Below are 550,157 nucleotides of genomic sequence, written 5' to 3'. Positions count from 1 at the left end.
TTCTATAGCAAGAAAAGGAGCCTACTGTTTGTGTAGGTTGGATCCGTGTATGGATAAGAGTTGGACACGACTGAGCGACTGAACTGAACTTGTGGGTTAAGAAGTGCCGGGGACAAAAAAAAAAAAAGTGCCGGGGACAGGGAGGCTGGGGGGTGGGGTGAGAACTTCAGTAAAGGGGTGCTTTGTCCAAGCTACTCTGGGACATATATATTGTGGAACAAGAAAATGTTCTTTAAAAAGGTGAAATCTTCCAGCTCGTCTCTGCCAATGTTTCCCTGTTCCTCCTAAGACGCCAGTACTATGTGTCGCGTGCAAATATCATTACAGGCGGTACCTAATTCATCATCTATGAATAAAAATTATGGTCATAATAACTACCATTAATTGAACACTTATCATGTGCGTTGTGTGAGGCGCTTTAGGTAGATTATCTAATTTAATGTTCAGAGCCTTCAGAGGTAAACATTCTTTCCTCTGATGAGGAAACAGAAGTAGAGAAGCCTCAGGTCACGTGGGAAAATTCAAACCGAGTTTTCTGTGATCCCCGGACCACTTTAACCACCATGACATACCATCTGAGAGATGAATGTATGGGACGTTGCAATCTGGGGCAGAAACATTTATTAAGTAAAGTTACTTAATACATCAATGCCTTGAAAGTTAACAGTTTTCAAAAAACCAAAGAGAAGAGAAGAATACAGAGGTAAAATAGAGGAAGGAAATTTTGTGAGCTGGTTGTGAAGAATACAGGTTGGACTTCCCTGGTGGTCCAGTGGTTAAGAATCTGTGTGCCAATGCAGGGGGCACAGGTTCGATCCCTGCTCTGGGAAGATTCCACAGGCCGGTTGGACCTGTGCGCCACAATTACTGTGCCCACGCTCTAGAGATGGACAGCCACAACTAAAGAAAGCCCACGGGCAACAACAAAGACCTAATGCAGCCAAATAATTTTTTTAAAAAAAGGATTATTAAGAATACACAGGTTGAGAGGAAAATATCAGTGAAGATGTGCTGCCAAGTGGTAAATAGGACAGAAAATCAGTTTTGAGGGGAGAATAGCAGTAAGTCTAGCAACCCCCAGACCACTTAAACCTCCCTGTTCCCATACCCATACCAGCCCAGAGCAAAATAAAAACACGTGGCCTCTCATTCAAAAATTCAAAACTTCAAGATGGCAGCAGCAGAATAATAAGCACGTATATCTTCCAAGCGTGAACCCTTGTCACCAGCCCAGGAGGCAGCCCCACGTCTGTATTCTAATGCCTCCCCCAACAGTACCTCTGGCCCAAGTTTGTCTCCTGAGCCCAGACTCATTTATCCAGTTGCTTCTTAGACAGTGATATGGTGATAAATGTTTAACTACTGGTTTGCAGAGTGGGGAAGGCCTTGATTCACAACATTTGCCAACATTTGTAGTTTCAGTAGCACAAACCGGGCCAATTTCCAGCTCCAATCTGACATCCCTGGAGGCATGAGTTGTGTAGTCACAAGTATGGTATTTCCTCCATACAGATGCAACAGACATCTAAGGAAAGGAAAGGAAAGTGAAATTGCTCAGTCGTCTCCGACTCTTTGCGACCCCATGGACCATAGCCTAACAGGCTCCTCTGTCCATGGAATTTTCCAGGCAAGAATACTGGAGTGGGTTGCCATTTCCTTCTCCAGGGGATCTTCCTGAGCCAGGGAATGAACCCAGGTCTCCTGCATTGCAGGCAGACACTTTACCATCTGAGCCACCTGGGAAGCCCAATAGACATCTAACCTCAGAGATAATAGTAAAATGGAGGTGGTGATGAGTTTTGAGTCATTATTATCTTTGTTTTTTTAATTTATTTAATTGTACATTTATGCAATTTAATTTTTAATAATGACCATGTTTAAAATTCCTGGAAATTTAACAACTGAGTCTTGCAAGTCAGTAGAAGATGGTTCTCAGCCCATCCTTTCTCCTGGACAACATCCTTAGACCATCAAAAAGGCAGTCTGGACTCAGAATGCTCACAGGAGCTCACATTTTCCTCAAAATCTCTTTTCCTAAGATCCTTACCTCCATGAATGGACCCCCATCTAACCCATTTGTTCAAAGCTGGAACACTCACATTAATAAATGGGCTAATTCTTATTTAGAAGGAAGGAAGAGAGGGAAGAAAGCGGGAGGGGTGGGTGAGGGAAGTAAGAGAAGGAAGAAGAACTGGGAGGGGGGCCGGAAGAGGAAGAGTTGGAGTGTTTGGGCATGCGTGCTAAGTCACTTCAGTCCTATCTGACTCTGCATCCTCATGGACTGTAGCTTGCCAGGCTCCTCTGTCCATGGGATTCTCCAGGCAAGAACACTGGAGTGAGTTGGCATGCCCTCCTCTAGGGGAATCTTCCTGACCCGGAGATCGAACCCGTGTCTCTTATGTCTCCTGCGTTGGCAGATGGGCTCTTTACCACTACTGCCACCTGGGAAGGAGTGTTTGTGGGCATTCAGCAAAGAAGAAAGGAATGGGAGCAATAGCCATTGGATGGGACCTCCCAGGGGAGATGAGTCTTGAGGTGGGCCATGAAGAATTGACTGGATGTGATATAGTAAAGAGTTGGAAAGGAAGTTAAAGGAATCTTCATGAGGAAAACAACATAAGCAAAGACAAAATGGAGAAATAAGCCAGGGAAGAATCCAAAGAGCAGACAGTCGTCTCTGACCCAGGCCTGGCCCGGGAGAAGGTGGGTGGGGTGGCCTGTGTCTGTTGGGGGAGCCTGGGGTGAAGGTCAGTGATGCTGGATGGCAGAGTCCCAGAAGCCAGGAGAAATCAGAGGCTGCCGGAGGAGGCCCAGCATGAGGTGGCCAGTGTCCACTCTGAGGAATGTCAGAGCCTCCTGAGTTCTTTAGCCATCTCGAGGAATCCAGGTTCTATGCTCCTGCTCTGTCGGAAACAGCCCACAGTGATTGGAGAAACCCCTGCTGTTCATCGTCTCGCGCTGAACTTTGTGACATCTGGAATTCCCTAAGAATAAGGAGGATGTGGGCTTCCGCTGCCTTCTCACCATGATCCTGCGCCTGGGCTGGGACGTCCCTGAAGCTCCCCTCCCTGTGGGATGAGGTTAGAAACCCTGAAAACCATATGCCCAGAGGCCCCATTAGAGTGTGCAGGTGCGCTGGGAGTATGGCTGCACTCCAGGAGGGACCTACGGAGGCTCCCTCCAGCTAGGGCCCTGTGAGTCAGGGTCCCTCATAGCGTAACAAGAAGAATCCCAGCGTGCTACCTGGGTGAGGGGAACAGGTCACCCAGGAGTGGGTTCAGGGTACAATCCCACTTTGTGCATCTCTAGGGACAAGATGTGCTCTCTGAGAGGATAACATACAATAAATAAAGGTATGTGAAGTGAAGTGGCTCAGTCATGTTCGACTCTGTGCAACCCCATGGACTGTAGCCTACCACGCTTCTCCGTCCATGGGATTTTCCAGGCAAGAACTGGAGTGGGTTGCCATAAATAAAGGTATAAGTATTGCCATTTTCTCTGCACGGACTGCTTAGGTACCAGGTTTTTAAGTATGGGTGTGTCTTTCTTTTTTAATAGAGGAAAGGATATTGCTTGGTTCCTTTTTCTTTTTAATTTTTTTACTTATGGCCGTGCTCGGCCTTCATTGCTGCACGGGTTTTTCTCCAGTTTCAGCGAGCGGGGGCTGCTTTTTGTCGCAGTGTGCGGGCTTCTCATTGCGCTGGCTTCCCTGGTCACAGAGCACAGGCTCTAAGGGTGCAGTGCAGTAGTTGCCACATGTGGGCTCAGTACTTTCGGCTCCCGGACTCTTAGCACAGGCTCAATAGCTATGGCACATAGGCTTAGTTGTGCCACAGGGAGGGAGGAGAAGGGGATGAGAGGATGAGATGGTCGGATGGCATCACCGACTCGATGGGCATGAGTTTGAGCAAGCTCTGGGAGTTGGTAATGGACAGGGATGCCTGGCGTGCTACAGTCCATGAGTTTGCAAAGAGTCAGACACGACTGAGCAACTGAACTGAACTCAACGGGCTTAGTTGCTCTGCGGCATCTTCCCAGATCAGGGATCGAACCTGTGTCTCCTGCATTGGCAGGTGGATACTTTACCACTGAGCCATGTTCTCCTCATTAGAAAGGCCTCCCCTGAGAGCCTTATGTGAAGTATCCCTTAGTCACTGTAGGTCACAGCACACCTTCTGTTTCCTGTTTGTAGCACTTGCCACTCTGCAGAATGTTCAGGAGGGTAGACCATTGTCAGATCTCTGACTGCTCTATATGAAGTACTTAGAACAGTGCCTGGCATAGAGTTGAGCAGATGAATATTGTGTGTGTGTGTGTGTGTATGTGTGTGTGTGTGTGTAAAGAGAGAAAAGGCAGTAGGAGAGAGAAAGGAAGGGAGCAAGAGGGGAGGAGGCAGCAGAGAAAGGAAGGTGTCCTAGCTCAGGTCTCCACTGTGACCCCTACAGGGGTTCACATATGTCTGAGTGCATCTGGTTGGACCCACCAGTAATGTATCCTTAGGAAACACTAAGGCATCACTTGAAAATAAATTCATCCTAAAGTAAAAGACTGTAAGAGACGTCAACCCAGTAACAAAAGCTAGCTTGTGGTGGGGGGGGGGGGAGCAATCTGAAGTTTAGCGTCTCATCTGCCAGGTTCCAGTCCCCATGTACTCATTACAGGGAATTGGATGTGGCTATTAGCAAAACCTGTCATCAGTATTTCACTGTAAATTCTATACAGCATTGAGCACAAACAGCTCTTCTTTTATGCTGTCTGCAAAATGTAATGTGGAAGGGAGATGGAGAAGAAGGCATGCTCATGCAGGGAGCAGAGTCACCTTGGCAGTGCCTCCCTGGACCCTGTGGGCTATAACATAGCATCCATGGCGCGGGGACCTGGCAAGAGACAGCATCACCCCGTACAGGTGATGGTACCCAGGTGGCAGTACCTGGCTTCACAAGCAGCAGAGGCCTCAGTAGGAAAGAATACCAAAAGGAAGGAGCTCCAGCAGGGAACGAGGGCCATGCAGAGACTGGACAGTCTTTAGAACTCACTCCCTCGGAACTCCTAAAAGTAACTGGGGGAAGTTTAGGGGGGACATTTATGGGGCTGCACATGTATGTTTCATAGGAAGCAAGAGCCTGCCAGACTGTGCCTTAATCTTTTTGACCAGTTTCACCCCCTGGCCTGATACAACCTGAGAAAATATAGGGGTTTGAGACACTGAAAGTAAGGAAGAGAGGTACATGCAAAACAGTTAATAGAACCTAGTAATGCCGAAAAAGGCAAGAGAGTAACTTTTAAATTTCAGTGTGGAATTTTTTTTTTTAAAGATAAGTGAAAGTCGCTCAGTCATGTCCGACTCTTTGCAACCCCATGGACTATACATTCCGTGGAATTCTCCAGACCAGAATCCTGGACTGGGTAGCCTTAACTTCTCCAGGGGATCTTCCTAAGCCAAGGATCAAGGATAAACAACTCTCTATTAGAGAGTTTCATGTGGAGATTCTGAGATGCAGATCACATCTGATTTATGATTGCTTCACACATGCCACTTCTGGAAATCTCATTCTAAGGGGTATGATTAATGAGATTCTTTGGCCAATAAGGCCACTTGTAAACTACAGAAATCCTCAGAGGGATTCATCAATGCCCTGTATGCCTTCTGGAGGCATTTAACTAGCCACCTGGAGGATTCCCGTGTCTCTGGACAATTATTTCACAGCAAGAAAGAAAAAAATCATGTGAGGTTTCCAACCAGTCAAATTCACTGGAGTCAATAAACATGTCAGATTTAGGAAAGAGTTGTATCTATTTCACAGGGATGGTCTCAAGATGGATTTTAACTTGCTTCACTGAAAATGCCAATGTATTTCAAAGTAGATTGGTTGTATGGTTTTATTTATACATGATACTTAAAATCTGGTTTTGAATCTTGGCTCCATCACTTAGTAGCTATGTCACCAGGGCTCTGGTGACAGAGGCTCTGTTACTTTACTTTTCTAAGTCTTAGTTACCTCATCTATAAAATGAACAACAAAACACTACCCATATAGGATTAAGAGAGATAATGATGAATCCATAGTGTTTACAGAAGTGTCTGACACTTTGTGTCCGACTCTTTGAGACCCCACGGACTGTGGCCCGCCAGGCTATGGGATTCTCCAGGCAAGAATACTGGAGTGGATTGCCATTCCATTCTCCAGAGGAACTTCCCAACCCAGGGATCAAATCCTGGTTTCCTGCATCGCAGGCAGGTTCTTTACTGTTTGAGCTACAGGAAAGACATATAGTATGCACCAAATAAATATCTCATTTTTTTAAGATAAATCTTTATTCTTCTCATGTGCAAATGAGTGTGGACAATTTTAGATATTACACATACAAAGTTTGGCCAAACTCAGTAGAATCTAACAGTCAAGTCGGTGGTGCTAGTGGTAAAGAACCCGCCTGCCAATTCAGGAAACATAAGAGATGCAGGTTCGATCCCTCGGGCAGGAAGATCCCCTGCAGTAGTATATGGCAACCCACTCCAGTATTCTTGTCCAGAGAATCTCATGGGCTGGTGGGTTGCAGTCCATAGGGTCACAAAGAGTCAGACAAAGTAAAGCGACTTAGCACACATGCAGTAGAATATAACAGACCAGAGAGAAACAGTCCTGCTTAGGGTTTAGTCTCGAAGCCACTTGCTTCACTACCCTAAGACAGATAGTATCAGCACTCAGCCCAGTTCCTCTCGGATCCCTGTGACCCCATATGTCCTACCCCTGATTCTATGTGCCACACCTGTGACTCCTTCGCAGGAAACCTTGTGTTCCTGAAGCAGCAGCATTTGGACTGTTGAGACTGGAATGCCTGAGAGTTTACCCTTCCCCACCCCCACCTCCATCTGTCACCTACCACCACCCCACACATACCCTTAACCTGTGACTGACCAGTGCAAGAGTATGAAACCCCACCTCCCTTGCTTTAGGTCGAGTTAATCCTAAAGCATAAAGTACACTTCACGGCTCCCCTGTGGAATCAACTTGAAGCCACTCTCAGTGGGATATTGCCTGAAATCACACCCTTACCTGGCTTCTTACCAGTTACTTTAAATGACACTGCCCATTCTGACTCTTAAATCTCTGACCTGGACCTTAGCTGCCTAACGCATTCATTCACTCATTATCAAATACTAGCTCAGAACCTACTCTGGGCAAAGCTCTGTTTCTCACTTATGTAGTCAATATTCTGTCCTTTCTCCACATTCAGTGCACTAATTTCCTCTTCTTCAAAGTATCCCAAACATATTGGATTAGGACTCACCCTAATGATAATTACCTCTTTTGTTGTTGTGTTCTTTAGTCAGTCAGTCATGACCAACTCTTATTCAACCCCGTGGACTGTAGCCTGCCAATCTCCAGCCCATGGGATTTCCCAGGCAAGAATATTCGAGTGGGTTGCCATTTCCTTCTCCAGGGGATCTTCCCAATCCAGGGATCTTGAACCCAGGTCTCCTGCATTGGCAGACAGATTCTGAGCCACCAGGGAAGCCCCAATTGTCTCTTTCAATTCAGTTCAGTTCAGTTCAGTCGCTCAGTCGTGTCTGACTCTTTGCGACCCCATAAATCGCAGCACGCCAGGCCTCCCTGTCCATCACCAATTCCCGGAGTTCACTCAGACTCACATCCATCGAGTCAGTGATGCCATCCAGCCATCTCATCCTCTGTCGTCCCCTTCTCCTCCTGCCCGCAATCCCTTCCAGCATCAGAGTCTTTTCCAATGAGTCAACTCCTCACATGAGGTGGCCAAAGTACTGGAGTTTCAGCTTGAGCATCATTCCTTCCAAAGAAATCCCAGGGCTGATCTCCTTTAGAATGGACTGGTTGGATCTCCTTGCAGTCCAAGGGACTCAAGAATCTTCTCCAACACCACAGTTCAAAAGCATCAATTCTTCGGCGCTCAGCCTTCTTCACAGTCCAACTCTCACATCCATACATGACCACTGGAAAAAACATAGCCTTGACTAGATGGACCTTTGTTGGCAATGTCTCTGCTTTTCAATATGCTATCTAGGTTGGTCATAACTTTTCTTCCAAGGAGTAGCATCTTTTAATTTCATGGCTGCAGTCACCATCTGCAGTGATTTTGGAGCCCAGAAAAATAAAGTCTGACACTGTTTCCACTGTTTCCCCATCTATTTCCCATGAAGTGATGGGACCAGACCATGACCTTCATTTTCTGAATGTTGAGTTTTAAGCCAACTTTTTCACTGTCCTCTTTCACCTTCATCAAGAGGCTTTTTAGTTCCTCTTCACTTTCTGCCATAAGGGTGGTGTCATCTGCATATCTGAGATTATTCATATTTCTCCTGGAAATCTTGATTCCAGCTTGTGCTTCTTCCAGCCCAGCGTTTCTCATGATGTACTCTGCATAGAAGTTAAATAAGCAGGGTGACAATATACAGACTTGACGTACTCCTTTTCCTAATTGGAACCAGTCTGTTGTTCCATGTCCAGTTCTAACTGTTGTTTCCTGACCTGCATACAGATTTCTCAAGAGGCAGGTCAGGTGGTCTGGTATTCCCATCTCCTTCAGAATTTTCCACAGTTTATTGTGATCCACACAGTCAAAGGCTTTGGCATAGTCAATAAAGCAGAAATAGATGTTTTTCTGGAACTCTCTTGCTTTTTCCATGATCCAGCAGATGTTGGCAATTTGGTCTCTGGTTCCTCTGCCTTTTCTAAAACCAGCTTGAACATCAGGAAGTTCACGGTTCACATATTGCTGAAGCCTGGCTTGGAGAATTTTGAGCATTACTTTACTAGCATGTGAGATGAGTGCAATTGTGCGGTAGTTTGAGCATTCTTTGGCATTGCCTTTCTTTGGGATTGGAATGGAAACTGACCTTTTCCAGTCCTGTGGCCACTGCTGAGTTTTCCAAATTTGCTGGCATATTGAGTGCAGCACTTTCACAGCATCATCTTTCAGGATTTGAAAGAGCTCAACTGGAATTCCATCACCTCCACTAGCTTTGTTTGTAGTGATGCTTTCTAAGGCCCGCTTGACTTCACATTTCAGGATGTCTGGCTCTAGGTGAGTGATCACACCATCGTGATTATCTGGGTCATGGAGATCTCTTTTGTACAGTTCTTCTGTGTATTCTTGCCATCTCTTCTTAATATCTTCTGCTTCTGCCAGGTCCATACCATTTCTGTCCTTTATCGAGCCCATCTTTGCATGAAATATTCCCTTGGTATCTCTAATTCTCTTGAAGTGATCTCTAATCTTTCCCATTCTGTTGTTTTCCTCTATTTCTTTGCATTGATCACTGAAGAAGGCTTTCTTATCTTTTCTTGCTATTCTATGGAACTCTGCATTCAGATGCTTATATCTTTCCTTTTCTTCTTTGCTTTTTGCTTCTCTTCTTTTCACAGCTATTTGTAAGGCCTCCCAGACAGCCATTTTGCTTTTTTGCATTTCTTTTCCTTGAGGATGGTCTTGATCCCTGTCTCCTATACAATGTCACGAACCTCATTCCATAGTTCATCAGGCACTCTATCTATCAGATGTAGTCCCTTAAATCTATTTCTCACTTCCACTGTATAATCGTAAGGGATTTGATTTAGGTCATACCTGAATGGTCTAGTGGTTTTCCCTACTTTCTTCAATTTAAGTCTGAATTTGGCAATAAGGAGTTCATGATCTGAGCCACAGTCAGCTCCTCATCTTGTTTTTGTTGCCTGTATAGAGCTTCTCCATCTTTGGCTGCAAAGAATATAATCAGTCTGATTTTGGTGTTGACCATCTGGTGATGTCCATGTGTAGAGTCTTCTCTTGTGTTGTTGGAAGAGGGTGTTTGTTATGACCAGTGCATTTTCTTGGCAAAACTCTTCGTCTTTGCCCTGCTTCATTCCATATTCCAAGGCCAAATTTGCCTGTTAATCCAGGTGTTTCTTGACTTCCTACTTTTGCATTCCAGTCCCCTATAATGAAAAGGACATCTTTCTTGGGTGTTAGTTCTAAAAGGTCTTGTAGGTCTTCCTAGAACCATTCAACTTCAGCTTCTTCAGCATTACTGGTTGGGGCATAGACTTGAATTACTGTGATATTGAATGGTTTGCCTTGGAAACGAACAGAGATAATTCTGTCATTTTTGAGATTGCATCCAAGTACTGCATTTCGCATTCTTTTGTTGACCATGATGGCTACTCCATTTCTTCTGAGATATTCCTGCCCACAGTAGTAGATATAATGGTCATCTGAGTTAAAGTCACCCATTCCAGTCCATTTTAGTTTGCTGATTCCTAGAATGTCAACGTTCACTCTTGCCATCTCTTGTTTGATCACTTCCAAAATGCCTTGATTTATGGACCTGACATTCCAGGTTCCTATGCAATATTGCTCTTTACAACATCGGACCTTGCTTCTATCACCAGTCACATCCACAACTGGGTATTGTTTTTACTTTGGCTCCATCCGTTCATTCTCTCGAGTTATTTCTCCACTGATCTCTAGTAGCATATTGGGCACCTCCTGACCTGGGGAGTTCCCCTTTCAGTATCCTATCATTTTGCCTTTTTATACTGTTCATGGGGTTCTCAAAGCAAGAATACTGAAGTGGTTTGCCATTCCCTTCTCCAGTGGACCACATTTTGTCAAATCTCTCCACCATGACCCACCTATCTTGGGTGGCCCCACGGGCATGGCTTAGTTTCATTGAGTTAGACAAGGCTGTGGTCCTAGTGTGATTAGATTGACTAGTTTTCTGTGAGTATTGTTCCAGTGTGTCTACCCTCTGATGCCCTCTTGCAACACCTACCGTCTTACTTGGGTTTCTCTTACCTTGGGCATGGGGTATCTCTTCACAGCTGCTCCAGCAAAGCGCAGCCACTGCTCCTTACCTTGGACAAGGGGTAGAGCCACTATTTGGAATGGGGCTTAGGACTTCAACATATGACTTCCTAAGGAAGTATACAATTAAGCTCATAACATACATTATTTGTAATTCGAGTAGTGCTAATTCTAGCAAATCATCACTCTATTTTACACATTGTTCTAAAGAACGTCTAGTTCACATCTATTGGGCTTTCCAGGTGGCACTAGTGGTAAAGAACCCACTTGCCATTGCTGGAGATGTAAAAGACGTGGGTTCAATCCCTGGGTTGGAAAGCTTCCCCTGGAGGAGGACACAGAAACCCACTCCTGTATTCTTGCGTAGAGAATCCCATGGACAGAGAAGGCTGGCAGGCTACAGTTCATAGGGTCGCAGAGTCAGTCACGACTAAAGTGATTTAGCACACACAGGTCTTAGTTTAAACTCAAGCTGAGTTTAAAGCTGATGATGAATGGAAAACACTAACCATCAAATGTGTCAACAAGCCTTTAAATACTAGTTCAGCAGCATGAGGTGCCAGTGAGGGATACCACACAATTGGAACTACAGTGATTTCCAATTCATTCAGTCAAGTCATTACCAAATTTACTCACGCTTTGATCTGTTTCAGTGTATCTGTTGGCAATATACATCATTTGTATCATCGATTTGTTTTGTTCTTATACACTAGAGTTTCTGGAGGTACTACACTATTTTACAGAAAACCAGAACCCCTTTTAGACTTGATTGGTTATGACAACTGAGGATGAGAGCAAAGAGCTTCTCTTTTGAAAGGATTTCTGCCTCGGTGCGAGGTGTAAGAAGCTGCTAGCCTGACTCTGTTTGTCTGTAGGACAGCTGGGAGCAGATATAATGTTGATACTTTTAAGTAATTCCACTTACAACACAATCTACTCTCTCCTACAAGGAGTCTGTTGTGATACTTTGATTCTTAGAACAGAAAAGCTGTTTAAACAAAGCACTTTCTCTTCCATGGTGATTTAACTGTCCAACTATGGGGAGAAAAATAAAGCTTTCACAAACCCAGGTAACTTAAGCTCAAAATCCTTTCAACACTTCAGGCAATTCTCCATTCCCTTCAACTTAAATGATTTTTGTCACTCTCAACAGGAGTAAGACTCCCTTTGATGCCAAGTTAATAAAAATTGTTAACTCATTTTCTTCAGCTTGATGCTACAAACTAGCAAATACTTGAAGAATGGTTTAACTATGCCAAACTAAGTTTGTTTTTCTATTTCCCAGTCCTCAATTATCTATATGCATAATCATTAAGTAACTGGGTATAACTATCTTATTTACATAAGTCAGAAGTAATATTTTTAAAATAAATGTGTGTGTGCTAAGTCGCTTCAGTCATGTCTGACTCTTTGTAACTCCATGGACTGTAGCCCATCAGGCTCCTCTGTCCATGGGATTCTCCAGGCAAGAGTACTGGAGTGGGTTGTCATGCCCTCCTCCAGGGGATCTTCCCCATCTGTGTCTCTTATGTCTCTTATATTAGCAGGTGGGTTCTTTAGCACTAGCGCCACCTGGGAAGCCCCAAATAAACAAATTTAAATGTAAAGAAATAAATTTAAAATAAGTATATTTATATTTGAATATAAAGAAATAAATTAAAAATAAATAAAGCCAAACTTAGTAATCAGTTAATGTCTTCCCCCAGACCCCCACACCCCAAGGAATTCAAAGTACTCTGGTCTCTGACTAGCTTACTGCCTCTCCAAGTGATTATTAGATTTCATTAAAGTGAAAAGTAGAATAATGCTCACCTAAGGTTGACTTTTTTGTTGGTCAACCATGCTAATCCTTTTATAACTCAGATTTGGAGCACTAGAAGAAAAATGAAAGTCGGTTAGTTCTGTCTCCAACATTCCAGGGGTTTCTTTCATATTTTCACACTACTAACAGACTACATTTCTCCACAGATCGTAATTCTACACAAACTCAGAACAGTTCTCTTTTCTTTCCTTTTTTTTCATAACAAAATGAAAATTGCTGTCGTTTAACACCAACAAGTGAGCTTCGGTGGCTAAGTACCTGCCTCTTTCATCATTAAAAGGTTACTGCTGGGGAAATCTTAGATGTCTAGTTTGAACTAACAACTTTTTCGGTATTTTAAAGGATTTTCCTCAGGTTGCTGATAATTACTGAGGTAAAACAGTACTATCTCTTAGTACCTGGGGAGGGTTTTGTTTTGTTTTAGGGTCAAATGTGGTATTTATAATAAATAGAAGATTTTGATGAAGGAAAACTACCCCCTGCTGTGAACAAGCAAGAGAGAAGTTAACCATTACAAAGGAACAATTTTGCAGGAAATTATGTCACTAATACAGAAGTTACTGGTTAACTGCAGTTTGGTTTCCAAATTAGTGGAAACAGCTGCATTAAGGAACTATGATGTTCTGATGTTATTTAAAGTTTGGGAATTCTAACTTAAAATTTTTTTATCGCTCACTAAGACCATGACTAGCATAAAAGCCAGGTGGCTCAGCGGTAAAGAATCCACCTGCCAATGCAGGAGACGTGGGTCAGGAGGATCTGAAGAAGGAAATGGCAACCCACTTCTGTATTCTTGCCTGGAGAATCCCATGGACAGAGGAATCTAGCAGGCTGCAGTCCATGGGGTCACAGAAGAGTCGGACACAACTTAGCACACACACCACGCCATAGAGGATAGCATTATTAAAGCTAGATGCCCTAATGTTTTTTATTCACATATATCAATTTCTAACTTAGTTATAAACTACTGAGGTTTCAGTGATTGCACAATGTAACATTTTTTCAACTCTCTGTTTTATGACCTATTTGATCACTTCCCAATGACATGTTCAAATAGTGGAACAAAACCGTACTAAGGGCAGGTTTGAAAAGCACTTAAACATCCGTGTGAACAGAGGACAAGATTTAAATACCATTTAAATTAAAATGCAGTAAAAACTTTTCCTAAGAAGACCCCAGGGAATTTCCTGGTGGTCCAATGGTTAGAGCTGTGCACTCTTGGTGCTGAGGGTCCAGGTTCACTCTCTGGTTGGAGAACTAGGATCTTTTGAGCCTTGTAGACAGCACAGTGTCTAAAAACAAGGATGAAAGAACCCAGCACACCCTGTGCTGTGCTTAGTCACTCAGTCATGTCCAACTCTTTGTGACCCCATGGACTGTAGCCCTCCAGGCTCCTCTGTTTCCAGGCAAGAATACAAAGTGGGTTGCCATGTCCTTCTCAGCACACCCTGAACCCTGCCTAACTAATTTTTTCCCATGATTAACTTAAATTTAGTCTGAAAGAGATAAATGACAAAACAAGTTCAAAATTTTACTCAGGCCAGAAGGGAGAGGAAAAAAGAAACAAAAACCATCATACGACTTGTATTTAAGATGCATGTTTTTTCCCCCACCATCTTTTGTTTTTTCCCCCACCATCTTTGCATCTGTGAAATGAGGATGAAACAAAAATGGGGTTTAGCCAATTCACCATCAGCTAAATCTGAAAGCCATTCCCTACACTTTCTGGTAAACTTCAATTATGCTGTTCTGTATTATAAGCTGGATCCTGGGAGACCTTTCCCTGGGCATTAGGGTTATATTAAAAATGTCTGGATGCATGTCTATCAGTTTCAGAACTTCACTTCCAGGTCTGGTAAACTGGGAAAGGTCTAGAACATGCCCAGCCTTCCTGAAAAAGTGTGCTTAAGTTCTAACATCTTCCTAGATGATTCCTACCCGAACATGGCTTCCCTTAGTACTGGCAGAGGGTGTAAGAAGTGCAAGCTCAGTTCTTTAAAAGAATAAAATGGTAAAGTTTAACAAATTATATACCATGTCATGCAAGGTTTTAACTCTACTTAACTCTATCTCCTACTTTTAAATTTCTTGAGAGTAAATTTTCACCAAATTTGCCATATCATTCTTGTCTATTGCCTGGAGCCAATTCAAGCACACGACAGTATGAAGTACATTTATTTATGAAAGAATACAGAATAAGGTGTATTACCTTCACAAGCCAAAAGTGTAAACATTTTGACAGATGCTGAAAGTTTATACAATTTTTTTAACTGTTGCTTTATATTAAATACCTTTTCAATACACCTGTAGTTAGTACTGGAGAAGGCAATGGCACCCCACTCCAGTACTCTTGCCTGGAAGATCCCATGGGCGGAGGAGCCTGGTAGGCTACAGTCCATGGGGTCGCTAAGAGTCGGACACGACTGAGCGACTTCACTTTCACTTTTCACTTTCCTGCATTGGAGAAGGACATGGCAACCCACTCCAGTGTTCTTGCCTGGAGAATCCCAGGGACGGGGGAGCCTGGTGGGCTGCCGTCTATGGGGTCGAACAGAGTCGGACATGACTGAAGTGACTTGGCGGCAGCAGCAGCAGCATAGTTAGTACATCAAGGTGGAGACTGCACCAGTTATCAGACGTTCACTATGTGTTTTCTCCAAAGATGGACGTTCTAGCACTTTTATTCTGAGAAATCCTTTAAAACGTCTGTGTGGTGCCACAATCTTTCATCTACAGGGGTGCATGGACAGGCCACTCAAGATGGCTGTTCTCTTGCTCTCTGGCCCCACTGGGGCCTGCTTCTGCTGCTGCTAAGTTGCTTCAGTCATGTCCAACTCTGTGCGACCCTGAGAGCTGCAGCCTGCCAGGCTCCTCTGTCCATAGGATTCTCTAGGCAAGAACACTGGAGTGGGTTGCCATGCCCTCCTCCAGGGGATCTTCTGGACCCAGGGATCAAACCCAGGTCTCCTGCATTGCAGGCAGATTCTCTACTGCTGGGCCAGCAGAGAAGTCCCACCTACACCCTATTCACATGACTGACCTTCCTAGGAATTTAGCCCAGGCCCCAGCTACTGATAGCTTATCAAAAGGGCAGTGAGGGGCATGCCCCTCTGCTGATTTCCCTGGTAACTAATAAGCCCAACTGGTAATAACTAATAACCCCTATAACTAGTAATCTCCCCTTCCCCCGACCAGATCCTGTCCCCCTTCCACAACACACAGTGGGATGCAGCTTTAGGACCTTGCTTCAGTCACATAAGCTACCCCACCCTGTAAACCTCTGATATCTCTGATTGCTGACATGGCTGTTTCTTAGGTCCTGAAGCTGGGCTAGCACAGACATTCTAGTGCTATCTTACACTACTGGTTTCAAAAAGTATAACTGAAAAAATAATTGAAATGGCAAGAGGGTCTGAGCTTAGATTTTAAAACTACAGATGTGGTTAGATTCTTGATGTGTAAACTAGTCATGGTGGTTGATTTTATTTGCCAACTTGAAACAGGCCATGCAAGTTAAACATTATTTCTGGGGATCTTCAAAGGTGCTTCCAAATGAAACTAACATTTGAATCAATGAACTCAGTAAATTGTTCTCCCCAGTGTGGGTGGATGTCACTCAATCCACTGAGGGCCTGATTAGAAAAAAAAAAAAAGCAAAAGAATTCACCTTCCCCCGCCGCCGCCCCCCACCTGCCTTACTATTCGAGCGGAACGTCTACTCTCATCTTCTCCTGCCCTTAGACGGGCATTTATAGCATTGGCTCCCCTGTTCTCAGGCCTCAGACTCAGACTGAACTGTCTCCCCAGCTTTCCAGGGTCTCCAGCCTGCAGATGGCGGTTCATGAGACTTCTCAGGCCTCATTATTGTGTGGGACAATTCCTCATAATAAATCTCCTTTTATCCTTTTGGTTCTAATTCTCTGAAAAATCCTAACTAGTATACCAGCTGTGTTTCTGATTTCTGTATTAGGAATTCCCTGCATCGCTGAACTCTGTGGGACAAACATGCATTAAAATAGTTAATAAATAAGCAAGCATAGGAATAGTGCTCCCTCTTGTGGCCGAATTTCTTGAAAAATTTCCAGCAAGGGAACGCGCGCCCTCTTGCAGACACCAGGTGTGTTGTGGACCCAGCCCTCAGAGAAGCCCACTTCCCATTATAGGTGCGAGATGTATACAGGAATGTGATTTTAAAAGCTGGGATTTGGATTTGGGATAATGGACACAAATCAGGACACACCTTTAAGTCATAAAAACAAGGAAAAAATGTAATTCAGTGCTGGAGTCTGATGACATTATATTTTCACTTTTTAATTTCTACCATATGTGAAGAATATGTCTGCTGCTGCTGAGTCACTTCAGTTGTGTCCGACTTTGTGCGACTCCATAGACGGCAGCCCACCAGGCTCCCCCGTCCCTGGGATTCTCCAGGCAAGAACACTGGAGTGGGTTGCCATTTCCTTCTCCAATGCATGAAAGTGAAAAGTGAAAGTGAAGTTGCTCAGTCGTGTCCGACCCTCAGCCACCCCATGGACTGCAGCCTTCCAGGATCCTCCATCCATGGGATTTTCCAGGCAAAAGTACTGGAGTGGGGTGCCATTGCCTTCTCCGAAGAACAGGTCTAGAAACATCAAAAAGGACATATCTTCTAAAGGCAAAAACAGTCTTGGGGTTTTTGGATTCTTCTCCTTATTATAAAATACAGTAAGTAGCTCTCAATGAGGAGTGATTTTTGTTCCCCAGGAGAGTGGTGATGTCTGGAGACTGGAACCTACTGGGTAGAGGATAAGGATGCTACTAAACATTCCACAAAATACAGGACAGCCCTCACCCACAAACTATCTGGTTCAATATATCAATAAAGTTGAGATTAAAAAAAAAAAACTGAAATAAGAATATTCTTATGAACTCAGTCTCATATCTGACTACATACTTTTGGATTATGCATTTTGTCTTATAATCTAATATATTTACAATGTTTAGCCATTGTTCTTCAAAACAGAAAATATATTTGGACGTGTTGGTTGCTAGCGATGGTGAGATCGAAATTCAGATATTCTTTTCTCAGCAAAATGCTTGGAGAGTGAAGTTTTTAAATTAATTCCAGGTGGGCCTGAAATATTTTCATTAGAAAAACTTCCCTGCTAGCAACAGATGCATTGAGAGCTGGAGAAAAGAGAGAGAAAAGATTGACTGCAACATGGTTAGCTACCCCTCTGGCAACCAAGGAAAAACAATTCGTTTAGGACCAGGAGCCCCAGTCTGGGATCCCTGAATCCTTAGGCGCTCTGAAAATAAGAAGAGTCTGAAAGCTATTTTCAACATTTTAAAAATGCTCTAATAACAGTTGAACATGTATAGGAAAATGCCAGACTAAAATGAAAACAGTATATAGATGCTTATCATACATACAAGTTCATCTCAGATATCTGACATGATATTGTAGGAATTTCAAGATCCTTGGGGACCAAATAACATAAGGAGTCCTTTGTGGTTAACAGAAAGTTAGAAACTACTGCCTAAGGAAACCTAGCAGTTGAGATAAGTGTTAAGAAGTAAAATCCTAATACAATATTGCACTGGTTTTTTTCCCTCTAGTTTACTATTTGCAGGGCTTAATCACAGTGCTCGGTTGTCATTTAGTTGCTCCATCGTGTCCGACTCTTTGCAACCCCATGGACTATAGCCCACCAGGCTCCTCTGTCCATGGGATTCTCCAGGCAAGAATACTGGAGTGGGTTGCCATTTCCTTCTCCAGGGGATCTTCTCAACCTAGGGATCGAACCTGCATCTCTTGCATTGGATTCTTTACCACTGAGCCACCAGGGAAGCCCAGTACAGTGCTTGGTATATAACGATAAATTCAAATATTCTGGCTTAAGCCGTGACTTTAAAAAGAAGTAGAGCCACCTCAACTTCAGAATGGTGGTGATGGCAGTAAGAAAACTCCAAGGGAAACAACAGAGGGATGACGGAACTGACTCCTAAACCCATCACAGAGAACCCTGCTCTCACATCGACCCTGAGGATCTGCATTTGTTTTTAATCAAGGACCTATGGGTTGTTCCCTTGTGGAGCTTTAGTGAAATTTAGAGCTCTAGTAACTTCTAGGCCCTCACCATCACTACTCCACCACCATAGTCAAAAACAGTGTGCTTTCAGGGTAACTCCACTGTTTTATTTGGGGTCACAACTGTTTAGGCCAGTACATGCTAAGAACAGGCACAGAATCCACCCTCAGTCTCCTTTGCTGACTCTTCCTCTGTCCCTCCAGTATTGGCTGATGTGCCTTGGAGACTGTGATCTGGACACTTTTCTCCCCTCTTTATTATACCCACCACCCCCAGGCAATCTCCTGCCCTCCCACAGCCTCACTTACTACCCATGTGCCAAAGCACTCTCATTTATTCATCTAGTTTAGACATTCTTCTTAGCTCCACATCAACAATCTATTAATAACTCTTTATTCAGTTGGATATTTACTTGGCATTCTCAACCAGTCCAACATAGAATTCCCGATCTTTGCTCTAAACTATCTATTTCTCTAGGTTGCCGTCACTCAGTATTGCTGCTGCTGCTGCTGCTAAGTCGCTTCAGTTGTGTCCGACTCTGTGGGACCCCATAGACGGCAGCCCATCAGGCTCCCCCGTCCCTGGGATTCTCAAGGCAAGAACACTGGAGTGGGTTGCCATGTTCTTCACCAATGCATGAAAGTGAAAGTGAACTTGCTCAGTAGTGTCCGACTCTTAGCGACCCCATGGACTGCAGCCTACCAGGCTCCTCCGCCCATGGGATCTTCCAGGCAAGAGTACTGGAGTGGGTTGCCATTGCCTTCTCCGGTCACTCAGTACACAGCACTGTAATTCACTATTTTACTTCTCCCAGAATCAAGGATAATGGTTTAATTAAACACGTAGTTTATGCTCAATAAATATTTGTGAGATAAACGAATGCATAAGTAAGTAAATAAAAGAGGTACAACAGAGTCAGAGGTGCTGGGGATCACAGGCGCTTCACAGAGGTGCCAAGACAGGGTATCTGCAGCAGAGCCGGCCACCAGATGGCTCGTCAGATGCAGATTCCCCAGGGAACAGTCTGAGCCGCTGTCCTAGAGCTCTTCCACCTCCCATCCAGATGGAGGCTACAGAAGGATGGAAAGACTAAGGACGTAGGCACAGGTATCATATGGAAGATTTGCAAAAAGCTGTGCTTGGGAAATCCCACCACTATCATGACCATCAGGAGAGAGGGGTAGGGAGGGTGTTGTCCTCTCACTCCAAATCTAGTGAGAGGAACCTCTTTAGAGCACTCCAACAGCCTGAAGAGATCCTAGACTCACACCCGGGCAAGGGAGACCAACTCTGCAGAGAAGTAACTGCATTCCCTCTAAAGGTGCATAAAATCCTGCATGCAGACCTGACAACAGGAAGGCCAATCTGGGTTTGTTTTTTTTTTTTTTTTATCTTTCTTTTCATTTTATTTTTTTAATATAATTTATTTTAATTGGAGGCTAATTACTTTACAATATTGTATTGGTTTTGCCATACATCAACATGAATCCGCCATGGGTGTACACGTTTTTAAAAGGATCCTGCCCCCCAAGAGCAGCATGGCCAGAAGAGGGGAACCTACTTGAGGCAAGAAGGGGCAGAAACTGAAAGTGATCAGGAGGGTCACTGCCCACATCAAAGGAATGCCAATCAGATGTGTCTGGGTGGTGGTGGGGAGGAGGGAGGGGAGGGTGGGGGAGAGAGAGGGAGGTGGTCCTCTGGAGATCTTGGATACGCCCACAAGGAAATCAGCTTAAAATCTGCCCTGCCTAGAGATAGCATGGAGCCATCATTCAATGAACACTTTTGGTTCATTCCTACTTTGCTTCACTGCCCAGCGGAGTCAGAAACAGCAGCCATGGAGTATGAAAGGTAGTGGGAAAGGGGTAGGGGGAGCTTCCCAGAATCTCTACCTATACCTCAATTTCCTGTTTGTCCCCAGGCCTGACAAGGAGTGTAGAATCGTCTTTCCTTTGAATGAAGAGTGAAGCAGCGATTAGTATACTGGCTCTGACAGTGTAAATTACTGGTTTATATACAGAGTGGATGTTTTATTTTTATTGAGGTAGTGTTGATTTACAATATATTAGATTCAGGTGCACAGCATAGTGATGCAAAATTTTTATAGATCATACTCCATTTATGGATATCATAAAATATTTGTTATATTCCCAGTACTGTATCCTGGTAGCTCATTTATTTTATACATAGGTGGTTGTACCTCTTAATCCCCTCTGCTTGACCTGCCCCTTCCTGCTCCCCTCTCTCCATTTTTGTTCTTTGTATCTATGAGTCTGCTTCCATCTTGTTATACTCATTTATTTTTTTAGATTCCACAGTAAGTGGAAACACACAGTATTTGTCTTTCTCTGTCTCACCTATTTCACCAAATACGATAGGGAGTGGATGTTTTAAATTGCTGAATTGAGATTACAATGAACATAAGGACTGAGAGACCGGAGAAGTCATGGAACCTGCTCAAGTTTTCAAGAGGCAGGAGAAAGACCAGACCCACTCAGCAGAATTAAAGAGACAAAAAATGAAGTGGCTCCTGTGATTACATCCCATGAGGGCAACGTGCTCCAAGTACAAGTCACAGTGGTTTCAGGGATCAGTTACATAAACTGGGTTGGGCAGAGAAGGGAAAAAGGCCAGGAAGGCTCTGCTGGGAGAATATAATCATTGTGGGTGTAGAGTCTCCAGGAGGCTATGGTGTGCATAACTGGGATAACATTTCTGAGGTGAAACAGTTCTGGGTGAGAACCCAGTGTGAGCCTGGGATTAGATCACCGACCTGCTTTGAAGTTCAAGAGGTAAGGAAAGGGGCTTCCCTGGTGGCTCAGTGGTTAAGAATTCACCTTCCAATGCAGGAGACTTGGGTTCAATCCCTAGTCTGGGAAGATTTCACATGCCAGGGAGCAACTAAGCTCGTGCATTATAACTACTGAGCCAACGTGCCCCAATCACCGAAGCCCATGCGCCCGGAGCCTGTGCTCCGCAACAAGAGGAGCCATCACAATGAGAAGCCCTCCACCAAAATGAAGAGCAGCCCCCATTCTCTGCAACTGGCAAAAGCAAGCAGCAAAGAAGATCCAGTGCAGTCAAAAGAAATCTTAAAAAAAAAAAAAAAAGATTACAGGATCTTAAAATCAAATTGTTATATAGATGCAGAAATCTTCTGGGATCCTTTCATAGCTTAGGATGAAAAGAAAGATGATGCTCAATTCCTCTGTGTGTGTACTCAGTCGTAACTATAGCCCACCAGGCTCCTCGGTCCATGGGATTTTCCAGGCAAGAATACTGGAGTGGGTTGCCATTTCCTTCTCCAGGGGATCTTCCTGACTCAGGGATGGAACCCGCGTCTCCTGTGTCACCTGCATTGGCAGGCAGATTCTTTACCACTGAGCCACCTGGGCGGCCTACCACCCTGTGAAAACTGCTCTTATCAAGATGACCAGTGAGCTCCACAGCATCATATCCTATACAGGCAATTCTCATTTCTCACCTAGCAGTAGCATTTGATGTAACTGAGCACTTCATTTTTTAAACACTTTCTTCATTTGATTTCATGGATCCCACCCTCTCTAATTTTATTCCTCTTTCCTGGCCATGCCCTCTCATATTCTTCTGCTGGATTCATCTTCTCTTCTTAACCATTTAATGTTAGAAGACCTAGAACTGAATCACAGGAACTTTTCTCTTTGACAGAAAACTTTTCTCCTAAGAGGGGACACGTGGCTTTAAATATTTCTCTATAGTCCCAAATGTGTATATCTAGCTTCAAAATCTCCCCCAAATTCCAACCGCTTACTTGCTGTCTGTGCTCAGATATCTATCTGGTAGAGCTCTCAAATTTAATATGTCCAGAAACAGATGCCAAGCCACAGTCTGCTCTACATCTAAATTTGCCCCTCACCAAAATTCCCTATCTTGGTAAATGGCATCATGATGGCCCAGTTGTTTGAGCCAAAAAAATTTGAAGTTGACTTCTGTGCCTCTTTATTTACATCCCATCTACCAATCTTGTCAACTCAGCCTTCAGTTTATTGCACCAAACCCAGCCAATCTCCCCTCCTCCATCACCCCCACCTTAACCCAAACCATCACCATCTCTCTGCTTCCACATTTACCTTTCTATAGTCCCACACAGCCAAAACAATCCATTTAAGTGTAAATCAGATTTACATCTTTGCTCCCCTCCCATAGCTCCCACCCTCTCAGATTAAATTCCCAATCCTTGACATGAATTACAAGGCCATGTGTCTGGCCACATCCCAGAGTTTTTCTAAGGTTTTGTAAAGGTCACCTTAAACAGAGCTGTCTCATCATGCTGGTGACTTAAGTTTTAAGAGTTATCACATACCGTTTCCAAGAAATGTCTCTGATGGCATGCACTGTTTTTGAATTTCATCATCTTGTATTTCATCATTGTCGCCTTAGTTAAATGAAAATTCTACCAGCCATGTACTATATACTTTCCAGAGTTTCTAAACCGCACTCCACCCCACCCCGCTGCCAAGGAAGCAGTGCTTCAAGTCCTCCTTTGCCCTCCATGCTCAAGTCGATCATCCCCTGTTAGGTGAAGCCTCTGTCTACTGGCCTCCTAATCACCTTCAGTCTCAGTACCCTACAGGGAGAAAAAAAAAAGATTCTCTCTTATATTTCTTTAGTTCTGTGTTCATACATAGTGATTGAACGGAAATCTGTGAAATTTGTGTCTACTGTGCATTTCTACTTGGAAGGGCAAGTCTATTAACTCACACTTTAAAAATATGCATATATGTTGTATTTAATCAATTCTAAGCCTCACTTTTTCTCATATTTTCAAGGCTGAAAATGAGGGCACTCTTAAATGATACAATTAGAGAGCAAAGTTTTTCAGCGACTTTTCCTTCTTGGTGGTATATAAAATAATGGCACCTTGAAATTGATACTAGCTGGGGGCTCAGAGGTTAAAGCGTCTGCCTCCAATGCGGGAGACCCGGGTTCGATACATGGGTCGGGAGGCTCGCCTGGATAAAGAAATGGTAACCCACTCCAATATTCTTGCCTGGAGAATCCCATGGACAGAGGAGCCTGGCGGGCTACAGTCCACGGGGTCGTAAAGAGTCGGACACGACTGAGCGACTTCACTTCACTTATATTTGATTAAATACAGAATATAAATCCTCCGCGTTTATGTTCCTCTGTCTTCACTAGCAAAAGTTTAATATATCATTCCATATGAAAGTTTATTTTTGTTGCATTAAACTTAATTATAAGTTTAGTTGGGAATGGGTAATAACTTCTTACTTCCAAATTGTAGATTGCATCTGTATGAAAATTCTCCAGAAATTGTAAAACATTATATTTATCCTGCGTATTTTTTCACATTTAATGATTACTATTTAATAGACCGGAGAGGCAATGGCACCCTACTCCAGTACTCTTGCCTGGAGAATCCCATGGACGGAGGAGCCTGGTAGGCTGCAGTCCATGAGGTCGCTAAGAGTCGGACACGACTGAGCGACTTCACTTTTACTTTTCACTTTCATGCATTGGAGAAGGATGGCAACCCACTCCAGTGTTCTTGCCTGGAGAATCCCAGGGACAGAGGAGCCTGGTAGGAGGCCGTCTATGGGGTCGCACAGAGTCGGACACGACTGAAGCGACTTAGCAGCAGCAGCAGCAGCAGTTAATAGAAGTAATCAACACTTTCCGCGCCGACCAGACGATCCTAGGTCACGCAGTTCAACTCACGCAGGTACACGCGCCCCACCCACCCCGAGCCGGTCCATACAGGCTTTACAAGTACACACACAGGTGCAGAAGGCAAAGCTCTGATTGGCCGAGCGTCACGGGACGCGCACGCAGAGGCCCCTTCGGAGCATGCGCGGGAAATTAGACGCAGGCGCGGCGCCCCCGGCGCATGCTCAGTATACCTCGGTCGCAGCTTGGGCGCCGGCGCGGGGTCGCTAAGTGCCGGCCGCCCCGCCACTGTCCGGCATGAAGGGCTGGGGTCTCGCAGCTCTCTCCTCCCCGCTCCAGCGCCATGGAATGCCTGCGGAGCCTGGCCCAGCTCCTGCCCCGTGCGGTGGGGCTGCCCCGGCGTACCCTGTGTGCTCTGGCCTTGGGCCTGACCCCCGGCACTCGCCCCGTCGTCGCCTACGGCCGCGCCACCGAATTGCTCGGAAGGAGGCGGGCCGCGCCGCTGTGCTGGTCCCGCCGGCTCCCAGTGACAGGTACCGTTGTCCCTGCCCTGCAGTCCCGGGACGCCAGGCTTGCGGTGATCCCAGGGCCAGACCCGACCGCCCGAGCCCACGTGGCTGTGGCTGCCTGCCCCGCGGCCTGCTCAGTCCTCGGCCTCTGGGTCGGCCCTGGGCGCCAAGGGCCTGCCCTCTTGCACAGGTCTGCGGGAGGAGCTGTGTCCACCAGCTCCGAACTCGACTGAGCACCGTCCCCTGGGCCCTGCTAGAGTCCCGCCAGCCCTCTGTCCTCCCCACCGGTCCAGCTGCAAACAGGGCTGAGTGCGCTTGTGAGGTTTTTGAGAGTTTCGCCCCCATCCATCGTAATAGTGCTGAAACCAAGATTAGGCTTATCTACCTGGAATGTTTTTTATAAGTACTTCTCCTGTCTGTCTCTTTCTTTTGAACGGACACATTTAGACATTTGTCCAGTTGCTCAGGAAAAGGATAGTGAGGCTGAAGACTTCAGAAACTGCTTCTGAGAAAGATCTGAGTTTTCTTCAAGTACTGTATAACCAGATAGAAGGGGATGGAGGTAGAAGTCTGAGGTGTTCCCCCCTCCCCCCCAAATGATAAACCACGATACTACCTTGACATTTTCAGAAATGTGACAATGTGGGTGCTGCTGCTAAGTCGCTTCAGTCATGTCTGACTCTGTGCAACCCCATAGACGGCAGCCCACGAGGCTCCCCCATCCCTGGGATTCTCCAGGCAAGAACACTGGAGTGGGTTGCCATTTCCTTCTCCAATGCATGAAAGTGAAAAGTAAAAGTGAAGTCGCTCAGTCGTGTCTGACTCCTAGCGACCCCATGGACTACAGCCCACCAGGCACTCCGTCCATGGGATTTTCCAGGCAAGAGTACTGGAGTGGGGTGCCATTGCCTTCTCCGAATGTGGGTGCTAATACTGCTCAAAAACCCAAGTCATGTATGGCTTCTCAAAAATGTTCTCAAACAAGTTTTCGCGATTGTACTCTAAAAACGCTCCTAAAGTAGCTCACTATCTCCACCTGCTTCCTCATGCTCATTAGGAGAGTCTTTCCAAATTGGGTTACATTTCACATTCCCTTCCTTTGGTAACTGCCTGGGAAACCAGGCTTAGCCAATCTAACCTTTTAGGACAAGCATTGAGATTCAGAATCTCCCTCTGATACCTTAGGGTGAATGATGTCAGATTTGTGATCTCTGAAGAAGAAGATTTAGTTTTGGGATCAGAGACAGGCTTGACCCCTCAGGGCTCTTGTGTGGCAGAGTTTTATTAAAGTGAAAAAGAGACAGAGAAAGCTGACATAGACATCAGAAAGGGGCGAAGAGTGCCCCATTTGCTAGTCTTAGCAAGGGAGCTGTATACTGTTTTAATTAATTATTACAGTAAATCAAAAGACTGTCTCAAGGTTGTAAAGATCTTACCAGACCCACTCCCACAATGTACATTAGTTCAGTTGCTCAGTCGTGTGGGACTCTTCGGGACCAATGGACTGCAGCACACCAGGCCTCCTTGTCCATCACCAACTCCTGGAGTTTACTCAAACACGTCCATTGAGTCAGTGATGCCATCCAGCCATCTCATCCTCTGTTGTCCCCTTCTCCTGCCTTCAGTCTTTCCCAGCATCAGGGTCTTTTCAAATGAGTTGGTTCTTCACATCAAAGGTGGCCAAAGTATTGGAGTTTCAGCTTCAGTATTAGTCGTTCCAATGAATATTCAGGACTGATTTCCTTTAGGATGGACTGGTTGGAATAACAGGATTAGGATTTAGCAATAGAAAGATCTTACCAGACCCACTCCCATAAAATACGTTTTAAGATACAAGTATTAGTCAGAAGGTTTTCAGGAAGAAGAAACTGCCCTCAAGCAGGATATGTTGTTGTTATATAATCCTTAGTACAGAGCTTAAACTGAGTTGTTTTGTTTTGTAATCATCAGTTCCAGGCTTAAAGAAAAAAATGTTTTATGTGACTAATACTAAGGAATGTAGAGCAGAAAAAAAAGACCTTTGTCCTTTCTTCCTCCTTGAGAACTCCAGACCCCTATCTCCTCTTCAGGAACCCCAGACCCGTCTCTCCTCCTTGGGGACCGTGGACTTCTTATCAATCTCCCTAAAAATTGACTTTCTCACCTCAGGTAACACTTGATCTAACTTGTGATGTATTAGCAAATGCTGATTTGTGGCGCTGTAACTTTTAGTCTATCTATCAGATCTAGTCCCTTAAATCTATTTCTCACTTCCACTGTATAATCATAAGGGATTTGATTTCGGTCATACCTGAATGGTCTAGTGGTTTTCCCTACTTTCTTCAATTTAAGTCTGAATTTGGCAATAAGGAGTTCATGATCTCAGCCACAGTCAGCTCCTGGTCTTGTTTTTGTTGACTGTATAGAGCTTCTCCATCTTTGGCTGCAAAGAATATAATCAGTCTGATTTCGGTGTTGACCATCTGGTGATGTCCATGTGTAGAGTCTTCTCTTGTGTTGTTGGAAGAGGGTGTTTGTTATGACCAGTGCATTTTCTTGGCAAAACTCTATTAGTCTTTTCCCTGCTTCATTCCTTATTCCAAGGCCAAATTTGCCTGTTACTCCAGGTGTTTCTTGACTTCCTACTTTTGCATTCCAGTCCCCTATAATGAAAAGGACATCCTTTTTGGGTGTTAGTTCTAAAAGGTCTTATAGGTCTTCATAGAACCGTTCAACTTCAGCTTCTTCAGCTTTACTAGTTGGGGCATAGACTTGGATTACTGTGATAGTGAATGGTTTGCCTTGGAAACGAACAGAGATAATTCTGTCATTTTTGAGATTGCATCCAAGTACTGCATTTTGGACTCTTTTGTTGACCATGATGGCTACTCCATTTCTTCTGAGGGATTCCTGCCTGCAGTAGTAGATATAATGGTCATCTGAATTAAATTCACCCAGAGGAATTGGGGGCAGGAGGAGAAGGGGACAACAGAGGATGAGATGGCTGGATGGCATCACTGACTTGATGGACGCGAGTCTGAGTGAACTCCGGGAGTTGGTGATGGACAGGGAGGCCTGGAGTGCTGCGATTCATGGGGTCGCAAAAAAGTCAGCTGAACTTTTATTCAGCTGACCCTCATAAGGTGGTTTGTACAGGGGAACCAACAAACCTCAGATGGTAACAAATTATGTCTTTGAATGTATAGGAAAGAATAAGATCAGAAATGAGAATATAGCTTCATATTCTCTGGATAGGAATTCTGCCCATGCTTCTTGTGTTTAGTACTGTGAACAGGGTCCTTTCTCAGGCATTAAATTTACTTGGTTATACTTGAGAGCTTTTCTTCAACTTAGTCTAATCACATTTTCAGGTAAAGGTTTGCCTTTATTCCAGTTCACCGGGGTCTTTATTCCAGTGCAGTGAAATGTTTCACAAGTATTCACTCTAAAGTGTATCAGTGGATGTAGAAAATGGACTTGTGAAAATGCTGGGTAAGGAGAGGGTGGGATGAATTGAGAGAGGAGCATCGACGTATACACACCATGTGTAAAATGAATAGTTAGTGGGGAGCTGCTATATAGCACAGGGAGCTCAGCTCGGTGTTCTGTGATGACCGAAAGGGGTGGGACCAGGGCAGGGAGGCTCAAGAGGGAAGGGATGGATATGTACACATAGCTGATTCACCTACAGCAGAAACCAAGACAACATTGTGAAGCAGTTATACTCCCATTTTTAAAAATAATTAAAAAAGCGTATCAGTGGGGAAGAAATTAAATATAGAGTTAAAATCTGTAGGCGTCATAATTTATAGATTAATCAAATAGTCCTGATATTTGGAATGCTGAGAGGTCAGGTAGTTCTTGGAATGTATGTTTTCTAAACTATGTCTTCCAACGTAACTTTCATGAAGAACCCTTCTACATTGTATGAAAAGGAATAGGCGTTTTACTTTCATCTCAGAACATTGTTAACATGTTTGATGTCCAACTACAAGATATAATAATTAGAAAGGAAAAGGGGCGGTTGGAATCCATAAATTATTCTAATGCCTCACGTAAACTATTACTTTTTAAAAACCATGTTTTGCCAAACCTAACATCAGATCAGATCAGTCGCTCAGTCGTATCCGACTCTTTGCGACCCCATGAATTGCAGCACGCCAGGCCTCCCTGTCCATCACCAACTCCCGGAGTTCACTCAGACTCACCTCCATCGAGTCAGTGATGCCATCCAGCCATCTCATCCTCTGTCGTCCCCTTCTCCTCCTGCCCCCAATCCCTCCCAGCATCAGAGTCTTTTCCAATGAGTCAACTCTTCGCATGAGGTGGCCAAAGTACTGGAGTTTCAGCTAAATGTTAAAAGTGTTTCTTATTTTCCTTCTGGGAAAAAAATTCAAAACATAGTGAAATAGTTTGAAGACCTCTACAGACTATGAGAGTTGTATCTTAGCTATATGTGAAAACCAATCGTATGCTCACAAGGAATTCTCTAATTCACTCTTCAGGTGAAATTTACCGGAATAGAACTTCAGATGTGTCTCAAGCCACTTTAGCCAGTGTATCCCCGGTGTTCACTGTGGTGAGTATGTGTGATCCATTTGATGACTTACAGAGAGTACGTACTTATTAAGTTAACTGGGCTGGACTGATCAGCCATGAAACTACTTACTTAGTTTCATAATGTATAAGTCATTGTCTTTTGTTTAGCCAATGACTTGAGTGCCAGCTAGATTTGCTGCATAGCACTCTTGAGTCTTTGCTAATATCTGCAGAGCTTGTCTTAGTACTAGAACGAGTGGCTCAAATCACAATTCAGAGCTTCCTAGTTGAAACTCAAGATTTCTCCAGAAATCTGTTCAGAAGTCCTTGAAGGCTATTAGCCACAAAATGGCTTGAACCTGTGCTATGCAACATAATACACGCAGAAGCATTTTGGAGGTAGCACAGGGTATTACTTAAAACTGCAAGCTTTGTTGGATCTTGATCTCTGCAACGTTCTCTAGAATGGTTCAGAGAAAAAAATTGAATAAAACAACATAAATGGTGTGTATCTACACACATATTTAGAGAGAGAAAAATAAGGCCATTGGGGCACATATTAACAAAGGGAGACTCTAGGTCAAGGTTACGTGGAAATTGGTTGTAATATTCTTGTAACATTTTTGTAGGCTTTTAATTTTTTTAAATTTTAATTTTTAGAGAAAGTGCTTGCTCTGAGCCGAAGTTTGTAAATTCAGATCTCAACTGTGTCTCTTACTAACTAGACGGACTCGGATAAGTTAGGATAATATCTTTGTGCCTTGGTTTTCTCATCTGTATAGGCTGGGGAAGATTGAGGGCAGGAGGAGAAGGGGATGACAGAGCATGAGATGGTTGGATGGCATCATCAACTCCCTGGACATGGGTCTGGGTGGACTCCGGGAGTTGGTGATGGACAGGGAGGCCGGCGTGCTGCGGTTCTGGGGTCGCAGGGAGTCAGACACGACTGAGCGACTGAACTGAAACTAGGAGTAATAGTACCTACCTTGTAGAATTATGAGATTTAAGTGAACTTAAATATGTAAAACCCTTAAAAATAATACCTCACACATGGTAAGCGTTCAGTGTATATATTAGCCATTATATATCGTCATTATTATTTAGGCTTTTTAACATAGCTTTTCTTTATGAACTATACAGAACAAGACAACTCCCAGAACTGCATGGAGAAATGGTCACTGTTATTCACTCTTCTGGGAGTTAGCCAGTTTAATTAATTAAACAATACAAAGTTAGATGTTAAAATTGAAAGAAGGTTCTTTGCAGGTGAACTCATTGTCTACCAAGAACACTTAAAATCAGTTGATGCTATTTGAAATAATGTGAGTTCCTTTACAAGGTAAACATTTTTTAAAAAACCAGTTTGTATGATCTCATTTTTTAATTAAAAAATCCCATTAAAATGATACAGATAAATACAAAGATGCAAAAATTTTCATCATACATTGTTCAGTTGAAAGGAGAGGAGAGACTGCAAGGAAGTATGTATAGCGTGAATGTATTTAGTAAGAATAAGTCTGGAAGGGCATTTGGTAAAATATTAGCATGGTTTTCTCTAAAATTTGTGACCGAATAGTTTTATTTGCGAATTTTCTGCAGCAGATGTATGTATTTGAAATAAGCTTAAGGAGGAAAGCTAGTATATATTACACAAAACAAAACTTTCCTTGATGTAGGTTTCCCTTTAACTCTGATGTTTTATGGTACTTATATATTCCTATTGATGTTATCTTTGCTCACAAGAAGCGAGCTGAAATATACTATGCAGTTTTATTGTGGTATTATTAACATAGCATTCATATTTAGGACTTGTGTCTTAGAGTGTGTCTTCTGAAAATACATATTTAAATAGTAATTAATGAAGCCCAGCACACAATGATTCATTTAACATTATTTTGACATCTTCAGACTTGACTTGTGGACAAGTGTTACAGGAAAATGTTCCCTCTGCTTTATAGGAAGTAAATACAGTTTCTGCATTGTGTCCTCTCTGCACTATCAGAAAAGGTCTTTTCTGTAAATATTTATTGATTCTGCAGCACCCACCAGAGAGACCTCTTAGCATCCCACAGATATTAATACTTAGATTCTCAAGATAAGCCACGTTTGGTCCCAGTCTATTTAGAAAGCAAAAGGATAGGAAATTCACAAGGGCAGTATTTGTTGTTTTCTCTTCAAAAGAAGTCCTTCCAGCCATCCAGGGGGTGCTGTGGCCCCCTGTGTGACGCTCAGTACGAGGAGAGGATATTCTCAAAGGTGGGTGCGAGATCCACCTTGGCTTAGACCCCCTGAGGCCCTCTAGTGCCAGTATCTCTTGTCACTATCCCAGGGGCACATCCCAGGCTCCTGCAAGGAGCAGTCAGTTCCAAGAGCCACTGTCTTCGGCAAAGGCAGAACTGTGGCTCCCCTCCAGGTATCACGATCCATTCCTAGTCTCTCCAGTGCAGCCTGTTGAGCAGTGATGGGGCATTGTTACCATGAACGATACGGCCTAGTAACACAGCTGACACTCCTTTATCAGATCTTCTGAGGAACCAAGGTAGATGGTTAATCCAAGGTCAGATTTGTCCTGGCAAAGTAAAGGGGACTTTTTGTTTTAATCCTGAACTCATAACTGAATTTAACTTAAGAACAGCAGATATAGTTTATATCTTCATTATTTTAGAGTTATTTTCATCATACCATATGATATGATACCACAAATCATGTGCTGATATGGGAGAAAATAATGCTTTTATTATCTGTCTCCAGACAAAATTTGACAAAGAAGGAAAGGTGACTTCTTTTGGTGAGTATCTATAATTTTCTTTTAAATCAACCCACTGGAAGTAAAGAAACTATTATATTTTGAGTAGAATATTGTTTGCCTATATGGATGTGTTGAAGATGATCTTTCTTAAGCATTTGTCCATTAGGCCTAATTACTGGCAGCATTTGACCTGTACTGTAATTTTTGGCGGTTGGGGGTGGGGGCTTAGAAGCCACTCACTCTAACAGAATGTTAAAGGAAGAGTTTTGGCTGGTATGCAGCCAAGAGAAAAACACTTTTCCCTCTTGTTTCTCTTCATTAGTCTCCCTTTCACTGCCCTGGTCCTCATGTTCATTTCCTCCTGCACCATGTTAAAGGCAGAATCGAGTAATACCACTGCCGTTGCAGTTGCAGTGGGTGACAGCAGACAGGAGGGACAGGGAACTGGATGATAGTTATTGAAGCTCTGCCAGCCATGGCTCTTGTGGACGGTTACTTTTTAAAATGAAACTCAGCATTACTTTACTGTCTGACCTCAGGTGCAGGTTTCGGGTCTCCCTGTCCTTCCTACCCTGTAGTCCTGTTCCTACTGTTGCTGAAATCCTAGTGGGGTATATTGGATATTTTTTGGCTCAGTATCACCTCAAAAAGTTGTTCTACTTAGAGCTCTGTCACAGGTGTGGCTTGATACTATAAGAATAGATGCTCCCATTACCAGCATGATTTCTTGAGTTTCTTCATCTATTTTGCCTTTTCTTAGGTGATAAATTTAGTTTTCAGGTAGGAGAATCTAGTGATTTTATTTTCTCATTTTGTATTAGTCTAAGAACAAAGACAATTGGACTATCTGTTCATAGATTTAAAATACTGAACTTAATAATGTAGTAAGGAAAAAATAGAAAATGTAGTTCTGTACAGTTCATATTTAAAAATCCATGCATCTAGAGCTAGGAATTGTTACTGTAAGTTCTAATGATATATAACTATGGTTTTTATACTGGTCCCAAGGGGTGTCTCTAAGTGCAGAGAAATTTTAGGAAGTATGGTTAAGAGAAGAAAAGAAAAATTAGTTTGACTAGATTTAGCCTGAATATGTTTTTGAGGTAGAAATGGGTGTTAAAAAAGACCCATTTTGATTACTTAGCCATTAAAAAGAATGAAATAATGGCATTTGCAGCAACATGGATATAGAGATTGTCATACTGAGTTAAGTAAGTCAGACAGAAAAGGAGAATTATCGTGTGATATCCTTTATATGTGGACTCTAAAAAGAAAAGATACAAATGAACTTACAAAATAAAGACTCACAGACTTAAAGAACAAACTTACGGTTGTAGGGGGAGTGGGGAAAGTCAGGGGGAAGGGATAATTAGGGAGTTTGGGATGAACGTGTACACACTGCTATATTTAAAATGGATAACCAACAAGGACCCACCATATAGCATATGGAACTCTGCTCAGTGTTATGTGGCAGCCTGAATGGGAGGGGAGTTTGGGGGAGAATGGATACATGTGTATCTATATGGCTGAGTCCCTTCACTCTTCACCTGAAATTGTCACAACATTGTTAATTGGCTATACCCCAATGCAAAATTAAAAGTAAAAAAAAAGTGCAGTGGCATAAATTGCAAAAAAAAGCAAAAAGACCCATTTTAGCTCTTGTTTCTGGTAGTAATAGAAGATTATCTCAATGGTGTTGAGAGGGGTACTCTGACATAAAAATCTAAACTTTTTGGTTCATAAGTTTACCCACTCTTTTTATTGAACACATTTCTTTTTTAGAAAGGAAGAAAACTGACTTATATCAAGAATTAGGTCTTCAAGCCAGAGATTTGAGGTTTCAGCATTTAATGAGCATCACAACCAGAAACAATAGGATTATCATGCGAATGGAGGTAAAGGATTTTATTTCATTTGTATTTCTCCCCTGCAATCTTAAAGTTCCTTCCTCACTATCTTGATCAGTAGTTTAAAAGTAATTTGTAATAAAAAAAAAGATGTGTGAAACTATTGTGTAGTATAACGTGGTGTTAGGAGTAGAACTCCTTTTACGTGAATTGTATACCTGTGCTCAGCAGGTGTAGCCCTGCTCTGTTAATAATGGAAAAGGTCTGACTGCGGTCTCCTTTCTCACTGTTTGAATTTAGTCTCTAGTTTCTGAAATAAGAGAAAGATTCTTGATTTATACCAGACTTTTTCAGTCATATACAGTATATATGTAATTGCATTGTAACTTCAGCTACTAAGAATATATTCTGGTTTTCGAAATAGCCTAGAAGTAGCCTTTATATTTTATCATCTTTTGTTTTTTAAATATTTGTTTATTTGACTGCTGGATGTTAGTTGCTGCATGTGGGATCTAGTTTCCTGACCCGGGATTGAACTGGGGGCCCCCTGCATTGGGAGCACAGAATCTTAGCCACTGGACCACCAGGAAAGTCCCTAAAGTTTATAACTAGCATCTTTCAAAACTTTTTAAAAAGTGCCTCTTTAATAGAGAAGTATGTGATAAAGCAAACTATTTTATAATATAACATGTTAGGAGTAGAACTCATTTTACATGGATTATAGAAGAACGTTAATATAGCATCTAATTGGTATGTGTATAGGTATTCACTGTATAATTTTTCAACTTTTCTGAATAAAAATGTTCATATTACAGTTGACCTTTGAGCCTCATGGGGGTGGGGGCACCGAACCTCCAAGCAGTAAAAAATACATGTATACGTTAGAGTTCCTCCATCCCTGCTGTCCTCAGATTCAGCCACCGCAGATCATGTATTTGTGTGGTATTTACTGCTGAAAAACATCTGCATGTAAAGTGACCCAAACAGAATATGTTAGCCTTTCTCTTCAGAATAAATTTTTAACTTCATAGTGTTCTAAATTAGAGCACTAAGGCTACATTTTATCTTTATGATTTCAAATTAGCCTAGTATGTTTTGGTGATATTTTAAAAAGGAAACTTCCACACTTCAGCCAAACCAATCATGATTAAACTAATATTTTCTAAAAGTCTGCTGAACGCTTGACTTTTAAAAGACCTTCTCTTGTTTGCTTTGTTCTCTATATTTCTCTTGATTTCCTTGGAAATCCTAGTAAATGCATAATTTGCTTAATTCTAGTTCTGTTGAGAGTGAGTTAGGTATTAAGACTTGCATTTATTTTAGGCTTCCTTTCTTTAAAAAAAAAAAATCTTGGTTTTTTGTTTTTGAAAAACCAAATGAACAGTGATTTGATTTAGGCTTAGTCCAAAATTAATAGAGTATTGGCACGTCCCTGGTGATCCAGTGGCTAAGATTCCTTGCTCCCAATGCAGGGCCTGGGTTCGATCCCTGGTCAGGGAACGAGGTCCCACGTGCTGCAGCTAAGACTCAGTGCAGCCAAATAAATAGTTTTTAAAAATTAATGGAGTATTAAAGCCTAAATATTTTATGACTGTTACTTTTCCTCTACAACTTACATATATGCCTGTGTACATATATCTATCTACAGATATGTGTGCGTGTGTGTCTGTGTGTGTGTATATATATATATATATTTTTTTTTTTTTTTTAAACAGTATTTGAAAGCTGTGATAACTCCGGAGTGTCTTCTGATACTAGATTATCGTAATTTAAATTTGGAACAGTGGCTTTTCCGGGAACTCCCTTCACAGTTGGCTGGAGAGGGTCAACTTGTCACATACCCTTTACCTTTTGAGTTTAGAGCTATAGAAGCACTCTTGCAATATCGGGTAAGCCTGTGTTTGTCTAGCTTCTTGAATGTTTCCTGATTTTACAATGCTATGGAGGAGGAAGACACTCTGGTTTTTTCTTTTTTGGGCTGTGCTGGGTCTTTGTTGCTGTGTGGGCTTTTCTCGAGTTGTAGCAAGCGGGGCCTTCTCTCTAGCTGTGGTGCACAGGCTTCTAATTGCCGTGGCTTCTCTTGTTGCTCAGGGTTTCCCTGGTGGCTCAGATGGTAAAGAATCTGCCTGCAATGCAGGAGACTGGGGTTCAATACCTGGGTCGGGAAGATCCCCTGGAGAAGGAAATGGCTATCCACTCCAGTATTCTTTCCTAGGAAATCTTATGGACAGAGGAGTCTGGTGGGCTACAGTCCATGGGATTGCAGAGTCAGACATGACTTAGCCACTAAACAACACTCTTGTTTCTGAGCATAGGCTCCAGAGTGCTAGGGCTTCAGTATCAGTAATTGTGACTCCTGGGCTCAGTAGTTATGACTCCTGGGCTCTAGAGAACAGGCTCAGTAGTTGTGGTGCACAGGCTGAGTTGCCTCCCAGCATATAGGATCTTCCCAGCTCTGGGATCAAACCCATGTCTCCTGCATTGGCAGGTGGATTGTTTACGATTGAGCCACCAGGGAAGCACTGGTATTGCTTTAATGGCACTTGCCGTAACCACACCCTCCCCCCAGATAGAAGCATCTCAGGGTCTTATATGCGGAAAGTACTTAATTCTTAAACTTTATGACTCAAATAGATCTAAAGTCTCTAGGTATAGCATACAGAGTCTCTTTAACAGTCATGTTATGACATTGAGTGAAACACATCTCAGGTTGTCTATCCTGACATCCTGTTTAAGGATGCTAATTCAAAATACTTATCTTAAATATATAAATGAACATACCAAAAGGTTTTAGCTGTATGCCATTTTATTCTCTAACTAAATTGTATGTTGGGTAACTGTTTACACATGATAAAGTGAAGTGAAGTCACTCAGTCTTGTCCAACTCTTTGTGACCCAATGGACTGTAGCCCACCAGGCTTCTCCATGCATGGAATTTTCTAGGCAAGAATACTGGAGTGGGTTGCCATTTCCTTCTCCAGGGGATCTTCCCGACCCAGGGATCGAACCTGGGTCTCCCGCAATTCGGGCAGACGCTTTACCGTCTGAGCCACCAGGGAAGTCCTACGCATGATAAATATAATACAAATATTTCATCAGATCATTCTGATACTTACCAGCCATTCTTTGATTTGTTTGTACAATCCTTTGTCGAGGTAGCTAAATGATGCTTCTGTTTGAGACCTAGTTTGACGTAGGAATTGTATACACTTTTCACAGCGCTTGTATTGATAATCACTGAGGGTCTGGGGATCTTGTCAAGCTCCAAACAAGGATGGTCACTGCTTTCTTGGCTGTGACAAATCTTTCATCATCTATTCTTCCCCCATCAGTCAGGATAGTACTGTTCAGGACCTGGCTACAAGCAAGAGCCAGTGCCATGAGCATCCTAACCAGAGTGGGAGAAGAGGAGAGAAGAGGGGAGAGTAAAGGGGGCATGAGGTGGGTGGGGGGTTGGTGGTATCTGGCACCCTTCTCTTTGTCTGCCTTGCTCTATTGAGGTAGTAGGAGATGGCTCCATTCCTTACTGGGGTTAATGAGGCAATAGCACCGGCTAGTACCAGCCATGGAGAAGGCAATAGCATCCCACTCCAGTACTCTTGCCTGGAAAATCCCATGGATGGAGGAGCCTGGTAGGCTGCAGTCCATGGGATCGCTGAGGGTCAGACACGACTGAGCGACTTCACTTTCACTTTTCACTTTCATGCATTGGAGAAGGAAATGGCAACCCACTCCAGTGTTCTTGCCTGGAGAATCCCAGGGACGGGGAGCCTGGTGGGCTGCCGTCTGTGGGGTCGCACAGAGTCGGACACAACTGAAGTGACTTAGCAGCAGCAGCAGTATCAGCCAATGAGATGGTGGCTAGTTGAAGCCCACTCAGTAAGCAGGGAAATAATAGAAGGAAAGGAATGAAGGTACATGAACAGTGGTCAGCGGTGAAGCTACGCAGACTGAGTCAGCTCTCAGGAGCTCATGCTGGGGTGGAGAGTGTGTTGGAATTGACACTATTACTTAATTTCACTGCTTAATTCAGCTACTGTTATGCTGTGTACTAACAGTTATTGGAATTATTTTAATATTTTAACAGTTAGTATTGCTATATCATGGAGAAGGGCAACCCACTCCACTATTCTTGCCTGGAAAATCCCATGGACAGAGGGCTGTGGTCCGTAGGGTTGCCGAGAGTCTAACACAACTGAAGCGACTTAGCATGCACATAAACATGTCTGTATCAGTGCATACCTGCTGATTAATCCTGCTGTGCCTATATTAACATGAATAATAAATATACATTTGACTTTTCAACTTTACTTTTTAGAGTTTAAGATATGTTTTGTTTTTTAAGAGCTTTTTTATTTTTTCCAAAAGAACTTTATTCATAGGAGTTTTGAACTACATCCTATTCTGTTACAAAGAACATAGGTATTGTTTACCAGATGTGAAGTTCGTTTTAACCAGGGAATGGCAGCTTTTCTTTTAATCACTCTTCCATTCCTTTCATACTAAGTGTCTATAGGGGGAGGACTCTTACAGGAATTAATTTCCTGTCACCCAAATGGGAGCCTGGCAACAACATTATGCATGATTGTCTTTTAACCTAGGAGATCCAGTTTTTTAATCATCTGGGATAGGCATTCCAGCAGTAACCATGTTCTGAAATGTTACCAGCCTTCCTAGCTATTTTCGATTTCTGTATTTAATCAGAGGATTCACTGACCCCGAGTATTCTAAAAAGATTGTTTTAATTCTTATGAAAGGTCATGTTGTTATCTAGATCAACACCCTTCAGGGGAAACTTAGCATTTTACAACCACTGATCCTTGAGACGTTGGACGCTTTAGTGGATCCCAAACATTCTTCCGTAGACAGAAGCAAACTGCACATCTTGCTACAAAATGGCAAAAGGTAAATATGGGTGATTTACCAAGTTGGGAATTAGACACAGATGTCTTAAACTTCTCTTTCAGTAGTCTTAAGAGTGAAATGTTTAACGTAAATTCAGGTCCAAAATTAGTGTAATTATTAACTATCTTAAAAATACCAACTAGTCTTGCAAATGGTAATGACATTATTTACTTTGAAACTTACTCTCAAGGCCTTCATTGCCATATCTGGTTTTCATTATTGTTAAAAATCTGTCTTTCATAACTTTTAAGTAGGAAAGTAGCCTAGGTGGGAAGTTGAGCTAAAGGAGGAACACAATCTAATGTTTATTGAAAAGCTGTTTTCAATGAAATGCTGTATCTGTCTCTTTTATATGTGTGATCTCATCTCAACCTGTCATCAGTCCTGTTGACATGGTCCTCATTTTGAAGATAAGAAAATCGAGGTCTAAGTAACTTGTCTAAACTTTAATAGCTACTAAATGATAGGTCTATATTCAAATCGTATTTTTTTTCCCTCCAAAGTTCATGAGGTTTTTGTTTGTTTGTTGATGATAATGCATTCCAGAATTTAATATATTAATTTGTATTACAGATTGAATGATTGGTCCCTCAGGATTTGTACCCCCTAAAATCCCTTCAAGAGTTAACAGTTAAAATTCCTGAGTCAATTTTTTGTCCAAAAATATTAGGATGTTCTTATCAAATAAAAGTAAATGGTCTCTTCTTGTATTATCACTGCCATAATTAAGAATAAAAGTAAATTTCTGGCCCCAAAAGCTTACATCACAGTGATTGTATGTTTCTGAGATAAAGAACATATGCTGAAAATTATATCGTTGTTTAATTTTATCACTTAATATATTAACAGTCTTGTATTGGGAATTGATTCTCAAACTGCTTAGTAAATACCAAAAATTTTTTACAAGTCAGTGTTTATCATGAATGTATAAGAGAGTCTGCTTGATAAGACATTAGAAAGGCACTACTCCTGTAGGGAAATTTTTTTACAGGTTTATGTTATTGATCATTTCTATACAATTATTCTTACAGCCTGTCAGAGTTAGAAACAGATATTAAAATCTTCAAAGAGTCCATCTTAGAGATCTTGGATGAAGAAGAGCTGCTGGAGGACCTCTGTCTGACAAAGTGGAGTGACCCACAAGTCTTGTAAGTGAACGGTGATGCTTTGTTAGTTTTTCCCTTAGAATTAGAATCCCTTTTTATAAAGAAGAACATTTTTCTGGAATAGAGAGTGCACTTTTCATCCCCAGTTTCATTATTTGCTTTTCCGTATTGCATCTAACTGAATTTAATGAAGACTTATTAAGTGCTTGCTCTGTATACAACAACTATAAACACGCCATTGCCTTTATCTTCAAATGCCTGACCAGCAGAGTGACCTACACAGCTAACTGCTGGAGAGGTCAGCGGGAGAGATGGGGAAAAGGGTGGATGGAGTGCAGGGAGGCGAGTGAGACACTGGCACAGATTCTGCAAGTCTGGTTAATATAAAAACACTCACCTTACTGACCTTTCATCTCTTATGAACTTAAAAATCATGTATGCTTGTGTGTATGCAAGTTTAAGTGCTGCCTTTTCGAATGTTTTTGTTCTTTGTGACTATCAGTATCAGAGGTTAATACAGGCACCTTTGTAATGTGCATAGTTTCTGTAGTGTGTACAGGTATTTTAATTGAGAGATTAGTTACCTATATCTTAATAGGGACGCAAAATAAAAAGGGCTTTATAACCCTTGATATTCTAACAGATAGATATAGTAGCAGAAACTCAAACACTTGAACCAGAGTGTTTCATTCCTGCTTATCCTCTTTGGTAGGATTGGGGTATAACTAAAGAGGGGGAAAAAACTATTAAATTTTTTTTTTCACTGAGGTATAATTGGTTTACAATTTTGTGCGAATTTGTGTTATACAGCAGAGTGACTCAGTTGCACACCTGTGTATATTCCTTTTTTAGATTCTCTTCCGTTGTGGTTTCTCCCAGGAGATCGGTTATAGTTCCCTGTTGTGTACAGTAGGGCCTGGTGTCAGCCATTCCATATGTAAGAGTTTGCATCCACTACAGACTCCCGGTCCAGCCCTCTCTGTCACCTCCTCCCCCTTGGTAATCACAAGCCTGTTCTCTGTGTCTGTTTTGTGGATAGGTTCATTTATGCCACACTTTAGATTCCACGTGTAAACGATACCATGTATTTGTTTTTCTGACTTCACGTAGTATGATAATCTCTAGTTGTATCCACGTTGCTGCCAAAATGGCATTAGTTCATTCTTTTTATGGCTGAGAAGTATTCCATTGTACACATATACCACATCTTTATTCATCTGTCCGCAGGCGTTGAGGTTGTTGCAATGTCTCGGCTGTTGTAAATAGTGCTGCTACACTATGCATATGCTACGTTGGAGTCCATATAGCTTTTTGAATTATAGCTTTGTCCAGGTATATGCCCTGGACTAGGATTGCTGGATTATACAGTAATTTTATTTTTAGTTTTCTATGGAATCCCCATAGAATACTGTTTTCCATAGTGGCCACACTAATTTACATCCCCACTAACAGAATAGGAGGATTCTCTTTTCTCCACACCCTCTCTAGCTTTTGCTATTTGTAGAGTTTCTGATGATGGCTGTTCTGACTAGTGTGAAGTGGTACCTCACTGTAGTTTTGATTTGTATTTCTCTAATAATTAGTGATGTTGAGCATCTTTTCATGTGCCTACTGGCCATTTCATGTCTTTGGAGAAATGTCTGTTAAGGTCTTCAGCCCATGTCTCGATTGGGTTATGTGGTTTTGGGTTTTTGTTGTTGTGTTGTATGAGCTGTTTGTATATTTTGAAAATTAAGCCCTTGTCAGTTGCATCATTTGCAAATATTTTCTTCCAGTCTGTAGGTTGTCTTTTGGGTTTTTTGTTTTTTTTTTTAATTGTTCCTTTGGTGGCTCAGAGGTTAAAGCGTCTGCCTGGAATGTGGGAGACCCGGGTTCAATCCCTGGGTGGGAAGATCCCCTGGAGAAGGAAATGGCAACCCACTCCAGTACTCTTGCCTGGAGAATCCCATGGAAGAAGGAACCTGGTAGGCTACAGTCTGTGGGGTCACAAAGAGTCGGACACGACTGAGCAACTTCACTTTCACTTTTGCAGTGCAAAGCTTCTAAGTTTGCTTAGGTACCGCTTTTTTATCAATATTTCTGTTGCCTTGGGAGACTGACCTAAAAATACTGGTATGATTAACATCAGGTTATGTTTTGCTTTTGCTGTCTTACAGTTTAATGATATCATGTCTTACGTTTGAAGTCTTTAAGCCATTTTGAGTTTATTTTTGTGTAGGGTGTGAGGGTGTATTCTAACTTCATTGTCTTACATGCAGCTGTCCAAATTTCCCAGCACTGCTTACTGAAGAGACTGTCTTCTTCCCGTTGTATATTCTTGCCTCCTTTGTCAAAGATTAATTGATGATAGGTGTGTGGGTTTGTTTCTGGGTTCTCTATTCTGTTCCATTGATCTCTAGTCTTCATTTTGTACCAGTTACCACATTGTTTTACTGTAGCTTCCTGGTATTGTCTGAGGTCTGAGAGAGTTTATGCCTCCTGTTTTGTTTCTGTTTCCTCGGGATTGCTTTGGCAGTTCTGGGCTTTTTATGGTTCCCTATAAATTTTTGGATTATTTATTCTAATTCTGTGAAAATGTCATGGGTAATTAGATAGGGATCTCATTAAATTTGTATATTACTTTGGGTAGTATTGCCATTTAAACAATATTCTTTCAATCCAAGAGCATGGAATATCTTTCCATTTCTTTGAATCCTCTTTAATTTTAACATTCCCTTTTCTGTATTTCATCATTAGTGTAAAACTGATTTCTAAATGTTAATCTTATATTCTGCTACTTTGCCAAATTCATTTATAGATCTAGTAGGTTTATTTCCTGCAGTCCTTAAGGTTTTCTATGCATTTTCATGTCTTCTGCATATGATGACAATTTTATCTCTTCCTTTCCAATTTGAATACCTTTTCTTGCCATGGTTAGGACTTCCATTACTACATTGAATAGAAGTAGTAAGGGTGGGCCTCCTTGTTCTCTTATTCCAGATATAGTGGGAAGACTTTCAGCTTTTCACTGTTGAATATTATATTGGCTTTGGGTTTGTCATAAGTGGCTTTTACTGTGTTTTTATTATGAATGGATTGAATTTTGTCAGATGCTTTTTCTGTATCTGTTGAGACGATCATACGGTTTTTGACTTTTATTTACATGGTGTATTACATTGGGGACTCCCAGGTAGCACTAGTGGTAAAGAACCCACCTGCCAATGCAGAAGATGTAAGAGACTCAAGTTTGATTCCTGGGCTGAGAAAATCCCTTGAAAGGTATGACAACCCACTCCAGTATTCTTGCCCCGCGAATTCCCATGGACAGAGGAGCCTAGCAAGCTACAGTCCATGGGGTTGTAACTGACTGAGCACTGATTGATTGATTTTGCATATGTTGAAGCATCCTTGTGAATTTGTGATAAATCCCTCTTGGTTTTGGTACATGATCTTTTTTATATGTTGTTGGATTCAGTTTGCTAATATTTTGTTGAGAATTTTTATATCTATATTCATTGAAGGTATTTGCCCTATGGTTTTCTGTTTTGGTGGTGTTTGTTTAGTTTTGTTATCAGGTGATTGATGGTGGCTTCATGGCAATCCACTCCGGTATTCTTGCCTGGAGAATTCCACGGACAGAGCATGGTGTCACAGAATCAGACACGACTGAGTGACTAACACACTTTCCTATTACTAGATAGAATGTCTTTGGGAGTGATCCCCCCTCTCCAGTCTTAGAATAGTTTAACAAGGATGAGTTTAAGAAGTTCTTTGTACGTTTGGAAGAATTCACCTGTAAAGCCACCTGGTCCTGTACTTTTGTTTGTAGGGAGTTTTTGTTTGTTTTTTTAAATTACAGATTCTATTTCACTTCTAGTGATCAGTCTGTTCAGATTATCTTGTCTCCTTGATTTAGTTTTGGTGGACTATATCTTTCTAGAAAGTTGTCCATTTCTTCTAAGTTGTCAAATTTGTTGGCATACAATTGTTCATAGTATTCTCTGAAGGGTTTTTTTGTATTTCTGCAGTATCAGTTGAAATTTCTCCTTTTTCATTTCCTAATTTATTTGGGTTCTATCTTTTTTCTTCTTGGTGAGACTGGCCAGAGGTTTGTCAATTTTATTTATCCTTTCAAAGACCCAGTTCTTGATTTTACTGAATTTTTTTTTTTAATTTTATTTATTTTGGGCTGTGCTGGGTCTTCATTGTTGCATGGACTTTCTCTGGTTCTGGCAAGTGGGGATTACTCCAGTAGCAGTGCACAGGCTTCTCATTGGAGTGACTTCTCCTATTTCGGAGCACAGGCTCCCAGGCACTCGGGACTTCAGCAGTTGCAGCTCCTGGGCTCTAGAGCACAGTTGTGGCATGCGGGTTTAGTTGCTCTGAAGCATGTAGGATCTTCCCAAACCAAGGATCAAACCCATGTTGTGTCTCCTACAGTGGGAGTTGGATTCTTTACCACTGAGCCATGAGGGAAGCCTGGTGTTGGGGTGTTTTTTCTTTTTTTTTTTTAATCTCCGTTTATTTCCTTCCTGATCTTTATTATTTCCCTCCTACTGACTTAAGGTTTTGTTTTTTGTTTTTTTCTGATTCTTTTAGGTGGTATGTTAGGTTGTTAATTTGAGATTTTTTTTCTTGTTTTTTGAGGGAGGTGTGTAATTTCCTTTTTGATTTCCTCATTGACCTGTTGGGTAGTAACATATGGATTTCTTTTCCTTTTGTTGATTTCTAGCTTCGCCCTGTTGTGAGGAAAAATGCTTGAAATAATTTCTTTACTCTTAGGGTTGTTGAGGTTAGTTTTGTATCCTAGTATGTGGTCAGCCCTAGAGAATGCTCCATGTGCACTTGAAAAGAGTGTGTGTTCTGGGTGTTTTGGAAATAATGTCCTGAAAATACCAGTTAAGTCTTAACTGTTTTATCATTTAGGATCTCTGTTGCCTTAGTGATTTTTCTGTCTAGAGGATCTGCCCATTGATGTGAATGGGGTGATAAAGTCTTCTTATCAGTTTCTTCTTTTTTAGCTGTTAGTATTTTATGTGTTTGGGGCAATATATGTTGACAAGTGTAAAATCCTCTTCTTGTATTGATCCTTTTACCATTATATGTTTTCCTTCTTTTCCTTTATGGCTTTTGTTTTAATGTCTATATGTCTGGTAAGATTATTGTAACTCCTGTTTTCTTGTCATTTCCATTTGCATGAAATACGTTTTTCCTTCCGCTCACTCTGAATCTGTGTGTGTCCTTTGCCCTAAGGTGGCTGTCTTGTAGGCAGCATATCGTAGGCTCTTATTTGTTTATCCAGTTTGCCATTCTGTTTTGATTTGAGTGTTCAGTCCATTGACATTCAAAGTAGTTATTGATACTTACATATTTACTGCCAGTTTAAACCTTTTTTCCCAGTCTATTCTGTTTCCTTTTTGTTCCTTTGTCTTTCTCTGTTTTCTTTTTGTGGTTTGATGATTTCCTTTTCTCTTACCCTTGTATTCTCTTTGGTTTTTTTTTTAAACTATTGTATGTTTTTGATTTGTGGGTACCCTGTTTTTCAGGTATGTTAACCGTTTCCTATATCTGCTTGCTTTAGGCTGATAGTCATATTAGGCTCACACACATTCTAAAAAATAAGAATCCACATTTTCGTACTCTCCTTCCCCACATTTTATGATTTTGATGTCCTTTTTTACATCACGTCTTGTTTATCCTTTTACTGTTCCTTGTGTTTATCTTCCTTTCGTAAATAGGTTTTTTTCCTATTTGACCTCTATACTGGCTAACTTAAGTGATTTATTTTCCAACTGTGAGTTCCTCTTTACTGTATCTTTCTTTTCTATTTAGAGAAGACCTTTCAATATTTCTTTAAAATAGGTTTCATATTGCTGTATTCTTCATTTTTTGCTTATCTGAGAAATTCTTTATTTCCCCATCCTTAATGGTATTCTTGCTGGGTAGCGGACTTCGTGTTGCAGATTTTTCCCTTTTTAAACTTTGAACATAGTTTGCCACTCCCTTCTGGCTTGCATCATTTCTGTAGAGCAATCAACTGATAGCCTTCTGGCAGTTCCCTTGTAATTAACTCTGTCTTTCTCTTGCTACCTTTAGAATCCTCTCTAACTTCTGCTGTTTTTATAATATGTCTTGGTGTGGATTTGTTTCTTGTTTGGAACCCTCTGTGCTTTCTGTATCTGGATGTCTGATTCCTTCTTTAGGTTTGGATAGTTTTCAGCTATAATTTCATCACATTTTTCCAGCTACAGTTTCATCAAATACATATTTAATCCCCTTTTCTCCTTCTGGAATCACGTTTATGTGTAGATTGGCACACTTTATTCTGTTATCCCATTGGTCTCTTATATTGCTTTTTTTTTTTTTCCAGTCTGGCTTTCTGTCTACTGCTTTGATTGGGTAATTTTCATGATGACACCTGAGCCTCAACACCCAGCCTCCACTTGTCCCATCGAAGGAACATCTGAGTCTGGGGAGTGCCAAGCACCCATACCAACCGACTATGCGGGTCTTTCCACTTTGCCCTCCACAAACCTGTTGCTGCGCTCTCTTCCAAGGCTCCCCACCTGCCTCTCCCCCATCCCAGCTGATCTCTCCACCAGTGAGGTGCCTTCCCCAGGGATGAAAACCTTTTCTTTTTCACTGTTCCCTCCCAGGAGCAGTCCCATCCAGTTCCCTTCTCTTTATCTTTTTCCCTTTTTCTTTTGTCCTACCCAGTTATGTGAAGGTTTTCTTACCGTTTTGGAAGTCTGAGATCTGCGGTGTTCAGTAGATGTTCCGCAAGAATTGTCCCAGGTGGATGTATCTTGATGTATTTGTGGGAGAACGTGAGAGCCACATACCACTCCTCTGCTGTCTTGAGCTGTTTTGACTGTATTTACATTTTTCAGAACCAGTTTTCTTCCTCTATGGAAGTGATACTTTACATTTACCTTGGAAAGGACATGCTCATTATGTTTGTTTTTACTTTTTGGTTGTGTTTTACCTGATAGTGATCTGGACTTTGCAGTAATTTGTCAGCATTCACATGTCTGGATTTTCCTGTAAATGGTAGTGTGTGTATTTGCATGAGTGTCCCTGGGTTCAGGGATGTGGAATACAGTAAAGCCTGTGTAGGGATAAACTCGTGTCCTTAACTTATCTGTGCCATGTTTAGGATCAGTTAGCAAAGCCACTCAGACTGGCCTCAATCACAGTAATAGAAAAGGCAGAGGCTACTTTTTTGTGTGTGATACCTGAATTACTGTTGCTGTTCACTCACCAAGTTGTGTCTGACTCTGTTGTCACCCCATGAACTGCAGCATGCCAGGCTTCCCTGTCCTTCACTATCTGCCTGAGTTCACTCACACCCATGTCCATCCAGTTGGTGATGCCATCCAACCATCCCATTCTCTGTCACCCCTTCTCCTTTTGCCCTCAATCTTTCCCAGCATCAGGGTCTTTTCCAGTGAATCAGGTCTTCGCATCAGGTGGCCAGAGGATTGGAGCTTCAGCTTCAGTATCAGTCCTTCCAATGAATATTCAGGGTTGATTTCATTTACAATTGGTTTGATCTCCTTGCAGTCCAAGGGACTCTCAAGAGTCTTCTCCAAGACCACATTTCAAAAGTGTCAATTCTTTAGCACTCCGCCTTCTTTATGGTCCAACTCTCACATCCACACATGACTACTGGAGAAACTATAGCTTTGACTGTTCAGAGTTTTGTCAGTAAAGTGATGTTTCTACTTTTTAATACACTGTCTAGGTTTGTCATAGCTTTTCCTCCAAGGAGCAAACGTCTTTTAATTTCAGACTGCAGTCACCATCCACAGTGATTGTGGAGCCCAAGAAAAGAAAATCTGTCACTGTTTCCATTTTCTCATCTGTTTGTTATGAAGTGATGAGACCGAATGCCGTGATCTTTGTTTTTTGAACATTGAGTTGTAAACCAACTTTTTCACTCTCCTGTTTCACTTTCATCGAGAGACTCTTTAGTTCCTCTTCACTTTCTACCTTTAAAGTGCTATCATCTGCATATCTGTGGTTGTTGGTATTTCTCCCAGCAATCTTGATTCTTGCTTATGATTCTTCCAGCCCTGCATTTCACATGATGTACTCTGCCTAAAAGTTAAATAAGCAGATGACCGTAATACAGCCTTGATGTTCTCCTTTCACAATTTGGAACCAGTCTGTTGTTCCATGTCTATTTCTAACTGTTGCTTCTTGAGCTGCATACAGATTTCTCAGGAGGCAGGTAAGGTGATCTGACATTCCCATTCTCTTTAAGAATTTCCCACAGTTTGTTGTGATTCACACAGTCAAAGGCTTTAGCGTAGTCAGTGAAGCAGAAGTAGATGTTTTTCTGGAATTCTCTTACTTTTTCTGTGATCCAACGGATGTTGGCAATTTGATCTCTGGTTCTTTACCTTTTCTAAATCTATATGAAAGTTCTTGGTTCACATACTGTTGAAGGGTAGCTTGGAGGATTTTGAACATAATCATGCTAGCATGTGAAATGAGTGCAGTTGTATTGTAATTTGAACATTCTTTGGCATTGAAATGAAAGCTGACCTTTTCCAGTTCTGTGGCCACTACTGAGTTTTCCAGATTTGCTGGCATATTGAGTGCAGCACTTTAACAGCATCATCTTTTAGGATTTGAGAGAGTTCACTTGGAATTCCATCACCTCCAGTAGCTTTGTAGTAATGCTTCCTAAGGCCTACTTGACTTCACACTCCAGCATGTCTGGCTCAGGTGAGTGACCACACACCATCATGGTTATCTGGGTTGTAAGATCTTTTTTATATAGTTCTTCTGTGTTTTGTTGCTATCTCTTCTTAATCAATGCTGCTTCTGTTGGGTCCTTTCCATTTCTGTGCTTTATTGTGCCCATCTTTGCATGCAGTGTTCTATCTCTAATTTTCTTGAAGAAATCTCGTAGTCTTTCCCATTCTTTTGTTTTCCTCTATTTCTTTGCATTGTTCACTTAAGAAGGCTTTCTGTCTCTCCTTGATACTCTTTAGAACTCTGCATTCAGTTGGGTATATCTTTCCGTTTCTCCTTTTTCTTTTGCTTCTTTTCTTTTCTCAGCTATTTGTAAGGCCTTCTCAGAAACCACTACGCCTTCTTGCATTTTTCTTGGGGATGGTTTTGGTCACTAGGTCCTGTATAGATTCACGAACCTTTCTTTGTCCATAGTTTTTCAGGCACTGTCTACCAGATCTAATCCCTTGAATCTATTCGTCACTTCCACTGTATAATCGTAAGGGATTTGATTTAGGTCATACCTGAATGGCATAGTGGTTTTCCCTACTTCAGTTTGAGCCTTAGCTGATTATCTGAGCCGTAGTCAATTCCAGGTCTTGTTTTTGCTGACTGTATAGTTTCTTCATCTTTGGCTGCAAAGAATAAATCATTCTGATTTCAGTATTGACCATCTGGTGATGTCCATGTGTTGAGTCATCTCTTGTGTTGTTGGAGGAGGGTGTTTGCTATGACCAGTTCATTCTCTTGGCAAAACTGTTAGCCTTTGCCCAGCTTCATTTTGTAATCTAGGACCATCTGAATTAAGTTTACCCTTTCCCGTCCATTTTAGTTCACTGATTGCTAAAATGTCGTTGTTCATTTTTGCCATCCCCTGTTTGGCCGTATCCAATTTACCATGATTCATGAACCTAACATTCCAGGTTCCTGTGCAATATTGTTCTTTATAGCATCAGACATTATTTACACCACCAGACACAAATGGGCATCATTTCCGCTTTGTCTCAGCCTCTTCATTCTTTCTGGAGCTAAGTCTCTGCTCTTCCCCAGTGGCATATTAGACACCTTCTGCCCTGGGCGGGCTCATCTTTCAATGTCATATCTTTTTGCCTTTTTATACTGTTCTTAGGATTCTCACTGCATGAATACTAAAGTGGTGTGCCGTTCCCTTCTCCAGTGGACCATGTTTTGTCAGGTCCTGACTAGCAAGGACATGCCCTCCATCTGTTCACGTAGCCTGGCGCCCTGGTTGTCCCACTGCTGGTCCTCTTGAGTGTGTAAACCTTTACTGGCTGCTGGGTGTTGGTCAGCATACCGCCTGGGGACCTGGGCAAAGGCCCCTGGAGTTGCTGGGAAGGGGGTCCAGGGAAGCCTGGAGCCAATCGATATTGGAGGGCGCCCAGGAGCAGAGGGCTCCCTGGCCTCTCTGCTGCCGCTGGCCACCCTGGGGCCAATCTTCCACCCAGGAGCCACAAGGAGCCGAGGATAACTGAATATTGTATACTGACTCAGGAAGCTTTGTGGTACTAAATGTTTAACACATGTATTGAGGGCATGTTAGTCATGTGAACTCTTTTAATTAAAGTGAAAAGAGCAGCGCTGGGATTGACCATGCAGAGGAGATGGAGTTGCTGTTGGAAAACTACTACCGATTAGCTGAGGATCTTTCCAACGCAGCTCGGGAACTCAGGGCACTGATCGATGATTCACAGAGTATCATATTCATCAATCTGGACAGGTAAGAGGGTGTCATAGAAAACTATCCATGTTTTTTTAATAAAGTAGTTATTGCACAGTATAAAGTGTTTAAGGCTGGCTTTGTTTTTCCATTTTGGAAAGAATTATCCCATTTATCCCATCATTATCATTTATAACTACTACACGGGAGTGTCTTTTTAAGGTGTACGTTTAGCCCCTGTGATCTTTAATAGTGAATTTGTGGTGCTCGGTTGGTGGGCCCTTCTGATCTAAGCAGTTGTTCTCCTCCCCAGCCACCGTAATGTGATGATGAGGTTGAACCTACAGTTGACCATGGGAACCTTCTCCCTTTCACTCTTTGGGCTAATGGGAGTTGCTTTCGGAATGAATTTGGAATCTTCCCTTGAGGAGGTGAGAATGTATTATTTCAATAATCTAGGGATGGTTTTTAATGTTTTGAAGATCATTTCTTTTTCATGGATTTTGTTTTGTTTTCATTATTTACTTTACTCGGTCAGTTTTTAGCTGTGGCACTCGAAATCTTCATTTTTGCATGCTGGATCTTCCATTGTAGTGCATGGACTCTGTAGATCTGACTTGGAGGCTCCAGAGCGCATCAGCTCAGTAACTGAGACACACAGGCTTAGTTGCTCCAAGTCATGTGGGATCTTAGTTCCTGGACCAGGGATTGAACCCACGTCCCCTGCATTGCACAGTGGATTCTTAACCCCTGGACTACTTTAATGGATTTTAAAAAGAAAGTTCTAACCTCTATAGTTGCTTATTGGGATAAAATATGTACTGTAAATCATTTGAAATTCAAACAGTATTGTTAGACCCTGTAATGTAGAATGGCCTAGGTTTGAACAAACCAGAGCCTGTGCTGGGATTCAGGAAACTGTCACATAGGGCAGTTTAGGACTACCTTATGTTTCTTATAACAGATAACTACACATGGGAGAGATTTGACAATAGTATTATACTGTGAGGCAGTGTTAATGAGGGATTTTTTTTTTAACTTATATGTCAGGCAATGTGCCATGCAGTTGCATGCTTTGATTCAGTCATCAAAAGTCTGAAAATGAATGTATTTTCCCTGCTTTTTTTTTTTTTCCTGAATATTTATAATTTTTATTTGTCAAAAACACTATGTGACTATGAATTTATACCCTCTATCAGTAATTCTCAATTTAGCCCTAAATATATGTATTACATATATATTTGCCTTGAGAAACAGGATCCATTATCCCTTATCTGACACCATTGGGGCAGATGAGCGCAGAATTCAGAATTTCTCAATTTAGAGTTTTGTATATTACTGCAGCACCTGTGCCTGATATTACTAACACTCCCCGCACAGCATCTCATAACCACATATAACATTTCTGCAGAGAAACTCATAAACATTCACACTAAGTAGGATAAATGAAGATCGCAGATAATCATTTTTGACATTATCCTGTTCCTATAAATTAGTATGTACATGTTTAAGGTCCTAAGACATATTTGGAAAAACAGACAAACATATCAAACCCATTTTCCCTTTTCAAAAGGAACTAATGGGAAATTCATTGTGCATCAGTGAGTCACAGCTCGTGGGCTCAATGCGGGGGCGGGGAGGGTTCCTGAATGATGCCATTTGGCAACAAGGACAGTCTTTACTGGTCAGGGCCAGCAATTTAAATGGAAAATGAAAAGAACTTGATTTATTCATTAACTTTTATACTAGAAACACAAAGGCACCGAGTTTCCATCACTAGCATAAATTTCATCGACCAGCCAAGCAGAGCCCTGCTGGGTGGCCACACACAGAGAGAGAATCTGAGGTTTCCAGGATCGTTTAGCCCCTCAAGGTTCTCCTTCCAGCCCTATTGCCCAATTGTGTCTAGTGGCTGCAGCCCCAGAGGGAACCCTGAGCACCCTCAGCCTGGACACAGAGCTCTACTCCCTGTTCTGCCCACCCCCTACCCCAGGGTCTTCCCTCTGCTGCTGGGAGGGACTCAGTCTTTAGACACCAGTGGAGGAGTCAGCGGGAAGCCCCACAGCTGGGAGAACGAACCAACATGGAGACCTCCTGCTCCCAAGGTCTTTCATCAAGTGGCCTGAACTCCTTTGCCTGGCCATGGTTTGTTTCCATTGTGTGTGTGCTCAGTCGCTCAGTCATGTCTGACTCTTTGCAACCCCATGGACTGTAGACCACCAGACTCCTCTGTCCATAGGATTTCCCAAGCAAGAATACTGGAGTGGGTTGCCATTTCCTTCTCCTTCCCTGCTTTTTTTAATAGGTAGAAAAACTGAGGCTCAGAAAATATAATTTGCCCAAGAGCACAGAGCTAGGAAACAACAAAACTAGGATTTAGACTCCAAGATTTGCATCCTTCACTTTGCTCCATATTTAACACTGACTGGCAGAGTTTTCATGTCCTTGTAGCCTGTACTTTCAGAAGATGTCCTACTGTGAGATTTTTTTTTTTTTTCTTTTTTTAATTGAAGGTTAATTGCTTTACAGAATTTTGTTGTTTTCTGTCAAACCTCCACATGAATCAGCCATGAGTATACATATATTCCCTCCCTTTTGAACCTCCCTCCCCATCCCACCCCTCTAGTTCGATACAGAGCCCCTGTTTGAGTTTCCTGAGACATACAGCTAATTCCCATTGGCTATCTATTTTGCATATGGTAATATAAGTTTCCATGTTACTCTCTCCATACATCTCATCCTCTCCTCCCCCTCCCCATGTCCATCAGTCTATTCTTTATGTCTGTTTCTCTGTTGTTGCCCTGTAAATAAATTCTTCAGTAACATTTTTCTGGATTCCATACATATGCTTTAGAATACGGTATTTATATTTCTGACTTAATTCACTCCGTATAATAGGTTCTAGGTTCATCCACCTCATCAGAACTGACTCATATGCATTCCTTTTTATGGCTGAGTAATATTCCATTGTGTATATGTACCACAACTTCTTTATCCATTTATCTGTCAGTGGACATCTAGGTTGCTTTCACGTTCTAGCTATTGTAAATAGTGCTGCAGTGAACATTGGGGTACATGTGTCTTGTTCAATTTTGGTTTCCTCAGGATATATGCCTAGGAGTGGGATTGCTGGGTCATATCGTAGTTTTATTCCTAGATTTTTAAGGAATCTCCATACCGTCTTCCATAGTGGCTGTATCAATTTACATTCCCCCGAATAGTGCAAGAGCGTTCCCTTTTCTCCACACCTTCTTCAGCATTTGTTGTTTGTAGACTTTTTGATGATGGCCATTTTGACTGGTGTGAGGTGATCTCATTGTAGTTTTGATTTGCATTTCTCTAACAATGAGCGATGTTGAGCATCTTTTCATGTGTTTGTTAGCCATCTGTATGTCATCTGGAGAAATGTCTGTTTAGGTCTTTTTCCCACTTTTTGATTGGGTTGTTTGTTTTTCTGATATTGAGTTGTATGAGCTGCTTGTATGTTTTGGAAATTAATCCTTTGTCAGTTGTTTCATTTGCTGTTATTTTCTCCCGTTCTGAGGGTTGTCTTTTCACCTTGCTTATAGCTTCCTTTGCTGTGCCAAAGCTTTAAAGTTTTATCAGGTCCCACTTGTTTTTGTTTTTATTTCCGTTACTCTAGAAGGTGGGTCATAGAGGATCTTGCTTTGATTTATGTCATAGAGTGTTCTGCCTATGTTTTCCTCTAAGAGTTTTATAGTTTCTGGTCTTACATTTAGGTCTTTACTCCATTTTGAGTTTATCTTTGTGTATGGTGTTAGGAAGTGTTCTAATTTCATTCTTTTCCATGTAGCTGTCAAGTTTTCCCAACACCATTTATTAAAGAGGCTATCTTTGCCCCATTGTATATTCTTGCCTCCTTTGTCAAAAATAAGGTACCCATAGGGGCATGGGTTTATTTCTGGGCTTTCTCTCTTGTTCCGTTGGTCTACATTTCTGTTTTAGAAAAATATGGAATGCTTCGCGAAGTTGCATGTATGTCATCCTTGTACAGGGGCCATGCTAATCTTCTCTGTATTGTTCCACTTTTAGTATATGTGGTGCTAAAGTGAGCACCTACTGTGAGATTTCTTTAGAAATGAATTTGCATTTGCGTTCAGCAGGCACACTCTGGTGCTAAATTTTGTGTCCTGATTAACAGGTGTGTGCTCTATGTCTGTTTTAAAGTGGTCCCTTTTAAAAAGTGGTCTTTAAAAGAAGCAGTTCTAATGGTCACTCTTCTGTGTAAAACTATTTGGGTGTAGGGGGGTGGTGTTGATTCTCCTTAAGATAGAAATCCAAACTCCCTGGCCGGTAAGGCTTTTCCTGGCCTGCTGTGCCCACATCCCCATCTTGTCTGCAGCCATCTTGTCCTCACTGTCCGTTGATTCATCAGTATTCTTACACTGCTTCCACACATCTCTTCTTACGTCCCACCTTTTTTTGCCTGGTCTGGTCTGTAGTTGCTAAGTCATTTGCAACCCTATGGATTGTAGCCCACCAGGCTCCTCTGTCCATGGAATTTCCCAGACAAGAATACTGGTGTGGATTGCCATTTCCTTCTCCAGGGGATCTTCCTGACCCAGGGATTGAACTTGCATCTTCCACGTTGGCAGGAGGATTCTGTACCACTGAGCCACCAGGGACCCCCCCTTTTTTTTGCCTAGTTAATGTCTATTTGTCTCCCAGGTTTCAACTGTTGTGTTATTTCCAAGGAGACTCTTCACTGACCACACCCCCAACCCACCTGAGTAAAATTACTCTTCTAGTTATTTATGCCAAAATAATCCTACACTTCCCTTTGCCATGATCCTCAGACTTGGAATTGCTTGTCTGCAAAAGATCATAGGTGGCTCAAGTGGTAAAGAATCTGCCTGCAGTGCAGGAGACCTGGGTTTGATCCCTGGGTTGGGAAGATCCCCTGGAGAAGGGAACGGCTACCAACTTCAGTATTCTGGCCTGGAGAATTCCATGGACACTACTGAACAACTTTCACTCACACACACCTGAGAAAGGTCATAAGCTCCCTGCAGCAGTGTTTGTCACCTCCTTATAAGATGTGAAAGGAAAGTAAATGCAGTACATTGATTCATTCATCTTACAGATACGGTGTTTGGTGCCTATTACACACTAAACACTGCTTTTAGCTGTGGGGGTGTAGCAGTGAATCCCTGCCCTTATGGAGTCTGTTTCAGTGGGGGAGAGAGAAGAAACAGATTCATGGTAGGTTAGGCGATAAGTACCATAAAGAAAATTTTCTAAAGGAAATCAGTCCTGAATATTCATTGGAAGGACTGATGCTTTGGCCAATACTTTGGCCATCTGATGCAAAGAACTGACTCTTTGGAAAAGACCCTGATGCTGGAAAAGAGTGAAGGCAGGAGAAGAAGGGGACAACAGAGGATGAGATGGTTGGATGGCATCACCGACTCAATGGACATGAGTTTGAGCAAGCTCCAGGAGTTGGTGATGGACAGGGAGGCCTGGAGTGCTACAGTCCATGCGGTTGCAGAGAGTCAAACATGACTAAGTGACTGCATAAAGAAAATTAAAGCTAGGTAGAGGGAGAGAGACTGTTAGCAGGAGGAGAGACAAGGGGCATTGTAGAGATGGCGTGGTTGAGGAAGGTCTTTCTGTGAAGGTGACCCTAGAGCAGAGCCTGAATGAAAAGAGAACATGGAAAGACCTGGGAGAAAAGGTGGTCTAAGCAGAGGGAACCACACATGTGAAGACTGAGGCAAGGGTGCACTGAGCTTGTTGAAGGAGCAGCAGGAAGGCCAGAGTGGTCAGAGGAGGGGTGTCAAGTGGAGGAAAGTGGTAGTGAGAGGTCAGAAGGACAGAAGAGGGAGAGCATGTTGATTTGGAGCTTGGTAAGGGTTTAGGCTTATACTAGGTATGATAGGAATCTCTTAGAGGCTTTTAAGCCCAAATCTAGTAAAAAGTCCAGTAGTTACCAAACTATCTTGTGCAACATAAACCAGCCCTGGACATCCTCAGAAGGTCCTTCCGAAGACCTTTGCCAGTTTCCCAGCTCGTGAGTGTGTAACTCTGTACAAGTTCCTTTCCTTCTCCCAAGTCATTCTGTTTATGTACATGCACTCTTTCTGCAGGCTAACTCCATCTTATACGCGTTCTAATGTTTTTTTCTAAATGCCTGTTGTTGTTGTTAATTTTTTTAAAGAATTTTTAGAAATTCCTTTCTGATAGTTTCTTGTTTAAGATAATATCAAACTATTTCAAGAATAGTAAAAGAATTCCCATACAGCCTTTACCCAGATTCTTGAAACAGCAACATTTTATCATATTTATCATTCTGTCAGTATATATATACTTTTTCCTAAATCATTTGAGAATAAACAACAAATATGAAACTCCTGATGTCTAGATATTTCAGTATATATTTTCTAAAAACACTGACATTCTCTTACATAACCACAGCTCACTTGTGAAAATCAGAAAACAGCATTGAAACAACACTGTTTTTCTGATCTGTGGACCCTGGTCAGGTTTCACCACTTAGCACAGTAGAGCCGTTTACCTCATAGAAAATCTTAAATGGTGTGTTGCGTGTATTAATAGTCATTGTGTCTCCTTAGGTTCCTTTAACCTAGGCCAGTTTTTCTGACTGTCTTTCATGGCCTTGATGCTCACAAAGAATGTAGGTCAGTTGTTTGGCTCTTGATTACTCTTCGTTACTAGAGTCTGGTTGTGACACGTTTTTGTCAGTGTTCTTCACATTGAATCCCATCAGGAGACCTTGGTGTCAGTTTGTCTCATTACTGGTGATACTAACTCTGATCATTTGGTTAAGGTGGTGTCTGCTGATTTTCTGTCCTATGAAGTTACTTTCTCTGTGGAATTAAGTGTATTCTAAGAACCCTGCCATTCATCAAATTTGCACCCTCTAGTTTTTTTTTTTTTAATTAAATATAGTTGATTGTGTTAATTTCTGCTGTACAGCAAAGCGATTCAGTTATACATATAATACATTTTTTAATGTTCTTTTCCATTGTGGTTTGTAATGGGATATTGAATGCAGTTTTCTGTGCTGTACAGTAGAACCTTGTTATCCATTCTGTATATAATAGTTTACATCTGCTAACCCCAAACTCCACTCCAGTCTCCCCCAAGCCCCTGGCGAGCGCAAGCCTGTTCTGTATGTCTGTTTTGTAGACAGGTGCATTTGTGTCATATTTTATTTATTATTTTTTTATTTAAATTTATTTTTTTAATTAGAGGTTAATTACTTTACAGTATTGCATTGGTTTTGCCATACATCAACATGAATCCGCCATGGGTGTACACGTGTTAGATTCCACATATCAGTGACATCATATGTCTTTTTCTTTCTGACTTAGTGTGATAATCTCTGGGTCCATCCGTGTTGCTGCAAGTGGTGTTATTTCATTCCTTTTGTGGCTGAGTAGTACTCCACTGTATGTAGGCGCCACATCTGTATCCAGTCATGGGTCCGTGGATACTTGGCTTGTTCTCGTGTCTTGGGGCTGTCATGAGTAGTGCTGCAGTGAACACTGGGGTGCATGTGTCTTTTTGAATTATGGTTTTCTCTGGATATATGCCACGGAGTGGGATTTCTGGATCATATGGCAGTTCTGCTTTTAGGTTTTTAAGGAACTGCCCTCCTGATTTCCATAGAGGCTGCACCAACTTACACTCCTCCAGCAGTGTAGGAGGGTTCCCTTTTCTCCACACCTTTTCCAGCATTTGTTAATTGTACATTTTTTAATGTGGCCAATCTGACCAGTGCAGGATGGCATCTAATTGTAGTTTTGATGTGCATTTCTTTAATAATTTGCACCCTCTAGTTTTAGTATCTGCTGTTGATCCAAAAAATGCTTCATGCCTGAATCAGATACTACAGGGATGATTATCAATGGTCATTGCTAATTCCATCATTCTTGCTACTTTTGTTCTTCGTCAGATTGAGCCTTCCTTCTCTCCCAATTATTTATTCATTTGTGTCAGTATGGACTCATGGGATCTTATTTAATCAATGAGTTACAATCTGTCACACTGCCCTCATTATTTATCTTGATATTCAAATTGTTCCTTTCATACCATTTTCTAAGTACTTTTGACATGTCCCCATCAGTTTAGGGCTTTTTTAGTAGCCTTTGGCATACCAGGATGCTGTAGGTGTCTTATTTCTAAGGAGTAGATAGGCTAGATGGTGGAGATGAAGAGCTCAAAACACAGGTACTTATGCATGCCGTAATACTATAGGGAATACCCAAAGCGGGGGGCGGGCATTGAAAATCCAACTTTCAGACACATTCCCCTCCCTTAATTTCCTAGAGGTCTCACACTCTGCTCTGTGTATATTTTAATGACACATGGAATTTTTAACTTGCTTACCTCTCAAGTTCATCATATTTTAGCAATCCCAGGCTTCATTTATAGAGCATTACAGAACCAGTCTACAGGAAAGAACAGTAATCTGGGTATGCTAAATCTTATTTAAACATAATTTTTACTTAATAAATTAGGGTCTTTTTTTAGAATAACTGGAAATGTATTCATCCAGGCAGTTAACTGACATTAGCACTTGTCTTCTTGATAAATGATGTCTAACATCTAACTTCATGTTAAAAGGAAGCAGATTTCTGCATCATATATGGCTTGAATTTCCATCAGTGGTTATTGGTCATTTATGCAATGGCTATCTTGGAGGAAATTGGGCTCCCAATCATTGGAGACCAAGCCATTGTTGATAATAAATAATGGCATTTCTATTGCTTAGGCTCCTAACATGTGAGAGATTAAATTCTGTGATTCTGTATATTCACACATGAACTTGAAAGCCCTGCACTGCAAAAAATACAATTTTGAAAATGACATGGGAATTCCCTGGCAGTCCAGTGGTTAGAACTCTGAGCTTCCACTGCCCAGGACCCGGTTCAAGATCTGGGCAGAGAAACTAAGATCCTACAAGCCATGTTGCATGGCCACAAAGAAAGAAAATGACAGGGAAAATGTTTACTATAACTTTGAGGTTTCCAAACTTTCTTGGTTCATGATGCTTTTAGTGTTTGGGGCTTCCCTGGTGGCTCAGTGGTAAAAAAAATCCGCCTGCCAGTGTCGGAGACGCAGGTTTGATCCGTGGGTTGGAAGATCCCCTGGAGAAGGAAATGGCAACCCACTCCAGTATTCTTGCCTGGGAAATCCTATGGACAGAGGAGCCTGGTGGGCTACAGTCCATGGGGTTGCTGGAGAGTTGGACGTGACTGAATAGCAACAACAGTTGTTTTACAGCATCCCAGGCCAAAAGTTCCTTTTATTATATTAGAGTTTCTGTCGTGTTACCTAAGAGTTTCTTTTATGAAAAACAGTTTAAGAGTAGCAGTTGTCACCGTGTTGCACAGATGACACTTGTGTTTTCCTTGAAAATTTAAAATACTCTTGAGGTGGCTGTAAGGCCAGGATACCTCACAGTTTAGCAAGGGTGGCCATAAGCAGAAATTTCAAGTTGTATGTCCTATATATTAAAATCTGTGAATGTAAACAAAGACTGGATGGAAACAGAGTAAAAGCAGTTACATTGGTTCATTGATGATCATAAAATAACTCTTAAATCATGTTTTCCTTCGAGTTTATGTTCTGACTCTTGGTCTGACTGCTGTTAGGGCACTTGTTCTTAGTTCCTATAGGAAAGAACAGCACAAAGTTTGAAAATTCCTTTTAAACTCGGGCAGTGACAAGTTCGGGAAGTTTTATCACGAAGGAACCTAGCCTTTGTGGTTGAAATTGACTGTGTTCTCTTCTAGGACCATCGAGTGTTCTGGCTGATCACAGGAATTATGTTTATGGGAAGCGGCCTCATCTGGAGGCGCTTGCTGTCATTCCTCGGACGACAGCTGGAAGCTCCCCTGCCTCCTCTGGTATGAAGGGTCAGACTCAGCGCAGTACGCAGACGGGCTGCAGTCCCCAGCACGAAGTCCTGTGGCCTGGGTTTAAGTTGTCACAGGCTTTGAGACACTGAGCAGGTTTTTTAATGTCTTTAAGCCTTGCCCAGCTTTCCCACTTAAGTCAGTGCCTCCTGCTTCATGTAGTTAAAAGGAGAATTAGATGTTATGTGGAAAGCAGTGGCGGAGTAAGTTAGAAGTTTATGGTGGAACGCTGTGACAGGCACTGTACATTTAGACAGGTGTTAGTAATTCCGGTACAGGTTTGTCATGATCAAAATTGAAATGTAGACAGTATTTATCATGTTAGGAAAAGATACAGTTTCTCTCTTTTTCATAGCCTTCTACTTGTAGTTTATACCCCTGGAGCAAGTACTCAAGACATTGATACATGGCTGGCAGTCCTTCCCTCATTTAGTGGTTAATGTATTGTTTTTATTGGTGGTTTTTCTTTTAAACCCACACAACTAAAATTATGAATTTTTTCTGCTTTTATTTAGATGGCCTCTTTACCTAAGAAGACACTGCAGGCCGACAGAAGGCTGGAAATGAAACACAGCTTCAGGCCGGATGGACTTGGATCAAGCAGGGGTATCCTAACAAATCGTTAGGAATAACCTGATGGAAACTGAACTTTTTTTTATGGTAGTTACAGGGAAATTCTAGTATCTTTTTATTATTTTATGGAGTCAGAGACTTGAAAGAAAATCACTGACACTTAAATTATAATGTCTGATGATAAAAATATTATGGCAGCCATAGTACTAGAACTTAACTGTATTGTCGTGCTTGCTTTGTAAAAGGCCAGAATTCTATTTCCTACAAACTTAAAAGGCTGTTTTTATAGATGTAAGACATGGAGAGATTAACTTAATCCAGGATTAGATTGTGGTATTGATTTTATTTAATTTATACATGTTAACAAAACTGCAGCCTCATGCCAAATGAAGCCTGGAAACTTGCCAAACCCGTAGTTGTGAGATTAGGTAACCACAGTTCTTACTGTAAGGAATCATGTTCTTGTGAATTTCCTGACTCTCAGGTGACTAAAAAGCCAGCATAATATATATTAACCTTAGAACAAACTTTAAATCAGTCTTTGACATAACTGTATTTTCTTATGTTTGTGCCCCACCCCCACCTTTTTTTTTTTTTTTTCCTTCTTCTATTCTTTGGCTGCATGCAGGCTCTTAGTTCCCTGACCAGGGGGAACTAGTTCCCATGGGAACATAGTTTCCATGCCCCCTGCAGTGGAAGTGTGGTATTTCAACCTCTTAACTGCCAAGGAAGTCCCTGCCCCTATTTTTATATAAGGAATACAAAAAGAAAATGAGACATTAATATCAGCTTTGTATAGATTGCAATTATTCAGAATTTTACTTCCTCAACCTATGAAACTATTTTTCTTTGCAAGCCTTTGGAAATAGTTGAAAGTATTTCCATTCTGTTACTGTTTTATAGCTGTTTTGATCATTCCTTGGTTTTTAGAACAGACATGTAACACCAAAAATGGAAAATGTGTAGCAGGATTAACTAGGCTACACATTTTTCAGCTGTTTGGCTACACCCAAGAGGCTGACTGATGGGCTTCCTAAAACAAGAGGGTAGATAAATTTTTAAATTGTGTTACCTTTTTGTTTTCACAGAGTTGAGTTTAAAACAAATGGCTAATATTTTTAGGTCTCAAGCACCTATGCTACCTGATATCTTCTATGTTTTTTATATTTTCTGGAGGTTAAAAAGTTACAGTAGAATATTAGTTACATTTGTCTCCAAAAGCAACATACATAGACAATTCTAGAGTCTAAAGCAGCTCTTACACTACAAAATTAGTCAATAGAGTCCATTTGCCAGGTGGGTAAAAATGAATTAAAATGCTTTTTCCAGTTGCTGATCTGAAAGAGACAAATGAAGTTTCCCATTTCCATGTGTGGTTAAGAAAGGACATTAGAACAGCATGAAACCTGCTGGGCTTGTCTTGGCACGTGCTTTATGGTTTGGCTGTGGAATGTAAATGCCATCATGGATCTGTTTGATTTTTAAGATAAAGTATCTTTGACAATGTTTATATTTCACAGGGCACTCTTCTTTGGTATACCTCAGAGTACTATGCTGTTTTTGATCTTCAGGTTATCACTGTAAAATAGGTAATATTAATAAATATTACTGAACTGTGATGAAAACTTGGAAGTCCAAGAGGCAAAATGTGATTTGGTTTAAGGTCAGGTACAGGATAGAATTTTGGTCTTTTCTTTCTGATGTTACTTAGCTAAGTATCATCATTTGAGGGCTTAGCTAAAATAATTTTGAGTCAGTGTCTCATCAGTAAAAGGGGAAGTAAGGGCAACTACCTCATAAGTCTGATGTAGGGAAGGTACTAATGGTTTATAAAGTTCTTGAACATGGTTCAATCAAGTTAATTTCTAGATGTCTGCTGCCTCTGCTTTGGTGATAGCTCTTTAATGTAAGAAGCAGCCTGCTATCTATCAAATAATAAAACAGCCTGTGCCAAAAAGAAAAAAGTTCAGTTTTAAATATTGAATTTAAATAGACAGAGTATATAAATTATTTGTAAATAAGGTGAAAGAATACGAAATATTCAGTTATGAGTAAGCAGGCAGTCGTATCCTCTTTAACATGTACAGGGAATGATATTCTTAACATGTCATTGTAAGACCTCTAAGAAAGTGTAGCAAAAATAAGTGTCATTTTAAGATACTATTAATACTTGCTTTACTCTTGATAGACTGATAACCAGTATATAATCATTAAAAAGCCGTATATTTTGGTGAGTTATTCCAAGATTTGTACACAGCTTTATGTTTTGGAAAATTAATATTAAATATTAAACTCACTTTAAATTCAGGATTTACTGTCATTACTTTGGTAATAGTTATGTACTTGGAGCATGGAATAGGGAATTCAGAGACCTGAATTTATTCCCAAACTCACTTCAAATCTCTCTAGCTCTGTGATACAAAGGCATAAATCAATTCCAGTCTTGAAGCCTGTAAGACAAGACAGTCTTTGCATATACAGGTAATAGACAAAAATTGCAAATATGTAAATGTGTTCTGATATCATAAAGGTAATTTTGAATTAAATTGTTGTATAAGTTCAGATTTGTGTTCCTGAGAGATTTAAACCCTATAAAGTATTAAGTATGTCAGAATCAATTCAAAAGCGTCAATTGATGCTTTTGAACTGTGGTGTTGGAGAAGACTCTTGAGAGTCCCTTGGACTGCAAGGAGATCCAACCAGTCCATCCTAAAGGAGATCAATCCTGGGTGTTCATTGGAAGGACTGATGCTGAAACTCCAATACTTTGGCCACCTGATGCAAAGAGCTGACTCATTTGAAAAGACCCTGATGCTGGGAGAGATTGAGGGCAGGAGGAGAAGGGGACAACAGAGGATGAGATGGTTGGATGGCATCACTGACTCAATGGACATGAGTTTGAGTAAACTCCAGGAGTTGGTGATGGACAGGGAGGCCTGACGTGGCACAGTCCATGGGGTCACAATGAGTTGGACCCGACTGAGCAACTGACCTGAAGTCAGACCAGTGCTTAGAATTAATTTAGTGTAGAATGGAAACTTAATCCACCTGTTAAGATAATACATTAGTCTGTTGGATATTAGATTTTTTTTTCTGTATGCCAGGTTTTTACATATTTTCCATATATGCAGTAGGATACAATTTATATAATTTCTTGATACAGGTTAGCATGGTTAAATATCCTATATGAAGATCTGCTTCTAACTTAGTAAATTTTAACCGTCTCCTCTTGCTGGTTGCTGTTATGTTTAGGCATTAAGAAAAATATAACTCCTCAGGTAAAGAACAGTCATGTTTAAACACTGGCCCGATCATTTAGTAAAGCGTAATACTTTGTTTAGCAGCCCAATGAAGGTACGCATCCTTCTAAATGAAGAGACGCAGTACAAGAGCATGCCTTTACTGAAATGCAGCATCATCAGCTTGGTCTTCACTCAGAATAAGGGAATATGAGTAAGGCGTTTCTGGTCCCCTAAAAATAAACTTTAATAAAAACAATTATTCAAACAGGTTGAGCAGCCAATAGTTATTAACCGAAAAGCAAGTGGTGTTTCTGTGCTTTGTGCTGCGCCGTAGGGAACCATGCGGCTAGTATACCTCTTTCAGAAAGATGAGATGGTCCTGGGAGTGAGCCAGAGGTCCCGTCTAGGTGTGAGCCTGGTTATGCTCTTCTCCTATATACACATTCACTATATCCTCACAGTTGTAATTCTACTGGTTTTTCCTTTGATTTCGAATTCAACTTAACTCTTCAGCCGAAACCCTGTGTCCTTTGACCAGTCTCTTTACTGCCCCAAGAGAAGCTAAGAGAAGGGCTCTGGTCATTTTAATTTTTTCCTGGTTTTAGAATCATTTCATTAGTGTCAGAAGAAAAGAGATTCTACCCTGATAGAGAATCAACTAGTTACAGTTTACGGATAACAGTGCCCGCAGATTTTTAGTGAAGCTGAAATCCTGTGGTCCGTTCCTTCCCCCTAAACGTGCCACCGTCCGGGCCTGGCAGATGAGACCTGCCCACTGAGACCAGCCCCGGAAGTAGGGAGGCCAAGCCTGCCTCACGCCTTTTGGTCCCACACAGTCACCTTCAGCTCAAGACGGGTCTCTCTCCTTCCTGTTCTGGTTCTGTTGGTGAGGCCTGTGGCAGCCTCGCGCTGCCTGAGGCTTCCTGAGATGACTTCAGATATGCAGAAGATCACTAGGTGCATCGGCTGTTGGAACAATCATTTCTCCAAAAGCATCTGAGGGCACAGTCAGGTGATGTTTTACTCTTTATATTTGCCCTTCACTGTATGAAACACTGAAAATACAATAGTCCTCCTAAGAAAGGACCACATCATTTACAACATGATTTTGGAGTTGTGAGGTTATGCCTCACCCCCCATATTGTCTCCTCGTTCTCTCCTCATGCTTTTTTCCTGTTTATTGTGCTTTCTGTTTCACTTTGATTGGAATGGGTCACCAGTTTTAAGAGGACATTTTTAGCAAGAATTGTGCTATAGGCATCAGAAAGACACAGGTGCTCAAGTGGAAGAGGAAACGGGTTTTGCAGCAGGTCTGAGCACAGGAAGCCAGTTAGGAATTAAGTTCAGGTGCACAGGAAACAAGTTTTGCAAAGGGACATGGCTAACCAGAGCGTCCACTGTTCCACGTGCTTCGGGTGCTGTCACCACTTCTGTGGCCTGTTGGCAGCCAGACTGTGTGTGTCTCCACCCCAGGAGCCCCCACCTGTCGTAGGGCTACCAGGGCTCCCCTGGATACGCCACTTTGTCCCCCAGAATGCTCACCCGGAAGATGACTCAGCATGAGAGAGGGGGACAGGTGAGGAAAATGGAGTGAAACCTTTAATCTTGGCCGAGCCTATAGATATGAAGCACCCCAGAGAGTCGGGCTCCCAGAGAACTCCTTCCAGCAGCAATGATGACTTGATTCTGTAGGAGACACAAAACAGGATTCATTCCAACCTGTGTCATGTTCCTGCTGTAGTCCAGGCATCATGTTATGCTCTGAGCTAGAAAAAGCAAGCTAGACATTGGCCAGACAAGGGCTTGAGCTTAAATGCCTTTTTCCCTGGGTTTAAATACCCTCTCTCAGCTCTGTAGGTTCAGAAAACCATAGCTGAGGAAGTTCTTGCTAATTCCTTCTCAGGTACACAAGAGAAAAGGACGTCTGTGTGTGTCTATTCAGCATGCTAGCTTGGTGCAGTGTAGACAGCATATCTGGAGTAATCTGGCTTTGTCAGTGTGTTCACACCACCTCTGCCCCTGCTGCTTTCAAAGTTGCCTTCAAAGCTTATACAAGTTTTTAAACATTTTTGGAAGTGGATTTTAGTTTTGGAACTACCAAGAGTATTTCTGGACCATGGCTGATAGGTGAGGTGTGGCTGATCAGACTGACTGACGGGTACAGCAGGGTGTGACCAAACCTGTGAAGTTTTTCACTGACTTAATTTTGAAACCTCCCAATGGAATCCAGATGTGTCAGGTACTATGCATAACCCTTTGCGTGTATCTTTTTAAATACCACAGTGTCAATTAAGAGGGGAAGAACAAAGCTGTAAACTCTTCCTTGTGGAATTGCTCATTTACTGGATACATCTGTAGTTTGGCCACAAGCTGCCTCCTGTTTTCCTGGTTAAACCATCTTCATTCCTAAAATCAAATCTTCCCCTGCTCTTGCCCTCTCTCTGCCCAGTCAGCCTCCTCTGATTTCCAGATCCACTCAGGCCCCAGGGGCGCTGCAAGGCCTTCCCCGACTCCCCCAGCCAATTTCCACTGATCTCTGACTGCCGTGGGATTTGGGTCATCATAAATGGGCCTGGATGGGCTCATGGGCATGTTTCATTTTTCCACTTGGATTCTAAGCACCTGGGGGGCAGGGGGCATGTCTCAGGTTTCTTTGTCTACAACACTGTTCCACCAGGGCTGGCAGGCTGGCTGAAGGCAGCCCCACAGGCGGTTCCAGAGACCTGGTGGCAATACCACAGAAGTAAGCGGTCCTCCTAATTCTAGTTGGTTACTTAATGCTCACACAGAGAAAGGAAGAGAGGAGTCTTCAAAATCGTAACTTTTACTCATGTCTTGGTAAGAGGCCATCCATTCATCATCCTCAGGTTGTGTCCATTTTTAAAACATAACCTTTGATTTATCTTCACACTCAAGAGAGTTCTTCAGGGCCCCCAGCCTCAGGTATGTGTTGGGAAAGTGGAGTAATTTTAATACTGACTCATGAACTGTAATTAGGGAGATGAATTTGCAGTGTTAAACAGAAAGGAATCAAATTATCTACACGACCCCCTTCAGTTGGTATAAACAATGGTTCATTATTTGTATACAGTTCATGGGTTCTTAGTAACGTCTGATTCTTGGAAAGTGAATAAAATTTAAAATGCAAACCAAATTTATGATATTCTTATGATCATGTCTTTTGAGAAGCCCCCCATAAGCTTATAATCCATCTCTCTTTTTGTTGTGGTTAAGCTTGCCTATAAATGAGTTAAAGGGCTACTTGCACTGTTGGCCAGTAGAGGGCAGTTTCACCACAGTGCCTTCAAGTCCAAGCCACAGCGCCTACCAAGCCCTGCAGACCTAGTTCTGTACTCAAAAATCTGACAGCTTCCCTAGCCTTTCATAGCACAGTTCACACTTCCAGTTAGCATGTATTACTATACTTGTTTGCCATTTAACTTCCCACATGTTAAATAAAATAAATCTTAATTTTCCTCAAGAGCAGACACTTGGTCTCTTTCTCTCTCGTAGCCTAGCACAGATCTGTACAATGTCATGTCCTTAAATAAATGAGTGAAATCAGTGGTTTAGCTGTATGTTTTCAGATAAAATCCTTTAAATGTGTCATGGCTATTAAAATTCAAAGTGTGCATATCCTTTGACCTAGTTGTCTTCCAGAAATCTAGCCAGCAGAGATATTTGCACAATTATTCTAAAGTCATACAAAAAGAAACAAATACATAACAAATATATTGTTAGTATGTATTTGGTTCATTCCTAAAGAACCAAAATATATTGACAGTGCTTAGGCATTATGGCAAGGGTTGGCAGACTTTTAACAGTGAAGGACCAGGATAATTTAGGCCTTGTGGGACATCAGTCAGCTGCAGTTGTGATGGAGTATCAGAGGTAACTGCAGTCCATGGGGTCACAAAGAGTCGGACACGACTGAGCAACTGAACAAGCAGCAGAGGAAGAGAAAAGAATGAACGTGGCTATCTATATTCCAGTAAAGCTTGTTAGAGACACTGCAGTTTGAATTCTTATAAATATCTTGTGTCACAAAATATTCTCATTTCTTCCAATCATTTAAACATGTCAATCATTTTTAGTTTGTAGATTACACAAAAACAGGCAGCCAGCTAGAGTTGGCCAACAGGCTGTAATTTGCCAACCCCTATTGTAGAGGATGAAATTGGAGGGGTAGTGAGGAGAACCTTTCACCAAAAAATTATGGGATTGTGTGTTTTCTTTTTTGTGAGTCCCTGTTTTTCAAATGAAATCTAAAATACATGCAAAATGAGAGCGCTCTCAAATCCCAACCTTAGAACAAACTCATAAACACCAAAGCTGTACAGTCTTGGCACTTACCTTTTCCTTCGACCTCACAGTGATCACAGAGCTCCCAAACCTTGAGCCTGCCTGTGAAACACACGGTCTGTTAATGGCCTTTGAAAACATACCATATGATTTTATCAACTTGGGAAAGGGCATTTTTTTTCTTTTAGAAGATACTTACTTCAGGAGAAATTAGTACATATTGGGCCTGAAAGAGAGTGGTAAGAAAGGGAGACAATGTTATTGCTGTTCACGGATTTTTTCTTTAACCGGTTTTAATTATACTCACTCAAATTTCTACATCTTAGAGAAGCCCTTTGTCACCAGAAATTCTTACAGGAATTTAGCTCAGAAAAATAGATGTATAAATATGTTTATGTGAATATTTATCTTACTATAACAGCAAAAATTTGAAATAGACTAAGTGACTAACAGTAGTCACTTAAATGGTTTATCTACAGATAAACTGCTAGGTATCTGGTAGATATATTGTGTAAGAATATAGAAAGCATAGAAGACTTATTACATTGATAGGTAGAACAAGATAAAGTTATAAAATTGTATACAAAATCATGTACAATAGGATCATAGCCATTAATATATACACACAGACACGGTGTAACAGTTTAAGGGTGTGCTTCAGAATCAGCTCTTGGTTCAAGTCCCTGTTCTACCGTTTCCTAGCAGTGTGACCTGTAACAACTTCCTTCTCTGATCTTCAGCTTCTTTATAATGAACAAAATGCCAAGTTAATAACTTTGATGTGAATTAGATTTTATATGTTTATATAAAGCGCTAGGCATAGTGCTAGGCACTTCTTCAGTCCTGCCCAATTCTTTGACTGTAGCCTGCCAGTCCATGGGATTCTCCAGGCAAGAATACTGGAGTGGGTTGCCATGATCCAGGGATCAAACCCACATCTCATGCATTGGCAGGCAAATTCTTTACCACTAGTGCCACCTGGGAAGCCCAGGCACAGAGAGTAAATGCACAATGCTGCTACTAAGTCGCTTCAGTCGCGTCCAACTCTGTGCGACCCCATAGACGGCAGCCCACCAGGCTTCCCTGTCCCTGGGATTCTCCAGGCAAGAACACTGGAGTGGGTTGTCATTTCCTTCTCCAATGCGTGAAAATGAAGTCGCTCAGTCGTTTCCGACTCTTAGTGACCCCATGGACTGCAGCCTACCAGGCTCCTCCATCCATGGAATTTTCCAGGCAAGAGTACTGGAGTGGGTTGCCATTGTACATAAATGGTAGTAATTAAGTTCACAGAAAAAAATACTAGCAGGACACACATCAAAAGGTTACTACACATCTCTGCAGAGTGGAATTCTAGGTAGATTTTCATTTTCTTAGTACTGCATTTTCTAATAGTTTCACAATAAACTTTCCTTTTTCCAATTTGAAAATTAAATTTTAAGTTTAAAATAACAGCCAAGTGTTTTAGATCCAGGGAACTTAAGCAATGAAAGATGAAATAAAAAGAGCTGGAGTCTTCATGAAACTCCAGTGGCTATAGCCTGTTTTTTGCTGTGGGCTCCTAACCAAGAACCAGTAAGACACCACATCCAGCTGAACTTCAGCTCTGGGGGCAAACACTGCAGAACTGCAGGAAAGCAGGCGGCTTTCAAGCCAGCGACTGTGTTCTGACCTTAGGTATGGGTCAGGTTACCTGAGTCCAAGTAGAAAGGAAGTGTTCTAGAGTGGACATAATTTACCAAAGCATCAGCAAGTAGCCGTCCTTTCCCAGTTTGGTGTGGAAGTGTGTACAACACTTACCTTTTCTTCTGGACACGGAGTTACCCATGATTTGCATTTGCCTGTCACGTCACCCACGGTGATCTGTTTGCCATTAAACACATAAACACGGCCATCCTCTTCCCCCATCAGTCCCGCAGTTGCGTCTGTGATCCTCAGCGGGGCTGCTACGATGATTTCATCTGTGGAAAATGAAAACCAGCAGAAGGAAGTGTCTTATTCCTTGCTGTCATCCTTTCCATTGTTCCACTGCTGGATCCTCACCCAGCCTCCCACTAATAATAATGCATCCTTCACTGGTCTACCCTGATTTCTTTCCAACGCAGTCAGAGGCTTTTGTTTTCTGTTTCATCATTCATTGATGTGGGTAGCTCTCATGTCACCATGTTCAAGAAGTACAACTCACTCTTGTACATCCGGCTCTGGTCTTGATTCATTATGAGGCTAGAACAGGGGTGATCCTATGAGGGGGACCCATCTTCTTGGCCAGAGCCACCGTTCCTTTCCTACCTGAGCCATCATTATCCAAGTCACTCAAGTGCAGAACGCCACCAAATCGGGAGAAGCGGCGGTTTCCACTGAAGGTGCTGAGCAGAGAAGGCTGTGAGTCAGGTGTCAGTTCATACATCCGAGTGCTCCCACCTTGGTGCAGGGTCATGGTCAGGAATGATACCTTAGACACGACATCTGAAATAAACCACGAAACAGTAGCTACCACCATCATAAGAACGAAGCGAGGACACAGACTTGCAGTGACACAGGAGAGACTATGTCAGATTTGTGAATGCCAAGACTTTACATATGATCATTGCAAAAGGTGTGGAAAACACCCAAAAAGAGTATAAAGAAGAAAATGTATATAATGCATATATTTGTTTCTGGAGAGTGATATATACGTACATATACACACATACACATTTTAATGGGGTTTTTTGCAGATTACAAAATTCCTTTTACAAAGTTTTGGTTTTGTAATTAATACTAAGATAAATGATATTTATGAATTACTATGATCCCTCCCCCTTTATTAAAATAAAATTTCATTTTCTGAGAGCAGATTTTTTAGAAGGGACCCATCTAGCATTGGATTTGGGGAATGAATATTAGTTTTAAGGCTCTTGCCATTTTGCCAAACCTCTTACTAGAGAAAGCACATCAGTTTACATTTCACCAGCAGTGTGTGAGTTCCCAGTCTCACCACCTTGCCATTGAGTATTCTTTTTCATACCATAAATACTTTGTAGCTTTTAATGAGTACCGTAAAAGCTCCACTGAATACTTAAACGGCTGTGCGTCATGGCCACAGTCGGACCCAGAGATCCTGCCGAGCCAGAGGCTGTGGGGAGAGAGTGAGGAGGATAGGCCTAACCCTAATTATTCGTTTACTCGAACTTGCCCTGCAAGTGGGTCAGATTTTTCACATTTCACTCAATCTGTCCATAGAGCTGTGATTCCCCAACTCTACACGGAAACATTTCAGTGAACTCATGGGTATACTCAATTGTCTTTAATCTTTGCTGGTGAGACAGTGACATCTGTCTGATGCCACATGGCCCACCTGCTGGGGGAGGTCACAGTTTCCACACTAGATCCCTTCCCTACAGTCCTTTCAATGATGTCATATCTTAGCAAAATTGGAGTTTTATCATAACGGGTTGTTATGATAAAATGCAGGCACCACTGGAAAAGCAGTGCAGGTCAAAAGGATGATCCGATTCCAGGGTTTGGGAAGCGGCACAGTGCCCCAGAGGAGCTGTTAGGACAGAAACACACAGCACGCAACCTGTTCAGTCACTCGGGGCCCTGTGCTGAGAGGCCCTGTGTGTGGCTTTAGGCTTGTTCAGTTCAGTTCAGTCGCTCGGTCGTGTCAGACTCTTTGCGACCCCATGACTGACCTGCAATTCTGGATAATTTACTAGGTTTTTATTTTCCCTGGGCCCCTCAAATTACATGGGCAAAATACAAGTAAAAAGAGGAACATCTGAACAAGGTTGGTGGGTTATATCTATGTTGATAACATGCTTGTGACACTGGTTATGGTTTGCAAGATGCCATTGGGGAAAGCTGGATAAAATGTAACGTGACCTATTATTTCTTACAGCTGCAGGTGAATTTATATGACTATCTCAAAAAGCATCATTTATATATCACATATATCATGATATATATAATTAACCTTTCTGTTTTACATTTTATACAGTATTTTATAACAGAGAAAATTACTAAGGCAGTAAAGGGGCCAAGACTAAGAAAATTTGGGATGCTCTAATTCACAGCACTCTGACACCAACAGTGATGAGACAAAATTAGTAATGTGTGTTGCAGGAGTTTAACTAGACTCCGTAGCAAAAAAATAAAAATAAAAAAATATTGCAGAGTTAGGACACAGCTTTATAACAAGTTGCTGACTTAACTCGTGAATTGAAAAATTTAACCATTCCTTTGCCCAATTCACTTATGCTTATTATTCAAATACATTGTATGAAACAAAAATATTTCTGAAAAATAATTTGACAGTATGTATTAAGAGCCTTAAGACTGGGCCATCCGACAGTAAATGTTGGCATGTACATATGCAAAAAAAAAGTGATACAGGTATACTTAATATGAGAACATGCTCAAGATATAATATTAGGTGTGAAAATATATTTCCTTATATTTTCACAAATTTCTACAATAAGCATAATCCACTTTTATACTCTTGGAGAGAATCATTTTTTGCTTGTTTTGTTTCTAACTTTCCCATAAAGTAAACAAAATACTGTTTTATTAACAATAAACTCTCAGAGTGGACCTGTTCCCGGTGAACTGGTTTATAAAATTTGCTGTGTCTCCAAGCTTAGTGGGATAGGAGTTTTAAAAACATACCAAGTTACTTTCATGTGTGATTTTCAACAAATCTCTGAATGTGGATACTGTAAGCTGTATTTTGCATTCAGGGAGTTTAAAAGCAACTTCCCCCAAGGTAACCCAGGTTGCTATTAATGAGAAAAACAAATATTCAAACTCAGGTCCGTCTGCCTCCAGAGCTCATAACTTTCCCTCAGTATGACATGGTCAAGGAGTGACACAGCTATTCATGAAAAAGTGAAGTTTCATGGCGGGTGACCTACCTTGAGTCGGGGCCCCCACCAGCAGCACTTGGGTCCGGGTCCCGTTCACCATCACGTGGCCACTAGACAGGGAGGTACCCAGTTTCCCCATTGCCTGTGAAATGCAGTAAGTCAGTCACTACAGTACAGCTGAGAAACTTTCTCTGTGGTGTCCACTTCCCTGGGGAGGGAGGGGGCCACCATACCTTGTCTCCGGAAATGGTAAACCAGCTTTGACGGATTGGCGGGAAATAGCCGTACACCCGTCCAGGGCTCTGTTTCTCATCACGAGTGCGGAACAAGTGGCCCTGACTGGAAGCAAGCACACTGGGCTTGGGTGCTGGGACACAGGATACCGCCCTGGGCAGGTGCTCAGGTCCAAGGAAAGATGACCCACATCTTCCCCACTCACGGCGCCCCCTCCACCCCATGCTACTGGTCCTTGTCATCGCTGTAGGGGAGCTTTCAGAATGAACCCCAATATCAAGGCTCTCCAGGTTAAGAGGTTCACATTCTACTTTCCAACTGACAAAATGGGGGGGGTACCTCCTGTTATGGGCTGGATTGTGTTCCCCAAAATTCGTATGTTCAAATCCTAACCGCCAGTACCTCAGAATGTGATAGCATTTGGAGACAGGGTCTTTAAAGAGGTAATTAATTATGCTAAAATGAGGTCATCGTGGTGGGGCCCAGATCCAATATGACTAGTGTCCTCATAAGAAGAGGGAGAGACACCAGGGATCAATGCACAGAAAAGAGGCTGCATGAGACGCAGGGAGAAGGTTGTAAGTGACAGAGAGGCACCCTGGAAGATAGCAACCCCCTCACACCTTGATCTCAGATCTCTAATCTCCGAAACTGTGAGATCATCGATTCCTGCTGCTTAAGCCATCCAGACCACCCTAGCAAAATAACAGAGCTCTCTCGCTCAAACTTCTAAAAAGGAACATTTGCAACTTGACCCAGTCTTTGCTTTTCCTTGAAGGGTAGGACTTTCAGAGCCACTTCCTGTGAACCCCACATTCAGTGGGCTCCCCGGGCTTCAGGCACCCGGCTCCTGTGTCACTGGTCCCTGCACCCCACATCAGGTCTCACCTACTGGTGTCCTTCCAGGTCGGGCTTCCAGCCAGGAGCAAAGTCCTGTTGTTGACATTGACACCGTGAAGGGAGTACCCCAACCAAGCAAAGTCCTCCTCGCCTTTCACCATCCAGTTGGCAGCCTCCACATTCAGCTTTTCTGCACAAGACAAGCAGTGCCTTCTACTTTACGTGGAAAGACTACAGGAATGGGAAGAGTGGCCCTTTGTGTAGGATAATGAGAAATGGGTTCAGTGGGCTGTTTTTGCCACAACTCTTATGTGCCCCCCACACCTGTCCCCAGCGCCCCAGCATCAGAAATGGGACTCACACGTCATACGAAAAATACATTTCTAGAGCTAGCCTCTGTGGAATGGAGGGTGCTGTTTAAAAAGAGGACCTGTTGGGAATTTTTTTGGCAGTCCAGTGGTTAGGATGCTGTGTTCTCACCGCCGAGGATCTGGGTTCAATCCCTGGCTGAGGATTCCACAAACTGCGTGCACCCCACCCCACCAAAAAAGGCCTGTTGGACAGCTGGAGCATCACTGGGATGCTTGAGTGATACTTTTGAAGAATGCTTTTCATCCTTCCATTGAGACACTATGAGGGTAACTACTGCCCACCCCCCTCCCCCTGCTTTGGATCCAGGTCGACACACTGGATCCTTCTGTATAGTCAGTAACTCTGTCCACATCACTTGCTGGAACATCTGGAAGAGTGTTAGAGATTTCAGGTGAAACCACACACAACAAAATAGGACCAAAATCCGTATGCAAGAGAAGGCACCACAGACTAGAGCAGTGGGGATCTCCACCCACCCCACCCCGACCCTAGCAAGCACTACCTCGGCTGCTGTAACTGGAGCCAGAGTAAAATGCAGCCACAATTCCCTTCTGTTTCCCTCCACCTGGAGCAAAAGGGGAGCCAATCACCAGGTCCAGTTCACTATCTCCATTCACATCTGCCGCCAGGAGGGTCCAGCCCAAGTTACAGTAGGTATCCTGAAGAGAAAACGGGAACCCAACCACCTTTAATTCAGCCTTGAGGCAATTAGGATGTGGTGAGCTCTTGTTTTCTGTACCTGGTGAAGGTGGTCAACATACCTGGCAAGAGATGGTGACGTTGGGGGAAGAAGATAGTTGTCCTTGTTTGGAACCGAAGTAGACATACACTGCACCCTAGACAAGGACAAACCACAGCGTGATCGTGAGACCCGGGAATCTTAAATAAGAGCAAGACAAAGATGACTGAGGATGAAAGAAATCACCGTCAGAGCCCTGTAGGGTCAGGAGCTCAGTTACTGACTGAAGTCAGTGTCCAGTCCATTGCCTCAGCCTCTTCCATCAGATTATTAAGAGTCAGTCCCCAAAGCAGAAACCGTCATTTTCGTCATGGTCTCCCCCACATCTTGCTCTGGGTCTGCCATCCATAATTGTTCACCATATTTGCAGAATGAGCTACTCAACTGCCCATGACCCTATCAAAGCCCAGCTCAGCTTCTGGCTCTTCCACGAAGCTCCACCACCACCACAACCCAGCCCATTACTTCTCTCAACACCAGTACATCTTGTCAGTATCACTCACTTGCCTTGGGACACAGGCCGTGCTGTTACTGTGTGATGAACCTGTTCCCATCTTACAACTTGCCTCTCTCCATCCCTCCTCCTTCTAGAATCATTTCCTTTCCATGGTGAGCTGAGGACTGAGTACACAGTGATGGATAAGACTAATCTCTACCCTCCCCAAAAGCTGGCCAAGGGGCAACTGTGACACTGCAGTGTGAGGAGCTACAAAGGGGCAGCGAGCACAGGACGACAGAGTCCCCTGAACCAAGGTTTAGATCACACTTCCTCCAGGAAGTGATGCGTTACCTGCTACGGGGGGAAAAATGGAAAAGGGGTTTTCCAGGTAGAAGGAACTAGATGAGCATGAGTCCTAACATGAGGGCGCCCGATGGGTCTGGATGACAAATTGTTCCCACGACTCAAGAGTTGACGAGACAGGGGAAGAGGTGAACCCGGTGGGAGAGGGTGACGAAGGGCTTTTGACTCCACAGCCACTCATGGTGCTCGGCTACGGTGAGGACTCGGGGGAGGAGAGCCCTGTGGGCCAGGACCCAGGATCTCTGCTCTCAGGGAGAAAAAGAGGGAATGTGCTGGATTCCATGCCTGAGAGGAAGGATCCAGGGACTCACCTCCCTGCCCCATGACAGGAAGCTGTGGATTAGCTGGAATTTCTGCCTCCCTTCACCATCTCTCAGCATGCCCGGGGGAGGAATGGAGGGAAGGAGAATGCAGGACCTGGTGGAATTGGAAAATCCCACCTGTGAAGCCAAACTGAGGCCAGGGAGGCAGGAACAGGATCTGCCAGGTAACCTGAGGTCACAGCAAGGGCCTGAATGGAGGGCCGGGATCATCTCCCCTCAAACACTGCCTGGCACCCCTTCTGCCTGCTTCTCTCCGGAGGCTCCATGGGCACCAGCCTCCACTCCCACTATCCTCCCCTCCCCACCAGCCTCCTTACTGTGTATGTGAGCTTCTCGGAGCCCACCGAGGGGGCTCCCACCGCCAGGTCAGGCACGCCATCCACGTTAAAGTCTAGCACAGCCACAGCCGAGCCAAATCGACCTGAGGGCTGAAGAGACACCAGTTACTCCCCCTGGGCTGAGCCACAACCTTCTGAAGAGCACACCTCACTCCCTGGGGACCCCATCGAGCACCCAGGACCGAGGAACAAGACTGTAGCCTGCTCGTAACACATCCATGACCCTCCAGATGGCTAGCTCACCCTAAAGATGTTTCTGGCACATCTGTCTGCCTCAAGGAGAAGAAAAGGTGCCGGAGAGAAGAATGTAGGTCCAAAAGAGACACAAATGTAAAGAACAGACTGTTGGACTCTGTGGAAGAAGGCGAGGGTAGGATGATTTGAGAGAATAGCATTGAAACATGTATATTAACATATGTGAAATAGATCGCCAGTCCAGGTTTGATGCATGAGGCAGGGTGCTCAGGGCTGGTGCACTGGGATGACCCTGAGAGATGATGGGGAACACATGTACACCCATGGCTGATTCATGTGAATGTATAGCAAAACCACCACAATATTATAAAGTAATTAGCCTCCAATTAAAATTAAAAAAAAAAAAAAGAGTATAGGTCCTTAAAAGTTCTAGGTTTTCAGAAAATGGTCTTGTGTATCCTTATTAAGAACTAGACTCCTCTTGGAAAGTACCCAAGATTATAATCACTTAACAGCAACTAATGTCTGTCTAATATTCAAGATGTTCTAGAGCTGTACTGACCAGTGCAGTATTCACTAGATAAATGTGGCTGTAACATTTAAATTACTTAAGTCAATTTTTCAGTTTCACTGGCCACATTCAAATGTTCAGAAATCAAAACACTTAGTAGCTCCTATACTGAACAGCACAGCTTTAAAGCATCTCCATCATTACCGAAGGGTCTATTGATTCTGCTGTAGACACTGTTCAAGCATTTTACATGGAATATTAGCCCCTAATTCCATGTTTTACAGATGGAAAATTCAGCCCATTCAGGTACCATTTTCTTCCAAGGTGGGTTTTCTAGATCTTCTATCTCCTGCTGTCTGGAATCAGCCTAGACATAAAGGTAACTGATGAGGTTCTCCTATCCTTTCACAGCTTATCTAGCAATGAAGAGTCTTGCACAAATGATGCTTGCTACATCACACACACACCCCCCAGAACCCACATCTCTTATTTGTTGGTTAGTCTCTCTCTTATTTGTTGGTTAATCTCAGATGTGCAATGGCATCCGAGAACACAGCCCCTTTCTACCAGGTAGGGGGAGGTGGGGTGGGTACTTGATAAACGAGAAAGGATTGCCTGGAGATAGAAGCAAGCTGGGGCAGGTTGGGGACCCATAAGAAGGGGCCCCTGCCAGCTGAAAATAGGTTCATTTCATCAACACCAGCTCTACTAGCAAGCCCTCCTGCAGGGTAACTCATTCCAAGAAAAAGCATAGCACTCTAAAATAGGCAGATGCTTGATGGAATTCCAGCTGAGCTATTTCAAGTTCTAAAAGACGATGCTATTAAATTTTTTACTGCACTCAATATGCTAGCAAATTTGGAAAACTCAGTTCAGGCCACAGGACTGGAAAAGGTCAGTTTTCATTCCAATCCCAAAGAAAGGCAATGCCAAAGAATGTTCAAAATACCACACAATTGCACTCATCTCACACACTAGCAAAGTAATGCTCAAATTCTCCAAGTGAGGCTTCAATAGTACATGAACCGTGAACTTCTAGATGTTCAATCTGGGTTTAGCAAAGGCAGAGGAACCAGAGATCAAATTGCCAACATCCACTGGATCATAGAAAAAGCAAGACAGTTCCAGAAAAACATTTACTTCTGCTTTATTGACTATGCCAAAGCCTTTGACTGTGTGGATCACAACAAATTGGAAAATTCTTAAAGAAATAGGAATACCAGACCACCTTACTTGCCTCCTGAGAAATCCGTATGCAAGTCAAAAAGCAACATTTAGGACTCAACATGGAACAATGGACAGGTTCCAAATTGGGAAAGGAGTACATCAAGGCTGTATATTGTCACCCTGATTATTTAACTTATATGCAGAGTACATCATGCGAAATGCCAGGCTGGATGAAGCACAATCTAGAATTAAGACTGCCAGGAGGAATATTAATAACTTCAGATATGCAGACGACACCACCCTTATGGCAGAAAGCGAAGAACTGAAGAGCCTCTTGATGAAAGTGAAAGAGAAGAGTGAAAAAGTTGGCTTAAAACTCAACATTCAAAAAAAAAAAAAAAAAACTCAACATTCAAAAAACGAAGATCATGGCATCTGGTCCCTTCACTTCCTGGCAAATAGATGGGGAAAAAAATGGAAACAATGACAGACTATTTTCTTGGTCTCCAAAATTACTGCAGATGGTGACTGCAGCCATGAAATTAAAAGACTCTTGCTCCTTGGAAGAAAAGCTACGACCAACCTAGACAGCATATTAAAAACCAGAGACATTACTTTGCTGACAAAGGTCCATTTAGTCAAAGCTATGGTTTTTCCAGTAGTCATGTATGGATGTGAGAGCTGGACCATAATGAAAGCTGAGCTCCAAAAACTGATGCTTTTGAAGTGTGGTGTTGTGGAAGATGCTTGAGAGTCCCTTGAACTGCAAGGTGATCAAACCAGTCAATCCTAAAGGAAATCAACCCTGAATATTCATTGGAAGGACTGATGCTGAAATTGAAACTCCAATACTTTGGCCACCTGATGCAAAAAACAGACTCATTGGGGAAGGCCCTGATGCTGGGAAAGATTGAAGGCAGGAGGAGAAGGGGACAACAGAGGATGAGATTGGTTGGATGGCATCACCAACTCAATGGTCATGAGTTGGAGCAAGCTCTAGGAGTTGGTGATGGACAGGGAGGCCTGGTGTGCTGTAGTCCATTGGGTCACAGAGTCAGATACAACTGAGCAACTGAACTGAATTTGAGATATCTATCTTAATCTTCCATTTTATAGATAAGGACCAGAAAGGTTAACTGCAGACCAAGAATGATGGCTACAAGATTCCCATCTTGTAATTCCCATCTCGCATGCCATATGTGGCATCTTCCCCATTACTTAAGGACACTGGGAGACAAAGGCATGGAGTTACCTCCTTCCTCACTCCAAGGATCTTGGATGGAGTTTCCCATCCACAGGAAGCAGCTGCTTCTCTTACTCCTTGTCTACAGGAGCCCAAAGGATTATACTTTACACCACAGTCTGACAGGGGAATGGCTTGGTGAAGAAGAAAGAAGTAACAGGAATGGGTTAATTTATTTTGGACCTTTTTCATGTGGTGTCAGAAGGGCCCAGAAAATGCTGTCCCTGTCCCTCTGGGACTGTGTGATCACGTATTCTGCCATCAACTTAGTAACACCTCTTGGACTCAGGGGCTCCTTCCATCAGAGCTTAAAGTGAAAGTGAAGTCGCTCAGTCCTGTCCAACTCTTTGCAACCCCATAGACTGTAGCCTGCCAGGCTCTTCCATGCATGGGATTTTCCAGGCAAGAATACTGGAGTGGGTCGCTGTTTCCTTCTCCAGGGGATCTTCTCAACCCAGGGATCGAACCTGGGTCTCCTATACTGCAGGCAGACTCTTTACCATCTGAGCCACCAGGGAAGACCTATCAGAGCTTAAACTAGATTATAAACCACTGGACTTTTCATTATTTAAAGTATGTTCAGGAGCACCATCCTATTTTTTCACACTATTAACTCCACAATGAAAGGTTTAGTGGGGTGTCTGGGACAAGTAAAAGTCTGACCCACAACTCCCCTGATGCTTGACATTTGGAGTCTGCAGTGCCACCAAAGACCCCACACTCATCTGTGGTGGGTAACAGGGCTCAATCAGCCCCTCCTTACTTATCCCTCACGTAAGGACGAATACCAATCATGTCCAGGAGGAAAACTCTCCAGGTCTCTAGTGCTTCCAAGAGGAACTCATGCTGCCTTCATGTGGAACATCTATCTGTCCAGTCACTGTGGGATTTTTCTGGTAATGAATAACCACTTAACACAAAGGAATAAAATCTGACCAAAGTCTAGAGTTTAGTTAATAGTAATTGACCAGTGTTGGTCTCCTAATTTGGACAAGAATGCCATAATTATGTAAGATGTTAACACAGGGAAAACTGGGTCGAGGGTACATGGGGTCTCTCTGGACTGTCTTTACAACTTTTCTGTGAATTTAAAATTCTTCCAAGAGGACTTCCCTGGTGGTCCAGTGGTTAAGAATCCACCTGCCAATACAGGAGACATGGGTTCAATTTCTGCTCCAAGAAGATTCCACATGCTGTGAAGCAACATGTTGCTTAGTTGAGAAGATCCCTTGGAGAAGGAAACAGCAACACGTGTAAACCACCTGCTACAACTACTGCAGCTCGTGCCCCCCAGAGCCCGTCTCTCCAACAAGAGACGCATGTGTCTGCCTCTTTGCAATTGCATGGATTATAGCCCATGAGACTCCTCTGTCTATGGAATTTTCCAGGTAAGAATACTGGAGTGGGTTGCCATTTCTTCCTTCAGGGGATCTTCCCAACCCAAGGATTGAACCCACGTCTCCTGCGATGGCAGGCAGATTCTTTACCACTGAGCTACCTGGGAAGCTCCACAATGAGAAGTCCACACACCTCACCTAGAGAGTAGACACCTCTCACTGCAACTAGAGGAAGCCCATCCACAGCAATGAAGCTCCAGCACAACCAAAAATAAATGTTTTTAAAATTTTTTAAATAAAATTCTTACAAGATAAAAAAACAATTTATATTTAAAAAAAACACCCCAACAAAACAAAACAAGGTTTTGTATTATCATATTATCAAGACATCACATCCTGATTGGTTATTCAAAGGCACTCGATAGTATGGGTGTTTAGGAAGGTGTCGGACAAACCATTAAAAGATAGAGAGACAATGAGATCAATGAAGTGAACATGCTTTTCAAAATAAAAATCACTACACAGATGCAGGCCCCTGGCTGTTTGTTACTATCATTGTTCTCGCCATTGGACATTTATCCTGGAGAGTGTGCCGGGAAAGGCTGGCAGTGGCTTATCAACTTTGAAAGGGAAAATGTGAGATGCGGCCTCACCTGGAAACCCTCCAGGATCCCGTGGGCCTCCTTGTCCAGGTCCAGGTCGACAGGGGGCAAGCCCAGGTCATTGCCATAGATGAGGTACACACGCCCCACGTGAATGCGGCCTGGGTGGCTGTAGCCAGGGGCACCCACCACCAGGTCACCGTATCCATCCTGGTTGAGATCAGCTGAAGTCATTGCCCTGTAAGAAGAAGAGAGAACCCACGGCAGTGCTACTGAGAGCTCTGGGTAGAACTGTCTCCTGTTCCTTTCTAGATTTTAGAATTTAACTTCCTCTCATTGGTTTTTCCATCCAAAAATATTCAGAGGTTATATTCACTTCTGAGGTTATATTGTTTGTGGGATTCAGTCTTGTTCTCCGGAGGAAAAAAACAAAAGACGAAATTGGACAAATCAAGGCCTTGGAGCATTTCTGGACCATAGAACCTGAACACACAAAAAACACCCTCACAAAGCTTCTTGTTCTACATGCAAAACCCAGAGCAGACAAAGCACAATTCCAGGCTCCCCCTGAGAACAGAGAGGAAACTCACCTCGAGCCAGTGACACAGATCGTTTTACAATTGGCTCGATGCAGCTCAGTTTGTCAGCTGATCAAAGACAAGCTTGTGGTAAGTAGACCATTTTATTTCTACCATAGCTACACAGAGTGCCTTATATTGGAAAAAATTAAAGAGACTTAGTGGATGTTTCTAAATAAGAGTCTATGACCTGCTGGTTAAAGAGAGGGACAAACTGAGTCAATTGTTCAAATGTATCATTTGGGGCTGGAATGACCAAGTCATGTATTTATTTTGGCTCTGATGGCCACATAAAGAATAAATAGCAGGGACTGCTCTGGTGGTTCAGTGTTTAGGACTCCACCTGCCAATGCAGGGGACATGAGTTCGATCCCTGGTCCCAGAAGATTCCATATGCTGCAGGGCAACTAAGCCAGTGCACCACAACTACTAAGCCTGCGTGCTGCAACCACTGAAGCTCCCGTGCCTAGAGCCCCTGCTCTGCAACAAGAGAAGCCAGTGTAATGAGAAGCCCACACACCACAACAAAGAGCAGCCCCACTTGCCGCAACTAGAGAAAGCCTATGAAGACCGAGTGCAGCCAAAAATAATTTTTTTAAAAACAAGAAACAGCAGAACAGAGGAAAAAGAGAAGAGCAGTTTCTAACGGGTGTGATGCCTGTTGGATGGGGTCAGACACACACCATGGAGACACTGCTGGTCTGTATTCTCAAGGTGGGACCCTGGCCAGTAAAGGCCCCCGAGAAGGAGCTCTGTGCTGCACCCCTGTCCATGTGGCAAAGAGCCCAGCAGAAGGCCCTCATTTGGATTTTCAGGAAGGCGGCCAAGAAGAACCATTCATTATTCACAAATGAACAGCCAGTTAAGACAGCACTCACCCCCCATTCCTTGTGCTGGAGCTGAATACATTAGCAGCCTGAAGAGGAAGGGCTGTTGGTTTATTGTTCCAAGGAAATTGCAATGTTATTTGTATTTTAAAAGTGTGATTTTTAAAAATACATTTTATAAAAACCTCCAAAAAAAACCAGTCACTTTTACATCCTTGGGCTGTTTGGTTGTGAAACAGAGTCCCCCTAAAACAAAGCTCCCTTATCAAGTTTATGACTAATCTCTCTATCCAAACCTTTATTCCCTTTCTTGTGCCCTCTGACCTCAATCCTGTGCTAACTGAACACTAATCAACCAGAGTAAGATGACTAAAACTACTATTGTCCATAACACTGTTAATGTACTGTAATTGATGTTGTAGATGTCATCATTAACGTACAAACACAGCTTGTTTCTTCAGGGCAGGATAAGCTAACAGATCCCCAAACCATGGACCACCTGGCCAGAGAACTGCAAACCAGAAACATCCTAACCCCTGAAATTATGATTAAGAAATGTCACAGGCTGTTGATCCCAGCTTCCTTGGTCTTCCCCTTTAAAACACTCTAACTCAGAGACCAAATTGGAGTGGACCTGAGGCTTATCCCCATCGCCCTTGCTTGGTGCCCTGCAATAAACGCTGTGCTCTCCTTCGCCACCACCTGCTGTCAGTACACTGACTTTGCTATGCAGCAGGTGATGGAAACCTAAGTTGAGTTTGGTAACAGTTGTTCTTTAAAAATCAGAGGAATCCCTAAAATTCTCTTTATTATTGTGGTGTCCCAGGCTTTTGCCTTATGAAGTTATAATAGTCCTGTCAGTATAATAGCCACCCACTTTTATCCTAATGTCATTAGACGCCCAAAAACGTGTAATAATCTATCTCCAAAAAACACTGAAGTTTTAAAAATATTCTATAATGTAATAGTTTATTGCTGTGGTTATTTAATAAAGTCAAACTTCCTTATATTTAAACATGTTTTTTGGTCAGAATGACAATCATGAAAAAGTCTACAAATAATAAATGCTGGAGAGGGTGTGGAGAAAAGGGAACCCTCTTACACTGTTGATGGGAATGTAAATTGATACAGCCACTATGGAAGACAGTATGGAGATTCCTTAAAAACCTAGGAATAAAACCACCATATGACCCAGTAATCCCACTCCTAGGCATATATCCTGAGGAAACCAAAACTGAAAAAACATGTACCCCAATGTTCATTGCAGCACTATGTAATAGCTAGAACATGGAAGCAACCTAGATGTCCATAGACAGATGAATGGATAAAGAAGTTGTGGTACATATGCACAATAGAATATTACCCAGCCATAAAAAGGAATGCATTTGAGTCAGTTTTAATGAAGTGGATGAACCTATTATACATTAGATAGGATGAGCCTATTATACAGAGTAAGTCAGAAAGAGAAAGATAAATATCGTATACTAACACATACATACAGACTCTAGAAAGATGGCACCAAAGAATTTTTTGCAGGACAGCAATGGAGAAACAGACATAGAAAACAGACCTATGGACACGGGGAGAGGGGAGGAAAGGGTGAGATGTATGGAGAGAGTAACATGGAAACTTACATTACCATATGTAAAATAGATAGCCAATGGGAATTTCCTGTATGTCTCAGGGAACTCAAACAGAGGCTTTGTATCAACCTAGAGGGGTGGGATGGGGAGGGAGATGGGAGGGAGGTTCAAGAAGGAGGGGACATATGTATACCTAAGGCTGATTCATGTTGAGGTTTGACAGAAAACAATAAAATTCTGTAAAGCAATTACCCTCAATTAAAAAATAAATAATTTTTTTTAAATCAAGGTTTAACAAAAAAACATATTTTTGAGCAATTTTAAGGAGATAGTTTTATCTTTACCATAAATTAAGCAATAAATTCATGTTTTTGTTGATAAACTGATTGGAAAATGAAGTGTTAACCGGCACCATGTTAAATACTTGCGAGTGACTGCTTGAAATTAATAGTGATGAAAACGTTCAGCAATTAGATACACTCATACCTACCAACCAAGCCTTGTGTAGGGAAATGACAAGTAGTAAGATGCTGCGGGGCTAGAAACATGTGTCAGTGGCTGAGAGCTGCCAATAAACATCTCCCGTATACTCCTCTCCAAAGACTTGTACATGAAGGATAAGGAATCCTGAAATTAAATGATTACAGACAGAAAAAGACATAGCATAATCAACAAAGCTACCACTTCATGTCAAAGGCATTAGACTTTAAGAAATAAGTTTGAGGTTTTTTTAACATCTATTTATTTATTTGGCTGCACTGGGTCCCAGTTGGGGCACACAGGATCTTCAGTCTTCATTGCAGCACGTGGGTCTTTTAGTTGCATCATCTGAACTCTTAGTTGTGGTATGTGGGACCCAGCCCCCTGACTAGGGATCAAACCCAGGCCCCTGGGAGCACAGAGTCCCAGCCACTGGACCACCAGGGAAGTCCTAAGAAACAAGTTTTCACAAGTGCTGAAAAATAACTTATTGACTCCTATCAACATGTAAGGAGACTTAAGACTGGAAATTAGGAGAGTGAAATCATACCCGCAATATATGCTCAGGGATGGGAGTTCTAGCCTAAAGGTCAGGACCATCACGAGAAGAAAGAGTCAGTTGAGATTAACCTGAACCAACCAAGTTAGGATAGTCTATTAATGTGCAGGATGTAACCAAACAAAATAATTGTTAAAAAATTAAAATTTTTAGAAGGTAAGTCCACTCAAATCTAGAACTATAAATATATTTGTGTATATATATATCCACCTTTTCTCCCCACAAACAAATGAACTGGAATGCCACCACGATGCCAGAAACCCTCCCAACCATATTCAGATTGAGAGGCTGCTAGATTTGCTTTGAGTCCCAAGAAGCTGGGAAGGCATGAGGGGCTGGAAGCTGTGTGCAAGAGAAATGGGGGGACAGCAAGGCCCCCAGCTTAGGGTGCCGAATTGTTCTTAGTGTGGTTACTGCAGACACACACAGACAAGAGTGGGCCCAAGCAAACTGGCCAGGCACTAGATCCATCCAAGTTCAGGGAACACAACTCAAAATCCACTCCAGGTGACATAAGATCAAATGAGAACTGTCGGCTGCCCCAGAGCAGGTTCAGCTCAGAGCTGTGGGGAGCCCTGGACGCCCAGGCTCCAGAGAAGCACAGCTTAGAAGGGCCCTGTAGGAAGGGACTCAGCCTTCTGTTTTTCCAGTCTAACCTCTCTGGCAGGTCGCCCCCGGATTGCTCACCTGAGGCCCACTTTTGGCTTCCTCTTTCATTCAGAAATAGCCATACCAGGCATCACGCCAGGCCTTGGGAATGTAAACTCCTTCTCTTACACAACTTTTCCTTTCGTGAAGGAGACAGATACAAATAATTGCAGCATGCGTGATGTGTGTTTGGACAGAGCTTCCTGGTCTACGTCTCGGTACATCATTTGCAGAACTCATTGCAAAATGAAAATGCAGAGCTGCTTGTTCAAAAGTTATTAAGAATTTGACCCTCCTCCACTGCTGGTGAGAATGAAAATTGATACAACCACTATGGAGATGAGTATGCAGTTTCCTCAGAAAACTAAAAACGGGATTTATTATATGATCCAGTAATCCCACTCCTGGGCAAATATCCAGAGAAAACCATGAATTCAGAAAAATACATGCACACCAATGTTCATTGCAGCACTATTTACAATAGCCAAGATATGGAAGTAACCTAAATGTCCATCAACAGAAGAATGAACAAAGAAGATGTGGTGTGTGTGTATATATATATTTACACACACACACACACACACACACACACACACACACACACCAGAATACTACTCAGCCATAAAAAAGAACAATATAATGTTATTTGCAGCCAGATGGATGGACCTAGAGATTATCATACAAAGTGAAATAAATCAGACAGAGAAAAACAAATATCATATCATAAGTGGAATCTTCAAAAAATGATACAGGGAACTTATTTACAAAACAGAGACTAACAGACTTTGAAAACAAACTTACGGTTACCAGAGGGGAAACAGTGTGGGAGAGAAAATTAAGAGTTTGGAATCAACCCATACCCACTGCTATGTATAAAATAGATCATCAACAAGGACCTACTCTAGAGCACAGGGAACTCAATACTCTGTAACAATCTACACAGGAAAAGAATTTGAAAAAGAAGGGCTATATATGTATATGTATAACTAAATCACTTAGCCATACACCTGAAAGGAGCACAACATTGTAAGTCAACTATACTTCAGTATAAAATAAAATTTAAATTTAAAAAAGGTAAGAATGTTAAGGCAATAACAGCAGAACATTAAACCAAATATGGGGAGGGACTTCCCTGGTAGTCCAGTAGCTAAGACTCCATGATCCCAATGTAGGGGGCATCAGTTCAATCCCTGGTCAGGGAACTAGATCCCACATGCTGCAATTAAGATCGAGTGCAGCCAAATAAACAAATATTTTAAAACTTTAAAATGAGTAAATAAACCAAGTAGGCGGCCCTTCTAAGCATGACGAAGGGGACCTTCTACATGACTGCACAGGCGGCGCACCGTGAAGCGGGCTCTATGGGGCCCTCACCCAGGTCACAAAATCGTTTAAACCCTTCTCTACAATCTGATGCCGATTCCCCTTCCCGACTCTCGCAAGTACTTTGATTCCTTGTCTTGTGTTCCGGGCAAATAAGACTGCTCAAATTTCCAAACATCCTGAAACTTTCCTAACCCATTACCAGAAATACATGCTCAGTGACGAAAAACTATTAGTTGGCTACTATTTAAGGCCTAACTCAGATTCCAGCTTCTGCATGAAACCTTCTCTGATGACAGTTACATAATATTTTTTTAATCTGAGAGGCTGTGTCTCTCCTCCCACCAACCATGGTATAGTTGCATCTTACTCAGAAATGGTTAATTTTGTATTTATCACCCCATTAGACTAAAATTTTCTAAACATCAGAGACTATTTCCCTTTCATCTTCTATCGCCCCAGCAGAATGGCTGACACTTAAGATGATCTCATGGAGGAACTGGATAGGCAGTGGCATTCCCTTGGTGTGGGGCTTTGCACTATGAGCCTGCAATACTGCTGACACATTTTGCACCAAGGACAGAGCAGGAGTGACCCAAGGGCCACCTTGAGCTCCACTGGGCTTTCCAAAGGCCACTGAGGTTCAGACCTTCGACATAGGATGTCTCCAGAACAAACCAGACTTGAAGACCAAGGATACTTGTGAGCCTGGCTCATGCCCAGATGACTTTCACTGAACGATTAAACAGCCAGTGATCCTACAAAACGCAGTATCACAGGAAGCAGAATGTACCTCTCCATTAAAAGCAGAAAATTCTTACCATGGTCCAGGAATCCACACTAAAGAACACTCCTCTTTTGGTATAGTTTATATGCTTTCCAATATTTTTAGTTAGGGCTGCAGTCACATTTTTATGAAAACCATTTTTCTGTACTTTTGAGCTGTTAGAAAGAGAGAGGAATGAAATAGTTAAGACTGAGGAAATAGCAACTCACCCTTATTCAGGGTGAATTGAAGATGTAATTAAGTTAACCCCAGGTTAAAATGTCATAAAATTTTAACATCTGCAAGTTGAAGAAACAGCAACACAAAAAGCAAAATTTTAGAAAAACTTCTATAGGATATTCCACAACACCTTTTAATAAACCCATTTCCAAGGTTGAAAAAGCCAGTCCTTACAAAAATATTTTCTATAACTTCAAAGTTCTATAAGTGTATGAGTTTGAATTCTTTCCAGATTACTAAAAAAAAAATCAGAAGTTAAATCAACATTTCATATTAATGGCCCAGAAATGGTCATAGCTATTCAGGAAACTGGTATGCAAGTGGACTGATTTTGCTTTAAAGACATGGGAGAATTAATTATACAATAAAAATACATTTTTAAATCCTATGTTTTCACAAGTCTACATATCAGATCCCTAAAAAGCCAGGCAGGTTTCAGAAATGCTTACAGATGGGCCACAGATTAACAAAGAGGGCCTAAGACATCAGCCAGTGTAGGGACCCCAACAATCTAGAGCTCTTAAACCCAACCTAAAGACATTCAGTTATATTAAAACAAAACTTGCCTGATTCGAATAACTTAAACAGTATGGGCTTCCCTGAACTGTTTTTTGTACACTTTCAATTCTCTTGAAGCTCTGAACTCTCTCCTTAGCATCTTTTATGGCAATGATTTTCTTTTTGAGTATCTAACACTTGCTCACCCTTAAATATCTTGGCCGAAGCATCAACTCTTCACAGGAAGTCTCCTGTGACTGAGTTAGGACACTCTGGTACATCATGAGAGCCCAGTGCTTGCCCTTCCTAACGCTCAAGGGTACTGACAAGTTCTCGTTCAGTGACCATCTGGCCACCCGCCAGGCCATCCATCCTCTGAGAGCAGAAGCTGTTTCTGTCTTGTTCACAATGAGGTCTCTAAATGCCTAAACTAGTTCCTGGTACCTAATGATGAGGAAATATTATAATTTGTACTATCTTATTAGTAATATAGTATCTATAGGATTAATATAGTTATTAAATGCATGAATAAATGGTTGGTACCCAACTCCAGCAGGGAGTACCACCTCATAGAATACAAATCAGACCCTCTGGCTCTTTTCCTCAGAAACTAACTGAAAGGGCTTCTCCCCACCAGTATCATTGATGGGAAGAATATGGTCACTAATGGCAATAATGGTGAAGATGATAATATGATTAGCTATCATTTACTAGTTAGTGAGCAGCTTAGTAATGTGGTTTGCTAAGTTGTGTCCAGCTCTTTTGCAACCCCATGGATTGTAGTCCGTCAGCCTCTTCTGTCTGTGGGATTTCCCAGGCAAAAATACTGGAGTGGGTTGCCATTTCCTTCTCCAAGGGATCTTCCTGATCCAGGGCTCAAACCCACATCTCCTGCACCTCCTGCACTGGCATGCAGGTTCTTCACCACTGGCACCACCTCGGAAGCCCTACTAAGGTGGTAATTGCTTTCTATCCATTCACGCACATACCACAACTCTGGGAGTATGGATATGTATTTTTTCCAGTTTTCCAGAGGAAGCTGAAGCTCAAAAAATAATTAGGCAACTTGTTTAAAAATCACACAATGGCAGCCCTGGAGCTGGAACCTCTGTCTACAAAGCCCATGTTTTCAGAGTCTACTGAGCACCCCTCTGAGTGAGATGCTCTTTTTCTGTGAGTCATTTTGGAATCCACTTACCCATGGGTGTTGTTTTGTTGACCGCCACATGTGATGAACAGAGGGTTCTCAGGGAGGTTGCAGTTACTGGGGAAATAGTCAAACGAGTTAGGTGTTTTTCTACCTTCTGTTCAAGCATGAATTTTTCTGAGAATCAGTGTCACATTTCAAGCCATCTCCCCAAAGTCTTAGTGTAGAGGTGTTTATGACTTAGCCAGACAGGACTAGTGAAGGGCCTGAGTCCTACTTGATAAGGGTAGATAAGCAGGTGGTGCCATGGTAACACAGGCCACCCCAAACCACTGGTCACCCCCAGACTCAGCTTCCCCCTTCCCTCCCAATTCCATCTGCTGAGTTCTCCCTGCTGACAGGAACCATCTCAGAGTTAGAGACTGAAAGAAAATCACTCCCAACTGTGTCACCTTCTGCCCATTGATGTTTGGTGTTATAATTTCTCAGTCTCATTCCTTTCAAAGCTAAAATTTTTAAAATTGCCTGGTGGGGATTTCCCTGGCTAACACTTCACACTCCCTGTGCAGGGGGCCTGGGGTCGATCCCTGGTTGGGGAACTAGATCCCACATGCTGCAACTATGATCAAAGATCCTGAGTGCCACAACTAAGACCAGTGCAGCCAAATAAATGTTTTTTTTAATTTTTAAAATAAAATTCCCTGGTGTTCCAGTGGCTAGGACTCTGCACTTTCATTGCCGTGTGCCCAGGTTCCATCCCTGGTTGGGGAACTAAGATACCATAAAGCCACTGGGCACAGCCAAAAAATCAAATAAAAATAGCTGCAGCGCCTCTAACCTTTGCTTTAATAAAAATTAAAAACAAAAATTTACAAACTCAATAATTAAGTAGGTAACTAAGTCTGCCTTTTTACAAGTAAAAAGGCTCTGATAGAATGTAAGACGTGAACTTTCTCCCTAACACTGAACAGACACACTAAAAGAGTGGGGATTACATAAGAGTTTATTCTAGGATGAAGACTATTTGGAGGGAGAGGAAGACTGGAAAATCCCCTGGACAGAGGAGCTGCCACAGACCCTCTTTCCCCCTGCTGGCTGATGCTTAAGCTGTCCTTTCCCTGCAGGAGTTCTGTCTACGGTAGTCCCTATCCAGACCCGGCCCTACCCTGCCCAGTTCAGCAGCATGGGAGGGGCTCCCTCCTGAGTGGTGTGGTTGGAAATGGGTTCTGAGAGAACCTCGGCTCCTTCAGACCATGAACAGATGCTGTGAGAGCCGAAATGTCTAATGTTGCAGTTGGAACTGGGGACAAGACCCGTCTACCCTGGTCTGCATCTGAGTCTCTGGTTGACATTCATCCTGGGTGTGCTGGGACAGAGCAGAAAAGGAGCTGGAGGTTGAGATGCTCTCCCATTGGGGCTGCATGTCAGATTCCAACAGAAGGCTGCGCCTTACAAATGCCTTCATTTCCGACTTTCTTTTGGAGTATGGGGCTTAAGTGAAATGCCCTCTGAAACCCTGGAGCCCTGAGCGCTCAATCAGGGTGGAGAGGAAGATGGCCGTATCCACTGCTGGAGCATGGGGAGGTGGGCACCCCAGCCCACAGCATGAGGTCTCCCAAAAGAAACAGATGTTGCACAGCTGGGGAAGCAGATTCCTTCCCACCTGAGCCATTTCTCCCAGGTCATGAACTTGGCAAAATCTACCTCTCCATCCCTAGGACAGGAGAGACATCAGCAAACCCAACCAGATGGGAGCAAGTTGGAGTTTTGAAGTGACAGTTTCCATTCTTTCCCTGCTTCATTAGGACATGACAACACTTCCTGAGACTTTGTCCTCATTTGATCAACTGAAAAACCTGGGAGTTATGATGGGGATGGAACAGCAATACAGGGAGTGATTGGTAGGAGAAAGAGTAAGAATTCACCTGGTCCCGTTCTTTAACATGTAACTTGTCAGATGGTAAATATTAGTGGACCAAAACGCCATATCTTCCAGCCCTCCTAGGAAGTATTCTTGAAATTGTTCCACCAAAAATGGGGATTTTACAGAATAAGTGGGATAAAGCTATGGCAAAGAGAAAGAAAAATAATCTAATAAATAACTGAATCAAGTGCTTCTCATGGTATCTTTATAACACTTTCAATTCAGATTTTGAAGAATAAATGCCTTTACCTTGGAAATAGCTAACATCTCTGCATACCTGCAACATAAGCAATAATTTAGACTGTGAGTTGTGATTTCCACAAAGAAATGAAACAAATGAATGAAGAAAAAGTTCCAGCAACAGGTATCCACTATCACGCAACTGACTTTGAACAAGCAAAATCCATAAATCCAATACCCACACTCAGGCAGCTAAAGCATCAGAAAGTGTGTTAAGGAAGTCACAATAAAATCACTTGCAAATATTCCTCCAGTTACACTTACATTTCCAAGAACTGAAGGTATGAACAGTCAACAATGGCTTTTTTGGTGATGACTATTCGGCCGTAGAGTTCTCTATAAATTCCCAGGAGATCTTCAGCAGGCACATACCTGAGAAAAGCATTAGAATAAAATAAGGTCTGTTTTGATTCTGAAGTTGAAGATAACAACAGCAGTCACAGCAGCTACCAGTGATTCCAGGATTAATAGGTGCCAGACACCATGCAAAGGACTTTACATGCATTATTCATTTAATCTTGCCAACAACCCTGGGTGGTTGATACTATCACAGTCCTACTTCACATACAGGAAACTAAGGCACAGAAAAATTCAATAATTTGCCCAAGGCTGCAGAGCAAACGACTGGCACCCTAATCAAATATTTATACAAAGATAAGAAACTATGAGTAGCTCTCACAGTCAACAAAAGGGTCTGAAATGTGGTACTTGAGTGCAGTCTCAGAAATGACAGAATGATCTCAGTTCATTTTCAAGGCAAATCATTCAACATCACAGTAATCCAAGTCTATGCTCCAAACATTAATGCCAAAGAAGCCGAACAGTTCCATGAAGACCTATAGAACTAACACCTGTTCAGAACTAACACCAAAAAAGATGTCCTTTTCATCATAGGGGACTGGAATGCAAAAGTAGGAAGTCAAGAGATACCTGGAGTAACAGGCAACTTTGACCTTGGAGACAAAATGAAGCAGAATAAAGACTAACAGTTTTGTCAAGAGAACACACTGGTCATAGCAAACACCCTTTTCCAGAAATACAAGAAAAGCCTCTATACATGGACATCACCAGATGGTCAATACTGAAATCAGATTGATTATATCTTTGCAGCTGAAGATGGAGAAGCTCTATATAGTCAGCAAAAATAAGACTAGGAGCTGATTGTGGCTCAGATCATGAGCTCCTTATTGCAAAATTCATGCTGAAATTGAAGGAAGTAGGGAAAATCACTAGACCATACAGGTATGACCTAAAGTAAATCCCTTATGATTATACAGTGGAGGTGATGAATAGATTCAAAGGATTAGATCTGGTAGACAGAGCGCCTGAAGAACTATGAATGGAGGTTCGTAACACTGTACAGGAGGCAGTGACCAAAACCATCCCCAAGAAAAAGAAATATAAGAAGGCAAAGTGGTTGTCTGAGAAGGCTTTACAAATAGCCAAGGAAAGAAGAGAAGCAGGAGAAATATCAACAACCTCAGATACCACTCTGATGGCAGAAAGTCAAGAGGAACTAAAGAGCCTCTTGATGAGGGTGAAAGAGAAGAGTAAAAAAGCCATCTTAAAACTCAGCATCCAAAAAAACTAAGATCATGGCATCTGGTCCCATCACTTCATGGCAAATAGAAGTGGGGAAAGTGGAAGTAGTAACAGATTTTATTTTCTTGGGCTCAGAAAATCACTGCAGATGGTGACTGCAGCCATGAAATTAAAAGATGATTGCTCCTTTCCTCCTTTAAGGAAAGCTGTGACAAATCTAGACAGCATATTAATAAGCAGAGATATCGCTTTGCTGACAAAGGTGCATATAGTCAAAGCTATGGTTTTTCCAGTAGTCATGTACAGATGTGAGAGGTGGATCACAAAGAAGGCTGAGTGCTGAAGAATTGATGTTTTTGAATTGTGGTGGTGGAGAAGACTCTTGAGAATCCCTTGGACAGCAAGGAGATCCAACCAGTCAATCCTAAAGGAAATCAACCCTCAATATTCATTGGAAGGACTGATGCTGAAACAGAAGCTCCAATACTTTGGCCACATGATGCGAAGAGCTGACTCACCGGAAAATACCCTGATGCTGGGAAAGACTGAAGGCAAAAGGAGAGGAGGGTGGCAGAAGATGAGATGTTTAGATAGCATCACCGACTCAATGGCCATGAATTTGAGCAAACTCCAGGAGACAGTGAAGGTCAGGGGAGCCTAGAATGCTGCAGTCCATGGGGTCACCAAGAGTCAGACAGGACTTAGCGACTGAACAACAAAAAATAAAAGGAATGTTTAGTTTTGTGAATTCAAAGAGCAATAAAAGATATTTTTATTCGAGTTGAATCATTCTCAGGAATCATTTTTTAAAAACGCTCCAAAATAACGCCTCACCCCAACATCCTACTTTCAGAATACACAGTGGTAGGTAGTAAAAGAGAATTCTAAGTCAAGTTTTTGATTCAAAGGTATTAGTCATTTCAGTTGGAGGAAGAGCCACATTTTAAAAATTAGGTTTATACTGTTATCTTTTATCTTTAAGAAACCTTAGATTATACCAGACATAAATATAAATACAAACAAAACCTAATTTAGTGTATCTATAAGAAGGAATCTATTGAAATGTCCATTTTTTACTTTACAAGCACACCAGAATGGTCTTCTCCATAAATATAGCTTAAAAGTCTAGCAAAAGGCCTAACAAAAATATTTTTTTAGATGAATCACCAAGTTAGCAGGAAAGTGAAACTTTCCCATGGCCCAAAATAAGTTGGAGCTGGAAACTTTGGCAGGTAAGTGAGTGGGAAAGCCAGTTTTTGCCCTGAAGACATCTGCTAAACCTGGAACTTAGGTGGTTTTTTTTTTTTTTTCCCCCCTCGGGTAATTGTATGGCATACAAGAGACAAGAGCTAAAGTATAGGAATCAACCAAAGTGGGCCATTTCCCACATGAAACTCCTCATTAAAGGCTATACCTTCTGCATGAATATTAGCCAGAAATAAATCCAACATACTAACAAAGACAGCAAAGAAACGTCTGTCTTCATCTTGGAAATGGAAGGAGAGAGGGAAAGCTATCTCGCCACTAAAATCGGTATCCACTACCCAACCCTATAAATGTTTGGTCTTGCATTCATGCTATCTGCGTAGTCAGAAAAACTTCTAGGGTTGAATATCATTTAAATGTGGTCCCAGTTAATGGTGCCTTGAGGTAGCCTGCAGAATGCAAGACAAGTCTTCCCTGGAGAAATGCAACTGTAACTTAAGCCTTGAGGAATTCAAGCACCATTGAATATAACTGAAAGAAGACCAGATCCCGGATGATGTGCAATGTGAAATGGGCATCTCATCCAGTGCAGAGCACCCTGTGTGGAGAGTCGGTGGGGAACCTCAGGTCCCTGCTGCCGCCACCTCTTCCTGCGGCATCCAAAGGCCAGTTGTCCTCAACTGCCTTGAGAGAGACCTGTTGGTTCTGGGTCTCCCTTAGTTCTGAGGCAGCTGGACCAGGAATGGGAACGGGCAACTTGCCAGGCCCCCAGCTCTAGTTCTTTGTTCTGTAAGCATTCCTCCCTGCTTCCAGCTCTCCATACTCAGAGACTAAGACTGAGGGACAGAGTCATGTCACCTCCCATCTGCTTAGTAAACGTGTGAAGGAAAAACAACAACAAAAAGAACAGTGTATCCAACAGTAATATCTGATAAATCGGACTTGAAGGCAGTAAGTATTGTAAAATATAAAGACAGAAAGTTCGATTCACCAGAAAGACATGAGATTTGAAAACGTGAATATACATAACAACATAATTTCAAACACATGTAAAGCAAACTTTGACCTAACTACAAGGAGAAATTGAAAAATTTAATCATCATAGAAGGAGATTTTTAAATGAATTTCTCAGTAATTGTGAGACTGTCCAGATAAAAGTAATTATATTTTTATATATAAATATATAAATATTTATAAAATATAAAAATATATATAAAAAATATATTAAAAAGATTATATTATTTAAAACTTATGAATCTTCTGATTTGAGCAGTACATTTAAAAAGCTTGAGCTAATATATATATATATTATATATATATATATATAATGTTAAACCACAAATTGGAGAATTAACATTCTTTTCACGTACAGGTGAAAAATTAATAATAATTAAATAAATGTTAATATATAAAAATTAATCATTTGGTGGACCTTAAAGTCAAGACTCAAATTTCACAGGAACCAAAGAAGAGTAGAAGGAAAAAAATAAATATAAGAAAAAGTAATGAAAGAGAAAAAGAACATATAGTGTTAATAGAAAGGATCAATAAAGCCAAAATTTTTTTTCAATAATAAAACTGAAAATATTAGACATGATTAATTGTTTAAAAATATAAGAGAAGGCACAATAAATAACATTATAGATGCCAAACGAACAGAAGTACAAGTAAAATGAGAGGGAAAAATGAGGATATTATGAACTCCCTTATGCCAAAATGTTTAAACACTCAGACAAAATAGAAAAGTCCTAGAAAAATAATAAAACTCTTTAAGAAGAAACTGCAAAACAATACAGTCCTAAAACCAAAAGTCACTACTTTTTAAAACATCTGGCTTTATAGACGAGTTCTACCAAACATTCAAGAAATCAAAGTTACAATCTTACACAAACTTCCAGAAAACAGCGAAGGAAGGTATATTCCCACCTGATTTCACGAATCAAGTGAGGAGTATACCTTTGAAGAAAGGTACCTTTCTTCAAAGGTACATTTCTTCAAGGTACATTTGAAGAAAAAGGACAGGTTGGGAAATCAGCCCTGACAGATGTCAAAATGCATTAAAGCTGTCTTAGTTTTAAAACTCAGTATTGTTCAGGAAGAGTCAATTAGACCAATGGAACATGATAGAAAGCCCAGAAACTGACCCACATACACATGGAATTTTATGTTAGAGAGAACATTACAGATCAGTGAAGAAAATTAGACTATTGATAAATGGTTCTGAGACAATCAGTTATCTCTGTAGGAAAAAAATAAAATTTATATCACAGAATATACAAAAAATTAACTCCAGGTAAATTACAGACATAAAGTTAATAAAGGAAACTATACTGTGATAACCTAGAAGGGTGGGAAGGGGTGGGAGAGAGGTTCAAGAGGGAGGGGATATATGCACACCTATGGCTGATTCATACTGATATATGATAGAAACCAACAACACTGCAAAGCAAGTATCCTACAATTTAGAAAATAAATTAGAAAAAAGAAAGAAAATGAAACTATAAACTATTTAGAAGGCTATGTAGGAGAATAACCTCATGCCCTCAAGGTAGGAAAGGATTTCTTAAATAAGGTGTTAAAAGTACAAATTACAAAGGAAGATACTGATACATTCAACTACATTAAAATTAGTAAATTCTATTTATCAAGATATACCATAAGTAAAAAGACATGCCACAAACTATTAAAAGATATGTATAACAAATAATTGATAAACTGACAAAAGATTAGAACTCAGAATATACCAAGAATACTCAGAAATAAAAAGGAAAGCCCAACAGAAAAATAGGCTAAAAACCAAACAAGGTTCTCACTTAAAATGAAATGCAATCAATAAAATAGGAAAGAATACTCAACCTTATTATAACAGTAACCTGGGAAATGCAAATTAAAACTTTAAGGAGATATCATTTTATACCAAATAGGTTAGAAAAATTTTAAAGCTGGACAATACCAAGTATTAGAGAATGCAGAAGAGGGAGAACAAAGCTGATGGGAGTATAAATTGGGAAGACCATTCTAAATGACAGCCAGGGATTATTTATTTAGGTTAAACATGCCGAAGTCCTATGGCCCAACAGTTCCACTTCTGGTGCCATTTACTTGAAAGAGATTCACCTCTAGTGCAAAAATGCATGTACAAAAATGTACATAGCAACATGATATATAAAGCAAAAACACTTAACACTACTTACACATCTGTCAACACTAGAATCAAGTCATTTTGGCAGATTTACATAAGGGAGGACCATATGGCGGTGAAAACCAATGCACTATCCCCGAACATATCAATATGATTAAATGTCAGGGAAATAATTTTAAACAAGAAACATTTTTAAATTAAATTCTAATTTAAAATTTCATTTTAAGCCAAATGCATGATGTAGAATTCTATTTAAAGTAAAAACCCAAATAATATTTTGCATACAGATATGACTGTGCTTATGTGCTCAGTTGTATCTGACTCTTTGCAACCACATGGACAGCAACCCACCAGGCTCCTCTGTTACTGGAATGTCCCAGGCAAGAATTCTGGAGTGGGTTGCCATTTCCTACTCCAGGGGATCTTCCCAACCCAGGGATTGAACCCGCGTCTCTTATGTCTCCTGCATTGACAGGCGGGTTATTTACCACTGGTACTACTTGGAAGCCCATGGATACGCCTACATGTAGTAAAACTCATGTAAGGGAAAAACAACTAAGTGATTAAGTGAACCTAAGGTTGTGGTTATACCTAGTGGGAGAAAACGTGATATGACAGAAGGAAAGGCAGGGAGCCTCTACATTCCAGCTATGGTCTACTTCTTAAGGTAGCTGGCAGCTATACAGTGTGGATCATCTTATTTTTTATTTATAAAAAATACATTATTTTGTATGTTTGGCATAATTCATAGATTTTTTAAAAGAATCTACTTAGACTAGTCTAATCTTTAGTTATACTTTCCAACATGTACAAATGTAGAAGGCTCCTTATTACATTGTAGGTTTTATTTTCTAAGGAAAAAAAGAGTCAAGCTCCTAACTGCCACTTGGGTATCACATATTTAAATGTACATTGCTCTTACCAGTGCCGTGAGAGGTAATTAAATTTAAACTCGAACTGGCTCAACACGTCTCCTCCTATGATATGAGAAAAATATTTGCTTTTGGAGAATTAATGACAATATATAGCAAGCTTCTTTGAACATAAATTTGCACAATCCAGTTTATTAGTTCTTCACACTGTTATAGGTTTCTGTTCATTATTTTAGTTGCATAAGCACATCTTTAAGAAAAAATGACCTTTTAAAATCTTAGTGAAACACACGAATTAAGAAAGAGAATTAATTCAGAGAATAAAGAAACTCATATAACCAAAAGGTTTTTCACTTTAAAATGGACCATAAAGATTCTTCTATTTAAATAAACACTACTCACCAATACTGTGCATATTTAAAGGTAATTAAATATAGAAAAAGATGGAGTTTATCCATTTAAAGCTAAAGTATTAGGAGACACTAGGCAATGAATTTAAATCTGATTTTAAAAGTAATGCTTTTCTAAAATAATGGCACAAGTCAATGATAAAATATAATGGTGTTTTTTTGGTTGTTTTGTCCTTTTTTTGGCTACACCTTAAGGCAAGTGGAATTTCCCTGACCAGGGATTGAACCTGAGCTCCCTGCAGTGGAAGCACAGAGACTTCTTTACCACTGAACCACCAGGGAAAATCCCATTTTTTGTTTGGTTTTTACAAAATACATATATAGTATTATATATTATATACATATACACATATATACATATATAATGCATTCATATATTTATAATCTTTGCAGATGTGCATCTCTATATTAAATGAAGAATTCCTGTACTCTAAACAATTGCAATGTTAAAATAGAAAGCTAGTGGCAAGAAACTAAAAGCATACATACATAGGGTTCAATAGTGACTACAGGTGAAATATAACTACCACGAAAGAGACTCTGGCAATATGTAAATAAGTAGTACCGAAATCACCAGCCGGATGTGCCTCAGGATAGGAGTTGTGAAAATCAATCTGAGGGAAAAAAGAGAACCATCTAGTATATATCACAAATTGAACCCCACACTCCTACCCCGCAATGAAGCGAGGCGTGGGGAGATGATAGCCTAACCCAACGACTGCTGAGGATGCGTAGTGGTGACTGGACTCACTTTTCAAAGAAACATTTACTTTTATCATTTGTTAAAAAAAAAAAATGATCCTGGCAGCTGAGTTGTATGCTTCATGTTTTAACAGATAAAGCTGCTGCAAACATTTGTATCTAACAGGATACATGAACAATCTCTAAGTGCAAGTTTATATTTTTTACAGGATAGTATTAACATCAATGAATAACCAGAGGGGACTTTCATCAGGTAAGGTCACAATTTTCAGTGGGGATATGGCATCTTCATATAGAAAAGAAAAAAGGGAAAAAACAAAAAACAAAAGCATGCTAACTTACTTTTAAATAGAAACAGATAGTAGGGGTTTATACCTCTGCTATTAAGATGCACAGCTTGACTAAAACATAAAATGTCTCAAATACTGTTTGTGACTAAACAGAACATGACATCTATGGCTGTTTTCAGGGCACATTAGTCAATCTGCCCACGTGGATGAATTTACCCGGGTAGCAAATGTGTAAGAGCAATGAACAAGAAGAGATGGAAATCTAATGAATACTACATCGGGCAAAGAGTCTTATTTCCATGTGAATCTGAATAACCTAAGTTTTTCTTTTCCTAAAATAGTCAGGTTTTAATACATTTTTTTTAATTTCATTTTTTTAGCACTGAAAACATTTTGTATTTAGGTATAGCCAATTAACAATGTTGTGATAATTTCAGCTGAACAGCGAAGGGACTCAGTCATACATATAAATGTATCCATTCTCCCCTCAACCCCTCTCCCATCCAGACTGGCACATAACATTGTTGATTATCCATTTTAAATATAGCAGTGTGTACATAACCTTTCCAAAGTCCCTAACTATCCTAAAAGAGTCACTTCTCAATCTTGGGTAGGACAATATCATTCCCACAAAGTCATTAACCTGAAGCTATGTACTCACGGCAGCCATCGTCCTAAGGAATCCTTGTTCAATACCCAGGCTATGCCAGTTGACATCAGCCACCATGTGAGACGTAATTCCAAACAAGAAAGCTACCAATTTCTCTGTGTCCTGCCAAATAAGCAAATTAGAGTTGGGGTTAGGGGGAAGGTAGTAATTTTATAACAATCTTATTAAAAGGATTAACAAATATGAATTCATTTCCATTACTGAGACTTAACAAAACATCAGAGACAGGTATGTTGTAGTTACCCGCGAACCACAAAGGACTTTTTTTTGAAATGTTTCTGAGTGCCTTGAAACTGCTTTCAGATTTATTTACTAGGGAAGCAAAATGACCACGTGACATGCCCCAAATTTTAAAAACATTGTTTATTGAAAATAAAACTGAAGATGTAAATTTTGAAAAATCATTTGTTCAACTGTTAACTAGCTATTTACTATGTCCCATATGCTGTGTTTGGTATTAAGGCAGAAGGGTGAGTAGCCCTCAGAGCCTGGATTAAGGGTTGGGGTTAGAAATGGAGTTACTCCAGGTGCAACAATAGTACTTGGCAAGTCTGGAACGGAGTATTTTTAGGGTTACAGGCTGTGCCTACCTCATCCCAGGGAAGAGGATAGTTCTTCCGGATATAATGAACACTTGCGTTAAGAAATGGAGTCCAGTGAGTGCTCTCTGACACGTCATGGAATTGTCCTGACAAAACAGAGGCAACCGTCAGAGCTCCTTCTTAAAAGGTTGGAGGTTCTCTTGTATATACACACCACATCTTTGTTCATCCATTCATCTGTCAGTGGGCACTTAGGTTATTTCCATGTCTTTGCTAATGTAAATAGTGCTTCAACAAACACTGGGGTACTTGTGTCTATTTAAACAATGGAATATTACTCAGTCATAAAAAGGAATGAAAGTGGGTCATTAGTAGAGATGTGGACGAACCTAAAGACTATCACACAAAGTCAGTCAGAGAAAAATGTTGTATATTAATACATAAACATGCAATCTAGAAAAATGGTACACATGAACCTGTTTGCAAGGCAGAAATAGAGACAGAGATGTAGGGAACAAACATATGGATACCAAGAGAGAAGCAGGGGATGAACTGTGAGATTGGGACTGACATATAGACGCTAATATGCACAAAAGAGATAACTAATGAGAACTTGCTATATAGCACAAGGAACTCTACTCAGTGTTCTACGGTAACCTAAATGGGAAGGAAATACAAAAAAGGGGATATACGTATACAAATAGCTGGTTCACTTCAACGTACAACAGAAACTAACACAACATTGTAAAGCAACTATACCCCAATTTTTTTTTAAAGTTGGAGCCTCTCAATGAAATATTCTACCACCACCTGCTGTGTTGCTGCGTTCCTTCGCCTTCCCTCCAAACCTCTTAGTTTCCTGAGTCAATATTCAAAGGAAGCCTCTAGGAAGAACGGCCAGCCAAAAGAAAAAGGAGCCTTAACTGCTCATAGAATCTAGAAATAGCTGGGCTGCAAGAGAAGCTGGAAGTGTTAAGTTCTGTACCCTAAAGCTAAAGAAATAAGCTGTCCCTGTTTTTTTTTTTTTAATTTGGGTTTTTTTTTTAAATCTTCTTTTCCATCACAGTCAGCCTCCCTAATAGCACAAAAGAAAAAAGCAGATATTTCAACAGCTTTCAAGTATTTGAATTTATAATATTTTTAAATGGGGTGTGCTATATGCCTCTTTATTCCCACAGGAGGCAGGAGGAGTAAGTGAAAAAAAACAGGAACTGACATCTATTCTAAACCTTCAAGTGCCAGATTCTTCATGGAGTGTCACGTGACATAGAAGCAATCAAAAGCAAAATCCCAGAGTTCAGATCCCTCAAGTCAAATTTTTTATATCATTATTAAACTAAAAATAGCCTAACCACTTTTGTTTAAAGCATAACTGAAGCACATTTAACTTAATATTATCTTGGGTTTGCATAACACTTGACAAAATAACATACGTTAATGCCAACAGCAATTCAGTATAGCAGCCAGGCCTGCGTTAATTATTACTATTAAATAGTAATTAATTTAGATATGGCTATGTTGCAGACATGGAAACTGAGACTCAGCATGGAAGGCGCTTTTTCAAGGTCACACACTAACAGATAACATCCAAGGAATAAAAACTCGAACCTTTTGATTTCCTTCAAAATGTTCTCTCTTCTGCCACGAAGCAGGAGAGTAATTCAGAGTGCTTAGAATAAAGCTTTCAGAATTTTTACCCTTAAGCAAGTGAGTTTCGGTTAAATGGAAAACACAACCGAACTAAGTCATTGATCAACAACAGTGGAAAATATAATGTGTTGTTTGTTATTTTTTCGAGTCTGAGCTATTCCTATCAACCAAGGAAAAGCAACATCATCTGGTCTGTAAGTCTCCATCTTACCTCTCTCACAGATGCTAGGGTAAAATGAGTCAGGAAACACGGATCCAGCCTGATATGCATCCTGGTGCCTAAGTAACAGCTGGGGAGCAGGAAAATACAGAGGTTAGAGGGCAAGAGTCAACAGCCTGAGAAAAGCAGGCCCAGGTGTGGGAAGTTAGAATGATGTGATGGTAGGGGAGAAGTGATGGAAGGAAGAAGTGAAGGAAGACAGGCATAAATAAATAACTCTTATATCAATATAATTCAAACAGCACCCTACCAAATGTAATTTCAGGTTCTTCCCTACCAAAAACAAACAAGCTGATTAAGTAGTAGTAAAAAAAAAAAAAAAAAAATCACCTATTTAAATTAAATCTCTTGCTTTTGTTCTGTCCACCCAGAAGAATAAGATTTCTCCAAGACTATTTCACTGACCCAGAACTGGTGTGTGGTAAGTTTTTTGATGACCTAGTGACAACCAGTAAAATGAGAAAAACACAGACAGGTATACATATATATTTATTGGGGCTTCCCAGGCGGCGCAAGTGGTAAAGAACCCACCTGCCAATGCAGGAGGCATAGGAGATGCAGGTTTGATCCCTGGGTCAGGAAGATCCTCTAGAGAAGGAAATGGCAACCCACTCCAGTATTGTTGCCTGGAGAATCCCATGGACAGAGGAGCCTGGTGAGCTACATACAGTCCATGGAGTCACGAAGAGTCAGACACGACTGGGCAACTAACACACACATATATATATTCATACACATATACATGTATCAGTTCATATCTATTTGTGTGTGTGTATGTTTATAGTTGCTACCTGTGCTTTAGAGTAAGATGATATCCTTTATAGATTAAAGGTTAAGATTATAACCTTTTGGAGGGTTACAAAAACACCCTTTCCCATTTCCAAAAATGATGTGTAAGTCGATGGTAGAGGTTTTCTTCCCAGCATTCTTCCTTGGTGGCCTGGCTCACTCCATCCCATTCCAACCCCCTTATGGCTACACCCAGATGAGTGTTAGGGCCTAGAAAATGAAGACTGCATTCCCCAGCCACTGCTGAGGAGCCACTTCTCCCTTGTTTATTCCCAGCCAGCATGGAAGTGTTTGGCCTTTTGGCAGCAGCAGTAGAGGGGGCCCAGGTGATCACAGGCAGAGTAGAGGGCATCTATTTTGTTACTAAGGAACGTGGCTGAGGTGATGAGGTCCTGGAGCCAGCAGTCAATATGGCGGCTTCTTACTTTCCAAACCACACAGGAGACAGTTGGACATGGAGCTCGTGAATGGAACAGTGTCTGTTTGACTGCTTAGTGGCTCTGGCAGGCCAGTTCTGTGTGTTGTTCTGGGAGTCCTTTCTGGATACTCAACTCAATGGAGGAGGCTGCTCCTCCATTTCTCACAGTTTGTCAGCACTGAATCCCCTAATACGTGGTCTTGTACCCCTCTCCGCATAAGAGGGCTTTCCTCTTATGGAAACCCAGAGGGGTTTCCACTATCTGCAAATGAGCTCTGACCCAGTGGGCAAAGGAAAAGTCTGGCAATCCAACTTTTTAATTTTTCAATAGGGACTTACTAATAACATAGGCTAGATGTAGAAGCAACAAAGAAGTACCTCAAATAACTTGAAACAGAAGGAAATACAGTATCACCTACTTTTTGTTTTTGCTTTTTCAAGCAATGTCTCATCCCCAGTCTTCTAAAGACAGAATCACTTCCATACTGAGCAGGTGAGGCAGACTGACCACAAGGGCAGTATATCCATTCCCACTACAGTATTTGGCTCAGAGATGTTTGCTTAACAAAAGCTACTTCAGCTAGAACGTCCCCCAAGACTTCTCAGCTAGAGCTGTGGGGAGAAGAAAGAAGATGCTTTCTTCTCCTCAGAGTTTTTGCTTGTTAGTTTAAGACATTCTTTTGTTTTTAAGATGATGCTCTCTCTCCGTCTTAATTTATTTATTTTTGGCCACATCTTGCAGGTAACTGGTGTCTTAGTTCCCCAGCCAAGGATGGTTGAACCTGTGCCCCCTGCAGAGACAGCGCAGATTCTTAACTACTGGACTGCCAAGGAAGTCTTCAACTCTCCAGGGATTTTAGACTAAGAAACTGAGTTCTGGATGGCCAGTGTCTTCCAGTGTCTAGGAGAGGGAGTACCACTTAGACCTCTCAGTCCAGCTGTGCCCCAGGCTTATCAGTTACATGAACCCTTAAAGTCTTTTTTCTAAAGACAGTTGGAGTTGGACTTTTGCCACTTAAAAGTAATAATTAACTTTGCTGAACATTTACCTTAGCAGCCACTGTAATGGTCACTTCATATGTATTAAGACTTGTTGAATCTGAATCTCCTGGTGAGATAGTGTTATTTAACAGGGGAAAATAATGCTAAAGCAAATTTTAAATAATTCTAAAGCAAATTTTAGAAAGTAAAGGTGTCGGGTGGGACGGAAGCTCGAGAGGATACACATATACATATAGCTGATTCATGCTGTTGTATAGCAGAAATGAACAACATTGTAAAGCAATTAAAATCCAGTTAAAAGTAAATTTTAAGAAAAGGTGTCAGAAAAAAAAATCAGGAAACTGCTAGAGAGAAAAGAGTACAGAAGGAGGATATGTCCTTCAGATATAAAAATGCACCAAAAGACACAGATCAATGAAACAGAATAAAGAGTAAAGAAGTAGATTCAACCATAATGCGTGATAGAGATGAATGAAGGATGGAGTAATTGACAATTGTGTTGGCACAACCCCACTGCAATGAACACTCCATTCTTGCAGGGAATCCATACTTAACCTATGTGACACTGACTTGAAATTGACATTATCAGTAACAGGTCACTGGATCCCTATCATGCTTTATGCAAAAATTAAGTACAAGATGAATTAGAGAGTTAAATGTCAAAAACAGAGCCATGAAAATAACAAGACACATTTTAAGTGAATAATTGTATAATCTCAGAATGGAAATGATGTTTCTAAGCAAAACATACAGGCAGAAACCATTAAAGAGAAGATTGATGCACTTAACTACACAACAATTTTAATGCTGTGCATGGTAAAAAGAACCAGACCGTGGCGGATGCATGTTGATGTATGGCAATACCAATACAATATTGTAAAGTAAAAAAAATAAAAATAAATAAATAAATAAAAAGAACCAGAAACAAATTTAAGAGAAAAATAAATAACCATGAGAATCATTTGACACATGATAAGATGCTGTCTTTAGTAAAACAAAAAGTCATTCTTCACATCAAGATTAATATCCTAATAGAAAAATTAGCAAAGACACAGGCAATTCATAGAAGAAGCAATAGAAATAGTCAATAAACACTTGAAAATATATTTAACCTCATTAATAATAAATTAATTATTTGTCAATATAACCTATAACAAAATACCATTTTCACATATTGGCAAAAATGAAAAAAATAATAAGAACAGACTTCTAAAAGTGAATCTGTTTCCAGAGCTGAAGATAAAGAAATTTCAATGAACTACAGGAACAATTAAGGATATTAATCCTTTCTTGGTCCCGTATGTCTTCCCTGTTCTGTTTTCGTTTTTCATTTGTTTCTGGGCCAAGGGGATTCGACTAGCAGTACCAGAGCTGAAGGGACTTGCTCCTTGGATTACCTACAAGGAGATCAAGCATGTCAGAACCAGAACTTGTATTAAGGATAATGGAGGTCAGGTTTCACTGTTGCAGAAAGGAGTTACAGATAAGAACCTGGAGAAGATTAGATTAGATCCTGTGCTGATGGATTGGAATTGGAGATGTTTTCCTGTGAATCCAGGGTTTTAAACAGACACAAAAGCCAACTTGAAATGAATTCTGGGACAATTGGAGCATCAGAATAAATAATATTAGTAATGTGATATAGGGCTTCCCTGGTGGTTCAGACGGTAAAGAATCTGCCTGCAATGTGGGAGACCTGGGTTTGATCTCTGGGTTGGGAAGATCCCCTGGAGGAAGGCATGGCAACTCCAGTATTCTTGCCTGGAGGATCCCATGGACAGAGGAGCCTGGAGGGCTACCGTCCTTGGGGTCACAAAGAGTCAGATATGACTGGGTGACTAAGCACTGCACATAATGTGATATAAACCATTGAATAAAAGAGGAATCCATGAATATATAATATAAAGAGATAGATAAATGGGGAAGAAGAGTCTTTAACTTATAGCAGAATCCAAATTTATAAATGTACAAGGAATGATAGAATCAGATGAACATTTGGCAAACATCAAAATTATTTCAGGCAAGAATCAATGGATGCTAAAAAGTTTAATGAGAAACAGAATATTTGCATTACCTCAATATATCTCCCTACAAAATATTTACTACTTAAAGAAGTAGAAAATATTTATTAACTTTCCAATGTAAAATGCGGCAGACTCCATCTTAACCAAAATTATCATCGATAGCAACAGGACTTCTGCTTCCAGGAAGATGGAGTGGGTGTACTTATCCCTGTTCTTTTTGCTAAATACAGCTGAAACCCTGGACATTGTCTAAGAAAAGGATATAACTTATGACTCAAAGGTGGATAAAAGTATGCACATTGAACAGGAGCTGAAGAGTAACACTGTGGTGAGTTCTGTGGATTTTCTTTTTGCTTCATGTAGTCCAAACTGGATATTGGAAAAGCCAGCTGCCTAGAAACTCCAATGGGTGTAGACAAAACAAAAGCCTGCAACTCTCAGGCCACAAAACCAGGCATGGGACAGCCTAGCAAGACAGAACTTCTGCACAGTAACCTCTCTGCTCTAGACAAACACCAAAGAAGAAAACACAGACTCACGCTTCCTCACCACTAGCTAAGGTCTCGTGGGGAGCCTCGGCTTGCCCTCTCACCAGGCTGCAATGAGGTGCCCTGGCTCCCCCACTGCAGTGGTATCAGAGAGTGCTAAGGAGGGAGCCAGAACTTTCATCCCTGCCATCCTGTCCCCTACCCTATGGTATCAGTGAGACCATGAGGAGAGCCTGGACATCCAATCCCAACTGGAACAAGGGATTTCTCCCCTTCCCTGCTGTGGGAAGGGGGGCAGTATAAGAAGAGGCCCAGGGGAGATCAGGACATCCACCTCCACCCAGGTAAGAGGCCACCTCTGCCTTCTGACATCAGTAAAGACCATGGTGAGGAGCAGCCATTAGGTACTCTTACCTATGCTAGCCAGGGAGGCATCAAGAGAGGCCCAGTGAGGAACCTTGAATTCTAACCCCCGTTGGCAGTTAGGAAGGAGTGTCCCCTGACTCCTTCCACTACCTGAGTGGTATCAGAAGAACACAACTAGAACAGGAAGTTTAAAGAAGATCCAGTCTCGTAACCTAATACCTAAAAAGTCCAGGCTACAATCAAAGATCACTCGTCATACCAAGAACTAGAAAGATGTAAAAAGGAATGAAAAAAGACAGTCATCAGATGCCCACCAAGAGATGGCAGGAATTTCTGAATTATCTGACAAATATTTTATAGCAACCCTCAGAAAAATGCTTCACTGAACAATTGCAAACACATCTGAAACCAAAAAAAAAAGAAGAAAGAAAAAAGTTCTCTCAAATAGAAGACATAAAGAACTGAATGAAAAATACAACAGCTGAAATAAAAGTTACATCACCAGAAATGGTTCAAGTTGACATTACGGGCCTTTTGGTAAAACACAATGAGAAGAGTACAGCGTCACTTCAGTGGTCTATCGTATTTCTGCCCAAAACTAACCTGCAGGAGAATCTAATCATGAGGAAACATCAAACAAAACCAAATGAAGGTGCGTTCCACAGAGTTACTGGGTTGTACTTTTTCAAACTATTGAGGACAATAAAGAGAAGGTAGGCCTAAGGAACTGTTCCAGGTTGCAGAAGCTCAGAGGGAACCAAACACATGCTTCTGTATCAGCCCTGAAACGATGAAGTATGTTGAGTTAACTGTTGAAATCTGTAAGAGCCTGGGATTGGGCAATAGTGTTATTTCTATGTTGATTTCCTGATTGTCATTATTATCATACTGTAGTTATATACACGTATATAGTAGTGTGTGTATATGTACACACACACATATATATAGTCCTTGTTTTTAGGAAATATAGTCCCTCCTTAACCACGGTTTTGCTTTCCTTGGTTTAGTGACCCAAGTCCAAAAATATTAAATGGGGCTTCCCTGGTGTTCCAGTGGTTAAGAATCTGCCTTGCAATGCAGAGGACACCCCGTTTGATCCCTGGTCCAGGAAGATCCCACATGCCACGGAGCAACGAAGCCTGTGTGCCACAGCTACTGAGCCAGCTCTCTCTGAGCCACAACTGCTGAGCCGTGTGCCACAACTATTGAAGCCCACGAGCTTAGAACCCATGCCCCACAACCAGAGAAGCCACTGCGGTGAGAAGCCTGTGCGCCACAAGAGTAGCCCCCATTCCTCATAGGTAGAGAAAGCCCATGCGCACCAGTGAAGACTCAGCCCAGCCAAAAATAGATCATCTCAGATGGAAAATTCCAGAAATAAGCAATTCCTGATTTTTAAACTGGCCACCATTCTGAGTATGATGATGAAAGCTCGCACCATCCTGTTCTATCAAGCCTCCCTTTGTCCACTATATCCTGCCTCTTAGTCTCCATCATTAGACCTGCGATTTAGGTAGTACAGTGCTTGTGTTCGAGTAGATCTTACCTTACTCAGTAATGGCCCCAAAGCACAAGAGGAGTGGTGCTGGCCATTTGGACATACCAAAGAGAAACTGTGAAGGGCTTTCTTTAAGTGAAAAGGTGAATGCTGTAGATAAGGAAAGAAATATCCTAGCTATGAAATTGTGAAGGAAAAGGAAATTTGTGCTAGTATTGCTGCAGCACCTCAAACTGCAAAAGTACAGCCACAGTATACAATTAAGTGCTTAGATAAAATGGAAAAGACAATAAATTTGTTCAGTAAGTTATTTTGATAGGAAGACCATAGTTACATAATTTTTATTACATATATTGTTATACTTGTTCTATTTTTTAGTCACTGTTGTTTCTCTTACTGTGCCTAATTCATAAATTAAGCTTTATCATAAGTATGTACATATGTGTAGGAAAATATGGTATATATGAGGAACTTTTCCAGTAGTCATGTACGGATGTGAGAGGTGGACTATAAAGAAAGCTGAGCGCCAAAGAATTGATACTTTTGAACTGTGGTGTTGAAGAAGACTCTTGAGAGTCCCTTGGACTTCAAGGAGATCCAACCAGTCCATCTTAGAGGAGATCAGTCCTGAATATTCATTGGAAGGACTGATGCTGAAGCTGAAACTCCAATACTTTGGTCATTGATGTGAAGAGCTGACTCATTTGAAAAGACCTTGATGCTGGGAAAGATTAAGGGCAGGAGGAGAAGGGGACGACAGAGGATGAGATGGTTGGATGGCATCACCAACTCAATGGACATGAGTTTGGGTAAACTCTGGGAGTTGGTGATGGACAGGAAAGTCTGGCGTGCTGTGATCCATGGAGTCGCAAAGAGTCAGACAAGACTGAGCAACCCAACTGAACTGAACTGTCCACAGTTGCAGGCATCCACTGAGGGTCTTGGGACATATCCCCTGAGGGTAAAGGGAATTACTGTACACAAGGGTGCATTGAAGGGTAATTACAACCACTTCAGCAGTTAACTCTCAAATGGCTCGGGGGAAAATCATATGTATAATAGGCTCAGAAGGCAAATAGGATAAGTTATCAACAATTGGGGGAATTAGGTAAAAGTCATACCGAAAGTATTTGTCTAATTTTTTTCAACTTCTCTATCAGTTTTAAATTATTTCAAAATAAAAAGTTAACATAGGAAACTGGCTAAATAAATTATGGTACAAAGAATTATGTAATTGTTAAAAATTATTCTAAAGACTTCTATTAATATGGACATGAACAAATATATGATCTCTCTGATATAGTAAATTACCAAAAAGGCAAGTTTACAAAATAACGTAACTTTAAATTTTTTTAATGATCAGTTTCTATTAGTTCTATGATCAGAAAAGACCAAACCTATTCTACAGGCAGTGAAGGAGGACCAGAGCAAAGAAAAGACAGCAACCAACCGAACACCATTGTTCTGATTTCCTGGTTAATACACCATATTTATTTATTTATCTAATAAATTATATTTATTCTTGTAGAAGGACTAAAATCAGGGCAATAATGACCACCAAACTCTGGGAGATTGTGAAGGACAGGGAAGCCCACTGCAGACCATGGGGTCATAAAGAGTCAGACACGACTTAGCGACTGGACAACAACAAAATTACCACCAGTGTGAGATATGTTTGGTTCTTACAGTTCTTATACATTAATAAACTGACTTTCTCAGCTTTATGCATTAGTCTCTTATTAACTTGATTATGGTAAGTTAGCAGTGAAAGACGCTCAGTCGTGTCCAACTCTTTGCAACCCATGGACTGTATAGTCCATGGAATTCTCCAGGCCTGGGTTGGGAAGATCCCCTGGAGATGGGAAAGGCTACCCACTCCAGTATTCTGGCCTGGAGAATTCCGTATAGTCCATGGGGTGGCAAAGAGTCGGACACAATTGAGCAACTTTCACTTTCTTAATACTGGAGTGGGTAGCCTTTCCCTTCTCCAGGGGATCTTCCCAACCCAGGGATCGGACCCAGGTCTCCCGCATTGTGAGAGGATTCTTTATCAGCTGAGCCACAAGGGAAGCCCAAGAATACTGGAGTGGGTAGCCTATCCCTTCTCTAGGGGATCTTCCCGACCCAGGAATTGAGCCGTGGTCTCCTGAATTGCAGGTAGATTCTTTACCAACTGAGCTATCAGAGAAGCCATGGTAAGTTAAAGTCATTACAAATGCAGTCACCTCTGGATGGATCAGCAAAAGATAATCCCAGAACCAAAAGAACCCAGACCCTAAATGTGCAGGGCTTGCTGAGCACCACCAGCCTGTGGGATCTGTCTAGCATCCTTGGGGTAGCCTCCCTATGGATCCTTTCACCAAACTGGACCAATGAGTCCAGCACTCACCAGAGAGCAGGTTTTAGTATAGAGAAGGAGAAACTTCAAAGCCCCACATACGAAGTTATAAAACAGATCCTCACTCTTTGAAAAGAGGTTTTCTGATAACATGAGAAAAGCTAACATAATCCCTGTCTTCATGAGTTAAAAGGGGGAGGTGTGCGTTCTCAGGGCACTCAAGCCGTTTCCAGTGACGACATCCGTATACGGATTAGGACCAGTGCTGAGGGGAAGGATGTGTGTCCATTTAACATGTTTAAAGTTAGTGATGCAAGCTTGAATACTTCTACTAGAAAATCACCCTGGGCACGCTCAGGATTGATTGTTCACACCATGAATGAGGCAGATTCTTGCTTCTCCTCTTTCCTACCACTTTCTATCAGGGTCAGTGAAGACAACAGATGTAAACGCTGTTTTTTTCCCTAGCGGGCCTGTTAAATTGGTGAATAAGGAAGTTGAAACTAATGACAAAAAGCAGTTTATGAACAATGCTAGATTTCAGTTTTTGTATCATCCTGCGTTCCATACTGGATTACCAACACTCACAGGTAAATAATTTGATCCAATTCTGAAGTCATAGAGAATTTAACCACTCTTCTCAAAGGTAATATTTAAGAATCATCTTTGTCACAGTTTTATTTAGCTATAGAATTAGAAAGAGTGTATAGTGCCAGAATGGTTTCAACTAATTTGAAGATGGATAAAGGTGAGTCATCAGCTAGTTGTACTAAGAGCACAGTAGGCAGAAAAGTCTTAATCTCAAAGCACACTTCTCAATAAATACGTACTTCTTCCCATGATGATGCAGTTTTTACATAACACAGAGAGATAAGAAGTGGGAAAAAGTGGCTTACGTATAACTTTTCTTTACAAAAAGAAATAAAGTGTACCATTTTAAGAAATTCTCTCAAACACTGCTTTCAAATGTTTTTCGCACTATAATTTATATAAAATATTTCATTATTATATATATTCAAGTAGTGCTAAAGGAGATATACATTTTAACCCCAAATATTAATATTTTATAAAGACATAAAAAGGACTCATCTTTTTAATTGAAACTAAATATTTCAATATCTGTTAGGATTTTTGTCACCTATGAGAGGAAGCTAATGCCCAAGGAATAAAAGAAAAAAATCAAACTTTTTACCTCTTTGTAGTTAATACTCCCATCCTGAAGGTGGAGAAACTCCAGGGCTCTGTGTCCTGAAAGAATGAGTATATAAATGAATTAAATCCAACTATAACTGAAAACAGAACTGCCTGAAGATCATTTTAAAAGGAAAAGATAAAATTTTGTGCTTGTAACTGTCAAGGAAGTGGGATGTGAAAATTTAATTTGTACTAGTAATTTTCATTAGCTGATAGTTAGATTCAAACAATATTTATCTTGTTATGATACAAATCAAAATTACAGTTTCTGCTTAACTAGCTCTTATGACCTTGGGTAAGTTACATTACCTCTCTAGGCTTCAGTTCCCCACTATGTAAAATTAAGTAAATAACATCCACCTCATAGGTTTGGTGAGAGAATCACACAGAAAAAGGCTAAGTGATGAGCTAATGACTGACACATGTCAAAAACTCAAACAGAAGTTATATTTTGCTTCAACAATTCACAACAAACCAAGTTTATCTGTACAATACACGGTGTAAACCATGGACTGAATTAATGACCCACAAGTGTTTTCTCATCATTGGACTATTTTAGAAGGAGAAAAAAAGTCTCAAAAAGCCATGTGCTCCACCTACACACCCACACCCATAAGATATGCACACCCACATCCTCAATCTTCTTAGTATCAATAACAGGAACACGCCTTCTGAAGAGACAGTCAAAGGTGACACCTTATTTCTATTGGAAGTCACATACACAAAAATGTAGCCACTACCATATTATAAGCATTTATATCATAAAGAGACAAAGTCGTAGCAGTCAGAAATAACAGGTAATAGGATTATAGAGGTTTACAGACTGAAACCAATGAAGGAGGCCAATTCTAATTAACTCACAAAAATGTCAATCATCCACACAGGCCTTATATAAGAAGTGAAAACAAGAACCAAGATATTTATTAAATCATGTAAGTTACTGGCAAATAATTATCAAAGTTTTAATCTCTTTGGATAAGAATCCTCACAATCTGCGCAGATTTGGAATTGCCTTCAATTATGTCCACATAAACATGTTATATTTATATTAACATATTAATTATTAGGGCCCTTGTTTGGCACCTACTGAAGAAAGGCAAGCAATTATCTGAACTTTAAAAATTTTGAAATTTCATCTGTCTTGCTAATTTTTTAACTCTTAACATTAAAAAGTTGAATATCCCCACTTATATTTGTTCCTCTTTGGCCCACTGCTAAAGTTTTTAGCAATTTCAGTTTCACAGAACTTAGATGTGCAAGATAATTTAGAATTCATTAAGAAGTTCAGCCCCCTCATTTTGCAAAAGAGAAAGAGAAAGTGAGTTGCCCAGAGTCACTCATGTAGTTTATAGCAGAGCTGGTATTAAAACCTACGCCTGAGTCTCTTTTCCACTGTCTCCTGACTTTAACATCTAACATTTTAGATGTTAAATGACTCTAACATTTTAGCATAGATGTTTCATGAAAGAATACTGGACCAACTGTTAGGATATGTAATTCTAGACTAGGTCACTAATGAGTTAGCTGTGAAAACTCTCTGCGATCAATTTCCTCTGTTGTAAAATAAAGGAACTATACTCAGTGACCTCTAGTATTCCTTCAAATCATAATTCTGTGATCATATAGTTCCTGCCCAGCAGAGCTCAATATTCTGTTTTGCACTGATAAATTTTCATATGTTCTTTAAATTGGGGAATAGTTGCTTTACAATGCTGTGTTAGTTTCTGCTGTACAACAACATGAGTCAGTCATAAATATGCATATATCCCCTCCCTCTTAAGCCTCCCTGCCCCCTTTCCAAATTTTCATTTTTCATTCATAATCTTGTTCTGCTTTGAACCTTCTAGAGGCAGCATAACTAAAACATTGTTACTGTTTTTATCCAAAGAGTAAAAAAACATTACGAATACATTTCATCCAAGAACCAACCTTTTGTGCTACCATCTACCTTTATCCAGATCACTCAGCCTTTGCCCCGAGCTCACAGGCATCAGCTTATTATATCCCTAGGCTCCCCAAATCCTGCCATCATTCTGGGTATCTCTAATACCAGGGACCATTCAAATTCCCCCGCTTCCTTGCTCTCCCTGAAGCCAACCATCTTTAAAGCCGTTTGACTCAGGGGACCCAGTCCTGTGGCTACATGTGGTCCTTCACGTATACTTGAAAATGTAAAAACAAAAATAGATTCCTCTACTCCTACCACACTACCCCCATTTTTCTCTTCTCCTATTCTATCAGTTCTTCTGCTTCATGGGACGCCCCCCGCCAAGTTTATCCAGTTCCTATTTCCCCATGCAGAGAAACAGCCCGAGACACAGTGATCAAAGCACCTTCCTGCTTCTCCATGGACTTCACTCCGATAGTCAGTCCCCAGCCCTGGACGACTCCAGCCTGGGCTTTCTCCCCTTTGCTGCCGCATGGCTCAGGGCAGCAGGGGAACTTGTTGTCAACAAGTGGGATAGATTTTAAATCCCCTCCTTAACGTTTCTGACAGATACACTGTCCTTCATACCACGACAAGAGGCTGCCACTTACCTATTTCTATGTGTGTCGAAATGCCACATGGTGAACTTCTAGGGCAGAGGAAGCCCAGTAGCATCAGCAGTCCTGACCAGAATCTGAAAGCAGACATGCTCTCATTACTCCCCGCTCCTATGGTGACGAGCAATGCTCAGAGCTGCGGCAGCACGGAGTCTAGAAGCCTGGCCCAGACCAGCTGCTCTCCCTCTAACCAGGTCACTGACACGGGAAACCCTGCCTCATTTCAAAATAATATCATTTCCCAGTGAAGTCAACTGTTTAACTACTGTTTAACTTCACCAGGACAGCAAACAAACTCCACCTGGGAGAGGAAAGGAGAAAAAAAAAAAAGGGATAAACTGAAATCTCAATGCCTCCCGGTATGAGCATTCCCATCACCGGACTCTGGTTTCTCCTGGATTTCTTTTTAATATGATATTTGGATGGAGATGCAAAGTGGTCTCCAAATATTCTTTACTTTCTTTAAAAAAAAAAAGATATTGATAACCTTTATCTTTAAAAGTTATTGATTGTATTGATAATCCATATATTGGACCACCTCACCTCACAAGAGTCGATTTCTCTTGCATTTTTTCCGCACATATATCTGGTTGCCCTGCTTCCTCGGCCTCTGCAGCCACAAGTGCTGGGAAAGGTTTTATGATGATCAGTTGGAACCAGCTTCTCTTTCAGTATTTGGCAACAGATAATGACACTTGCATGGGATTACACAACAGCAACTTCTCCTGGTCTCTTTCTCCCCGGCTGTTCTTATAGCCCTTATCCAGAACCTGCTGTTCTTATAGCCCTTATCCAGAACCTGCTGCCTGGTCAGATTCCTGCAAGCAAAGATGCTGATAACACTTTCAGTGGGGGAGAGGGGAGTGTGAGTGGAGAGCGACAGATTTTGGACCAAGAAAGAAGGATTCAGAAAATGAGAGGTTCAGAATACACCTGACGTTACAAGTATGCAATCTATTGCACTTAATCAATGGGAGAACTTAGGTATAACTCTTTGTAGAAATGATGGTGATCTTAAAGCTCGAATGACGCATAACATTAGAAGCAGGAAAGTTTATTTTGAAAGAGGGGGAGGACACAGTGTTCATTCAGGTTAGCCAAATGGAAGAGAAGAAGAGAAGACGGGATGGTCTGAGACCCTCGGGTGTCTGCCAAGTTTCCTTTGCTCCTGCAAATTCCCAAGGAAAACAATGCTAACAGCTCTTCCCCAACCCCGATGGCATGAGGCCCTGCTGCTCCTGACTGTAGGTCAGAGGCCATAAACTGAGTGTTTTGTTTGGCAAATGGATTGTTTTATAAACTTACGACTTTTTTTTTTTTTAAACAGGAAAAATCTGCATATAAATCTAGATTTCTGGGAATTTGCTGCTGGTCCACTGGCTACGACTCTGTGCTTTCACTAGCTGAGAGCCCCAGGTTCAATTCCTGGTGTGGGAAATAAGATCCCAAAAGCTGTGCAGCACAACCTAAAACACAAACAAAAAACCTGACTTCTAGCTGTTTTTAAAAAACAAACAAACAAAGAACTGGCTTCATGAACTGATGCCCCCATGTGTGAGGACCATCAGCTGGACTCCATCCAGCTGGCAGGTCTCTGTCCCCAGCCAGAGGTACCCTCCCCACGTTCCCCCGTCCCCACCAGCCACACGATATGTGCAGACTACCGGACCCTTCTGGCCACCAGAGGCCATGGAATTTGCTCCCTTCTCACTCTGAGTTTTCTCCCTTCTCACTCTGATTTTCTGAAGCCTGCATGTGAGAGGGTGGCGATTACAATTTAGGGCTCTGGTAAGCCCAGAAGAACTTTCCCTGGTGGCTCAGACAGTAAAGAGTCTGCCCGCCGTGCGGGAGACCCAGGTTCAATCCCTGGCTCAGGAAGATCCCCTGGAGAAGGAAATGGCAACCCACTCCAGGATTCTTGCCTGGAAAATCCCACGGACAGAGGAGTCTGGTGGGCTACAATCCATGGGGTCAAAAAGAGTTGGACATGACTGAGCAACTTCACTTCACAAGCCCAGAAGACTCAGGAGTATTCAGTGACTGACAAAGTAAGAGGTCTGCAAAGGGTCAACAGGGAAGATGAAGCACTGCCTGAAAACGATATCTAATCAGATTTAATAAGACAAATCCATCCACAAAGCTCCAGAGAAAGAAACAGGTTCAGGGATCCGTAACTAAGCAATACTGATCCCGAGTTTCTCATTACATATAATTTTCGTGTTTACGGTTCAGAATGACTTAATTTTATGTATGCAACAGAACGAGAGGTAATTACTTGCTTAGGCAGTCTAGTGTGATAAGTTATGAGATAGGGCCTTTACAGGACAATACTGCTTGAGCTTTTGTGAAGTTTGTATTACCTTTGTAACCATGAAAACAAAGATACGACTTTTAAAGGAAAGTTAAAATACAGCTTGCAATATTAAGAAAACTATCTGACAAATGTGTATGGAATTATTTTTCTTTCTACCCCCCTGCCCTCTTTCCTAATACAGGTGGCTTCGTCATAAAATAGAGACCATGAGTCTACCATTCAGAGCTTTTCTATAAATAGAGATGCAAGTTGAGAAGTAAACAAGCAGGTCCATTAAGGAATGGGGGCAGGAAGTATAAGCTTGAGCACAAGGCCTTGGGTTTCATTTGGGTCCTTGTTCTACTGCCTTCTACTGGGGTGACATTGGACAAAGTTACTAGAAGTTTATTTGTCTCAGTTTCCTTACTTATAAAATTATCCATAAAAAATGGGAATAATAATACTGCCCACCACATAGGGTCGTCATGAAGATCAGATGATTAAATACAGTAACATGCTTAGAATAGAGACTGGTACACAGTTTAAGTGTTCAATACACGTTGGCTTCCCCAGGGGCTCAGTGGTAAAGAATCCATCTGCCAATGCAGGAGATGCTGGTTCTATCCCTCAGTCAGGAAGATCCCCTAGAAAGGGACATGGCAAGCCACTCCAGTATATTTTGCCTGGTAAATCCCATGAGCAGAGGAGCCTGGCGGGCTACAGTCCGTGGCATGGCAAAGAGTCAGAAATGAGTTAGCAACTAAACAACAACATCGTCGTTCAAAAGAATTTGAATTTTGCCTTTCTAAAAGATATACCTAAGACTTCTATTGAGGGAATTCCCTGGTGATCCAGTGGTTGGGACCCAGCGCTTTCACTGTTGGGGCCCAGCTCGATCCCTGGTCAGAAACTAAGATCCCACAAGCCCCTCTCTCCCCCAAAAGACTTCTACTGTGTAACTATATTTCTTATTGAATTCAAAAATAAGAAAAATAATTTTACAGTCAACATATACAGCAATACATTTTTAATAACAATATAGATTTGTGTATAAATCCAGCACTGGGTAGGGCGTTTAAAGTGAAGCCGGATCTCCTTGTGTAGATAAATGAAATACAATTTTAAGGTCCAGAAACGTTTGAGATAAAGCAGACACTTTCAGCTCACATCTACACATTCTAATACGCTGCTGTCATCATAGTGTCCTTAGAGTGAAAGGAAGAGAGGATGGAGAAAGGTAAAAGCTAGGAGGTGGAGGTGCTCAGGACAGGGGAAAGCCAAGGGGAAAGGAAGAAAGGTCCCTGTCACTAGGTGGTCTTATCCTTTCAAGCCCTGGTGAACACACCTGGCCAGCTCTGGGAGGTGTCAGAGCAGCCTAGAAGCAAGATGGGAGTCAGGAGGGAATCATTCCTGCTCTGAATGGGAGTTTGCAAAGAGCACAGAATAGTGGGGGAGTCAGGCAAGGGACATGGTGAATTTCCTAGGCCCTAGGCACTTTTGCCTTGGTGGGGGCCTCCTCTTTCATAAGAATAAACATTTTTCTTTTTTAAAAAAATCACCTTTTACATCTGCATTGGTATCAAGGTTAATATCTTAATACTTAAAATCTTATTTTTTAATTCTGACTTTATAAGAAGGGAAACATTTTCGTGTTCCCATAAAAATACTATGGGCCCTATGCAGAGTGGACACTGTTTGAAATAGAACCTTGGAAAAATAAGAGTTATTTCAGATCAAGAGAAGCAACAAAGCCGACGTCATTATTCTGGGCCTTAGTTTGCTCAACAAAACAGATTTCCCCAAACCTTAGAAATCAACCATCCGTAGAGCTTCCTCTGCAGGCAGAAGATGGAAACACACCAGTTCCACAGGCCAGTTCAGTTCATCTGCTCAATCGTGTTCGACTCTTTGCAATTCCATGGACTGCAGCATGCCAGGCTTCCCTGTCCCAACTCCCCATCACCAACTCCTGGAGCCTACTCAAACTCAGCACTGCCTCTCACCCACAATTCCTTCAACAGAATACAAGAAAGATTAAACTCTGTTTGAAAGTGCAAGTAGCTCAGTTGTGCCCAGCTCTTTGAAACCCATGGACTGTAGCCCGCCAGACTTCTCTGTCCATGAAATTCTCCAGGCCAGAATACTGGAGTCGGTAGGTGTTCCCTTCTCCAGGGGATCTTCCCGGCCCACGGATTGAACCAAGGTCTTCCTCATTATAGGCGGATTTTTTTAACCATCTGAGCCACCAGGGAACCCAATGCTATTGCCATTCCTGCTACAAATGTGACCAACTCAAGAATGAATGACAGTAACTCAGCAAAAACCAAAGTCAAAATATAAAGTACAACCTCGGCCTTTCACAAAAAAAAATCTAGAAAAAGTTGAAGAGCCCACTGTTCAGTTCAGTTCAGTCGCTCAGTCGTGTCCGACTCTTTGCGACCCCATGAATCACAGCACGCCAGGCCTCCCTGTCCATCACCAACTCCCGGAATTCACTCAAACTCACGTCCATCGAGTCGGTGATGCCATCCAGCCATCTCATCCTCTGTCATCCCCTTCTCCTCCTGCCCCCAATCCCTCCCAGCATCAGAGTCTTTTCCAATCAGTCAACTCTTCACATGAGGTGGCCAAAGTACTGGAGTTTCAGCTTCAGCATCATTCCTTCCAAAGAAATCCCAGGGCTGATCTCCTTCAGAATGGACTGGTTGGATCTCCTTGCAGTCCAAGGGACTCTCAACAGTCTTCTCCAACACCACAGTTCAAAAGCATCAATTCTTCGGCGCTCAGCCTTCTTCACAATCCAACTCTCACATCCATACATGACCACAGGAAAAACCATAGCCTTGACTAGACGGACCTTTGTTGGCAAAGTAATGTCTCTGCTTTTGAATATGCTATCTAGGTTGGTCATAACTTTCCTTCCAAGGAGTAAGCGTCTTTTAATTTCATGGCTGCAGTCACCATCTGCAGTGATTTGCCCACTGTTAGGGAAACTAAATAGTCTTTAGATTTCAGAGACAAAGCAGGGAAGGCTTCTGACCTTGCTTCTAACCTACCTGGACACTACCTTGACTCTGAGTGCAAGATTTCATAGATAAGCCCCATACATAAGATAGGGGACCTACCTTCCCTGGAGGGGATTAGGCCAACCAAGCCCCAGGCTTAACAAAATTCCAAGTTTTACAGGACAAAACAAACAGCCTTAACATGAAATCAGAGCTGCAATTTGCTCACAGATTGATGATGATATCAGTTTATGTTCTGGGATTATAAGCAGGAGCCTTGAACTGTGAAATTAAAAAGAAATTTAATGAAATTAAGACACTTGCTCCTTGGAAGAAAAGCTATGACAAACCTAGACAGCATATTAAAAAGCAGAGACAATGCCAACAAAGGTCTGAATAGTCAAAGATATGTTTTTTCCAGTAGTCACGTATGGATCTGAGAGTTGGACCATAAAGAAGGCTGAGCACTGAAGAATTGATGCCTTGAAACTGTGGTGTTGGAGAATATTCTTGAGAGTCCCATGGACAGCAAGATCAAACCAGTCAATCCTAAAGAAAATCAGCCTTGAATATTCATTGGAAAGACTGATGCTAAAGCTCCAATATCTTGGCCACCTGATACAAACAGTCAGTTCATTGGAAAAGACCCTGATGCTGGGAAAGATTGAAGGCAGGAGGAGAAGGGGACCACAGAGGATGAGATGCTTGGATAGCATCACTGACTTGATGGACATGAGTTTGAGCAAGCTCTAGGAGATGGTGAAGAACAGGGAAGACTGGCAGTTTGCAGTCCATGCGGTTGCAAAGAGCCAGATATGCGTGAGCAACTGAACGACTACTGAACTGTAATTTTTCACCCACAGAGCAGACTCACTTCCTGGGACATTTTCCCAATTGGGACTCCAGATGAGCTGTGTCATGGGACTTCCCAGTGCTAAGTCTGGATGTTGGTCAAAACCCAATTTGATGATGTATCCTCTGCTGTTTCTATTTCTTTTTTAATGTTAGTATATTGAAAGTAAGCTGGATAATTCTCTAATAAATATTGGTATTATTTGTTTGTATATAACGAGTGGCTTGTTAACAAATCCTTTGAACCTGAGAAGGGAAAACTTTCTGTGAAACACCACAGGCTCTATCTACCAGAGCCAGCAAGAGCCTCTCCTCTTAGTAGAAATATAGGGAGTTTTTGGGGACTAGTGATCCTAAATCAACTCAGAGAGTTAGGTTTCATTTGAACCCACAGACTCTGAGTATAGGCCTGCTATTTATATCATCAAAGTTGAGGCTTCCTTGCTACTTCCAGAGTTTTAGGCAAAGTCTAATTGTGATCATACCTTGGTTGCTTGATTTTGACAAAAGGGTCCTGTTGACTCCCTGGTAGCCTAACTTTTGTCAGCTACAAATTGGCACTTGCCAAGAGCATTGTTAGCCACCGAACAAAAGCACTTGCCATGTGCCTCTGCAGAGATTGAACCCTCTGGTGCTACAGCTGTTGAACTTCAACACTCCCTGAGGGAATTCAGGGTGGAGGGAGGCACTCTGTGCTCCAGGGAATCTGGTGGGACAGGTCTTTAGACAGTTGGACATTTTTAGGAACTGATTTCATGATTCCAATACTTGCATCTCCTCATATCTAGAAAGGCGCTAAAAGCATTAAATCTCTTCATGGTGACGTCAGAGCCTCCTGACCAGCAGTAAAGTGAAAGTCAAAGTCGCTCAGTTGTGTCCGGCTCTTTGCGACCCCCTGGACTCTCTAGGCCAAAATACTGGAGTGGGTAGCCTTTCCCTTCTCCAGGGGATCTTCCCAACCCAGAGATCGAACCCAGGTCTCCTGCACTGCAGGAGGATTCTTTACCAGCTGAGCCACAAGGGAAGCCCGACTAGCAGAAAACCTTTTGTAAAATGAGCACTTAATTGTATTGAACTCCCTCCTTCACCAAAATCTTATATACTGACCTCCCCCCTCTGCCTCTTTGGAGCAGTCTCTTAGAGCTGAGGTGCTGCCTCCCGGGCTGCAGTCCTCATTTTGCCCCAAATAAAACTAGAAACTCTCAAATTGTGCATCTTTTTAGTGGACATTTTAATCTCACTAGTTGTTTGACCCAGGTCAGCTAGCATGGATTTTAACACTGAGCTGAATTTAAGGTAGCAACTGTACCGAGCCTTATACCTTCTCCCACAACAAACCTATGGGGCAGGTTATCATTCCATCCCGCAAAGCAGCGGACCCAGGGTAAAGGACTTGTGGAAGGTCACACGGCTTGTCAACAAGAGATTCTGAGTTTGATCCAAGTCTGTTCCTCTCCAAAGGCGCTTATATCAAGGGCATCCCTGCTCCCAGTTAACGCAGAAATAGACAAGCATCCAGGCAGCAGAACGCTGGGCCACACTGCACCCCCTCCGAGAACACTTGCCCCAGATTCTAAATGCACAGGAGCTACGACAGTGAAGCATGCTGCTCACGTCCTAAGAAACTGGGGCTGACATCGGCACATCCATGGACCAAGCACTAATTCCAGCGGCGGGGAAAGCTGGTTGCGGGATTGGTGGTGAGAGGGAGCGGCGGAGGGGCTAAGGAATAGTTACAAAGCTGACGCGGGTCCGCAGGCGCCTCTACCAGCGAGCTTTCCCATTCGCATCCGCGATCCTTCCCAGGTCGCGCAGGAAGCCAAGCCTGCTGGCGCCCTCGGTCAAACAAGGTCTAAAGTTCGCCGCTGAGCGGCGCTAAGGGCGCTGCTCCGCGTCCCCGCCGCCCGGCGCGCCCCCGCCGCAGCCGGGGTCCTGGGTGCGCACGCTCGCTCGCCTGCTTCCTGCCGCCACCGCCAGGGCCATGGCGACCTGCCTGCGCCTGCGGAGCTGCGCGGCTCCGCACCTCCGGCGGGCACCTCCCAGCCGGATCTGCCGCCCCCGTGCCGACTGCCCGGTGGCCCCGATCCGCGGCTACGCCCGAGGCCCAGCGGGCCTCTCCTCGGCCCTGCTGCGCACCGACGGCTTCGTGGGCGGCCTCTGGGTCTCGGCAGCCGCCACCTTCCCGGTGCACGACCCGGCCAGCGGCGCCGAGCTGGGCTTGGTGGCCGACTGCGGGGTGCCCGAGGCCCGCGCCGCCGTGCGCGCTGCCTACGAGGCTTTCTGCAGCTGGAGGGGGGTCTCGGCCAAGGTGAGTGCGCGCAGGATCCAGGGGCGATAGGGGCTTTGTACCCTAGTGAAACCAGCTGTGTCACCTCTCCCCTCCCCAGTGCTCCAGGATACACCTTGTGGAAAGACAACAAAGAAGTTTGGTGCGGGCGTTAGGGAGCATGGCCCGGCTCTCGAGCCTCATAAAAGGTCGGGTAGAGGAGGAAAGGCTTCCCTGGTGGCTCAGACGTTAAAGCGTCTGCCTGCAATGCGGGAGCCCCAGGTTCGATCCCTGGGTCGGGAAGATCCCCTGGAGAAGGAAATGGCAACCCACTCCAGTATCCTTGCCGGGAGAATCCCATGGACGGAGGAGCCTGGTAGGCAGCAGTCCACGGGGGTTGCAAAGAGTCGGACACGACTGAGCTACTTCACTTTCACTGTCAGGGGAGCAGAACACGAACCTGCAATTATAAGCGAACAGACCGCTGGGGGAGGGTGGTTGGTTTCGGGAAAGGTGAGAGCACGAATGATTTCAGAGCATCTGAAGTACCTGCCTGGCTGCAGGAAGACCACGCAGGAGGCTAACAGGGTGGTTTACACGGAGGCTGGTAGTGAGTGCTCGGGCCAAGTCATGAACTGGGGAGTGAAGAGAACTGGGGGAAAAAATCGGGGGCTTTGGGCAAGGGAAGAGACAAGCCCAGAACCACCCTCCAGGTTTGGGGCCTGAATAGGGAGATACATCCATTAACTGACATAGGCAGAAGTAGAGAATTGGGGGTGGGGGGTGTCAGAGGGGGAGAGACTGTGGGGGATGTTGAGGCAGGGAGATTTCCTTTCTCCTTCATTTAGTTTATGACAGGTAGTCAGCCCAGAGGTCATTTTCTACCCTGCCCTTCAGCATTCTTCGTCTGAAGAAGACAATCCAGCAATGAGGTCCAAGTACCAAGGGAATCTAACACTGATTCATCCATCAGACATTTTCTGAGCACCTGTTATGCTCCACACTGTGGGAGGTTCTGGGATACAGCAGTTCCACAAAAGAAACATTCCTGCCCTCATGGAGTTCACTTGGAGGTGAGGGGAGGGAGGAGATTTAAGCTGTGACAAATAGCATAGCTAAACAAGTCACTGCTCTTTTCCCCTGGGTCCTGGTGCACACAAGATGTGCTTGCTCCTTGGAAGAAAAGCTATGACAAACCTAAACAGTATAAAAAAGCAGAGATGTCACTTTGCCAACAAAGGTCCCTGTAGTCAAAGCTGTGGTTTTTCCAGTAGTCATGTGCAGGTACCAGAGCTGGAGCGTAAAGAAGGCTGAGTGCCGAGCAACTGTTGCTTTCGAATTGTGGTGCTGGAGAAGACTCTTGAGTCCTGTGGACAGCAAGGAGATCAAACCAGTCAATCCTAAAGGAAATCAATGCTGAATATTCTTTGGAAGGACTGATGCTGAAGCTCCAATACTTTGGCCACCTGATGCAAAGAATTGACTCATTGGAAAAGACCTTGATGCTGGGAAAGATTGAAGGCAGGAGGAGAAGGGGACAACAGAGAATGAGATGGTTGGATGGTATCACCAACTCAGTGGACATAAGTTTGATCAAACTCCGGGAGATGGTGAAGGACAGGGAAGTCTGGCGTGCTGCAGTCCATGGGGTCACAAAGAGTCAGACTTAGTGACTGAACAACAAACAAATAAGTATGTTAGAAGTAATGAATGCTATGAGAAAAAGTAGAGAAGGCTAACAGAATCAGAGGCCAGAGAAAAGGGGCAAAATGTAAAGTAAATAGTGTGGGCAACTGTATTAATTTGCTAGGGCCGCCATAACAGAGTATCACAGACTCAGTGACTTCAATAGGAATTTCTTGTCTCAGGGTTCTGGAAGCTACAAGCCTGCTCTCAAGACATGAGGGCAGGGCTGGTTTGTCCTGAGGCCCCTCTCACCCGGGCTTGTGGGTGGCCATCTTCCCCATTGTCACATGCACCTCCCTCTGAACTTGTCAGTGTCCAAATCTCTTCTTGAGAATACACTAGTTATACTGGGTTAGGATCCACTCTTATGACCTCATTTAATCTTAATGACCTCTTTCCAGAACCTATATCCAAATGCAGTCACATTCAGAGGTACTGGGGAGTTACGTGAATTTGGGGGGAACTGAATTCAGGCTGTAACCTCAGGGTAGGTCTCATTGAGGACATGAGAAGCAAAGACCAAAGGGGGTGAGAGAATTCAGCTGGAGCAAATACCGAGTCAGGAGAGTGCCTGACACACGTGTAGATCAGCAAGAGCCCTTGTGCTGAGGAGACTGACGCAGAATTAGGAGGAGAGGGCTGGATGGAGTGGGGTGTGTAGCCATTCTAAGGACTAAGTGGGGTCTTACTCTAAGTGAGGCGGGGCTTCATTTCAGGGTTTTCAGAGAGATCTAACTTGCCTGCGGAAAGGATGCTCTGGCTACAGTGCTGAGAATAGATTGTAGTGGGGGCAATGGTGGAAGTCCAGGGACCGCTAGGAGGTGGTGATTTACATGGGAGATGCTGGTGGCCGGCACTAGAGTTAGTGGTGGGGGCGGTGAGGAGTGTTCTGATAAAGGATATGTTTTGAAGGTGGAAGACAGCTGGTTTCCCCAACAGACTGTTACAGGAGAGAGAGAGAGATGAAAGACAAGACTGAGGGAGGGGGAGGAAGGTGAAAGACAGGACTGAAGGATGACTCCAGGGCTTTCGGCCAGAGCCACTGGAGGGAGAAGGAAAAACCACACACTGGGATGGGGAAGGGGCGAGAGGAGCATGGGGCAAGAAACTGGAGCTCAGTTTTGGCCCCACTGAGTCTGAGATGTCTGTTATATGCGAAGTGAGGGTGTAAGGGGGACGTTGAGAGGAGCGGAACTGGAGAGAGAACGCACAGGAGTGCTAACAGCTATGGGAGACACGAGCTTGCAGGAAGCGTGTGCATCGAGGTGAGCCCTGGGCCCTCTGAAGTCCTTTGGGAGCTCCCCCCGACCCCCACCGGGGCCTGCAGCCTCAGCCTGCCCCGCTGGGGTGTTTCAGGGGCTCAGGAGCAATTCCAGGTTCAGTTAGACAGTTCTCTGGGGCCTTTCAGGGAACCCTTCCCGAGAGGACCTCGGAGCGACTTACTAAGGAAGTAGTGGGGTCAGCTTCCCACCTCTGCCGTCTGGATGGCGGGGTGCAAGCACGGCTTGTAAGGCAGCTCTCTTGTCCCCCCACCTCCGGCTATTTTCCACTCTCCTCTCTAGGCCCGTTCACGTTCCGGGTTCCTGAGGGGTGGTGGCTCCTATATTACTTCTGCCAGGGAGCCCGTCGGCCCGCACAGCCTGCCGTCACTCTCGCTTCTCTGAGCCCGTGGCGTGGCCCCCACCTCCTTCCCCACCTTGTGCACCCCTGGAGGGGCTGAGAGAAGAGAAGGGAGCTGACGCTTGCTGACCGCCTTCTCACCTGGCGCATTCGCTTCCTCTGGCCGCTGGGACGAATCATCCCCAGCCTGAGGGATTTAACACGATGCAGCAACAACGTAAATACCACCCTGGAGGTCCGAAGTCCAAGAGGGGTTTGCAGGGCTGCATTTCCTGGAGAAGCTCTGGGGTTTCCTGGGCTTTTCCAGCAGCAGCAGCAGCAGCAGCAGAGCCCTCCCTGGGGCTTCCCTTATAGCTCAGTTGGTAAAGAATCTGGCTGCAATGTGGGAGACCCAGGTTTGATCCCTGGGTCGGGAAGATCCCCTGGCGAACCCGGACATGACTTAGCGACTAAACCACCACCACCCCCTCCAGAGGCCTCCCTGAGTTGGTGGTCTGTGGCTCTGCACCACACCAACCTCTGCTTCTGGAATCACCCCACCTGCCCCGCCTCCGACCCTCCCCCTCCCTTTGGTAGCCCTGCTAGTGATTATATGGAGCCCACCTAGAAAACTCAGGCTCCGCTCTCACCTGACCTTAATCACGTGAGCAGAATCCCTTTTGCCTTGTGAAGTAATACGTGTAGTCACAGGTTCTAGGGATTAGGAGGGGAATGCTCTCAAGGGCCGCTCTTGTGCCCTCCACAGCTGAGCACAGTTCTTGGAGCTTCTCGTCCTTTCAGTGGCTGGCTTCCTTGGTGGCTCAGATGGTAAAGAATCCGCCTGCTATGCAGGAGACCTGGGTTCGACCTCTGGATTGGGAAGATCCCCTGGAGAAGGGCATGGCAACCCACTCCAGTATTGCGGCCTGGAGAATTCCACAGACAGAGGCTACAGTCCATGGGGTCACCAGGGTCCAACTAGACTTAGCAACTACACCACCACCACCACTCTACAGAGAGGGTGAAATGACTGTAGTAATATTAAGAGTTGTCGATACCTCTTCTCTGGGGGTTTGAGATTCAGAAGATTCAACAACACCCTTGAGAGCTAAGATAACAAAGCATGTTAGCTTATCCAAAATAGGGAGGGGAAAGAACCCAGAGAGACAGTTGGCAGTGTTTCCACAGTCTCAGACTCTCGGCTCATGAGAGGTATGAGAAAATAATTTAAATCTTACACCTACTAAATGGATTAGAATGACAGAATGACAAACCAGGTTTGCTCGTTGCTATTGGCAGCCTCTCAGGCAGGTAGGAATAAACCACAGAGTCTCCTTTGCTTCATGTACACCTGTTAGATGCAGGAGACCAGAGCTCTGGGGACACCTTCCTTCAGGGCACCTCTGTGGTCTGCTTGACCTGGGTTCTCTGGGCTCTCTCTTTTGAATATAAATGAATTCTTTTTAAAAAAAAATAAGAAATCATTTCTTCTACAATATACTTAATCTAGTTTATTCGTCCATCCTTTTATTTTTGAAAATTTTTTTAAATTGTGGTAAAATGCACATAATGTAAAATTTACCATTTTAGCTCTTTGCAAGTGTACAGTTCGCTGGCATTAAGTACATCCACAGGGTTGTGCCTGGCCTCTCTTCTGAAGTGTGCAAAACCCTTTCCTAAGCGTCACAGACCCCACACCCTCCACCCCAGTCTATGGGACAACTTGCCAGGGAGTCATTAAAATAAAGACCTGGCCATTTGTCAGCGGTCACTGAGCAAAGGTGTGGGAGCTCTCAGGGGTCTGTGGGGGGCTCCATTCGGGGCTCCTGAGCGGTGCCCGAGGTCTACACAGCTCGCCTGTGTCCTGTGGCAAGAACCTGCTCAAGAAATTTGCTTCGAAAACCAAGTAATGTTCCCGAGTGGGGGGTCCTGCAAAGGGTGGGGGCTCCACCTGGGCGTTAGCCGGGCGCCCAAGCCCGCAGCCAAGTCTGTAAGCGCAGTCTCCGCTTGTGAAAGCCCACCCGTCACCGTTATCGTTTGCGGTTTTTCCACCCAGCCTTTTTTCTGTACTTGTATACAGTTGTGATGGTTTTAAGTCTGCTAAAAGCAAAGTGAACTTTTAAAGCAAAGTGATGTTTACATTCCACCGTGGGTCCGAGGTTCCAAATCCTCGGATTCAACCAACCTTGGACTGAAAATGTTCTGCAAAAATTCCATGAAGTTCTAAAAACACAAAACTTGAATTTGCCTCACTGGCAATTGTTTTTGTAGCATTTACATTGTATTACGTATGGAGAAAGTTTTGGTATGAAGGTCCTTCCTTGGGCTCTCACTTGACCCACAAGCCATCCCAGTTGGAGTTCTTGATGAAGAGCACCACCAGGAGAACCCGAAGGAAGACCAGGGCGCCTGAAGGCGCTGAACATTCTCCTCTACAAAGCGCTCACAGGCTTGCTATGCACCCCGGAAGTGAGCCAGGAGCTGTGCAACCTGAACGCGGAGCTCTGCAAGGTCTCTCTGGCTTCAGGCTTCTCTGCCTGCCGCATCTTCTGGAGGGCGACCCTCTCTGAGGCCCAGAACGCACACCGGAGGCCGTCCTGCAGAGGAGCGCTGCGCACATGGGGCATCTTCTGATGTCCCAGCAGACCCCGAGGAACGTGCCGCCCAGAGTGTGTGTTCAGGACAAAAAATACGTAGCTATGGTGGAGATTGATCGGCTACTGGCAATTGCTGATTTTGGACCCCGGGATGACAAGACTTTGCACACAAAGTGATTTCAGCGACCCCGAGGCCCTGGACACTGCTTCGCCAAGTGATACCCAGGGCCCTGTGGCACACTCGAATCTGAGTGGGATTGACCACTAGGCACTCAACAAGCAGATCCTGGAGTACAAGAGGGGAGAGAAAGGGCACGGGACCGTGGGCCCCCTGTGGCCAGAGCACATGGCTGAGCTCAAGAAGCAGACGAGGAAGAGGAAGGCCAGACCCTGTGTAGATGATGACCTCTCTCCCAAGAACTACCTGCAGGGCGGGGAGTGATGACCGAGGGGGCCGCCTGAGGAGCGTGCCCCGGGCTCCAAGTGGGGCTCCAAGACGCAGAGCAGGAACTGAGGTGGAGAGAAAGGATCAGAAGGGAGTGGATCGTGACCCAGCTCCGGGTGCCTGCGCACTGCTGGTGCCACCAGCGCCCTCCTGCAGCTGCAGGCGGTGTCTGCATCCTTTGTGCTGTGTTGCAGGAGAGGTGGCAAGGCCTGCGGGAAGGGTGTAAAACCCTTAGTGGAAAAAAATGTAAAAATAAAGAACTATACTTGAGGACACTGAAATAAGCCAGTCACAAAAGGACAGAGGCTGTATGATTCTACCTGTATCAAGTTCCTAGGGTAGTTAGATTCATAGAGACAGAAAGTATTAATAGAATGGTGGTTGTCAAGGCTGGGAGGAATGGAGAGACAGGTCCAGACTCTCAGTTTTGCGAGATGAAAAGGTGGTGATGGAGGGTGGTGATGGCCGCAAGACCATGTGAAGTGTTGTACTTAATGCCACTGAACTGCGTACTGAAAAGTGTTTGAGATGGTAAATGCTGTGTTCCGTGTATGTTACTGCAAAAAGTAAGGAACTATACCTTTGTGTGGTGAAGTTCATTATTCGCATTTACTGTAAATAGTAACAGTCGTTCCACAAAACTTTTTTTCGATTTTACAATTTATGACTCAGCACACCCAATCTTTTGATATTACTCACTGAAGAAAGGTCTGTACCCCTGGAACAAATACAATATTGCATGTCAGTTATACCTCAATTTTTAAAAACAGGTCAATATATGTTTCCCCAAGAATGAGACTGCACAGCAAATATTTTAGGAAACTGAAGACTATTTAATAGTCTCTCTTACACTTGGCATTTTACTATTTTGTATTTCTTTTTCAGGAGAGGAGTTCTTTACTTCGCAAGTGGTATGACTTAATGATACAAAATAAGGATGACCTTGCCAAGATAATTACAGCTGAAAGTGTAAGTTCGGGACCTAACTTAGTACTTGAAGAAACTGTCCAAGAGTTCTTAGAAGAAAGCTTGGAGGAGTCTCTAACTTCACTGCTGTTAGGTAGCTAAAGAAAATGTGAATTCTAAAAAAAAAAAAAGAAAGAAAATGTGAATTCTTTATGATCAGATATCAGTTATTATTTTCGGCACAAATTTTTCTGATTAAATCAGGCACACATATTTGCTAAATCAAAATTTCTATGTTGTAACTTACTCTTTAATAATATGCAAGAAATCGATTTTGAGTGGACTATGTGAATACTGCTTTTCCACCATTCTAGGTTTTTTTTTCCCCCACATGACTGCTTTGATTTTTTATGTTGTTTTTGTACATTTGCAAAGGTACCAGCTTTTTGGTCACTCTGATAAATTACTTTCCACTGTTCACAACATTTAGAAATATCAGAAGGAAAAAAAATTTGAAGAGGCCATTCTAGGCACCTCCTCCTGATTGTAAACCTGTTAAGGAGACAAATGACGACTGTGGCTCAAGGTGACCTGGCAGGCTTCCTTCCATCACCATTTGTGATTCTGCTTTCAAAGACTCACACTGAGGCTAGAAATTTCTCCACTGCCCAGTGGGTTTTGTAATGGGAGACTTTGTACTCTGCTTGCAGCTTTGAAGAATTGAGAAACACAGAATTGCGCTTTTGTTATTAGAAGGTAATGAGTGGCTCGACTGAGGCAGCCGTCTTGCTCTTGCCGTGTGCTGGTGTTGGAGGACCCTCCCTGCTTCAGATTTACCAACAGCATGAATCAAGAAAAGTTAGCCAAACTTCAGGCTCAGGTCCGGATAGGGGGCAAGGGTACAGCTCGCAGAAAGAAGAAGGTGGTACATAGAACAGCTACAAGCTGATGACAAAAAACTTCAGAGTTCTCTAAAAAACTGGCTGTGAATAATATAGCTGGTATTGAAGAGGTGAACATGATTAAAGATGATGGGACAGTTATTCATTTCAACAATCCTAAAGTCCAAGCTTCCCTTTCTGCCAACACCTTTGCAATTACCAGCCACGCAGAAGCCAAACCAATCACAGAAATGCTTCCTGGAATATTAAGTCAGCTTGGTGCTGACAGCTTAACAAGTCTTAGGAAGTTAGCTGAACAGTTCCCTCGGCAAGTGCTGGATAGCAAAACCCCAAAACCAGAAGACATTGATGAGGAGGAGGATGATGTTCCAGATCTCATAGAAAATTTTGATGAGGCATCAAAGAATGAAGCTAACTAAGATCTTTTCTGATTTTTGGAAGCTGGCATGGACTAGATTTAACAAATCAGCTATGTGGTTCCAAAGTTTTACAGACACAGAGAACATCAACTGTTACTAGTTCAGTAATATAAATATTTTGTATATTGATAATGCTGTTTGTTCAGCATTTTTTGGTCATTAATTTTGCATTTTGCACTTCCTCCCAGGATCTATTCTTTTGGACAAAATACGAAGTGTTGGTGCAGTTTGAGGGTCTTTTGGGTTTTAATTCTTGTTTTTTTTTGTTTTTTGTTGGGGTATTTTAGGTGTGTGTATGTGTGTGTGTGGGTATGTATGTATACAGTGGAGAGCAAATTGGAAACCAGTTTTATTTATCCTCCTCCTTACCCCAGTAGAAATATAGCAAATCTTTACATTTGTTAAAAAAAAAAAAAAAAGAAGGTAATGAGTGTGTCCTCTTCTGATTTAATTTAGGGAAAGCCACTGAAGGAGGCACAGGGAGAAATTCTCTATTCTGCCAACTTCCTGGAGTGGTTTTCAGAGGAAGCCCGCCGTGTTTATGGAGACATTATCTCCACCCCAGCAAAAGAAAGGCGGGCTCTGGTCCTCAAGCAGCCCGTCGGTGTGGCCGCAGTCATCACCCCGGTATGTGGCAGGATCAGCGAGATCTGGGGGAGGCTGAATGGGGCTGGAGCAGCTGGGCTCATCCTGTTCTCTCTGCCACCTGTTCCTGGCTTCCTGATGCTGCTCCTGGAGGCGGGGGCGTGTTTCCTGGTCCTCTGTGATAATGAGAGGTGTGGTGGTGGCCAGTGTTTCCTAACGCCTGCAGGAGGGGGATGACCCACAGGAGGACCCTGGGGGCTTCTCTGTCTTGGCATTAAAGGCTTCTTGGCATTGTCTATGCTATGCTAAGTCACTTCAGTCGTGTCCGACTCTGTGCGACCCCATAGACGGCAGCCCACCAGGCTCCCCCGTCCCTGGGATTCTCCAGGCAAGAACACTGAAGTGGGCTGCCATTTCCTTCTCCAATGCATGAAAGTGAAAAATGAAAGTGAAGTCGCTCAGTCGTGTCTGACTCTTAGCGACCCCATGGATTGCAGCCTAACAGGCTCCTCCGTCCATGGTATTTTCCAAGCAAGAGTACTGGAGTGGGGTGCCAACGATCTTCTGGTGTTTATCATTTTTAAAAAAAGACTTAAGATGTGACACTTTCAAAGTATTTTTGTGCCCTCCAGCAGGCACTGGGCCACATTCTGAAAGTTAAAAGGCTGAGAAATAAGATACTGCATCTGCCTGGATAGGACTGCAGTATCCTTGTGGGGCAACCAGCTTTCTCTACATGAGTTGCTTCTCTTGGGTCCATCTTCGGCTAGTTACCATATTAACTTTTCTACGGTGTCTGCCAGCTGGTCTCAAGACTGCTAGTCTTTCCCTGCTCACTACAGTCACAGAAACATTCCCCTCGCTGTCTAGACTGACTAGGCTTGACCCAGAACTCAGTCTCCACTAGCTGTGTGACCTTGAGGAGGTTTCTTAACTGCTCTTGCTGTCTCCAAACCTGCAAATGAGAAAAATACCAACCTCATTGGGTTGTGATGAGGGTTTAATTATAATAGTATAAAAGTACTTACAACAGTGGGCTTCCCTGGTGGCTCAGAGGTTAAAGCGTCTGCCTCCAATGCGGGAGACCTGGGTTCGATCCCTGGGTCGGGAAGATCCCCTGGAGAAGGAAATGGCAACCCAGTCCAGTATTCTTGCCTGGAGAATCCCATGGACGGAGGAGCCTGGTGGGCTACAGTCCGTGGGGTTGCAAAGAGTCGGACACGACTGAACGACTTGACCTCACCTCACGTACAACAGTGCCTAGGTCAGAATAAGCACTATACATGGTTTTGTTGAAACAAAATATTACTATAAATATCCACAGAGAGCTATCTATGAATATCTAGAGAGGGAAGTAATATATCATATACCATCTTCAAAATCACCTTTGCTACTATTTTTCCCCAGAGGGTCACCAAACTACAGCCCTCAGGCCTGTTTGTAAATAAAGTTTCACTGGGACAGAGCCACTCCCATCTGTATACATGTTGTCTAGTTGTGACAGAAACTGGACGTCCCACAAAACCTAAACTATTTACTACCCAGCCCTTTACAGGGAGAGTTGGCTGTCACCCAGTGTAGATAATTTTATAGTGTTTTAAACCCTGAAGGTGTTTTTGTCTCTGTGAGCCCTTGTCTCCACAGTCCCTGGAGCCAGCAGGTGCCAGGTGTTCTGAGCTCCCGTGTGTAAGAACACCTCTGCCAGGCAGAACTTGCAGGCTGGTGTCTCGACCCGCCTGCCTTTGGACCAGCCCTTCCTCTCACTCGCCTCCTCTCTTCTGATCCAGTGGAATTTCCCCAGTGCCATGATCACACGGAAGGTGGGGGCCGCCCTGGCAGCCGGCTGCACTGTGGTGGTGAAACCTGCCGAGGACACGCCCTTCTCCGCCCTGGCCTTAGCTGAGGTGAGCCGCTGCACTGGGTCCAAAAAAGGACGTTATCTATCTGGGACACAAAGAAGCATTGTTGAAGCCTCTTCCTTTGCCTGCATCTCTTGTTTGGTGGTGCTGTGATTTAATTCACTAGTCATTATTTTAAGTCAGATGTTCCTCTTTTTAGAAAAAGTAATGGGAATTTTCTGACATCTGTAGGTTATTGTTTAGGCTACCCTAACAATGATATCTTGGAGAAGGCAATGGCAACCCACTCCAGTACTCTTGCCTGGAAAATCCCATGGATGGAGGAGCCTGGTGGGCTACAGTCCATGGGGTCATGAAGAGTCGGACACGACTGAGCGACTTCACTTTCACTTTTCACTTTCATGCATTGGAGAAGGAAATGGCAACCCACTTCAGTGTTCTTGCCTGGAGAATCCCAGGGACGGGGAAGCCTGGTGGGCTGTCGTCTGTGGGGTCGCACAGAGTCGGACATGACTGAAGCGACTTAGCAGCAGCAGCAATGTGACTAAAAGCTGGGCATTTCTCACGTTGAGGGCACCTCTTATTAACCACTCCCTTCTCCAACTCAATCTGCGTTCAGTCAGATCTTGTTCTTCTGTTTAAAACCCTCTAATGGCTTCTCATGTCACGCAGAGTAGGATTGATCCAGACTTCCTGCAGTGGCCTCCACTTGTTAAAATTTTGAATGTCTGATGAGTTCCTTCTATTGGGCAGATTCCCCTCCATCCTTTTCTTTCCAGTATAATCTGTCTTTTGAGGAAGCTGGACATCTGACCGGTAGAGCTCCCCATCAACCGGGCTTTGCAGACGGCACATCAGGGACCACGTTCTTCTGTCTCCTGTGCTTTCCAAACTGGCAGGTGTATCCGCACACCTCATCAGACTCGGGTTCGATCCCATCTTGCGTCCTTTTGTCAGAGGGGGAATACCCTCTGGGTGTCTGTTTTCACGTCTGCACTCACTGCTGTACGATGCTGCTCGGTCTGTTAATTCATTAGGAGTTGCCCAAATGGTAATATTTGAATTCTTTCCTTTTTCATTCATTTATTCACCAGACCACGTCTATAAATCAAAGCTTCCCATCAACTCTGTCGTTACCCGGCGGCGAATTCACAGAGGAAAGGCAGTATATTTGATTCTTTTTATTTCCCAGTTTTTCAAATAAATGAATCTATTCCTGTCATCTGCCAAAGGTTCCCAATTAGTTTGTTTTTTTAAGGAGCATTATGTGCCAATAGATTTTAATGTGCTGGTATTTGATGAGTTTCACTTTCTTGTGGTTATTATCCTTGATGAAGCTCCCACTGCTCCCACTTTTGGCCGATGGCAGCCTCTTGGAGTTGGCTCTTTTATCTTCTAACATAACTCTAACAGTTTTTGAGACCTTCTTTGCTATCTAGTATGACAAGATGTTTTAGACTTATCATACATATTTCTTGTCCCAGACCTGGGATTAACCATTTCTGCAGAAAGCCTTTATTTCCTCTGGTAAGAAATGATATTTTAAGGCTACATTTAGGGCACCAGGGATGGTCATTGCTACTGGCTGGTCACTGTTTCTAGGCCTTATTAGTGGCACAGCTGGGAAATATACATACATGTGTGTACACACACATGCATATGATAAAATACTGCTTAAAACTCATGCAGAAACTTGCAATATATTAATACCACATTGTCGCTCAGTCGTGTCTCACTCTCTGCAACCCCATGGAGTGCTGCCCGCCAGGCTCCTCTGTCCATGTGATTTTCTCAGCAAGAAATGCACTGGAGTGCATTGCCATTTCCTTCTCTAGATCTTCCTGACCCAGGGATCAAACCCGGGTCTCCTCCATTGCAGGCAGACTCTTTACCATCTGAGCTACCAGAGAAGCCTTAATACCACATTAGCACTAGTAAGAATCTTATTTCAGTTCTAAATGTATTCTGTCCCCAAAGTCAGCCTATGGGTTGTTGTTTTTTTTTTTTTGCCATTACTTTCTGGGTTAAAACATTTATTTCTCTTTTCTGTTTTTCCAGTTTGATCATTTGCTGCCACATGTTTGCTGTTTCTCTTTATAGCTTGCAAACCAGGCTGGAATTCCCCCAGGTGTGTACAACGTGATTCCTTGCTCTCAAAAGAAGGCCAAGGAAGTAGGGGAAGCACTTTGTACAGATCCTCTCGTATCTAAAATTTCCTTTACTGGTTCGACAGCCACTGGAAAGGTATGTGACTTAAGTCTCAAAGAAAACAAGTGTCATTCTAATAACTTCTCTTTATACAGTATCAAAAATACTACTTCATCTCAGTCACCATTTGGAGGAAGGTTTCCAGCAGAGTGTTAGAAGCTCTGTCCCATATCGTAATGTCTGATCATCTTTCAGAAACATTTGGATGGTGATCCTCATTGTGACATGATCTAGGTTCCTGTTTGACAAAACTGAAGGTTTAAGGGTAGACAAGGTTCCCATTATTTGTTGCATGTGAAGTAGCTGAAAGTTGTCCATCATATATTCCCATAACACTCAAGTGTGTGTTTCTTTCATAATCTAGAATTAAAGAAATGGATGCCTTAGAACAAAAATGTGTTTAGTATAAAGGTACTTACAGAAACAGAAAGGTCTTTTTTTTTTTCTAGCTTTCTTCTCCCTTATATGTTGAAAAGTTCTTTCCCCAAAACCTCATTTGTGTGCCTATGACTGCATTTTTATTTATCCTTTTAAATATTTAAAACAGGAAAAAGGCAGACTAGAACAAAAGTTCCTAATTATGGTGTTTCTCACCAGATAGTACACATTTTTCCTGCTAGTATTTATATACATACATGCATATGCTCATATTAGAGAAGTACATAAACGTATCAGATTAAAATAATAAAAATCTAATCTGAAAGTTTTGGTTAAACTGGTCATTTTTTGGACACCATGAGAAGCAGGAGAAAATAAACCAATTTTAGTAACTCCCAGCCGTAACCATGATTGTTATGCTGCAAACTCATACTTGGGAAGCCTGCCACTCATTCATTCATTTCAGAAGCGTGAATTTTTAGATCCATAAAGTGCTACCACCCTGATCCAGGGATCTTGCAGACAAACTTATTCTCAGTGGGTTTCAAAGTCGTTAGAGAAAAAGAGGCCTGGGAGAAGAAAGGTTATAAACCTTTGCCACTGAAGCCAGAGAAGTACCCAGATACTGGGCAAAGACCAGCCACTCACTGCTTAACCTTACTTTGCTCAGCAAACTGTCCCCAACGGACAGACCCCTAGGAAAATGCTGACCGCGTTCCTGCCAAGTCCAACTGTCCTTTTAAGTTATTTACATGGGACAGTGCTTCGCTTCAAGTGGTTTAAAGGGAAGAGTGATAGAAATCACTGATAAGTAGCCATTCTCCATACCAATAGCCTCTTCTGAGCTGGTCTTTGCAGAGAATCAGTGGCTCAGCTCTGGATCTTGGCACATAGAATCTTGCCTCTAACTGAACCCCCGTCGGTCAGCCTCTTCTGGAGATGCGGCCCTGCCCTTACCCCTCCTGGGGAGACCGCCCCTCCCGGGGCCTGTGGAGGGGACAGAGTACTCATCTGCTCCCCACAGAGAATTCAGCCATGAATGGACATTTGACCTGAGGAAAACAGATTCAGAGGCTGGCCAGTGACCAAGGGCTGGTGTCTCATAGAAAGGTAAGCTGGGCAGTCATGCTCCCTTTCTAAGGCTTTGGAGGCTGAAGTCCCGAGAAGTTCATCAGGGGGAATGGGAGCAGAAAAGAGTCCTTAGGACGTAGCAGGATTGTAGGCAGCAAGGGCCATGCAGCCAGAGTCGGGTTCAAGCTCTCATCATGGGTGCTGAGTGGGAAGAAGACTCAGTCAGAGGACACAGGTGGAAGCAAGCAACCCAAGAGCAAGCCGAGTCGGAAAAACCAATGGCCTGGCAAAGAGCATTTCTTTAAAGTTCAAAAAAAAAAAAAAATAGCTATCTTGAGTCCAATAAAGAAATAGGTTTACTCACACCAGTCAGAATGGTCATCATTAAAAAGTCTACAAACAATAAATGCTGGAGAAGGTATGGAGAAAAGGGAATCTTCCTACACTGTCGGTGGGAATGAAAACTGGTACAGCTACTATGGAAAACAGTATGCAGGTTCCTTAAAAAACTAAAAAATAGAGTTGCCATATGATTTAGCAATGCCACTCCTGGGCATTCATCCAGACCAAAGTATAATTTGAAAAGATACACACACCCCTGTGTTCATAGTAGCACTATTTACACTAGGCAAAACATGGAAGTAACCTAAATGTCCATCAACAAATAAATGGATAAAGCAGATGTGGTACATATATACAATGGAATATAACTCAGCCACTAAAATGAATGAAATAATGCTATTTGCAGCAACATGGATGGATTTAAGAGATTGTCATACTGAGTGAAGTCAGAGAAACATTGTATGACATCCCTTATATGAGGAATCTAAAAAGAAATGATATAAATGAACTTATTTACAAAATAGAAACAGACTCACAGACCTAGGGAAAGGGATACTTAGGGACTTTGGGATGGACATGTACACACTGCTGGATTTAAAATGGATAACCAGCAAGGTCCTACTGTCTAGCACAGGGAACTCTGGTCAACGTTATGTGGCAACCTGGGTGGGAGGGGAGCTTGGGGGGAGAATGGATACATGTATGTGTATGGCTGAGTCCTTTTGCTGTCCACCTGAAACTATCACATTATTAATCAGCTATACTTCAATATAAAATACAAAGTTGCTTTTTAAAAAAGGTACATATCCCTCTGTGTATATAGCCATATTCTGGATAGATATACCTTAGGATTTTATCAGTGGTAAAGTAGGGGTTCTGGGTGATTTTATTATCCTATCTCTGTGATTGTTAAGCCTGTTTGTAATTTTCTGAGTAGGTCAGACATTGACATGGTTCAAAAATCAAGGCATTATAAACATGTTTATATTCAGAAGTTTCACCCTTACCCCATCCCTGGTTTCCTCCCTTTTATACATAATTATTTTTAGTTTCTTGTCATCTTCTCCATGTTTATCAAATATAAGCAAGTATGAATATATATATATAATATATATCATTTTCCCTGCTTCTTATGCAAACTGTCATCCCGTATACACTACCGTGTACTTGGCTTCCTCCTCTATCGGGGACTTTTTTGAAACGAAGCCTTACTGGTCCCTGTTGTTGATTGGTGCTCATAGCATCCTCTGTCTGCTCCCAGGTCCTGTTGCACCACGCAGCAAACTCTGTGAAGAGGGTGTCCATGGAGCTGGGTGGCCATGCCCCTTTCATCGTCTTCGACAGTGCCAACGTGGACCAGGCTGTCGCCGGGGCCATGGCCTCCAAATTTAGGAACTCTGGACAGGTGAGTCCCGGAGCATTTTTCTGGGTTGTGTGCTTTACAAAGATCCTACCCCCTCCCTCACCTCCTGGGAGAAAGGGCACTTCTGGGTTCCTTCATTCTTCGTGCATGTCCTCTTTCATCGGATGTTTAGTGAGTGCCCTCTCTTTGTCTGGGACTCTGCTAGGCTCAGAGGGTAGGAAGGGAAATAAGGTGTCTTCATCCCTGGCTTCGAGGAAAATTTGCTGAACAGCAGATGCCTTTTAATCAAATCGTTCTTTTCTTTCATCTCCTCTTTGAATCTGGTTATTTTCATAGTTTTCCCTTGCTGGACTTTTCCCTGCTGAACAGGTTTAAACATCTCCTCAGATACAAAATAGCCTGAACAGCTAGGGTCTGGAGCCCACAGTCTTAAGGAAAAGAAGGTTGGAAAATGTTGAGATGGTGCCTTGAAAAACTCAAAACCCTACTGCCTGGGTCTCACTCTTTGCAAGATGAGGAGGGCAGGACAGGCCTCCACTAGAGGGCCACACACACCACAGTGGGCCAAGGAGGGTCCAGCTTGTCCTAGGGAGAGTGGTGGCCTCCGCTCACACCTTCTAGGGAATCCCAGAGCATTAGATCCAGCAGGGACCTTTCAAGTTATTTCATACAAGGTAAGCACTTCATCTTAGAGTACCATCAATAAGCGATTTTAAATGCGTTCCAGAAATGGAATAAAAACTGGAAAGTTATCTAGGAGGAAAAAGGTGAAGTGTATAATATTCTTTATTAAATAGTTTTCATCCTGTTTTGACCATTGGTAATTAATTTTTCTCCTTTCACATAACCTAAATTAGCTTGGTTGTTTCTGAAATAGGTGTGTTTCCTTTTAGAAACACAAAATGCAAAGGTGTATAACCTTCAGAATTACATTTACAAAGCTACAACTTTGGGGTATGTTGCTTTAAGCCAATAAAAATGCACAGGGTACAAAATTATCTACAAACTGTTTCTACTAGAAAATACACAATTAAGAAAAAAGCCAAGAAGAAAATGTATCAAGGATAGCCTCATTTCCAATAATGTGTTTATATTTTATAACTTGAAAATATTAGGTCTAAACTAGAAAATATAATAAACAAAGGGCTTTTCAATAATTTAGACTGAAAGAATGGTCTTGTGTCCATTTTCAAAATGTTGGATTCTGCCAAGCTCTTGAAAAGTTCACTAAGCTAGAGGACATAAATTAGCCTTTGAATCCTTTTCCTTCTAGCTCTGCTCTCTGTCGCTGAGTATCACTGTCTCAAGGAGCTAATTTCTTGTGTTGGTTTTCTGGTTCCAATATGAGCCATTTGAAAAAAACCTGGGTTAGTGGCTTTTTGCTCACAGATTATTTATGCTCGCTTACCTGTTTAACTACAGAGGTGTGGTGGCTGTGGAGGGGCCTGGAGAAGTACATGCTCTTGGCATGTTTCTCTTTAGGGCCAAGCTTGAGTATGGAGGTGGGACCCAGGACAGGGACCATCTGGGAAGTACATTTACATTCAGAGGTAGCAGCAATCATAGCTTTACTGGTTGGGTCAGTAGCTTCTGATGAACTGTCGACATGAGTCTGTTTCTTTCTGTCTAGACTTGTGTGTGCTCCAACCGTTTCTTGGTGCAAAGCGGTATCCATGACTCCTTTGTGAAAAAATTTGCTGAGGCAATTAAAACAAACCTGCATGTGGGTAATGGATTTGACGAGAGAACTACTCAAGGCCCGTTAATTAATGCGAAAGCTGTAGAAAAGGTAAGTTTGTCTTAGTATCTGTTCAGTGTCCTGGTTTCAGTATCAAAAACCACTCTGGTAAGGTGCCCAGCAAGGTGGTTTTGGAAACATGGAGAAATTAGAAACACTAGTGAATTTCTGCCAGTTTGTATGAATCAAGTGGCATCGTCGGGTTATAAGCTTTTCCAGCTCTGTCATTTCGCTGAGCTCCCATGAGATCTGCCTCTTGCATTCTACTGCTGTCCCTAAATCTTCTCTTGCAGTGGTGATAATTCTGTCTCCTGCTGCTTCGGGAATTACCATCTTGAAATACAAAGTTCTTTCATCTTTGGAACACCTAAAAGGAGAGGAAAAAGGCTTTTTGTTTTTGAGATCAGACATTTCTAGGAATCTAATACCTTCCTCCGAGAGTTTTGAGAAGACAGGACATACTCTTGCCTGGAAAATCCTATGGACAGAGGAGCCTGGCAGGCTACAGTCCATGGGAGTCACAAAGAGTCAGACACAACTGAACATGCACACACCCACACAGGGGTGTATCCATTTTAGTGATAGAAGCTCTAGAAAGACTTGAAGTGGAAGAAACGGGTCTATCAAACAAATGCTAGAGGAAAACTTATCAGAGCTAGGGGGAAATAATTTAATTCTTCAGATTGAAAGACTTTGCCAATTGCCAAGTATATAGAGTTAGAATAAAGAGAAAACCCAGGTGTGTTTTGCTAAAATTTTAGAATGTCAGGCACATACAAAGAAGATTCAAGCAGCTTCTAGAGTGGGGAAAATCGACCCATAACAGAGTGAGAACTATTTCTGAGTTAGAATGTTCATTGTCAGCATCAGAAGTAGAGAAATATACTCAATACTCTGAAGGAAAATTATTTGGGGTCCAAATTCCATTACCAGCCAGTGCAAGAGAAAACAACCCGACCTGCAGTTATCAGAACACTCTGAGTATAAACCATCTTCAGTGCACCTTTTTCAAAATAACTAGTACTCGAGGAGAAAATATTAGAACAAAGTGAAAGAGAAGTCCAGGGACAAGAACAGCGTGGGATCCAAGAGCCTGGAACTAACCCAGGAAGGCAAGGAGAGCAAATCCCAGAAAGGCAGCTGAGCATCAGGCCTGGAAAGACACAAGTGTATGTGTATTAGGCCATTCAGCAAACAGAAAGACCAAATAGCCAGAAACCCACAGAGCAGGGTTGCTGTCGTTCAGTCGCCAAGTCATGTCCGACTCTTTGCGACCCCATAGACTGCAGCACGCCAGGTTTCCCTGTCCATCACCAGCTCCCAGAGTTTGCTCAAGCTCATGTCCATTGAGTCGGTGATGCCATCCAACCATCTCATCCTCTGTTGTTCCCTTCTTCTGCCCTCAACCTTTCCCAGCATCAGGGTCGTTTCCAAGGAGTCAGCTCTTCGCATCAGGTGGCCAAAGTATTGGCGCTTCAGCTTCAGTCCTTCCAACGAGTGGGGAGGAAGTAGCATTGTATATACGACCCTCCCTCTTGACTCCATATCTGTGTATTTGGTTCTTCCTACCTAGAAGGAACTGGGGCGTATGGTTTCAAACCTATTTGAAAAAGAAAGAAAAGCCCAGTTATAGTTTTTGACAGTTTAAACATTTTCCAAGTATCCTGGATTCCCTTTCCCAAAGGCTCTTCCTTTTCTCCTCACACAGGTAGAGAAACACGTGAGTGATGCCATTTCCAAAGGGGCCACCGTTGTGACAGGTGGGAAGCGACACCACGTTGGGAAAAATTTCTTCGAGCCCACCCTGCTCAGCAACGTCACCCGAGACATGCTCTGCTCTCAGGAAGAGACTTTTGGGCCTGTGGCACCTGTTATCAAGTAAGGCCATCCAGCGTGTAGGAAGACGGGAGGAAGAGTAGGAAAGGAAAAGGAAGGCTGGCGAGTAATCCAGTTCCTGTGTCGTTCGCGGCCGGCGGGAGAGGGAGAGGAGCAGAGAATGGGGCTGTGTCAGGGGAAGGGCCAGGTCCAAGGCATGGTTTTTTAAACATTGGTTTTTGTTATTGCCAGTTTAGACCACAAAATTTACCAAATTCTCTACTTTGCTCCCTGCCAAACTCATTTTTCTTCATAACAGAGTACATCCTTCAAGACTTCTTTCAAGGGTGTCTGTGGGAAATGAACTATGTTCGTATGGGACCGTTTATCCCACACTCACAAGTTAATAATCTACCTGCGTAAAAATCGAGCTTCACAAGATAGCACTCCTTGGTCTGCTTATTTTCAGGGTTGTTATTGAGAAAGCTGATGTCTGGTTCTTGTTCCTGTGAAGGGATCTTTTTCTCTTCAGAGATTCATGGCCTTTGATGTTCTTAAATTTTACCATGGTAGCTTAGGTACCGGAGAAGGCAATGGCACCCCACTCCAGTACTCTTGCCTGGAAAATCCCATAGATGGAGGAGCCTGGTAGGCTGCAGTCCATGGGGTTGCTAAGACTCGGACACGACTGAGCGACTTCACTTTCACTTTTCACTTTCATGCATTAGAGAAGGAAATGGCAACCCATTCCAGTGTTCTTGCCTGGAGAATCCCAGGGACGGGGGAGCCTGGTGGCTGCCGTCTATGGGGTCACACAGAGTTGGACACGACTGAAGTGACTTAGCAGCAGCAGCAGCAGCTTAGGTACGGCATACTGTGAGCTTTTTTCAATCTGAGATCCCAAGGCCTTTATTTAAAATCTAAGGTGTTTGTTTAGTCCTCAGAAATTCTTGGTCATTATTTCTCCAAATATTTCTCTCTCCTCCATTGCTAATGAAATTAATAGATTAATCTGACATTGGGAGAATGGACCACTTAGAGAACTTTCATCTTTTAGTAAAAAAATTTTTACCTAGAATATGAACTTGACATTTTCCAAAAGGATGCAGAGGTTAGGAATGTAGGCTTTGCTACTTTATACCTGTGTCCCCTTGAATGAGTTAACTTCTCTGAGCCCCAGAGTCCTTGATGGGAAAAGGACTAAAAACTAGTACTTGCCTCATGGCTTCCCAGGTGGAACAGTGGTAAAGAATCTGCCTGCCAATGCAGAAGACCTGAGAGACCCAGGTTCAGTCCCTGGAGTAGGAAATGGCAACCCACTCCAATATTCCTGCCTGGAGAATTCCATGGACAGAGAAGCCTGGTGGGCCATAGTCCATGAGGTTGCAAAGAGTCAGACATGACTTAGTGACTAAACAACAACAAAAAAACTTGCCTCACAGGACAGTTGTAAGGTTTAAATGATGTAATATACATAAAGCACATCACCGAATATCAGTGTGGTTGTTATTGTGTAAATAGTTCACACTCAAAAGGTGAAATCGTCGAGGATGTCCCACCTGATACTGTGATGAGTGCATTTTCGAGGGACACATGGGCAGTGAGGATATGGGTGATGCCCTGGTTTTTATTCTCTGGCAGATAGAACGGCTTGCTCTCTACAGTGGAGAGACAAGAACTGCTCGTCCTTGGAACAAGTGATTCTCTTGAGGCCCCCCACCTCTCTCTCCCACACGTCCTCTCGCACTGACCGGGGTCTGCCAGCTCTGCCTGAGCCTTCAGACGGCTGGCTGCTGCTGGGTCTCTGATTTGAGGAGCTGGGATACATAGAATGTTCTGCCCCCCATTTACAGTTCTGGGGCAATAGAAAAAGGCCTCTGAAATCTAGTTTCAGAAATAAGATCATCAAGCTGGAAGAGACTGCATTAGGCTTCCGCACTAGTAGTCTCATTTCCAAAGGGAACAGACCCCCAGCACTGTCACACTGCTCAGAGCATAAGCAGCAGGACCGACACTGGAACCCTGGGCCCCACCAGGCCCTGGCTGTTGTCTTTCTCCCACGTCATGGCTGCTTCTCAAGTAGTTATGATTGGCACACGTCTTAAGAGGGAACAAGAACAGTAACCCTTTTCTTAGGCATTTTATTCAACATTCTGAATACATTGTAGTTCCCTACATGTCTCCTGTTCTCCTAGAAGAGATGAACTGGTGTTGATCCAAGCTCCCTAGCCTTGAACTCAGCGTGTGCAGTGAATGAAGGTGTTTTCCTCTTTGCTCCTTGCAAAACTCTGATTGACCCCTGGCTCTTACTTGGGAAACAGAGCAGAAGGAAAAACAGCTGGTTTCCCTTCCCCTGTGGGATTTTGCTGATGACCCACCCTGACTTTCGCAGGTTCAACACAGAGGAGGAGGCAGTGGCGATCGCTAACGCAGCCAACGTCGGGCTGGCAGGTGGGTGTCTGTCCTCGCTTAGCGACAATCACAGTCACTTCTCCAGCTGTGCCTTTTAAATGTCGCTCGGGGTTTTGAGAAGTCAGCTTCATTGCAGCACGTGTTTCATTGCTTTCCAAGGGGCGAGGGTGGGTTTGTGCCAGTCCAGGTTCTTTGCCGTGTCCCCAGGATGTGGGATGGGAGCTCCCTGGTTGGAGCTGGGCATGGTGGAGGGAGAAACAGCAGTGCCGACTGTTCTGGGGAGAACCACCCACACCCCTTAAGTCCCATGTTCCGAGAGGCTCGATGCCTGGAAATTCCAAGTGCTTCTCCTCGCATCCCTCCTGGAAGCGTGAACAAGAGAGATAGCGCTTGACTTCACAGAGAGCTTCAGGGCGATGAAGGAAGGGAAGACAGCACAGGCAGAGGGAGCCTCAGGGAGTGGCTCTGTTCTTGCAGTTTGGACATGGTCAAGGCGGCCTTAGTATGTACCCTGTGTCCCTGACAAAACTGTATGTGCATAAAGACACTCAACAAATCCGTCTTTAGCATCCACTAGATTGGAGAAGGCAATGGCACCCCACTCCAGTACTCTTGCCTGGAAAATCCCATGGATGGAGGAGCCTGGTAGGCTGCAGTCCATGGGGTTGCTAAGAGTCGGGCATGACTTAGTGACTTCACTTTCACTTTTCACTTTCATGCACTGGAGAAGGAAATGGCAACCTACTCCAGTGTTCTTATCACACAGAGTCAGACACGACTGAAGCAACTTAGCAGCAGCAGCAGCAACAGTGAATAAAGTGTTGGCAAAGATACAAAGACATAAAGATACAGCCGTAGCTCTACAGGCGCTTCTCTGGGTGGACAAGAACTACTGATAACCAGAGGAAGGATGTGCACCCTGTAGAGTCCCTTATTCTACTACCAGGACTCGGAGTTGCTGACTCAGAGGGCCTAACGCTGGAGTAAGATGTGTGCACGAGTGCCCCTGTAACGCTGAGCCCAGCATTCCTCTTGTCCCTTCTTGATGGGATGATGGTGGAGGAAGCCAGGCCCTGGACCAGGGCATCCATGCTGGGCAAGACTCTGATGGTGCAGACTGAAGGAGAGAGGTTCTGGGCAGAGGGGGACCTAGGGAGTTAAGTGAAAATAGGACAAGGATAACTGGGTGGACGAGTTTGGTGGAGATGGTCGGTGACTGGAAATCATGGAAGATAAAGCTGGACATGTTCAAAACCACATTAGGGAGAGTTCAAATACCCACCAGGAACTTAACCTTATTTATGGGTAACAAGGAGTTGCTGGAATGTCTGGGTAAAAACATCACATGGATAACCTAACAGATGTGTGCAGGGTGAATTGATTAGGAGGCCATAGGAGCCGGGTTCATTATTGTTACAGCCCTAGCTGGAGATGGTGAGAGTGCTAGCGAGAGTGGAACAGAAGCAACAAGATGATTTCTAAAGGTTGTGAGATGGAGACATGCACAGAACCAACTAGGGGCTCCACTTGGAAGCAGGGAGGTTCCAGCCCACGTGACTAGGCGGCTGGTCATCCATGGTACCCTCAACTGTGGACATGATGTCTTTAATGACTATTCTACATCTGTGTCCTTTATCCCCATGACAGGTTATTTTTACTCTCAAGACCCGGGCCAGATCTGGAGGGTGGCAGAGCGGCTGGAGGTCGGCATGGTTGGCGTTAACGAAGGACTGATCTCCTCCGTGGAGTGCCCTTTCGGGGGCGTGAAGCAGTCGGGCCTTGGGCGAGAGGGCTCCAAGTACGGCATTGACGAGTATCTTGAGCTCAAGTATGTGTGCTTCGGAGGCTTATAGGATTCTTCAAAAAATAAAAAGGGAGGCTTACCTATGTATGGGGACATGCCATCCATTATTTTAAATAAACCCATCGGGTAGCTGAACTAGGAATTTTAAAAAACAAATCATCCAATCCTTATAAGCAGATACAAATCCTGCCCCTTCTCCTAGCTGACCTGGGACCAATACATGCCACAAGCCTGTGGCCACAGATCCCTGAGAACCAGCAGTGGGTTTATAGGATGAGGCCCCGGATCACCAGCCCCCACCCACCCCCCACCCCCCTGCCCACCCAACCCACGACCTCATCCACCTCAGAGCAAAGTGCAACAAGCTGGTCCTGAAGCCCCCTCACCACAGTGGGACCACAGCCTGGGCAATGACATAGCCAGCACCCACGTGGCTCCAGAGCTAAGACCCAGAGGGCTGCGGGGGACATCTCTTGAGTGTGACTGACAGTCTGGGCAGGATGCCGCTGCATGCCTGGTGACCGCCAGCTGGGCATTCAGAGGTGTTGCTGCAGCGGCTGTATCAGTGGGTTTTTTTTTTTTTTAAGAACTTTAGACACAGCACAGAATTGCCTGAATTTCTTTGAGAAATGAAAGAACCTCTCTCTCTTTTTTGACTAGTTTTTAAACTGAAGGCTCCATCATCCTCAACCGCTTAAAGATTCTGTGTTCAATTCTTTGCTGTTTTTCCACATCATGTTTCTGAGAGAAAATAAGCATAAAACAAAGTGTGGCAGCAGCGGCTTGGTGGGAGGATGACCGAGGTGTAACAGCCTGGCTGGGCTTTATCTGCACAGACATGCTATCTACCCCCAACACCCACCCTCAGTACAGTGGAGATTCTGTTCATGCCTTACTTAGCTCCATAGGATACTGTGAACCTAAGAGAAAGCAAACATATAATATTTGCCAAAAAGTGAAAATTCGATGTTAAGTGCGGGAGTCATTGTTATTATGGGTACCACCTCCCAGCCCGGCTTGGGTCTCCAGCAGTGGCTTTGCCAAGGTGAGGGGAGGCTGGTACCCACCTGCTCGGCATCTGAGCCCGAGGGCAGGCTGGTCTCCCACAGCCTGCTCTTTATGAGACGCTGCTCCTTCACCTGCGAGAGAGCGCAAAAGCACTTTGAGTACAGTGATCTCAAAAGGGAAAAGAATTTCCATAGTTGCCCGTTGGAAGAGGCACTTTTTATCCAATGAGTTTTTATAGTTCTTCTTTTAAGAACAAAAAGCCCAACAATCACTGTTTCCTGTTGCTCTGAAAGAAAATCTCTGACTAAGAAAACAGTAGGCTTTTCTGTACTGTGTCTCTAAACATCCTGATATATGAGGAAAGGGGAGGCTGGTCCTGGTGGAACAGACAGGGACGAAGCTCCCCCTTTGTGTGTGTGTGTGTGTGTGTGTGTGTGTGTATGTGTGTGCGCGTGCACGCACACTCCACTGACATCCTCTGGATGTTTTGGGGAGCAGAAGGAAAACGTGCTGGAGGCAGTTGCTCCTGACCAGCCAGGACATAGCCCCCCTCATTGAGCCATGGGAGCTGAGCAGCTAAAGGAAGGTCTGAGATGTCCCTGTGCACAGAGGTACCAAGGCCAGTCCCGGAGCTGCCTTCTGTTTGCCCTGGGTTACATCAGCCGTCCCCCTGAGGCCCAGCTAAGCAATCAGCTGAAGTCCACTCCTAGTGACAGGCACTGCTCAGACCCTGTCCACAGTCACATATACATCATATTGACTGTGAATTTGCTCTTACTAGTTCTGGGGTTGTTTCATGTAACATTTTAATTAATGTTTGGATGTGTCCATCTGTTTTCTATTAACAATAAAAATGCTCTAAATAGTTTTTAGAAGTCCAGAATACTAGTGCTTGTAACTTTGTAACTCAGTAGACACTGGCTTGATGGTAGATTTTGAGTTTTCTAGTATATCTGGTTGACCAGGTACATAAATTGAGGGCCAGAAACTCACTGCCATATCCTTGATTAATTCTGGAATTAAAATAATTTGAAAAGGAAATAGCTTACTGTTTAGTAAAATTGATCTGGGTTATGGGGAAAGACGTATTTTTAAATGAATGTTTTTGGGGGTTATTGTTCAGTAAGGTGATCAATTATGTGATGGAATATGTGATGGATTTGTTAAAAATGTGTGTTTTAACGTTAAATAGAAAAGGACCTTTAGACCAGGGATTGGTTCACAGGCCAAATCTTGCCTGATTTTGTACAACCCAGAACTAAGAATGGTTTTTATATTCCCAAATGGTTAGGGGAAAATAAATCGAAAGAACAGTATTTCATGACACATGGAAATTTTCTGAAATTCAGATATCAGTGTCCATAACTCTTTGCGATCCCATGGACTGTAGTCCACCAGGTTCCTCTGTCCATGGACTTCTCCAAGCATTACTGGAGTGGATAGCCATTCTCTTCTCCAGGGGATCTTCCCAACCCAGGGATCGAACCCGGGTCTCCTGCATTGCAGGCAGGTTCTTCACCATCTGACCCCAAGGGAAGCCCCAAATAAAATGTTATTGGAACCCAGCCATGCCCATTCAGTTACCATATGATCTGTGGCTACCTTCTAGGCAGAGCTGAGTATTTGCACCACAGACAGAATTGCCCACAAAACTCTTTGGCTTTTTACAGAAATAGTTTTCAACCTCTGATCTAAACCAAGAGGGAGATACTGACTTTCCCATGTTTGTGAAGCATTATTTCATTTTATTGAACACCTACTGTGTAAAAAGTACTTTTCCAGACCTTGCTCCAGTGAATTCTCCCCAAGAACTTTCCAGCAATCGTCACATAACTCATCCGAAATCACCCAGATAACGGGAGTCTGTTGGCCTTGAGAAAACAATTCTCAGTTTACTTTCCTCAGCTATGCAGGGATTCTCATTTTAAACCTCCTCTGTACCTGTTATCTTTATCCATTTGAGCAGCTTTTAAATATAATTTTATGTCAAGTGTTGGCTCATCTACCTTTAATTTTTATGGAAAGACTCAGTGACAGTAAAGATCAGAAGCACAATGGAGATAAATCTGTTTTATTGTAAACTTAGATCATTAACTTTAACTGTTCCACATGACTGCCTTCTCTGCAGGTTGAAGCCCAGAGCTTTAATTATTCGTATGCAGCTATGATAGATAGCATTTTACTTGAATAATATTTATGCTGTGGTTTTTTTTCATGCTGTATTTTGTGGGATAAAACTTGGGGATAAGTGTGGTTGGAACTGTGAAAACATTTTGTTTTTTTAAAATGTACATGTAATTCACTTTCCAGTTTTTGATAATTGCATATGTGTGTCAAGGCAGCAGAGTTGTGCGTGTGTGATTAATAAAGGTTGAATTAACAGAATTTCCTGTTTTAAGTAAAGGTTTCTGGTTTGTGGGATTTTTCTTGCCAGTTCATCATTTGAGTTTACTTTGGAGATTATTAGACCACTTTGGATATGTATGCCCCCCTCAAAATATGACTGTAGGAGTTCAGGACACGCTACCCCAAAATGTGCCACTATGGCATAAGGACTTTTGTGAGCTGAAGACAATTAAGTAGCAGATAAAAGAAAAGCACTCTGTCTTTTGTTACCCCTCTATTTGCCTAAAAGCAGGATGAGTGCTAAGTCACTTCAGTCGTGTCCGACTCTTTACGACGCAATGAACTGCAGCCTGCCAGGCTCCTCTGTCCATGGGATTCTCCAGGCAAGAATAGTGGAGTGGATTGCCATGCCCTCCTCCAGGGGATTTTCCTGACGCAGGGATCGAATCTGTGGCTCCTGCATTGCAGGTGGATTCTTTACCACTGAGCCCCAGGGGAAACCCCAAAAGCAGGATACAAATTTACAAAAGTGCCCCCTTTCTATCAAGAGGAAGGGACAAAGGTTAATTCCCAGAGACAACTTCAGGCCCAATCAGCCTGTAAATAACAAATTTTACTAACTAGCCTTTGGCTCCACCCTTGAAAGCCTACAACTGTTTTCCTCTATCCTGTCATTTCTCCAGAGATTTATTGTTCTTTATTGAAGATGCTATGTAAACTGACGCTTTAAGCCACTCTCAGTTATCACTTCTCTCTGAGATATACATGAGAAGTTTATTACAACATCTGTTTTTCTCTTGTTAATCTTTTATGGCAGTGGTCTCAGCCAAGAACTCAGAAAGGTAGAGGGAAAATTATTTCTCTGCTACATGTATGAACAATGCTCCTTTGATTCATCTGTGAATCTCTTGGGCAGGGAGCCAGACTATGAAATTTGGTACCCTAACACATTCATACAGGAGGGACTGTAATAGCGAAGAAACTTATATTCTATTACAAGTTAATCAGACTTCCCTGGTAGCTCAGTGGTAAAGAATTTAATTTGCCTGTCAATGCAGGAGACATCTGTTCAACCCTTAGGTCAGGAAGATCCCCTGGAAAAGAAAATGGCAACTCACTCCAGTATTCTTGTCTGGAAAATCCCATGGATGGAGAAGCCTGGTGGGCTACAGTCTGGAGGGTCGCAAAAGAGTCAGACAAAGTCAGACACAACTTAGAGACTAAACAATAGCACCAAGTTAAGCTTAAATTATTTGTAATGGCTCATCTCTGAGAACCCTGCTTCCCAGGTAATAAGCATTAAGCTAAAATACCTTTGTTTAGCTCAGAGGAAATATCCTGACCAGGTCCATCTGTGAATGGCTGGAGGGAGGAAGAAACCTACACACCCTTTCACAGAGGCTGACGGAAACCAGGAAGTGTTTGAGTTTACTCTCTCCTCTTTTAGTATAAAAGAAGGCTAAATTCTAACTCAAGCAAGATAGTTCTTTGGAGCATGAGCCCACCATATTCGCAGCCTGCTGCCTTTCTGAATAAAATCATTATTTCTTGCCCCAACAACCCGTCTCTCAATTTTTGGCCTATGTACGGAGAGCGGTAGGAGCTTAGACTCTATTGAGTCTAAGGTTACTAAGTACAGGCTTACTGAGTCTAAGCCTGTCCCATGGCTTGGGCTAATTACATGCTTGCTGAATTAAACTGGAATTTACCTGGGTTTGCAGGTGTGGCTGCCTAAGAAAGGAGGATCCTCCAGCTTTCTCAAGTTCACCAGTGTCTCTCTGCTACACAGGCCACTGTTATCCATTATGTACTTTTTTCAAAGCTTGGGTTTTTTGGCTACAGAAATGTATGAGGAAGACATTTTTTGAAACCCTGCTATTCAGATAAAATCACTGTTAATTATTTAGACAGCATATCTTATACTTTCATGCAGTGTTCGTTTATATTTTCAAAATTTTCACGTAGGCCTCACTGAATCCAAGTTACATCAGTAGGCTTTGAACAAAATAAGAAAAAATAGCATTCTTTGGAAAAAAGAACAGCATTCCTGGATACCCATCTCCCTTTATCATTCCATTTATTCCATGCGTTTCTCTTAATCTACTTTTGATTTTTAAAATTACTTTACCAGGAAAAATGATCCACTTACCTCTTGTTGACCTGAAACAAACTTGCAGATACTGCTCCAGCCAAGATGGGTTTAGTTAGGACGAGCAGAGAACTAACCGTAACTTGAGATCTGCAACCATGGCCAGCTGCATCAAGTCAAGTCCCTGCACCTCAACAGAAGAAAAATGCTTTTATAGGGAGGAAACGGAAGTTGGGCTGGTTAAAGAGTTCGTGACTTTTCATTGGCTGAGTCCTTATCAGGAAAGAGAGGCCTTCCTCCTGTCCGGCTCTGCTATCATCACAGTGCGTGAAAGCGCCCTCTTCTGGTCGCCTGACTCTATTGATGTTTCTGTTTATTTTTTACACTGAATTTGTGGGTTTGTTCCATGCTTAGTCTAGGCCTTCACTTGGAAGTGTATTTTCTTCTTCCTACTATTTCTAGCAGTAAATTTTCACCTGTTACAGTTTCTTTATCTCTGACTTAGCTTGCAACAAATTAAAATGCAAACTAGTGTGGTTTTCATTTCATTTTCATCAAACTAGTGGGAAATCTGGGGGAAAAAAATTGGTCATGCTAGGTGTGAATATTGAAAGGCTATATTCTATTTGTATGTTATTTATAAGTAAGTGGAAGTGGGTTTGGAAATGGGTGGTCTGTAAATCTACCTATAATCCATCCATTTTATCAGCTAACCAGGAAGGAGCGGCCGCAATTTAGAGCACAGACACCACCACTGTCCCAGTGGGTTAGTGGGCAAGAGTTCAAGTGTTCTGTCAGATTATATTATATTACATTACATTATATTCTTAGGACACAGTCTCTGTTGAAACTACTCACCTCTACTCTTGTAGCACAAAGGAATGAATGAATGTGCCTGTGTTCCAATAAGACTTTATTTAGGGACACTGACATCATTGGAAGGACTGATGCTGAAGCTGAAACTCCAATACTTTGGCCACTTGATGCAAAGAACAGACTCATTGGGGAAGACCCTGATGCTGGGAAAGATTGAAGGCAGGAGGAGAAGGGGATGACAGAGGATGAGATGGTTGCATGGCATCACCTATTCAATGGACATGAGTTTGAGTGAACTCCAGGAGTTGGTGATGGACAGGGAGGCCTGGCGTGCTGCAGTCCATGGGGTCGCAAAGAGTCGGACATGACTGAATGACTGAACTGAACGGACATCTGAATTCCATCTGCCTTGTGAGTTTCAAGCGTCACAGAAATGTATGATTTTTTTCACCCATTTAAAAATGTAACACCCATTGTTAACTCACTGGCTGCACGAAAACAGGTCATGGGCCAGTCTGCTCCCTCCTCTCCGGGAAATGCCTCTACACAGAGGTATAAAGAATGAATATCACCCCAACCCACACAACAGCATGGAGGCATTACAGAGAATACAGACACCTTTATTCAGATTAGCACATACATTTAATAGTGTTATATTAGAAATGATACCTTGTCAATACATGGGGAAAAGACATTAAAACAAACAAAAAAAAAAGTAAAGAAAACCAAGACTTCAGCCAAAGTCCATGATGGTTTGGTCACACACAGAAAAGAACAGTACTGCCCCTTCTCTCTGCCCATAAAGGAGGTGGTGTTGGCATGCCACATGGTATTACTCCTTACCTCACTGTGTCTTTTTTACCAAGTTCCTTAGTCACACACATGCTTGACCTCTTAATACTGTGGGTTTGAATGCTCTGCCATTGATTTTTTTAGCCAGCAACTAATAGTCTGGTCATCTTGTGAGCCCTGCCACTGGCCTCTCCCACATTCTTGGGCCCTGCTTTGCTCATCTAAGCTCCTGCAGAGCTTCATCTTCCCAAGACCCTTAATGCAAAGCACACAAGTGGGGAATGCTGGCTGCATTCCACCTCACGGTTGGCTCCTCTGATGAGAAGTGGGATAACAGGAGAGGACTCACTTTCTGATCGCTGGTGTGGTGTTTATGTTTGATCCACCACAGATTCAAGATCCATGGGTGGTAGAAGGATCAGACCCCCCGGGCTGGAGACAGGGTCAGAAAGGGAGCAGTGGCAAGAGCAGTGCTCAGCCACCCAGAGGGGCAGCCTCGGGTATGATCCCGCAAAAAAGATGAAGTCTTCTCCCCCTTTGCCTTCTGCTCCCTTTACAGAGGGAATTCTTGGTCCTAGGAACCAAACTTCCAAGTGGTCCAAAAGACCCACCAGAATTTGCCCTCCAATAACTGGGCATGGGAGTCCTTTGTGTATAGGTGAGGAGGGTGGAAGGTATGGACCTGGCAGCTTACAAAATCTGCATTCGATTCCTATATCCACCACTGACTGGCCATGACCATGAGCAAGTTACTTAAACTCTCTGGGCCTTTATTATGTTCAATATGAGAATAATAGCTACCTTTCCAGCTTGATTATAAGGATCAGTAGAGTATGTAAAATACATATATTATGTGCATAGATAGCACTTAACACATGATCACTCCTCCATCACTGCACTCTGCCGACATCATATTTAGGCTGCCATCCTCTGTGCCAGAAATTTCCAGTTGTGCACGAAAATAATATAACTGGCCACTGGGTAGGGCAGATTTTAAGTTTATGAAGCTAAATATTTATGGAAAAAGCATCACATTCTCCTTCTAACACCATCAATAGGACTGAACTGGCTGGCTAGACAGAAAGCGTACATATAAAGAAATGCTTAAAAATAAAATCATACCTGTATGCTTTTTACTTTTGCCATTTCCCAGAAAACAGAATAATTAAAAACAAGACGGTCTCAAGAGGATGCATATTAGCAGCGAGAACAACAGCACCGGAAAGCTTCGTTTTTTTCAGGGGCCCACGGGAACTGTGTTCTCTATTGTCCTGTCCTGATGATTTAAACCTCATGACTTAATGGCCTTGCTTCTCCCCTTAATCAGAGCAAAGCAATCCCGGTTTCCCTCTCCTGTGACAAAAGCTTGTGCAACAGAATATTGCTTAAATGTGGTCATGCTTGATGCCACAGCCCTGGTTCTGTCTGCGATGGGCCCCGTCTCTCATGCTGATCTCTTCATAAAGAATGCCAAGGGTACCGCCCAGGCCATCAGCCTCAGGACCACGGCGGATGGCAAAGGATCAGCAGCCAGCTGAGTTCTCAGGCTACAGTTCACTGTAGTTCCTTGCTCTAGGATGCGGCTTTGAGGTTAGAGATGCTTTAATTTTTTTCATACATTTAAAACAAGCTATTTAGTAGAAAATGGTGGAATAAATATAGTTTTAAACAAATTAAGTGGATATCTATGTCATGTTATTAGGAAGAGTAACTACAGGGGCTGAGTATCAGAAGCATACCATTCTCATTAAGACTTGTGGTATTTCAGAGTTTGGGAATACACTCAGCCCTCTCCCTTACCACTTCTGCATCCACGGGGCCCACATCCCTGACCATGTATATTACAAAGTTGCTGAGTCTTTATTCCTATTGGTGGAGGTCCAAACGCATGGCCTATTGCACATGATAAACCACTAATGAATTACTAATCACTTTTCTTGTGTTTCCTGTAAACTGGAGCTGAGAGAGGCCTCAGCAATAGTTTGTTTTTCTTGGAGAAAGAAAAGGTAAAACCTTTTAAAATGTTATCTTCGATTTTCAACCCACAAGTCAGCAAACCCCACCCCCCTCTCTGTTGCTTCTGGTCCTCAGAATACAATTCTTACTGAGCTCTCAAACTTCCTGGAGCTGCTCGCTAGAAACAGCACAGAAATGGTGGTTGGCCGTCTCGAAGCAGCAAAAACAGGAGACCTCAGCCCTGTACGTGTGTCTCTTCGGCACAGGAAACTGGCTGGACAGAGGGCAACCCGCACCGCAGATAAATCAGCTTAATACACACAGACCTCAGGCTCCAAGGCTCCTATGACAGAAACCATGCTGGGAAAGTCCCCTTTAAACGCAATTACTGCTCCTAAGAGAAGTCAGTCCTCTCTGCATCTGTACTGAACTCATCTTCCCCAGGTGTCTGCAGACAGAAACAGATGCACCTTTTTCTTAACATAGGAATATAACGCTGTGTTAGCTACAAAAACACAGAGCTCTTTTAAGCATATACCTTAGCGTCTTACCCCACCTTTACTCCTACTAACAAGCATCTCAGTGAAAAGAGCATTGTTTTCGTTCTGTGTCTCGAAAACCCCAAGAAGACAGGTCTTTTCTATGGGGACACACCTCCAACCCAGTGTGAAAGGACAGGAACACGCTATTCTAACAAGAGTGAGTTTTGTCTGTAACTCCCACCAACTCTGCGGGATTAAAGGATTCCTGTAGACGTCCTTCTGTTTCACAACCAATCGCTCCATTATCTGTCCTTTGAGCAATAGCTGAAAGAAACTCCGTTTCTGATGGATCCGTTCATGGAAACCTTCGGATTCCCTCGCTCCATCCTCTCTCGGCTGAAGATTGTATCCTGGTCACTGTCAAACTCGGACTCGGACACCATCAGGCTGGAGTTGTGCTCTGTGCTCCGGTGCTTGATACCTAGGGAGAAGCAGACAGACGCCTCTGGAGGGGAGCGGCATTCTCCCGCCCCACCATCCATCATTCTGGTCCCGAGCACGGAGCCCTGCGCTCTGCACCTACAAAGCCATCACTTACGAGGCAGCAGGTGCTTGGGGTTTCCCTGCGGGTGTTAACAGGGACTGTGGAATCACTCCTGAGCTTGAGCCCAAGCTTTGTCACTCATCAGCTGCGTTCTCACAGGGTGACTCTTGGACGTCGGGATTAAACACTGGCAAGGCACTGGGAAACTGTCTTGGAGACTTACCATATTTGGGCCTCAGCTCCATTCTTTCCTGGTCGTCCATGTTGTCCAGGATGGTGTACTTTGTTTTCTTCCTTATTTTAGTCCTTTTCCGTCTGAAAAAGACAAAGAAAAAGGTCAACTCAGATTCTCAGAGAGATAGGTGGGATCCAGGATTTAAAACACGTGGAGGACACTAAAGGAAATGCTTTGCCTTTAGAATGCTATTACATTTTATTAATTGGCATCTTTTATTAATGATATGTGGGGCTTCCCTGGTGGCTCAGATGGCAAAGAATCTGTCTGCAATGTGGGAGACCCAAGTTTGAGCCCTAAGTTGGAAAGATCCCCTGGACAAGAGAATAGTAACCCACTCCAGTATTCTTGCCTGGAGAATTCCATGGACAGAGGAGCCCGGAGGACACGACTGAGTGTCTAACACACAAACAATCTTCTTTATTAATGATGTGTGTCACAGCCCAATCTGGGTTTGGTGAGTCTGAGATACATCATGTACCTATTTTTTTTTTTAGCTTTTTATTTGATATTGTTGTTATTTAGTTGCAAAGTCATGTCCGACTCTTTTGTGACCCATGGACTGTAGCTGGCCAGGCTTCTCTGTCCATGGATTTCTCCAGGCAAGAATACTGGAGTGGGTTGCCATTTCCTTCTCCAGGGGATCTTCCTGACCCAGGGATTGAGCCTGCATCTGCATCTCCTGCATTAGTAGGTGGATTCTTTACCACTGACCCAACCAATTAACAATTTTGTGATAGTTTCGGGTGAACAGCGAAGGGACTCAGCCATACATATACATGAATCCATTCTCTCCTAAACTTCCCTCCTGTCCAGGCTGCCATATAACGCTGAACAGAGTTCCATGTGCTGTCCAGCAGGACCTTGCTGGTTATCCATTTTAAATACAGCGGTGTGTACCTGTCCATCCCAAAGCCCCTAACGATCTCTTCCCCCTCATCCTTCCCCCAGAGAAACATAAGTCCATTCTCTAAGTCTGTGAGTCTCTTTCTTATTTACGCCATGCATCCTGAAGAAACACATGTCAGAGTAGCACTGCTGTTATCACCTAACTGCAGGCTCTCACCTAAGCCTCAGGCTGAGGTGCAGGGACCTTTCCAGCAACTCTGTGTGTTGGCCCAGCAAGCTTTTCTCCATGAGGAATTCCTTCCTCAGAAAAAGCTGGATGAACAAGTTTCCCCCTGAACCTACACCACCCTGGGATGTCCGAATATGCAAGAATGACAAGATGACATAACTAGCAATCAGAAAAAAAAATCAAGAGAAATTATAATAAATTCTCCCAAAGGAATAAGCAATAACTCAATCCTTCATTTTTTCACAACACATCAAGACACGCAGGCTGATCCTATGGACCTCACCCTATGCTTTAGAGGATAATTTCAAAATATACATCAACACTATGGTAAGATTTGTAGAGAACAAACAAAGGCAATATTCTGAGAACTTGGTGATTAAGAGCATGGGGTTCCAACTCTGGGTTTACTAGCTGGGTGACTGTGAGGCCATTTTTTGTCATCTCTTTGACTCCATGTTCCCACCTGTAAAATGGGAATAAGAACAGTTCCTCTCTCATATGACTGATGGGAAAACTCATAAGATAACACATAGAAAGCACTTAGAAGCATTCATTATAATGGCAAGCACTTAATAAATGCTCAGTCACTCTTGTCATCATTGTCATCTACTTGATACAAATGTCACAAAGCTGTAGAGTTTGGAAAGCCAAGCACAGCAGGGTGACCTTCATCCCAGATGGTTCTGGGAAAATGTAATGGGATAGAGGCCGCTAAGTACCTCTTCCTATGCACTCGTTCACTGGTCCTACCTTTGGAAAAGTAATCACAAATAAAACTACAAAAATTGATAAGTGATCTCTGAAAAATAACTTATTATGGTATACCATTATGTTTTGTTTATCAAATCTTCTTCGGAGAGCATTCATAGAGTTCCATGTAGGAAAGTGGACCCAATGCTGCCTTCTAAGGACTTGAGTAATCATTATTCTTATGAATGTCCTCACAGAGGGTTGGGCATGGGGTTCTGGAAGGTTCGGATCATAAGGTAAGTCTGGGGCTCCTCAGCAATCAGCTTCATGGGAATAAAAAAAAAGAAGGAAAAACCTAAAGCAAAACTTCTCTTTGGTGATCAGATCAGATCAGTCGTTCAGTCGTGTCCGACTCTTTGCAACCCCATGAATCGCAGCACGCCAGGCCTCCCTGTCCATCACCAACTCCCGGAGTTCACTGAGACTCACGTCCATCGAGTCAGTGATGCCATCCAGCCATCTCATCCTCTGTCGTCCCCTTCTCCTCCTGCCCCCAATCCCTCCCAGCATCAGGGTCTTTTCCAATGAATCAACTCCTCGCATGAGGTGGCCAAAGTACTGGAGTTTCAGCTTTAGCATCATTCCTTCCAAAGAAATCCCAGGGCTGATCTCCTTCAGAATGGACTGGTTGGATCTCCCTGCAGTCCAAGGGACTCTCAAGAGTCTTCTCCAACACCACAGTTTAAAAGCATCAATTCTTCGGCGCTCAGCCTTCTTCACAGTCCAACTCTCACATCCATCCATGACCACAGGAAAAACCATAGCCTTGACTAGACGGACCTTTGTTGGCAAAGTAATGTCTCTGCTTTTGAATATGCTATCTAGGTTGGACATAACTTTTCTTCCAAGGAGTAAGCGTCTTTTAATTTATGGCTGCAGTCACCATCTGTAGTGATTTTGGAGCCCAGAAAAATAAAGTCTGACACTGTTTCCACTGTTTCCCCATCTATTTCCCATGAAGTGGTGGGACCGGATGCCATGATCTTCGTTTTCTGAATGTTGAGCTTTAAGCCAACTTTTTCACTCTCCACTTTCACTTTCATCAAGAGGCTTTTGAGTTCCTCTTCACTTTCTGCCATAAGGGTGGTGTCATCTGCATATCTGAGGTTATTGATATTTCTCCCGGCAATCTTGATTCCAGCTTGTGTTTCTTCCAGTCCATCTTTGGTGATGGTGCCACTTAAAGTTTTGCATTTAGGAAAAAGAATTCAGGTAGATTTGTTGCTTCACAGATGTAAACTAATGAAAACCTACCGTTTGGATCAGTATATTCTAGAACTCCTTTCTCTACTGAGAGTGGATTAGGCCACTTAGGTAGTGTTCTAGTGAGTGTGATGTGAGACTGGTAGAAAAGAGGATTAGATTTGATACAGAAGCATTGAATCTTCTAGAAAATATGACAGCTGCAATGAAAAAAAAGTTGCCTCTAGTATTATTCCATTTAACTAGTAGGCACGTAAGCCCTGTGGGGGAGAATGTATTATCATGTGGTTTTAAACTTGAGTCTCTCTTCATAAAAAGAGGGATTGTCAAAGGTTGAGCAGTTTCACAAACCCGAGCAACAGCCCTTAAACCTATCATATCACCTTTAATGTTGCATCTTTACTTTCAAAGAAATAAATAAGCATGCCAGGTACCTCTTACAGCAGCAGATGCAAAGCCACGTCAACCCCCCTGTTAGCACAATGAGGGCGAGCGCCAATATTGTCACATAGAATATACTCCACTCTGAAAAACAGGAAGACCAGAGAGGACATGTTACATACCCTTTGCAAAACAGCTTTATTTCAATAACTCTCAATGAATATTTCTGAATCCTTACAAGCAAAGGCCATCCGTGGTGTTGTGACCACCTCACCAGGCTGGCTGCAGGGCCTGGTAAAATACTAACAAACCAAGAACAACTTAAAACCATCCTACATTTGTCCAACTGGTTCAGAAGAAACTGAAAAAAATAAACTCATCAATTAAGAAGGTTTCTTAAACACCCAGGTAAGGCACACCAAAACATTCATTCTAGAAACACAGAACTTCAAAACTGGTTCTGGTCTGGTTTCAATAAAGCAAATAAGGTGTTTATTTGTATGGCTGCCTGTGACATGAAGGTACTTATCATAGAGCCTGACAGTCATTCAGAAACGATTTCATCTTCACTTCTCTTCTTCCACATCCTTACAAAAATCCAGTGTAAAAAGCTTTGCAACAACCCAGGGAGAGAGAAACCAATGGAGCAAAGACACAGGGTTTAACTCCATTAAACGTTACAACACTACTTGGAATAATGATTCAAGGGCTGGTTATTTTCAAATTTTTAAGAAATAGAAACAGGAACATAATTTGGCAGGGAGCTCATCATAATTTTTCTGCCAATTATGTCCATCTGCATCCCCAAGAAGACAAAATGACTCTTAGAAACAGACTGGCATTAAAACACAGTTTCCTCCTCAGAAGAGACAGGCGGTGGCTCAGGCAGACGCTGGCTGAGATGGTGGCTCCAATGTCTGGAGCCTGCTTGTGCAGACAGCCTGGTGAGTGGGTCAACTTTCTTGCTCATCTGATTCCAGCCAGGTCCACACCAAGGGCCCACTTCACCAGAAGGTCACACCCAGTTCAAGCCAAGGCAGGTACAGTCTGGACATGGGGTCCATGTAGCCCAAAGCGACCTTCTCAGCAATGGTTAGCAACATCTGCTTTGCCGGGGTGAATTTCCTCAGCAGGAAGTTTTAAGGAAAAACCTTAAACACACCCCCAAGGTGAATTGTGGGAATATGTTGACCCATCACCACATGAGCTGGTGCAATGGGCTTTGGGTGAGAAAAGGGTTGAATTTACAGCTGTACAGTCAGGCAGGTCTTTCTGACAGTTCAGAATGATTTGTCTGAAGCCTCCTCACCTGGAGCCACCCACCATGCCAGGACTCACCACAGTTGCTTTCCCCATCCCGGATATAACGCTGGATCAGGTTCTCCATCCACAGCTGGGAGCAAATACAGCGCTTTGTGATGGGGTCACAGTGACCATGGCCAGAACACTTCAGAAGGCATCCTGCAAGGAGGAGAGTGAGGCAGAGGTCATCATGGAGCAAAGGAGGCTCCCTGGCTTCAGCTGTGTCTTTTTCTTCCATAGACCCTGAAGAGAGGCACCTTGTTGAGTCAAGTGCCTCTTACTGTATGGACAGTGGTCCAGGGATGGTCTCTCATACTGACAATCTCATCAGGAAGTGAATGGCAGAAACATGTCAACACCGGCACCGTGAAACAAAAGCCTTAAACACGTAGCGGAAATGCAGCACCCTCTGGCCCAAGAATGATAAATTCTAATGATTTATCCAGTGAAAATGACTGGGGATGTGCACAAAGGTTTATCTGCATTGTGTATGTGTGTGCTCAGTTGCTCAGACATGTCTGACTCTTTGTGACCCCATGGACTGTAGCCCACCAGGCGCCTCCGTCCATGGGGTTCTCCAGGCAAGAATACTAGAATGGGTTGCCATTTCCTTCTCCAGGGAATCTTCCTGATCCAGGGATCGAACTCAGGTCTCCTGTGTTACAGGCAGATTCTTTACTGTCTAAGCCACCAGGGAATGCTCTCTCCTCATTGGTTTCCAATTGTTACTGTAACAAATGACTGCAAACTTAAAGGCTTAAAACAACGTACCATTATTTAAAAATCAACCTGACAGTCTGAGAGTAGAGAATTAGTTGTATAAACTGTGGAACACATCCAGGATGGAGTGTTCACTATGTGACCATGAATATCTTACTGAGGGATAAATTCTAAAAGATTTGAGAAAATGGTCATAATATGGTTTGAAGCTAAAAAAGCAGATTTAAAAATATGTATCAAATTATCCTGATTGCATTACATGTGTCTAGAGATGGGGGAACTAGAAGGAAAAACATCAAATTATTAACAAAAGTTATCTTCGAATGGTGGGAATTCTAGACTCTAGAATCTAGAGGATTATTCTAGGATTATTCTAGTTTTTTGTCTTCTTGTGTATTCCAAATTTCCTCCAATAAACAAAGATTACTTTTGTAGCACGAAAAAAGTTCTTAAAAATAATTTACTCTACATTACAAATAAAGTCAACTGTGGTTAGAGACACATCTGAGACAAATTAAATTTTTACTATCCAAATATTATCACAGTCCCCAGTGTCTACTGAAATGATCCTTTTAACATAATAAGGTATTCATGTCCCTTGGAAGGTGGGGACAGAGACCTGGGATAAAGCCTACATTTCTATCCACATACATGAATGGATTTGGTACCAGGAAGAGGCGGCAAGCAAGCGGTTAGGAAAAGAGGTCCCACTGGAAGCCACTATAAGCTATCTTAAATTTCCAACGGGCTTCCCTGGTGACTCGGATGGTAAAGGATCAACCTGCAATGCAGGAGACCTGGATTTGATTTCTGGGTTGGGAAGATGCCCTGGAGAAGGGAATGACTACCCATTCCAGTATTCTTGCCTAGAGAATCCCATGGACAGAGGATCTTGGTGGGCTATAGTCCATGGGATTCCAACAAGTCAGACATGACTGCATGACTAATACTTTTACTTTTCCTGATGGCTCAATAGTGAAGAATCCACCTGCAACGCAGGAGACACCAGTTCAATCTCTGGGTCAGGAAGATCCGCTGGAGAAAGAAATGGCAGCCTACTTCAGTATTCTAGCCTGGGAAATCCCACGGACAAGAGCCTGGAGGGCTACAGTCCACGGGGTCGCAAAGAGTTGGACATGACTTAGCAACTAAAGAATAACAAAATTCTTTGTTATTCTTTAGTTGCTACATAACATCTATTCACAACCTAAGCCACAGTGTCCCAGGTCAATCGATTTTCCAGCTATTAATACTTATCTGTCTTTAACAACATTCTGACTGTTTTAAGTCTGAAATTTCCAACAATGACCAGTGTGTGAGACTATAGTTTTAAAAACGAACCATGACTTGTTTATCTCCAGGTTCCCTCAAAGAGAAAGCACAGTTGGCAAATGTGTGTTGCAGAAACCGACTTAAGAAGTAAATACAAAACAAATCCCTGAATGCTAAAGTGAAGCTGTAGACATGTCTTCTTTCTGTGCCAGCAAAATGAAGCCCTGATTAGCAAATCTGATTCTTTTAGAATATTCCCATAGGAGTTGACATGGAGAAATTAGAAAGATAATTAAATCCTGAACTTTATTTCCACTTAATTCAAAAAAGATTATGAGACCTGCTATAGTCCTGCCATATTGGAACCAAATCATATTTCACCTCCTCCAAGGAATCTCTTCCTTTAATCTGGGTAGGTACTTATGTTTCTGTGATATTACCACTGCGTTTAATTGGATGGCATGTTGACTGCGTAGTGTTTAGTGTTAGTCACTCAGTCGTTTCCGACTCTGGGACCCCATGGACTGTAGCCCATCAGGCTCCTCTGTCCATGGGATTCTCCAGGCAAGAATACTAGAGTGGGTAGCCATTTCCTTCTCCAGGGGGGTCTTCTCAACCCAGGGATTGAACACAGGTCTCCTGGATTCCAGGCAGATTCTTTACCACTGAGCCACCTGGGAAGCTTTATGTCTAGTCCAGTGGAATCCAATTCTGAATATACAACAATTATATATTTATATTACTTGACCTCTAAAAATAAAGATATTTCTGATAGGGGGCATACCTGCTGTGTCAATCCTCAAGACTTTGAAAAGCAAGAAATCAGCCTTTTCCTTTGAGAGCCGCCTGTGTAGATTTCGGGCCACTTCGGCAGCTTTGAGGACCTTGAAAGGTGGCCCAGTCTGTACATAAAACACAATCACGGTGCTGCAGAGGAGACAGAGAGGGGCCAGCCACATGGTTAGCCAGTGACCGGCGTGACATATCCACTCCAGCCATGGGACCTGCTGAGAAGGCAGACGGCCACAGCTCCATGGCCTGGCAAGGACATGGGTGTAGCCTGGGGGCCAAGGAGTTGATCGGCTTCTCGTCACAAATAAAGGCTCTTTGGTCCCAGAATTCAACTGATGAGGGGAAGATCTTCAGATAAATGGAGCAATGTGTGACTGCATGCATGCTAAGTCACTCAGTCATGTCTGACTCTACTACCCCATGAACTGTAGCCCGCCAGGCTCCTCTGTCCATGGGGATTCTCCTGGCAAGAATCCTGGAGTGGGTTGCCATGCCCTCTTCCAGGGCATCTTCCTGACCCAGGGATCGAACCTGCATCTCTTACATCTCCTGCTTTGGCAGGCACCTGGGGGGCCCAGAGCAATGTGTACAAACGGACACAACCACACACAGCATGAGAACCTTCAGATGCATCTTCATTTTTACCTTTTCGCTGAGACATGATATACTTATGATAAGCGTCACTGTTCTAAAGTAAGCGTGTGTCTCAGTGTCCTTTAGCGTATTCACAAAGTTGTGCGTTTCCAGAACATTTCCATCATCACAGAGACTCCACACTCATCAGCAACCATTCCCAGGACTCCAGCTCCTGCCAACTACTCATCTATTTTCAGTCTCTGTGGATTTGATTATTCTGGACTTTTGATATACATGGAATATGCATGAGGCATTTTGTGCCTGGCTTCTTCCACTTTGTATAATGTGTTCACAGTTCACCCAAGTTGTAGCATGTATATCCCCCTCCTTCGAAATGCCAACTATTATTCCATTGTATGAATAGGTATCTTTTATCCACTTATCAGTCGATGACATTTGGACTGTATCTACTTTGGGGCCTTATGAATAGCACGACTGTGAATGTCCACGTCCTGGATTTTGTAAGGACATACGTGTATCCTTTCTCGTGCGTATATATCTAGGAGTGGAATTACTGAGTCGTATGGTAATTCTATGTTTAGCATTTTGAAAAACTGTGAAGGTGTTTCCCTCAGTGGTTGCATCATTTCACATTCCTACTGGCAACATATGGGTGTTCCAATTTCTCCATATACTCATCAACATTTGTTACAGTCTCTTCTGGATTAAAGCCATCCTGGTGGGTATGAAGTGGTATCTCCACGTGATTCTGATTTGCATTTCCCTACTAACTAATGATGCTGAACCTCTTTTCATGTGTTCATTAGCCACTTGTATATCATCTTTGGAGAAATTTCTATTCAAATCTATATTACTCTCCAAATGTTGCCATAAAAATCATACCACAAATTGGGTGTATAAAGGTTTTTTAAAAATTCAATTAAAATGATAAATCCTATAAGAAATCAATGCAGAGGTTGAACCTTACAGACCCCCAGGAGGTGGTTGGTGGTTTAGTCACTAAATCGAGTCCAACTCTGGGACCCCATGGACTGTAGCCTGCCAGGCTCCTCTGTCCATGGGATTCTCCAGGCAAGAATACTAGAGTCAGTTGCCATTTCCTTCTCCAGGGGATCTTCCCGACCCAGGAATCGAGCCCGGGTCTCCTGCATTGCAGGCAGATGATTTACCAACTGAGCTATGAGGGAAGTGTTAATCCAAGGTCCTCTCAGAGTGGGAGAAGTCTCAGCCCCATGAACATGAGGCACGAATGGAATCTGGCTATGAGACATGCCCCGGGCATGCCCCAGACCATTTGCATGCCCTCTGTTGATACCAGAACTAAAACCCAGCTCCCTCTGATGGTCCCTAACTCCTTCAGTCAGAACATCCTCAATCAGCAAACATTTCCTGAGCCTTGCGGGAAGGACCTCTATAATCATGCCCTTGCTGCTGCCCTTTGAGGGAAAAAAAAAAGAATACGAATGGGAAAAACGTTGTGTGCAAAGACACAGAACGAGAGAGGAGACCAACACCATCAGGCTGGACTGTGCGGCTCCCACCTGAGGTCTGAGTGGGCCTGAATCTTCTGAACCCTGATGTCTGAGTCCAGCACGTTCAGCAGCGCCGCCAGCTGCCTCACGAGGGTGTCCTTGTGCTGCTCCGTCAGCTGCCCAACGCCGACCTGCAGGATCAGCTCCACCAGGCCGCCCTTCTTCGGGTCTGGGGAAATGAGAAGACACAGGCTTTGTTTCCACTTGAAAACCCCAGGCTTGATAACAGGAGGCGCAAGGCCTGCACAAGAGTCACAGAGCTTTAAGTGACCCCTGTGTTGGGTTCTACACTTGGGTTCTACGGCTCAGGTCAATTCTCCCAAAAGCCACAGAGGCCACTGTCTGTGAGGACTTCTTCCCTGTTTTATATCAGCTCGCTGTCTACTAATTTTTCTCCAGATGATAGACAGGTATGCTTAGTCAGCCTTGGGGCTCACTTAACATTCTGGGACCTCACACACCTACCCTGACCCAGAAAGAGAACTCAGTCCCTGAGGGCTGTTCATGCCAGAGCTTGGTGTGGCCACCTCACTGGAGCTACCCTCCTGGCACTCCCAGGAGTGAAGCGCTCATGTCCACCTCACGAGGTCTTTTGTCTTTGAAAGACCTCTTTGTCTTCTGGTAGGAAAACCAAAGTGACCAAGCAGTCTTGCTGTCAGGCCCAGTTCTCCCTAAGAGTTCAGAGGCTGGATCTGTTGGGGGATAGATGACCACGTGTAGAGAAAACCACAGGTGGGCTTGGCCTCCCACACTGGGTTCCATTGCCACCTGTAAAGAGCCCCAAAGGCAGACCCCCCCTCCCCTGACCCCAGCTCACAGGCCAGCCCCACAAACACAGGCCCAGAAGCCCAACGCGCACCTGGCCGCACTTCCACTGTGGCGGTGTCCGTGTCTGAGGCCCCCTGACCATCAGCAACTCGCAGGCGGAAAGTGTAGATGCCCTCCACCAGGTTGGTGAGCTGCAGGGCCGAGCTGTGGTCAGAGCCGTCGATGACATCCTGAGAAATAACACGTTCACAGTCTGTACTCAGCTCCCAACCCGGGCCTCTGCGGACCCCAAACCTCAGTCTCTCGTCTTTGTCACACATGCATGATTCTAAGGGACAGGCCGAGGAGGAAGTGGGGAGGGGAGGTTAGTGAAGGTCTGGGTAATCCTCGGTGTCTCTTCCACTGCTATTTTTATGCGTTTCTAAAAATTTTTATATTTTGGTCACACCTCAGAGCATGTAGGATCTTAGTTCCCCAACTAGGGATGGAACTCATGTCCCTTGCTTTGGAAGAAGAGAGTCTTAACCACTGGACCACCAGGAAAGTCCCTCTTTCACTTTTAAAGCACCAGCAGACACAAGACTCAGACAGGACTTTGTTACAGGAGCTTCCCAAGGGCTCTGCTGCTGCTGCTGCTAAGTCACTTCAGTCGTGTCCGACTCTGCGAGATCGCATAGACGGCAGCCCCACCAGGCTCCCCCATCCTCAGGATTCTCCAGGCAAGAACACTGGAGTGGGTTGCCATTTCCTACTCCAATGCATGAAAGTGAAAAGTGAAAGTGAAGTTGCTCAGTAGTGCCTGACTCTTAGCAACCCCGTGGACTGCAGCCTACCAGGCTCCTCTGTCCATGGGATTTGTCAGGCAAGAGTATTGGAGTGGGGTGCCATTGCCTTCTCCTCCCAAGGGCTCTAGGAATGACCAAATTCTACCCAGCAAAGGCAGAAACTCCTGAAATTAGGGCAAAGACCTGGAGTTTGAAGCACTCTCTCTGAAGAGTTTTCTGGGTCTTATTTTCAAAGACAGCTTTGCAGTGCGTAGGATTCCTCGTGGTGCATCATGTTCACCTTCTCTAATGACCCAAGAGCCTCAGTAGAGACATCTCTGCTGAAAACGTCTGAGAAGGATCTCCTAGACCCCTGCCCTGAACTTGCTAGCAGAAGAGGGTGTAACCAACGGTAACAAGTGCTCTGATCAGGGAGCTGTTATAATTACACTTAGAAGCCAATCCACCATCTGGCTGAACAGTATTCATTCCAGAGTTACTTTGGAAATTATAAAGCACTTTCAGTTCTTTCCCCGGGACCACTCCCTTGGTACATCTCCAAGAGTAAATTTTCATCTTTCAACTTCTTAGCAACAGCAGGAATAGAAGATGTACCTACATTTATAGCCAAAAAGGCAGGGTAATGTGGAGAAATGCCTGCTAGGAATGAAAAACCTAAGCCTATCTGGTTGGTTAAAGATGAGTTAATCAACTTTGGCCAAGTCACTTTCCATCTCTGCATCTGATTTTCTGTACTTATGCAATGGGAATGGCAATCCTGGGTCTAGTGACCTATCTGGTACAATACTGAGGAAAAGGAAAGAATCCACATGGATCAAAACAGGAATAATAGGAAAGCTGAGGAGCAGAATGAGTCCCGTGAGAAGATTCCAGGCTACGGTTTCTAACTCTATCAAAGTCTGGGTGGGGAAAAAGTCAGAAAGGACTTCAAATTTATTTAAATTGAATAGCAGCTTCCTGCACTCAGCCGTCAGAGGAAACCTAGAATCATAAACATCTTAGGGGGGCATGGAAAGGGAGATGAGATCATAAGAGACACAGAAATGGAGTTAACTGTGTCCCCTCAAAGGTTGAAGTCCTAACCAATGTGACTCTATTTGAGATAAGGTCTATTATGAGGTAATTAAGGTTAAATGAGGTCATAAGGAGGAAATGGGGAAGAAGGGATGAGATGGTTGGATAGCATCACTGACTCGATGGACATGAGTTTGAGCAAGCTCCAGGAGTTGGTGATGGACAGGGAAGCTTGGTGTGCTGCAGTCCATGGGGTTGTGAAGAGTCGGACACAACTGAGTGACTGCACTGAACTGAGGTCATAAAGGTGGGGTCCTGATCCATAGGATTAGTGTCCTTGTAAGAAGAGACACCCGAGAGCCCTGTCTCTCCCCTCCTTCCTCTCCCTCTCCAGCCCTGCTCCCACGTGAAGACACAACAAGAAGGCAGTTGGAACCAGTCATCTACCACCTTGATCTTGGACCTTCTGGTCTCCAAAACTGGGAGAATATAAATATTTGTTGTTGAAGCTGCCCCTCCTGTGGTATTTTGCTATGCAGCCCTAGCAAACTAACATAGACGTAATGATTACTGGTCCAGGGGCAATTCTCTTCAAGTACTCACTCCAGCTGCTGGACTCTGGCCATCCCGGATCCACAGATAGGACACAATTCCTTGGTCATCAGTAGACCTTGAACCATCCAAAGTAATGGAGTTATTGGGAAGCACAAGAACATGTCTGCCACCAGCCTGGGCTCTGGGAGGACTATTATTTTCTAAGTCAAATACAGCAGAAATGAAAGCAAAGAAATTGATTTAAAATACTTGTGATAAGTGTGTCATAAAATATCCATGACTATTCCATCTTGCAGATAAGTAGATTTAAAATATCCAGAAAGCATCATCTCTTGCCCAAAATACCCATAAGATAAACTAAAGACTTTCTTTAAGATCCCTTTGCACTCAGCTACTTATAATTTGGAAGCCAATATGTTGGACAGTTTTCTATCATCATTACAGTTTTTCCCTTTTTGAAAAGGGAAACCATGATCTTATTTACATTTGGGATCTGGAAAAGGAAAACATTTTGGTTTAAAATATGCTCTGGATAATTCTATACTGGTCCATACTATCTGGCCACAGAAATATTTATGTTTCTAGTCATGCCAAATTTTGATTGTGTAAATACAATAAAGAACTTGAGTCAGAAATAATTTGACCTCATTGTTCTGACTGGGTATCAAATATAAGGAACAATGTAAGAGCCATTTCTGATATAAAGAAGATGCTATGAGGCAGATGGGGTTGTTTAGATGGGATTCTGGGATTCAATAAATCAGTCAATAGAAAACGGGTGAGGATAGTCAAATATTGACCCAAAGGGTTAATTAACATCCCACTGGTCACTGGCCACTTTCGTCCTCAAAAAAGAGGCCAGAGACCGGAAGAGCCAATTGCTGCTATTTTTAGTTTGCCTTTTTGTCCACTCCGCTTCTCCACAAGCATTATCTTTTTAAAAATCCAAACCTTTCAGGTAAAAATGACATGATGCTAGGTTTCGCCTCAAAATGCTTCGACCAGGATCAAAGAAAATGTGAACTGATAGATGAAATAAGAAGGGGAAAATGTAGCTAACTGTTGAAGCTGGGTGACGGGTGCATGATGGTCCATTAGGGCTATTCTCTCTACTCTTATATGTGGTCGAAAACCTACACGGTAAAACATTTGGAAAAAAACTCAAATTGATGTCACTGTGCTTAGAAAATTGCTTCATTCTCTCCCAAATGCGCGACAGATAAAGTCCAAACTACTCAGCACAACACAACACACACAGTCCTTTATGGCTGAGCCTGGGGCTCGGCTGCCCTCCCCAGTGTTCGGACACTCTTGCTGGTCCCTAATAGCCAACCGGATTTTCCCACCCAGCCATGCTGTTTTACCTTTCTGAGCTTCAGTGCATCATAATCATTCATTCACTCACTCATTTACTGAAGTGGCCAACATTTATGATTTGCTGTGAGTCCAGCACCGCACCACATGGAGGACACAAATACCTACAATAAAAGACTTCAACCACTCACGGTCCAACGGAAAAGTCAGAGAGACAAGTACCTAAAGCAAGATGGTGTAAGACTGGACCACACATTTCATATTCATGGTTTCATGGAGCTTGAAACCATCTCTGCACTTAGATTTCCAAGGAAGAGAGAAAGCACCATGTGGTCACTGGGACTCAGGGCTGTAGCTGTCAGCAGTCACAGAAGAAGAGTGAAGCCATCAGAAGGTGCACTCCACAAACAAAAGAGAAGGCTATGTCCTTGCAAAGGGAGGCGGGAAAACAGCTAACGTGGACGGAAAAGGAATGACCTTTGTTTGGCCAAGCAGAGTTCAGCATCTGTTATGAACGAATAAGCAAACACCAGCATTTCTGGATAACCATGTGGCTAAGGGTTTGTGACATGGAACAACAGACTGGTTCCAAATAGGAAAAGGAGTACGTCAAGGCTGCATATTGTCACCCTGCTTATTTAACTTATATGCAGAGTACATCATGAGAAATGCTGAGCTGGAAGAAGCACAAGCTGGAATCAAGATTGCTGGGAGAAATATCAATAACCTCAGATATGCAGATGACACCATCCTTATGGCACAAAGTGAAGAGGAACTCAAAAGCCTCTTGATGAAAGTGAAAGTGGAGAGTGAAAAAGTTGGCTTAAAGCTCAACATTCAGAAAATGAAGATCATGGTATCTGGTCCCATCACTTCATGGCAAATAGATGGGGAAACAGTGGAAATAGTGTCAGACTTTATTTTGGGGGGCTCCAAAATCACTGCAGATGGTGGTTGCAGCCATGAAATTAAAAGATGCTTACTCCTTGGAAGGAAAGTTATGACCAACCTAGATAGCATATTCAAAAGCAGAGACACTATTTTGCAAACAAAGGTCCGTCTAGTCAAGGCTATGGTTTTTCCTGTGGTCATGTATGGATGTGAGAGTTAGACTGTGAAGAAAGCTGAGCGCCAAAGAATTGATGCTTTTGGACTGTGGTGTTGGAGAAGACTCTCGAGAGTCTGCAAGGAGATCTAACCAGTCCATTCTAAAGGAGATCAGTCCTGGGTGTTCACTGGAAGGAATGATGCTAAAGCTGAAACTCCAATACTTTGGCCACCTCATGCAAAGAGTTGACTCATTGGAAAAGACCCTGATGCTGGGAGGGATTGGGGGCAGGAGGAGAAGGGGACGACAGAGGATGAGATGGCTGGATGGCATCACTGACTCGATGGACGTGAGTCTCAGTGAACTCCAGGAGCTGGTGATGGACAGGGAGGCCTGGCATGCTGTGATTCATGGGGTTGCAAAGAGTAGGACACAACTGAGCGACTGAACTGAACTGAAGGGTCTGTGAGATTGAGAAGTAGAAGGCGCCCAGCCCCCTCCACCGGCGGATCCACCCGCCCTCTGCCCTGACTCACCCTTCTTCACGGCCACGGTGAGGGTGGTCGTGCTGCTCAATCCCTGCTGGTCTTTCACTGTTAAACGGAAGTGGTAGGTACCCACCTGAAGACCGCTTACTGTGGCTATAGCTTTGTCGAAGTTTTCCATCTCCACTGCGCTGGGGCCTCTATGAAACATGACAGTCATTAACAATGAGCTCAAGGTATGAGAGTCTGAGAATGGCAGGCATGTTGTTTGTTATAGATGGTCTTTTTTTTTAATGGCAATAATATATACCATCTAGAGAATTCTAAGATAACTTTTTACTCATTTAGATTCTTGAGTTTTGTGTAAGAGGCACAAGCTAAATCCTATTTCAGACAAAATCTGCTGGATTCCTGGGAAGAGGATTTTGGGGTTCTTTTTTTTTTTTTTAATTGAGCTGTCAGTGAAATGATCTGTTTTTAGAAGATGGAGCCTTAGAAACCACTCCTACTTCTTTCGTTCTTTTTTACTTTGGCTGTACTGTGTGGCACGCAGGATCTTAGTTCCCTGAGCAGGGATCAAACCTGCGTCCCCTGCAGTGGAAGTGCACAGTCTCAACCCGTGGATGGCCAGGGAATTCCCTCTGCTATTTCTTCTTTAAATAAAATCTGCTGAAATCCTCAGCTGTCTTTCAGGAGAATATGGAAGAGGAGGGATCAAGCCAGGTAACTCATTTAAGAGAGGAATTACAGCAGAGTTGTGAAGACTGGGCTCTCTAGTCAGGAAGACCCAGGTTGACTCCTGGAGCTTGCTCAGCCCTGTGATCTCACTTATCTCTGCAAGCCTCAGTTGCTTTACCTTTAAAATGGGAATAATAGTATTTACCTCTTAAGAACTGATCTAGTATTCCACAAGATTAAGCATGTAAAGTACAAAAAAAAGTCTCAGGATACAGGAATCCCCTTGAACTCTGCACTTCTGCGTCTATAGTCACTGCAGGTGGTTTGAGAGTATGTAGACTTGGGGGGGGCTCTCATGAGGACCCCCCCCCCCAGGTTCTCCTGCACCTCCTCTGTCAGGAAGCCCACCTCACCCCAAGACTGCCCTGTCCACCTGCCCTGCTGCCACCTCCCCTCCACTGTCAAGAAATGCCCATCCTGTCCATCCACGCCTGATGGAGAATTTAAACAATGGTGCCCCTCCACTTCTAGACACGAGCTTAAATCCTGACTCCTCAACAATCTCAAGTTGATTGCTTAATCTGGATCCTCCAGAGAACGGGAGTATTAGCACTGAGCCAGGGTGTGAACCCAGCTCTCAGTGACGAGATGGGTGGGCTACCTGACACGCTCCCAGCGGTAGAAGACAATGCCATGGTCATCGCTGCTCCTGCTCCCATCCAGGGTGGTGCTTTCCACTGGGAGGATCAGCTCCTTATCCGGGCCAGCCACAGCCACCGGAGGCCTGTTGTTTTCTAGAATTATAGAAATGGTGTGAAGAAGTAACATCTCTTTGCATGAAGTCTGCCATCCTCTGATTTCTTGATTTAAGCAAATTACTCATATTTGGATCAGGTGGCTACTAGAGTGTGCCCTGTCCTTTGGGAATCCTGGGGGGGGGGGATACATGCAGTCTCTTAGCTGACCCAGGAATTAAATATTCCAAGTTTAGACTGGGATGACAGATAGCAAGAAATACTGTTCTGTAATGTGTACATCTCTGGTTTCTTGAAGAGACCTCAAAAGTCATGGAATGGAACTCTAGTCAATTGCCAAAGTCTGGCCACAAGCCTTCTGCGTATCAAGCCACACATACCTACCAGCCTCTTCAAGAATGCAATTGAGCTTCGCAGCAGAGTGGGACATGGCATCAGAGCCCACAGGGTCTCTGCAGAGGGCTCTCATTTGTCCCTTGTGCTGTAGTTTAGGGACACCGTCAGGACACAATTCAGAACCACGAAAGAAAACTGGCTTTATATTAAGATTTAGCTCCTGCAGCCCCAATTTCTTGACAGTTCGAAGGCTTACGAGAATTTCCACCAAATTTGACTGGTCTGTAGCCCAGAAGCCCAGGTGTCATTTCTGTTTTAATCTCTGGGGCTAAATTCCTTTCCTATTTCACCTACCAGGCTGGACAGTCACGGTGACCACAGCCATGGACTGTTGCTTCGAAGAATCTGTCACCATCAGCTGAAACATATACTCTCCTTCCTTCATTGCAGACAAATGAAGGTATGGTGTCTTTACTCCCTAAGTCATAGCAAATACAAAAATGAAAAGGAAAAAATAATATTAAAGAAGCACAAGTAATCAGCATGAGAGAATGAAAAACTAGTGATTTTACTAAATGTGGAGAGCCTGCTTTTAAAAAATATATACATGTCCCAGGAAAATGGGATCTAAAGTCCACAGTATATCCTCAGACACAGTTTAAAGAATATAAATTAATATAGTCTTTTTGGAAGTCAATATGGCAGCATCCATTCAAATGTTAAAAGTACACACTCTTCAACCCAGCCTTTCTACTGAGTATCTACCCTAAAGAAAAGCTCACGTGTGGAGACTCCCCCATGGATGCTAAGACATTGCCTATAGAAAAAAAAGAAAAGGGAACATTCAAGATGATCATCAAAAGAGAAATGGCCAAGCCCACCATGATACACTATGGGAGGCTAGCTGCAAAGAAAAACGTTTAAAAGAATGAAGTAGATGTATACATTAAAAAGTGGAAAGATATCAAAGACATAATATGAATCAAAGAAAACTGTGCAACAATGGCTACAGTGTGGGAGATACTATTATATGTACTTTACACACATACAAACACAAAGATTCTGGACACACACAGGTTAAACTCATCACAGTAATTATCTCATATAAAGGGACTTGGTTGAGGTCAAGGGGGGTTTCTGCTTTATCAGAATTTGAGTTTTTTTAACCACAGGAAATAAATCATGATCAAAAACAATTTTTTGTTATTTTACCCCATATGTTATCATCTCTTGAATTTTTCTTTTTGTGCATGTATACTTTCTTTTTAACTTTTATTGATTATAGTTGATTTACAAAGTTTCAGGTGTCTAGCAAAGTGAATCCATTACACATACACATATTCTTTTTCAGATTCTTCTCCATTATAGTGTATTACTATATTGATTAGAGTTCAACACCTGTGCTACTCAGCAGGTCCTTGATGTAAAATCACTTTTTAAAATGCTAGGACAACAACACTTTTCAATAAGGTTTTTTTTTCCAGTTGAGTATACAGTAGTTTACTCTTGGACTACATCCTGCCAGGCTTCTCTGTCCATGGAATTCTCCCAGCAAGAATACTGGAGTGGGTTGCCTTGCCCTCTCCAGGGGATCTTCCTGACCCAGGGATTGAACCTGGGTCTCCTACACTGCAGGCAGATTCTTTACCATCTGAGCCACCTGGGAAGCCCAATATAGTAGGTCCTTGATGTAAAATAAATTTTTAAAATGCTGAGACAACAGAACTTTTCAATAAGGCATTTTTTTTCAGTTGAGTATACAGTAGTTTAACCTTGTTGCCTCCTGGTTAATACCCCTTTGGTTATTTTTGCTCCTGTGTTGCTGGAAATTTTTCCAGTTGTTGCCTAAGCTTAAAGTTCATGGCATCCTGGAAAGGATTTTTAAATTTAAGTCCTATCATAATGTATTTACTTTCACAGATCCTACGATTATCTATAGGTAAATTTCTGTTCATGTTTTTCTTTTAGTTTTAAAGGAAAAATTTTTTTTAAATAATAGAAAATCAAGTGTGTTATCACAAGGGGAGTTGCTGAAATTAGAAATGTATTCTTTTAAGACCTTAAAAAAGGGCTTTCCCCTACTTTGACTCAATAGAGCAAAGTATTTTTTTTTCTGGAAAGCTCTTACAGAAAGTATAATCTCCGGTACATGACTCAAAATTAACATGGTTACAGGAATGCTATGCTTACAGTTAAAAGGAAGCTTGCAGCAAATGCGAACTGAGCAGACAAATTTACTGAGAATTTTTAGTCTAAGTATAAAGAAGTCTGGTTTAAGAACTTATCTTTGTGACTGTCCCAGTTCATAAAAAGCACTACTCCTTTCAACACGGTAGTCAACCACGAGGCAGCAGCATCCTTACTGTGGCTAATCCGAGAGTGTTTCCAGCAAGTGGGCAGGTGCACAGAGCAACAAAGTTAGCCCTGCAGTCCGGCACAAGTGACCTCCTGTGGATCCAGGTCCCGCAGACATGGATGCACTGCCCCATTAGCTCTGGGCACATCATTCTCAGAAATTAAGGGAAAGAAACTTTGAAATATTTTTTTAACTGAAAAAATACAAAATAGTCCATGTTCTTGTTTGTATCCAAACTCCTCTGAATCCGAATTCTTAACCCAACAGCTGCAAACAGCATTTGCCACAACTCTCAGGTAGAGATGGACACTATACCACGTGCTCTCTAAGGGTATCCAGAGGACTTACAGCTCTTTCAAGTTCCATGCATCCAATCGGTCATTTTTAATTCATTATAATCACAAAGCTCTTCCCAGAAAGATCAAAAAAGTAAAGTAGGTCAGTCTTCACGGACTGTCTGACTTCATCACAAACACTAACAAGAAATTTATCTTGGACTGGTGAGACGGTGTTTGAAGGAGAAGAGGAAGGGTGCAATGTAAGGTACTATCTTTTTTTCCATTAAACTCTTAAATAATAACATAACTTCAAAGGTACCAAGCTGGTTAGCAACAAAAACCAACAGCTCTGGCCATCACCAAAAGAAGAATAAGTAAGCAGCTCACACACATGCATACAAATAGAGCAACATTTTATTGCTGTTTAATCTGTCTGTTATTACAGACAGATACATTAGAGATTGGAACCAATCAAAAGGTAAATACAAAGAGATCTCAACAAGAGACTGCTGGACCTAGAAACGATAACATGCAATTTCTAAAACTAGAAGGAACAAAAACACAGGAATTTTCTGATAATGAGGTTTAAACTAGATTACTTCTAATGTTTATCCTAATATGTACTAAAATGATATTTCTGGACCTCAAGATCAAGTTTTCAACATTTAAGGTCTACATTTCAACTAGGACCTGCTTAGTTGCTATTCTGGGCTTACATAGAGTGAGTGAAGGAAAGTGACATAAATTTAGAAGATTTGTGAGTTTAGCTACTCTCCTGATGGTTATAACAGGCAACTTTATAAAACATGTTTTCCGAATTTAGCTTCCCCCTTGTACCAATATTTTAGACGGATGGATGGATGATGGACAAAAAGAAAGACAGAAAGAAAGACGGACAGAATGAGAGACAGACGAACAGATAGCTAGAGAAATAGAAGTCTGAAGGCAGGATGAGAACGCACCTGCATAGCCACCTCTTGGTTCTCACTCCCAGGCACCAGGGACCACTCATAGAGGACAATCTGGTGATCATCACTGCTCTGGTTTCCATTCAAAGTGATGGAGTTCTGGGGCAAAGTTATAGTCTGATTTGGTCCCGCATTGGCAACTGGTGGGTAGTCCACAGCGCTGTTGACTATTAGGGCTGCCATTGTGGAGTTAGTAGCTCCGTCTGAGTCTGTAACAGTCAACCTAGTGAAAGGACAGGAGGCTATTATACTGCATGAATCTGCCAAATCTTAAGGCAAGTGGTCAGCCGAATCTGCCTATGTTTATTTCTCAGAACAACTCAGAGCAGAAACTTGAGGATGAAGCTGAGGAAAGAAGAGACCTGAGGATATATTTTTTGCTGTTTATTTACTTTATTTTTAGCTAGCAATATAGTCACACGATAGGGTTTTCTTTTATGTGGATTTCTCATGATTCTTCCAGACGCTGGATGAAGAAAACAACCCTGGCCAACACAGAAACCTCTCTCTGTTACCGGAGATTCAGAATGTATCAGTTTAAGTCCTGCTCTCAGGCCTGAACATGTAGAGGCAGAAAATCACTCACAAGTTTCAGATACAAAGCCTTTTAATTTTCTCATTCTTTCCTAGAGGACTAAGTATTAAGTGTTTTCAGGACACTCCTTGCAAAGCCATTTTAGAATTAAGCACTTTCAAATACAAATGATACTCAACCTACACAAACAACAGAGAAAGGGCTGCACTGACCCTCCTGTAGTAAACTCACTGGTGATGTGGCAACTGGATCAGTGAAATAAGGCCACTATATCTTTCTGGAATAAAGATGTTAATTCAGAGTAGTAGTGCATGTTTACCAGGTATAAACAGGACTATGAGAATGAAGCTCTGGAAAGAATACAGGACATATTTGTAGGTAAGGTACTTACAGGGGGCCCAGGTATTCTGGGCCTCTAGCCCACATATTCCATACAACCAAGATCCGAACTCCAGTTCTCACTCTGACAGGAAACCAAACACCTAAGATCCTTCCTCCACAACCAAGTTTAGTCAGAATACATTCTGAGTCCTTAAATAAATGGCTCGAAAATGACCCAAGATTCTACTCTAAGAAGTCATTAGTAGAAGAAAAAGAACAAAGTAAATCAAAAGTAAATAGAAGTAAGTAAATAGTAAAGACAAGAACAGAAAAGAACAAATTAGAAAACAAGCAAATAGATTAAAGCAGTTCTAGTTAGGTTCTGCTGCTGCTGCTAAGTCACTTCAGTCGTGTCCAACTCTGTGCGACCCCACAGATGGCAGCCCACCAGGCTCCCCCGTCCCTGGGATTCTCCAGGCAAGAACACTGGAGTGGGTTGCCATTTCCTTCTCCAATGCATGAAAGTGAAAAGTGAAAGTGAAGTCGCTCAGTCGTGTCTGACTCTTAGCAACTCCATGGACTGCAGCCTACCAGGCTCCTCCGTCCATGGGATTTTCCAGGCAAGAGTACTGGAGTGGGGTGCCATTGCCTTCTCCGTTAGTTAGGTTCTATGAAAAGATAAATAAAATTAACAAACTCCTTAATTAAACTAATCGAGAGAAAAAGAGAACATAAATCACCAATACTGGAAATGAAAAAGGGGTTATCATCACAGATCCTACAGACTTGAAAGGATAATATGAAGATATTATGAACAACTTAATTTCAAAAAATATGATGATTTAGTAGGAATGCACAAACTTGTTGAAAAATACAATTTACTAAAAACTGACACAAGAAAAAACAGATACACATCATTATTAAACAACTGTATTCCAATATAAAACTTAAAAAAAGAAAAAGTAAAAAACAGAAAATCTAAATAGCATTACATCTATTAAAGAAATCAAATTTATTATGAAAACTTTCCCAAAAAGAAAATTCCAGGTCCAGACGATCTTACTGATTAATTCTATCAAACATTCAAGAAAAAATGCCACCAGTTATTCATAAATAATTCAGAAAATAAAAATGAACTTGTTTTATTTGGCCAGTATAATCCTCACACCAAACCTTAACAAAGACAAACATAGAGGGAGAGAAAGACAGAAACCAAATCTTTCATGAGGACAGACATAAAAATATTTATAAAAATATTATCAACTTGAAGCCCATTTTATATAAAAAGAATATCATGATAAAATAGGGCTTACTCCATGAATGTAAGGTTGACTTAATATTCAAAAATCTCACACAGTATATAAAACTAACTCAAAATAGATCACAGATTTAATATAAAATCCAGAAATACAAAAACTAAAAGAAAGAAACCAGGATCTTTGCAATTTGAGGAATAAACAACAGCTACCTAGACAGAACACAAAAAGCATGAAACATAAAAGAAAAAAACTGATAAATTAGACAATCAAACTTTAAAACTTTTGCCCTTTAAAAGGTACCATTAAGAGAACAAAACTTCATTTACTGGGAGGAAATACCTATAACATATATAAAATAAAGAACTTGTTTCAGAATGTATAAAAATTTTACAACTAAATAAGACAAACAATGTAATTTTTAAAATAGGAAAAAGATCTGAATGGAGCTTCACAAAAGAAGTTACATGAATGGCCAATAAACACCTACAATATGCTTAATATCATTAGTTATCAGGAAAATGCAAATTAAAACCACGAGATATCACCATCCATCAAAGTAGATAAAATTAAAAAGAATGATTACATCAAGTGTTGGTAAGGATGTGGAGGTTGAAAATTTAATATACTATGAGTGGGAATGTAAAATAATAATATACCCACTTTGGGAAAGAGCTTGGAAATTTCTTAAAACGTTGAACAAACTCAACACAGGACCTAATTCTTCCATTGGGGGGTATTTACCCCCAGAGAAATGAAAATATATGTCCACAAAAGACTTGTATGCAAATGTCCATGGCAGCTTTATTTATAATAGCTCAAAGCTAAAAACCCCAGAGCCCATATAGATGAAAGGATAAGTAAACTGTGGTATATCCGTACACTGGAATAGTACTCAGCAATTAAATAGAATATGCTATTGATAGAGACAACAGCATGGATGAATATCAAAATCATTTGCTGAGTGAAAGAAACTAGGAAAAAAGGAGCACATACTGTACAATTCCACTTATATGAAATTCTAGAAAGTTTGGGATAATTTAAAGTGGCAGAAAGCAAGCCAGTGGTTGCCCAGAGACAGGGATGGAGGGAGGAAGGGATTGCCAAGGGGCATGAGAAAACTCTGGGGATGATGGAAATGTTTATTATCTTGACTCTGACAATGGTGCAACAGTTATATACATATGTCAAAACTCATCAAACTTTATATCTTAAATATGTGCAGTTTATTATACTTTAGCTATACCTTAAAAAGCTATAAAAAGATAAATAGATAAATCACATAACTCTGCCTCACACTGACTCAGAAGATAGAAACTTTCTTTCACGTTTCTTAACACAGCAAAAATAGGTGCCACGCCATACTGTTACTGACAACCAAATCCAAAGGCTTCCCATGCATAGACACTTGTAGTTTATATTACTGATCAGAGTACAAAGTGGTTGCCAACCAAAACCCCCGACAAAACCAAATCTGCCCTGTTTCCTGATGAAAATGAAAAGATGCATCAATTTAAGGAAAGAGTCAAATGATCAGTGCTGGAAACTGAGCCCACTTGCCTGAAAGTATAGTTTCCAGGAACAAGGTTAGACAGATGTAAGATGGCGGAATCAGCTGAGGTCTTCTCTTCTCGGAAGGGCCCATTAACTTCTTCCCAGTGATAACTCACGATTTTAGTATCATCTGTACTTTCTAGAAAGATTGAAAAGAAATGAAAACCAGAATTAAATACAAGGATATTAAAACATCAATTTCATGATTAATATCATTGAGTGTTTAAATTTGTATTTATTTGAAATTATTTAATTGCAAAGATTTCAATGGCCATACATTATGTGTTAAAAGGAAGATTTCTTCTTCTCCCTAAATTATCATCATGATTTTTCTCCCGGATTTCCACCAGATTTGAGTCAGGGTGCTTCCACTCAGTTGTGAATTTAAATGGCACAGTGACAGGCACTATTTATTTTTTTTTTAAAACTCACTTTAACTACAGCACATGATATCTTACTGATAATTTAAGTAAGTATCTGACTGACAGATTCATAAAGAATTGAGAGGTGCTTCTATATAATTACAAAACACCTTTTACCACCCTAATCATTAAGTGTAAATCCAGAGAAAGACTGTACCCTACATGAAAACCTCCCACCTCTACTTCAAAAGACAGTAAACAAAATGTACTGTGCAGAATAACAGTAATTTAGACCTAGAAGGGAGCCAGTTTCATCTCATTCATTTAAGGAAAGAAACTTCCATGTGACAGATTAATAATCCTGAACAGTTTCCTGTAACCAAGCTACACTAAATTAGAGGAATCAAGACATAATGCATCCTCTCATAAATATTTTCATTTAAAATGTGCTTTATTTTCGTTGCTAAGGGGGCAATAGAGACATTTATATTGGAAGAGATGCAAAAGACTGTGTCAGTGTGATATGTATATATTTCTGTATCTGTGCAGACTTGCAAAAAGGAGCAGCTCTAGTGACTGACAGGTACTCTTCTCTAGGAACCAAGGCAAGTATTCTTCACTCACTGGATTTGGTATTAGCTTTGTGATTTGACAGACATAAATGCAAATACCAGTGACACTGATACGGCTGAACATATTTTGAATATGGTGTCAAACACAGGATATGTTTTCATCTACTCTCATTTGCCTGGACCCACGAAGTTACACTGGGTCCCTTTCTACATACACTAATTGAAGGAATGAACTCTGAATTAAATGAACAAAACTCTACCTGCCCTCACTAAAGACACCCCTTCTACCATTTGTTAAAAGTGACTTTCCAAAGGCTCATCACATAGACTGCATCGAAAGGAGAGTCTTTCCTAATTGCTTTAATTCCGATGCAATAGCTAGGCCCTAAAGGACTTTTCTCATAGACAAATGAGACATAACTGAAGGGAAATTCAGCCCAAGGCAGAGAAGTTGTGCTAAAGGAGCTGAAGGACTTCAATATACAGACAGATGCCCATCTATTGATGAGTTAGCCCGTAAGTCCTCTCAGCTTCAGCAGAGAGCTCCCATTACATCTCATGGTTCGTGGGGCAAAACCCTTGACACGAGGCAGGGTACCCACGGCTGCCATCGATGAGAGCCGACACCAATGGCAGGGAGAGCTCCTGTCTCTCGGGAGAAGCGATTGCTGTGGGAGGCAGGTTGACTCTTCCAGCTGCGAGACAGAAAAAAATGACGCGGATTGAGTCATGTTGTATTCTGTATACACCACCACCGAAATAAACCATCTAACTTTCAAACACACTGGTCATCAATATCCTGTCCAGACAGTGCTTATCCTACAGGCCTTGAATGTGCAGAGTGCTTGTTAATGTTTTGGGATGTTTCCATACATTTCAGGAGCATGTCCGCGGGTTTAGATTTTTGTACAAAAACCCCAGGCTCAATGAACACGTGTAATAACAACCAAGGGGCTGGTGACAGAGTTTGAGCAGCAGCTGCAGAAGAGGAGCCCTGGAGTATGGTTCCAGCTCCTATGATTAACTGGATCTCCAATCTTTGACCGAAGGCTCCCTCATCACCCCTGAGGTAGAGGCTGGAGCGGGGGTTGGCACCCAGTTGGTCCACTGCCCTTATGTCCAGTGGAGGGGATGGAGGAGGTTCAAGACCACACCACGCTCCACGCACAGAGCCAGAGCCGTGCCCACCCTGACAAAGGGCCACTGTTTCTAACTCACACAAGTGCACTGACCCATGGGCTAGTGGTAGCCTGAAAGGACCAGGGGGCTTGAAAGCCCATGGCATGCATTTTCCTTGATCCCTGAAGGTGCTCAGTTAAATGTATTTGAAAAGCTTTCACCTAAGGTCAAGCTGAGTCACAGGGAACCAAGGTAGAAGAGTGTCAGATGGAGGAGGCTAAGGCACAGACAATTTGCCACTGACCTGAGGCTTCCCTGGTGGCTCAGATGGTAAAGAATCTGCCTGCAATGCAGGAGACCCAGGTTCAATCCCTGGGTGGGGAAGATTCCCTGGAGATGGGAATGGAAACCCACTCCAGTATTCTTGCCTGGAGAATCCCATGGACAGAGGAGCCTGGCCGGCTACAGTCCATGGGGGTCACAAAGAGTCAGACAAGACTTAGAAACTCACACTTAAGAAGAGAAAGCAATAACCTTGCAACCCTGCACAGCAGTGTCAAGTGAGTACTAAGAACTATACTAAGAAAGCAGAAAGGGAAAAAAAAAACCCATGTCATCTTTGCATGGTCTCTACAATGGTGTTCAATGCAAAACTAAATAATATATTACCGCGTAGTTCAGGCACCAAAAGGCAAGGGAGACCTATACCACAGGTTCTCTTCCAGCCAAGCTTACCTGGCTTCACGGTGACATTTACAAATCCCTCTCCAAAGGCATTTTCACCAGAAACTGCTACTTTGAAGGCATAACGTCCTACTGACAACTGCAAGATAAAGAAAAGTTACACCAGCAAACGTGCAAACAACAGGATGCGTCCACTGCCTAGAAGATCCTTGAATATTCCAGAAGCTGTTCTCCTGAAGCCAGCACAGAGCAGGGGCTTGGGACCTAGGGACACACTGCCATGTCTGAAGCCTGTAGTCTAGAACACTGACGATCAGCTGGGAAGGACTTCAGCTTCATTACAGATGTCCACAGGCCTTACGGAGGCATTCGTGAAATGGACCAGCCAAGGGCGGCCATTCGCAAAGTTGCATGTATGGGAATCCTGCATTTTTACCAAGTAGATCTGGTGGGTCAGCTGTCCCAGGTCCAGATGCCAGTCTTTGAGAAACAGCGCTCAGTGACAAGGGGATGGTGATGCTAACTTGAGTTGCACCAGGAGCTGTGCGGTCTCAGAAATGAAGACAACATAATCGTCTATGGCCATCTAAAACGGGGACATGTTTCCTCCTGTGATGGCTTACATCTTGGAGCAATATTTGGTAGTCAAACCATTTGTGAACTGGAATGAATTTTTGGCAATCCTAGAAATGTGCCTAAGAATCAGAGATGACTCTGACACTGCAAAAGGGGCAAGGGTTGGAACACAGGCTTTAACCTCACTACAGAGACCCATGTCAGCCTTCTTCCCCAGACTGATATGCCAAGTAAGTCAAACGAAGAAAAAGTTCCTGAAAGCCCCCTTATTCACATCTGCCTGTCTACCTACACACTTGAAATATAATTCATTAATGTGTGTGCTCAGTTGCTCACTCACGTCCAACTCTCTGTGGCCCCAGGACTGTAGCCCACCAGGCTCCTCTGTCCACGGCTCTCTTTTTAATCTTAATCATAACAGAGACTCTGGGTTCAACAGCTAAGAAAGTGACACTGAATTTTTAGGTACGCTGTCAATTAAAACCAGTCACCAGTTACTTACTTGAGAGACATTAAGAGCCTGCGTGTGTCTCTGTTTTATTTCTCCTTGGTAGTCTTCAGGGTGGCTTATTAAACTCCATTCATAGCTGTAAGTTGTTTCTGAGAGCCAAAGAGAAGAATGAGTAGTTATAAATTCTTAGAGGTCACTATAATTTGGGCAGAGGAAAGAAATTGAGAGTCGTCAATCTATTAGCAGAAATTAATTTAGGTATGTTGAACCCAACTTTCAATTATCATCCAAGTAAGGAATAATAAGGTTTATGTATCTTTTGAATGTAAAATTTATTTTTTATTATAAGAACACATAACTTATAAAAATTGAGAAAATGTAGAGAGTTTTTTTTTTTTAAGGGCCCTAATTTCATTGTTTGCACTTGATGACTTTCCTTCCCGACTGCTACACCTGACTATATAATATAAATTTTAACATAATATAATCCACTGTGCTATGGATTTTTTCTCCTTTATTTTTCTCCTTTTAATAAAAAGCAAAAACAAAACAAAACAAAAATAAATAAAAAGCAAGAAGATTTTAATTCATCTGTTGTAGGGGTTTATATAAGGACGTAAGAATAGATTAAACCTCTATATGTTAAGACGAACCTATCTTCTACTTTGTGATACTAGTCATTAAGGCATGAGATACTTCAGCTGAAAGGGATAAATTACAAACGCCAAGTATCATCATTTATGCCTAAATTTTGATCCATGTGTGACAGGGAGAAACGAATAAAGGAACTAACCTGAATGAGAAATATTCAAACACCAGAGGAATGAATATATTTTGAGAAAGAATGTATTTGACAGGTCACAAGTTCAAACGTTTGCTGAACAGCAGAGTGCTGGACCAGCAGAAGAAAGAGCATTTTAAACAACGTGTTTTTGAACAGCTGTTGTCACTACAGTGTCTGCAAACAAATCTTTGTGCACATGTGACCTCCCTCACCTGACAGGAGAATCATTCCAGGTTCTGTGGGCTGTGCGTGCTAAGTCGCTTCAGTCGTGTCCGACTCTATGGGCTGTAGCCTGCCAGGCTCCTCTGTCCACGGGATTCTTCAGGCAAGAACACTGGAATGGGGTGCCATTCCCTTTTCCAGGAGATCTTCCTAACTCAGGGATCGAACCTGTGTCTCTTATGGCTCCTGAACTGGTAGGCGGGTTCTTAACCATTAGCGCCACCTGGGAAGCCCTCTTATTACAAGTCAAAAGCAAGCATATGGAAACCTCTCCTGTTCTAAGATTATCACTCTGTTTTACATCATTGGAAATGTAGGACTTGGGACTTCACTGGTGATCTAGTAATTAAGAATCTGCCTCACAATGCTGGGGACGCGGGTTCGATCCCTGGTCAGCAAACTAAGGTCCCACGTGCCACAGAGAAACTAAGCCCAAGCACTACAACGACTGAGCCTGCGCATTCTGGAGTCCATGAGTAATAGCTAAAGAGTTCATGCACCCCAACAAAGATCCTGTGTACTGACACTAAGACCCAGTGCAGCCAAATAAATAGATAAGTATTTTTTAAAAGACATAATTCTCGACTTAAAAAAAAAGAAAATGTGTGACTTTTTATTCTGAGGAATATACTGGATTTAATTCCTATCCTCTTACTCCGTTTTAAACTATTTCAACAAACTTTAAAGCTTATGATCATCAAGGCCTCAAGAGTGACATATCCAGGTTGTGAAAAGGAATCCAAGTGTAAAAACCCAGTAAAGACTCCTTAAGGACACACCAGCAAATGGGCCCCCTACTGGTCCCAGTGCGTTAGTCGCTTAGTTGTCTCCGACTCTGCGACCCCGTGGACTGTAGCCTGTCAGACTTCTCTGTCCATGGAATTCTCCAGGCAAGAATACTGGAGTAGGTAGCCATTCCCTTCTCCAGGGGATCTTCCAGACCCAGGGATGGAACCTGGGTCTCCTGCATAGTAGGCAGATTTTTTATCTTCTGAGCCACCAGGGAAGCCCATTGTCCCAGAAAGAGAGAAAAGTGAAGTCTCTCAGTCGTGTCCGACTCTTTGTAACCCTATGGACTGTAGCCTGCCAGGCTCCTCCATCAGTGGGATTTTCCAGGCAAGAATACTGGAGTGGGTTGCCATTTCCTTCTCCAGGGGATATTCCTGACCCAGGTATTGAACCCGGCTCTCTCCACACTACGGTCTGAGTCACCAGGGAAGCCCACTGGTCCCAGAGGAAAGTCAAACTCTCACCTGCAGGTGGCGCTGGCACAACAGAAGCCTTCAGTTCAACTTCATCTGCTGGGGAAGTTATGACTATGTTCTCGCCAGCAGACACCATGAGTTGTTTCACTGAAAGTTAATTAGAAAAAGTACATTTCATCATGTACTCTAATGATGCTATAATAGATTTTTTTAGTATCCATGAAATAAAATAACATACTTCTGTAATAGTTCTTCATCTGACTTTATCAAAGATACTTTTTTCCCCCTCTGACTAGTAACTGAACTGTACCCCATATTAGGCTACAGGGTAGATTTCATCCATTTAAAACTGTCTATGTGAGTAGGCACTGTGGGGAAAATAATGCTTCAGGTTGACTTAGCCAAGGTGTCAGTGACAAGAGTTGTGTGAAACAGGTGGGATACTGCAGATCAGGGCTATTTTTTCCTCTTGCTACCAGCTTTGCTTGACTCTCTAGTAGGTGTTATTTTTAGTCATAAAAAGATGGAGTGTAATCATAAGTGTTTCTGAATCATTATTCATACACCACTCAGTTCTTCTGATAGTAACCCCATGTACTGCTGCAATGGCCTTGCTCTTGGAACATTTCCAGGAGAAAATAAATCCAGGCAACCTCAGTGGTAAAAAGGCTATTTTAACTCAAGCAGTAGGCACATCCACTCTCACTAAATCAGCATTCAGAACAATGGTTCCTTGCTCTATAGCCAAGATTACATTGATACATTCAATTGACTGGACTCAACAGGACATCAGCCTCACTTGTAAAACACAATTGAGATACGTCAAGATATCACATAGAGAAAAGAAAAGATTAAAAAAAACAGCTGAGTGCTTTCTAGAGGTCCCAGCTACTTGGAGGTGTTAGAGAGACACGTGGCTCATTTAAATCCACTTTTCTCCTCCTGGTTTGTATTCAGTCCCTTGAGTGCCTTCCTAGACCAGCTATAGTGGATTTGCTGCCCTCTCTGGCTCCTCTTCCCTGTCTTACTCTTTTTAAGAAATATCAGCAATTGTGAACTAAGAAAGGACACTGGTTCCAATCCCTCACTTTAGAAATTGAGCCCTAGAAAGGCAATGTGAGTTGCAACAGATATTTAACTAATTTAAATGTGTTCATTTGAACAGTCGCTTACTTACCAGATTGAACACTGCCAAGGGCTTAAAAATGATCAATTCATTTCATCCTCTAAGCTCTCTAGACAATAGATGCTATTAGAACCCAAGGATGCTAATTCCCAGGCCAGCTTCCTTTTCATTATAGTACTATCCAGCATTTCCTCCAGCATTGTCCTTCTCTCTACTGAAGCTCAGGATCAAAGTAAATAACCAAAGAAGAGAGTGAAAGTGAAAATAGCTCAGTCGTGTCTGACTCTCTGCAACCCCTATACAGTCCACGGAATTCTCCAGATCAGAATACTGGAGTGGGTAGCTGTTCCCTTCTCCAGGGGATCTTCCCAACCCAAGGATCGAACCCAGGTCTCCCACATTGCAGGCAGATTCTGTACCAGCTGAGCCACCAGGGAAGCCCAAGAATACTGCAGTGGGTAGCCTATCCCTTTTCCAGCGGATCTTCCTGACCCTGGAATTGACTCAGGGTCTCCTGCATTGCAGGCAGATTCTTTACCAACTGAGCTACCAGGGAAGCCCAAAAGAAGAGAGGGTAATCCTGAAAGGATATCACCCACAGAAAGGCTCAGGAAATATGACAAAAGTCTCTAGTAACTTCTTGAGTATTAAATCTAATGGGAGCTTTTCAGTTGTCCTGTAACACACAGACTCCTCATCACTCGGCTTCCAACGTGGAACCCGCTCCTCTCTCCTTCCGTCAGTCCACGTCTGCTCGCTCGCTCCTACCTTTCAACCATGACCACCCGGTCAGCTCCGTAGGCTCCTTCTGCTCCCCCAGCTCCTAATACAAAGACAACCCCAATGTTCCACCCCTCAGGCCTCTCCCCAGCTCACCTCCCCACTCTCCCTGGACAGCCTTCAACGATCACCTCTCCACCAGTGACATCTAGCTCTTTATCTTCAGCCTGACTACTCAGCTAATTTTCAGTTCCAGGCGTTTATATGCCTCAGCGTGCTCTCTGCTCCCTTAGCAGTCTCTCACAGTATATTGTATGAGATCCTGTATTGCCATACTGTTTGCCATATGTATCAAACCATATATTTATCTGTTAGACTGGTCCTCTAGATCACAGACTCATGGAGGGAAAAGACAATATCTATTCATTCTTTTAATTCCCAGTGCCTAGCACTATTTCTGGCAAACAACAGATGCTCAACAATGTGCCCAGAGGGAATGAGCAAACTTTGAAAGTTGCCACCACTATGAATATAGTATTTATAGTATACGAATATAGAATATAGTATGAATACAGCATGTCTTCAGCACATTTCTTCCAGGTGTATTTTTTAACTTACCTGTCCTGGGAGCAGTGGGAGCAGATCTGGGCTGCTCAGATGGGATGGTGCTGGTGGGAAGGGTTGGAATGCTATGCTCTGTGCTCCACGGGGTGACTGCGAGAACCGGGCTCTTCTCCACAGTGGCGGGGCTGACCTCCAGGCTGGCTGGAGGAGGATCATGGGATGGCATTAGGACCTAGGCGATCAATTACAAGGATAAGTTGTTAGAGGGGAAACAACGTTGAATAGAGCCAGGTCAGTAAACTCAGGCTAATAGGACAGGGAACCAAAAGGGGAAGTTGGAGTGCAAAACCCACAGAAAGAAAAGCTGTCACTCAAACATTAACTGGAGAAGGGGCACTGGTATTTACTGAAAAGGTACTCACTTTTGCAGTTCACTTAGCCACTAAAAGGTGAAATGTGTTAATACTCAGTGGTGGGGGAAAAGAACACAGTTAACCTGTGATACTTTATTTTTTAATGGAAAGTCTTAAAGTGTTTAAGACAATTACAAGGACAGAAAAATACGGAAACTTTGAAAAGAAACATACACCAAAGCAGGGGAAAAAAAAAAAAAAAACACTTCTGATAATATCACTACTTAAAAGACTGTTTAGCAATTTTTAATGGTTGAGATTATAATACACAGTCAATTCAATCCAGCTTTCCTTACTTACTCTAACCCTAAGCACTGATATCTTAAATAACATTCTTCTTTTTTTAAAAAAGAAGTCTTAATTGGTTTATGTTCCTTTATCTTCTGATGTGCCTTCTTGTACCTTGAAATACACTAAATTTTCCCATGACTTGTCCTCCAATCACTGTATTGCGAGTTGCATTTGGCTTCCCCTGATCAACTCGCTCACTGCGTCTCACCGAGTCCTGGCCTTTCCCAAGCAAGCACCCTCTGGACTCTCAACTGTTCTCCCCACAGGGCAGCCTCCGTGTCTACCTCACTGAGCTTCTGCTCTTAGCACTTGAACCTTCTCTCTGCCTCGGTATGTCTTCTCTCCCAAAGGTTCCCATTCTTTTCACCTGTGTTTTTCATGGAAAGTTCCATACAGTTTATATCCTCTCCTTGGTATCTCCCTCCCCCGATCCAACTGATTCATATCACTAGTGAGTTTCTAGCAACCTCAGAACCTGTTGGGTCTTGAAGAAACTGCAGGGGGTTGAGAATACATCATCCCCAAATAAGACACTCTGGCAAACTGATTATTTTGAACTAAAGGTACTTGGAAAATTGTCAGTGTAAAAAGAACACTCTGACCCTCCTCTGTCCCCCTGAAAGCAAGAGGCAAATCTCCATGGGAAAGGGAACTTTCCTTTCAAGGATTATCTACAACTTAAAGCAGCTCAAAAAAATTTAAATGTGACTATAGGGGGAAATTTGTATTTTAGTGGAAAATAAAGCATTGTACCAGGAGGATAGACGGTAACCTTTTCACCAGAGACAAGAAATTTAGGGCTGAGAAGGCTGAATAAACAAACCTTGTGTTAAAACAACAGGCCCAAAATAGAGTCACTTACGCCAAGTCCCTAAAGCAAGACTTACAGTTTCAGCTCTCCCAGAAATGGAAGCTTAAACCAGTCAATCAGGAATTATCTTAAGGTAATCTGCTTGATAAACTCCCACTGCCCCTTAAAGGAAAGTAACCTTGCAATAATCAATCCACTTGCCTGCCTTGTATAATTTCCTTGTTTCCAACTCCCTTCTGCCTAAAAATGTCTTTCATTTTGTACAGCTCCTCGGAACTCCTTTCTATTTGCTATACTGGATGCTGCCTGATTTGAATGCAGATATATTTGTTCAAACTCTTAATAATGTTAATATGCTTCAGCTTAATTTTTTAACAGATACTTATCTTTAACAGATATTTTGTCACCAATTTACTACCCCAAGCCAAAACCTCTTTGGCTTGTCAATTCTTCACAGATTTATTCTTTCTCCTGTTAACCAGGAGGAAAAAAAAAAAAACTTAGAAGAAAAAATTTTTTCTGCTCCTACAAAACCTACCACAAGAGATTTGCAAAGCCTCTGTCTATACATGCTGCATTATATGGGCTGGCTTCAAAACTTCTAAAAAACCCTCATTCATCTTAGATACCAGCAGAGGCATCTAAATCATCACTAGGTGGCTGACTTGTGAAGGCAAAAGAACTACTTGCTCTTTTAAACAGTCTGGTCATGAGAGCCCAACAAAGGAACAAGATGTTAGGTCTGGAAGGTTCTGAGAGCCATCTTTCTTGCCAATACCTTAATAGGTGCCCTTAAGAGGAAACTTCTTGTGTCCTCCACCTAATGAGACTGTGTGGTTTAGCTGCCAAGTCGTGTCCGACTCTTGGTGACCCCATGGACTGTAGCCTGTCAAGCTCCTCTGTCCAGGGGATTTTCCAGGCAAGAGTACTGGAGTGGGTGGCCATTTCCTTTTCCAGGGGATCTTCCCTGATCCAGGGAGGCGCCTCCTGAATTGGCACCACTGAGCCTGGCTCCAAAGTGAACTCAGCCCCTCCCCAGCCACACACACACCAGCCACACCCACCTCTTTCCCAGAGCTGTTGCCCGCTTGCCCGTGGAGCTGAGAAGTCTCTCTCTCCAGTTCTTCTCCTGGAGGTGGGGCAGTGACCAAAGGAAGCAATAACATCTCCGGAGAGGGTTTCGGAGCCAGGGTCCATGCTGACTCATTTGGCTTATGGAGCTCTGGGTCCTCCAGCTGCTTCTCCGCTGGTGCTGCAGGGCTGTCTCCAGCAGAGGAGTTGAAACCTCCCTCACCACCGGGCAGCAAGCCCCAGTCCGTGTACTCTGCACTCCCCCGGGGCTCCTGCTTGCTGATCGGCTGGAAGAGGTTCTGCTCCAGCTCCCTGTAGTCATCTGAGTACTCAGACATGTCCAGGCCCCGATCTTTGCCCAGGAAGGGTAGGTCCTTTCTGATATCCTCAAGTGAGTCCCCCCAGATTCCCGATGGGGCGTCCCTGTTCAGCATCACCTCCCCGTAGTCCAGCAGCGGTGCGGGCCTCTGGGCGGGTCTGAGCACAAAGGTCAGGTAAGACCTGATGGAGCCCATCTTCTTGGGCTCGCAGCTCTCTTTGTGCGGGCAGCTCACCAGGTAGCAGCGGCCCTCAAACCACCAAGCCAGGTCACAGCTGGACAGGTCACAGCAGGCGGATGTGCAGTCCCCCAAGGGGGTGGTCTGAGGCACCGGCATGATTTTGCTAGTTTCCAAGTTAGGAGAGATGATGGCATTGGAATACGTCCTCCCCTCACTGCACTGCGTCCAGGCACAGCCTGCAAACACGCCAGCCACCAATAAGGAAGCGAGGCAGGTCACTTCTGGCAAGCAAATAAACCACCAGCACCTCCTACAGGAAGTCCCCTGCCCTATCGTACAGCCCACCGATCAACACCCCCATCAGTACACCTGTCCTCACACCCTTCCACCCCAACCCATCCATCTACAGATTCTTCCATGTGTCCATCTAACCTTCCATCTTCTCTCTTTATATGGTGCTACTCCACATAGTGAAGAGAAGCGTTCTTTTCTATGTGTGTATTGCTTTTACACTGTCTGTAACATTTTGTTCCTCACCCAAAATCCAGTTATAAAGGTTTACTTTAGGAACAATGTCTTATTGTTGTTGCTGTTAACTGAATTTTTAAACATCTCAGCTTATTCTGATGACAGGGAATTATCAAAAGAGAGAAAAACTCATCTGAAATATAGGTCTAGAATAACTAGCTTTAAGCTGATTCTAAATAATGAACCACAAACGTTGCCAACTGGCAAATAAGTAGGCAGAAGACTGGTGCTACCTAAGTGTGATCTGCAGACTCGGTGGGGCAGGCCACAGACTCTGTGACCAGCCCACGGCGTGGTAAGAGAATCCGGGGCTTTTAGAAGACTTGGTAGCAATCTGTCATTCCCTGGCACCCAAGGACAAAATTACTTTTCTCCTTTTTTATGTTGTAAAACAAAGCAGATATTGGAATCTAAAAAATGGTGCAAATGAACCTATCTACAAAACAGAGTCATAGATGGAGAAAACAAACACCGTTAGCAAGCGGGGGAAGAGAGGGAGGGATACACTGAGAGACTGGGGTTGACATATACACAACTAACATATACAAAATAGATAACGATTAAGAACCTACCGTATGGCACAAGGAACTCTACTCAACACTCTCTAACGACCTATGTGGCAATAAAATCTAAAGAAAGAGGGGATATATGTATAACTGGTTCACTCTGCTGTACAGCAGATGCTAACACAACATTGTATATCAACTACACTCCAATAACAATTAATTTTAAAAAATGAAGAATGTTGCCCAGCATTCAGTTCTACAAGGATGAAGTCATTGCCCACTGCAGTCACTGACAGACAGTGTGCCCAGAAAGGAATTCAGGGTGAAAAGCAGGATGAGGCACTCAGTGCTTTGGAAAAACAGACCCTTAGATAGTTGGACACATGTCTCAGGAAGAATTTTAATGAGCCCAGACTCTTGCATCTTTCCGTACATAGAAAAGCACTAAAATCGTCAGCTGAGATACCTGTTCCTCGGGACTAGCAGCAGTGGTATACAAAGAGGTGTGCCTGGCTGCATGCATTCTCTTGCCCCAGATAATATACACACGGGCTTCTTCTCTCAGTTTTTCAGAGCAGTTCCCTCAGAGCTACTGAGATGCCTTTGCCTGGGCTATAGTCCTCAGGAAGGTCCCTGAATAAAACTGAAACCTACAACTCTTGCATGGAGTGTTTTTCTTTCAGTAGACAACTTGTTGTTGATATTTTACCAAAGAGTCTGTCTGTGGTAGATTGGAAATAAAAACAAACTGGTCCCTCATCACATATAGTTCCAGGAATGCGGTTCTGCTGAACTCCGAAGAGCAAAAGATCTTTCGAGTAAGTGCTCATCACTGATCATTCTCTTAATAACTGTTACATTTTTCATAATGACAGTTAGAAATGACTTCTAACTGGAGGTAAGATAAATGGTTAAACACAGTACAAGAATTCAGGTCGTTTGGGACTTCCCTGGCAGTCAGTCCGTTGGCAGGGGCGCAAATTCGATCCCTGGTCAGGGAGCTAAGACCCAACATGTCTTCCAGCCAAAAAACCAAAACATGAATGAGAAGCAACACTGTAACAAATCCAACACAGACCTTTAAAAAATGGTCCATATCAAAATAAGAATCATTTCTTTTTTTCACCTGTATACACATCATCACCATTATAAATTTTTAAGAACCATTCGGTACCAAATATTGACCCAATAGGAAAGTCTAACTGGTCTCATCCAATAAGAATTAGATGTAAATATGTATCTTTCCCAGTAAATAAGCAGGCAAACTGCTTTACTTCAACTGAAATGATATTTTCCCAAACCAAATCTATCTTTTTTTTAAATCTCTTTAATAGTTTTAGCCTTTTATTTTCTAAAGAAAAGCTTAATCTTTTATCAGACATGGAGAGGGGGAAAACACTCTGTGCTGAACATGACAGAACAGTAATTATAATCAAGGTCAAGAGATGATAAAGGGATGAAACAGGTAGATAAATCTACAACTCCCAGCCCTACTCCCAAAAATACTGTCATTGCTTGTAAAGATATCACTGCTGCTGCTGCTAAGTCGCTTCAGTCATGTCCGACTCTGTGCGACCCCATAGTCGGCAGCCCACCAGGCTCCCCTGTCCCTGGGATTCTCCAGGCAAGAACACTGGAGTGGGTTGCCATTTCCTTCTCCAACGCATGAAAGTGAAAAGTGAAAGTGAAGTCGTTCAGTCATGTCTGACTCTCTGCGACCCCATGGACTGTAGCCTTCCAGGCTCCTCTGTCCATGGGATTTTCCAGGCAAGAGTACTGGAGTGGGGTGCCATTGCCTTCTCCGAAAGATATCACTACATCCCTTTAAATGAAGCAGCCTTTAAACGAAGGTACTTTAAATGAGGTACTTTGGCCACCTCATGCGAAGAGCTGACTCATTGGAAAAGACTGATGCTGGGAGGGATTGGGGGCAGGAGGAGAAGGGGACGACAGAGGATGAGATGGCTGGATGGCATCACTGACTCGATGGACGTGAGTCTGAGTGAACTCCGGGAGTTGGTGATGGACAGGGAGGCCTGGCGTGCTGCGATTCATGGGGTCGCAAAGAGTCGGACACGACTGAGCGACTGAACTGAATTTAAACGAAGACCCAAGCTAGAAATTTCTTTCAAACACAAATGGCAGGATACATTTTATTTCCCTTGAACAACTGTTGGGTCACCTCCTTTTGAAAAATATGATTCATAAGAACTATCATGTTTCACTTCTGGCTTTGGACACCAGAAGCTTAAAAGTCAACAGTGTAAAATTGTGTCAAAGAAACCATTAAACAGGAACAAGGCTGTGACCCTGGAACAAGCAAATTGTTACATGTGGTTGAGAAGCTTAGCAGAAGTCTTCAACACGAAACTTAAAAGCAGTTTTCCCTCAGGCTGGCGGTGGTGGTCTCCATAAGCTTCTAGGGCAGATCATCATTTGGTTCTGCAACAAATCACCTGAATGGGCTGTTTATCTAGACAAATATACTTTAAGAGTGGATCTGAATATTAAACAAAGAAGTTTGAGAAGGTGGGTATCCCGACAACTAAACTATCTATTAGACTCACTCAAGAAAGTTCTTGCAGAGACAGGAGAACACTCACAGGTTTGTTCCCTCTACAAATCCCAGTCCAATCCATGAACACAGTAAGCATTCCACGGGTGTTGACAAATCAGCAAAACCAATGGTTAGCATCTTGTCAAAGGCAGAGGATAGAGAGAAAGGACAGACAAGCCCTAAACAACATTACTGGGGCTCAGTTAACTCAGGAATTTTGAATAAATGAAAAACACCCCATAAGAAAATGACAAAAAGCTGTGAAAAGGTAGGGATTTGAGAGGGGAAAAAAAGAGCTCAAACATTAATGACAGCACTTTCCAGAGTACAAGAGTACATCAAGCATGGGATAAAGAATCATTTTGCCTTGTATACTATGCAGTGGTGAGGTTAATAAGAAGGACATTTGGCATAAGGAGAGTAATATGCAGGAAATGATAAAGCTGTCCTGACTGTAGTATTTCCTCAAGTAGCTCTTGCATGACCTAAAAACTGTGCTTCTTAAAATCTAGATGCTTCAGGCTCCTGAGTCACACCCACGAGGAGTTCTGATTCAGTAGATCTGGATGGGGCCTAAGAAGACATTTTAACAAGGGTCACTCCCAGGTAAACCTCAGCATGGTTTTACTACACTGTGACAAACCCTGGATATAAAATCAGTTTTCCTAGCCATATCTCCATTCTCAGTCTTCGGTAAGTTTAAAGGGGTCTGGCTGGCCTAGCTGGGGCATGGATCACCAGAGCTGATGCTGACCAAGGATTTTATGCCATGGTGTGTCCACAGTAAGTAAACAGACTATATGAAAATAAAGATTTAAGACAGAAAAAAGCCTGTTATTTGCTTTCTAAAAAAGATCTACTATGCAGTTCTTTGAAATAAATACATGAAGTTTTCCCAGTATATATGAAATGTGATTTTCTTTTTCCCAAAATAGTCATGACAAAAAAGTTAAAAGCCTGTTTCCAGAAACCACTTATGCATGAGGCCTTCCTTTTCATATGTGAAATAAGTCTGCTGGAAAGCAAACACACAGCACCTTCATCTCAGGTTGATCTGAGTTGCTTAAGTCAGAGAGGAAGTTCAAGTGTGAGGCTGGTGTCTCCAGGGTACCGGTTTCCTACCTGTAAAGGTCACCAGCAGCAGCAATGAAGCGAGTTCACCTGTCGGGGGCGCCATTCTGCCTCACACAGCGGGTGCAGGCAGGCTTCGCAGACAGCCCTCAGAGGTCTTTGCTGCGGGCTTCTTTTGTGTTTCTTAGGAGCCAGATTTGGCCTCAGAACTTCAAAGGAAAAACAGAAAAGAGACAGGAAGGAAGAAAAGAATACATAAATGCAGAAACACACACAGTTATCTCTATCATTTATTCATGGCAAGGGGAAGCCTATCGTGGTAACACCCCAGGGTCATCGTGGGGTTCAGGGCAGGACACCCCTAGATGTGCCACTCTGGCATGTGGATTATTTCAAGATGAAAACAATAAAGCCCAAAGGACTCAGGATGATGCTCTGTCCATCCCTCTAACTGCCAAAAAGGCAGAGGACCTGTTCGAGGAAGGCAGCTATCACCATGAATAAATGCAGTATAATATGAGCTAGGTGTGGCAGACATGGAGGAACCTAGCAAAGTCTGCTTGTTAAAACTCCTCTCTGTGTCCCACTATCTCCTTAGGACACGGAAAACATCCATTTTCCAAACATTGGCTCTTTTTTATCTTCCTGTGAATTGCCTTCCTTCCCTTTGAAGTCCCAGATCCCTACCTGCTTCTCCTTGGTCCAGGAGGACAAATATACCTCATTATACCTGACTCTCATTTTATCTGGAATCTCTCACATTATGTGGATTTCTTATTAAATTGCAAATTTAATAGGCAATTAAATTTGGTTTTCTCCTGTTAACCTGCCTTATGTCATTATAACTATTTGACCAAACACACACAGAGGGCCCCTCCTGACAATCATGTCTCAGGCAAACCATCCACCTGAAGTTAGTTTAAACAAAAAGAACAGTTCCTAAGAAGGGGTATAGGGTTTCTCATGCTCTCTCCCCTTATAAGCCCAAACCTAGGAAATAAAAGAGAACTGGGCTCAGAGGCTTGAAAGAAACCAATGTGAAGCCCTCTTTCAGAAATGCTACACCCCCAATGCACACGACGACACAGAGGCAAGATTGTACAGAAAAAACACAGCTCACTAAAGGCCTTCACAAGTGACTCAGCAGCAATGCGCTAAGACTATCAGGAAATTTTAAAATGTCTTAATGTGTATTCACATAGATTTCCTTTTTGTATATGCCCAAGAATGACTCAGGAGAAAAATCTGCCTGAAGCAACCTCCCCAAAATCTCCTTCAGTATGTAGAAACAGTTTACAGGATAAGAAAGGGATGTGCTATGGTATAGACAGGATTTTTTTTCCTTCCTTTGTGGTGTTTAAAATAATGATGCATCTCCTAATTGCTAGTATCTTAGATTCAATGATCTAGAGCAATACAAGCATCTTATTTTTGCCTGGCACTTTATTCAATATGATCTTCACAATAACCCAGGTGGCATTATTATCAGTGCTTTAGATAATATGAAGATGATGAAACTGAGGTTCACAAAAGTTCACTGATTTGCTCAAGGGTGAAGAAGAACCAGTACAAGGAAGGTCTGGACTCCAACTGCTTGTTAATGTAACAAGGCCCTCAGGAACAAGCACAGGTAGATAAGGGCTTCCTAATGAGTGTGCCAGAGCCTTGCCTTGAGCTGCAAATTGATACGCTATGGTCAGCTAGAGTTCAGTTCAAGTTCACACCACTCTCTCCCACCCATCCCTCGTTCCCTTCCCAAGCACACTTACACTCAGGCTTTTGGGAGAGAAAAAGACAGCTTACTTTTCTTCTTCCCGTCCCCTTTCCAGAAGCATCTCATTTAGAAACTTACGAGGGGAACAGGGATGACAAAGAGTGGGACATAATCCAAGGATTGAGGGAGTAGAGGGCATCTAAGCAGTGGACCAGTCTTAGATTTGGGGCAAGAATGAGTTTTTTTGAACATCAGAAGCAGCATTGCTGAAAAAGGGCACGACGGACTAGGAGGTCAGAGATTTCCTTACAAGGCGAGCAGGTCCCATTTTCTAGGGTGAGGTGCTTGAGCAAATTAAGCTGAGCCGTCCTTAGTTGCTCAGTCATGTCCGACTCTTTACGACTCCATGGACTGTAGCCTACCAGGATCTCTGTCCATGGGATTCTCCAGGCAAGAATACTGGAGTGGGTTGCCATGCCCTCCTCCAGGGGATCTTCCCAACCCAGGGATCCAACCCACATCTCCTGCATTGCAGGCGGACTCTTTACCGTCTGAGCCACCAAGGAAGCAAGTTGAGATGGAGGCTTGCAATTGGTGTGTGTGTGAAGATTCCTTGACAAGCGTCTCCCATATGTGCAGGCGGACTGTGGTTTAGATTTGGGATGTGGACCGGGCCACTGAGGCAGCTGCCTTTTCGTACGTCCTGATATGTGAATTAGCTTTATCGGAGGGTGCTCAGTCACTCAGTTGTGTCCGACTCTGCAACCCCACGGACTGCAGCCCACCAGGCTCTCCTGTCCATGGAATTTTGCAGGCAATAATACTGGAGTGGGTAGTCACTTCCTTCTCCAGGAACTCTTCCTGACCCAGGGGGCGAACTGCGTCTCCTGCGTCTTCAGCATTGGCATGCAGATTCTTTACCACTGAGCCAGAGAGGAAACCAGAAAGGACAAGGAGGCTGTCAACACAGTCAAACCCGGGATCCTATGGAAGAAGGGTTGGGGAACCACTGGACCTTGCTTTGAGTCTTTCTCGAGAAATGATTCAAACCACAGGAAGGCCTTCCACTGAACTGCGGTGATGGCTCTGTCACTGACCACTTGGAACAGGTTGCTGCACAGCCTACAAGCATCACTGGCCAGTGCCCACTGAGAGTCGGAGGCCTCCCTGGCCCCCGTGTTACTGAGCTGAGTCACATCAAAAGACTGGACAGGAACCACAGTGAAGGTGGCCGTGGCTATATTCAGGAGGTTGTTTCTGTGTGTCAGGATAGCAGAGGCCATCAGAACACGAGCTTCCATAAGGTGAAGCAGAGAATGTGAACATTCAGAGTCCCATAAGCTTCAGGCCTAAAAACCCAGAGGAAGACCGCCTGCTGGTGCAAACTGTCTGCCACTAATACCTTTCTTTCTCTGAAGCAATGAAAATGTGGTTTGGGATGGGAAGTGGGTAGAAGAAAAGATTGGCCATATCCCGTCTGCAGTGATTGACCATGCCCTAAAAGGCAGGAGAGCAACTGGTCCTCCACCAATGGCATTCAGCCTCCTGCCAAGACACTGCCCAGAAGAGCAGAGTTGCTATCAGCCAGGGGCAGTTGGCTGAGAACCCCATGGATCAAGACCAGGCCCCTGACGTACCATAGGATAACTTCAGCCAAATTAATTAAAGGTGAATCTCTGGGCAGACATTGCTCCAAAGGCACACAGCCTGGTAAACGGGCCATGGACCAAATTTCCAACTCCTCTGGCAGATGCCCTTGTGCAACGTTCCTTGAAAACTATATCCTATGTGGAAAGCTCTGGAAAGCAATTATCTTAGAGCCAACTTATAGTGCTCAGCAACAGTCAGATCAGATCAGATCAGTCACTCAGTCGTGTCCGACTCTTTGCGACCCCATGAATCGCAGCACACCAGGCCTCGCTGTCCATCACCAACTCCCAGAGTTCACTGAGACTCACGTCCATCGAGTCAGTGATGCCATCCAGCCATCTCGCCCTCTGTCATCCCCTTCTCCTCTTGCCCCCAATCCCTCCCAGCATCAGAGTCTTTTCCAATGAGTCAACTCTTCGCATGAGGTGGCCAAAGTACTGGAGTTTCAGCAACAGTAAGCATCTCCTTTTGTCAACACCTGACCTGCCTCTTGAGAAATCTGTATGCAGATCAGGAAGGAAGAGTTAGAACTGGACTTGGAACAACAGACTGGTTCCAAAAAGGGAAAGGAGCACATCAAGGCTGTACATTGTCATCCTGCTTATTTAACTTCTATGCAGAGTACATCATGTGAAATGCCGAGCTGGATGAAGTACAAGTTGGAATCAAGACTGCCGGGAGAAATATCAATAACCTCAAATATGCAGATGACACCACCCTTATGGCAGAAAGCAAAGAAGAATTAAAGAGCCTCTTGATGAAAGTGAAAGAGGAGAGTGAAAAAGCTGGCTTAAAACTCAACATTCAAAAAACTAAGATCATGGCATCTGGTCCCATCACTTCTTGGCAAATAGATGGGGAAACAGTGGAAATGGGGGCAGACTTTATTTTTTGGGGGCTCCAAAATCACTGCGGATGGTGACTACAGTCATGAAATTAAAAGACGCTTACTCCTTGGAAGGAAAGTTATGACCAACTAGACAGCACATTAAAAAGCAGAGACATTACTTTGCCGACAAAGGTCCATCTAGTCAAAGCTATGGTTTTTCCAGTGGTCATGTATGGATGTGAGAGTTGGACTATAAAGAAAGCTGAGCACCAAAGAATTGATGCTTTTCAACTGTGGTGTTGGAGAAAACTCTTGAGAGTCCTTTGGACTGCAAGGAGATCCAACCAGTCCATCCTAAAGGAAATCAGTCCTGAATATTCATTGGAAGGACTGATGCTGAAATTGAAACTCCAATACTTTGGCCACCTGATGCAAAGAACAGACTCACTGGGGAAGGCCCTGATGCTGGGAAAGATTGAAGGCAGGAGGAGAAGGGGACGACAGAGGATGAGATGGATGGATGGCATCACTGACTCAATGGACATGAGTTTGAGTAAACTCCAGGAGTTGGGGATGGACAGGGAGGCCTGGCGTGCTGCAGTCCATGGGGTTGCAAAGAGTTGAACACAGCTAAGCAACTGAACTGAACTGACTGTCAACACTGTCTATGAGGTTCCTTCAGCACATTAATATAAGCAAACAATGGATCTCCATTTCCTCAACATGTAAAGACATACGGACTTCATGGTATCAAGTCTTCTCTGCTCTAACAATTTGCAGGTTTTGCAGGTATTCTTGATATTTCTGGCCTGATCTTGTTCTTTAAATATATATATAGCACCTCATGGATTAAATCATATTTTGACATGTATTTTCCCCTTTGATCCCTATAACTACTCTCTCTGAGATAGGAGGTTTTATTATCCCCACTTTACACAAAAGGAAACTGAGTTTTGGGGTCAGTCTTGAGACTCTAGATCTCAAACCTGCCCTGTAGCTGCCCCAGTCCTCCTCTATGGTTTCAGAAAGTAAGAACATTCTACTCTGGGTGACTGAAGAAGCCCTCTTTTACTTATTATTCAATCTCGGAACTGCTGGATTCTCTTGATAGAGTCTTGCCCTCTCAGCTGCTTGCCTTGCCTTCCTGTGGTTTTATGTTCTCATTAAACGGAAGAAAAGTATTGAAGAATTCACAGAGAAAGCCTCACTAGCTTCCTAAAAATTTCAATCAAAGGCAGCGTTGAATCTGAGCAGTAAAATAGGGCTTTTAAAATAAGGCTTAACAAGTTCAAAAGGCTATAAATAGTACAAATACATAGATCCTTACATAAACTCTGCATGGATCAACTTTATATATGTGAAGATCTGAAAGAAATGCCCCTCCAAGGTGAAAACTGGTGAGAATAATTTTTATTTCTTCCTTTTGATGATTTCTTGTCTATTCCTTTCTTCCTTCCTCTCTTATCTGTAAATTCTATTTTTTCATACACTAAATACATCTTTCCTTTGTATTAATAAAATACAATTGTATTTTCAGTTTTAAAGAAGGCTTAGGGGACTTCCCTTGTGATCCAGTGGCTAAGACTCTACACTCCCAGTGCAGGGGGCTTGGGTTCAATCCGTGGTCAGGGAACTAGATACCCCATGTAGCAATCAAGAGTTCACATACTGTAACTAAGACCCAGCACAGCCAAATAAATAGACAAATATATATTTTTTTAAATTTCAAAAATAAAGCAAGCTTTGGTTGTAACATAGCATTTTTTTTTTAAGTTACCAACATGTATGTAAAGGCTATTTCTGATTCTTGAGGCTTCTGGCCTGATTTTGTTCATAAGTGTCACCCTATCTCTGAGCTTCCTGCCAAGCATAACCATCCCAGAAGCCTCACACCAACTGTCCTTTCTCTTTGGATGATAGTGATGACATCACTGACTCAGAGATGATCTAAAGCTCAGGGATGGGGTCAGAGAGTGAATGAGCTGTAGCAATGGAGTGAGATCAGAGAGAGCTCTGAGAAATGTATTCAGCAAGAAATGATGGACCACATCTCGTCCTGGCCCAGGAAGGGAGGAGGGTCAAGGAAGCAGGAAGAGTGAGGCTCAAAGGTTGCTGCTGTCTGTTCAGTAAGTGTCCTCCCCTTCTTCCCTGGTAACAAGATAATTATTTGGGACACAAAGGGTATCCAGTTAAAAGACTATTTCCCAACACCCCCAGCAGCACCGTGGGGTTACAAGTGATTAAGCTCTGGTCAGTGAGATATTAATATAAAGGAATTGTTGGCAAGGACTTCCAGAAAAAGCTCCTTTCGCCCTCCTCCTCTTTTTTCCTGATAGCTGGAAGAGGACCTGAGGGCTAACGCCCCAGCAGCTGTCTACATCCACGTAGAGGCCCTGAGGAGGCGAGCCAGGTCTAGAAAGATCAAAGGTCCCTGATGATATGGAGCTCATGTATTGATCCTCAACTGCCAACCTGTGAGTTTTTCTGAGGAGGAAATAAACTTTTACCTCATTTAAGCCACTGCTTACATTGCACTTTCCATTATATGGCACCAGGTGCCATTTTAATCTATAAGTGACATTACTTATGGATTATTTTTTTTTCAGCTTATGGATTGTAAAATACTTAGGCTCAGGTAAGCTCAGTTGCTTCATGGGGATTTCAAATACTATAAAAGGCCAAACCTTTATATAGTAATTAAAAAACATTTTTTTTTTTTGGCCACACTGCATGGCATATGAGATGTTAGTTCCATGACCAGGGATCAAACCTTGAGAGGGTAACAGGCAGGAAGGCCAGGGGTCTCCAAACGGAGGAAAGAGCCTGCAAGTGTCAGACATTTTTATCTCTTAAGTGGCAGGAGGAAACAAGCGATATTTTTTTCCTTCTCTATACAAATTTAAAAGGAGGTTTCTCTTAAAATGCTGTGTTACCATAATGACACCTGGTTTCACCTGAAGTTAACCAATACCTTTTTCTTATGGAAATGTTTGTCTTAAGCTATGCTAATGTACTATGCATTTACCCCCAAACTCCGTCTTCAAGTCCGTTCCGCCTCTTGGCTCAGAACCTACTTGACAAACCAATATGTTAGACTCAGATATTGTTCCCCTAATCTATGTAAATGAAACTATTTGTATGGTGGTCTGCCCTTCTTCAAGATTCAAGTTCATCATTTTATGGCCCAGGATAAATCATTTGGTGCCGAGATTATCCCAAAATGCATCTTATGGGTGAGGGGCCTGGTACCATTCTAAATTTTAAGACATTCCTTTCTTTCATTAACAGACTGCTCTTGACTATATAACATCCAGCTGAAGACTAGCAGGGGGGTGCTCTTTCTGCCCCCTTCTGATGCCTATGTCAGAAGCTTTCTCTATCTCCTTTATACTTTAATAAAACTTTATTACACAAAAGCTCTGAGTGATCAAGCCTCATCTCTGGCCCCAGATTGAATTCATCTCCTCCGGGGGCCAAGAATCCCGGTGTGTTTGCGTGATTCAACAACAATCTTTCAACCTGCAGCCCCTGCAACTGGAAGCATGGAGTCTTAACCACTGGACCACCAGGGAAGTCCAATAACTTAATCATTTTTAAAGTGGCAGATATGCCCATGAAATCTGAAACCATTTATATGAGAGGCAGCATACACTTCCTTATAGGATTAATTAATTTTTCATGTATATTTTCTCTCTAATAAACTATAAACTTCTTGAGGAAAGATCATCAATCTTAAAACACAGCTTGACTATATTTTGACTTCAAGTTTACTAATTTCTCATCTACAACATTAACAATTTTAGGTTTTAAAAAAGCTAATGTTTGGAATCATGCTGTAATGTACAGAAATATCAATCACTATGTTGTACACCACATTTAAAATAGTACTGGAGGTTAATAATACTTCAAAAACCAAAGGCATAGGAAAAAAGGTCAGATCTGTGGTCACCAGAGGCAGGGGTTGGGAGGGGCAACTGCTTGAAGGTGGTCAAAAGGTATAAACTTCCAGTTATAAGAAACATCTTAAGTTCTTGGGACATAATGTACACGTGATTAATATAATTTACCCTGCTGTATATTATATGTGAAAGCTGTTAAGAGAGTAAATCATAAGACTTCTTATTACAAGGGCTTCCCTGGTGGCTCAAATGGTAAAGCGTTTTCCTGTAATGTGGGAGACCTGGGTTTGATCCCTGGGTTGGGAAGATCTCCTGGAGAAGGAAATGGCAACCCACTCCAGTACTCTGGCCTGGAGAATCCCGTGGATGGAGGAGCCTGGTAGGCTACAGTCCATGGGGTCGCTAAGAGTTGGACACGACTGAGCAACTTCACTGGTTCTCATTACAAAGGGAAAAACATTTTTTTTCCTTTTCTTGTGTGTCTGTATGAGATGATGGATGGTTACGAAATTTACTGTGATTATCACTTCATGGCGTCTGAAATTCAAATCATGCTGTACACTTAACTTATATAGTGCTATATGTCAATATATCTCAATAAAACTAGAAGAAAAAACAAAAAAAAAAGAATGTAAAAGAAAAAATAAAAGAGCTAATATTTAATGCATTTTAAATAAAAATGTTTCTTTAGGTGAAAACTAGGTAAAGTGACAGATGATTTAAAAATTGCTCGCATGCATAACAAGTAACTTTTCAATCTCAACTGTGAACATAGAAGATACATTTGAAAATGTTTATTTTCAAACCTCAAGGAGCAAATGATTTTTTAAAAAATAGAAAATTAAGTTGCATGCAATTTCTCTTAAAATTTTACCATTAACAACAACCAGTTAGAATAAGAAATGAAAGAAAACAACAACAAAAAGGAATATAATAAAAAAGAATAGCAAACAACAACAAAAAATAATGAAGACCTAAGAATGAATTTACAAGATACTTGCCTATTTTAAGACAACTTTAAATTCTGGTGAGAAATACAAAAAAAAGCTTAAATAGACAAAAATATGAATAAATTATACTTGGACAAAACGATATCAGAAATATGATCATTTTTCCCAAATTGACAAGTACATTTCTATGTTCCTAATAAAAACAGTGAATTTTTTTTAATAAAATAGAAATTTATTTGGGCAAATGCAAAACTAGACAAAGATGATTCCTCAGATCACATGGAAGAATCAGTAAGAAGAGAAGAGAACTAAGGGGAAGCTAGTCCTACCAGACAGCAAAACATATTATAAAGTAAGAATCATTTAAATGGGACAGTACAGGTATAAAAATAGATCACTGAATGGACAGATATTCAAAAAATGAATCCAAATATTTAAAAGATTATAGGACATGATTAAAAATGCCATCTCAATCAGTGGAGGGGGTAGATTATTAAATAAATGATACTGAAAAATGGAGAGCCTTTTGAAAAAAAAGTAAGTTGTATCCCTACCTCATATGTCATACCCAGATAAATTCCTAATGTATAAATAAGACCATAAAGGCACTATAAGAAACTGTGAGGTTGGTTTTTGACAAGGATGCCAGGACAATTCAATGGGGCAGAGACCAATACATATATATATTTTTTTCTATTATCTCATATAATGTATATGGGGTTTCTTTTTGAAACAGTAAATTCATAAGTTCTAAAAGATACTGTGGTGATGGTTGCCCAAGTCTGTGAATATACTAAAAGCCACTAAATTCTACAACTTAAATAGGTGAATTGTATGATATGTGAACTGTATCTTAAAGCTGTTTTTTTTTAAATGAAAAGAAACTATGGGAGATTGTATTTGTAATCTCTGAGTGGGGAAGGCTTAGGTATGAAATGAACTCAGAAATCATTATAGAAAACAGGAATAAATCATGTACTATGCTCTTTGAGATTGCGACCCCATAGACTATGGCCCACCAGGCTCCTCTTGCCCATGGAATTTTTCAGGCAAGAATACTGGAGTGGGTTGCCATTTTCGTCCTTCAGGGAATCTTCCTAATCCAGGGATGGAACTCATTTCTTGCATCTTCTGCACTGGCAGGCAGATTCTTCACCGCTAGTGCCACCTGGGAAGCCTGAAAAAATCATGTCCACTAACAAAAAAAATGGATAAATAAAGTTTTTCATGGAAGGAATACCATTTCTAAAGTCAAACTGTCAACAACATGAGAAATGCTGGGCTGGATGAAGCACAAGCTGGAATCAAGATTGCTGGGAGAAATACCAATAACCGCAGATATGCAGATGACACCACCCTTACAGCAGAAGGCAAAGAACTAAAGAGCCTCTTGATGAAAGTAAAACAGGAGAGTGAAAAAGCTGGCTTAAAGCTCAATATTCAGAAAACTAAGATCATGGCATCTGGTCCCATCACTTCATGGCAAAGAAATGGTGACAGACTTTATTTTGGGGGGCTCCAAAATCACTGCAGATGGTGACTGCAGCCATGAAAATAAAAGATGCTTGCTCCTTGGAAGAAAAGTTATGACCAACCTAGACAGCATATTAAAAAACAAAAACATTACTTTGCCAACAATAGTCCATCTAGTCAAGGCTATGATTGTTCCAGTAGTCATGTATGGCTGTGAGAGTTGGGCTGTAAAGAAAGCTGAGAATTGATGCTTTTGAACTGTGGTGTTGGAGAAAACTCTTGAGAGTCCCTTGGACTGCAAGGAGATCCAACCAGTCCATTGTAAAGGAAATCAGTTCTGAGTGTTCACTGGAGAACTGATGTGGAAGCTGAAACTCCAATACTTTGGCCACCTGATGTGAAGAACTGACTCCTTGGAAAAGACCCTGATGCTGGGAAAGACTGAGGGCGGGAGGAGAAGGGGACAACAGAGGATGAGATGGTTGGATGGCATCACTGACTCAATGAACATGAGTTTGAGTAAACTCCGGGAGTTGGTGAGGGACAGGGAGGCCTGGCGTGCTGCAGTCCATGGGGTCACAAAGAGTCAGACACAACTGAGCAACTGAACTGAACAGAACTGAAGTGGGAAAAATATTTACAGCTTACATCACAAAGATAATTTCCCTAACACATAAAGTGTCCTCTAATAGAAAAGTCCATCAATAGATACAACATTGAAAAATTTAAATGCATTTTAAATACCTCAAAAGATACTCAATTTCATTCATAAGAAGAGGAATACAAATTAAAGCTAAGAGATACCATTCTTTCATCTATGAGACTGTCACATATGGAAAAACATTCATACTTCACGGTGTGGGTGAGAGTTTGGCTCATTCTTACTGATGGGAATGTAAACCAGCACAATCTCTATGGAGGGCAAAGTGACACCAAGCACATTTCAGCAGCTCCACTTCCAGGAATTTATTCTACAGAATATACATAACCACTCATGAAATCACATGCACACTAGTGTATTGCTGGGGTAAATATCGGTATTAACAAACAGACTGGAAACAACCAAACTTTCATCAGCGGGGAAGTAGTTAATCAAATTAAGGCTGCCCATACCCCGAAATTCTCTGCATTTGTGAAGAAGAAAGAGGGACGCTCTCCACATGCTGGTAATATACCAAGACCTAACATTACATGACAGAAGCAACTTGCAGAATGGTATAAATGGTAGTCACCATTTGGGGGAAAAGAGAATGGGCTGCAGAAAAACATAAATATGAACTTGCTTGAAAATGCACTATCTCTAGAAGAACACAACCAAGAAACCGTTATTAATACCTGATGATGAGACAGGGAGCAGGAAGAGAGAGTTTTTTGCAACAAGCAGTCTTTTGTGCCTCTTGAATCACGTGAATATCTTCAATATTTTACACGTAAATAAATAAGTTTCATATTCTTGCCATTGTGCTCGGTCTGGAGGCTTAGATCTACTGAGCATCAAGAACAACACAAGAGGTTCCATGCAGGAAAGGAACCTGGGCGTGTAACCCAGAGGGGGATGGGCTATGAGAAAGGCAGCCAGATTTAGCGAAAACAGACACAGGATTCCCAATCGAATGTGAATTTCAGATAAATAACAAATAATTTTTATTATGCAATATTTGGGACATGTCTACACTGTGTTTTGTCAGGCAGCTCAATCTATGAGAAAATGCCTGGGCTTTCCTGGGCAGCTACTTAGAACTACAACTAGTATACATCTCTGCTCAGAAGGTCTATACATACAACACTATGGAGAGAAAGAGCTGACATTCATACTTCACCTTAGAAGAAACTGTCTGACCAAGATTCAGACAGTATGCTGACTCCCCATGGATCTGTGAAGTCATTTAAGGTAAGCATGAACAACTTGTTAAGACCACAAGGAGTTACCATCATTTCAGGCAAAGAGGCTTCCCTGGGTGGCTCAGATGGTTAAGAATCTACCTGCAATGCAAAAGACCCAGGTTCGATCCCTGGGTTAGGAAGATGCCCTAGCGAAGGAAATGGCAACCCACTTCAGTATTCTTGCCTGGAAAATCGAGGCATGGACAGAGGAGCGTGGTGGAAAGAGTCGGACATGACTGAGTGACTAACACTTCACTTTCAGGGAAACAAACCAAAGTGAGGGGAAGACCTAGTAAACAAGTCACTGAAATTGGGGCTGTATTCATATTTTAATTTGCGACTGTTAAACTCAGTAATCTCTATTTCAGAGAGATAGAATTACCATGGTTCTCTGTGACAAATTACTTTTCATAGTCAGCTGACAGATTTCATCTCAGCTGGAGCTGAGTATATGAAAAAGAGAAAGAAAGAAATCCTGTATGTGACAGCCAAAATCCGACATATCTGACATTTGCTTCCTAACTGCCTTGTTTTGTGGTAAGGTTTGCCCAGAACGATGCTATGGAGAATAGCAGGAAATATATTATTCATATATTTCTCTTTCCATTTCACTGCAGTTCACTTTTCATCTTAGAAAAACTCACTGTAGTAGCTGTGACCAATGAACTCAGTTCAACCAAGTAGGAACCACCTCCTGGCCCATGGCAGGTCTGCTAGGATGATGGTGATTACGTGTATGCTATTGGGTAGGCCAAAGAGTTTACCTGGGTTTTTCCAGAAGATGGTATGGAAAAACTTGAACAAACTTTTTGGCCAACCCAATACATAGACTGGTTCAAATGCTGACTGGAGCCAGTGTTACAAACTCCTGAAATATGCCAGGATAAACACCCTGGGAGAGGAGAGAAAACTCATCACAAAACCCTCCATGTCCCGCTCTTCCCAGTCTCCTTTCCAACATCCACAACATCCTCTACCCTGCCTATATCCAGTTGAAAAATCAGTTCTTCAAAGAAGCCTTCCTCAAAACCAGAATTGAAAGAGACACATGTACCCCAATGTTCATCGCAGCACTGTTTATAATAGCCAGGACATGGAAGCAATCTAAATGTCCATCAGCAGACAAATGGATAAGAACGCTGTGGTACATATACACAATGGAATATTATTCAGACATTAAAAAGAATACATTTGAATCAGTTCTACTAAGGTGGATGAAACTGGAGCCTATTATACAGAGTGAAGTATGCCAGAAAGAAAAACACCAATACAGTATACTAACGCATATATATGGAATTTAGAAAGATGGTAACAATAACCCTGTACGCGAGACAGCAAAAGAGACACAGATGTATAGAACAGTCTTTTGGACTCTGTGGGAGAGGGAGAGGGTGGGATGATTTGGGAGAATGGCATTGAAACATGTATAATATCATATGTGAAACAAATCGCCAGTCCAGGTTCGATGCATGATACTGGGTGCTTGGGGCTGGTGCACTGGGATGACCCAGAGGGATGGGATGGGGAGGGAGGTGGGAGGGGGGTTCAGGATGGGTAACACATGTACACTCATGGGGTGGATTCAAGTCAATGTATGGCAAAACCAATACAATATTGTAAAGTAAAAAAAAATAATAAAAATAATAAAATAAAAAAGAAGCCTTCCTCAGCTTCCTGAACATAACCTCCAAGCTGAAGTCACTGTTCCCTCCTCTCAGGACATGTTCCAAGACTAGATTATCATCACAAGTAAACATTGTATAAAGTACAATTAACCTCTGTAAAAATTCCCATTTATTTCATACTGTCCCTGGCACTCATTTTAATCCTCTGAATTCCCTCCAATTGCATATTATCATCCAATGAAATCAAGGCTCAGAAAAACTAAAATGCCCAAGAACTGGAACCCAATCCAAGTGTGTCAGACACCACAGAATATGTTTTTGCCACTATTCTATATTGCCTTATGAGTTTCTCCATTAAAAAAAAAAACCTAATTGGGTTTTCTTCTAATGTATAAAAGCAATAATATCCAATATTAGGGTACAGGTAAATATAATTGTATATCCTATGGATATATAATACCCATGTATTAGTGCTATGAGGCCCATGGTCCAGTATTATCAATTCATGAAAGATGCATATTTTAAAAAGAAAATGCATGGGGAAAGTCTAGATTTCTATGTCTAGCAAAACAGCAACACATACAACATTGAGATTTCTGGGGGAAAATACAACAGACACTTTTCAAATATATAACTGCACTCACAAGGAAATAAGGGAAATCCACTAAGGCTGAAAATGAACAGAAAGCTGGAAGTTGACGCTGAGCTTGTAGTTGCCTGAGATATGTGTTCATTTCTAGAACATAGAGACAGGAGTCTAATGGCTACAATACAGAAGTTGGAACCTTGGGTGCATTCAAGATGAGGGGTTGGAACTAAGGTGCCTTGGAAAACCAGGAACCTTTAAGAGATGCATCCTTGTGGGTGAAAGGATGAACTGAGAAAAAAATAAAAATAAAACCCTGGCCACTGTGCTCTGTGGGAAGTAATAATTCTCCCCTGAGAACTGACATTCCACAGGTTTGCTCCTCACAGGTCTGGGCTCCACTTTTCATTACAAGTTTGGTTCAATTAAAACCAAGGGGAGAAGTTACCTTAAAGTAGTTCTGGGCTGGTAGTACCCACAGATACCTGGCAGAGGCAATCACAAATCCTTTCTGGAAGAATTCACATCAACCCTCAGGGAGAACTCAGATAAACATGAGATTAGAGTTCCAGGAAGAAAGGCAACAGAAAAGAAAGATAAGAGAATCCGGTTCCTGAGATTTTAAAATAACAAAATACTGACCTACAAATATAAAATAAGACACTTAAAATTTTACAAAAAGTAAGATGTAAGATTACTACAAAAAAAAAAAAAGACCCTGGCAGATTTGAAAAATCACCAAGCACAAAGATAAAAGTAATTAAGATACTTTTGCTGTCAAAAGCTCAACAGATGAGTTAAAGAGCAGATTAGACACTATTGAGGAATTCATGGACTCAGAAGGCCCTATGTGACGTATGTATACCTATGGCTGACTATGTTGATGTTTGGCAGAAACCAACACAATTCTGTAAAGCAATTTTCCTTCAATCAAGAAAATAAATGTAAAAAAAAAAAAAAAAAGGTCTTACTGGAGCCAAGTCTTAAAGAGATGAGACAATGAAACATGTGGACAGAAAGAAGAGTTCTAGGCAGAGGGGACCTGAAGTGCAACGGCTTTGAGGAGGGAATGTGCCTTGTATTCCAGAAACTGCAAGATGGTCAGCATGGCTAAAGGAAAGGTTATGGAGGCAACTGGAGGCCACACTGGTTCACAGGTCAATACAAGGATCTCCGGCTTTGCCTCTGAGATGGGAAGTGGTGCAGCATTAACTCTGCCCGCTGAGGCTTCCATGTCGAAGGGAGTGTAGAGGGCAGAGAGATAAGTGAGAAGCCCGAGCACTTATCCAAGTGGGGGGATGGCATCTTGCCCCGAGGTGGCAGCAGGAAGGGTCTGGGTCTCAAAACACCTGAATTATTTTGCAGGTAGAGACTGCAGGATTTGCTGCTGGAAGTGGTGGAGGGCCTGAGATGAGGACAAGTGGTCAGGATGACTAAGCAGCCAGAAGAATGGGGTTGGAATGACCTGAAGTGGGGAGCGACTCAAGACCGTCAGGTGGAGTGCTGATCAGGGCACTGGATAAACAGGTCTGGAGTTCAGAGGAGAGACGAGCCAGAGGTATAAACGGGGAGCCAGAGAGTGGGTTTAAAAGCCACAAGACTGGTTAACAGCACTGAGGGGGAGAAGTATAAACAGAAAGGAAAGAGAAGAGCGGGGAGAACTGCCTGAGTGATAAAGCTGAGCTCGGAGTGCAGGGACTGGCCCATCTCCAAAGGGGCCCATCAACGACTGCTCTCCCCGAGTCAGGTGGACCCGTGGGGAGGCCTTGATGTGCAAGGGGGAGAAACTTAAAATAACGCCTTCTGATTCGGAGAGCATCACATTTTGCTGTCAATGGGAGTGCAAATCCCATGGCAGCAGCTCCCTGGCTACTTCAGCCAGAGCAAACCAAACAGAGCTCTGGTCAGAAGAAAGGACTAACTGACAACATCAACCATTAAGTGGATTCCGATCACTGCCAATTCTACCACTACCAGATGAACTGATGGAAAACCCAGTTTTGTATCTCCTCCATTAATAATATACCACTGGGGGGAAAATTAGAAATTTATTTTTAATATATTTTAACAACATTGGAGAAGAGTAGGAGAGTCAGGCTTCATGAGCTTGACATTCAGTTGTGCAAAACTATGTAATTCTATTTCAGAAACTTTTAAAAAGGCATTTTGGTAAGGCAGGCTGCAGCAATTCAGAGCTTGGTTGTAATCTCAGCTTGGAAGATTCCAAATATGAGGGGCTCTGCTGTTTTTACCCTGGAGGGAATGCTGACAATCCATAACTGTGTTTTTGCTTTCTGTATCCTCAACCTAGCCCTAAACCTAGCCCTATCCACTGGGCCTGTGCATGCACAGCACTCATCTTCCTGCTGCCAATTTTCTTTAGTATTTCATTTCAAAGCAAGAAACGGAAGTAACAAGAGATCAGCCAGTGAGTGTAGGCACACAATTATGCCTATCTCCCCTTTTGGGGGAAGGTGGGGGTGGCTTCCCTTGTAGCTCAGTCGGTAAAGAACCCGCTGCAATGCAGGAGACCCGGGTTTGATTCCTGGGTTGGGAAGATGCCCTGCAAAAGGAAATGGAAACCCACTCCAGTGTTCTTGCCTGGAGAATCCCATGGACAGAGGAACCTGGAGGGCTACAGTCCATGGGTTGCAAGAGTCGGACACGACTGAGCGACTAAACCACCACCACCACCCCTTTTAGGGTGTCTTGGTCAGGGTCTTCCCTTCCCCTCCATCGATCCCCTCCCTGCAGGTCTCTATAAACCCAAGCTTCCAGGCAAAGGTATTGGCTGTTTTTCTTGATTAAACCTTAAGGTCTTTTTCTTTATGCGGATGTCACAGGAGATTCCTGGTGACCAAAGGCTCTTTTAGGTATTTTTGACAGAAGGGTATGGGAGATAGCTGGAGGACAGGTGTCTGTCTTGTAGTTCTCTAATCACAGCTTCTTAACACACCCATTTTGTTCTCAAAGCAACTTGAGACAAGCCAGATGCTGTAGTACTAGACCAAGTCCCCAGGTGTTCCTTAGAGAAGGACTGTTCCACCCTTGCTGTTTGAGCTCTCCAAAGAGGCAGATCCTGGAGATTAGGGTCACCATTATACCAAGAGACCCAGCCCACACAGCAAATATATTCACATGAATCTTCCTGGGGGGGAATTGGCTTCATTAAAAGGATGAGTTTCATTAATAGGATTAATAGGACTTGGGAGTTTTGAAATCAGCTTCACTAATAACTGAGGTCATGGTGGAGAGATCTGACAAAATGTGGTCCACTGGAGTAGGGAATGGCAAACCACGTCAGTATTCTTGCCTTGAGAACACCATGAACAGTATGAAAAGGCAAAATGATAGGATACGGAAAGAGGAACTCCCCAGGTCAGTAGGTGCCCAATATGCTACTGGAGATCAGTGGAGAAATAACTCCAGAAAGAATGAAGGGGTGGAGCCAAAGCAAAAAGAATACCCAGCTGTGGATGTGACTGGTGATAGAAGCAAGGTCCAATGCTGTAAAGAGCAATATTGCATAGGAACCTGGAATGTCAGGTCCATGAATCAGGGCAAATTGGAAGTGGTCAAACAAGAGATGGCAAGAGTGAACGTCGACACTCTAGGAATCAGCGAACTGAAATGGACTGGAATGGGCGAATTTAACTCAGATGACCATTATATCTACTACTGCGGGCAGGAATTCCTCAGAAGAAGTGGAGTAGCCATCATGGTCAACAAAAGAGTCCGAAATGCAGTACTTGGATGCAATCTCAAAAACGACAGAAGGATCTCTGTTCGTTTATAAGGCAAACCATTCAATATCACAGTAATCCAAGTCTATGCCCCAACCAGTAACACTGAAGAAGCTGAAGATGAACGGTTCTATGAAGACCTACAAGACCTTTTAGAACTAACACCCAAAAATGATGTCCTTTTCATTATAGGGGACTGGAATGCAAAAGTAGGAAGTCAAGAAACACCTGGAGTAACAGGCAAATTTGGCCTTGGAATAAGGAATGAAGCAGGGCAAAGACTAATAGAGTTTTGCCAAGAAAATGCACTGGTCATAACAAACACCCTCTTCCAACAACACAAGAGAAGACTCTATACATGGACATCACCAGATGGTCAACACCAAAATCAGATTGATTATATTCTTTGCAGCCAAAGATGGAGAAGCTCTATACAGTCAGCAAAAACAAGACCAGGAGCTGACTGTGGCTCAGACCATGAACTCCTTATTGACAAAATCAGACTTAAATTGAAGAAAGTAGGGAAAACCACTAGACCATTCGGGTATGACCTAAATCAAATCCCTTATGATTATACAGTGGAAGTGAGAAATAGATTTAAGGGCCTAGATCTGATAGATAGAGTGTCTGATGAGCTATGGAATGAGATTCGTGACATTGTACAGGAGACAGGGATCAAGACCATCCCCATGGAAAAGAAATGCAAAAGAGCAAAATGGCTGTCTGGGGAGGCCTTACAAATAGCTGTGAAAAGAAGAGAAGCGAAAAGCAAAGGAGAAAAGGAAAGATATAAGCATCTGAATGCAGAGTTCCAAAGAATAGCAAGAAGAGATAAGAAAGCTTTCTTCAGGGATCAATGCAAAGATATAGAGGAAAACAACAGAATGGGAAAGACTAGAGATCTCTTCAAGAAAATCAGAGATACCAAAGGAACATTTCATGCAAAGATGGGCTCAATAAAGGACAGAAATGGTATGGACCTAACAGAAGCAGAAGAGATGGCAAAAATACACAGAAGAACTGTACAAAAAAGATCTTCATGACCCAGATAATCACGATGGTGTGATCACTGACCTAGAGCCAGACATCCTGGAATGTGAAGTCAAGTGGGCCTTAGAAAGCATCACTACGAACAAAGCTAGTGGAGGTGACAGAATTCCAGTTGAGCTATTCCAAATCCTGAAAGATGATGCTGTGAAAGTGCTGCACTCAATATGCCAGCAAATTTGGAAAACTCAGCAGTGGCCACAGCACTGGAAAAGGTCAGTTTTCATTTCAATCCCAAAGCAAGGCAATGCCAAAGAATGCTCAAACTACCGCACAATTGCACTCATCTCACATGCTAGTAAAGTAATGCTCAAAATTCTCCAAGCCAGGCTTCAGCAATATGTGAACTGTGAACTTCCTGATGTTCAAGCTGGTTTTAAAAAAGGCAGAGGAACCAGAGACCAAATTACCAACATCTGCTGGATCATGGGAAAGGCAAGAGAGTTCCAGAAAAACATCTATTTCTGCTTTATTGACTATGCCAAAGCCTTTGACTGTGTGGATCACAATAAACTGTGGAAAATTCTGAAAGAGATGGGAATACCAGACCACCTGACCTTCCTCTTGAGAAACCTGTATGCAGGTCAGGAAGCAACAGTTAGAACTGGACATGGAACAACAGACTGGTTCCAAATAGGAAAAGGAGTACATCAAGGCTGTATATTGTCACCCTGCTTATTTAACTTATATGCAGAGTACATCATGAGAAATGCTGCACTGGAAGAAACACAAGCTGGAATCAAGATTGCCGGGAGAAATATCAATAACCTCAGATATGCAGATGACACCACCCTTATGGCAAAAAGTGAAGAGGAACTCAAAAGCCTCTTGATGAAAGTGAAAGTGGAGAGTGAAAAAGTTGGCTTAAAGCTCAGCATTCAGAAAATGAAGATCATGGCATCCGGTCCCATCACTTCATGGGAAATAGATGGAGAAACAGTGGAAACAGTGTCAGACTTTACTTTTCTGGGCTCCAAAATCACTGCAGATGGTGACTGCAGCCATGAAATTAAAAGATGCTTACTCCTTGGAAGGAAAGTTATGTCCAACCTAGATAGCATATTCAAAAGCAGAGACACTATTTTGCAAACAAAGGTCCGTCTAGTCAAGGCTATGGTTTTTCCTGTGATTATGTATGGATGTGAGAGTTGGACTGTGAAGAAGGCTGAGCGCCAAAGAATTGATGCTTTTGAACTGTGGTGTTGGAGAAGACTCTTGAGAGTCCCTTGGACTGCAAGGAGATCCAACCAGTCCATTCTGAAGGAGATCAGCCCTGGGATTTCTTTGGAAGGAATGATGCTAAAGCTGAAACTCCAGTACTTTGGCCACCTCAGGCAAAGAGTTGACTCACTGGAAAAGACCCTGATGCTGGGAGGGATTGGGGGCAGGAGGAGAAGGGGACGACAGAGGATGAGATGGCTGGATGGCATCACTGACTCGATGGACGTGAGTCTGAGTGAACTCCGGAAGTTGGTGATGGACAGGGAGGCCTGGTGTGCTGCGATTCATGGGGTCACAAAGATTCGGACACGACTGAGCGATTGATCTGATCTGATCTGATCTGAATAACTGAAAAGAAAAAGAAAACTTTCTAATTCCAAACTGCAGACTGGATCGATAACATCTATTTCCCCTCTTTCTTACATTTCTACTGAAAAATGAAAATAAAGGGGAAAGGCGGCAGGACATATGAACAGATGGGAGAAAAGAAACCATAAAACCATAACATTGGAAAAATAAGAATGAGAACTACTAATAGACCAGAAACTTCAAAGAATTCCTGGAAGATAGGAAGCAGGTGGCATGGAACCGAGGAGATAAAGGAAACCCATTCTCTAGAAACTGGGGAAGCACAGGACTTTCAGGGGGCATTGGAGGAGCCCTAAGCCCTGAGCCCATGAAAGCCAAGACAAGATGGGCCAATGTACAACCTCTGTGAAAGCCAGATCTCAAGCTTATGCCAGGAATCTTCTCTCTTAACAAAGAGAGACCTGGGACTTCCCTGGTGGTGCAGTGGAGAAGAATCCGCCTGCCAATGCAGGAGACACAGGTTGTACCCCCGATCCAGGAGGATTTCATAGGCCGAGGAGTGGCTGGGCCCCTGTGCCACAACTACTGAGCCCGCACGCTGCAATGACTAAAGCCCGTGCAGCTAGGGCCTGTGTCCACACGAGAGCCACCGCAATGAGAAGCCTATGCACAGCAACAAAGATCCAGTGGAGCCAAAAATAAATAAATATGTAATTTTTTTTAATCTCTAAAAAAAAAGAGAGATTGGTCCTCATAGGGTGTCAGTGGCAGCAGAGGGCCTATGAAAAAAGCAGAACCAAGAGAATGTGAAGACTGTCCTGGAAGGAAACATATACCATTCCCAAGCCATGTACCTCAAGAGCAGAGCTCTCCTCCTCATGGCTACCTGGGGAGTCCCTACCCACCTAGACTGGAGGGAAATTTTCCCACTTTTCAAGTCGTTGGCTTTCAGTGCAAAAATGTTTTCTGAGCAACCTTACGTGTTCCTGTAGCCTGGAAGTTCTCTTCTTTAAATTGTTTTAATATGTTGTGTTTGACTCAGACAAAAGTTCTGAAGCATCATCATCCTGGAGGGGCTTAAAAGCCTGCCCAGGTCCATAATGATAATGCCTTGTCCATTCTATGCACCCATCAGGTGATCATCATAGTGGTTATTTACTGACTATAACCCTTGCTTTTCACATCTGTGTTAGTTTCCTGGAGGTGCTGTTATAAAGCACAGCAAACTAGGTGGTTTAAAACAGTAGCAATTTATTCGTTCACAATTCTAGAGGCCAGATGTCTGAAATCAAGGGGTCACAGCCCCGCTGAGACTCTGGGGCAAATCCCTCTTTGCCTCTGTCACTGATATTCCCGGGCGTGCAACTGCATCATTCCGGTCTGCATCTGTTGTCAATGATGCTCTCCCAAGCTGCCTCTGTGTCCAAATTTCTCTCTGCTAACAAGGACACTAGTCGTACTGGATTAATGGTCTCATCTTAGCTCAGGTACATCTGTGAAAACCCTATTTCCAATAATGTCACGTTCACAGGCACCAGGAGCTGGGACTTCACCTTATCTTTTGGGGAGGACACAGTGCAACACACAACACCATCCTTTGTCCTTTTCAACAGAAGGGCTTTCTGAAATGTTCCTACTTTGTCCCATCACTGACCCCACAGAGTACCTAAAACAGACAGCATTTTCTAAGTTTAAGGGTGGACCAAAAAAAAAAAAAAAGCCAACTATTTTACAGGGAGAAGAAAGAATAACTCAGGTCTTCACACACTGGGGATTTTCTTTCATCTCTGCCCAAAGGAAACCAGTCAAGTCAGAACCAAGGTAGGATGAATGGTAAAGGACTTCAGGGTATTCCAATCCAGACCATGATACACTGTAGCCAGAAGTTACAGACATTGCATGGTGATGGTTTATTATGGCTGCTGCTAGTTTTTGAAATGAAAAGCCAGAAGGAGCTATGAAAGATCAACTTCGTGATGAAACTGCTGTTCCTCCGCGGCTGCCATTTTTCTGTGCTAACATTTCTGATCAAAGGGAAAAGTTTGTTTTTTAAAATGATATATTACATAAACCCAGGAGAACTGGCTTTTATTACATTGTTGTCTGTGTCTCCAACCTCTGCCACACTGCCACACGGTTGGAGGCTGAGTGAATAAAATAACTCGTTTTTTAACTACGATGACCAAAATGTACACTAAAAACACTGCAATCAAATCACACTAATGAATGGCTATTTTCTCTTTCCAGGCTCTCCTTCCATTTATTATATATACATGTACTTCACCAAAGCTATTCTCTTAGTGAAAAATAGCTCTCATTTTCATTTCACATTCTATCCCTCATTATCCTTCATTGCTACTTTCTTATTCATTATTCTTTTCTGTTATTTTGCAATATCCCATGGAGGTGATTATTAAAACTGACTTCACCATTTCCTTGTGAAAGTGAAAGTGTTAGTTGCTCAGTCCTGTCCGATTCTTTGGGACCCCCATGGGCTGTAGCCCACCAGGCTCCTCTGTCCATGGAATTCTTCAGGCAAGAATACTGGAGTGGGCTGCCATTTCCCTATTGCTGGATGATTGGTTGTTTCTGATATGTGGCCTTTATCAATAATGGTGCAGTGAAATGCTTCTACAGGCTCAGAAAGAAAACAAGCTCTAGCATGTCTGCCTGAGGGAAATGAAAACAGCTCAAATGGGGCCTCATTTCAAAGACCTCAACGAATCTTCTGGACAGCATTTTCCTGTGGACTATTCAGGAACAGGCTGTGTTTATAGCTGGTCCTGTTTGCAGTTAACTGGCTAGCAAAAGTAGGCTGGTAAACTCTAGCTTTTCAGAGCCAGTGAACTCAAACAAGATAAGCTGTATTTTGCTATTTCGACTTAGCCCCTGGGAGCTGCTGGAGGTGCTCTATTTGTCATATTATTCTTATACCATCTGAGCCTCCAAGCTTTATCAGTCACTACTGTGATAAAAGCTGTCTTTGCTGAGGCAGTCTTTATCCACAGGGGTGACTGCAGGCCCGGGGCTACCATCTGAGCATCTTGCACTCAAGGAGTCAAAGTGACACTAGAGAAGAACATGGTGATTTCCTGGAAGTAACCGGATAAAACAGTCAAGAGAACCATTCAAAGGACGGGTGGCTAGTGAAAGGCTGTATGTGAGGAGAAAGAAAAGGTAAAGAGAAGTTATATTTACTTAGGTACTGATTCCTAGAGTAAACCATCTTTTCTGAACTTCTGGAAATGGACACACTGTCTCAGGGTCCTCATATTATAAATAATACCAGACACTGGTATTCCTGGAGATACTATTCCTACATTAAGGGAAAATGTTTCAGAAGGTGAAACCTTGAGTGTACACTTGGAGCTTTAAATAGTCTCCCTAATTATGGGAATAGCTTAGCTTTCAGTTGGCTCAGCATTTTTGTTTCTCCCTAAATTTAATTCTTACTAATGGGGTCAACACTGCTTTCTAAATAAACGCTTTGTCTTGTGCTCTAAAAATTAAATCATCACCTTTAGAGAGCATGCACGAGGCAAGGCCGGGAAGAGTGCAGACACCATCTGCCACCCACTGTAGGGGAAAATCCAGTCAGTGCTCAGCGATGTTTAAATTCAGATACTAGAGGTTTTGTGTGTCAACGACAGTGAATCTGCTTTATGCCAAATTCTAAAGACAGGTGATGATTACCAAACTTCGGAAACTGGCAAACTGTTCATCAATTCTGAGACTGTTCATGTCCTCAATTCTATTAATATTTATCAACATGTCTATAATTAGCTGGTCTAGGAGTTCTTTACACAACAAAGATTTACTATATAGAACAGGGAACTATCTTCAATATCTTGTAACAAACTATAGTGGAAAAAGAATTGAAAGAAAAGATTCAAATCACTTTGCTGTATACCTAACTAACACAATATTGTAAATCAGCTATACTTTGTTTAAAAAAAGAAGAGTTCTCCTTTAGAATTTAACTTTCTGGAATTATGTAAATAATTATTCATTTATTCCCTATGAAAGAAAAGGAATAAAATAGAAAGAAGGTAGAATATTCTAGGTTAATAATCTATCCTATTAATAACAAGAAAAATGGTTTGTAATATTCATCATCACCATCACAATATAACAGCCATTGATAATAGTCCTTTTATTCACAAGGCAGTTTTACATACTATTTTCATATTATTTGAAATTCCCACTAAGAATCTGAGAGAGGTAAGACAGATACGTGTCATCCACAAAAGGTATATAGAATGTTCTGGTTGAATTAGCTGAAATTCTGTGGTTCATCAGTCAGAAGTTAGTTTCCAGTTTCTCCAAAGCAAGTCTCTAAGTTTCAATAGGTAAGGAACACAAAGAATGAAAGAGAGTCAAGGTTGCTTTCTCCTGATCTTTTTCACTTTTAACACTGCCTTTGCCAAGGCAGTTGATAAACTCTTCATGAGTCACACTCCTTCACCCTGGACCTGCCTGAGCCTGGAGAGTGGACTTGAAGATTAAGTAGCTCAGAAAGTACCTGTAGAGGAAGCTTCAACCCGATGCTCTTGCATCTACAAAGGGCTCTCAAGGCCTCAGATCTTCACCAACAAACCAAGGAAGGAAGGTGGTGGAGGAAGCCCAGACATGATTAGATGCCAGGCCAGGAAGGTAAAAACTTCTCAGTGTTTCAGTAAGGTAATCTATGGTCTGAATTTCTCCATTGAAAGAGGATAAAGTAAACTAGTCCTAGAAGAAACCTGTGCTAATCTACACAGAGGATAACCCAGGAATTTACTGGCAACAGAGATAATGCCTTACAATTACAGTATAAAATGATTTCCTAATAGGCGATCAAGCAGAATTAAGGGAAACATGATCCAGCACTAGTTGTTAAACACAGGATGGGCATTCATGCGGAATGGCAAGTGAACAGATTCTGTGATGCTCCAAAGGGTAGACCAATAAATAGGAAGGAAAACAAACCAAAAAAAAAAAAGGAAAGAAAAGTCAAATCACTCTTTTAATAATGTTCTAAGAATCAGATTATTAAGGAGACAGTGAAGAGAATACACAAGATGTTTCCTCATCATTAGACACATCAAATTAGTGAAAGAAATATCAGCACAAGGGTTACTACAACCAGGCTGGTGACGATTAGCAAAGTTCTTTGAAGCAACAGCATCTCTGTATAAAGCAGACAAATACACAGATAGAGCACTAATTAGAGAGATCCCATTCCTAGGCATGGCCAGAAGCATTAAAATATGCAAAAAGACTCAAAATGTGAAGAGAATCTATTAAAATACAATAAGAAAACTCTACTGGGAGAGAGAACAGGAGATACAAATACCAGGGGAGGGAAACCTTGTATAATCTGGAAAGACAATAGACATTAAAGATAATAGTACTGTTAACAAAGAAACAAAAAATGAACTAAAACTCAACAGATGGCTTTAAAGTACTTAACAAAATTCATTTGCAAAAAAACAAACAGGCAAAAGGATATTTGGGGAATAAAAGAAGAGGTAATGGTAGATTCTAAAACTCATTGTAAAATCAAAAATCATCTATTAAAATATATGTGCTAAAATGACTTTTTATTAGGGCTTCCTCTATAACGGGGCTTCCCTTCCAGTGGTAAAGAATATTCCTGCCAATGCAGAAGACACAAGAGACTTGGGTTCAATCCTTGGTTGGGAAGATTCCCTGGAGGAGGAAATGGCAACCCACTCCAGTATTTTTGCCTGGGAAATCCCATGGACAGAGGAGCCTGGCGGGCTACAGTCTGTGGGGTCACAACAGGTCAGACATGACTAAGCATGCATGCACTACTCACTACTCCTCTATAACAAACCAGGAGTAACAAAACAGTGGGATGGGAATTACTATTTAAGAAGTGCCATCATGATAATGAATATATGTTTCCAACAAGGAGGAAAATTTACTTGAATGTTCAAAAGACAAACAAAAAACTTAATGGGAATAGTTTTTAAAAAGAAAGAGAAGGAAGGAAAAGTACAATATTAGTTTCAAACACAGGGACAAAATTAATTTAGATCAATTAAGGAATTAGATATTATCAAAGACTAATGCAGCAGGAAAGTAGCTGAACATCTACTGACATTATAAAATATTATGAGGAGCCTCACAAACACCACTGTAGCCTAGAAGAACTAATGCATCCTAGGAGTAGGGGCTAGAGGAAACCAGAGGCATGCCACGACAAGACTGAAAGAAAACAGAGGAAGATGGCCAAGATGTACCTCTCTATGGGGACTTCCCTGTAACAACCTGGTACAACACCAATTTATAAGTTCCATTTCCAGGCTAAGTGGACCACACATATACGTAACAACAACAAAACTTTTTATTAACACAAAGCTAAGTGCCGAGGCAGAAGCAAAGCAAAAATCTGTTTAGAGGGACAGTCCTGGATACGAAGCACATAGAACTCCACCAGAAAAGCAATTCCCATTGAAAATAAACCACCGTAATAACAAGAGTAATACACCTTAGGGAACAAACCAGTACAAAGGAGAGGTGGCAGATGTTAACACATGAGAGCAAGAAACAGAAGTAAAAAGTGTACCAAAGAGACACTACAGAGTAAGTATGTTTGAAGTGGTAAAGCAGATTAAAGTGAAAAGAGGAGACAAAAATTAAAAGACATAGTTTAAAAGATGCAATCAGAAGTTGTATAACTAGAAATAAAGTCATTGGAGTCATGTCAATGTATGGCAGAAGCCACTACAATATTGTAATTAGCTGCCGATTAAAATAAATTAATTAAAAAATAAAACTCAATGAAATGAAATGGAAGCTGTAACTCAAGAAATAACCTGAAACGCAATTCAAAGAAATAAGCTGAAAATGCAAAGGACAGAATAAAATCCTGAAGTAAAAAAAATGGCCCAATATACGTCTTCTGATGACTCCAAAAGGAAAGAATAAAAAGAATTGGGAGGATTAAATAGCTATACTCCAAAACAAAATAAAATTTTTTATAAAAGAATTGTGAAGAAACAAAATGTAAAGAGAAAACAGCCAAGAAGGTTCTGGAATCAATGAAAGACAGAAATCTTCATATCTTGGAAGTACAAGAAGTTTTGAGAGGGTTGAAAATAATTCTATTCCTATTCTCCCTGAAACGAAACTGCAGAACTGGAAAGACAGAGATTAAATCTTGTGAAACCATCACCATCCCCAGAATTTGTCATTATTCCAAATGGAAACTTTGTGCCCATTAAATCATAACATTAGCCACTCATGGCAGTTTCCAGTAATCACTATTCTACTTTCTATATCTATGAATTTCACTCTTCTAGATATTTCAAGTAAGTGGAATCATACAATATTGTCCTTTTGTATTTGGTTTACACCACTTAGCATATCTTCAAGATTCATCCATGTTGTAGCACATGTTACAATTTCCTTCCTTTTCCAGACCAAATAATATTCCATTGTATATAAGGATCACATTTTGATTATCCATTTATCCACTCATGGACATGACATTGAAGATTCTGAAGCAGAAGTGTGACATGTTCATATATCTACTTTACAGTAATCCTAGGAGGGGACTGATGGAGGAGGCAATGGCACCCCACTCCAGTACTCTTGCCTGGAAAATCCCATGGACGGAGGAGCCTAGTAGGCTGCAGTCCATGGGGTCGCTAAGAGTCAGACACGACTGAGTGACTTCACTCTCACTTTTCACTTTCCTGCATTGGAGAAGGAAATGGCAACCCACTCCAGTGTTCTTGCCTGGAGAATCCCAGGGACGGGGGAGCCTCGTGGGCTGCTGTCTATGGGGTCGCACAGAGTTGGACATGACTGAAGCAACTTAGCAGTAGCAGCAGGAGGGCACTGTGATTGTATTTGTGAACCAAGAGAAGATTTTGTTTCAAGAAAGTGAGAATAGTAAGAGGTCTAGTAAAATGAGATCAGAAAGTTTCTCCAGATTTGGGAGGAGCAGTTGCTGCACAGGAGTAGTTAGGAAATTCTGATATAAACGAGTGAAGACTAGTTAGTTAGCAGCATACTCCTAAATATGTGTGTCTTTCCCACAGGATAATAAAATGTTGAGCATTTGGCACCTAGAATTTGGATGTCTTGTAGTTTTAAGATAAGGAGGCTGAAGACACTGAATTAACAAAATATTTCAACCTCCTGATAAGTAGAAATACAATGAGAGAGAGTAAAGACAGCAATTTTATTGAAAATAAGTCATCTTAAGAGGTGGTTTTTGAAAACATTTTTAAGAAAGAAAACTATGTTATATTGACCAGAAGACATCCTACTCTTTATTTTAATGAGGGGGATAGAAAATAAGTGGTAAACTATGCTGATAATCACAACCTAAGAATAACAGGATCTTTATCCTAGAGAGGAGTAATATATACTTCCCTATCACATGAAAAAACATACCACACACACTAACATTTAAAATTTGTAGGTGGGGACTTCCCTGGTGGTGTAGTGGCCGAGACCCCACCCTCTGAATGCAGGGGACCTGGGTTCTATCCCTGGTCAGGGCACTAGATCCCATATGCCACAATTGGGAGCTTGCATGCAGTAAGACTTTTGCCAACTCAAGGTGCAAAATTGAGTTAATTTACCCTCCATACTTAATAATTCTTTAAATTATAGCACAGAATAAAACTAACTTTGAAAATTTATTTTGAAATCGGAATTATCCTGTCTCTAGCTACATTGCTTAAATTAAACAGATGTTTCCTAGAATCCCTTGCTTTTATGAACTTAAGGAAAAGAATGCACAGCAGGCTAGACATAATACCACTTTCCAACAGGTAACATATTCTACCAATGTTATTTGGAAGGGATTACAGTACAACACCGTATCTTTAATCTATCTGTGTGTCATTTAAGAAGACTTATTTTGAAACCACCACCTATGGTTAAAAGACTCTGTCAAATGATGCAAAAATAGATGCTATTTTGGCCCACCCATATTTACTACTTAACAGAAATAAAGCTTCTCACTATGGAATTCACATGAATAGTGTCTAAAAATACACATTTAAAAAAAAAAATAGAGCAATAATTCACCAATTACTCCATGCCCATTACAGCGAAGCTCCTTCCTTACGGTATCAAATATAATTACCTGAAATTGACATGCCTTTAAGATTGTGATTATATTTATTATTGTTGTTGTAAAGATGCTACAAAGAAATATTTATGCATTTCTGATGATTTGATATTACAAATCAGAACAAGTTTTCTCATATTAAAATATTTCTATTTTTAGTGCCAAATTATTCTGAAGACATAGAAAATATTTTTTGAAAAGAAAACTTATGTTGAGAACAATAATAACAACTAAATTTTACTGAAGTGGGCTTCCCTTGTGGCTCAACTGTAAAGCATCTGCCTTCAATGCGCAAGACCTGGGTTCGATCCCTGGGTTGGGAAGATCCCTTGGAGAAGGGAAAGGCTACCCACTCCAGTATTCTGGCCTGGAGAATTCCATGGACTACACAGTCACAAATAATCAGACTCGGCTGAGAGACTTTCACTTTCACCTTTTACTGAAGTGTTACTGCATGCCTGGCAACGAGTAAAGAGCTTTATGTATATGTATTGTATGTATATGCATTGCTTTAATTCATTCTTATAGGAATTCCATTAGGTTGTTCCTATTATTATCCCTCTTTTACAGATGAAAAAATTGAGTCTAAGAGAAAGTTAGGAATTTGTCAAATGTGACACAGCCACTAAGTGGCAGAGCAATGACCAAACCCAGGCCATCGGACCTGGCAATCTACATCACTGCCCCAGAAATAGTCATGCTTGACTCTACAAATTTATTTAAAGAGAATGCATCTTCTCTGGTAGAAAAAAATGAAGAAAATTTAACAGTATATCCATTCTTTTACAATTAAAAATTATTGAAGCTCTCTTTTGACTGGTTTCATTGCATAGTGAGTTTGGCTGAATTATTTTTGTTATTCTGAAAGGAAATTAATTTCCTAAATTAGCATCTTAGATGGCAAAGGTGTGATGAATCTATCACCTGAGGTCCTAAAAAAGTCTTGATATATATTTGTAATTCTCTTTTTCAAATTTTTCAAATTCAAAGAGGAATTCAGCTTTCCATATGAAACAAAAGTCTACAGCTGAACTGATATTTCCAGTTTCCCTTGTCTATATGAAAAATCAGGTATAATAATAAGCACAAGATAAAATTTTACATTTGGCATAATTTCAGGAGTCTCCATGATTGTGGTCTTCTTGTAACGAACAATTTGAAACATCTGGACAATGAACATACATTTCAGGAATAAAGAAATAAACACTAACACTCCCTTCAAAATTTCTTGCTCTTTTGAGGGAGTTGTCTGAAATTGACTTTTTCTATTATTATCAAAGATATCATTCAATGTTTCTATTTAAGTACTGGAAAAAACACTAACATTTTACCCACAAACAAACATGTTTAGATGAGAAATCTAGCAACAAAAATGGATGAGTGTGTATATCATATTCTTTTCTCACTCCATATACTTAAGAGAAAGAATGATGGAAAGAATAATGACTTTCACAAACGAGGTTTATGCTCTTGATTAATAATATAGTGATGAATATCCATTCTGTAGAGGAAGTTCAAAGGGAAGGAAGAAAAAGCCATGAAAAGGTTTTTAGCTTCAAATTATGGTTAAGATACACAGACAAAATGAATTTAGCAAATGATAGTAAAGATCACATAAATAATACCAAACGAAGTTTAAAGAAAACCGATTCTACAGGACTAAGAAATGCAATTCACGAGATTGGGAAAAGATGCAAATTTTCTCGACTCCACCCTACTAAGAAACAATCAATCGGTGCAGCAATCAAGAATAAGCCCTTTCCTAGATGGCCAGAAGAACCTTAAGAAACTCACCTCCTAACTCAGGGCGTCTTGATTTTATTTTTCTTTGGCATAACCTGCCTACTTGCTGCCCTCTCTTCCCATTACTCGGCCAGAGGGTTGGGAAGGGGGATATTTTATCGAGGCGCTGCTGGCCAGGAGAGACTCTTGCCCAAACCGGAGACGGGATGAGGCTACTGCTGCGCTCGTACCTCCAGCAGTGACAGCGACAGTGGTCACCGCTTCTCTGCGCGAGGCCAGTCAGTCCCGCCGGGATTGGCACGGGTCTAGCCAAGATGCAACCAGGAAGGCCCCCGCCCGCCCCCGCTGCAGCTTCTGCTGGAGCTGGGATAGCGCGCGCCCGTGATTCAGCGCCTTTCTGCTGCGTGGTTACCACGGCGACGCGCGCGCACGCGCACACGTGCCCCCAGGGATGGGAGGGCAGCAGTCCTTACCCAGCTCTTGGCTCCCAGCTCGTGCTCCAAAAATGGGTACGCAAGCTACCCGGACTCCCACCCCGCAGGGGACCAAGCAGAAGGCTTTTGGGCAGCAGGGTGGTCTGCATTGCTCCACCTTTCCTTCACCAACCCCTCAGGCCACCTTGGTCCTAAATAGCCTGAGGAGATAAAGACCTCTTCCAAATGCCCAGGCCAGGTTCAAGGGAGGCGTGACCACAGTAGTTGGGTCAAAGACCCTTTGCAAATGTCTCCCCCAAAGCAAAGTCACCCCAGATGCACACGTCCTACTCCTCCAGCGGGAGCCTCTTTAGGCTTCCCGCTGATTTTGAGCACGTGTTGCTTTCTAAAACGAGGATGGAAACCGGTGTTAGGAAGTATTGCATTATGGGAAGGTGATCATTTGACAATAGAACTCCTGTGTAAGATTATCCCTTGCATTTATAGTTTCCTTGTAAGAAAGATGCACACATCGAGGTGTGGCAATGTCAGATCAGATTAGATCAGTCGCTCAATCGTGTCCGACTCCTTGCGACCCCATGAATCCCAGCACACCAGGCCTCCCTGTCCATCACCAACTTCCGGAGTTCACTCAGACTCACGTCCATCGAGTCAGTGATGCCATCCAGCCATCTCATCCTCTGTCGTCCCCTTCTCCTCCTGCCCCCAATCCCTCCCAGCATCAGAGTCTTTTCCAATGAGTCAACTCTTCGCATGAGGTGGCCAAAGTACTGGAGTTTCAGCTTTAGCATCATTCCTTCCAAAGAAATCCCAGGGCTGATCTCCTTCAGAATGGACTGGTTGGATCTCCTTGCAGTCCAAGGGACTCTCAAGAGTCTTCTCCAACACCACAGTTCAAAAGCATCAATTCTTCGGCACTCAGCTTTCTTCACAGTCCAACTCTCACATCCATCCATGACCACAGGAAAAACCATAGCCTTGACTAGACGAACCTTTGTTGGCAAAGTAATGTCTCCTCTGCTTTTGAATATGCTATCTAGGTTGGTCATAACTTTCCTTCCAAGGAGTAAGCATCTTTTAATTTCATGGCTGCAGTCACCATCTGCAGTGATTTTGGAGCCCAGAAAAATAAAGTCTGACACTGTTTCCACTGTTTCCCCATCTATTTCCCATGAAGTGGTGGGACCAGATGCCATGATCTTCATTTTCTGAATGCTGAGCTTTAAGCCAACTTTTTCACTCTCCACTTTCACTTTCATCAAGAGGCTTTTGAGTTCCTCTTCACTTTGTGCCATAAGGGTGGTGTCATCTGCATATCTGAGGTTATTGATATTTCTCCTGGCAATCTTGATTCCAGCTTGTGTTTCTTCCAGTCCAGCGTTTCTCATGATGTACTCTGCATATGTTAAATAAACAGGGTGACAATATACAGCCTTGACATACTCCTTTTCCTATTTGGAACCAGTCTGTTGTTCCATGTCCAGTTCTAACTGTTGCTTGCTGACCTGCATACAAATTTCTCAACAGGCAGATCAGGTGGTCTGGCATTCCCATCTCCTTCAGAATTTTCCACAGTTTATTGTGATCCACACAGTCAAAGGCTTTGGCATAGTCAATAAAGCAGAAATAGATGTTTTTCTGGAACTCTCTTGCTTTTTCCATGATCCAGCAGATGTTGGCAATTTGATCTCTGGTTCCTCCACCTTTTCTAAAACCAGGTTGAACATCAGGAAGTTCACGGTTCACATATTGCTGAAGCCTGGCTTGGAGAATTTTGAGCATTACTTTACTAGCATGTGAGATGAGTGCAATTGTGCGGTAGTTTGAGCATTCTTTGGCATTGCCTTTCTTTGGGATTGGAATGAACACTGACCTTTTCCAGTGCTGTGGCCACTGCTGAGTTTTCCAAATTTGCTGGCATATTGAGTGCAGCACTTTCACAGCATCATCTTTCAGGATTTGGAATAGCTCAACTGGAATTCCATCACCTCCACTAGCTTTGTTCATAGTGACGCTTTCTAAGGCCTACTTGACTTCACGTTCCAGGATGTCTGGCTCTAGGTCAGTTGTCACACCATCGTGATTATCTGGGTCGTGAAGATCTTTTTTGTACAGTTCTTCTGTGTATTCTTGCCATCTCTTCTTTTTTTTAATTTTATTTTATTTTTAAACTTTACAATATTGTATTAGTTTTGCCAAATATCGAAATGAATCTGCCACAGGTATACCTGTGTTCCCCATCCTGAACCCTCCTCCCTCCCCATACCCTCCCTCTGGGTCGTCCCAGTGCACCAGCCCCAAGCATCCAGTATCGTGCATCGAACCTGGACTGGCAACTCGTTTCATATATGATATTATACATGTTTCAATGCTATTCTCCCAAATCTCCCCACCCTCTCCCTCTCCCACAGAGTCGATAAGACTGATCTATACATCAGTGTCTCTTTTGCTGTCTCATACACAGGGTTATTGTTACCATCTTTCTAAATTCCATATATATGTGTTAGTATACTGTATTGGTGTTTTTCTTTCTGGCTTACTTCACTCTGTATAATAGGTTCCAGTTTCATCCACCTCATTAGAACTGATTCAAATGTATTCTTTTTAATGGCTGAGTAATACTCCATTGTGTATATGTACCACAGCTTTCTTATCCATTCATCTGCTGATGGGCATCTAGGTTGCTTCCATGTCCTGGCTATTATAAACAGTGCTGCGATGAACATTGGGGTACACGTGTCTCTTTCCCTTCTGGTTTCCTCAGTGTGTATGCCCAGCAGTGGGATTGCTGGATCATAAGGCAGTTCTATTTCCAGTTTTTTAAGGAATCTCCACACTGTTCTCCATAGTGGCTGTACTAGTTTGCATTCCCACCAACAGTGAAGAGAGTTCCCTTTTCTCCACACCCTCTCCAGCATTTATTGCTTGTAGACTTATGGATCGCAGCCATTCTGACTGGCGTGAAATGGTACCTCATAGTGGTTTTGATTTGCATTTCTCTGATGAGTGATGTTGAGCATCTTTTCATGTGTTTGTTAGCCATCTGTATGTCTTCTTTGGAGAAATGTCTATTTAGTTCTTTGGCCCATTTTTTGATTGGGTCATTTATTTTTCTGGTGTTGAGCTGTAAGAGTTGCTTGTATATTTTTGAGATTAGTTGTTTGTCAGTTGCTTCATTTGCTATTATTTTCTCCCATTCTGAAGGCTGCCTTTTCACCTTGCTAATAGTTTCCTTTGTTGTGCAGAAGCTTTTAAGTTTAATTAGGTCCCATTTGTTTATTTTTGCTTTTATTTCCAATATTCTGGGAGGTGGGTCATAGAGGATCCTGCTGTGATGTATGTCGGAGAGTGTTTTGCCTTTGTTCTCCTCTAGGAGTTTTATAGTTTCTGGTCTTACGTTGAGATCTTTAATCCATTTTGAGTTTATTTTTGTGTATGGTGTTAGAAAGTGTTCTAGTTTCATTCTTTTACAAGTGGTTGACCAGTTTTCCCAGCACCACTTGTTAAAGAGATTGTCTTTAATCCATTGTCTATTCTTGCCTCCTTTGTCAAAGATAAGGTGTCCATATGTGCGTAGATTTATCTCTGGGCTTTCTATTTTGTTCCATTGATCAATATTTCTGTCTTTGTGCCAGTACCATACTGTCTTGATAACTGTGGCTTTGTAGTAGAGCCTGAAGTCAGGTAGGTTGATTCCTCCAGTTCCAGTCTTCTTTCTCAAGATGGCTTTGGCTATTCGAGGTTTTTTGTATTTCCATACAAATTGTGAAATTATTTGTTCTAGCTCTTTGAAGAATACCATTGATAGCTTGATAGGGATTGCATTGAATCTATAAATTGCTTTGGGTAGTATACTCATTTTCACTATATTGATTCTTCCAATCCATGAACATGGTATATTTCTCCATCTAATAGTGTCCTCTTTGATTTCTTTCACCAGTGTTTTATAGTTTTCTATATATAGGTCTTTAGTTTCTTTAGGTAGATATATTCCTAAGTATTTTATTCTTTCCGTTGCAATGGTGAATGGAATTGTTTCCTTAATTTCTCTTTCAGTTTTCTCATTATTAGTGTGTAGGAATGCAAGGGATTTCTGTGTGTTGATTTTATATCCTGCAACTTTACTATAAGCCATCTCTTCTTAATATCTTCTGCTTCTGTTAGGTCCATACCATTTCTGTCCTTTATCGAGCCCATCTTTGCATGAAATGTTCCTTTGGTATCTCTGATTTTCTTGAAGAGATCTCTAGTCTTTCCCATTCTGTTGTTTTCCTCTATTTCTTTGCATTGATCGCTGAAGAAGGCTTTCTTATCTCTTCTTGCTATTCTTTGGAACTCTGCATTCAGATGCTTATATCTTTCCTTTTCTCCTTTGCTTTTCGCTTCTCTTCTTTTCACAGCTATTTGTAAGGCCTCCCCAGACAGCCATTTTGCTTTTTTGCATTTCTTTTCCATGGGGATGGTCTTGATCCCTGTCTCCTGTACAACGTCACGAACCTTCATCCATAGTTCATCAGACACTCTATCTATCAGATCTAGGCCCTTAAATCTATTTCTCACTTCCACTGTATAATCATAAGGGATTTGATTTAGGTCATACCCGAATGGTCTAGTGGTTTTCCCTACTTTCTTCAATTTAAGTCTGATTTTGTCAATAAGGAGTTCATGGTCTGAGCCACAGTCAGCTCCTGGTCTTGTTTTTGCTGACTGTATAGAGCTTCTCCATCTTTGGCTGCAAAGAATATAATCAATCTGATTTTGGTGTTGACCATCTGGTGATGTCCATGTATAGAGTCTTCTCTTGTGTTGTTGGAAGAGGGTGTTTGTTATGACCAGTGCATTTTCTTGGCAAAACTCTATTAGTCTTTGCCCTGCTTCATTCCGTATTCCAAGGCCAAATTTGCCTGTTACTCCAAGTGTTTCTTGACTTCCTATTTTTGCATTTCAGTCCCCTATAATGAAAAGGACATCTTTTTTGGGTTAATATAGGACCGAAATGGAGAAGGCAATGGCAACCCACTCCAGTACTCTTGCCTGGAAAATCCCATGGATGGAGGAGCCTCATAGGCTGCAGTCCATGGGGTCGCAGAGGCGGGCACGACTGAGCGACTTCACTTTCACTTTTCACTTTCATGCATTGGAGAAGGAAATGGCAACCCACGCCAGTGTTCTTGCCTGGAGAATCCCAGGGACGGAGGAACCTGGTGGGCTGCCGTCTATGGGGTCGCATAGAGTCAGACATGACTTTAGTGACTTAGCAGCAGCAGTAGCAGCAGGACCGAACATGAAGCCAGGGCACTGCTGAGGCCTTCTTTGTACATTCCCATGACTATTAAGTTTAGAGCAGTGCTATTGGAAGCAATGACTTTGGGAGAAATATTTCCTGTTAATTTTGCTTCTGGGTTAATCTGTACCTGTCCTCCCAGCCTGATCAACTGGTATTTCCACTCTTTAAGTCCTGAGTAGTTTTTGATGAACAATCCCCTTCTAGGCTATGCCCTTGGCTATGGCTGGGCCTTGAATGAGTTACTTGCTAAACCTTTCTTGTCAATTATAAAATACAGATGGTAATAGCATTTGTATAAGATGATTGTGGGGATTTGAGGAGTGCACAAAGAACAAAAACTATTCAGGACTGAAAGAGTGGAAACACCAATTGATCAGACTGGGAGGACAGGTACAGATTAACCCAGAAGTGAAATTAACAGGAAATATTTATGCCAAAGTCATGCAATAGCTGTAAAATGACATAACAACCTCCTCTTAGAATGAGTGCTTTTCTACCAGCCGCCCCTTTTTGCTTCACTATTTCTGTTAGCAACTAGTGATACCCCATTGCTGAATTCTCCTTCCCCCATGACAGCGCCCAATCCATAGTTAATCCCTGCTTCTCCCAACCTGCCGCTGAAAAAGAGTAACCCAACAGGACCAATCTGATTCCAAGACCCTCCTTCAAAGGAACCCAAACCTTACAAGACACTCCATCCTTTCTCTTCTTACAGTGGCATTCCATTGTACCCCCGAGTGCCCTTTCTCCCCACATCAAGAAATCTGATGTACTCAGACAATAAGGCTGTTCCCAGGAGTCTCTAGATAAAAATTAAGTAATTAATATATGGGCTTAAAAATCTTTACATATATGCTTACATATACATGTAAGTTTAGCCTAGACTTCTAAACTCAGAGTCATTACAATGAATATCTATTTTGATATATGTAATACATATAATCAGAGAACTTAGCTGGTGGCTCAGACAGTAAAGCATCTGCCTGCAATGCGGGAGACCTGGGTTCAATCCCTGGGTCAGGAAGACCCCCCTGGAGGAGGAAATGGCAACCCACTCCAGTACTCCTGCCTGGAAAATCCCATGGAGGAGCCTGGTAGGCTACAGTCCATGGGGTCGCAAAGGGTCAGACACGACTGAGCGACTTCACTTCACAATACATATAATATCTACTTTCATACTGAATTATGAAAATATTAGCTGCCTCTCTAAGACACAGATGAGAGGCCACTGCCATTTCTCTTCAGCATTTATTGTGCTCCTGCTACACGCCAGACACTATCATAAATACTAAAGATAAAATGATGTATTTTTAGTGCAGCTTTCCAGATTTATCTGATCTTTATATGCTGTTGGTTGGGACATTTGTTCTTACTGAACTGCACAATAAAGGACAAGGACATACATTTTTTTGAAGGCGGGACCAACAGGTCTGCATGATTCAAGTACTTTCCCTATCAGTGGCAAAGATGCTGCTTACCACATTGATACCTAAGATTCTGAGTTGGAATTTCAACAAGACCGGAAATAAGGTACACAAAGCTACTATACTGAGAAAACCTGAGATTCAAAGTAAAAACTCAAACAGGGGCTCTGTAATAACCTAGAAGGGTGGGAATAGGCAGGAGGTGGGAGGGAGATTTAAGAGGGAGGGGACGTATGTATACCTATGGTTAATTCATGTTGTTGTAGGACAGAAATCAAACCAATACTGTAAACCAATCAACTAAAAATTAATATTAAAAAAAGATACTGAGTAGTAGTAGTGTCTTTATTCTTGCATTAAGAACCATTGCCTATGGAAAGCAGATGAAAAGTAGTTTTATTGTTTTTTTAACTTCCAACTTGTTTCTTAGATTGTCACTATAAGCAGTAAATGGGAGGATATTTAACTTGGATGCTGAGTCATATTAAGGAAATGATATTCCTTTCCAGTTTTTAAAACAATTTGGTAATTATTTAATCTAATACACAGTACATTTTTTTTTTAATATTTAGCCTGTCACTTATCCAGATTTTTTTTTTTTTGGTAATATGAAGTGTGGTAGAGTTCTCCTAATTCTTCTTTCAAGTGAATAAGCAGTTTGTGCCCCAAACATCCTTTTCCCACAAAAATGAACTATAGCTTCCATAATATATGCTAAAAGATTAGCATTAATTCTCATTTTCTTAAATGATTAACATATACACCTCTTTTCCATTATGATAAACCATATGTATACATTCAGTGTGTCTTTTTTCAGGTGTTTTGCTTGTTAATTTTGACCCTCCTGATGAAAACAAGGTTCTGCCACTTCTCTTTCCAGTTATTTACCACCAGTTTTCCTCTCTGTATACTGAGGAAGTCAATATATTCTTGGTAATACTTGGCAGAGTGAGAAGTAATGTAGAAAGCTGCTTTCTTCCACACAAAGGTGAAGCTGCAGTAGCTGTGGAGCCAGAAGTAGGAAGCAGGTAATGATTTCAATTCCATCATGAGCACAAAAGCATGTTAAAACAAACTATAAACGAGCAAAATTCTTTATTTAGAGTATACTCTCTTATGGGGGAAAAAAAATGTTTCCTTAAAGCAGAGAAGTGTTCCTTATTCACCTCCTGAATTTCTCTTTACACATTTTTCTCTTAGAAAAAAAGCCCAATGCCTCTGGAAAACTGACTTTAATCATTATCAAGCCTAACTTTGCCTCTGTTCGGCAACATAACTACAAACACAAGTTTTTTAAAGTTAAGGAATTTTAAATCATGAGTTCATTTCTAGCTTACCAATTAGGCACTGTTAACTGACAAAAAATCTGATGGACAATAACTATCAGATAATCTGGATTTATGAAATAGTATTAAGAGATCCAATCCCAAGGACCCTGTAATCTTTTTTTTTTTTAAGACTTATTTAAAATATAACTATTTTGGTACCTGATTTTAAAAAGTAATCTAATATAAAGGCTAGTCCACAGACAAAATGTGGCCCTGCTTGAAATCCAGCCAGCAGCTACGAGCACTATTAAAAGCTCTGGTAGCCACTGTGACCTTGCATTAAGAAGCCTCATGTTTTCAACACAGGTATGCTTTAGTTTAAATGAACATTAAGATTTAGTTCTGAAATCTGAGGCCACAATACAAAAAATAAAATCACAGTAGTTTTTCCTTCTGTTACAATGATCCAGTTTATAATTCCTCCTTGTTAAACTACCTTTCCAGGACAGATAGAAATTATAATTGAAATTATAATCACAGAACAAAATCCTTTCAAACATTTAAAACTCATATTTGAAAAGCAGTTCACAATATTACATCTAAGGTGCACAGAAGACCCCAGTGATCACTGGGAAATCTACCACAGTCCAGTTTTTCCAGCCCAAGCAGGTCCAAACTTTGGGGAATAATGTGGCCACCTTCTGCTGCAGCTCTAAAAAATATTCGATCAAAACGAAGTTTACAATTAGCAGCTATTCCAAGATTAGAGTTCATTTGTGTATCCCATGTATACTGGCAATGCTTAGGTTTGCCCAAAAACTCCCAGACATCCAAAATGTTGTTGGGTAAACCACCACATTTGGTAACCTGAAAAGAAAAACAAAGAACTCTTTTCAGTCTTTTTTCCCTTAAGTTAAAAAGGCCTTTACCATGACTGCATCTAAGTACAATTTTTCCAATCAGAATGCCCCAGATTATTTGCTGATGCACAAATGCAAAACTGGGTACAACTAGATATTTTATAAAAGTATTTTACTGCATGATAATAAGTAGGTAATAAAGATATCAAGAGAGCCAGAGAGGTCTGAAATTTGCCCTTTCTCTTCTGACATAAATAAATTCCTAATTTTGGGTATCAGATAAAACCCAGGAGTCTGAAAACCTATGGCCTCAGTTATTGTTATTAGTAGTTTTTAAAAAATGAATGTAAGTGTAGAGAGGGCAAAACTGTTACTCTAAGCTATAAATTTAGATGTATACCATTTTATACGATCTAATAATGTCAAATATCTGCAGTTTTATTTGAAATTTACTAACAACATTAAGTTTTCCTCCCATTCACTCTAGGATTTAAAAGAAACTTTTATTGTGGTAAAGTATACATAAAATGTATGACTTTAACACTACAGTTCTATGGCATAGGGTTCCAATTTCTCCACATTTCTGCCAACACTTGTTATTTTCTTTTTTTTTTTTTAAATAATAGTCATGCTAATGACTGTGAAGTGGTATCTCATCATGGTTTTGATTTGCATTTTTCTCATGACCAATGATATTAAACATCTTTTCAAGTACTTATTGGCCATTTGTATGTCTTCTTTGGAGAAATATCTTAATCTTTTGCCTTTTTAACTTTTTATTTTGTATTGGGATTTGGCCGGTTAACAATGTGATCGTTTCGGGTGAACAGAGACGGGATTCAGCCATACATATACATGTATCCATTTTCCCCCAAACTCGCCTCCCATCCAGGCTGCCACATAACACTGAGTAGAATTCCATGTGCATTTTACCCATTTTTTAATGAGGTTTTTTTTAAAACTGTAGGAGGTCTTTGTATATTTTGAATATCAATCTCTCATCAGATATATGACTTGGAAATATTTTCTATCATTCCATGGGTTGTCTTTCACGCCACTGATACTATACTTTAATGCACAAAAGTTAATTCTGATTAAGTCTACCTTATCTATTTTTTCTTTTGTTCTCTGTGCTTTTGGTATCATATCTAAGAAATCACTGCCAAATCCAATGTTATGAAGGTTAAAAAAAAAAGGTTTTTAAAATCTCAGTAGGAAGAGTTAGGGAAAACTAGGCTGGTTCAATCTTTGTTCTTCTCACCTTGCAACTAGAGAAACAAACTAAAGCGACCTTTGCTAAACTCTTCTAATATTATTTTCTCTACACCCCTCTTTTTAATCAATATATATTGTTTTGTGTTGTTCTTTTCATATGCAATATATATATATTTCACTAATAAAGTAACAGCCTCTTCTGCCTCTGCCTTCCCTGTGCAAGGCAAATAGTACAGTCTAAATAATTATTCACTGAACTGCATCTGCAAGGCCACTTACAAATAATGAACAATGAAGGTCCTAGTTTTAATAGCTTTAGTCAAAAGACACGTAGGGGACTTCCCTGGTGGTCCAGTGGCGAAGACTCTGCGCTCCCAATGCAGGAGACCCCTGTGTGATCCCTGGTCAGGGAACTAGATCCCACATGCCTCAACTAAGAGTTTGCACGCTGCAACTAAAGACCCCACATGCCACAACGAAGATTCACTGCAGCCACGAACAAAATTAAAAAAAAAAAAAAAAAAAAATACCAAAAACACAAGAAATCTAAAGGAATTTCCACAGCAATAAACTGCCCATAAACACTGAACTGACTTCATCACTCACTTCTTGATCCCTGAGATTCGTATCTCCAGCAAATATAACTGTAGCTGATCCTGGAGCCTCTTGCATTTTCTCTAAAACCATTTTCAACTGATTCATTCGTTCCTTAGCGTGCCCTCTGGTGCTTTCCAAATGAGAAGTCATAAGGCAAAGTTCATTTCCTGACACACTCACCTGCAACAAGATAAATAAATGATGAGAGCTGAGAAAATGATCCACTATTAACACTGAACTTTGTTACTAGAATCAGTAATTATTCAATTGATTGGTTACATATTAAGATTTATTAAAGTGAAACTGTATCATTAGCACTGGGCTTATCTCTAAAAGGTCAAAGAAGACTCCCAAAGAATACTGAGCAAGTACCCACTAATACTGCAAGACCTAACCCCAATGTCCACTCCACTGTGAGCCCTTTCCCAATGTCCCAGGTCTCGGTGGCTCCCTCTTCTATCCTCCTACAGCACACTGTAGACTGTTCATGAGGTCCCGCAGATTAAATTGCAGCACAATTACCTCTCTCCTACAAAGCTGTTGAATCATTTCAAAGCAAAGAAGGCTCTTTTATTTTCTACTATAGTATCGAGAGCTGGGCACATAGGTAATTCCAAATAATGTCAGTTAAATGATGAATGAATGAATGAGAATCACATACCATTTACAATGAAGATACCAACAATGTAAGACCTGTCAATATTTCAACTAATTGCCCGCAGAGTCAAGTCCAAATTCTTTCATACTGGGCATTCATGATCTCTTATCATCTGGATTCAACCTACTTTACTAGCCTCTCATCACACTACCCCTCTTTGTACTCTCTACACTCAACTGAATAGACGCTCATTTCGAGCTATACGTGCCCTCTTTCATATAAACATACTCTGCTATTGGCAATTTATACAAGTTTGCTCATGGTGGTTCTGCCACCAGCACTGTTCTTAATGTCTATATTTTACATATTTTTCAGGGCCCAATTCAAATACAACTTCCATCATGAAACCGTCACTAAACAATGCGGCTGGAAGTCATCTCTTCTTTCTCTAAGCTTTCAAGGCACGTGATTACAGCTCTCCTACAGCATTTATGCCTTTCCTTTGTTTTAGTTACTATACATACAATCTCTCCCCTGCTCATATAGGAATTCTATGAGAGCAAGACCTATTTGACTAATTTTTGAAAGACTCACAGAACGCAACACAGTACCAATTACAGTGCATTTAATTTAAAAAAAAACTAGAAAGCAAATGTGGAATGTTAGCAAACTCATATATTAAGAAAATATCAATGAATCAAGGATCTTATTTTTGCTAATTTGTTTATATTTGAAATGTGTCTAAAATTTTAATTTATAAAGTTCTTTAAGACTATTTAAAAGAATCTGTAAGTGAGGAGTAAATATTTCTCTAAATACAATGTTTTATTTTTTTTAAAGCCATCATCAGGGAGCTGTGAAAAAATTAGTTCATTCTTCTTTTTAAGTCAATTAAAAAAAATTACTTACATGAACACACAAAAGGTTTCTCATCATTTGTGTATTTGGAAAAGGAATAATTTCTTGGCTTTTAAACTTCACTCTCGATTTCTTCAACATTATAGCTGTGAAATATCCTTCTTCACGACCTTCAGGTATTTGTGGAAAAGAATGTAGGCTGAGAGGTCAGGGGTATTTGCAGTTTACCTCAAGTTCCCCTACTAAAAATTCTATTTTAACAAACAGGTACAGATTTTAAATGGATCTACATGTTAAGAGTAAACTATTACTTCAGAATAGTTGAAGATGGCCAACCAAGTCCCGACATAATTGAAGTATGGAAGAAATACAAAAATGTAGCTGGAAATATGAAGAAATACAAAAATAAAAATGAATTTACATAAATGCCCCAAACAGTTAAAAGTGCTAATACCAAATATAAAAATCTGAAAAAATTTTGAAAGGCAAGAGTATGAGACAAATTGAGGCAACTTGATAGGAAGTTACTTTTAACTCTGAAAGCACCAGAAAAATCACAGTAAGTGAATAAAAAATTTAGAAAGTAAAAACTTGCAAGAAGAAAAGAGAACAGAAGTGGAGGGGCAGTGAATACAAGCTTCCAAGTTTTTCAGAAAACAAAGCAGATGGAGAAGGGGTGACTGGTTTATCAGAATAGAGGGAAACCAGGAAAAGAAGAAAAGGGACAGATGGGAGGAAGAGCTGGAGAGGGAGGGGCAGGGAGGAGGGCAGCAGACTAGGAAGACAGCAGCTGGGCAACGCAGCCTAAGGAAAGGAGGAGGGAGACGGAGGGAGGGATGGAGAGAGAGAAAAAAGAGTTTTCTAGAACCGAAGGTTATGAACCTCCAGATTGAAAAGTCCTACAAAGTGTTAAGCATAATAAATGAAAAATACACTGGATTTAGAAAGAAGAGGCTCAAAGTTTCCTGAACAGGAATTAGAATGGCATCAGACTTAAGATCATCAATAATGGAAACCAGAAAATACTGAAATCAGGCTTTCAAAATTCTGCAGGAAAATGACTTTCTACCCAGAAATCTACGTCCAGTTAAACTATCAAAGAACTCTGAGGATAAAATACTGGCACATGCAAACAGAATGGGATTCAACACTTCACTCCCCTCTGCTACTTCTTAGGAAGTCACTAGAGGAATGTGCTCCAACAAAATGAGGAAGTAAGGCAAGAAGGGACAAAGCGTGGGATTCAGAAAACAAGATAACAGAACACAGGCAAAAGGAATCCCCAAGAGAATGCAGAAAAGTTGTCCCACAAAAAGAGAGAAAGACAAAGAGAATTCTCCCTTCAGCAATTCCGGATTAAAAAGTAAATCAAAATTGAAATCATATACTAGGCAAAAGTGAAAGTCAAAGAAAACATGAGATTTAGCCAAAAATCATGAAATGAAGCCAAAGTGGTACACTAAATGCACTTAAATAAAAACAAAATAGATGAAAAGTCAAAAACTTAAATATTAAGAGCAAAAAGGTAGAAAAAGAACAAAAATAAATAAAAAGAAATTGGTAAAGACTCTTTGAAAAACATAACCACAATGAGATCATCACACCTGAACATTTTCTAACAATCTGATTTCACCAAAAAGCTAATCCATGCCTTAAATTTTGGCAATTTACATTTTTCTGAAAAATCATCCATTTTAACCTCTTCTTCACATATATAACATCTTCTCCTATGATTTTTTTAGTATCAGAGAGTGTGACTTCTTTTTCTCAAGCTTACTTTATTTGTGCTTCTCCCCGCTATGTTCCAATTGTTTAACTTTGATTTATCTCTCTCCTTGACTTGTTTTTCAAAAAAAAGACAAGTTAAATAACAGAAAAATTGTTACCTGTAATAATCTTGTAACTACTTGCTTTCTTCTTTAGGTAGGCATAATATGGGGGAATGACTTCCTGTAGAAATATCACATCAGGGCTGTACCTAATTAAACACATCAATTCATGATAAGTACCAGTACCAGGTATACCATTTGCAGCTACCTATTAGGAAAATATTACAGCATAAAAGAAACACAGAATTATAGTCCTCTAGGACACCTACTATTTGATGTTTACATTGATCTTTGATAACTATAAAATGAGAAAGATCTGTGTTACTTAACACATAATACTGTAAAGGTCAAATTAAAAAAAAACAACATATATATGACAACCCTTTAAAGTCAGAAGAACTGGAATCACTGACAGTAGACACCCAGTAATATTAAGAGCTTCCAATTGTCTTATACTCTAATAGATGCCTGAAGAGTTGTCTCTTTCTGTCCTCTTGAAACAGTTATTATCCATGATGAAGAAAATGGAGCTCCGAGCTCCAGAGAATTGAAGTGGCTCTCAAGTGGTTCCACAAGGTCACAGAGCCAGTGTGTGGATCAGATTCGGATCACACTGGCAATTTTCTTTTCACAGTAATAATTATATAACAAATTTAGTAAGTAACACAGTACCAGAAGGCTTCAAACAAAAGTTAGTGTTCCCTCTGAACCCCAACCCACTGTCCTGCTCCCAGAGGCAATCACTCCTGATTCTTTCTGATATTTCCTCTGAGAGCTGGACTCTGAAGTTAGGACCGATTGCAAAGCCCATAACCTCGATCTACTACCCTCCTTGTAGGCAGGTAAGACACATTATCACACTATCATGAAGCAGATGTAATAATACTTACAAAGTTAAATAGGAACACACCCCTCGAGCCCTCTCTAGGAGATTGTTCATGTCCAATCCATCAATATTCCAGGTAATGAAAGAGAGTACACTGCCATCTTCTTGCTGAACACTTTTATCTTCAGATGTGCTGGTTTTAGAACTAATGGAATCATTTGTTTCTTCCTTGGTTAGGTCAACACTGGCAAGAGCAGAATGAAACACAACTCTGCAAATAATCTAGAAACTGATTAACTTAAAAATCATTTTTCAAATCTTTGTAGCCCTCATTTTACAGGTAAGTAAAATTCTCTTGCTGAAATTGTATTTACGTTATTTTTATTGCAATTCATGATCAATTTTGGATTTCACATTTATTCTTAGTCTTCCTCATTGCGAAGTTGGGCAGGGGTAAGTACATTTTAAGAGTCCTAAGACTATCTGCCTATGGAAGACCAAGAGTCTGATGACTACAGAAAACTAGATTCTGTGTTATGCAAAAGTCTGCTCACTTAGAACCAACTTGATATCCCTCAATGATATAGGTCATTAAAATAACTTTATAGACTACAACCCCAAATTAGATTGAGTACGTAAGATTTCCACATTTACTTGGATTCATTTTAAACCATATTTGAAATATGGTTTCACTGTGCCAGATAAGGAACGGCTACAATTCTGCTATTCGCCTCACTGAGAGGTGAAGTCCAATGAACACCCTTCTCCTTGAATCTGGGCTTCAGTGACTTACTTGATCAACAGAACACAGTGAAAAGGATATTCTGGGATTTCTGAGGCTTGGACATTAGAAGCCTTGCAGCTTTCACTCCAGTCTTTTGGAACCTCTGTCCAAGAACCTTGAGCTCTCACAAGAGCAGTCTGACTGCTCTGTGACTGCCATGCTGGAGAGACCACATGTGTGGCTTCCAGTCCTCAGGCCAGCCTGACCCCACCTCTCCCATCAAGGCTTCGACATTTGAGTGGAGGGACAAACATTACTAAAAGGTGACTCCTAAACATTTATAAAATACACACAAATTTAAGAACTAGGGTTTTGTATTTATAATTTTAATGTATTTAATGCCAGTATTTTAACTTCTTTTAGAAAATTGTTTTTTATTTTATGGCCTTGCCACGCAGCTGGCAGGATCTTAGCTCCCCAATTAAGGACTGAACCCCAGCAACAGCAGTGAAAGCTCCAAGTCTTAACCACCGGACCACCAGGGAACTCCTCTCCTATTTTTCGTTTTAATCGAAATATAATTAACCAGGATTGGGGACGAATCCATATCAGGTGCCTCCTGATGTAATGCACTGAGGACGACACCCTATCACTTCTGTGCCACACAGTATAATGTATATAAACATCATACCAGTTTCAGGTACACAATATAATGATTCAATATTTGTATACACTGCAAAATGCTCGCCACTCTAAGTTAACTATAAACTTTCTTTGGAAATAATTTCAGACTTTCAGAAAACAGTAAAAAGAATTCTATTCACCTTTCATACAAATAAACGTTAACATTTTACTTATTTAACATTTACCTGCTTTACTTGTTATTCAGAAATATTTGCATAAGTATTTTGAATGCACTGATCCCCTGGAGAAGGAAAAGGCAACCCATTCCCTATTTTTGCCTGGAGAAGCCCATGGACAGAGAAGCCCGCGGGCTACAGTCCATGGGGTCAAAAAGAGTTGGACATGACTGAGTGAGCAAACACACACACCTAAAGATAAGGACATACATATATACCGGACACGACTGAGTGCGCAAACACACACACCTAAAGATAAGGACATACATATATACCCTAGTACAATTATAAGAAAAGTAACAAAGGAGGAAGAAAAAGGTTCTAGGCAGAGGTAATAAATACCTTTATAACAGCTGAAAGGCAAGAAAAAAAAGACCCACTGGAGAAAAGTTGGACATGTCTAGAATATGAAGTCAAGTGGGCCTATGAACAAAGCTAGCTGAGGAGATGGAATTCCAGTTGACCTATTTCAAATCCTAAAAGATGATGCTGTGAAAGTGCTGCACTCAATATGCCAGCAAATCTGGGAAATCCAGCAGTGACCACAGGACTGGAAAAGGTCAGTTTTCATCCCAATCCCAAAGAAGGGCAATGCCAAAGAATGCTCAAACTACCACACAATTGCACTCATCTCACAGGATAGCAAAGTAATGCTCAAAATTCTCCAAGCCAGGCTTCAACAGTACGTGAACCATGAACTTCCAGATGTTCATGCTGGATTTAGAAAAGGCAGAGGAATCAGAGATAAAATTGCCAACATCTGTTGGATCATAGAAAAAGCTAGATAATTCCAGAAAAACATCTACTTAAGCTTTATTGACTACGCCAAAGCCTTTGACTGTGTGGATCACAACAAACTGGAAAATTCTTCAAGAGATGGGAATACCAGACCACCTTACCTGCCTCCTGAGAAATCTGTATGCAGGTCAAGAAGCAACAGTTAGAACTGGACATAGAACAACAGACTGGTTCCAAATTGGGAAAGGAGCACGTCAAGGCTGCATATTGTCACCCTGCTTATTTAACTTATATGCAGAGTACATCATGAGAATGCTGGGCTGGATGAAGCACAAGCTGGAATCAAGACTGTCGGGAGAAATATCAATAACCTCAGATGACACCACCCTTATGGCACAAAGTGAAGAGGCACAAAAGAGCCTCTTGATGAAGGTAAAAGAGGAGAGTGAAAAAGCTGGCTTAAAACTCAACATTCAAAAAACTAAGACCATGGCATCCAGTCCCATCACTTCATGGTAAATAGATGGGGAAACAATGGAAACAGTGACAGACTTTATTTTCTTGGGCTCCAAAATCACAGCACATGGTGACTGCAGTCACGAAAATAAAAGATGCTTGCCCCTTGGAAGAAAAGCTATAACCAACCAAAACAGCATATTAAAATGCAGAGACATTGCTTTGCCGACAAGGTCTGTCTAGTCAAAGCTATGGTTTTCCCAGTAGTCATGTATGGATGAGAGAGTTGGACCATAAAGAAAGTTGAGTGCCAAAGAACTGATGCTTTTGAACTGTGGTGTTGGAGAAGACTCTTGAGAGTCCCTTGGACTGAAAGGAGATCCAACCAGTTAATCCTAAACGAAATCAGTGCTGAATATTCATTGGAAGGACTGATGCTAAAGCTGAAACTCCAATACTTTGGCCACCTAATAAGAAGAAATGACTCACTGGAAAAGACTGACGCTGGGAAAGATTGAAGGCAGGAGGAGAAGGGGACGACAGAGGATGAGATGGTTGGATGGCATCACCGACTGGACGGACATGAGTTTGAACAAGCTCCGGGAGATGGTGATGAACAGGGAAGCCTGGTGTGCTGCAGTCCATGGGGTCGCAGAGTTGGACACGACTGAGCGACTGAACCGACTGACTGACATGCCTGGAAGTTTTGTGGGGTAGGAAAGAGAGCGTGACAAGAGACGAACCCAGAAAGACAGGCAGTGGTCAAACCGTGGGGAAACCTGTAAGGCACACAGACTTTAAGAGCAGAAGTGCAGGAATTGGGGAGGGAGCACTGGAATAACAGAGGCGGATGTGCATTTTATAAAAACCATTATCCTGGCCGGCCAGCAGAGAGTAAACAAACAACAGGACGCAAGGAGACCACCAAGCTACCATTCTTTAGTAGAGGATTTTGTGTCTCATCCATTTCGAAACGCTCGCTTACGTATTCCCTACACCTGGAGTAAAAAATTACATTTCTGGTATTTCTCCCTCGGACTCCAAAGTACATCCGAAGTGACACAGCCTGGACTTCTCGGGAGAAGCGTGAGCCCCGCGGCTGGGGCAGGTCTCATCTCCACCAACCCTTCTTCTCCGGCTACTCAGACCCGAGGCCCGTCTCTGCGCAGACCCGCCGCCTAACTCGATGGCAGGTCCCGCATGCCCAACGCAACCTGGTACCCGACCGCCTCCGCCCGAACGGGTCCCCGGCCCGTCGTCACTCACCAGGACCCGGGCTCAGAGAGGGACTCGGGACGGCTTTCTGAAGCGCTCTCCTCCACGGCCGGCTCGAAGTAGGAGTTCAGCGCTCTCTGCAAAACAAAAACACAGGGATGGGAGGTACGCCGGCATCACCAAACTGAAGAGCCGGCAAGAGAGAAGTAGCGAAAGCTTACTTCCATCTCCCAGTCGTTCTCGGCCAGGTAGCACTGAGCCACAGCGGCGTCACAACTCGCGACCGAAGCAAACTCCACACACATGAGTTTCCGCTTCTTAACCTCGGGCTCCCCCTCCTCTAGCTCCGCCTCCGGCCCAGCCTCCGGACCGCTGTTCCGCTCCATCGGTTCCCCGCAAGTTCACTGCACCTTGAACCTGGCCCGGAGTTGGTGGGGTGGGTGGTGGAAAGGGCGGGGACGGTCAGGCGCCAGACTCTGCACAGGCGCCCAGCGCCCGCGGTGCTAGCCTATCAACCACCGGCGGGGAAACAAACGCTCACCTCTCGGAAGACCGTAGAGCGCATGCGCAGCAAGAAAGTCGGCCCGGGATGGCCAGGGCCAAACGGCACATGCGTGCGCTGTCACAACGCGGGCTGAACGTCAGTGACGAAGTGCTAGACGTCAGTGCGCCAGCTGCCAGGGAAGGGACAGTTGTGCGCTCGGCCGCGGACCCGGAACGCTCTTCGGGTCCAGAAGGCTGTTGACCTTGTTCTTTTGCGAACTTCAGGGCTCCCCTGCTCTTCCAAGACTCAGTCTTAAGTGGGGCCTGGGAGCCGGCGAACGGTCCACGATGATCTGGGTGAAGAAGGCAAAGACTCTGCTGGAGTGGCTAACGCACTCAGGCAAATTTAACGGTTTCGATAGAAACTTGGAAAAGGTATTAGAGGCGAAGGCGCGGTTTCTAACGAAGGGAAAGAAAGCGCCCTTCTTGGTTCGTGGGTGAACGCTTCATAAGTTCTCTGGCTAGATTCTTTTGGATTGAATCCCTAAACTCACCCTAGTAGTAATGATTACTGCTTTGATGGAGTAGTTATGTGGTAGGTGTGCCTACGTTGATCTGTCCGTTTTATAAGTCAGCAAAATGGGTTTATCTCAGGAATGGCAGAGGAGTTACACCTTGGGACTTGCAAACTGAGGCTAACCATGGGCAAGTCCTCAGCTGTTCTTCTATAGAGAGAATAGGAGACAGTTGAGAGGGGCTGTTTTGAACAAGTTCCTTGGAGGAGAGGAGAGTCGGGTTTGTGGTGGTGTCTCATTGGTTGAGCTGCGGAGGTATCTTAGCTTGTTGCTGATAAAATCTTCGTTTTTCCTGCTGGGATTTATAAAGTAAACTAGGAGGAGTGTTAAGTGGGGGAAAAGATCCCCCTTTAGGGCTTCACGACCGCCTTAGAAAGGAGGTGTTTTATAATAATTTTATAATCACAACATTGTATAATTAAAAAGAAATGTTAAATTAATTTTAGTAAAATAGTTTAACATATCAAAAATATTTTAACGTAGTCAATACAAAGAGGGCTAACTTTCTGTACTTTGCAATCTCGTGTGAACTGTAGAGCACATCTCAGTTCATACTAGCTGTGTTTCAAGTGCTCACTACTGACAGGTGACTATCATATTAACTGCACAGGTTGGTATCATGGTAGGTGCTTTGTGTGTTAATTTGATCAAAAATGGATTTTGCAGTTGTTTCGTGTGGGCAGATTTGCTCAGGCTAAATAGGTTTATGCATGCTGCTACTGCTAAGTCACTTCAGTCGTGTCCGACTCTGTGCGACCCCATAGATGGCAGCCCACCAGGCTCCCCCATCCCTGGGATTCTCCAGGCAAGAACACTGGAGTGGGTTGCCATTTCCTTCTCCAATGTATGAAAGTGAAAGTGAAGTCGCTCAGTGGTGTCCGACTCTGTGCGACCCGTAGCCGGCAGCCCACCAGGCTCCTCCGTCCATGGGACTTTCCAGGCAAGAGTACTGGAGTGGGGTGAGGTTTATGCATAGTGATCTGTAAATCTAGTCATGAACATGGTTTCTTTTACTGTGAGTTTTAAGATAATGGGATCTAGACCGGCGGTTCTCAATCGGGGGTGGTTGAGAGAGTGAAGGGGTGCTGCCAAACACCCCCAGTGCACAGATTGCCTCCCCCATCCCCACAGCAGAGAATGGCCCAGTCCAAACGTCAGAAGTGCTGAGATTTTGAAAACTTGACTTTAAACCATGCTCTTAATCATTCACTTTGATCTAGGTCAAAACTAGATAAATTGCTACTCTTATTCTGCTGCTGCTGCTGCTAAGTTGCTTCAGTCGTGTCCGACTCTGTGCGACCCCATATACGGCAGCCCACCAGGCTCCGCCATCCCTGGGATTCTCCAGGCAAGAACACTGGAGTGGGTTGCCATTTCCTTCTCCAATGCATGAAAGTGAAAAGTGAAAGTGAAGTCGCTCAGTCATGTCTGACTCTTAGCGACCCCATGGACTGCACCCTACCAGGCTCCTGAGTCCATAGGATTCTCCAGACAAGAGTACTGGAGTAGGTTGCCATTGCTATATACATATAAACCATGTCTTTGCACTGGACTTAGAGTTGGCTGTTCAAATCATATGATTTCTTTCTCTAAATCTCTGGTTAATAATTCTTTAAAGTCTCTTTCTTAATAAAAGAAGTGTAGTTTTTGTACCTTACGAGATCTTGACCGATAAAATAATTTTACTTCAAAAAATTGTCCCTTTGGTGATTTAAATATGACACCAGATATTCTTCAAGGCAAGAAATGCTCTTCTAAGTACAGGATTTTAAAATGCAAGATTACTGTTAAAATTAAACTGGAGTAAAAGATGTACACGGTCTCTCAGACACACTTGTCCTCTTACCCCATTGCTTTTGTGAAGACTAGAAGGAATAATGTTTCTGGGTGTAAGAAGCAAGTGAGGTGTACAGAACTATTGTGTCAAGTCTGCCCCATTACCCACTCCCACAAAGTCAATGAATCAAATACAAAAACACTGGAAAATCTGGCTGATAATATTCCAATTCCAAATATTGTTTTTTGGACAGTTGTTTGGAGATAGCATATAGAATCTGATGATTGATGGTGACTTTTTGTCCCTCTACAAATGATCTGTTGAAGAAAGCAAATTGAAAATTAGTTCTGGTATAGATGTCAAGTCAATGCATGAGATCATACATTGCACTTCTTTATTTTAGCCTGTCCTCTTTGTAAAAAAACCCTCTGTTTTATCAGTGTTTATAAACACCCACAAAACCTATCTTTTATAAAGCATTGATACAGAAAGACTAACACTCAAAATAAAGTCCTGATCTTGCTATAAGATCACTTTTAAATCAGTCAACAAAGTACTATGAGATTATAAAGAAATACCCATCAACTTCCCAGGTGGCACAGTGGTAGACTATCCACCTGCCATTGCAGGAGATGCAGGTTCGATTCCTCAGTTGGGAAGATCCCCTAGAGGAGGAAATGGCAACCCGCTCCAGTATTCTTGCCTAGAAAATTCCACGGGCAAGAGGAGCCTGACAGGCTACATTTTATGGGGTCTCAAAGAGTCAGACACGACTGTGTGCATGTACACACACACACACCACACACTCCCCATCACAATTCCTCACCCTCCAGGAGTTTATCATCGAGGAGAAGAAAAAAGTGGGTTCCAAGGAACAGTCCCATCATGCCAGAATCCAGCTCCAGCAGCCAGGGATTCAACGTGAAGGGGTGAGCAGTGTCGGCGAGAACCTAAGGCAGCCTCTCAGTTTTCTTGGACTGCCTGTTTATTTCAAGCCTATGATTCTCTTTTATACTTTGACAAAAGCATTAGGTCAGAGGTTTGATATTTTCAGTTCCCACTGACCCAGATTTGTTGTCTCCATAAATCATTGTTGCCCCTCAAAAGGAGTTTCTGCCTCAGCAATTCTCTTAACTACTTTTTCTCATGTGTCCTTGTGAATACACTGTAACTCATGCTAATGTCTGGGCTGCATACCACATTCCTCAGTTTATTTCTTATCTTTTTAAGTCCTGTTTGCCCCTAGTATCCTAAGCTCAGTATTTCTTAGAAAGGGCTTCTAGCTAATAATATCTCTAAAGTCCCTAATTTCTATAAGCTATAGAAGAATATGCGAACATTACAGCATCCCTTAAATCTTTATCTTCTATTTTAATTATTCCTAAACCCTAAATTCAGCAAACTCCTTTGCCATAAACACTTTGCTCATAAATAGGCTTCAGATAGCAATCCCTCCCATGGTCTCAAGCTGCGGCCTGTGTGCTCACCCTGGAACACTTTTTTGTAAAAGTCCTTGAACAAATGTCAGTGATTAACTTTATAAATTATTCTCTGAGCACAGCTGCAGAAGGCTTTGTGCCTTCTCATGCTCCTCTCAAAAACAATAAGCACCTTAATATTCCTTTTCAGTCAACTCAGCCAAGGAGAGGAAAAGACAAGTCAGAATTACAAGGCCTAACTCCTTCATCCCGGGACCATGCCTGCGGAATGAGGAAACGGGTCTGGGGCTGTGCCTCCATTTTGTCAGTAATGCCTAACGTGGCTCCCGACACCATCAGATGTGCCCTGAGGAGGAAAAAAAAAAGTCCCCCAAATAATTTCAGAAAACATGGATGTATCCCCGTTTTTAGAATTGTGGTATAATACACATATTTTACCACATGGGGCTTCCCTGGTGGCTCAGACAGTAAAGAAGCTGCCTGCAATGCAGGAGACCTGGGTTCAGTCTCTGAGTTGGGAAGATCCCCTGGAGGAGGGTGTGGCAACCCACTCCAGTAGTCTTCCCTGGAGAATCCCCACAGACAGAGGAGCCAGCCAGCTAGTCTTTGGGGTCACAAAGAGCTGGACATGACTGATCGCACACACACACAACATAAAGTTCACCATCTTAACCATATTCAAGTATTCAATTCAGTAGTAATTTTTGCATTCACATAGTTGTACAACGATCACCACCATCCATCTCCAGAACTCTTTCCATCTTGCAGACCTGGAACTCTACCATATAGGCAATAACTTCTCATTCCCTTTTTTCCCCAGCCTTGCCAACCACTATCTATAGTCTGTATCTCTGAATTTGACTACTCTGTGTACCTCATATGAATAAAGCCATTGCATCCCTTTTATATATTAAAGCTTTCAACTGCTGCTGCTAAGTCGCTTCAGTCGTGTCCGACTCTGTGTGACCCCATAGACGGCAGGCCACCAGGCTCCCCCGTCCCTGGGATTCTCCAGGCAAGAACACTGGAGTGGGTTGCCATTTCCTTCTCCAATGCATGAAAGTGAAAAGTGAAAGCGAAGTCCCTCAGTCATGTCCGACCCTCAGCGACCCCATAGACTGCAGCCTACCAGGCTCCTCCGTCCATGGGATTTTCCAGGCAAGAGTACTGGAGTGGGGTGCCATTGCCTTAATCCGAAAGCTTTCAACTAGTTCTGCAGTAAAGAAACATGTTTCACCTTATGATGTTTAAGTTACTTGCCAATGGAACTCTCACCCCCACAATAACACATGTGAAAGTATATACTTCAGGAGTCTCAGGTGAGATCTGGAAATACCAGGTGAAATCCAACACACAAAGAAATAAGCGCAGGCAGCTCAGAAGCCAGGTTAAATTGTGTCATGTTATCCTTGTGGAAATGAGAGGTAAAGTATAGGTGAATGAGCTGTCTCAAGAGGAACAGCACAGACTAGAGAGAAGCATTAAGGATTTAAGACTGAACCCCGAGGACATACAGGGTTGAGAACAGTAAGTAGCCTTTGAAGACTATAGACGTGGTTAGGAAAGTAAGAATAGACCTTACACTTACTCGAAAAACTTTGAAGCTTTGGCTCTACCACAAAAGGACAGTGTTATTACTTAAAGTTTATCAACGTGATATGCCAACAGGTATACTTAGACTACTGTTGCTCGGGGAACAGATTATTTAGACTTTGTTGCTGTTGGATTTGTGATTTTATCATAATGGGCTCATCATATTTACATTCCTGCATGGCATCACTCCTTCCTGGGAATGACTCTATTCCAATTCTACATTCCAAACTAGATTAGCTGCAAAAATTCTCCCCAAGTTTGTGCTTTCCCTCTTGAGAGGAGATCTGGAGGAGTGAAGAGACATCACCCCAGTCCTCAGTCTATAGGTGGTGAGGAAGGTCTTTCCCTATTAGCCCCTCTTTTCCAGGTTGAAGGCAGCAGAGGAGCTGTAATTGAGAGAAACCCTGCCAGTGTGATTATTGTGAATATACTTTCATAGCATCTACCTTTGTAGGCATTCTAGAATGATTCGATAAAATCTGCCATTTACCAGCCTTTGGGGAAAAATACTGCTTATAATCCTGCTTAGCACATCTCTCATCACCATCACCACCCTGCCAATGAAGACGAGTGAAATGGTACTTCAGCTGGTTAAATCTTCAGGGAATATTTAAATTCTTCCGAGCTCTTCCCTAGGGCTTTGTTTGCCTCCCATGGCACCCATTTGTTAACTTTTGTTTTTGGTCTTCTCTGATAGTCTCTACTGGTTCCTCAGCCAGTTTAGTCGCTCAGTCGTGTCTGACTTTTTGCGACCCCATGGACTGCAGCACACCAGGCCTCCCTGTCCATCACCAACTCCCAGAGTTTACTCAAACTCATGTCCATTGAGTTGGTGATGCCATCCAACCATCTCATCCTCTGTCGTCCCCTTCTCCTCCTGCCTTCGATATTTCCCAGCATCAGGGTCTTTTCAAATGAGTCAGTTCTTCAGATCAGGTGGCCAAAGTATTGGAGTTTCAGCTTCAGCATCAATCCTTCCAATGAATATTCAGGACTGACTTCCTTTAGGATTAACTGGTTGGATCTCCTTGCAGTCCAAGGGACTCTCAAGAGTCTTCTCCAGCACCACAGTTCAAAAGCATCAATTCTTCGGCACTCAGCTTTCTTTATAGTCCAGCTCTCACATCCATACATGAGTACTGGAAAAACCATAGCCTTGACTAGACTGTCCTTTGTTGGCAAAGTAATGTCTCTGCTTTTTAAAATGCTGTCTAGGTTGGTCATAGCTTTTCTTCCAAGGAGCAAGTATCTGTTAATTTCACGGCTGCAGTCACCATTTGCTGGGATTTTGGAGCCCCAAAAAGTAGTCTCTCACTGCCTCCATTTTTACCTTTATCTTTCAGTGTTCTTTTCAAGTAACTCAGGGGAGGCAGGTTTACTTAGTGGACCTGAGTCCAGTGGAGACCAAAACACTGGCTACTTGAAAGATTTGTGAGGACTGAGACGGTGTCTCAGTGCCTGTAAGACATGCATATACATTTCTGAGCATGGTCTCTAACACAAAGTTAGCTACAGTTAATAACCAAAGAAATACATGTGCTCCCTACAGCCTGTATCATGACTGAAACAGAAATCTGTTTTTTTTGAAACAGTGTCCTCTCCTCAGCCCCATTTGTCAACAGAGAGGTAGTTATTGGTTTCTTCCCCCACAAGACATGTTTTTTAGTTCTGGGAAGTTGGGTAGCGAATCAGTCTTCTAATTCGAAAGAAGAATCAGTCTTCATTGTTATCTTCCATTGGTTTACTTATTCTACTTGGGGAGACAAGAACTGGTAACACTAGGGATTCCCTGATGGTCCAATGGTTGGGACTCTATTTTCACTCCTGAGGGCCTGGGTTCAGTCCCAGGTTGGAACTAGGATCCCACAAGCTGTGCAACAGGGCTGGAAAAAAAAAAAAAAACAATTGGTAACACATAAAAGTATTTCTCTGTCATATCAGAGTGACCAGTGCAAGAGTATCTCTATTCCAGTATACATTTTCAGCCAATTTTGTATCTTAGTATAGCCTTTGGCCTTTCACGTTGGGTGGGTGGGTTTAGTCGCTCAGTCATGTCCGACTCTTGGCAACCCCATGGACTTGTGGCCTGCCAGGCTCCTTTATCCATGGAATTCTCCAGGCAAGAATACTGGACTGGGCTGCCATTTCCTTCTCCAGAGGATCTTCCCAACCCAGGGATTGAACCAGGATCTCCTGCATTGCAGGTAGATTCTTTTTTATTTTCCATATGATCTCCCTTTATGTAGAACTAAGAAAAACAAAAGACAAACAGAGCTCAGAGATACAGAGAACAGTTGGTGATTGCCAGAGACAGGAGTGGGTGGTGGACAAAAAGTGAAGGAGTCAAAAGTTACAAACTTGACAATATACAACCTTGTTGTACTCCTTTCCCAATTTTGAATCAGTCTGTTGTTCCATGTCCAGTTCTAACTGTTGCTGCCTTATCTGCATACAGGTTTCTCAGGAGACAAATGAGGTGGTCTGGTATTCCCAACTCTTTAAGAATTTTCCACAGTTTATTGTCACAATAAAGGCTTTAGTGTAGTCAGTGAAGCAGAAGTATATGTTTTCTCTGGAATTCTCTTGCTTTCTCTATGAGCCAGTGAATGTTGGCAGTTTGTTATCTGGTTCCTCTGGGCAGGCAGATTCTTAACCATCTGCGCCACCAGGCTGGGGGAGAAGGTCAGTATTAAAATCAGTATTCTTCAGTAGAAAGTGAAATTGACATTTGTTTTACTTTTTGTCATCCCAGCCAAAGTTAGATAATCACATGGAACACTAAGAACTGAGCTCTATTAAATACATTGTACCTTGAAATTATACTAAACTATCTTTGGTGACTTGGAGAAGGAAATGGCAACCCACTCCAGTATACTTGCCTGCAAAATCCCATGGACAGAGGAGCCTGACGGGCTACAATCCGTAGGGTTGCAAAAAGTCAGATGTGACTGAAAATGCACACACACACACACACGCACCCACCTGTGGTGACGATGAGGCTTTCCTGAACTGCCTAGCTTTTTCAAACTGTCTTACCTGGCTAAATTCTGCCCATCCTTCAATGTGTAAATAATTTCACAGATGCCTTTCTAATGTCTCTTCCCTGAAAACATACTTGGATGAGTAAGATCCTTACTTCCAGCAACCTGTATTTATCCTCTCGGCAGTCAGTCACTGTACTGCAGTGTGCGTGTATTGTTCCTATAGACTGGAAACCCCTTAAGAGCAGAGATTTGATCTTGTTCATCTTTAGATTGCAGTGCTTCAAAGAGTCTAGTAAATGCCCTAGTAAGGTGAGTTTATATCTTGGGTCTCCTTGGTGTGCATTATTAGTTAATGAGGACATCTTATGGCTAGATCATTTATTGAATGATAATGATCCCATTCTGACATTCACTTTTCCATTGATTTACCTGTTAAGCAAAACATATTATTTAGAATGGTTTGTATTTTATGGTTCTGTTTCTGTTTTATATCAGGGCCTTGTAGAGGATAAACAACAGCAAACAACTCAAGTTAGTTTGTGAAGTTCCAAAATGCCTTCCTGGTGGGAGCATAAAAGCCACTGTATATATCTAGAGATTCTACAGTTAGCAACAAGGGAGATTGGGAGGTGAATAGACTTAGACCTGAATCTCAATTCTGTCATATCCTTGGTGATCTTGACAGTAAACCAGTCTGAATTTAAATTACTACGAAATGGAAACCATCTCTCCCTTATTACATAGTGCATGGACAGACCGGCACAGTGCCTGACTTACAAAAGTGCTCAATAAATGGTAGTTACCGAGAATCGAATCGTTTAATGCAGGAGACACCCCTCCCTCCCCCAAATACAGCAGACGCCTCACACAGGCATCCATATTCTGTCTGAAAACCTCTAGTGACAGCAAGAATTACTGCACTGGATGCAACGCATTCCATCCACAGTTCAGTTCTGACTTCTAAATGTTAGATATCTATGGTGTTTTTTCCTAGTAAATTGAATAGGATATAAGAAACACATTTCTGTTATTTTTGTTTCCTTTCTAAAGATGTTTGATATAACATTCTAAATTCATTGTTCCACATTTTATCTTTTTATGTAATTTTTTTCATTATGATACTATAAATGGGGCAGGACCTTAAAAGCAGCAATTTAACTTTGCTGGATTCTATTAAACTTTTTTTACACTAAAATAGGTTTGTGGTATAAGCTTGTTCTCATCCTGTATTGAATTTCTTTCAGCCTATTTTAAACATTGTTTTAAACCATTCATCATGAAGTCATTCTGAAAATTACTTTGTGCAATAACTAGGGAACATCCAAATTAAAACTACAATGGACTATCAGATCACAAGGACCACCTGACTTAGTGCAGAATTTCTGAGAAGACATTAAGAGATGCCAGGTTGCTGTACATAGAGTTCAGAAGCTCAGATGGAATGTTTGATTTATGCAGAGTAGTGGAGATTAAGAAAAACTACTCCTGTTTTCCCCTAAATATTCCTTTTTATTTCAAAACAATTTACTCCAGAGTTCATTTCTATCAAGAGAGACTGGTAACTTCATTTTCAGTTTCTGAATCAACTTTTGGGGGTGGCTTGGTTTAATCCAATGATAGTTCTTGGTAGAGCTGTTTGTGCTTTTCTTAATACCACCAAATATTCAAAAAAAATTTTTTTAACACTTAGGTGACTCTCGTTTCTGCTGCCCCTGGGAAACTGATTTGTGAAATGAAAGTGGAAGAGCAGCATGCCAATAAAATGGGCACTCTCCATGGCGGCATGATAGCCACCTTAGTGGATGTCATATCATCGCTTGCTCTGCTGTGCACAGAAAGGGGTATATCCGGAGTCAGTGTTGATATGAACATAACGTACGTATACAAACTGTACCCCAAATAACTTTTTTCAATGTGATAACTCATTTCAAACAACTGAGACTACACACATTTATAACAGAAATAAAGCAGGAGTTGCCCTTAGCTGGTCATCCTTAAGTGCAGCTACAGATTTGCCTTAAAAACATTCCATGGTTTTAGAATCTAGAACTAAAAGGATTTCTAAGTACAATATATATTAGTAATAATAATATAAATAATCAGGGATATATAATCAGTGATAAAGGGAAGTCAAGTAGACCTTAGGAAGCATCACTATGAACAAAGCTAGTGGAGGTGATGAAATTCCAGCTGAGCTATTTCAAATCCTAAAAGATGCTGTGAAAGTGCTGCACTCAATATGCCAGCAAATCTGGAAAACTCAGCAATGGCCACAGGACTGGAAAAGGTCAGTTTTCATCCCAATTCCAGAAAGGCAATGCCAAAGAGTGCTCAAACTACCACACAATTGCATTCATCTCACACAATAGCAAAGTAATGCTGAAAATTCAAATCCAGGCTTCAACAATATGTGGACCGAGAACTTCCAGATGTTCAAGCTGGTGTTAGAAAAGGTAGAGGAACCAGAGATCAAATTGCCAACATCCACTGGATCACAGAAAAAGCTAGAGAATTCCAGAAAAACACCTACTTCTGCTGTATTGACTACGCCAAAGCCTTTGTGTGGTTCACAATGAATTATGGAAGATTCTGCAAGAGATGGGAATACCAGAACACCTCATCTGTCTCCTGAGAAATCTTCATGCAGGTCGAAAAGCAACAGAACTGGACATAGAACAACAGATTGGTTTCAAATTGGGAAAGGAGCACATCAAGGCTGTATATTGTCACCCTGTTTATTTAACTTATATGCAGAGTACATCATGTGAAATGCCAGCCTGCATGAAGCTCAAGCTGGAATCAGATTGCTGGGAGAAATATCAGTAACCTCAGATATGCAGATACCACCACCCTTATGGCAGAAAGCGTAGATGAACTAGAGTCTCCTGGTGAAAGAGGAGAGTGAAAAAGCTGGCTTGACACTCAACATTCAAAAAACTAAGATCAATGCATCCAGTCCCATCACTTCATGGCAAATAGATGGGGAAACAATGGAAACAGTGACAGGCTTTATTTTCTTGGGCTCCAAAGTCACTGCAGATGGTGACTGCAGCCACAGCTTGCTCCTTGGAAGAAAAGCTATGACCAACCTAGACAGCATACTAAAAAGCAGAGACATCACTTTGCCGACAAAGGTCCGTCTAGTCAAAGCTCTGGTTTTCCCAGTAGTCATGTATGGATGAGAGTTGGACCATAAAGAAAGCTGAGCACTGGAAGAATTGATGCTTTTGAAATGTGGTGTTGAAAAAGACAATTTTTCCACCTAAGCTACAGAAGATATGATTTTTGTTGGCAGGTGAGGCAGAAGTTAGGGTGGGAAAGCCAACATTATTTGACATGAGGTCAGTGTAAACCATGTCAGTCATCAGGTTTCAATCTAAATCTTTCCTTAGGCTAACTTAACATTTAGTCTGTCTTTACTATGGAAATGAGCATGCAGTAAGCAAATCACAAGATTAAAATGCAAAGGGTCTTTTGAGATAAAGATGAACAAAAAGAACTGCTAGGGCATTGAGGCATGTATTCAGCAGTTCTTCCCTTATTCCATGTGATGAGGGTTAAGACCGTCTGACGACCCTGCTTTGCCTCAAGACTATTAGGAGCAGAGATCTTCCAACCTGGCACTGCACGTCATGATCTTCCAAAATACTGCTATTACAACCATAAAGCATCTTTAATAAGCCAAACATAATTTTGGCCTTTCAAAGTCTGTGTGGCCGAAGTTTTGGCCACCATCAGGAGCTGCCTGAGATCCAAGAGGGCCTCAATTAATTCCTTATAGTTGTTTTTAAATCATTTTAGAGCTGAGTAACTTCTGAATATTGATAACCAAACAGCAAGTATTACCTCATGTTGGAAGTTAAGCAAATTAAATGAAAGCTTGGGGGAATCTTTCACTAGCCCCAGATAAATATGAAGTAGGAAACCTAAAAACAAAGAAGGGCCGCAGGGCTGGGGAGCAGTTGAAAACTCCTGTTTATGGGAAAACAAACTTGTGTGCATGTAAGGAATCAGTAAGAGAGAACTTGGGTCAGGATCTGCCATTCAAATGAGAAAGGACAGAAAGTTTACTATTATTCTTGAACTATCTAGGAAAAAAACATAAGGCTGTTATGAGATGCACTTAAAAACTACTGTTAACTAAATTTAAATATTTCCTTTTAAGGTACATGTCACCTGCTAAAGTGGGAGAAGACATACTGATTACAGCACACGTTTTGAAGGAAGGAAGATCCCTTTCATTTACTTCTGTGGATCTGATGAACAAGGCCACGGGAAAATTAATAGCACAGGGCAGACATACCAAACACATGGGAAACAGACCACCCGAAGGCTCCGTGAAGAAGTCCAACAATGAGCAATTTTCAAAGTAGCACAACTAGAAGTAGCCAAGAAATAGTCTTTGGGGAAAATGCCAGAGATCAAGTGGAATGCAGGACGGGGGTTGTCTATATTCTTTGATTTCGAGCCTCGTAAAAGTTTTAGTCTGTAATCATACGTAATACTTGGATGAAAACACTCTTAGCTCAGTGTGTTTTGAAAACAGGTAAAGCAAAGCTCACAGGGCCATTTGAGGTAAGATTACCTTACAACTAAAACCTAGTATTGAGCTGAAGGACAAATTAATGATTAATCCTTAAATTGTAGGTCATTCTCAGCTCTAAAATGCTACATTTTTTTAAAAACCCAATTCCAAGATTATGGAACTTCAAAGCAGATGAACCACAGGCCACACTGAAAAATAAGAGTGAGCAGTCCTCAATAAACTTTAAGGCAAAGCAGATTAGTGATAAACAGCCCAGTGGGATAAATAGCCCAGTTCATGATTAGTATATTTTATAGTGGTGGTAGTAGGGAGAGCACAGAATTACCTTTTCCAGTACCTAGAATAAAACCATGCAGATCTTCAATCTCCTAATGCTTGCTATTAGAAAGACCAAGTTCACACATTGTTTAGTCAGTTTCTCAAATTTCTGTCAACTGTGGTATTTATAATTGGTTTCTGTCATTAGGGTCTTAGTTCTAATATTTCACAACTGATGATCATAAAGAAAGGAAGTAATTTCCTTTGGAAGTTGGAAAACAGTTAACAGTTAAAGGCTGATGATCATTTGGTTGTATTAGAATACAGTATACACATCAGAATACACATAGCCCTGTTTGCTGAAGGGCAGAAGCAGACTTGAAAATAGCAGTGTACACATAGGAAACCCATCTAGTATTGCCCATGAAAAGTAACTTGGGATCCTTGGAGAAAGAGCTGATTTCAGAGCTGGGGGTGGGATAGGGAAATAACAAGATGAAACTATCTTGTATTTGAAAGTAAGTGCTCAATAAAACAAGGCGTGAAACAAGGCATGAAAAACAATAGCAGTGTATGACGCAGAGAGCTCAAACCCAGTGCTCTGTGATAACCTAGAGGGGTGGGAGGTGGGAGTTCATGAGGGAGGGAACATGTATACCTAGGGGTGATTCGTGCTAATGTATGGCAGAACCCACACTTGTAAAGCAGTTATCTTCCAATTACAAATAAACTATATAGCACTGAAAAGAAATGAATCCATACTGTTTAGGTAACAATAAATGGCTGAGACAGGAGAGCTCTTTCTTGTTAACAGAATGCTGGCACATGTAGAGGAGTAAATATAAAACAGTAACTATCAAATGGGGAAATAGGACACCACCTTCACCAATGAACGTGGACATCAATAAAGAGCACACGAGCAGTGTTTCTGGATATTAACTTCAGGGGGTGTAACATCACTCACAATGGGCAATGGTCAGGATACCTAATCCAAATTTAACCACAAAGGAAATCACTCAAATACCAAATAAAGATGTTTTTTTTTTTAAAAAATTGGCCTGAACCCTTTAAAACTTGAGTATGGGGGCAAGTTCCTAAACCTTTGCACCTAGTTCCACTCAGGGTGGCTAGATAAAGAGTTTAGAACAGTCCCTGACCATGAGAAAGTGTTCATTTCAAATAGATTCCAATTGTCAATTGATAGAAAACATGGAAGTGCACTGTGAATTACAAGTATTTTTGCCTTTCCACGAAGCCAGGTATAAGGTCAGGATGGTAACTGTTAAAAGCTGACAAAATGTCTTTGATTCCCATTCCTGTTGAAATTACAAACCCAACTTCTCTTCTGAGTTTACGGTTTAGCCATGGGCTAAGAGTCTGAGTGAACTCTGGGAGTTGGTGATGGACAGGGAGGCCTGGCGAGCTGAGATTCACGGGGTCGCGAAGAGTCAGACACGACTGAGCGACAGAACCGAACTGAACTGAAGGTCTCAATAATAGGTACCCAAGTGACTTATAAGAAAAGTTACCACTTCGAGTTTTGTGTATTCACCTGAATAGTCAGGGAACTTTCACCTATTTTATTTAGGTTTTCATTTATTCAAATTCCAACCAGAAGCTAAATACAATTGGAAACCGGTAAGCACTAAGTTTTACTCCAAAGGAGTAGGATCATTCAGATTTACTCCAATAAAAGTATGCAACCCTTAAGCAAAGCTTTTCTTCATTTAAAGAAAAATAAAACAAAAAAACTATAGTCTTTCCTTATGTTCATTGCACAAAATGAGTTCTGCTTTTAGAACTTTGACACTCAATGGTGTTTTTTTTCCTCCCCGCACAATTTAAGATCCCAACTTTAATAACTTTTCTACATCAAAAAAACCCTAAGTTTTCCTTTAGGATGGTGTAAAAACCAGTATTTCTGCACAATTCACTGGAATTGTTTTTCTTTATAATAAAAATCTCTTCTTTTCAAAACCAAAAAACAAAACCCAAAAGTCCTCTACCTATTGTGGTTTCTGCAGCTATGAATGTATTTCTCAGTTTCATAGCCGTTTAGCTACTTCAGACTCCAGATCTGCTTTAACGTGTGTAACTGTGCACACTCGGCAGAATACTCTTTCATAACAGCAACTTGGGGAAAGAGATCTGGAAATAAAACACATACATTTATGAGTACCAGGAAACAAACATGACCCAGTAATATATGAGGCAAGACTGCCTACAATGAGATGCTTTTTAAAGATTTCTTTCCCATGGTTGTATCTTCTTTTTCTTTTTTAAACAACCACTTTTGGCCATTAGAATGAATCTGACACTGCTCTGAACAACGGTGATTATAGCAAAGCTATAAGTTTTAAAAACGTTTATACCTGTTACATTCACTTCTCACCCTCCAAATACTGATGACAGGTGTCAAAGAGGCCAACACCAGCACAAATGGAAAGACCATCAAAAATGAGTATCACCTTGTGCTTTCAGAAACATTTAAGCATTTCAGTGTACAATAGTCCTTTCATTTCACATTTTTAGTAAGATGCTGATGCAGTACAGCAAATATGCAAAGCATCTTCTTTCACACAGTCTGTGCAGAAGACATCTAATTTAAGTTCTGAGATACAAATGATTAAAAAAAAAAAATCCAGGATGAACAAGTTTCAAAATGCATAGTGTTCTGTGCATGAGTCCATTTTTCTTTAAACTCTGAAAGAATCAAGTGGTAAGAAAAAAAAAAAAAATTGCTGCTGCACTCTCTGATCTTCTCCATTTTGCTGGTCAGCACTCTATTCTGGCATGTAGGGATGGAGGTGATCCTCAATGGTGCCAACTGCCCAGTGGGTAAGCTGTTCCTGTGGCAGGTAGAGGCAGATGCTGCATAACTTGAAGATCGTAGCTTTGTTTTTTGGAGTCTGGAAGGGGAAAAAATTTTTAGAACATTCTTAAGAAGGACCTCAACGTAACTGGCCAATTATCACATGAAAATCTCCCACAATTTATTAAGCACTTAAGAACACAGTAACAAAGCATATAGAGTAAGGCAAGAAATTATGGTCCCTATTCATAGGGAACTTGGTCTAGTTGGGACAGAACCTTGACACACGAAATACAGAAAAAGAGTCAACATGATACTAAATGTTTACAGAAATTTATGCAGACTTTAAAAAGTTATGAAAATCAGACTAGCTAAAAGAAATTAGGATTAAAGGCATATCATGGAGATAGATTTGAATAGAGATTTGCAATCACATTTGTATACAGAAAGACAGCAGATGTGGTGAGAGCAGGAGGTAGAGAAATCAGAAATAGGTTAAGAGATTTAAGCATATCCTGGGGTAAAGGACAAGGCCAAAGTATTAACAGATAAATCACACTCGAGTATTTTTAAAAAGCAGTTACCATTTTAACATCTAACTTCTGATAAACAAGTGCAAGGTACTTCCACAAAAAACTATGGCTAGTCACAAAAAACTATGGCTAGTAAGTGGAAGCGGAGAAGGCAATGGCACCCCACTCCAGTACTCTTGCCTGGAAAATCCCATGGACAGAGAAGCCTGGTGGGCTGAAGTCCATGGGGTTGCTAAGAGTCGGACACGACTGAGTGACTTCACTTTTACTTTTCACTTTCATGCATTGGAGAAGGAAATGGCAGCCCACTCCAGTGTTCTTGCCTGGAGAATCCCAGGGACGGAGGAGCCTGGTGGGCTGCCATCTATGGGGTCACACAGAGTTGGACACGACTGAAGTGACTTAGCAGCAGCAGCAGTAAGTGGAAGATGAAGTCTGAACCCAGAACTGCCTTCAAAGTTTTGCATCTTTTCACTATAGCACCTCTTTAAAAAAAGGCAAAAGGAACAGAAGGTGGACTTTGCCAATGTCTGAAGCAGTCTATATACCTATGTACATAAATGAACCCAATACATATATTTTTTCATTTTAACTTTTAAATCCTAGGACTTTCATTTACTACTTTTATAGAAAAGAACATGATCACAGAAGTTATTTGTCCAAGGTCTCATGGCCAGTAAGTTACTGCGTGTATGTTAGAATCCGAATTCTAGGCATGAGCTTCTATACCACCACCCATTCAAAATTTTTTTGGTCTAGCCCTTATCATATACATTATGTTAGAACATAAAGGGGAGATCTCTGCTAGATGATTCCAATCACATTTCTTAATTTCCTTAACTATAAAATAGGAGTAGTAAGATCTATACATCAAAAAACTATTATGAGGATTAAATGAGCTCATACACAGAAAGTATTGAGTTTCGTGCATAATACAGTTGACCCCTAAACAACATGGGTTTGGGCTGCTCAGGGCCCACACATAAGTAAATTTTTTCAATAAACATATTGGAAAAAATTTGAGATTTGTGAAAATTTGAAGAGATTCACAGATAAACCACATAGCCTTAAAGTATCAAAAAAAGAAAAAGGTTATATCATGAATGCGTAAAATATTACGTACAGATGACATGACACTTAGACACAGGGATTGGAACACAGACCCTAAATGCAGTTGAAAATCTCCATGTATAATTTAGTCTTCCCTCCATATATACAGTTCCACATCAGCTAACTAAACCATGAATTCAGCCAACTGGACTGAGCAGTTATGTATTTATTGAAAAAATGTCATGTATAAGTGGACGAGTGCAGTTGAAACCTGTGTCATTCAAGGGTCACTGTAGACACTAGTTGAATATCCTGCTCTACAGTATTTTCTAAGTAACTCAAATGAAAGTATACTATAAGCAATTAAAAAGGATAAAAGAGTCAACCAAAAAATATTCACCACAGGAGCACTTAGGTAAATAAGAAACTAAAAACAAAAAAGGCCCACAACAAAAAACACCCCACCTAAATTGTATGCTTTTCTATCAGTTTTATCACATGCTTCCAGTGAAATTAATTTTCTTAACTCCCAGTTTCTTTTACTTATAACTACACCATAAAATTACTTTCTATACGGTACAAAATGTACAATCTTCCCAAATAGCCTATCAGCTCCTTGAAGGTAGCAGTATGACTCCCAATTCTAATTCTCTAGTACCTTGCACAGACTTGCTCAAATAAAAACAAAAATGTTCTGCACAATGCAATTAATATTGTACTTAAAAAAAAAAAGTATTTAAAATCACCTTCTCAATGAGGCCTTCTCTGGTGACATTATCTAAGAATTCACACCAAACAGTGTAATTCCCTCTTTTCTCTTAGTATTTATTACTTACCTACTTCTAGGTTCCCCACAATGAAATGCCAACCCATAGAGCAGGAATTTCTAACTTGTTCACTGATATACAATATCTGACACTTAGCACTTATCTGTTGAATGAATGCTAAATAAATTACAATGATGCTATTTTTAACAATTAACAAAGTATCTATTACCCACTATAAATTCTAAGTGATGACATTTATTAGGCTTAGGTCCATAAGAATAAACATTTTACCCAATAAAAATCAATTTGGAATACTTGGACTGCTACTTAAATTGGAAATACTTAATTTAAAATACATGTGGACCTTTAAAATACAGATACGCTTTCATCCTTTTAGATATTTAAAAGATCTAGGCCAGTACTTCTCAAAACATAAATGTGTTATCAATCTCTTGAGGATTTTATTCAAAATACAGATTCTGATTATTGCAAACTGAATTCATGACTTTTAGAAAAGCTCCCCATGTAGATCTAACATGCAGCAGTTTGGGAACCAGTGTTCCAGGTTAAGATCAGGACATCTGTTTCTTGGTTTTTAAATAACTTCAAAAATAATGCAATACTGAAGGGGCAAATCAGAATTAAGTAACATACAGAAAACAATTTACTAACCAGTAAACTTTTAAAATGCGCCCTTGTGTGGTTTACAAAAAAAAAAAAAAAAGTTTACCTGCAAGTGCTGTCTGTCAATGAAGAGAAACACCGACTGGTTAGGATTGTTGACAACAATTCCAGTCTTGTCCTTTCGGCTCAGTACATGCAGAAACTGTTTTTCATAGTCACCGTGATGAAACTCAAATTTGGCCTACGAAATAAGACATTCACATGTAACCGCAAGCATGTTACACTACCGAAAACATCTACTGCACCCACACGCATACAGGTGTGCTCTCCAATATGGTAACCAATAGAGGCTACTTACATTCATATTAATGAAATGGAATTGAAAACTCAGTTCTTTAATTGTACTGCCCACATTTCAAATGATCAATAGTCTCATTTGGTGGCTGGTGGCCACCATTCTAAATAATCTCTTGGGATATACAAGATTTCCTTGATCACAGAAAATTCTACTGCGTAGCACTTCATAATTTGACCTTCTAGAAAAACTATACCGAAGTGACTAAATTTTAATACTCCTTTTAAGCCAAATATCATTAAATGAGATGTTCAGACCTACTCAGCTCAAGACTCCTACTTTAGTACTTAGTCCAATAACACCATCCATCTTTCTCTTATATAACAAAGAATGCTACAGATGGCTCTTGGAAAGAAATCTATTTATATTCCAATCCCAGGTGCACACCTCACTACTTACGTGACCTGTGCAAATCCCTTAACTTTTCTAAATTTCAACTTCCTCACCTATAAAATAAAAGGGCTCTAACCCATCAGTTAAGAGGAGTAAATGAAACATAAAACCCACACCTGAAATATACTTCCAGGCCTCACAAAGGTAAGTATCTAAGGATACAGGAACCCCTCAAATTTAAAAAAAAAATGTTTTTATACACATTTTTTTCATATTAGTAAAGTTTTTTACATTATGAAAAACAGTTATCAAGTCACTCATAACATTTTTTTGATTTTTTAACATGAGGAAGATTATCCAACAAAATGTCTATGGAGAAGCCAAACGACAGGTGAAAAGACCAGGCTAACAGGGAATTCAAGAAACCTGGAAACCTTACACAATCTGATATTTTAGAATAGTGAATTGTAAAAATGATTATTAGCCCATTTGGTTCAAACAATCTTTATTCTCCCATTATGTCAAAGACAGTAGAAAATACTAACATGGAAAAAAAGTCAGACCTTGCCGTCTAGGGTTTTACTACCCAGCAGTTTTTCTCATAAGCTATAACATAAAATATGGTATCCCCTACACATGACTCTACATAAAATATTGAATTATACTTTTGCACAATTCAAATAGTTATTGAACTCAATACGAAAAGCATGTTATTAGATAGTGACAAATATAAATAAGATAATCTCATTCTTAAGGGACTCACATACGCTGAAGAGGAAAAGCAACATAAAAACGTAAATCCTAACTTACTTCAAACCTTTCCCAGAATACGATGTGGTTATTTGTAAAAAAAAAAAAAAATCTTAAAATGGGTTCTTACTGTTAAAAGCACCATGAGAAGAAAGAATAACTTAACAGTAGACAATGAGGGCAGTATTAGCAGATGATTTTGGATTGGGCCTTGAAAGATGACAGTAATTTTCCCTGGGGAAAATAAAAATGGTAAGCAATTTGGAAAATGCCATTCTAGGAAACAACCTACACAAACACAAGTGTGTCAAAATCAAGACGATGCTCAAAAAAGACAGCTTCAAGTGTTTCACTATGGCATATATCAAGGTGGATGGAAGAGGCCAGTAGATACCACACTGACAAGAAATTTAAGTGAGACTGAAAAAGGCTTTGCGTGTGTTTCTGTGGCAAATCAATTCTATCCTGCTTGAATAGAGTTCCCAGAGTTTTGGGAAGAATGGTCCACATGAAAAAGAAAACTAATAGGCAGCATGTAAGAAACAATTCCTGGAAGGAAAGTAATGAATGGTCTAAGAGCGTGATGAAGAGCTAACCTGAGCAAAAGCATTAGGAATGAAGAGAAAAGAGTAGACCAGACCAACTTTAATAGTTCTTTCCTGTGCTTCACAGTACTATGAATATAGTGGAACTCAATATTTTAAAATAATCTTTACTGTGGTTTCTATTAAATCTCACTACTGAAGTATTCTGATTTTAAAATGCTTTTGAGTCAGAAAAAAAGGTGTGTGAGTTAAAGTTTGCCTTTCCTTCACCTATCTTGAGAGAATAAACTCTTATTTTTATTTAAGGTTTCTCATTCAGGATATTTATATTAAAATTACTTCAAAGAAGTATGTTTGTTTTTACACTGTTAATTATAAAAATATTATCTAAATCCTAGATAATCCTATATCCTACTGCTTATATTCAGTCCATAATTTAAGGTTTTATCATTCAGGGAACTTTCCACAGTACACGGTAGTGAGTTAAGAGCATAGGCTTTATAGTCAGTCTAGACTTAAGTCTTGACTACCACTTAACTGCATGACCTTGGATTTTTTTACCTATATGACAGTTTCTTAGCAAAAGGAGGTTCCTATCTACCTAGTTTAAGGACTGAGATTCAACATACATCAAATTTTATTTGAAAGACAGCCTAGCAGTCAACACTCAACATAACAGCCATGATTTTAAAGAAAAGTAACACTTGAGAAGACCATTTTAATACAACTATTTTTTTAAAACAAGGTCTGAGAGAAAGACAGGGTACTAGAAATTAAACGTACTGCGATAAGCAGATCTAAGTTTTTCAAATGGGAAATTCTGAACTGAAAAAAACAAAAACAAAAACCTAACAGGGCTCTGGAGAGCAGCACCATTAAGGTGTAAGACCTGCCCTGATAACATGCCTTTTCCATTTCTGTCTTCTATATTCAGCTTAAATTCTCCAGCACATTCATCTTAGTCAGATGTCATCAATTAAAACAACGCAAACAGAGGACGTTCACCTCTAGCCTATCGGCAAATGAACCTTAGAAAAATGACAACTTATTTGAGCTAATGTGTAGCAACATCACCATGGGGACAGAAGGAGGATACCAATTAGTCTATTACACCCAAAAGCACTATAAAGACATTTCGTTAGACTGGATAAAAGCAAAATTTTTTCAATGACAATTTTCACTGTCCTAAGCAATCAGTTCAAAATTAGCCTTGTAAAATTTAGCTTGGTATACTTAGTCTTTAAATAAACGTTAATTACTTCTTAGTTTGTCTGATTGCTAAGTATGTTCATAGAAATTTATTAAACATAAATATATTTAAGTAAAAAAAGAAAAGTTACCTATATCTGACCTAAAACTAACCACAATTAACATTTTGGTGGATCTTGTACTTACAACCATGCACACACAGACAAATTACATCAACACACAGATAAATTCCCTTAAATAAAACATTAGAAATTGTCAAGCACATTAAATGACAAGTCAAACACAGCCAAATGTCAAGGAAAGTTAGTTAAGAACCACTACTAAATTCTTTTCTCCTATGAAGCTTTATATGCAAATCAACTCCTAGGAAAGGGTTTCTTCATTCATTTCTTAGATGAGATTCCTTTAAGAACCAGAGTTAAATACAAAGTATTTTAGAAGCGAGTGTGGTGGAGGGGAAGAGATTTCCTAAAGTTTATCTATGGGCCCCACTATAAACAAAGAAAGTGAAAGTGAAGTTGCTTAGTCGTGTCCGACTCTTTGCAACCCCATGGACTGTAGCCTATCAGGCTCCTCCGTCCGTGGGATTTTCCAGGCAAGAGTGCTAGAGTGGATTGCCATTTCCTTCTCCAGGCAATCTTCCCGACCCAGGAATCGAACCTGGGTATCCCGCATTGCGGGCAGACGCTTTACCGTCTGAGCCACCAGGGAAGCCATGTCTACCTTAAAACATTTGCTCTGACCATAATTTCAAAGACACACTGGGTAGTCAGAACCACCTCAATCTCATGCGATTCTATAATCCAAATGCTGTCCATTCTTACAACAGTCGAAAGGCCAGGAGGGACTTGTGAAGGAGAACCTATCAGAAAGCATATTCCTAAGGAATTTCTTAAATTGGACCCTATTCTCTGAGTTTTCAACTTATTTATGTGTTCACCACACTTATTTTAGAATAAAATACCTGAACAGGCCTAAAAGGCTCATCAGATTCCTTCCACCTAGAGAAGAGGAGACAGACAATTTTTTCAATATCATTCCGAGGCCAAAGAATGAAATCCATCTCCTGAGTACAGCCAATTACATCCTGTAAAATGCCACACACACAAAAAACATTACTTTCAAATAAACAAAGCCATAACAAGCAATATCGCAAATTACAGGGTCTGACTACAAAAACATTTTCAAGTGCAAAAGGTCCACTATACAGCTGACCGTTTAACAACCTGGGCAGGAGAGACACCGATCAGAGTCGAAAACTGTGCGTGTAACTTTATAGCCAGCCCCCCATATCTGTAGTTCTTTACCTGTGGATTCAACCAACTGTACACTGAGTAGTACTGTAAATTATTTATTTTAAAAAACCCACTTATAAGTGGGCCCTGACAGTTGCTGCAAATCCATGTTAAGGGTCTACCACATATTATGTCTTTTAAGAGGTGACAGTAATAGGACTGTATACAATCTGAATAGTTTATGACCTAATCTTAATTTTTATTTTTTAGAGTTCACATATAGTCAATCAGTCCAATATTCATCATATTGAGATCTAAACTCATCAGTGCACAGTGAAAACTGCCAACTGAACCTCTCATTTTTTGTCTTTTAAGTTCTTGTACCATTATTTCCACTCTTAAAATCAGACCCTAATTAATAAAAGGTGTCCTGGAACTTCTAACTCACCTTATTACAGGTGAAATGCAATTTTTATCATATGCCAATTATTGAGGCCAATTAACCTCTTCCAGACCATTACATGGTTAGCTCCAGCTGCCCCCCAAGCATACTAATGATGGGGCCCTCTTGTTCAAGTTACTTTGCCCACAGTAACTTTCAATGAGCTGGAGAAGTTTAGACAAACCGCCTCAAAAGTTCCTTATTTACAAGGGGCAAGATATTTTATTCTCCCCTGAAAAAGGAAATCTCATACATGAATATGTATATCATACATATTACAAAAGTAATATCATACATGAATCACAACAATGTACACCATTACCAACAGAGTAATGCCTAAAAAAGTTAAACATGGCTTTATTTAAATTCCGTTTTTAAAGAGACTTACGATCACCGTTCACTACCCATTCTCAGGAGGGAAAAAAAAAAAAAGGCAAGTTTAACTCACAAAAGCCTACCCAATCAAGACCTAAAAACAGAACTCACCCTTCTCATAGACTGGTATCGAGGAGCATGGAGCTGCACCACATCTTTCTGTAAAAGCTCTATGGAACTTTCCAAAGAATAACTGGAATCTCGCACCCCTTTCAGGATATTTTCTTCATAATTATTTGTCATAACTGGTATAACCTCAGACACTTCAAAAAGTGCTGATTTTTTCTTCTAAAAGGAAAAAAAAAAAGTGTATTAACCTACTGGTAGCACATTGTCTCTTAACACCCAGAGTTCATAATACAATGTTTTGTAGCATTATTCTAACACAGCAAAATTCTTAACTGAAGCCATTTCCATACAGAAAACAGATTTTCAAACTAGGTGGATCCCTCTGTTCTTCCCTCAACCCCCTTACTTCCCAACCACACACAAACAGGCTATTATCAGAATGTTTAACTGCGTTTTTTTAGCATTACGGTAACCATACCAAGAACTTGTTTTGCACAGTATTCCTTAAACAATGAGAAACAAACACCAGACACCCATGTGGTTAAAAAAACAAAACAGTGATTTACTCCTGATCCAAGTTCACTTAACTGGTTCTACGTACAGCAAAATCAAACTCTCAGCAGCTTAAAATCAAGGCTCTAGGGTCAATTTCCATTATCCCTTCTGGGTATTATGTAACTACAAATGTCAATATTCAAAAGGAAAGGAAAAAATGTCCACCAAACCTTCAAACTTAGTTAAGATCAAGAACTCATCAATTTAGGTTATAAAATTCATGAACTGCTCAAGACAACTGTCTGGATACTGGTCCAGTCAAAGATTTCCATAGGTGTGAGAAGAGCTAGATGATATAATTTTCAGCATCTGATAAATTAAATTCAGAGATCTAGTCTATTTTTATCTCATGTTTCTAGTGAACCTACATTGTAATAGTGTCTATTAAAATCTAGTCTTTATCAATTCTGCAATTAACGAAAAAAGAAAAAAGCAAATCTGTGATATTCAATCTTGAGACAATCATTTCAAAACAAACCACTTTCGAAACCACTTTTTATGCTATACCTAGCAGCTACAAGAGTTCTTAAATACTAATAACTTTAATACTGGGAATAAATACGTGAGAAACTTTCAAATTAAAGATATACCATGCCAAGATGGTGTTTTTGATGTGAAATTAGCTCACAACTTAAGCACAAAATCAAAGCAGTGTTTCCTTAATATTCAAAACCTAACCTCATGTTTAATAGAAATTGATTATCTAAGAAACTGTCCATTATTTTAAGTTGCCAGAAGTTTTTATCATGTTTTCCGTGACTACTCACAACTCATTATTTGCTGTTTTACTGTGGGATTAATTCTAACACCAAAAAAACTGTACACTTCTTTTGGTCATGCTGTACTTCTAAAGACAAATTAACCGTTACAGTAATTAACTGCTCCTAAAAATAAAAGTGCATTCTATTTCACTAAATGTACTGTGAGAAAAGGTAAACTACAGCATGTAGCTTGACCAGAAAGCTTTCAGCAAGTAAACATTTTGATTTCAATTACTACTTTCAAACATTCTATATACCTAATCTTTAAATTCAGTAACCAAGTTCTCTATATAACTCCACGTAAATAAAATTTATTATAAAACAAAAATGCGAGTTTTACAATGCTACTCACCCCATGTTAACTAAAAGTGGATCCTGATACTCAGCTTTAGAATTACGTTATTTCCAAACCAATGAGCACACAAGCCTTTCATTCATGGTTACACCCTAACTCCTTTGACTGAGGTTAAAGTTAAAGTGCCAAAGTTAAAGCACACAAATGGAGACTTTTGTTCACCACTCTTTAACCCTAACCATGTAATATACACTTACAAAAAACCTTGTGCTAAATCACATTAAGAACTTTAAATTACCTTCTCCTTGAATACAAAGGCAATATACATCTTGAAGTCAAACTGGTCAGCTAGAGATTCTTTTTTCTTTCTAAGCTGAGCACGTAGTCTGTTCAGAGCTTGTTTCTTCCGGGAGTTTGGGTCCCCCATTTTGAAATACAGGTGGTACTAAAGCCTTTGGAAATTGTCACTAAACTATGGGCACTTTTTCTTAAGACTCAAGTACAACAGAAACAAGTCATTTTTTTTCCTGCTAATATGATTGTATAGCTAAAATCACGACTGCAACCCAAAAACTGCACCTTCTGGCAATATTAGGAGACTGTCATATTACAGGGTCAAGAAACAAAAGCTGCTGTCCAGTCATGTTTGGACAAGAATGGTTTGGGGTCAGATGGGGAAAAGGAAGGGAAGGAAGGAAGGAAAGAGAAAATACTTGAACTAACTTTTTGGAAAACACATTTGGCTTAACTGCCAAAATAAAGGTGGGGGAACGGATAAACCTATTAGTAGGATTTAGGTGTGCAATGAAACACAGTTGACACCAGTCCAATCCTTAAAATCCATCCGGATCTTTTTTTCCCTCTTTTTAGAAAAGGAATAATGAAAAGAAATGAGGGGGACTGTGATCCTTACTTTCCAAATATCAAAAAGGAAAAAAAAAAAAAAAAAAAGCCACCAAAATAACCTCCCCCCAAAACCAAACAGGGTAGGTGAATGAAACTGAAATATCCAATTGAACTTTACCCAGCCAGATTCATGGCTGTAGTACCTAATTAATTCTTAGTTATTTCAGATTTCACTATTGCTATGTATTATCAGTGCGTGTTATTGATTACACTTGGTGGTGAGCAAAGAGAAAAGTGCAAAATCGGTAGAGAAAGAAGGGGAGAGGTTCAGGGTTTCCCTGCAATCAACTACAGTGTATACCGGGGGCGGGCAGCTGTTGCCCAAAGGAGCCATAAGAAAAAACAGCGGAGTCATTACCAATTTCCCCATCACCCACATTTTCACCATCAGGCGGCTGCTAATGCTGCTGCCAAGGAGAATCATGATGGCAGAAGAAAAGGGGGTATATATAACACGATATAATAATGATTCCGGCTCTGTGGTTAGACCTGATTAATGCCCGGGATCCCAACACCCCAAGTCCTGCAATGAGTCCTACATTCCCCGAGGGACCGTTCCCTATGAATCTGCCCGCGTGCAAGATCGTGGGGAGTGAGACTTATCTTCTTGTAAGCATTGCTGAGGCAAAGGTGGCGGGTTCTTTCTCCCAAAGCCCAGGCAGTGCCCGGGGACCACCTGCCTTCCACCCCCCGGAGGTCCCACCCCCACCCTTTGCCTTCAGCGGCAGCGACTCACTCGCACCACGGGAGACACTGGATCACTCGGGTTTTCACTCATTTCATCGTGGAAACAATCCCCGCCCAGGTAGAGGAGGCGGGAGAGGGTAAAGGGGAAGGATCAATGGGAAGAAAAGAAAATAATTGCGTTAATATTAATTACTTTTTAAAGTATGCCCACCCCACCCCACCCAAGAAAAGAAAAAAGAAAAAAAGAAAAACTAAGTTCCCGGATTCCGGATTCAGCTCTCACGTTGAACAGACCATGTTTCCCGAGTTTGGATGGTTTAGGGCGGGGTCGTTAGTTGGCTTCCCGAAGGAACAGGGGGGGATGGACTGGAGGCGGCTGGGGCGGGGTGGGTGACGGGGAAGTCCCCTCCCTGTCCCCGCGGAGACCGGGACTGGCGGACCGACTCTCGGGCGGGGTTCGGGCCCTCTAGCCGCAGCCTGCGGGCGGAGCGGTGGCGGCGGCGGTGGGGGCGCTGCTCGCAGCACGGGCAGGAGCCATGTCAAGAGAAAACCACCAGCCAACTGAACCCCTCCATCCCCGCTGCAGTGCGCACTGTGACCGGGCCGCCCGCGCTGCTGCCGCCGCTCAGCCCCCACCTGGGACCCATAGTCTGGCTCGGCGCCCCGGGCGGCGGCGGACGGGAAGAACGCGGGGACGGCGGCGACGGCGAGAGAAAAAGAGAGGAGGAAAAACGAGGAGGAAGGGGGAGGGGGGGTTGGATTTGTACTGGCGGCGGAGAGGGATGAGAGGAAGGGGAGGGGAGCCCTGCGCTAAAGGGGGTCTGTCAGCGAAGAAAACCCCCCAAAATAAAAAGTTATTTCAGTTCAAGCATCTGCTCTGGAGTCTTTCTTCTCCGCACGGATCGAGTTCCGGCTCTCGGAAAGAAGGTCGAGGAGACCCGGAGGGGGGAGAAGCCGAAGCGGAGGGTGAGCGTCCGCGGTGGCACAGCCTGGTTTCCCCCCCACCGGTGGCTGCGGAAGCGACAGCGGCGGCCGCGGCGCCTCCCAGGTCCGGGGCAGAGTCGCGTTTGAGACGAGAAGCGAGAACAAACAACTTAAAATGGCAGCGACGGCCGCTGCGTCACCCGCCCCTCACCGGCACCGCCCCGAACGCTCTGCGGCTGCGCACCGCGCGGGCCGCCACCATCTGCGCAGGGGCGAAGGGGGAGAGAAAACGGGCTGGGGGGAAGGTTTACATGGTTCTCAAGGAGGGAGAAAGAAAGAGCAGGGGCAAAGGGTGTACGCAAGCTTTGAAATGGGTGACTCTCCGAGCTGAAGCTTCTTGGTTAACACTCCTGCCTCAAAAGAGGAGTTTGAGACTAGACATCTCCCCCTCTTGTCCAGAATGCAGTTTCTATGGGGCGTGAAAGGGCCGACCCAATCTCCCTCCGCCCTTTCTGTCAGGAGGGCCCGGCTCTCGAGCGGGCTCCTCGCCCCGCCCCCTCAGTCGTCATAAAACCACGCCCTTACGCCCTCCCCGACGGAGCACCCGGATGGAATCGCCCTGCCCTCATTTCGTGCTCCCTATGACTCTACTGGGGCGCGGGAGAGGCGGAGCCGGTGGGCGGAGAGAATGCGAAGGTGGGGCGGGGTGGAGGAGGAAAAGGGAAGTGTTTGTGCCGAGGGGAGGTGGAGACGCTCATTTCAGTTCGTCGCGGTTTTGTTTCTCAACCACTGATTGGCAGGCTTTTTGTGGGTCTGCCCCGCGGTTTCCTGCAGCTGAGCGTTCGTTTCCAATACCTGGACTTGAAACGGCTAAGCCGCCGAAAATGGCTTATGTTGGTCTCACGTGGCTGTCTGTTTTTTTCACCTTTCCACGTGCGCAGAGAAGGGAGGGGGAGGGTCCTCAAGCTCCGAAGAAGGTCAAAGACGCCGTTGGAGCGTTGCTCTTGTGGCTTAGGAGGAAAACTGCGGAACCTGCCCCGTGCATCATTTTAACCCTACTTGGAGAACACAATTTCTATGACAGTTCGCCACTCAGGACCTTAGACCCTGGGACCTGTCCCTTAGGTGGTTCCGCAAAATATGAAGAGCGTATGTGTTGGACGGACCCACACGTCTTCGAATCACACGTCTTTGGCTCCAAAGAGCAATTAGTCCCATTTTTCAGAGCTCTAATGTACCTATAAAACGAAGCTATATAAGAAATCCGCAAAGGTCAACATTCAATGAAAGCAAAAGCAAAATACTCTTTTATGCACTACTCTGTGATGAAATTTTAGAACTCTGTTGGCTCCCCAAATTATTGCTCTTCACTTGGTAAAATCAAAATAGATTACCTGTAATGACTCCCCCCCCCCCGTTTTAACCCATGAACCAAAAGATTAATTATACCCACCCTTCAAAATAAATTGCAACTAAAAGATGATATTTCTGGATTTCCAAATTATTACTGTGTGTTTTAGTCGATCAGTCATGTTGGACTCTTCGCGACCCCATGGGGTGTTGCCCACCAGGCTGTCAATCCATGTGATTTTTGAGGCAAGAATACTGGAGTGGGTTGCCATTTCCTTCTCCAGGTAATCTTCCTGACCCAGGGACCAAACCCGGGTCTCCTGCATTGTAGGCAGACTCTTTACCGTCTGAGCTACTAGAGAAGCCTTAACAATAAATACAGCATTTTGCTAGTGCTTCCCTGATTGATTTTCACAATCACAATTTTTTTGATTTTCACAATTGATTTTCACAATTTTTCTGTAGTAATAACTACAGAAAACTCACAAGGATAAAACAGGATTTCAGGTAGTTTAGGACACTGGTTTTAAAGAAAGACATTTTAAAAATAGCAAAGGTTCATGTCTTCTTGATCTGGGCTTGATTTGTATCCATGATCAGCTCCTTCTCCTGTCTGACTCTTTGCGACCCCATGAAGTGCAGCACACCAGGCTTTGCTGTCCATCACCAACTCCTGGAGTTTATTCAAACTCAAGTCCATTGAGTTGGTGATGCCATCCAGCCATCTCATCCTCTGTCGTCCCCTTCTCCTCCTGCCCCCAATCCCTCCCAGCATCAGAATCTTTTCCAATGAGTCAACTCTTCCCATGAGGTGGCCAAAGTACTGGAGTTTCAGCTTTAGCATCAGTCCTTCCAAAGAACACCTAGGACTGATCTCCTTCAGAATGGACTGGTTGGATCTCCTTGCAGTCCAAGGGACTCTTAAGAGTCTTCTGCAACACCACAGTTCAAAAGCATCAATTCTTCGCACTCAGCTTTCTTTATAGTCCAACTCTCACATCCATACATGACTACTGGAAAAACCATAGCCTTGACTAGACGGTCCTTTGTTGGCAAAGTAATGTCTCTGCTTTTGAATATACTATCTAGGTTGGTCATAACTTTCCTTCCAAGGAGTAAGCATCTTTTAATTTCATGGCTGCAATCACCATCTGCAGTGATTTTGGAGCCCCCAAAAATAAAGCTCCTTAGAAGATCAGCTCCTTAGAAGAGTTTTTTTTTTTTTATAACAGCTTTATTTGAAATATAATTCACATACCACAAAATGTACTGACTTAAACTATACATTTCAATTGATTTCACTATATTCACAGAATTGTACAGCCATCACCAGAAATTTCTAACATTTTCATCACTCAAACAAAAAACCCCATACCCAGTAGCAGTCACTCGGCTCCTTCCTCTTCCAGCCCAACCACTACTCTATGTTCTGTCTCCATAGCTTTTCCTGTTTTGGAAATTTCATATAAATGGAATCATACAATACATGGTCCTTGACTGGCTTCTTTACTTGGCCTAATGTTTTCAAGGTTCATCCATGTTGTAGCATGTCTCAGTACTTTTTTTTATTGCTTAATAACATTCCATTGTATGGCTCTTCCATATTCTGTTTATCCATTCATCAGTTTAGGGACTTTTAGGTTATTCTGCTTTTTGACTATTAAGAATAATCTTGCTATGAGCATTTATGTAAATGTTTTTGTGTAGACATTTATTTTCCGTTCCCTTGGGTAAAATTATAGGGGCAGATGTTAACTTTAATCAGTTGAGAAACTGCCGAACTATTTTTACAAAGTGATGACACCATTTTACATTTTGGATAGCAGTGTATAAGGGCTCTAATTTCACCACATCATTGTTATTATCTGTCTTTTTTATTATAGTCATCCTACTGGGTGTGAAGTGGGTATCTCAATGTTGATTTCCATTTGCCTTTCCTTAACGATCATCAGAGAAGGCAATGGCACCCCACTCCAGTACTCTTGCCTAGAAAATCCCACGGACGTAGGAGCTGGGTAGGCTGCCGTCCATGGGGTCTCTAAAAGTCGGACACGACTGAGCAACTTCACTTTCACTTTTCACTTTCATGCATTGGAGAAGGAAATGTCAACCCACTCCACTGTTCTTGGCTGGAGAATCCCAGGGACAGGGGAGCCTGATGGGCTTCCATCTATGGGGTCACACAGAGTCGGGACACGACTGAAGCGACATAGCAGCAGCAGCAACGATCAATGGTGTTGAACATCTTTTTGACCATTCTTCTGTCTCCTTTGGAGAAATTTCTAATCAGAGATTTTGTCCATTTTGGGAGTTGGGTTTCTTATCTTTTTATTATTGAGATGTAGGAGTTCTTTTCACTTTCATGCATTGGAGAAGGAAATGGCAACCCACTCCAGTGTTCTTGCCTGGAGAATCCCAGGGACAGAGGAGCCTGGTGGGCTGCCGTCTCTGGGGTCACACACAGTCGGACACGACTGAATCGACTCAGCAGCAGCAGCAGCAGCAGGAGTTCTTTATTCTAGCTACAAGTCCCTTATCAGATATATAATTTGCCAATATTTGCTCCCATTCTACAGGTTGTGGGTTTTCCCTTTCTTGATGATGGTCTTTGAAACACAGAAGTTTTAAATTTTGTTGAAATCCATTTTATCTGGTTTCAATTTTGCTACTTGTGCTTTTGGTGTCCTAACTATGAAACCACTGAAATTTTTTTATACTACTATGATAATCGTTTCCTTCCAAGGAGTGAGCCCAACCACTACTTACTTTAATTTCATTTCACCATGAAATTAAAAAGTTACTCCTTGGAAGAAAAGTTATGACCAATCTAGACAGCATACTAAAAAGCAGAGACATTACTTTGCCAACAAAAGACCGTCTAGTCAAGGCTATGGTTTTTCCAGTAGTCATGTATGGATGTGAGAGTTGGACTATAAAGAAAGCTGAGCGCCAAAGAATTGATGCTTTTGAACTGTGGTGTTGGAGAAGACTCTTTTAAGAGTCCCTTGGACTGCAAGGAGATCCAACCAGTCCATCCTAAAGGAGAGCAGTCCTGAGTGTTCACTGGAAGGACTGATGTTGAAGCTGAAACTCCAATACTTTGGCCACCTGATTCGAAGAGCTGACTCATTGGAAAAGACCCTGATGCTGGGAGGGATTGGGGGCAGGAGGAGAAGGGGACGACAGAGGATGAGAAGGCTGGATGGCATCACCAACTCAATAGACATGAGTTTGAGTAAACTCCGGGAGTTGGTGATGGACAAGGAGGCCTGGCGTGCTGTGGTCTGTGGGGTCACAAAGAGCTGGACACGACTGAGTGACTGAACTGAACTGAACTGATTATAATCATGAAAAAAATAAGATGGAGCAGATGTTGAGGTAAAAAAAATGAAGTTTTTCGTTTCCGGTACCATGAAATAGAATTGGAGGCACCTGGTCACAAGCTGAACAAATCCTCAGACACTGTGTGCTGTGGGTCTGTGTTAGGTCTCCCTGAGATGGACCAAGAAACAGCAACAATGTGTCCTGGAGGAAGGAAACACTTCTGGCTTGGTTTTCTCTATAACTACAATCATGGCTGGAAAGCATACTACCTGTTTCAGGAATTCTCAAATATTTTGTCTTCCTTCATCAATGCTGTTAAGTCTATCAGACATGGGCCTTCATTGTGTATGGGTCATTTGTATGACTGATAGTTTAATATGCATGATAAGCATCTATATAGAACCAGTTTAGACTTAAGTCAGTCCATGCCTAGAGATCTAGTTCTGAAGCTCTCCAGTGTGATCCTAAAAGCAGCACACCATGGGTCTGTCTCCAGATTTCGACATTACAGGTGTACCATCTAAGCTAACTGATAATATGGGGCAATAAAATTCCACAGTTCAGTAGGGTTTATTCACAACACCCACTTTGGTACATACAACTCTCGCATCCACAAGAGTGTCATGTTTACATAATTTTTAAACAGAAATGATATAGAAAGGAGAAATTCTATTCGTTTTGAGGCCTTTTCAGGGGGTGGAGAGGAGCATAAGAAAATAGTTAATTTCTCCCCTGAAAAGAAAGAATTAGTTACTCAGTCATATCTGACTCTGCTGCCCAATGGATTACAGCCCTTCTCCTCTGTCTATGGAATTCTCCGGCAAGAATATTGGAGTGAGTAGTCATTCTCTTCTCCAGGCAATCTTCCCCACCCAGGGATCAAACCCAGGCCTCCCGCATTGCAGGTAGATTCTTTATCGTCTGAGCTACCTCTTACCTTAATTTCACGTAGGCTCGAATCTGTGGAGGCTGGTACTTATTTGCGGCCTAATAGTTGAATATTTACTGAAGGCCTAAAGTGAGTTACAAGTTTGGAAAATAAGATTTGACCAGGTAACCATCATTATCCTTATTTTGGGAACACAGTTAAGAACCAGGGGAATAAGTTAGAAAGTACCTATACTGCACCACAGGTTTTCTTTATTGTTTAACCTCTTCTTCCTCCCCCAGTTTCTTTCTTTCTCTATCCTAACTTTGCTCTTTCTTTTCCACTTCTCATGCTTTATGCCTACAGGTTTTAACCAAAAGTATTACTGAGCCCCCTTCTGTTTGTTTATACTTAGAGTTAAAGCTGAATTGTGAGTGACAGGTACAGAGTTGGATAATAGAAAGATGAGGGGGTGGGGGTACGTGAAAGCTGGATTAAACAGATGGGATTCATGGAGGAAGTGTACTCAAATTAGCTTCAAAATGGGGAGGAATTTCATTAGGCTTAGATGGGAGAAGAGAGGGATGAGAAGAAGGAAGTTTCTGGAAAAGAAACACAACTGAGGGCATGAAGGTTGATACTAGATTGGTGTATCCGTGAGACAGTAAGGATATTGACCTAAATATAATGGAAGATGCCCACTTAGAAAGAGAAGGAAATAATTTTTAAAAGATAGATGTGAAAGTCACTCAATCATGTCTGACTCTTTGCGACCCCATGGACTATACAGAGCATGGAATTCTCCAGGCCAGAATACTGGAGTGGGTAGCCTATTCCTTCTCCAGGGGATCTTCCCAACCCAGGGATCAAACCCAGGTCTCCTGCATTGTAGGCGGATTCTGTGCCAGCTGAGCCACAAGGGAAGCCCAAGAATACTGGAGTGGGTAGCCTGTCCCTTCTCCAGGAGATCTTCCTGACCTAGGAATCAAATTGGGGTCTCCTGCATTGCAGGCAGATTCTTTACCAACCGAGCTATCAAGGAAGCCCCAGTAGATACATGCTTTGGTTCAAAATAGCAGCCTGAGCACATTTTGTCTCCCCTCCCTTATAAAACACAATTTGAAAGACCAGTAAAGAATTTTTTAAGTGAATAAAGCTATAAAAGCTAAGAGAAATGAGAACAAGACAATAAACAGAAATATGTGTAAATACTGATGAACTAATGCTAAGGTGAGTAGCAGACACCAAGTAAACCCTGCTGTCTCTGGCTCCTTCCTTATCCTTTCCTTGTAACTGGTTAGCAAGCTGTGCTCATGAACACAGAACTTCCTGTTAATCTCTTCTGTTTTCTGGGCAATTAACTAACAGCCTGATATATAAAAGTAGAGAAAAAAAGTCAGCCTATTTCCTCTTTTTCAAATATTTTTACAAAAGCACCCCACATCACTGGACACACAAGGGAAATTAGCTGCATAAACTAGGATTTAAAAAAAAAACTAACTAAGCAAAAATAAAAGCTGACCTCACAAGAACCAATTTAGTTAACAGGAGAAGATTGTTTTTTTCAAACCTCCAATTAATATTCTCAGAGGTATTCTAGATGACAATGAATACCTAATGTAAAAAAAAACAGGGTGCTATAAATAAGAAACCAATGGAAAACAAGAAAGTCAAGAACAATGACTTGGAAATTAAAAATATGCTGCCGAACTGAAAAGTTTTCTAGAAAGAAATGTCATTAGAAAAAAAAAAAAAAAGACAAAAAATAAAGTGAAAAATGAAGAAGTAGAAGTCCAATATTGATCCAAGATCTAACCAATGGGAGTTCCAGAAAGAAAGCTCAGAGAAAGTGAACCATAGAAGTTGCCATAGAAATCATTGAAGAAAATGTGCCAAAGCAATGATAGCCATGAATCTTCAGACTGAAAAGGTATACTGAAAGATAAGCAAGATAACATTAGATGTACTAAGGAAAAGAGAAGATGCAGAAAGCACTCAGAGATGAGGGAAAATAGGTCACCTTCAAAGGAAGAAAAAAAGAAAGGCTTCTTCCCTAGAGATCAGAGAAAGCATGCCCTTCCCCACACCTTGATTTCAGACTTCCAGAACTGTGAGGGAATAAATGTACGCTGTTTTACACCATCTAGTTGGTGGTGATTTGTTATGGCAGCCCTAGGAAACTAGTATACCTCCTAAAAAAGAAAAAATAATCACTAGGAGCTGTAAGAATAATTAGAAAGTGTCCAAATATGGAGTGAACTAAAGTATGGCAGATTTTTGCAGTGACAGAGAAGAGGGTGCATTTGTATGGCTGTTAAGAGCGCTTTATTTCGGATGGCCCAGGGACTGTTAACAGTGGCTCCTTTCCCCCACTTTTTAAAAATTACATATGGACCTTTAAGAAACATATACGATGAATATATACCGAACATATGCCAAGAATATACCACTATTCAGTAAAAAAAAATCTATCCTAGTTTTTGGAACACGTATGTGTCACAAACTATCTTACTTCTAGTCTCTAAGAATAGTGGATCTTAAGGAAAAAATGCACTCTTGTTACAATCTTTGGCTCAACATGGAGGCTACACCTGGCTGATTGGCCTGGGGTTAGGGCAGAGGACTGTTCCTTTTTGTTAGTAGTATTTATATTTTTCACGTGGGCTTCCCTGGTGGTGCAGAAGTTAAAGCTTCTGCCTGCAATGAGGGAGACCTGGGTTCGATCCCTGGGTTGGGAAGATCCCCTGGAGAAGGAAATGGCAACCCACTCCAGTATTTTTGCGTGGAGAATCCCATGGACGGAGGCGCCTGGTGGGCTACAGTCCACGGGTCACAAAGAGTCAAACACGACTGAACGACTTCACTTCACTTTCATGTTTCTTACACACATGAATGGCTTTGATAAAAATACCAAAAGAAAAGATAAGGTGAGTCATTATAAGGATAAAAACAAGGCAAGGAAATTTAGATTAATTAGGATCTGAGAATGGCACTGAGAATGGTGGTAAAGAAATAGATTTAGACATTTAATAGGAAAAGTCTAGAAGACTAAATGTCTGGATAAAAGATAATGGAGATAAGTCAAGAAGACAACAAAGTTTTATCGCCTGGGTGACTATAATGAATTAAATTATGTTCTTTCCAAATTCACGTATGGAAGTCCTAACTCCCAGCACACTTCAGAATGTGACTGCATTTGGAGGTAAAGCCTTTAAAGATGGTTTTTAAGGTTAAATGAGGTCATTATGGCAAGCCCTAATCAGATAGGACTGATATCCTAAAAAGGGGGAGACACAAGGATGTGTGTGGATACAGAGAAGACCATATGAAGACACAACAAGAAGGCAGCTGTCTGCCAGCCAAGGAGAGAGCCCTCAAGAGAAACAAACCTGTCAAAACCTTGATTTCAGACTCCTAGCCTTCAGAGCAGTTAAGAAAATTAACTACCGCTGTTTAAGCCACCTTAAATTTCTGTTGTTTCTGGCAAACAGCAGAGACTAAGAAAATGATGGTGGCATGACCAGAAGCAGGAAAATGGGAAGGAAGGCCAGTTTGAGACAAGAGATGTGCTCAAATTGAAGTACCAGTGAAATATCCAGGAGTAAATAAGCAGTAAGCGATGGGGGCCTTTGGGCTTCCCTGGAGGCTCAGCAATAAAGAATCTGCCTGCGATGCAGGAGACGCAGGAGATTTGGGTTCAGTCTCTGAGTCAGGAAGATTCCCTGAAGGAGGGCGTGACAACCCATTCCCGGTATTCTTGCCTGGAGAAACCCACAGACAGAGAAGCCTAGAGGGCTACAGTCCATAGGGTTGCAAAGAGTTGGACACAACTGAAGTGACTGAACACTATACAGTAGAGGACTACAATTCCTGTGAGAAAGTAACACAGACCTTTGTTAGCACAGAAGTAATTGTTGAGTCCTGCCCCAAGGCCACAGATGCGAGGCCTCGCACCAAGGCCTCAGAAGTGGAGCCCAGAACCAAGGTCACCTCCGAAGCTGACGAGCCTCTTTGTAACCTTGCCAAAAGCACCTGAGAATAACTTAACAAGCTTCTTGGCTCCCAACGCTATAACGTCCCAAGCAATCACCTAATGCTAACCTTCCAGCAGAAATTTTCTTTGTCTTGAGACTGTAAAAATTGGCTATTAACCCATGAAAACTGTCAACTCTCCTTGGTCTGTCAGGAGTTGTCAGCTCGCTGTGCTCCCAGTGCCCACTTAATCTCTGTTCTTCGTTCTTAATCAACTCACTCCCTTCTGAAATACTCTGTGTCTGGAAATTCTTTTCCAATCCTGCGTTCAGAAGCTGATGTGACCTTGAAAGAATAAAGAACTTAGGGAGTCAGGGACTGGGGAAGGGGAATATCCAGTGAAGGGACAGCAGGAGGAACCAAAGGCAATAAAAAGAGAAGGTTGCTGTTGTTCAGTCGCTCAGTCGAGTCCGATGCTGCCACCAGCACAGACTGTAGCACAGCAAGCTTCCCTTCCTTCACTATCTCCCGACAGAAAAAGAGAAGGAACTGCTAGCAAATAGAACGAAGCCAAGGAAGAGAGCATTTGAGGGTAGGAGTAATTGTCTTCTAAAAATGCAATACAGAGGTCAAGAGAATGAGGAACCAGAAAAGAACCATGGATTTAGCTGAAAAGAGGTCATTGTTGATCTTTAAGGGAACAGTTTCAGTGTAGCTGTGGGGAAAGAAACCAGACTGCCAAGTATGCAGTGGGTAAGATTGAGGACGAGAGAGAAAAGAACCCCAGGGCACATATCCCAAGTTTAAGGGTTAGATTGCCCTAGGGAGGAATAGCGAGGAGGGAGTGGGAATTGATCACCCACAGAGTGGGTGTCACACAGTTCAAGATGAAAGGGGAAAGGAACCAATGAAGCAGTAAAACCAGAAAGCCTGTGCAGACGTGAAGTCCTCTAGGGTTGTATCGACAGGGTGTGAGCACTGTGGATGAATTTATTTCAGAAAGGAATGTGGATTAGACATCCAGGGAGCTAGGAGGGAAGATGGCTGTGAAGAACTACAGGAAATAAGGATTAGAATAGTTGTAGGAGCTTGAGGGTTACTAGGAAGTCAATGAATAGCCACTGCCTTGAGTGGAGAGGGAGCTTGAGGAAAGGTCTGTTAGAGAGATTACAAATTTAGTGGACGTCAATAAGAAATCAGTTCAGATCAGATCAGTCGCTCAGTCGTGTCCAACTCTGTGACCCCATGAATCGTAGCACGCCAGGCCTCCCTGTCCATCACCAACTCCTGGAGTTCACTGAGACTCACGTCCATCGAGTCAGTGATGCCATCCAGCCATCTCATCCTCTGTCGTCCCCTTCTCCTCTTGCCCCCAATCCCTCCCAGCATCAGAGTCTTTTCCAATGAGTCAACTCTTTGCATGAGGTGGCCAAAGCAATAGTAATACCCAGTGACTAACAGGAGCTTGAACATTTAGAAGAATAAAGAGCTGCTTGGAGCAGTTTATGTAACCCATGTGTGTGACCTCAAGAAGCTCCTTCCTGAATCATTTTCTGTTATTGCATTGCCATTTCCAGTGTTCTGGAATTCTATGCCACAAGTGAAAGGTCATTTATGTAATCCGAAGCTGGGAAGACTCTCTGCTAGGGAGTTTTTTAGTACAAAGTCAACTCTTCTGCTCTGCAAGTGAAATATCTAAATGGTCTGCAAAGGCATTACATGGTTAAAAGCTTTGGAGAGGAATATTTTGCTAAGCAAGATTAATCATGGCCTCTTTGTATTATAGGCCTGAAGAAAGAAATGAGAGTTGCAAGGAAAGATATGAGTCACTCTGCAACTCGGTAGCTGGCCTTCATTCGGCAATGTCATCAGATCTCAGGCTCCTTCCTTCTGTCGGCCAGCCCTTATTCTTGTTGATTGACGAGCACAAGATGGTTCCCAGAGCTCCTAATATCACAAGTACCTTCGAAGGCAGAAAACAAAGGATAGGGTAAAAGCCTTTATCCTCCTGGGGCTGCTCTTATCAGGGGGAAAAAATGATATTTCCCAGTAGCCCTGCAGTAGATATCCCCTTAAATCTCATTGCCCATATAAATGGGTCATATACCTGTGCATACAAAAAAAAAAAACTATCTACCTACCCTGAGGAGATTCAAGATGGAGAAGAACAGGACTCTACCCCTAGATAGCTAAGATACACATTAAGGAATAATGTCAATGAGCCCAGACTTTTGCATCTTCTTACACATAGAAAAGTTCACCAAAATCATGAACTTGAAATGCCTGTTTTTTTGTGATTAGCAGTCATCTTTTGCTGTTTGACTACATGAGTTTTGTTTTGTTTTTTGGTGGGGCGTGTTTTTGTTTCCTAACAAAAAGTCCTGTATATCCTGGCTCCTACTTTACTTCTCTGGAACATGGATCAGAGCTATCTGAGAGGCTGTCTCCTGAGTGCTAGTCTTCAGGAAGGTCCCTGATTAAAACACAACTTGAAACTTTTAGGTTGTATGTTTTTCTTCAGTAAATTCCTGGCTACTCTTAGGTGTAACGGGTGCTGACAAAAGGACTCAGAGTACCCATGTTTGGCTTAGCCAATACTGACTCATCCCATAAGGCTGGGTACATGCCCCACAATAAAAGCAGGGTGGGCACCCCCCCCCAAAAAAAAAAAAAAAAACGGAGAAGAGGCCAGTTGGGTAGGCAAGCCCATACACACATATGTTGGGTCTTAATTCTGCATCACATTTTGTGTAATGTTTTCTAAATTGGTTTTTTTGGGCTCATTTAGGGTGTTTTGTTTTGTTACTGTTTAAATCTTTGACTACTTGGACTGAATTTTCTTCTGTAGCTATGGATGTGGGTGCAGGTAGGTATGTTTTCTTATAAGGAAATACATATTTGCATTTTTGTTCTAGTGGTTATCTTAGAATACAATTATAGTTGATTTACAATGTTATGTTAGTTTCAGATGTACAGCAAAGTGATTCATATGTATGAGTGTATATACACACACATATATATATACTCGTTTTCAGATTCTTTTCCCTTATAGGTTATTGCAAAATATTGAGTATAGTTCCCTATACTATTAGTAGGTCCTTGTTGATTATCTACTTTATATATGCTTCTGCAAGTCGCTTCAGTCGTGTTCGACTCTGTGCGACCCCATAGACGGCAGCCCACCAGGCTCCGCCGTCCCTGGGATTCTCCAGGCAAGAACACTGGAGTGGGTTGCCACTTCCTTCTCCAATGCATGAAAGTGAAAAGTGAAAGTGAAGTCACTCAGTCGTGTCCAACTCTTAGCAACCCCATGGACTGCAGCCTACCAGACTCCTTCATCCATGGGATTTTCCAGGCAAGAGTACTGGAGTGGGGTGCCATTGCCTTCTCCAACTTTATATATAGTAGTGTATAAATGTTAGCCCCAAACTCCAATTTAGTGGTACCTGTATAAGTATACATTTATATAATACACTTAATCTTCTATTCTTTCTTTAGATATGACCAATTCACCCCATACTATCAGCACTGATGAAATTAGTATATTAACACTTCTTCCCTGTTTCTGCTCTTTTTAGTATTTATCTTTACATTTTTAAATGTAGTTTCTCCACTACTTTTGATTGATCAAATAAAAAAATTATTTTATTCCTGGCTATTAAATGATCAAATCAACATAATGACCTCTCTCTTTCTGTCACTTTTCATCTCCCAACTATTTTTTATTACAGTATATATTTCCTGTATTGTCAGATGGGGATTGGGATGGATGTAGGCACTTGGGACTTTCAGTGACATACAAGGGAGATTTCTCTTGCTTGGGAGATTGGTAAGAAGATGGCTTTTCACTTTGGTAATGGAACTAGATATATGGGCTATTCATGAAGGAAGAACAAACTTCTGCCCCGGATTTATCTGTGTTAGTCTTTTGATATAAAGTCAGAAAAAGTTGTTACAACTGGGCTACCATTTCATAATAAATCAGGCATAAAAGATTAGTAATTAATTTAGTCTCTAGTTAAATCAAAAGTAGATTATAGTCACAGGGTATATCTTTTTAAGGACTCTTTCCTCTTTCCTTAATTATTTTAGTAAATTCATAAGAATGAAGCCCCATCAAGATTATTTGATTATTAAAAAATTGTGATTGGTATCCTTTAACTAGATTTTTGAGGAAATTTAATATAGAATGTGGAATGGAAAATAAAAAGGGCAACTGTTTTATTTTTAAAAGCCAACAAAATCTAAAACCAGTGTATTTGTGACTTCCTAATAATATCATCTGTTTTACTTCTGTTAAATCTGGAACTGCTACAGTTTTACCATATTTGGTAAATAAAAAAAAATTACCTTGCTTTAAAGTAGTTCCTTTTTAAAAAACTTTCTTCCAATAATAAACAAATATATTGCTAATTAATGCCCATCTTACACATTAATTTATCTTCTGCACTTTGTTGGTTTAAATATCCAATTTTCTTATTCCATTAAAACACACACACATTACTGAAGGACTGAGCTTGTCTCTTTCCTTGTTCTTTATCTCATGTATCAACACTGTGTACTGGTTCTTTTTTCTCTCCTAATCTCAAGGTCCACTTCACCTCAGTTTAGGCTTAATTCTCAACACAGGTGTTACCTCCTTAATAGCAATGGACTCCTGAATGGAGGATTTACCTACCTACCATTCAGGTAGCACAGGGAGTTGGACTTACTTTTCTCTTTTGCTTCTGGATTAGCACCCCATTCTCTAATGCTTAAAGGATTGGATGCAGTCCTTTCAAGCAAAACAGACTGATTAGCTTTGTGAAGCACTAGGAGCTGAGATCAAGGTACACTGTGTTTTGGGGATTACACTGTGTACTGTGTTAATGGGGTGTGCAATTGTCCACTTCATGCGTGGAGATAGGGGAGACAGGACTTTATCATGGATAGAAGACATCTACGATGTTATAATTGAGAAAGATGATATTCTTCCTCATTCACCATCAGATCTTTTCCCTGAGTCTCTAACATGCATAATCATTTTTTCTTTTCACCTACATTCTTTCCTCTGAATAGCTTCAGCATACGGTTTTTTAGCCAACACCCAAAGGCCAGAACAGTCTCTTGAGTTCTCCCACACAAAGCAGTTTCTTTCCTTGTTCTTATTGATACCTGGTAGTCCTTTGATAAGGGACAAAATGTTTTAGTGTTTAATTAGAGATGGAGCTGGAGCCATTTAGAATGCGTGCTTCAAGAGGCAAACAGAAGGCAGAGTTGATGAAGGGTCTTGAGCAGTGACAATTAAAAGCCCAGGAGGAGGGATTTCCCTGGTGGTCCAGTGGCTAAGACTCCAGGCTCCCAACGCAGGGGGCTGGGTTCGATCCCTCATCAAGGAACTGGATCCCACATGTCGAAATTAAAGATCCTGCATGCTGCAAGGGAGATCAAAGGGATCATGTGCAGAAGCTAAGACCTGGTGCAGCGAAATAAATAAATATATATAAAAAAAAGAAAAAGCTCAGGAGGAAAGGGAAGAAAAAGAAGCAAAAGTGTCATGAAGCATTGCAAATTGTTCAGTTAAAAAAAATACCATAGGCAGAGAGATCAAAAACATGGGTGTTGAATCTAGGTAGAGGATATACAGGTTTTCATAGTGCTAGTCTTTCCATCTTCTTGTACAGCTGAAATTTTTGAAAATAAAAACAGCGTAAGAAATCTGCGGATAGGTATATGTATGTTTGAAAGATTTCTTTCAAAAATATTGGGAGGTATTCAAATATATTGTGAACATAAAATTACAACTGCAAAGTTATGATTCAATGTTCATAGTCATACTTAATGGAATGCAGGTCACACTGAGAGTTACTGAATTTTTCCACTTGAATTTTTTTTCCAGGTACCTTGGTGTTTATTTAAACTAAGAGAAAAAGGGCACATCTTCATGCAATACTTATTTGGTTCTTTAAATAACAATTGTGACAAATAGCAGAAAGAATTAAGGAATGCAGCAGTTGATAGCTGTTCAAAACATCAATATTTTGGGTTGTACATAAAGACATGTCTCAAACACTTTTTGAAATACCATAATAGCCAATACTAGAGGCATGCCTTCAGTAGGCACGGGAATGCAGTTTAGAAAAAAGAAAAAACAAATCATGCAAGACTACTGAATTTCATTAAAATCACTGAGCAAGAAAAGCAACATTGGGAACTTCCCTGGTGGTGCAGTGGTTAAGAATCTGCCTGACAACGCAGGAGACAGGGGCTCAATCCCTTGTCCAGGAAGATCCCACATGCCTGGGAGCAGGTAAGCCCCTGCACCACAATTTCTGAGCCTGTGTGCTGCAGCTACTGAAGCCCATGAACCCAAGAGTCAAGCACCACAACTTCTGAAGCCTGCTTGCCTAAAGCCTGTGCTCTGCCACAAGAGAAGCCTGTGCCCCACAACAAGAGTAGGCCCTGCTAGTCACAGCTAGAAAAAGCTGGCGCACAGCAACGAAGACCCAGTGCAACCAAAACAAGAAAAGCGACATTGAACTCCACATACTAATTTCACACAACATGTACACAGCACCTTGACTTCAATTGAAGAGAAAAGCTAAGACGCGCCTCTATTTTTGGTGAACAATTGAATGGTAAACTTAGATGACTTTTCCCCCTGGATTTTACCTGGGAGTGAACTTTAAAATTTTTAATCTGAAAGAAGGCAAGTGGGACACTTTTATACTTATATCACCACCACTGATACTTCTTGGATTACAGGAAGATTCGCATTTTTACAGCTCATACACATACGCCACAGGCTGGAATTCCTGTTATGCTAGTCTCAGAGTTCTTCAACTTATTTTGTGCATCAGTTTATGTAATAATTTCATTCCTATTGATCTCTAATATCATTATCCCATCACCATTTCTATTCCTTCTCTATAAGGAAATTAAATCCAGTTCACAGATACTTTCAAAAACGTGTGTCTCAAGTTTCCAAAATATCTGAATTATATCTAAAATGCCAGGTCTCTCTGATGATTTGCTGTTGTGTCTTCACTGTCCGGCTGGTAGAACTTGGAGAGTTCGCATGTGTATGATCAGGTCACCTGAGATGGCTGTTCTCTTCTCTCTATACATTATCATCTGTCAGTCGGTGCCTGCTTCACCTACACTCTACTTGCAACCGACTGTTCTACATACTTGTCCTGGCCGCAGCCAGTGACTTCTTACGTTGAGATCAGAACATCTCTACCTTGATAGCTTAACAAAGGGGCAGTGAGGGGCATGCCTCTCTGCTAGTTTCCCTGGTAACCAATGAGCCAACCCAAAGTCAGTTTCCCCTGTAACTGCTTACTTCCCTTTTCCCCCTGGAATGAAGAGTACTGCCAGGCAGCCTTTCTCTGCTCCAAACTCCGACATCTTGGTCTGTTTTGATGTCACTATGCATCGGGCACCTGAACTTGGGTTTGACATTACCAGTCCCTGTTGTGAGAATTAAATTTTTTCCTCTTTTTATCAAAATTGGAGATCTTTTCCCCCAGTTTTTTTGTTTCTCCTCACATGTCCTATAATTTCTCAAAGAGCAATTACAATGACCCAGAGTACAAGGACCAATTCCTACAGTATCCCTGGAATGCACTCTGTTTAGTTCCAGACACTTAAGTTCATTTAAAACATCTGCATTATTATCTGATGCTCTTACACATTTTTATTAAGTTTCCATTGCTTTTTCTTTTTTAAAACTTTGCATATTACTAAACCTTGTTTTACAGAAAAGATGAAGAAAAACAATTGGCTATTTTCCTTGCTTATTGTTATCTCTTAGCATTTATGCTTACTTTATCAAAGTGTTAGGTAGTTAGAATAGGAAAAAGGAGTCCAAAATGGCGGTGGCTAAAAGACAAAGAAAGGAAAAAGCCCGTGAAAATGGGGGGGAAAAAAGAAAAGAAATCCGCAGACCGGAATGAGAACTTCAGGTGAAACAAACACACTTAGCTAGCCCACTTTGCATAGGGCCGGCTCAGGAGGGAGAAGACAAATGTATAAAAGGAGGAAGCCTAGAAATCATGAAGTTAAAAGACGCTTTACTCCTTGGAAGGAAAGTTATGACCAACCTAGACAGCATATTCAAAAGCAGAGACATTATTTTGCCAACAAAGGTCCGTCTAATCAAGGCTATGGTTTTTCCTGTGGTCATGTATGGATGTGAGAGTTGGACTGTGAAGAAGGCTGAGCGCCAAAGAATTGATGCTTTTGAACTGTGGTGTTGGAGAAGACTCTTGAGAGTCCCTTGGACTGCAAGGAGATCCAACCAGTCCATTCTGAAGGAGATCAGCCTTGGAATTTCTTTGGAATGATGCGAAAGCTGAAACTCCAGTACTTTGGCCACCTCATGCGAAGAGGTGACTCATTGGAAAAGACTCTGATGCTGGGAGGGATTGGGGGCAGGAGGAGAAAGGGACAACAGAGGATGAGATGGCTGGATGGCATCACTGACTCGATAGACGTGAGTCTGAGTGAACTCTGGGAGTTGGTGATGGACAGGGAGGCCTGGCGTGCTGCGATTCATGGGGTAGCAAAGAGTTGGACACGACTGAGTGACTGAACTGAACTAGAAGGATTGAGGCCTCTCCTTTGGGGTTGGCCCGCCCTCATGCCTCGAGGGTGTACTATCCTTTGTTTTTCCTAATAAAACTGAGCTGTAATGGAGCTGTAACACTGCCATTTTAAATCTTTACTGCCGCAACAGAACCGAACAGATTACACACTCTCCTGACAAAAGCAACAAAGAACAGTGCTTTTCCTGTTCCTCTTTCAATTCAAATATACTTTTTAAAAGCCCTTTCCCTCAAGATGGGGTAAAGGGACTGAAGAAAGTCCTTTTCTCACCTCCAATTTTGATCCCCTCCAAGAAGAGATGCTACTGATCTGACTGGAGTTGTAAATAGTGAACAGGATGCTTTGGCCACAGGGAGAGGTCTTTAGAGCTAGCTTTTCTCTCTAACTTAGCTGGTGCTTTCAGTCATTTGCTCTTTTCCTCTCTTCTTATTACATAAACTCTCAGGCATTCTCAGTTCCCGTTTGGCGGAGAGATTTCTGTCTTGAGCCTCAAATGTGTCCTGCTGCTGAGTTTTCTAGAGAGCCCTGTGAAGGCGGTTACAGGAACTACTGAAAAATGAAGGAGTATCTGGTGTGGTGTGCTTTCCTGGTGGCGTGGTGGTAAAGAATCTGCCTGCAGTGCAGGAGACACAGGAGATGAGGGTTCGATCCCTGGGACAGGAAGATCCCCTGCAAGAGGCAATGGCAACCCACTCCAGTATTCTTCCCTGGGAAATCCCATGGACAGTGGAGCCTGGCAGGCTATTGTCCATGAGGTGGCAAAGGGTCGGACACACTGAGCACGCCGCCTGGTGCAGTATTTTCTACACTGCATCTTAAATACAATAAGGTTCTCCCTTGACAACCTTAAAGCAGAGGTGGCTGGGCTGGGGCAGGGTTTGATCAGTCTCGTGTCGTCAGCCCAGGGCTGGCTTCCTCACCGTGCACCTGAGTGGTCACATGAAGAGTCCTGTGCTTGGTTTACTGCTCTGCTGTTGCCATCTTAAATTGCTCATAATTTTTTAACAAGGGGACTTGCATTTTCATTTTGCGCTGGGTCCCCCAAACACACAGCTGGCCCTGACCCAGCCTAATCACTACCTGCGCTCAACCCACCACGACTTCTAACCAAAACCTTCAGCTTCTTAAGGGGGCGAATACAACTTTTGATTTGTTCTTGGTTTTGGTTTTTTAAACACTGTTCATGTAGGCTTTTGCTGATGTTGCGTTCATTTTGAAGAATGTATTGTCTTTCACCTTTCATATAAATCTATAAAAATTCTGAATTCCTAGGGAAACTCTGTATCCACATTTGTCCTTCAGATGCTCTCTTCTCTCCATTTTCACTGAGATTATTCACTATCTAGATTGGAGCTTGTGTTTCCTGAGTTTCTAATTTTCTTAAACATTTTAGGAGTCTTAAATCATGGGATATATTTGTTTCTTTTCATTGAATTGTTTTTCAGTCCATTTTCCAAAAACCTGTTTCTTATCTACTCCATAAATTCCCCAAAGAGGAAAAGATACGTTGAGCAAAATCTAGGACACAAAAAAGACATCATATAACTTCCTCTAACTCTCCTCCCATCTGAGGGGCACCTGCCTTAGCTCTTTTCAAAAATAAGCCTACTTAGTTGTAGGCTTGCCCATTTGTCCCTTTTCTTTCTCACTCATATAGAAGAAAAATTAATCAGTCAAAGAAAGAAATGGGAAATTTTACTTGAGCCAAATTTGAGGATTTTAACCTGGGAAGAGTATCTCAGAAAGCTCTGAGAAGTGCTCTGCCTGTTAGAAGTCATGGCACAGTTATGTAAGTATTTTGAGACAGAGGGCATTACATCAAATGACATTATTATTGACAGTTTACATAATCCAGATCTAAGTCACATCGTGGTGGGTTATGCGACTTCTTACAAGCTCAAGAAGGAATGGTGTCTTCCAAGGAGTATTTTGCTGATGCTGGGAGAATGTTGCTCTCTACAGATGAGCAGGTAGTCCTGCCAATGGAGAGGTCTGGTGATGGATAATGCACATATACAATGTACAGTGAGGGGTGAGAGGATGCCAAAGGGCAGAGATTTTTTGGTTTAAATTTCTCTTGTCTTGCAATAAGAGTATGACTCTTATGTCACACAGGTAGGAAGAAAATGATTCTTTCACATACCCATTTCAAAATGACTTGTCAAGCCTCTTGCAAGAAAATAGCCTTGGCATGATAGGAAGTAACTGCATTATCTCTAATAGATTGCATGTGATTTCTCTTCCGTTTAAGATCCTGTCAACTATCTAGAGCAAAGGTTACCAAAATATGGTCCTCAGGCCAATTTGTTTTGACCTTCTTGAGAGCTATGAATGGTTTTCATATTTTTTTAAGGGTTGTAAAAATAAGCAGTATGCAAGACAGAAAGCCTAAAGTATTTACTTTGTGGCTCTTTATGGAAGAAGTTTCCCAGCCCTTGATTTAGAGAACAGTAACCATCTGCCTTCCCTCCCCTCCTGAAGTCATAATAGAAAAAAATGACTCTAACTTTAGCAAGAGGAACCTGCGGTCTTCAGCCTCCTCTGGGTCCTTCATCCTGTATTTCCTCTGGGTTCTTTCTCACTCTCCACAGCAGCTGATTCAAACTATTTCTCCTGAGCTGAAAAGCATTCTGTTGCGCTTTGTACTCTTGGCAAGCCCTTCGACCTTTCTGAGGAAAGCAGTCCCAAGCAAAGCGTTTTCCACGTAAAACGTTTGTGGTTTGTGCCATTTGGCAGAAGCCAACGCTGCTCCCCGGGCAGGCGTCGAAGGTAGCCAGGGTGAAGGCAGAGATTCCTCCTCCTCAGAGAGGGCACAGTGGAACTCCTCCCAGTAGGGATGCTCAGTACAGTGAATACCAGCAGACCCAGCCAATCAGACGCTCTCCTAGTGAGGACAGATGCCTACATGAACTCAGATTATCCATCCAGTTCTGAGGCCTGTCCTTCCTCTCAGTTTTCTAAGGGACCCAGAGTGACTGGTCAGCTGCTGAGGTGGTCTCCTATGCTCTTTCTGGATCCTACGCCTCATTTCACCCGCTACTGTGCCTTTTCCTTGCAACCTGTGAGAGCCTTAACAAATGCAGTTCTGCTACAATCACCACACGCCTCAGCTTCCCCTTACCCCGAAGATGGCTTGCTCCTACCACCTTGCTAAGCTTCCTTAGGCTTTCCTTCTGCTACAACGGTAGAATGTCTCGGTGGCCTACTGAGGGGGAGGGGAAGGAGCAGTCGCCCCGGTGCAAGCAATCTGTAGCTTGCACCTGGGTGTGCAGCTTGGGTGTGCAGTCTGAGGCTATTTAGAAAACAAAGTCACTTAGTTGGTCTGCTTTTTTTTTAAGAAAGCAAAGCCTGCTTTGTTTAGAAAACAAAGTTGCTTAGTTGGTCTGAACCATCCCAGGTGGCTCAGTGGTAAAGAATCTGCCTGCCTATGCAGGCGACGCAAGAGATGTGGGTTCGATCCCTGGGTCAGGAAGATCCCCTGGAGTAGGAAATGGCAACCCACTCCAGTATTCTTGCTTGGGAAATCCCATAGACAGGGGAGCCTGGCTGGTTACAGTCCATGAGGTCACAGAGAGTCGGACATGACTGACGCGACTTAGCACGCACGCGTGTACAAATTTCAATATGAGAAAATTTTAACCATCTGCATTTACTTTCTGGTCATTTAATTATTTGCTTCATTTCATGATTCCTGGAAATAACGTGTTAAAAATGAGCCACTCTAAAATGCAAATCAAAACTACAGTATATCACTTTACACCAATCAGAATGACCACCATCATCAAAAAGTCTACAAATAATATCTGTCCATGAGGTTTTGCCTGCCGAGCTCTCCTGCCTTCCCGAATGCCACAGCTGCCCCACAGCCTCAGTCTTCCCCCACTATCTGTGGCCTCCCGTCTCCTTTCCAGCAGCAGCTAAAGAAGCGCAATCCTTTCCCTACTTTCACCTTCAGATTTCTTTAGCATTTTCTGTACTTGCTGGCTCCACAGATTCACCTCAACCCACTGCAGTGTGGCTGCCTCACCCACTAGGCCACAGAGTCTTCTCCTACCAAGTCCAATGGCAGCTTCTTATCAATAAATTAACGGTCACTTTGGACTATTCCTTAAATTACTTGACTTCTGACAGGTGACCAATGCTAAGTTCTTAAAATGCTTGCCTCCAAGATACCACACTCACACGGTTGCTCCTGCTTCTGGTGCCGCTGATTGCCAGCCTTCCTTGCGACTCTTTTCTCCCTGTCTCTTAAGTTTATCTGCAGAGTTGAATCTTGAGCCCTCTTATCTCCCTCTCCCCAATCTCCTTAAGTGATCTTATTCACCTTCAGAGTGAGGACAGCTGTGCTCAAAGAAGTGGTGTGATCTGTCCAAAGTCATCCTGTGTGACAGCATCGGAGGGTCGTGTTTAACAAAAATCCCCTGTGTGCTAGACGCTGTTGTATGCTGGGGATACAGATTCAAATAAGATGCTCTTCTTTTTGTTTTGTTTTTGCTTATTGCTTTTATTTTTTTAATTGGAGGATAATTGCTTTCCAATGTTGTGTTGGTTTCTTCTGTGCAACAACATGAATCAGCTCTAAGTATACATATATTTTGGAGAAGGAAATGGCAGCCCACTTCAGTATTCTTGCCTGGAAAATCCCATGGATGGAGGAACCTGGTAGGCTACGGTCCATGCGGTCGCAAAGACTCAGACATGACCGAGTGACTTCACTTTCACACATATATTTCCTTCCTCTTGAGCCTCCCACCCACCCCCCTCATTCCACCTCTCTTGGTTGTCACAGAGCACACAGTTGGTAAGATGCTCTTCTTCCTCCTCCAACTTCTGCAACCTGCATGGCCCTTCCCCCTCTCCCATTCATCTGCCGCATCCCTCCCCCCCGCCCCGCCCCACCGCGCTCCTCCCCCCCCCAACCGCGCTCCTCCCCCCCCACCCCGCTCCTCCCCCACCCACCCACCCGGCTCCTCCCCCCGCCCCTCCTGCCTACTTATCCCTCACGTGTCAGTTTAGGATGCCCCTTCATCTGGGAAGCTGTTCCTGACTATTCCTAAGACTGGCTGGGCTCTTTCCTCCTCCTGTGGGCTTCACAGCGCCCTCTACTTACTCCCTTGCATTTCTCACATTACCTTGTAATGATTTGCTTGTCTGTTTCTCCTTACTGGGCCTCCATTTCTTATAGTTGTAAGATCTTTCCTCTGCTTGAGCTGAGAATAGCAGAGCAAGCATGCTACTAGGAGCCACATCAACTTTTCCATTTTTTCAGGAGGGCCAACTGCCAGGGCAATTGATAATAAAATCTCATGGAGGGCAGCAGCCTGTATTTTCGGGCACCATCCTATCCCTGCTGCTGCTGCTAAGTCGCTTCAGTCTGTCTGACTCTGTGTGACCCCATAGACGGCAGCCCACCAGGCTCCCCTGTAGGGACTAGCAGACTTCTGGAAGTCCCTACCAACCCAGTGATTCTGACTTTAATATAGCCCATGTGTGGGAAAACAGGATCTATTTTTTGTTATTAAAGTTCTGAAGGACATTATTTTGCATAGACATGAATGAAAATCTAGTTTGCTCAATAGGTGAGAAAATCAATGTAGCATATATAGTTAGATGAAGGAGTCTTTCCAAGTTCTGCTTTCAATTAGGCTAGGGAACATTGCCATCTAGTGGGTAGTAAAAAAATTCTTCCTGAAACTATATGCTATGAATTGTGGTTGCTTAGTTGCTTGTCTGGAGAATCCCAGGGACGGGGGAGCCTGGTGGCCTGCCGTCTATGGGGTCACACAGAGTCGGACACGACTGAAGAGACTTAGCAGCAGCAGCAGCACTTGCTAAGTTGGTTCTGACTCTTTTGCAACCCCTTGAACTGTAGCCTGCCAGGTTCCTCTGTCCATGGAATTTTCCAGGCAAGAATACTGGAGTGGGTTGTATTTCCTCTTCCAGGGGATATTTCTGACCCAGGCATCAAACCGGCATCTCCTGCATTGCAGGCAGATTCTGTACCATGGAGCCTCCTGGGAAGATGGTATATGCCATGAATATGCTGTGCACAGTCATTCAGTCGTGTCCAACTGTTTGTGACCCCAAACACTGTAGCCCGCCAGGCTCCTCTGTCCATGGGGATTCTCCAGGCAAGAATACTGCAGTGGGTTGCCATGGGATCTTCCCAACCCAGGGATGGAACCCAGGTCTCCCTCATTGTAGGTGGATTCTTAGCCATCTGAGTCACTAGGGAAGCCCTGAATACTGTTTGGTAAATTACTGTGCAGAAGGTGCTAACATTCTGAAACTGAGATGAGCAAGAATCTGCCTCCAAGCTCATTCAGGTTGTTGGCAGAATTTTCTTTGGGATTGTAACATTCATGGTGGCTTGCTTCTTAAAGGACAGCAAGAGATTGTCTCCACCCTCAAGAAAAGTCTGAGCCTCGGCTGAAGGGCATCCTCCTGGTTAAGTCAAGGTTACCAGGATCACTCCCCTTTTGATTAATTTAAAGACAACTTATTTGGAACCTTAAATATATTCATAAAATCTGGTTGCCTTTGCTATATAATATAACCTATTCAAGGGATAACTTTATAGAGATCAAACATCATACATGGAGGCATTTTACAATTCTGCCTACCACAAGGACTTTCACCAAGCTTTGGAATATTTGCTAATCTGATAGGTGAGAAATAGTTTCTCAGGATTTGAATTTGCATAGCTTTTACTTTGAGTAGAGTTTTGTTTCACATATTCGAGCACCATTTGTATAATCTTTTTTTGGATACTGACTCCTTCTGTCTTTTGTCCATTTTTTTCCTGTTGAGTTGGTGGCTTTTTTCTCTCACAATGTTTTAGAACTCTATAAGTTAGAGAAATTAGCCCTTTATCTGTGAAATACATTACATATATTTTCTCTCAGCTTGTAATTTGTCTTTTGTCTCCAAAAATTAATTGGTGCAAATATCTGTGGTTGCCAAGGTTTTTATAGTCAAACACCTTGAAGTATATCTATATAAATATTTTTTAAAATATTTTTAATATTAATATTTTAAATCATTATTAAAAGTTTCAAATGTATGTAAGAGTAGAGGAAACAGAATAACGAGCCCTCATGTATTCATATACACTGATGTTAACAGTTACACATTTGTAGGCCAATCTTGTCTTACACCAAAGACTTTCAACTGGGGGTATTTTGTCCCACAGAGGATATTTGGCAATGTTGACATTTTTGATCATCATAACTGGGGAGTGCTCCTGGCAGCTAGAGGGTAGAGGCTAGGGATGCTGTTAAACAGCAAACAATGCAGAGGGGAGCCTGTCACAACAGTTATCCGAGTCAAAATGTCAATAGTGCCCATGTTGAGAAAGCCTGATTTGTATCTTTTCTCTTCCTTCCCACAATGATTATTCCAAAGAAAATATCCGTAAATATCTATAAATAGCGTATAAAGCAAGCCATTACAGTAAAAATCACAATCCTGGGACTTGGGTGGAGGTCCAGTGGCTAAGAATCCAAGCTTCCACTGCAAGGGTCACAGGTTCAATCCATGGTTGGGGAACTAAGATGCCATGCAGTGCAGCTGAAAAAAAAAACAACCCACAGGTATTTAAAATGGATAACCAACAAGGACCTATTGTGTAGCACATGGTACTCTGCTCAATGTTATGTGGCAGCTTGGATGGGAGAGGAGTTTGCAGGAGAATGGATCAATGTATATATGTATGGCTGAATCCCTTCGCCTTTCATCTGAAACTATCACAACATTGTTAATCGACTATACCCCGATACAGAATAAAAAGTTTAAAAGAAAAAAAACCCACATTATTATTATACCTAATACCTAAACATCATAAAATGTTCAGTTGGCATTCAGATTTCCCTTATTTTTTTTTATATTTCATTAGTTCACACAAGATCCATATATTGCCTTTATTATTATGTTTCTTTGTACTCTACAAATCCATTCTTTTGCTTTTTTTTTTTTTTTTCCTTCTCATCTTCCCACTTAGTTGTTGAAGAAACCAGGTTATTTGTCCTGTAGCATTTCCTATACTTTGGATTTTGCTGATGGCATCCTTATGGTGTTTCTCATATTTCTATCCCCAGGATTTCCTTAAACTGGCAGTAGATTTCCAAATCACATTCAATTTGGGGGTAACAATAGGTGGTGCATTATCTTTAAAGAAATTTCCAGGAAGAAGTCAATGAGTCTTTGTTTCTAAATAGAACCCTGTTGATCGAGAAAATAAGTTCTGAACTCTTGACATTCTCATATTAGCAGATTTAAGAGCAGAGTCTTTAGAGTTCATCAGCAGTTTTCTCAGATGGCAGCTTCACCTGGGATGATGGCCCTTCTGGGCACTTATCGAAGCCTCGAGAGTCCCATGTAATTTCCCTGCCCACAGCCCAGTGCCTCAGTGCGATAACCTGAGACTTAAGATGAAGGGCTTCCAATTTCTCAACAGCCTCTGAACAAGTTGTATCTAGTCTCTTGGGGACAAAATAATAAACTCTACCCAAGAGAGATAGAAAAGACCATCTGATTCAAAACAAGGTGTTCATCCTACTCGTTAGAGGTAAGGATTTAGTCAGAAGCAAGTTCTGAAGGAGATTAAGGGTCTTCTGTGTGGATATACAGGTATGCAGGCATCAAGACACCCCAAAGTCACTGGAGTGGCAACAGTTAGAACAACCGCTATCCTGCAGGTTCATGTGTAGAAGGAGACTTTGCTGGGTGAGCTGTTTCCAAGTTTCCTGTTTCCTACACAATGGTGCTGGTGATGTGAGTCTGCAGAGGCAGTGGGTCGCCAGCAGCTTTCCTGACATCACTCCTCACTGCCCCCTTGCCTCGGGCAATATAATTGTAGAATTCCCCTCTGGTCTCTGGGGAGATACCTCCTAGGGAACAGCTTTCTCTGGCACCCTAGAGAACGGATTTCAGGGAAGTACCGGAGGGAAGGTTTCCAGCACGTTCCCTGGGTACAGCACCCCAGGGACATCCCTGTCACTGGCATGCCTGCTCCAACAAGGTCTAGATCTCAGCTGGGCGGTGGGGTCTGCCTTGGATGCTGTTTGTTTTAGCTGGAGGAACAGTGGCTGCTTCTTATAGTGTACTCTTGAGAGCTGTCTTCGCTTCCTTGGGTGCTGAAATAGACCGTCTAAGGAATTTCCTCCTCTCTGAGATTCAGACCTCACTGGAGAGGAGGGAAGTGACAGTAGTCACTGTAATGCTGTACTGGCGGAACTTGTGGGAAAATCTTCCCTCCGGAGCTTGACAGTGAATATGGGGCCGAGAGGAAATAAATCAATACCTGGCACACATTCGGACACCAGCCCTCCTCTTTACAGTTTGTCTGTGGCATATAGAAAAAAATAATTGCGTTCACTTCACAGGTTTTTGTGCTGATGAAAGTGAAATGGCACATGTAAAATGTTTTGGGACTTACCTGGTGGTCTAGCGGCTAAGACTCAGTGCTCCCAACGCAGGGGACCTGGGTTCAGTCTCTGGTTGGGGAACTAGATCCTCCATGCTGCAACCAAGAGTTCACATGGCACAATTAAAGATCCCGCGTGCTGCAAGGAAGATGGAAGTTGCCACATGCAGCAGCTGAGACCTCGTGCACCCACATAAATAAATATTTTTTAAAAAAGGAATGTTTCAAAGACACACGTTAGGATAGGATTAAAAATTATTTGGCTTTAAGGATGCCTGTCCTTGGTTTCAGGCTCTCCTATGATAAGTTTGTTGACTTTTCTCAGGCCACTTGAGGTTTTTCCTGAGCCCAAGTTCTGTTTCTGATTTGTTATTTGCTGAAGCACAGTCACTTGGTGGCAGATAAGGCGGCTCTAGCCTCCCACAAGTGAAGGGTTCAATCTGTGTTTTCCTTCAGCATCCAGGCCCGTTTTATTTATTTATTTTCATTCTTTCTCCTTTAATAAATCAGAAAATACAAGCTTAAATCATTCACCAACAGCAAGTAACTTAAGTTCTCTGAGGCTCAATTTTTCCACTTGAAAATTAAGGAGTAACAATATGTATCTGGCTTGAGTCATGTGACATCCAAATGAAATTATATACCTGAAGTTGCTTTATACACCAGGGTATCTTCCTGACCCAGGGATCAAACCCAAGTCTCCTGCACTGCAGGCAGATTCTTAACCATCTGAGCCACTGAGGAAGTCCCTTATATACCACAGAGCATATAAATATAAGGAACTATCTTCAACAATCAAAAACTCACTCTCAAAACACTGAGACAGAGTGCAGAGGTGATGAAGAAGGTGGCCTGTTTTATTTACTAGAGTTATATTATTTACACACAATAAAATTCATCTATGTCAAGTCTACAGTTTAATGAATTTTGGTAGCTGGTAGGCTGCAGTCCATGGGGTCGCTAGGAGTCTGACACGACTGAGCGCCTTCACTTTCACTTTTCATTTTCATGCATTGGAGAAGGAAATGGCAACCCACTCCAGTGTTCTTGCCTGGAGAATACCAGGGATTGGGGAGCCTGGTGGGCTGCTGTCTCTGGGGTCGCACAGAGTCGGACACGACTGAAGCGACTTAGCAGCAGCAGCATACAGTCTTGAAACCACCACATTAAGATACAGAGTATATCCTTGACCCTCAAAGTTTCCTTAGCCTCAATCAGTTTTGATTACTTGAATTACATCCTTGCATTTTTCACTTTCAATACTCAGACTCACTGGTCACCAAATTTCATTTTTCTGAGAAATATCCCTGTTTTTGTCTACTGTGCAGAATAGAAGTAACACCCAACAGGTTTAGAGTTCAATAACTAAAGCATCTTTTCCTGGCTCAAATGCAAAGATCCATTCCAAGTTTTTCTTAGATTTTACCTCCACCCTCCAAGTGTGGTGATTAGTGATCTTGTATGTTTTAATACCTGGAGGAGACCTCCTAGAGTAGCAGCCATCCACTCACTCTCCCTAGGGTGAGGGTGAGGGGAAATGACATGTCTGTGGGACAATGTGTCACACCACGTCCCCCATGTACGTATCAGCTTAGAGCTTACTGGATCATCTGACCCAGAGTCTGTCAGATTCTCATACTCGGGAATTGCAAGGATGGACCATAGGGACACAGAATGTCACTGGACTGTCATTGGAGCTGCACTGCTCCAAAGATCCTGGAGACACAGTCTAACGACTCTTGCTGTTGACACCCCCAGAGTCATCCCCAAGGTTTTGTCCCTTCTCATTTCCACGTACTTTCCCTTTCCTTCCCCCTGAAGTTAACCAATTAGTGTCTGTTGTGTGCAATCTAAGAATAATTCACTAAACTGAAATCTATACTAATTGGCACAATCTCCCCTCAAAAGTAGAATAGAATTGTTCTGGTAAGTCCAAGATCAAGATGCCAGCAGATTCTGTTGGGTGAGGACCTGTTTTTCAGTTTATAGATGGCCATCTTGTCATTGTTTCCTTACACGGTGGAAGGAGTGAGGGAGTTCTCTGGGATCTCTTTTTATAAGGGCACCAATTCCATTTACAGGCACTCTACCTATACAATCTAATTACTGGCTAAATCCTCCACCTCCAAACCCTATCACATTGAGAATTAGGTTTCAATATATAAATCTTGGTGAGACACAACCATTCAGTCTATAGCAGACTCTAATTCCATATGACTGATGTCCTTGCAAAAAGGGGAAATTTGGACAGAGACACAGATAGCAGGAAGATCACAGGAAGAGGCGCAGGGAGAAGTCAGCCATCCATAAACAGAGAGAGGCCTGGAGCAGATCCTTCCCTTATGGCCCTCAGAAGAAACTAAAGATTGCTGTTAGAAAACAGAGCTTCAGTCACGGCTGGCTCAGCAGTAAAGAATCCACCTGTGATGCAGAAGGTGAGGATTCAACCCTTGGGTTAGGAAGATCCCCTGGAGGAGCACATGGCAATCCACTCCAGTATTCTTGCCTGGAAAATCCCATGGACAGAGGAGCCTGGTGGGCTACAGTTCATGGGGTCACAGCGTTGGGTGTGACTGAGTAGGCATGCACACATAAAGCTCAACAAGTTTTGGTTCATTTACAATAACAAGACATAAGACATGATTTGCTCTCTCCTTCATATAAGATGTTCCTACTAACTCATCAGCTGAGTGTGGACTGTAGCGTACTCCTAGGCCTTCTCACTCTAAGGGAACCCAAATAAACCTCAGTCAAGGTCCAGGCAGGGCTTTCTATCCTGTTGTAATGGCTAATTTTATGGATCAACTTGACTCTGCCACAGGGTACCCAGATATTTGAATAAGTATTATTCTGAGTGTTTCTGTGAGGGTGCTTGTATGAGATTAACATTTAAATCAGTAAACTGAGTACAAAGCAAACTGCCCTCCATAATGAGGGTGGGCCTCACTCATCAAATGAAGGCCTTGCTACCTTCAGGGGAGCTACCTTCTCCCCCTTCAGGGGAGCACTCTCCTGCCTGGGAGCCTTTGAACTGATTCCTCGTTTTACAGCAGTTTCAGGTCTTTGGATTCAAAATGAGACACTGATTCTGCAGATTTTAGACTAGCCAGCTTCCATAATCACGTGAGTCAATTCCTTTTTTTCCATATATATATATATATATATATATATATATATATATATATACACCCTGTTGGTTCTATTCCTCTGGTGAACCCTAAAAAAAATCCATCTTTCCGTATGTAGCCAACAATTCATTTTCATCATACAAATTTATTCAACAACTAACTTCTGTAAAATTACTGCTATGAATTTTGTGAAATATTTCTCCATGCCCAATTCCTTCAGAAATGGTTTGGGTTTAAGAAATAAAATATAAATAAATATAAAATGAAAGAGAGATTAAGAAAAAAGTTTCTGCCTGGAATGCATTTGTTTTGAAATAAGAACACTCATGGGACATCAAGAAGATTCAATGATTTCTTTTATGCAAATAACAACAAGCAGACCAAAATATGTCTTCCATAACTAGGGAATTTCTCAGGATCAGTATTCACTGTTCTGATACTTGAAAATGAAAACAACCTTTTAAAGTGAGAATGAAATATACAATGAAAAGAGAAATTATAATGGCTTAGGAAAAAGGTTTACGTTCATCATGGATTGCCTTCGTTGTGAGTTTTTTCATTTCCTTGGTGCTTTATAATCACCTGTTTACTATCTTTTAAGGTTGATTAATCAATTACTATGCATCTCATATTATCTATTATTAAAATGTTATCTTAAAAATAAAGATCTTAATTCTGTTACATTGAATTTGAACCTTTTTCCTACTCTCATGTTTTTTTTTTTTAACCTGTGTAAATCACAGGTAACTTAAAACCTAAGTTAAACTATTTGAATACAGTTTAGAGCTGGGGAGCTGGGTATAATGGATGCTCTACAAATGATATTACTAAAAGCTCAAATGAGCTTTTCGAGTCAGGGTGTAAAGAATTATTATTCGTTCCTCTATACAGTTTTCAGAAAGATAGAGATTATCATATAATAGGCAATTTCTGCATTCTAGCTAAAAACTTTGGTAATTTAGTTTAGCCTTAATAAATAATAACACATTTTTAAAAGGTACACATCATCTTAATTGGTTCTACTGCGTTTCATTAACATTTTAAAATTCCTTTTTATTTATTTTTTAATTTATTAAAAATTCTTTTTAGTTATACTGTACGCCTTGTGGGATCTTTGTTCCCTGACCAGGGATCAAACCCAGGCCCTTGACAGTCGAAGTGTGGAGTCCTTTCCACTGAATCACCGGGGAGTTCCTGCCTTACACTAACATTTTAATTTAGCATCATTCTTTATATCACAGTAAATGATTTTGCTTTATTTATTACCATACAATAGTGTTTCTTTCCTCTTTTCTCTTTCACAACCTGATTATGAATGTTATTGGGCCAGATAAGACGATACAGAACTACAACGCCTGGCAGTGGGATCTGTGCTAAGCTACAAGTGGCTAATAGAAAGATTATATAAAAATACCCACAATTTTTCAAAAGTTTTACAGTGGTACCTGCAATAAATTAAAGAATTATATCTGAGTCAATCAATCCCATGGTTTCTTACTACAGATAAGATAGTATATTTGGATGCCGAGAGAAAAATTCTAATTAAATGATTAACTACTTATAAGTTTTTTCCAAATACCTTCAAAATTATTTTCTTATAAATGGTTTTTCAAAAAAAATGTGAAACCATAAGTTTTGGAGACATTCCCCAGTACTCTCGAGGATCCTCTGTCTCTTGAGAAAGGAGTATTTTTAGAACCTCTTTCTTTCCAGGTGTGGACTTAAGAGTCTGAAGATCTGAGGTCTCAACCTACCACAGCCTAGTTGTGTGAGATCTTGGACTTGTGATTTAGCTTCTCAGTTTTGTAAAAAAGGAAGTAGAAAAAACTGCCTTACCAGGCAACTAAGAGGATTTAGTAGGATCATGTACATTATGATAGTGTAGAGCAGTCAGATCCCATGGAAACAAAATGTGAACCACTTATGTAATTACAATTTTTCTGGTAGCCATATTAAAAAAACAAAAAGTGAAATTATTTTTTAACAATATTTGTACTCAACCCCATATATCCAAAGTATTATTTCAATATTATTATTCAATATTATTCCAATACAAAAAATTATGGAAGTATTTTACATTCTTTTCACATTAAATCTTTGAAATCTGGTATGTGTTTTACATTACTGTACATTTCAGGTGTTCAACAGCCATCACGTGGCTAGTGGCCACCCAACTGAATAGCACTGGTAGAGATCTGAATTAATCTGTCACATTAATTAGTTGATCATTTAGTAGGCAAAGCAGGAGGGATCTAACCTAAGCTGGTGATACAGTTTTTTCAGACTCTGGGGGCTTCACAATTTTTGCTAAAGGATGCATCATCTCCTTTGAATTCAAAAAAAGTCAAGCAACATTAAAATGTATAAAGTAAAAGTTTCTTCACACCATCCCCAAACTAACCAATCCTCTTAGCAACTACAGATAACATTTGGGGAGGTGGGCTTCATAAGATGCTTGGGAAATCAATTCTTTTAATGCTGCTGTAGATTTTCAACTATGGTAACCTCTAAATTCTACCTCTCATCATTTTCATATGGAAGACATTTTTCTTTCCCAGCTTTTTAGTTCTGGAAAGAAGTAACATTATGTATTTTGCTTTATACATGTTACAGACTACCTGAATATAATTTTTTATATATTTTAAAATGTATACTTATTATTTGGGTTCTTTTCATCAGTGATGCCATTTTAATCGTGGCTGAATGAAGAAATTAGAAGTCAGATTTACTGTTTTGACTAACTGGTGTTTCAAAGTCAAATTACACAGTGGTCATCAGAATTCTTACTGTGGAAACTCAGTCATCTATTGATAGTTTTCCAATGAATGGATTGTTTCTTTAGAATTTAGATTTTATGTTATATTTCACCCCAAAGACAACTAGAATCATATGATGACGCTTTGCACATTTTGAGCTCTGTCAAAAAGAAATACAATGCGACAGGTGGCAGGAGATGGGCGCAGTGTCTGCAGGGTGTCTGCAGTTGAGAAAGCACTGCTTTCAGAAAGGTGGTGCTGTGCGTAGTTACCAGCTATTTCCTTCCTTCTGAGAATAATTCCATGAAAAGTTAACAAACGGGGAAACAGACTTGTATTAACATTGATAGCTATGGTAGGTATAAACAAAAGATTTAACATGACTCTGGTTATCCGAAGTGTACTATGCTCACAAAGGAAGTTGAGAAATTTGTAAAATGACTAAAACCAATAATAATAATATAAAAAGCTAGAAGTAATTAATATTCCAGCTTCGCGGTGGCTCAGGGGTAAAGAAACAGCCTACAACGCAGGAGACTGGAGTTCGATTCCTGGGTCGGGAAGATCCCCTGGAGGAGGAAACGGCAACCCACTCCAGTATTCTTGCCTGCAAAAACTCAAGGACAGAGGAGCACGGGGGCCTACAGTCCACGGGGTTGTAAAGATTCAGACAACTGAGCAACTAAACAACAAAAACAAGGTTTTCCTGCTCCTTCGAACTGCAATGGCAGCTCTATTCCAGCGCCTAGAACAGTACTGGTAGCTCCAGGCGCTCAATCAATGGACTTGAGGCAGGATTAGGCCTTCTAGAACTACCGAAGTGAAGTGAAGTGAAAGTGGCTCACTCTTGTCCGACTCTTTGCGACCCCACGGACTACATAGTCCATGAGATTCTCTAGCCCAGAATACTGGAGTGGGTAGCCTTTCCATTCTACAGGGGATCTTCCCAACCCAGGGATCGAACTCAGTTCTCCCGCATTGAGGGCGGATTCTTTACCAACTGAGCCACAAGCAAACCACAATTTAGTCAACGTAAATAAGCCAAAATATAAAAGCTCTTAATACAATAAGGGGGCCCTGGAACAAGGATTTTCAGAAAAATAAGATGTACTATACATACAATACTTTGTTCTCTCGGTGTTTACATCCAGTGGGGGCAAAAAAAAACAAAAACAAAAAAACATTCACTTTGAACGGAAGTTAGGACAGCAGGACAGAACTGGGACCTAGAACCCATCGGGGCCCAAATACACACCCTGCCCACCACGCAGGCGCAAGAGGGGGCGGAGCCGAAACGGGCGGGGGCGAGAGGCGATTCGTCGGATTCCGATAGCTCCGCCCTACGTCTAGCGTCAGGTGGTTGCGTGATCGTCCAGGGCCGGCGGGAAGAGTTTCAGTGTTTTCACAGCAGCGCGCGCCCACACTCTAGCAGCTGCTGGCCCAAACGTGGGTTGGCTGTGAACCCCGCGCGAGGAGCAGCGGTCACAACTTCCTGAGTTCGATACGAGGACTGCACGCTTCCATCCGGTAAGTGTGAGAGGGTGGCTGGAGGGGGTCCGCAGGGGTTGCTAGATGAGGCCTCTTTAGGGCTGCCGCCGGCCAGAACTCACGTACTCCTCTGATGACTGCCTGGCCACTGTCGGGGTCGGGGTGAAGAGGCAATTAAACGGTCGCGGGACGGGGGAGGAGGTGAGACTGGACCCCGTCCCATTAGTTAGGTCGGTTTTGGCGCGCTTTCCCGTCCGCGCTCGCTATTGGCTGGCGGGCGCCATCCCCAGGCACGCCCATGGGTTGGAGGGCCCCGGCGCGCTGAACCTTCTGCCTCCTCTTTGGCTTCTGGGTCTGTGTCCCGAGGACAAACTGGCGGGGTCGCGGGCGGTTTCTGTGCAGCTGGTTGGTGTGAGGGCATCAGTGTGGGTGTACCTGGTCAAGAGGAACATCATCCGTCCTCTTGAACTGGTGGAAATCCATTGTTGTTGTCTAGTCGCTAAGTCACGTCCGACTGCGTGACTGTAGCCTGCCAGGCTCCTCTGTCCATGGGATCTCCCAGGCAAGAATACTGGAGTGCGTTGCCATTTCCTTCTCCAAGAGGATCTTCCCCAACCCAGGGATTGAACCCGCGTCTCCTGCATTGACAGACTGTTTCTTTACTACTGAGCCTCCGTGATGGTCCGCTAACTGGGGTCATGGGAGAAGATCCCTGAATCCTGCGTCTGCTCATTTAAAGAAAAAATGAACGTGGTGACACTTGGTTTCATCAGTTTATCAATATTTCCTTGGACTCAGTCCTATGCCAGGGTTTTCAATCTAAAATAAAACTAGATAATAAAAATAAGGATGTCTGCGGGAGTGTTAATGAGCAAGTGAAGAGTTAGGTTTGACCCGTGGCTTTCAACTCTTTAAATCATGACGTGTACTAAATCACATTTTTTACATCGCAATTTAGGACGCATTCCTCAGCTAAATTAGAACCTTCAGGAAGCAGTATTTATTCCTCCTATGCCATACACTTTGATGTTTTAAACACCCACTAAGTGATTTTGGAATCCCAGGCTGCGACCGGCAGTTTGAACACCACTGCCCTGGATCAGCCCGACCAGCATTTGCTAAACATTAAACTGACTAGAAAATAGGATGCGTCACAGCATTAGACTTTCTTTGCTGGGCTTTTTTGATTGCATTTGTGTGTGCTGGTGCACAGTGTAAAATGCATTCACATGGGATGGGTCACAGTCAAGTTTAGCAGTCACTGCACTGAGTCAAGAAAGGCATGGCTACAGAAATCCGTGAGATCTGTATGAGAGACAGATGAGAGAAGAGCGATGGCTGAGGAGTTCACATTTGGGTTTGGAGTGAGTGGAGCCCAGTGTTCTGGTTAATAAGATTGCAGAGCCCTTTGTCTCCTCCCTTTTCTTTGCATCCATCAGTACCTCAGTTAATGGTGGCTAAACATTCCCTACACATGGAAATGCATAATCTTATTTGATTAGATACTAAGTCAGCATTAAGTTATTGCTGGTTACCAGAGCCAAGTTTATTATAGCTTAAATCTGCCTTTGAAACAGCAAAGTTAGGATGCTGTTCTTGACCTGATCATACCCGAATGTCTGTGTTTAACTTTTCCCACTGACCATTTTTCAGATCTTTGGGAGCCCTGCATTTAATCCAGAACACCATCATGTTTTGTAAATTTGCTTAGGATACATATTTTCTCATATATAACAAAATTTTACCAGTCAGAATTATTGTGTGTGTGTGTGTGTGTGTATGTATAAAGTAGAGATATTAACAGTCGTTAGCTTTAGTCACTTGTCACTGACAGGGCTGAGTTTGGGTACAGTGAGAAGAGATTCCATCTTTTTTATCGTTATGATTTTTTAATTTTAATTTTTATGATTGTACTTTGAACAAAAAACTGAATTTCACTTTCTGATGCAGATTATTCTGTTTTTGAATTGCTAGTCTTCTGTTCTTCGTCAGGTGTGTAATGAGTCACAGCATGAAGCAGAAACAAGAAGGACTCCAAGAGAATGTAAAGGTATGTGATGCAATCACTTTCTCCTGTTGTAGAAAGCAGGTAGGTAGATGTTTTTTGACATAATTTTGTCAAATTTAACTTGGCTATAATTTCTATGAACCTTGACTTAACTAAATTTTGAGTCTGAGGGCAAGAGGACTGTTTAAAAATGAATTATGGTTGAATATTAAGTTTTGTGGTCCATGTACATAGAATGTTTTTCCATTTGGTTAGCTCTAAGTATTTTGTTCTTTTTAATACTATTGTAGCTGGAATCATTTCCTTAATTAAATTTTTGGTGTGGTCATTGCTGCTATATAGAAATGCAGTTGACTTTTGTATCTTGATCTTGTTTCTTTCAACCTTGCTGAACTTGTTTATTAGTTGTATTAGTAAATTCCTTAGGGTTTTCTATATACAAGACTTTTTATTCCTTTGTTTTTACTCTTACTTTTCATGAGATGATTTTATTAAAATCCTTTGTGTATATATTCAGATTAGATCTTTGATCACAGAGACATTTTGCATTATTAACTTGCCTTAGTATCTTCCTTAAATTATTTTTCTTGAATAATAGTTTGTACTGATAATATGTGAATTTGATTCCATCATCTTCCATAACGGGTAATAACATCTTCCAGTTGTGCTTTGTATGTGTGTGTTTTTTTTAAGCTTTTTATTAGGAAAATATTAAAAAATAGCAATTTAATCTCAGTTTACTTCCCCCATTTTCAGCAGTTATCAGTATATCAGTTCAGTTCAGTTGCTCAGTCATGTCCGACTCTTTAAGACCCCATGGACTATCAGTATATGGCAAGTCTTATTTCATCTCCATCTCTATTCACTCCCTCTTTCTTCCACTGAATTATTTTGAATCAAATCCCAGACAAATAATTTATATAATTCCAGCAGAGTCTAACATTTAAAGAGAAGTCTAATATTTAGTAGCTATAGTACAACTATCTGGGATATAAAAGGACCTGGGTTCTGCTTGGTTCTGCCTCCAAAACTGTGATGTTGGGTGAGTTATTTAGCATCTCCGCCTCAGTTTCAGTTCAGTTCAGTTCAGTCGCTCAGTTGCGTCTGACTCTTTGTGACCCCGTGAATCGCAGCATGCCAGGCCTCCCTGTCCATCACTAACTCCCGGAGTTCACTCAAACTCACGTCCATTGAGTCAGTGATGCCATCCAGCCATCTCATCCTCTGTCATCCCCTTCTCCTCCTGCCCCCAATCCCTCCCAGCATCAGAGTCTTTTCCAATGAGTCAACTCTTCACATGAGGTGGCCAAAGTACTGGAGTTTCAGCTTTAGCATCATTCCTTCCAAAGAAATCCCAGGGCTGATCTTCAGAATGGACTGGTTGGATCTCCTTGCAGTCCAAGGGACTCTCAAGAGTCTTCTCCAACACCAGAGTTCAAAAGCATCAATTCTTCAGTGCTCAGCTTTCTTCACAGTCCAACTTTCACACCCATACATGACTACTGGAAGAACCATAGCGTTGACTAGACGGACCTTTGTTGGCAAAATAATGTCTCTGCTTTTCAGTATGCTATCTAGGTTGGTCATAACTTTCCTTCCAAGGAGTAAGCGTCTTTTAATTTCATGTGTGCAGTCACCATCTGCAGTGATTTTGGAGCCCAGAAAAATAAAGTCTGACACTGTTTCCCCATCTATTTCCCATGAAGTGATGGGACCAGATGCCATGATCTTAGTTTTCTGAATGTTGAGCTTTAAGCCAACTTTTTCACTCTCTTTCACTTTCATCAAGAGGCTTGTGAGTTCCTCTTCACTTTCTGCCATGACGGTGGTGTCATCTGCATATCTGAGGCTATTGATATTTCTCCCGGCAATCTTGATTCCAGCTTGTGCTTCTTCCAGCCCAGCATTTCTCATGATGTACTCTGCATATAAGTTAAATAAGCAGGGTGACACTCATCTGTAAAATGAGCAAGTTGGACTGAAGCTAGTCCGTAAGAGTGTATTTTAGGAGTTCGTGGACTCCTTGCCAGTCATACACAAAATGCCATGTGTGTGCTTGTTTTGTTGTTACTGTTTTCTGAGGGGGTTTGCAAAATATAAAATTGGTTTCTAAAAAGATTAAGACTCATTAATATATGAGAACCTTTCTGGCTGTAAAGAGCTTATTCTAATGCAAGATCTGTATGAATAAAATGATAATAGCAATATTACATTTGGGTGGCTGGATGCTATAAAGCTTGCAGTTGTGAAAGTTAAATCTTGGAAATGGTCATTTAGTATTTCAGTCATTTATCTTAGTAGCAAGCGTTTAAATAAATTAACATCTCCTATTATTAAAAGGTTTCAAAGTTGCATTTTCTTCTGTTTGTCTGGAGACTGTTGACTAATCTAAATTGTATCTGAAATGTTGGTGTAATATTTGTTCTCACAGTAGCCAGCGTTTGTTCTTCAGTTCAATAGTGAGATAATAATCAGCAGTAGAAACTTGACCGTGGGAAAGGTGAGCTCTGGTCCTGTGAAGTGCAGTGTGGAATCAGTAGCTTTCTCACGCTGCTTTGGTGTCATGTTCTTACTAACTTTGTTTGAGTATTCGCTATTGTTTGCTATCCCATGGTGGCAGTATAACTAATGATTTTTTGCAAATATAGTAGAGAGATCTTTTAGATCAGGAAATATACAGGAAGGTATTTACATATTACAAGGAAGGCAATTTTTTTCCCGAAACAGTAGCTTGGGCATTTTGGAATTCTAGTATGCCTCAAACACTGACATTTTTGCTGTCTGCTAATGAATGGTCTTGAAGCAAACTGCTTCTGCACTCAGGTAAAGGTTGAGGGGGAGAAGCAGGTCTTCTTACATGTGTAATGTTATTAACGTTACATTCTTCTGGTGAATTCATTATAAATACGTTAGGGGATATTCACAATTTAAAGAAAGCCTGAGAGGAATCCTTTTGATTAGGGGAGAGAAATATTTTGCAATGTAAATAATTAACCCTTTCTTCCAATTTACCCCTTTTGTGGGTTTCTGCCATAATTGTAATGATATTTGGTACATTTCTAGTTGCTGTGTGGAAGATCTTTTTTTATAAGACGGAATACAGATATTTCTGGTATTCTGGAATTTCATCATATATGAAGAATTAGAACTTAAAAATGTTGTATTTTTGTTTGAACTAAACAAATGACTGTAGCAAGAACATATATTGAAATGGGAGAAGAATGACTTGTTTGTTCAAGTTTGAGTAATATGATTTATTTTTAGAATTTCTTCAAACTTTATTAGAATTTTAGGGAAATAATAAGTTTGCTAGTTGATCACACCATGTGTAATTTTATAAAATTATATACCATATCAAACATTAGTGTCCTTTGGGTTGTTTTGTTTTTTGTAAATTATAGTAGGATTAAGATAGTAACAGTCCATATAGTAACTTAGTAACCAGATAATTTGTTATGTTGACTTTCAGAGTAGTCCTGTTCCAAGAAGAACTCTGAAGATGATTCAGCCTTCTACGGCTGGATCTCTAGTTGGAAGAGAAAATGAGGTGTGTATTGTTGAGCTAGAATGGGGTACAGATGATACTGCACTTACATTAAAAACATTCCAAAGACTTACTTGGTCAGAAATACCTAAATCATTGAAATTGGGAAATAATATAGGGATAACCATTGTATATTCCCCACAGAAGTGGTTTTTGTTTTAATTTCAGTTAAGGAAGTTGAAAGTTGGTATGAATATCTGTAGTAGAACTGGGATAATAAATTATGAGTTAACCTATAGGCATAATGTTTGATTTCTTTCTTTTTTTTTTTAAAGAATAAAATGTTGGATTCAATCATTTACCCGTGTATATAAATAATGAAATCATGGATGAGGTTTTCTAGACTTTTATGGGTTGAAAATCATGCCTTCCCATGTTACTGAATTATTTAAGTAATGAAAATGAATTCAGCTAAGCCTTAGACCCAAGTCTAATCTAAAACAAATTGCTGTAAATAAAATTCCTAAAATATGATTATACATTTTTGTAGAGTTTTGAATTTATAATTTTTTAAAAGAGCCAAAGATATCAAAAAGAGATATGAATGCTTTAGTCTTAATTCAAAAGAGACAAAGCTATTCAGCTTTCTTGTTCATTAAACAAAATGACTGATGTACATATTTTCTTTATAGTTGGTTAAAGGCTTGTCCAAACAGAAACATTGGAATGCCCAGTTAATATCTAAGACTTCCAGCTCTGGAGTTGTTACTGACCAAGAATGTAGTAAAAGTAAAACTCTTGGAGGAGTCAGCCAAGAAGCATTTGATCTTATGATTACAGGTACAAAAGAATATGTATATATGCAGCTTTTATCTTAAAAACTTAAATTATAATAAGGGTAAATATTATTTGTTGTTATGAATTCTGCCTACAGCTTTTTAATCTATTAAAATATTTTGCTTTAATGTTTTTGATAATTTAAAGTTTCTTATGGTTGGAAATATATAAAATGTAAATTTGGACAGGTCCTATGGTTTGGTAAGATCCATATATGCGTGAAATATTAAAGGAAAGGATAGTGAATAATATGGCAGCTTTGATATTGGACATGTAAGACTTAGAAATAGTCTCTTCAGAAGAAAAGTGTCTAGAGAATGAACTTGTGGAGATGAGCTTGAAGAAAAGATACCAGGAGAATGCTATAAGGGAACAATAGGAACAATAAGAGGAGTGAAGATGAGTGAGAAGCATGTGCCTGTGCGAATTCCTGGTTTTAATGGAATGGCAGTGGGATTCAGAAAAGGAAGCTCGTGATGTATAAGTATTATGGAAGGTGATTACTTCTATTCTAATAATGAGTCATTGGATATTATTACTGAGGAAAAAATTTGAGACCTGGAGAAGTTAATGGTTTTACCCAAGAATAAAGTGATATTTGGGCTCATTTTGAGTTGCCTGCATGACAGTGGGGGAAAAAATAAGTAGATGGTGGGTTTTTTAGGCAAAATTAAGAAAGGTTGATTGCATACAAATAAGAAGTTCTAATAATAATGTAAAATAAGCAACAGGATTTGTGACATTCATCTGATTTGGCTAAAATTAATGAAGATTGATAGGAAGTAATAACTAAAGTTAAATATGGAAATAAACAACTATATATCATATTGCTATCATAACCACATAGAAAAAAATTAATCCATATAACTTGAACACAGAACTCTTGACTATACACCCTCAGTGGGATATATTGTGAGGGCTAAAAGAACTACAAAGACATCTTGAATTCAATTTTTGTTGTTAGTGGTATTGCTATAGTAGCAGTTATGGGGGAAATTTGAGTATATTTTAGGATTGAGCAAATGGGTAATATATTGACGTGGTTGGGTTCATGGTATGGTGAAGGGAGATACAATATGTAATGGGGAAGGAAAGGAAGAACTCTTTTGTGGAACTGGAATTGGGAGTGTTGGTATGAACTGATTTTTTTTTTTTTTTAAAGAATCTACCTCTGCCAGTGAAAGAGCCCAGAAACAATGGCACCTAAATAACAAGAAGCACAATCACATCCAGTTCTTGGTTTGTAAACAGTACTCTCCACTAAAGCTCCCTGGAGAAATGGCTGCTTCCAGGACTGGGGCAAGCTCACTATAGAGTGAGCTTGTAATCTCTTGTGTTAGAAAACACAAGAAATCTCTTGTGTTAGAAAACCAACAACTGATGCAGAGGTTAAACGGATAAGGAGACTGCTTTAAAGGATCCCCTTGGCTAAATTAAGGAAAGTTTGAGCATCAAAATGAATGATGACAAAAATGGATTATAATACACTGAATTAGAAAAAAGTACATGAGTCCCTTCTGGTAATTTTCTTCTGAATTGGGGTAGGGGATGTTCTTTGACTGAATAATGCCAATTACTGAATATAGAAGGAACTACATAAATGGAAAATCACTACTTTTTCATCCACCATAGAAACAGTAGATTTAAGAAATATTAGTGGAGCTAAAACTGGATGAAAGGTTGTTAGGGAACTGGATATAAACACCACAGACTAAAAGTTTTACTCCATAGATCATTTACTTGTTACTGAAGGAAAAAAGTGTCTTCACAAGGGAGAAATCATCTTAAACGGTTGAGTATACCATCTAGGATTGTGACAGATGAGTGTGCTCTTCTTCAGTAGTGCACTGGGAAGGAAACACGGTGTTTACAAGTGTCCTTGCCAACATCTATAGCTTGAACCTAATAATGAAAATGGACAAATCCAAATTTAAGGGCACTGGAAAAATAACTGATCTGGACTTCTCACAAATGTCACTGTTAAATGACAACACATAGCAAATGCAGCAATGACCTTTAACAGTCTAGGTGCAAGTTACATGTGTACTGTACTCGTGTTGAAATTGTTTTAAAAGATTGAAAATCTTCAAAATGTTGGGAAAAATTAGAGAAAATACTGATTTGGCTTTCTAACTTTAATGTTTTTTAAAAATGGTATTACTAAGTACTGAGTAAGACTAAATTGTTTTTTAATAGACAAACGTTACTGGGTTTTTACAGCAGTATATATAAACAGTAGTGATTTTCAAAGTTACACTGTAAAACATTCATTTATTTTAGAAAATCCATCCCCTCAATATTGGAAAGAAGTGGCGGAAAAACGGAGGAAGGCTCTCTATGAGGCACTTAAGGAAAATGAGAAAGTATGTACTGGATATAATTTGTGACATTTTTAAACATTCCGGGATCATTTTTCTTCTGCTGTCTAAGATATTTTACTAGAGCAATATAAACCAGATGTAATGTTGGCCTAATAAAGTCTAATTAGGCAGAACTGTTACACAACAAGAAGCCTGTTGTGTTGAGAGCCAAGGACAGCACCTTTGTTAGGAACTCTGCCCTAAATGTGTCTGTCATTTGTATACTTGGAGCCATATAACTTGGTTTACAGCATTGCAAATCTGTGAGATACTGAACCATTTTGATTTATGTCACATAGCTTCATAAGGAGATTGAACAAAAGGACAGTGAAATTGCCCGCCTGAAGGAGGAGAATAAGGAACTGGCAGAAGTAGCAGAACATGTTCAGTATATGGCAGAGATGATACAGGTAGGCGTCTTACCCTTCTCCTGACTCAGAGCCGTCTGTTTTCCTATCAAGTCCAGGTAGCGTGAGCAGAAAGTGTTCTAGGATCAGATCTCCCGGTTTGAGTCCTAGCCCCTGCCTCGCGCCATTAAGGTAGAGTTAAGCAGGTTGCTCATCCTGTCAGGGCTGCATTTTCCTCATCTATAAAATGGGAGTAATAGTGCCTACTTTCTAGGCTTCCTGTGAGGATAATGAGTTATGATGGGGAGAAAATGGAGAGAACTGCCTGTATACAGTGAGAACCAATAACTGTTAGATGCTGTTGTTTATTATTATGAAACAAAAGAACACCTGTTTTCTTGTAGAAATATAAAAAGGAATTATATCTGAAAAATATAGGGAATTTATTATATTTCACAGGTGTCAAATTTTCAGACAGGCTTTTTTTTTTTTTTTTTTTTTCATTTTTATTGGAGTATGGTTGGTTTATAGTGTTGTGTTAGTTTCAGGCACACAGCAGAGTGAATCAGTTACACACACATATATACACGCAGACATACACAGTTTTAATTTTAGCTGTAATGCCAATGAGACGTGATGGGCACTTACAAAACTGGTATTAATAATTGGTGTACTGAATAGCTTTGTTCATCTTATCTGACTTTTTTTTAAAATTTAGAGGTAACTAATGTGTTTATAAGTATTACCCTGATGACTGTTAACTTTACCAGTCTTAAAAACTAGGTCTTAAATTTATTCATGTCTGCAAAAAATCATCTTGTGGTTAGGAAGGAAGTTTTTCAAATCAAAACTTTTCTTGTACTGAATTTCTGCCTTACATTTTAGAATAAGGTTTTCATTTGGAAGCGCTGTAGTAGCTCTCTTAACTGCCGAGGGAGTATTGGTCCAAAGCAGATAGGAAACCTGGTTCCTTACTGTAGTTTGAGAAGTACTGGTTTGAATTGTATTCTGAAAGCATCTCAGTACTTAAAAATAAGCAAATTTGTAAACAGTGACTTTGCAGAAATAGGATCTACTATGGTTAGCACTTCGATATAACACATGCCTGCTTGTAAGTGAATTTAGTAGAGACATTATGAAAAGAAACTTATTACAACAGTGAGGGTTCCTTATATCAGCATAGTAATAATGGACTTGGACTGCAAAGTTCTTAAAAGAAATTATTGGTTTATTCTTTAAAAGAGGCTGAGTCATGAACCTCTGGACAACCTTGAATCACCGTATAGTCAGGAATTTGATCCTGAACAGGCAACTGCTGAGGATTCTGAGTGAAGTAGAAGACTCAGAAATTGGTGGTACATATGCTGAAGAAGTTGTCTCTTCCTCTACAGATGTAAAACCGAGTATATGAAATTCAGTAACTGCCAAAGTTTACCTCCGCTGTAGTTCTTTGTAGCAGAACAAATAACTTTATAATGAAAACTTGTTATCAGACTTTCTTGTTTGTATCCTGGAACCCTGTTATTGTATTAAAATACAAATACTATGTATTTTTAATCTATGGTGTTTTGTGTAAATAGCATTTTCTCAGTTGTCAGACATGACCTGTGTATATAATAAATAAACTTCATCCTGTTGAGCTCTGTGTGTATCTTGGAAGAATGAAGTGTAAAGAGTCTGTGTAGAAAATTTGTCTATTTCTGTGCTTTTTGTTTGGTTTCCTTTTCTGTCCTGCTAACTAGCTTGGAAGAAACCAAGGGAAAATGACTTCTCCCTCTTTAGACTGAGATAGCTAGGTTTTCCCATATATATATATAATCATGTATATAATGTATATAATCATCTACAACCTGGTTGCATCTCAAGCTCACTGGAGGGAAATTTGATTTCCAGACTCCAGGCCCCGGTAATAGGACCAAGTAGAAGTGTGAACATCTAGAGGTCCCAGAGCTCCCCGGGTGAATCTGACTAGCCACGGGACAGCTCAACAGGCTGGTGGGATCCTGCTCTTCTTGGGAGGGTAAAATGCTGGGGGGGTGCTGGTGGCCTAGAAAAGCAGAGGGTGGAGCAGATAAAGAAATGCAGGAATAACAGGGTTCTGAAACTTTCTGTTCACACATTTCACATAGTGGTGTAGACAAAGTGTGTATATTGAAGTAAGAGGGTGAAATGAAGGATGTTTTGTAAAAAGAAAAGGACAAAAGGGAAATTGAGAAGTATACAGCATTGGGATTGAGTAAGTTCTGTGGCCAGCATACAAGCAACTTTGTGTAAATTGACAATAAAGAGCAATATCAAGCTTTTAAGGATTACTTTAGGCATGTTATTCTTCTAGAGCTTCAATTTTCTTATCTCTAATATTGAGGCAAATTCCACCCCTGTGTTTGTGAGGACTAAAAATTTTAAATAATGGAAACTTATTAACCTATAGCAACATTGTCCAATAAAGTTTTCTGGGATGCTGGAACTGAGTTGTCCAGTATAATACCCAGGTAGCCTTGAGTACCAAATATGGCTATATGAATGAGGAACTAACATTTTAATTTAATTTTAATTTATATTTTAAAGAGCCATGTGAGGTCAGTGGCTGCTGTATTAGTGCAGCTCTATATATTTTAGATTTGGTCTATTAGCCCAAAGAGAGAATTGAGGAAGAATAGATAAATTTTTCATTGTTTTTTTACCACAATAAAAATAATTTTTAAAAAGAATTAAGGATATTCTTGATTAGAGGGAGAGGGGACTCAGAGGAGTTTAGAATGAGTGGAAAAGAGGAGAGCTAAGTAGAATAGGATGACTTGGCAAGTAGTAGTTCTGGAAAATGTCAAAAATGGATTGCTAGGATTTGGTAGCAGGGAGCAAAAGAGGAGGGAACTGAGGATTTTAAAATTTAATGTCAGAGCTAAAACTGTTAATCTTCTAGAAGAAAGTAGGAAATTTTAGTGATCTCAGATTTGGTAAAGATTTCTCCAAAAGGACACATCACTAATTATACAATAAGTCAGGTTGCATAAAAATCAAAAATTTCTCTTTGAAATTTTTGAATGCAAAGACAAGCCACAGACAGGAAAAAAATACTTGTAAAACATACCCAACAAAAGATTTCTATCTATAAAGAACTTAAAACTCATTAAGTAGATAGACCACCTTTTCTTTAAGTGGAGGAAAGGTTGGCCCCTTGGAGAGCATATGTACAGATGGCAAGCAAGCATGGGGAGAGATGGCGTTGTTAGTCACCAGGGACGTGCGAGTGAAACTGCAGTGAGATAGTGTCACGCGTGCATCAGAATGGCTCACGTGTGAATAAAACTTCACAGTACCGAGAGTTAAGGTATGAAACAATTGGGACTCTGGCAGTGCTGGTGGCAATCTTAAATGCCACAGGTGCTGTTGAACTGTGCAACAGGTCCTTAAAAAGTAATCATATACATTCTATATGATCCGGCCATTCTACTCTTACCTGAGGGAAATGAAAGCATAAGTCCTTTATAAAGATTAGCAAATAAGGCCCTTGTGCTCGAATTGCTATCTAGCATTTGCTTCTAAGAGAATCCTTACAAGGGACAACAGAGAAAAAACCATTTGTTACAATTTTGGTAAGCCAGCGTAAAATCACAGCTTAGCATAAAAATGCCTCAAGGCCCAAATCTGAACCTGTTTTTCATCAGAGACCCAGCATTATTTGACTCTGAATTACAAAAGCATTTGGAAAACGTAATTTCTGTGACGCAGTTTCTAAATGGGGCTTCTGATTTCCAACCCTATAAACTGAGTTCTAGTTTGAGAAACTGAGTTACACAATTCACAAAGTCCACAAAAGATGAAAAGGTTCAGTGACTCAGCAGCAGAACACAGCTTTTCCTGTTTCAAGTTTTGAGACAGTTTCCCCAGGGAACCTCATGAATCCACATGATGTGAATAGCATTCCTAACAACATTCCTGTAATAAAGATCATGGACCTACACTTTGTCCAGGCCCCTCAGTGAAAGGTGGAAGCATGACACTGAGTTTAGTCAAGGCATGTCTGAAAGACGAAAGTATTCAGTTCAGTCTCTTGATGGCTCCAATTTAAGCTAGAAGCAAATATTAGGGTGGTTAGAGACACAAACGGAGAAGGCAATGGTAACGCACTCCAGTACTCTCGCCTGGAATGCCATGGACGGAGGAGCCTGGTAGGCTGCAGTCCATGGGGTCGCTAGGAGTCGGACTTGACTGAGTGACTTCACTTTCACTTTTCACTTTCATGCATTGGAGAAGGAAATGGCAACCCACTCCAGTGTTCTTGCCTGGAGAATCCCAGGGATGGGGGAGCCTGGTGGGCTGCCGTCTATGGGGTCGCACAGAGTTGGACACGACTGAAGCGACTTAGCAGCAGCAGCAGAGACACAAAAAGCTACAAATCCTTTAAGCGCTTTTTCATAAATATTTTTTGTAACAAAGCCTTTGATGAGGCTGGACAGTACGGAAGTGCAAGTTTTCTTTTACATATTTTCTAACAAAATATGGATGGTGAAAATCCAAGAGGCGAGCTTTAGGCTGTACTTTGGGTGTCTGTACACATAATACTCCATCTCTTTCCAGAGCTGGATCAATGGAGGTGAGCACTGCTCCCATGAAGTGTGAGTTCCCCTGAACTGGTCAGCCTGATGTGCAGTAAGATCATGTCTGAAAGCCAAACATGGCCTCAGCCAAGGATGTGGCACCTTAAAGGCTGGCACTGAAACAACGCAAGGATGCGTGCGAGTAGGGCGACAGAATCCACTACAGATCAACAGCATCCATCTACATCCACTGGAGCATCTGTTGTGGCTGTGAGTTGGGTTTGGGTTTGGCATTTCTGGGTGCCTTAGCTAAATGTCATTAATAACCACACCCACCAAACACACCACTGCTTCTAACAGTTACATAGGTAATGTATCTTCCAGTGTATTCTCATTTTATAAACTTAATTTTTATGAGGTTATTTCAACAGGGGCACTTTTCATAAGTTTGGTTAATCACAGTAATGTTGAAAATGAATATACAGTTTTTCAACCACCTAAAAGAAAACGCTGAAGAATAACGTTACCAGCTCTTGTTATTTATTTCAGTTTTCCAGGGTAATACAGTGGGGTGCAGGCAGTGGCATCAGGTAGGTGGATTTAGAGAAATTAATGCCTGTGAAAACCAATGAGGAAATATAGCACCTCTGCAAAATTCTCGGGCCATCCAGACCAATTCTCACTGGCCAGTATTTGCAAGTGATATTTCAGAGAACTGCAGTGTTTAAGCTCCTGCATACAAGGCAAGTTATTGCATGTCATGACAGAGAGAACATAGCAACCCCAGAATTTAACCAGGAGGCTGCTGTTTGTTTCACTTGTCATAGTAGACTCAGATGTGTCATTAAAAAGATCAATGAGAATAGGAATAAACTGCAAATGTTTGGCTCTTCTCTGGTTGACAGGGTTTAAGTAACACCAAGATGCGACACTTTGGAGCAGCAGGATCTTTATTTTTGGTACCATCTCGTAATTTTGCAACAAGTGAGCTACTTCTTTCATGTACTCAGCTGCAAAATTTCCAGCAGTGGGTCCTCCTGTAAAACAAAGCATTTGCATTTCCAGAAGTATTTGATATGTCTAGTAGCTAGTAACATGAGTGCTCCTGTGTTACACTCAGTTCTCCTCTCCCCCACCACCCCAAACTCCACGTGCTGCTCTGAAGTTGAGAACGTGTACGTTGATCAGCGTGGGGTTACATGAAGAGCACTGGGAGGTCCCTGCCTGCTCAGAGCTCTTCCCTGGTCCCTTCATTGGCACCTGTCAGTATTGCAAGATGAATAAAGCCTGGCTGTGTTCACCTTGCAGATCTCCCTCACGGTTTCATTCCCAAGTCTCGGTCTTCAGTGCTTGAAGAAGTACCAGAACATTAGCGCAAACAAAGGAAAAACCAACAGGCTGAGCTGCAAGGTCAGGGTCTAAGTGGCAAGAGAGGTTTTTCCCAAGCTGTCCATCATTGTTCTGTTCTCCTTAACGTGTTTCTCAGCCCGGCTCTTGCAGATCTGGGGCCAACCTGGTCCTTGACTCCAGTCCCATCCTATACCTGAACCCCAGATCTTCCTAGTTCAAATCTTGAACTCTGAGAAGGTCATAGATAAGAAGGCCCTGATGAAGACAGTTTAGATGGTGAGGAGCAGCTGGCACAGTGGTCTGGATTCTAGCCACTGGAGTTTTGACCTGGCTTGGATTTCTCTTATTTGTACTACCACAGTTTCATGGTTTTAAGAATATTCTCTGATGTAAAGTGTTAGCGAAAAGCTGGCATGAGCCCTTTTCGTGGTTCCCCACATGTAATTAAAGGATGCTGATCCCTTTATAATTAGCTAACTCTTACCCCCAATGCTGACCACAGCTCTGTAGTGAACTGAGCCTGCCTCATTAGTGGTTACGATTTATCCTCCTGCACATGGGTATTCTCCTGAGTTTCTGTCTTCTCTCTGGTCCTGTGCTAGTGGTTCTTAATCATTCTGGCACCTTAGGACCCATTGATCTTTGTAAACAGTAAATGTTTTCTCTCATGGACACCATTCTGTGGAAGTAGTCTATCAAACGGCATCAAAATAATTCATTTTCCCATTTAAAAAATAATCTACCAATGACACTAACAGCTATCAACAACAGCTTCTCATTAGGAGATGTGTTATTGAGGGCTGTCTATAAATTTTTTTTACACATCCTGACATTTATTAGAAAAAAAAAGTGAAGAGAGTTTGGATTTGACAGAACAGTGTGTCTTTAAATGGTTTGTGTTAGTTGCTCAGTTGTGTCCGACTCTTTGCTACCCCATGGACTGTAGCACACCAGGCTCCTCTGTCCATGGGATTCTTCAGGCAAGAAAACGAGTGGGTTGCCATTCCCTTCTCTAGATCTTCCCAACCCAGGGATAGAACCCAGGTCTCCTGCATTGCAAGCAGATTCTTTACCATCTGAGCCACAAGGGCCCTTAAATATAATTTCAACCCTTACCGCTTAATTTTCTAGCCAAGTGTACATTAATAGCTGTTTTTCACTAATGCACCTATTGACTTTCCTGGTATTAATAAGTGTTTTAAGAGCCCAAAGTTCTGATTTTTCTAAACTATTGCCTGTGTAATGCATTTTTTGCAAGATAAAATATAAAATATTAAGTAGTTTTTCCCCTGTAAAAGGATTGACAAATCAATTCAGAATAGTCTTTGATCTTTTTTATGATACTAAAAAAATTTATAGGCAATTTCAGTGTATATGTGTGTATATATAATTTTAATGAATAAAAATTAGAAAGTACCTAATTAGTCATATCTGATGGACACATTCTTTTAAAACATGAGAGCCTTGTGTGTTAGTTGCTCAGTCGTGTCCGACTCTTTGTGACACCATGGACTGTTCAGCCTGCCAGGCTCTTCTGTCCATGGGATTTTCCAGGCAAGGATACTGGAGTGAGTTGCTATTTCTTTCTCCAGGGGATCTTCCCAACCCAGGGATCAAACCTGAGTCTCCTGCATTGCAGACAGATGCTTTACCATCTGAGCTACTAAGGAAGCTAGTAGCTCAGATGGGAGATCCTTGAGGAGAAAGTAATTAGTAATCATCTGGTGGTACAAAGATGAAAGGCTAATAATTTAGGCAAAGGAAATGTTATCGGACCCTTAAGATGAGTGCTAGGAGCCTCACCGACAGTGCTAGAACAGGCACAAAGGCTGTGGAACACCTCCATCAGCACCGCTGGTTCAATCAGTACCTGTAAAGGCCAGCAGTCCGATTCTATAGGCAGCTTGAGCTCTCTGTTCAAGGGCTAGAGAATTATCCGTCAAAATATTGCCAAGCGTCAGAATTTTTTCTTTATGAAAAATACTCTCAGCTGGAGGGATGTATTCTTCCTCGTTGTTACTGCAGAAGCCCTTAACGACACTCCAGCATTTCTGGAGGCGGTGATATAGCCCCGCGAAGCACTGAAGAACCTGAGGCCAAAACTGCACAAAATAAGCCTGCGTCTTTGCCATTGTGTGAAAAGGCCAAGGGCGCCCCAGTCACATCCCTGGCAGGAACAGAAGTGAACAGTCAAGAACTCTGGAACTCATCACTTAGCAACACCGTGGAATTGAATACACAAATCCGGGGCGGGGGGTTGGGGGCAGGTGGGGGCAGACATGTATGCTGAACTTTCTTCAGCCTGGCGTTGAGGCCTTCTGCACTTTGCGCTAAACCAAGCTTACATTCACTTCTCTGGTGCACAGAATCTCACCTCAAACCAAACTGGTTCCCCCTAACACACACTCAGTGAGGTCCTGTCTTTGTGCCCTGTGTAGGCGATGTCTATTAGGAACTTGCTCATTCTGCTTTGACTGTTCCAACGTGTCAAACTTTCCACTCATCTTTCATAGTATTATGCCAATTTTGCTTACTTGCTACATAGAGTTTTTCTCTACATCATAGATTTTCTATGTTGATCCTATTTTGCTGAGAAAATAGAAGCAGTCAAAAAAGAACTTCCAGGACTTCCCTGGTCGTCCGGTGGTTAAGAATCTGCCTGCCCACGCAGGGGACACAGGTTCCATCCCTGGTCCGGGAAGATTCCACATGCCCTGTGGCAACTACCCCACATGCTACAACTACTGAGCCCAAGACCAGGAGTCACAGGACGAGAAGCCTGCGCACCACAACTAGAGAAAGACCATGCAGCAACAAAACCCAGGGCAGCCCCCCCAAAAGGGGACTTACATCAGTTCTCGCCATCATATCCACCCTCTGACCTGTGTGTGTCCATATCCTCTGGCTTTCCTCCTGTTATGCTCCCTCTGTTTATGCAGATTTCAACCAATCCTCCTCACTCCATTCAAGGAGATTGTTCACAATCCTTCTTTTGCATCTCAATTTTTCCATCTCAACTGGGACCTTCGCATCATCAACAAGCATGCTGTACCTTTTCTCATTTAAAAAAAACTGAAACAACTCTCTTGACTACATATAGCCTCTTCCACTGGTTATTCATTTTTCTGCTCCTCCTTATACAAAAACTCTTCAAAGAGCTGCCATACTTGCCCTTTGAACATTCTTTGAACTTCTCTTAAATGTACTCCAAATTGGATTTCAACCCTATAGCTCCACTGAAGTTGCTCATCAGGGTCACTGGGGACCTTCCCTCTGCTGAATTCAATTCTCAGTCCTCAGCATTTGTCACTCATTGCTCCTCGGAACACTTTTCTCACTTGGTTTCTAAGATGTCATATTCCTTTAACTTTTCCCCACGGGCCATCTTCCTTTTCCTTTGCTGTCTCCCCCTCTTCTTTATGACCTCTGAATATTGGAGTGGCCTGAGGCTCAGTCCTTGTACCTCCTCTTGTTTTATTATCTATAATTCCTAGATGAAATAAACCAGATGAAATAAACCATTCACATGCTGAAGACTCCCAATTTTTTTTTTTAAACTGGATTTCTCACCTGTACTCTAAACACAAGTATTTTCAATCACCAAGATGGTATCTCCATTTCCATGCCTAAGAGGCTTCCCCGACTTAACAGACCCTCAAAGCAGAATTCTTGGTCTTTCTCTCCAAACCTGCTGCTTCTCAGTTCCGCTGTCTTGGAAGATGGCATTCCATCTTTCCAGTTTTTCAGACTGAAATTTTTGGATCCACCCTTGGCTTTTGTCTGTTTCATATCTCAGTTCCAACTTACCAACAGATCCTACTGGCTGTACTTTCGAGGTAGAAATTTGGATGCCTGTCCAAATCTGGGACATTCTACAAAATGTACTTGTCTGTATTCTTCAACTATTGTAAGGTGGGGAAGTTTAAAGGGTGGGGGCACAACTGTTCCAGACTAAAAGAACCTAAAGAGGAGGGTCACCATAGGATCCAGCAATCTCCCTTCTAGCCATGTATCTGGAGAAAACTAATTTGAAAAGATATATACACCCCAATATTCATAGCAGCACTATTTGCAATAACCAACACATGAAATCAACCTCAATATTCATCTACAAATGAATGGATAAAGAAGATGAAGTACATATATAATGGAATACTGCTGCTGCTGCTGCTGCTAAGTCGCTCCAGTGGTGTTCGACTCTGTGTGACCCCATAGACGGCAGCCCACCAGGCTCCCCCACCCCTGGGATTCTCCAGGCAAGAACACTGGAGTGGGTTGCCATTTCCTTCTCCAATGCATGAAAGTGAAAAGTGAAAGTGAAGTCGCTCAGTCGTGTTCGACTCTTTGAGACCCCATGGACTTCAGCCCACCAGGCTCCTCTGTCCATGGGATTTTCCAGGCAAGAGTACTGGAGTGGGGTGCCATTGCCTTCTCTGAATGGAATACTACTCTGCTACAAAAAGAGTGAAATAATGCCATTTGCAACAACATGAATGGACAAAGATTATCATACTAAGTAAAGTAAGCCTTACAGAGAAAGACAAATATCATATGATAGCACTTATATGTGGAATCTAAAATATGATACAAATGAACTTATTTACAAAACAGAAGCAGGCTCACAGACATAGAAAACAAACTAACTATGGTTATCAAAGGGAGAGTTGGGAGAGGGATAAGTTAGGAATTTGGGATTAGCAGATAAAAACTATTATAAATAAATGTAATAGATAAACCACACAGTCCTACTATACAGTATTGGGAACTACAATATCTTATAATAAACCATAATGGGAAAGAATTTTAAAAAGAATACTTTTATATCTATATGAGTCACTTTGCTCTGATTCAGAAGCTACACAACAGTGTAAATCAATTTAAAAAGAACCTGAAGAGGCTTGACAATTAAACATGGAAGCCATGGTTGGAACCCATGGTTGCAAACATGTATCCATGTATGTGCATGTATGTGCGTGAGCATATGTGTATGTGTGTATATTCTATAAAGGCTACGACTGGGACAACTGAGGAAACACAGAGCCTGCATTATCCAATATGGTAGCCACTAGCCACATATGGCTACAGAGTACCCGAAATGTGACCCATCTGAATTGTGATGTGCTGTAATTGTAAAATATATACTCTATTTCAAAGTATGAGAAAAAGAATGCAAAATATTTTATTAATAACTTTTATATTGATTACAAGTTGAAAGATTTTGGATATATTAGGTTAAGTAAAACATATTATTAGAATCAGCTTCCCCTGTTCTTGTTACTTCATGTGGCTACTAGAAAATCTAAAACATCAAGCACGGTCCCTTTTTAAGGCCTTCGCATTTACCGTTGTATCTGCCTGGAGTGTTCTTCCCAGGGGTATCCACATATCCACATGACTCACCTGTCAGTTCCTCAGATGATCCTCGAAAGTCATTTTCTCTTAGGCCTTCCCTGACCACGCTGATCTTTGCCCTATCCCATTTCCCATCCCCAGCCTTGGCCTTGGGCAATTACATTCCTTTTCTCCGTCTTTTTTTTTTTTTTTGGCCACAATGCAAGGCTTGTGGGATCTTAGTTCTGGGCTCCGGGCAGTGGAGAGGCGAGTGCTAACCACTGGGCAGCCAGGGAGTTCCCTCCTTTTCTCTGTCTTATTGTCTTCTTTTTCCAGGATATGAGCCCTGTGAGGGCAGGAATTTTTATGTCTCGCAGCAACGAGACCAGCACAGCCAAAAAATAAATACATAAATTTAAAATATACCAATAGCAACTTAGACAAAATGGGGCGGGACAGGAATGTGTTCCAGATGAAAGAATCAGATAAAATGTAGCTCTGTTTTTCCTCCAATTAGCATTACAACAAATCTGAGAAGTAAATATCATTCTCATGTATGGATGAAGGAATTTCAAGACAAGAATAAATTCAAGTTGAGAATCAAGTGTAGTGGGTTGTGTAAATACCAACTCAACAAGAACATGTGAAAAAATACTGCAGACTCTGAACACGAAACTAGTAATTCAAAAATAATTTTTATTTTTAACTTACATGATTGAAAGAATGACGAATGGAAATGCCACAAAACTAAAAGCACCCCTTTCGACCAAAAACAAAATGCAGAAGTGAATACAAAAGGTATAGAATTATTCATGCAATACTCGAAAAAATAAAAAACCCAAACAACAAAACAATTCTGTGACATTTGTGATTTGACTATTTAAAAAAATCACTTCAACCATTTGACAGGGACTACAGACTATACATACTAACTGTAGGCTGTACAATGTACCTTTAAAAGGGAAGATATGCATATATATATAATATTTATAAATTTACAAATTTATATATACATTATAACTTCACAGTTGAAAGAACTTACCTACCAGGAAGTCTGATAAACAATTTACACTTTAAACGAAATAAGAATTGTTTTTGAAGGTCTTGCTAAAATGTAAATATTTCAAATAACATCTAAATGATTATACAAGCACATTCAGAGAATAGTAGATATTTCACAGTTTAAATTACACTCACACATATTATTTTGATATCTTGGCATATCCCACCTTATATACTCTTAAGAGGAAGAAAAGTTATTTAATAAGAGCTACTAAACAGACTTGTATTTTATTTAAAGGACTTACTACCCTGATATGAAAGCAATGACAGGAGCTGTTTTAACTATTTGGCCAAGGGTTCTTATCCAGTGATGAATGATTTCTCTAGGGCAGTAACCATTCAGGGCATTCTTCTTCCTTACCTTATAGTACTTTCTATAAAAGCAAAGACCACTGTTATTGATCCTCTGTTTTCACCTCACTGTTGTCATTTAGTCACCAAGTCGTGTCTGACTCTTCGACCCCATGGACTGTAGCCTGCCAGGCTCCTCTGACCATGGGGTTTCCCAGGCAAGAATAGTAGAACGGGTTGCCATTTCCTTCTCCAGGGGATCTTCCCAACCCAGGGATGAACATGCATCTCCTGCCTTGACAGGCACATTCTTGACCATGAGCCTCCAGGGAAGCCCCTTTTACCCCATTAGGATTCCTCCAACTTCTATGTTCTTCTTCTTCAAGGAGCATCATAACTTTCTGAAAACTTCTGGTTTTGATCTGCCTTAGCAGCTAAATACTTCTATTATAAAAAGTATTTTAAAAATGGCTCTTATTAAAAAAAAAAAACTTAAGTTTTGAGTATCTTCTTAAAAATGAGTATGGTATAATCTTAATAAGGTAATTTTTAATGATCTACCCATCTTTTTTTTTTTTAATTCACCTTTTTTTACATACTGGAAACATGCCTTTGGATTTTTCACAATAGAGAAACAAAAGAAATTGTGGCAGCTTGAAAAAATGAAAATAAAAAATCTTACAATGTGTTCTTTTACCAGGTTCTGCAGGCAAACTTGTATTTGAAGAAATCCTTTTATTTTTTTTTGCTTTGCATTTAAGGTAAAATTAGGTACCTAAAGGGGCCACTCAACCCTGAGAACACAACAGAGGAAAAACTGCAAGGCATAGGATATTTATCAAAGTATCATGTGACTATTTCAAGCTTATAGAAGAACTTCCAAAAAAGTACAAAGATGGCTGTTTTAAAATTCCATACGTACTAGATAAGACAGACTCTTCTACTAAGTTTTGTCAGCTGCAGTCAATGATGTAATCTACTGAAATATACATAGCCCTATTCTATTGGCCAAAGGAAAAGTAGATAAGCACTGTGAAACTGGACTTTGGATTCCTTCTAAAACATTTTAAATTTTCAGACAACCTCAACAGCTTCCAGCTAAGTCACAGCACCATCTTGATTAACAGGGCCATTTATTAAGACAGCTGTTAGAGTCAGCTCGTAATTAAAAGGCCGTGGCAACTTCACTTGCAAGACGACCTCCAACTTTTACACAGTCTCGAGGAAATTTGTCCAACTGTTCATATGCCAGCCGCCCATCTTCTCCTGGATACAGAACACCAAAAATAAATACCAGTTTGAACTTAACATTTTTATTCATCACTCAGAATAATAAATTAATACCAGTTGGTATTAACTGATCAGTCCCTCATACTGTGTGTGTGTGTGTGTGTGTATGTGTGTGTAAGTGGTTGAGCAGATAGCCTATAGGAGAAAACCTGCTCAAATAAGGCACATGAAACTTCTTACCATTACCTTTGTGTCAGAAATAAGCAATCGTGTTACAAAAAAACAAAAGCAAAAAGCTCACCAAGAGATAAGAGAGTTTCTGAGGCCACATTTCTGATTTCTTCAGTATCAGACTGACACAATGTCACGAGCATTTTAATGCTTTCAGTAGCCTACAAGGAGAAAAGAGTTAAAACAGTGTTCTGACATTTAGGTGTGGGACTATATGAGACTTAGCATTTTCACAGCTGGTGGGGACTTAAAAAACCACCCAGGTCTTCCCAAACCCAGCTGAGTATCAGGATCACTCTGGGAGCTCTTATAAAAGTACAGATTCCTGATGCTACTCGGACACATCAGATTAGAACCTCCTGGATGGAGCTCAGGATGTGCGTTTATGGGAACGCTGATGACCAGGGAAGCTCCTCATTTCACAGCGGACTACAGGCCAAGAGAAGGAAATGACCAGTCCGCTTTTCCAGAATAGAATCCACTTCGCCTACTTCTTTTTGCTGTATCTCATTCCTTCCAAAACTGTTCTAATTTAAGAATTCCTAATTTTAGTTTATATATTAAAATAGAGACAAGTAAAGGTTAAGGATGGGAATTCGTCTATTTGTTTCTTCCACAAACATTTACTGAGCACTCTGTGAACCAGGCAGTTCACAGGGCCTGGGAGACTCAGCCATGAACATGACATGGTCCTGACCCTTAAGAGTTTACAGTCCGGTGGAAAAACAGATGGTGAAATAAGTTAACTAATTATTATGGTGGGTGACAGGCTGAGTCAGGGTGCTGGGGCTAAACGTGACTGGGAGATGCAGAGTGGTCTGATCAGGGAAGTCTTCCTGGAGGAAGTGTGGCTTAGAGGAGTTGGTCAAGTTTGGGCATGTGGTAAAGATGTGTGTGTGTGTGTGTGTGTCTGTGTACGTAGTGTTTGGGGGTGTGGAGAAGGAAATACAGGGCCCAAATCAAGGGGAGGCTTATAAGCCATATTAACAGTTTCGGATATCATTCTAAGATCATGGAAAGTCATGTAAGAGGTTTAAACAGGACTTGTTTTTTAATTCTGAGCTTTCTAACTACAGAGGAGAGGATGAACTACAGGGAGGCAGAGAAACTGGTGGGAACGTGGCTGGAACATGTGAATAGAATGCAGATGAAGAGGAGACAGATTCCCACTACCAAGGAAGTGGGATGTGCAGGATGAGGAGGCTGGCTGGAGGTGGAGGCTGAGGGCAAGGGCAGGTCACTGATGGCTCCTAGGTTTCTGGCCTGAGCTCCTGCGAAGAAGTTGAACAATCCACTCATACACCAGAGACAAGAAGTAGGGGTGAGATGGGTGGAGTCTGAGACTTCCTAGAGAAGATACCTCAGAGCAAGCTGGATCAGAGATGGAAGGGATGACATGGACTGGAAACATGGGGAGTTGTTAGCATAGGCATGACCATGGCAGGGAGGACACACGGAAAGAGAAGAGAGCCCACCAGAGTGCCCATGAGCGCCGGTGTTGAAGGCCATAGATAAGAGAGGGCCTGCTGTGAATAAGGAGAAGGCAGTGGCACCCCACTCCAGTACTCTTGCCTGGAAAATCCCATGGATGGAGGAGCCTGGTAGGCTGCAGTCCATGGGGTTGCTAAGAGTCGGACGCGACTGAGTGACTTCACTTTCACTTTTCACTTTTCACTTTCATGCATTGGAGAAGGAAATGGCAACCCACTCCAGTGTTCTTGCCTGGAGAATCCCAGGGACCGTGGAGCCTGGTGGGCTGCCGTCTATGGGGTCGCACAGAGTCGGACACGGCTGAAGCGCCTTAGCAGCAGCTATGAATAAAATGCTCTTCCAGTGATTTTGAAGAGTTGATAACAAATAACACATTATATGGTTTTCTTTCTTGGCAGAAAGTGAGGCTTATGGAGTGGCCCTGGTGGTGCTGGGCACCGGAAGACAACAGACAGAAGCAAGCACGGGTGTTTCTTTGGGTTCGTGTGGCCCAGTGAGACAGATGGGGGAACTACAACTGCATTTGAGAACCCTGACTTCTCAAGCTTGTTTCCAGTATGGTACTAAGAAAGAAATATGTCGGATGTCTGTTTGCTGCCATTCATTTAAAAAAATATTTTTTTTCTCTTGACACGTTAATGAGAGTTGACTGGTTGGGTCTGTGCTGTGTTTTTACATCATGCTATTTGGAGCCCCTCTCAAGAGCTGGGGGGCTGGGGGTGGTTTAGAAAGAGGTCTTTGCTTTAGGAGGAAAGAGAGCTGCTGCTAAGTCGCTTCAGTCGTGTCCGACTCTGTGCGACCCCAGAGACGGCAGCCCGTCAGGCTCCCCGTCCCTGGGATTCTCCAGGCAAGAACACTGGAGTGGGTTGCCATTTCCTTCTTCAGTGCATGAAAGTGAAAAGTGGAAGTGAAGTCACTCTGTCGTGTCCTACTCTTAGTGACGCTCAGTCGTGTCTGACTCTTAGCGACCCCATGGACTGCAGCCCACCAGGCTCCTCCGTCCATGGGATTAAAGTAGTGGGGAGGATTGCTGCTCCCAGACTGTGGACACGCTGGAGTTTAAAACTGTAGCTTTTAAACCTTCACAGCATGCAAATCCACAAAAACTGGTGCCGATCACGTATCCTTCTGTCTTACTTTACATTAACTCTGTGTCGCAGCCATCATCACTGACCTGTCACTAACAGGACAGCACCCAAAAGCACAGCAACCACTTGGGCCTGGCCACCTCAAGGTAATTTTTTGACCCAGTAACAAGGAAGGCAAATTTTCCCAGAAGTGTTTTTCTTCACAGGTCATTAACTTTTTCCTTTGAGGTGTTAATCCCTTTCTTCATGTCCCATTAGGTCTGCAGGTCCCCGCACACATCCAAGATTTTAGCAGACCTCAAGGTGTGGCCTTTTCATTCTGTTCTCAAGGATGATTAATCTTATATTTTGTGATTAAGGTCAGTCAGACATTAAATCTTGACTACTAAAAGGCAAGCTCCTTAAAACACTGGCAATTCTCAGCCCTCTGATACAATGAAGATGGACGAGCTGCTTAGTAAAAGAGTTGCCAGGGAAGGATTTGAAAGTTTATTGGCACATTGGATTTTAGTACTTTTTTGCCAATTTTATTTATCTCTGCCGTATTTCTGTACACAAGAAAAATTGATGAAATCAGCATGTCATCTCTTTTTTGGCATGAAAGCCACTTTTTTAATAGTGGCCCTGAGGCAAATCGATTCCTGTGAGCTACTGAAAAAGGGAATTGTTTTCCAAAAAGTATTGACTTTAACAAAACCAAGTCACATTTAGGTACTATTTGAAGACAAAAAGGATTTCCCAACTAATATACAGGGTAAAGGAGAGGAGAAAGGCTGCTAAAGCAGGTACTTCCAAATATGGAAAGAAAGCTGTCTATGCACCTGGCTTAGTGTCAAAGCCAAAGTCAGCTCAAAGCTGACCTGCCAGGGGCTCCAAGGCTGGGCCTTACCTTCAGGCTTTTCAGGGCCAGGCAAGCTGCCTTCTGGAGCCGGAAGTCAGTCTTTGTTAGGGCTTCACAGTAGTAGAGCAGGGCCTGAAAGAGAAGGAAGGACGCCATGAAGACATTTTGATTTGTTTGTACTTTCAGGCTTCCCTAGGGGCTCAGTTGGTAAAGAATCTGCTTGCAATGCAGGAGACCCAGGTTCAATCCCTGGGTTGGGAAGATCTCCTGGAGAAAGGAATGGCAACCCACTCCAGTATTCCTCCCTGGAGAATTCCATGGACAGAGGAGCCAGGCTGCCTACAGTTCATGGGATCGAAAAGAGTCAGACATGACCGTGTGACTAACTTTCACTTTTTTTTTTTTCAGACGTATGTATCATTTTTACTCCTTGAGATAAGCTACAGGTAAAAAGACATTTTGCACTACCCTCAGAGGAGGAAAAAAAATCCATTAAAATTCACGTTGATTAAAAGAGCTTGATCTTTTTATCCAGTTCATTCATGCCTTCTATTCTATGACTGGCATTGCAAAATACATGGTCTATGTCTTGCTCTTTCAGTGTGGGTGAGGGTATTTGGCCCACAGAAGAGCATTTTGAGCAAACTCTCCTAAAAGACTGGAACTTTGTAGGAAAGAACAATATGAAGTGCATGTTCTCGGGCCAAAATGTATTAGAATGGAATATCTTCCCAGGAGTACATCCCACCACACACTAACTTAGATAATTAGATAATGCCTTAGAAAGTTTCAGCAAACTCTTCTCCGAGTTCAACAGCAGACCCATCCCAAGGACAAGAAGGGCCAACTTTTATTTTCTTTAACTGATCTGAAAGTCGATGGGATGTGGGTTTTAGGATGACTGTTCAGGTTGCAAAGGGCTCTCAGGTTGTAAAGGGCCTGCTTGTACTAGGCCCCAAAGTACTTGAACTGCATATGCTTATTACACTTGGATGACTGTTGAATTGAAGCCGAGAGAGGTAAACTGTCTCCTCCCTAGCAACAGGAGGGATGGCTTTTAAAGTAAAAAGTATTCTAGCACTTTGACCCAATAGTTTGATGACATAACTGCAAACTATTCATAAAACATATGTGTGTGTGAACACGCATATGTATGTTCATCATAATATTTTTCAGAGTTGGAAACTACACAAATGCTCATCAATATGCAATACAAAAATAACAGGTTATTTATATACTGAGATGCCACTGAAGTATAAATAGAATAAAGTAGATCAATATGTCCTGACATGGAAAGAAAATAACCATGATACATTACATTTAAAAAATCATTTGTGAAATAAGATAGTGTGATCTCATTTAAGAAAAAATAATTATATATGTTAGCATATACATAGAAAAGATCTGAAGGAATGTTCACTAAGTGATGAATAGTTTTCTCTGGGACTTACAGGACCTTAACTATTTTCAGTATATTTTTATGGTTTAAATAATTTTACAGAGTGTATATCAGTAATAAGAGGAAAAGGGACTTCCCTGGTGGTCCAATGGTTAAGAATCTGCCTTCCAATGCAAGGATGTTGGTTCAATCCCTGCTTGGGGAACTAAGATCCCACATGCAGCAGGGCAACCAGAGAAGCCCCTGAGCTGCAACGATCGAGCCTGAGAGCTCTCAAAGCCAGTACTCCACAACTAAAGGAGTCCGCTGCACTGCAACTAGAGAAGGCCCATGTGCCACACAGCTTTTTTTTTTTAATTTTAAAAAACAGGAGAAAGAAAATTATTTTTACAAAGGAAGAGATGACACAATATTAACAGTAAATGGCATAAACTTAAACAAGCTTCTGCCTTGCCGTCCATCATTTCATGCCCTACCTTTTCCCTGAAATGCTCGCTTCTGGAGGCGGCTGTCAAGTAAAGCGTCACCGCCTCACTAGCTCCACTGTCCTCCCCAGTCAGGAGCAGAGCCAGCGTCCTGAGTACTTCCTCCTGCGGGGCTGGGAAGCTGCCGGGGGCAAGGTCACTCATGGCCTGGAGCAGTGTCTCATCTCTCAGTGACTGCAGAGTCTGAACCACCGAAACTGGAGAGAGAGAAGAAAACAGAAGTCACTTTCTGTTGGTAAAGTAGCACGCTTATTACAGATACAAGTAAGGTTCAGGGATGTACTTAATAAAAGACCCAAGAATATATGAAAAATTAGCATATGAGAAAGGCGATGTTTCTGATTAGTGATGGTGGAGGAAGATTTTCTTCCTGTGATGGCAATTACCGTGCTGAACATGGTGTCTTGGGGTTTAAGGACCGAGCCCGAACCCAGGTCAGGGTCAGAAGCATTTCCGCCACTAGCACTGCGCCAACCTACCTACTCCCAAGAACACACCTGGTTCCTCTCGCCTCACCCTCCTGCCGCCTATTGTCAAGCGTGGGTGGAGAAACAGCACAAACTTGGGAACCAGAAACCAGCCCCTCACAGCCTGGCTCCACTCCTGGAGAGGCTTTCACTCAGGGCAGAAGCTGGTTCTCTTCCTCATAATTGGAGTGCCCCACGAGAAGGCAATGGCAAGTTTCACTGCTCCTCCCTGTGTTGCTGTGTTTTCTTCAATCCCTGAAGATGAAGCCTTAGATTTGTTTTTTCGTCTCTCCCTCCTTTCCGTTCCCAATGTGTCACCCCATTGGCTTCTTTGGAACCTCACTTCTGCTTAGTATTATGAAAGCGCCACCAAAAAGGCACTATAAAATAACATTGCCTGTAGGCTCAATCCTACAAATGGCAAATACATTAATGATAGACAAAAACTTCAGCAGGGTCTTCAGTCATTTATCAGCTTCCTGTTAATGGTACACCCCTGTTGAGCGAAAAGGGTATGCTCAGCAAACCCCTGTTTCATTGTCAAAGGGCTCACTCATGTTAAAAACGTCCAGGAGCCGTCTAAAACACAAATCTTAGCCCAGATGTTGAAAACTATGATTGAAGAGACCAAAATTATCCCAGATTGAGCCCCCCACAGTGTGAGCAAAGAACACGTCCTACCTTGCTTGGCCAGCTGGTTCAGGTAACTCTCCAGGTCACTCACGCCGTGGCTCGTAAAGTAACTGTAATACTGGAAAACAGTGATGACTTCGGAGGACAGGCTGGTGGGAAGCAGGGGCTCAGCTCGGTCCAGGATTTGGGACACCAGGGTGTGAAACACTATTTGGAAGGGGAAGATACGAAGCAGTTTTTAAGAAACACAATCAATCATTCATTCATCCCTCATTCATCTTTCTATTGAGGTACACGAAGGAGTGAAGTCTATAAAGGGAGTTCAGTGTACAGCATATCTATATACCCATGTAACTATCATTTGGATCAAGAGATCACTGGGATGCCATTACGTTCTCCTGTGCCCCCTCCCAGTATGCTCCAACCATAGGGACTCAAACTTCTATCAACTATCAATAATAGTCAAACTTCTATCAGTACATTGGCTTTATCTGTTTTTGAACTTCATATAAATAAAACTATATAGTATGTACTTTTTGAATCTAGCTCCTTTTGTTCAAAAATTACGTGAGGTTCATCCAAATTATTGCTTGCAGCAGTAAATTTAGCCTTTTTGAAAACTGCTGTGTAATATTACCATTTATTCCTTCTCCTGTTGATGGGCATTTGAATTGTTTCCATTTTTGGTTCCTGTGAATAAGGCTGCTTTGAACCTTCTTATACATGTCCTCTTAAAAAATGAGGATAAGCTCGTATTTCTTTTGACATATTTAGGAGTGGAATTGCTGGATCATAGGATAGGAGTATACATATTCAGTTTCTATACAAACTGTCGAGCAGTTTTTCCCAAGTGGTTATACCATTTGACACTCCTGTATTGGTGACTTTTTAATGAGAAAAGGATACATTCGTCAATAGTAGTACAGACATACGGTCCTTTTCAAAGTCACTGCTGATATTTGGAATGAAAACATGTTCCCTGTCTTTCCTTTCTTTGCTTTTTCTGAGTAGATGATGTTTTCTCTGGAGGGGAAGCCTCTCTTCTGGGCTAGCTGCGGCGGGGAGTCTTGAGGGGACTGCACCAGTGCTTAGTACTTTCAACCCAAAAGACGGAAATATTTCTCTCATTCCTGTTGCCCTGTACCTGGGTCTGCAAGCCCGGGGTAGTCTCTGTTGACGGTTCTGGCAAAGCTGGCCTCTAGCTGCTTAATCACTCTGTCCGCGGAGCTGTGGTAGACCCCAATCGGGGTGCAGCATTTGGTCCAGAAGGACAGCAAAGACAGCTTTTTGTGAAATTCCGGTATGGCTGGAATAGAAGAGCAACCCCCCATCCCACGACTCAGTGAAACAGATGCAGATGCAGAGATGGACCTGGGTGGGGTGGGGCAGGCATCACCATGGGCCTTTCTTTTTATTTTAAGACCAGTTTTTAATCAGAACTACAGGATTCCCCTGTTGTTGGCAGGTGGTCCTGAGGGCAAAGAAGTGGAGATGAGGAGCTCATCCAGCCTGGGCACTAAAGAAAATGCGGCAAAAGCAAACTGTTTGCTTTCCATGATAGAAAACAGCAGGTTTACCCTTGGGAGAAAGTCTAATCCCCTCATCTCCTGTAACTTAGCAAATAAAATTGTACAGGATCAGAGAATCAAACCCCAGGAGATTTTCTGCAGCAGGGGGACAGAGCAGAGGCTGACTGAGAGCTTTTCACCCTTCTCAGGTGGCTCTCCGACTGAAATGATTGAAGAGCCTTGTGCCACAGTCAGCATTTCACTCCAGGGGCTCTGATCAAGCCGAGGGGCTGGAGGAGGAGCGGACAGGAGCCTGAATGTCTTGCCGCTTTTCACATCTCTCAGAGACCTGTCAAGGTCACCTGCTCTTGGGAGGACCAGAAGCAGGAGGCAGAAACGTACAGAAAGAACCTACAGGGAATTTCAAGCTTAGTTGGAGATAATCCAGAAGATCCTGGTTTCCCACTCTTTCCACTATCTGACGGGGAAAAAAAGACACAAATCCTTGTCTCTAGGAACTAGTCCTGTAGCCAGACCACACAAGTTCAAAGGCATCTCTCCTGTGTCAAGTTTTCTATTTAAAACTCTGAAACAGGGATTCTCTTGAAGGCCTTTGACTCCTCGTATTTCTGCCTTTCACAGTAGGTTTGGGAGCATCTTGCCTTTGACTATCAACCGCTATGGGGGTTGTCTCAGCCAGCTCCACTGCACAGGGGCAATCCTGATCACCTGTCCCCAGGGGGAGCCACACCAGCAGAGGAGGAGGGGTTCTGCCTATACACTAGAGTCTGCCTCCTGGAGGTGGAGGCCCCCTAGAAAAAGCTAGGCATCTGCTGCTTTGACTCCAAAAGCTGAAGCATGATGTTAATTATGACCACACTCATGTGGCAACCTTACTGTACTCTACAGCCCAAGAGTGCTTCTCTGCCATCCTAACAAAGCCATGAATAGATGCAGGTGGGGACTGGGGCGGGGTGGGGTGGGTGGAAGGCTCGTGGTGCTACTGTTTGTAAGAACCTGGTGGTGTCACTGCAGGGGCTCACCTTCAATGACAGAACTGATGTTTCCAATGTTCTCATCGCTGACGGCCGAGAGCTTCTCCATCACCTGGATTTGCCTGGAAAGCTTCTCTAAGAGGTTGCTGGCCACAAATGGGGTTTTGCTTGAAAGAACAATTTGCTGATAAAACAAACAAAACCACTGGGTCAATTATTATTGTCACTAGAGCTCAGCCTCATCCTTCTGAATGAAGAGGGGATGTTAAACTCATACACCTTTCTGTTCCAGTATAGTCTTCCTTATTCCAGGCTGGTTACAACATCTGATGAAATCAGACATGTTTTTGTTGCTTTCAACTTTTCTCATGCCTGGGCAAATTCTAGAGTTTTCTCAGTAGTAGGGCTGCAAGGTTATTATAAAGTTGCCTTTCTGTACGTACTGTCAATCCATAAGACCTCTTTGAAACTTGAAGAGCATATTTGGTTGCCACTGGTGTGGAAGCAGAAAAAAGGTTTGTTTTACAAGTGCAGTTATTTTTCATGGCCTGGATTCATATCATTGTTTTCAAGCTGAAAATTAAGAGCATGTTGTATAATAATCATAATTACAACAAAAGTTTATCTCATTAATGAGTGCTTCCTACGTACCAGGCATTGGTCTGGGCCTTATACATGAATTAGCTCATGTTATTTTGCACAACAACCCAGCTGAGGCTACCCAGAAGTGGGTACTTTTGATTTTCCAGTTAACTGATGAGGAAACTGAGGTAGAGAGAGGTTAAGCAACCTGTCCAAGAGCACATTAATGGCAAGTGATTTCATTTGTGTGCAGGTCATGAGAAGAAAGAGGGACCTGAAAGGAGAAAGGACAGAAATCGGTCACTGTCTGAAGGTTCTAGTCCTTTCTATGTCTCTGTCCCCTTCACTTGGCAGGCATGGCTGCAGGATGCAGACCTGTACCATCATCCTGTATGGTCTCAATCATTTGGGCTCTAAAGCAAAATGAATTTTTCAAATTCAGAAGTCAAGCCATTATATACAAATGCCTTTCATGTAAAAAAAAATTGAGTAGAAAAGAACTGCTCTTTTTAAACATAATTATAGCTATTATAATTCTTATGGAGGACTTCCCTGCTGGCTCAGATGGTTAAAGCGTCTGTCTACCATGCGGGAGACCCGGGGTCGATCCCTGGGTTGGGAAGATAACTTGGAGAAGGAAATGGCAATCCACTCCAGTACTATTGCCTGGAAAATCCCATGGACAGAGGAGCCTGGTAGGCTATAGTCCATGGGGTCGCAAAGAGTCAGACACGACTGAGTGACTTCACATTAATTCTTATGGAATACCCATTTTTATCTCTGCAATTATATACCAAGTGAATAAGCAAGCTTACTGATTCAGGTTGTTATCGTTCAGTTGCTCAGCCATGTCCGACTCTGCAACCCCATGGACTGCAGCACACCAGGCTTCCCTGGCTTTCACCATCTCCCAGAGCTTGCTCAAACGCATGTCCTTTGAATCAGTGATGCCATCCAAGCATCTTGTGAATTAGAAATCAGGTTTCTACCTTGATTTCTACTTTATTCTACATCTCCTTTATTCTACACCTTTATGTCTATCTCTTTTGTTTTTCTTTTCTCTTTTTAAAGATCTAATTGGCTTTATTAAACGATTCATGAGTTGGGCAGTGTCCCATGTACCAGGTAGTAACGGTCTGGGTGGGACCACTCCCTCTTGTTTTTTCTAGTATTGCTGTTCCCCACAGCAGAGTTGAATTTGTTACAGCCATGGCCTTACTGTATAGAGAAACACTGCACTGACTCTTGCACGCCAATTAGTCTTTGAGCGAACACATACATCCCTTCATGGAACAGAATTCTCCCATGTCTCACGAAGTAATGGCTTTACATCTGAAAGGTGAATAGGGAGTTTGCTCAGCAGAGTCTCGGGCTCACCAAGGACCAAGGGCTGTGAACACCATCTCATTCCAATGCTTGGTGAACAGAGAATAGCTGTAAGTCAACAACAATCCTTGTTCATCTTGGTCGAAAAAATGTGCACCGTCTGCCAGACTGGCTGTCAGTACCTGGCTTGTAAATTAAACACTCAACAAAAGAGATCCACTGGGGTACTGGCCAACCTAGTGCAAGAGTCATAACGGCCTACCAGCTTCCCACAGCATGTGAGTGTCTGAGGCGGCTTTGAGGCTCTCTATTCATGGAGAAGCAGATTCTTCTACATCTCATCATGAGTGTGTTATTGAAAAAGCAATGTTAACCCATTCCCAGCCTCCCTGGGTCCTTCCTCCCCACCCTGCCTCAGGCTTCCAATTGAACACATGCTCTTAAAAGCATGATTTCTCCTCTTTTTGTGCTCTTCCTGCCTGGCCCAGCCCCTTACAACCATTATACATTTGCTTTCACTTTCTGTTTCTGATTCCCACACACTGAGGCAAGGTGAGAGAAGAACAAGATTGGGAAAAGACCAACCACTGGGAGAGGAGGAAGCATTCATGCAGATGCTTGGGGGAAAGTGCTTTGTTCGACAGCTGAAACCCTTGTTGCAACAAAAGAATGTCAAAATAGTTATTCCACTGCAGACGGTGACTGCAGCCATGAAATTAAAAGACACTTGTTCCTTGGAAGAAAAGCTATGATAAACCTAGACAGCATATTAAACAGCAGAGACATTACTTTGCCGACAAATGTCCATCTAGTCAAAGCTATGGTTTTTCCAGTAGTGGTGTACGGATATGAGAGAGGGATCATGAAAAAGGCTGAGCACCAAAGAACTGATGCTTTTGAATTGTGGTGGTGGAGAGGACCCTTCAGAGTCCCTTGGACTGCAAGGAGATTGAACCAGTCAGTCCTAAAGGAAATGAACCCTGAATATTCACTGGAAGAACTAATGCTGAAGCCGAAGCTCTAACACTTTGGCCACCTGATGCGAACAGCCGACTCACTGGAAAAGACCCTGATGCTGGGAAAGACTGAGGGCAAGAAAAGAAGGGGGTGACAGAGGATGAGATGGTTAGATGGCATCACTGATTCAATGGACATGAGTTTGAGCAAACTCTAGGAGAAAGTGAAGTATGGGGAAGCCTGGCATGCTCCATGGGGTAGCAAAGAGTTGGACATGACTGAGTGAACAGCAACAACTGTGCAAAATCTTAAGTGGTAAACCAGCCTGATATGAGAAGAAAAATGAGCCCCAGAGTGTCCCAGAACGAAAATGAACTGGTGAGGATAATGCCTGTAAAATAGTCTTTCTCATTGCTGTTGCTGCTACTGCTGCTAAGTCGCTTCAGTCGTGTCCGACTCTGTGCGACCCCATAGACGTCAGCCCACCAGGCTCCCCCATCCCTGGGATTCTCCAGGCAAGAACACTGGAGTTGGTTGCCATTTCCTTCTCCATTGCATGAAAGTGAAAAGTGAAACTGAAGTTGCTCAGTCGTGTCTGACCCTTAGTGACCCCATGGACTGCAGCCTACCAGGCTCCTCTGTCCATGGAGTTCTCCAGGCAAGAGTACTGGAGTGGGTTGCCATTGCTAATTAGTACTTATTCACAATCTGGGAAACTGTGATTATGTTCTGTAGCATTTTGCCTTTAGCTATCCAAGTGATGGAAAACGAACTAATGTGTTGGGTTTATGTTAACATAAGTTCAGTAATACTGGCTTTCAAAGTCTATTCGTAGATGGCAGAATGCAAATTCCTGTTTTTAAAAAATCATAGGACTTCCCTGGTGGTTCAGTGGTTAATACTCCTCGCTTCCACTGCAGGGGGCATGAGTTCCATCCCCGGTCAGGGAACTAAGATCCCATATGCTGTGAAGTGTGACCAAATAATTAAAATTTAAAAAATCACATTACTCTCACCTATTATCAAATAATTTGAAAGTGAGAGCCCACTACATGTCACTTACTACCTGTTAAGGTCTGAAGATCTAGACTTTTTTTTTAATTTCTAAAAATTTATTTTATTTTTTTGGCCATGCTATGTGGCATGTGGGATCTTAGTTCCACGTCCAGGATGGAATTCACGCCCTCTGCAGTGGAAGTGTATAGTCTTAACCAGGACACCCAGGGTTGAAGGAAGATGGCCATGCAATTTAGTTTTTGAGTTCAAATCAAAGCAGATGAGATAGGGCACGTTCAGGGAGGTTTGGCCGTAGATGATTATTCTCACATTCCTGAATTCTCCTTTTCCTGGGAAAACTGAAAAAAAAGGAAGCACACATTCTTGGTGCATCAACAACCTGGGCTCTAAAAACCTGGTTCAGTCGCCAGTCCTACCTGGACGAGCTGGGTGCAGTACTGGAGGTGCCTGATGATGGTGAGGTCCAGGCTTTCATTCCCCGTGGTCAGCGGGAGAGGGCTTCCTGCCACACTAGTCCCAACTCCCGTGTCCTCAGTCAGGGCTTCGCTGAGATGCCCCCTGGCTTCTGGGTGAACCGATCTGTAACTGTTGAAGCAGGAAGGGGAGCGAAACGTTAGCTGTTTCTTTCTGCACGGAGACCACAGGTCAAAACTCAACATGGCTTGTGTCAGGCCCCCACAGCACCCACTGAAAAGTCTTGCATTTCCTACCTCAAAAAATCGAGATACCCTTCAAATACTACTTTATCACTAAGCCTGGTCACCAATTTGCCTAATATTAAAAAGATCCTACAAATAGATTGCTTCCAGAGTTCTCTGTTTGCTTCTCAAGCACAATGAACTATTCATACAGTCGTCTCACCAAGAAGTCTTCTGAAATGTGACCTCATTTGGGGGCATATTTGTGCTCTGTTGATGGGGTGATTTGCCAAATTTCTGGGATAAAACTGTCCTCTGTATTTGTGGTTTCCCAAGAGCAATACCATTAAAATAATCAGTCAAGGCTTTTTCCTGGCCTTGAATCAACTGCCACTTGAAGAAAAAGAGAAAGCAAAGCCACTGGGAAGAAAACATGATGTTCGCAAAAAGGGGCATTTGCATCACTTTGTTCTGCCTTGCAAGCTTTGTGTAAACACTGCTGAAATAGCTAAAGTTGTATCATGATGGGCACTTACATTTAAAGATAAGTGTGTTGCATTTATTATCTAATTTTATTCTTAAAATGAATCTGTGCAGTGGGGAGAGAGGGAGAGAAGAGTCTCATTTCACCCACGGAAGGAATGGCCAGCAGAGAATGTTAACCTCAGCATCCTAGTTCACACAGCTAGGTGATTTTGGGGTTCTAGTTTCATGGGCCCTAGTCTCCATAATTTAAAAAGATCATGCACCAGAGTTTAAAAGCATTGAATGCTTTACTCTGATTCACACTGGGTTTCCAAGAGGAAAACATTCAGCTTGTAGTCAATCCGCATTTAAAACACACACACACACACATATTTACCCTAAACATCTGATAACACACAGTAAGACTGATCAAATTAGACATCTTTAATAGGAATGTTCTGTAGAATTTACGAAGGCTATGATATTTTTGTTCTTAAAATGCTTATATTAAGAAAAACCTTGATCTATTATGTAATAGCTTCAGCTAACAAGTATACAAGAAGAGGTTTGATTTAAGAAGCATTTCACAAATGCAATTAAGTTAGAAAATCTCAGTGTAGAATGCAGAAAGATAACTTAAACATGACATTCATTTCATCAATCCTCTTTGTTATACTCCCAGTTTGCTCAAGGGATAAATTCTATTTCTCCCTTTTTCTTTTCCTGGTTTCATTTGGGCAGAAGAAACCCTCCAGGAATAACACAACTTCAAAATATTAACACCACTCAGAGAGGTTTGTGAAGGTTGAACAGTCATAGCTTGTAATTTGAAAACCTGTGCATATAACATGTCAAAAGAAAATATGGATGGAAATCCACCTTTTCCTTTGGGAAAATGTTTTTGCATTTTTTTTTTCCCAGCAAATTGATGGAGCTATGTTCACTGTGCTTACAGAATGGACCCCAGGCTCTAGCTCTAAGCATGTGGTTTGGTACAACAAAGCCCAGGAAGAAAGTGATAATATTTCATCTTTATCCTCCCTTCCCACTGCCCTGATTCATCGCCATCCTAGAGAAGGCCACATTCTCTACCCAGAGGCCTGTAGATCCACTGGCAGATATCAGTTATTAGTCATCCCTTTCTACATTCTAAGGAAAATATGTGCAGTGGGTTTTAAGCCTGGCTTTAAAACAGGCACTGATGAGCTTAATCAACTGCAAAGATCCAATAGCCAAAAGGAATAGACAGATAAGGGATTGGAAAAGCAAGGTCTAACAAAATGAAGAAATTAGGAATAAGATGCAAATCAAGGAGAACCAGGTCAAGACTGACCATCCAGTAAGATGGTCAGTCTCCAGAAACATAGTATGTGGAGTTAATTTGAAATTCATTACACTGGGCCCAAGCTGTACACACTGAAACCTACAAGATGGATATGTACACATCCATACTTAATAAGTGTACACATAGTTGTACAAAAATTTCCCTTTCATTTATAAAAAAGAAAATTTCATTTTATATAGGACAGTGAAAAGGATCTGTAAACCAATTCAGATAGAGAGTTTTATCTTCCTGAAGATGTGTATCAGGTCCTATCTGGTAGCAATAAAGAACTGCTGTACCAGCAATAACAGTACAAATAGAAGCAGATGCTGACTTCAAGACTTACCTATTTTTCTCAGTCTCAGTGTCTGAAAATACTGAGTCAGCACCTCCTCCAACATTACAAACCTCATCACCATCCTCCTCCTCGTCAAAATCAGAGGTGTTCAGGAAATCAAAGCTTTCTAAAGCACTTTCAACAGTAAGACTTAAACTGGAAGACCTGCTTCGGCTTACTGCTGGCTTGCACTGCAAAGGCAGAAGGTACCAAGGAGAATATCAACATATTCGGAAGGAGAAACACAACCAAGACACCCAATGGGAGATGCGACACTTTCTTTTTTTTCAAGCTTTTATTTTTATTTTTTTGTTGGCATTAAAAAAATTCATTTAAAAATCTTCTTCTAAAAAAGTACAACCGTGGATAAAGTGACACAGTATTTGGGATTTGTTCCAAAACAATCCAGAGGGAAGGAAGCAAGTAGAGGAAGACAAGTTTGGCCACGAATTGAGCATTGTGGAAGTGTGCTGATGGCCACATTGGGATCCATTATTTGATTCTTTCTATTCCTGTTTGAAATATTTATAATCAAAAGTTTTAAAAATATTACAATCAGAAAGTCTTGGGAAACAGAATGGCTATTCTCTCTCTTAATAGTGCTCAACCCCAAATAAAATTCAACTGGCAGCCAAATCTAAAGGGTCAATGCTAACTACTAACCAATCTCTTAACTCGAAGTGGCAACGTAGTCCGTGCCCTGAGACAGGGCGAGCTAACTAGGGCACCTGTCCTAAAGGATTCACAAAACAAATCCCAGAAACAGAAAATTACTCAGATTCACTAATGCACACTCTCTAAGTAGATTTAAATACTAATTTTACATTCACAGCATGTAATTTTCCTTTGAGCATCGAGGAGAAAATAAACGGCACGAGCATGACAAGGAGTAGCCATGCTTCCTTTACAACTTTGTCTTGAAGGAACAACTTCCATCTCTTCCCTGTCTGGGCCCTGGAATTATGTGAGCAAATCCATTCTATGGCCTGGAGAATTCTGTATTTCTGGACATTAAACAGAAACATTACAAACAGGGTAATGCCCATTGCCTTGGGCACAGAGATGGGGAGAAGTTCTTCCAAATAGTCAAAAGGATGTTGGGAGGGATCGAACAGGACAAATCCTGCAAGTAAAAGGAGCTAAATGTCCTCCATCCAGTTAGGTGGCACTCCCTGCTGACTTCGTTACACGGGGTCGGAAGGGCCTGGCAGGAGTCTGAGTCTTTTAAATCAGTTGTTTCATTCGCCCTCAGTGATCTCCGTCCAAGAGGCAGCACCATTTAGTTTCTGATCCTCAAGGTGTTTAGCATCCTAGGAGTGTGAAGGAGGAAAAAAAGAGAATGCTTTGCCAGCAGATGCTTTTATCCTGGCTGGAGACAAAGCCACTTGCCCCAGACCTTGACTCTAATGCCATTTTCCATCTCAGAGAGAGAGGAGGAGCCATTCCCAACTCAGCCCACTTCCAGGGTCTTCTTTCCTAAGCTAGATCGCAGAACCTGATGGTGCACAGTATGGATGTGTTTAAATACGATCAAAAGAAAGAAAGGGGGGAAGTTAAGAATTTTAGGACAGTTTTGGAACAAGATTTTGGAATAAAAATCTTGAAAGAAACTGACAGCCACCAGGTTTTTAGAAGACTAATGGATGACTTGCTTAGTGCTTCCTGGTGGACTGAGCACCCTAGAGGCCTGGAAATGGGGGCTGCCATCACCTCTAGCTTTCTTTGGGGCATTTAGTTTAGGTGGATTGTGTCTTGGCTCTTCACATTTAACACCCTTCTGCCCACTAAGCAAAGCTGGTCAACTGTGCAGATAAGAACTTGTTGAAGGGATCAGAGAAGTTTTCACTGGGATATTAGACAAACAGCCTCCATCCAAGAGTCCTGAGCTGATGCTCTGGAGTCACGTTTCATGGGAAGCAGATTCAGAGTGCTCTTCCCTGCTGCTAAGAGGCTATACCTACAGCAGAATCAATCTGTCATGAGCAACAGAGGACGTGGAGAGTCAGAGCCTGAATTCTCCTCTGCCCTGGGCAGACATGCCCTCCAGAGCCAGGTCAGCATGACCGCAACTGTCAGAATAGCCTTGGGAAGGTAGTTCCAGATGCCATGGGGAAGGCCACATTTTCAAACCGTCATATCGAGGGATGCAACAGACTTCTGTGGGCTGACTCTCTGCTTGCCCCTGGCACTGTATTTTCAAGCTAATCTTATAGAACAGGTCCCCAAAGAACTGCTCTTTCAAGAGAAAGAATCCAAGTTCTCTTCTTTATGGCACTAGACGTCAGCGTGGCAAAGCAAAGAATACAAGAGCTGGCAGCGGGTTTTAGGACAGAAGTTCCAGTTCTGTCCTCTTGTGCCATGTTTTTAAAAATTTAATCTGTATTAAATTTCATGTACCAAGTGGAGGCAGATACATTCTGGGGTAGCAATAATGACCTCATTATGAGGCTCTCCTGACCAAGAGGAAATCACCTTTCTGAATCCTCTCTTCCCATGTCTATCCTGAGTGGTCTAATTGGGAACGAGAGAGGAAGATACCGATAGTGGAGTCAGGGTCCTCTGGCTTCTAGATCATTTGTGAGTGATTAATCTGGGATTCTATTTCACTGATTTGGGCCAACTGCTGAGAAGGGAATCCTCTAGGAGGTAGTGCCCGGGGCAGGGAGAGATGCCCGTGGTCCTCACATCCTGGCTGCCCAACTCTGTCTTCAACCAGGGAAGGGCCTTCCTGCTTCCTGGAAATTCCAAGAGGGACCCTCTCCAGTACTATCTCAATGAGATATGATGCTCAAAAGGCCACCATTCATTTCACATTTGGGATCTGAATGATGAACTCTGGGGCTGAGGGAGTCTAGATATTCTCTGCCGCTGCTGCTGCTGCTGCTAAGTCGCTTCAGTCGTGTCTGACTCTGTGCAACCCCATATACGGCAGCCCACCAGGCTCCCCCGTCCCTGGGATTCTCTAGGCAAGAACATTGGAGTGGGTTGCCATTTCCTTCTCCAATGCATGAAAGTGAAAAGTGAAAGGGAAGTCGCTCAGTCGGGTCCGACCCTCAGCGACCCCATGGACTGCAGCCTACCAGGCTCCTCCGTCCATGGGATTTTCCAGGCAAGAGTACTGGAGTGGGGTGCCATTGCCTTCTCCGAGATATTCTCTAGAGCTGTTAATTTAACTCCCAGTCATTCTCCTAAAGTTGATCCGTTGTCAGGAAAATAAAAATTAATATATGCTACTAGTATTAAATGGCAACCCACTCCAGTATTCTTGCCTGGGAAATCCCACAGACAGAGGAGCCTGAGGAGTTACAGTCCATGGGGTTGCAAAAACTGTCAAATATGACTTAGCACCTAAACAACAACTAGTATTAAAAAATAAATGCCATTCGGTGGTGGTTTAGGGGCTTCCCTGGTAGTTCAGTCGGTAAAGAATCCGCCTGTGATGCAGGAGACCCAGGTTCGATCCCTGGGTCAGGAAGATCCCCTGAAGAAGGAAATGGCAACCCACTCCAGTTTTCTTGCCTAGAGAATCCCATGGACAGAGGAGCCTGGTACTCTACAGCCCTTGGGGTTACAAAGAGTCAGACACGACTCAGCAACTAAACAACAACTAGTATTAAAAAATCAATGTCATTTACATATTGATTATCTACTGATCCTGTGATAGGGAAGGATAAAAAAAAAAGATAGGCTATTTTAAATAGAATGTTGGCTTAAGAGATTGTCTCGGAAACTAATCCAATTTCCCTGAAAAGGTACTTACTTTTAGAATATCATCCAGGTGCATGACTTCTTGGTTCAGATCCTGAAACTCTTTATACTGCTCTTTGTGTGGTTCTAACGCAAGGAAAAGCCCATTAAAGGCGTCCTCTAGGCTTCCATCCAGGAAAGACCTACAGCCTTCCGACTCTGCACTGACCGAGCCCTCCGAGAGCAGCCTCTCCGTGGCCGCCGGCACCTCTGCCGAGGTGAGCCTCTTGACCAGCTGCTTCGTGATGTTTCCTTCAAAAGTGTCCAGCTCCACGGGCTTGAGTTCAGAGGGCTCTTGCAGAAGGGCCTCTTGCAAAAGGGCCTCTGCAACTACCTTCTGCAGGAACAGGCGCTCCGGCCCGGCACCGGTGGCCGCTGGGCAGCCCTCGGGCTTCCCCAGCCCCTGGGTCTCTCCCTCGGGGTGGGGCCGGGGCTCTGCGCCTTCTCTCGAGGAGCTGCTGCAAGAGGCCGAGCTGGAGTCCTTTAAGCCCTCGTTCTGGGAGGACTGACTGCCTGGGGGCAGCTCTGTGGAGGTGATGGTGATTTCTGGATTTGCAGCGCACGCACCAGGGAGAGAGTCGGCTGGGCCGGGGGCAAGGGTGCAGTCCCCGTTGGGCAGGTCGCTGAAGCTGAGGGACAGTGGCATTTTCTCCTCGGCTGCCTTCCCGTTTTCAAAAATGTCATCAGGTAGATTTGACTGTAGATAAAAGGCAAATCATTATGATTTTGGAAACAAGGGATGTGTTTGGCCTTGTTCATTTCCAGACAAAATGTAAGACAATTAAAATAAGACCTTTCACGATATTAACATTGTATTTGTTGAGTGTGTGTGTGTGTGTGTGTGTGTGTGTGTATCTGCAAGCATGGCAAAACAAAACAAGCCTTTAAAAACTCTATTTCCATTGTTGAATCTATGTAAAAGTTCACTGTACTGGTCTCAGGTTTGACATTTTTGAAACGAAAAAGTTGGAGGCAGGGCAACGGTGCTTGTTTTCTAAATCCCAGGATCTCACAATATCTGGCAGCCATAGTTAAGAACGCCACCGGTTCTTTTTTTTTTTTTTTTGGCACTGATCTTAAAGGGCTTTCCAGCATTCATGCTATTTCATTCAAAAGATGTGATGCTTTGTTCTGCTTCATTTCTCATAAATTATTTTTTGAAAATCTCTACCCACAAATCCCAAGCCCTGGAAAATGTTTTATTAATTCAGTAACCATGCCACAAATAATTCAAGGCCAGAAATATGTTTGCAGAGCTTCTATAAAAAGAAAAAGACTGACGAACTAAATAACTGTGTCCCAGCGCTGCAAACCCCAGAGCTCCCAGGGTGTCTGGAAGCCCCGGGTGCTCTGCCGGACAGCCCCAGCTCTGTGATCCGTGAAGCAGAACTCAGAAGACAGAGGTCAGAAATACCCAGGTAACCAAGATAACTCATTTATGCAGGCATTAACAATCTCCAAGTCATCTTTCCTGACACTGTGGTCTGCATGGTGTTGAAGTGCCAAACACTGTTCAGTGGGGAAAGTTTTCTAGTTATTTGAGATCGACTCCTTCAAAATGAATACTTTCTCTTGGATTCCAGATTTGATTGTTTAAGTAAATACAAGTACCTAGTTTAATTCATATAAAACAGTGAGGGACTTTCCTGGTGGTGCAGTGGTTAGGACTTTGTGCTTCCACAGCAAGAGGCACAGGTTTGATCCCCAGTCGGGGAACTACGGTCCCACATGCCATGTGGCGCTGACAAAAAATTTAAAAATTTAAAAACAACAACAATTGATCACGACAGTGCTGGGAATACACCCAGGAAACAAAAATATTGCAGCAAGTGAAGTGGGGAACAGATAGAAAGCGGCTCCCTGTTCTCCTCCAGCAGCGTCCCTGGTCCAAACACCTGCAGTTTCAACCCAAACTCTCCACTCTCGTCTGGTTGGAACCTCAGGATGTGTCACTGGGACCCTCAAGTGACCTCTGCAGGCTCACTTTCTTTGTGTCTAAAACGGAGAATGTTTTCCTGGATTAATGATTAGTGAAAAGTGCTCCTCAGAGTCTGGGGGGCGGGGCGGGATGGGGAGGGGGTGGAGGGAGCTGCAGGGACCGTTGGGGGGCTGCCGCTGCTCCCCCTATTACCGCCAGCTCCTTCATTTCAGTTTCCTTCCTCTTCTATCTGTACCCCCCTCTCATCCCCCGCAAACAGGCTTTATGCCTCTAGGGAGATATGAAAGAGGAAGCTTCTGGGGAGAGATGGCAGAAGGCTGAGTCCTGCTCCCGGCACTTCCTCCATAGGGTCCCCTGGGCATCTCACAGAACCCCTGGTCCTCTGAGCTGTCCGGCCCAGCCTCAACTCGCCTTCAGAACACACACTGCCAGCAGCTCTGAGGGAGGCAGAGGCCCTGGCTTAGTAAGGAGTCGGGGGGCCTGGGTGATCTCGATTCTTATTTAAACTCCAAACTCCACTTCAGCCATTTCTCTGCAGCCTCACATTCCCAAGCCCATATTTGCTTGGACTTCAGCAGCAAAGGTCGAGTTAGACTGAGCTGCCTGCCGAAGGGGCTGTACCAGCTGCCAAGGGGCCGAGCCTACAAACAGGCACATGAGGGCTGGCATGTTGTAACTGACGGGTGATGTGGGCGCTGGAGCAAGGGGGCGGCTGCAGCCTGGGAGAGAGACAACCTGGAACTCAGCCCAAGACAGAGAAGAAAGGACGGAGGGGGAGGAAGTGTGTTCTAGAAGGAACAACAGTCTGCGGGAGATCCTGAGAGGGAGGGTGCATGGGGAGGCGGGGCGTTGGGCAGAGAATGAAGCCTGGAGAGATGGGAGGTGGGCCTGGAGAGCTGGGCCAGAAGGGAACTGGCTGCTCTGAGGAGTCTGTGTTCATCAAGTTCAAAAGGCTATAGGAAGCCATCACATTATTTTTTCTAATCTTGCTCTTGTTTAAATGATGTGACTAAAATCACTGCCAACTCCCCAGCCCTCTGACTCGCACTGTATGAGCATGAATATACACTTGGGGTTGGTAGTTACTCTATCAGCTGGTGTCTGCTTTAAATTTTATTGGAGTTTAGCCTCATACATTTTACCTGTGTGGTTTTTTTGAATTCATTGAATAAGAGGTTATTATTATTATTATTATTAACCAGAAGACTTTTAGCCCTTTCCTCTCTGGACATTCAAAGATTACTTTATATGTCTGTAAAGGGCAGAACATTCCATGGATGTATGTACATATGTGTATGTGTATTCTCCTGCAACATAAAGGGCAACACATATCATGTAGGCAACTTATTACATCTTTGAAAATTAGAGTCTCTTTTACTATGACTGTATAAAACGCACCAAGGCTAAGAACCTCTTTCAATAAAAGAGCTCTAGGAAAACTGGTTTAAATCTTTCTGACTTCCTCAAATGCCAGTTTTTGAAGGCTACAACTGTAAAGATTGATATTAGTGATACATTAGCTTAACTTGTGAACGAGAACCTTCTTTGACTTCATGTGTAACTGTGTTTTTTAAAATGACAATCTTGTTACCATGGATATCTTTGCCACAGTGGAGAAAATTCACAGCACAAAAGTAGAGATCATGGGAAGGGAAGGACAGATGGCCTTTCTCACAAAGGTGCATGCAAGCCCAAACTTCCCACCCTGGGGTCAGGAGACCTGTAACCGTTAGCCAGTGAGCATGAGAGCGAAGATAAAACAAGAGGCATGCCAAAGCATACATGCCACCAGCCCCCAAAGGCAAGCACGTCACACCCCAGCGGGCCACCCACACTCACATAAAACTCTAGCACGGCCTTGGGTCTCAGCCTGAGGGAGGGCAGGTCACTGAAAGAGCGGCTGCGGTGCAGCTTGGCAAAGAAAGAGTCTTGCAAGGCACTCAAGACAGACAGCCTTGGCTTGTCTGGTGAAGGATGCAACCATCTCTTCAGAAGTCAAAGCAAGATGGGGAGTTAGTGGAAAGTAGCAGGTTACTATGTTTCTGTCAGCTCTTAAGCAAGCGTTTCTGATTAAAACAAGGGGCCCTTATTTACATCTACGTCTTTAAAAGGCTGATCTCAGAGAATGGATGGAAAAGCTGACATGCGTTGATCAAAGTAACAGGTAAGTGGGGGTGGGGAGCAGAGCAGGGACAGAGCGGGTTGACCACCTGGGTGCCGGTGGCCACAGGCATCTAGGCATGTGCTTCCCTTAGTCACCCCTGGCTTAGGGTGAACTTGAAGATGACATCACAGTCGGCCCTCCCCTCTGTATCCGAGGGTTATGCATCCATGGAAAAGAAATTCCCGAAAGTTCCAAAAAGAAAAACTTCAATTTGCCAATTTGCTGGCAACTATTTACATAGCATTTACACTGTATTCACAACTATTTATGTGTCATTTGCATTACATTAAGTATCACAGGTAATCTAGAGATGATCTAGCGTACACGGGAGGATGTGAAGGTTATGTGCAAACACTGCCATTTCATATCAAGGACTGATTGGAGCATCCTCAGATTTTGCTATCAAAGGGGAGTTCCCAGAATGAACCCCCGAGGATACAGAGGGATGACTGCATTAGGAATTATAGAGACTCCCTAACACTGTACGTTAAGCATTTCAGAGGCTGGCTCCAAGCACTGCCTCATGTTCATCATCTGTCTTCCAGAAAGCACACAGGACTTACGAAGAAGGAGTGATCTTTGAAGGTGGGCGTTTCCGGGGTACCCTGGCTGTACATGGACATTCTTCTCTGGAGGGCGGCCACCTTGTTCCCAGCGCCTGAGGATGGGGTCATGTCCTCCACGTCAAACGGACTGCAAAACAACAGGACCCCATGAACATGCTTGTTAAAATCACCCATCATCACCGGACCTCAGGCCAAGGAAGCACCTCATTATACTAATGTAAACTCAGCCAGTGGGAACTGGGCTTGTTGCTTGTTCAGTCACTAAGTCATGTCTGACTCTGTGACCCCTTGGACTATAGCCGGCGAGGCTCCTCTGTCCAGGCAAGAATACTGGAGTAGGCTGCCTTTCCCTTCTCCAGGAATTATCCCAACCCAGGGATAGAACCCGTGTCTCCTGTGTTGGCAGGCAGATTCTTTACCACTGAGCCACCAGGGAAGCTGGAGAGCTGGGCTGGTTTTGGCCAAATTGGTCTGTTACCAAACAAACCATGATTTAAAAAAAGTGGAGCAGAAAAAGAAGTCTAGACTCACCCAAGGGACCACAGATTACCATCACAGCTTTAAGCAAAATTTATGTGCACACCTGGATACCAGTTAAATCTGCTTCTTCATTCATATTAGAGACATAAACATAAAGAATCTGCCTGTGATGCAGGAGCCATAGGAGATGTGGGTTTGATCTCTAGGTCAGGAAGATCTCCTGGAGGAGGGCACGTCAACCCATTCCAGTATTCTTGCCTGGAGAATCCCAGGGATAGAGGAGCCTGGAAGGTTACAGTCCATAGAGTCCCAAAGAGTTGGACACGAATGAAGTGACTTAGCATAACACAAGATGTTGAAGAAGTCTGTAAAAATTCCTGGAGTTTTGCAAGGACAGATGCTTTAATGATACAGGAGAGTACTAGATTATTGTTTGGTTCTGAAGAAAACACTCCTGTTCGTTTCAGTTCACCCAGCGCCTGCTGCGTGGCTGAGAGGACAACAGTCTGTTCACAATGGTGCCATTAGTCATCGCGCCATGGGCTCATCCAGCAGGAGCCTGCATTTGAGATGTCAGTCGTTACCAATGACGAGGAGAGACAGGCTAGGCAAATCATGTGGACACTGTTTCAGTGACAAGGTTACACGTCTTTGCTGCTTCCATGTCTGACCCTCTGTATCGTAAAGGGGCCCGGACGTTAATATTCCACAGGCCCTCATTACTTGGTAACAGGGGTGTAAGATCAACTGTTGTGAGCAGCCAGTGTTTCATAACTTAGCAAGACCTTTCCCATGGGATGACTTCAGAAAACCACTTTTTATCTGGAGGATAATTGCTTTACAATGTTGTGTTGGTTTTGGCCATACAACAACGTGTATCAGCCATAAGTATACATATGGCCCCTCTCTCTTGAGCCTCCCTGCCACCCCCCAACCCCTCTTAGCAGAAAACCACTTTTAAGTTCCTTACTTTGACAAAAGATTTCTCTTGCCCTTTGGAAATATTCTATTTCAGCATTTAGAGTGTGGAGAGACCAAGGATATCCAAAGCTTTCCAAAGTACTGTATGATGTCTGAGATAAAGAGGGTTAAGCAATTAAGACACCACAGCAAGCCTCAGGATCTTTCTGCAGACATACTGTCTTATACTGAACTGTTTCTTTCCTTCACATCAGTTGACTTGAGAGATACATTTCTTTATATATGTTCAAGGATTGAGAAGGAGGGACGGAGGCAGGATAAAATGTTTAAAAACAGAAAGTCAAAGAGGAGAGTAGTGATGTGATATTAACATGTGTGAACACCTGGCAACCCTGTTAAAGAGATTTCTGGGCCCTGGGGTGGGGCCTGAGAGTCGGTGTTCAGGCCAAGCTCCTTGGTGATTCTGATGGTCCACGCGCCACCCTGGGAACAGCACGAGCCTGTGACACGTATTTTTACTGCGATGATATAAAAAAGGGCAACTTACTACCAGGTGATTTCCAGGTTGAGTTTGATGGTGCCAAGGTCATTGATGTCCACAGCCACCACCTGAGGTCGGGCTGCAAACAGCTCTTTGGTCTCACAGGTCACGCTGCCGACCAGGAGGTGAGTCGCCAGCCCTTTGAGTTCTGTGACCTGGTGAGAGAGGGAAGGGAGAAAGGCCTTACAGGACAGCACTGGACAAAGGCACCCCTCTCCTTTGTTTTTCTTGGCCGGGGCAGGCATTTCAGAATCATATCTGAAGCTGGGGGTGGGTGTTTCCCAAGCCCGTCTCACATTTGCACTGCCCGCTCTGACACGAGGGTGGGTCTGGGGATGTGCTTGTAGCACAGACAGCGGTCTGGGGGGTGGAGGGGCAGCAGGCAGAGGTCTCGGGGACAGGTCTCCATGACAGACCATTCAGCTGCGGCAGCAGCAAAGACGACACGCAGCAGTGCTGATCCCGTACCTTGATGGAAATGAACCCGACTATCAGCGGCAGGAACACCATTTCTTCTCCGTCCCAGCTCTGTTTGCCGTTTACTTCTATCCTGCCTTTCAGTTTCCACCTCTGTCGGCCATACTTCATGAAAATCTGGGGAGAAGACGCCAAAGGGTCCTCAGGTTCCACTGCCCTCACCCGCCTCCCCTCCAAACACCAGGATGGGAAAGGCAGGTAAAAACCGCTCCTCCCCTTCTCCAGCATCCTCATGCCCTGTCCTGACTGTCCCTTCTTCCAAATTCTCGGGGTGGGGGTGGGTGGAGCAGAGGAACCGCGGGGAAAGACTTTCAAAAGGGAGTAAGTTCTGCTTCTCTAGGACCGGGTGCGGAGGGCTTCCTTTAAAAAAAGGTTATTGTATCAAGCTCTTCAGCTCACTCAGGTCAACCAGCTCTTTCTCTCCTTAGTTCTGCTTCAGTAGAACAACCACTGGATTAATTCTGCACACTCCCCAGCCCCTTCAGAGAGACAAGGAGCCAACAGCTAAAATCTACTCAGCGGCCAGAAGCAAGAAATAAGACATCCTCCTTCTGGGAAAGGGAGATGGAGCTGGACAAGGATTTTGAAATCTGACACACTCTGGGGAGAGGGTGTGCAGACTCCCCTTGGTCAGACAGCTTTACTGGTTAGAGGAAGATACATTCCCCCAACCTCCCACCAAGATGAACGATTAGAGAAGGTTCTGGAGGTGACAGTTAGATGAAATAATTATGGAGGTTCCCTTTTGAAAAGGAAAAAGATAAAAAGCGTTTTTTACTTTATGGAGTATACTTTTTATAAAGAAAGATCTAGATTTCACTATTCTTCACTCCTGATACTTACAAGAAGTCATAATCCTGGATTGGATCTTGGGTCAGGAAAAAAGCTGCTATCGAGTACAATATTGGGACATGGAAAAACATGACTGTAGATCTCATATCTAATGACATGAGCTAAGGGATCAATGCTAAGTCTGCTCATGTCAAGAACTGGACAACATTTATATGAGAGAATGTCTTCCTATATTCAGGAAAATAATTTACGGGTGAAGGGTCATGATATCTGTGCATTGATCTACAATGATTCAGAAAAATAACAACAGCAATATTAATCATAATAAAGCAAATGTGGCATAATATTAAAAATCAGTGTCTAGGTGACCCATATATGAGAGGTCTTATACTAATCTCTAAACTTTCTTATGGGCCCAAATTTATTTTTCAAAATTAAAAAAAAATACAAATAAAAAGACAATTAAAGAGGCAAAATAATGACAACTGACTCTTGTCTCTCAAGTCCAACACCCAGTCTGACACCATACTTACTTCATATTGATCTCCAGGACAGAGGCGAGCAAAGCCAGCAAGACCTGTAAGCAAGCAGTTTGGATCAGAGACACAGAGTCAATTTCTCTTCTTTACAAACCTTCACTGGCACATTTATAAAACTCAAAGTGTCAGGCCTTTGTGAAAACTCATGTAATATCTTCTGGGGACCCTCTGTGGGCACAGCTATTGTTGGGAATTCAATCTATCTCAGTGAGAGAGGACATTCCTTGCTGGGATGATGGGAGAGGTGCTCGCCAGGCAGATAAGGCTGTCTCTTCTATGAAGAGCCCCGTTAAGTCGTGAGACTGTGAGATAGATGAATGTGCTTTCCACCAGTTCCATGGGTGATATCAGGGTTGAGATAGATAGAGAAGGTCCATGGAGGCCTCAAAAAGCACCTGCTGTTACCACTCTCTGTCAGTAGATGGCAGCAACTTATCATTTCCTCACACCTCTCCATCCACAGAATCACTCCATTGAGGACCCGTTTCTACTAACCAGTAGAACATTAACAAGCCTCTTAAAAAGATTTACTGAAATAAGAGCAGAATTAAAGAAGCCAATTTTCACTAATAGTTTTCTGGAGGATTAGTCTTTTATTTTTAGTGCTTCTGAAGCAAAGCACAATCAACTTGTTTTTATAAATCCAAATTGGCTGGATATGCCGACTTCAATAAAATCCTAAGCACTCTCTAAAAACCTCTACAGACTATTCAGAATTCATCAACTGCCTGTTTACCTACCTGTGCAATTACAGTGGAGGCCTGGTTAAAAAACAAAACAAAACAAAACAAAAACCTAAACAACTGATCTGATATCCTTGCTGGATAAAGGACAGTAAAGGTGAAAATCCTTTGAAGGTTTTTTTTTTCTCCTTTTCAAAATCACCAGAAATTTTGTATTGGAAGAACTTATCCAAATGGGAGAAAGCTACTTGGTACAGATGTTTTTGAGCTTCTCAGCTCATGTTATTAAAGCAAAATTTTTTTGGAATTGCTTGTAGTTGCATCACACTGATACTGTGATTATCACCACATTGTGGCACGTGGCAGTAGGTAGGTAAAAACAGGCCTGGGATTATGCTATGCTCTTTCAAGTCCTATCTGCTTATGTAAGCCATTACGGTACTGACGGTACTGACGGTACTGATGGCATAACTGAAACAGCTGCATTTACTGCCTAGCAAGAATCCTTTCAACCTGGCCAGGTTCCTTTCAGACTCTGGTCTGAGGCCTGTTTGGACTTTCAGTTGGGGAAAGCTTCGTGTTCCTCAGCGGTTTGGGGATGAACGTGGCACTGTCTACAGAGCTTTCACGATGACCACTCCAAAACCCACCACAGGGGTCAGCACCAGGGAAGGACATGGGAGGTGGGGGGCTAAGGGGCCTTTTATCTCCATGGTGCGTCTTCCTGCCTCTTGCGGATGCTTTACTGTAAACTCGACTGACTGATGAAACAGTTCTCCCACAACCTCCTTGAGAAGCCCCAGATACTACAGTGAGCAGTTGCCCATCCTGCTTTTCCTTTGCTCAAGGGCCATTCTGCCAGAAGAACGCATCCCTTTTTTTTCTAGTTCTACAAGGATCTACAAGGATCTTCTTTTCCAAAGATAAAAAGGATCACACATGTTGGCTGGCAGCACGTACACAGAGAAAAGGCTGGTTGGAAATCCATGACAATTTTAACAAAATTTAGCACTGGGGGGGAGCCGTTCTGAAGCTAAGGAAGTCACACTTTCTACTCCAAGGAAAACAGCCAAATAGCTGAATAGCTGGGAGCTCCCATTACAGGCCTGACGGATTTATGCTGAGACATAAATAATGCAGATTTACTGGCTCCCTTATAGATGTCCCCTCTCCTGGGCTGGGCCTGCCCTGAAAGCTGCAAGGGCCAGGACAGACTTTTTGACATACACACTGCTTGGAACTTAATTTGAAGTAGGTAATAACTGGGAGAAGAAGTTGATTTCGGTAAAGGACCAGATCTTTTCATGTGCACATTGGTGGATGGCTCTGCACCCTCCTCTTTAGCCTGGTACTGGACCAAGGATCCCCACAACTCTCCTCCCAAGGTCCTCTCCTGCTTGCTCAGTTGCTCAGCCATATCCAACTCTGTGTGACCCTATGGACCGTCACCCGCCAGACTCCTCTGTCTATAGGATTCTCCAGGCAAGAATACTGAAGTGGGTTGCCATACCCTCCTCCAGGGAAATCTTCCTGACTGAGGAATCAAACCTGAGTCTCTCATGCCTCCCGGCATCGGAAGGCAGGTTCTTTACCACTAGTGCCACCTGGGAAGCCCAAGGTCCTCTCATTCTAACCAAAAGTTACGTCCGGGAAGCCTTTCTCTTCCCTGCTTCTGTCCCCCTTCTCACCCCTCCCCGCAGCCTTCTAAGCAATTGGCCATATTATTGGTTAGGCAGGTTGTTTATTCCACTGAATTAGACTGGACTGGCTCATGCATCCATTTTCTCCAGTAGACTGTGTGGAGGTCAAGGCCAGGGACCGTTTACCAGGATGCAGCTGGCCAACAGCAGGAGCTCAGCGAGCATTTGATCAATTGCTTTTACCACCAGCACCTACCCCACCCCCGCCAAAAGCCCCACAGAATGATTTTGTTATTGTGTGTTGGGGTGGGGTGAAAAGGGAAGTGGGGAAGGGTGTGGCAGGAAGAAGTTGAGTTAGCAGGTCTGAGAATGTTATGAAATATTCTCAGTTTATGTCACTATGTATGTTGGGAGCGGTAATTTTTTCTTACTAGAATTAATAACAGATAAAGTAGCTAAATGCAAAGATGCAAGATTTCTTGGCAGCGCAAGTGACTGGCTTCCTTTTATCAAGAGAAAAAGGAAGATTTTCATGGGGATATTGCCCTTGAAAGGCTTCATAGAAATAGTTCACGTTTTCATGTTAGATTAGGAAAGCGGAAGTGAGCTTGCAGGTTTGACTGATCCCTGAACCCAGATAGAAGCCAGGGAAGCTCATTGGGTAGGTGGAGAGAACAAAGTCAAGGATAGTGATGGAAGAGCAGGAGCCAGCAGAAAGTTCAGTCCGTCCATCACGATAACTCGTCATAACGCAGATTTGTTCTTCAGCTGGGCAGCCAGTTCCCCAGTGGATGGCAGGGTCCCCACAGCGTCCTCACTTCACCACCAGGCCTGAGGTCCAGATCTGGTGGGTGGGATCCCCTTTCTCCCACACCTCTCCTGGGATGCCTGTGTGCTGGGTGGAGGATGACCATCCCATAGAGAAAAGAACATTCTTTGAGCAATCTTTTATCCTATCTGCTCAACTTTGTTAGAACTTCCCACCTCCAGGGCTTCCCTGATGGTTCAGTGGTTAAGACTTTGCGCTTCTGTTCCAGGGAGTGTGAGTTTGATCCCTAGCTGGGGAACTAAGATCCCACATGCCAACCCAGGAGTGCACTGCAGCAAAAAAAAAAAAAAAAGTACTGTGTGACTCTGGGGACAAGTCACTTAACCCTGTTCCCCATGGCAGAAATGGGGAAATTACCATCCCACCCCAAATTGGTGCATTTGATAACAGTGTCAGAAACAGGGGATATATGGTACTGCCTGTGTTAACAGTGAGAAGATGGGTGTGACAGGAATTTCTCTCAGCTGTGAGACCCTAGATTGTGCTAGCCTGCGTGGCTAGTGTCTCGAGAGTTGGGGGAAGGAGAGAGAAGTGTTCTCTGTGAAACGCTGACCCAGGACAGTGGTTTTCCAGAAGCAGGCTGCTGATAGAATCATCCTGAAGATGAAAAATACACACACTCCAGGGCCCCGCCCTGACATGCTGAGAGGGGGGCAGGGCCCGAGTGGTTTTAGAACCACTGACTCTGGTGAGGACTCAAAATGGAGAGGATGGACTGAAAAATCTGAAAAAGCACAGATGCCACACGTCAGCAGTGAAGTAAGTGTTGAGACTTCATACTGAATAATAGCCTGACTGGCAATGGGATTTGCTGGAGAGAAGAACAAAGCCACGTGGGCAGCTGAGGGTCAAGGTCGTGTGGACTGGCAGGTATACTCATACAGAGAAGCTCTCCAGGCATCGAACTTGACAGAAAAATCTCTCTCCTGATAGGTGACTCATTGGAAAATGAAGCTCTCCTGTTGAACGCTTTTTTAAAAAAGCTCCCCTTTCCTACTCCCTTGATGGCAAAAAGTAGGCAAGAGGGTGATTAAATCCCCACTAGCAACCCAGAGGTGCAGCTGCTAAGACACCTCAGCAAAGGAAAGGCGCACACACCAGCCATTTTCCCCGCGGTGAGTGGGCAAATGGCCCAGACTCAGAAGGAAGAAGGACCTGCTGGGAGGGCTGCTCGTTTGAGAGCCCTGCCGGCACTGGGCTGTTAGCCTGACACTTGGGGGATGCTCTGTTTCCTAACACTAGAGCTTCTTTTTGTCTTGAAGATGCTAGTGGTGCAAATAGACACTGCTTCTAGGGTAGAACTTTCTGGAGTCAGTACCAGAAAGGCGGTGGGAAAATGCACAGTCCTCTGGGAGGGTTAACACTAAAAAGCATTTAAAAATAAAGAACTTGGTAGGTCATTTACAGGAAAGTAGAGCATAAACGAACAAACTTAATGACACCAAGAAGCCAAAAGACAAGTCTAGAACGTGGGATATTCTGTACAACAGTGGCTTCAACATAGTAAGTCAATGGTAAGAAAAAACAAAACAAAACAGAGTGGGGTCTGTTTTAGATAAAAAGGAAACTAAAAACAGATACTTGATGACCAATGATAATGTATGGACCTAGTATGGATCCTGATTTGAACAAACCAACTATACAACTCATGTTTAAGATGACTGGGCCATTTGCCAGTGGAATGGATTCGTAACAAAGGCATGTTCATTTTATTAAAAGTGATAATACTTGGCATGTGGTGATGTAAGATGCCCTATTGTTTTTCCCCCCGACAGCACCACGCAGCTTGTGGGATCTTAGTTCCCTGAGCAGGGATTGAACCTGGGCCCTCGGCGCTGAGAGCGCAGAGTCCCAGCCACTGGACCACCAGAGAGGTCCCAAGATGTCCCTGTTCTTTAAGAGAGGCATATTGCAGTCTACAGGGGGAGACTCCCACATATGAGTTTTATTTCATCAAAGGAAAAACAAAGACAAAGAACCAGATGAAGCAAAGGCGGCAAAACCTTGCCAATTATTAAATCGAGGTGATGGGTCAATGGGGGTTCCTTGTAATATTCTCTCCATGTTTGTGTATGTTTGAGATCTTGTTATAGTAAATATTAAAGTGTGTAGGCAAGGCTCAGGATGAAGGTTCTGGAGCATCAATAAATTAAGTGGGGAGGGCTGAGAGAGGGTGGCCTAGAATCTTTGCAAGGACAATAGAGTGTGTGATGTGACACTTGGAGGAGCTCTACAGAGCTGATGCCTGCCTCTCTAAACAGGGGGGAGGATACCTTTCATCTTGATGGAGAACTCCCCCAGCTGCTTCTCCAGCTCCGCTTCAATGGCGCACATGTTCTAGAAAGAACACAGGGGACCAGCGTTAGAACTAAGCTTCTCTCAAAGCACACCATGTTCTCACAGGGGTGGACAACCACTGCTCAAACCGGAGGCATTTACCTGTTTGCAATGAGTTACATGACCCTGCTCATGGAGCAATCTTGACCAAATGTTTTACCTAAGCCTAAATGAGCCTTCTAGTGTGTGGGAAATTTAGAGCACAGGAGACCAAGTTAACTTATAAACAGTCAGATAGATCTGGAATGTGCAAGATTCTAAAAGAACTGGCCTGGATTATATAAAAAGGCAGTAGTACTATGGGATAGAAATTCTAGTTAAAAGAGATTAAAGAGACATAACAACCAAATGTAATGTGTTAACTCTGATTCCATCATGATTTGAAAGTAAATAAAGTAAAAGAGTTATGAAAGACATTATTGGATCAAATAAGAGAAATCTGAAAATGTACAGGATGTTAGATCATTCTATTCAGTGACTGGTAATTAATATTCTTAGTTGTGATAATGGTGTGTGGTTATGCAAAGATAACATGTGTTACACAGGTTCTCATTAAAGCATCCGTGCTAAAATATTTATGGGGTGAAATGTCACATTATTTACCACTTACTATCGAATGACTTAGTAAAAAGGGAAAAAAATGGAGCATATGCAAGAGAAGGAAAGCAAATATGGCAAAACATTAGCAACTGGTAAGTCTAAATAAAGTAATGACGGTCGACATACTAGTCTTTAGTTTTCTGTAGGTTTGAAAATTTTCTTTACAATAATTTGGAGTCAAAAGAGCTGAGAAGTTCAACTGTACTCCAAGCGAGTGAGGCAGGATTCCTGCTGCCGTGCCAGGAGGCCTCCAAAATGATTCTTGGGTTTGACAAACGTCCTCTCCTCATCTAATGTTGAGGGAACAGTGGAGACAAAGGAGCGACACCATCTCTGCCTGTGGTTAGATGTCTAACCACCCAGCCTACTTCCTCAGTGTCTGAGGACCTAAATAACAGAGCAGCTACAGTTAGAAATCAAGAGAAAAGCGCTGTGGCCAGGGGCTGCCCCCATGGAGGCCCTCCTGCAGTGACCAGTTTAAGCTTCGGGTGGTAGCTCAGCTGGTAAAGAATCCACCTGCAATGCAGGAGACCCCGGTTCAATTCCTGGGTCGGGAAGATCTGCTGGAGAAGGGATAGGCTACCCACTCCAGTATTCTTGGGCTTCCCTAGTGGCTCAGATGGTAAAGAATCTGCCTGCAATGCAGGTGACCTGGGTTTGATCCCTGGGATGGAAGATCCCTGGGAGAACAGCATGGCAACTCACTCGAGTATTCTTGCCTGGAGAATCCCATGGACAGAAGAGCCTGCTGGGCTATAGTCCATGGGGTTGCAAAGACTCGGACACGATAGAGCGGCTAAGCATAGCACACAGCCGTCACCTCTGATGTTCTAAGCAGAAAGCCCTGTGCCAGCCTCCTGCGTGTGCCCCCCGCCCCCCTGCCCCACACAGACACCCTGGGGCAGCATCTGCAGGCTCCTCCCCCATCACATTTTGGGGGCTCGGGCCTGTGGTCTGGGCAGATCAATGAGCATGGACAGGGGCTGCTTCCATATGCTATCTTTTTTTAAAAACTTTTTATTTTGTATTGGGGTACAGCCGATTAACAATGTTGTGAGAGTTTTAGGTGGCCAGTGAAGGGATTCAGCCATACATACACATGTATTCGTTCTCCCCCAAACTCCCCTCCCATCCTGGCTGAGGGGTTGCTTCCATTTGGATTTTGTTTGCAGAGGGCTTCAGGATTGACTTGCAAGCTAGGGGTTCTGACTCTTAGACGTCAGTACCTCAAATAGCTCAGCAAAGCTGGGGAAAACTTCCTGAGGTTGAACTCTGTGCAGCTGGAAAGTTTTGAAAACAAAGTCTCAGTTTTGTAAACCAATTTTCTTCCTCTGAGCACTGGGTGTCTCTGGGAAGGAATGGATTACTGTTTCTAGAAATCTATCAACGATGTTATCATACATGTCAGTACTGTGACCAGAGTCTTTAGGAAACTTGGTGGGGGCAGGGGACAGCTAGTTTAACAGTTGAGGACACCCACAGTCAGAATTGTCTTCTGTCTCCCCTAGGCAGCCCTGGATGAACACTGCGGCCATTGCAAAAGGCTCCCAGAACCATCAATTCCTAAACCCTCTTTGTGATAAAATCCCTGTTTTTTGTGGTTATGTGAAGACACAAATCCACCTGATGTCAGGTGAGGTAGGACGCTACCGATGTCCTGGCCTTCCTTCTCCTCTTGCTGAAATTATACTACACAACAACCTTGAATTTGTGAGCCAATATGATGTCGTGTCTTGGCACCTGACCAGGGGCGGTTATTTCTTTTTTTTTTTTTCTTAGAGCTTTTTATTTTATACTGGGGTATAACCAACTAACAATAATAGTGATGGTTTCAGGTAGACAGCAAAGGGATTCAGCCATACACATACAAGTATCCACTGTCTCCCGAACTCCCTTCCCATCCAGGCTGTCACATAACACTGAGCAGGGTTCCATGGGTGGGTGTTTCTGAAACACCCTACAAAAGTTTTGGGACAGGCACAGGCTGCTGCTCTGTCTTCAGCGTGTGTACTGAGAATGGCCACTCTCACTGGCAACTGCTCTTTTGATTTCAGAGATGTGTGGAAATGAGGTGTCCTGAACTAGGGCTGCTTCTAAGCCAGAGAGTCTTAGCCTGTGCTCCATCAACTTGGATGGGGGAAAAAAGAAAAAGTCACGTTGCTATTTCCACTAACCTCTAACTGAAATCTAGTATGTCTGTATATCATGAATGGAGAAAACAAGCCACAGCCGTACGACTGGGACCTAGTAAAAGTCTACATTCATGTCACATCAATTGTTGCAGGCATCTTGAGAAATCATTTCAATACTTTGAAATTTCAATAGTTATTGGAGCCGTTGCTAAATCTTATAGTTTGATGTGTTCATAAAGCAGCAGTCTTGTACTGTACTACACATTTGGTTTCAAAAATATTTTGATCACTGTGCTGACAATACTGAATTAACTATATTTCAATATCATTTGTTTCCTTTGAATTCCTATGGGCTTTATTTCATGCATTCAAAAAGCATTCTCCCGAAAAGGGAACTTAGGTGAAGAAGCCCTGCTTTAAGCCATGAAAAAAGACAAAGTTGGTTCAGACAAGAGGCAGGGCTGGAGGGTTACACAGGAAATGATCCTGCGGCAAGTCATCTAAGACGTCCCTCCTGTCCTAGGGCTGAGACAGATGCTCACACCGGGAACGGTCCAGTAGACCCTCATCAGGCTGATGACTTCATTCATGACATTGGATCTCTGGACAAAGACACATGGGACAGTGAGAAGGTTTTAATAATTCAGTCATTTCATCTCAGCCACTGCTATCAGGTGACCCCTGGAGGAGCGAAGACCTCTCTGTGTCATATGTCTGGGTCCCAGAGACCGTCAGAAAGCAGAAAAGCGTGCTTCTGTTCATGACTCTTTTTCTTCCCTCCTTTACAATAGAACGGAAATTTCTTACAATAAAATAATCATAGGCAGGAGGTTAGTGAACCCAACATCCAGGGTGGCCATCTTAACCACAAGGTCTGTTCAGTTTGCAGGGATAAAGCTAGAGAATCTGGAAGTGCATTTCAATGAGCAGAACCAGCACATTTGTGGCTCATTCATTTGCTGACATTTTTAACATGCCTTTGTAATCTACTTGTGCATAGAATGTACACATAAAGAAGTGTACACTTGTCCTGTGAACAGCTTCACAGCATTTAAAATCCTGTGGATTTGCACGTCCATGAACAACAACACCAGGAGGGGTGTGCCTGACAGGTGAAGCTCACAGACCAAGAAAGTAACTTGCTCTGGAGTTTATAGAAGGTGCTGAATCAAAATACCACGAATGATACCACCCAAGAGACATTTTAAAAAACTGCACTGATGGCCTCAAGAAAATGCAAGACATGCAAACAGCAAAACTTCTCTCTCTAAAGAGTAGAATGAGCTTGCAGGGTGCCTGGTTCTCGGGATGTTTGTGTGCTTAGTCGCTTCAGTCATGTTCGACTTTTTGCGACCCTATGGACTGTAGCCGGCCAGGCTCCTCTGTCCATGGGATTCTCCAGGCAAGAATACTGGAGTGGGTTGCCATGCCCTCCTCCATGGGATCTTCCCAACCCAGGGATGGAACGTGTGTCTCTTACATCTCCTGCATTGGCAGGTGGGTTCGTTACCACGAGCACCACCTGGGCAGCCCTGTGGTTCCTGACAATTCAATTCAGGTCAGGCCAGGTGGAGTTCAGCAGCCGAGCAGGCTGGCACATACCTCTGTGTATTCTTTGTAGCTGCGGTTGATCTCTGCCAGGCTCTCACGGGCAGCTTTGCTGGCAGGTGACGTTGCAAAGGCTTGCTTCATTTTACTGGCACCATCTTGGAGGCGTCTTTGGATACAATAAGCTTCATAGAGTTCATCTACCTGCCAGAATCAAAACAAAACAAGAACACGATCAATATTTATCCCACTTGAAGGAAGTGACACAGGCCATTGCTAAGAGTTCAAGATACTTTATGTTTCTGAACTCAAAAGGAGACTCTTGTAGAAGTGCCATCCTTTCTAGACAGACCTATCATTTTTGTTTCAGCCACTCAGTTCCATTTTCTATTTCAAACAAGATTTTACTCTGAGCTTTCTTTTCAAACGGCATGGAATGAAAATGAACTTAACATTGGTGGACGGCGTGAGATAAGGTTTAGATAATGAGGACAGGAGTCTTTTACACGAGGAACAAACACTGGAAGAGTGTGTACAGTATCACACTGATGCGAAGACCTTGCATTTACTGGGCTCTTATCACTTTATTTTAAGAGTGTCGCCAGGTGATAGTCACACATCCAGATTTAGAATTCTTTTTAAAAAGAACGTGAGACTATTTATCGAAAATGATTTTTGTAAAGATGTGGCTCAACAAAAGACAGAAAACAATGGCAAATTATTCTTAAAATTAGAGTGAAGCATGATTGTCAAAACTTATCAAACTAAACATAAGAACTGTGACATCTTTGGCATGTAAATTACACCACAATTAAAACCATAAATGGGAAGAATGGAAATGAACATTTCTCTGCAATACCTCTATGCTTAGTCTTCTAAATAATAATATACTCTTTGCAAGTGGTTATTGATCATACTCATTAGATAAGCCTGACAGTCACTTAATACTTCTCAGGCAGTAATTCTCAATCAATCCAGTGTGACTGTGATAGTCAAGGGACATCCGGCAACATCTGGAGACATTTTCCAATGTCACATCTGGGAGGTGCTGCTAGCATCTAGTGGGTAGAGGCCAGGGATGCTGCTAAACATCACAGAGGACAGCCCCCTACAGCAAAGAATTATCCCCAAGTGTCAACAGTGCCTACACTGAGAAAACCTCAAGTTATTCCAGATATTTATCTCTACAGTCTCTTGTAATATTTTCAGTTATCAATACACCAACCTCAGTTAACTACAGGAATTTTCATGCAGATTAAAAAGCATGATATCACTAAATATTCTATGTTCTGGGAGGCAGTTATCTACCTAGGACTACTTGAATTTTTCATTTCCGTACAAACTTTGTTCTATCTAAAAGGAGGCTATAGCTGTGGATTCAGAAGGAGGTGGAGATGAATATGATGGATTTCAGCATTTAAGATTCCCCTTTTATCCCGAAGGCAAACTTTTGGCTGATCACTAAAAAGCATTACTACTACTACCTGTTAATGGTATAATTTTCCATAGTGGCTCTCTCTATACAGATGTCAGTGATGCTTAGCCGAGTACATGAATGTTAAGAGACTGAAGATGATTCTCCTGGTTAAAGGATTCTTTGCTGCTCTTCGACAATTCACCCCATTTTTCTGAGAGGAATCGTCAAAACTCTGGAAGGAACAACAGTCTTTCATCTTTGGGGTTGGTGGAATTGTCCCTGAATAAGAGGGAGGTATAGGACCCAAGGGATGGTGGCATATCTGCTGATAAGACCCTTCGGCTGGTGAGTGGCATTGAGGGTGGTTTCCATACATTCAAACCAAGACTCACTTGGTGAGCTTGTTAAAATGTTGATGCCCAGGCCTCACTCTGAGACGCTGATTTAGTAGCTTAGCGATGGGTGAGGAGTTTGAGAATTTAAATAAACGGTGCAGACTGTCTGATGTGGCTGGTCCCCTGGAGACTTAGAAACACAGGAGCTGATATCTCTTCTAGTGCAGGCCTGGCTGCCTCATCTGTGTGGCCTCCTGGGGGACTGGCCCTTCAGTCTCTTTCCCAAAGTCGCTGAGACTGTAATCCTCTCAATAAGGAAACTGCTCACTGGACCACTGGTATAGCCCTAATGATTAGTATACTACTTTATATTTAAAGAATAGTTTATTCTTGTTTTCATTTATTTTAAAAATATTTTTATTTATTTTTAATTTTTTTTTATATTGGAGTATCATTGACTAACAATGTTAGTTTCAGGTGTACAGCAAAGTGATTCAGTTATACATATTTATTGTCATTTAAATATTAGTCTATCCTAGCTAAATGGAGTTAACCTTTCACATAAAGGATAACTAAGCAGGGGTTTAGTTATCTTTGGGGTTGGTGGATTTAGGTGGTTGCACTCACCTAAGCAGAAGCTGCAGACAAGAATTTGTCTTACCTATAAGTTAGCAGTGTGTGTGTGTGTGTGTGTGTGTGTGTGTGTGTGTTAGTCACTCAGTTGTGTCTGACTCTTTGAGACCCCACAGACTGTAGCCTGCCAGGCTCCTCTGTCCATGAGATTCTCCAGGCAAGAATACTGGAGTGGACTGCCATCCCTTTCTCCAGAGGATCTTCCCAACCTAGGGATCAAACCCTGGTCTCCTGCACTGCAGGCGGATTCTTTACCGTTTGAGCTACAGGGAAGTCCTGTAAGTTAGCAGTGGCTCTCATCAAATAAATGGAGTCAATAAAATATAACTTGTTAGGATTTGTTAGGCATCCATGCATAAGATGCCACAGATAGGGGGTTACTAACCTTTAATAATCACTAAGATTGTTATATCTTACAATGATGGATATGAGATGGATAAACACACTTTTTCCTAATACTAATTCTGTTTTCTTGCTATTTTCCCAACTAAACAGAGTAATTTCAAAGCTCACCTGCCACATAAATATCTTCTAATGGATGTCATTGTTTTACTTATTGAGTTGAACAGAAATAGGAGCAATTTCAGATTTACCAAGGTAATAAATATCTTTCAAAGTAGGAATGTACAAAGGCAGTATCATATAAACGTTTACAGACATATAAATCATCACAGAATTCTAAACTGGAAAGGATTCTTAGGATCATCTAGATTGACTACGTGCAACTCCAGGCTCACTACACAGAGTGGGAAGTCAAGGTCCACCTGGATGATACAGCCCAGGGAGTATGTGCAGAGATGGAAGTGAACCTGAGACTTCTGACTCCTAGAAGAGAGAACAGCTAAAACCTCCAGTCTCCACACTTGGAAGATGAGTGGGTGCCTCTGATGGGTGCAGATGAGAACAGGAATTGCTGATAGTGTGATTCAGCTGCTCTCAAACGGAAATTGTTTCTAGGTTATGCCAATACTGCCGACAGTGTCCAGAATGACGGCGGATAGTCCCACTCCATGCTAGGGTGGTGGGACCATCAGTCAACTATTTGTAGGGTTCAGGGCTGGATATCAGGGACCCTGACAAACTGGAGTACACAGAGGGAAGCAGTGAGGATGAAAAGGAACTTGGAAACCAAGCCATGTGAAGAAGGGTGGAAGAAACTTAAGTAAGCATGAGAAGGATTGAGGGAGCTATACTACAGCTGTGGTTAAGTATTTTAAAGGCCTTGATAAAGAAGATTATGGGGGTTCCTTCTTTATCAAGGAAGGATACAGAACCGTTATATGTGGGACGCAAGTGTAAAGTTAAGCAAGTGTGAAGATTTTTGTAGGGTCAGTCTGGTGCAGTCTTATCTCTGACCAGACCACACTGAAGCTGTATTCTACACTAGTCACTGGGCACACTGCACAGGAAACACTTACTAAATATCTGCTGAACTGAAGCAGAGTAAAAAATGTGCTAGTTCATCAGGCTCTCCATTCTTATTTTTTTCCTCCAACTGTACTGCCTGTTAGAGGATTTAACTGCTAATCAGGCTAGGAATCAATTGGATAAGAAATTCTCCATGGACTAGATGCTACGTTCAGGCCAAAGGTATACTGATTAGTGACCGAGAACTGAAAAACAGGCAAAGACAAGAGGAATGTCAATTACCTTACTGATGTGAAACTCCAGGCGTCTCATGTATCTTTCGATCGTTTTAATTTGCTGGAATTAAAAGAAGAAGTTTGAAACAGTACAGACATTTACCGTTTCACTGATTAGACACGTGTAGCTATTTATTGAAGATTTTAATTTTACAACTTCATTTATTTTTGGCTGTGCTGGGTCTTTGCTGCTGCCGGGACTTTCCCCTGGTTGCAGCAAGTGGGGGCTATTCTCTAGTCGTGGTGCACGGGCTTCTCCTTGCGGTGGCTTCTCGCTGCAGAGCATGGGCTCTGGGGTGCTCAGCCTTCAGGAGTTGCAGTTCCCAGGCTTTAGAGCACAAGCTCAATATCTGTGCTGCACAGGCTTAGTTGCTCCACCGCATGTGGGGTGTTTCTGGACCAGGGATCCCAGGGATGGAACTTGTGTCCCCCGCATTGGCAGGTGGATTCTTTATCACTGAGCCATCAGGGAAGTCCTGTGTGGCTATCTTTATTATCTCATACTCAAAAATGCCAGAAATTGTTAACTATTTCCCCTTTCTTCCTATCTCTGTTACTACTTTAAAAGATTCTCTAGTATCAACTTAGTATTTTTTAAAAATACTGAATACACACGCTGAAAGATGAACTTGAGCTAGCTTTTAGAATCCTTATGTTTAACATCAAGGGAGGCCAAAGAAATTGAATTTCCTGGATTTCTGGCAGGACAGTATCATATTGGAGTATACTTAAATTCCTTCATAATGACATTTTATCAGTTCAAAGATGAACTCACCCCCATTTTAATGTTTCTGAAACTAGGGTGCATTTTACAACTGCTGCAGTCTGTGCCTGCCTCAAGATAATCATAGTTAGTTATGTGTCACCTCTTCCATTTGAGTTATAAACATTAAATTTAATTACCCTTTAAAATATTTGCAAACAGATTATACTAGGATTCAGCATCAAAGGTCTCAAATATACAGAAAGGCATGGAAAGAGACAACATTGCATGTAACTTTAAAAAATATGTACATATAAGAGTTTGTCACTAAATGTAAAGTACACTTTTTAAGTGAAAAGAAAGAAATGTGTCACAGTTTAACTGGAATCACTCTTTTTCTTAGTGGCACATAAGATAATGATGTATTTTCCAATCAAAGATTTCTTCCATTTGATGAAATATGATAGTTCCCGTTTAGAGAGAACACAGGTATGGACCTTTAAACACTTGGAAAATTCTTAAACTTAGTAGCACACTGAGAAACCCTGAAACCAGGTGGCATTTTTACAAAAGTGACCTTAAACACATTATTGAGTCTGTAGATCATAGTACTTACATCATTCTCATTAGATAAAAGCATGAACTCTTTCTCTAGGACCTTAGCTGGACCTAAGAGGAGATTGCTGACTTCTCAAGGATGAAGGGTTTCTTCCCCCCCAGCAATGCCCTGAACACAGAACAATAACTTACTTTGTCTAGGTCATACAGCACACCCTAAAATTAAAAAAAAAAAAAAAAAAAGAGTATCCAGGTTAAAACATAGTTCCCTCAAAACCGTTACTGACATGAATCGAAGGATTTTGTCTGCATTTCTGCATTATCAGTGAAATAATGATCAACCCCAAAATGTTCTGTTGGACTTTTTCCATTTGCTTTAAAAGAGCAAAAATCTGGGTTATTTTAAATACCACTAAGAATATTTTTAAGAGCTAGTATTTATTTATACTCTGTGTCTCCAGCACCCTGCCCAGTCCTTGCTCCCCCTGGGAGCTGTAAAATGTTCACTTGCTTTGAGCTCTCCTCTCTTTTACATAGTGAGGGGCACAGAAATTCATCTTCACTTAAAAAAATTTTTTTAATGTTAACATGAAAAATAGCAGTGATATATGTGTTAAAAAAGACTTGCCTTCCTGTTTAAACACATAAAAATTGATATTTAAGAAGAGTCCTTGAGAGCGGTGACAGGCTTTCCACAAATTGTCTTTAAAGCATGTTTATTCCTGGGTCACCATATCACAGGAGCATCAGTACACTAAGCCCACAGCCCCCATCAGAAGGGTTTTTTGGAACACTTAGTCCTGCTGGAAGCGTCCATCCACACACCATTGTTCTCCAAAGAGGAACATTTGTTGCCGCTGAGGACTGTCAAGGACACTCAAAAGCTCTGAAGGCCACTCCACAGTGAGTTCCACATAAATGGGAGCACTTTATCCTTTAATATCATTAGAATATAAAACCTCAACTTTCTGTGAAGAATTTAACCCCTACCCAGCCTCTCTGTCCATGGATTTCTCCAGGCAACTCTCCAGGCAAGACTACTGGAGTGGGCTGCCATTTCCTTCTCCAAAGGATCTTCCCAACTCAGGGATCGAACCTGGGTCTCCTGCACTGCATGCAGATTCTTCACCAACTGAGCCACTAGGGAAGTCCCTAAGCCTGTATATTTCAGGCTTTTCAGGACAAAAATATACATTTTAGCACATCTTTTAAAAAAGATAACAGCTATTCATGTATATCTGAACCTTGTGTATGTAGACTTTTCCCGGGCTTTCTGATGCCTTGGAACATTAAGGCATATCATTTAGGACTTAACAGAATCATTTAAAATCATTAGAAACACCTCTTCAAGCAGAGAAGCCCTCACAGATTCAGAATAGAGGAAACTTGTAAGAATCTCCAACAATACCATGTGCAGTTGAAATGGCTCAAGGACTCCTCTGATTTCTCCTAACAATGGCCTCTTGAGCTTCCTTCCCCTTTCTGATATCACTCACCTATTACTTTTTAAAAACTGGAGATAAAAGTTCTGGGCTCCAAATTCCAACACTAAAAATATGGTGGTGGTGCTGTTCAGTGGCTAAGTTGTGTCCGACTCTTTGTGACCCCATGAACTGCAGCATGCCAGGCTTCCCTGTGCATCACTATCTCCCAAAGGAAAATCCCAACTTTTCAGTTCCTTATATTACTTGGGAGGAGGGGTATAGGGAATTTATTTTTAAGTTTTTTTTTTTTCCTGATTACAAAGTTTGTCTGCATAAATATGCTTGGAAAATACTGGAACATATTAAGAATAAAGCATTAAAATACACATCTGGAAGCAGATGGTACTCTGCCCCTTGAATCTGCTTTTCTTGAAGCTTCTTCCTCATCCTATGCTCATCCAGTAAGATAAGTTACTTAGCAGCGCCTCCTCTCCCACCCCAAAACCCGACTGCGTTAACATCTTAATGATTAGTACCTACCAGGCGAGAGTTTCTTCTCATATCTTTTAACTGAGTTGTCAGCTTGTCCAGCTCTGTCTGGTGAACCTCCAGATACTCACTGTAAAGATAAGAGAGATGTGATCGTGAACTCCATGACTACTGAGTGGATCAGTGCTGATGATGACCTGAACAGGGGGATTGAGAGCCTGAACCTTACTCTGTAGAGTGCAGAGCTGGTGAAGGAAAGGCTCTGCATTTTTCCAAACTCTCCACATTTTGAAAGCTCTAGCAGTTGCCTCTGATATCATCCAGATGGTCTAAAAGGAGAACCCCATGAGGCTGGCAGTGCAGGAAAGCAAAACCAATGAAGAGGGAGGGGTATGTACTATGGAGTCAGTCTTGGGTCTGGGCTCATGGAATCCCAACGAAGTTCCACATGACATTGACTGTACGCATTTCACCACACACTAGGGAAGTTTTATTCTGGACAAGCCATTGCTATAATATACTTGGAAGGTTTTAGAACCCTTCTTCAGCAGTCTCTAGAACAGATATGCCTGTCTACCATTGTTGAAGTGAAATCCAAAGCAGAGTTAAATATAAATATATTACTTTTTCAGGTCTCTTTCAATGTTTGGCTATGATGGAAACCAGAAGAGTTCTTATCTTTCGGACTCATTTACTGTTTCCTCAATTATGGTGCAATCATGCTACAGAAATAGACATTCTAAAATTATCTTACAAGACTAGCTTTTCTGACCCTCCTGAGGATTTTAGAAAGGAAAAAGGTTTCAATGTATCATTAGGTTTGATGTTCTTACTCAAGTCCATTTTTTAAAGCCCTGTAGACCTCTTCCACCCTTTTAGGCTGAGGCTCTTTGGGAGGGCTGCTGTTTTTGTGTCCTAAATTGTGCATTTTCTTCAGTTTGGCCTGAGGCTTCTTGACAGCGGAGGAATTTTCAATGAAGGAGTTACATCTATGGAAAGAGAAAAGAAAAGCTGAAATGGTTTGAGTCTCTGGCAGCCGAAGTGATCTGATCAAAGAAATGCCTTTTAATCATCTTGTGTCTGCATTAGTGTCTTTTGGGGTAGGTAACATTCCCTTGCATATTAATAAATCTGAGCCATCCTACATTTTGTTTTGTGGTATTAGATTTAACTGCTGAAATCTGGAAGTTTGGCTGGGCAGTGGCTACCCAGAGTCAAAGCCTGGCTGTAGATAATGTACACTCTAAATGAAAGCATGTTACATCACTGAATCCTCATGGGAAGCCAAGGACACACACTTCTAGGTAGAAATAATGAATAGGCAGAAGGATATAATCCAGCTAAAAACATATGTTCACTATGTGACATAAGGTGTAAGCATCTACTGAATTTGACTGGGGGGCGTCCCTGGTGGCTCATTGGTAAAGAGTCTCCCTGCCCTGTGGCGGATTCATTTTGATATTTGGCAAAACCAATTCAATATTGTAAAGTTTAAAAATAAAATAAAATTAAAAAGTTAAAAAAAAATAAAATTGTATTATAGTTAAAAAAAAAAAAAAAAGTCTCCGTGCCAATGCAGGAGACATGGGTTCAACCCTGATCCAGGAAGATCCTGCATGCTGAGGAGCAGTTAAGCCCATACTCCATGCCCTAGAGCCCATGCTCCACAACCACAGAAGCCACTGCAATGAAAAGCCTGAGCACTGCAACTAAAGAACAGCCCCTGCTACTGCAACTAGAGAAAGCACACCAACAGAGTCAGCACAGCCAAACGTAAATAAAGAAATAAAAGTATAAAAAGAAGGCAAATTCGACTGAGATGTGAATGAATACATCTTAAATAAAGGGTCTGTACTGTAAGTCACTTCAGTTGTGTCCAACTCTGTGTGACCCCATAGACAGCAGCCCACTAGGCTCCCACGTCCCTGGGATTCTCAAGGCAAGAACACTGGAGTGGGTTGCCATTTCTTTCTCCAACGCATGAAAGTGAAAAGTGAAAGTGAAGTTGCTCAGTTGTGTCCGACTCTTAGCGACCCCATGGACTGCAGCCCACCAGGCTCCTCCGTCCATGGGATTTTCCAGGCAAGAGTACTGGAGTGGGGTGCCATTGCCTTCTCCGAAATAAAGGGTCAGAGCATGACAAAGGGCTAATTCTGTAGGCAAGCACACCTTATTTTATTGCACTTCAAAGATACTGTGTTTTTTCACAAATTGAAGATGTGCAGCAGTCCTGCGTTGTTAGATGATGGTTAGCATTTTTTACCGATAAAGTATTTAATTACGGTATGTCCATTTTTTTTTAAAGACATAATGCTATTATACAGTTAATAGACTACAGTGTAGTATAGACGTAACCTTTATATGCCCTGGAAAACCAAAAAATTTATGCGACCCGCTTTTTATGATATTTGCTTTACTGCAGTGGTCTGGAATCAAGCCTGCAGTATCTCTGAGGATAGATTTTTTTGTTAAGTTTTATTTATTATTTATTTATTGACTGCACTGTAAGGCTTGCAGGATCTTAGTTCCTTGATCCTCAAAATCTCTATTAGTGGCAGGGAGGCAGCCTACAGTGGTAAGATGGACACATGGTAACTTAACCCCAGGCTACTGATCTGATTAGGAAGCTAAGAGGCCAGACTACTCACTGACCCAGCTGTAAAGTGGAAAGCCGTGACCTCTGAGTGCGGCAGGTGTGCACCTTCCAGGTTAATTCTGAGTTACCTTCCTCTGCCATCACTGTGTGTACCAAAGGGGACAATGTACTGCAAAACACACAACCCCCTAAGAATGCAAGACCATGATCACGTCAGAAAACCTGAGGACCAACTGTATTCCATGTTACTTATTTCACTACCTGTCTTTTCTTTCTTGAGTTCACCTAGGTTCTGTTTTAGATGAGAGGAGATACTGGGGAAAGTGCAGAATAACTTTCTCAAGCCTGTGTCTGAATGACATCTGCTCCCCAGAGTCAGTCTGCAGAGGCAGTCTTTATCCACTGCATAACTTCATACCAAAAATAATCCCCCAATTACAAATACAATTCAGATCCCCCAAATACAATGGAAATGTGCTTCAAAAAGGGGTATGGGGTGATTTCAAACTTTATTACAAAGCTACAGTAATCAAAACAGTCTGGCACGGGTCAGACTGTGACCAGTGAATAGAGATCAATGAATACAATGAATACAGTACAGATCAGTGAATTGATCTGGAAATAGATCAATGAATAGAGAGCCCAGAAATAAACCCTCCCATATATGGTCAATTAATTTATGACAGAGGAGTCAAGAATATACAATGGGGGAAAGACAGTCTCTTTAATAAATGGTGCTGGAAAAACTGGCCAGCTACATGCAAAAGAATGAAACTGGACCCTCTCTTACACCATATAAAAAAGTTAACTCAAAATGGATTAAAGACTTGAATGTAAGACCTGAAACCATAAAACTCCTAAAATAAAACATAGGCAGTAAACTCCTTGACACAGGTCTTGGCTGTGACTTTTTGAATAAAACACCAAAAGCAAAAGCAACCAAAGCAAAAATATACAAGGAAGACTAAAGGAAGACTACATCAAACTAAAAAAGTGAAAAGCTTCTACAAAGCAAAGGAAACCATCAACAAAACAAAAGGAATACTATTCACCCATAAACAACAGTGAAATCTTGCCATTTGTGACAACATAGAAGGACCCTGAGGGCATCATACGTAAGGAAGTAAGTCAGATAAATGTACAATCTAAAAGAAAAAAAAGAAAAACCAAGTTCGGAGATATAGAGAACCAACTGGTGGCTGTCAGAGGCAGGGATTGAAGGCTAGGTAGGAGAAATGGGCCAAGGGGATCAAAAGGTGAAAAGAAAAAAAAGAACAATTTAAATTGGCAGGAAAAGACTACCATAGATGGTGCTGCAATGGGTATATAAAGAACCTTTACTATTCTGTAAGAAAATATGTAAATGTCCACCCTCAAAATAGGCAATGGATGTAAATGAACTGTTTGTTTCCAAGTAAAGACAAAAGACAAGTAAACTTATGAAAACACATTTAACCTCAATTAGGGATGATCTAAAAGACTGAGAAAGATTTTTAGAAAATGCTCAGTATCAGCAGATGTGTGGATAAAGGCAAATCTGTTGTTACTGGTTAGAGGATAAATGGGCTCAAACTTTTGGAGGCACTTTAGCAACAAGGTATCAAAAGATCTGAAAAACATGAGGTGGGGGTGGAGTGGGGATAGGGAGAGCTACCAACACATATTGCTAGCTTGTCGTAAATCTTCAGCCATCTTCTTTGCAGGAGCAATTCTTAAATAATAGAAATGTGGGGAACATTACATCTTTTTCATGAAAGAGATTAAAACAGCACAGGTGTGTGTTTTGACCAGGCCACACGGATGCAGACTTTGTTCAGAGCATCAGGGTTCGCATCCCTCTCAAGCTGTGTCCCAGGAGAGACCCATCATGACTTGCCTGGATCGCCGCTCCTGAAGGCCACTGAACCCCGCAAAGGACTGGCTCCTGATGATCCCATTGGGCCCTCCAGGTGAGAAGGACTGGGATCCTACCAACATGATTTCTGGGAGTCTGGCTGGTAGTCCTGTAAGACAATGGAAAGATTAAGGCAAATAACAGGCAGGTTCAAACAGAAAACATGCTAAGCCTGTCAATGATAATAGGAAGTGACATGGGATAAGGTGAGTCATGAGGCTGTTAGATGCTTCTAAGACTTCTTTCCTATGACATGTTCTTTTTAACCCAAAGGGTTCAGTTCTTAGGTAAAGAAACACACGAAGACATAAATAAATATAAATTAGACACCATTATCAGTTACTTTAGGGTTCCTTCAGGGATTATTTTTTTTAAACAAGGTTCAACCGTACCTTCCAAATCATGAAAACTCTGTAATGTTTCCCTCCATTTAGAACAGCAATAGCAACAGCAGAAGCACACAAATAGGCCAAGTCAAGTTTCAGACAGGCTCTGTGTCACATTCAAAGCACAGCTCAGTCTTAGGGTGGAATTCTACACTTGGAAGTCACAAGACAAAAAACACTAGGTTTCCTGAGAGATGAGCTTACTTAAACTTGTTCTCCCTTTTTCTACATTTAAGTATATTTTGAAAGATCAGATCATGCTGCTATTGTGGCAGTGAAAAAAAAAGACGCGCACAGGGAGTGCTCACAAGAGCAGTGATAATCTAGGTTATGATAAGAACCCGTGAGAAGAGGCAAGGAAGGGAAAGGGGAAAATATAGCAGAAAGCACACACCCCTATTTCAGTCACCAGCTCGCCTTTTGTAAAGACTTGGTACCGCTGACCAAGATGCGTTGTCAAAACACAACCTCAGGTGCTTCCCTGGTAGTCCAGTGGCTGACTCAGAGCTCCCATTGCAGGGGGCCCAGGTTCAATTCCTGGTCAGGGAACTAGATCCCACGTGACACAACTAAGAGTCTCAATGCCGTAGTTGAAGATCCCGCATTTCACAATGAAGATAAAAGATCCCATGTGCCCTAATTGAGACCCAGCACAGCCAAATAAATAACAGAGAAATAAATATTTAATAAAAAACCAAAACTTAAGCTGCACAGAAGCCTAAGATTAGTTTCCCCAAAGGACTGCCCTAGAACAGTTAGGTAATTCTATTCCTTTTATATCAAGAAGAGTCAAAGCACATACCATTGTTTTAGCACGTAACCTCAGTCCAGAGAGGGGGACGGGCCAGCAGGAGGAAGGAGACACAGCCACTGTCCGGGCTAAAGACTTCCAAAGTGGGCAGACACCAACAGCATCAATAGTTGCCCTTAAAAAACCCAGCAAACAAGCAAGCAAAGCTGAAAAACAGCAGCAGAACGCTCCTGTGGTCCATTATCACTGAGAGCGGCTCAGAGCTCCTGGAAGCAGCTCAGTCACGGGCAGAGGTCTGAATGAGTTGCTTCCCCAGAGAGAAAAGAACAAACAGTCCCTTCCCCATGAGGCTGCAGGCTCCTAAACCCCCTCCTCCCCAGCCACTGAGGAGAAAGCAGCTCTGGGCTGCATGCATTCTTGCATGCACACTGGCGCTGACTCACTTGGCAAGAGGCTTTGCAGTGAGCAACAGGTTGCTCTTTGATCTGGGTGGGACAGGCATCCCATCCATTCCAGCTAGGGATGGGGGCAGGGAGGCTGAAATTTGGGAGCATTCTCCAGAATTTTAAAAGCCATGATGATGTAGAAGTATGCACATTCAATAATAATATCTAATGCTTGAATGGCAGGACAAAATGTAGTGCAAATAGACTCTTTCTGATTGCCTCTCCCCACCCCCAACATTAAAAAATAACCATGATTTACACATAAATCCTTAATAAGGTCCTCCTAAGTGTTCTTTGTTGCTTACTAAGAAGTCTGTCCAATTTTCATTAAAAACACCTTCTTAGGTTCATAAAGCGGGCCTGTGCTACTTTGCATCACATGTAAACATAGCAAATATCAAGAAACTGTAATAAATATCAAGAAAAAGGTCCAGAAAATTTAATAAATATTAGGAAAACATGTTCTTTTTGTACTCAATAATTTTGTTATATAAAACATACCTTAAAGTCTCAATTTGGCAAATTTAGTTTCATATCTCATTTTGTCAATTATTGTTCAATAGGTCTGTTGCATCCTGGCAAGCTTTGGTCATGGGAAAAAGACTTAAAAGTGTGTGAAATATTTTAACTGTGTTATTGTTTTGACTTCCTAGAGATTACGTTTTTAAACAAAAAAGATGTTTTTCTATTACCCACTGGATCAGTAGTTGCACGGACTCCTAGGCATTCTGATATAACTGACATGGACCTGAGTATTGGGATTTTGAAAAGGACCGCAGGTGGTTCTGATGCTCAGCCCAGAAAAGAAAAAAAGGATGATGCTGAATTGGTTGAAATTTTCAAACCCAACCAAAACAATTTGTTACAATTTCTCAAATATCCAACTTTTAAAAAAGAGTCTTAAATAAGCCTCTCTTTGGAAAGTTTAAATGTTAAATGAATTAAACATTAGAGTTGGATAGTGAAATAATTTTACCCCTTCCCTTTTTTCAGTACCAGGTAAGAAAGCTGCTGCTTCTTTTAAAGAAAAGGATAGCTTTATTGCTTTGCCAGGCAAAGGGAGACACACCAGGCTTCTGCCTCAAAAAACTATGTGTCTCCAGGCACACTTCTTGAGAACAAAAATGTCTGTCTTGGATTCTGAGTTTGTAAATTGCTTCGGGATGTCCTCAGACACTTTTCATTACAGTTACTTGTTGAATGGATGCCCGCTGGGAACAGGAAGAGGGGTAGGCAGTTTTGTGAATGTTGTGTTTTGTCTATCTGGTCTGCGAAATGATCATTATCTACCAGAGAAGAATTTGGCTGATAGCTGGCTTAGGCTGAGATCCCTATCCTGCCATCAGCTCCCCTGGAGGCTGACTCACTGCCTAAGGAGAGTCATAAAATAAGTTTGAGGGCTTCTGCACAAAGTTAGGCTCTTGAGAAAAAGGAGTAGGTTGAGAAAGGGAAGAGCTGGAGGGATGATGGGTAAGGGTGCACAAAGCACCCCCCTGCCCATACCCCTAACCCTGAAGTGGGGGTGACTACTTGGCTACTAGTCTTCCAGCAGCCTCAGCCATTCCCCTGTGGCTAGGTACTCTGTAACTCTGCTATCATCTTTTTGATGACACCACTCCCACCTCCTGGAGCCTTAAGTCCTCAAGCTGCTCATTGGCTTCCTAGACTCTCACAGACCTGCTTTCTTCCAGCAAAACTATCCCTAAAGCTACACGTACTCATTTGCAAGCTTTAAGGATTCGAAATTGGTTTCTTGTCATTTGCATTTTACTAGCCGATGCTTCTTTGAAGAAATGCTTTCCCCTAAAGAAAGGACTGATGTACTAATATCAATAGAATTGCATTATCACTGCTAATAGCGGTATAAAGTGATACCCAAAGCTTGGAAGACAACTGGTAGTATCTTCTATTTAATGTGTAAAACACATTTATCCTTCAATATGTCACATCTACTCTTTGCTATCTCCTGTGTAGAAATACTCAACTTCACAAAAAGTTATATACTGGGAAGTTAATGACAGTCAACTATGTAATAGGAGAAAAGTGGAAATGATATAAATATTAATCATTATAGGAATGATTAATACATTATGGCATAACCTGAGCAGTTATAACAATATGCCCACACAGAAAGACCCCCCTCCCTCAGGACAAATTGCAGAACAAGTTAGAGCATGATACCAGGAATGTTGAAAACAAAATATAAAATTATGTACATGAATTGAAAAGTTCTGAAAGTATACATAGACAGTCCATGGAGAGGTGGGATTGAGTGGCAGTCAGAAACATTTTAATTTTTCTATATTGCTTGAATTTTTGTGAAGGAAATGGATTTATGTATGATTGACATGGTGCAGAATACTTTTTTGAAACTGCAGACATTTGGCAACCCACTCCAGTGTTCTTGCCTGGAGAATCCCAGGGATGGGGAAGCCTGGTGGGCTGCCGTCTATGGGGTCGTACAGAGTTGGACACGACTGAAGCGACTTAGCAGCAGCAGAGTCGGGACTAGAGAGGAGAGAGATTTCACATACAAGAACATATAAGACAACTTTGATGGGTAACAGCTCTGTTTATACAGTTGTTTATATCTGTAAGTCCTGTAAAGGAGAAATATGATTTCTGAGAAATAAGGTATTAGGTTTCATAAATTCTGATTACACCCTAATAATTCAGATTCCTCAATAAAGTTCCCATGATGAGCTTTGAGTTACAGACCAACTTCTTTATTTTTATCTGAAGGACTTCTAGAGATGGGATTGGACTCCTGGTAGGAAGCACTATACCCAGTACATATTGCTGCTGCTGCTGCTGCTAAGTCGCTTCAGTCATGTCCGACTCTGTGCGACCCCATAGACAGCAGCCCACCAGGCCCCGCCATCTCTGGGATTCTCCAGGCAAGAACACTGGAGTGGGTTCCCATTTCCTTCTCCAATGCATGAAAGTGAAAAGTGAAAGTGAAGTCACTCAGTTGTGTCTGACTCTTCACGACCCCATGGACTGCAGCCTACCAGGCTCCTCCATCCATGGGATTTTCCAGGCAAGAGTACTGGAGTGGAGTGCCATTGCCTTCTCCGTACATATTGCTAAGACTCACCAAATACCATGCCTAATAAGCAAGAAATTCTATGTAAAATAACACTCTTCTTGGGCTGCTGCTACTTGAAACTTTCCAGCTTTCTAGCTCTAGAAACTAGACATGTTTCTAGTTCTCAAGTTACTGACTTCTCACCTGGCCTTTCTGAAAATGCCAGCAGAACTAACATTCATTTATGTGCATTAAATCCTAGAAAGGTCTCGAACCTTAGGCAAACAGTGAAGCTGCTATGGTTTGTTCCTTACTTTGCTTTGTCCCAGGCAGCCCAGGTTGTTACACCATGTGGCCACCCCTGCCCCACAATTCCCATAATCCCTGGGAAGCATCGACTCTTCTGGAGGAATCCCAAGCACCTTGACTAAGAGTTGAATGAACCCTACCATTCTTAGCTGAGCCTCGTAGCACAGAAGCCAGAAAGCCACAATTGTCTCTCTTCTTTTCATACAGTGAAAACTGCTGCCTTCTCCCTGGCTATGCAGTGCTAAGATCCAACCGAACACACAACAGAGTCTTTTGATATAAAATGAGTACAGGATTTCATGTGTTCTGATATGACACGGTGATACAAGTACACTGGGCCTTGGTGGGTGTGATGAGCCACCAGCTGACCTGAAGTTCCTAGTTTGTTTAAATTAGAAGGTAGCTTATCACATCACCAGGCAATTTGGGAAGAGCACTGAGTCTGGAGATGGCAGGGTCTGGGGAGGGTGGGTGTGGGGCAGATAAAAAAGATCAAGGGATCAAGAGGTTCCCCCTTCACCCCACTAGATTTCTTGCCTTGTTTGAACCAAAAATAAAAGGTCCAGTACGAGCACAGTTCAGAGGGGGAACTAGCCAGTGCCCTGGAGAACTCAAAGATAACCTGATTCTTACGAATAAATGAATGAATGACAGAGGTCAACCTTGGAGAGTTGTTTGGAGGATGGGCAATGAAGGGCATCCATCACAGAGCAGGGCTCTGCAGCAGATCCTAACACGCAGCTCCTGACAGTGCTTCCGGTATAAACAGCAAAAATGGAAGAAAAATGCTTTGAAAGTTCAGTCCAGGTGACAGTTCCATTTCCCCTTACATTTTTATAAACTGGTATTCTGGTTTATACTTTCTTGTGAATTTGATTAGCCTGGGTTAGCAAGCTTCTCTCCCCAGGTGTGAACAATTCCTTTTGGGGACCCTCAAGGTTAGGTAAGACAGCGTGAGCTCCTTTCATCACCTCTCAGGCACGAATCTCCAAATGAATGAGTTCACAGTAGACATTTTAGAAGCATTGATTAACCATAATTGGACAAAGCAACCAGTCAGCTAGAAGGAATGCTGCTGCTGCTGCTAAGTTGCTTCAGTCATGTCCAACTCTGTGCGACCCCGTAGATGGCAGCCCACCAGGCTCCTCCATCCCTGGGATTCTCCAGGCAAGAGTACTGGAGTGGGTTGCCATTTCCCTCTCTAAGAAGAAATGTTACTATTGATCAAAGTTAAGTATACTGAGACTCATGAAAGGAAACAGGAATCATTAGGTTATTTTTAGTTTTTCTAAGCATAAAAGCACTCTGCTGCATTAGGATAATACAGAGAAGTAAAAAGAAGTTAGGGCAGGGATGGGGAATAAAGAACCATATAGTTTCTATCCACCCAAAGACAACCACCAGTAGAATTTTGGTGCACACAATCTTCTTCAACTCAATAATTTTGAGCATAGTGCATACTAAATTGTGTATGCTGCTTTTTCTATCATACTCTTTTTTTTAGAACTATGTTTTATGGTTTATAATTGGCTTTTCTCTTCAACTACCTTTAAGAAGGTACTTAGGAGCTTCCCTGTGGCTCAGACAGTAAAGAATCTGCCTACAGTGCAGGAGACCTGGGTTCAATCCCTAGGTTGGGAAGATCCCCTTGAGAAGGAAATGACACCCATTCCAGTACTCTTGACTGGAGAATTCCATGGACAGAGAAGCCTGGTGGGCCATAATTCACAGGGTTGCAAAGAATTGGACGTGACTGAGTGACTAACACACACTAGGTTGACCCACAATCCAGGTGCTCTTCTGGATGATAAAAGAGATCCATTCAGTCTGCATTATGCTTCTGCTGTTTAGTCGTTATGTTGTGTCCAACTCTTTGTGACTACATGGACTGTATAATATCTAGCCAAGCTCCTCTGTCCATGGGATTTCCCAGGCAAGAATACTGGAGTGGGTTGTCATTTCCTTCTCCAGGAGATCTTCTCCACTGAGGGGTTGAACCTGTGTCTCCTGCATTGGCAAGCAGATTCTTTGCCACTGAGCCACCAAGGAACACCCAGTCTATATTATAGATGCCTTTTATTTTTGATTTTAAGATATGGTCAAAGGCAAAGTGTATCCTTGCAAGAATGACTTCCCTATTGGAAAGGAAGGAGCAGATTAGCATTTGTACATGTTGGAGTTGCAGGACATCAAGCATTATGAAATTTAAAAAACAGTCACACAACATCTGGACATCACTCTCTTCACCCTGGAAGAGTAAGGTTTTTATGGTCTGTTTCCCTTCTTTTTCATTTAGCTGAATTCTCCAATATACAACACAAACAGGTAATTCTGGAAGATCCCCACTATTGACAGAAAATATGAGAGACATCTGTGATTTCAGAACAAAGTAAGAATTTCTTAGTTCTCATTGAAGCATTTCTCATGGGGGGAGAATGTCAACTTAGAAATCAATAGTTGCATAGCTACAAAGCTATACCATCTCCACCATAGACTGAGACTAATCTTCTGTGATAAGGCAACAGCCAGCAGGTCAGCTGGTAGGTTGCTGGGATGACATGCAGGTATAAGTAGACAATTCTACAATTAACTTGAGCGTTGGCTTGGTGCCAGGGATGGGAACAGGCAAAGGATCATGAGACAACTTTGTATGGGTGTATGTGTGTGAAAGTGTTCAAAAAACTGCTGTGATGATTGCTGGACAACTGTATACATTTCCTGAAACTCAAACTATATACTTAAGATGAATTCAATTTATGGTACGTAATTTTACATCAATAAAGCTGTTGGAAAATCTCTATCAGTTTCCAGAAAAAGTCATCATTCCTTCTGCAAGAGGAAATGCCAAGGAATCAGGACCTGAAAAGGAAAAGCTCAATTAATAAGCAACCACCTGTGAGCTGAATATTTTCATGTTTTGATCCTTTTCCCTGTAGGCGCCACATAAGATGCAGCACATTGGCCCCACTGTGCTTTCTGACTCATTTTGTCATGCCCGGGTTGTGTTCCTCCACTCCCCGCTCCTAACAATGCCATCCTGTTTATGCTCCCCCACATATTGGTCAAGAGCAAAAGTATAATTCAGCTGTCTGAAAGAGGCATGTGGGCCAGATGTGAATAGCCTGCTATGCTAAATGATTATTTAAGATGAATCCTAAAAATAGATGTCCGTGTATTATATGGTTGCAAGGTACCTATTACAGAACAGTTGACTAATCTTAAAAAAAAAAAGTGGATATATTTAAGTCATTGGCTTTTTTTTTGGTAGTGTTCTGTCTTAAAATAAATCAAGGCAAGGCTAATATTTGCTTCTCAGTTGTCAGCTTCTGTTTACTAAGCAAATGATAAATACATGCACGAGATATTACACTGATTAACTGAGACAAGTGATGTGAATGGATGAAGAAACTTATAGAACAACTTTGATGTCAACTTTGATCCCTTGGTTAAGGTGTTGGATGCCTGGAAAGTTTCTATTTTTGCCTTTGTAACTGGTAAGTGGTTGGTAAGGAGGTACTTTGAGGCTATGCAAATATCTTGTTTCTTTAACCTAGAAGTTTTAGCAACCATTGATGATTTTTGCCCAAATCAATTATCATTATGATGGTGGCAAAATGGTATGCTTTGAACTCAGTCATTGTTTTGTACATTTGTTTGAGCTTTCTTGAATCCTTTTATTTGTTTTTATTCGCTGTCAGGTCTGTTGGGATGGACTCATGGATCCTTATTTTATTCAATGGGTTTGATCCATTACTACTATTTGATGCAAAAGTCAACTGTTTCCTGAAGCATTTTCTGAGCAAATCAACCAGCTCAACCAGAGGAATCTTGCCGTGTGAACCACAAAATTTCCAGTATTTTTGGTTGCACTTCTATCTTATCTATTTATTTATTGTTTTCAAAGTTTGGTGCTTATTTAACTGATTTTTTCAATTTTTATTGGAGTGTAGTTGAATTGATTTATAGTTAATTTACAATGTTGTAATTTCAGGTATGTAGCAAAGTGATTCAATTATACATATATACATATACATATATACGTAATATATCCACTCTTTTTTAGATTCTATTCCCATGTAGGTCATTTCAAAGTATTGAGTTCAGTTTTCTGTGCTATACAGTAGGTTCTTATTAGTTATCTATTTTATATATCAGTTCAGTTCAGTCGCTCAGTCGTGTCCGACTCTGTGATCCCATGGACCACAGCACACCAGGCCTCTCTGTCCATCACCAACTCTTGGAGTTTACCCAAACTCATGTTCATTGAGTTGGTGATGCCATCCAACCATCTCATCCTCTGTTGTCCCCTTCTCCTCCTGCCTTCAATCTTTCCCAGCATCAAGGTCTTTTCAAATGAGTCAGCTCTTCACATCAGGTGGCCAAAGTATTGGAGTTTCAGCTTCAACATCAGTCCTTCCAAAGAACACTCAGGACTGATCTCCTTTAGGATGGACTGGTTGGATCTCCTTGCAGTCCAAAGGACTCTCAAGAGTCTTCTCCAACACCACAGTTCAAAAGCATCAATTCTTCGGCGCTCAGCTTTCTTTATAGTCCAACTCTTACATCCATACATCATGACTACTGAAAAAACCATAGCCTTGAATAGATGGACCTTTGTTGGCAAAGTAATGAATGTCTCTGCTTTTTAACATGCTGTCTAGGTTGGTCGTTACTTTTATGTCTAGCTTCTAGGCTGGTCATAATTTTATATACAGTACTGTGTATATGTCAATTCTAATCTCCCAATTTATCCCTCCCCCTCTTTCCCCCTTGGTAATCATAAGTTTGTTTTGTACATCAGTGACTCTATTTCTGACAAAACTTCCAATTATTGATGGGAATTAACATACTCAGGGACTCGGTGTTTTACAATTATTTCTCTGAATGTTTCATCTCCTTTAACAAGCTACAAACTTCTTGAGCATAGGTATCATCTATCTGTACCAACTTCTTTGACGCTCAGGGTAGGATAGAAAAGCATTGTCTCTGGAGCCAGGTAACCCAGGGTTCACTCAAGTTCTCTCTGAGCTCCAATTTTTCTTGTCAATAAAATGAGGATAATAAGACCTAAGTTACCAAAGCTGTTGCAAGGAGAAAATGAGATAACATATGTAAAAATCTTAGTGTGGAATAATGGTTTATTTTCTACTATCAATGTCTAGAATGAGCCCTTAGAAGGTATATCTGACTTTTATCCATCAAATAGAATGCACTAATTATAATACCATACATACTTTTTAGGTAAAGAGATAGTGTTAGTCGCTTGGTTGTGTCCAACTCTTTGCAACCCCATGGACTGTTGCCTGCCAGGCTCCTCTGCCCATGAAATTCTCCAGGCAAGAATACTGGAGTGGGTTGCCATTCCCTTCTCCAGGGGATCTTTCTGACCCAGGGATTGAACCTGGGTCTCCTGCACTGCAGGCGGTTTCTTTACTGACTGAGCCACCAGGGAAACCGAAAGAGATATATAGAAATAAAGTAATTTGATATTACTGCTCCTCTCTTTCTTTCTCTTTTATTCCCCCCTCAAACCAATGAGAGCAGAGCACCGTGAAGCTATTTTCAGCATCATGCAGAACCATCTGAAGAGTAAAGAAGAAATGTTAATTGCATGTCTACTCACTGGAACAGTCAGTTGTAAGAACTTCTATATAATTGACACCATTTCAGCCTGAGGAAAATGAAAACCCCTCTTCTTCCATTCTAGTGGATTAAATAAATGCAGAGAGAAGCAGCTGGCCTCACGATAATTAGAAGAGAAATGATTCAGGACCTAAAACTTGCTTAAATGTCAAGGGGGGTTGAATGGATTTTGACTAATGTTGTCATAACTCATTTTAAAATGCAAAGTCTAAAACACTCAGAGACCCTCATTTGTGCAAAGTAGACATCAAAACAGGACCAAGTGTTTCCTGGTTCAAAGGAAAAAACATTTTGTGCTTAAATGAAGCTTGAAGCTATCAGCAATAATCAGTCAATTTACTAATTAAAAAAAACACACACACACAAAACAGTAAAAACCGTGCACATCAAAAGGGGAAATTTCTTGGAAACACTGTCCTCATAGACAGCTTGGCTGATCCTGCTGAGAAAAAAAATCCACCCACCACAAACCCTCATTATTTGATCATCAGATTCAAAAACAACGCTCCAGTATGAAGGAAATGGCCCCATGCCTGGTGTTATCAGCTCCTCTAGGCTTTTCTTGCATGTAGCCTGTTTACCCCTAGAGCTTGGCAACTCATTTCTAGCTAATGGTGACTGTTGCTTCTTTACTTCAAAATACACCAAAATGGTACTAATATCTTTCACTGTTATTTGACTTTACTAAAATTAAGTAAAGTCATTTTTTACAGTTTTTTTTTAATTGGCTTTAATTTTTAAAGCAGTTTTAGGCTCAGAGCAAAATTGAGCAGAAGGTACAGAAATTTCCTATATACTCCCTGCCCCTATGTATGCACAGTCTCCCCTACTCTCAACCTCCACCAGAGTGGTACATTTGCTACAGTCAATGAACCTACATTGTCACATCACCCTCATCCAAAGTCTGTAATTTTCATTAGGATTCACTCTTGGTCTTATACAGCCTGAGTTTGGGAACATGTGTAATGACTTGTCCACCACTAGAGCATAGGGAAGCAAAATTTCCCACCTCTGAATGTGTCTATTTTGCATGCGGATTGATTTAAGCTGATTATCTTAAGAAACGGAAGACTCAAGAAGTTTGAAATTACAATTTTTTTGTACTTTATTTTTTAGTTTGAAATTATAATTTTTTGTACTTTATTTTACTTTTTATTTATTATTTATTTTTTGGCATGCATAACTTCCTTGACCAGGGATTGAATCTGTACCCCCTGCAGAGGAAGCTTGGAGTCTTAGTCACTGAACCACCAGAGAAACCTATAAATCACCATTTTTTTGTAAGCTCATAGTTTTTATTATTTTCACTAGAATGGAGCTACATCTTTGGCCGTCTTAAAGAGAAAAAGCCCTTTGGTTCTAGAAGAATGTCCCCAACAGTGTGCTGGGAAGCATCAGCATGCACCATGCATGGTTCCTTTGCCTAGCATGTGTGTCCAAAATGCATTCGTTCATGGGCATGAGAGTCAGGTAGAATATGGAACTGAACCTTATAATTAAGCTACATGATATAGCTCATCTCAGAGAAAGGAGATGAATTATCTTTAAGCTTTTTAGATATGGCCTACACAATCAAACAAATAGATTTTTCTTATCAATTAATTTATTTCTGGCCATCAGAGCAATTAAGTGGAATTATTGGAGGGTTGACTGACAATTTTATGCAATGGCATGCATGCTTAGTTGCTAAGTAGTGTCTGACTCTGTGATCCCATGGATTGCAGCACACCAGGCTCCTCCGTCCAAGGTTTCTTGCAGACAAGAATACTGGAGTTGGTTGCTATTTCCTCCTCCAGGGGATCTTCCCGACACAGGGATTGAAGCTGTGTCTCCTGCACTGGCAGGTTGATTCTTTACCACTGAACCACCTTACAGCTAAAGACCTCAACTCAATTATGGTAATGCCATAGGATCACAGCTTTCGTTTGCACTAGGAGGTGACAGTTAAGCCTTGCTTAGGTGAAGCAATGGACTCAAAGCTAAGGCAGTCTTTTCAAACTCAAGTTACATTCGTCATTTTATTTCTGTTGTTATGACAACACTTTTAAAAGCAGTACTTCAAATGCTTAGCATTCAGGCATCTTATTATAGACTTGAATATAATACACGAGGGTATGAAGCGCAGCTCGTAGGGGTTTTGAAGGAGCTGAGATGCACAGTTAGAACACCTGGACACCTTCTCAGCTTTGGCCCCTGAAGCTCCTTCACTTGGCTTTTTTATGTAAAAAAATAGTGAGGGCTCATCCAGAGGAGGGAAGATGAAAGAATTTACGTGGGAAGATATGCATTATTATTCACAGTCTCTATTCTGATACTCTTGATTACAGCCTGCGTCATGCATTTTTTAGAAGTCTGTAAGTGATGGTGTGTTCTGATCAACTTCAAGAGCTTATTGTTAGCTATTGGAGTGATTCGTTTACATAACTATAACTCTATAGAAAAAGTTTTCATAACAGACTTATTATGAAAATTAATAATCTATAAAGGGAGAGTGGCGTTTAGCATGAAACAGGAAGCAATGACCTTTCTGTAACAGGAAGCAATGACCTGTTGTGTCTGCACTCCAGTCTGGTAAAAGCAGAGAAATGTTTGTTAAACCTTATGTTTTAATTTTTTAAATTGACGCACAGGTGATTTACAATATTGTGTTAGTTTCAGATGTACACCAAAGTGATTCAGTTATATTCTTTTTTTCAGATTGTTATCCATTATAGGTTATTACAGGATAAGTGAAAATAGTCCCCTGTGTTGTACAGCAAGTCCTTATTGCTTATCTAATTTACATGTAATAGAAAAGCACAGAATGCTTCACAATGTTGCACGTGATCCTTGCACAGAGGCCGTGCTAATCTTCTCACTCTTGTTCCAATTTTAGTATACGTGCTGCTGAAGTGAGCACCATTTTTTTTAAAGCAACATACAAAGAAAAAGATGTTTTTACCAAGGAAATGAGCCAGTTGAATGTTGGCACTTTCCGATTATTATGTGTTGGGTTGGCAAAAAAGTTGTTCCCTAAGATCTTATGGAAAAACTTGAAGAAATTTTTTGGCCAACCCGATATTAATAGGGAGAATTTTGTGTCTTCTGTTAATTCTCCCTGCCTTGGAGTAAATTTTTTCTGATAATGTGACCTTGGTCTCCCTAAACCTGTGGCGTTCTGTCTGAAGTCATGTGAATTATTACTGAACAAAGCAGAGGTGAAAAAAGGAGGATGCAAATGAGAACATTTCAGAAGAAACCAGTGTCAGAGAGTTACTCTGTGGTTCAACTAGAATAAGGCTGTGTCTGAAAGTGCCATCACATGCCAGCAGTTTCAAAGCTGCGTGGTTTCCCAGAGGCCCGCACACATGTTCTCTGCATGGTAATTTTAGCAAATTAAACCGCTATAAAGGGAGTAGTGGGTTCATTACTGATCCTTGCTCCTGCATACCAAGAAGGTGGTCATATGAACAACATCTGCTGGGTTATTTTTGGTTGCCAAAACCAAATAATTTATAACCAGAATGCAAAGCAGTTAGGTATAGCTATGTGCAAATGCCTAGATTATCAACAAAGCAGAATTACGTTCCTTTTTATGATACATAAGAGGGTAAAATAATTTCTTACTGTTCTTTGCTCCAACCAGAGGATTTGAAGCTGTAAAAACAGGAATGAAGCAAAAAGTCCATTTAATCCTTAAAGTACAATTTAGTTGCAAAGAAAGAACAAATGCTTATGGATCCCACACTGGACCCATCAACATATGGCAGACTCCCAACAGCAAAGACAAAAGAATACATTACAGGCCTATTTGTACACATGTGAAATGCCGTATTACTTGGATTCTGAACCCAAAGGCACTGTCAGGATACTTCCCCTCACAGAGGTTCACATAACTCCAAAAAATCACACGATGCTCCCAGTCAGCTAGCAAATTAATCTCCACTCTTAGCTGTCTGTAATTCTTTGCCCATTCATGTCCTTAGCCAATCCACCTAGAGGGGAGTCAGATTCCTTTTTCAAAAGCAGGAAAAAGAGGAGCTGGAAGACTTTCCCCAAGACAACCTGTCTCCCCCACCACACCATTCCATCACCTGACTCACCAGTTCCATCACCTGATTCACCAGTTTCAACCCTATTCTAGGCCCTTCCCTCTGAATTTACTCCATCCTCTGGTCACATTAAAGTTGTTCCAAGGGCTATTTTTTATTTTCTGGGACTCAAATCTCATTATGAAATGCTTGGTCTTCTCTTGGCTCTGGGTTTTAAATTTTGTCTCTAGTTCACTAGCAAGAAAATGGTTTTCATTCATTTTCTTGGGTCCTACCCACTGTCTCCATGCACCCTGTCCCTCTGGCCAGTCTGGGAGAAATAAAGTAGGTTAAGATCTTCACAGGGCTTCAGACTCCCTGCTGAGCAAATCATTTATTCATGGGAAAAAAGGAGGAGAAAGGAAAAGACTCAAGAGATATACTGTTGGGAGTCTGCCATATGTTGATGGGTCCAGTGTGGGGTCCATAAGCATTTGTTCTTTCTTTGCAACCAAATGTTACTTTAAGCATTAAAATGACTTTTTGGTTGAGTATCTTGTCCTTCTCCTCCTTATACATCTAGATGCAATGTGTAGACTTTGTCTTGATTGTCATGACAAACCTACTGAAAAAAGTCATTTTTGAGATACTTGGGACATTTTAACATGGATTAGACTTCAGATCATACTAAGGAAATATTGTTCATTTTGTTAGGTGTGAAATGGAATTAGGATCATGCAGAAATATGTCTATACTTTTGAGATGCCCACGGAAGTTTGTAGGAGTGAAATGACATATGGTTTAGATTTGCTTTAAGATGTTTTAACAACAATAACAAGAGGGATAGATGAAGCAAGTGTGGAAAATTCTTGACAATCATTGCACTGGGTGATGGGTTTTCAGGAATATGTTATTCCATTTGCTTTATTTACGTGCACATTTGAACATTTTAATGTGTCTACTGTTCCAGCGCTGATACAGGAAAGCAATCCTGAATAGTGAATGGGTGTCACGGCCCACATCTAGCATGAAGCAGTCAAGTATCGTGTCAGAAACTACTTCTTAGCCTTTAGCCCCTTTACGGAACACTTCAGAACACAGGGAATGTAGGAATGGGGGATGTAGCATGAATGCAATACATGATGATCTCTGTCCTCCTTGAATCTCAGGGCAGATAAAGAGGAAGTCAGAGAGAAGGGAAATTTGTCTATTTTCTCTAGAAGGAGAAGGAGATTTGGTTTAGCATGTTTGCTTGGTGGGTCGACCCAATCCCACTTCAAAGCAAACAAGAAGCCTATAATTTGACCACACTGGAGGTCAAATTAACCGGCTTTAATAAGTTCCAGACCCACCTAACTTTCCACTCCTCCCGGCCCAACATCTGTGTAAACACAGAAACCCCAAACTGGGACCACCTCTCTTGGCCATGGAGCAGGTCAACAGGGAACAGAGCTGTGGGGTCACGGGGGCCTCAGATTTCGCCTCTGTCCTCTGCCTGGTAGGGATAAGCGTGTGGGAATAGTCCAAGGCTTTCACCATGGACAGGGCCACAGGGGGTCTCAGGTGTCAGGACTTGAGGAACAAGTGCAGGCTCTGAGCAAACTGGCAGCGCTGAGCCTGGGAACATTCATCATGCAAAATTGAAAAGATGAAATAATCTCTGTATAGGGAAGTTCAGTTTTCCAGTCAATTGACAGAGGCCTTCTCCACCATAGAGGTAGATATAGTAGCTCAGATGGTAAAGAATCTGCCTGCAATGCAGGAGACCCAGGTTTGATCCCTGGATCAGGAAGATCCCCAGGAGAAGGGAGTGGCAAACAACTCCAGTATTCATGCCTAGAGGATTCCACTGACAGAGGAGCCTGGTTGGCTACAGTCCATGGGTCACAAAGAGTCGGACATGACTAAGCGACTCACACTTTCACTTTCTCCACCATATAGGGCTTCTAAAGAATTTAGTACTGATGCCAAAGTTAAAAGAACTTAGAACAGGTGACCCTTTGGGGAATAAAAATAAAGAGAATGGTGCATCTTTTGGTGGCCACACAGCTATCTGAATCTCTACTATCATCTAGTGAGGAGATTCATAATAACATTTCAAATCCACAGATTGGTCCTTTCCAAATGCTCTGACATCTATACTCTGACAACAGCCATGTAAATAAGGTAGGGCAACTGTCATGATTCCCACTGCATAGGTAAGGAGACTCATCTGTAGACAACTGTACTAACAAGACTGTTGGCAGAACTGGATCTAGAATCAGAGTTTCTACCCATCTCTACTTTCCTTTAGCTGAGAAAGCAGAATTTCTCCTCCAGTTTTCTTTGCCTTCTTATTCTTTAAATTTGGCCATGACATGAGGCTTGCAGGATTTTAGTTCCCCAGCCCTCAGCAATGAAAGCTTGGAGTCCTAACCACCAGACCACCAGGGAATTCCCTTTTTTGCCTGTTTCTTAATATGACTTTCCATCAACTTGGAGAGAAGGGTCACCAGTACTCAGAACACCCTGTGACCTCACAGACATCATTAACTAGCACTGATGATCAGGTGCTCAGAGGGTTCGAGAACAATTGACCTTTGTTTCACTGTTACTCTTATCTTTTATTTTCTTATTCCATAACCATTCCCCATGAGCTTCTTAGGTGGCTCAGTGGGTAAAGAACCTACCTGCCAATGCAGGAGATGCAGGATACTGAGGTGCAGTCCCTGGATTGGAAGGATCTCCTGGAGGAGGGCATGGCAACCCACTCCAGTATTCTTGCCTGGAAAATTTTACAGAGAAGCCCTGCGGGCTACAGTCCAGGGGGTCATAAAGAGTCAGACACAACTGAGTGGCTGAGCACTCATGAATTCACTCACTCAACCATTTGCCACAATGAGATGCTCATTATGACACAGTATAACAATAATAACAGCATTTTAGAGTCAACAAATACAAGTGGGTAATCCTTGCTATTCAGGAGTAACAAATTCATGACTAAATCCAGAAAGCCATGTTCACTGTTAGAAACTGAGTTACGGGGCTTATTTGAAGACATTTACCACATTAAATAAATATTTAACCTATATTTTGGCCTCTGCACCTTCCTATGGATATAACTATCAATAACCTCTAGAAAGAGCATAATACAGTTTAGAGAGTCTCAAACCTGGCTGCATATTAGAATTACCTGGAGAGCTTTTTAATAATGTGATTGTCTGAGCCTCATCCCCAGTGGTTTTAATTTAATTGATTTGGGTAGAGCCTTGCCAGAGATACATAAAATCTTCCCAGGGTTTCATTTTTTTTCTCTCCACACCGTATGCCATAATCTTGATCACATCTACCTCCTATTCTTTCAATGCACAAAAAATGGAGTTATTCATGTTCTTTAGTTGCTTGATTCCAACTCCGATACAAAAAAATATTTGGAAAAGGCATTGCCAGTCTTCACCAGAAACACAGGACAAAACTGCATCACTTCTCTAATGGCAAAAAAGGAATGGCTTTGTGTATCCTAGGGTTTAAAAGAAAAACTGTCCACTGTGTGAAGACTCAAAAGTAACTCCCTATCAGGACTGGAACTTATGGTCATCTAACCTTCTGTTTCCCAATTGTGAGGCCAAAATATAGGCCTTCCGTGTCAGGGCGTGGAGACCAAAGAATTCAGCCTGCCTGGCAGAAACACTTTACACTGTGCAGCCTTGATGAGTTGCCTGACCTCTCCAGACCATAATTACCTCATCTGTAAAAGTGGGAAAAGAAACAAACTCCCAGTTTGCTGTGAAAATTAAATACGCTAATGAATTCAAGTGCTTAGAACAGTGAAGAGCAGGTGCTATTCTGATTGTTACCGTGATGAGGATGTATTACCAAGTTGTCTCCAGTTTAATGAGGTCTAGATGATGACATCCTGTGCATCGCCCAGAGAAAACTGGGAGGCTGATTTCATGAGTTTTATACTTTACCTAGGAGCTCATTTATAAGTACTGTACATTCCCAAGTCTCTTAAAAGTGGAATTAGCTGAGCTAGGCTTCAATTAGAGACTACATAATATCTGCAGAGGTGGTGAAAAAAAAGTTGATTCCCCCGAAATAAAAAAAATGCAGTTGGTATTAAATACAGCACAAGATCCTAGGATACTTTACCACCAAGCAGGCATCTGTAAGAGTTGTTTTTCTATAGTATGATTTGCGAGCTTTTCAGTGGACGCCCTCCAGACAACCAGCTGCTCTGAACATTTTTCTCTTCTGAAGGATGTCATTCACATTGTGTTTCTCAAACCTCATCTCAAGACTTTGCAATTGAAAGTACAGAGAACGTTAAATGTGGGTGTTGAGTACAATCCAATGGGATGGGCAGAATTTGGAATGTGACCTGGGCAATGTCTTTTTAAAAAAATGACATGCATTCATGTAAGAATGTATTTTGATCCCTAGGAGGGACAAAATTTTTCTCTGCACCAAAAATATATCATTCGGCAGTATGGGTTTACTGTTTCCGAGTCGGCCGTGCGGGTGTTTCAGCCCCAAGAGCAGATGCCCTCCAACTGTTCAGCCTGGGGTATGAGGGTGAAGAGAAAAGGGGGGCAACAGTGTGGACAGGTGGCTGGACACAGCCAGTCATTGCACCCCCTACCCTTCTGCTGCCTTCCAGAGCTGGATTTCAGACCATGCTGTGTGTCACAATTAATGTTCTCAGCAGGGAAGGGCAGTATCAGATTTATCACTTATGTTTCTGTTAGGACTTTCCGAGTCAAGGAAAATGGTTCAGGTGGGAGCATTAGTCTTAGTAAATGAGAGTACACTTAAACTTAACACATGTATATGTAGGTTACATATTTCCTGAGAGTCAACTCAGAGACGATGTCATGCCATCATAGCTCTAATTAAAAGAGGGTCTTAGGTGAGACAGAATCTTAGAGATTGCTGCAGTCAGTGTGTTTGTAAGCAACAGAGACAAGCAGCAAGTAAGAACAATGAAGCAGCAGCATCCAGAAGCTCAAACACATACGTTCACATACAGACACCTCAAGTTTACGGTGTGTGGCTAGACCATCAGTCTGCAGTCACACAGTTGGTGTGAATATCCTCTTTGGAACAACGACCTCTGCTCAGTTTCCTTGTCTCTAAACACTTACATCATTAAGTTATGGTGATAATTAAGGGAAATCAAGCCTGTAAAGTATAACGCACAGAGTACGTACTCAGTACAACGGATGTCTGCTACTACCACCACGACCACCACCATCATCACCGTCATCATTATCATCAAGGTCAAGGATAAAAAGACATGGCCTCACCTAAATAGTGAAAGTTTCATGTTTTTATGCTCTGCTTCATTTTGCTAATAGAGTTGGTCTTGCTAAAACCCAAGATCTCAATTGCTGAAATCTGGTGCTGTAATAAGATTATCGTTGCAACTCAATGATATTGAGTTGCAATTGAGTTGCAACTCAATTGTCTCAGCTGGGCTCCCCTGTGAGGGCGTGTGGGGAAGGCAGCAGTCATCCTCAACCTTCTGTTAACCTTGTCTGAAGACAAAAATCTGATCGCAGCATGTAACTTGACCGAAGAAAAGTTGAATCTTTTTTGTCCCCCCAAACATAACAACTGTAGGCCAAAAACACATATTTCTTTTTCTCTTCATGGAGTTTACTTTGATTGTTCCTTTTGGATCTTTAGGAGAATGTGATGGAGGGGTTAGAGAATAAGAGTGAAGGTCAACGTGCAGTGTTGACTTCTGAACTTCACTGCAGTGCTCTGGTTTAACGAGCTCAATTTCACCTCGTCTAAGCCCACATAAGACGTTTCTTTTACAATTCATTGCTGGGGTAATCTGCCCCTCAAGGAACTGCTCCAAGTCCATCTTTCTGATAGTAGTAACTTTAGTGATAACCTAGTATATACTTGTTTTGGTCTGGCTACAGGGAAGTTCAGAGCAAAACTTGCTGCTCAATCATAGCATAAACATTCATTCTTTAAAGTTAAGATATTGATTTTTCTGAGTTCCTCCTTTTGATATTTATTCTCTTTTTAATTGTATGATATTATAACCTGTCTCAAGTTTTTGAAAAGTTACAAAGAATAATTTTTTTTTAATAAACTTTAACCAAATCTAGTCAAAGCTATGATTTTTCCAGCAATCATGTATGGATGTAAGAGCTGGACCATAAAAAAGGCTGAGCACTGAAGAACTGATGCTTTCGAATTGTGGTGCTGGAGAAGACTCTTGAGAGTCCCTTGGACTGCAAGGAGATCAAACTAGTCAATCCTACAGGAGATCAGTCCTGACTGTTCACTGGAAGGACCGATGTTGAAGTTGAAGCTCCAGGACTTTGGCCACCTAATGTGAAGAACCGATTCACTGGAAAAGACCCTGATGCTGGGGAAGGTTGAAGGCAAGTGGCGAAGGGGGCGGCAGAGGGTCAGATGGTTAGATGGCATCACTGACTCAATGGACATGAATTTGAGCAAACTCTGGGAGATAGTAGAGGACAGGGGAGCCTGGTGTGCTGCAGTCCATGGGGTCGCAAAGAGTCGGACATGACTTAATGACTGAACAACATCAACAAAAACTAAATCTTATTTTTCTCCCAATTACCATAGATGAATTCAAAGAGGCTTTAACAGCTCTTGCTTGCTTTAACCTATTGCTTGGCAAAAGTCATGAGCATATTTCCATCTCTGTCCACTCACTGTCCCATAATTTGTTCCAGCTGCTTGTTTCAGTTTTAGTTTTTGGAAGACACTAGATCTCAGAGGTTCTGAACAATGTGGAAACTAGCAATCATTATTATAAATCCCCTATAACTCTTGATAAACAAAATAATCATCATTCCCAGTGAATTATTCCCACGAAGGAAATTTTACTCAGGCTAACACAGGGTGCATGAAGATAATTTCTCTTGCACTGATTTAAAAAATGGGCACTTCTGGAAAAGATTATACAGGAGTTAAGACAGTGAATCAAAGCTTTTGTTCTGAAAATTATATTCAAATGTAGTCAGTCCAAATCTGAGAACTCTATTTGTGATGCAAATCAAAGGCAAAAAATACTTCTGTTTAACAAACCAATGCAATTTTTCATATCACACACTGGTTACCACTTTAAGTCTTCTCTGAGAACAGAGGGATAGAAGGGTGAAACATGCACGGATTAACCAGATCTGACACCATTCATTTCCTTCAACTGCAGGTAATTACCCTGCATAATTCTCCTATGCATAAATTAAACTGCATGAATTAACAATGATCTTGTTTTCCTACATTCAGTAATTGAGACAAAATTGATCAAGAGACACTTTACATGTGGGTATGGATTAGACAATGGTCCTTCTAAAAGAGAAGGAATGACTCCTTTTTTCTCTCAAGTTGGGCTTCCCAGGTGGCTCGGTGGTAAAGAATCCACCTGCCAAGAAGGAGACGTGGGTTCAATCCCTGGGACGGGAAGATCCCCTGAAGAAGGAAATGACAAGCCACTCCAGTATTCTTGCCTGGAAAATTCCATGGACAAAGGAGCCTGGTGGGCTACAGTCCATAAGGTCACAAAGATTCGGACATGAGTTAGCGACAAAACAACAAAATTGCTTTTTCTCCATTTCCCTCCCCTTTTGTGGGATTTTCAGATCTCTGAGGCATTGTACGGGACAAAGTTGATAACGGGGAGGGGGAAGGCTTATCACTGACACTGTCATTTATCAGAATGGATCGTTTACCCAGTAGAAAAATGTCTGTTTCCTTATGATCAGGTACTTCTCAGTGCAGGCACAATGCATACTTAGCTGGACTGATGAAGCTTTTGGCTGGATAATATGGGAAAACTTCTCGGTGATTACAACAGAATCCTGAGATGTCTCATTAATGCCTTGATATCAACTAAGAATCTCAACCTGAAAACTACGTGAACTATCTGAGTACTGAATGACTAAGCCAAGTGATCTGGGAACCACAAGCCAGCTTCGTGCTATGGGAGAACTCAGGCTTACGGAACATGCTACTAACTGGCAGTCATAGGAACTCTGAATTTGGGGTTTTTGTATATTTACATCCACAGCTACAATCCAGACTTGATACCAGCAGCTGCTGCTGCTCCTGCTCCTGCTGCTAAGTCGCTTCAGTTGTGTCCGACTCTATGCGACCCCATAGATGGCAGCCCACCAGGCTCCCCCATCCCTGGGATTCTCCAGGCAAGAACACTGGAGTGGGTTGCCATTTCCTTCTCCAATGCAGTGAAAAGTGAAAGGGAAGTTGCGCAGTCGTGTCCGAGTCTTTGCGACCCCATGGACTGCAGCCCACCAGGCTTCTCTGTCCATGGGATTTTCCAGGCAAGAGTGCTGGAGTGGGGTGCCATTGCCTTCTCCGTGATACCAGGCTATCTGGATTTAAAACTGAACTCTGCCTTTACCATTGTCAGTTCTCTCATCTATAATACAGATGATAATTTTACATTGGGGTCATTGTGAGAATTTAGGTAATGACTGCATGTGCCTGGCATATTGGAAATGCTATTAAATGATAGCTATTATTAATATTACACAAAACTTTTTAATTTAGATTCAATGCTTCACTATGGAAGCGGGGCTTTATGTTAACATCCAATATGAGATACAAGTAAACACATCTATAATTCAGAAATTGGGCTTTTTTTGGGGGGGGTGTTATTTTTTAAATTACAAAGACTTCAGACTCCCCTGTGTCTACATTCAGCATTGCATAATTTACTCAAAGAGAAAAGAGAATCTACATGCAAGATCTGTGTGCTGTGTGTTCCGTCGCTCAGGAACTAGAGCCCACCAGACTCCTCTGTCCATGGAATTTTCCAGGCAAGAATACTGAAGTGAGTTGCTATTTCCTACTCCAGGGGATCTTCCTGACCCAGGGATCGAACCAACATCTCCTGCATCTCCTAGAGTCTTTACCACTGAGCCACCTGGCAGGCCCCAAGGGCACGGTCTACCTGCATATATTTCCCCCCCAGCTGGACTGCAAAGGAGAGATACTCATTCCTTAAATTAAGACTACACATTCTCTCAATACTGTTTCAGTATCTCTAGCTTGATCACCGTATATTCACATACATGAAAGCTCCCTGAGCTAACGCAGCCCCTCAGCCTCTTCTGGCTCTGGCTGTTTTCTTCCATTAGTGGCAAAATAGCCATTTTGTAACATTCAGAGCCAAAACAAATTACACCTGGAAAATATCTTAATGTGAAGAAACACACTTTGAGGATCTAAAAAAAATAATAAATAACCCTTTAAAGAGTAACAGCGCATGTCATTTCTGTCCTATTTTAGCCTGAAGACTATTTGACAAAATTCAAAGGGCAAGCTTTTTTAGGGATGTCATGGGAGCCTGCAAAGGGAGCAGTTCCTGACCTTTCTTGTGTCATTATCGGGGCAGGTTTCCACTTGCAAAATATGGTAACAAACTGACAGCATTAGTCAGGTAAGAAGAGAAATAGTTGTGCTTCAGGCTCTCAATGAATTAGGCTTCAAGCAGGCCATATTTTGGTGCTTGAAGGTGTGGGCAGGCAGAACAAATCATCCCTCCCTCTCTCCAGCTTAACATTGATTTTGCTACCGAGGCAAATGGAATGGATATTCTGGAGTGGCAGACCCCAAATAAGAGTGAGAAAGGCTAGGCGCTAACCCAGCCTCTTAGACATACTAGCACCGTGATTTTGCACAAGCCAGTTAATCCTTTTGTTTCCTAACTGGTGAAACCAGGGACATTAATGTTAGTCCCGCCGACATCGTGGGGTTCTCTGGTTTAAAAGGACAATGGGTGTGCTGGAAGTTGTTGAGAACTGCAAAACCCCACAGGAATAGAAGGTGCTATTTAAACTAATGCATTATTAATATTATGTACTATTTCCAGGGGACACCTTGAACCTCAGAAGTAAACTTTAGGTATCAAGGAAGGAGGTATGTAGAAAAAAGAAGTGAAAAGAGCAGTCAGCCTGGCTGGTGAGGAAGGGCTTGCCAGGTTGGCTAGCTGTATTTGATCATGGGTTTGTCCAGCTATGTTTCATCTCCTTTCTCCATCTCCTAAGTGGGTCCCTATTTGACAACACTCCCTAAAGACTTGTGGTACTTCTACTGGACACACTGAGACAACTCTACTTTCAAAAGAAGTTACTGGGAGTCTTGCTTATTCACCTGTTGAATTAGCCAGTATGAAATTCTGTCTCAAGGCTACCAATTCCCCTTTTCCTAAATCCTCAACCAACAAACCAACCTCTGTTCGCTTCTAATATCTATTTTAAGAATGAGTTTCTCTGGCCAATATTCAACAAGAGGAAAGGTAGGCTTTAGATCTGGTTATTCTACTACTGACAACTGTCATGCTATTTATCTCACAGTGAAGAAATGTGATAGGAATAGCAAAAAATTGTGGTTTTAATTGACCTTATTTCTGCATCTGATAGTATGGACTAGAACAAGAGTGAGTCAGGAGCTAGAAAGGGCTCTGCTGCAGTCAGATGGTGGCTGGACACAGAGTAGTAGGGACCAGAGAAGCTGGGGGCTGGCCCAGGCATCTCTCTTTCTTCCTGTGGTCCCAGACCTTTCCCTGTGGTCAGTTAGTTTGGGCTTCCTCACAGCATGGCAGCCCCAGGATCATCAGATAGCTTACATGGTGGCTGATAGCTTCAAGAACTAGTAAGAAGCTGAGTAATCTTTTGTAATCTAGCCTTGGAAGTCAATTCTCTATGAGTCAAGAGAGATGGGGCGGGGGGGGGCGGGGGGACAAAAACCTCATTTCTCAATGGCAAGAGTATCACAGTCACTCTGTAGGAAGGGCCTTATAGGGTGGGAGATACTGTTGAGGCCATCTTTGGAAAATACAGTTTGAAAATACATATAGACTGTCTATATGTCAGTAATTATCCTTGATACTGATACTTATGTATAATCTCTCCTTAGTACCACCTTGCCAGCAATAGGTAACAGATCAGTTAGTAACTTCTAGTTCAGTAAAACAGGCAACTATTCTGAGGCCTTCTCCTCCTCTCCCCCTTGTGCCTTAATGACTTAATAACACTTGTTAAACTTCCTAAATATCTCAGGCATCCAATTCTGTTCTGCCATGTCCACATGCCTCCGTCCCTCAGGGCGCAGTGCATATACACTGTAGCTCGCCAGGCTCCCCATGCCTTCTCATGGCAGCTGCAATGGCTATCTGTGATTGGCACTGGATGTCATATCAAGCCCCATCTTGATGACTTCCAGTAATGAAGCCTGGAAGCAGAAAACTACATTTCCCAGACTCCCCTGTAGCTCAGATTCTGCACAATACAGGGTGCCTCCACCCGTGTGCTTGCCACAAGATTTGAAGGGGAGGCTGTGGTATTAAGCTTCCTATGGCTAATGTAATGAATTACTACAAATTCAGTGGCATAAGGTGACGCACAATTATTATCTTACAGTTCAGGAGGTCAGAAGTCTGAAATGGGTCTCATGGGGCTAAAATCAAGGTGTTAGCGCAGGTGTGTTCCCTTCTTAAGACTCGGGGGAAGAACCCAGTTCCCTGGCTTTTCTAGCTTCTAGAAGCCACCCACATTTCTTCTCCTGGGGCTTCTTGCTCCACTTTCAAGCATGCCAGCAATGCTGTATCTCTCTGGGCCGTCTTCCACAGTCACATGACCACAGCTTTTAAGGGCTGCTGAGATTAGCCTGGGCCCAGGTGGAGCATCCAGGATAATCCCAAGGAGCTTGACTTTAGCATCTTTCCAAAGGTCCTTTTGTCATGTACGGTAACATCATTCACAGGTTTGGGGGGATTAGGCCATGGGCATCTTTGAGGGGGCGGCACATTATTTTGCCTACTGTGCTGTACTTCCACCCACTCCAGTGTCCTTGCCTGGAGAATCCCAGGGACAGGGGAGCCTGGTGGGCTGCTGTCTATGGGGTTGCACAGAGTCGGACATGACTGAAGCGACTTAGCAGCAGCAGCAGCAGTATGCTGTACTTCCACCTCTCCTGTTGTCACCACTGGCAATCACCTTCACGGACTACCTGGTTTTTCTGTGTTGGCTTCCTGTCGGCTGTTTCCTGACCGTGGCAGTGACGGCTTCCTTCTGGAGAGAGCAGCTTCCTAAATCATCAGGCAGTGTCTTCATTATTGACCAGGCAGTGACACCATTACAACACGACTTTCAAAGTTGTTCCAGAAGGCTTGACGTACAGTGTGTTTCCCTGGCCTTCCTGACCCAACAATTTTGTAAGTCATTTTATTTTATATTCTTCTGCTGAGAGGATTCTATTGTCTGCAACAGAACCCCGATGCACGTTCTCAGTGCCACATCCCTGTGTATGTCTATCTTTCTCTTTTCTAAGCTCCACATATTTCTGATGGTGAACCATCACCAAGACAAATAAACTGTATTATAATTTTGGAAGATACGGTTCATTTCAAAGTGGCTAAAATGCTGCTAAGTGACTTTCTAATAGAAAAGTATGGCACTGCCATTCAAGGGTTACTGGTAGTTATCCTGGAATATTTATTTGGGGTAATTGACCTTGAACCGCTGTATCTCAGCAGGGGGGACATTAATTAGAAGGTGGACTGTCACAGTTAAGGCCAAGACCAAGTCTCTTCAGGCCTTCATATACAGCAAAAAGTAAAATAAATGCTGTCCCAGGAATAATCTCCCGGGAATTTATACTTGCTCCAGGAAACTGTCACTATGGATTTATTCCCCCTACTAGGGGAAGGAAAAATCCTGTGCTCTTTGTGTTCATCTGTGTTGCTTTTGTTATTTGTAAGGTACCTTCTCCCCAACCCCGCCCTTGCCTCTCTTCCAAAAGTCCTCCTAGAAGACAAGGACAGAAGGGGACAAGTTTGAAGTGAATGGAGTCATTGTTCCTTCAGTTCCTTCCTGAACAATTTGCTTGAGGAGAAAGAGATCATTTCCAGTGCTAGAGGTGAAAGTCACAGCATTAAACCCCAAAGACAAGTGACTTACACAAGAAAGAGTTGTAAGGCATTGTTCTGTACACACATTGTTTTTTGGGATGGTCATCACCAGCCTGGTTTTAATACCATTGCCATTATTAATAGCCTTATTTCATAATTGAGCCCATCTGACCTTTGCCAGGCACACTGCTTTGCTGTCCTGAACTGTTCTACCTTCATCTTGATCTTAAATCTAGGTCACAGGCAGTGAGTTCACACTGGATGCCTATGACTTGCTAGGCAGCATGTAAGCCCTGAGGATCCAGGAATGAACAAAATGGGCCCTCTGTGCCCTCAGAGAGCTCACAATCTTCCTAGTCTTATCTAGTGTCTTCTCTTTTCCCTTCCATTTAGCTATAATCTTACCAAAGGCACATGGATGAAATCCTCACTGACTGCTCCAGTCACAGCCTTCCTCGCCTTCCTCTGACCTCCCATAGCCCCTTTTCTAGGGTGACCAAACCAGAATCCTTCTGAGTGAAAGGGGTGCTATTAACATTTATGCTTATGCTGAGACAACAGATGCAAGCAGGGCAAACCAAGACATACGGACAGCACTCTGTCCAACACAGCTGGGTTCCTCCTCCTTCTCTACCAGACTGTGCACTTCCTAGAAGGTACAATCAGTATCTTACACTTTTATATTGAATGAAAAATTTAATTCTGGCCAGATCCCAGTGCTCCCTTAAATTACAGAACACTGTAATTTAGGACTTGGACTTCCAACCCATCTCAGAAATAAAAATGATTATTCATCACTTTATTATACTTATTATGTTTCTTTATCACTTTATTATATTTGAATGCTAAATGGTGTGAAAAACATTCCCTTTGTCTAAGACACTGCCATCCTCCATCTGGCAGAGAGCTCATCTTGAGCTTATGAAACACAACACAGAAACATTGCACCTCATTTGATTTCACTGTTGAAAAGAAATCTAATTTTCTTTTTTAATTAGTGTGATGGACGTGTGAAAACATTCATCTCCTCCACGCAGTGCTCATCAGTGTCATGTAAACGATGGGAGAAAATAAATCACAGTGGTTTCTTTTCTCGGTGGTGTCCAGGGAGGGCACCCAGCATCAGGCCATGTGTAAAATGATCTTTTCTAGGTAACTGGCCACATTCGAGAAAAACATCTATTATTTTTAGGGAATACTTCCAACTAAAGTGGGATAAGTACACTGTAACCAAAAAAACCCCACAACCCACCACCCCTCAACAATAACAACAAACCTTGGCCATTCCCCCAGCGAGGAACTTGGTGGCCTCAGAGAGGAGACAGGAAGAGGGAGGAGGACGTGTGGGTGTTTCGGTATTAATTCATTCAGGATCTGTGCATTGAGTGCTTTTGTTTCGTGGAACCGGCTGGAAGGCCTCCATGTGCACAATGGGGGAGCTTTTCATTTTCGGGGGAAAATGTGCGGAGAAACCGTCTATAAGGATATGGTTTCGAAAGTGGAGGGGAATGACGCCAAGGAGGGTTTCCTCCAGAGGAAAAGGCGCATAATTATAATCGCTCTCCTTTTCTGAACAGATCTTTCTAATAATCGCACTATGGGGTGTTTACATGACAACGGCTTCACCGAGCCATCCCGGGTCTAGGTTTGCCTTTGGGGAACCAATTATGTGCTGCTGGCCTATCTGTACCTCCTCTCCCCACCCCCACCCCCAATTCCCTTGCTTCATTATCTGTTTTCAGCTGGTATTCTTTTCTGGTTGAATGGCCACAAACACAAGCTGTCTATCTCCTCCAACTCGGTGGAGTTGGGCTTGGCAGATGAAAATAACCTTGGTAAAGGAGCCGTTCAGAAGCACGAGGCCCGGCCCATGGCCACCGAGGCGGAGGAGGCCCACGTGGAAAGTCAAATATCTGCCACTGCCCCGAGAACCCACTGTATAAACAAAACAAGACTTTCACTTCTACCACGCTTCCTCCCAAGAAAAGGAAGAAACTGAGTTTAGACCTCTGACTTCTTTTCAGAACAGAAACAAGACAGCCTTTTATCTTTTTTCCCCAACTCACTGAATGCATTGAGCAGTAAAATAAAACACTGGTTTGCAAACACTTCAGCCCAAGGGATGGTTGTTCACCCAACTCTACTATTTAATATGAAAAGTGCAGGCTGCGCTGTTCACCCTCCAAAACGGCCTCTGTCTGTGTTTTAGTCTCCTGACGCTGAGGGGTGAGTCAGTAATACATGAATTAACCCAAAATACAGCAGAGAAGGGACTTGGTTATAGTCACAACTGGGCACATGGTTGGTATCACAGCTGGGCTGTGGGGTTTTCCCACACTAGGGATGTATCCACCCAGCAACCTCAGGCTTAGGGTAGGACACCTGACTGTCATCAGAAGGGCCCCAAGTCAATGGACTTCAATAGTAAAGAGTAGAATTTTGAAGTGACATCCACAGACATAAATATCTCCTTCCCAGGCCCCCTGGTTTCTCCAGGTCACCCCTGAAGAGGGATGTATGTGTCCCTTTTCTGCTGGAAATAATCCGATTTTGCACTCAACAGAAAGAAGAGAGCCACTGCCAGCATTTGTGTTCGAGTACACAGAATTCCAGGCAAGGCAAGTCCCCAGTGCAGGCTTTTAGTTTTTCCTCACTCTAGCTGGGTATTTCTTTATATTTATACTGAAGATAAAATATTCAAAACCAAAATCTCACACTGGACTGGCAGAGGAAGAGAGAAGCAGCACCCATTGGGGGGCCTTTCGAAAAGCAACATATGCAGTACATTTTAACTTAAACAGATCTCCACTCTTCAGGTTTTCAGATGTTTGGATGCAGCAGATTTTTGGACAGACAAATGCATCAGCTTCCTGGGGAAGAGCCAGTATTTGGCAGCATCTCTGTGGCAGGGGGAGCTAGGCACAAGAGGCTGACCCCAAGGGCTGGGCTAGGAGGAGTGGGGAAGAGCAGGGAGGCCTTTTCCTCTAGTGGCTCTTCCCCTGAGTAGACATACCCCTGCAATTTGTTCCTACAGCAGGTTAGCCACTGGCTGCTTCCTAATTAACCACTGGAGAGCAGCCTGATGATGTTCATTCTTGAAGAGTTCACAGCTGACATCCCCTGCTTGGAACAGCAGCTATAACAGTCTGATGGAGACACAAAGGAGGCAGACAGTGGGGGTGAGAGGGAAAAATCAGAGGCTGTTCCAAAAAGGCTGGAGAAGCAAGAGTAAGAGGGGAAGTAAGTGAGCATGAGTATACTAAACTAGGGGGTGGCTAGGACTAGAGGAACATACTCAGAGCCAGGTAAACGTGACAGGAAACAAAAAGGAAGAACAGATCACGTGTCAGATAACAAAGGGGCAAAGGCTCAGGAGATGCCCAGTCCCATACAGAGCACAAGTACAGTCTCTTTAAGAGTGGGGGACGATTGGTCACAGTCCTAGAACTTGGCAGTGAGTGGAGAGTGGAGAGCAATTGAGGAGGGAGGAGAAAAGACAGATCCAGACTGGTTTCCAAGACAATCATGGTTGTTTCCCCTGGCCCCCAGGCTTAGACGTTTCCTCTCTGTCACTCACTCGAGCAACACGTTGGTATCTTCAGGATAAGGACCCTCTACGCTGCCAACATCCCCTCCGCACCACCCCGCCCCTCCCCCCCGATAAAAATCCGTCCAGTTATCTCGGTTTTCCACTTGCTCTCTTGCTCCCGCGGGAGCTGTCACTTCGCACGAGCGAACGGCCCAACGCTTCTCCCACCTTAACATCTGGATGGCTTCCGCTGGTCTCATTTCCAACAGCAGCTACCTTCTCCTAGACTGAGGCTCTTTATGCGCTCCCCACCATCCTGGGGGAGGGGGACAGGAGGTTACGGTCTCGCGGTAACAGAGGTGCAGATGCTTCTTTTTCCTAGACCATCTCCCACGCCACAGAAACTTGCACCGGTGCTCCTCATCAGGTGCGTCGACACTCCTTATCCCTTCTAGACTCTCATCAGCATCAGTGCCACACATTTCTCCTTCTTGCTCCCCGCCCAGTTCTCATTCCCCGACCCCACACTGCCAGTTTGGAATCCAGACTTGGAGGGATGACGCTGGTTCGTAGCCAAGCTGAATACGGGCAGCCTGGGGGCAAGTTAGCATCCCAGAGGCTGTAATCCCAGATGCGAGCTGGACTCCCCGTGGGCACTGACAGTGCCGGAAGTCGCTCGGCGGCAACCAGTATCTTAGGACCTGCATCCCGAAGCGCTCGCACCAAGCCCCCTCCCCGGACACCTAATGTCCAGCCACGCGCGTCCTCGCCCCAGAAACAATGCTTCAGTCCCCGGGCAATGCCGCGGGCCCCTCAGCACCTTCTGGGCCGGTCCTGCCACGTTCCTGGGCATCCCTCCGTTCTGCCTGCAAAAGTGCTTGTGTCCCTTTACTGCCCAGCAACTTAGCGTCTCTATCCTGTGGGCATGAAAGACCCGAACGCTCCCAGGCGGAGGAAACCAAGGACGCCCCGGTCCCAAGGGCTCCTTAACAGGCGACACTTATTCAAGCCGACGACACCCTCGCCACACAGACCTCACCCGGACTGTCAGCAAGATCAGAAGCAAAAAAGAACAAATAAAAAGGTGCACATACCTAAAGACGAAGGCTCCTTGTCATGACAAGGGGACACTTGAGGTCTCTGGCTTAGAATAACAGCCTCCGTGCCAATGCAATGCCCGGGGCCGCCCGCACCTCGGCTCTGCAGACAGCCTGAGCGCGCTCACTCGGGGAAAGGGACAAAGGGTCGCGGGACGCGCTCGGACCCCGAGCGTCCAGGCCACGGCCCCGGCGGCCGACCTCCTGCCTCAGCTCGTAGCAGCCAGCGGCGGCGCTGGCTGAAGTTGCGGGGCCGGCTGAGCGCGGAGCGAGTGCGGCGGCGGCCGCGCGGGGGGCGGGGGGCGGGGAGAGCGGGGGCGGGGCGGGCTCGGGGCCCGCGGCGTCGCCGGGGCGGGGAGGGGCGGGGGAGCCAGCTGCTTGACAGTTACTCCAGCCCAGCTCCAAAGGCTGCTCTTTGCTGTCGGCGGCCAGCTGATCGCCGCCACGCCGTGGTCCTTGACACGGGCTGGTGTCACCGCTTTGGAGTTATCCCTGGAATTCGCGCAGGGGACCGAGGGCATTGGAGGGAGACGGGAGAACAGCCGAGGCCAGCAAAGGCTCTTTCAGCTAACCTTTTGGAATTTCGAAGAGAGGCTGTGCATCGAAATAATGCGCTGGGGCGACATCGGTGACGTGTGCGTGCGTGCGTGTGTGTGTGTGTGTGTGTGTGTCTGTGAGTGTGAAGTTGGTTGCCCCTGGCAAGAGTCGTGTTGGAAAGCCCCCTTGACGTTTGCTTTGTGTGGGCTCTCGGCTAGAGCTTGTTTGAGCAGCGAGATCTTATAACAATGGGGAGAAACAGAATTGTCTTGTTTTGTTTTGGCAGATGAGAACTATACATAATATGTTTTCTTTAGGAAAGTGTGGAGCTGGCAGGCAAAGACATTCCATGGAAAGAGTCTTTGGAGTGGAAACTGTCCAATCCTGGGAACGTACAAAGACCCAGAGACAAGGTCTTGCCTCTTTTCTTAAATAGGGAATCCCTTATTAGGTCTCAGTTTCCTTATCTGTAAAGTCATCATCCTGAATGAACTGTGTACCTAGAGTATGTTAAATAGAATGGTGTATCCCTGTTCCCAACTTGGATGAGACTCAGTGAGTTTAGATATGGATGAAAAGAGAACATTTGAGGACACTGTGTCCTTACCCAGTGGTGATAAGGAGACTGCATCCTCACACCTGGGTTCTGAGACACTCAAACCATAGCTGACTTAAGGATTCAACAGGAGGAGCAGAGTGTGCTTGATGCCTATAAAGGACACCCAAGAGCAAGCCCTGGTCACCAGGTCACTGCCTTAGACCATGGAGGGCAGCCTGAGCAGTGAGTGCCTTGACAGGCTGCACGCTTCATGACAGCTGGATTTTTCCACACACCCACCTCCCTCTGTACTTCTTCCAACTGACTAGTTCCTAACAGCACTCATTTTTCCCAAAGAGACTTTCCTTCAGAAGAGAAAATGTGTTGACCACATGATACGAACATTCCAGTCTTCCTGGCAAGTTATTCCTCGTATGTGTTCAATAATTGGTATTCTGGTCAATATGTGTCCCTAGTGAGTTAGCTTGACTTGACATAATCTTTAGGATGCTGAACGCTACTGTTCATTGGTTTTCTTCTTATACTCTAGACTCTGGAGCGGATGCGCTTCCCTGGTGGCTCAGCTGGTAAAAAATCCATTTGCAATGTAGGACTGGGTTCAGTTCCTGGGTTAGGAAGATCCCCTGGAGAAGGGAACAGCTACTCACTCTAGTATTCTGACCTGGAGAATTCCATGGACTGTATAGTCCATGGGGTCACAAAGAGTCAGACATGATTGAGCGACTTTCACTGAAGCAGATGCTTTACAAGCACTGTATCATTTTTCCTAACTATAAGTTTTCATATTAAAAAGCAGAGACATTACTTTGCTGACAAAGGTCCATCGAGTCAAAGCTATGGTTTTTCCAGTAGTCATGTATGGATGTGAGAGTTGGACCATAAAGACAGTTGAGCGCTGAAGAACTGATGCTGTTGAACTGTGGTGTTGGAGAAGACTCTTGAGAGTCCCTTGGACTGCAAGGAGATCAAACCAGTCAATCCTCAAGAAAATAAGTCCTGAATATTCATTGGAAGGACTGATGCTGAAGCTGAAACTCCAATACTTTGGCCACCTGATTCGAAGAACTAACTTCCTGGAAAAGACCCTGATGCTGGGAAGATTGAAGGTGGGAGGAGAAAGGGACAACAGAGGATGAGATGGTTGGATAGCATCACCGACCCAATGGACATGAGTTTGAGCAAGCTCCAGGAGTTTGTGATGGACAGGGAGGCCTGGTGTGCTGCAGTCCATGGGGTTGCTAAGAGTCGGACATGACTGAGCAACTGAATTGACTGATAAGTCTGTAGTAGGTATTAATGCTCCCATTTCATGGATGGGAAAACCAAGATTCAAGGGAGTTAATGTGACTTGTCCAAGGTGACACAATTGAGTAAACTTTAGATACTTGTGCAAAAGCTGGATTTTGACACTTGCAAACTTGGATGATGGTGGCCCTACCATCCTGTCTGTCATATATCCTTCTTCCCTTCAGCCTGGACCTGGGTTCATCCCTGTTGTATCCTTGTTGATACTTGACAGCTGAGCCCAGGTTTTGCAGATATTTCCTTATTCTACCTCCTTTCTCTTTTACCTATTCCACGACCCCCCCCCCCCCAACCCAGTCCTTTCCAGCCTCAATAAATTTGAGAGTCATAAAGGTCCAAACAGCTCCACAACCCCTACGGCATTTCTTGGCCTCTTGATAGCTACTACAGTGGCCATAAATAAAACTGCTATTGAAACATTCATTCATACAATAAGTATTTGTGGAGATCTGAGAAAAGGATGGGGGGAAAACAAATGCTCTCCTCATGCCCCACTCAAATAGTTTACAACCTAAATGGTGATACCCCAATTAAGTGTGGGGACTGAATGACATTGTTTAAGACAATGGCAAAATAGACCACAAGGACAGGTAGGATTAAATCAGAAGATACACTCTTCCCTCCTCCCATCAAAGTAAGCAAAACCAGCAGGAGGGAGAGGATGGAACCTGGATATCCTCCTTTAAAAGATAATTAGAATTAGGGCAAGCAAAAAGTGGTTCTAAAGGTAGGTTGAGGCACTTTACAGAGGACTAAATGGAGTTCTAAATATACATAAACATCTTAGATGGGTATTCAGGGCCCTGCAGTGGGGTCTCATCTATTCATTCAGGGCTTTAAGTCATGTTCTTGTGCTAAAAAGTCCCAGTTTTCCCACGCTGCAACGACGGAGCCCACGTGGTGTGATGAAAGATCCTGCATGTCTCGACGAAGATCCAGTGAGCCACAACAAAGACCCGACACAGCCAAAAGAAATAAATATTAAAAAAAAGATTCCCAGATTTACATTTCCAACTCAGAACTCTCCTCTAAGGTCCAATATCCGAGTACCTATTTAAAATTCCTGTTAATTTCTTGCTGGCCAATTCTTGATTCTCTTCCTCATAAACCCAAACTGATCTTCCTCTATTCTTAACCATCTTAGTTAAAAATAGAATAAATGGCACCAATATCCAACCCACTGCTAGAGGGCCAGAAATCAGGAAATCATTACTGATGCCTCTTCTTTCTTCCCACACTCAATTCACCAACAAAACCTGTTGCTCTATCTCTGACAGTTCTCATTCTTGGTTACCTCTCTCCAGCTCTTCTACCACCATCCTTCTCTGGGATCCTTCATTTCTAGCCTGTATCACTGATCTCCTCGACACCACTTTGCTCTTCCCTAGAATCCATTCTTTACTGTGGCGGGACAACTTTAAGATGGTCCTTAATGATTCCCACCCCTTAGTATTCACACGCTCATGTGATCCCTTCCCCATGAGTGTGAACCTAGTGACTTACTTCTAACCAATAGAATATGGCAAATGGGCTGAGATATCACTTCCATGATTAGATGATAAAAGATTTTGATGTCTATCTTGCTAGTTGAATCTGTCCCTTGCTGGCTTTGATAAAGCAAGCTGCCATGTTGGAGACTCTTATATGACAAGAAACCGAGGTCCTCAGTTCAGTAGCTCACAGAAATGGAATCTTGCCTTCATATTAGCTCAAAAGTGGATCTCTCCTCAGTCAAGCCTTCAGATGAGACCCTAGCCCTAGAAAACACATTGATTGCAGCCTGAAGCTTTTCCTGAACTCCTGACTCACAGAAACTGTGAAATAATAAGCACGTGCTGTTTTAAACTGCTGAATTTGTGACAATTTGTTAGGTAGCAATAGATAACTCATACAGAAAGAGTAATCTTTAAAAATAAAAATTATGTTGTGGTCGCTATCCTGCTCAAAACTCTGCCTTCATTCCTCACTTATTATAAAATAAAATCAAAAATCCATGACAATGCTTACAAGATCTTGGTGAGCTGATCCTTTTCAGCCTTACTTATGTCTCCAGCCTCTCTTTTACTAACCTCAGGTCACTAAGGTCGGCCTTCTTTCAGTTCCCTAAATGTTCCAAATCACTTCTCAGAGAGGTCTTCCCTGACCACCTACATCTTTAAGTATATTCTTCCCCTCAGTTCTTCTTTTTTAATGCGCTGTGTCTTTTATAGCACCAGTTGTGAATTGAAATGATTTTCTTTACCTTTTTAGTTGTCCGTGTCTCTTTTTCACTGAACTGTGAGCTCATAGGGCTCCCCAGGTGGTGCATGCAGTGTGAAATCATAAGGGCAGAGACTGTTTCTGCCTTATATATCGTGGTATCCCCAGCACAGAGCAAGAGCTGAGCAACTAATTAGTGAATGAAAGATGAATAACTCTGCCTTTCTGGAGCACACCTGGACTCTTACCTTGATCTTTTTATTTCCTTCGTCAGCCCCACCCCCAGCCTATCTCCATGCCCATAGCCTTCACCCCATTTCCTAACAGCCACATCTATTCATTAAGATCCAGTTTCAGTCCTCTAGTCTGTATCTGTTTCCCCCAGATCTCTTGCCTCTTTCCCTGCATTCTCACTTCAGAACTTTCACAGCATCTTAGATCTTAACATCTCCTGAGATGCTGGGCAACCGCCACTTTGTATTATGGTTAATTATGTAGAGTCTAGTGGTTCCAAACATTTCTCCATTTACCTCATTCTAGAGAAAGAAGCCTGGAAAGAAGTACAGTTATGCAGGAAAAGTCTTGGGAGAAGTAAGAGCTACTACAGATTAGCTTCACTAGCATTAGTAGTCTATCACTAACCAGATTAGATTATAATAGACTACCTAGGAAAAGTCCAGGGGGAAGAGCAGGGTCTAACACCCACCCTGAAGAGAAGTAGATTTCTGTTTCCCCACTGTATTAGTCTGCTACGACTATCATAACAAATACCATATACTGGGTGGACTTAGACAACAGAAATGTGTTTTCGCACTCTTCTGGAGACTAGAAGCCCAAGACCAAAGTTCTGGCTGATTTAATTTCTGGTGAGGGCTCTCTAATTCTGTCTCAAAAACTTCACCACTTGAAGCATTCAGAGATACACTGGTGTAGCCCTGGAAACCTCATCCAGGAAAACAGTGAAGCCCAGAGTTCATTAGGCGCTGGTGGGGGGGGTATTATAGAAATCTCCTCTAGTGTAAGACTTTGTCATGCTTTCACACCAATGGAAATAAATGACCTTTTCCAAAGCAGTCAACAGTTTAACACCGTCCCTATCCATGCATCAATTTTAATTTCACAGCCCAAGGGACAAATGGTGGAGAAGGAAATGGCAGCCCACTCCAGTATTCTTGTCTGGAGAATCACATGGACAGAGGAGCTTGGTGGGCTGTAGTCCATGGGGTCACAAAGAGTCAGATACAACTGAAATGACTTAGCAGCAGGGACAAATGAGGGCTTCCCAGGTGGTGCTAGTGGTAAAGAATCCGCTTGCCAATGTAGGAGACATAAGAGCCATGGGTTTGATCCTTGGGTCGGGAAGATCCCCTGGAGAAGGAAGTGGCAACCCACTCCAGTATGCTCGCCTGGAAAACTCCATGGACAGAAGAGCCTGGTGGGCTACAGTCCAGAGAGTCACACAGTCAGACACTACTGAAGCAACTTAACAGCAGCAGCAGGAGGGAAAAATGATAGCTATTATTTCAACTCAGGTGCCAGGCACTCTGATAAGGGCAGGAACCACAGAGATAAACAGGAAAGTCATGGAACCCATCTTGAGGAGCCTGGTTGTAAGGACAGCTGTAAATAACTGAGGTGGGTGTTATGAAAGAGGAAGTATTATGGGTGCTATGGGAACTGTGATTATTTTTGGTGCCATAAAACAGGGTGTTCAGCAGCACTGAAAAGGGTCTTTTCTGAAAACTGAATTTCATTGTTTTCCTCTCATGGGCATATTTAAGGCCAGATTTTGTTTAGGGGACGGAATTGGTCATGCCAGGCTCTGTTCTTTGCACCACCAATCAATCTTAGTAAATGCACAATTCATTAGAAGAAAGCAGAAGAGCATCTGAAGTGCAGCCAATTGTTTCCTGATTTAGAGCGTCAGATATTTAATGCAGGATTCAGAACATGTCTGAAGACCTACTGCCATTATGAAGTGAAGTGAGTGCTCTAACCGCAAGGTGCCAGAGATCTGCTTTTACCTAGGCACCTCTATCCATTTGTATTTCTCTATGTATTCCTTCTGCCTACGATGCTGGTGCATTCGGGCTTTTACTCTCTGTTTAGTTAACTAGTCCTGGAGAGAGGTAGCCAGATAGAGCTGAGATCGAATCTTTCTTCAGAACTATGATGTTTAATATCCAAGTGGATAGCATATCTAACATCCTGATTCTGAAATTCCTTCTCTACTCTTATGACCTTCCCCCATAGGCATTTGGTCACCCAACTGCAAGGCCAAATCATGACTGGGAATGCTGCCATGAAAGAGGAAGATGCTAGAACTCCTCTCTCCTACTATAACACTTTACCCTCCCCCCTTGCTCACCTCTACTGATGTTTCACTTGTTGCTATAACCAATTTTTCTCTATTCCCTTTTATTTGTTTTTTATAATTCAATGTATTTATTTATTTATTTTTTCAATGTATTTATTTTTAATTGAAGGATAATGAATCAACATGAATCAGCCACAGGTATACCTATGTCCCCTCCCTCTTGAAACTCTCACTCACTTCCCTTCCCGCTCCACCCCTCCAAGTTGTTACAGAGCCCTGGTTTGAGTTCCTGAGTCGCACAGCAAATTCACATTGGCTATCTATTTTACATATGGTAATGTATATGCTTTCATGTTACTCTCTCCATATATCCCACCCACTCCTTCCTCCTCCCCTCCTTTATTTCTATTTTTCTAGTTTATGGAGTGCATAAGAATCACTCTGGGATGGAGTTTAAAATGCAGATTTTGATTTTTTAATTCAGTCATATGAACAAGCATGCTGACGATTCTGTACAGTTGTCTCAGAGCATACCTTGGGACACACGGGTCTGGGTAAGGTCCCAACAGGCGCCCGGCCCTCGTGGCACTACAGTGTGTTTCCAGAAGCCTTTCAGCTGCATCCCCATCTCTCCACAGCACCCAGTCTAAGCCTTGGCTCTTCCTATCATGACGGTGTCCAGGAAACAGCCTTACAAAAAGTGCTGGACTTTGAGTTGAAACACGTGGGTTGTAAACTCGGGACAAATCTCGACCCTTGTGACCTCAGGGGCCTCACTTGTCAAATGAAGGATTTGAACCACTTGATCACCAAGCTTCCTTGGGCTCTAACATTTGATACTTTCTACTTCTGCCTTTTTGCTCAGGCCATTTCCACTGCCTGTAAACTTTCTGCTGAGAATTGCCCATCATGTTTTCTTTTACCTCTGAGGTTTGTCTCTAAAAACCCTGCCTAGCCAGAAAGCCTGGTTCAAACACTGCCTCCTTTCCCGATGCCTTCCTTGGCCCTCCACATTCTGCCTGTATCCTCCTGCAAGTCCCGTGTGTGTCCCCTGAATAAGACCCTATCACACACCTTCCTTCCAGCCTGAATATTTGGTACACATCTCCTCATCAGTTTATAAACTCCTTGATGTCAGGAACTATGCTTACTACCACTTACAGCATTGTAACTTCTATATTAAAGAGCGTAGAGAATCATCAGTAACTATCGACTATGTTTGGAACGAGAGCACATAGTGTCCCTGCTGCCTTCTGTCACCTTATCCCCTGGAAAAAGTATGTTTACAAGCCTGTATTTTTTGACATCAGAGCTGGACCTATAGAAGTACGTTTCAACCTAGTAAATGACAGCTGAGTCTTGCTCGCTACTCTCTGAACTGCTGAGAGCAGAACCCCATTCTCCCTTGCCCGTGTCTGCTTCTGATGATAAGGTCCTCAAGGGAGCAGGCATCTCATGCTGTTGTTTTCTTACCATTGTCACACATATCTGCTTGCACAATGGGAAACTAGTTGGGCCAACACCCTCAGCATTTTAGTGTGTCCCAGGAGTGGATGCCTGGGGGGTCTGAAATCAGGCCTATGCATTCAGGCACATGATCCAATCTTAAACCCCTCCTTCACCCCCACTTCCAGCTTCTGCACCAAGTGACCTGGAAGTTGCATGGGTGAAAGACAGTCAGCAAAATGTCCAACGCTGACAGGAAATAAAACATGTCCTGCATGGAGCAAACAACCCCCTTCTGTCCAACAACTTGAGATTGGATTTCTCATATATTACTATTATAATACAAGGAGTGGTCATTTTCTGTAATAATTAATTTATAAAAATCACTTCCCAATTTTTTGATGTCGAGCCCCATTACACAATAATGTAATCTAGACCAGCTATTTAATAGTTTATGTATACATGTATATATATGTTTATATGTATAGAACTTGGAGGGCATTATGCTAAGTGAAATACATCAGACAGAGAAAGACAAATACTGCATATCACTTACATGTGGAGTCTAAAATATACAACAAACTAGTGAATATAATGGAAAAGAAGCAGACTCACAGATACAGAGAACAAACTAGGGGTTACCAGTGGGGAGGGTAAGAGGAGAGGGAAACATGGTTAAAAGGTATAAACTGTTAGGTATAAAATATGCTACAAGGATACAATACAGGGAATATAGCAAATATTTTTAACAACTATAAATGAAACATAACATTTACAAATTATGAATCATTATATTGTACACCTGTAGCATATAACATTGTATATCAACTATACTTCAATACTTAAAAAACTCATATTTATTTATATAACATAACCTAAATCCTCTTGTATTTAAAAAAAATTTTAAGGGCCTTGGGGAACACCCTGAAAGAGTCTTGGGAAACCTGAGGGCTCCTCAGACTATATTTTGAGAACCTCTGCTCTAGACTGACAAACATTTTGGTAGAATGTTAACTTTACAAATTCCTATAGCTCTGAACCCAGTAAGGCTGAAGGTAAATAGTATCAATTGAACAAATACTGTTGCACAAAGACATTAAAAGAAGGATAAAATAATGCAGAACGAATGCAGAAGTGACAGGAGACTATCGCCATGCACGTATACACACAGCGCTAGGAGCTTGACATGTAGGCTTTCCTTAAGGTTCTAAATTGACTTTCACTTCATAATGAATCTTTTTCCTTTTTCTCCCATTGTCAAGGGAAACATAAAGGAGGACATCTGTCTGTACGGTTCTCCAAGGTGATGTACTTATATTGTGTCCCCGGGCCCCTGTGGCTTGCAGATTGTCCCACGCAGCCCTTTCCTGTTCTTTCTCCACCTTTATCACCCCTGCTGCTGTCTGCCCTGGCGCTCCCCACGGAGGGACCAATCAATGTCCAGTGATGCCCAGTAGGGTTTGGCCAATGGGGAGCCCCAAAAGAGATTAGAAGAGGGGAAAGGAGTGAGGTGAGGATGTTAATTCTGAGGCTCCTCCCTCTGAGGTCACATTGGGCTGGCTGTACCCTTTCACAAAAGATGACTGCTCCCCCCCAACCCCAGGCAGCCTTTCTATATAGTTCTCTCTCTTTGCAGGTTCTAGAAACCTCTTCCTCTCCCATCCTTTGGAGCCAGGTCGTGTTGCCTTCATTCTGCCCACTGCTTCCCCGACACTCTACTGATTCAGACCTCCATAAGTCATCTCTTTGTAAATAAACTTTCTTGGAATTATTCTCATATGAGCCAGCCATCCATTTCCTAATACGCCCCTAAGTAATTCACATTAATAACAGCCTATTGACTATTGAAAAAAAGTTTTAAATATGCTTTTAGCCAGTCATTCATATTTTTAAAAATATTTTTTCTTTATGTAGCTCCTTGAATTTTTTTCATTTCTCTTTCAATTTTAGGCAAGATCTGTTGTTACACATAATCCTGTTCAATTTCTTTTCTCCTTATTGTCCCCCAGCAATGTACAAATCTTTCTAAAGGCTGATCCCTCTGTAATGCATGAAATCGAGACCGTTAACTTCAGGAGGTGATTTTAGGAGGAATTACAGACCTAGAAACCATTTTACTTAAAACTTTTTCGCTGCTTGTTAATCTTCACCATCTTCATGGACATTATTCTGGAGTCCAATTCACATCGGAAACAGGTCTCTGAGGTTAACTGGCTGTCGCTATCATTTAAGCAAAGCCGGAGAGAGTTGAAGGGAGGATCAAGGTGGCTTAGAACACAAGGGAAAGGTTCTGAAGCCACAAATGAGATTCCTCCTAGCTGTTCACTCTTCTCTGCAGCCACTCAGCTCATATTCCTGCTCCTGGGGCTGGGAGTCCAGCTGCATGTTTAAAAGGCTGGTATCTCCTCTCTGAGGCCTGGAAACCATTAGCTCTCCCTGCTAGCTAGGGCATCCAGTGCCTCTTTTCCTTCCTAAATCACCCTTTCCCAGCCTCCACCTCCGCGATCGATCGGGGATACTGGATACAAGCTCCAACCCCGTGGGCCCCGCACAGTTTCGCTTTGCAGATGGGAAAGCGGAAATCTGACTCTTGCGGCAGGGCTTGTTCGACCCACAAAGCCTTCTTTGGTAGCAGGGACCAGGCTTGGCCCCACTTCCCCTCTTTCCTTCTCTGCTCACACACAATTCACGTCCCTGGCAGCTTCGGAGAGAAGCTGTGACAACGGGATGGGGCGCCGTCACCCTCCATAATTAGCCAGGCAGGCAGGGCTGCTGTAATATCACAGCGTTGGCAGAGCTCTCGCACCTATTAAATTATTCACGCCGCCGAAGTGTCATGGGCTGTCACGTTCAAAATAGGTCATTCTTGCTCAGGCTGCTGGAGGTGAAAATTTCACAGCGATGGCAACACATCCAAGTGCCTTGGTTTCAGCCAATCTCCAAAGTAAGGGGCTGCTCCAAGCAACCCTCTATTAAATTATTTTTCATTGAATCTCAGTTATGCTTTCATGAGCGGCAGCAGGGCTGGAACAGCTGTCTGCTGGCAGGCACGAGAACTGGGGGGGTGCAAGGCTTCATTTCAGCCTCTTCCTTCACTGACCTGTCCTCAATGAGCCTCAAGGGGCAGCTTGAAGAATATAAATCTGAACACCTGTTCTCGTCTGCTCCCTGTACCCAAGACGGCTGTAAAGTCCGAATGAGGGTGTAAGCTCTGGGCACCGGCAGGGTTTAGAAGAAGGAAAGCACACAGGCCTCTCTGAGAAGTGCCTCTCAGCCCTGGGTGCCGCATTCAAAGAGTAATTCAAGTTCAACAGCTGTGGGGCGTGCGTCCCTGCGTTTCAGATCCTAATTTGCAGACATTCGGGTCTCTTCAGCACTTAGAATACACTTGGCCTCTTGTCGGCATAGATATACTAGTCAACTCAAGTGCCTGGTGGTGGAATACAAACATTTGACTGGCTATTGCAGGGTCTGGGGAATTACTGGCATATGAATATGTTCTTTTAACGGTTTTCAAGGATACAAAAGACTATCTTACAGGAGGAAGAACAATTTTCCTCTAGGATTAGAATAAAGAGAAGTGATTGAAGACACAGCTCGTGGGGCTTGAGTTAAAATACAAGTGAATGTGCTGATTGCTGGCTCTTGACTGTTAAATGGATATGTGACTGACAGAGACTGATAATCTCCTTGGGGAAAGGGGAGAAAGGCAGGGAATTTAGCAATGGGATTGACCCTAGCCTATCTCCTATTAGGAGAACACGTACAAAAACCTCTAAAGAGGTCTCTTTCAGCTGAGATGCTATGGATGTACAGCCTTGGAGCAAAAGGGTAAGAAATGCACGCATCTTAACATGGTGAACCTAGCACCAAATGCAGGCAGGCCACGTGAAGAAGGGGAGTTCACAGATGCATTTCCATCGTCATTCTATATCTCATAACAGTGCTCCCAAAGATATGAAGCCCTCTCCTCCAAATATTCACCCGCAAGAAGCCTGTCCAGATGACCCACCCTCCCCGTCTCCATCTTTCCTTTAATTTCCCTAAGTGTTTGTGCACAGTTTGTATTGCATTCTCCAGCTCCTAGTTTTATGGAACAGCCCATGCAGGTGATACAGCCCAATCTCCATAAACTGGAGATAAATCTATGAATAATTCTCAATTATGTATATGCTGCTTTATCATCAACATTTCAACAGATATTTCCTAGTGCCCACTATGCCGGGTACTTGGAGAGGGACTTCAAGAAGTCATCCCCCTGTTTATAGCTCAACTATCTCCAAGTGGATTCCTACTTCCCCATCAGGGCAATACTGCCTCCACCCCAAGCCTACTTCTCCAGCAGCCTTCCTCACCTCAATAAAGAGCAGCCCATCCTTCCAGAAGCCTGGATCAGAGTCTTGGAGTCATCCTTAGTGCCTTTTCCCCCCACCTCCAGAATTCAATCACTATCAGGCCTGGTAAGCCCCACCAATTCTCTTCTGGACCGTTGCCATCTTCTCCTAACTGGCTCCCCTGCTTTTGCCCTTTATGCCATTTTAATTTTCCAGACAGTGGTCAGATAATGCTTTTGAGAGGCAAACCAGATTATGTCACTCTGCCCAACCTTCACCAGTGGTTCCCCATCTCCCATAGAGCTAAAACCCAAATGCTTACAATGGCCTGTAAGGCTGTACAAGAGCTGGATCCATCCCCCTAACACAGCCCCCAGGAACCTCTTGGATCAAATCTTCTACTGCTCTCAGTCTTGCTCATGTTATGCTGCAGCCACGCTGGCCTTCTGATTCTTGCTGGAACCTTCCCCTTCTGATATCCAGGTCAGCCTTGCAGTCCCTTCAAGCCTCTGGGCATTTGCCAGCACAGCCTTCTCTGACCACCATGCTCTATTCTTCTCATCCTGCGCTGACTTTTACTCCGTAGCACTTCTCTCCATCTGACACATCATGTTTTCACTTGTTTGTTTCCTGTCTGGCTCCCTCTACCACGAGCAGAACTCCACCAGGGCTGGGGCTTTGTCATAGTCACTGCTGATCCCAAGAGCTGAGTAGACCTGAATCTGGCCCATGGTAGACTATCAACAGATAGTCTTTAATGAATGAAAAAATAATCCATTTTCTATCCCTATATAGTTCATAAGCTCCTGACGGGGTGCCTCTGCTAATTATGCTACTCTTTTTTAGACGAGCTTCAGTAAGCGCTAACCTCAAAATATTTATTCAGAGATTCTAAAACTGATTTCCAACTAGGCAGACATTGGTAGGAAAAATTCCCAGATCTAACTCTTAAACATCCTGTTATGGAGAAAACAGTCCTTTTAAAATTGTGTCAGATATGCCCAGAATCAGCTCCCTGGAACCATTTCTATCTCACATGAGAATTCAGTTCCCTGCTGTTAAGTTTACATAGCTCAAGAAAAAGCAACTGTTTTGCAGACTTTCAGGAACTGCCTGTTCTTTCCTGTTTCTTGGTATAGCTATTCCTAATTTTTTTTTAATGTGGAAATATATATATACGTAAATATAATGCATGCGATGTAAGATTTACCATCTTAATCATTTTTAAGTGTACAGTTTAGTAGTGTTAAGTTCATTCACATTGCTGTGTAACCAATCTCCAGGACTCTTTTCATTTTATAAAGCTGAAGCTATACTCATTAAACAACAACTTCCCACTTCCTCCTCTGCCACCTCTATTTTATTTTTATTTATTATTTTCCACCCCCTGCCAATCACCATGCCATTTTTTGTCTATAAATTTGATAACTCTAGACACCTCATATTCATGATTATATAGTGATTTGTCTTTCTGTGACCAGCTTATTTCACCAAGCTTAATGTCCCCAAGGTTTATCCAGGTTAGAGCATGCCAGAATTCCCTTCCTTTTTAAGGCTGAATAATATTCCATTGTGTGTACATACCGTATTTTGTTGACCCATTTATCTGCTGATGGACATTTGTGTTGTTCTGCCTTTCGACTATTGTGGATAACGGGGCTATGAACATGGATGTACCACTATCTCCTCAAGACCTTGCTTTCACTTCTTTTGGGTACAAGGCCAGAGGTGGAATTGCTATCATATATTAACTCTACTTGTGATTTTTTGAGGAATTATACCTGCTTTCCAAAGTGGCTGCACCATTTTACAGTCTCACTGACAGTGCATAATGGCTCCCAAACTCTTTTTAACAGTAATATATTTTTCCCCTCCAGCAGGTTAGAACTGCTCAGAGATGTCTAATAGTGCTGAACATTCCAGCTCCTCTCAATGCTTAGCAACTAGGAGCCAAGTGGCCCTACCAAACGTGCAAGGGTGTGTGGGGTGGTGTTTTTCACTCTCTCCTTCATGCCTGTTTTGAAAAGGCTTCCTTGTCCTCAAATTAACATGCAGGCTGTGTGGACACCGGCAGGTCTGTCTTACAGAAGAGGGCAGCGGGCAAGAGCCAGCACTGTTTTGAGGATGACCAAAGTTCTGCTAATCCCATGTAGTCTCCTAATGTAAAGGGGGTTGTATTTCCAATTTGTGGTTTATTTGAATGATGCCCCAGCGTCTGGCACTATCACTCCTTGATGAACTGGGAGACTTGGGGTGACGTGTGTGGAAAAGCCAAGAAGATGGCACTGAGTCACGCTCATGCATCAATCATCTCTTACAAGGAGGTCCAAGGATTTCAGATCTCAGGGACAAAGAACCCAAAGAGTCAGATGAAGAGGACAATGCCTTGAAGTGATGCAGCGGTGTAAGTGGGAGGGGCCCTGGACACCTCCTGACTGTCACCTTCCTTCACCTAACGGAGAACAGGGCCTTAGTCCTCCTCTGACTCTCTCCTTACTTGATGGATGCTACTGTCTCTACCCTCTCCCACCCCCATGTTCTGTCTTTGGTTTTGTCTTAAACTATCAATTTTTCATCACCCTACCAGCCAATGTTACAAAGCAATGTAATTTGAGGGACATGTGTTCTCGTACAAAGGCTATTTAAGAGGGAACAAATCTCATCTAAAAGGGATTTAAAAATGATAGGACTCTCTCAGCAGACATGAAAAGGGGAAGAGCTGGTGAGCGAAATGGTTAAGAAACTCTCAATGACCTTAAGCGGCAAAATGATGGAACCTGATGACCTAAACCAGAGGTCAGCAGGCTTTTTCTGTAAAGAGTCAGAAAGTAAATATTTTAGGCTTTGGGATCCAAAATGTAAAAAATGAGAAAATTGTTTACATACATATAACAAGAGAGGAAACCAAATCTCACATTTTATATGGGCAAAATTCAAAATATAATAATTGAGCACTTTTTTATGGTAATACCAGTCCACTAAGGGACTTCCCTGGTGGCTCAGATGGTAAAGAATCTGCCTGCAATGCAGGGGACCCAGGTTCAATCCCTGGGTCAGGATGATCCCCTGGAGAAGGGAATGGCAATCCACTCCAATATTCTTGTCTGGAAAATTCCATGGACAGAGGAACCTGGGGGCTTTAGTCCATAGGGTTGCAAGGAGTTAGACATGACTGAGTGACTAACACACACAATCTACTAAGGAGAAGAATGGAATTCTTTTTCTTTGTGATAATATCTTGCTTAACTGGAGTTAAAGGTCAATGCTCCTGATCATCAAACTGATTGCAAATGCTCGTCTGTAAAAACCATTGCCATCTTGCAGGCTGGGCAGAAACAGGCAGTGGGCTGTGTCTGGCCTGCAGGCCATGGTTTGCCAACTCCTGCTCAGGTCAATGGGTGGGTAATGAGCTACTGACTTGCTATGCACAGTTTTCAATGTTTCCCAGTAGCTTATAAAGGCATAAACGTCCACCTTTTGGGTGTATCATTAATGTTAGGAAGACATGCAGGGCTCTTTCTGTCTTCTGCACTGTAGTTCATAACATAAACGACAAGATATGTTGCCTTTTCTCTAACAGAGGCCAATGCTTCTGAGCCACCAGCGGTTGTTTTTCCAGGAGTGGGGAGGATCTGGGTTGACCACTTTTCAGTCTGCCCTCCTATAGCTGGGGCCATTTCCAGCCTGACCAGTCCTGTCCCTTTGTCCTACTCTTTTTGAGTGGTACTCAATAAAGATTTGGTGATTAATTCACAGTGGGTAGATCCTATTGATGTGCTTTCTATTCCATGAAGTATAATTATTAATATTAAACTACTGAACTAATGGTTGTCTTCCTGTAAACACATGGGCTTCCCAGGTGGCTCAGTGGTAAAGAATTCACCTGCCAGTGCAGGAGACACAGGAGACATGAGTTCAATTCCTGGGTTAGGAAGTTCCCCTGGAGGGGGAAATGGAAAGCCACTCCAGTATTCTTGCCTGGAAAATCCTATGCATAGAAGGAGCCTAGTGGGCTGCATACCGTCCATGGGGTCACAAAGAATTGGACACGACTGAGCATGCGCTTAATTTATACGCAAACAGATGACTATGCTTTTCTCCAGGAGGTTTTACCATTGAAAAATATCTTTAAACAGCAATGGAAGTAAAAACAAAGCAAAACACCACTAGAGGAAATGTTGTAGAGGCTTTGTTTAGAATCTTAATTACCATCCTAAAATGCTCTTAACATATACATAATGCAAGTTTCAATATAGAAAGCCCAGCCTTTATCAAGTTACTTTTTTAAAAGTACTCTGTAAAGTGGTGATGGGGAGGCAGTAACTGGGGTATGTTTACTGCAGGTAAATATTTACCCTGGAGAAAGAGCCTGTGTATCGTAAAGATAATGTTGAAGATATGATTCTTCACCTCCTGCATTCCTGACTGAGGCAAAGAGGACTCTCCACAAGAAAACTGCCATAGCTTATTTTAAAACTCTAAGAATTTTTAAAGGGAGACCAGATTGGTTAGTCCCCCCTACCAAAAAACAAAAAAAGAAAAAAAGGTAGGAAATCATGTATTTATTCTGTGTAATGGGGTTATTCTAAGCCCTGCCTTGGTCACATGGTGGAGGTGAGATAGCAAGCAGTCAGGCTTGTTAATTCATGAGCCAGACACACCTTTCTATGGAGACTGACATGAGCAGTCTCCATAGCTCTGCTCTCGTCAGCTAGGGTCTTTGTTGATCACAGGCCAAGAGTAGAAGAGGGAGATTGTATAGACTTGGGAGACTGGGACAGCTGAGAAAATCACAATGAAAAACCAACTGACATTAAGTTAGTAATGTAGCTAACCAGTAAGCCCTTACTGGTTTCCCATGATCTCAGACATTATCTCCATTAATATTAAGCGATTTGGGGGGAAGGTGACCACCATCCCCCATCATCATCATCACTATAATTATCATCATCTCCAAGTGGAAGAAGGGAAGTGAAACCTCTGAGGGGTTAGGTAACTTGCCTAAAGTCAAACTGCTATTAAGTTGACTTAGGTCTTTTGAGTACAGATATTTGGTTCTTTCAGCCCTGCTACCTTCCCTCAGTTTGGAAATCTGAATGGTTAAAAAAAAAAAAAATCAAAGATTTACAAACATGGGTGGCTCTAGAATCTTTGTGTGTGAAGTACTCAGTATAGCCCTGTGGCCAGAAAAAGGGTCTGTCCTTCTGTGGAAACTGTGCAGAGTAAGCATATGGGTTTTTACTCAGATTGTAGAGTGCAGATTATTCAAAATAGCAGTGTTTTCTGAAAAAGCTTTTTATCCTGCTTTATATTAAGACTCTAAATTATCATTTATTTTTTAGACTTTAGAGATGCTAATGGAGATTAATAGGGTGCTGGTAAATGTCTCTTCTTGATAACCTTTGGCATGTAAACCAGAAGTTGAAGGGAAAGAAGTTGTTTTTCCTATTTCAGTCCATATAATTTATCTCAAAGTGGTGAAAGGTGCCTTCTACAAATTGTATCTGCGTATTTGATTCTTTGACACACTTTTCTTCAAACGCCATTCTATCAGTTCATTGGGCTGTTATAAATAGCAAAGAAAATCCCACCATAGAACATGCTTTCATATTTACTCCCTCTCAGAGTTTCCCGAATGCTAATTTAGAGAGAAAAAAAGTTATCTTCAACTGCTCAGCCAGCTGACTCAATCTGTGATCTGAAAGTCAAATTATTTTCTTCCTATTTCTCAGCTCAGTATTTCTTACACTGAATGGACAGTTTAGAATGACGTCAAGAGTCAGAAGAGACCAGCTGGTGTTCTCCCGTTGCTGTTTGAGTTGTATAGTACAAATATTTAAACTTTTAACCAATGATCCAAAGACTAAGAAGGAAAGATCTGCAGTGAAAAGAAGGCACCGCAACTTCGTCACTTTCCAGAAAGCAGCAACTTGTTCTTTCTTCTCTTTATTTTATTTAGAAATAATTATTTCACAGGGTTAAGCCTCCTAATACAGCAGAAGATCTTTTCTCTGTTTACCAGGTTATCTATTAATGACAATCTTTACAAAGCTTGACCCAGTGTTTTCTCTCTCCCTCAGCTGGAACTGGTTCAAAATTGGGAAAGGATTATGTCAAGGCTGTATATTGTCACCCTGTTTATTTAACTTATATGCAGAGTACATCATGTGAAATTCAGGGCTGGATGAATCACAAACTGGAATCAAGATTGCTGGGAGAAATATCAACAACCTCAGATAGTCAGATGACACCACCCTTATGGCAGAAAGTGAAGAGGAAATAAAAAGCCTCTTGATGACAGTGGAAGAGGAAAGTCAAAAAGCTGGCTTAAACTTAACATTCAGAAACTAAGATCATGGCATCCAGTCCCATTCACTTCATGGAAAATAGATGGGGAAATAATGGAAACTGTGACAGGCTTTATTTTCTTGGGCTCCAAAATCACTGCAAATGGTGACTGCAGCCACAAACTTAAAAGACTCTCGCTCTTGGGAAGAATAGCTATGAAAACCTATAGAGCATATTACTTTGCTGACAAGGTCCATATAGTCAAAGTTAGATGGCTGAATGGCATCACTGACTCAATGGACACGAGTTTGAGCAAGCTCTGGGAGATGGTAAAGGACAGGGAAGCTTGGCATGCTGCAGTCCATGGGGTCACAAAGAGTTGGACACAACTGAATGACTAAACAACAACAAATGGTTTTTCTAGTGATCCTGAACAGATGTGAGTTCATAAAGAAGGCTGAGTGCCAAAGAATTAATGCTTTTTAACTGTGGTGCTGGAGAGGACTCTTGAGAGTCCCTTAGACAATAAGGAGATCAAACCAGTCAATCCTAAAAGAAATCAATCCTGAATATTCATTGGAAGGACCGATGCTGAAGCTCCAATATTTTGGCTACCTGATGAGATGAGCCGACCCATTGGAAAAGACCGTGAAGCTGGGAAAGATTGAAGGCATGAGGAGAAGAGGGTGACAGAGGATGAGATAGTTGGATGGCATCAGCGACTCAATGGACATGAGTTTGAGCAAGCTCTGGGAGTTAGTGATGGACAGGGAAGCCTGGTGTACTGCAATTCATGGGGTTGCAAAAGGTCAGATACAACTTAGCAAATGAACAACAGTTGGGAAAATAGACAAGTCACCCTGCCCAAAGTTCACATTTTCCTTACTTTCACAGTTTAACACCTAAAACTTTTACTTTGTATCCATAACTGATCTTAAACATCTTCTGCTTGAAGCCTCTGTTTAGCAGGATAAGGTATGAAAAGTGTAAGCTATGAAAAGTGCACATGTGAAAGAATGATGATAGTATAAATTATCATGAATTTGCCTTCTGGAGTGAAACTGGCCATTATACCTACTTTGTGATCGTTATCTCAGCCTATATGTCAAAATATTTCTCTTAAAAATATCTAAAAGTAATCAAGTAAATTGTTCTGTTTTTCTTGAAGGGAAATTCTTGCTAAGTGATGAGATAGGCTTTGTCTACACAGCACAAAGTGAAGTGGTTTTTCAGCTTATGACCTGGTTTGTCTATCAACAGGGATCGAACACTTAAGATACTTGTCAAATCCCTTCACTATGGATCGTACACATGCTATAGAATCATGCCCCTTCTAGTCAGTCAGGCACATCCACATTTCAGCTTCCCATAAACCAGCCTCCAACTCCAATTCAGCCTGGAACATTGTGTCAAAGAAGTACATGCATGTTCAATACCCTACCAGCTCCGGCAGTGGGATATTTTCATTTTCTTCTTCCTGTTTTTGCTTGCCAGGACCAGTCACTATTATTTTTCCTTCTTCCCTGTCCTTCAGGTACTTGAAATAATTTCAACTTGATTCAACTAATACCTTTTCCATCTTTAAAACCTCTTCTAAAACCAACTGAATTGCAAACATTTTCATTCAATGTCACCACTGTTTGGTAAACAATTCATAGACAAAACTTAGCCATCTAAAAATAAAGAGAAGTGGAATAAGCCGATATTTGCTAAGCACAGGAAAACACGCGAGGCATAGGTAACTGGATATATCACATCTCTATAAAAAAATATGTTGACTTCAGGAGTGAAGTAATTCTTATCAAGGAGCAAGGGCAATTCTCTCAATTTATTTAACTGTTTTGGTCATAACAACTACACATTTCTTTTTTCTTTTTTTAACTTTTTACCCCCACACAAACAGTGGGTATGCATATATTTGTATTTTGACCCAAATCCTATAGAAGATCTACTCAAGGCTATCTCATACCGTTCCTGAAAAGACTTTACTGGCTGCTCATAAAATTATTAAATGAGCATTTAAATACTTTATTTGTGCTCCTGGGCCCCTTTTTGGCTTTGGCCTGATCTAAGTAGGTCACCCAGAGGTCACTAGGGGCCATAAATCCAGGAGTGGACTGGTGGCTAAGACAGCCTGCATAGCTTTAGTGCAATGTGCTATTTTAGTTCGTGCCCCTGAAATGACACCATCTCTTTGGCACCAGCCAAAGCAAGCTTCCTAGACATCTCTGGGAAGGGAATGTTTTGTAGTAATCCAAGGCATAGGTCACACAGGCATGAATTATTGTGGGGAGGTCTGTGTCTGCTCCGGCCTCTGTGACAAATAAAGTAGGGAAAACGACTTCCAACTGAAGCATTTCTTCAGGAGTCCAAGAATGGAAATTGATCCAAGCGGTCTAGCAAACTGCAAAAGCTAAGAGTGATCAACTTTTTTCAACCCAGGAAACTACGGTAGCCTCTTCCTGCTCCTTCTCCAATCCCTTACTTGGGTTTCATTTGAGAACCCCAGATATGAGTATTTTTGAAAAAGGACTAACATAGCCAAATTACAATTATTATATTTATAACTATGAAATGTGGCATAATCAAACCAAACTAACTGTTTAGCCAAGGCACATACATTTTATGTTCTTTCTCAACACTTTTCCCATAAAGGGTTTGACTAAACCAGCCTGAACTTTCAGAATCTATTGGTTTTGTACATAAACTTATTTAATCTCTTCTTCCTTCTTCTTTCCTTCTTCCTTTTCTTCTTTCAGTTTTGGAAAGGGAAAATGTAATTCAGTAAACAATATCAAAACATGCCAGATCACAACAGGTAGCATAACTGTTAACCTATTTAGAAAAAAAAAATCTACTTTGGTTTCATAAGCAGTTAACAAAGAAAGACAAAGTGGGTATCTATTCTACTTACAATTCTCTTTTTGACAAACTTTTTGCAATTTTCTTGCTATGAGCTGAAGTTACTTTTGAAAGGGGGGAAAAAAATGCTGGCTTAATTGGCTTGGGGAAAGAAGAGAGCTTTGGTTCAAAACAGTGTAGCATTTTTTCCCCAAGCATCTCTTGATCTCTTTAAGATTGACAAGCAGCTATTGGTCGAGTAGACTCCCTTCTGCCAGTTTATCTCCATCTGGGAGCATTCTCCTTTGGGGGAGTTTGAAACAACCTCCCTAGATACTGTAATCCTATGCTGTGCTTCACTGTACCAGAACATTTGAAGGTCTGGCAAACACATTGCAGGTTCCAGTGGTCTTTCCAGAAGCAAGATCCTAACAGGCATGTAAGTGTCCAGGAAATATATAAGCCTGAGAAATACTTTGCACAGATGACTGTGAACTGGTGGTGGTTTTATTATTCTTATCACTGCACTTGACAACAGCATGGTGAAAACAAAGGCAGGGAAAGCTTGTGGTTCTAAGGAAAGAAGAACTGCAACTTTGACTCGTGCCAAGGAGTAATTTTGGCTGCTGAGCTACTGGTAGACCACCACCTGAGGAACGGTTTCTTCCCACACACGAATCTTATTCTGTTCTTGAAAGCTGGCCAAGGGCCTCCACTGTGCACAACACTTTTTTTTTCTATTATTATTATCACCATCATAATTGTTACAGTTATCATTACTATTATTATCCATCCAGTTCTTTCTACTAACATACACCAGACTGCCTGTCAAGAAGGCACAGTGACAAAACAGATGAAAGCCCTTTAATTTGATATGTTTGAAACAATAATGCGAAAGGAGCTCTCTAATTCCAATTATTGGTTTTTCAATAGCGTGGTAATCAGATCAATCATTCTCCTGGCAAAGAATACAGTCTACCTGATAGGAACCATTTTCTAAATAGCATGATGATGTTTGGAAAGTCAACCTGTGTGTGAGTGTGTGTGTGTGTGTGAGAGAGAGAGAGAGAGAGAGAAAGAGAGAAAGAGGGAAGGAGAGAAACAAATACTGAGGTTTCTAGTGGGTAGGTGGGTGACTGCTTCTCTCTCTCTCACTAACCATATGTAACTCTCTCCTAGAAAAAGAGCAAAGTTACACACTAATGCTTCTTAATTACATGAACTTTAACATTTTCTTTAACCACAGAAAACAAAAGCTGAAGCAAACAGGATCTCAGAAAAGCAGTTAAAAACATATTGTGAGCAAAACTCATGTTTTTTCTTCCCAGATCTTTCTGTGGTCCATAAATCTAAATGAATTATATATACTTTCAACCAATGGGCCCAAATCCTAAATTTGTGTTTCTTTAGGGGGAAAGGGTCCTTTAAAAGTGTATCCATTACCAGGAAATACAGTTGCCTTAGTAACAAGCTCCTAGGCCTCTTCCTTCCTTTATGTTAGAGGAAACTGATTTGACCCAAAGCTTTCTGCTTTCTTAGGCATGTTCAAGTGAGCCAAAAGCATGGAGGAAACCTCCAAGCAGCTTGAATTCCTCTAGGTAGATGCCACTGTGGAGAAAAGATGATGTAATAGAATGCTGGAGCTTTTCAAATGAGATCTGAGAGAATATGTAATCAACTCTCTTACTGTAGGTGAAAAATGAGGCTCAACAAGGTTATGTGACTTGCCTAAGCTCCTACATCTGCAAAACAGCAGGGGCAGGACTACAGTCCAGACTCCTAACCACTTGTCCATTGGTGCTTCCACCCTATCATACCTCTGAAAAGTGGTTTATAAACCAATTTTTCTGTGATAAGTCCTATTTTGAATATACTTGGAAAAGGGAATGGCAACCCACTCCAGTATTCTTGCCTGGGGAATTCCATGCACAGAGGAACCTGAAGGGCTAATCAGACACTAGGTTCACCAGATATGGAAAAAAACTCTGTATAGAATTCCTTTTATACATCACTTTCTGACCTATTCTAGGAACCCATTTTTGTGAATTCAGAGTAGGAATTAGTGTTAATTGAGTGCTTAGCACCTTCCTAAATATTAATAATATTTAATCCATATACTACCCTAGGAAGTTTGTAGTCCATTTTACAGTGAGTAAACTGAGACACAGGGAGGTGGAGTAACCAGCTTAAAATCACAGAGTAAATTAAGTTGCAGAGCTCAGGCAGTGTAGGTCTGGAGACGAAGCTCTTGACTAATATCCTGCAGGGAGCTTACTTAAAATGAAGGAACTACCCAGACAAGCTTTCAATAAATAGGCAAACATGATCCATGACTCCAAAAGCTGGATAAAAATACGCTAGATACAGGAATTGTAAGGATTCTGTCTCTAATCTGCAGAGATTAAGTTAAATGAGAAAATCAGTCTGGAAAAGTATATCACCTGTGAAGCACCATGCAAATATTATGACTCTATTACGAAGATAATCTGTACAACTCAATAGGTATTATTGTTCCATCTCCCCACTGAGGAAACAGAGGTTTAGTTTAGCAATTACGTTGTTTAAATCACATAGGTAATAAGAAGCAAAATGAGAATTTGAATTGGAATCTTGTCTGACTCCCAACTTCACTCTTTACTGTGCCTGTTGAGGTTGAAATCACCACCTTGATAATCATGACTGCTCAGGAGAAAGATCTTACAGGTTCCTCAATTCCTGCTTTGTTGAGGTCTTAATTTTCAGAGTGCTCACATGCTCAGTTGTGTCTGACTCTTTATGACTCCATGGACTATAGCCTGCCAGGTTCCTCTGTTCATGGAATTTTTCAGGCAAGAATACTGGAATTGGTTGCCATTTCCTACTCCAGAGGCTCTTCCCAACTCAGGGATCGAACGTGTGTCTCTTGCCTCTCCTATATTGGTAGGCAGATTCTTTACCACTGTGCCCCCTGGGAAGCCCTTCAAAGAGGGGCCACTTAATCTATCAGTTCAGATCAGTCACTCAGTCATGTCCGACTCTTTGCGACCCCATGGACTGCAGCATGCCAGGCTTCCCTGTCCATCACGAATTCCCGGAGCTTTCTTCAGGAGTAAGCTCATATCCATTGAGTCAGTGATGACATCCAACCATCTCATCCTCTGTCGTCCGTTTCTCCTCCCGTTTTCAATCTTTCCCAGCATCAGGATCTTTTCAAATGAGTCAGTTCGTCGCATCAGGTGGCCATAGTAATTTACAGTGCGGTGGTTCCATCTGTCTATAGGTGGCGCTCTTTAGCACTGTAGTAGTAGTAGTGAAGTTGATCAGTCGTGTCCGACTCTTTGCTACCCCATGAACTATAGCCTACCAGGCTCATCCGTCCATGGGATTTTCCAGGCAAGAATACTGGAGTGGGTTGCCATTGCCGTCTCCAGGGAATCTTCCCGATCCAGGGATCAAACCTGGATCTCCCGCATTGTAGGCAGACGCTTTACCGTCTCCCTTTGAGGCAAAGGAGAAATTGTGGCCTGGTGTTTTGAAGGTTGGGTAGATAACTACCAAATTGTCCCATTTAGGCTTATCTTCCTAGTTGTAAACATGTTCTAATTCCTGAAGGGGGTAAATATCTAAGTACGTGTACACAGAAAAAACATACGTAAGTGAAAGTGAAAGCTGAGGAATGGAGCCTAAGAGCAAGCTTCAAATCAGAGTGGCTCTATCTGTCATCCAAGTAAAGCAACAGTCCAGGAATGTGGCAAACAGCAAGGAAGTTCGGGGAGACATTCTTTAAGCTGTTTTAAATCGTGATTTAAAAAAAAATATGGTTTTAAATATTTCTGAGGCTGCAACAAAGTAATGTAAAGACAGACATCAATAATGGTTGCATCCTAGATGATTAGATTACTGTGCTATACTCTTTCATTTATCGTCAATAAACTTCAATTACTTGGGTAACTGCAAAAAATTTTACCAGAGCTCCTTTAAAAAATTACTTGATAGGGTAATACCAGATATGATTCTTGTGAATAAAAATGAATTTATGAGGTCCCTGAATCCAGATAACCATTAATATGACAGTTCCAAATTCTTGAAAAGCTCTTGCCTGCAGCCCAATCTTATAAGCAGCATTTGAACAAGGAATTTGTAGATTACAAGGTTAGCCATTTCAATTTGCAAACTTTAATGTCAAATTCCACCACATAGGGTCTACCTAGGGAAACCCAGGCAGTGCAGTGGGTCTCAGAAGCTAGTAAGGCTGCCACCTCCCAGCCTAGAAGGAGAGGAAAAGGGAGAGGCAATCGAGAGATCTGGGGTGCCAGGGTGCCAGGAAGAGCGAGAGAGGGAAAGATCCAAGGGTAGAGAGAGAACAGAGGGAGCCGCGGGTGGTGCAGAGCTAAGCAGCATGGCACCGTGGAGAACATTCCCTGGTCCATTAGTCCAACCACTCCTGCTGTGTGCTGAGCAGGGAGACAGACTTCCTTCTCTTAAGGTGTTAGACAAGAGAGCATAGTAGAGGGACAAAGGGATATCAGCATTATTTTCTACCCTAAACTGAACCTTTCGTCAGTTTAAAAAAAAAAAAGCATTTGGGAGACCCATTAAATTCCTTTGTCCCCAGTTTTGCACTGCACTCCTGGGGTGTCATCCCATCCGGGATGCTGTCAGAGTCCTCCAGTTCCTTACCCAAGTCTGTTCAAAGTTTCCAACAGTGTCAGAGCTAAGCAAAGTCGATCAGAAAGGCTCCTGCCAGAAAGACATGTTTACCTTCACCAAAAACATCATCCTCTTCATCCATCAGCAGCTCCTCGGGGTCCAGGTACTGCATCTTGGAGATGGCAGTCAGCGTTGCAGCCGGAACGTAGCCCCTGCAGCCTCACTGGCCCCAGAGGCGTTTTCCCTTCCCCGGGTTGCCTAAGCGCCCCAAGAGGGCAGCTTCCGCCTCTGCCCTTGAGAAAGCAGCTTCATTCATATGAATAGGCTTCGAGAACCTTTTGAAGAGTGCATTCCAGGTGGGGTGATTTTCACCACTGACAAGAAAGAATTTGCTCTCTCTCTCTTTTTTTTTTTTTTTGGAAGGGGGCTGCAGATCCGGTTGAAGCTGAACACAGATAACACTTCAAGTCCGAGGGCAATGAATTCTATTTTCTAGCAACAACTTTCATATTTTCTTAAAGAGGAAGGTAGGCGTTTAAGTTTCCGACTTGTGAATTTGAACACAATGAGTAGTGTTGAAAGAGAGGGGGTTCACATTTCTCCTCTCTCAGTTTTGCTTCAGTGACAATTTATCTGGAAGGACAGCAAGCCTCTCTGTTAGACCCAGGCAGGCGTTTGGAGGGACAGAGCTTTTCTTTTACTCAGTAATAGTCGCATTTTTCTTTTTTTGTAACAAACCCTTTGCATTTGAAGATTAGAAACTTTCCAAAACTTACACCAAATTTAATGCACATGTAGACTCTTACTGAGTCAGTTCATCTTTGGTAAATCGTTTGGATCAAAAAACTTCCATTTAATAATACTGACTCAGTCTGATACTTCAGACTTACCACTAAAGCAGAAAGTAGAAAATGTAACTCAGAAGGCAGTTCCTCCCAGAATGAGGAGTAACCACTGAGCTGTCACGTGAGTACCAGTGGTTGGCATCACCATATGGAAACACCCAAAGTGTGCTAAATTCTATACTGCTGTTCAAACACAAATCTGAGCGAACTGCAACTTCACTAGGTGTTTCTCAGCCCTCTCCCCTCAGGTGTCAGAAGCTCGGAAAATGCAAATAGAGACGATGGTGGGCAGTTATTGGCCCAAGGTGTTTACTTCTAGCAATTCTGTTTACTGAGTAGGGTTTTAAAAATATGTACACATATATTAACAGACTTTGTTTTCTAGAGCAGTTTTAGGTTCATAGCAAAATTGAGAGGAAGTAATAGCAATTTCCCGTAATCCCCTGCTTCCCCCTATATATAGCTCCCCACCCCCATTATCAAACCTCACCCCACCTCCACCACTCCCCATCTCCCCCTCCCTCCCAGAGTGGTATGTTTGTTACAACTGTTGAACCTACACTGATACATCATTATCATCCAGAGTCCAAGCTTTACAAGAGCCCAAGGTTCATTCTTTGGAGAAGGCACTGGCACCCCACTCCAGTACCCTTGCCTGGAAAATCCCATGGATGGAGCAACCTGGTAGGCTGCAGTCCATGGGGTCACAAAGAGTCGGACACGACTGAGCGACTTCACTTTCACTTTTCACTTTCATGCTTTGGAGAAGGAAATGGCAACCCACTCCAGTGTTCTTGCCTGGAGAATCCCAGGGACGGAGGAGCCTGGTGGGCTGCCACTGTCTATGGGGTCGCACAGAGTTGGACATGACTGAAGTGACTTAGCAGCAGCAGCAGGGTTCATTCTTGATGTTGTATATACACTATGCGGAGAAGGCAATGGCAACCCACTCCAGTACTCTTGCCTGGAAAATCCCATGGATGGAGGAGCCTGGTAGGCCGCAGTCCATGGGATCTCACAGAATTGGACACAACTGAAGTGACTTAGCAGCGGTAGCAGCAGCATATACACTATGGGCTTGGACAAATAGATAATGATATGTATCCACCATTATAGTCTCATACAAAGTAGTTTTTCTGCCCTAAAAATCCTCTTGCTTTGCCTATTTCTCCCTCCCTACCACAACCCCTGGCAACCTTTTTACTGGCTCCATAGTTCTGCCTGTTCCAGAATGTCATAGCTGGAATCATACAAAATGCAGACTTTTCACATTGGCTTCTTTCATTTAGTTGTTGTTGTTCAGTCGCTAAGTCGTGTCTGACTCTTTGTGACCCCATGAACTGCAGCACAACAGGCTTCCCTGTCCTATGCTATATCCCTGAGTTTGCTCAAACTCATGTCCACTGAGTTGCTGATGCCATCCAATCATCTCATTTTCTGACCCCATCTTCTCATCTTGCTCTCAATCTTTCCCAGCATCAGGGTCTTTTCCAATGCGTCTGCTCTTCACATCAGGTGACCAAAGTATTGGAGCTCAGCATCAGTCCTTCCGATGAATATTCAGGGTTGATTTCCTTTAGGATTGACTGGTTTGATCTCCTTGCTGTCTAAGGGACTCTCAAGAGTCTTCTCTAGCACCACAATATGAAAGCATCAATTCTTTGGTGCTCAGCCTTCTTTATGGTCCAACTCTCACATCTGTACAGGATTACTGAAAAAACCATAGCTTTGACTATATGGACCTTTGTTGGCAAAGTGATGTCTCTGCTTTTTAATACACTGTCTATGTTTGTCATAGTAGTATGCATTTAAGTTTCCTCCTTGTCTTTTCATGGCTTGATAGCTCGTTTCTTCTTGAAAGTGAAAGTCACTCAGTCTTGTCCAACTCTTTTCAACCCCATGGACTATACAGTCCATGGAATTCTCCAGGCCAGAATACTGGAGTAGGTAGCTGTTCCCTTCTCCAAGGGATTTTCCTAACCCAGAGATCGAACCCAGGTCTCCAGCATTACAGGTGGATTCTTTATCAGTTGAGCCACCAGGGAAGCCCAAGAATACTAGAGTGGGTAGCCTATCCCTTCTCCAGTGGATCTTCTTGACCCAGGAGTTGAACTGGAGTCTTCTGCATTGCAGGCAGATTCTTTACCAGCTGAGCTACCAGGGAATCCCTCCTTTCTTAAGACTGAATAATATTCCACTGTTGATATAACACAGCTTATTTATCTATTCACCTACAGAAGGATACCTTGGTTGCTTCCAATTTTAGGCAATTATGAACAAAGCTGATATAAATATCTATGTGCAGGTTTTTGTGTGGACATAAATTTTCAACTCCTTTGAGTGCTTAAAAAGGAGTGGGATTACTTATTGTGTGGTAAAAGTGGCTTCCCGGGTGGCGCTAGTAGTAAAGAACCCGCCTGCCTATGCAGGAGACATGAGACGCGAGTTTGATACTTAGGTCAGGAAGATCCCTTGGAGAAGGAAATGGCAAGCCACTCCAGTACTCTTGCCTGGAGAATCCCATGGACTGAGGAGCCTGGCAGGCTCCGTAGGGGTGCAAAGAGTCAGACACAACTTAGCATAGCATAGCACTATGGTAAAAGTATGTTAAGTTTTGTATGAAACTGCCAAATTGTCTTCCAAAGTAGCTGTACCATTTTGGATCCCCATCACTAAAGAGTTGCTAAAGACAGTTCCCATTGCTCCATATCCTTTGAGCACCAGCAGTGGGCTTCCCCCTGTGCTGGCTGCCATAGGGTTTTCAAAGAGAACATGTAGCTTGGGGCCTGTAGGAACCTCTAACTGAGTTCAACCAGGGCTGGGACCATCCTTGGGGTGAGTTTGGAAATAGTGAGTGCTTGGGGATGCACAACGACTAGGGGTATGGCTGATATTTAATGTCTTGTAACCTTTCTGCAATGCATGGGATAGTGGCTTGAGAGGAAGGCCTGTCCAGCTCTAAAATGCCAACAGTGCCCCTCCCACCTTGAGAAACACCCTGAGAGGCAGATAGCTGGAGCTGAAGTCTTTCTCTAGATCACCTCTTCTCCCTTTCTTTCTAAATTTTTCACCACATCCCCCACCCTAATTCCCATTCAAATGACTTTTCTGGTCAAGGATTATGATTAATTACCTAAATTATATTAATGGGCTTGAACTGGAAGATGAAGTCACTATGGAATACAGTATGGAGGTGCCTCAAAAAATTAAAAAATGGAATTACCATATGATTCAGCAAGCCCAATCCTGGGCATACACTGTGCCGCGCCCCCCCCCCCCCGCCCCCCCACCCTGGCCCGCCACCATTCCCCCCACTGCTGCCCCCTCCCCACCAAATTTGAAAGCAAGATCGTGAATTGATGCTTGTATTGCCATGTTCATTGCAGCACTATTCACAATAGCCAAGATATGAAAGTAATCTAACTGTCCATTCATGGATGAATGGATTATGAAAATGTGGCATATACATACAATGGAATATTATTCAGCCTTAAAAAAGAAGGAAATCCTGTTATAGGCTATAAAATGGATGAACCTTGAGGACATTTTGCTAAATGAAATAAGCCAGTCACAAAAATACCAGTACTGTATGGTTCCCCTTATTGAATGCACCTAAGGGGGTCAAATTCATAGAACAGCAAGCAAAATGGTAATTGCCAGGGGCTGGGGGGAGAGGAAAATGGGAAGTTGTTCAATGGATATAGTTTCAGTCATGCAAGATGAAAAAGTTCTACAGATCTGTTGCACAACGGTGTGCATATTGTGGACTTAAAATGTGGACTTAAAAGCTGTTAAGAGGGTAAATTTATGTTATGTGTGTGTTTTTTTTTTTAACTATATCCAAAAAAATGGTCCCAAAATGTAGGAAATCTGCATGTAAACCAGAGCTCCATTTATTGTGGCTGGGATGAGAGGACAGGTTTCAGTTTTGATGGTCACTACATTTCTCACCCATTGTCCTATGTCCTTTAATCTGCACAACCTCACAAGGTGGATGCTATTTTCTCGTTTTACAGATGAAGCAATGTGCTTCATCTGTAAGCTTAGGAAAGCTTAAATAACTTTCCTAAGAGTACATAGCTAAGTGAGTGGCAGACTGGACTAACTCTAAAGCTCATTCCATTGCTTCTCGTCTAAACAGCTTTATGGAGTGACTGACAATGATCTGGGTCACCAAGGCATCCGTGTGGCTCTTGGGGATCTGCATCACCTCCATTTTCTCCCACCTCAGAACCACCAGGTTACCATAGCAACCCTGGGGTCCACAGCCATTCTACTTCAGCAAGTTGAGCATAATCTCTTTTAGCCTATCTCCTCATCTTCAGATGGAGAAAATAATATCTCCTTGTTATGCGTTTAACTGTGTCCTCACCTCCCACCCACAACCAAAATCCATATGTTGAAGTTCTTAACCCCAGTACCTCAGAATGTGACTTTATTTGAAAATAGGATAATTGCAGATGTAACTGGTGAAGATGAGGTAATACTTGAATTGGATGTCCCCACCAAATCCACCTGTTCTTATAAAAAGAGGGGATTTGGACACAGACAGGCACACAGACAGAACACCATGTGAAGATGGAGGTAGAGATCTAGACGTCAAGGAATGCCAAAGACTGCCAGCCAACCACCAGAAGCTATGGAACAGGCTCTCCCTGCCTCCCTCAGAAGGAACCAACCCTGGTGAAACCTTGATCTCAGACTTCTAGCCTCCAAAACTATGAAACAATAAATTTCGGTTATGTAAGCCACCCACCTTGGGGTGCTTTGTCATGGCAGCCCTAGCAAGCTAACACACTTCCTCATTTGGCTTGTTTTGAGGATTACAAAGGCTAATTCATGTAAAGGAACTGACATAGCACATGGCACACCACACATGCCCAGTTGTAATCTCTCACAGGGCGGCTTAGGGCCATTCCTCTGGCTGAGGCCTCACTGGGGATGGAAAGTGAGTAGCCACCATGTTCGCTACAAAATCTCAATAGCCTTTTGGACAGTCTCCTCAATCTTTTCTTCTCCAGTCCAGACATTTGAAAAAGACAGATAACAATCTCAAAGAACAGGCCACAGATGCCACTGAGAATGCCTTCAGAGCACTGTATTAGAAAACATGCTCCTTGTTCCCAAAGTTCATGCTCACCTTAGAGAGAGAAGGTGTATATGCATGATGTGTTGGGTATGGAGGAAAATGAATGAATGGCCTACAGATGCGTGCAGCCATATGTATCCATTTCAAAAACATCATGTTGACCAAGAAAGCCTCATAAAAATATAAATATGAATCTACTTATATAAATGACAAAAATGGCAAAATAAAAAATATATATAATAGCTAAACTGACAAAAACATATTAACAGGAGAAGAGGCATACAGATTTTATTAATATTTGTATAATGCCTGGGGAATTCATAAGAAAAATCTTAAAATCCCATAGAAGTGGTTAGACTTGGGGGCTGTATACTATTTTAACAAAGAGTGATAAGTTGTGGAGAAGCAACTAGAAAAAGGAAGACCAGACAAAGGAAGGTAAGAAGGCTGGAGCTCCTAGTGGAGGTGAACTGTGAGAAAGAGACTAGGAAATGTATGATAGATATGTGTGTGTGCATGCTTAGTTGCTCAGTTGTGTCCAACTCTTTACAACCCTTTGGACTATAGCCCACCAGGCTCCTCTGTCTGTAGGATTTCTCAGGCAAGAACACTAGAGTGGGTTGCTATTTCCTCCTCCAGGGGATCTTTCCTATCCAGAGATTGAACTGGCGTCTCCTGTGTCTCCTGCATTGCAGGCAGATTCTTTACCCATGGATTGCTTAATAAGATATGCTATGCAGGCTCATCTCATCTCTGGTGATAAAAGTGACCTTCAGTTAATGAAGAGTCATTTTCCTTTTCTTGCTATCCAAGAGGGGAACACCTTTACAAAGGGAAATTTATGCCATGTTTTTAGGCAGAATGGGAGAAAGCTCTGCTTTCTGTGTCTGCTATTTCTGAATTGCCTTCAGCTAAAAATACTTTTCTTAGGGTTTCCCAGGTGGTGTTGGGGCTTCCTTGGTGGCTCAGATGGTAGAGAATCGGCCTACAATGCAGGAAACCTGTGTTTGATCTCTGAGTTGGGAAGATCCCCTGAAGGATGGCATGGCAACCCACTCCAGTATTCTTGCCTGGAGAATTCCATGGACAGAGGAGCCTGGCAGGCTACAGTCCATAGAGTCACAAAGAGTTGGACATGACTGAAGCAACCTAACTCACACATATGCAGAAATAATCCTCATGCTAATGGGGCATATTTTGGAGCAATATATTCTGATCCCCTTCAAATCCATCCTGGAAAAAAGGACTGAGGCTTGGGAAACTCGGTGTTCAGGGCTGGTCAGTTTACTGAGGTGTAGGTTATAGAGAGTGGCTTTGACTAAACAGTGAGAGGTGAGTCTGGAACAACAACCAAAGGAACTTGCATTTCAGTGACTGAGGCAAACAGCTCTGATAATTGGATTTGAGGAAGAGAACGAAAGTGAGGATGAAGCTTACTTTCATAGTGTGAATCCTGTGAGCCAACTATTTTAATCAAGTCTGATTTGTGACAGTCTGGGATTCCCTGGTGGCTCAGACGGTAAAGCGTCTGCCCGCAATGCGAGAGACCTGGGTTCAATTCCCGGGTTGGGAAGATCCCCTGGAGAAGGAAATGGCAACCCATTCCAGTATTCTGGCCTAGAAAATCCCATGGATGGAGGAGCCTGGTGGGCTATAGTCCATGGGGTCGCAAAGAGTCAGACACGACTGAGAAACTTCAATCGTGGGCTAAGTTTAACAACAGAACTTGGAATATGGCAAAGCTTTTGTACTCTGAGCAATTGGTATTTACAGAGAAGGCAATGGCACCCCACTCCAGTACTCTTGCCTGGAAAATCCTGTGGACAGGGGAGCCCGGTAGGCTGCAGTCCATGGGGTCGCTGAGAGTCGGACACTACTGAGAGACTTCCCTTTCATTTTTCGCTTTCATGCATTGGAGAAGGAAATGGCAACCCACTCCAGTGTTCTTGCCTGGAGAATCCCAGGGACAGAAGAGCCTAGTGGGCTGCCGTCTATGGGGTCGCACAGAGTCGGACACGACTGAAGTGACTTAGCAGCAGCAGCAGCAGTACCAGGTATGCAAATATCAAGGTCTTGTCCTTGCTTTGAGACACTCTACTTGCCCATTTCTGTGTTCATTCATTTACTCCTTCATTCATTAATTCATTCATCCATTTATCTATTTGAAAAATTGATAATGAACATCTACTATATTTTAGGCACAGTGGGAAACATTTAAGTAAATGCATAAATGATTATGTGTGTGTTGTGTTGAACATGTGAAAATCAACATGTTATAAGATATTATTTTGTAGAATAAGAATTTAAGTTATAATGATTGGCTATTTACTAAACATTTCTGCATGATTTGCTGTTTTAGAAAAAAATGACCTTTTGTGAAGTGCTTAAAGGAGGAAGTCACACTGATGGGAAAATGTCATCATCCAATGTAAGCTTTCATTTCAATACAGGATGAGCTTCACAATCTTCTCTCTGTACCCATTTCTGGAGAATTTCCCACTCCTCCAGAAAGTATTTCAAAATATTTAATTTTCAGGTACAAAAACTTCAGAGCAGGGAGGAATCTGAAATAATTAGGCATCTTAGAAACAGAAAGGAGAACAAAGTATGAGAGAGGAATTGAAACTGTGAGGAGAGTTTGGAATCAAGAAAGAAAAAGAAGGTGAAAAAACCCACAGAGCCAGAAATAATCTTATCTTTGGATAACTTTGACTGTAAAAATGCACATAAAATGTGCCTAACTGCAGGATGGCATGGATAAGGAGCTGGGACTAAAGAAACATGATTTTAACAATATTCCTATTTTCACGTTGCAAGAGAGTATATCCACCTTGTTGGGTGACATTCCCCCCAGAGGCTTCAAAGTCTTCCTGTTCACCTTTCCCAGTTTTAGGGGTATCTCTCAACTGTAGGAGCCACACTCAAGGTTGCTTACTACAGGTGCTGGGAAAGTCTAAAGGACAGGCTGAATGAAATTCTGGGTGATTTGCCTTCCCCAGCTCTGTTGTAGCCTTGAAAACCAAGAGCCTACAGTACAGTGAAAACCAGCAGACTGGCAGTCATTGGAGTGGTTAGGGAATGGGCTTCGAGCTTCTTTAAAGCCCCTTTCCTCAGAAAATTGTCATGATTTGACTTGTCTGTTGGGTCCCTGGAAGACCCCATTTACCAGACTGTCTTTATTGAATTTGACTCAGATTTGCCCAGAGTGAACAGCTTCTTTCCTGGGTCTGTTTGTTGAAAATCAGAGACAACTGGGGAATAATTAAGCAGCCCAGGGTGGTGGAAAGAACTGTGGGAAAACAGTAGGTGAACCAAAATCTTAAGAAAAAAAAAGCTAAGGAAAGAAATAGCTATAGGGGACTTGAAAAGCTCTGATGTATTCCTGGGAATCCAGAAGACCAAACATGTGTAAGGCTGAATACATGACCAGGCTGTGCACATGCTAAGAAAAGATCTTCAAAGGCCATAAACAGTCACCCCTGTCTTATCTTGAGGCTCTGAAGAAGCAGGAAGGAAATGTTAAGGCAAAGTTATAAGGTGAGAGTTTGAGAGTATGTCCCAGCTTACACACAAAGTGACCTGGCAAAAGCTAAGACTAAATTGGTTTCAAGCATTTAAAAAAAAAATCTCTGTCCAACATTAGCTGACTGCTAAGTAAGTAAGCAGAGATTTCAGTGTTATTCTTTCAAATAACAAAGAATACAGACTTTACAGAACTAGTTCAGAAAAGTCATTAAACAACAACAAAACCCTTAGGGGACTTCTCTGGTGGCTAAGACTCTGCTCTCCTAATGAAGAAAGCCCAGGTCCAAGCCCTGGTCAGGGGACTAGAACCACATACTGCAACTAAGACCTGGTGCAGCCAAATACATAGATTTTTTTTTTTTTAATCCTAGGGAAGGGGGAGAATCTGATTTCCAGAGTTCCCAAATAATATTAATTAAATTTTCCAGTTTTCAACACAAAATTGAGACATGCAAAGAAATAAGAAATTATGAGCCATCCACACAAAACAACATAAAACCTGTCAACAGAAACTGTCCCTGAAGAAGCTCAGTATTAGACTTACTAGGACAAAGACTTGAAATCATCTATTCAAAGTGCATTTAAAGAACTAAAGGAAATTAAACATGGGAAGAAAGTCTCACAATGGAAAATGTCAACAAGAAGATACAGATTATCTGAAGAAAACAAAAACATTAACTCAAAAAACATATATGTATCTGCATGTTCATTGCGGTGCTATTTATAATAGTCGAGATATGGGAACAACTTTAGTACCCATCAATGGACAAACGGATAAAGAACATGTGGTTTATATACACAATGGAATATTGCTGCTGCTGCTGCCAAGTTGCTTCAGTCGTGTCTGACCCTGTGCGACCCCAGAGACGGCAGCCCACCAGGCTCCCCCGTCCCTGGGATTCTCCAGGCAAGAACACTGGAGTCGGTTGCCATTTCCTTCTCCAATGCATGGAAGTGAAAAGTGAAAGTGAAGTCGTTCAGTCACGTCCGACTCTTCACGACCCCATGGACTGCAGCCTACCAGGCTCCTCCGTCCATGGGATTTTCCAGGCAAGAGTACTGGAGTGGGTTGCCATTGCCTTCTCCAAATAGAATACTACTCAGCCATAAAAAGAATGAAATCTTGTCATTTTCAAGAACATGAATGAGCCTAGAGGGTGTAGTATGTTAAGTGAAACAAGTCAAGCAGAGAAAGACAAATACTGTATGATTTCACTTAAATGAAATCTAAATTTCACTTCTATGGAATCTAAAAAGCAAAACAAATGAACAAACAAAAATAAAACAGAAACGGACTCATAGACACAGGGAACAAACTAGTGATTGCCAGAGGTGGGCAGTTGGAGTGGGGGGAATGGGCAAAATAGGTGAAGGGGATTAAGAGGCACACACTTCCAGTTATAAAAATAAATAAGTCATGGGGATGTAATATACAGAATAGGAAATGCACTCAGTATTATCATAATAACTTATAATGGTGACAGATGATAATTAGATTTATCGTGATCATCTCACAATGTATATAAGTGTCGACTATGTTATACACCTGAAATTAACACATCATCATATATCAATTGTTCCTCAATAAAAAAGAAAATATGTGTGCACATAGTTTTTCTAACAGAGAAATGTGATAGAAGGATCAGAAAAGAATTTCAAGTATAAAAATAATTACATTTTTAAGAAGGGAAATTGTCCCAAACTTGGGCTGAAGTAGACCTTTGTTGTGTGGTAGGAACAGCAGCACCTTATGGATGTATCTAACATTTCTAATAAAATGTGCCATCGGTTTCCTGATAGATTTTCATGAGATAAGTATAATTCTGGGACTTCTGTGGTGGCGCAGTTGATAAGACACTTGTCAATGAAGGGGACATGGGTTTGATCTCTGGTCCAGGAAGATCCCTTATGCGGCGGAACAACTAAGCCCCTGCACATAACTACCCAGCCCACGCTCTAAAGCCTGTGCTCCGCAACAAGAGAAGCCAGTGCCGTGAGAAGCCTGTGCATTGCAACTAGAGAAAAGCCCTGGGGCAGCAATGAAGACCCAGCACTGCCATAAACAAACAAATAATAATTTAAAAAGAGTCCTTCTAGAATATTGATTTGTCCTACCTGCCTGACTTACATACTAAGCTAAGATACTAATGACCTTAAACTAGAAATTCTTTTTTAAAAAGTCTAATCGGCTATATACCAATACAAAACGTTTTTGGTGTTAAAAAAAATAAAAAGTCTATTATGTTAACGATCATCTAAATTACGTGGCTGTATATAAATGACATCATTTGTAACTTTTAAAACTAATAACATCTTTTAGATATATGAAGGTACACAGTTTTCTGAAATGTACTTTGGGTTTTCTAGACAGTTAAAGATGCTGGTGCAAGTTAAGTAGAGCAGGCGTCGAGGACCCAGTAAAGCTATGGAATCTGAAGCGCATGGTGTCTGGGCATCTGCAGAGGGAGGGCCCAGGAGCTCCATTCATTTGCATGTACTGTTTTTGTGGGCTATGATCTATTCATCATCTCCTGACTGGTTTCTTTTTAGCTTCAGAATTTCTTCTCCTCCAGGATAGCAACAAAAGTAAGGAGCTAAAATTTGGGACTTTCTGTATTCTGATTTTGGCTAAATGTGTTTGAAAACTCTTCCCAGTTTTCAAACTGGGCTTCCCTTTAATAGATATGTCTCCATGACCCCTGATTATACAGAGGACAGAAAAACAATCTGGGGAAAGAGTTCTTTCAAAAACCACACTGAAGGAAGGAAGGAAGCGGAAAGAAAAGGAAGCATGACGCTAAGGGAAGAATATTTTTCTTTGGGGAGCAAAGTACCTCCAGATTGTATCTTTTTTTTTTTTTTTAAGGTTCTGTGGGAGGATACCCAAAACACTCCTTGATTTGAAATGTCAGCCCTCCTGAATTTCAGAAATCTGGCTCTGGGTGCTATATGAACACAGCAGGGCAGAAGCAGGCCCTGGATAAGCCCTCGGCACACTGAAACTGACTCCCAGGTTCCCGACTCACCTTAGATGAGCTTCAGACCTGCTGAAGCCACCCCGAAAGACCTAAATGAATTGAACCATTTGGATGGAGAAAATAGAGAATCACGGATGAAAAAATCACGACTCCTCCTTTGTTTCTTAGCAGGCTCCTTCCTCCGTTAGTGTTTTGTTTTGAAGTGTAAATCACAATTAAGAGGATCAGTGAAAACAAAGCCTGGTAAAAGGAAAGATGATCAATGCATCCTGTCTACTGAAAAAGAGTGCAGTCCTGTGCAGGAGGGACAAAGTTCCCATTTTCTAACTCTTTTTCATTGACTATTCTAAAGCCTTTGACTGTGTGGATCACAACAAACTGTGGAAGATTCTTAAAGAGATGGGAATACCAGACCACCTTATGTGCCTCCTGAGAAACCTGTATGCAGGTCAAGAAGCAACAGAACTGGACGTGGAACAACGGACTGGTTCCAAATTGGGAAAGGAGTACGTCAAGGCTGTATATTGTCAGCCTGCTTATTTAACATATATGTAGAGTACGTCATGCGAAATGCCAGGCTGGATGAATCACAAGCTGGAATTAGGACTGCCAGGAGAAATATCAGTAACCTCAGATATGCAGATGACACCATCCTAATGGCAGAAATCAAAGAGGAACTAAAGAGCCTCTTGATGAAGGTGAAAGAGGAGAGTGAAAAAACTGGCTTAAAACTCAACATTCAAAAAACTAAGATCATGGCATCTGGTCCCATCACTTCATGGCAAATAGATGGGGAAAACAATGGAAATCATGACAGACTTTATTTTCTTGGGCTCCAAAATCACTACAGATGGCAACTACAGCCACAGAATTTAAAGACACTTGCTCCTTGGAAGAAAAGCAATGAAAAACCTAGACAGTGTATTGAAAGGCAGAGAAACACTTTGCTGACAAAGTCCGTATAATCAAAGCCATGGTTTTTCCAGTAGTCATGTATGGATATGAAAGTTGGACCATAAAGAAGACTGAGAGTTGAAGAATTGATGTTTTTGAACTGTGGTGTTGGAGAAGACTCTTGAGAGTCCCTTGGACAGCAAGGAGATCAAACCAGTCAATCCTAAAGGAAATCAATCCTGAATATACATTGGAAGGACCGATGCTGAAGCTGAAGCTCCAATAATTTGGCCATCTGATGCAAACGGCCGACTCATTGGAAAAGACTCTGATGCTGGGAAAGACTGAAGGCAGGAGGAGAAGGAGATGACAGAAGATAAGATGGTTGGATGGCATCACTGACTCAATGGACATGAGTTTGAGCAAGCTCCGGGAGATGGTGAAGGACAGGGAAGCCTGGCATGCTGCAGCCGTGGGGTCGCCAAGAGTTGGACACGACCAAGTGACTGAACAATAACAACAACAAACTCTTCTTCCAGGTCCCCAATCTAGCAACTTGACTGTGGTTTCAAAGCTTTTCCCTCTAAAGAAGTGGGGTATCGCCAGCCGCTTCCCTCCCTGAAAAGAGTGTGCCCAAAATATACCACTGAGCTGGTAGAGAAAGAGGGTGATCCAGTGCTGGCGCTTTATAGTTCACTGAGCTGCTCTGAACTTCAGTGGAAAAAACAGGGCTACCATTTAGTCTCTTGCCTCTAACTAAAAGAAAAAGCTAGCTGAAAGAGAAGGAGAAGAGGGAGAGAGAGAGGAAGAGGGAGGATGAGAGGGAGGAAGGGAAGATAGAGAGAGAAAAGATAAAAGAAAAGGAAGAGGAGAGGAGGGGGAGGAGGAGTGGGAGGAGGAGCAGAAGAAAAAGTCACTGTGACTCTAAATTCAGTGCTTAACCATGGCCATAACCTGGAGCAGTGAGGGGATGAGCTGAGCTTCCTCGTCAGGGCAGCTCTCTCTGTCTCTCTCAAATTATTGTCCACGGGAATTTGTAGTTATTAATCAGCATGCACATTTCAAAAAAAATTTTCCTCTTTAATTGTGAGTTCAGGTTGCCCATGGAGAAATTTTGTTATGACTGAGGGACCTTTATTTTGAGGCATTGGGCTCCTCTTTCCTCTCCTCTCCATCCTACTCCCTCTGGTTCCTGCTCTCAGATTTCTCTTCAGCTGAGAGGTGTTAAAAAACAATCTATGGTTTGTTTCATCTCTTCACAATTGTGTCAATCCCTCTTACCTACCTCTTCAAAGTAAGACCATTTTTTTTTTCCCTAGTGCTATATTGGGTGTGACAACAGGTTGAAAATGCCACCCATCCTCTCTCAGACCACAAACAGAGCTGAATCAGTGAACCCAGCCTTATAAACAAGGGCGTAGACCAGAGGAGGAGACCAAGACGTGATGAGGCCAGAGGAGGAGAAAGAAAGCAAGAAGAAAAAAGCACTGCAGCTTCTAGTGCAAGGTGAGCAGAAAGCAGCCAGCCCTTCAAACACACAGGAATCAAAAGCGAAAACACAAGCCTCATGAAACTGTCCTGAGTGGGGAGGTTCTGAAAGTCATTTTCTACTGCAGGTTTGAGAGACTTCTTCCATTATCTTGAGCTGCCCAACAGCTATAAACCAAAATCCCCAAAAGTTCAGCCTCGGTATAGGGGAAGGGTCTCAGTGGAAAGGGTCTCCGTGCTCCTCAGATAACCTTCCAGTCAGGTTTTGTGAAGTAGTTCTGTTGGGCCAGGCTTCTAGTCATGCCGTCAGCGAAGAAGCAAGCAAATTTGGAGAAAATGGGTCAGGGGTAAATAAATGGATGTGAGTAGGTAGGCTTTGTCCTGTGTGGACATGGCAGAAACAGTATAAATGTCAACTTCCTGTCTGCTAATATCATGAAAACCTGGAGTGGTGGTGGGGTGACAGGCAGCTGCTTCCTGAACCACCTTGAGGTGGAAGAAAGGCCCCCAGAGGTTAGCGAGAGTTGAGGAGGACAGTCACCCTTGCCCTCGGTGGGGGCAGGGGGTGGCAGCCCCAGTCCACCCCATGGAAGGGTAGCCACTGGGAAAATGTTAAACTCTCAGCTGATAGGTGAGATCATTTCTCATAAAATTTCATCCAAAATTTCATCATTTTAACAAAGTACAAAAAAAAAAGAGGAGGTGTCAAGGACTGCATGTGGTGGGGTAGAGGGAGTGGAGGCGGAAGTTCTACTTCTTGACCTAGATGTGACCTGGTGGTAAAACCTGCACATGCAGCCAGCTGCCTGGTTCGTACACAGGGCTCGGGTGTTACGTTCAGAATCCTATACTCGTCCCTGATGTTCCCGCGGAGCAGGGTGCCGAGCCAAGCACCAGGTGTTCCTGGAATAGCACTTGGTGGTGTTTCTTTCACTGGACTGTCTCTAAGAAAAGCTTTTTGCAAAAGTATGAACTAATATTGATTACAGATATTATCTGATAATACTAATTCTGTTAAGCTCCTGTTTGGACCAGGTAACTCTGTGAGGGGAGAGGTAACGTGTGTTTAAAAGGAAGATTCTTTCTCTTTTCTTCCTCCCTCCCTCCTCACCCACAATCCTTTCCTCACCCTCGGGAAAATTTGGGCCCTGTTTCAGCTTTTGCACCTCCCTAGGGTCTCATGGTTTTCTTTATGAAGATAATTCTAATGCCAGTGAAGGCATGTTTCTCCTAAGGAATTGAGGAGTGTCTGTCACTTGTTCTTCCGAGTTTTTGATGAGGTAATTAAGAGAGTTCAGTATGACTGCCCTCAAGTTATCGATGGGAAGATTTAGGACAAAGGATCTAGGTCCTTAGGCAGCAGGCACATGTGATGGGCAGAGTTGCTAGAGCAAGTCAAAACACTTTCAAAAAACAGGTGAGTCAAGACTGGGGAAGCCATGCCAGAGAAGTTTTCAAGGGATGAATGAACTCTTCCACAAACATGAAAACATATTCAACTAAAAAAAAAAAAAAAAGCCCCACTGTGGAGATATCTCACAGGCAAGGGGGACAGAGTTGGGTGAATAGAGTTTGTTGCATTGGGGCTGCTTTCTCAGAAATCTTTCATTTGCTATGCTAACCTCTGATGTGTCATAGTACATAGCACAAGCAGACACCTCTACACAACAAGCACAGACGCTGCAGGATCTAGGTCATGTATTCATTTTTAATCCAGTCTGTTCTGCTAGACTGGGAGAATCCCAGAGGGCAAAGGTCAATAAGACCTTGGCGTCTTCATTTCAAGCCTAGTAGGAACCAGTGTTCCGCAGACATTTTCTAAATGAATGAGTAAAGGATTCCCTGAAGTTCTCTGATCTCACTGAGATCAGAGATTTTAGAAGGTTCCTATCAACGTGTGGGAGGACCCCGGGAAAGCAGCAGGTGGGCACTGGGTCATGTAGTGTTAGGATGGCTGGGAACAAAGCTCTGCCCATGAACGAACTTTAGCCCACTTCCCAATACAGGGTGGAAACACACGAGACCTGATCTGGTTTTGAACATTCGGAAGAACCTGTGTTGCAGACCCTGTGCCCTGGTGACAGAGGGACTGATTTTTCTCATGTAAATTAATTAGCTAATCCATGCATTTTACAGTTAAACAGATGTCTTACACAATGTTACCTGTCCACCACTAGAGGAGACATTGTCAGATTTTATTGACAAAGGTAAGACTTCCATAAAAGGATCCCCTTCGTGGTGTTTAATAAGGAATTTCAGAGCAAGTGTTTATAATAAATATTCCTCCACCACTTTGCCTCAGGCTTCTGCCCCTGAAGGTCTTTTTCTTGGTTCCTCTCTTCTTTTTAAACCATAAAATAAAACTATATAAAAGACTCTTAGTAGAAATATTAAAAACTGGTATAAGGGTAATTTCGTGGGAATGTTATGAAATTTTGGTGAGAAAAAGTTCAGACCTTCCTTCCTTCCTTCTTGTATTTTCTGGATAAGATTTTCGCTGGCCCCTACCTAACACACAGACTACTCTGCTTCAGTAGTAATATTTAGTTCCCTATTCTCTGCACTCACTGGGATAGATGGCACATGTGAACGGAACTTGTGGTAAAAATAACCTTGCCACAAAGGACTCCACCCCTGCTTACCTTCCGCTGGATCTAGTGGTAAATATGTAGTGAGTGGTAAATGGCAAGTTTCCTGTATTCTACAGTGTGCATTGCCACACCACTGTCTCCAGTGGAATGAGCTAGAATGAAAAACGTATGCCTCTTTTGAAATGTGATGAGGCAACATTGAATTCAGAAATAGGATGACTACATTTTCTGTGCTATATTGCACTCTTTTGCACAATATGAAAGAACATAACATGAGAAACCAACAAAGAAGGAAATAGAACAACTGAGGTTGTTGGCTGGGCAGGCTGCAAGGGAAAGAGCAGAAAATTAAATGCCCCACCTAGCTAACATCCTCTCGTGGGTGTTATTTCTGTCTCCAAGGCTCTGAAATGTGCCTCTTGTCCATTATTCTCTCCCATTATCCATCCATTCATCTGTCCATCTATCCATCCATCCATCCACCCAAGATTCATTGGGCACCCTGCCATTCTAGCTGCTGGGAACACAGACTATCAGTGACATGCTGGTAAAGGTTAAAGAACTAGCTTCGGGGCGGGGTGAGGGGGAGCTGATTGGCAGTATTTGTTGATTTTCATAGTGGAAATACCCCTACTGTGACTGATTTCAGGTTACCAACATGGATGGCATCACTGAACACAAAGCTGGGAAGTGACACACAGTAGCACACCATGATATTGTGTTTTAATCCTACAGGTATAATAGATGCAAAAACCTCAAGTGTACAGGTATTCATTAGTTATATGGGGGTAACTAGGAAGTGATAAGTTTTGGGTAATTGTTAAGTTTGTTGTCAATATATTCAATTGTACATTTATGTAACTTAACTTTATATAACAGCTGTTTGTAAGGATCAGCTCACAACATTTCTGTTAATTGACTTTTGCTAACAGGCCTGAGTTGACTTTAGCATGACACTGGACAGAGAAATGTAATGTTGGCTGTCCACTTTGTGAGAGCCTTTTTTGGTCTGGGAAAGAAGATGTACACATATGTAAATAATTAGTAACCCTATACTTGATGTGGTGTCACAGCAGGGGAAATGCTGGGTATTAGAATTAGTGGGGAAGCACAGTAAGACACCCCCCACCACCTGGAATAAAATTACCTTGAGGAGAGCGTGATGACCTGAATTCAACACAAGCACCAGAATACACAGAGTGGGGTTGGTTTGAACTCAGCATGTGGCTCTTTCTTTTTCAATAATATTTTCTATCTCTACTCAGTATCTTCAGACCTAAACACCCTGGCACAATTGTTATCCTTGGCAGGGTGTTGACTGGGCAATGGAAAACAAGCCGAGACACCCAGCAGGGTGGGTGAGTACTGGGGCGATCAAGGACCCCTTACCCGGTGATCAGGTAAGAGGTGTCATCTGTTGAACTGTGCAGGCCCTGTCTTCAGCAGCGACACCACATGGCAACAAAATGAACAGCATGAATTGGATTGATGACGTCTTCCAATTCCCACAATTCCTGGCATTGATAGCAAAATTTATGCCCTTTGGAAGGAGAAAGTCCCTGAGATTTTTAGACAGTTTGGTAGCTGGCCAGAACTTAAGAGGTTTCCTCCTAATGTGGCGTATGTGGACTTAATAGCCAGAAAAAAAAAAAAAAAAAAAACACAACTAGGCTCTGTGACTGTCTATATTCTGATTTAGAGAGCAGGTTATAAGTGACAATCTACCACGTGTGTGTACGTGCACTTAGAGAAAAAGATGGTGGCCAAAATGTTAACAAGTGATTCCCTCTGGATGACAAGTTCTGCAGAGGGTTTACTTTTGTTTGCACAATTTAATAATTTCATGTTGTTGTTTTTTTCAAAAATTAATCGGTAGCTCAGTGGGTAAAGAATCTGCTTGAAGTGCAGGAGACCTGGGTTTGATCCCTGGGTCAGGAAGATCCCATGGAGAAGGAAATGGCAACCCACTCCAGTATTCTTGCCTGGAAAATCCTATGGATAGAGGAGCCTGGTGGGCTACAGTCCATGGGGTCGTAAGAGTCAGACACAACTTAGCAACTAAAGAGAGAGAGAGAGAAAGACAAGAGAGGTTAAAGATGGAAATTTAAAATACAACCATAATCCCAACAGCTGGAAATAACCACAGTTGGTATTTTGGTGCATGACCTTCTAGACCTTCTCCTATGCATGATATTTTCCTTTGTCACCTCTCACCAGCCTTAGGCTAGACTGTCTCTATTTCCTGACCTGCACTTCTGAGCACTAAGGGCCACAACAGTTCATACTATTATTGTAAACTTTTTAATACAGTAAGCCCTTCATCTCAGCTCACACATTGTTTAAAGATATATCTCTACTCAAGAGGGAGGAGATAAACTTATACACATATCTGATTCATGTGGTACAGCAGAAACTAACACAACATTGTAAAGCAATTATATGCCAATTTAAAAGATGACAAAATAATAAAAAGATACATTTCTAATCAGCCCCTTTTCATTCCCCACAGCTATTTCAAAGTTTAAGTCATTCTTTGTATCTTATTTCTTATTTCAGAGAAAATACAGACCATCTGTACATTAAATAAGTATTTTTCACACAATGTAAATTATTCTGTAAATACTATTTTATAAATCTTTTTCCTCTTACAATAGATGATGAATATTTCTTGCACGACTGCAAATAGTCTCCTACAATGAGATTTTATAATAATTTTTGAAACTTAAAAAATATTTTTATTATTTTAAAAGCAGTACATGCTCATTGTAGAAAAAATAGAAAGTACAGCTAAAAGGAAGAAAAATGAAATACCTATAACCCCATCTCAGATGTAACCATCGGACATAATTTTATATATGTCTATTTTATTAAAATACGTTCAGTCACTACAAAGATATGTTGTATAGCACAGGAAATATAGCCAATATTTTATAACTTTAAATGGAGTATAATCTATAAAAATATTGAATCACTATGTTGTACACCTGAAATTAATATAGTATTGTAAGTCAACTTTACTTCAATTAAATATATATATATATGTAAAACTACAAGAAAAAATAGGTTCTGTTAGGTATCACTCTATGTCATTTTTGATATGTGAATCTTATCTCATTAAATTCTCATAACACATTGTATAGTTGCTATTATGATGACAGTCTCCATTTGCTAGATGAGGTGACCCAGGTTCTAAGAACTAAGTATACTATCCAAATTTACATCACAGTAACCAATAGAATTAGGATTTGGATGGAGGCAGTCTGCCTCTGGAGGCTGAGTTCCTAACAACTCATCTACAGAGCTCTAAGCTTATAGAGAACATCTTCCCATGTTAAATATTTAATGAGAAATATTACTTTAATATTAGCATGGAAGCATATACACTACCATATGTAAAACAGATAGCCACTGGGAATTCGATGTGTGACACAGGGAGCTCAAACCTGGTGCTCTGTGACAACCTAGAGAGGTGTGGGGACAGGAGGGAGGTTCCAGAGGAAGAGGACATATATATACCTATGGCTGATTCATTTTGATGTGTGGCAGAAACCAACACAATATTGGGAAGCAACTATCCTTCAATTAAAAATAAATAAATTTTGAAAAAAGAAGTATTACTTTCTATGTCACGCTTATAGAGATCTATTATACCCGACAATCAGACAAATACTGAGTTTTGTTTACACATAGTTGTTTTAAGATTTTCATTTTCCATTCATAGTTATGTGCAAAATTACTTACATGCTGTGGATAAATTCTCAATTCACCTTCTTCCAAATGGTTAACCAGCCCTCCAAGTTTTATTCATTGAGTAACCTTTCTCCAGTGATTTAACTGCTACCTTTGTTCTTGCTTCTATCTTCTCTTGCTTTCCCTGAAACTTGTTTTATTTAGTATTTGCTATCTCTCCTGGATCTTGAAAATCTAAACTAGCTTTGAGTTTTCTGTATATTTACTTGGTGACTTGATTGCTATACTTGTTCATTCAACGATACTTATATGGAATACAACAGTAAATAAGATTTTAAACATCTCTAGAGGCTTAAAGTCTAGATTTATTATGTGCCAGGCAATGTTCTTAATGATTTAGAAATATCTCATCTAACCCTTATAACAAGGCAATAAGGTAGGTACTTTTTTTTTAGTCTCCAGTTTTCATATGAAAACATGAAGAAGTTAAGTAGCTTGCCTAAAGTCTCTTAGCTGGTAAATAGGGGGTTGGGGTAAGTCAATAGTCAATTTCCATTTAATGCAATAAATGTTATTTATTATGGGGAAGTACAGGGTTCTGTGAGAGCTCTTAGCAAGGGCCGTGAGAGTCAGGAAAGACTTTCAGAGAAAGAGACATCCAAATGATTCCTAAAGAATGAAGAGTAGACTGAACAGAGACTCCTGATGGGAACTGGGAGTGGGGAGAGGGAGGTGGGGGTAGAAATTGTTAAGCTGGAGAGAGCCACAGTATAAAGTCCTAGAAAAGAGAGCAATAGAGAATGTTATGTAATAGAAACTGAAAGAAATGATGTGTGGTTGGGACAGAGGGTGGGGTAGGGTAGGAGGGACGTGAAAGGTCCTGGGGTTGGAAGGGTCAACAGAAATACATCATCTTGTGAGTCCCTTTACAGAAATCTAACTGCAGTTAAATATCAGAGGAGACAGAGAAGGGTTTTAAGCAGGAGAAAGGTTAGCTGCTAGGTAGAGGATGGATGTCAAGGAGGGCAAGAGTGTGGGCAGAGTCAACTGTTTAAGGGTTCTCAATGGCACCCCACTCCAGTCCTCTTGCCTGGAAAATACCCTGGGCAGAGGAGCCTGGTAGGCTGCAGTCCATGGGGTCGCTAAGAGTCAGACACGACTGAGCGACTTCACTTTTACTTTTCACTTTTCACTTTTCACTTTCACGCAATGGAGAAGGAAATGGCAACCCACTCCAGTGTTCTTGCCTGGAGAATCCCAGGGACGGGGGAGCCTGGTGGGCTGCCATCTATGGGGTCGCAGAGTCGGACACGACTGAAGCGACTTAGCAGCAGCAGCAGCAGCAACAATCTAGGTGAGAAATGATGTCGCTTGTAGAGCAGTAGAAATGAGATGAAGAGAAACAAACAGGTGGATTCAGATGTTTCCTCTAAAGGAGTTTGACTCCTTGAACTTGTTTCACTGTTTAGAGAAACAGTGAAAAGAAGGGGATTCAGTGATTACAGTCTGGCCCTTGACTTAACCTAGTAATTCTCCCATATTACCATCTACGGCTTTGGTTCAAATGCAGATAATAAACAGACTAGACTTCCCTGGTGGCTGAGTGGTAAAGAATCTGCCTGCCAATACAAGAGACACAGGTTCGATCCCTGGATTGAGAAGAACTCCTGGTGAAGGAAATGGCAACCCACTCCAGTATTCTTGCCTGGGAAATTTCATGGTCAGAGGAGCCTGGAGGGCTACAGTACATGGGGTTGCAAAAGAGTCAGACATGATTTAGCAACTAAACAACAAGTAACAACAAGACTTAATATGCAGAGGAGAAAAGATAACTTGTCTAGAGTTACACAACCTGACATCCTCCTTCACCACTCACTAAACCCTTATTGAGGGAGATCTGCAAAGTTTATAGATGTGGGAAATGTTAAGTACATTATCTCTAGTGGTGGGATTAGGCAAATTAAAAAAATTTTGCAGCTTTATTGAGATATGTTTTGTGTACCATAAAATGTACCCATTTAGAGTATTTGGTTGAACGGTTTTGGGTATATTCAGAGTTGTGCAACCATTACCACAACCTAATTTTAGAACACATTCAATATCTCAAAAAGAAACCCTGTACCAGTAAGTAGTCACTCCCTATTCAAGGTTTTGCACTTCACCCAGCCTCAGGCAACCATTTAGCTACTTTCTGTAGAAATGGTGGGATTTTTCTATTCTGGACATCTCACATAAATACCATCATATAATATGCAGTCTTTTGTGGTTTGCTTCTTTCACTTAATGTAATGTCTTCAAGGTCCATTCTTGTTTAAAACATGTAACAGTACTTCATTCCCTTTAATGGTTGAATGACATTCCATTGTATGAATACACCACGTTTAATTTATACATTTATTAGTTAGTAGGCATTTGAGTTTATTCTACTTTTTGAGAAGATTGCAGCCGTGAACACTGACTGTATACCTTTTTGTGTGGAACTGTGTTTTCCAAAGCCACACCGTTTTATATTCCCACCTGCAATGTGTGACAGTTTCAGCATCTTTGCATCTTCTTTAATACTTGCTATTGTCTGTCTTCACATCCCAGTGGGTGTAAAGTGGTATCTCACTGTAGATTTGGTTTGCATTTCCCTAACAACTAATGATGTTGGGCAGTTTGTCATTGGCTATTTGTAGATATTCTTTAGGTAAATGTCTAGACAAATTCTTGGCCTATTTTAAAAACTGGGTTATTTATCTTTGTAAGCATTCTTTACATATTCTAGACACAAGCCCCTTATGGGATGTGTGATTTGCAAGTATTTTCTCCTATTCTGTGGGTTATATTTTATTGATGGTGTCCTTTGATACAGAAAATTTTATATTTTGATGTAATTAAAATTTTTCATTTGTTTGTTTACCTGTGCTTTATAAGAAACCATTGCCTAATCCTTTAGTCATTAAAGGATTTAAATCCTTTAATGTCATTAAAATTTGTTCCTACGATTTCTGCTGGGAAATCTGTAGCTTTAGCTTTTACATTTAGGCTAAGGTCCAAATTGAGTTAGTTTTTGCATATTGTGTAAGGAAAAAGTCCAACTTCTTTCTTTTGCATGTGGTTATTCAGCACCATTTGTTGAAAAATTCCCCCATCTGAACTGTCTTGGCATGCATAGTTTTATTCTTTATACTTTCCTTCCCCAAATTACCGAAAGACAGTAAGAAAGAACATCAAATCCACAATTCTCCTCCTTTTAATAGAAAAAGCAGTAGCTCATTAGAAACAGCATATGATCCAAACATTTCAGTTGAGTTGAATTTAGCTGGGGATCCTTTCTGACATAAGATCAAGTCATTCCTTTATCTTTTCCTCCCTGTGAAAACAGCCAGTCTCCTCTCAAGTCCTGCTGTTTTAGAGTTTACGAGAACAGAACTAAGTAATACTGAATTTCAGTGTAAAAGTAAAGTGAAGCTCCTTAAAAATAGCTAATAATTCCCTTAAGGATGTTATGTGTCAGATACGTGGGAGAAGTTACTCTTGTGTTGGTGTAGGAAATAAATGTAGTTTAGCTCCAGGAGTTATTTGATTATAATGCCAATTTTAAAATCTTGTCCAGGTTTCTGGAGAAGCACATACTGTTTGGTATTACACATGTGCCAAATGAAACTTTAAATGCTGAACTCCCTCCTCAGAGGACATTGCTTGTATCAGTCAACTGTATCAGTCTTTGGTGAGAGTATCTTGGTAACAGGTAACACTGTTAATGGTTTCACCCAGTGAGATCTTTTGGGAAAAAACTTAAGGAAATACTCTAGGAGTAGAAAAACTACATACAAAGATATGTTATTTACTATAGGCAAAAGTGGAAAAATATCTCAATGCCCACGAAGCAGGTGAGAGATAAATAAACTAGGTTCTACAGTGAAATAGAACCCTAAATAATAACTGTGGTCTGGTAGTCACATGAATGCACATACTAAATAATGTTGAAGTGAGCAAAACAGAATTTTCACATACACCTTAATTGAAAATGGTCTAAGGATGGATGGATGCTGACAAAGCTTAAAACTAATATAATATTAAAATCCATTTGATCTTTTTGCACAGAAAAAAAAGGCTACTTGAATGTAAAGTGGAAATAAAATTCTTTCTGAAAGCCAAAATAAGCAACTTTTATAAGCATAAGATAAGTAAAACAAAATAAATCTCTTTTTCTTAGTTATTTCCCAGTTTGTCGAATCCTTATTTTGATAGCTAGGAAGAAAGAATACAACTTTGGAAAGAAGAAAGTAAAGATTTCTCAGAATTTGGCTATTGAGAATTCTCATTCCCAAGAAATGCAATCCATGCCTTAATGGAGCATTATTTCTTTGATGTTGATGAATTACATTACGAATGTGTCTGCAGAGAGTTTGGGGTGAGAAAAAGTTTCAGTTGGGGATACAGGGAGGTATGCTAATTTACTGGGGCTGCTGTAGCAAAATACTAACACCACAGAAATGGATTCTCTGCTGGTTCTGGAGGCTAGAAGTCTGAAGTCAAGGTGTTGGCAGGACTCTGAGGGGAGCCTGTTCCATGCTTCCTCCCAGCTCCTGGGGACTCCCGTCAGTCCTTGGCACTCCCTGGCTTGCAGACACATCATTTCAATCTTTGCCTCTGTCGTTACATGGCACTCTCTCCCTGTGTCTCTGTATCTTCTAAAAGTGTATGGATTACAGGCCCACCCAGTATAACCAATATAACCAATCCAGTATAACCTCATTTTAACTAATCATACTTATAATAACCCCATTTCCAAATATGGTTACCACCTGAGGTACTGTGTTAGGACTTCAATCTTTTGGGGAAGACAAAGTGAGTGATAGTTGTTCAGTCATGCCCAACTCTTTGCAACCCCATGGACTGTAGCCTGCCAGGCTCCTCTGTCCATGGAATTCTCCAGGCAAGATTACTGGAGTGGGTTGCCATTTCCTTCTCCAGGGGATCTTCCTGACCCAGGGATCCTGCATTGCAGGAGTCTTTACCATCTGAGCCACCAGGGAAGCCTACTACTATTAAGAGACATTTCTAAGTTTGAAGACAGGTCAACTTAAAAAGTATCAGCAGATACATGCTTGACTTTATCTTATAATCTATAGACAATACAGTCGAATATGTAATGAATCCATACACCTCTTCCAAAGGAATACCCAAGACAGAAGGGAGGACAAAATTCAACCCTTAACAGGTGGCCATGGAAATATTATTCTGATTCATTCCAGAATGTTCTCAGAACAAAATCTAGGCCCGTGACAGGTCCTAGGAGTATCCACTCAGGAAAAGTAGTTGGTAATGGGGGATTAACTCAACATTCAGAAAACTAAGATCATGGCATCCAGTCCCATCACTTCATGGCAAATAGATGTGAAACAATGGAAACAGTGACAGACTTTATTTCTGGGGCCTCCAAAATCACTGCAGATGGTGACTGCAGCCATGAAATTAAAAGACGCTTGCTCCTTGGAAGAAAAGCTATGACCAACTTAGACAGCTTATTAAAAAGCAGAGACATTACTTTACCAACAAAGGTCCGTCTAGTCAAAGCTATGGTTTTTCCAGTGGTCACGTATGGATGTGAGAATTGGACTATAAAGAAAGCAAAGCACCAAAGAATTGATGCTTTTGAACTGTGGTACTGGAGAAGACTCTTGAGACTCCCTTGGACTGCAAGGAGATCTAACCAGTCCATCCTAAAGGAAATCAGTACTGAATATTCATTGGAAGGGCTGATGCTGAAGCTGAAACTCCAATACTTTGGCCACCTGATGCAAAGAACTGACTCATTTGAAAAGACCCTGATGCTGGGAAAGATTGAAGGTGGGAGGAGAAGGGGATGACAGAGGATGAGACGGTTGGATGGCCTCACTGATGCAATGGACATGAGTTTGAGTAAGCTCCGGGAGTTGGTGATGGACACGGAAGCCTGGCGTGCTGTAGTCCATGGGGTTGCAAACAGTCGGACACGACTGAGCAACTGAACTGAACTGAATGGAGGATTGGTCCTATGAGAGTAGGATCGATTGCTCTAATAGACTGCTGACTATTCTTCCTGAGAGGGTGGCCTCACTTCTGGCTGACCAAGGAAATAATGGTTAAGCCTGATGCGTGAAGACAGATGGAGGCTATCGCAGGGGAGCTTCTCTTTCCTGGATTCTGTATTTCCATGTAGAGGGACACACAGTAGAGAAATGCCCCTGTCCTCATCCCGCCCTCATTCAGCCTTCTCAGTGGAGGAGGAGTGACTGAGTTCATCGGTGAATTTGGAAGATGGCTCTGAGCATGCTCCAACCATCCTCTTTGTCTCCTCTTTAGAGCCAGCTGCCTCTATGTCCTCTGTTCTTCCACACACTAAACTGTCCTAGGGCAGTGTCCCATGGGGGAGGCTAGCAGTTGTCCAGTGCTGCTTATGACCGGGCGGGTAAGTCTGCCCAGTTCTGGGGAGGAGGGTGGATGGAGATTAACCCATCACTTGGCCAAGAGATCAAAGCCACACTGTCCAACCTGGTCTTTGTCTACATTGGAAATGTGTCTGCATTTCCTGTAGTACAGGTGTTATTTTGATTTTCTTCTGCCTATTTTCTCTAAGTTTCATATGGTTCTAAATTCAGAGGGGGAAAAAAAGATGCCTCTCTAGGTTTCTTGCACCTCCAGAAAAGGATGCACTTAGCTCATCTGCAGATGCTCCCTCTGCACCAAGATACCAGATGTGACAGACATATGGGAAGAATACGGAGGATGCCTGTTATTAACCTCCATCTCCCAAGCCCTTCCTTGTTTCACAGTCATGAGTGAGGGGCAGGATGTGCTAAAGCCCCGAAAGGGGCAGTGGTGAGAATAAGAGGATGCTTTGTCCATTTCTAGCTGCTTTTGTGCCCATTTATCAATCAGCAAACATTTAAGGAGAGTCTGCTCTGGGCAAGGCGCCATCCTAGTCCCCACTGGGAACACAAAGAACCGTAAGGCAAACAAAGTCCATCCTCAATAGATTTACAGTCTTGTTGGAGAAACAAGGCACATAAAAAAGACAAGTTACAAAACAAGACAGGATGTGGTCAGTGCCAGTGAGTTTTACAGGCAGTGAAAGAGCCATGAAAATTCAGAGGAAGAACACTACGGAACACTTTGAACTGATAAGAAACTAGGGAGACTTGTAGGAGAAGGGAGTATTCCAGGCCAGGCAAACTGTGTGTGAAAAGTTAGAATGTTCAAGATATTTTAGCAAGCAATTGGAGCAAGGTTTAAGGAGTCCCTGCTCTGTGAAGCCAGGGGATGAGGTGGATACAGGATAATGTGGTTGTCAAGAGAGTGGGCTCTGAAGTCAAATGTGTAGACTGGAACTCCAGCTTGGACTCATCGGGCAGCTCTAGGGCAAGTCATTAAAGTCTATAAGCTTCAGTTTCCCCATCTGTGTGCTAGGTGCTGAGGTTACAACACTAAGTAACAAAAGTCCTATTTAATATTTTGTGCTTACTGTATGGCAGGGGTGCTATTTTAAGAACTTTATGTATTAATTTATTTAATCTACACAGTAACTCAGGAAAGTGGGTGCTTTTATTAGCCTTGTTTTATAAATAAAGAGGGCTTCCTTGGTGGCTCATATGATAAAGAATCTGCCTGCAATGCAGGAGACCAGGTTCAATCCCTGGGTCGGGAAGATCCCTGGAGAAGGGAAAGGCTACCCACTCCAGATTTCTTGCCTGGAGAATTCCATGGACAGAGGAGTCTGGTAGGTTACAGTCCATAAGGTTGCAAAGAGTTGGACACAATTGAGCAACTAACACTACCACTATAAATGAAGAAAGTGTGGTCCAGAGAGGTGAATCTCCTTGCTCTAGGTCTTACAGCCCACAAGGAGCAGAGGCTGGATGCCCACCTGAGCAGTCTGGTGCCAGAATCCATGCTCTTAACTCATTGTGTGAACTGGCCTTTGAGGTGGAAGGTTCTCAAAGGGTGTGGCAGGGCAATATGCAATGGCATACATCGTGCGGTAATGACCTTGAGCACCAGATAAGGAAAATAAGAATATCATGCAACTGGAATTCTTTTCCATCTACTGTTTTGCTGGTTAAATAAGTTGCTTTGGACTTATAATTATAGGTTCCATGTGGCCACTGAAGGCCTTGCAGGAGAGACAAATAAAAAAACTATTTTAGGATTGTTCTTTTTGTGACATAAATTGTGGTTTGGCGAAAAGAGAGTTTGGAGGTAGCGGGCACTAATTATAAGGGATGATAAGGCCTGTATCTAGGGCAGGGGCTGTGGGAATAAAAACTAAGGGAATAAAAACCTATTTGAAAGATGCTAAAAGGAAGAATATTAGCATCATTTAACAATACTTAATATACTAGTCTGTCATAATATTTATGACAGATACAGAGTTGTGGTTTTTAAAGGACTCTGCAATCTCTAATTAATTAATCTAGTCAACATGCCAAGAGACATCGTTAATTGTTAAAGGAGGCAGTTGATCTCAAGAAAGCATAGTTTTCTTTCATAGTCCATCTTTTTATTTGGTTTTCATGGTATTATACATTGCCTGAGAGAGGTGAGAGAAAAGAGACTTCATGTTTGCTTACTGTGCTAAGTTTTGAGACTACTTAAAGAATAGCATTTGAGAAAGGGTAACCTAGAGCTAAAACAGGAGATTGTCCATGGGTGGATGTAAAAACGTGACAATTCTGGCCACATTAGTTCTATGAAAACCTCACAATTTAGATAATGAAGTACATCCGTTAATCTTCAAGAGCAATATTAGAAAAGTCAATAGCTGCATTTGCTTGATGTTTTAGGATTCAGTGGTCTGGAAATGGAAGAATTGTTCATAATACCTCTGTTCTGTTTGAGGCCAGGTGGGAGAGAATTTGAGCTCCAAATTCCACTGGGGCAGGAATATCTAGTCCTCCAACATTTAACCCCTTCCTTGGTTGGCTCTGGAGACCTCAGTAGAGGAGGCCGGAAGGTTTTGTGTGTTCAGACATGAACATCTTTGGGGGAACCATCATTCTGCCTACCTTGGAAGGAGAAATCTTTAGGTCATTCAGTCCAGTTAAGACGGGGAATGCTTTTACAAATTATCTGCAGATCAGTGATTTTTCAAGACTGCTTTATTGTAAAATAAAACATAAAGAAAAATATGCAAAACAAATATATAGCTAATGAATTAGTATAAGGCAGATACCACTGTAACTTCTACCGAGGTCTAGAAGTTAAACTTTGATGGCCACTGCCCAAACCCCTTCCTCCATATGCCCCTTCCCTACTCTAATCAGTAACCTTCAAAATCACTCATCACAATTCTGGATAAATTAATTTTCCTTTGTCTTGCAAGAGTTTCAAACTCTAGAAATTTGTAGGATCTCTGATTGTCACAACTGAATAAACTGAGTACTTGGAAACTTTTACACGATCAACTGCAGCATGAAGAAAATGATTGCCTCATGTAGAGAAACAGAATGGGATTAGGTGAAAGGCACAATAAGCAGTATATAATCTTTCTTTTTCTCCCTTGGCTCTGGTACAATTTCTTCTCTCTAGCTATGGAGAAGAAATAGAGCCTGTGAAGTCATGCTTCCCATCTCAAGTTCTCTGTGCTTTAAAGAGATCTTGATGCTCAAGATCTTAGCCTGGGACCCCTGAGGCATCAATCAGCACATAAAAGTCAGATGGACAGATTGCCATCAAGCTTTCTGCACAACCCACGCTAAGGCATCTTACAAAGCTCCTTATATAATGGCAGCAATAATAATATAATTAAAGTATACATATGATTGACTGAATGATTCTTTCTGGGAATAAAGCACTCAGCGGGGCAATTTCTTGGGGGAGTGGGAATGTTTTTCACACTTGAGCTACAGAAGTAAGTCACCACTGGGGAAATCACAAACCAGATATTTAATTGTCATTATACAAAATCTGCATGGAGTTTTATTGTCTTATCACCCTTATTAATATGGCATTAAGTTTACCAAATTACCTAACTCTAGCCCCAAATGTTTTGTTTAATACTGTGTTTTTGATTCCTGTATCAGACAGCTGGGATGCCATGTGCTGGGGCCCTGTCGAGATGGGAAATTATACATTTGATGATTATGAAATTGGGCTTGATTGATTTAATCACCGTAATCACTGGCATTGTGCAAATATGCAACCGGGAGGTTTTCATTCTGACAATTATGTACGATGAAGTCATGTTACACGGGAGGCTCATCCCTGTGTTTATTTCTGTCTAAATGGGAAGGAGGATGGAGAACTAGGCATGATCCAGGGTACAGCACTCTTGGGTGAGTCCACAGCCCACAGCCCACAGCCCAGGAAAGATAAGTTCAAGTAACCAGCTTGATGAAGTCACTGCGCTGTACCTGGCTCCCTCTGGATTTGGGATGCAAAGATTTTGTATCTAATTCAGTATGTGATTATGCCATTACCTCTCAAGGAGGATTAAAGGGCAGAGTATCTGGCACATGGTGGGGGCTCCCTGAGGTCTGCCTCTTTTCCCATGATGAGTCCTTTGGGGGAGTCCAGGGGTGGAGCTACTCCAGACCATCACCCTCCTCTGTAACCACCTGTTACCCTGAACACCCTGGGGAGAAGCCGGCTGGAGGGGCGTGAGTGCTTTCCTCCCTCCTGGCACTAGAGATGGTTCAAGTTATTGACCAAAGGAGTCATTGGGAAGTGGTACAGAATCAGGCAGGGGAGCTAGTCAGTCTTTGAGAAAGGCTTTGAGGAAAGCTAGCAAAGCCTACGCCAGTCTCATCATTATCAATCTCAGAACTCTGGCTGGGAAAGAAGCGTGCTGCAGCTCGGGAAATTGGCTCATTTTCACTGCGTTCTGGGGAGTGATTTGGGAGGAGGCTGTGTGTGGGAGGGTGGAAGTGGGCACTGAGAAGAGAGAAGGATGCGGGGGGAATCCTGGGACTAAGATATTGCCCAAAGGTAGTGTAACAGACAAAGACACCTGGTCTACTGCCACCACGCACGGAATCACAGTGGAAGGGAGGAGGACTCTGAGGACCACCTGCTCTAACCCCTTCATCTTGCTGCTGAGGGACTGAGACCTGGCAAGAGTGACGAGGATCACACAGCTGACAGGAAGGCAAGTGGTCTTTACAACACAGGTCTCCCAACATTGTACACGTTTCCCAGGTGACTTGCTACACTTACAAATTCGTTTACAACATCTAATTGGCCCCTCACTGCAACAAAAGATCCTGCATGCTGCACCAAAGACCTGAGGCAGCCAAATGAATGAATAACTAAATATTAAAAATACATATAATTGGCCCTTCTTTTAACTGGCATAAACCTTCCATTAGGGCAAAACTTTGCTGCATGAATTAAAGAATATACTAGTTATTTTCCTGTGAGCTAATATGAGATGTAATTTAATCCTCAAGGGAGCTCTGTAGGTAGGTATTTTCATTATTTTCTTTTATGGATGAAGATAATTGAAGATTCAGAGAAGGTACATGATTCAGAGATTAAATGTCAGGCCCTTGAATTGGAACCCAGGTCCTCAGAGTCCTCCAAGCCCCACGTCTCAGCTGCAAGACCCCAGCCCTGTGACACGCAGTGAACTTTCATACTTCACAGCTTGACCCCGCGCATCCAAGGTTGACTTCAATTGCTATTCCTATATCAAGGATTTGTATTCAGTTATCAAGCAGTAGCTTAAGGATTCTGAGCTACCACTGGCGCCAAGACGGAAGGCGAGCCCTCTCTCGCTTGGGGGGAGCATCTCTGGGGTATTTTCAGTGTCTGCTCCTGATAAGGTCACTCCTTGCTGAGCAGAAGCACTTTTTATACCCAACCTCCAGCCAGACGACCTGTGGATTAGAACCTTAGTCTGTAACAAATCCTTGTGCTTGCGGCTATATCAGTGGTTCTCAGCTGGGGCGATGGTGCTCCCCCAGTGTCTGGAGACATTTTTCATGGTCAAAAATAGCAGGTGGGGAATGGAAGGTTGCTACCGGCCTTTAATGAGAAGAGGGTAAGGATGCTGCAAAAACAAGCAGGACTGAGGTGAGGCAAGTGAAGCACCTAGGATGCACGATTTAAGGAGGCACTTACTCTCAGAGTCATGCAAATGATGGACCAGTACTTGCAGGTCCCTGAAAGCAAGTGCCTCCTTAAACTGTGTGCCCCAGATGTCCCATTTCCTGCACCCCAGTCCCTGGCCTGCCATAAACAGTAGGCTGTCTTGATGCACAAGACAGCCTCCAGCAACACAGAGCTAGCCAGCTAACCTGCCGTAGAGCCCAGGATAAGAAACCCGAACTACATCAAGGTATCAATTGCCTGAACAATACTGAATAGGGTTACACCTTTCAGAGACAGTGCCTTTGACTCCTACCTGCTTCTACAGGTGGCCAGTTACATCAGCTCATTGCTTTTCTTTCTCTTCAACCAGTTTCCCATCACTCAGTTCAGTTCAGTCGCTCAGTCATGTCCGACTCTTTGCAATCCCACAAATCGCAGCACACCAGGCCTCCCTGTCCATCACCAACTCCCAGAGTTCACCCAAACCCATGTCCATCGAGTCAGTGATGCCATCCAACCATCTCATCCTCTGTTGTCCCCTCCTCCTCCTGCCCTCAATCTTTCCCAGCATCAGGGTCTTTTCCAATGAGTCAACTCTTTGCATGAGGTGGCCAAAGTATTGGAGTTTCAGCTTCAACATCAGTTCTTCCAGTGAACACCCAGGACTGACCTCCTTTAGGATGGACTGGTTGGATCTCCTTGCAGTCCAAGGGACTCTCAAGAGTCTTATCCAACACCACAATTCAAAAGCATCAATTGTTTGGTGCTCAGCTTTCCTTATAGTCCAACTCTCACATCCATATATGACCACTGGAAAAACCATAGCCTTGACTAAATGGACCTTTGTTGGCAAAGTAATGTCTCTGCTTTTGAATATGCTATCTAGGTTGGTCATAACTTTCCTTCCAAGGAGTAAGCGTCTTTTAATTTCGTGGCTGCAATCACCATCTGCAGTGATTTTGGAGCCCCAAAAATAAAGTCTGACACTGTTTCCACTGTTTCCCCATCTATTTCCCATGAAGTGATGGGACTGGATGCCATCATCTTAGTTTTCTGAATGTTGAGCTTTAAGCCAACTTTTTCACTCTCCACTTTCACTTTCATCAAGAGGCTCTTTAGTTCTTCTTCACTTTCTGCCATAAGGGTGGTGTCATCCACATATCTGAGGTTATTGATATTTCTCCCAGCAATCTTGATTCCAGCTTGTGCTTCCTCCAGCCCAGCGTTTCTCATGATGTACTCTGCATATAAGTTAAAGAAGCAGGGTGACAATATACAGCCTTGACGTATTCCTTTTCCTATTTGGAACCAGTCTGTTGTTCCATGTCCAGTTCTAACTGTTGCTTCCTGACCTGCATATGGGTTTCTCAAGAGACAGGTCAGGTGCTCTGGTATTCCCATCTCTTTCAGAATTTTCCGCAGTTTATTGTGATCCACACAGTCAAAGGCTTTGGCATAGTCAATAAAGCAGAAATAGATGTTTTTCTGGAACTCTCTTGCTTTTTCCATGATCCAGCGAATGTTGGCAATTTGATCTCTGGTTCCTCTGCCTTTCTAAAACCAGCTTGAACATCTGGAAGTTCATGGTTCACGTATTGCTGAAGCCTGGCTTGGAGAATTTTAAGCATCACTTTACTAGCGTGTGAAATGAGTACAATTGTGCAGTAGTTTGAGCATTCTTTGGCATTGCCTTTCTTTGGGATTGGAATGAAAACCGACCTTTTCCAGTCCTGTGGCCACTGCTGAGTTTTCCAAATTTGCTGGCATATTGAGTGCAGCACTTTCACAGCGTCATCTTTCAGGATTTGAAATAGCTCAACTGGTATTCCATCACCTCCACTAGCTTTGTTTATAGTGATGCTTCCAAAGGCCCACTTGACTTCACATTCCAGGATGTCTGGCTTTAGGTGAGTGATCACACCATCATGATTATCTGGGTCGTGAAGCTCTTTTTTGTACCGTTCTTCTGTGTATTCTTGCCACCTCTTCTTAATATCTTCCCATCATTAGACAAGTTGTATACAGAGTTTTTGAGAGAACCTAGGTGTTCCAGGGCAACAGCTCTCAAATTTTAGCTTGCATCAGAATCATCTAGAGCTTGTTAAACTGCAGACCTCTGGGCCCCACCCCAGTGTCTCTGATTCAGTAAGTCTGGGGTAGGGCCACCTGGAAATGTCATTTTTGCACATGCTCCCAGGTGATACTGTTACTTCTGGTCCATTGACCACAGTTTGAGGACCATTATTCTAGGGCCTGGTTATGCAGAGTGGTCCAGGGACCTGGGAGTATCTGATCACCTGGGAGAAATTCAGATGCTCCAGCCCTCCCCTGTTGAGCTGCTATGGGTAAAAATCTGAATTTGCAAGTTAACAGATCATGCACATTAAACTCTGAGGCGCTGGCCTCAGAAGCAGTGGTTCTCCCTTCTGGTTGTGCATTAGAACAACCAGAGGAAGCTCTTTGACTTACTGAGTGAAGAATCTTTATTCACTATTCTTTATGGGAGGGGCAGTTTTGAATCACTGGGTGTGGGGGTGGTGGGGGGTGGGGGGATGGGGGAGGTGAGACCCAGTGTACACTTGAATTGTCAGGGTGCCCACTAAGCCACCAGGCTGCAGTCTAAGGTGGACGGATAGGTCCAGGACCAGTGCAAGGATGGGTTTCGCTGACAAGGTTCCCTGTAACCTGCCCTGCCCTACTCTCCAACTTCACCTCCTTTCACTCTCTCTCCTACTTGCTCTGGAGAAGGCAATGGCACCCCACTCCAGTACTCTTGCCTGGAAAATCCTATGGGTGGAGGAGCCTGGTAGGCTGCAGTCCATGGGGTCGCAAAGAGTTGGACATTACTGAGTGACTTCACTTTAACCTACTTGCTCAGCCAAGCATCCGGCCACTGCCCCTCCCCTATTTCTGTTCTTCCACCCTTCTGAGCTCACTCATCTCAGGACATTCCTACTTCAGGCTTCCCTTCCTGGAGAGACTTCCCCAGAGTCCCCTCCCACCGATCCCAGACAGCTCCTGGCTCCACTCTTTCTCTCCCACTGCCCTATCTGATCTTCTTCAAGGACTTGTTACTCTTACTAGGTGAAATTATCTATTGATTACATGTTTATCATCTGCCTCCTCCACCAGAGCAAGACAGAACTGCTTCACAGAGTAGGTGCTCAGTAAGTATTTGTGGGATAAACAAAATGAATTAGTTTGGGCATAGTTTTAAGGCTCAGAGTTCAAATGCCTTTTATAAGAGAGATAATCTTTGAAGTTCCTGGGTAGGAAGTTTGGGAAAAGAAGAGAGCTGAGGCAGGCAAGGCATGGAAGCTTCAGGGGAAAGAGAGGGCATAACAAAAAGGCCCTGTTGTTGGTGAGAGCAGAAGGAACCATGAAAAACAGAAACACCTAATCTGGATGTTTACTTTGTGAGGGATGTGTTGGAAATCCCTTACTCCTTCTCTCCGACAAAGTCTTCAGTAGAGTCTACATCACCCAATAACAACTTTGGAGGGGAGAGCATTATTACGTTGTTGTTGTTTAGCTGTTAAGGGCTATTTGGGGGAAACTGAAAGTGTTTCTGAATTCTGCATATGGATTGTCACAGCACTAAGAATGGAGGGACAGGTTTCAGGAAGCGAGAACAAAGACTGAGGAGAGCTAGTAACTGGGCCACTTCTCAAATACAAAGCCCTGGCCTTTCTCCCATGACAGGTAAATGTGACCCCCTTGAGGAGGAGCCCGAGAATGTGTTTAACTTAAAGTTAGAACAGTAATCTGTGGGGAACCACACATTTCTCAGGGTATAGCTTCCAGGCCCACATGAACACCATCCCTGGGTATGAAGAGCGAGCAGAGAGAGACTGGTGAGCCCGTGTGGCTATGTTTTTAAAGAATGGTGGGGTGGAGAGAAGGGTAGAAATTCTAAAGGTGGGAAATATTGGGCTGATTGTCAGGAGAGACAAAACGTAGATTTTAACTGAGTCTCTGGTGTTATTATACGGTGGTAAAGAGCCCACACTCTGCAGTCAGATGACCTGTGTTTGAATTCTGGCGTCATTATCAATGAGCTGTGTGATCTTGGGCAAATAGCATAAATTCTTGAAGTACCAGTTTCCCCATCAGGAAATGGAGATAATAATAGTACCCACCTCATGCTAGTGTGAAAACCAGATGAGATAATCCAGTGTCTGGAACATGCTCCAGTCTACCTATGACTGTATTATTGTTGTTTTGCAGTTGTTACTGTCGCCATTGCTGTGGTTGTGGTTGTTGAAGAAAATACTAAAATGAATTACTAAAGGAATGATTCGGACTTAGAAGAAGAAGCAAAGACCACCAGCAAGGGTAGCATTCACCATACTTAATCACAGTTTCAGCACAGACTCTTTCCATTCAGAGTAGACACTGGCCAGAAGCAATGACATGGGTTCACTAACAAGAAGCCAGCCTGACATCATTGCTTGATTTGCCAGGACGACTTAGATCAGTGGGATCAGGGTGACCTGTTGCATCTGGATTCAGCAAGTCACTGACAAACACTTTCAGCATATCCCCATGGACAAGATGGGGACGTCTACTGGATGTGGGGATGATGGAGCCGGTTATGACTGACTGGCTGATGCCTACCTGGCAGGATCCCTGGCAGCCTACTGTGACTCTCTCCTATCCCTTTCAAAATTTTAATCAATGGTTTAGCATGGGTATTTTGCAACTCTATTTTTGGCAGCATTATTTTTCATCTTATGTATCGTTAAGAGAAAGTCCTGGATACAATACAGATGAAAGGAGAGTTGCTCTGATGAAAGGGTCAGATGACAATGGGGAGGATGCCCTTCATCTCCTGAAGGAGCTGTGGAAGCTTTAGAGCTCTGTGGTTTGAAAACTGAGCTAGAAGGAGCTATACAAGCCACACTTGACAGATTTGTAGATAAGAACACTGAAAGCGGTGACTCCACTGCCTGAGAGTGCTGGGTTCCCAAGGCATAGGAGACAATATGATGAATTGCCCAAGAGCTTGGCCTTTAAATACAGCAAAAATGGATGTGACTCTGAACAAGTTACCCAAGCCAAGTCACAAATTCTTCAACTATAAAATGAGAGTAATTGTGTCTACCTCATAGGGTTATTTGTGAGATTCAAGTGGAAAAATGGCCATAAGAGCTTTTGATGTATTATTCTTTTTAATATTATTATCATTAATTATCTTTACTTGATGAAACCAAATTCAGCAAAATGACATTTAACAGGGTAAAAATAAAATCTTTTTATTTTATTTTATTTTTAAACTTTACAATATTGTGTTAGTTTTGCCAAATATCGAAATGAATCCGCCACAGATATACATGTATTTGAATCCTACAAAGATATGCAGAAACACAGAGATGGAGTTCATTAGAGGTTCATGTAGGAAAAAAACACACAGGTATTTTTGTTGCCAATGAAACTCACATAAAAGTCAACCAAAAGTCAGCCTGCTCAATATGACAGGAACAACAGGAAAAGAGCACATAAACTATAGAATTTAGAACATTTCCATCTTCCTTGCCCCTAGTCAGTTCACCCCTCCCATGCTGAGAGTCACACTCTTTCAGGGAAATAAAAGAATTGGACTTTTCAGAGAAGGTTGGTAAAGTCTCTATAAACAAATCACAGTGTTTGAGGATAGTTGGAGGATTTAGGATATTTACCTTGAAGAAGAGAAACCTCAGAGGAGGGTTAACAGGGGAGAGGCTCTCAGGTATCTGAGTAGGGGCTCAGGGATTTAATAATGACTCAAAGGGAGAACTAGATGGTGGAAGCTTCAGAGAGGTAGATTTCAGCTCCATATAATGAAACACTTACCAGGAACAAAGATGTTTGTCCAGCAAAACAATGAACTGCCTGGGAGGTACCAAATTCCCTGTCATGTGCTATGTGAGTGACTTGGCAGGGTATATTACAGAAGGAACTCATGGGTGGTTAGACTGGATACTTTTTTAAAGCCCTTTCACATTGAAAACTGTTTTACTAATGAATTTTTAAATGCCGAGTAACAACTTTATCTTAAGGGTGGAGACAAGAATAGGATCTCTTTACTGGAAACGTCTATTAATATGAAGCCTGGACCAGTACTCAGGCTGGAAGTGGGCTTGCCCAACTGTTGAGGTAAACAGGCATTTTTCAGCTCTTCTTAAAGTACAAATTTGAGAATAAGTAATAGAGAAGGAGCAAGAAAAGAAGGAAGGAAGGGAAGGAAGAGGGAGGGAAGAAAGGGAGATATTTGTCAAAATACATTCATTTGATCTGAATAGACATCTCCTCAAATAAGATATTTAAATAGCAATTAGCACATGGAAAGATGGTCAACATCATTATTCATCAGGAAATGAAAACCCAAACTACAGTAAGATACCACTTCACACCCACTAGGATGGCTATGTCAAAAAGATAAACAGTATCAAGTGTTGAGTAGGATGCGGAGAAACTGGAATCCATACATTGCTGGTGGGAATGTAAAATGGTGCTGCAGCTTTAGAAAACCATTTGCCAGTTCCTCAAATGTTATGGTAAGAGCCAGCAATTCTATTTCTAGGTATATACTCAAGAGAAACAAAAACACATGTTCATGCAAAAGCTTGTACATGAATGTTCCTAGTAGCATTATTAATAATAGCCAAAAAATGAAAACAACTTAAATGTCCACCAACTGATGAATGGATAAACATAATGTGGTTATGAAAGCTGAGCGCCGAAGAATTGATGCTTTTGAACTGTGGTGTTGGAGAAGACTCTTGAGAGTCCCTTGGACTGCAAGGAGATCCAACCAGTCCATTCTAAAGGAGATCAGTCCTGGGTGTTCTTTGGAAGGAATGATGCTAAAGCTGAAACTCCAATACTTTGGCCACCTCATGTGAAGAGTTGACTCATTGGAAAAGACTCTGATGCTGGGAGGGATTGGGGGCAAGAGGAGAAGGGGACGACAGAGGATGAGATGGCTGGATGGCATCACCAACTCGATGGAAGTGACTTTGAGTGAACTCCGGGAGTTGGTGATGGACAGGGAGGCCTGGCGTGCTGCGATTCATGGGGTTGCCAAGAGTTGGACACGAGTGAGCGACTGAAGTGAAGTAAGTGAAGGGACTGGGGAAAAAGAAAAAATAGATAGTGACTGCTAACAGTATGGGGTTCCTTTTGGGGATGATAAAATACTCTAAAATTGATTGTAGTGATGGCTGTACAACTGAACATACTAAAAACATTAAATTGTACACTTTAATTAGGTGAATTGTATGGCATGTGAATTATATCTCAATAAAGCTGTTATATAGATATACATATTATATATGTAATGTGAGTGTACATGTATATATATATACCCATTTTTAAATTCTACAGAACTATTAACTGTAATAGTCCAACTAAACCTTAAGCACTTAAACATATTTACACCAACTATAACAACGAATGGGAAATGTCCATTAATAAAAAAACTCTTCTAAATAAAATAAATACATATAAAGAAAAAGATGAATTATCCTCTAATTAAAAACTAGAAAAGGAAAATATGAATAGCACAGTAAAAAAAAACTGGGTAAGGACAGTGTTTAAGAGAAGTATAAATGAACAGTAAACTCAGAAATGCATCAAACTCATTAACAGCTAAAGAAATGCCAATGGAAGCATTTATTGGTCTAGTATTTTTGGAGAGCAAATTGGAAACATGCTAAAAGAATCTCAAAAATACTAATCCCATTGATCATTTTACATTTAGAATATAATAAGGAAATAATCAAAGAATATATACAAACATACTATTATGGCATCATTTACAATGGAAAAAATTGTGAAACACCACATGTATGACAATAAGAAAATAGTTACATACCTTATGGCACTTCCATATGTTGAAATACCATGCAACCATTTAAATTTTGTTTTTGAAGAAGAATATATTATATTAAAAATGCTTACAATTGTAAGAAAAACACCCACTGCAAATAGAGTGGGATACCAATTTTGTGGGGGAAAATAGCCACACATACAGAAAAAATATACCAAGCATGGAATCGATTAACAATGTTTTCTATTTTTTGCTAGAAACTTCTCTGATCATTCTAAAAGGTCTACAGTGAACATGTATTCCTTTTTTGTATTTCTTTTCTTTTGGTGACATCACATGTGGGATCTTAGTTCTCCCACCAGAGATCAGACCCACACCTTCTGCACTGAAAGCTCAGTCTGGATCGCAAGAGAAGTCCCTTTGTATTTTTTTAAATCATAATAAAGATAAGCATTTAATTTAAAAAATTTGGAACGTCAGGCAAACCATTTTAATTCTCACTTCAGAGCAAGGTCTGTCTCGAACATTAGAGGCAATTGATAGCAAATTTTTATCTCCAAAAGTTAAGCACTATAGATTCACATTTTATTGTTCAAATATAAGAAGAATCAGGGAAATCATATGTAATAAATATTTTCTAGTTTTGATTAAAATCTCAATGATGGAAAGAGTGAGTGGTGGGAGGGTAACTACTGTTCCTGCTGAAAGGCTGCCCTAATTTTTTGGTGGTTTCTAGAAACATCTTCCTTTTTGAAAGCCTAATTATTCAGCATGTACATGTATTGAGAACTAAAGTCATCAGTGTCTCAAAAAAAGTTAGAAGTGTTTATTCAACTGCATACATACCTTCTGTCCCCATCCCTGTTTATAATCTAAAGCTGCATAATCAACAGTGGATTCTGGGTACCAGCTTGAACGTCAGTCAAAACTCCACTGACATATGGTCAGTCAGGGCTGCTTGTTTATTTTGAAATAAACTCATGAAGGAAAAGCAGCATTCAGCCTATGAAGCTATGAGAGTTAAAGCTTCCCTACAACAGCCAGAGAGAGGTTTTGATGTATCATTAGGATAAATAAGAAAATCCTTTAAGGTGAAAAATGCTTTAAAACAACTGATTTCTCAAATATGAATCTAGTATGAATGAGTCTTTTCCCTTCTACATTCTATTTGTAGACTCTCCAGATGAATACCTAGATATATAAATAACACATATATAAACACACCAGGCCAACATATTGTGGTTCCAGAACTATTTTTGTTAAGCTGAAGGTCACCACCTGTATGTATGGTTTTAGGCACATCTCTTAACTTTTCTGAGCCTGAATTTCCATGTTTTCAATATGAGGATGCTTTTAAATTTTAAAATTATGTAATTCAGTGAAGCCACCACTTTTATTCATACACATACACACAAATACATGCACACCTCACATGAATATATAAATACATAACATTTTAAGTAATTAGAGTCAGTCTCATTTATAACAAAGATCTCCTTAGAAGACAAAAGCCAATTGGCTCAACCAATGACCACAAAAAATTGTCCCCTTCCCTCCCCAGCTTCCAAGCATCTTCTCATACCACATAACACAGTGTCTGAAAGTTTACCTTCAGAGATTTATTATATAGGAGTAAGTCTGATTCATTTGTTGTCAGTAATGTTGCATGGTGAATGAAGGCTAGGAGCATGTGCTCTGGGTTCAAATCCTAAATTCTACTTCTTCGTGTGACCTTGGGCAGGCTATTTAAACACTCATTCTTCAGTGTTCTCATTCATAAAATAGGGTGAATATCAGTACCTTTCTCAGGGGGTTATCATAAGAATTATGTCATAAGAAGTATGACATATGTAAATTCCCTATATATGGTCATTATTTCTTCTGGTGGGAGAATTTCAGAGCCACATGAGCATCTCAGGGCAAGATGTGAAAAGCCCCCAGGATGGAAATGGAGGTGGAACAAAGCTGCCATTATATCACATGCCGGAAACATTTGCTTGAGACTTAAGTGTACTCTTTTGAGATTGACATATTTTGGGATGAAGGTTTAATATGGTTTACTTTATTTCATGAACAGAAGATGCAGGAGACTCAGGTTTGATTCCTGGGTCAGGAATATCCTCTGGAGAAGGACATGGCAACCTACTCCAGTATTCTTGCCAGGAAAATTCCAAGGATAGAGCAGTCTGGTGGGCTACAGTCCATGGAGGGGGTCACAGAGTTGGACAGCCATACACCTTTGACATGCCACCAAGAGTGAGCAAAATCAGGACACCTGGCCACCTTAAATGTGATCTAATAATATAAAGTTTTATAAATGTATGCATTTATAAAAAGGATTTTTAAAAAATATATGAATTGTGTACTTCCCTGATGTGAAAGTAAGATTATGGCTAAGCTATGGTTTTCCTCCCTTTCCCACTCTTGTTATAGCCACAAGTGCAACCATGGCTTGTGAATTAGGGAGGCAGTTGGTCTCCCCCACCTGTAGGGTAAAGGGTAGATAAGGAGCAGTGTGCACTGGTGCTTGAAGGATACAGGCAAGGGTGTCATGGAATCATGGGGGCGTGGGGTAGGGCCATTGATGCCTCACTCTATTCCATTAGCCTGCCTCCCTGCCCCCAGCACCTCAGAAATTTGCCTTGGCATGCTGAGGCTGGGCTCGGGGGAGGTAAGGGAGGTGAGTCAGTATCAGATCAGAGAGGCAGGGCGACAGTGGCGGGCACCAGCAGAGTGGGGAATGGGCACACATCCTTTCTCTGGTTCTCTGAATGAGCACATTCATTCATTGTCCCAGGCTTCTATCTCAAATTCCTCTGCTTCGCTTCCCTGTGGGATAGTTTCTCCACCTCTGTATGAGATACAAAAACAGGGGTGGGTCTCAAATAGTTGAAATTCTTTTCTCTTTGCCACTGCTTTTGCTCTCCTCTATTTGAACAAAAGGGTGCAGAGTTTGGATGAAGACCAACAGGGTTATAAAGAATTTTATCTTTGGATAAAGCTTTCAATAGCTGCTTTCTGTGTCCTGAGAGCTCAGAGTTGCCTCGTGAATAAGTAAAAGGCACTTATCAACCCAAACAAATATTTTCCCAGGTTTCCCTTCCCCGTGAAGCCACACTGGATTCTAAAATAAAAACTGTCAGCATAAATTCTTGCTTATCCAGCATACTTCTGCCCCTCCAAGGCAGAAGGAATTCTGAAGTTAGGAAGGAAGGAGATAAGGTTGAATGACAAAGTATGAAACACAATGGAGGGGAGGACTCTCCCTTCATCTCTGTGGAACATTTCCTCGTCTTGGGCCCCATGCTGAGTCTGTACTGAGCCCGCTCTGGCTGCAGAACTGGTAGAAGGAATCCATACTGAGTAGGCCCAGGGTCTCCTGGCCCGTCCCCAAACCCCAATTTAGCCTTGCATCACGGGCAGCCTGGTCTGTCTGGCTTTAGTGGCAAATACCATAGCTGCCCATTGGCTCAGTGGTAAAGTGCCAATGCTGGAGACACGGGTTTGATCTTTGGTCTGAGAAGATCCCCTGGAGAAGGAAATGGCAACCCACTCTAGTATTCTTGCCTGGAGAACTCCATAGACAGAGGAACCAGGTATGCTACTGTCCATGAGGTCATAAAAGAGTTTGACACACATGACTGAGCCACTGAACCACAACAACCAGAGGCTGTGGAACCACATTGCTTGAGGTCTAATTCCTGTCTCTACCACTTTATAGCTGTGCAACCTTGAGCGAGTCACTTAACCTCTTTGTGCCACAGTTTTGTCATCTATAAAATAGAGTTTATAATAGTAACTACCTCAGAGGGCTGTTGCAAGGATTTGATGAGGTAATACTTGTGAAATGCTTAGGAGGTTTTCTGGTACCTAGTAACTGCTCTGTACATGGTACTTACTTTGGTTTAAGCCTACAGAAGCATGGAGAAGGGGCGTTAGTGAAACAGAGAACTTGGCACATGGTCCCTGGGCTGGGCCTCACCTGTTAATTTACAAGGAATGAACTGATGAAAAATGACCCTAATCAGAGTATGTGCCTCGGTCTCAACCTTTCAGAGGTTAATGTTTTTACAATTGCTGACTTCTAAAAGATTTTTTTCTCCCTCTCTTTCTTTTTTTAGTAACAAAGGAAAAACATACTTGTGGTTAAAATTCACATAATTCTAAAACATAGAAAATGAAAACCAAAAGTTTTCTTCCACAAAACCAATTTTCCAAAGGACTGTTAATAATTATTGGCTTTGTTCAAAAATAAGTAAACAAAATACAAAGAGTAATAGTTTTGTTTGGTTGTTGCTACTTCAGGATCCAAATTCTTTTAGTTCTGCAGGATGAATTCACACAGAATGAATTATCCAGTAGTTAGTGTGACTAACATGGCCCATGTGAACAAATTTAGTCATTTAGTCAAGGGTGTGTTTTGTTTTTTTTTTTAGTTCCCTTTCTAAGTGACTCAACTTGCCTTGTTACTATTGCCTTAGTAAGATTTATTCTTGCTTGGTGTTGCATTTTGCTAATTACACATTTCTGAGATCAAGTAAGCTTATAACATACACACTAAATATTTCAAAAAACTTTCTTAGTGTCTAAATCTCTTCATACATTAAAGAACATTTGATCTCAATGACTTGCTTATTGTGTGACTTCTGGAGAATCCAAAAACAGTAGTTGGTCGATGTCCTTGTCATTCTCTACATATAAAATGGATGCCATACATTAGTTTGTCAGATGGTCATAATAAGGACTTTATATGTGTGAAATACCTCCTTTTAAAATTAGTTAGGAGATTGTATTTCTGCAAATTGTTAAGCTGGATTTCATCAGAATTAAAAATGTCTGCCCTTTAAAAGACACTGTTAAGAGAATAAAAAGACACGCCACAGGCTGAGAGAAAAATCTTTGCAAAGCAGGTATCTGTTAAAGGACTTACATTGCTGTTCAGTCACTAAGTCATGTCCAACTCTTTGCGACCCCATTGACTGCAGCATGCCAGGCTTCCCTGTCCTTCACTGTCTCCCAGAGTTTGCTCAAACTCATGTCCATTAAGTTGGTGATATCATACAACCATCTTATCCTCTGTCATCCCCTTCTCTTCCTGCCCTTAATCTTTCCCAGCATCATGTTCTTTTCTAGTGAGTCGACACTTTGCATCAGGTGGCCAAAGTATTGGAGCATCAGGCCTTCCAATAATATTCATGATTGATTTCCTTTAGGATTGACTGGTTTGATCTCTTTGCTGTCAAAGGGACTCTCAAGAGTCTTCTTCAGCAACACAGTTTGAAAGCATCAATTCTTTGGTGCTCAGCCTTCTTTATGGTCCAACTCTCACATTTGTACATGACTACTGGAAAAACCATAGCTTTGACTATATGGAACTTTGTCAGCAAAGTGATGTCTCTGCTTTTTAATATGCTCTCTAGGTCTGTCATAACTTTTCTTCCAAGGAGCAAGCAACTTCTAATTTCATGGCTGCAGCCAACATCCTCAGTGATTTTAGAGCACCAAAAAATAAATAAATGTCTACCTTTTGTTCAAGTCTCCCTGTTTTCTTACATGTATAACTGGTCCAAACTGTGATATATTGGATAAATTACTCACAGCTTTCTAATCTATCAAATTTGGGAATAATTTTATAATACTTTATATCTTAAAGAGTTATTGGGAGGACTAAATGAGGCAAACATTTAAACATTTGGCACTTATCTGGCCTCATAATAAATGCTCAATAAAACATAGGCTTCACTTATTGCTATATTTACATGAACTCATCTCTGACTTAGGAAATAAAATCAGCCCCAAGATCTTAGCTCAGAGACTCCATGTAGTATCAGAGGAAGAAAGGGCATCCTGGCCCTCCTCTTGGCCCTGGTACGCTGTTGCCCCAAGGAGACGGCTTGATGGAAATTCTTCTTGATGTCCTGTACATCCCACCACAGCTGCTGAGACTAGTCTCGGAGATCTGGGGAAGCCTTGCCAACCACTCTGCCATCTAAGTTGATCAATAATTAAATGGACAGTAATCTGAATGAAATGAAAAAGCAGTGGTCTTGGCATCTCCTCCTCTGGAAATGCTTCTCATGCATGATACACATGACTGGCACCAGCTTTCTTTGTGGTGAGCAATTCCACACTAAAGGGACCTTAATTTTTTCCAGTTGGGAGTGGGGAGTTGACTTAAAACCATGAGGAAACACCACTATCTGAGCTGGTATCATCCTCTCAATATTTTCAACAGGGGCATCAATTCCATAGACAAGTTAATTTTCAGTAAACTTGGGTAGGCTGCTTTAAAAGGACAGAAGGCAACGTTGCTGGGAGTAAAGGGATCAGTTACCAACTGGAATTCAAGAGCTTCTTCTCTTCTAACACTGTCAGAAAATGGCCAAGAATGGCAACTGTAGGTAAACTGGATTCTGAAAAGAGGTGGGACCAGGGGTTCCACAGGCCAAGTAATTAAAAATAAAACACTGAAATGAAAGAGAAGGCTGTAAGTGAGCAAAATCTCTTGACAATAACAAGTTGTTGACTGGCCCTGAATAGCTCAGTGGGACCACATTGTCCTAGGAAATCCTAACCCAAGTGGGTTATAAACCTGAGAAAGGAAGGCCGTTACTCAGGACATCCAGGCCTGACATGTTCTCCAGCTGGTGATGAAAGGGCCATTGATAAGAAGACTTCGTGTCCCCCCAGCCCCACCACTGCCACACACACACATTTCCCACTAGAGATGACCAGAGAAGGAGAAGTAGGGGATTCTGGGACCACAAGGTCCCTGCTTAACATAAATCGAATTACTGCTTCTGGGTCCTAGAAAGAGAAGGGTCTGGGCTGAGGCAGAGGGTAAGTCACTCTGGGAAACTTCTGTTTTATTTCCCATGATTTCAAGTACTAGTTAATATTGATAGAACTCATGATATAATCAACGTTCGAAGGCTGTAGAAAGACTGGAATAATGTTCTAAAAATCATGTAAAATATAAGAATCTGCCTGCCAATGGAGGAGATGTGGTTCAAGCCCTGTGTCAGAAAGAGCCTCTGAAGAAGGAAGTGACAATCCACTCCAGTATTCTTGCCTGGGAAATCCCATGGACAGAGGAGCCTGGTGGGCTACAGTCCATGCGGTCACAAAGTCAGACATGATTTAGCAACTAAACAGATTATAAAGTCCTGTATTTAAGACCAGATTTCAATTGCGTGAACAAAGAATGGGGAAAATCTTGATTATATTTCAACATGATAAAAACAGAGGGAAGCACTGTCCAACCTTCTTCCACAGAATTTTCTATCAGAAGATTCATAGTGTACATTGCATGATATTAATTATACTTTTCTAACACTTGTTATGTGCTGGACATTGTTGTAGGGCTTCAGGTATATTCATTCATTTAATACTCCGTGGTAGGTACTATTTTTATTGTTCTGGTCTCTTTGTGGGGAAGCTGAAGGACAGAGTGAAGTAACTTGATCAAGGTCGCACAGCTAACAGAACTGGGATTTAAACCACTCTTAGCTCCTATGTCATAATGCCTCTCTGAGGATTTACAAGTAAAGAAATTGGCCTTACTTTGAATTAAAATTCCACATACTTCGAGCACTGAACACTTTTTTAATGCACCCTAATTGTATCTCGTAGATTAGTATTTTTTTAAACAAGCTGGGAATTTGAGCTAAGATTAGTTGACCCCAGTGAAGACCAACAACATGGTATAGTTGCCCCCAAACTGAAATACATGCCCGGAAGGACAATTTTTTTCCCAGAGATATAGTTGTTTGACTGTGTGTCCTATGCTTATCCAGTCTCACCTAGAACATTCTGTTCAGAGTTGGGCATCAAGTTTTCTCATAAACCAAAGATGACCAAGAGTCACCTGAGCATCACTGTTAGATGAGAGACAGCAGATGTGGCTGGGGGACTGTAGTCTGGAGTGGGGTGAGAGGAAGATATTAACTCTAAGTATCTGAAGTGTTTCTGGGCATTCCTTTAAGGACAGAAATAGGATTAACAGGGAAAAGTAATAGAGAAGCAGTTTTCCACTCAGAGTGAAGAATTTTTTAGACTATAACAGGCTTCTTATGAAGTTTCTGGGATGGCCAAGCAGGAGTCAAGGCTGACTGACATGGCCACGGTGACCGCTGGGGTGTGGCGAAAAGAGTGTGGTCAGAGGACCATAGTTACAGGACTGATATTCCAGCCTGTCTCGGTTTCCCATCAGTCACATGGAGGTAAAAACACATATTTCATAGCATTCTGTAAATTGGGAGTGTAGAGAGAGGTTGAAAGATGGAGTGACTGATGGGTATCATATGGGAAATTGTTTTGATGATGCAATGGAAGTATAAAGTACATATTATCAGACAAACTATTCTAGAGGTCACAAAACAGAGAGGCTCCCAGAACAAATTAAAAGGTTCAAATCACATATTTGATCCACTCATTTAAAAACAAAAAAAGAGATGCAAAGGGGGTAAGGTTGAGTCTCATTAATATGCTAACAATAGGGTTACAAGTGGAGTGGAGGGACCACATGGTGTAAAGCCTGGGATGTGCAATGTGCACAAAACAAAGACACACCAAATTGCCAACAAACTGACTTTGTCCCCAGGGACAAATGCCCTTGTCCTTTGGTGGCAAGTAGAGCATACACATGGCTTCCCTGGTGGCTCAGATGGTAAAGAATCCTCCGGCAGTGTGGGAGATCTAGGTTTGATCCGTGGGTCAGGAAGATCCCCTGGAGAAGGGAAAGACTGCTGCTGCTGCTGCTAAGTCGCTTTAGTCATATCCGACTCACCTACCCACTCCAATATTCTTGCCTGGAGAGGAACCTAGTAGGCTATTAGTTGCTCAGTCGTGTCTGAGTCTTTGTGACCCCAGGGACTGTAACCCACCAAGCTCCTCTGTCCATGGGAATTCTCCAGGTGAGAATACTGAAATGGGTTGCCATGCCCTCCTCCAGGGGATCTTCCCAACCCAGGGATCAAACCCAGGTCTTCTGCACTGCAGGTAGATTCTTTACCATCTGAGCCACCAGGGAAGCCCCATAGCACACATGTCATGGGATAAATCAGAAAGCCCTGGAGATGAGTCAATGTCTTCACTACTCATAGCATCACACCTAAATAGAACATTCTATCCTTCTCCATATTGATAATGTTGATTAATGAACTAAAGTAACCAGGCCTAAACTGTCTTGTCATCAACAGATGGTTCCCTTTTTTCCTTTACACTCATCCAAAGGCCCTTGCTACAAACTCTGAAATAACATCAAAGAATCTCAAAAACAGATGGTATCTGACACCTACCAGATTCTACCCAAGGACGGAATTGGAATTTTCAGGATTCTTTTAGTTATGAAGTAGAGTTTAACCCAAGACCACAAAATAAGAACTAATTACCTAGGACTGAAATAATGAACTTGATTGTGCTTAATGTTTCATTGTGAATTACTTCTTAAGCTATCTTGATCTCTCAGCTGAACACTGAACACATTTTCACTTGGAGACTTGTCCTAACTGATCCCCCAGGTTTCAGAAAACTTTCTATAAAGGCTCTTCTGATAAGCTGTCAAGAAAACTCAAACAATAATGACTCTTCATAAAAGATGTCAGATATTGATTGATCCACTTAGAAGAGTAGTTTTTTAAACTAATTTTTGCCATATAGTTAACTGTATAGGTTCAATACTCAATATCTTTTTGTATGTATATAAATATTTATAAAATAAGACTTCTGCTGCTGCTGCTAAGTCGCTTCAGTCGTGTCTGACTCTGTGCGACCCCAGAAACAGCAGCCCACCAGGCTCCCCCGTCCCTGAGATTCTCCAGGCAAGAACACTGGAGTGGGTTGCCATTTCCTTCTCCAATGCAGGAAAGTGAAAAGTGAAAGTGAAGTCATTCAGTCGAGTCCGACTCCTAGCGACCCCATGGACTGCAGCCTACCAGGTTCCTCTGTCCATGGGATTTTCCAGGCAGAGTACTGGAGTGGGGTTCCATTGCCTTCTCCGATAAAATAAGACTAGTACCTCACAAAACATACTATATCAGAAATAAAATTTTCAGTCTTGTTTTTTCTGAATATTTTTTCATAATGAAAGGGTTGCCTTATCTAAAAATTAATGATATTTGTGGTCAGACTGTATTGTGCTCTTTTTTAGACTACGTCTCAATGCACTCAGAAGATAATGGTCTTCTGGACCTGTCAGAGGACGTGATGAAATCAACTTTAATAGGTGGTTAATTACACAAACATCACAAACAATGCTTCTGCTAAGGAAGCACAAAAGATAAATCACCAAATAAGAATGCAACACCAAAAGAGGAACCCTGACACTGCAAAGACAATAGAGCAGATGAAAAGATGGGACGTCTGGATGTACAGAGCTTCATGTAGCTTCATGGTCTGGAGAAGCCAATAGCGAGTCACAGCTCTGGAGCTTCTGAAAAGACTGGACTCAATGGACTCATGTTGATATGGGTGAATTGTTTAAAAGATGCTATTTCCATACTGTTTACTATAATAATGATGAACTATAATAACACATCTGTATGATATGTTAGAATGGAAGAACTGAATATTCTGAGAGTGACTTGTAATGTGCGTTTGTTGCTTTGCTGAGAAGACAAAGCTATGCTGTAGAAGAAAAAAACCAAATAGGATGGGTGAAACTTGTAAGATGTGCCAAGTAAACATAGGTGTAAGAAGAGCATGAGTTTGTTAAATGTAGATAGAGAAGAATGAATAAGCCAGGAAAATCCTAATATTCATGAAGTAATAAACATACATATGAAGTACTAACAAAAAAATTCCAAACACTCAGGATGCAAAATACACAAAGTCAATGTTCATAAGGCCTTCATTTGGTCAACCACTGGTGTCAGCCATCATGGCCTCTGCATTCTCTTTCCATGAACTACAAATAAAACTTATGGATCTTCAGTAAGCTAGTTAAGGACCTAATTAACAAAAAGGGCATACTTGTCCCCATTCCTGTGTTTCTCTGACGGTATGTATCACTAGCTCTAGGTATTTTTTGCCCTTTGCTCTAACCTCAGTGGCAGTTTTCACAAACCAAAGCATCAGTGGTGAAGGCTAATGTGTGTAGGAGAGAGAAAGACTGTGAGAAAGAGAGAAAGAACAGATGAATTTTGCACACCCTAGGATTCAGGTGCCATTCAGGTCCTTCCACCCCATTTACATCATATATTGTGCTATGACCACTTGATTCCCCCTGTGTATTTTAAATTTACTTAATAACCTATATGATTTGAGCATTTTAATTTGATCTGTGAGCCATTCTGTTGTGTGACCTCTGGGATAGCTTGCCTGGTAGTGTACTAGGAGGTACACGCTGCATCAAGGCAATTTTCCACAAGACAGATGAAATCCAGGATTTTGGAACCTTAACAGCTGTTACAATCATGTCCCCCAGCTAGGTTCCCATGGGACAACTTTCTGCATCTGAGGGCTATCCATAGAATCCCACCTGGGGATTTAGGGCCATGGAATTCATAACAAAATCTTAATCCAAGTGTTTTGGGCCACTTGGAGTGATGAAAAGTTCTTCTGCTTAGATTAAGTGTTCACCAAAACTGAATAAATGGCATCCTCATCACTCAAGCTAGTAACAAAATTATAGCTCAAAAGATCAAGGGGAAAAAAAAAATAGCATCCTGGAGACAACGGGTCAAGAGATGAGTCACATGAACTAGCCTGATCTCACTCTAGGCCTTCCTGTGTCCCTCTGCCTGTACCTGATTTCTGGGATAAGGAAGGATTCCACAGAGAAAGCTCACCATATGGACTCAGGGTTCCAATTCCTTTTTTTGTTCACCATCACAAAAAAAAAGCTTTCACCTTTGTGGTGAAAGCTCTGGTCCTTAGCACCAAAGCCTGGGTTGGGGAAGGGGGCAGGGGGAGGGGTGGCAAGACAGGGAGCCAAGCCCTCCACCTGGTGGTCAGAATGTTGTATTTAACAAGTTTTTGCCAAAAACTGGTTGCACTTTTTTGTGTGTTTAGTGGCTAAGTCCTGAACGACTTTGCGACCCCATGGACTGTAGCCCACTAATTACACCCCAATTGTAGGTGTAATCCACCTTGCTTGATTTCCCAAGCAAGGATACTGGTGTGGGTTGCCATTTCCTTCCTCAGGGGATCATCCTGACCCAAGGACTCTAGCTCTGAGCCACTGGGGAAGATGTAATAAGCGTTATTTAAGCAATCGATAATGATTTGTTCTCTCAAGGGCTCTGGAAATGGTCACAAGGTAGGATACTATAGAAGGAGACCCTTCCTTTGGAAGTCAGATGGCCTGGGTGACCTCTAAAGTCCAATCTAAATCTTAATTCTTATAAAGCTTTCCTAAGTTGTGTCACAAATGCAAAAGACATTCCAGACAGTCCTCACTTTGTATGATTCCAATATGCATGAATTTCCATCTCCATGATTTCATTAAGTAACACCAGTTTCTCAACTACACGGTTCCAATTTCAGCTCCTGCAGTATATTAACCATAAGTGATGGTACAGATACAAACTTCACTTAGAGCCTTCAGTCCACAAACCACTTACAGAAATGACAGATCTGCATCAGGGTCTGTGACTAGTCATGTCAGTTTGCACAGACAGCGGAGTGTGTCGTTTTGTTGCCTCCTTATCGCTCAGTGGTAAAACCATGTGATGTTTTTACTAAAATGGATACTGGAAAGAGGGAACTGGCCAACAAATAGAGAAATAAAAGTGATAATGTGGTAAATGAAATTCCAGCTGAACGTAAGGGGAGTTACAGAAATAATAACTGTGAGAATACGGACACTGAAACACCGGAGGGACTCTAGACCTGCAGTCAGGAGAATGTACCGAATAAATGAAGGAGAGGATGAGGATGCGCTGACAGAAGTGACACCGGCAAAAGCATCTCATTAAAAACCTCTCAGATATACTTTATGACATTGAAAGCACAAAGGACAAAATGTTGGAGGCTGACGCATATTTAGAAAGGAATATGACAATTTGCCAAGGTACAGAAGATGCTTGCTCCATATTGCACATTACACAGAAGTCTAGCACAGTTTAAACTACTTCTGATGTTTTTCACAAAGAAATAAAAACACTTTAATTCTCAATATTTCTAATGTTTAAATTATATTCTACTAAAGAAATATTAGTTTTACAATGTTTTCATTTTCCTCCTTATAACTGGCAGTAAGAGGGTTTTCAATGTTTTGACAAACATTTTTAGCGTATGGAACAATGTTCATCTTCCTATTGATTACTAACTTTGCATGATTTCAGTTTACTCAGTCATGTTTAGGGTCCTGCATAACCATTCAGAGTGAGCACTGTCTGCAGTCTTTAAAGCAGGGTTACAAACTCAAATGACTTCTAGAGCCAGGAAGGTCAGGAAAATGAGGGAAGCAGGAAGGTAATAGATAAATTCCCCAGCCTTTGTGGGAAATGGTGGAGACTGTGCCCTAGAGAGCTTTATCCTGTCTAAGAAAGGCAGCCTCTACTCAACTCTATGGAGAGCTGAGCCGGGAGAAATGCTGGCCAGGGTTGCCAGATCTGATTCCTCAACAGCTGCCTGAAATCTGGATGTGAAACCTCACAAATTTTCAACAAACACGGTGTTTCAAAAGTTAAATGTTCTGTGAACCAAAGAAATGAAATGGATATAGGTGACAGCCTTTATTTTTAAAAGCCTGCAATAGAGCCAGGTTGGATGGCAGACAGCTGTCAGAGGTTCAGGACTAGGAAGGCTGGGAGGTCAGATGGTAAAGAACTGTTAATGCTTGCTCCCACCTCTTTGTTTTATCTGTGGGCAGAGTGAATCTGAGACCGTCACATCTCTGGAAGACAGTTCACTTGTGAACGCGTGTAGGGCACCTGAAGTGGAGAACTCATTGTTATCACGTCCACGAGGTGTCGTGAAGAAGAAAGATCCAAGCTTCTGCACATCAAAGGAAACTATTAGCAAGGTGAAAAGACAGCCTTCAGAATGGGAGAAAATAATAGCAAATGAAGCAACCGACAAACAACTAATCTCAAAAATATACAAGCAACTCCTACAGCTCAACTCCAGAAAAATAAACGACCCAATCAAAAAATGGGCCAAAGAACTAAATAGACATTTCTCCAAAGAAGACATACAGATGGCTAACAAACACATGAAAAGATGCTCAACATCACTCATTATCAGAGAAATGCAAATCAAAACCACTATGAGGTACCATTTCACACCAGTCAGAATGGCTGCGATCCAAAAGTCTACAAATAATAAATGCTGGAGAGGGTGTGGAGAAAAGGGAACCCTCTTACACTGTTGGTGGGAATGCAAACTAGTACAGCCACTATGGAGAACAGTGTGGAGATTCCTTAAAAAACTGGAAATAGAACTGCCTTATGATCCAGCAATCCCACTGCTGGGCATACACACTGAGGAAACCAGAAGGGAAAGAGACACATGTACCCCAATGTTCATCGCAGCACTGTTTATAATAGCCAAGACATGGAAGCAACCTAGATGCCCATCAGCAGATGAATGGATAAGAAAGCTGTGGTACATATACACAATGGAGTATTACTCAGCCATTAAAAAGAATACATTTGAATCAGTTCTAATGAGGTGGATGAAACTGGAGCCTATTATACAGAGTGAAGTAAGCCAGAAGGAAAAACATAAATACAGTATACTAACGCATATATATGGTATTTAGAAAGATGGTAACAATAACCCGGTGTACGAGACAGCAAAAGAGACACTGATGTATAGAACAGTCTTATGGACTCTGTGGGAGAGGGAGAGGGTGGGAAGATTTGGGAGAATGGCAATGAAACATGTAAAATATCATGTAGGAAACGAGTTGCCAGTCCAGGTTCGATGCACGATGCTGGATGCTTGGGGCTGGTGCACTGGGACAACCCAGAGGGATGGTATGGGGAGGGAGGAGGGAGGAGGGTTCGGGATGGGGAACACATGTATACCTGTGGCGGATTCATTTTGATATTTGGCAAAACTAATACAATTATGTAAAGTTTAAAAATAAAATAAAATTAGAAAAAAAAAAAAAAGAAGAAGAAGAAAGATCCTGAAGGGATAGGAAATAGGAAGTTTTGCTGGGTATGTGAAATAGAAAGCACATAAAATAGATGGCTGGGATCCCCCCCTAGTGGAGGGCTGCAGGGAGGGGGAGCCCAAGGGGACCACCACAGGAGAAGACGGAGCAATTGTCGGGAGTGAGGAGTCAGGCACAGAGGCAAGCTTCCTCAATGGCCTCACTGTGTGTTTCACCCTAGTTCTGCTTCATATTTATTAGGTCATATCCTGAGCCCCTGAACTGCTTCTGTTTGCCCATAGAATTGGCAAACTATGTCTCAAAATTTTTAACAAGACTAGAAATTGTCAAATTGATTTTTATAACCATCCTTAGATACTTGAGGGAGATTAACCATCTGGAATTTCTATTTAGACAAGTAACAGCAACTTCAGCTCCGACAAATGAGGACTCTGAGTTGGAAGAAATCCTAGAGACCACTTAGCCAAACCCTCAACCAAAGCAGGAATTTCCCTTTAAAACCCTTGGCCAGAGATCAGCAGCAGGCTTCTGCCTGCAACACTCCCCCAAACTTGCTTCACCTTCAGTAAATCCAATCTGTAGCCTCACATACATACTTTTGACATGCAAGAACAAGACAGATGCTAAGAGTCTGATCACCAACTTGCTCAAAGAGAACAGGACATTTGCAAATGGAGGGTTTGAGGATAATAGAGTACAACTGCAAACAGAAGATCTGGAAGGCAAATGTGATTACTCATGTAATAGGTCATTTTCAGTTTGAAAAGAATATCCACCTGATGAGGAATCATCATTGGCTGAAGCCAATTTTTGGTGAAGGGTGAGCATATATAAACAAGGCCACTGCATTTTGGGAGTTATTTTCTTTGTGTTTTGACTACACCAAAGCACTGCTTCTTTTTTAGAAGAGCTTTATTGACAGAAAATTTAGGGATAACATGCATAATCCTATACACGAATATCCTTTTCCTTTTACATCTTTCTTCCCGACAACTCTTGCTCAAATACACACATAGTTTTACACAACTGTCATGAAAAGGTTCATATTATTTGATTTTGAGGAAGACACTGTCACTTTGTTCCTAAATACTCACTTCCCCCTTCTTTCTTGTTAATAAAACCCTGATCTTGCCTCTAAATGGCAATGTGCCTGGTCCCAGGTGATGAATCAAGTTTGGTAACCAACTGTGATCATCCTGTTCCTCATTTTCCTTTACAGTTGGGGGGTGACCTGTGAACCAAATTTGGCCAAAGAGACATAGGAAATTCCTGTTGGGAGTTCTGGGAACGTTCTTGCTTTCATCATAAAACGGAATTCCCTTACCCCTTCTTCTTACATTGGTCAAAGACACAATGGCTAGAGCTTTGACAGCCATTTTGTGACCAAGAAGAAAAGCTCAGGGGACTCAACAGAGATGTTGGCTTTGAAGCAACACTGAAACTGGATTTCTCAGTTTATGAGAAAAATAAACTGTATTTGAGTCACTGTGGTTTAGACCGTCTGTTACAGCTGAATATAATTCTAGTTGATGAAAACATTTTGCTTTTACTTAATTCTCAGTCTTTGCAAGAGGTCATAACATTCAATTTTGTCGATATGGTATAATTTAAAAGAATATGTTTTATTGTTGAGCAGTTTGTTTTTAGTTATTTGATGTGACAGACAATGCTTCAGTCAGCATCTTTGGGCATTTAGAGTTTTGTTTTTATCAATAATGCATTAAAGGTTATGAGTATCTTAATGGTTCTTAAATTGTTTTGCAAAATTGCTTTTCTGAAGGATTATATAAATGTACAATGCTTCTAAGTATATAAACAAATTAATTTCACCATAATTTCATCAGCAATGGGTCTTACCACTATTTTTTAGCTGAATTTTTTAGGTATAGGATGCTACTTCAAGTGTGCTTTAATTGATAGCTCGGTTTTAGTAGAAAGTTCATGATTTGTAATAAAAGAGCTAAGAATTAGGCCAAAGCTCTCTGTAAATATGCAGGCTTTTGGCCACCCTTTTTGGATCACCTCTTCTTTGTATTATGAGGGCTGTGCTGGAGAGCAGGATCCCAGCCTTATCTAGCCTCTCAGCTCCGCTGTCTTCCCTCTGAAGTGATGTTCAGCCTGGATATGCACAGAGACCTTCTCTGGCATTGATTATGGTCACTGAGAAGGCCAGGGCCCCAGCAGCAGAATCTGCTGAAGAGGCAAAGTGAAAGTCCAAGTGAGTCCATGAAGATGGAGGAGAACAGTTCCAGAGAAGAACCGTTTGGCAGGACCCCTCCATGTCTGCAGTGACAAAGGGGGTTGGGTAAAGGGGACGTAGCCCATGGACAGGCAGGCAACCCGGGGAGGGAGAGCTCTGGTCAGCCAGGCCTGGTCTGGACAACTGGCAATCCCTAAAGCCTAACCCATGCCTTTGTATGGTTTGTCATCCTCTAGACTCTGCCCACGGAGAAGGCAATGGCAACCCACTCCAGTACTCTTGCCTGGAAAATCCCATGGACGGAGGAGCCTGGTGGGCTGCAGTCCATGGGGTCGCTAAGAGTCGACTGAGCGTCTTCAGTTTCACTTTTCACTTTCATGCATTGGAGAAGGCAATGGCAACCCACTCCAGTGTTCTTGCCTGGAGAATCCCAGGGACGGGGAGCCTGGTGGGCTGCCATCTATGGGGTCGCACAGAGTCGGACATGACTGAAGCGACTTAGCAGCAGCAGCAGCAGCAGCAGCAGACTGCCCAAGGAGGATGAGCTAAGCAAGCCTGGGAATGGTTGCAGGGCCAAAGCATCGCACAACCCCAGGGGCACTGCTCACACAGATGACAACACACCAGGCACCCTCTGCTCAGTCCAGTTACAGCTCCCAAGTATGACGAGGACGGGATGACTGCAGTGGGCTCATCTCTCAACATCACTTCTGTTTAAAATACCATCCTTGGCTCCCCTTGTCCCTACAGTTCAAATCCTGAGCATTACGTCCTTCATGACATGGCCCTATGGACCCCACAACTCTGTACATCTTTTCCTTCTTCCCCATCACTTTTCCTGCTTCCTTTAACATGGGCAATCCAACCATGCTGATACCTTGACGATTCCAGACAATGCCACTTACATTCAACACCCAGCCTGGAGGTTGCCTTGTCTGGGAAGTCTTTCTCTTGGTGCTCCAGGGAAGAGCAAGCCACTTCTTCCCTCGGGAAGCATCCCCATGTCACCCTGACATGTTGCAGGGGCACAATCTTCTGTTCTAACACTTACTCTATTGTAGGTAGTTCACCTCGCTGTTGTACTGTGAGGTCCTCGTAAAGCAGAGCCCTCAAACTTGCCAACTTTGTGTCTCTAGCACACAGCACAATGCACAATTCCAGGTAGTACATAACAAATGCTTACTAAACTAGTGACATTTTTCAGGTCTAACTGGTTTTGGAATAAAAGGTATTCTTCAGCTGCAATCATATGTATGCTCAAGAGGCAACAAATGTCCCTTCTTACTCTTACTGTTCCAATTGTGGGGTCACTAGCAAGGTTGAATTCCCATGGTTTTCAAAGTTGGCTACTCTTTGGACTCCCCTGTGGAGCTTATAAAACTCCCCAAAAGCATAGAACAATTAATTTTTGTGGAGGGAGGTGGGCATTTGTGCTGTAAGGACTGCCCTCTCCCCCAGGTGATTCTAATAGACAGCCTCAAGCAGAGAACCACTAGTTTAAATAATCCTGAATAGTTAAAAAAAGCTTTTCCTGTGTGCCGCCATGTTGTATAAGCACTGTGTTAGGCATCTGGCAGTGGGGTGTGGCGGGAGCTGGTGTTTGCCCCTAAGGGTAGCCTCAGAATTTTTATATTAGTTACGGTATTTGCCCCGAAGAAACTGCATTCCTTACAGTTGCAAGAGACAATAGAAAATGGTCTAAGATGGTATCTAAATTGTATGGTTTAGATCAGGGTTTCACAATGGTGATGTTTTGGGTTAGATAATTCTTTGTTGTCGGGGTGGGGGTGGGGGCTGTCCTCTGCATCACTATATATTTAGAAACATCTCTGGGGCTGTATTCACTAGATCTACACCCCTGCTCCATCACCATTCTTAAAAAACAATAATGTCTTCAAACATGGCCAAATGTTCTCTGGGACTAAACCCATGCCTTGTTGAGAACCACTGATGTTGATTTAGGTGTTCCGTTTGAACAAGACCCCAATGACTTATATGCACATTAAAGAGAAATAATCACTATCCTAGAGCATTGGTTCCCAAAGTGTGGCCTCCAGTCAGCAGCATCACTAGGGCATTTGTTGGAAATCTATATTCTTGGGCCCCACCCTAGATGTTTGGGTTTTCCTTGTGGTTCAGTTGGTAAAGAATCCGCCTACAATGCAGGAGACCTGGGTTGGAAAGATCCCTTGGAGAAGGGAAAAAGCTATCCACTCCAGTATTCTGGCCTGGAGAACTCCATGGACTGTACAGTTCATGGTGTCCCAAAGAGTTGGACACGACTGAGTGACTTTCACTTCACCCTAGAAGTACTGACTCTCAAACTCTGTTTTAATAAATCTGCTAGGTGATCTTCGCTGAAGAAGCTGAAGTTGAATGGTTCTATGAAGACCTACAAGACCTGTTAGAACTAACACCCAAAAAAGATGTCCTTTTCACTATAGGGGACTGGAATGCAAAAGTAGGAAGTCAAGAAATACCTGGAGTAACAGGCAAATTTGGCCTTGGAATATGGAATGAAGTAGGGCAAAGGCTAATAGAGTTTTGCCAAGAGAACGCACTGGTCATAGCAGACACCCTCTTCCAACAACACAAGAGAAGACTCTACACATGGACATCACCAGATGGTCAGCACCAAAATCAGATTGATTATATTCTTTGTAGCCAAAGATGGAGAAGCTCTATACAGTCAGCAAAAACAAGACCGGGAGCTGACTGTGGCTCAGATCATGAACTCCTTATTGCCAAATTCAGACTTAAATTGAAGAAAGTAGGGAAAACCACTAGACCATTTAGGTATGACCTAAATCAAATTCCTTATGATTATACAGTGGAAGTGAGAAATAGATTTAAGGGACTAGATCTGATAGAGTGCCTGATGAACTATGGACAGAGGTTTGTGACATTGTACAGGAGACAGGAATCAAGACCATCCCCATGGAAAAGAAATGCAAAAAAGCAAAATGGCTGGCTGGGAGGCCTTACAAATAGCTGTGAAAAGAAGAGAAGCAAAAAGGGAGGCCTTACAAATAGCTGTGAAAAGAAGAGAAGCGAAAAGCAAAGGAGAAAAGGAAAGTTATAAGCATCTGAATGCAGAGTTCCAAAGAATAGCAAGGAGAGATAAGAAAGCCTTCCTCAGCGATCAATGCAAAGAAATAGAGGAAAACAATAGAATGGGAAAGACTAGAGATCTCTTCAAGAATATTAGAGATACCAAGGGAACATTTCATGCAAAGATGGGCTCGATAAAGGACAGAAATGGTATGGACCTAACAGAAGCAGAGGATATTAAGAAGAGGTGGCAAGAATACACAAGAAAGAGCTTCAAGACCCAGGTAATCATGATGGTGTGATCACTCACCTGGAGCCAGACATCCTGGAATGTGAAGTCAAGTGGGCCTTAGAAAGCATCACTACAAACAAAGCTAGTGGAGGTGATGGAATTCCAGTTGAGCTCTTTCAAATCCTGAAAGATGATGCTGTGAAAGTGCTGCACTCAGTATGCCAGCAAATTTGGAAAACTCAGCAGTGGCCACAGGACTGGAAAAGGTCAGTTTTCATTCCAATCCCAAAGCAAGGCAATGCCAAAGAATGCTTACTACCGCACAATTGCACTCATCTCACACGCTAGTAAAGTAATGCTCAAAATTCTCCAAGCCAGGCTTCAGCAATATGTGAACCATGAACTTCCAGATGTTCAAGCTGGTTTTAGAAAAGGCAGAGGAACCAGAGATCAAATTGCCAACATCCGCTGGATCATCGAAAAAGCGAGAGTTCCGGAAAAACATCTATTTCTGCTTTATTGACTATGCCAAAGCCTTTGACTGTGTGGATCACAATAAACTGTGGAAAATTCTGAAAGAGATGGGAATACCAGACCACCTGACCTGCCTCTTGAGAAAACTATATGCAGGTCAGGAAGCAACAGTTAGAACTGGACATGGAAGAACAGACTGGTTCCAATTAGGAAAAGGAATACGTCAAGGCTGTATATTGTCACCCTGCTTATTTAACTTCTATGCAGAGTATGTCATGAGAAACACTGGGCTGGAAGAAGCACAAGCTGGAATCAAGATTGCTGGGAGAAATATCAATAACCTCAGATATGCAGATGACACCACCCTTATGGCAGAAAGTGAAGAGGAACTAAAAAGCCTCTTGACGAAAGTGAAAAAGGAGAGTGAAAAAGTTGGCTTAAAGCTCAACATTCAGAAAACTAAGATCATGGCATGTGGTCCCATCACTTCATGGCAAATAGATGGGGAAACAGTGGAAATAGTGTCAGACTTTATTTGGAGGGCTCCAAAATCACTGCAGATGGTTATTGCAGCCATGAAAGTGAAAGACGCTCACTCCTTGGAAGGAAAGTTATGACCAACCTAGATAGCATATTGAGAAGCAGAGACATTACTTTGCCAACAAAGGTCCATCTAGTCAAGGCTATGGTTTTTCCAGTGGTCATGTATGGATGTGAAAGTTGGACTGTGAAGAAAGCGGACTGCCGAAGAATTGATGCATTTTAACTGTGGTGTTGGAGAAGACTCTTGAGAGTCCCTTGGACTGCAAGGAGATCCAACCAGTCCATTCTAAAGGAGATCAGTCTTGGGTGTTCTTTGGAAGGGCTGATGCTAAAGCTGAAACTCCAATACTTTGGGCACCTCGTGGGAAGAGTTGACTCATTGGAAAGGACTCTGATGCTGGGAGGCACTGGGGGCAGGAGGAGAAGGGGATGACAGAGGATGAGATGGCTGGATGGCATCACTGACTCAATGGACATGGGTTTGGGTGAACTCTGGGAGTTGGTGATGGACAGGGAGGCCTGGCGTGCTGCGATTCATGGGGTCGCAAAGAGTCGGACATGACTGAGCAACTAAACTGAACTGAGGTGATCTTCATGCACATTCCATTTTTAGGTACACTACTAAATGATCCAAAGAGGGATGGAAGATTGAATGCTTTGGAGCAATCAGAAAATTCTCAGGAGCAGAGCTTGATTTGTAGGTAGCAGGAGGGTACTACAGGTGAAGGAAACAGCATTAGAGAAAGATTTTCAGATGCAAATCAGCCTTTACTCCGAAACTGCCAAATTCCTCATTATCTCCTTTGATTTTTTTCTTAACTTCCTCAATCTGTTTGCTTTCTTGAATTTTGGATTTAAAAGTATTTCTTGGGCAATTTATATACTATGATATCTTCATCAACTGAAGTAATTCTTTGAGAATCTCAGCGAAACAAATGATCACTTGTGAAAAAACAGGAGTGTGTTTTTGAAAAGTTGTCCATAATCAAATATTTACCTTCAGACATCTATACAAATCACTGTATATTTATATAGATAGTACTCAGTCACAGGGATTTTGTATTGTGGACTATTTTTATAAAGTTAATACCAATCTCCTTAATTGATATTTTTAGTGGATTTCTATGGCAGATGTAATATCCCAAATCTACCTTCAAACCTGCAGCTAGGCTGAGATTTCTAAATCAAAAAATCTAACCCCTTCATTCCTTTACTTAAAATCTTTCAGTGATTCTTTATGGCCTCAGGACAAAGTCCAAACTCTTTACTATTTTTTATAGGACCTTTCACCTATTGTTCTAGTTTCATGTATAGATTAAATTATGGGCAAAAAAAAATCCAAATGAACAAATATCAAAAAGTAGATAGAGACAGGCTATCTGCTGATGCTTGTTTAGTGATCTGTATTATTGCACAATGGGAATGCTAATCAGCCCAAGTTTGGCCAGGCAAGGTGGTTTATGATGATTGACAGTGGCCTGTGACCAGACTGAGCATTGTGGAACTTTATACGTAGTCATGTTTTTTTTTTTGACTGTAGAAGTTTTATTACTTCTTCCACTTGATTCAACCTATAGAGCATTTTGAGGTAAGAGTATATAAGGGTGCATACACACACAGACACACACACACACACATATATATATAATACACACACACACACACACACATACAGGCTTGCCTGGTGGCGCAGCAGTAAAGAATCTGCCTGCAATGCAGGAATGAAAGCCCCTCAGTCATGTCTAACTCTTTGTGACCCCATGGACTGTAGTATGCCAGGCTCCTGTGTCCATGGAATTCTCCAGGCCAGAATACTGGAATGGGTAGCTGTTCCCTTCTCCAGGGGATCTTCCCAACCCAGGGATTGAACCCAGGTCTCCCACACTGTGGGCGGATTTTTTACCAGTTAAGCCACTAGGGAAGCTGAAGAATACTGGAGTGGGTAGCCATCCCTTCTCCAGAGGATCTTTCCGACCCAGGAATTGAACTGAGGTCTCCTGCACTATAGGCAGATTCAGGAGACACGGGTTCAATCACTGGGTCGGAAAGATCCCCTGAAGGAGGGCTTAGCAACCCACTCCAGTATTCTTGCCTGGAGACTCCCATGGACAGAGGAGCCTGGAGGGCTACAGTCCATAGTGCAGCAAAGAGGAGGACAGGACTGAAGCGACTGAGTACACACACATACCTATACACACACACACACACACACACACACACACAACCATATATGTACGCACAATACACATGCTTGCTTCAGGTTCTAGTATGGCTGCACATGGCCCTGAATCAGACTATCCCACCCTCCTATTTGATCTAGGAGACCCGATGAAGGCTGATCAGGGATCCTTGGGGACAGTGACCTGCATGATAGGGAGAGAAGGTTGGCTGCCTGGCTCAGACTTCTAGCTCTAAGTGAACTTCGAAACCCCCCACCCCACCCCTCACCTCTACACCCCTCTGTCTTCAGGCCCAGCCTCCCAGCCATCTGTATAACCCAACACTATGGTTTCTCCCCGCTCTAGTCACCCCCACTCTAGTCACGCAGAGAAGGTTCTTCCCAGTGTCTTTTTGCTGAGCTATTACTTTCACTTTACTTTTGATTAGAGGTTGCTTCCTCTAGAAACCCTTTCCTGACTTCCAGAGGCTGCAAGGCTAGTTAGGTGTCCTTCCTGTGGGCTCCATAGCACGCCTGCACCACGGGCGCCTCACTCGCGGCTCCCCACTATAAACGCTCACACATCACTCTCCAGCATTGGACTGTCAGGTTCTCAAGGGAAGGGCTGCCTCCTCATACTCAATGTGCCTGACACAGAGCAAATGCTCCATGAGCCATTTATTAAATGAATAATTAAATGAATGAATACCTGGGTTGAGGGACTTTGACTCAACATAAATACCACACTTTTTCCCCTCAAATTAAAATTACCTACCAAAAATGTTGGGCTACATTATTTGTTTTAAATACAGCCAACCTTTGGTTTCTTTCCGTGCTCTTTTCTTCTCTGTTCTTTGTAGTGCTCTGAGTCCCTCTGTAGGGGAACAGCAGGCATCACCCAGGAACCTGGCGCTGAGCCTGCTGCACTGAAGTCCTGGCACCACATGCCTCCTGCGCCAGCAGCAAAGAAACACTGGCCCTCAAACACCCTCGTAGCCGTGCTTACGCCAGAGACAGACCCATGAGTCAAAGAGACAAAGAACATGCTTTCTATATGGCAATGTTTAGATTTTTGTAGAGGAGAACCAGTACAACACATTCAGGAAAGCAGCTACTGACCTAGATTTTTTCAAATATAATTAAGGATATTCCCTGGTGATGGTTCACCTAGAATTCAATTCATTTGAGCATGTGCAGGTGGGGAGGGGTGGGGGAATTGGATGAAGGTGGTAAAGATGTAAAACCTTAATGGAGAAACAGACATAGAGAATAGAATTATGGACATGGGGAGAGGAGAGGGGAGGGTGAGATGTATGGAAAGAGTAACATGGAAACTCACATTACCAAATGTAAAATAGATAGCCAACGGGGAATTTGCTGTATGGCTCAGGAAACTCAAACAGGGGCTCTGCATTAACCTAGAGGGGTGGCATGGGGAGGAAGATGGGAGGGAGTTTCAAAAGGGAAGGGATATGTGTATACCTATGGCTGATTCATATTGAGGTTTGACAGAAAACAGCAAAATTCTGTAAAGCAATTATCCTTCAATAAAAAATAAATTAATTAAAAAAAGAGATACAAACTTCTAGATATAAGATACACCATGATAAATACAATTAACACTGCTGTACATTATATATGAAAGTTAAGGCAGGAAATCCCAAGTTCTCATCATGAGGAAAAAAAAATTTTTTTTAATTTCTTTAATTTTGTATCTATATGAGATGATGAATGTTCACTAAACTTGTAATCATTTCATGATGTATGTAAGTCAAATCATTATGCTGTACATCATAAACTTATACAGTGCTAGATGTCAATTATATCTCAATAAAACCAGAAGGAAAAAATTATGAGCATATGTACATGTATACACATATATACATGTAAACCCAATATACATATGTGTATCTATATATGCTTATGTACATATTTATGCATCTATGTGTATATATGCATATATAACAACATAAAGTATGTATATGCATATATTATATATATATACACAAAGATCATGTACATATTTATAGTCTTGTAAAATTCTAATAATTTAGGTCAGAAGTCAGCAAACTTTTAATGTAAGGTCAGATTGGCTTTGTGGGCCACACCATCCTCTGATACAACTATTCAGCTCTGCCATTGTACTGTGAGAACAGTCATGGACAGTATGTAAACACATGAGCTTGGCTGTATTCCAAAAAAAATTTTATTTAAAAACATGAGTGGGCTGGATTAGGCCAACCCTCTTCTTTGATTAGAGATGTGATTAGAAAACTTAGTAAACGGCATATAATACAAATTACCTAAGGTTTTGATAGCCATATTATATAGTTTTATGAGATATATTCATATTGAATACTATGACAAAGCACAAATTCTATGGATAAGAACATAAAGTGTGTTCCCTGGTTAGTAGAATTTAAATCAATAAAAATTATGAGAAAAAACAACTCCCTGTTATAAAAGGATTTATCCAAAGCACATACATTCTCAATTTTCATCTTTAATCATTATAATCATGTTGCCCAGCATCACTACTTTAAAATGCTCTGTGAATCATCCATATTTCCTCATCCATACAGAAAGCTCTCAGGAAATGGATGTTTTTAAATTTCATACGTTTTCCATAGAAAACAAAAATCACGTTTTGAAATTCTTGAAAGAACCTGCAATAGCAACAGTGTCCTTTAAAGACAACCTAATCTTTCTGACACATGACATTTTACTCCTTTCTGGACCACATTCCATTTTTGCCACCCAAACTCTTGATCAGAATAAAAGCTAGGCCCTCAGCTTCACCCAGCACAGTACCAATCAGGAATACCACATGGAGTAGTGATGGTGGTCACAGGAACCATCTTTGTATGCCTGGAGTGAACGAACGTCCCGGCAAGAAATGACTGGGCATTGTCCAATACGAGAAAGATGAAACAGGTGTCCTGAAGTGAGGTGGGTGGTTAACTGCATTTATAGCTAGCATTGCCTTTTGCAATTTACTAAAGATTCAAGTACAAAAGGGATTGAAGACAAGTTCACATGGATTGCTGCTTCTGTGAATTTTTCTGGGGTCGAGACATGAACATTCAGAACTCTGCCATTTATTGTTTTCACTGAGCAGACTAGACCTTAGAGATGAAAGACTGGTGAGTCACTTCTTGACCTTTGATGTAGACCTGAACCTTTAAAATGTTCTAAATAATTTTTCCCAGAGTATGAATTTCTAAAACACAATACTAATCATTTCACAATTGAGAAAGAAAATTCATGGAATATATCAATATTTTGACTTCAGACTTTGAGCGTATCACTGTGTAAGAGGTATCTCAATATTTATTTTTACAGAATTCTTCCTTCCACTCTTAGTCTACATAAACTGAGTCTTTCAGAATCAACATACCATAGTTACTATCTCTGCCTTTAAAGGCACTACTACCTTTTATTCCAAGTCTAACTTTTTTATACCTTCAGTAGAAGGCATTCTTTCTCCATTCTCAGAATTTGTTCAAATAGTATTTTTGATTTCATGTTTAATGTTAAAAATGTTCTAATACATCTGCTCTAAGAGCAATTATGGCCTCTTTCTACTCTTCTTTATATATATGTATATATATTTGGGTTTACCATTCTTAGTTGCAGCAACACAGGGTCTTTGGTTGTGGCACACAGGGTCTTTAGTTGCAGCATGTAGGATCTAGTTCCCTAACCAGGGATTGAACCTGAGCCCCTTGCATTGAGAGCACAGAGTCTTAGCCACTGGACCACCAGGGGTCTATCCCCTATTCTTTCATCTGCTAGGTCACTGTGATAATAGAGAACAAATAAAACCAGCAGCAGTTGTATTTTATAAATTCTAAGTAGATAGAAATGCATTTCTTGGGATTCTGAGCAACAACAGAGAACATGAGCAACTGAGTAGAATCAAGACAAGGGAAATCAGGGTCGTGATGTGGCTACTGTCTCAGCCTCCCATGACTTTAGACAGTTTCTGAATATCTCAAAAAAGCAATATATCTGTCAAAGAGCTAAAACCACAGTGATATCCAGACCCCATGAAAAGAAAGATGGGTTTAAAGTGGCATGGCTGATAGGATCTGGTTGTTGAATGATGGAGATGAAAAAGAAAGAACGAAGTAGCTGGTGAGCACACACAGGCTTTAGACAACCAAAGTCATGTAACTGAACACCAATAATCTGTGACAACCAAAAAGTCTCTTTGTATCTCACAATACCTGCCTCTTGCCCTAACCCAGCATTTCCATAGCAGTTCTGTTTGGATGGAATAATAGCTTCTCCTTTCTTCTAACCACTCATCACTCATGCTGGGCTTTTCTCTACCTTCCCCTCACCACCTCACCCCAGGTTTTCTCCTGCCAAGAAGGGAGATGAGTGTCTGCAAATAGCATTAGTTTGACAGTCATCTGCATCAGGAAAATTGCCTGCATCTCTGCTTAGCCGGCCAATCAGAAAGCTCCCATTATGCAAGGGGCTATCCATGGCCTACTCTGCTCTGTGCCCTACACTGCTGCTGCTACTGCTGCTAAGTCGCTTCAGTCGTGTCCGACTCTGTGCGACCCCATAGACGGCAGGCCACCAGGCTCCCCCGTCCCTGGGATTCTCCAGGCAAGAACACTGGAGTGGGTTGCCATTTCCTTCTCCAATGCATGAAAGTGAAAAGTGAAAGTGAAGTCTCTCAGTCGTGTCTGACTCTTCGAGACCCCATGGACTACAGCCTACCAGGTTCCTCCATCCATGGGATTTTCCAGGCAAGAGTACTGGAGTGGGGTGCCATTGCCTTCTCCGGTGCCCTACCCAGTGGAGGCCAAAAATTAAGTGAAGGTTTTTTAAAGTTTGCATAGGCTGTTTCTGGAGAGAAGCTACACCCACTTTCTGTTTGGCATTGTGTGTGTGTGGGAATCTTCTGTCTTAAAAGAAGACAAATGTTTTCTGGTTCCTTTCATAAGGTGCTTTAGTATTCTCACATTTTAATTTCCTCCTCTGGATTGGTATAATTACCATTCAAATCTGTTATACTCCAGAAATAAGCTAATTCCCCAATACATTCAAACAGCCTACACACACACACACACACACACACACACAGTGCTGTCGTCCACTCCATTACAACCTACATCACGGTGTTCATTTGGGAACTCTTCCATCTTTAGCCCTTGCTGACAGCTTTGCACCAAGACAACGTCCCTGTTTATTTCCCAACTTGGTGGTGCTAATAGAACCTGGAGTGCCTACTCCTGCAGCTGCTCCTTCACATGGTTCTGTTCACCAGTTCCACCTCAATCAAAGCAGGTATTAGCTCACAGTGTTTGTGGACCAGATTATAAATCAACCCATTAGACAAAACTCCTCCTTCATCTGTAAAGTGTCACAGGATCACCAAGCTGCATAGTTTGTCATAGAATTTATACAACAATCATATTTTGTGCTCTCATTTTCCTACCTGTGCATTTGAAAAATATGTGCAAATAACCAGCTTCTAATTTTCCATTTGAAAGAAGCATAAGAAATCTATGTCTCATCTTAATCAATGAAAAAAATCCTTAACCGTGAACAGAAAGTCAAAAAACACAGCTTCTGATAAGGGAGGATGAAGAAAGCATGCTGGACCAACTTAGCTTCTGGTGAATGTGATGCAGGACTTAAAAAATTCCAAGGGGGATTTTCCCCCATCTTAAAGTTTTTATTGAATTTGTTACAATATTGCTTCTGTTCTGTGTTTTGTTTTTTTGGCCATGAGGCATGTGGGATCTTAGCTCTCTGACCAGGGATCGAACTCGCACCTCCTGCATGGGAAGATGAAGTCTTGACCACTACACCACGAGGGAAGGTCCCCCAAGGGGGATTTAAAAAAGAAAATCTCTATTAATGTTTTTTTTTTTTTTAACCAATTGAAAGATATACCATAATAGAGCTCAGTTCTTCACCTACTTCTCTTAAAGTTGATATTTTCTTCGTGGTTAGTGAACTCTGGGATCCCAGCCCTTACACAATGTGGTGCTCCTACCAGGATGATTTGCTAAGCCAGTACGTGAACTGAATGTCTGTATCCCCTGAAAATCCTATGCTGAAATCCTAACTCCTCAATGAGGTGGTGTTAGAAGGTGGGGCCTTTGGGAGGTGCTTAGGTCATGAACAGGATCAGTATCCTTATAAAAGAGACCCCAGGGAGACCCTCATCCCTTTTTCCATTTGAAAACACAAGAGGACACACTACCTATGAACCAGGAAGTGGCCTAAACCAGTGCTGAATCTGCCAGCATCCTAACTGTGAGAAATGAATTTCTGTCCAGGAAGATCCCCTGGAGAAGGAAATGGCAGCCCACTCCAGTATTCTTGCCTGGAGAATCCCATGGACAGAGGAGCCTGGTGGGCTACAGTCCATAGGCCGCACAGGGTTGGACACGACTCAAGTGACTTAGCACACACATAAACAACCCAGTCTACAGCATTTGTCATAGCAGCCTGAACTAAAACACTTATTCAACTATTTCAGATGATAAAAGCAACAGAACTTCAGAAAGTGAACAAAAGGAAACTTTATAATTCCATGCCCAACACAAAACTGCTTTACATTTTGTATCGCCCCTTCCAGACCTTTAAAATTTTGAATCTTTACTTTAAAACATTTCTATTAAACACAAGAGCCAATTATAGAAACCATCACAAAAAATTATTAAAGGAAAACAATGAGAATAATCTCTAATCCTTCTCCCCAGAGAGGAACTCTGTTAATATGTATAAAGGCAGTTCTCTCTTCTTACATTAATGTATATTTTTAAATGGCTTAATTTCAATGCTCTTATGACTCTGTTCTACCTTTATTCATTTGTTCATTCATTCAATAAACATTTATTAAGCACCTACTATGTATCTGTCAGTACTTTACGGGGTAAAAATGAACTACGACGGTGCCATAGTCCTTCGTGGTGCTCATGAGGTTTATAGCCTAAAGAAGATAGATCTGAAAAAAATTACTAGTTTCTCTTTGAGGGCAAAATTGTTATTATCTTTTGGCCTGAAAGCTTCAGCTCTCTTTCAAACCTCTCCCCCTGTCTTGCCCCCACAAATGCCAATCTCCTTCTACTGTTGTGCATTCATAAGCCTGCACCACAATTCAAGCGAGAGTGCCCTGGAACTCTCCATTCTTGCTTGTACATTTCACCCCCATGTCCTCCAAGGGCAGATGAGTCACTGAGTGTGGAGACAGTTCTATAGAGCACAGACTCTACCACCAGGTGGTCTTGCAAAAGCATCTGATAATACTTACAAAGCTGTGAGAGTTCTGAGAATTCTACTGACAGAAAGGAGAGGGTTTTGGAAGAGGAAGTCAGATACAACGGGTGGTCACAGCACAGCTATCTAAGAAGCTGGGCTAAGAAAGAGGAAGCATTCCCCTTTTCTGGCTTCCAGGCAGCACTCTCCTTTGGGGAAAAACAAACAAATTTTGTGGTGACTGAAAGCCTAGAGGAACCAGAAGCCATATGCTGTGTGATGCTGCTGCCCAGGCCCCACGGCCCTGGAATGGGATGTCGCGTGAGTCTCCACGCCAGGTTCCAAGTGAGCCTCTTGCTCAACCAGACGCTGGGTGGGGTTCTCTGAGCCAAGGTCCAGGGGCAATTATTAGATTAGCTTCACACAAGTTGCTACTCTGATTTGCCTGTGGACTCTTTTTTTAAAAATGTCTTCCTAATACTGCTTGGGAAAATGGCCAGTATCCTGACCTTCTCAATAACATGAAGAAAAAACTATTAAATGCATGATGAGGGTGTTCTGTGTTTGCATGGTCAGCTGGACCTTATGTGGTCCACCTAGTCATGGTCTGTACCCCAGAGGACTTCATTTTTTTCATAAGGTTTGACTTTCCCTTTCTATAGAGGACCTTCTGATCCATTTTTGCATCCTCAGCACTGACATGTGGTTTCTTTTTGATACAAACCATGACTTGTGCTTGTTCACTACCTGTCCCACCCTTGGATGCCCTTCTCTACTCTTGGCTGAGTCCTGCCACTCCTACCTACTGCCCCCCTTCCCCACCGCACTCTGGCCCTACCATCACCTGCTTTCAGATCCACCACTCTGTTATGTGCTACTGGGTCTCCCTGCCTTCATCTCCCTGCCTTCCAGTCCCCCTTCACCACTGTGGCCTCTGCCATTCTCCATGACTCTTGATGACACTGTCACAGTTGCTCAGAACTTCCAGGCCTGTCTGCTTCTCTGTGAAAGTCCTAACCATCCATTGAAGGCCCACTGGAAATGTCAGTCTCTCTATGAAGCCTTGGCCCATCTTACCAAGAAGTGACCCTCCCTCTCTTCCCCTTTCAGGTCCCACCAGGACTTTATTCATTCCCAGTGCAGGGCACCATACCTGCCGTTGGGGTAGGTAAGACATGGCCTTTATCCTGAGACCTTCTGGATGCTCTGTCTACTTACGTGCAGATAAGCAGAGAGGTACAATGATAAAGGCCAGGCATAAGCCCTCAACCATGACCTGATTGTGTTACCCTTCATAATACACAATTACAAGATAACACACATCTCTACTATCTGGTGAGTTGCTAGTCTGGTAAACCCCCAATGGCAAAGATCAGGTTTTAGTTTCCTTCGCCTTCTCTAGAACAGGGTCCTCTAGGATACATAGCCCACATTCCATGAGGGTCAGTTTAATGAAAGTAAAAGATAAAAATTCTGATTTGTGTAGTGATTTATAGGCATTGAGGCACTTTTCACAAGCTTGTCTAATTGACTCCTCCAGGACAGTGGTCCCTATTGTGGCTGCTTCCAAAAAATATTCTTCCCCAGGCTCCACCCCCAGAGATATTGATGTAATTACTTGGTGTGGGCCCAGGCATTGACATTTGAAAACAACAATTTTCTGGTGACTCTACCAGGCAGCTAGGAGGGAGAAGCTCTGCTTTCCAAGTGGAGCAGGTACTACCTCCTCTTGGTTTGTGGGGAAGTAGAAGTGGAGGGAGGTTAAATAATTTGTTTGAGCTCATGTAGCTTGTTAAGGATGGGATCAAGACACTAAATCAGGATGGCCTCCCCTCAGGGAAAGCAGCATAAATAGTGAAAACAGATCTCTGATTAATGTGCTGGGGCTTACTGTAGAAAGCTCAGTGTGTGCTGGCTTCCTGGGGGAAGACGGGTCAGCAGCAGCAGGGACCCCAAGGGCAAGTGCAGGTTACTAGGGTCAATGTCAAAGGCAAGAGAAGACCTGCTTTCTTGTAGCATGTCAGACAAAATGCCACATTCTTTACCATGTGCCTCTTTGCCTATCAATCTTTATCTTGATTAATGGTTTCCCTGAATTTACTTGCCCTCTTCCAATGACTCAGTCCCAGATACTACAGCCTGAGGTGTTAATTTGGTTGATTAAAAAAGAGGGAACTCTTAGAAGTCCTTTTATGACTCTGCAGGCCAAATTTCCCCAGAAACATTCACTTCTGCGATTCCAAGTTTCATGAAAATGCCCAGGAATTAATAGGAAGTCATTCCTCAGTTTTAAGTTTCACTTATCTTTGTTCGAAACCATGAAACCAGAAGAAGACTAAGAAACCATAAAACTAGCCCCTCGGTTGTACATAAGTTGAATTCCAAAGTTTGTAAATCAATTGTTTGGAATGCATAATAGACTTTCTTGCAGAAATCATCTTTAAAAACAGTGGTAAAATTCCCAAGCTCTCCCATAAAGTTTATCTTAGGCAGAAGATAACAAAGATTATTAACAGAGAGGAGAATTCCAGAAATTCTCCATGATTATTTTCTGGGAGCGAAGCAGAATAAAGAAGAGCAATAATCCCTGAGGTGGGGGAGGCGCTCAGTGTCTCCAAGCAAGTGAGAAATTCAGAGGACACAGTCTTTCACTTTTCAAGGCTGGATGCAAATGCCAGCAGAAATGATTACACAATTTATTATTTTATGTTGGGAACTGAGGGCACGCATATATACATATACACACATGGATATGTGTATACATACAACCTTCCCACACTTACATATGTGCACATGTACACACATGTCTACACACATACATGTTTACACACAGATGCACTAACATGGATTTGGGAGTCAACAGAATCTCACACAGAGGAACAGTTTCCCAGTATCCAGCTTTGAGTCTTTGGGTGATTCTGAGAATGAGGCAGGTTGGCGAGGGCCCTGTGGACCACTGCCCCATGACTTAGGATCTTTTATCTGAACTCTTGAAGAAAATACCACATAATCATCGAGCCACATTTTTACCCTGCTCTTCTGCAAAGTAAAATGTTATCAGGAAACTTTGGTTGATCTCTGTTATACTATAAAGCATGAGGTTAATTGCAGAGTATTATTCTGTATCACACTGACAATCTGAGCAGAGCTTTTTCCCTTAGGATAGGATGTACAAGCACCTTGCATTTTCATATTTTGCCTTCCTTAACAAAGCACAGGTCAAAGCATAAGTCACATGAGAAAAATTCTTAACTATAAAAACAAATTGCATGCCCCAATCTCATATCACATAGAAAAAACTAACTGAAAATAGACCATAGACCTAAACATTAACCGAAAAACATAAAACTCTTAGAAGAAAACTTAGGAGTAATTCTTTGTGACCTGGGACTAGGTAATGCTGTCTTAGGTATGACACTGAAAGCAAAAGTGACAAGGGAAAAAGTGGTTAAATTGGATTTCACCAAAGTAAAAAACTTTTGTGCTTCAAAGGACATTTTTATGAAAATGAGAAGATGATCCTACAGAATGGGAGAAAATATTTGCAAATCACATATTTGACAAGCAAGTTGTTTCTAGAATAAATAGAAAACTCTTGCAGCTAACAGTAAGATAAACAACCTAATTTTTAAAGTGGAATAAAAATTTGATTACATATTTCTCCAAAGAAGATATACAAAAATGGCCAATGAAAAGATGACATGAAAATATGCTTAAAGCCACATGTCACTAGAGAAATGCAAATCAAACCCACAATGAGATACTAGTTCACGCCCACTAGAATAGTTAAACTAAAAAAGACAGACAATAGCAAGTGTATGTGAAGATGTGGAGAAGTTGGAACCCTCATGCATACTTGGCTGACTGGAGTGTAAAATGCTGAACCACTGTGGAAAACAATTTAGTAGTTCATTAAAAAGTTAAATATAGAATTACCATATGATTCAGCAGTTCTGCTTCAAGAGAAATGAAAACATATGTACACACAAAGACTTATACAAAAATACTCATTAGCAGAATTTTTTCAAAATAGCCAAAGTGAAAACAACTAAAGTGTCCATCAATTTCAAAATGGATAAACATGAGGTAGCATATTTATGCAATAGAATATTATTTGGTCATAAAAAGGAAGTCTGGACACATGCTAAAACACAGGTGAACTTGACAACATCATGCTAAGTGAAATAAATCAGACACATTTTGTATGATTCCATTTATATGAAACGTCCAGAATACGCAAATGCATACAGACAGATAGCAGATCAGTGGCTTCCTCGGGCTAAGGGAGGGGAAGATGGAGGGAGAAATGGGTAATGGCTTTCTTTTTGGGGTGATGAAAATAGTATGCGATTAGTGGTGATGGCTCTACAACTTTGTGAATATATTAAAGAATAGCTGGACTGTACATTTTAAAAGGGCAAATTTTGTGATATGTGAGTAATATTTCAGTTAAGCCATTAAAAGAAACCCAGAATGCACGATCCCTATATCCATTGAAGGGGAGATCCAGAACCACCAGTTACTCTCTTATCAAGGGAGGATGATGAAGCACTGCCTTGTCACTGGAAACCTCTGATTGATTTCTCTGCTTTTGTTCACAGAGGTGAGCATGGGCAGACAGCTGTCTGCACAGAGTGAGATGTTCATCAGGATATGCAAAAATAGCATCCCACATACCAAATATCTGTCATCTATGTTCAGATTGCTTTTTCATTTTCTCTCTCTCATTTTCTGAAAAAAAAAATCATTAAGTAAGTACAGTTCCCCATTAGGAAGCTCTAACTTTGGATTGGATATGAGTCAGGTCATATACTCTGAAAACTCCATGATTTTTCTCCTGGAAGAGTATTTCTTCAATGGTGGTCTGAAGACAGTAGGTGGTCCTTGACCAACCAGTAAATCAAGCATCTATGGGTCCCTTGTTGACAGGGTGGGGCAGGAAGAATGAATGAGGACACAGTGGAGTGGGAATGGTGGTGAACAGGGTGGGGAGCGTCTGCCTTGACCAGAAAGGGCAGCCGCTTTCCACTGGAAATAGAAGCTGAAAACTGGATTGTTTTAAAATGTAAAATCTTCATTTTTTAAAATGCTGGTAACCAAACTTTAGAAAAATTAAATCACTTGTGCAGGCCAAACAAAGCATTTGTGGGCTGAATTCCAGCCACAGACTACAAGTGTGTGATCTATAGGTGGTCTCTGCCCTGGTTCTTTTGTACAATTAGCACCAATATTTCAAATCAGAAAGTGAGTGTTGATAGGGTACTTGGAGTTCATCTAGTTTAACCTCTCACTTCATGTTAAAATCCCTTCTCTGAAACAGATGGTCACCCTGAATTTAAGTAAGTTAATAATTGAAACCAGAAATGTTCAGTTTCTTCGTTAGCTTCTTATTTAAAACACTGAGGGGTAAGATTAGGTAAGGACGGAGGTAGAGGTGGGTTGAGGGGAGCAGGCCTAAGATAGAGGGCTGGAAGGGGTCTCAATGTTGATTTTTAAAATGCTTCTCTTATTGCTAATTGTAAGACAGACACACTTAATTTTATTGGACTTTGTAGATACTAGCTTTTTATTTATTTATTTTTAACAAATTGAAGGCTTATAGCAACTCTGTATCAAGCAAGTCTATCACTGACATTTTTCCAATGGGATTTGCTCAGTTCGTGTCTCTGTCACATTATGGTAATTCTTGCAATATTTCAAACTTTTTCATTGTTATTTTTACATTTGTTATGGTAATGTGTGATCAGTGATCTTTGATATGACTATTGCAAAAGGATTATGACTCAATAAGGCTCAGATGATGATTAGCATTTTTTTTAGCAATAAAGTATTTGTAAAGTATGCATATCTTTTTAGACAAAACATTATTGCACACTTACTAGACTACGGTATAGTGTAAACATTACTTTTCTATGCACCGGGAAATGAAAACATTTGTATGACTCTTTACTGAGATATTTGCTGTATTGTAGTGGTCTGGAACTGAACTCACAATATCTCCGAGGTGTATAGATAGATAGATGGATGTTTATATACATATAGCTATATCTGTATATAGATAGTTTCTTCCCTAGTGGCTCAGATGGTGAAGAGTCTGCCTGCAATGCAAGATACCTGGGTTTGATCCCTGGGTCGGGAAGATCCCCTGGAGAAGGGAATGGCAAACTACTCCAGTAGTCTTGCCTGGAGAAACTCAAAGACAGAGGAGCCTGGCAGGCTACTATCCATAGGGTCTCAAAGAGTTGGACACGACTGAGTGACTTAACACTTTAACTTTCATGCCTATATAAGTATATTTTTAAACTCTAATTTATTAAAATGAATCAGTACATTTTGGGACTTAGGTTTCCCAGAATTCCCAAAAGGAAACAGAACATTGGACATGAAGTGGACCTGAGAACTATTGCTTGCCTACTCCCTCATTTTATTATCAACGGAACTAAGATCCATTAGGTTTAAACTGTTTCCTTAAAGACATGTCAGACGTGACTGAATCCTAGTGTAATTAATATTTCTTTCAATGAATCAAGTTGTAACTAGGATCCAAACAAAACTATGATCACTTTGAAATTTCCTGTAAACTTTGGTACCTGACTTTCTCAATAGCACTCACTTTTTAAGATATATGAAGATTTTTTTAAAGCCAGTATTTATTTGACTTTCTGAGGTACCTTTAATGGAATAATGAGGTAACTAACAAAAGTTATCTGTTAAGTAGAGCCAACTAGAGATAACTCATGATTGCAAAGACTGGGTGAGCATGAAGCACAGATAATCCCCACATCCCTTTTGACTAGATCTCATCTTCCTAACAAAACCCTCTTAAAAGCTGCTGAGAAATGTTGAATTAATTTGTATTTCACTTCCTTTATGTATCCTCTGAAAGAGATTTGGCAGACAGTGGGGAGGGCAAGGAGTAAAAATGAAGGACTCAAAGAACCCCAAAGATCAGTCAATCCATCCCTAAATAATTGAAAATTGTGTGTACCTTGGCACAAAATGCTGTGTTGAATTCTTTTGGTCACTTAAAGGGACAAAGAAAAATGGGGCAAAGCAAGTGTATGGAGAGGGGCCTGTGGGATCATGCACTTGGCTTGCGTTGTTGGTTGGGGTTTTTTTTGTTTGTTTGTTCTCTCTTGGTACAGCACCTACACACAAATTTGACAAACCAAAATAGGAATAAGAACACAGGCAGTCACACTGACCTCTGATTAAATGTAGAGATAGTTATGAGTCACATTAAAAGTCAACAAAAGCCCCAGTTCCGGTATTCATCAAGATTTTTTGCTGCATTGATACTTGGTCCTTCTCTTTAATTATATAGAGTTGCCCTCAATGTACTGAAATGATAGACTGGAACATGATTACTTCAGCAGGGGATCAGAGCTTTTGAAAGTCATTAGTCATGTGAATCAAATGCTAAATTTCAGCCTGTCTCTCTTCTAAATGCAGTTAGGAACCTTCTAAACCTTTTGTGTGAAGCCAGGAGGGAAAACAGTCTGGCAGATTCTGACAAGCATCTCTTCCAGAGCACATTTGTACTCTGTTAAGAAGCTTGAGCCAACTACTGCTGGGTTGTCATGGCAACAGACATACACACCACTTACACATCAGCTTCTGAAATGAGCACAAAATAACAAAACCTTCCCGATAAGATGGGATGGGAAGTGAAGGGCAACATCATTGCTGCAGCCTAACTAGACATGTTCTGTCTTCTAAAGAGCTCTAGCGGGCATGCTGCCCTCTTAAATTGTGTCATATTTAAAAGCCACTGGAAAATTCATAGGATCTTCCCTACTCTGTGTTAACTTCAGGACAATTCAATCAGTTGCTTTCACCAAATTCCCATTTCCTTTTCAAGCCCTGCTTACTAATTGATGTCAAACATTATTATAGTAATTGTAGGGGGGAAAAGAAGTGCCTGTTTTGCTTATTCCTTCAGGAAATAAATTTCCCTAATTTTCCATGGAGATTTTGTAGGGCACTCTTATATATAGGCGATGGAACTGGATGAGGAAGTGGTCTGTCATAGACCTACAGAAAATGAAGTTAATCATAGTTTGAAAGCCGTCTCTTGAAAATGCAGTTTAAAAATAAATAATAAATAGCTATTCACTCCAGTACTTCCTAAGGTATATGGCATCAACAATGGAATGGAACCATATGAAATAAATTCACAATGATGAAAAACTTAGACCGAGTGGAAGCTGGATCCCTGAAGGTAAATCTTAGTGATTTAAAGTTGAGAATAAGGAGGGAATGTATCCCCTCCATTAGCCTTGAAGGGAAACCACAGGAGCTCTATTCATGAAAAGTAAAATTAGCTATATGTTCAATTTTCATGACATTTGCTATTGCAATAAGCATTCCACAGCATGATTAATTGCTGCTGAAACACCTAAGAGGAAAGTGAAGGAAGGAAAATGAAGCGTTTGATCATTGAATGACTAAACAGTCATGAATCCAGGAACATTCAGTGACTAGAGATGGAGTGAGCTTCAGATGCAATACCTGACTAAAAGTTCCATTTCTAGTGGTAATAAAGTCCCTTCAACTGATGCATCACTCTTTTCCTTTCTGTAATTGTGAACACGCATCAAATGAGCTCTGACCTTAAATTGTCAAACTACCTCCTTTCAGTTGTGCTTTTCTATCTTGTAATATAAAAAGCACTTACTGACTCCAATTTTTAAACTCTGATTCTTTAAAATTCACATGAAACAGACATTCTACTACTATATCTGAATGGATCAAATGTATTTAATCTCCAGTCTAGGGTAGAGGTATAGTCAAAGCTACGGTTTTCCAGCAGTCATGTATGGATGTGAGAATTGGACCGTAAAGAAGGCTGAGGGCCAAAGAATTGATGCTTTTGAACTGTGGTGCTGGAGAAGACTCTTGAGGGTCCCTTGGACTACAAGGAGATTAAACGAGTCACTCCTAAAAGAAATCAATCCTGAATATTCATTGGAAGGACTGATGCCAAAGCTCCAATAGTTTGGCCACCTGATGAGAAGTGCCAACATTGGAAAAGACCCTGATGCTGGGAAAGATTGAGGGCAGGAGGAGAAGGGGGTGACAGAAGATGAGATGGTTGGATGGCATCATGGACTCAATGGACATGAATTTGAGCAAACTCCAGGAGATAGTGAACGACAGGGAAACCTGGTGTGCTGCAGTTTATGGGGTTGCAAAGAGTTGAATATGACTTATCAACTGAATAACAAGGATTGTCAGGGCTTTTGGCATAGAAAGTGGGGATTGGGAAACCGAGAAAAAGATGAATATATATATATATATGTCACTCATGAACTTTTACATGGGTGCCAGAAACTTATGTCATAGTGGCCACAAAATAGGAGTCAAATGAACATAAAACCATGTTTACTACTAGAAACCAAAATTTTTGAATTTATGGTGAGAGAGGGATGGAGAAAAGATGGAAAAACATGTCTGGTTATTCCCTTCCCCTTCCCTTCATTACTGAGCTTGAGCTTTGGTGACTCCATTACTGGAGGGTATTTATTTAATAGCTGGTTTCACCCTACTGGGTACTTTCTCCCCCTTCTGTCATTTTGTAATACATGCCAACTATCTCTCTTTCCTTTCTTTTTGCCCTGAAAAAAATACAATGAATGCATACAGAATTATTGGTACTGAAAAAAAATCAAGTGTGTGGTGGTGTTTAGTTATTGCTTTTTCTCTGCAGACCACTGTGTGGTAGAGGGCAATTATAATTGATTTAGCCAGGAAAGCTATTACTTGGAGAAGTGGAAAGAATAACCCATATTGGTAACAAAGACAGTAACAATGGGTAGAACTCAAATTTACAACATGCACTTCATTCTCTTCCTGACTCTATCATTTCTCTCTGTGGACATATGCTGAGCACCTGCTGCTGCTGCTGCTGCTAAGTCACTTCAGTTGTGTCCGACTCTGTGTGACCCCATAGATGGCAGCCCACCAGGCTCCCCGTCCCTGGGATTCTCCAGGTAAGAACACTGGAGTGGGTTGCCATTTCCTTCTCCAATGCATGAAAGTGAAAAGTGAAAGTGAAGTCGCTCAGTCATGTCAGACTCTTCGTGACCCCATGGACTGCAGCCCACCAGGCTCCTCCATCCATGGGATTTTCCAGGCAAGAGTACTGGAGTGGGTTGCCATTGCCTTCTCTGTGCTGAGCACCTACCAGGAACCAAAAGTTGCCAAGCACAAAGTTACAAAGAGAAATAAAATCTTATTTGCCCTCAATGAGCTCAAAATCTAATAGGAAAGAAAGAAATGTAATTCTATTGCTGGAAAATAGGAAACAAAGCTGTAAAATATACATAAATCCTGAGAAAATTCCAAAGGTGACAGAAATATAAATGTTCTTAAAAAAAAAATTGAGTTGAACAATCCTTGAATAACAATTGTGTTTAGTGACAAGGACCCATAACAGAAATTTAGATTTGCCGATAAGTTAAAAGTTGATCATTATACAAAATTGCTTAATACGGAGCTATGCTTTTCTAGAAAAAATTATATGAGTGGATAATGTATTAGATCCATTTTGTTATTGCTGAGTCACTAAGTCGTGTCCAGCTGTTTGCGACCCCATGGACTGTAGCCTGCCACACATCTCTGTAGATGGAACTTCCCAGGCAAGAATACTAGAGTGGGTTGCCATTTCCTTCTCCATGCTTCTTTCTATTAATTTCTGAATGTTTTATATTGGATTTAGAAAAACTATAAAGTGGCGCCACCTGGTGGTCACTACCCAAAGTGTTTGAATTAGCCTTGCTAATCAGTCACTGATGATCATTATTTCATGAGAACTTCAAAATTTTATAAATTCTGTTATTTCTTCTACATTCATTAGCTGTGATTCCTTCATCATTTACTTACTGAAGTATAGTTCATACAGAGGAGAAAGTACAGATGTGTAGCTTACTTCTTTCAAACTTATTTTTAGGATAATAAATTAGTGTTTTAGAAACCTTCAGAGGTTGTAAATGCTTGTGTATATTTCATTAAGAACTTAAGATTGTTGTATATTTAATGTATTTCAACTAATAGGAGACATTTTTTTTTTTGAGACATTCTTTTTGATGCCCAAACTGTACCACCTTTGACCAATGTGTTTATTTTTAACACAAATACTCTAATAGGTAGCAAAGTTGTTAAGTTGTTACACTCTCAGGATAAATTCTTACTACTTTCAAGGAGGTCAATTTGACAATATGTATCAGGAGCATTGGGCTTCCCAGGTGGCTTGGTGGTAAAGAATCCAACTGCCAATGGGAGACACAAGAGGCTTGGGTTCCATCCCTGGGTTAGGAAGATCTCCTGGAGTAGGAATGGCAACCCACTCTAGTATTCTTGCCTGGGAAATCCCATGGACAGAGGAACCTGGCTGGCTACTGTCCATGGGGTCAAAAAACAGTCAGACACAACTTAGCAACTAAATGACAACAACATCAAGAGCCTTAAAGATATTTATAGTCTTTGATGTATACCCTAGTATCACACTTAAAGAAATCTTTTCTATGAAAATAGTCGGGTGTTGATAATATTTGTACAAAGACAGTAATTCTAGCGAACAATTAGAAAGCAATGTCAATAGGTTTTGATATATTTGTATGATGAAATATTATAGCTACTATGTGAAAAATCTAGTGTTTAAGGAATTTTTATTATCATAGTAACATTTTATGATCCTATATTAATTCAAAGAAGCAGACTACCAAAATCTTATATACATAATATTATCCCAATTATTTTATTCAAATATGTACATAAAAGTCTAGTAGGAAGATATACTTCAAAACGTTAATGACAGTTATATCTAGATGGTGGATTACAGAATTTTTAATGCCTCCTTTGCACTTTTTTATTTTACAAACGATCTTCAATACTATGTATCACAGCGTGTACGTGCACACTAAGCCGCTTCAGTCGTGTCCAATTCTTTTTGACCCTGGATGTGTAGCCCACCAGGCTCCTCTGTCCATGGGATTCTCCAGGCACGAAAACTGGAGTGGGTTGCCGTGCCCTTCTCCAGGGAATCTTCCCGACCCGGAGATGAAACTTGAGTCTTCTGCACTGGCAGGGGCTTCTTTACCACCAGCGCGCCTGGGAAGCCCATGTATCACAGTAGAAGCTAGTATTGAAATCTGCTTGTGGGTAGTGCTGACTTGTTATTTTTTGAGTAATAAACCACCAAAGTAAATGTCTTTTTCTGTGTTAGTAGAAATTGTGCAAAAAAGAAGGAATATTTTTTTTCTGAACCAAAAGTTCATTCTGACTTAAAGAATGAAAATTGAATTGAGTTGAATTTGAAATGAAACACAGAGGCGATGTGTTTTAAGCCTGGTGTACTGCAGTCCATGGGGTCACAAAGAGCTGGACATGACTGAGAGACTGAACTGAACTGACTGAAGATCTGATCGTTGGAATTAATTATGCTTCTCAAAAAGTCAATTTCTCCTGTGCTATCCAATGAATCAATCTGATATGCTGGCTTGATTCTTAATGTGAATGAGAGCATCAGCATAGATTAAGATGGATGTGTCTGCCATTTGTAACAGGTTTCCACAGGACATCTCCTCCCATCAGTTCCCTTCTTGATACTGACAGTTTCTACTTTTTGACATCCTAATGTCAAGTTGTCTCACCACCTCTGGTCCAAACCACTTATTAAGCCCTTAATTTCTGCTTTTCCTTATTACCAAAAATTACTTGTGAAAGTATTCAATGTCAAAAAGTTAGATAACCCTGAAGAGCTAAAAAAAAATAAAATTCACAAATCATTCTGTCAAAACATTTTAACCACATTGCATAAATCCTATTTCCTGGACCTGCGAGCTCTTTGGGGATAAGATTCTTATCAAGTGTATCCTTTGTTTCCCTTGTCCCTAGAATAGTACTCATTTCCTGGGTGTTCACTGATGGTGAAGGAAGGGGAAGAGGAGGAAGAAGAGAGGGGAAAAGGAAAGCATTCCTGGGCAGGCAACTACATGGAAAAAGGCCTGGTTGGAGGGATAAGCTCTGGTGTTAGAGAGGCTGAGGGGACACAGCCCTGCCTAATATGAGGGATTAGGTATAAAGTTATGGGAGAAGGTTTCTAGCAAATACGGCAAGACTGTGAAGGGTCCCAGCAGTTGGCTGGAGAGTTTGTCTATAGCATGAGTTGGTAAGGGACCAGAAGGAAATCTATCTTACTATATGAAACAGCCCTGCATTTCTTAATTCTTTGAATCAAATAATTGATTTATAATGAAAGTTGGTGGCAAGAGGACCTACACATTAGACTTTTTAAAATGCTCTATAACTATACAGAAATAAATCCATAAATTTAATGAGATTAAATACTTTTTACCTAGAGGAGGGCATGGCAACCTTCTCTTGCCTAGAGAATCCCCCTGGACAGAGAAGCCTGGCGGGCTACAGTCCACGGGGTCACAAAGAGTTGGACATGACTGAGCAACTAAGCACAGCAAAGCACAGATACTTTTTAAGGTACAAGTTACATGGAATAAAATTCATCCTTTTTAGTGTACAGTTCTATGAGTTTTGATAAATGCCTAGATAGTATAACCCACATCACAATCAAGATTTAGAAGAGTTCCATCATAAGAAAAAGTTTTCCCTCAGACCTCTTTGCAGTCAACCTCTCTATCCAGCCTTTGGCAACCAAAGATTTGTTTTCTGTCCCTATCATTTTGCTTTTCCCAGAATGTCATGTGAGCTGAATCATCCAGTGTGTAGCCTTTGGAGCCTGACTTCTTTCATGTAATCCATTTGAGAATAATCCATGTGGTTGCACATATCTGTCCTTTTTTCTATTGCTGATTAGTATCTCCATGTATAGAGGTACCACAGTTTGTTTAATCATCCATAATTTAAGGGCAATAGATTCCTTTTTAATATAACACAAATACTGTACCTTTGATCAGCCCAAATAAGATTTCTAAGTTTTAGAGATCTATTCACTAATTGTCAAAGACGCCTGAAGACAGGAAAAAGAGAAAATCCAACCACAGTATAATTTTGGAAATACGAGTGTCGCTGTCCAGTAGACTCATTTTCAGAGCAGTCAGAGAGACGAAGAATGACTGACGGTCTCCAGTACTGTGCCCTGGAGTGGCCTGACCCACCACAGTGTCCCTCTAGGACATGGAAAGCTATTTTCTGAGCTTCTAGCTGCATATTTGAAAAATGAAGTTACTATCCTTTTTAGGTTTACAACATCCTTGGAGACCAAGTCTGTGACTCTGGGTTACATATCATTAGGTGAGTGATGAGACATGTGATAATAATGGAGGGAAGAAGAACCAAGAAAAAGAGAAGACAGGCCGGGGAGGAAGGGAGTGGACAGGGAGGGTGGAGGTGTGTGTCTGGCTGTCCACTGAGCTGGCATGGGAGGCCCTCTCTGCTTCATGCCCCCACCCACAGGTTCTGGTGCTCACATGGGTGGTGGGAGTTCTAAGAATCTGATTGAAGATATAGTCAGAGGTGAAATGGATCATTTAAAAACTTCTACTTATTTAGTGGTTTGGTTCTTCTAGACAAAGAATTCAAAAAAAATGGCATGTGTGGTAAGTCGCTTCAGTCGTGTCTGACTCTTTGCGACCCCATGGACCATAGCCCACCAGGCTCCTCTGTCCATGGGATTCTCCAGGCAAGAACACTGGACTGGATTGCTGTGCCCTCCTCTAGGGGATCTTCCTGACCCAGGGTCAAACTCACCTCTCTTACATCTCCTGCATTGGCAGGCAGGTTCTTTACCACTAGTGCAATGGTGTTTAAATTTTCTGCTATTTGGGGATAATACCTTGGGTTTATATAGAAACTTCCTATTGAACAACAGTGGTCTGGGAGGCCAGAGCTGGGGGAGGACACTGGCTTCCCTGGTAGCTCAGATAGTAAAGCGTTTGCCTACAACCCAGGTTTGATCCCTGGGTCAGGAAGATCCCATGGAGAAGAAATGGCAACCCTCTCCAGTATTCAGGCCTGGAAAATGCCATGGACCAAGGACCTGGTAGGCTACAGTCCACAGAGTCATAAAGGGTCAGACACAACTGAGCACCTTCACTTTCACTTTCTAAAAAATTACAGAAAACAAAAAGAAAGCTCATTCTATTCCCCTCATTTCCACCCTAGAAATACTTGTGCCTTAAAAAGAGGGAAATGTAAAAGGTCTTTGGAATTTAAACTGAATTTATGAAGACAAAGAAATTATCCTTTTACTCTTTTCAGAATATAATTGATTGAAATAAAACTTAGTTGCTGGAATTGAGAAGACCACACATTTGTCTAAAGGAAATGCACACAGGGTTTAAAAAGATATACTCCCTATGATATGATGAATACAAATATTTCAACATGGCTTTGGAAACTTGGATTTTGGACTTTAAGGAGCCATCACTCCCCTGACACAGGCCCTCCAGTGGTCACTTTTGTTCAAGAAGAGTAAGAAGCAGATTTTACTAGAAGTCAAGAATCAGAGCCATGGGAGACTGAAACTTGGGCTTGAATGGGAAGACTGGGATGTACTGATGAGCTTCTTTCTGACTCTAAGTGATGTTTTCTTTGTCCTTTATCTCAAGGTATTTTGAAGCCAAATTCTAAGCATATTCATGAACGAAAGAAACTGAAGAAATTGCCTGGGATTAAGAGTTACAAAGACTTGGTTTTTCTGAGTCACGGGTGAGCCATTTTTGAAAGGACTGTGTTCAGAAAGACAGTTTTATAAATGAATGCTATGTATAGGTAAAATTAAAGGTAAACAAAAGTATAAAATGCTACATAAGAGGTTTTTAAAATTTCCTAGTGCTGTATGGTTAATCAAGGGCTATTGTGTGTGGAAGAGAGGGAAGTTGCTTCCATTGCTTGTATTTGGCTGTTAGTGCATTTTTATTAGATATTTATATGGGTGTGCATTTCACCACAAGTTGAATGGAGAGCTGAGTTCTGTTATTTCAAGTCTCACAGGTTCATATTTATGAAATTCACATAAAGATAAGCTAAAGTCGACATTTGCTTAGCAGATAAAAATAAAGGACTGAAGGGTAGATTGAAGAGATTAATCTTTTAGAGCATTTTGGAAGATCAATATGCAAACAATGACAACACTAATTATAAATCCTTCTTGTTTCTCCTGAAAAACAAGAAGCCTCAGAATTTCTGGAGACATGAATTTTGTTACTCTATTTTGAATTGCTGTAAATTTCTCTTTTTACTGTCCATTTTAAAACGGAAAAAAATCAATGTATACTTTTAAAGAAAACATTTGTATGAATTTAGAAGATGAATTCCCCAGCAGTTTCTTCATTGTGGCACGTAGGATGTTTCAGTTGTGGCAGGTGAACTCTTAATTGAGACTTACGGGATGAAGTCCCCTGACCAAGGATTGAACTTTGAACCTGGGCCCCCAGGAATGGGATCTCGAAGTCCTACCCATTGGACAAGCAGGAAGTCCCCTCCCCAGCAATTTCTTTGACTTGGTGACCCTTGGTATAGTCTAGATTATAGCTGTCTTAAGTGAAAGACCTTGACAATTTTAGAGAGAGTAAACAGAGGAATATAAAGAAATATAAAGAATATAAAGAAAGACTACAAATAAAGCTGAGCACCGAAGAATTAATGCTTTTGAACTGTGGTGTTGACAAGTTCAACACCATGAACTTGAGAGTCCTTGGACTGCAAGGAGATCCAACCAGTCCATCCTAAAGGAAATCAGTCCTGAATATTCATTGGGAGGCCTGATGCTGAAGCTGAAACTCCAATACTTTGGCCACCTGATGTGAAGAGCTGACTCATTGGAAAAGACCCTGATGCTGGAAAAGATTGAAGGCAGGAGGAGAAGGGGATGACAGAGGATGAGATGGTTGGATGGCATCACTGACTCGATGGACATGAGTCTGAGCAAGCTCCGGGAGTTGGACAGGGAAGCCTGGTGTGCTGCAGTCCATGGGGTTGCAAAGAGTTGGACATGACTGAGTGACTGAACTGAACTGACTGAGGCTCGCAGTGGCCATGTCACAAATGGCAGACTGGGAGCGGAGCCCCTTCTGAGTACAGAAAAGGTCATTTTCCCATGAGCGTGGGAATGGCCTTGAACCGAGTTTCTGCTAGGGAGGAAAGAGGCCCTTGAATGTTGGTCACCACAACCTGGTGCAGTTTTAGGTCTCGCTCTGCTCTGTTCTATGCTTCAAAGTGCCACCTGGGAAGGCGCAGTGGTCAGAAGCCACCACCAGGATGGGAAGCTCACTAAACAGGTGGGAAGAGGCAAGTTCCCTGGGTCAAGGGGGTCTCTAAACAGGGCTGGGGCCCTGGAGGCAGCAGAGCTTCCGGTTGTGGAGGGGAGGCTGGGGGATTGGCTTTTACTTGCTTTTGGAGAAGACAGGGGACACTGTCTGGTCAAGACAAGCACTAGCTCTGAGCCCAAGGTGTTCAGGTTTCTTTCTAAGTGGTCCTCACCACCCCTGTCTGGCCTAGAAAAGAATCCAGGGACTCAGGGTAGATATTTCATAGATTTTAACATTTGGTCGGCGTTTCCCCTCCATATATTTCTCAATCACCTCTACATTTAGCACAGCACAGGAAGATAGTGTTCCCAGTAGACAACAGATACCTCTCTGACTGCAATCAGACATCAGGAGCCCTGCAATTCACCTTCAGGAGACTCCCAGAGCTGTGTGCATTAAAACTGGGCCCACATTTTGAGATGTGGGGAAGCATGGTAAGATGGATTTTTCTGAATAGACAGTGCAGGAAGTTGGAAAATTGACTAGATTGAGAGCTGATTTGGGATTGAGTCCTGGAGGTAAAGATTCTTGCCATGAAAACCGCTTTGGACTTGTACAGAAATGACTTTGAATCTTGGCTCTGTTCTGCCACGCAGTAGTCCTTTAACTTCTCTGAGCCTCAAAGTCCTCACCTGCTAAGTGGATACAAGGACCCACCTCAAAGGGCTGGGATGAGGATCAAATGAAAGAATGACTCATAGAGTGCCTGGCACAGTGCCAGGAAGTGCTGGTAAGTGAGGAGTGACGGGGAGAAGAGAGTTTGGTTTGATGTGGGAAGAGGAAAGGTGAGACTTGGGCTGTGTCTAGGGACCGAGGGGCCATCATTTCCTAATACAACCTGAGGCAGGAGAATCCTGGAAGCAGTTACCCTGGAAGAGGTGTTGTAAGAAGGGGTGCACAAAAAACCAAGTGCAAACTTCTGGCTAGGTGAAAAAAGAAAGAATATTGACTGCACAGAGAGGGTGAGTAGTCTGACTGATGTGTCCCAGATGACGAGAGGCGAGACCCGAAAACAAATCCCATGCCCTTGGTGGGGACACTCACATCCGCCCTCCACATCACCTTCTTAAGATGATACAGAAATGGAGACCGCATTAGGGGTAAGGGTGAAAAAAAAATGTAGTCTCTCCCTGAAGATTATACTGCTCATCTTAAAACCAGGCAACTTCATTTTAGCTGTGGAGGAGATAGCAGGAAGTTGATGTCTAGTCCTTTGAGAGAGTGATAACGATGTGTGGGCTGCTCAGTTAAAAGTCAGACTAAAAGCCTAAAGCTAAACTGCATGATTTCCTGAAGAAATCAACGGGTTCTTTCACTCTTTTCCTTCTGTGTGTGGGATGTTATTATTTTAGATGTGAAACACAGAATTTTAACTTGCATTAGGGAAAGAAAATGGAGGGAGAAAGAATGGGCCAGTCAGAGCTCTTCAGCCCCAGCAAGACTCCTGGCTCCTCTGCAACTGTGTGAGCTTGTCAAGGCCAGTAGGGCCTCCATAGAGAACGGGCTTCCCTCTCTCTCGTTCTGGTTCTCTCCGCGCCCCCCCTCCCCGCCCCCCCGCCCCACACCCACCACCTTGCCTCTGCTCCTCTATGTCAGCCTGGATTTAGGTCTCATATTGGGAAAAACAATCCCTGAGTTGTCTCTGCAATCACATACAGTGTCACAGGAAAAAAGGTAGGGTTGATACCTTCTGAACCAGAATCATTTACTGATGATAATTTAAAAGGTAAATAAAGTATCCCTGAGTAGTTCCCACTAATACTCCCAGGGCACAGACAAAGCACATCAGGACTCCAGAGAGGTTCCTTGTCCCTAATTTGTCTAGAGCTTCTGGAGATGGGAACAGAGCCAGGAGGACCATGGAGACCCGAGGGGTTGTCCACTATGGTAATCACTGTTTGCCCAGGCTTTTTGGGGATCAGGGATTTTACCACCTGCACATGATTATACCTTATAAAAATACACCCAATAATAGATCCCACTCTGCAGTGAAGATGCACAAATGTGCATGCAACAGCACGGATGAATCTTGAATGTATTATGCTAAACGAAAGAAGCCAGACTCAGAAGGCTACAGCTATAGATTCCATGTAGAAAACATTCTGAAAAAGATAAAACTATAAGAACAGAAAGCAGACCACTGGTTGATGAAGACTTGAGTTGACTACAAAGGAGCATGAGGGAATGTTTGAGGTGGTGGAACTTTTCATACCTTGATTGTTGTGGTAGTTACACAACTATAGATGTTTATCAAGACTCACACATGTGTGCGTGCTAAGTTGCTTCAGTCGTGTCTGATTCTGTGCTATCTCATGGACTGCAGCCCACCAGGCTCCTCTGCCCATGGGATTCTCCAAGCAAGAATACTGGAGTGGGTGGCTGTGCCCTCCTATAGGGGATCTTCCTGACCCAGGAATCAAACTGGCATCTCTTACATCTAACCTGCATTAGCAGGTGGGTTCTTAACCACTAGTGTCACTTAAGAAGCCCAAGACTATACACTAAAAAATGGATGTAAATTAAACCTCAAAAAAGTTGATTAATTTTTTTAAAAAGAACCATTAACAAAGATTAAATGACACACACACACACACATATATATGTATATATATATATATACATATAAAAAAGTATTTAGAGTGAAGTGTGTGGATGTCTATAACTAACTTTGAAAGCATTTTTGCTTTGTTTTGTTTTTAATTTTTGGCTGTGCTACAGGGCTTGTGCAATCTTAGTTCCCCAGTCACGGGTTGAACACAGGTCCGAACCAGTGAAAGCATGGAAACCTAACCACTGGACAGCCAGGAAATTCCCTGAAAGCACTGAAAATAAGATTTATTCATGGATTGATAGAGGGATGGATATATGGATAGGTATAAGATAAAGCAAGTATAGTAAAATATTAGTGGTAGAATCTAAGTGGTGGTTATTTGGATAGTCCCACTATAATTCTTTCAACCTTTCTGTATGTAAAAATTGTGCTTATGAAATCTTGGAAATCATTTAAAAATATATCTAACACATTCCTTCATCATCTGCACCACTTAGAGGGTGCTTTCAGGCCCACAAAATTGCTTTCATAGTTTCTGACAGCTCAAAGAAGCATCTTTTCTCTCCCTTTGAAACCATCCTGACAGAAGTAAAGCTTCCTCTTGGTCCACAGGGGGGAATCTCTTGAGATTATTTGCAGGCTCATTTGCATGTATTTGCTATCCTCCTATTAACACAATACAAGCAAGTAATATCTTTATGGCTTTTTGTCACTTGCTTGAAGAATTGGATTAATTTGACTCTATTCGTACAAAAACTTCAGGGAACAAAGCTCTGGGCAGCAGCAATTCGGATGGTTAGCAAATATCCCAGACTCTGTTTTTCTTGATCTCACCTAGCTCTTTTTTGGGGGGAGGCTCTGGTTTAAGATGCCTCTTTCCATTACATTCTATGATGAAGATCCATGCTAATCTACCCAGCCGTAAGCACAAGGGCATCCTAGTATCTTGCAAACCAGGTACCAACCTGTGATGGGATAAGGAATGGTTGGACTTGTGTTCAAATCACCCTTCGTGTGGTGGGGGATGAAAAGATTTACCCTTCATAGAGTGTGTAGGGATAGTTTTCTGAAAGTAGATACACAAACCCACTCCTGATTAACCTGATCTTTTAAACACACCACATTATTATCTGAGTACAGACAGGGCAGCACAGCATGGCTGGAAAGTCAGAGACTACCAGGTTATGTGAAAATTAAGTGGACTGTTCAGTCCCCATCCAATTCAATCCACTTTTATAATTATAATAATTTTTAAGGTATATTTCAGTGAATCAGATTAGATATATTCAAAATGCCCAAACTCTGCAGGCCTCCATTTGAATTTGACTGTATCGATCCAGTCTAAAGATTATTTATGGATATTGACTGTCAGAAAAGTACTCAAGTTATGTTGTTAAATGAAACAAGCAAGTTGCAGAACAGAGCCCATGAAAATAACATATTGATCATATTTTAGAAAAAGAAATGGGAGCACTGTGCTGTACGATGAGGGGGCTGGGAATTCTAGATGACTTTCCCCTGCTCTCTTATGTGTTTTTTTTTCCCTTTTTTTAAAAGATTTACTTAATTATGGCTGTGCTGGGTCTTCGGTGCTGCACCCAGGCTTTCCCTCGTTGCAGTGAGTGGGGGCTACTCTTCGTTGCAGCGCGTGGGCTTCTCGGTGCAGTGGTTTCTCTTGTTGCACAGCACAAGCTCTAGGCACTTGGGCTTCAGTAGTTATGTCCCGCGGTATGTGGAATCTTCCTGGACCAGGGATCAAATCCATGCCCCCTGCACTGGCAGGCAGATTCTTTACCACTGAGCCACCAGGGAAGCCCTCATATGTTTTTTTTGTATTGTGTGGTTATTATACAACAAAGACGTAATAGTTTTGTGTCAGATCAAAACAAACTAAAGACGTTTAGTTTGTGTTTAGGCTAAGATGGTTTCTATCCCCTAAGACTCTTCCCCCACCTCCCCTACCCCATCCTAATACACTGGCTTAATCCTATGGAGAAAGTCTGCAATTTTGGTAATTTTCTGCTTCCAACCGGAGTCCAAGATGTTATTCCAGTGATTAACTTTGGGGCTCTTTAGATCTCTCTACCACCAACCAATCTGAGGATTAAAGGCTTTAAGACCCGCCACCAAGCTCTGAGTCCTCTAATCCCACTGCTGTTTTCATTTTTTAAATTTTAGTTAGTTGTATTCAAATTTGTTTCTTCTTCCTCTCCTTCCTCTTTTCCTCCACACTCTCTCTTTTTCCATCCTTGGCTGGAGACAGCTGAAATATCTGTCCAGGTCAATGTACATACAAAGAGAGCACTTTCTCAATCAACAGAACCCCCTTGAATTATTCAAAGTATCTCCTGTTCTCAGGTTTCCAGTCCTTTTTTTCCTTGACAGTATAAGCTGGAATGGGGCATTTGGCAGTGGCACTCCAGACTCAGTTGTTCAGGCAGGAAGGACGAGGGTAAGACTCCCATAGAAATAACTAATATTCTGCATGATGAGAAAATAGGTAAAGTCATGTTTGAAGTGATATAACCAATTCTTACACCAGTATGAATACTAGGCTCCCTACGACAAAATATAGCCAAATTCTCAGTAACTGGCAGAACAGCTGGAAAACAGGATGTGGAACTGGGGAGAAACTCAGGCCCTAGGGAGCTGGCCTACCTGCTGTCTGGGCTGAGGCTGTTCATGGGCAACTTTAAGAGATGGCTAGACTGAAACCTGGGCTTCCTTTGTGGCTCAGTGGTAAAGAATCTGCCTGCCAATACAGGAGACTTTGGTTCAATCCCTGGATTGGGAAGATCCCCTGGAGGAGGAAATGGCAACTCACTCTAGTATTCTTGCCTGGGAAATCCCATGGACAGAGGAGCCTGGCTGGGAACTACAGTCAATGGGGTCGCAAAGAGTCAGACACAACTGAGCGACTGAATACGCAGCACGCACGCAGACTGAAACCTAGGATAATACGTGATCTGTGGATTACAGAAATGTTCTTGAAGGCTTCTTTATTTGCTTTTTTATACTTGAGGTGACCCCTTGCTCACTTCCTCCCAAGTCTTTATGTTTATGGCTTTCAAGGAAACAGAAATCAAGAAAGGAACTCATGGGGTGTAAGACAGGACAGAACCACCATGGAAAACAGTATGACGGTTCCTTTAAAAACTTAAAACAGAGCTACCATATGATTCAGTGATCCCCCTCCTGGACATGTATCCAAAGGAAACTCTAATTCCAAAAGATACATGCACCCCAATGTTCATAGCAGCACTATCTACAATAGCCAAGACATGGGAGAAACCTAAATGTATATTGACAGATGAATGGATAAAGGAGATGCGGTACGTATATACAATGGGATATTAGCCACAAGAAAGAACTAAATAATGCCATTTGCAGCAACATGGATGGACCTTGAGATTAACATACTAAGTGAAGTAAGTCAAACGGAGGAAGACAAATATTGTATGAAATCACTATATATGGAATCTAAAAAAATGATGCAAGTGAATGTACAAAACAGAAACAGACTCAGACAGAAAACAAACTTATGGTTACTAAAGGGGAAAAGCAGGGGGTGCACAGGGGGATAAGCTAGGAGTTTGAGATCAGCAGATACAAACTATGTATAAAATAAGTTCCTACTGTATAACACAGAGAACTATATTCAACATCTCATAATAAGCTATAATGGAAAAGAATATGAACTATATATATATATATTTACACGTGTATATATATATATACACACACACATTCAGTTCAGTTCAGTCACTCAGTCATGTCCAACTCTTTGCGATCCCATGGACTGCAGGGGGTCGAGGACAGCAGGCCTCCCTGTCCATCACCAATTCTTGGAGCTTGCTCAAACTCATCTCCATCGAGTTGGTGACGCCATCCAACCATCTCATCCTCTGTTGTCCCCTTCTTTCCCTGCCTTCAATCTTTCCCAGCATCAGGGTCTTATCCAAGGAGTCAGTTTTTTGCATCAGGTAGCCAAAGTATTGGAGTTTCAGCTTCAGAATCAGTCCTTCCAATGAGTATTCAGGACTGATTTCCTTTAGGATGGACTGATTGGATCTCCTTTCAGTGCAAGGGACTCTTAAGAGTCTTCTCCAACACCACAGTTCAAAAGCATCAATTCTTCAGTGCTCAGCTTTCTTTTTAGTCCAACTCTCATATCCATACACACATATATATGTACACACACACACATACATCTGTAACTGAATCACTCTGCTGGACACCAGAAACTAACCCAATTTTGTAAATCAACTATACTTCAATCTTAAAAAAAAGAATCGAGAAGACCACTTTGTATCAGCAACAGCACCACAAGGAATTTGACATTTGGGAGCAAGTCTAATGGTGTCAGAACAAGGGAAAGCAAATCAGGAAAGGCAACAATATGGCTTCTTCTCTGGTCTAGGATGTTTGGGTGTCTGTACCCAGGCTGAAAAGCTCAATCTGCAGCCATATGGCTTCCCCAAGCTGGTGAAAAATCCTGAGGGTGAGAGCCCTGGGGAGAAATGTGAGAATCGTTCCAGCCCGACAGCACGTCTGCCGACCCTCCCCAGATAACAGGTGAGCCAGGAAAGGCGATAGTCAGCCAGACTGCTCTGTAAGCTGATGCTGGGTCTTTGGCAAGTACTAGTCATCTGCCAAGTGGGCAGCCCTGCATGGAGGCAGGCACCTTTCCTGCACGGGAAAGGTGCCCTGCATACTGCTCCATCCACTGGCCCCCTCTGGGGTCTGCCCAGCACCAACCGTGGCCTCCATTTCATCTAGTGACACAGGTATTTAGAAGACTCCAAGACTTTCCTTTGAACCAGACTGCCTTCCAAAGCCACACTGCATAAGGAACAACCGGCTGGGTTCTTCTTACCTCCAGGCGTAGGAGAGCTGCCAATCTAGGAGAGCCCTCCTTCAAAGTCACACCTGCACTCCCAACCACTGTCCAGAGACAGGTCTGTGGAACTCAGACTGCTGCCTACCGGTCCCCTTCATGCCCCATGATGATCAAGAAAACCACCACACTGAGTCAGGGAAAGGGCCAAACCAGACAACCAGAGACAGCCACGTCACATTAACACTGGGAAGGAAGTGACCAGTGGTATCTTGGGGACAGCAGCATTCCTGACTCCCAGACGTCTATCAGCTGTGTCACTGTTGTCCTTTCAGGGACAAGAGAACTGCCTCCATTGTTTCCCCTGGGCCCGCAGAGGGTGTCGCCTGTAGTCTCCATCAATGCTCTCCCCAGATGCAGGGCAAAGCAGTAAGTTCCCCTTGGCCTGTGCCACCTGGATGCATTCACTTGTACTGCAAACTGCTGGGGATGCACCGTGGGTGGAAAACACCCTGGCTTCCCAGATCAGGAGTTAGTTGCACCCCCAGGAGCCAGAGTGGTTTTCCCCTGGCAGGACTGAGTTGCCTCCTGCCTCGCATGGTGCAAGCTGGCCAGATGAGGGGGTAAAGTGGTATGATGTTAGGAGCTAGGGAAGAGGGGGGCTGCCTTCTCCAGCATGGCATTTCCCTCCAGACCAGAGTGTGGTGGTGGCCATGGCAGCCCCTTCGCCCTGTCCCAAATGTCACCCCTACCAGTCTCTCGGACCCCAAAGAGCTGCTGCTGCCATGTGTCAAGCACTGTGGTAGGTGCTTGACATATTTTATCTTTTAATTTCCCCAATAACATTGCAAGGTTGGTGTCATTACACCAACCATTTTGGGCTTAAGGAAGTGGACATTCAAAGAAGTAGAGGGACTTGCCCACAATAGCTAAGATGTAGAAGAGGGATGTGACCTCCCTGTTACCAATGTTTATACACTTTCCGGGTTTTCTCTCCTTTCACCATCCCTCAACCTTAGCAGACTCAAGGAAAGTCAGGGTCATTCTTATCTGTGCCCACCCCTCGCGGCCAGACCCTGAGCGGACACTGCCATCATTCAGAAAGCCGGGCGCCCGCTTTGCTCTATCTGGACCCCTTTGTACCTGGGGAGGGCTCAGGTAGGCAGCGTGATAAGGTTTTCAGGATGTCAGATAAGCACCTCCTCAAGATAACTGCCCACCATCACATATTTGGGGCTTTCTCTGCTGGCATCTTTTATTTTTATTATTTTCTTTAGACAATTGATTTAATTGATGGCTTCTTACAGCTCATACGTTGGTTTCATTATTTTCCACCCCACACAATTATAGACTGTAAATCATGTAAATATCTCATTACAGACTCTGGCAGTGAAAAGAAGAAGTGAGAGGGACTAGGGGAAGACTGGTCTTTGGAGGTCACTGCTTTAAATATACATTTGATTGAATTCAAACATTTTCAAGTATGCTAGGTGCCAGAAGTTTTGCTAAGGGTTACAGGCTTTAGGGGAGCACATTAAGAATTGTATTCTACCTGGGAGATGTGAATGCAAACTATGTATTAAATCATATTAGGGAATCATCATTCATTTTATTATGCAGTTAAATAGAAAAAGGCCCTTAGTTTTTAGAGATGCTCTTACTAAAATATTTAGAGTTGAGATGTCATAATGCTTGTAATTTATTTTAAACTCTTTTAGCAGGAAAACAGATGAAGCAAATGTGGCAAAATTAATAACTGTTAAATTAGATGATGGATATATGAGATTCATTATATTCTCTACTTTCCTGAACATCTGAAAAATTTTCACGGTAAGAAGTAAAAAAGAAAAACAAAGCTTTCCTGAAGCTCAAAATCAAAGTTCTATTGCAAGGATGACAAATGGTTTTGTAGTAAGCAGAATTCTAGTATGTTCCCATGATTCCTGCCCCTGGTGTACATTCTCTGTATAATTTCCTTATGTAGGGTGTAGGCAAGGCTTGTGAATATGATTAGGTTTTACTTCCATGATTAGGTTTCAGTATATGGCAAAGATTTAAAAATTTACACATGCAATTAAGGTCCCAGATGAGTTGATTTTGAACTAAACAAAAAGGAAGTTGCCCTGGGTGGGCCTGGCCTAATCAGACGATCCCTTTGATGGCAAGATTACAGACAGCAACAGACACTCTCTAGTTGGCCTTGAGGAAACAGAACTGCCAAGTTGTGGAGAGGGCCCTGTGGTAGGGAATAGTGGGTAGCCTTTAGGGAGCAATGGATGAGGCTTTGCTCATCCCTCAGTCCTAAAACGACAGGGAACTGAATTCTGCAAACAACCACTGAACTCGAGGAAGACCTTGAGTCTCAGAAGAGACTGTGAACTTGGCTAACACCCTGACTGCAGCGCTGGGAGACCCCGAGGAAAAGACCCAGCTGATTCATAACCAATCTCCTGACTCATGGAAATGGTGAGATAATAAATGTATGTTGTTTTCAGACAATCAACTTGTGATAATTTGTTGTGAAGCAATAGAAAAAACAAATTCACATTTCAACTGTCGTGGCAAGTCTAACTTATTACAAATAGCAGCATTATATTGGAAAGGATTCTAAGACTGGGCATAGCCTCCTTGGGAAAAAAAGAAAGACAGAGAAAGTTGTGGTTGATTAGCAATGTCTGCACGAGCATGAAAGGGGTGAGCTGTACCATGTGTACCTCTTACTGCCATTCAAGGTTGCTTGCTGTATTTAAGGAAAAAAGAGTTATTTTCTGTTTTGTTTTTTTTTTTTCCTCAATGACAGAATAACCCCAAGGGGCAACAATGCTAGGGTCTCCTAGGGTCACCAAGTTAGAGGGGATGCTAACTTGTAAGAAAGGACTCAGAAAAAGAGGACTGAAATATTATCCCACACAGATCCTAGCAACTGATAAACAATGTCTAGGATGAGCCTTGCAGGCTGGTGTTTGCAGTGAAGGCTTCTCCATTGTTCCTTCCTTCTTCACTGTCTCCACTCTTTCTCCCTTTCCATGGCCTCTAATTCTCTGCCTTCAGACATGTTCAAGGGTTCCATGAGCTGGATCCTGCTGCTATTTCTAATTCATTCTGACCCTAATACAGCAGGTCAGAATCCCTCCTTCCTCAGACACATAGGCCAAAGAAGTCAGAACTGGCTTACTGAATGTCAAGCGTGGATTAAACATTTATTAACAAATCATTGTTTCATATTAAATCCATGCAGACATCGTATCACAGTACCCAGATGTTAGTTTCATAATTTAAGTGTAATCAGTACAATGAAGCAGGCCCTTCTCCCAAGTTCTTGTTTTTAGAGGGAAGGCTGACCCCTGGGTCAGTATGTAACAAGGCAGATCACACTCCATCCTTTTTCCGTGGCACATCCCACAGCAAAGATGTCCTATTCTAAAGAACCACAAAAACTGGAATTTAAAATCAAGCAGATGCAGATATAGTGGGGGAAGGAGAGAGTGGGATGAATAGAGAAAGTAGCATCGACATATATACACGACCGTGTGTAAAGCAGATAGCTGGTGAGAAGTTGCTGTATAACATAGGGAGCCCTGTTTCGTGCTCTGTGATGACCTAGGAGGGTGATATGGCGAGAGGGAGGGAGGCTGAGGAGGGAGGTGATGTATGTATAATTATGGCTGAATTGCGTTGTTGTATGGCAGAAACCAACACAAAACTATAAAGTGTTCCCCCCAATTAAGGAATAAATTTAAATAAATAAATAAAATCAAGGTAGGTGCAACCAAAAGAAGCACATGAATAAGGTAAGACTCTGAAAAAACTAGCTTCTTCAGTTACATTAAAGAAAGATTTTGCAGGTGCAATTCCTTGTATCCAGGTGCCATTTGGAATCCAACCAGCCCAGCTTGCCCTCCTAAGCTAGTAGGTGGTCTTTATGTTCCTAAACCACTCATTCATCATAATTTAACTGTCTTTTCCAGGGGCTTTTAACACATAAGAAAGGATCGCCAATGTATAACTAGGCTTAAATACACTATGTGATGGGCCTTTAATGAGAACAACACCCAGCGCTTAAACCAGGGCTTGGTGGCCCACAGCTGTCACATTTTGCATTACAGCATACTATTGGCTATATTTGCAATTTACAGAATTAACTTCCAATATTTATACTTGAGAGCTTTTACTTAGAAAATAGTACTTTTCTTTTGCTTTTCTTGAAAAAAAAATGGGAAATCTGACAACCTGTCAGACTCCCCATTCCTCATGCAAGTAATCTGACGGCACTGAATGGTGGGTGCCCTCCTAGATGAGTGCTTTCCCATGTACCACAGTCTCCACCATGCCCTATTGCCTCCTCAAACTGAGGCAAAGTGGCAATTACAATTTATCATCGTGGTTTCACTACTGTTTTTCTCACGGCAGAGATAAGAAGAGAATGAGCTATTCCTCATCACCATGACAATAGCCCTTTCATTCATCTACCTTAGCAGCCAGGCCCCTCTAACCTTTTGAATTTGCTGACATCTGAGTTAAATACACCTTTCCAGCAACAGACATATACCAATTTGTTACTTACTGATGGATAGTGGTTTTGACACATACATCCTTAGAATGCTTTCTCTTTCTCGGATTACTTCAATACTACACTCTCCCTTTTGATTACCTCACACCAGTCAGAATGGGCACCATCAAAAAGTCTACAAACATTAAATGCTGGAGAGGAGAAAAGGGAACCCTCCCACACTATTGGTGGGAATGTAAACTGATACAGTCGCTACAGAAAACAGTACAGACGCTTCTTGAAAAAACTAAAATAGAGCTACCATATGATCCAGCAATTCCACTCTTGAGCATATATCCAGAAAGACAAAAACTTTAATTTGAAAAGACACATGTACCCCAATGTTCATAGCAGCGTTATTTACAACAGCCAAGACATGGAAGCAACCTAAATACCCATCAACATATGAATGGAAAAGAAGATCTGGTACACACATAATTTTATTCAGTCATAAAAAAAGAATGAAACATTGTCCATGGATGGACATAAGAGATTGTCACACTAAGTGAAGTAAGTCAGACAAAGACAAATATTATATGATATCACTTATATGGCAATCTAAGAAAATAATACAAATCAACTTATTTACAAAAAAGAAATACACTCAGAGATACTGAAAACAAATTTAGGATTACTAGCGGGGAGAAGACTCTTGAGAGTCCCTTGGACAGCAAGGAGATCCAACCAGTCCATTCTAAAGGGGATCAGTCCTGGGTGTTCTTTGGAAGGAATGATGCTGAAGCTGAAACTCCAATACTTTGGCCACCTCATGCGAAGAGTTGACTCATTGGAAAAGACTCTGATGCTGGGAGGGATTGGGGGCAGGAGAAGGGGATGACAGAGGATGAGATGGCTGGATGGCATCACCGACTCAACGGACATGAATTTGGGTGAACTCCAGGAGTTGGTGATGGACAGGGAGGCCTGGCGTGCCTCCCTGGCGATTCATGGGGTCGCAAAGAGTTGGACACAACTGAGTGACTGAACTGAACTGAACTGAAAGGGGAGAAGGGAAGGAGAGGGATAAATTAGGAGTATGTGATTAATAGATACATACCACTATATATAAAATAAACAACAAGGACCTACTGTATAGCACAGGGAATTACATTCAATATCTTGTAATATCCTATGATGGAAAAGAATCTGAAGCTGTACCACTGAAACTAACACAATACTTTAAGTCAACTATAGTTTAATAAATAACAAATCAATGAATTAAATTAAAGCTTGCTTTTGGTTAGAGTTCCTCTAACTCAAAGAAGATCTTAGGATGAGTTTGATCATTTAAGAAACATATGATTGGGTCCTTAAAGGAAATGTGTCTCGCTGATCCCTGAGTTCGTACATTTTAATTACACCACTGATGCCTGTTTGATTCAGACATTGCATTTTCCCCCTACTGTAAAAAACAAAAATTCCGACCCACACAACCCCTTGATTGGTATTAATATTTGCACTTTCTATCAAGGTGAAGAAATATAGAAAAGAGGCCCTTGCTTGTTACTAAATGAGAGGTAACTAAAAAGCATGTTTAGTTACCTCTCATTAGGACAGAGCTGTTGGAAGGACACAGGAACAGAGAGGAGTGGGTGAAAATTAAGAAAAGACCATTGGGAGAGGAGGCACAGGACACGAAGGAGTAGGTGTAGGGGGATGCTTGGAGCCTATTAGCAGAAGGGGCCCAAATGCCTGTGTTGAGGAAGGTGTGGGGGGGGATGGTAGGGAGGAGAGGGGAGCGGGCAGCATCCGGACACTCACGGTTGAGCTGCCGCCTCCGGATCCGGTCCCTCCATGGTCTGTTTCTGATCCAGTGCAGTCGTGATGGTAACACCATGGTTCCAAAGCGAGGGTCTAACACCTCCTCATGGCTGGAGAACAAAAGTGCTCGCAGTGATACAGGAAGTCAAGGCCAGACGTACAAAAAAAAAAATTTTTTTTTTGAGCCCTCTTCTTCTTTTTTTTTATATCCGAGGCTTCCGTTGACTTCTTTTATCTTGTAACTTGCCTTTTTTTTTTTTTTTTTTACCTTCCCTTAACTCCGGACTGGCCCGAAGGCAGCTGCTGTGCTGGGCTGCCCGGCTCCGGCCTCCTGTGCCATGTTTTATGCATGAAGATGATGGGCTGGTAATTTATTCGTGCTGAGATCGCAGGGCTCCTGTGTCTGCCCCACGTCAGAGGCCGGGGGAGGGCAGGTGTATCTATCTGCAGGAAGAATGGCCTGAAATGGGGATCCCTCTCTGCAGGCGGGATTGAAGATCTGAGCTTGGCTGCCAGGACACGGGGCAGGGTGACTGGAGCCCCAATCAGGCAGTGGTGCTCTCCTTTTAGGGCACATGATCTATTTGCTTCTGGGTCTGTAGTGCCTAGTCTGGTGCCTGGCACAGTTTGCGAACAATAAATACTTGTTGACTAAATGAAGGTTCAGTGGTAACCAACATCAGGACTTCACTGTGCCCACATGAATCCTTTATACTCCCTGACCTGCTACATTCACTATCCTCAAAATGCTCATTTGAACTTTCTCATCCATCCCATTGCACACACTTTTGTCTCCACCTGAGACCACACTCCCTCCTCACCCACCCATTCATGCTTCAAAATCTCATTTTCCCGGGAGGTGTTCCTGCACCCACATTGATGGGGCTAGCCCCTACACAGCTGTGCCTCTCCGCTCATCATGCCTGGAAGGGCATGTGTTAGGACTTTTGTTTGTTTGCTGGTTTGTCTTAAGGTGCATGTCCAAACAGCACATCAGCTTCTTGGTGGCAGAGACTGTGTGTTCCTCTCCTAAGCCTGCAGTGTGGTCTGCCTGGGAAACCGGTGGCACCGAGGCATGGCTGGGGCAGCTTGAGCCTGCCTCCCCAAACCTCCACCAGCCCATCCTCAAGCCACACCAAATAAACACACAGTCTAACGAAATGCATTGTATTGGCTATAATAACAGCCTCAATTTGTGACCCCTGGGTGCTGCGCCTGGCAGGGGAAGCGCTGTCTATGATTGATCACTTACTCTGTTCAAGCTCTTCAGTGTGTGATGTCAGATTGCTCCAGAGAGCAGTTATTGATCAAAGCCTCAGGAATAGTCTTGCTAGAAGGTCAGGGCTGGAAAAAGTGATATTCAAGTTACCAAATTTAGCCCAAGATGCTCCACAAGCCTGCTGAATCAGAAACTCTGCCCTCTGTC

General features: G+C 42.1%; 11 protein-coding genes, 3 long non-coding RNA genes and 2 other non-coding genes across 31 annotated transcripts; 6 read left to right on the top strand and 10 right to left on the bottom strand.

Annotated features, from left to right (window-relative positions):
• Positions 1-24,577: 24,577 nt before the first annotated feature.
• On the top strand, positions 24,578-63,454 carry MRS2 (magnesium transporter MRS2). 2 transcript variants are annotated; one of them, XM_061398718.1, is made up of 11 exons: positions 24,578-24,911; positions 29,372-29,445; positions 32,157-32,193; positions 33,937-34,049; positions 35,717-35,890; positions 38,776-38,906; positions 39,938-40,054; positions 50,319-50,471; positions 50,725-50,842; positions 60,197-60,310; positions 60,835-63,454. In XM_061398718.1, the coding sequence occupies exons 1-11, from the start codon at positions 24,722-24,724 to the stop codon at positions 60,943-60,945; spliced, it is 1,332 nt and encodes a 443-aa protein (XP_061254702.1). In that variant the 5' UTR covers positions 24,578-24,721; the 3' UTR covers positions 60,946-63,454. The 2 variants fall into 2 exon arrangements, with proteins under 2 accessions (XP_061254702.1, XP_061254703.1); XM_061398719.1 differs by lacking the exon at positions 60,197-60,310 and having other exon boundaries at positions 24,591-24,911.
• LOC133237112 (U6 spliceosomal RNA) lies at positions 54,378-54,488 on the bottom strand. The gene has a single exon (XR_009733142.1). It is a non-coding gene; the product is annotated as a U6 spliceosomal RNA (small nuclear RNA).
• A 2,257-nt stretch (positions 63,455-65,711) lies between the features above and the next one.
• On the bottom strand, positions 65,712-117,454 carry GPLD1 (glycosylphosphatidylinositol specific phospholipase D1). 2 transcript variants are annotated; one of them, XM_061398711.1, is made up of 26 exons: positions 117,244-117,454; positions 116,695-116,777; positions 114,155-114,210; positions 104,031-104,109; positions 102,218-102,315; positions 101,619-101,729; positions 100,531-100,579; positions 99,606-99,660; positions 93,058-93,165; positions 92,803-92,830; positions 92,555-92,694; positions 90,681-90,746; positions 88,800-88,920; positions 85,459-85,595; positions 82,032-82,218; positions 76,905-77,015; positions 75,485-75,559; positions 75,226-75,382; positions 74,400-74,541; positions 73,511-73,616; positions 73,326-73,419; positions 70,723-70,899; positions 70,234-70,394; positions 68,636-68,662; positions 68,488-68,538; positions 65,712-65,820 (listed from the first exon to the last, which is right to left on the bottom strand). In XM_061398711.1, exons 1-26 carry the CDS (start codon positions 117,267-117,269, stop codon positions 65,734-65,736), a joined length of 2,532 nt encoding a protein of 843 aa, XP_061254695.1. In that variant the 5' UTR covers positions 117,270-117,454; the 3' UTR covers positions 65,712-65,733. The 2 variants fall into 2 exon arrangements, with proteins under 2 accessions (XP_061254695.1, XP_061254696.1); XM_061398712.1 differs by lacking the exon at positions 117,244-117,454 and having other exon boundaries at positions 116,695-116,916.
• A 7,305-nt stretch (positions 117,455-124,759) lies between these two features.
• ALDH5A1 (aldehyde dehydrogenase 5 family member A1) lies at positions 124,760-152,638 on the top strand. Its single transcript, XM_061398713.1, has 10 exons — positions 124,760-125,158; positions 132,329-132,412; positions 134,127-134,297; positions 136,043-136,159; positions 138,215-138,358; positions 141,375-141,518; positions 143,107-143,265; positions 144,923-145,092; positions 147,422-147,480; positions 149,089-152,638. The coding sequence occupies exons 1-10, from the start codon at positions 124,832-124,834 to the stop codon at positions 149,292-149,294; spliced, it is 1,581 nt and encodes a 526-aa protein (XP_061254697.1). The 5' UTR covers positions 124,760-124,831; the 3' UTR covers positions 149,295-152,638.
• On the top strand, positions 132,529-133,902 carry LOC133236604 (transcription factor BTF3 homolog 4-like). Its single transcript, XM_061398727.1, has one exon. It carries the CDS (start codon positions 133,368-133,370, stop codon positions 133,668-133,670), a length of 303 nt encoding a protein of 100 aa, XP_061254711.1. The 5' UTR covers positions 132,529-133,367; the 3' UTR covers positions 133,671-133,902.
• LOC133236606 (uncharacterized) lies at positions 140,105-150,386 on the bottom strand. Its single transcript, XR_009732938.1, has 3 exons — positions 150,313-150,386; positions 144,438-144,814; positions 140,105-143,581 (listed from the first exon to the last, which is right to left on the bottom strand). It is a non-coding gene; the product is annotated as an uncharacterized LOC133236606 (long non-coding RNA).
• A 3,470-nt stretch (positions 152,639-156,108) lies between the features above and the next one.
• On the bottom strand, positions 156,109-232,518 carry KIAA0319 (KIAA0319 ortholog). 3 transcript variants are annotated; one of them, XM_061398700.1, is made up of 22 exons: positions 232,101-232,518; positions 230,264-230,321; positions 200,331-200,488; positions 195,111-195,853; positions 192,586-192,763; positions 190,170-190,268; positions 187,962-188,059; positions 186,935-187,022; positions 185,683-185,775; positions 184,153-184,285; positions 180,475-180,703; positions 177,233-177,356; positions 176,449-176,581; positions 175,161-175,309; positions 172,311-172,462; positions 170,000-170,138; positions 169,150-169,309; positions 167,004-167,146; positions 164,264-164,386; positions 162,979-163,069; positions 159,502-159,593; positions 156,109-159,215 (listed from the first exon to the last, which is right to left on the bottom strand). In XM_061398700.1, the coding sequence occupies exons 3-22, from the start codon at positions 200,383-200,385 to the stop codon at positions 159,037-159,039; spliced, it is 3,201 nt and encodes a 1,066-aa protein (XP_061254684.1). In that variant the 5' UTR covers positions 200,386-200,488; positions 230,264-230,321; positions 232,101-232,518; the 3' UTR covers positions 156,109-159,036. The 3 variants fall into 3 exon arrangements, with proteins under 3 accessions (XP_061254684.1, XP_061254683.1, XP_061254685.1); XM_061398699.1 differs by lacking the exon at positions 230,264-230,321; XM_061398701.1 differs by lacking the exon at positions 230,264-230,321 and having other exon boundaries at positions 232,280-232,518.
• Positions 232,519-240,272: 7,754 nt separating this feature from the next.
• TDP2 (tyrosyl-DNA phosphodiesterase 2) lies at positions 240,273-251,798 on the bottom strand. Its single transcript, XM_061398720.1, has 7 exons — positions 251,460-251,798; positions 251,290-251,375; positions 247,310-247,489; positions 246,477-246,568; positions 244,642-244,760; positions 243,144-243,314; positions 240,273-241,329 (listed from the first exon to the last, which is right to left on the bottom strand). The coding sequence occupies exons 1-7, from the start codon at positions 251,622-251,624 to the stop codon at positions 241,048-241,050; spliced, it is 1,095 nt and encodes a 364-aa protein (XP_061254704.1). The 5' UTR covers positions 251,625-251,798; the 3' UTR covers positions 240,273-241,047.
• Positions 251,799-251,889: 91 nt separating this feature from the next.
• On the top strand, positions 251,890-265,816 carry ACOT13 (acyl-CoA thioesterase 13). The gene is made up of 3 exons (XM_061398726.1): positions 251,890-252,156; positions 261,780-261,964; positions 264,255-265,816. Exons 1-3 carry the CDS (start codon positions 252,070-252,072, stop codon positions 264,460-264,462), a joined length of 480 nt encoding a protein of 159 aa, XP_061254710.1. The 5' UTR covers positions 251,890-252,069; the 3' UTR covers positions 264,463-265,816.
• Positions 265,817-266,431: 615 nt separating this feature from the next.
• C23H6orf62 (chromosome 23 C6orf62 homolog) lies at positions 266,432-279,328 on the bottom strand. 2 transcript variants are annotated; one of them, XM_061398722.1, is made up of 5 exons: positions 279,246-279,328; positions 276,035-276,211; positions 274,836-274,958; positions 270,786-270,920; positions 266,432-267,802 (listed from the first exon to the last, which is right to left on the bottom strand). In XM_061398722.1, exons 1-5 carry the CDS (start codon positions 279,285-279,287, stop codon positions 267,677-267,679), a joined length of 603 nt encoding a protein of 200 aa, XP_061254706.1. In that variant the 5' UTR covers positions 279,288-279,328; the 3' UTR covers positions 266,432-267,676. The 2 variants fall into 2 exon arrangements, with proteins under 2 accessions (XP_061254706.1, XP_061254705.1); XM_061398721.1 differs by lacking the exon at positions 279,246-279,328 and adding an exon at positions 277,902-278,036.
• A 25,966-nt stretch (positions 279,329-305,294) lies between these two features.
• Positions 305,295-307,846, bottom strand: LOC133236588 (uncharacterized). Its single transcript, XR_009732935.1, has 3 exons — positions 307,660-307,846; positions 307,525-307,566; positions 305,295-305,792 (listed from the first exon to the last, which is right to left on the bottom strand). It is a non-coding gene; the product is annotated as an uncharacterized LOC133236588 (long non-coding RNA).
• Positions 307,847-314,884: 7,038 nt separating this feature from the next.
• Positions 314,885-325,694, top strand: GMNN (geminin DNA replication inhibitor). 2 transcript variants are annotated; one of them, XM_061398724.1, is made up of 7 exons: positions 314,885-315,058; positions 316,994-317,108; positions 320,497-320,574; positions 321,204-321,351; positions 323,629-323,711; positions 324,008-324,118; positions 325,298-325,694. In XM_061398724.1, exons 2-7 carry the CDS (start codon positions 317,019-317,021, stop codon positions 325,385-325,387), a joined length of 600 nt encoding a protein of 199 aa, XP_061254708.1. In that variant the 5' UTR covers positions 314,885-315,058; positions 316,994-317,018; the 3' UTR covers positions 325,388-325,694. The 2 variants fall into 2 exon arrangements, with proteins under 2 accessions (XP_061254708.1, XP_061254709.1); XM_061398725.1 differs by having other exon boundaries at positions 314,886-315,058; positions 316,994-317,069.
• Positions 325,695-329,119: 3,425 nt separating this feature from the next.
• On the bottom strand, positions 329,120-335,871 carry ARMH2 (armadillo like helical domain containing 2). The gene is made up of 2 exons (XM_061398723.1): positions 331,817-335,871; positions 329,120-329,633 (listed from the first exon to the last, which is right to left on the bottom strand). Exons 1-2 carry the CDS (start codon positions 332,076-332,078, stop codon positions 329,206-329,208), a joined length of 690 nt encoding a protein of 229 aa, XP_061254707.1. The 5' UTR covers positions 332,079-335,871; the 3' UTR covers positions 329,120-329,205.
• An 82-nt stretch (positions 335,872-335,953) lies between these two features.
• Positions 335,954-548,870, bottom strand: RIPOR2 (RHO family interacting cell polarization regulator 2). Of its 9 annotated transcripts, XM_061398710.1 has the most exons (23): positions 548,732-548,870; positions 387,254-387,380; positions 383,615-383,770; positions 382,833-382,911; positions 381,061-381,084; positions 379,615-379,668; positions 375,634-375,783; positions 371,236-371,299; positions 365,805-365,848; positions 364,471-364,596; positions 364,009-364,157; positions 362,058-362,187; positions 361,170-361,316; positions 357,405-358,088; positions 353,654-353,835; positions 351,297-351,465; positions 347,047-347,182; positions 345,640-345,801; positions 344,544-344,702; positions 343,387-343,592; positions 341,560-341,643; positions 338,162-338,252; positions 335,954-337,896 (listed from the first exon to the last, which is right to left on the bottom strand). In XM_061398710.1, exons 1-23 carry the CDS (start codon positions 548,805-548,807, stop codon positions 337,796-337,798), a joined length of 3,300 nt encoding a protein of 1,099 aa, XP_061254694.1. In that variant the 5' UTR covers positions 548,808-548,870; the 3' UTR covers positions 335,954-337,795. The 9 variants fall into 9 exon arrangements, with proteins under 9 accessions (XP_061254694.1, XP_061254686.1, XP_061254687.1 ...); XM_061398702.1 differs by lacking the exon at positions 361,170-361,316 and having other exon boundaries at positions 548,732-548,866; XM_061398703.1 differs by lacking the exons at positions 361,170-361,316; positions 548,732-548,870 and adding an exon at positions 445,938-446,697.
• On the bottom strand, positions 400,627-400,733 carry LOC133237070 (U6 spliceosomal RNA). The gene has a single exon (XR_009733106.1). It is a non-coding gene; the product is annotated as a U6 spliceosomal RNA (small nuclear RNA).
• Positions 457,988-478,467, top strand: LOC133236605 (uncharacterized). 2 transcript variants are annotated; one of them, XR_009732937.1, is made up of 4 exons: positions 458,011-459,696; positions 460,477-460,663; positions 462,782-463,783; positions 463,886-478,467. It is a non-coding gene; the product is annotated as an uncharacterized LOC133236605 (long non-coding RNA). The 2 variants fall into 2 exon arrangements; XR_009732936.1 differs by having other exon boundaries at positions 457,988-459,696; positions 462,782-478,467.
• Positions 548,871-550,157: the final 1,287 nt, after the last annotated feature.

This window comes from Bos javanicus, chromosome 23, assembly GCF_032452875.1.
Source record: "Bos javanicus breed banteng chromosome 23, ARS-OSU_banteng_1.0, whole genome shotgun sequence".
NCBI lineage: Eukaryota > Metazoa > Chordata > Mammalia > Artiodactyla > Bovidae > Bos > Bos javanicus.
The sequence above is the reverse complement of the archived record's forward strand: the minus strand, read 5'-3'. Positions and strand labels throughout refer to the sequence as shown.

Excerpts from the sequence above, each read along its gene's own strand:
- MRS2 (XM_061398718.1), top strand. The coding sequence starts at position 24,722 with ATGGAATGCCTGCGGAGCCTGGCCCAGCTCCTGCCCCGTGCGGTGGGG. Across the intron at positions 24,912-29,371 it reads CCGCCGGCTCCCAGTGACAG|GTGAAATTTACCGGAATAGA; the intron begins GTACCGTTGTCC and ends TTCACTCTTCAG. Across the intron at positions 34,050-35,716 it reads GGATTATCATGCGAATGGAG|TATTTGAAAGCTGTGATAAC; the intron begins GTAAAGGATTTT and ends TTTTTTAAACAG.
- GPLD1 (XM_061398711.1), bottom strand. The coding sequence starts at position 117,269 with ATGCAAGAGAAATCGACTCTTGTGAG. Across the intron at positions 114,211-116,694 it reads TTCGACACACATAGAAATAG|GACACAGAGCCCTGGAGTTT; the intron begins GTAAGTGGCAGC and ends TCATTCTTTCAG. Across the intron at positions 100,580-101,618 it reads TCCTTAGGACGATGGCTGCC|ATTGATTTTCACAACTCCTA; the intron begins GTGAGTACATAG and ends TTTTTCCCTCAG.
- ALDH5A1 (XM_061398713.1), top strand. The coding sequence starts at position 124,832 with ATGGCGACCTGCCTGCGCCTGCGGAGCTGCGCGGCTCCGCACCTCCGG. Across the intron at positions 141,519-143,106 it reads AATTTAGGAACTCTGGACAG|ACTTGTGTGTGCTCCAACCG; the intron begins GTGAGTCCCGGA and ends CTTTCTGTCTAG. Across the intron at positions 147,481-149,088 it reads AGCCAACGTCGGGCTGGCAG|GTTATTTTTACTCTCAAGAC; the intron begins GTGGGTGTCTGT and ends TCCCCATGACAG.
- LOC133236604 (XM_061398727.1), top strand. The coding sequence starts at position 133,368 with ATGATTAAAGATGATGGGACAGTTATTCATTTCAACAATCCTAAAGTC.
- KIAA0319 (XM_061398700.1), bottom strand. The coding sequence starts at position 200,385 with ATGGCGCCCCCGACAGGTGAACTCGCTTCATTGCTGCTGCTGGTGACC. Across the intron at positions 190,269-192,585 it reads TCCCACTGCTCCCAGGACAG|TGAAACAACTCATGGTGTCT; the intron begins GTAAGTTAAAAA and ends ATTAACTTTCAG. Across the intron at positions 172,463-175,160 it reads CACCGTGGCCGTGAAGAAGG|AAAATAATAGTCCTCCCAGA; the intron begins GTGAGTCAGGGC and ends TATTTGACTTAG.
- TDP2 (XM_061398720.1), bottom strand. The coding sequence starts at position 251,624 with ATGGAGCGGAACAGCGGTCCGGAGGCTGGGCCGGAGGCGGAGCTAGAG. Across the intron at positions 244,761-246,476 it reads TAGTTACAAGATTATTACAG|GTCGTGAAGAAGGATATTTC; the intron begins GTAACAATTTTT and ends AAATACCTGAAG. Across the intron at positions 243,315-244,641 it reads GAAACCTTTTGTGTGTTCAT|GTGAGTGTGTCAGGAAATGA; the intron begins GTAAGTAATTTT and ends ATCTTGTTGCAG.
- ACOT13 (XM_061398726.1), top strand. The coding sequence starts at position 252,070 with ATGATCTGGGTGAAGAAGGCAAAGACTCTGCTGGAGTGGCTAACGCAC. Across the intron at positions 252,157-261,779 it reads TCGATAGAAACTTGGAAAAG|GTGACTCTCGTTTCTGCTGC; the intron begins GTATTAGAGGCG and ends TTTAACACTTAG. Across the intron at positions 261,965-264,254 it reads AGTGTTGATATGAACATAAC|GTACATGTCACCTGCTAAAG; the intron begins GTACGTATACAA and ends TTTCCTTTTAAG.
- C23H6orf62 (XM_061398721.1), bottom strand. The coding sequence starts at position 278,030 with ATGGGGGACCCAAACTCCCGGAAGAAACAAGCTCTGAACAGACTACGT. Across the intron at positions 276,212-277,901 it reads CCTTTGTATTCAAGGAGAAG|AAGAAAAAATCAGCACTTTT; the intron begins GTAATTTAAAGT and ends TTTTCCTTTTAG. Across the intron at positions 267,803-270,785 it reads TTGACAGACAGCACTTGCAG|ACTCCAAAAAACAAAGCTAC; the intron begins GTAAACTTTTTT and ends TTCCCCTTCCAG.
- GMNN (XM_061398724.1), top strand. The coding sequence starts at position 317,019 with ATGAGTCACAGCATGAAGCAGAAACAAGAAGGACTCCAAGAGAATGTA. Across the intron at positions 321,352-323,628 it reads ATTTGATCTTATGATTACAG|AAAATCCATCCCCTCAATAT; the intron begins GTACAAAAGAAT and ends CATTTATTTTAG. Across the intron at positions 323,712-324,007 it reads CACTTAAGGAAAATGAGAAA|CTTCATAAGGAGATTGAACA; the intron begins GTATGTACTGGA and ends TATGTCACATAG.
- ARMH2 (XM_061398723.1), bottom strand. The coding sequence starts at position 332,078 with ATGGCAAAGACGCAGGCTTATTTTGTGCAGTTTTGGCCTCAGGTTCTT. Across the intron at positions 329,634-331,816 it reads CGGACTGCTGGCCTTTACAG|GAGGACCCACTGCTGGAAAT; the intron begins GTACTGATTGAA and ends TTTGTTTTACAG.
- RIPOR2 (XM_061398710.1), bottom strand. The coding sequence starts at position 548,807 with ATGGTGTTACCATCACGACTGCACTGGATCAGAAACAGACCATGGAGG. Across the intron at positions 379,669-381,060 it reads TGCTGTATGACCTAGACAAA|CAAATTAAAACGATCGAAAG; the intron begins GTAAGTTATTGT and ends TTTTAATTCCAG. Across the intron at positions 347,183-351,296 it reads ACTGCACCCAGCTCGTCCAG|CAAATTGTTCTTTCAAGCAA; the intron begins GTAGGACTGGCG and ends TTGTTTTATCAG.